Source organism: Lasiodiplodia theobromae (assembly GCF_012971845.1).
Source record: "Lasiodiplodia theobromae strain AM2As chromosome Unknown scaffold_10, whole genome shotgun sequence".
In the NCBI taxonomy this organism is placed as follows: Eukaryota; Fungi; Ascomycota; class Dothideomycetes; order Botryosphaeriales; family Botryosphaeriaceae; genus Lasiodiplodia; species Lasiodiplodia theobromae.
This window is the reverse complement of record NW_023336300.1, coordinates 655308-1114586: the sequence shown is the minus strand read 5'-3', so window position 1 is coordinate 1114586 and position 459279 is coordinate 655308. Positions and strand designations below refer to the sequence as shown.

General features: G+C 54.9%; 140 protein-coding genes across 140 annotated transcripts; 69 read left to right on the top strand and 71 right to left on the bottom strand.

Moving 5' to 3' along the window:
- On the bottom strand, positions 1-1277 carry LTHEOB_4130 (Arf GTPase activating protein; the record flags this gene model as incomplete). The annotated part of the gene is made up of 4 exons (XM_035513131.1): positions 23-741; positions 795-978; positions 1027-1162; positions 1212-1277. Coding segments are annotated over 4 exons (1105 nt in total), but the record flags the coding sequence as incomplete, so codon positions are not given.
- A 612-nt stretch (positions 1278-1889) lies between these two features.
- LTHEOB_4129 (Membrane-associated eicosanoid/glutathione metabolism (MAPEG) protein) lies at positions 1890-2442 on the top strand (the record flags this gene model as incomplete). The annotated part of the gene is made up of 2 exons (XM_035513129.1): positions 1890-2308; positions 2358-2442. 2 exons carry the CDS (start codon positions 1890-1892, stop codon positions 2440-2442), a joined length of 504 nt encoding a protein of 167 aa, XP_035375522.1.
- Positions 2443-5806: 3364 nt separating this feature from the next.
- LTHEOB_4128 (Chloride chloride channel family protein) lies at positions 5807-6850 on the top strand (the record flags this gene model as incomplete). The annotated part of the gene is made up of 1 exon (XM_035513128.1): positions 5807-6850. One exon carries the CDS (start codon positions 5807-5809, stop codon positions 6848-6850), a length of 1044 nt encoding a protein of 347 aa, XP_035375521.1.
- Positions 6851-14943: 8093 nt separating this feature from the next.
- LTHEOB_4127 (FUN34 class plasma membrane protein) lies at positions 14944-16005 on the top strand (the record flags this gene model as incomplete). The annotated part of the gene is made up of 4 exons (XM_035513127.1): positions 14944-15197; positions 15248-15561; positions 15616-15888; positions 15938-16005. The coding sequence occupies 4 exons, from the start codon at positions 14944-14946 to the stop codon at positions 16003-16005; spliced, it is 909 nt and encodes a 302-aa protein (XP_035375520.1).
- A 2185-nt stretch (positions 16006-18190) lies between these two features.
- On the top strand, positions 18191-19332 carry LTHEOB_4126 (Pathogenesis associated protein pep2 protein; the record flags this gene model as incomplete). Its single annotated transcript, XM_035513126.1, has 5 exons — positions 18191-18314; positions 18388-18551; positions 18620-18694; positions 18752-19050; positions 19161-19332. The coding sequence occupies 5 exons, from the start codon at positions 18191-18193 to the stop codon at positions 19330-19332; spliced, it is 834 nt and encodes a 277-aa protein (XP_035375519.1).
- A 638-nt stretch (positions 19333-19970) lies between these two features.
- On the bottom strand, positions 19971-22467 carry LTHEOB_4125 (uncharacterized protein; the record flags this gene model as incomplete). The annotated part of the gene is made up of 2 exons (XM_035513125.1): positions 19971-22130; positions 22183-22467. The coding sequence occupies 2 exons, from the start codon at positions 22465-22467 to the stop codon at positions 19971-19973; spliced, it is 2445 nt and encodes an 814-aa protein (XP_035375518.1).
- A 382-nt stretch (positions 22468-22849) lies between these two features.
- On the top strand, positions 22850-23759 carry LTHEOB_4124 (Hd domain containing protein; the record flags this gene model as incomplete). The annotated part of the gene is made up of 3 exons (XM_035513124.1): positions 22850-22886; positions 22943-23005; positions 23104-23759. 3 exons carry the CDS (start codon positions 22850-22852, stop codon positions 23757-23759), a joined length of 756 nt encoding a protein of 251 aa, XP_035375517.1.
- Positions 23760-26411: 2652 nt separating this feature from the next.
- On the bottom strand, positions 26412-32409 carry LTHEOB_4123 (RecF/RecN/SMC domain-containing protein; the record flags this gene model as incomplete). The annotated part of the gene is made up of 9 exons (XM_035513123.1): positions 26412-27725; positions 27775-28224; positions 28277-29863; positions 29928-30048; positions 30108-30148; positions 30201-30237; positions 30753-31533; positions 31595-31887; positions 31943-32409. 9 exons carry the CDS (start codon positions 32407-32409, stop codon positions 26412-26414), a joined length of 5091 nt encoding a protein of 1696 aa, XP_035375516.1.
- Positions 32410-33016: 607 nt separating this feature from the next.
- On the bottom strand, positions 33017-33922 carry LTHEOB_4122 (Enoyl-hydratase; the record flags this gene model as incomplete). Its single annotated transcript, XM_035513122.1, has 2 exons — positions 33017-33612; positions 33685-33922. 2 exons carry the CDS (start codon positions 33920-33922, stop codon positions 33017-33019), a joined length of 834 nt encoding a protein of 277 aa, XP_035375515.1.
- A 1148-nt stretch (positions 33923-35070) lies between these two features.
- Positions 35071-36488, top strand: LTHEOB_4121 (Six-bladed beta-propeller TolB-like protein; the record flags this gene model as incomplete). Its single annotated transcript, XM_035513121.1, has 3 exons — positions 35071-35255; positions 35315-35789; positions 35955-36488. The coding sequence occupies 3 exons, from the start codon at positions 35071-35073 to the stop codon at positions 36486-36488; spliced, it is 1194 nt and encodes a 397-aa protein (XP_035375514.1).
- Positions 36489-37865: 1377 nt separating this feature from the next.
- Positions 37866-38819, bottom strand: LTHEOB_4120 (Nicotinamide N-methyltransferase; the record flags this gene model as incomplete). Its single annotated transcript, XM_035513120.1, has 2 exons — positions 37866-38689; positions 38759-38819. 2 exons carry the CDS (start codon positions 38817-38819, stop codon positions 37866-37868), a joined length of 885 nt encoding a protein of 294 aa, XP_035375513.1.
- Positions 38820-39315: 496 nt separating this feature from the next.
- On the top strand, positions 39316-41742 carry LTHEOB_4119 (Long-chain-fatty-acid- ligase; the record flags this gene model as incomplete). Its single annotated transcript, XM_035513118.1, has 7 exons — positions 39316-39761; positions 39811-39836; positions 39888-40286; positions 40341-40857; positions 40907-41234; positions 41289-41576; positions 41650-41742. The coding sequence occupies 7 exons, from the start codon at positions 39316-39318 to the stop codon at positions 41740-41742; spliced, it is 2097 nt and encodes a 698-aa protein (XP_035375512.1).
- A 1260-nt stretch (positions 41743-43002) lies between these two features.
- LTHEOB_4118 (uncharacterized protein) lies at positions 43003-43233 on the bottom strand (the record flags this gene model as incomplete). Its single annotated transcript, XM_035513117.1, has 1 exon — positions 43003-43233. The coding sequence occupies one exon, from the start codon at positions 43231-43233 to the stop codon at positions 43003-43005; it is 231 nt and encodes a 76-aa protein (XP_035375511.1).
- A 1218-nt stretch (positions 43234-44451) lies between these two features.
- LTHEOB_4117 (uncharacterized protein) lies at positions 44452-46563 on the bottom strand (the record flags this gene model as incomplete). The annotated part of the gene is made up of 1 exon (XM_035513116.1): positions 44452-46563. The coding sequence occupies one exon, from the start codon at positions 46561-46563 to the stop codon at positions 44452-44454; it is 2112 nt and encodes a 703-aa protein (XP_035375510.1).
- Positions 46564-49222: 2659 nt separating this feature from the next.
- On the bottom strand, positions 49223-50850 carry LTHEOB_4116 (Basic-leucine zipper (bZIP) transcription factor; the record flags this gene model as incomplete). Its single annotated transcript, XM_035513115.1, has 3 exons — positions 49223-49741; positions 49957-50499; positions 50725-50850. 3 exons carry the CDS (start codon positions 50848-50850, stop codon positions 49223-49225), a joined length of 1188 nt encoding a protein of 395 aa, XP_035375509.1.
- Positions 50851-53157: 2307 nt separating this feature from the next.
- On the bottom strand, positions 53158-54342 carry LTHEOB_4115 (Maleylacetate reductase; the record flags this gene model as incomplete). The annotated part of the gene is made up of 2 exons (XM_035513114.1): positions 53158-53776; positions 53825-54342. The coding sequence occupies 2 exons, from the start codon at positions 54340-54342 to the stop codon at positions 53158-53160; spliced, it is 1137 nt and encodes a 378-aa protein (XP_035375508.1).
- An 805-nt stretch (positions 54343-55147) lies between these two features.
- On the bottom strand, positions 55148-55912 carry LTHEOB_4114 (Triosephosphate isomerase; the record flags this gene model as incomplete). Its single annotated transcript, XM_035513113.1, has 1 exon — positions 55148-55912. One exon carries the CDS (start codon positions 55910-55912, stop codon positions 55148-55150), a length of 765 nt encoding a protein of 254 aa, XP_035375507.1.
- Positions 55913-56832: 920 nt separating this feature from the next.
- On the top strand, positions 56833-58806 carry LTHEOB_4113 (Methylenetetrahydrofolate reductase; the record flags this gene model as incomplete). The annotated part of the gene is made up of 2 exons (XM_035513112.1): positions 56833-57656; positions 57708-58806. The coding sequence occupies 2 exons, from the start codon at positions 56833-56835 to the stop codon at positions 58804-58806; spliced, it is 1923 nt and encodes a 640-aa protein (XP_035375506.1).
- A 1040-nt stretch (positions 58807-59846) lies between these two features.
- Positions 59847-60374, bottom strand: LTHEOB_4112 (uncharacterized protein; the record flags this gene model as incomplete). Its single annotated transcript, XM_035513111.1, has 1 exon — positions 59847-60374. The coding sequence occupies one exon, from the start codon at positions 60372-60374 to the stop codon at positions 59847-59849; it is 528 nt and encodes a 175-aa protein (XP_035375505.1).
- Positions 60375-62343: 1969 nt separating this feature from the next.
- LTHEOB_4111 (3-ketoacyl- reductase) lies at positions 62344-63395 on the bottom strand (the record flags this gene model as incomplete). The annotated part of the gene is made up of 2 exons (XM_035513110.1): positions 62344-63204; positions 63264-63395. The coding sequence occupies 2 exons, from the start codon at positions 63393-63395 to the stop codon at positions 62344-62346; spliced, it is 993 nt and encodes a 330-aa protein (XP_035375504.1).
- Positions 63396-63814: 419 nt separating this feature from the next.
- Positions 63815-64343, top strand: LTHEOB_4110 (Ergosterol biosynthesis protein; the record flags this gene model as incomplete). Its single annotated transcript, XM_035513109.1, has 2 exons — positions 63815-63877; positions 63957-64343. The coding sequence occupies 2 exons, from the start codon at positions 63815-63817 to the stop codon at positions 64341-64343; spliced, it is 450 nt and encodes a 149-aa protein (XP_035375503.1).
- Positions 64344-64599: 256 nt separating this feature from the next.
- On the bottom strand, positions 64600-65873 carry LTHEOB_4109 (Galactose-1-phosphate uridylyltransferase; the record flags this gene model as incomplete). The annotated part of the gene is made up of 3 exons (XM_035513107.1): positions 64600-64705; positions 64760-64880; positions 64937-65873. 3 exons carry the CDS (start codon positions 65871-65873, stop codon positions 64600-64602), a joined length of 1164 nt encoding a protein of 387 aa, XP_035375502.1.
- A 656-nt stretch (positions 65874-66529) lies between these two features.
- LTHEOB_4108 (Yip1 domain protein) lies at positions 66530-67524 on the top strand (the record flags this gene model as incomplete). The annotated part of the gene is made up of 3 exons (XM_035513106.1): positions 66530-66617; positions 66671-67223; positions 67275-67524. The coding sequence occupies 3 exons, from the start codon at positions 66530-66532 to the stop codon at positions 67522-67524; spliced, it is 891 nt and encodes a 296-aa protein (XP_035375501.1).
- A 1041-nt stretch (positions 67525-68565) lies between these two features.
- On the top strand, positions 68566-70411 carry LTHEOB_4107 (Nuclear protein export protein; the record flags this gene model as incomplete). Its single annotated transcript, XM_035513105.1, has 4 exons — positions 68566-69282; positions 69337-69910; positions 69962-70299; positions 70349-70411. 4 exons carry the CDS (start codon positions 68566-68568, stop codon positions 70409-70411), a joined length of 1692 nt encoding a protein of 563 aa, XP_035375500.1.
- A 914-nt stretch (positions 70412-71325) lies between these two features.
- On the top strand, positions 71326-73355 carry LTHEOB_4106 (Leukotriene a-4 hydrolase hydrolase; the record flags this gene model as incomplete). Its single annotated transcript, XM_035513104.1, has 3 exons — positions 71326-71405; positions 71484-71612; positions 71672-73355. The coding sequence occupies 3 exons, from the start codon at positions 71326-71328 to the stop codon at positions 73353-73355; spliced, it is 1893 nt and encodes a 630-aa protein (XP_035375499.1).
- A 390-nt stretch (positions 73356-73745) lies between these two features.
- Positions 73746-75824, top strand: LTHEOB_4105 (uncharacterized protein; the record flags this gene model as incomplete). Its single annotated transcript, XM_035513103.1, has 1 exon — positions 73746-75824. The coding sequence occupies one exon, from the start codon at positions 73746-73748 to the stop codon at positions 75822-75824; it is 2079 nt and encodes a 692-aa protein (XP_035375498.1).
- Positions 75825-76228: 404 nt separating this feature from the next.
- On the bottom strand, positions 76229-76921 carry LTHEOB_4104 (uncharacterized protein; the record flags this gene model as incomplete). The annotated part of the gene is made up of 1 exon (XM_035513102.1): positions 76229-76921. The coding sequence occupies one exon, from the start codon at positions 76919-76921 to the stop codon at positions 76229-76231; it is 693 nt and encodes a 230-aa protein (XP_035375497.1).
- Positions 76922-77814: 893 nt separating this feature from the next.
- On the top strand, positions 77815-78388 carry LTHEOB_4103 (Rhodanese-like protein; the record flags this gene model as incomplete). The annotated part of the gene is made up of 3 exons (XM_035513101.1): positions 77815-77985; positions 78049-78163; positions 78216-78388. The coding sequence occupies 3 exons, from the start codon at positions 77815-77817 to the stop codon at positions 78386-78388; spliced, it is 459 nt and encodes a 152-aa protein (XP_035375496.1).
- Positions 78389-79442: 1054 nt separating this feature from the next.
- LTHEOB_4102 (Exo-beta-glucanase) lies at positions 79443-80482 on the bottom strand (the record flags this gene model as incomplete). The annotated part of the gene is made up of 4 exons (XM_035513100.1): positions 79443-79627; positions 79688-79757; positions 79815-79908; positions 79959-80482. 4 exons carry the CDS (start codon positions 80480-80482, stop codon positions 79443-79445), a joined length of 873 nt encoding a protein of 290 aa, XP_035375495.1.
- Positions 80483-82384: 1902 nt separating this feature from the next.
- Positions 82385-83607, bottom strand: LTHEOB_4101 (Integral membrane protein; the record flags this gene model as incomplete). The annotated part of the gene is made up of 3 exons (XM_035513099.1): positions 82385-83003; positions 83103-83476; positions 83536-83607. 3 exons carry the CDS (start codon positions 83605-83607, stop codon positions 82385-82387), a joined length of 1065 nt encoding a protein of 354 aa, XP_035375494.1.
- A 2148-nt stretch (positions 83608-85755) lies between these two features.
- Positions 85756-87619, top strand: LTHEOB_4100 (FAD binding domain containing protein; the record flags this gene model as incomplete). Its single annotated transcript, XM_035513098.1, has 5 exons — positions 85756-85884; positions 85942-86867; positions 86920-87134; positions 87207-87475; positions 87533-87619. 5 exons carry the CDS (start codon positions 85756-85758, stop codon positions 87617-87619), a joined length of 1626 nt encoding a protein of 541 aa, XP_035375493.1.
- Positions 87620-88475: 856 nt separating this feature from the next.
- Positions 88476-90245, top strand: LTHEOB_4099 (Cytochrome P450; the record flags this gene model as incomplete). Its single annotated transcript, XM_035513095.1, has 2 exons — positions 88476-88560; positions 88636-90245. 2 exons carry the CDS (start codon positions 88476-88478, stop codon positions 90243-90245), a joined length of 1695 nt encoding a protein of 564 aa, XP_035375492.1.
- Positions 90246-90854: 609 nt separating this feature from the next.
- On the top strand, positions 90855-92727 carry LTHEOB_4098 (UDP-glucosyl transferase family protein; the record flags this gene model as incomplete). The annotated part of the gene is made up of 2 exons (XM_035513094.1): positions 90855-91016; positions 91078-92727. 2 exons carry the CDS (start codon positions 90855-90857, stop codon positions 92725-92727), a joined length of 1812 nt encoding a protein of 603 aa, XP_035375491.1.
- Positions 92728-93440: 713 nt separating this feature from the next.
- LTHEOB_4097 (uncharacterized protein) lies at positions 93441-94209 on the top strand (the record flags this gene model as incomplete). The annotated part of the gene is made up of 2 exons (XM_035513093.1): positions 93441-93455; positions 93535-94209. 2 exons carry the CDS (start codon positions 93441-93443, stop codon positions 94207-94209), a joined length of 690 nt encoding a protein of 229 aa, XP_035375490.1.
- A 479-nt stretch (positions 94210-94688) lies between these two features.
- On the top strand, positions 94689-95927 carry LTHEOB_4096 (uncharacterized protein; the record flags this gene model as incomplete). Its single annotated transcript, XM_035513092.1, has 1 exon — positions 94689-95927. One exon carries the CDS (start codon positions 94689-94691, stop codon positions 95925-95927), a length of 1239 nt encoding a protein of 412 aa, XP_035375489.1.
- Positions 95928-96623: 696 nt separating this feature from the next.
- LTHEOB_4095 (uncharacterized protein) lies at positions 96624-98365 on the top strand (the record flags this gene model as incomplete). Its single annotated transcript, XM_035513091.1, has 2 exons — positions 96624-96740; positions 96815-98365. 2 exons carry the CDS (start codon positions 96624-96626, stop codon positions 98363-98365), a joined length of 1668 nt encoding a protein of 555 aa, XP_035375488.1.
- Positions 98366-98815: 450 nt separating this feature from the next.
- On the top strand, positions 98816-99583 carry LTHEOB_4094 (uncharacterized protein; the record flags this gene model as incomplete). Its single annotated transcript, XM_035513090.1, has 2 exons — positions 98816-98830; positions 98885-99583. 2 exons carry the CDS (start codon positions 98816-98818, stop codon positions 99581-99583), a joined length of 714 nt encoding a protein of 237 aa, XP_035375487.1.
- A 278-nt stretch (positions 99584-99861) lies between these two features.
- On the top strand, positions 99862-100684 carry LTHEOB_4093 (uncharacterized protein; the record flags this gene model as incomplete). The annotated part of the gene is made up of 4 exons (XM_035513089.1): positions 99862-99939; positions 99995-100096; positions 100150-100215; positions 100268-100684. The coding sequence occupies 4 exons, from the start codon at positions 99862-99864 to the stop codon at positions 100682-100684; spliced, it is 663 nt and encodes a 220-aa protein (XP_035375486.1).
- A 257-nt stretch (positions 100685-100941) lies between these two features.
- On the top strand, positions 100942-101626 carry LTHEOB_4092 (Laminin subunit gamma-1; the record flags this gene model as incomplete). The annotated part of the gene is made up of 2 exons (XM_035513088.1): positions 100942-101013; positions 101069-101626. 2 exons carry the CDS (start codon positions 100942-100944, stop codon positions 101624-101626), a joined length of 630 nt encoding a protein of 209 aa, XP_035375485.1.
- A 522-nt stretch (positions 101627-102148) lies between these two features.
- LTHEOB_4091 (FAD linked oxidase) lies at positions 102149-104183 on the top strand (the record flags this gene model as incomplete). Its single annotated transcript, XM_035513087.1, has 5 exons — positions 102149-102229; positions 102279-102697; positions 102764-103673; positions 103730-103960; positions 104016-104183. 5 exons carry the CDS (start codon positions 102149-102151, stop codon positions 104181-104183), a joined length of 1809 nt encoding a protein of 602 aa, XP_035375484.1.
- Positions 104184-104605: 422 nt separating this feature from the next.
- On the bottom strand, positions 104606-107131 carry LTHEOB_4090 (uncharacterized protein; the record flags this gene model as incomplete). Its single annotated transcript, XM_035513086.1, has 1 exon — positions 104606-107131. The coding sequence occupies one exon, from the start codon at positions 107129-107131 to the stop codon at positions 104606-104608; it is 2526 nt and encodes an 841-aa protein (XP_035375483.1).
- Positions 107132-108385: 1254 nt separating this feature from the next.
- On the bottom strand, positions 108386-110575 carry LTHEOB_4089 (Regulatory protein; the record flags this gene model as incomplete). The annotated part of the gene is made up of 5 exons (XM_035513084.1): positions 108386-108434; positions 108705-108924; positions 109006-109067; positions 109137-110478; positions 110542-110575. 5 exons carry the CDS (start codon positions 110573-110575, stop codon positions 108386-108388), a joined length of 1707 nt encoding a protein of 568 aa, XP_035375482.1.
- A 1745-nt stretch (positions 110576-112320) lies between these two features.
- Positions 112321-113123, top strand: LTHEOB_4088 (NADH-dependent flavin oxidoreductase; the record flags this gene model as incomplete). The annotated part of the gene is made up of 2 exons (XM_035513083.1): positions 112321-112641; positions 112722-113123. The coding sequence occupies 2 exons, from the start codon at positions 112321-112323 to the stop codon at positions 113121-113123; spliced, it is 723 nt and encodes a 240-aa protein (XP_035375481.1).
- A 963-nt stretch (positions 113124-114086) lies between these two features.
- On the top strand, positions 114087-115314 carry LTHEOB_4087 (Aliphatic nitrilase; the record flags this gene model as incomplete). Its single annotated transcript, XM_035513082.1, has 4 exons — positions 114087-114262; positions 114323-114615; positions 114690-114848; positions 114947-115314. The coding sequence occupies 4 exons, from the start codon at positions 114087-114089 to the stop codon at positions 115312-115314; spliced, it is 996 nt and encodes a 331-aa protein (XP_035375480.1).
- Positions 115315-116327: 1013 nt separating this feature from the next.
- LTHEOB_4086 (MFS transporter) lies at positions 116328-118007 on the top strand (the record flags this gene model as incomplete). The annotated part of the gene is made up of 2 exons (XM_035513081.1): positions 116328-116794; positions 116846-118007. The coding sequence occupies 2 exons, from the start codon at positions 116328-116330 to the stop codon at positions 118005-118007; spliced, it is 1629 nt and encodes a 542-aa protein (XP_035375479.1).
- A 1749-nt stretch (positions 118008-119756) lies between these two features.
- LTHEOB_4085 (uncharacterized protein) lies at positions 119757-122103 on the bottom strand (the record flags this gene model as incomplete). Its single annotated transcript, XM_035513080.1, has 2 exons — positions 119757-121925; positions 122050-122103. 2 exons carry the CDS (start codon positions 122101-122103, stop codon positions 119757-119759), a joined length of 2223 nt encoding a protein of 740 aa, XP_035375478.1.
- Positions 122104-123026: 923 nt separating this feature from the next.
- On the bottom strand, positions 123027-124475 carry LTHEOB_4084 (Fmn-dependent dehydrogenase family protein; the record flags this gene model as incomplete). Its single annotated transcript, XM_035513079.1, has 4 exons — positions 123027-123426; positions 123519-123922; positions 123977-124117; positions 124311-124475. The coding sequence occupies 4 exons, from the start codon at positions 124473-124475 to the stop codon at positions 123027-123029; spliced, it is 1110 nt and encodes a 369-aa protein (XP_035375477.1).
- A 5911-nt stretch (positions 124476-130386) lies between these two features.
- LTHEOB_4083 (FMN-dependent dehydrogenase) lies at positions 130387-131596 on the top strand (the record flags this gene model as incomplete). Its single annotated transcript, XM_035513078.1, has 2 exons — positions 130387-131508; positions 131564-131596. The coding sequence occupies 2 exons, from the start codon at positions 130387-130389 to the stop codon at positions 131594-131596; spliced, it is 1155 nt and encodes a 384-aa protein (XP_035375476.1).
- A 1841-nt stretch (positions 131597-133437) lies between these two features.
- On the top strand, positions 133438-134951 carry LTHEOB_4082 (Beta-lactamase; the record flags this gene model as incomplete). Its single annotated transcript, XM_035513077.1, has 5 exons — positions 133438-133537; positions 133585-133858; positions 133932-134034; positions 134102-134185; positions 134247-134951. 5 exons carry the CDS (start codon positions 133438-133440, stop codon positions 134949-134951), a joined length of 1266 nt encoding a protein of 421 aa, XP_035375475.1.
- Positions 134952-136899: 1948 nt separating this feature from the next.
- On the bottom strand, positions 136900-138744 carry LTHEOB_4081 (uncharacterized protein; the record flags this gene model as incomplete). Its single annotated transcript, XM_035513076.1, has 1 exon — positions 136900-138744. One exon carries the CDS (start codon positions 138742-138744, stop codon positions 136900-136902), a length of 1845 nt encoding a protein of 614 aa, XP_035375474.1.
- A 768-nt stretch (positions 138745-139512) lies between these two features.
- LTHEOB_4080 (Proline-specific permease) lies at positions 139513-141244 on the top strand (the record flags this gene model as incomplete). The annotated part of the gene is made up of 2 exons (XM_035513075.1): positions 139513-139712; positions 139765-141244. The coding sequence occupies 2 exons, from the start codon at positions 139513-139515 to the stop codon at positions 141242-141244; spliced, it is 1680 nt and encodes a 559-aa protein (XP_035375473.1).
- Positions 141245-142235: 991 nt separating this feature from the next.
- LTHEOB_4079 (uncharacterized protein) lies at positions 142236-143093 on the bottom strand (the record flags this gene model as incomplete). Its single annotated transcript, XM_035513073.1, has 1 exon — positions 142236-143093. One exon carries the CDS (start codon positions 143091-143093, stop codon positions 142236-142238), a length of 858 nt encoding a protein of 285 aa, XP_035375472.1.
- Positions 143094-143869: 776 nt separating this feature from the next.
- LTHEOB_4078 (putative pathogenicity factor) lies at positions 143870-145207 on the bottom strand (the record flags this gene model as incomplete). Its single annotated transcript, XM_035513072.1, has 3 exons — positions 143870-144576; positions 144649-144936; positions 144997-145207. The coding sequence occupies 3 exons, from the start codon at positions 145205-145207 to the stop codon at positions 143870-143872; spliced, it is 1206 nt and encodes a 401-aa protein (XP_035375471.1).
- A 1747-nt stretch (positions 145208-146954) lies between these two features.
- Positions 146955-148421, bottom strand: LTHEOB_4077 (Na(+) h(+) antiporter 2; the record flags this gene model as incomplete). The annotated part of the gene is made up of 1 exon (XM_035513071.1): positions 146955-148421. The coding sequence occupies one exon, from the start codon at positions 148419-148421 to the stop codon at positions 146955-146957; it is 1467 nt and encodes a 488-aa protein (XP_035375470.1).
- Positions 148422-149874: 1453 nt separating this feature from the next.
- LTHEOB_4076 (uncharacterized protein) lies at positions 149875-151005 on the top strand (the record flags this gene model as incomplete). Its single annotated transcript, XM_035513070.1, has 2 exons — positions 149875-149889; positions 149965-151005. 2 exons carry the CDS (start codon positions 149875-149877, stop codon positions 151003-151005), a joined length of 1056 nt encoding a protein of 351 aa, XP_035375469.1.
- A 544-nt stretch (positions 151006-151549) lies between these two features.
- LTHEOB_4075 (GNAT family acetyltransferase) lies at positions 151550-152299 on the top strand (the record flags this gene model as incomplete). The annotated part of the gene is made up of 1 exon (XM_035513069.1): positions 151550-152299. The coding sequence occupies one exon, from the start codon at positions 151550-151552 to the stop codon at positions 152297-152299; it is 750 nt and encodes a 249-aa protein (XP_035375468.1).
- Positions 152300-154324: 2025 nt separating this feature from the next.
- LTHEOB_4074 (MFS transporter) lies at positions 154325-155910 on the top strand (the record flags this gene model as incomplete). Its single annotated transcript, XM_035513068.1, has 2 exons — positions 154325-154652; positions 154703-155910. The coding sequence occupies 2 exons, from the start codon at positions 154325-154327 to the stop codon at positions 155908-155910; spliced, it is 1536 nt and encodes a 511-aa protein (XP_035375467.1).
- Positions 155911-156540: 630 nt separating this feature from the next.
- On the top strand, positions 156541-157338 carry LTHEOB_4073 (uncharacterized protein; the record flags this gene model as incomplete). The annotated part of the gene is made up of 1 exon (XM_035513067.1): positions 156541-157338. One exon carries the CDS (start codon positions 156541-156543, stop codon positions 157336-157338), a length of 798 nt encoding a protein of 265 aa, XP_035375466.1.
- Positions 157339-158264: 926 nt separating this feature from the next.
- On the bottom strand, positions 158265-161465 carry LTHEOB_4072 (Short-chain dehydrogenase/reductase SDR; the record flags this gene model as incomplete). The annotated part of the gene is made up of 5 exons (XM_035513066.1): positions 158265-159069; positions 159168-159655; positions 159721-160104; positions 160590-160707; positions 160867-161465. 5 exons carry the CDS (start codon positions 161463-161465, stop codon positions 158265-158267), a joined length of 2394 nt encoding a protein of 797 aa, XP_035375465.1.
- Positions 161466-163024: 1559 nt separating this feature from the next.
- Positions 163025-164098, bottom strand: LTHEOB_4071 (Molybdenum cofactor sulfurase; the record flags this gene model as incomplete). Its single annotated transcript, XM_035513065.1, has 1 exon — positions 163025-164098. One exon carries the CDS (start codon positions 164096-164098, stop codon positions 163025-163027), a length of 1074 nt encoding a protein of 357 aa, XP_035375464.1.
- Positions 164099-164656: 558 nt separating this feature from the next.
- On the bottom strand, positions 164657-166249 carry LTHEOB_4070 (Bleomycin hydrolase; the record flags this gene model as incomplete). Its single annotated transcript, XM_035513064.1, has 2 exons — positions 164657-166056; positions 166117-166249. The coding sequence occupies 2 exons, from the start codon at positions 166247-166249 to the stop codon at positions 164657-164659; spliced, it is 1533 nt and encodes a 510-aa protein (XP_035375463.1).
- Positions 166250-168677: 2428 nt separating this feature from the next.
- Positions 168678-169641, top strand: LTHEOB_4069 (Ferritin ribonucleotide reductase-like protein; the record flags this gene model as incomplete). Its single annotated transcript, XM_035513062.1, has 2 exons — positions 168678-169038; positions 169106-169641. 2 exons carry the CDS (start codon positions 168678-168680, stop codon positions 169639-169641), a joined length of 897 nt encoding a protein of 298 aa, XP_035375462.1.
- A 242-nt stretch (positions 169642-169883) lies between these two features.
- Positions 169884-171059, bottom strand: LTHEOB_4068 (uncharacterized protein; the record flags this gene model as incomplete). Its single annotated transcript, XM_035513061.1, has 1 exon — positions 169884-171059. The coding sequence occupies one exon, from the start codon at positions 171057-171059 to the stop codon at positions 169884-169886; it is 1176 nt and encodes a 391-aa protein (XP_035375461.1).
- A 1413-nt stretch (positions 171060-172472) lies between these two features.
- Positions 172473-173936, top strand: LTHEOB_4067 (L-asparaginase precursor protein; the record flags this gene model as incomplete). The annotated part of the gene is made up of 1 exon (XM_035513060.1): positions 172473-173936. The coding sequence occupies one exon, from the start codon at positions 172473-172475 to the stop codon at positions 173934-173936; it is 1464 nt and encodes a 487-aa protein (XP_035375460.1).
- A 2735-nt stretch (positions 173937-176671) lies between these two features.
- Positions 176672-176872, top strand: LTHEOB_4066 (uncharacterized protein; the record flags this gene model as incomplete). The annotated part of the gene is made up of 1 exon (XM_035513059.1): positions 176672-176872. One exon carries the CDS (start codon positions 176672-176674, stop codon positions 176870-176872), a length of 201 nt encoding a protein of 66 aa, XP_035375459.1.
- Positions 176873-178016: 1144 nt separating this feature from the next.
- Positions 178017-179370, bottom strand: LTHEOB_4065 (Polysaccharide export protein; the record flags this gene model as incomplete). Its single annotated transcript, XM_035513058.1, has 2 exons — positions 178017-178709; positions 178786-179370. The coding sequence occupies 2 exons, from the start codon at positions 179368-179370 to the stop codon at positions 178017-178019; spliced, it is 1278 nt and encodes a 425-aa protein (XP_035375458.1).
- A 570-nt stretch (positions 179371-179940) lies between these two features.
- LTHEOB_4064 (NmrA-like family protein) lies at positions 179941-180730 on the top strand (the record flags this gene model as incomplete). The annotated part of the gene is made up of 2 exons (XM_035513057.1): positions 179941-179985; positions 180044-180730. The coding sequence occupies 2 exons, from the start codon at positions 179941-179943 to the stop codon at positions 180728-180730; spliced, it is 732 nt and encodes a 243-aa protein (XP_035375457.1).
- A 435-nt stretch (positions 180731-181165) lies between these two features.
- LTHEOB_4063 (NADH:flavin oxidoreductase NADH oxidase) lies at positions 181166-182586 on the bottom strand (the record flags this gene model as incomplete). Its single annotated transcript, XM_035513056.1, has 3 exons — positions 181166-181948; positions 182014-182448; positions 182515-182586. The coding sequence occupies 3 exons, from the start codon at positions 182584-182586 to the stop codon at positions 181166-181168; spliced, it is 1290 nt and encodes a 429-aa protein (XP_035375456.1).
- A 721-nt stretch (positions 182587-183307) lies between these two features.
- On the bottom strand, positions 183308-184982 carry LTHEOB_4062 (Cytochrome P450; the record flags this gene model as incomplete). Its single annotated transcript, XM_035513055.1, has 2 exons — positions 183308-184729; positions 184779-184982. The coding sequence occupies 2 exons, from the start codon at positions 184980-184982 to the stop codon at positions 183308-183310; spliced, it is 1626 nt and encodes a 541-aa protein (XP_035375455.1).
- Positions 184983-187999: 3017 nt separating this feature from the next.
- LTHEOB_4061 (uncharacterized protein) lies at positions 188000-189643 on the top strand (the record flags this gene model as incomplete). The annotated part of the gene is made up of 1 exon (XM_035513054.1): positions 188000-189643. One exon carries the CDS (start codon positions 188000-188002, stop codon positions 189641-189643), a length of 1644 nt encoding a protein of 547 aa, XP_035375454.1.
- A 1087-nt stretch (positions 189644-190730) lies between these two features.
- On the top strand, positions 190731-192537 carry LTHEOB_4060 (uncharacterized protein; the record flags this gene model as incomplete). The annotated part of the gene is made up of 2 exons (XM_035513053.1): positions 190731-190789; positions 190842-192537. 2 exons carry the CDS (start codon positions 190731-190733, stop codon positions 192535-192537), a joined length of 1755 nt encoding a protein of 584 aa, XP_035375453.1.
- Positions 192538-192672: 135 nt separating this feature from the next.
- Positions 192673-193153, bottom strand: LTHEOB_4059 (Dimeric alpha-beta barrel; the record flags this gene model as incomplete). The annotated part of the gene is made up of 2 exons (XM_035513051.1): positions 192673-192921; positions 192977-193153. 2 exons carry the CDS (start codon positions 193151-193153, stop codon positions 192673-192675), a joined length of 426 nt encoding a protein of 141 aa, XP_035375452.1.
- Positions 193154-195141: 1988 nt separating this feature from the next.
- On the top strand, positions 195142-195866 carry LTHEOB_4058 (Methionine-r-sulfoxide reductase; the record flags this gene model as incomplete). The annotated part of the gene is made up of 2 exons (XM_035513050.1): positions 195142-195382; positions 195493-195866. The coding sequence occupies 2 exons, from the start codon at positions 195142-195144 to the stop codon at positions 195864-195866; spliced, it is 615 nt and encodes a 204-aa protein (XP_035375451.1).
- Positions 195867-196183: 317 nt separating this feature from the next.
- LTHEOB_4057 (MFS multidrug transporter) lies at positions 196184-198157 on the bottom strand (the record flags this gene model as incomplete). Its single annotated transcript, XM_035513049.1, has 2 exons — positions 196184-197991; positions 198037-198157. The coding sequence occupies 2 exons, from the start codon at positions 198155-198157 to the stop codon at positions 196184-196186; spliced, it is 1929 nt and encodes a 642-aa protein (XP_035375450.1).
- Positions 198158-199617: 1460 nt separating this feature from the next.
- LTHEOB_4056 (uncharacterized protein) lies at positions 199618-200532 on the bottom strand (the record flags this gene model as incomplete). Its single annotated transcript, XM_035513048.1, has 1 exon — positions 199618-200532. One exon carries the CDS (start codon positions 200530-200532, stop codon positions 199618-199620), a length of 915 nt encoding a protein of 304 aa, XP_035375449.1.
- Positions 200533-202197: 1665 nt separating this feature from the next.
- On the bottom strand, positions 202198-203404 carry LTHEOB_4055 (Transmembrane protein; the record flags this gene model as incomplete). Its single annotated transcript, XM_035513047.1, has 4 exons — positions 202198-202641; positions 202691-202843; positions 202896-203107; positions 203161-203404. 4 exons carry the CDS (start codon positions 203402-203404, stop codon positions 202198-202200), a joined length of 1053 nt encoding a protein of 350 aa, XP_035375448.1.
- A 1664-nt stretch (positions 203405-205068) lies between these two features.
- LTHEOB_4054 (Nad-dependent epimerase dehydratase) lies at positions 205069-206299 on the bottom strand (the record flags this gene model as incomplete). The annotated part of the gene is made up of 3 exons (XM_035513046.1): positions 205069-205370; positions 205472-205600; positions 205744-206299. 3 exons carry the CDS (start codon positions 206297-206299, stop codon positions 205069-205071), a joined length of 987 nt encoding a protein of 328 aa, XP_035375447.1.
- A 2426-nt stretch (positions 206300-208725) lies between these two features.
- On the bottom strand, positions 208726-210523 carry LTHEOB_4053 (putative dimethylaniline monooxygenase; the record flags this gene model as incomplete). Its single annotated transcript, XM_035513045.1, has 2 exons — positions 208726-210300; positions 210356-210523. The coding sequence occupies 2 exons, from the start codon at positions 210521-210523 to the stop codon at positions 208726-208728; spliced, it is 1743 nt and encodes a 580-aa protein (XP_035375446.1).
- A 2340-nt stretch (positions 210524-212863) lies between these two features.
- LTHEOB_4052 (MFS transporter) lies at positions 212864-214924 on the bottom strand (the record flags this gene model as incomplete). The annotated part of the gene is made up of 6 exons (XM_035513044.1): positions 212864-213112; positions 213232-213336; positions 213431-214186; positions 214247-214318; positions 214372-214734; positions 214790-214924. 6 exons carry the CDS (start codon positions 214922-214924, stop codon positions 212864-212866), a joined length of 1680 nt encoding a protein of 559 aa, XP_035375445.1.
- A 573-nt stretch (positions 214925-215497) lies between these two features.
- LTHEOB_4051 (Acetamidase) lies at positions 215498-217429 on the top strand (the record flags this gene model as incomplete). Its single annotated transcript, XM_035513043.1, has 5 exons — positions 215498-215821; positions 215875-216150; positions 216246-217115; positions 217171-217258; positions 217308-217429. The coding sequence occupies 5 exons, from the start codon at positions 215498-215500 to the stop codon at positions 217427-217429; spliced, it is 1680 nt and encodes a 559-aa protein (XP_035375444.1).
- A 197-nt stretch (positions 217430-217626) lies between these two features.
- LTHEOB_4050 (Fungal Zn binuclear cluster domain containing protein) lies at positions 217627-218547 on the bottom strand (the record flags this gene model as incomplete). Its single annotated transcript, XM_035513042.1, has 1 exon — positions 217627-218547. One exon carries the CDS (start codon positions 218545-218547, stop codon positions 217627-217629), a length of 921 nt encoding a protein of 306 aa, XP_035375443.1.
- Positions 218548-220120: 1573 nt separating this feature from the next.
- LTHEOB_4049 (Nad-binding rossmann fold oxidoreductase family protein) lies at positions 220121-221233 on the top strand (the record flags this gene model as incomplete). The annotated part of the gene is made up of 1 exon (XM_035513040.1): positions 220121-221233. The coding sequence occupies one exon, from the start codon at positions 220121-220123 to the stop codon at positions 221231-221233; it is 1113 nt and encodes a 370-aa protein (XP_035375442.1).
- A 420-nt stretch (positions 221234-221653) lies between these two features.
- LTHEOB_4048 (uncharacterized protein) lies at positions 221654-222685 on the bottom strand (the record flags this gene model as incomplete). The annotated part of the gene is made up of 2 exons (XM_035513039.1): positions 221654-222085; positions 222155-222685. The coding sequence occupies 2 exons, from the start codon at positions 222683-222685 to the stop codon at positions 221654-221656; spliced, it is 963 nt and encodes a 320-aa protein (XP_035375441.1).
- A 1645-nt stretch (positions 222686-224330) lies between these two features.
- LTHEOB_4047 (uncharacterized protein) lies at positions 224331-225236 on the top strand (the record flags this gene model as incomplete). Its single annotated transcript, XM_035513038.1, has 1 exon — positions 224331-225236. The coding sequence occupies one exon, from the start codon at positions 224331-224333 to the stop codon at positions 225234-225236; it is 906 nt and encodes a 301-aa protein (XP_035375440.1).
- Positions 225237-226124: 888 nt separating this feature from the next.
- Positions 226125-227413, top strand: LTHEOB_4046 (Nad binding rossmann fold protein; the record flags this gene model as incomplete). Its single annotated transcript, XM_035513037.1, has 3 exons — positions 226125-226505; positions 226600-227082; positions 227153-227413. The coding sequence occupies 3 exons, from the start codon at positions 226125-226127 to the stop codon at positions 227411-227413; spliced, it is 1125 nt and encodes a 374-aa protein (XP_035375439.1).
- Positions 227414-228672: 1259 nt separating this feature from the next.
- Positions 228673-229758, top strand: LTHEOB_4045 (Alpha beta hydrolase fold protein; the record flags this gene model as incomplete). The annotated part of the gene is made up of 1 exon (XM_035513036.1): positions 228673-229758. One exon carries the CDS (start codon positions 228673-228675, stop codon positions 229756-229758), a length of 1086 nt encoding a protein of 361 aa, XP_035375438.1.
- A 3212-nt stretch (positions 229759-232970) lies between these two features.
- On the top strand, positions 232971-234372 carry LTHEOB_4044 (Transcription factor; the record flags this gene model as incomplete). The annotated part of the gene is made up of 3 exons (XM_035513035.1): positions 232971-233220; positions 233270-233386; positions 233459-234372. The coding sequence occupies 3 exons, from the start codon at positions 232971-232973 to the stop codon at positions 234370-234372; spliced, it is 1281 nt and encodes a 426-aa protein (XP_035375437.1).
- Positions 234373-234393: 21 nt separating this feature from the next.
- Positions 234394-235422, bottom strand: LTHEOB_4043 (RTA-like protein; the record flags this gene model as incomplete). The annotated part of the gene is made up of 3 exons (XM_035513034.1): positions 234394-234881; positions 234948-235196; positions 235257-235422. 3 exons carry the CDS (start codon positions 235420-235422, stop codon positions 234394-234396), a joined length of 903 nt encoding a protein of 300 aa, XP_035375436.1.
- A 2812-nt stretch (positions 235423-238234) lies between these two features.
- On the top strand, positions 238235-239703 carry LTHEOB_4042 (C6 transcription factor; the record flags this gene model as incomplete). The annotated part of the gene is made up of 2 exons (XM_035513033.1): positions 238235-238312; positions 238522-239703. The coding sequence occupies 2 exons, from the start codon at positions 238235-238237 to the stop codon at positions 239701-239703; spliced, it is 1260 nt and encodes a 419-aa protein (XP_035375435.1).
- A 3803-nt stretch (positions 239704-243506) lies between these two features.
- Positions 243507-245057, bottom strand: LTHEOB_4041 (Betaine aldehyde dehydrogenase; the record flags this gene model as incomplete). The annotated part of the gene is made up of 2 exons (XM_035513032.1): positions 243507-244524; positions 244582-245057. The coding sequence occupies 2 exons, from the start codon at positions 245055-245057 to the stop codon at positions 243507-243509; spliced, it is 1494 nt and encodes a 497-aa protein (XP_035375434.1).
- Positions 245058-245698: 641 nt separating this feature from the next.
- On the top strand, positions 245699-247380 carry LTHEOB_4040 (Glucose-methanol-choline oxidoreductase; the record flags this gene model as incomplete). The annotated part of the gene is made up of 2 exons (XM_035513031.1): positions 245699-246789; positions 246843-247380. 2 exons carry the CDS (start codon positions 245699-245701, stop codon positions 247378-247380), a joined length of 1629 nt encoding a protein of 542 aa, XP_035375433.1.
- Positions 247381-248022: 642 nt separating this feature from the next.
- LTHEOB_4039 (6-phosphogluconate dehydrogenase) lies at positions 248023-249321 on the top strand (the record flags this gene model as incomplete). Its single annotated transcript, XM_035513029.1, has 3 exons — positions 248023-248051; positions 248122-248188; positions 248281-249321. The coding sequence occupies 3 exons, from the start codon at positions 248023-248025 to the stop codon at positions 249319-249321; spliced, it is 1137 nt and encodes a 378-aa protein (XP_035375432.1).
- A 6851-nt stretch (positions 249322-256172) lies between these two features.
- On the top strand, positions 256173-257480 carry LTHEOB_4038 (Aldo/keto reductase; the record flags this gene model as incomplete). The annotated part of the gene is made up of 1 exon (XM_035513028.1): positions 256173-257480. The coding sequence occupies one exon, from the start codon at positions 256173-256175 to the stop codon at positions 257478-257480; it is 1308 nt and encodes a 435-aa protein (XP_035375431.1).
- An 8129-nt stretch (positions 257481-265609) lies between these two features.
- Positions 265610-267744, bottom strand: LTHEOB_4037 (Lipase class 3; the record flags this gene model as incomplete). Its single annotated transcript, XM_035513027.1, has 2 exons — positions 265610-267487; positions 267547-267744. The coding sequence occupies 2 exons, from the start codon at positions 267742-267744 to the stop codon at positions 265610-265612; spliced, it is 2076 nt and encodes a 691-aa protein (XP_035375430.1).
- A 379-nt stretch (positions 267745-268123) lies between these two features.
- Positions 268124-270412, top strand: LTHEOB_4036 (Vps9 domain protein; the record flags this gene model as incomplete). Its single annotated transcript, XM_035513026.1, has 3 exons — positions 268124-268422; positions 268472-268805; positions 268871-270412. 3 exons carry the CDS (start codon positions 268124-268126, stop codon positions 270410-270412), a joined length of 2175 nt encoding a protein of 724 aa, XP_035375429.1.
- A 4951-nt stretch (positions 270413-275363) lies between these two features.
- Positions 275364-277187, bottom strand: LTHEOB_4035 (NADPh oxidase; the record flags this gene model as incomplete). The annotated part of the gene is made up of 5 exons (XM_035513025.1): positions 275364-275384; positions 275441-276529; positions 276578-276913; positions 276963-277112; positions 277173-277187. The coding sequence occupies 5 exons, from the start codon at positions 277185-277187 to the stop codon at positions 275364-275366; spliced, it is 1611 nt and encodes a 536-aa protein (XP_035375428.1).
- A 1097-nt stretch (positions 277188-278284) lies between these two features.
- LTHEOB_4034 (Superoxide dismutase copper chaperone) lies at positions 278285-279128 on the bottom strand (the record flags this gene model as incomplete). The annotated part of the gene is made up of 3 exons (XM_035513024.1): positions 278285-278925; positions 278980-279052; positions 279111-279128. The coding sequence occupies 3 exons, from the start codon at positions 279126-279128 to the stop codon at positions 278285-278287; spliced, it is 732 nt and encodes a 243-aa protein (XP_035375427.1).
- Positions 279129-280551: 1423 nt separating this feature from the next.
- LTHEOB_4033 (50s ribosomal protein l13) lies at positions 280552-281220 on the top strand (the record flags this gene model as incomplete). The annotated part of the gene is made up of 3 exons (XM_035513023.1): positions 280552-280572; positions 280685-281045; positions 281105-281220. The coding sequence occupies 3 exons, from the start codon at positions 280552-280554 to the stop codon at positions 281218-281220; spliced, it is 498 nt and encodes a 165-aa protein (XP_035375426.1).
- A 355-nt stretch (positions 281221-281575) lies between these two features.
- On the bottom strand, positions 281576-282593 carry LTHEOB_4032 (Urate oxidase; the record flags this gene model as incomplete). The annotated part of the gene is made up of 3 exons (XM_035513022.1): positions 281576-281700; positions 281753-282399; positions 282460-282593. 3 exons carry the CDS (start codon positions 282591-282593, stop codon positions 281576-281578), a joined length of 906 nt encoding a protein of 301 aa, XP_035375425.1.
- Positions 282594-283851: 1258 nt separating this feature from the next.
- LTHEOB_4031 (HR1 repeat rho-binding protein) lies at positions 283852-287845 on the top strand (the record flags this gene model as incomplete). The annotated part of the gene is made up of 3 exons (XM_035513021.1): positions 283852-287307; positions 287357-287523; positions 287581-287845. The coding sequence occupies 3 exons, from the start codon at positions 283852-283854 to the stop codon at positions 287843-287845; spliced, it is 3888 nt and encodes a 1295-aa protein (XP_035375424.1).
- Positions 287846-291021: 3176 nt separating this feature from the next.
- On the top strand, positions 291022-292701 carry LTHEOB_4030 (ATP-dependent protease; the record flags this gene model as incomplete). The annotated part of the gene is made up of 1 exon (XM_035513020.1): positions 291022-292701. One exon carries the CDS (start codon positions 291022-291024, stop codon positions 292699-292701), a length of 1680 nt encoding a protein of 559 aa, XP_035375423.1.
- A 2698-nt stretch (positions 292702-295399) lies between these two features.
- LTHEOB_4029 (WD repeat containing protein) lies at positions 295400-298469 on the bottom strand (the record flags this gene model as incomplete). The annotated part of the gene is made up of 2 exons (XM_035513018.1): positions 295400-298088; positions 298141-298469. 2 exons carry the CDS (start codon positions 298467-298469, stop codon positions 295400-295402), a joined length of 3018 nt encoding a protein of 1005 aa, XP_035375422.1.
- Positions 298470-298694: 225 nt separating this feature from the next.
- Positions 298695-299092, top strand: LTHEOB_4028 (RNA polymerase subunit N/RPB10; the record flags this gene model as incomplete). The annotated part of the gene is made up of 4 exons (XM_035513017.1): positions 298695-298730; positions 298793-298851; positions 298905-298991; positions 299044-299092. The coding sequence occupies 4 exons, from the start codon at positions 298695-298697 to the stop codon at positions 299090-299092; spliced, it is 231 nt and encodes a 76-aa protein (XP_035375421.1).
- Positions 299093-310300: 11208 nt separating this feature from the next.
- LTHEOB_4027 (uncharacterized protein) lies at positions 310301-311131 on the bottom strand (the record flags this gene model as incomplete). Its single annotated transcript, XM_035513016.1, has 1 exon — positions 310301-311131. One exon carries the CDS (start codon positions 311129-311131, stop codon positions 310301-310303), a length of 831 nt encoding a protein of 276 aa, XP_035375420.1.
- Positions 311132-319163: 8032 nt separating this feature from the next.
- Positions 319164-320942, bottom strand: LTHEOB_4026 (uncharacterized protein; the record flags this gene model as incomplete). Its single annotated transcript, XM_035513015.1, has 4 exons — positions 319164-320143; positions 320199-320400; positions 320453-320719; positions 320781-320942. The coding sequence occupies 4 exons, from the start codon at positions 320940-320942 to the stop codon at positions 319164-319166; spliced, it is 1611 nt and encodes a 536-aa protein (XP_035375419.1).
- A 204-nt stretch (positions 320943-321146) lies between these two features.
- On the top strand, positions 321147-322663 carry LTHEOB_4025 (Protein kinase protein; the record flags this gene model as incomplete). The annotated part of the gene is made up of 3 exons (XM_035513014.1): positions 321147-321809; positions 321861-322112; positions 322205-322663. The coding sequence occupies 3 exons, from the start codon at positions 321147-321149 to the stop codon at positions 322661-322663; spliced, it is 1374 nt and encodes a 457-aa protein (XP_035375418.1).
- Positions 322664-324602: 1939 nt separating this feature from the next.
- Positions 324603-325538, bottom strand: LTHEOB_4024 (Rrna biogenesis protein; the record flags this gene model as incomplete). The annotated part of the gene is made up of 1 exon (XM_035513013.1): positions 324603-325538. The coding sequence occupies one exon, from the start codon at positions 325536-325538 to the stop codon at positions 324603-324605; it is 936 nt and encodes a 311-aa protein (XP_035375417.1).
- Positions 325539-327880: 2342 nt separating this feature from the next.
- Positions 327881-328565, bottom strand: LTHEOB_4023 (Phosphatidic acid phosphatase type 2/haloperoxidase; the record flags this gene model as incomplete). The annotated part of the gene is made up of 2 exons (XM_035513012.1): positions 327881-328454; positions 328510-328565. 2 exons carry the CDS (start codon positions 328563-328565, stop codon positions 327881-327883), a joined length of 630 nt encoding a protein of 209 aa, XP_035375416.1.
- Positions 328566-334394: 5829 nt separating this feature from the next.
- On the bottom strand, positions 334395-335638 carry LTHEOB_4022 (Plasma membrane iron permease protein; the record flags this gene model as incomplete). The annotated part of the gene is made up of 4 exons (XM_035513011.1): positions 334395-334881; positions 334936-335387; positions 335439-335563; positions 335611-335638. The coding sequence occupies 4 exons, from the start codon at positions 335636-335638 to the stop codon at positions 334395-334397; spliced, it is 1092 nt and encodes a 363-aa protein (XP_035375415.1).
- Positions 335639-336072: 434 nt separating this feature from the next.
- LTHEOB_4021 (Ferrooxidoreductase) lies at positions 336073-338004 on the top strand (the record flags this gene model as incomplete). Its single annotated transcript, XM_035513010.1, has 5 exons — positions 336073-336414; positions 336464-336958; positions 337004-337422; positions 337473-337925; positions 337977-338004. The coding sequence occupies 5 exons, from the start codon at positions 336073-336075 to the stop codon at positions 338002-338004; spliced, it is 1737 nt and encodes a 578-aa protein (XP_035375414.1).
- A 4064-nt stretch (positions 338005-342068) lies between these two features.
- LTHEOB_4020 (MFS transporter) lies at positions 342069-343414 on the top strand (the record flags this gene model as incomplete). The annotated part of the gene is made up of 4 exons (XM_035513009.1): positions 342069-342120; positions 342174-342242; positions 342296-342731; positions 342814-343414. The coding sequence occupies 4 exons, from the start codon at positions 342069-342071 to the stop codon at positions 343412-343414; spliced, it is 1158 nt and encodes a 385-aa protein (XP_035375413.1).
- A 3609-nt stretch (positions 343415-347023) lies between these two features.
- Positions 347024-347826, bottom strand: LTHEOB_4019 (Cutinase; the record flags this gene model as incomplete). Its single annotated transcript, XM_035513007.1, has 2 exons — positions 347024-347176; positions 347272-347826. 2 exons carry the CDS (start codon positions 347824-347826, stop codon positions 347024-347026), a joined length of 708 nt encoding a protein of 235 aa, XP_035375412.1.
- Positions 347827-350527: 2701 nt separating this feature from the next.
- LTHEOB_4018 (uncharacterized protein) lies at positions 350528-354544 on the bottom strand (the record flags this gene model as incomplete). Its single annotated transcript, XM_035513006.1, has 1 exon — positions 350528-354544. The coding sequence occupies one exon, from the start codon at positions 354542-354544 to the stop codon at positions 350528-350530; it is 4017 nt and encodes a 1338-aa protein (XP_035375411.1).
- A 5376-nt stretch (positions 354545-359920) lies between these two features.
- On the bottom strand, positions 359921-361767 carry LTHEOB_4017 (Mannose-6-phosphate receptor binding protein; the record flags this gene model as incomplete). The annotated part of the gene is made up of 3 exons (XM_035513005.1): positions 359921-360582; positions 360636-361571; positions 361665-361767. The coding sequence occupies 3 exons, from the start codon at positions 361765-361767 to the stop codon at positions 359921-359923; spliced, it is 1701 nt and encodes a 566-aa protein (XP_035375410.1).
- A 2721-nt stretch (positions 361768-364488) lies between these two features.
- Positions 364489-365184, bottom strand: LTHEOB_4016 (uncharacterized protein; the record flags this gene model as incomplete). The annotated part of the gene is made up of 2 exons (XM_035513004.1): positions 364489-364667; positions 364908-365184. 2 exons carry the CDS (start codon positions 365182-365184, stop codon positions 364489-364491), a joined length of 456 nt encoding a protein of 151 aa, XP_035375409.1.
- A 2076-nt stretch (positions 365185-367260) lies between these two features.
- Positions 367261-367785, bottom strand: LTHEOB_4015 (uncharacterized protein; the record flags this gene model as incomplete). The annotated part of the gene is made up of 1 exon (XM_035513003.1): positions 367261-367785. The coding sequence occupies one exon, from the start codon at positions 367783-367785 to the stop codon at positions 367261-367263; it is 525 nt and encodes a 174-aa protein (XP_035375408.1).
- Positions 367786-369151: 1366 nt separating this feature from the next.
- Positions 369152-372280, bottom strand: LTHEOB_4014 (Ankyrin domain protein; the record flags this gene model as incomplete). Its single annotated transcript, XM_035513002.1, has 1 exon — positions 369152-372280. The coding sequence occupies one exon, from the start codon at positions 372278-372280 to the stop codon at positions 369152-369154; it is 3129 nt and encodes a 1042-aa protein (XP_035375407.1).
- Positions 372281-373303: 1023 nt separating this feature from the next.
- On the bottom strand, positions 373304-374548 carry LTHEOB_4013 (uncharacterized protein; the record flags this gene model as incomplete). Its single annotated transcript, XM_035513001.1, has 1 exon — positions 373304-374548. One exon carries the CDS (start codon positions 374546-374548, stop codon positions 373304-373306), a length of 1245 nt encoding a protein of 414 aa, XP_035375406.1.
- Positions 374549-377216: 2668 nt separating this feature from the next.
- On the bottom strand, positions 377217-379158 carry LTHEOB_4012 (Carbohydrate-binding module family 13 protein; the record flags this gene model as incomplete). Its single annotated transcript, XM_035513000.1, has 2 exons — positions 377217-378437; positions 378658-379158. The coding sequence occupies 2 exons, from the start codon at positions 379156-379158 to the stop codon at positions 377217-377219; spliced, it is 1722 nt and encodes a 573-aa protein (XP_035375405.1).
- A 1214-nt stretch (positions 379159-380372) lies between these two features.
- On the bottom strand, positions 380373-383376 carry LTHEOB_4011 (DNA helicase UvrD/REP type; the record flags this gene model as incomplete). Its single annotated transcript, XM_035512999.1, has 2 exons — positions 380373-382148; positions 382423-383376. The coding sequence occupies 2 exons, from the start codon at positions 383374-383376 to the stop codon at positions 380373-380375; spliced, it is 2730 nt and encodes a 909-aa protein (XP_035375404.1).
- Positions 383377-383892: 516 nt separating this feature from the next.
- Positions 383893-385017, top strand: LTHEOB_4010 (uncharacterized protein; the record flags this gene model as incomplete). Its single annotated transcript, XM_035512998.1, has 1 exon — positions 383893-385017. One exon carries the CDS (start codon positions 383893-383895, stop codon positions 385015-385017), a length of 1125 nt encoding a protein of 374 aa, XP_035375403.1.
- Positions 385018-385120: 103 nt separating this feature from the next.
- LTHEOB_4009 (Cfem domain-containing protein) lies at positions 385121-385913 on the bottom strand (the record flags this gene model as incomplete). Its single annotated transcript, XM_035512996.1, has 3 exons — positions 385121-385572; positions 385631-385769; positions 385827-385913. The coding sequence occupies 3 exons, from the start codon at positions 385911-385913 to the stop codon at positions 385121-385123; spliced, it is 678 nt and encodes a 225-aa protein (XP_035375402.1).
- Positions 385914-388531: 2618 nt separating this feature from the next.
- Positions 388532-390141, bottom strand: LTHEOB_4008 (uncharacterized protein; the record flags this gene model as incomplete). Its single annotated transcript, XM_035512995.1, has 2 exons — positions 388532-389205; positions 389307-390141. The coding sequence occupies 2 exons, from the start codon at positions 390139-390141 to the stop codon at positions 388532-388534; spliced, it is 1509 nt and encodes a 502-aa protein (XP_035375401.1).
- Positions 390142-392693: 2552 nt separating this feature from the next.
- On the bottom strand, positions 392694-393566 carry LTHEOB_4007 (Lipopolysaccharide-induced transcription factor regulating tumor necrosis factor; the record flags this gene model as incomplete). Its single annotated transcript, XM_035512994.1, has 2 exons — positions 392694-392850; positions 392902-393566. 2 exons carry the CDS (start codon positions 393564-393566, stop codon positions 392694-392696), a joined length of 822 nt encoding a protein of 273 aa, XP_035375400.1.
- Positions 393567-394816: 1250 nt separating this feature from the next.
- Positions 394817-396614, top strand: LTHEOB_4006 (uncharacterized protein; the record flags this gene model as incomplete). Its single annotated transcript, XM_035512993.1, has 3 exons — positions 394817-395133; positions 395195-395755; positions 395804-396614. The coding sequence occupies 3 exons, from the start codon at positions 394817-394819 to the stop codon at positions 396612-396614; spliced, it is 1689 nt and encodes a 562-aa protein (XP_035375399.1).
- Positions 396615-397285: 671 nt separating this feature from the next.
- LTHEOB_4005 (N-acyl homoserine lactonase) lies at positions 397286-398840 on the top strand (the record flags this gene model as incomplete). The annotated part of the gene is made up of 3 exons (XM_035512992.1): positions 397286-397398; positions 397552-398197; positions 398379-398840. The coding sequence occupies 3 exons, from the start codon at positions 397286-397288 to the stop codon at positions 398838-398840; spliced, it is 1221 nt and encodes a 406-aa protein (XP_035375398.1).
- A 468-nt stretch (positions 398841-399308) lies between these two features.
- Positions 399309-400814, bottom strand: LTHEOB_4004 (F-box domain containing protein; the record flags this gene model as incomplete). Its single annotated transcript, XM_035512991.1, has 1 exon — positions 399309-400814. The coding sequence occupies one exon, from the start codon at positions 400812-400814 to the stop codon at positions 399309-399311; it is 1506 nt and encodes a 501-aa protein (XP_035375397.1).
- A 734-nt stretch (positions 400815-401548) lies between these two features.
- LTHEOB_4003 (Poly polymerase 2 ADP-ribosyltransferase 2) lies at positions 401549-403631 on the top strand (the record flags this gene model as incomplete). The annotated part of the gene is made up of 2 exons (XM_035512990.1): positions 401549-402196; positions 402273-403631. The coding sequence occupies 2 exons, from the start codon at positions 401549-401551 to the stop codon at positions 403629-403631; spliced, it is 2007 nt and encodes a 668-aa protein (XP_035375396.1).
- Positions 403632-404483: 852 nt separating this feature from the next.
- On the bottom strand, positions 404484-406201 carry LTHEOB_4002 (Cytochrome p450 family protein; the record flags this gene model as incomplete). The annotated part of the gene is made up of 2 exons (XM_035512989.1): positions 404484-404926; positions 405031-406201. 2 exons carry the CDS (start codon positions 406199-406201, stop codon positions 404484-404486), a joined length of 1614 nt encoding a protein of 537 aa, XP_035375395.1.
- Positions 406202-407968: 1767 nt separating this feature from the next.
- LTHEOB_4001 (Actin-like protein arp6) lies at positions 407969-409408 on the top strand (the record flags this gene model as incomplete). Its single annotated transcript, XM_035512988.1, has 2 exons — positions 407969-408280; positions 408350-409408. The coding sequence occupies 2 exons, from the start codon at positions 407969-407971 to the stop codon at positions 409406-409408; spliced, it is 1371 nt and encodes a 456-aa protein (XP_035375394.1).
- Positions 409409-411110: 1702 nt separating this feature from the next.
- On the bottom strand, positions 411111-412314 carry LTHEOB_4000 (uncharacterized protein; the record flags this gene model as incomplete). The annotated part of the gene is made up of 3 exons (XM_035512987.1): positions 411111-411129; positions 411189-412208; positions 412268-412314. The coding sequence occupies 3 exons, from the start codon at positions 412312-412314 to the stop codon at positions 411111-411113; spliced, it is 1086 nt and encodes a 361-aa protein (XP_035375393.1).
- A 2108-nt stretch (positions 412315-414422) lies between these two features.
- LTHEOB_3999 (Ring finger domain protein) lies at positions 414423-416424 on the bottom strand (the record flags this gene model as incomplete). Its single annotated transcript, XM_035512983.1, has 3 exons — positions 414423-414897; positions 415006-416105; positions 416206-416424. 3 exons carry the CDS (start codon positions 416422-416424, stop codon positions 414423-414425), a joined length of 1794 nt encoding a protein of 597 aa, XP_035375392.1.
- Positions 416425-422732: 6308 nt separating this feature from the next.
- On the top strand, positions 422733-423914 carry LTHEOB_3998 (NADH:flavin oxidoreductase NADH oxidase; the record flags this gene model as incomplete). The annotated part of the gene is made up of 1 exon (XM_035512982.1): positions 422733-423914. The coding sequence occupies one exon, from the start codon at positions 422733-422735 to the stop codon at positions 423912-423914; it is 1182 nt and encodes a 393-aa protein (XP_035375391.1).
- A 2962-nt stretch (positions 423915-426876) lies between these two features.
- LTHEOB_3997 (Carbohydrate-binding module family 1 protein) lies at positions 426877-428125 on the top strand (the record flags this gene model as incomplete). Its single annotated transcript, XM_035512981.1, has 2 exons — positions 426877-427282; positions 427341-428125. 2 exons carry the CDS (start codon positions 426877-426879, stop codon positions 428123-428125), a joined length of 1191 nt encoding a protein of 396 aa, XP_035375390.1.
- A 492-nt stretch (positions 428126-428617) lies between these two features.
- Positions 428618-429781, bottom strand: LTHEOB_3996 (Ribosomal protein l50 mitochondria protein; the record flags this gene model as incomplete). The annotated part of the gene is made up of 3 exons (XM_035512980.1): positions 428618-428902; positions 428969-429260; positions 429333-429781. 3 exons carry the CDS (start codon positions 429779-429781, stop codon positions 428618-428620), a joined length of 1026 nt encoding a protein of 341 aa, XP_035375389.1.
- A 1752-nt stretch (positions 429782-431533) lies between these two features.
- LTHEOB_3995 (Integral membrane protein) lies at positions 431534-433111 on the bottom strand (the record flags this gene model as incomplete). The annotated part of the gene is made up of 3 exons (XM_035512979.1): positions 431534-432099; positions 432215-432483; positions 432615-433111. The coding sequence occupies 3 exons, from the start codon at positions 433109-433111 to the stop codon at positions 431534-431536; spliced, it is 1332 nt and encodes a 443-aa protein (XP_035375388.1).
- Positions 433112-435031: 1920 nt separating this feature from the next.
- LTHEOB_3994 (Fatty acid synthase) lies at positions 435032-440737 on the bottom strand (the record flags this gene model as incomplete). Its single annotated transcript, XM_035512978.1, has 3 exons — positions 435032-435142; positions 435197-440154; positions 440215-440737. 3 exons carry the CDS (start codon positions 440735-440737, stop codon positions 435032-435034), a joined length of 5592 nt encoding a protein of 1863 aa, XP_035375387.1.
- Positions 440738-441897: 1160 nt separating this feature from the next.
- LTHEOB_3993 (Fatty acid synthase subunit beta dehydratase) lies at positions 441898-448167 on the top strand (the record flags this gene model as incomplete). Its single annotated transcript, XM_035512977.1, has 1 exon — positions 441898-448167. The coding sequence occupies one exon, from the start codon at positions 441898-441900 to the stop codon at positions 448165-448167; it is 6270 nt and encodes a 2089-aa protein (XP_035375386.1).
- Positions 448168-448690: 523 nt separating this feature from the next.
- On the top strand, positions 448691-450369 carry LTHEOB_3992 (Nucleus export protein Brr6; the record flags this gene model as incomplete). The annotated part of the gene is made up of 3 exons (XM_035512976.1): positions 448691-448814; positions 448927-449936; positions 450007-450369. 3 exons carry the CDS (start codon positions 448691-448693, stop codon positions 450367-450369), a joined length of 1497 nt encoding a protein of 498 aa, XP_035375385.1.
- A 2007-nt stretch (positions 450370-452376) lies between these two features.
- On the top strand, positions 452377-452697 carry LTHEOB_3991 (uncharacterized protein; the record flags this gene model as incomplete). The annotated part of the gene is made up of 1 exon (XM_035512975.1): positions 452377-452697. One exon carries the CDS (start codon positions 452377-452379, stop codon positions 452695-452697), a length of 321 nt encoding a protein of 106 aa, XP_035375384.1.
- Between the last annotated feature and the right edge of the window lie 6582 nt (positions 452698-459279).

Sequence of the window (459279 nt, the reverse complement as noted above, 5' to 3'; positions counted from 1 at the left end):
CCCCCCCCCGGTCGCAACGTACCATCTTGAGCAGGACGACTTGTAGAGCCGAAACCGCCCATCTTCTTGGGTGCCGCAGCGGGTTTGCTGGAACCAACCTGACCGAAGCCCAGCCTTGCAACGCCCATACCCAGACGCTCGACATCTCCGCTGTTGCGATCCTTGCTGGTCGAGCCAAACCCGCCGCGTGGGCTCACGGGAGTCGGGCTGACGATGTTTGTGCGGCTCTCAGCCTCCTTGGCCTTCGCAGCCTCCTCGGCGGCCACACGCTCGGCCTCGGCATCGTAACCCAGCTTCTCGATGCGCTCGGCCTCTTCCTTCGCCTTGCGCTCCATCTCGTCGAAGTCAAGAGCGTCTCCGCCGGTGGCCACGACCTTCTTCGCTCCCAGACCCTTCTTCTTTGCGCCGAGAATGTTGGCCTTGGGCTTCGATGTGGCGGCGGTCTTGCTGCGGACGGCAGATGCGGGAACAGCACGGGGAGCGGCTGGGGTGGCTTCAGAGCCAGCGGAGAGCGGCGACTTGGAGCGGGCGGTGCCGTTGCCATTGGAGGAAGCGTTCAGGAATGGCGAGGCGGTGCGGCTACCGGAGGCGGGGGTGCCGGTGCGCGAGGGAGGGTTGCTGGGGCGCTTGATGGTGGGCTTGTCCCAGGACGAGAAGAAGTCGTCCTCGTCGCCAGCGGGGGTGTTGGAACCAGACGTCTCGGCGTCGGGCACGTCGGTGATGATTACCTCATCGGGGAATCTGGCAGGGTCAGCGGCCATTGAAAGGGCGTAGGGAATGTGGCAGGGGCTTACTGCTTCTTGTCCAGAGCAACCCTCCTGGTCAACTCCTCCTTGTACTTTGTGGCAGCGTTGGAGCTGTACTTGGCTTTGGGGTCCTTCGAGTTGAGAGCAGCAGTACCGCCGTGGGTCTGGAAGTACTTGGTGGCCGACTCGTTGCCGCCGACCTTCATGATGCGGAGCTGTTCCCATTGCCAGACTGGAGAGCGTCAGCGGGCGGTCGGGGCATTGGTACGGGAGAGCATACTGTCGAGGTTGGTGGAGCGCACAAAGGAGATGTGCACGCCCATATTACGGTGGTTGGCGGAACAATCGAGGCACAGGTAGATGCCAAAGGGCACGGAGGACCAGGTGGGGTTTTTGGCGCCGCAGTCGAAGCATATCTGGCTGCAGTCAGCAGAATGCGCGTGCAACAGGACAGGGGCGGCGGACCTTGTTGGCGGGCTTGGTCTTGAGCTTCTCGAAAATCTTCTGCGACTCCTGCTTGGTGGCCGCCATGATTGCTGGATGCGCGGGCTGCGCGGGCGGATTTTCGTGGGTCGGGGCGTGCGGTGGTGAGTGCGGGGCGCGGAGAGGCGATGTAGATGGTTGGGTAGGACGGCGGATTGGCGATGGTGTTCAGCCCGGCTCGGGCACACCCTGGCCGCCGCGCCTCAGAAGCCGCAAAGTGTCATGTAATCGGCACCTCTCGCACGTGATCGGCCCGTCCCCCCATCGTCAATGGCCTGCGTCCTGCAGACACCATTCTCCCATTGTTCTCAGTGCCGCCGAGTCGAAAGCGAGTCAATGGGCCTCGCTGGGCGCCATTCTGGACCCCGAGTCATTCTGCTGATTTTTCCCTCAGCCGCAGACCCAACAGCTACGTATCACGCCACGACTGGCCTGTTGTTCTGGCTGCTGCCTGCGTACCCCGCTGCCGAAGGAATATGCTTACTGTCTCCGACGGAGAACTGTATGCGAGCAGGATGGTCCTGTGCTCGGGTAGATTCCTTCCGATCGCGGGGCGGAGAGAGATGACGTAGGTACTGAAGCGAGTGCTTGACTTTATATAGACTTTGACACCCTCAGCCCTCGAGTCACACATCGCATTGACCAATCCGCATCTTCGTCATGTCTACCACTACCACGACAGGCATCTTTTCCACTCTCAGGCCCCTCGGCCTGCCTCCGACGCCAATCTTGTCCATTGTGCTGACCTACGCCATCAATGTTGTCGCGACACCGCGCATGTATTACTCCGACAAACTGCTGGGCGAAAACAACCAGGACCCCGCATCTCTGCTTAACCGCGCCGAGCAAGAAAAGGGCCATGTCAGCCATGAGCAGCGCACCAAGATCATTCGCGCCAAAGCCGCCGCTGCCAATCTGCTTGAGGTCAGCCCACTGTATCTCGCCGCCACCTTGGTCGGATGGCTCGGCGGTGTTTCGCCTCAGTTGCAGAATGCCTATCATGCAACCTGGTTCCTTTCTCGCGCTGGCTACAAATGGGCTTACCTAAACGGACAGGGTGCCGCAAGGTCCACTTTATTGTATGCACTAAGCTTTTCTTTTTGACATAAACAGCTGACAATTCCTTAGCATGGTCGCTTTCTTCTCAACCCTCGCTATGCTCTTCACTGGCGGCAACGCTCTTCATGCCAAGACTGCCCTCTTCACAGCATGAGCTTACCTGTCTTACTGTACATATCACGTGGACTTGGAAGTCGACTGAAGTAAAATATGTCAGACATTGTCAATGGCCATTGGCCAGTACTGGAATCAATGTTGCATCGTACTTTTTCTATTCCAACAAAGTATTTTGAAATTTGGTATGACTTTTATGAAATGATGCAAATACATGCCTAGAAATTGGTTGCAGGAAGAATCGCAAAGGAATTGCCTCCCGTAATATGTCCTTTTTTTAAGTGGATTAATTTATTTAGGTAGCATCCGATTGCCGCTCTAAGTAGGTGGTATCTTTGTGACACCACGCTACTACTAGTACTCGTAGGATCATCCAATAAGAGTGGTCCAATCACACCTGCCTACCCAGCTCTTCTGATACCCCTTATGCCATTCCCTCGCCGACAACGAGTTCGACAAAAACAATCTTCACAATCGCGTCTTCAGATATATCGAAATCAAACCCCGTGATTCAGAATACCGCAAACATGAAATATGTATGTATGCTGTGACACCCCAAAAGTTCTCACCCGGACTTCATACTAGTACTCCTTTACCCTTAAGAGGCCTGTAAGGCGGTATGGTACAGTGAAAAAGATAAGCGATTACACTGAGCCAGTATCTAGACGTTTGTACAGTTTTTAGGTTAATTTATCTGGACATTTTCTTCAACTTCCTCCACACGACTATGATGGGCTTCTTTCATGCAGCCAGGATAGAACAATGCATGATTACAAAATGCACCAGTCATCCATATCTGTTGTCGTAGGTTGGCAGCACCAGTAAGGAAGGTATCTGTGACAAAGTGCGAAATACTATGCCGGGGTTTCGGCGGCTTGCTCAACAGGTGTGCGATCATAATGTGAACTGCCCAGATCTCCAAGCTGGCCCCAGATGCAAGATCTTACCAAACGAGAAACAATTGAAATTCAGCTCGCCTGCGAAACAAAGATGATGACCTGACTGGAGGTTTGCACTTCACCGGTCCGTTATCCCTGCTATCTGAATCTCGACCAGATTGGTACCCGGCTAAGCTGAAAACACTCCCCCTGTCCAATAGACAGCCTTTACTCAGCACTCACTTTTCAGCCACCTCGTAAGTTCGTCTGGAAGCCACAAATGGACGTAGGCCTGACTGGAGAGCCTGAAATGCAGCCTCAGAAGCCAAGAATATCATGTCTAAGGCGAGGGAGACATGCATGCGGTGCTATTCGCCTTCCCAAGGCTAGAGCAGGCGGCATCCTTGGCCTGATATCACTTGACACCCTTCACCGGAAGACGCAAGCTGTATTTGTGGCTATCTCACTCCTTCTCATGATGTAGAAAGGCTGTGGTGTACCTATCTGGGCGGAGTGAGCATTCGCCACGAAGCTACTCACCGGTTACTCGTAATCACGGCCACGTCATTCGGTGATCCAGAGTCCGTGCTCACTCCACAATATCAGCCTCGTTTTGTTTTCGCGGCCTGAATGGAGCGGCTGGACATCTCTTCTTGGTTTTCAGGGCGAGCTATCAACAGTAGCATCTCAGGCAACTGCGACACCGCAGCTGAGCAGCTGCTAGATAACTCGCAATCTGGAGACACCATGTACCACATAGTTCGCCTTATAATTACAGTGGACTATTCCAGATAAGTAGGATTAGGTAGGGCTTCCAGTAAAGCCAACCTCCAGAAGCTTGTGACATAGGCACAGCGCACGCCCCTGGAGGTAAACGCGAGGCCACCAACTTGCTCGCGCTGGCAATTCCGGATTGCATTAACGGGCGGACAAAAGAGACTGTTCCAGCCTATCCTCATATCGAGTTTCCCGTGTTCAATCCAAATGAAGACTTGATTTATCAGCGTTGTATTGTTGACCAGTCATTCTTGAGGCGTACGCCTCACTTAACAGATCGACAAGGATGCATATCCTAAGTGCGTCCGAAACGCGTTACAGAGAGCATGTGGATTCACCTCACTAGCGTGATACCAGCTCATGAGGCACAGCATTCAGAAAGTTTCAGAAGGGATTGTTTCAACGTATTTTTCAGGACCCACTTTGACCGGAGGCGGCAAGGTGCGGGCAACTATGACTTGTAGAAACATGTGCTAGATTTCGGTTCAAACGCTCTGTAAGCTGCACTTCGACAGTCAAGGGTAAAGTAAATGTGGAACTGTTCCGAGAAGATGAAACACAAACGAATGATTTTGTTTGATTCACACCGCTGGTCTGCAAGCATCCGGAGGGGGCTAGAGCGGCGCATGGGTCACAAATCCAAAGAATAAGGTTTGCACCTCGCATCATCTCTCTCCACAGTCCCTACGGCTCCACAGTATGATTTAAGTCAGCTACTGTCCTTGGTTACTCAACCCTTAGTGAGCTGTTCTGTCCTGTTCGGCGGGATCGGTTTGCAGGGAACGAAGGCACACGATGTGTCTTGTGTTGGCGTGGTACGGTTAGCGGCTTATGTTGTGACTCGGGGAGCAATGGCTGCATGCTTATTATGCATCGCGTATGCTTCTGTTGGCAGCCTGCCGCCTTCGCTGTTCATCACCTGCGCGCTTTTTGCCTCACAACAGCGCCCTACCATTGCCTGCTGTTGCCTGCTCAGAATGTGTATAAGAAGCGGTCCCAGTCCCGTAGCTCTCCAAATATCATCACTCGTCCCCATTCCACTGTTCGTGGCTACTCATGGATGAGTCCGACGAAGAGCTCGTCATTATCAATTCAAACGAGATAACCGATCTTTCCACAGATTCGAAATCCACTCACCCTTACTGTGTCAGCATGTTTCCGATTAGAAGCCGGCCTATGACGGAAACCGTCGAGGGCAAAGCTAGGCCACCGTCATCAATCGGCGAGACCGAGACGAATGAGAATTTGGAATCGCCCGAGCTGCTGTCAGACGGAGAAAAGGATGCGGAGGATCCTGCGGTCTCTGAAACGAATGGAGGAGGCGAGGGCGTTGAAAAAGATGGAAACCAGGAAATGAGCTGCGACGCGTGCCCAACTGACTTGGGCCCTACAAGCTCTCCTCTGGTTGAGCAGCCACTACCACCGCCCAGCCATGCCCGTCCACTTGCGGGTGCTGGATTTAATCCTGATTACTTATCTGGGGGCGCGTTCCCATCCCCTGGGCCGCCCTTACCACCACCTCCCCCGATAGTCTATCAAGCTCCTCCACCGCCGCCGCCGCCACCACCACCACCACCACCACCGCCTCCACCTCCATTCGAGTTCAATAATGCAACTCATTATCCAATTACAAGGGGATGTCCCCCACCCCCACCACCTCCTCCTCCTCCTTCGAACCGTCAGATACCATATCACGGTCAAGTGCCACCACCGCCTCCGCCGCCGCCGCCACCTCCACCACCACCACCAATGGCCCTAGCCGACTCCCAGCCACGGCGCCGCGCCGGCCTCCAAGACATCGAAGTCATCGACACCGCCACCGCGCTCCTCCGCCCCAGCAACCCGCGCCAGCGCCCCGTCCCGGACCGCATCGTCCGCCTGGGCGTCGGCATGAGCGGCGGTGGCTCCAGCAGCAGCAGTCCATGGCGCCTGGCCGGGCTGACGCACCACCGCGCCACGCCGTTCGACCTGGACACGCACCTCTGGCTGCTGCGGCACGGCGAGCCGGACCGGTGGTACGCGCGGCCCACGACGGCCGAGCTGGAGCGCCTGAGCCAGCTCGAAGCAGTCAGTGGCAACAGCAGTGGCAACCCGGCCGTCAAGGAGCTGGTCTCGCTCCTCTTTGCCCAGCTCGCCAGCAAGCCGGCAGGCGGCCTGATGACCACCGCTGCTGCCGCCACCAACCAGTTGCCCGGCAGCAGTGCAACAGTCCGTCCCGCATCCGCGGACGTGGTTCGCGTCTGGGCCGGGGCGGTGCTGGGCGCCGCGACCCCTGATGGCGCTGATGGGCAGCAGCAGCAGGACCCTTGCTGGTGTTTCCCCCTGGGCGAAGGGCCTGCGGACGCTCACTGCGCCGCCGGCGCTGACCGGTGCGACGTGCGCAATAAGCACCGCATCGCGGATGCCTACCTCAAATACTACATGGTCACGGAGGCGCCGAGGGCAGTGGAAAACGAGGCGGCGTCAGGGCAGCAGGGGGCCGGGTGGGACCGCTTTCCGTTGCCACCACCACCACCGCCAGGAAGGGTGACCGGCGGTGTCAGGGGTGTCAGCGACGAGAAGGTCTATAGGGTTGAGATTGCGGGAAGTAGGGAGGCCTGCTTGGCGCGGGCGTATCATAACGCGGCGCTGTATGGATGGAGTACCGTCTTCTGTTGCGTTGTGCAGGGAGGGAAGGAGCCCAGTCGGGCGAAGCCGGGTCTGGAGGGCTTCGAACGGGTGCGTGGGCTTGGAGCACTGGTGGCGAATGAGACCGGTGACGGCGATAACGGAAAGATCAAGGTGTTCTATTAACCAGAGCGAACGGGGATTATCGTTCGTGGTTGGAGAAACATCAGCTGCCGTTCGTACCTTTGTATCGGACCCTGCACGGAAGAGGAGCATGAGGCGCAGGATGCTGGTCGAAGGAGACTCCATCAGCAGCCTGTGCTTGCTCTCTCGCCGCTCACTGGTTGAGAGGCGTGAGGCGAAGCTGGTCGATGCACTCCGAAGCCGAACGAGCTGAGCCGAGTTTCTGGGAGGTCACTTGTCTTCTTGTACGGAGAAGGGCGTTCTTACTATATTCCTGCAGACCCACATTCTTTGACTCGTACCATTTCGGATCTCTTTACCTTCTTTTTTTCCAATCACTACAGTAGAAAGTTCGGAGGAGGACATGGCGGATCAAGCTTCACTCTCTCGGCCGAGATCAGCGTAAGCACACTTCTCACCCTCATTCAAGCTGGTCTCGCTTTTCTTTAGAAAACAAAGTCACAGTCAATAAAAATGTTAACCTTCATAAGATCCAGTCACTTGAGTTTGCAAGTCTTATTGGCAGTCATACAAAACGGATTGCAGCAACGGTCCGGGCCGTGTGCCAACCTGTAACACCAAGTTCGGTTGAGCCTATCGAATCCCCCGTTTGGCAGGGCGTCTTTGCATGAACATGGTGTCCGTAGACTTTGACCATTTAGGCGGATACTGACTCCTATAGGTGTCCTACTACATTCCACGGCAGTTCTATTAGACCACACCATGGCCCTTCTCTGCGGATCATCACCTTTGTTCCCAGCTTCTGGGCTCTCGCCTCGACTCATCCTGAGGCGAGACCATGTGCTTCCTTTTTCTGTAACCAGTCAGTCCATCGTTTCAATTCCCCTGCCTGATATGTGGTGGCAAAATATCCTCGTCCGACACATTTCTCCAGATATATCCGCCATCGTACCGCCCTACTTTTCGCCCTCCTTTCCTCGAACCTCACCGAACCTCATGTGAGAGGCCAAATATGTCGTGATCACTGACCACTTATAGAAAACTGCAGAGGCGAGGTAATCGAGAAGTACCAACGCTATCATGGCGTCGGCTGCACAGAGGGTTCCACTGCATAAAACGCGAGGCAAACCAAGAATAGCCACGTAAGGCGCGGATTTCAACCAATCGGTTTCTCGTCAAATTCTTGGTTCTCGCGTTCGCCTTAACTCGCCTTGTTTTTTTTGCTTTTCCCCCAGCCTTGCACCGGGTTGCTGATTGGTCGATCCGAATCATATCCCGTCGGACCTCCCCGGGGGCGGCTGCATGCCCTTAAATAAGAGCAGCGCCGATAGCTTCTTCCTTCGGAAAAGATAAACACCATCCTTGGGCTGGACTCCTTCCGACACTTGTGTTTTTTTTTTTTCTTTCCCCTTGCTTTTCTCTCCAACTTGTTACAAACTCCCAGGCGAGCGGTGCAGTGCAAGGCGACAATGACACCAGAAAAATGTGGAATGTGCTCGAGCAAACAATTTACGTCCACATGGCGAGGTGGTGGCACCACACTTGCAGTGCAGCACGGGGAGAGGTTTGATCGCCTCAAAACAGGGCTATCGTGCATTCCTTTGTAAACATCGTGAACGCTCATTGTGTGGTGAAGGGCTTGGGACGCACATTTCCAATAGTTGGCAGGCGCGCATCAGGACCCGCGTATCGTATACTGCATGCAACAACCCACGTGCGGATGAAGCGATCGCTGCAGCTGCGGGTTTTCGTATTCAACTCCGCAAGGACTTTGTTCGCGTGATGCCGAGCTCGTGGGGGCTGGGCTTCCTTGGAATGTCTGCAAAATCACCTCCATATCTCATCTTGTGGATCAGTGTGTGCTACACTGCGCTCTGTTCCGGACTGCGATTCTGTGGTGAATTTTACTTCTGAACCCCGCAGTGACGATGCTTCGACCGTCTTTGTTGGCCTTTTCACTATGACTCAGTAGCTCGGTACCATTGGAGGCTTGTCATGCATTGCAGAGAAGCTAACTATCAATACCCGAGTCTTTGGGCCCAACCTCAGTGATTCCGAAAGTCGGCTGTTTTGTTTGCGCAGTTCTGAATGTATGCAAAGAATCTAAAAGGGTGAGAAAGGGGTTGATAAACATACCTGCTAACTATTCTCTCCATAGGAATCGAGACAGAACAGCTTTCGAAAGCGACGCCGTCTATCTGACTTGCATGGACCGGCTGACTGATTGCGCTGGCGTCCCACCGATGCAAATCAGCAAGAAATAACCAATCAGCCCTCGGCAATCACTTGACTGGGGAAACTTTGAGCAAGAGCTCGTGCACTTCGATTGCGCCAGGAACTGTGTGTAACTCCGCCACTGCATTTGACAACACCCTATGATGATTATGCCGACATGATATTATTGACTGTCGGCTCAGCACAGCGAAGCTTATTCTCCAATAACTTTCCGCCACGTGCAATGGATCTTAGGGAACTCCCAGACTGGCAACTCACGAGTAATGGAGGAGAAGAACATGGTTCACGCCACTCGGCAAATTCTTCGAGGAATTTGGACTCTAGGGCTTTCGAAAACTTAGAAGGTAACTTTACAAGGTACTATTAAAACAATAATCGCAGCGGGTAGCCCGTATATAGCATCTGGGACTAGTAACAATCATTAGGGGAAGAAGACTGGAATGCAGCTAACTAACGTAAAGATGACCGGTTCATCTATTTTGTATTGTAGAACCACCTTTTAGAATAGTCTTGTACTCCATGTAGCAAATCGCGTTAATCTATAAAGTGAAGTTAGACTACTCTGTATTAAATAAATGTATCGCTGCTAATAAATACGCTTTACTATCAACAGTTGGCTAAAATTTTCATAGAGGGAATGTTAAATTTAGATTATCGTGCTCTATTTCTATAGTAAGTGTTAAGAGTACTAATATAGTATAGCTGTTTATTCAATGAAAACATAGTACCATGATTTTTACTGCCGCATAAGAGAGGTGTATAGTCGACGTACTTATCATGTGCATAACGATAGCTTGCTCATAACTGCGAAGTTACATATTAAGAGTTTTCTTGAATCTGTAAATGAGCTTCGCCGTCAAGGCGTAATAGTATACGTTCCTATCACAGCAGATCAAAGCGATTCGCCTTTCCATAGTCCGCCATCAACGCTGCGTTTTCAGGTTACAGGGACCTAAGCAAGATTTCAGGCATGGATGGCACTTTGCAACCTTATGAAATACTTATGAATTGATAGGTAATGCCCGATGGGTAAGGTTCATGGTCTATTTGGTGTTTGCAACGTCAAAAGGGAGGAAGAGTTGATGTGATCGAAAGTATTATTCTTGAACACTATTGCTATTTTTGCAACCGCAGCATGCTATCTTAGAGAAATGCGTTGTCAATTTACGACTTACCATTGTTTGATCGGGATGCACATCCAGCTCGTGTGTCGGTGGGCTACTGATGGCCCTATGAATACTGCAGCGATGGCGTTGCTGGTGCCTGAGGAAAGAGTGACGCTGGGTCGACTATTTGTGGTGCATATATAAATCGTCTCTGCAACTTCCCTACCATCGCCGGCGTCTACGCTGGCATAGCCCAGTGGTAGACGCCGGCGACACTCAGGACTCTTCGCGGAAGTTCTCGAGTTCAAAACCTAGCCTACGCAGGGTGACTGAATCGCAAAAAACCCTCGAGGGTCCAACGGACAGGACCTGCTGACGGGGTTTCTGCGCGCTCCGGGGACACCTGGAGGAGCGTGTAGTTTTGCTTCCTGGTATATCACTCCTTTCATTTTCCCCCCCTCCTCATCACTTACTTTCTTTCTCTCTTCTGCCTCGAGACTTTGTACCTTTTGCTGATTCGAACTTAGTTTCGTTTGTTGTGTGCGTGGTGAGATCATGGTAGCGATTCGTGACGGTACCGTGGCGGCGACAGCACACACCACCGCAGACTTGAGTCATCCACTGGCTTTCCCACGGTTCGTGAAGCACGCAAGTACCCCGTGGCCTTATGAAATCTTCTATCCCTTATCTCTAATTGCATATGTACTTCGGCTGTCTGTGGTCGTATTCTATTCGTGTTGTTTGAAGCGAAGCGGATGTCGGATGAAAGGCAGCTTTGCTGATTGCCGAAAAGCTCAACGCATGGTAAACGCTCGATGGCATGGCTTAGCTAGGCTGCTGTACTAAGATTTCCTGTCCGGTATGGCAGTGTAAGCTCTTTCGAAAATACCGGTATGAAAATGAACATGAAGGCTTTTGAACGCACCGACGAATTGCTCTCTTAAATTGCAGCACTTCAGCAATATGAACCATGCAAAAGGCAAATCGGGGTACCGGGGCCCCAAGGTTTACTGACAGAGTGACGGACATGTTAAATTGCAAAGGTGTTGGATTCGCCTTGACGCCCGTTCAGCGGTGAAGCAGAAGCATTGTTCACTGCAAAGCAGCATTCGTATGCAAGAAGAGGGTCGAGTCAGGACAGCCCACAACGATACCAGGTTCTCCAGGAAAAGGCTCATCAAACTTCCGCTCATGCTTCTTCAGCGGTGTCGGGGATCGCCGGGTCCACCCCCAATTACCACCACAGACCGATCAAAAAGTCATGCAGAACCGATAGCCTCCAGGCCGGCCCTTCAAAAGGGGGAAATCCTGCTCCTTCCGGCGTGGGGAGTGGTTCCCAACAGAGCCTTAACAACGATATCCCTGGTAGCTTACGGAAAGCGGCATCCTTTCGCTGTTGTTGCCACCTCTTCCTTCGTTCGATGGTAGCTTTCGCTCGAACGCCGGCGGTGGCAAACTTCCCCGAAGCCACCAAGCGGTCAACAGGACAAGACGTCTGAGCGCGAGCGGTGGCAATGGTGAGGGCGACCCGCGGAAATTTCTTGCTCGTCCGCCGCCTAAAAGGAGAAATTCGCCTCTTTTTCCTCCGACTGCGGAAGAAAAGGTGTCTGAATCGGGGAAGATGCCGTTCTAACAGTCCTCGCACGAGGGGACCAGCGGAGCAATCGCAACCCGGGCTGATGGAAGCTAAACCGTCCTGAATGCGAGGAGGTCCAGACTGTTCGCCACGCTCATCATTCGCGTGAATGAATACGGCAGCACCCAGGGCGCCGCGTGTAGCAATATGGAACAACGGATCATGGGCGATGTTTTTTAGTTTGTATGGGCCGAAATGACCAGAGCTACCTCTCACTCCCTGTGTCAGTGTAACTTGATAGACTCACCTTGGCAGGGGCAAACACAATTTGGTGAGAGCTCCAGCCTGTTTACAGGGAAGTTCACTCTCTGTGTATCTTGACCAAGCTCCCCACTTGAATGTACACCGGGTCTATGGTAAATATGGAAAAAAAAATCCTGACGCCCAGCTTTGAGGTACAAGGGTCTATGACGATCTCTCGTGTCTCCCCCTCCATCCCAGTGCCAATCCAATGATGCTCACGCAATCTGAGAGATGATATTCGCAAAGGCATGGGGGGCTTAAACACCCCCTTGTGGCACTGCAAGATATCCTCCGCAACGGTATACTATCAAGGGAGCTGATTTTGTGGCATGTCGCATTATTATCGCCCATGGAAGATGTACGGATTTGATGACTTGAAGTAAGCATTTTCACACGAAGGCGTGCATGCGCGTCGGATCTCGCTTGGGTTTTTGTGCCCAGGTACGCAGCACTACGCAGGGGATCATTGATGTATCTCTCTGTGGCCCTGCTCGCCGAGAGATCTTGGATAGTAAAATAGTATCTATGATGCTTGACGATCTGAACTATGAATGTTTTTCATTGGCTGGATAGGTACAACTGGCGTTCCGTCAGGACCCAGTGTTTGTTATCTAGCTGATTGCTGTCTGCACAGAGAGAATGTTGAAAAATGTCTGAGACTTCGACGAGTGCAACGAAGCACTGCGGACCAGGGCCGTACGCATCAGGGCGATCATCACAAATCACAAGATCATATGCGACATGACTATAAGCATCACAGCTGTTCGCACCCTCAGCCGCACGCATTGACGAAATCTCGTCATGGCAGTACGACGAAGCCGATGCGCGCTGCCGGGTCCGGGGAAAGAAGCTGACACGGACACCGAGGACAAGTGTCGGACAATTTATCTGAGTCCCAATGAAACAGAGCTGACCGCTTTCCAGCCAGCCATTGGAAGATTGGGGGAGTGGGTACTCCGTAATCGCAAGGTGCGGTGCGGAGCCGCATCCGGACGTCCGGACGAAGGAATGAGGCGGCTTTGTGACGCATGGCCGAAGTGTTGAGACTAGTACGACGAGACTGTTGAGGATTCATGTAATTAGGAGCGATTTTTTGTGTGGCGATGCCAAAATAAAATGGTGAAGGGCAGGAGTAAAAGTACTATGGCTGAGTGTGCGGAGAAGGAGGGGGGACATGCGGCTTCCGCGCCAAGCCTCAGACGTGGCGCCTCGGCTGCGGGGATCAGTGCTTGGAGGCGATGTGAGACCATGAAGTTACAATGTTTGCAGCTATGGCGTCCTCGAAGCGAACTCATCCAAAAAAAAAAAAAAAAGAGCCGGACATGGCATCGTCGGTCCCGAATGATCAAGCTCCCCATGCGGTTATGATGGCAAAACAACATCGTGTTCGGATATGTTTGAACGGTGCATCAGTCTTTGAAGATTGAGGATTGTTGAGGAGGTTAAAGGGGTGTGGAGCATCGGGCTCTGTACGGCGACTTTTGAGAAGACGTTGTCCAAAAAGGTAGTGACCAGGAAACCCCAGTTCGCAGGGTCTGGTTCCGCCGAACGCCAACGTCGGCCTAGAGGATACCCAGGCGATTGGTTATGAAGAGACAGCGAACGGCGCGCCGTCCCGGCTCAGAACGTGGCAAGCGTCATTCACGAATAGGGCCGTTTAAGCTATGTGGCAGGTGATTGTGACTGAATTCTGCACAAAGCCATGGGTGCTGGAACGAGGCAGTCTCATTGGGAACAAGCTTTGGCGCGTCCCAGATGGTGAGGGTCAGCCGTCATCATCATCGAGCGCCGAAGCATCGAGACCACCCCGCGTGGCGGGATAGGTGGATGTAGGTGCGGAGACGGGCGGGCCAAAGCTCTGAGGGGCTGATGATGCATTACGGGCTGTTCTGTCAACGGAATCCCAGCAGCGCGCGTGTCGAGGCTCTTGAGCACAGACCGAGTCTGATCGTCTGGCTCGGCGAAATCTGGTACAGCTGCCGGCAGATAATGCTTGAGGGAAGAGAGGGTTTGGGTTCCTGCATGGCGAGGGTTTGGTCATCATCGGGCCGGAGGCCAGCGTTGCCCTTAGCCCGAGCATATCATAGCGATGCTGCAAAGCTTGGCGGGCGGGATGGCGTCGGCCAGCGCGTCGCGCTTGCGGCCACGCTAGACCTCCAATGGCGCTTCTGGAGCTGCTCCTACCGTAGCGGTGAATCGACCGAGAGCGAGCGGGCCCAGAGCCGCACAATGCAACGAGGAACGCGGCGCGGATGGGGTGCTCAGCGGCGGCAGCTGGCGGAGCGGAGGTCGTGGTGATGCAAGTCGTGGTTTGACTTTCCCCCGCATTTTGCTAGAGGTGGATCGCGGTCTTAGCGGGCCAGTCCAATCGCAGCCTTTTGGCCCCAGACTTCCCCAGGCCTTTGCTCTCCGCCTACCCGGCCCTAGTCTCGAATCTCCTCACCAACCACCGCCCCTTGACTCGTGCCCGCTATCAAGGATCTCGTGCTTCAGCCATCATTCCTGGCCTAGCCGCCTCCCCCGCGTGGAAATAAGCCGGCCGTTTGGCGTCTGGGGAAACGACAATGCCAAAGAGCTTCGTGTGCAGCTGCACCTTGACTGGATTGCACAACGCCGGCTGGCCCGGATCACTCCAATGCCTCTGCTGCGCCACCTCCCATTGGCTTGAGCCCGCATCGTGATCAGCGTGTGAGAGCACTCTCCACCTGAGCAAAGCCGGTCAACAAAGGACGCCAGCGTGCGGAGCCGTAGCCCTGTCGACTCAAAAGCCCACCCATATATGAGCGAGCCGCCTCCCACCCCAATACCCTGCCGTGACAGATCTGATCTCCCCACCCGCCGGAAGCCTTTCTGTTCCCTATCCAGCAGCCAATCTCTCCTTGCTCTTCCTTGCGATACCCCCCACTCAGCCCACAATGACTTCGGAAAACCCTTACGCCGTCGCTTCGGCGGACCCTGATGCGCCTCTCGAGAAGGACTTCACCCACAGTCAGAATAACCTCCAAAGCGAGCGTCTCGAGCCGCATGTGGGATCCGACGAGGCATTGAGGCGCATCAGGACAGCAGGCAGCATCTCCATTTCTCCCGAGCTCTTCGAGAAGATGTACCTCTCGCCTCAGAACCAAGTCAAAGGCGATCTCCGCAAGATGGTCGGCAACCCGACTCCACTGTAGGTTTCCTGGGCTCGACGACCGTGTTCATTGGCTAATCCGAATACAGAGCCTTGGTGGGATTCCTCTTGTCGCTTTCACCGCTCAGCTGCATCCTCATGGGCTGGAGGGGATCGGGTGGTAGCGGCGCTTCCGGAACGGCGACATACTTCTTCTTTGGCGGAATCCTCATGCTCCTTGGTGCTGTGGGTGAATGGATCCTCGGAAACACCTACCCCTTTGTCGTCTTCGGCACCTTCGGGGCCTTCTGGTTGTCCTTTGGTGGAACTCTGCAGCCAGATTTCAATGCTTACGGCGCCTACTCGCCTGATCCGAGCAACCCTGCTGCTGGACTGACAACCGTCGGGTTCAACTCGAGCTTCGGTACGTCTTTCCCTTTTTTCGCCGCCATCTCGTACTAATCATGTTGCACTCCAGCTTTCTTCCTGCTGTTTATGGGCCTCCTGAGCTTCCTTTTCCTCATTCTGGCTCTCCGCACCAACATTGTCTTCGTCGTGATCTTCGCCACTCTTTCTCCCGCCTTCTGTCTCCTTGCAGGGGCTTATTGGCAAACGTCGAACGGAAACACGGATCTGGCGAGCAATTTGATGGTCGCGGCTGGCGCTTGCACATTCGTGACATGTGCCGGCGGGTGGTGGATATTCTTCGCTATCATGCTCGCGGCGTTGGACTTCCCGTTCCAGCTTCCAGGTAAGAACTCGCATATAACATAGTTCAGTTCAGAACTAACACGCTGCAGTTGGCGATTTGTCGACCTTGATCAAGGGTGCGAGCCAGAGGCAGAAGGAGCTAGAGAGTCAGGTGTAACCGTCTTGAGTGCTGAGGATGGATGGCATGAGCCATGGACATGATGGAGATCGGACTGGGACGATATCAGAAAATGAAAAAGTCGAGAGGTATTAATGATGGGTAATACGTACCATGACTTCTTAATGACATTCGAAGTGCTTACCATTTAATGACATTTCTTTTACTATCCACATCTCTCTGGTGTTAATCTCGGTCACACTGCGCGTTCACAGTCAAGGCTGGCGCAGGATCATCTGTAGAATGAGCCGATGCTGAAGAGCTTTAGGAAACGATAAAGGTGCCATTTGACTCCAAAGTCGCCGTACTGCATGGAAAGCGCGGCTCGGCTCATATATGGCGTTTGATCAGTCATCCATTTGATCAGTCATCGCGCCGCGGTCTCTGCCCAGGGTGCTGATGCGAGACAGTCATGATTGGTGAGAACAGGCGGCTCGCCCGGGTCAGGCACTCGTAAGCATGGGTACACACACGGTCGGCCAGCGGTAGGCCTCGGGGTATCAATCGCTGATATAGAGTTGGAGATGGAGACGTTGCGGAAGCCATAGTCGTTCGGGCCACTTGCCTGCGGGAAAAGTCGGGTGGCGCTCCTTCCATCTGTGCACCTGCCAAGGCACGTGACCTAACGCAGCTCCAGGCTCGTCGGCAAAGTTGCCGCAGAACCTCATTCGCCCTCACTGACTCTTGTCGTCTATTATGCACAAATGCAGCTTCTTGGGTTCCACTGTTAGCAAAAGCCTTGCCCAGTAAAGCCCGAGATCACGTGCTTCTTCTTGGTATGCTTTCTTTCCCCATCTCTAAATCCTTCGATCTACAACACCCTACAACACCCTAAAGCAACCTTCCATCACTTGCTGGCGATTTCTCGCAGCCGAACGCGGCTCTAAGCAGCCACCCGAACTCTCCTTCAGGACGCGCCGCTCCTGGCACTCACCGCTAAGACGATCGTGATGCGGCACAGCAGGAGGGCACGACTCGGCGGCCCTGTCTGATCAGTCGATAATTAACTGCGAATCTGTCCTCATATTGTCTTCTTCACAATAGCCGACTCCCATTGCCGAAGCACTCACCACATCGAGCCATTTTGCAGAGCGAGCACTGACGGCACGCTGTGCACGCGACTGAAAACTGGATCCCTCTTCGGGCCGCTCCCGCCTCGCGTTAACGGCGTCGGCTATCCCGCCCCTCTCTAGACGACCACTCCCGTTGTTCACAGCCGCCTCGTTTGTATCTTATGTTGGTTTCTGTGTACTGCATCAAGCAGCTAGATCCGCCTGGTGTGCATTGCATCAAGAATAAGTCGTAACTGATCTCCGAGGTGCCAGCAACCGCATATCCCGCAGCCGGTATGCCTGGTCCATGCCCTTCTACTTGACCAGACCCCGGTAGTTCCACGCGGACAACCTTGTACACCGCGCGGCTATGGCGATAAGGCGAGCTCCATATGTTACACCGTCAACCTCTCCCCCTTCGCTTTCCCCGACTTGATCAACCGGAATGATCTCCTTGAAGATTTTTATTCTCCGAGCACAACCGCTTTCTTCATAATACTCCTTGTATTAAGATCCTCTTCACCGGCCATGAGCGGAGCCCCTGTCAATTTTCTGGCTTCGTAGCCTTTTACAATTGGTCACGTTCTGCCAATACAGCTTGTCAATAGCTTGCTCAATATTCATGCAACTGCTCTCGTGGCTCATCAGTCTCCGAAGCGACCCGCTTCATGAGTAGTGATGGTTGCGAAAGATACTGTATTAGCACCGCTATGTCTAGGACGGTATGGTTATGCAGACTTCATGCTAATCCTCTCCCCGCAAGCTTCGCCCCCTTAAGCCTTTCGCGCTCGTCACAACCCGAACGGGATCCGGCGTGACCGAGCTGTTTTATCGTATTTCGTTTCCACTTCGTTGCGGTGTGCTGATGTCGGGAATTGAGGGCGGACTCGCGGGCGGCAATCGGCGGTACTGGAGTTCCTGATGTAAAGCTGCTGTGGGTACCTTGAAGGAGCTATGTCCCTATGTTGCTCAGGAGCTACTCTTGTGCGGCGTTGTAGCTGTCGCGCCAGCCGTGGTTTCCGGTGCCTTGATCAAATAAATAACGCCTGTGATGCTCCACGGGAACAAGCTCTTGCTCGACCTTCGTCCTCAATCACATTTCCTCTCTCCTTTCTACCTAATTGAATCCCATAATGTTCCGTCCCGCTTTCAACGCCCTCAGGCCTGCCGCCTCCCGTAGCGTCCTCCGCGCTCCCGTGCGCCGCGAGGTCGCCCGCGCCTTTTCGACCTCCCTCCGCCATCAGGCCGGAGGTGGCCGTGAGTGATCCAGCGCCCTTCAAGCTCTACTTCCTCGTCCAATTCTAACAGTTGCGATTGTTCTTTGGATTAGAGCTCTACCCTGTCACTCAGCCTCCCCACTGGCCGTCCGAGGCCTCGCGCAACAACGCCACCGGCACCGATGCCGAGGTGCTGGACCGCTTCAAGATCCGCGAGATCTGTGAGGGCTGGGGCTGCTACCGCGACGCCGCCGAGTGGGAGAACTATCGGTCCATGGTGAGCCTTTGAGCCAAACAATTCAATGGAGGAGAAAGAGCAAAGCAAATTAATAGAAGGCTCGTTAGTTCTGGGATGATGCCTACATCGCAACGAGCTGGAAGCAAGGCTCTATCGACGAGTTTATCAAAGCCTCCAAGGATGTACGTCAACACCATCCTCCTGTATTCACTGAGTCCCGACTGACCCCTCCCAAACAGGGCTTTGCGCGCGGCAAGGAATTCATGTACATCATGCACCGCATCATCGGCCAGACCGTCGACGTGCAGGGCAACCGTGCCGTTGCCAAGATGAAAGTGACCATCACTTGCCGCTTCACCTTCAACAACATCGAGGTCGACAATGAGGCCGAATGTCGGTTCTTCTTCATGCTCGAGAAGCGTGAGGGCCGTTGGGGAATCTGCTTCTACACGCTGCTGTTTGACAAGGACAAGATGATCCCCGTCCACCCCGGCAGGACGTTCGATATCCCTGAGAAGGAGGTTATGAAGTATCCCTCGTAAGTACTTTCTATTTCTTCATTCTATGTCTTAAAACGTCCAAGTGGCGTCCTTGTCTCTATTTTCCCCTCCCGTTACCACATCGCTGACTTTGGCGGCGTTTACACAGAGGATACCGCTATCTGGCATGGCTTGAGGACCAAATTGACACCCCTCCCAAGCTCGATCTCAACAGCCACGGACCGGAGCGCGACATCCTGTACAAGAAGTGCAAGGACTGGTTGGAGGGCAAGGTCGTCAAGCCGAACCTGACGGGTACAGACACCATTGACAAGTGGTAAATCACACAACTTCGAGGACGAAGGATCATTTTGAAGGGTATTGGGAGAGCACGTTTAAAGATTTATAGAGTGATAATGCTGTTAGAAGGGAAATGATGGTAATGTGGGAATAGGCGACTGTGCCCACTTTAGAGCCAGGTGTGGCGATAATGAACTAGACAGACCAAGTCTGAGATATTGAATACCTAAAAGGTTGGAAACAACATGCTTCGGTCATTTTATGTGATTTCTGCTAGAGTGTTGAAACAGTCATCACCTGTTTATGATTCAGCGCTAAGCGGATTACAAGGGATCTCATCTCCTCGCTTTCACCCGCAGAATTGAGTCGTAAATATCCTCTTTCATGGGAACTATCGCGAGACCACTGCGCGCAACATATTGCTCACTCTTCTATAACCAGATTCTGAAAATATGCTCTAATACGCAAACTTATTTAGTCTAATACTTCGTAACTCTTACACTCTAGTAACTATATAATACATCACGAGTCTTTCGCCACCCAATGGTAAGCCTCGCTCGCTCCGCGGCAGAATTCAAACTTACAAACTGCAGCAAACCAGAATCAATACCAAGCCCAGTCGCTGACATACCCTCCCAAGGAATACTATTGACCAATCAAAGCAGCTTCGCTCAATCCTTTACCTCCCCTTACCCCTCAACGGGCTACTCTCCCACGCACCCATCGTCTCATCCCCTTCTTCTTCTTCTTCTTCTTCTCCCTCCATCCCATCATACTCACTCCCACCACCCAACTCACTCACCGCATCCGCGCCACCACCAACATCATCTTCCGCGGGTATCAACAACGGACTCGCCGCAATCTTCGGCCGGCTCTTAAACACGCTCTGCTCGTCGACGTTGTCCTCGAACAGCTTGTCCTTTGGCGTCGCCCTGCCACCCGCAGTGGAAATCCCTAGACCCGCCTCCTCCCTCTCCATCGCCGCCGACTTCTCGGCCCACTCCTCGAACAGCGGGCTGATCTTGCGCGTCTCCCACGGGTTGGGCGGGAAGAGGCTGGAGCGCCGACGGCCCCTGCCGTTGTCGACGCTGCTCTTCTTTTTCGTGCTGTTCGCTCTCGCGCGGCCGGTCTTGGACGGGTTGCTGGTCGGCGCAGGGTTGCGCTCCGCCATGGCGAGCATGGTCTGGCGCGTGCGCTCGATGAGGGCGGCCGTCGCGTCGGCTTTGGCCTGCTCTTCGGGTGCGAGGGGGCGCGGCGCGGGGGCGGCTTTGGCCGGTGAGGACGTGTGGCCTTCCATGGTGAGGCGGGTGCGCTCCATGAGGGAGAGAACAGGTTGGGGCTGGTAGGACGGCTGCTGCTTGACGGGAGAGGGGCTGGCGGCGTCCATACCGGCAAGTATTTGCTCGGCGAGGAGGTCCTCTTCGTTTGGTGGCGGAGATGAGGACGCGAGTGGGGATGGGGAACGGGGTTTCGGCGAGACTGGCTCCTCGACATATCCATCATCGATAGGGTCTTCAGATGGTGGCGGTGGCGAGTCCGGTGCTACTGGGTTATCCTCATAACGGCTTGAGGAGTATTTCCCAAAGATACTGTCATGGTCAAAGGTAGGTCGTGTTGGCGTGGGCGAGGGGCTCCTGTCAGGTTCGTCCTGCTCGTATTCTGCCTGCGGCTTTCCAAGCGGAGAAAACCAGTCCGGGGAAATTGGTCTATTGAATGACGGCTTCGAAGGTTCGGTGGACTCGGGTGAGGGTGGTTCGACAGGTCCCAGCCTCGCTCGGGGTCTTAGTGCGAAAGACCGTCTCTGAACTGGTGGTTGCATTGGAATGCTGGATGCCCTAGGTTTGTGCACAAAGCTTGGTGGAGGTCTGTTCGACTTGACCTTGGATGCCGCCGCCAGGTCTTCGCGCATGTTGGCTAGAATGGAGCTGTATCTTCTTGGCAAGTCTGACGATCTTGCGGTGTGCTCGTCATCTTCAAACTCATGAGTCGCGACCCTACCTAGTCGTAGATCCCGATGACGATCAAAGTTGAAGTCCAGAGATGTGTTCCTAGTTCTAGAGACTTTTGGTGCAGGCTCTTCGGGCTGCATTGCTTGGATCTTGTCATGAAGAGCCTTCCACCGGGACAGCCTCTCCTCTTGGCCTTTGACCCGTACCTCTAAGTCTTGTAAAAGACTTTGGTGGTGGTGGCTCTCTTCCTCGACTTCCTGACCAAGCTGTACTCGATTCCAAATATCCTCAAACGGTGTCTGGAAAAGGCCGTCGGCCGCCTCGGCCTGTTCTCCTTGCATCATTAGTTCGAGCCACTCAGGGTTTCCCAGCCAATTATCATGTAGTATGCGCTTTATGGAGGCGGCATCCGGCAAGTCCTTCCCAGACTCTTCGAGGGTTTCAAGCACCTCTCCACACTTTTCATTTCGCTCTACGGCTTCAATGCTTTTTTGCTCCAACAAATCTCCAAAATCCATGTATCTCTCGCGCATATCGTCTCTCCCCCTCAAAACATTTGTGAGTGCGGCTTTGTGGGCGACGACGAGTGGCAGTAGAGAGGCCTGCTGGTCGAGGGTTAGGCTTGCAGCTGTCGCATACTGGCGCGCGACCGGGAGGTTAGTGCGCCTAGACTTGGCCCTTGATAATCTCTTCTTCAACACAGCAGTGGAAAACAGAACGAGTATCTCCATGAGTTTATCCCCTTTGCACTCATCCAACATGGTCTTGCGAAGGATCGTCTCCCGACCCAACACGCCATCTTTCTTGAGGTCATTGAGGCAGCGATAGAGTGCGGCGCGCAGGTTCAGCGATTGGAGAGGCTCGAGAGGAGGGAAGAAGGGCGACAGTTTCTATCAGAATCGTGAGCGCTTGTTGTGGTGCGAATTCCCTGGCAAGTGATACCTCGCGCGTCTCGTCTCTATCCCACAGCTCGAACAGGCGGAACAAAGCCCACTCGGTGCATTGGATACGCTTCTTCTGATTTTGCTGCGCATCTTTGGTCGCGAAGGTGTGGACAGTTATCTCGGGCCAGTCGTCGTAGGAATCAAAGTCGAGCAGGCGCAGGTTCGTCACGAAGAGGGCGGTGCTGGACAGCTGATGCGAGCAGCCTTTCAGGGACAGCGCTTTCGCGGCGGAAAATGCGTTCGTTTGCGCCTGGGAGCTGTGGCTGGACAGCGGGCGCGACATACTTCGGCAGCCGGAAGCGTCGCTTGCGGTGGAGCGTGAAGGCGCGTTGTCTTTGTTTGGTCGCGATGCAGACCCCGGCAACGGGCATTGCAGCCCTGTCAGCTTGTGTCAGTGCCTGAGCGGCAGGTGGGACAGCGGCCAATGACAGGGGTTCAAGCACGATGACGGCCGCGTCCCGCCGCTCCCAGCACCATCCCTGTCTACCCTCCCGCCGCTTCTTTCGCTCCCACCAAGAACACACGACAGCAAACCTTCCACGCCAAACTTGCTTCGTTCTTGCCCCCTTTAAACCCACGCATTCTGCTACCTGCCAGCCGCAATCCACACCAACATCACTCCTCTGCCGGCTTTCTGCGTTGCTGCCCCGCGATCCGCCGCAGCCATGGCTCCCGATGCGCCAGAGACAAATGATTCTCCCAGTGAGCTTCACCGCTGCCGAAACTTTGGGGGACCCAGTCGCTAAACTTTGCTCTAGAGCCTACCTCAGGCATTATCTCCGAGAAGGACGTTCCGAGCACGAGATGGACCCCCGAATCTGGTATGTTGTGGTTGCGGTAGACTCAACCGTGTACGCTCGCTCTACTTCGCCCGTGGCCTGCAATAGCCCCCAGAAGCCGTGCTGACAGAACACTGCAGCGCTCGCCGAACTCTCCTCGCCGCCCGTTCCCGACACCGACTCACCACTTCCCTTCTTCCACCTGCTCGAGCGACTGAAAACGACCAAGCGCGAGGGCTGGCGCCGCTTCGGTATCGTGCACGGCGAGTCTATTTCCGACCACATGTACCGCATGTCCATCCTCACCATGATGGCTCCCTCCTCGCTATCCTCGCGCATCAACATCCCACACTGCACAAAGATGGCCCTTATCCACGACATGGCCGAGGCGTTGGTCGGTGACATCACACCCGTCGACCCCATCTCGAAGGAGGAGAAGTCGCGCCGCGAGTCGGAGACTATGGATTACCTGTGCACCCGCCTGCTGGGCAAGTTCGGCGGCGGTCTCACGGGTGCCGAGATCCGCAAGGTGTGGCAGGAATACGAGGACAGCGAGACGCTGGAGGCAAAGTACGTGCACGATATCGATAAGATGGAGCTGCTGCTTCAGATGATGGAGTACGAGCGCGGCCAGGAGGGACGTTTGGACATCGGCGAGTTCACCTGGGTCGCCACCAAGATTGTGTTGCCTGAGATCAAGGACTGGGCCGAGCAAGTCTTCGAGGAGCGAAGACAGTTCTGGAAGTCGGTTGGCAAGGAGCCGAGCTGGGGAGGCGACCGCAAGTCGGTGGCATGATGCGGCAAGATTGCGTGGGTGCTGGGGCTAAGCGGGCGTTGGATCGATACCATGGTTTACTGACCGGGCACAGGCATTCTTGTTTGCATATGGTCTCCCGGGTGGTAAGCATAGGTTTGTGACTGTGTATTGTCTTTATTCGAGCAGTCATAGACACTGTAGACTTTAATTGCATACGCTTTGGGTATTCATCTCCTGGCTATTTGTTGCTTTTGCGTACCAACATCTGCCTTCTTATAAAGGCCCGAAAGCGGACGATGAAGACGAAATCATACTATGCTACGTATTTATATTTGCGAAATACTTTGGAGTATTTACTACTTTCAAGTGGCATTCTATTATTTCGTCTAAATTCAAGATTGTGTTTGCACAGGATATGCATGTAAGACACGAATCCGAACAAGGAGTGGATTGGTCGAAAGAGTCGAGAATGGATTGGATTTGCCTACAAGGTATTCCCTTTCAAGAGGCTACAGCATCATGGTTACCCAAATATAGTTGTACAAAACTGCACACACAACGCAAGGTGCGAGCTAATGGTGCGAGCTAATGGTGCAACTTCAGAGCTGAAATTAGATTTGGCCGCAGCGTTCCACTGCATAAAACGTGAGGCACATAAAGAATAGCCACGTAAGGCGTGGAGGTCAACCAATTAGTGGTTTGCTGTGAAGTCATTCATCCACGTGAGGCCATTGCTCCCCCCGAAGCCCTTAGTTCTCGTGAAGTTCCTGGTTCTGAGCATAAGAATGAGAGAGGTGCGCACTGGCTTGTCTGGGTTAATTTTCTTATCTTCCACTTCTCCAGTCTGGCTCAGCCTAATTACGAGACTCTTGCTGTGCACTGGCAGCTACCTATTTGTCGTTTCCTATCTTTGGCATTGAGCCCACAAAGCAAAAACACAGCCAATCCACAGGGATTTATTTGCCATATTTCACATTGCCATGGCTCCATTCACAACCAGAGACCTGTCTACCGGGGATACGATCAACACTGTCGGTCTTGCTTTGTCTTTCGTTGCCGCCATAATCAGCATCATTTTGGCCTTTGTAACCCTTCGGGTGAATCAGCAGCGCAGAGGTAAACGGCATGCATTGCAGATTAATCGAGTACAGCTGATTCGGAATTCGCAGGCTTTCGCAGCTGGGAGGATGGCCGTGGCCAAGAGCTCTATCTCGCCATTGGGCGCCGCGTTTGATTGTGGCCTCCACGAGTTAGTAAAGAACGTTGAGTCAGTTTTGCCACCGGAACCTTACTGAAGGGTGGTAACTTTCCGTGTTTTTGTATCTTTGCCTTGTGATATTTCGTATGTCACTCTGAAATATATCACCTATCTTACGTGTGCAAGCTCACTTTGATCATGAATGAGATTGATGCAACTGTGACCTGTTCTCGGAAGACATGGATAGAAAGTGGATGACAGCCAATAGATGCGGGGAGGATTAGGTTACCACGTGAGACACTGCACAAAAGGGGGTATAGTACGGTGTGACAAAAGTATTGGATGGAATCAACGAAGCATGAGATCGTATATTTGCGAAGACTTTACGGGCAACTTTCCGCCTGGTTGAAAATGAGTATAAGAGTTTGCCCCTTTCTATAGCTCCTCGAATATCAACCATTCGTCCCTCTTTCCTGTTGGCACCCCTGATGGATGAATCGGACGGCGAATTCGTTATTGTCGCCTTCATTACCTGCCCACTTGTTCAGCTCGCCATGCCGTAGGAGCTAGGGGAGCAAGTCTAGGTTGAAAGGTGTGGCGCGGTGGTGCGTCAACCAGGCGGTGCGTCAACCAGGCGGTGCGTCAACCCGGCAGTGTGTCAACCCGGCGGTACGTCAGCCCAGGGGTGCGTCAGCCCAGGGGTGTGTCAGCCCAGCTAGGTGCCGTGGGCTGGGGCCGCTTATGCCGACGCCCAGGCGGACGATGCGATCGAGGTCGGGATGCTGTCGAGGATTGGTGGTGTTGCTGGCATGGAGGAGCAAAGCCACAGAAGCACAAGCGAGGCACAAAGCATGCAGCCATTCCTCCTCGGGTGACGCATAAACCGCCAACGTATGCGCGATGCGAGAACACGGGGAATCGCAGCCGACGGCGAGCATGAAGAACAGTAAGTCCCCAGACGTAGCTATGCCTCAGCTCTTTCTCAAGAAAATAATATATGTGGGTAGCTGAAGCCATCGCCGGGACAAGAATGTGGACTTAAACTCTACATACACATCCAGACGATAGCTTCAACTATCCATGACATAAGCAAAAATAATTCACACTAGCCATCGGCTGCGAGAGGGGACTATACGAGACACTTTGTGTTCACTCGCTCCCAGCAAACTCATCCGGCCAAACTCATTCAGCGGAATAAGGTAATAGAACTCACTAAGGGATGCGTAACCAGTGGTAAACTCACCAAGAAGATTTCATCTGCCCGTACCAGGGTGAATAATTTATGAAACACACAGCAAACGCCTGGTATCGACATCATAGACAGAAGACACCATGCCCCTCATGCCAGAGCCAGCGCCAGCGCCCCAGATAGTGGTAGCCCAATCATTTGCCTCACAATGTCCAATTGACCTGCCAAACTCCGTTAAAGCCCGCACAAAAGCCGCCGTCTCGACTGATCACGCCGTACGTCCGCCAGCATTGCCATCACCCATCTACTTCAAATCGGCCGGTGTCAGCGCCTGGACAATACTGGTACCATCACTGAACCTCGTCCTGAAGATACGATTCGCGTTCTGGAACATGCCATCCTTCAGGGACACGACGATGAACTGGCTGCCCTTGAACCTCGTCTTGATCAGCCGTCCGATGTTCTGCGTATGGCTCAGATCCAGCGCAGCATCGACCTCGTCAAGAATGTACATAGGGGCAGGCTTGAACTGAAGAAGGGCCATGATGAGCGACAGCGCAACAAGGGAGCGCTGACCACCCGACAGCTCCGTCAAGCTCTGCTTCCACACCTTGCCCAGCGAGACCTTGACCTCAAGACCGTCAGCGATCGTCTTGCCCTCAGGCGGGTCGAGCTTGGCGAAGGAACCGGGCAGAAGCTCGTTGAAGATGTTGCCAAAGTCGGCGTTGACTTTCTCCCACGTCTTCTGCAGCGCGTCCCGCTTGTACGCGTCGAGGGACTGGATCGTCTCTTCAATCTTGCGTTTGTCGCGGATGACTGTGCGCATCATGTTCTTCAGCGACACCTCCTTCTTCTCAACACTGTCGATCATGTTCATGACCTTGGGGTTGATCTTCTTCTTCATGCCTTGGAAGCGCTCAGTGAGGTTCTTGAGGGTGGATTTGCATTCCGACATGTTTTGGCCCTTGAAATCGTAGGGCGTGCCGGATCGGCCAAAATGTTCTTGCTCGTCGGCGATCCAGTCGTGCTCCTGTTCCAATGCCGAGACGGCATGCTTCGCAGCCTGAAGCTCCTTATCGAACTTCTCTATCTGATGGCCGAGCTTTTGTAACTCAAGACCCTCTTCCGTGATCAACTTGGACTTGGAGCTCACGGCATCATCGAGGGCGCGCAGCTCTTCGTCAAAACCGGTCAACTTCGCCTGTTCATCTTCCAGCTGCGCGGCTGCGAGTTCATGGGCGTCTTTTGCCGCAGCTTGCTCCCGAATCAGAGCATCAATTTCCTCCTGCTGGGCGGAGAGGGTCGTGCTGGAATCTTGCAACTGTTCCTGAGCAGCGGCCAAGTCACTGCCACATTGCTCAGATTCAAGCATGGCATCCCTCATCTCTTGCTGCAGGGGCTTAATGGAAGCGTTGTTCTTGGTCAATGCCTTCTTGAGCTGGTCAAGGGACTTTTGAAGCTCGGCAAGCTTGCTGTCCTTGTTCTTGCTGAATTCGTTCATGTCGCGCTCGATGCGCTTGACTTCCTTGGATGCTTCATCGTGTCGTGCTTTCGCGTCAACGATATCTTGCTTTAGTTGGGTCACTGTGGACTTCATCTCCTCGAGAGCTTGGATGATCTGGAGCAAATTAGTTAGAGCTCCTCATACTTGTCATATGATCACTTACTGAAGCTGATGAATTGCTGCTGATCTGCTCCTCAGCAAGCTTGATTTCGTGTGACTTCAGGTCAAGCTCCTGCTTGATCTTCTTGGCGGCATCAAGCTTCTTTTTCTCCCTCGCCATAGTCGACTGGAGCAAGCCCAGAGCTTGCTCCTGAGCCTTGAGCTCCTTCGTAAGCTCGTTCAGCTTCGACAGTGTGACAAGAACACCGCTCGTCTGAGGAGAGCTACCTCCGGAGAGCGTACCCGATGGGTCGTACACATCGCCTTCGAGAGTAACACTCTTCATCCGTACTGAAGGATCGAAGGTGACTCGTTTTGCCGTCTCGGCATCTTCGCAGACAAGCGTGGAGCCGAAGACATATTCCATCGCGGCTGTCACCTCATCATCGTAACCGATAAGTGATAGCGCAAGATCAACTTTCCCGGGAGCGATCCGTTGGGCGGCGCCAATTTTCTTTACCGGTTAGTTAGAACACTTGCCAAAACCGGGCTCTAGAGAAGCTTACCTCTGCTGATGCCCTGAAAGCGGAAATCTTGTTCAAGGGAATAATAGTGACGCGCTTCTTCAGCCTGCCATTTTGCAGAAGCTGAGTACCAGTCTCAGAGGTGTCAACGACAACATTGTACAGACGGCCGCCTGCGCAAATCTCCAAAGCGGTACCAGCTCGTGTGTGCTCCTTTTCTAAAGAGAAAAGCTGAGCAACTAGGCCCTTTACCCTGGACCTATCAAAGTTGGGAGAAGGGTCGCTGTAGCTGAAGTCGATATTGGCAACCTTCCTCTTCAGGGCGTCAGACTGTTCCCTGAGCTCGCGAATGCGTTGTTGCCGTTGTGATTCCTCCTTGTACATATCCTCCTCCTTTCCAGGCTCAAAGCCCAACCTGCCAAGATCACTCTCAAGCTTTTGCGCCTGCTTTCTTAGACCTTCCAGCTCTTTGAGGAGACCCGAATTCTGCTCCTTCGCCTTCTTCGCACGCGGCTCAGCCTCCTTGATTTGCTTCTCCAAATGAGAGATTTTGAGCTTGGCCTGCTCCTGTTCTGTTTGTGCGGAGCTTGCACGATTTCTTGCATCCTGAAGCTGACCCTGGTAACCACTCTCCTGTCCTTCCTTGGATGCGACACCGGTTTGGAGAGTGGAAATAAGTTCTTCCTTCTTCTCAACCTCCTCAGTCTGCTTGGCCAGTTCTGCGTGCGATGCATTGTACTTTTGCTGTAACTGCTCGTAAATCTTGCTTTTCTCTTTGAGCTGAGATTCGAGCTCCTGAACTGTTTTCTGGAGCTTCTTGCGCCTATCGGCTTCCTCTGTCAAGCTGGTTTTCTTGAGGTCAATGACAGTTGTCAATCGAACCGTTTCGTGCGAATGCTTCTTGACCTCTTCTTCCAAACCCTGGAATTTACCGCCCTTACGCAGTTCCTTTTCTCTAGTACTCTTGACTTTCTTGATGTCCTCCTTGAGCAGTTCAATCTCATTCTTCATCCGTTCCACAGACTCCTCGAGGTCCTTCTCTCGCTGCTTCTTGGCCTCCAAATCCTCCACCGATTTGTCCAGCTTGTCCTTGTATCTGAGGTAATCGTGCGCTACGACTAATCTCGTCAACCGCTCGACATCGTTTTGGGTCTGTTGGAAATCGAGGAACGCGCGCTTTTCCGCTCGGAGCTTCTCTAGTTTCGGGTCAATCTCGTCCCTCAGCAACTCGGTGATCTCCTGTAGCTTCATGTCCTTCTTCGCCATTGTCTTGAACGCCTTGTCCCTCCTGTCCTCGAACATGCGAGTGCCAGCAGCTTCTTCAATCATGGCCAGAATTTCGACAGCCTTCATATTCAGGACCTTGGTGATGCGACCTTGCATGATCAGAAAGTTTGGGTTGTTGATGTTCAGCTGGACGGACTGGAAGAGGTTCTGGACGGTCTGCTGCTGTGCACGGTGGCCGTTGATAAGATACTTGCTCGTGCCGCCGAGCACGATCTGACGTGTTACGGATATTTGCGCATACTCTTCGAATCCGATTGGGGACTTGCTCTTGTCTGAGTTATCGAAGACAATGGTGACAGAAGCTTTGGTGACGCCCGCTTGACCGCGCTTGTAGATAAGATCCTACATTTCCACCTGTATTAGCTTCTTCCCACTTTTCCATCGCGTGTCCTCCAGCTAATCGTACCTGCAGATTCTGCGCGCGGACGGTCGTCATGTTCGTGATACCGAGGACGAAACATATCGAGTCGAGGATGTTGGACTTTCCGGAACCGTTGAGACCGGTGATCGAATTGAAGCTCTCGTCCCTAAGAAAGGCGTCAGCGCGCGCACGATTGAAGTTGTAAGGTGTATTGACGCAACTCACCACCCGGAGATGACGGTACGGACGGCGTACGACTTGAAGCCCTGTGCGCGGGGTCAGCAAGGATAAAGGTGCGCAACAGGCGAACGGACGTACGTCTACGACTATCTCCACAATCCTCATGGCTGCGGCGCTACGTCGTCGTCGTCGGTGTCGGTCGGCGTTGGCGCATTCGCGTTGCTTCGAAGGTAAACACGCCGCGATGCCTCCAAACACTTGGGTTCCGCCGGCTAAACTTCGGACCGCCGCCGCGTCAACGCGCTATCGACGCGGTATCCCCACCCGACGGGTGACTTCCTAACTTTATGCTCACCACTGCCTTCCATCTTCAGTATCCTATTTCTTTCTCGACACTGGCGTGCAACTCAAGGTTCTTAAGCCTCTGGAAGCCGCGAGTCTTCTTGCACTCAGACTACCAGGCGGAGATCGTAGTGATGATGACAAACTATTTACCCCACCCGTCAAGGGAATTTGCACCTACAGCGCCACAGATATCTCAACTCATCACCACAACTAAAATAAAACAGCTAATATTGAGATATCGTTGACCAACAGCACAGCGCATCTCTCTCCGAACATCACTATCATCTAACCTCCGTCTCCAGTCACTTTCTTTCCACCCCACACAGTCCTTCCAACAACACGAACAATCCATAAGCGCCAGGATCCGGCACACCCCTCGTCGCACTTTCATCCAGATACGTGCTTCTCCCCAACTTAGCCTCCATCGTCTTCGTCTCCTCCACTCCGCTCTCCGCACGCCTCAGCGCCTCCTCCACACCGCTGCCACCCGCCAGCGTCTCCACAAACGGAATCAGCGCATCCAAGCACGTACGATCGCCCCTCCGCGCGCGCGTATACTGCAACAGCTGCTCCAATGCCACCTCCAGCGCCCGCGGCACGTCGTCGCCGTCCCGCTGCTGCGCCAGCGCCGTCCCGAAGGCCGAGAGGAAGATGCAGTACAAGGCGCCGCTCGTGCCGCCCATGGTGACCTCGAGGTCGTCGACCAGCGCCGCCAGCACGCGCGGCAGGTTGCGGCTCGACAGGTCCGCGCCGTCGATGAAGGACAGCACCTTCTGCGCGCCGTCGCGCAGCGTCAGCCCGCAGTCGCCGTCGCCGACGACCGTGTCGTAGTGTGTGATGGTCGGCTCGGCTGCGATGAGCGCGGAGCAGCCGCGTGTGATGCGCGAGCGGACGAGGGCGTCGGGGAGGTCGGGACCGGCCGTGTCGGTGGTTGTAGTAGCTGTAGCGAGCTTCGCGGCGGTGTTGGAGGGGCTGGAGGGTGCGGAGAGAGGGTTTGGCGGCTTGGATTGTGGGGAGAGGAAGCGGGTGGGTATGGCGCAGACGGAGATGGCCCAGCCGCGCGCAGCGAGGGGGTCCGGCTTGATGAGTGGGGAGGAGGAGAGGCGGTAGGGGATGCTTTGGGCATCTATTTGTATTGTAAGTCTATTGCTCCTGTTGAAGTTGCTGATTTGGCAGGGTAGACGCACCGAGATAGTTGGAGATCTCATACGCAACAATGTAGTTCTCCAATTGCGAGAGGCCGTTGATGTCCGAGTAGTGGACTGAGTACGTCACCGGGCCTGTTTGCGAAGCCTGTGAGCGCAGGACGTGTGTGAGGTCTTTCTCGAGTGCTTTGGTAGCTGTCTCAAATTCCTCGTGTCCAACCTCGTGGACAATGGAAGCATTTTCTCCCTTCTTTGCTGGATGGAACTCCGATTTTGTTGTGACTGCGGTTTTCATGAACAATTTCAGGAGTTCGATCGTCTGGTGGATAGACGTCCTGTGCACATCGTAAGCGGTGATTCTCGGTTTCAAGGTTGTAAGAAGCTACAGACCTTGCAGTCTCTGTCGCAAGCTCAAGCAGACTCAGCAGATGATCGAACTCCAGCTCCCCCTCGGTTTCAACCTCGACAACGTCATTCTCTGGTCCTGCTACTTGCCTCTCCTTTCCGGCGCGCAGAACGATAAGCCCCTGTCCAATTTTGATGCCATTCTGCTCCAGCGTATGCCGAATATCCTGTGCTGTCAGAAGTCCAGCGCCGGATGTCTCAGTGATGATTGCAGCTATGTGCGAGTCTGACAAGAACTTGCTGGAAAAATTCCCGGAACGTCCAATGGCTGCGATCTGGATGTGCGGGCTGTTGCTCAGAGCGCGGTTGAGGAGGATAGTCTGGCCTTTGCTGGTAGTAACTGGGACAACAGAAGGCCGAATAAGAGGGAATAGCGTAGTCCACCGTTTGGGGTTGGTGAGATCGAGCGCCTCGGGCGACCATGGGATTGTTTGTTCGACGATAACCGACATTATGAAATTGTGTCACGCCTTGGAACGAAACTGCTGGCGATGCAGAGATACTTGGGGACAATTGTAAGAAGAACGCGGTTTACAAGCAAGGTCGAACTGCCAGAAAGCAGAGTGCACTCCAAAGAATTACTTACACCTCGTCGTTCGAGCGCCGCCATCTTGCGTGACAGAGAGGCACCAGCTTATATGCGGGGTCGGCCGCTGCACCGGAATGCGGGCACTGTGGAGGAGGGGAGAGGAGCTGGAGCTCTCGAAACGGAAATACCGTCGGATTGCCTATTTGGGACAGGTCGCGCGTGAGGCTCAGTCTTCCTCGCTCCTCTCTTTGAATCAGTGCTCTTCGTGCAAAGAGTAATTTTAAGCGCCGTGGCTTCAGCGTACTATGGGGCTTCTGGTCCAGATCGTTCTGAAGATCATTTACGACCACACATAGCATGGGCGCGTGAATATTCACTTCCTAACTGCTTTACGTCATAGAGCTCTGCTAAGTTCATGCCTACATTGTAGATGAGCACCTTACTAAGAGAGTGCTTTTCCGCTTGACATAATAGCTAAGTGGTCCCAGCATTCACCTCGCTTCCTCCGAGTTAATGAGCTTGTGAATACTTCACAATTTAGGCGCCTTCCATTCCGGCTTCCTCTTTTCCACAAATGCCCTCACGCCCTCTTTCATATTCTCACCTGCCAACAGTCGCGGGTACCAGCTCTCGCCCCAAATTCTGGTCGCATCCTCTGCACCCACGCCATCCCACCCCATCTTCACACCCTCCCTCGTCACAATCACCGCATCCGGGCTATTGTCCACAATCATCTCCGCCAACCTCAACGCCTCCTTCACAACCTCTCCCTCGCCATCACCCACGACCTTATTCACGAGCCCCCACTCCCTCGCCTCCTGCGCAGGTATCGTGCGTCCCGTGAGGGACATCTCCATTGCGCGCTGCTTTCCAACGGTGCGCACGAGGCGCGGCAGCGCTCCAGCCAGCGCCACGACACCGCGCTTGACCTCGGGCAGGGCGATGGTCGCCGTTGGCGCCGCGACGACGATATCCGCGTTGATGATCATCTCACAGCCGCCGCCAAACGCCAGTCCATTGAGGGCAGCGATGACTGGCTTGAGCCCGGAGCGCCGCGAGAGCCCGCCGAAGCCTGAGGCGGCGACTTGCGGGCGCGGCGTATCGGATGAGTTTGACTGGTTCCATTCTGCATCGCGGTGACGATCGGGTTAGCTTGAGGGCCGGGGATAGGGAAGAGAAGGGTGGTGGGTGTGCATACCTTTGAGGTCTGCGCCCGCGCAGAAGGCGCGCCCGGCGCCGGTGATGATGCCGACGCGGAGGGCGGGTTCGCGGTCTAGCCAGGACCAGACTTGGTCGAGCTCAGCATGGCCGGCTATGTTGATGCAGTTGAGCTCCTTGGGTCGGTTGAGCGTGACGAGTAAGACATAGGGGGCTGGAAACGAGAGGATGCAGTACTGCGTCTTTGGCGGTTGTGTGCTGAAGCTCGGGGACGACATTGTGACAATCAATTGATGAGATAATTGAAGTAGGAAGGCTTAGCTGGCGAAGAAATCAAAAACAAAACGTCTGAGCTTCGGCAAATGCATCGTGTTGGATTGGGTGTGACAGCGGATGATGCGCATCAGCCGGCGGGGAAAGCGTGGAGCTGTACCTGGGGCCGAGGCTTCTACCCCACACGGTTATTCATCCCCAAACCCTTCCCGGCCACCACTTTTGTAATCATATTATTTCCTTAATTGCTACAAACTACACCTCAGAGCCCCATTGAGAATCCATTGAGGTGAAGATGAAGCTTTCGATGGGTCCGCGCAGGACGATGCGATGCATAGAATATCTACGGGCAGCGTAGAGTATACGCGGCCAGGTGACTAACCGGCAAACATCAAACAGAAAAAAGAGAAACATCATAGGACCTCTCAGCCCTTCAGATTTGGCAAGTAGATTGGCGGTATCTGCAAAGTTGGCTCGTCTTTTTCTCGTTCCTATCCAGTCACCTATCCCCTCCTTGGAAAACTGTCCGTGCAAGATCATCTTGTTTCTCCACTACAACCAAATTGACAAGCGTGAGCTCACAATTCATGTAGCCAAACCAAGCCACTCCGATGTCGGTAGGAGCTATCGCGGCGCAGGGTCTCGTGAATGGGTTCTTCCGTTATCTTTTCCATTGCACGTACCTCTCATGACCTTCCCAAGAACACCGGACCCATAGGCCAAGCCTTTATGAGGGCCGACCGGAAGTCAAGAGTGCCAAATCTATCAAAAATTTCGGTGGAAGGTGGGCCTCGCGCGGAAGATATAGCCGTGCAAAGCTGTCCGGAGCCATCCAGAATCTGCCCGGACTACTCCGTGCCGCCCTCTCAGATGCTCCCTGACTCCTCTTCTCGGCAGCTACTACCCCTCCAGTGAAGCGTCTCCATTGCCAAGGTAAACGGACGGGTCTCTTCATTTGGTTTACGGATTGTTCATCTTTTTCGTTCTCCGAAGTCACTAGAGGGGGTTCTCCCGTGTCTGCTTGTAGGCTTTAAAAAAGGGCGTGGTCCTCCGCTATCCAAGATGCGCCGCATTTTGAGTATCAAATCGTTGTTCAGTATCAGGGAGGCCTGACGAGAGCAACATGAAGCGTTTCAATCCAAGACTCTTACTCATGTACCCGGGGCTTGTCCAAAGCTTCTTCACCGATCTGCCTTCAGCTTTCCGGGACGCCTTAGCAACATGGGCTTGGGTGTCTTACCAGGAACCATCCGTCGCAGTTCTGAGTGGTTCCTTCAATCGGTCCGCTTTTGATGCTCCCTTTGAAAGTACCACGTCAGACCCTACCCTGCAAGAAGTGTACGTATGACTTCCTACCTGATCGTCGTCTAGTGCAACCCACAGCTGAACCACCCCAGCAATGACTTCCTCAATACCACCGAGTTCATCGCCTACGATGAAAGGTTCTTCGACATTATCGGTCCCGACGCAACTGTGACCCATGTCCAGAACCTAACCTACCAAACTCACGAAGCGCCATGCTTCAACCCCAATACGGAGGAGCTCCTATTCGTCGAGTGGGGCCCGCCAGGCGGTGATGACGGCGTGCACACTTGGCAGTACCTGCTCAACACGCGTAACAATACGCTCCGCAAAATCACCACCAACCCGCCTACGGTCAACCTTCACGGCTGTGTCTTCTACAATGACGCCTACTATGCTGTGACTGATGGGTCCGCCAACGAGACGGGCGCTCTCGTGAAGATCGACCCAATCACCTTCGAGAAGACCGTGCTGCTCAACAACTACTACCAGCAACCCTTTGACGGTTTCAACGACCTCGAAATCGACCCCGACGGCAACTTTTGGCTCACGGACTCCAAGTCTGGCGCGGTAAATGCCCCCCTCCCCTAGCCCCAACATCTTCATGACTCTGCATATCCCTCCAAGCCAGTTCCTTTCTAGCCACACTTCATCATGCTTGCAATGAATCGAAGAAAGACTCCCAAAAAGAAGCTATCTATCAAAAGGCTAACAGACCCCCTCCCACAACAACAGGGCCGCGACATCATCCCCTTCACGCCCCCGACCAACCCCACCGTCTACTTCGTCAACGCCACGACCATGGCCCCCAAGCCCGTGCACATCACCACCGGCAACGCCAACGGCGTCGCCGTCGCCCGCTCCCCGCACGACCCCTCCACCCTCGTCCTCTACCTCCCCGACACCGGCGTCTCCGTCTTCAAGCCCGTGTCCTACAAGGACCCGTACGGCGACCGCCGCCTCTTCGCCTACGACGTGTCCCCTTACGGCGGAGGCGTGCTGACGAACCCGCGCATGCTGAACAACCCCGTCGCCTATTTCTACGATGGGATTAAGGTGTCGAAGGAAGGGTGGATTTTTGTGGGCGCGGGTGATGGCGTGGATGTGATTAGTCCGACTGACGGAGTCACGCTGGGGACCATCAGGGTGGGTGGAGGGGCGAATCTGGCCGTGTCGATGACCCTTGGAGAGCATGAATTGTGGATTGTGGGGAGGGGAGGGGTGTGGCATGTGAAGGGCATTAAGGAGACGTTGGCGAGGGAGTGGTGAGCGGGGACAGGATGGCTTGTGGCTGGGGTCCGCGGAAGGTGGCGGAATGTGATTTGCGGTGTGGAAGTGAATAAGGTCTCAACTGAATAGAGTTGAATTTGGCGAGAATTTTTTTCCCCTTCTATTTATATATGCTTTTCCAACCTTCCCAGAGGAAGTGGTCATTGTTGTGGGTTTTTCTTTCTTCAGCCACTGGACATTTTGATGGCTTGCCGTCTTAGTCAGTCTTTATTGGATAATCGAGGGTAAAGAAACATAAATTCCTGACCCAATTGAAGACTGCATATGGGGTTGGTAGTTAGTTTCAGATGTATTTTTATTCAAGTGGATAACGAATGAGATCTGACCACTGCACATCACCCTCAGATCATGAATGAATGGATGACTATCAGACGCATGAGGTCCAATTTACCTAGCAGGCAGGAACGGGCTAGATCCACATACCTACGAACTCGATCCTAGCTACGTAAAACTACTTCTCCGAGTAAATACCGACAAAACAGAAGAGTATCGGACCCACCGATGTCATGCACTCGCTACTGCGAATGCAGTGAAGTCTATACGAGGTCTGTTCCCCGGGTACGGTCGTATGAAGACATTTAGGCACGTAACGAGGATTTTCTTCACGGCATGTCCACGTCTATGTCGACTTTTCAACTGGCCCGCTGTATTCGTTTCAATTGTTCCCAATTGTGCATCGATCGCACGGACAGAATTGCCAATTCCAGGCGTCATTGGCGGAAAGGGAATGCATAAGTATTGGCTGTGGTCGCAGGAGCGAGCGAGTTGATTCAGTGCGCGCTAAATTATCATGAGACTGCTTTGCTGGCGGTGGACCTGTTGCTGTGCCGCGACTGGGCAAAATTGTCTCAAGCCCGCTCGCGTGAAGGCGCTTGTTGCGGCACTGCAATGCGAAGCGAAATAGCATGTCGCTTAAGAGCATCCACAGACAGACTACAGGAGGCGTATTGTTCAGAGAGTTATAAGCATTCGGAGCGGAAAGCCTAGGCTAATAAGGCAGTTGGGACGTGGTCGAGCGCGGCCAAGCATTTCCTTTTAAGTGATCGCCAGTTGTCACATCGCGTGCTCTTCGTATCGCATGCACGTTTAGCGACCGAGCGATCCACATCGGTCCCTGATGATCTTCACCAAAAGGCGTCTGATGATTGTCTTCGAGCACAATCTTCTGGAAATTCAATGTTTCTCCTTTTATTGCATCAAATACGTTTCGCACGACTCGGTAGCCATCCTACAACCGTATCGGCCGTAGCGACATCAATTGGTAGATGGCGTCGGAGTCAGAGACGCCGCGCAGGGGACTGAGCGGCGCAACAATATCAAGATCGGAAGCCAGAACGGGAAGGTTCAGTGCGATGACTACTGCCGCAGAACACCAATGTGCACCATGAAGCCTGAGTCTTCCTTCAAGCCTTCGGGTAGGTGCTCGTCTGACAGCTTCCACACTCGGAACCGTTTGTGGAAAGAAATCAGCCACTGCTCGAAGACTTCATACGTCCTCCTCTGCTGGGCTATGATGCAGAAGGTCGGGCGGCTGCCTTTCGCACGTAAGGCGCATATCTCAGCGCAGGTGCTGTTGAAAGGCTCGATCAGCGCCTCGTTGTAGATGCAGTCACAGGCAATGACGGCGTCGACGCCGACATCATCTGATGCGTCAGACTGCTGGTTCAGTTGTTGGGGAAGGGCGGCGACCGAATCACGCTCCCAGTCCAACGTCAGCGTCTCGATGTTGCCAGCCGAGGCACCTCCAGGGTTGGCGCGTGGCTTCTGAGGCTTTGCGCGGCGGCTGGAGGGCAGGCTGGTGTTCTGGGCGACGTTTTGTTTCAGCAGTCTTAACACGTAGTCCTGATCAGTGGCAACGTATCTGCCTATGCGCGGCGCTAGCGCCAATGGGACGATGCCAGCCACGCCGCAGCCCAGCTCCAAAACGGTTGAGTGCGGGGTGAGGGCGTGGCTCCTGAAGAGCACGTTGTCCTCTGACGCCAGCCATTCGGCGAAGAGCGGCGTGACTTTCCACACGACGGCGCCGGTGCTACCTAGGGCGCGGTTGGAGGTGAGCAGGCCGGGAGACTGCGCGATGGTCAGGTCGCGGCCGGCAACCGTCACGTCTAGCGACGCGGCCTTGGGGTCGAGAATGCCAAGTTCGTGCGAGGGCACCGGCTGGGAGAAGACGAGGAAGGCGTCTGCATGCAGAGCGGGGGTTTAGCGGAGGAGTTGCTGCGGGCGGGCGTCACGGCGGGCGGGCGAATCACCTTCTTCCGGATCGGCCACCTCGTCGTGCAGCGCGCGCAGCAGCGCGTCGACCGCGTCCATGGCTTGGCTCCGGGGCCCCGGAAAGCTGCCCAGAGATTCGGCCGCGTGCGCCAGGCTCCTGCGGCAGCCTTGGCCGGGGCAGTGTTCTGGCAACAGCGGCTGCGGGCGGACGCTATGTATGTATGTAGGGGGTCAGGCGGGCGCGCGGCCTGCTGTTTGGTCGCGCGGCGGGTTCGAGGCGGCGGTGGTGGAATTTTGTTGAGCGCAGGCCACAAGCTGGTGACATGGGTAGCGCAGGGCCCGGCGGGCCAGGATTCGTTCGTGGCTGGTAGCTCCTTGCGACGGCCGCTAGACGTCACTCCGGCTCCCACGCCTTCATCCTGAACCTCGCCCGCGAGCTCCGTCCCAAACACGCCTGCACCCGCTCCATCCCCCTCTCTGCTGCAGCGCTCGCCTCCATCCACTGCGAGTCCCGCGCACCTCTCAGCGCCCCCTTTCCCGCCGACTCTTCGTCACCAGCCTCTGAGTGCGAACGAGCTCAGCACTCGCGCCCACCATGCCGCAGAACTACAAGACTATGGTGCCGCAGCCGCGGCCCTACAAAAAGGGACCCTTCACTGTGGAAGCCCCCGGCTACGAGAAGGTTGAGGGCGAGACCATCCCGCGCCGCAATTATCGTACCAAGGATGCCCTGAAGATGCGCCCTCATGACGACGTCGCCACCATCTTCGATGTCCTGAAGTACGCCTCGGCCAAGTTCGGCAACGCGAAGGCGCTCGGCCACCGCAAGCTCATCCAGGAACATGTCGAGACTAAGAAGATCAAGAAAATGGTCGATGGCAAGGAGACGCAGGTCGATAAGAAGTGGACCTACTTTGAGCTGGGCCCCTACAACTACATCAGCTTCGTCGAGTTTGAGAAGCTTGCGTTGGACCTTGGAGCTGGCTTCCGTGCTATCGGTCTCGCCTCCCCCGACCGTGTGCACATCTTTGCGTCCACCAGGTCCGCTCCATTGCCCCTAATCGTCTGATCAGTGCTGACTTCGTAAAAGCCCCCAATGGCTCGCAATAGCACATGGTGAGCTTCATACTCACAGTAGCTGCTTTGGAAGGCGCTAATAAAATGTAGGTGCTGGCTCGCAGTCGATGCCAATCGTTACCGCCTACGACACGCTCGGAGAAGAGGGCCTCAAGCACTCCCTCCAACAGACAAACGCCAAGGCCATCTTCCTTGACCCCCAGCTTCTCACCAAGCTCATTAACCCGCTCAAGACCGCCAAAGACATTCAGCATGTCATTTACAACGATGTGGACAAGGAGGTCAAGCAGTCGGACATTGAGAAGCTGAAGGGCGAGCACCCCCACCTCACTATCAGAGGCTTCACGGAGCTTCAGAAGCTGGGAGCAGACTCGCCAATTGACCCTACGCCGCCTAGCCCCGAGGACCTGTGCTGCATCATGTACACAAGTGGTTCTACCGGCACACCGAAGGGAGTTCTGCTGAAGCACAAGAACGTGGTTGCAGCAAGTAAGGAGCCACATTAGTTTCGAGTGCAAGAAAGTAAAGCTGACAAAAGTGCAGTCACCGGTGTTGACGTTATCGTTGGTCCCTACATTGGCCCCGGCGACGGCCTGCTCACCTACCTCCCGCTCGCACACATTTTGGAATTCGTCTTCGAGAACGCAGTCCTCTTCTGGGGTGGCACTATGGGCTACGGTAACCCGCGCACTCTCTCCGACACGTCGGTACGCAACTGCAAGGGTGATATTCGCGAGTTTAAACCCAGCATTCTCGTTGGTGTGCCCGCCGTTTGGGAGTCGGTGAAGAAGGGTATCATGGGCAAGGTCAATAACGGCAACTTTATCGTCAAGAACATGTTCTGGGGAGCTATGGCTGCCAAGAACTTCTTGATGAACACTGGTCTCCCTGGCGCTGGTCTTTTGGACGCGATAGTCTTCAACAAGATCAAGGATGCTACCGGTGGCAGGCTGAGAATCACCATGAACGGTGGTGGCCCGATCGCGAAGGACACACAACACTTCATTTCCATGGCCATCACGCCTATGATCAGCGGATACGGCTTGACGGAGACGGCTGCGTAAGTTGGTTGCATTTCTTCCCGCGCAACCACTGCTAACAGGAAACAGTATGGGTGCTCTGATGGATCCTCTTGCGTACACGGACTCGGCGCTTGGTGAAATTCCTGGCTGCATTGAAGTCAAGTTGGTGGATTTTGCGGATGCCGGCTACTTCGCCGCGAACAACCCGCCGCAGGGCGAAATCTGGATCCGTGGTGGTGGTGTCACGGAGGGATACCTTGACCTTGAGGAGGAGACGAAGGAGAACTTCACTGCGGATGGCTGGTTCAAGACGGGCGACATTGGCGAGTTTGACGCGAAGGGCCAGCTCCGCATCATCGACCGCAAGAAGAACCTCGTCAAGACTCTGGCAGGAGAGTACATTGCGCTGGAGAAGGTACGTTTAAGCTCTGATCCCGCCGAAGGTTGCGTAGTCGCTCACACCCAACAGCTCGAGTCCATCTACCGCTCCGTCCCCGTCGTCGCCAACATCTGCATCTACGCCGCTCAGGACAAGCACAAGCCCATTGCCATCATCGTCCCCGCTGAGCCCGCCCTCAAGAAGATCGGGGGAGAGCTTGGTCTGCAGGGCGAGCATCTGGAGGAGCTGGTCCACGACCCCAAGATCAACGCCTATGTCCTCAAGCAGCTTCAAGATGCTGGCCGCAAGGGTGGTCTCGCCTCGTTTGAGATCCTCGACGGCGTCGTCCTCGCCGATGAGGAGTGGAACCCTCACAACGTAAGTTTTAGCTGATTATTCCCCTCATCATCTGGGGTAAACGGACCGATTGCTGACGTCACTCCTACACCAGGGTCTTACTACTGCCGCCCAGAAGCTGAACCGCAGGGGTATCTTGGAGAAGTACCAAAAGGAGATTGACAAGGCCTACGCTGGCAGCAGTTAAATTGGCGGTTTGACGAGATTCGACGGAGTGGAATGGTTTGGTTGGACTGGGATTAGACTGGGCTAGCGGAGGGAGGTTCTTTTTAATTCCCATTTGTTCTTTTTACCCTGTGGTGTTTGCTTGCTTGCAGGGGCTGGATGTTCGAATACTCAAATTTCTCTACCTTTTTATAGCTGGAGATGCGAATGCGAGACGTACTGTCTGATCCAAATACTTTGGTGTGAATGATGGGTAGCTCCGTGATAATCTACCGGAATTTCATAATGCGTATGAATAGGAAAAAGAACTCGTTGCGTTGCATTTTGACGAGTACGGGATAGTTGATTGGTTGGCCGGTTGAAGCGGTGCTAAGGAGTGGTGACCTCCATCTACTAGAGCAGCTAGTGGCGGACCTAGTGTTTAAACGATCTTATCTAGAATGAGGGCCAGCTCGTGGTCCAGCTGGGAATGAATCAATTGGACCTTTTGGAAGTATGTCGATAATATATGCCAGGGAATTGGCTCTTAATAGGTTGATCTCAAATAGATTCCCAGCGACCTTTCTGCCTGTGTATTTTCTCTCGCATTAGAGATGTTGGTACAGGGTTTCCATACGGTTACTAGAACAGTTAGAGCGCAAGTCGAAATCCGCGAATCGATTCGTGCGTGCCTCGATGCTAAGTTCATCAATTTTTAGGAGACCACACTTCAGCATCAATGTTGGTTTTCATACCATGTTTGGCTAGTCAAGGAACGAAAAGGAGGATTGATTATACAAAGAAATACAAGGTGCGAGCAAATTATTAAAGCAAAGTCTATGGTTGAACTCGTCCAGAACACCCAGTATTACACGAACCATCGACACGAGCTGAATGACGTAATGGGGTATTGTATAGCGGGGAGCGGATAGAAAATTGTTGTACTAATCCAGGCTCAGCAAAATGTGAAATAGCACACGGATTCTCGCTGCTGCAGACTTACATAAGATGCCTCTAGAATACCTCGAGAGCAGTTCTCAAGGATGCACAACCTTGCAACTCACAGCATGGCCGTAGCCACGTATTGGCATGTCGGCCCGCCATTCCATCTCCACGCAATGAAAACACGCTTGCTCCGAAGAAAACCAGCTCCAGAGATATTGACCATCGGAAAATAAGACAGACGACAAAGGGCGCGGAGAGGGGAAACGAGAAGGTCCTCCCTCCGTTTGGGTCTGTTGTTCTGTTGAGCCCGGTAGATTGCCCACCCCTTGGTTCTTTTCTCTTCCTTCCACCTTGTGTGCTAGTTGCGTTTTGTGGCGATCTCGAAAGCAGCTGTTCGCGTAGCGGATGAAGTGGAAGCGTCCGTGGCGTGATTGAGATTACTCCGCTTGGTCTTCTTCTCTCTTTTCACGTCCTCGAGCAGGTCGTCCGAGTCGCCGTCATTGAAGACGGAGAAGGTTTCCTTGGGCTGGCTCAGCTTGTCCTTGGGCATGTTTGCGGCTGAGGACTTGATGACGTGGATGGACGGCATCACGCGAGCTAAGACGACGCCGGGTTGGTGTTGCGCGGAGTGGTGCGAGGACGGATTAAGATTGCGGCGATACAAGAGCAAGGGAACAGGCAGAAACCGGGGACGGGGCGAAGGGACTGTTGTTAAGAAGGATGGCAAGAGGATGGGGAGAGACGCGTGGTTGCAAGGCAAGGGGATCAGTGATCAGATCAGAGATCGCTGATGATACTCAATAAATTCCGCATTTCGACAAGCTCTCCGCCCATTTTTATCGCGCATGCACCGGCTGCGTCGCCGGCCGTCCCCTGACTAAACGCCGCATGTTGGGACTTGTAGGTTTGTGATGCGAATCACGAGGAGGGGCGTAGTGGCGCCATTGGCAGGCGGATGACCCCCCTCGTCCTCTTCGTGTCACACGGCAGCCAAGTATTTATTGGCTGGGTGCCAGGCACGGCGCGCGCACCGCCGCTGTGGCTTTCTTGTTGAGGCATTGACAGTGCGCCGCCACGGTTCACAAGGACACTGTTTGTGTGGAGAATACGCAGCGGGTGACGTTGCCTGGGAAGCGGGGAAGGGCGCGTGCTGCGTCCGGCAACAAGTTTTGCTTGCTGCAGCCTTATCGGCCCCCTGCGGCCGAGCTGACCACCCCTTTCAGGCACGGTGGATGCCGGTGGTGTGTGATGATTTAAAGCTGACACTCTGCGAAGAGAGCGCCCGCGTCGTACTTCTCTTCCGCCGGCCAATGATGCAACCCCACGACTTCGTCGCTGTCAAGCCCACTTTTTAGGCTTTTCTTTGGCCATGCTGAGGGTCGTGCAACGCTGTGGGGTTGCCAGTTGTATAGGGGTGCTTGCTTAATGGGCCCGTTTGGATGCCCGGGAAATATCGGAACCTGCCTCTCCATGTGTGGGAAAGGTTTCTGCTTCGACCACCGCATTCAAGACATTGCCCGAGGCCTGCAAGAGTCACACTGCTATCCTGTGCATTTCCAGGGTCTGGACGACCAATTGCAATTCGATCGAGATGGTGAAATCTTTGAAAGGTTCATCCATGTGCTATACGTGGCACGTTATACGCGCACCGGCGTGAAAGAATCCATGAATATGCCCCTTCATTCCCGAAAGCCAAGAAACGGTAACAGAAAAGAGCATGAAGGAATGTTCGTTGGCGCTAAGAAAAAAAGCGAGAAGGTCCATGCGACTGCGTGCTTTAACTGAGCAAACACGTTGCCATATCGAATCAATGCGATCTGTGTCTTTGTATCAGTGTCAGCGGGCGCTCTCCGGTCTCAAGGGGTCCATATGAACTCATCCACTGCGCACGTCGCTGCTGATCCAGGTTGTCTGGATCCTCCAACGTCCCGCAAGGACCCCGCCAGAATCCTTTAGACCCGTACCACCCGGCCTGCAGTGCTTCACCTAGAACCACAGCCTGTCTCTGATCCCCGCCATCCTCATCCCATTGCTCAAACCATAGCCTCAGGACCATACTATCTTCCACTATCGCCTCGGCCTTCATTCTTCTCGGGAAGCTGCTTGATATACTGGCACTGTACGGACTTTTCTCCCCCGCATCCCGATCGAGTATGGTCGGCGCCAATCGGTCCTTGAACTCAATCGATCCACGGCCGACATGCACTTTGCAAGCGGTGCTGTGCGACTGGAAAGGCTCCATGAGGTAGCCCATGAAGCAATAAATGCCGCCCGAGCTAGCAGCGCTATGATCCCATAAGTTGCTCATATCAGCTCTGTAGGGAGCCAATGACGGGCCAAGGTTGTCGTCATTGCTAATGGAATCTCCAGTGTAGAGCCACAGACACTGCTTCAAAAGTCGCGCGGAGGGAAGTCCACTGATGAAGTCCGAGTCATAAAGAGCGAATTGGTGTCTGGTCTCCCGGTACGCCTGAATTGCAGCGAAGATGCGACTTAACCCGAATCGCCTCAGCTCGAGTGGATCATCAAGAACAACATCACAAAGAATCCCCGTAAGTAACAAGACAGTGCAGTAGTCGTCGGCAATATCAATGCCCGCCCGGATAGATATCCGTTGCAAGATTTCGTTGTAAAGACCGCCGAAGCTGCTGTCGACAAAGGCCTGTTCTTCTTCCCCTCCTGCGCTACTCTGAGAAGTATTCAGTTTGTTCCGCAGCGAAATTTCCCAGGTCTCGCCTTGCTGGACAGCCCAGGTTTCGAAAATGAACTCAATGCTTTCCTGAGCAGCTGAAACCCATGTTTCTGTCTCAGGCAAAGATCCAGTGAGATGATAAAGGAGATCCGTGGCACTTGCATACCTCCCGTGGAATCTTGACTTAGGCGACAAGTGGTACAGAACGGCGAAAACGCCGAGCAGCTCCGAGAAGTCCTCTGATACGTCCTGAATCTTCTTCAAAGTATCAAGACCAAAATAGTCTCTAAGCACCGCATCTTGTGATATGCACCGATCAAGGGAGTTTCTCGAATAATGCGAGTGTTGTTGGCGGTGAATGAGCTTCTGCTCGGCGGGAAGAAGTGAGTATGTTCCGCTGGCCTGGGCAAGCTCAGATCCAGTCGGATTTGACGGTACGACGAAACTGATCTGGTACTGATGCACTGCTGAATCGTAGTTCTGGAAGATCACTTCCGAACTGTCTGCCGAGACCTTGAGCAGTTGCACCCGCAAGCCAAGTACGTAATCACAGAACGCCAAAGCCCAGGTGCAGGTCGCGCCACCGGTGACTCTCATCGCGCACATGTTTCCGGTTAAGATGTCGGACACTTTGTACAGAAACTTGGCGATATCCTTGGGATCGCTGGCCCGCCAGTGAGCTGGATTGTTCCGATCGACGAAGCCGAGATTCCTTGCCAGTTGGGTAATTTTGCGGCCGAGCCCCGAGGTTTTGAAGATGCCAGAACAGACCTGAGCATACCTCTCCCATTGGGCGAAAGATGGCGTCAGTTCTGAGGGGCTACCGTGACACTTTGACAGCTCATAAAGCACAGAAGCCGCAACGTGATTGGTGAAGCCCTCGGACAGTGCGGCAGCGAGCGCTACACTCGAAGATCCCTGAGACGTCTGGACGAGGGTTTGAAGGACGTGCCGGACTCCGACTCCGAACCATACAACTTGGCCGAAGCTGCCGCTATACCGGAAGGATTTCATGGCCTCATCGAGTCTCCGTTCGCCGTGGATACCGATTGGGAGCTTGCTGCTTATTGCTTGAGCTATGGCGACGGTGAGCGGCTCCAGTCCGGCTCCCGATAGGCGTCCAAGAATCGCGAGGGATGCGCTGAAGGATATGTTCGAGAGGGCCACCCAGTCTAAGGCCCCCTGTTGGGGAAATGCGGGCTCCACAGAGCTCGGAACCAGAGCCATGGTATCGCGCTAACTGAGAGTGCGAAAACAGTGTAAAAGTCGAGGTGATGTTGTGGTTTGACCGATGTTTGACCAAGTATTGTCAACAACTCTTCGCATGGTAACTCTTGTCAGGCGGCAGCCTGCCAGACGCTTATCTACGAGAGTTGTTCACGGCTTCATGAAGTTCAGCTTGCGCCTCGTTATCGGTCATGGGTCTAGACTAGCAGATCACGTGTTGCAATGCTTTCCCCTGCGTACGCAGAACCTCCGAAAGTAGTATTTCAAGACAGGGAGACGAACATCTTGTTGAAACAACATCAAGGTATCTAAATAAACTATGAAGGAGAGATGTTCTGATCACGTGTGGTGATAGACATCCGAGTCAGTGTGGCGCCCGCACGTCATGTACTCAACCTCCGTCATTTCAGGAAACCAGTTGGAATAGCACTACAAAAACAAATACACCGCATTAGCATCCAAATAGCCAATCCATCTGCAGATTCGTGAAAGAATCATGGTCATTGTTGCTTATCTGGCCACTTCAGCTCCTTGCGGACACGGGCGGGCGCTCCAGGCAGGCAGCATCCTCGATAAAGCGCATTTTCAGTCATGCTCTTCCGATTGTTGATATCTGGCTTTACGGATTCACTTGTATCCCCTACACTTCTTCATGAGAGAGATCGTGTCTGATTTTATGATGGCTGATAGGTTGGTGTTGAAGGCTTATCACTTGCTTATTCGATGATTATGTACAAATTTCATGGTGGACCCCACACGGAGAGTTGGTTCTTCAAGCTGAGAGAATCAGTCAGCATTGGAGGCGATGCTTTTCGTGGGATTGTGACTAGTCTTCTGGATTGCTAGCACCCGCAGTGGGTTATCTTACGTTTTCACCGGCTTGATTGATCGGAACTGCCTAAAAGATAGACAGATACTCCATAGACAGGGAAATTCTCCAGTTTTGAGTCTACACCCCTCATCTGCCGGGTCCTGCAACCATACGTTGTAGTAGATACTACGAAGGACGCTCGCCTTTAGTTCATGGCCAGGAGTTGTGGCCGGCTAAAGGAACGTTTGATGAATAATTGTTACTAGTACGAATCATTAGTACTCATTTTAGAATAACGGTGCTTAAATATTCTGCAGAGCTCGTTACAGTTTAAGATCCTTACGCTTGACACAGAGCATACCGCAATCAGAAATGACGGAGTCTTGCTGCAAGCATCAGCAAAATTTACCACGGATAAAATTAAGTTTAGTTAGAAGCAACTGGACCTAAACGCATACGGTTAACAGCAACTCGGGTTGCCGGTAGAGCTGCCGACGCTGGACCTCCGTTCCTGCAAATCACCCTTGCTTCCGGCATCGCCAGCTCTGCTAGCTCTGCCAGCTCGACCGGCCCGCTGGGAGTTCTGCTGATGATGTTAACAGGGCTGTATCTCTGTACAAGAGCATGCCCATTCTGCTATACAACATGACCAAGCGGACTTGCGCCTTCTTGTACATTTGGATTTAGACGGCTAGATCCATATTCAGGCAATGTTGTTTATAATAAATCTCAATCATCGCCATTCATTCCGGGGTTACGTTGGAATACTAGAATCATAGACGAGGCCGCGGAACATGACAGCTGACTCTTGTTTCCTGGGGTTATAGCCGTCTTTGTTGGCTGCGAGCACAGACTTCATAAAGTGAGTGCAGCACAAGCACCCCCAAAGGGGCAAAAGAAACCCTGAGACAAAATCCAGGGCCATAGAGTATAAATTATGCGTATGAATATTGTCCGCTCTTCAATATCGCAAGCGAGGAAAACGTATATCGGTTTCAGGGTTTTGATGGGGGAATCGGGCAGGTCCATTCGGCACCTGGCGATGGCGTGACTATCGTACGCCGTGCAGTTCTCTTGTACGCCCACAATGACCCCGCAAAAACGCAAGCTGCAGGAAGTCTTGCGCTGCAGCTTCTCAGGGGTTCTGCGCACTAAATCATTTCTTGCGTGTGGCAAGCGATCACGAGCGTTATCCTAATAGTTTGTTGTGAAAAGAAAAGCATCGTGGTGCTCCGACCTGTTTCAACTCTCGTAATTAGCATAGATTTCTTTATGCCACGTCTGTCTTCGTCATTCGACGGGGCCTATTTACCCAAGGCTGTAAAATGGAGATTCCCATCCATGATACCTTCAAGCATCCGTATTTAAGTGGACGCATGTGATCTAAAAACGGCCGCTTCCGCTTTCAAAGCCTTACGCTCCTTAATGGACTCGACGTGCATAATCCACATATATCCATCAGATCGGTGAATGGAACCATCTAAGGACGTTGCCAGGTAAGAATGCTGGGAATGATGCGATATTGATGAGCGTTGCGGAAATACGGGCCCCGCTTTCCAAACGATAGGAACAAAAAAGCAGAAGCAAAAAAAGAAAGGAAAAGCAGCAACGACAGTTGAGAATTGGTATCCAACGCCATCCAACACCCCGCTCAGCGAAACGTATATGTGGCCGAATTAGAGGAACCAGGTCTTCAGCCAAAGTTAAGCCTAGTAATAATTTCCCCGCTTTGTGAAAAAACAAGAATATCGAAAGAGCAATTTTCCCACCCACACTTGTGCACAACATACCAAGCGAGATTCTCAACGCTGTGGAATCGGAAATGCGGTGTCTCTCTCTCGCGGTCTCTCAACTCTCGCACTTCACACCCCTCCTTCTACCCGCGTGGTCGTCCCCGTCCACCGGCGCTTTCTTCACTCCAAAGCCAACGGTCGACGAACGTGATGGTGGTGGCGGCGGCTGCGGCGGTGGCGCATGCAAGATTTCCACCAACCGCCGCACGACCTCTTTTTGGCCGTTATCTCCCAGCCACTCGCCTCGCCGCCGCAAGCCCCTCGTCAACGCCTCCACATCGACCATCTCGTTGCCGGCGACGCCGTCCAGCAGGAACCCCTCGGCCTCGAACTCGCCATCAGCGTCGGCATCCTCGCCGGCGCCTGACGAGGCTGGCGGCGACATCTCCGAGGAGCAAGAGGGCGAAGACGAGGATGTCGGTGCCGTCAAGAGCTCCAATGTCCGTCGGAGCCGCTCGTACGCCGTGTTGAGCTCGGCGTGCGACTGCTCGAGCTTGCCGTACCTGTCGCTCAGCACGGCTAGCTGGGCCTCGAGATCTTTAGCATGCTTCTCCTTGCGCTCGCGGAAGGCCCGCTGAGCGGCACGATTTTGTGCACGGCGACGCTATATTATTTCCATAATCGTCAGCACTTTATTCCCGCAGCTTCAAGAGAGGAAAGATGGGCAAAAGAAAGAAAACCGTTTATTCGTGGAGAATACCCCATGTTGACCGGTATCTTTCGTTGTTGCACAACGCAAGGTTCAAGGATAGATAGGAAATAGATTAGAAACTGGGAGTTTGCACTTACACCGCTCGTCACATGCGTCCTCTCGACGTTCGCTGTCGCCGCTCCGCCGCCACCCCCGTTGCCGCTACCACCGCCGATACTCCTGCTGCCGCTTCCAACGCTCCACGTGCTCCCGTTGCTGGCGCTCCTGGCCGGTGGCATGCGCCCGTGCCCGAAGCCTTGCTCGTTGACAATCTGCAAAGGGAAAGTCGTCGTCGTCGCGGCGGAGCTCACGCCGGTTTCGAGCGCACCGGCGGCATATGCCCCCAAATCTGTGTGGTTCTGCTGTGGGGAACACACGTACGGAGGGCTAGGCAGACCTCCCGCAGCCGGTCCCGCAGCGGTGATAGCAGCGGCAGCGTCGTCGGCCGAGCCAAACTCGGTCGGGGTGACGGGAAGGCCGGTGGTGGCGTAGGAAAAGGCGCTGTGATAGGTTGATGCGTGAGGCGGCTGGGCCTGAGTATTGTGCTGGTGGTAGGAGAGGGTCTGGTGGTGCTGCATTTGCTGGGACTGCTGCGGGACAGGGGTCGGTGTGCCAGCTGCGTCGAACGTTGCCGTTGAGGTCTGGATTCGCGGTGGGTCAGTGGCTGGGAGGACGCGTTGTGATGTGCTGCGACTGTCTTCTTGCGGGAGCGCCCAAGCCACCGATCATGCCATACGAGAACGTAGAATATGCATGCGGGGAATCAGAGCGACGGGAGTGGTCGCGGGGCTGGGCGGGCCGTGAAGATGTGACCAGGGTTGGGGCGATACGAGGTGGGGATTAGTGAACGAGGCTGTTGCACGTACTGGCGAGGCGCTGAGGCTAGGTATGCTAGCAAGATCCGGTGTTGCGTACTCGTAGTAGGTCGGCTGCGAATGTTGCGAGTAGCTGTCTCGTGGCGAATGCCAGTATTCGAATTGTTGTGACGCCATGGTAATAGGCGGAAAGGGAGAAGACAAGGGTTGGGGAGAGGGAGGAGGAGGAGAAAGGGGAGTATGAAGGCTGCAGCACAGAAATGATCAAGCTGAGAGGCAAAGGAGCCCTGGAGCCGTATGTAAATAAGCTCGTAGGGCTGAGAGGAGGTGCGGAAATGCGGGGGCTGCACGACTGCTCGGCGCCAGCCTCGACGGAACCGCACGGCAGGGAAAGGTCCAGGGTGGTAAGAGGGTTGGCGATGAAGAGAGGTGTATGGCGATGCTCAAGGAGTGGAAGATGACTTATAGATCGCTGATGGCATTAGTGCAAACACGGTTCAAGCATGCTGCACGTCGTAGGGCAGCGGCTCCACGCTCGCGTGCGATTTGCTAAACCAGGCCGACGACATGGGCAGGTTTACTGGACAAGGTCTCCCGAACTGCGCAAGGAGAGGGCGGGTAAGCACCAAAGCCACGCATTTGGGATTTTCGCGTCATTTCCGGGGGTGGTGATGCTCTGAGCTGGCGAGGCAGAGGAGGCAAGTCGCACTGAGCCGACGTCCGATGGCCGAGCCGGCGCAGCGATTGGGTCCAGCGGGACAGGACGGCTGCGGGCCGCTCATCGAGAACAGAGAGGCGGGAATGAGGGCTGGACGCAGCCTTCGGCTCCAGTGGAATGCTCCCAGGTCTCAAGCGTCAGCCTTGCAGCAAGATCAGCGTGCTCAAGGTTGGCCGGACTTAGCGGCAGGCCCTTGGGCTGCTCGTCCGGGCCAGGGCTCAGCCCATGAGCGCATGAGGGCCATTAGTCAATGTCAGCGTCAATGACTAAAAGCCATGTGCCTGACGTAGGGCAGCCGGGAGGAAGAAACGCCTGCAGGACGTCTGGCCCAGCACGAGCTTTATCTGGTAGGGCTGAAGGGTGAGATTTAGCGCTCCGGGCCAGCGATGCACAGAAATTGCTGCGCTGCAAGCGCGGAACTGCTCTGCCTGGCCATGCCGAAGCAAACGGTTGCAGCGGCTTGATACGAAGCCTTGCCGCTCTGCTCGCCGCAATGCATGCCGCTGAGGCTAGCCCTACGCCCGCACCTTCGGCCCCAAAGCAGATATTCCTCTGTCTCATCCCAGACACTGGACAACCACCGACGTCGGAACTGCTGGAAAGAGGGAACAGAAAGCCCTGACATCTGATTGCAAACACCAGGCAGCCGTACTGTGCCTCATACACCCGCACGACCACATTGGCCGCCGGTCGAGAGGGGACGGAGGCGATCACACCCTGGGTTGAGAGGGTGATGTAGGCGCGGCACGCGCTTTGATTGTACCTATTGCCTTGATTAGCATCCGCAGCCAGAATTTGGATGCCTGATTGGCGGCGCGGCTGCATAGCTGCAGTGAGCGCGGGAAACCAGACCCTTGTAACGGCGAGGGTAGCTGTCATGTGGCGGAAGCGAGTGGGAACTCCGTTGCCAGCCGTGCATCATGCAGCTTAAGCGATGCGGGACGTGACCAAACAGGCCGCCCGTCGCTCAACGCGGCCGCACTAAGCCGCGGAAGAGGCTCTTTTTCCGGAACTTCGACCTGGCCTCGACCTCCATCGGGGTCAACGTGAACGATCGCCGCCCTACGGGACTACCTTGTGAAGCCTCCCCGGCAAGCGTGCAATCTGGGACACCACAAACTCACCGCTTCGCGCCCTTGGACTTTCTATCAGACGTGTCGCGGGGAAGTACCTGTTTTGGCAAGTGCTGACCTCCACACGCCCTTGTCGTAGGGCAGCCGGGGTAGCACAGAAGGTAGAAATGCCGAGCGCGAGGTCCGAAAGGGGTTGCACAGTTGCAGTAGTCGCTCTCGAGGGGCGCACAAGGCTGAAAGGGTGGGCTGCCACTCTTACTCCACCACCAAACACCCAGTCGTAAGCCCTACGACGACGCGCAGCAGTCGTCCTCGCCACTGGCGCAATCGAGTCTTGCGGCACACCTCGCGCCGGCCCTCCCGCTGGCCAAGTTACGTGGGAGTTCTGTAGCCAAGTTCGCGCCCTTCAGTATCAAAGCAAAAATCGGCACGGAATGGTCGTCTAACGGTTTGGATGATACCTCTTAGCGTTAGCCCGTAAAAGAAACGAAGAGAACCGCAAGTGAGACATCTGCCTGTCGACAGCTTAGCGGATGCAGAACAATGGGGATAGTGATCTGTCGCAAGTCGGATGCGGCGGTAACGGGGCCATGGAAACGAGGTCAAGACCCAGCACAATGGGCGAGAACCGCTGCAGACGCAAATTAAATATTTTATTTTGCTGGTATTGTCGAGCTTGCCGCCGAAATTCTTTCAGTACAGTTGCTTGACGAGGCTCGCCACCTTGTCGTAAACCTCTCCTTGCTCTTGTTTGGTTGCTCTTTTGACGATAATGGGAACCTGGTCTTCTCCAACGTTGTACTCCTTCAACGTCTTGGATAGACCGAGAAGTCTAACCAACTCCAAGATGGCGTCACCGACATTGATGGCGTCCTGCTGATCGTTACCAGTCCTCGTTAAACCAATGAAGGGAGCGAGTCGGGCGACTTGCGAGGCAGCCCAGGGGTCATGGGCCTTGAGCTTAACAACGTGCCCAAGAGTGAGGCAGGACGTGATCCCGTGCGGAATGGAATACGGGGAGCCCAGGGCGTATCCGAGGGTGTGGCTTAGACCCAGGGGGCCCTTGACGTTGAGACCAAGCAAGCCCAAGGATCCAAAAGAAGCCAGCTGCAATTGGGTAATGTTGTCCTCATTTTTAGGATCGTTCTTGTATTTCGGGAGGCTGCTGAACAATCTGGATGCTGCTGACAAACAAACGTCTTTCGCAGGGACTTCGGTAGCCGTCGGATGATAGAGCAGCTCCACCGCATGGTCTAGGGCGCGTAGACCCGTCGACATCCACAGCTGCGGAGGCGTCTCCAGCGCAAATTTGCTGTGATTCGTTAGCACGTCCATCGGATTTTGGTCCTGGTCTACTCACGAGTCGTAAATGATGACGTGAGGCGCCAGCTCAGCGTGGGCTACGCCGGTTTTCGTTCCATCCTCCTGAGTGTAGCCTGCATTGAAAGTGCACTCGGCGGCACTCAGGGTGGTTGGGATGGTGATATGAAAGAGGAACTTGCCGACCTTCTCATTGAGACGATACGAGATGGCTTTGGAGGAGTCTATGGGGCTTCCGCCTCCGATGGATATGATGGTGTCGATGTTGGGGTCCTTGATGACTGCCTCGGTTGCTTCGTCTAATTGAGCGACAGGGGCATGTTGCTTGATGTTCGCAAAAGTCCCTGCATGATGCTTCGATCCCAATTGCTGCTCAACCTGTTGAATTAGAGGCGTCTTTGTTGCCAGAGATGAGCCGGTAACGATGAAGGCCTTGGAATTTTCCGCAGGTAGAGATTCCAGGAGATGGTTCTTGACGCTGTTGGGACCGTACCATAGCGCTTTGAGGTGAGTGGGCTTCCACAGGCCAGACAATGGGTTAGTCGTTGCGTCCGTCATGGTGCTTTTGTGGCGAGATGCCGGATGAAAACTGGTCACAGCTAAGTTAGTTTGAAGATCTCTTGGTTGCGAACTTGTGGAGATGCAGCTGGTTGCCGGCCGATGTTCGAAGCAAGTGCTCTCCAATCGGCCACGACAACCTGACCTTCACCTAGGCGATGAAGCGGTTATATTACCAGCTCTATTCCCGGATGAGGCCATTAGTCGCAGCATGGGTTGCGAGAGACTTCATATGCAGCACGTCGTTGGCAACAGCATTCTCGACTTGCGGCAGAAAGCTCACCATTGGAGTTGAGAAGCCGTCTGAGCAACTCTCTCGATGGCTCTGGGTGGCATCGTTACGTACCTCAATCTGTTGGCGTTGCTTGCGATGATGCGCCGTGAGAGCGTAGTGGGGGTGTCGTAGACGAAGCAAGTAGGCGATGACGTAACCACGCTCCAGCCTGAACGGAAAGAACGACTGCAGACAAGCCTCGGGGCGCCTCGCGACGTGGTGTCTCGGGCTTTTTGAATGAAACATAAATTACCACGAGAGTTGGCCATGACTGCTGAGATGGCCGGTGCTTATCGGTGTCATTGGCGAGTTCTGTTGCTGATGAATGGCAGAATTAACTTCCCCGCGCGATTACCAACGCTTTCAAAACAGGCCGGGAACATGGCGTTTAGCAATGAGCGGACGGGAGTGATGTGCACCCCCGCCCTCCATCAAAGGCAACTTTTTCTGTTTAAATGGACGCTGCTGATCGGACTCCCGGCTCGGCTGTTCTAGTCTTGTGTATTGCTGCACAGAAGAGCCCTAAGAATCTTACGGCTGTCCGACTTCAGCAATGACCTGTTTGAGATTTGCCAGGTCGTGGGCAAATCGGCCCAGGAACAGCCCGTCAACACCGTCGACAAGCTTTGCAAAGGTGCCAGGGCCGGCGCTCCCGCCGTACAATATCCTAGTCGTGCCCTTCCTTCCACTTGCCATGCGTCGAAGTTCCCTCGTCACGTTCACCACATGGTCGGCATCAGCAGGCTCCTTCGCGCCAATGGCCCAAACAGGCTCGTAAGCCAGGATCACCTCAGCGTCATCAGGCACGGCGGCCAGCACCGACGTGACCTGCGGGCGGCACTCCTCGACAGCCAAACCGACGGCTGCTGACGCAACCGAGCCGTGCGTCTTCTCGCCGATGCAGACGAGAGGAATGTGTCCATGTTCCACCGCTGCCGCAGCCTTCCTTGCCACCTGCTCGTCATTCTCGCCGAATATCCTCCTGCGCTCCGCATGCCCCATCTCGACCAGCTTGACGCCAGCTTGTCGCAGCGTCAAGGGCGAGACCTCGCCAGTGTACGCGCCGCTTGTCTCCCAGAAGGCGTCCTGGGCCCCGAGCAGGATGGACGTGTCTTGCAGTATGCGCCGGGCCTCGAGAATGGTGACGAAGTCGGGGATGACAAAGAGGTCGACGTTGTTCGCTTCCGCGTGCGACGAGAGCTCGGCGACGCCTTTGACGTAGGAGATGGTGCGGTCCAGATCGAAGTACATCTTGAGGCTGGTGCCGACAATGCGGCGTGGGCGAGGTGCGGCCATGATTTGAGGGAGCCAGCGCGTGTGAAGCAGCCGGGCAGTCGTTTGAGCTACTATGCGAACTGCGATGCGCCCACAGCACCATTCTTGTAGGATGAGGGGCCCCGCGGGTGCGCTGGAATGCTACATTGGGTAATCCGAGTTCTGGGGCACGGTCGCCCTGTGGCCCAGTGTGGGCTTGGAGGAGACGGAGGATGCGGCGCGCGGAGGGAAAAATGTGCAAACGGTGCCCCCGGCGACTTTTTCGTTCGCTTGGTCTGCGTCACGATTCGCCTGCGGCCGGACCAGCTGGCTGGGCGCCAGAGTCAGTCCCGTGCGTTGGGATAGACCATCTCACCAGAATCCTGGGCTGCGGCGCCGGACATCGTAGCGGAATGGAAAGCTGCTCAATTCTGGCGGCGGAAAACTCTGCGGCGAGTCATCGAGGCGACAAAGCCGTGGCGCACACTGAGACTTGGGTCCGCCCGCAGCATTCTATTTTTCAAAGCCAAGTTGGAAGTCGGCGTTCTCCTCGGTGGCACCGATACCGCTACCGAAAAGGCGCATCAAGCGCTAGGTACTGACAATGGCGCGGGGAATGAATTTCCTGGCCCCGCCGCCTGCTCTTCCACAAATCACTCCGCCGCTCCGCTGCACGCCTCCAGTTTCCGCCCATCTCCCCCATCTCCTCGACCGCACCGTCATCTATCCCGCGGTACATGCTGCGAGAGCTCGCAGATCGTTGGGCTCGCGTTCGTTACATTGGTTAGCAGGCAATTGGCCTGGAGGAGGATCCAAGTTATTCCGGTAATCGGCGAATTAATTGTCTCGGACAGTTGCCTGTAAGTCGCCTCCCAAATATAACAGTCATTCATTGTCTTCCTATTGTCTCATGTGCTGACGACTTGACAAAGACAGACCATCCTCGCTAGACTTCGCCCACGATGCACATCTCGCAAAAGCTCTACGAGGGCCAGAAGAATGGCAAGCCCTCGTTCTCGTTCGAGTTCTTCCCGCCGAAGACCGCCCAGGGTGTCCAGAACCTCTATGACCGTATGGACCGCATGCACGGCCTGGGCCCGACCTTTATCGACGTCACCTGGGGCGCCGGTGGCCGCAACTCTACCTTGACCTGCGAAATGGTCAAGGTCGCACAGTCCGTCTACGGCCTGGAGACCTGCATGCACCTGACCTGTACCGACATGGAGAAGTCCAAGCTGGACGAGGCGCTGCGCGAAGCATACAATGCCGGCTGCAAGAACATCTTGGCGCTGAGGGGAGACCCTCCGCGTGAGAAGGAGAAGTGGGAGGCCACCGCCGGCGGCTTCCGCTACGCGAAGGATCTGGTCAAGTACATTAGGGACAACTACGGCGACCATTTCGACATTGGTGTGGCTGGATATTCCGAGGGATGCGAGGACCAGGACGACCCAAACCTGCTTCTGGACCACTTGAAGGAGAAGGTCGACGCAGGCGGCACCTTCATCGTAACACAGATGTTCTACGACGTCGACCTCTTCCTCGACTGGGTCAAGAAGGTGCGCGCCAAGGGTATTACCATACCGATCGTCCCCGGCATCATGCCCATCCACACATACGCTGCCTTTATGAGGCGGGCGACCTGGACTAAATGCCGCGTCCCGCCGGATTGGCTGGAAGCTCTCGAGCCAGTTAAGAATGATGATGCGGAGGTGCGCGAGATCGGCAAGCATCTGATCGCGAACATGTGCCGCCGGCTGATGGAGGCTGGCATCATTCACCTGCACTTGTAAGTGGAGCCGTTTCCGTCCGTTGTGATTCGTCTAACGTTACTCTGCAGCTACACCATGAACTTGGCCCAATCCACGCGCATGGTTCTGGAAGAGCTCGGTCTTACTCCGGATATGTACAGCCCGCTCGAGAAGCCTCTTCCGTGGCGCCAGTCGCTCGCTCCCGGTCGTCGCGAAGAGAACGTTCGTCCCATCTTCTGGAGGAACCGCAACCGGTCCTATGTCGTCCGTACCCAGGACTGGGACGAGTTCCCCAACGGTCGCTGGGGTGATTCGAGGTCTCCTGCCTTTGGTGAGCTTGACGCCTACGGCATCGGTCTGAAGGGCACAAACGAGCAAAACATCAAACTCTGGGGTTCGCCCAAGTCTGTTCGTGATATTGCCAACCTCTTCGTTCGCTACATGGAGGGAAAGCTCGACAGCCTTCCGTGGAGCGAGCAGCCAATCACCGCCGAGGCCGATGTGCTCAAGGACAACCTCGTCAACCTCAACAAGCGCGGTCTCCTTACCATCAACTCGCAGCCTGCTGTCAATAGCGCCAAGTCCACCCACCCGGTGCATGGATGGGGACCTCACAACGGATACGTGTACCAGAAGGCCTACCTCGAGGTTCTTGTGTCTCCTGAACTTATTGCAGAGCTGATCACGCGTATCGAGCGTGATCCCGAGATGACCTACTACGCCGTCAACAAGGCTGGAGACCTCAAGACTAACGCCCCCAGCGACGGTCCCAATGCTGTTACTTGGGGTGTCTTCCCTGGCAAGGAAATCGTCCAGCCCACTATTGTCGAGACCATTTCCTTCCTTGCCTGGAAGGATGAGTTCTACCGCCTCGGAGAGGACTGGGCCAAGTGCTACACTTCCGCCAGCCCCTCTCGTTATGTCATCGAAGACATCATGGATACCTGGTACCTCGTCAATATCGTACACAACGACTTCCACGTTGAGAACGGCATCTTCGCTCTCTTTGATGGCCTCGAGGTGAAGGATCTCGACAAGGAACTTCATGGTTCTGCGAACGGAGAGGTGAACGGTAACGGACACTCGACGGCCAACGGCGTAGCCCACACCAACGGCGAGAGCAAGATCCCCGACACCATTGTCAATGGCAAGTCAACTTCGGCAGTTCAGAACGGAACTGCCAACTAAAGCAATTTTCTCAACTAATTGCATCCATCGGCTGCTTTTCATCCTCGCAGCCGGCGAAAATATTGTGCATCCAGCGTTGGCGTTTCTGGAGTTTTCAACAAAAGAGAAGATAAAAGAGTTCTCGCATGCGGCGTCGGATAATTTTGCATGGGGGAATCATTCAACATCCTCCTAACGACTCTCAAGAGCTTTTTTCCTTCAACGACACAAAAAGGATTGGGCGTTTTCAACACTTACGAACAAGGCGTTCTTCAACATCACACGGCGGGGGAATTTTTCAACACAATCATGGGCATGAGGCAAAACTAAAAAGAGGCAATGTTAATGTCGACAACAATTGCTCATTCAAAAGGGGGGTTTTGCATATCTTAAGGGGCATCAAAAAACAAAATGGGAAAGAATCAGGGCGGCGTCATCACTTCAACATACAAGACGAGATTATGAGACTTTTGATGACCTTTTAAGGGCTTGTTTCGGTAAACTAATTTCCTTTCGCGGTATTTTCTTCCTCTTTACTTCTCCTGAGATATCCGACCCGCGTTTTGAACTGCCCTCAACGGCATGCGGGTTCTGTTCCATAATTTCGGGCAGTTTTTTTCTTATGGGATTGGCGATTTGCTGGAAATCGTCGAGCAGGCGAAGGTGGAGGGAACCAGTGGAATTGCGAGGCGAAGATTGGCGAATTCAGAGTAATAGCATCATTGCACAATGTTTGGTGCTGATCTCTGCGACAATGCAGATGGAATAAATTCGAGAATTCGACTTGCACAGGTCTGTCGTTGCACACAAGAAGTCAGGTGGAAGAGGTCTGATTATTGTACAAGCATTAAAAAACGCTAATGCTACAAAAGTTCCAAGCCATGCATTATGTTTCCTAGCCTTTCCCCAGGTATCAAGGCAATTTCCTTCCATCCGTACGCCCTCATTACCATGTCATTACTCTTTGCGTACAATGCCAATTAATATAACATGCTCAAGAAGAACAAAAGGACCCTCCTGTTCACAACGCAGGCAACACTTTTTCCCTCTCACGGAACTTTTCATTTCGCACACCCCTCACCCCCAATCACGCCCGCCACGGGCCTCACGTACGACCCATTGGTAATGATCTCGAAATCCGCAGCCGCCACAACGACATCGTACATGCGGCAGCCGATACCCAGGGCGCCGCCGGGAGCGCCGTAGTGCGACTCGGCGGGCACGTCGTAGGCGAGGAAGGCGGATTTGCAGCCCGACAGGCCGTTGCACTGCTCGATGCAGTTGGTCCACAGCGTCGTCGCGTTGATGTACGCGGCGTCGGACGCGGGCCGGTCCCAGGCGTAGATCTGGTGGGCGGCGGTGAGGGCGGCGGAGGGGCGGTAGCCGTCAGTCGAGGTTTGGTTGGCCGCCGTCGTGCTCGTCTGCGGGAGAGGGTACGAGACGCTGCAGGGAGGCGTGATGGGGACGTAGGCCGGGGCGCCGGCGCGGGCTTCGTGTTGTTGTTGTTGTGTTTGTTGCAGGATTGGTGAGGCGGTGGTGGTGGCGCTTAGGCTGGCGGCTAGGAGGGAGGCGATGGTGGTGAAGCGCATGATGGCGGTGGTGCTTTTGAACTTTTTTTTGGTCCGAGGCTTTCAGGCTGATGGTAGCTTGGCTGAGATGACAGCGGGATTTGTGAAAGTGGTAATTGGTTTGGTAGTCGTGGTAGGTTGGTCAATTGGAATCGGCTTCCGGGTTTTCTTTGTGTTTGATGTCTTCAGATGGGAGTCGATGTATGCTGTTTAGGGAGGAAAAGGAGATTTGTTATAGGAGGGATGGCAAGGTATGACGTAGGCTTGGCCTGTTCGTTCAGAGGAACCCAGCTAGTATAGGTGGTGGAATGCGGGTGCGGTTCGGCGACTTCTTTTTGAGTTTTTGTAGTCGAGAACCAAACGAGGTTCCGAGCGTCGGAAGGCGTCGGAGTTTAATGTATGTACCTGTGCGCCTAACGGACCGTAAGTAAGCTTGAATACGAGGGTTGCAGAGGGACGGCGGTGCAGAAGTACTGGGCTTAAAGGAGGTTGGAAGGGAGAATTGGGATGGCTTGTGACCACGGTCAAATCCACACGCGGCACCAGGCGGCCCATTCTACGCTCGGTAGAGGCAAAGACGGATCCTGATGTGGGAAGGAAGCATGCAGGAACGGGGCCGGATTGGCCGGTCGATCTCGTGGATGTGGAGTGTCCTGCGTGCCCCGTCGTGTGTCCATATCGTGCAACGTCATCGCAACGGGACCCTGCAACGCGACATTGGTCGAAGGTGTGGTAGCTGGCGCGCAACGGCGCCGTTCAGCTCGTGTCTGCGTGGCGCCGCAAGACAAGCATCGCGCCAATGGGCTGGGGTAAGTATCCATGGCCCCGCCCCAGCCCAGCCCAACCGAACCCACAACTAACAGCCTCCTCGTGCGGCGTCACTCGTCCCCGCCAAATAACTTGTCTACCGACTCGGGCCTCGTTTTCTATCTTCGGCGTCGTGCGACGAGCCCAGCCGTCATCAACCGACTTCCCGGGCCGAAATGTTGATCGCGATTTTATTTGGGCACGCAGGACCATCCCTGGCGAGACTGATGTAAGATGACATCGGTGTTGTTTATGCGCGATGTTTTTTGTTTCGGTCTCAGCCTCAGTGTTTGTCGAACAGGAGCAGAAGTTTATTGAATGTGTGACATCGTCGGTCAGTTTTGGGGCCACTTTAGATGGGGCGTGAAGGGTTACATCGCTTTGGTGCTGCTACGCTGCTGGCATTATATTTCTGGTTTATTGCCCCTCATTGAAGGCCACTACTGTACACTGTCAGTTTTCTGCTTGATCGGATGATATCTTTCCATTGAAATATACCCGAAATCCAATTTAGAAACCAATCGTGTTGATCTTCTCCCGGCAGAATGGAAAACCCTTGAACGAGCCAATGAAGGCTGGGAAAGCTCCAATACCAGAGCTTGTGGGCCTAGTAAGCCGATTCTTCCGCTGGACCCCTCAAACTGCTGTCGAATCTCTTGATTCTCTCTTACCATATTTTCTTGGGCACATATACTCTTGAATGCAACACTTCCCATGCCTGCATCGAAGTGACGTTGGATGGGTTTCGTATCCTCAAAATATATCCACGTTTGCTGAGTGCAGCGGTTCCTTGGGATTACTGGAAGACAGCTCTTTTAAGTAGGCCTTCTTGATGACCACCGGTAAAGCTGCTTCATCTGGGGGCTGTAGGAAGCAGCCAATTAACTCGCTGTTCGAGGGGAAGATAATCGAAAATGCCGGCTGGCCGACTGAACGCTGATTGTGGGCTAGATGAAACGTTTGCACTGATAGCTTGGGCTGAAATTGAACATGTTTCCTAGACATTTATTCAACATAGCATATTTATCTGAAGACATGTGTTACATTACTCCTTCCTTGAATTTCCACACCGTGAGCTTACTTTTGATGATCTCGATTTGAGGCCAAGTCGATGTAATGTCACCTTGAAATTGTGTTCCAGTCACGGAACACCAAACTTTTGAAGTATTCCCTCTCTGGCTCCTTACGCAACCTTCTTGCCCTCCCTCTCAGCCTTCTTCAAGGCCCTCTTCCTAATGCTCTCGTGCATATCCTTGTTGATCTTCAGCACCGTCGTGCTCGTGGTTCCCGCAAACGTCGCGATGGCCCAGTGCATCAGACCGTGGCTCCAGTAGGGCGTGGACGTGTACGCAACACCCTGCGCGCCACCAGACCTGCCGATCTTGCCAAGCGCGGCGGCGACGAAAGCCTTGGGCGTAGGAATCATGGCCGAGGCGCGTCTGATCTTGCTCATAGCCGACGTAACCAGGTAGCTCTGGACCAGCTGGACGTGGACACCCGAAGGAGCCAGCTCACCGGCGAGAGCCGCGCTCCAGTGCTGAAGGAAGGCCTTGCTACCGCTGTAGGTCGCCAGGAGGGGAGTCGGCATAACACCGCCGAACGAAGCCATCGTCAGGATGAGACCCTTCTTGCGTGCGACCAGCTTGGGTGCGACGAGCTGAGTGACGCGCAGCGTGCCGGTGCAGTTGATGGTGATGATATCGCGCATCTCCTCCGCAGGGGTCAGGACGAAGGGCACTGGGATGTTGTGCGAGAGGCCGACGTTGTTGATCAGGATCGAGACGTCCAGGTCCGCGATCAGCGAGGCCAGCGCAGCGTAGTCCGAGTCCTTGTTTGCCGCGAAGTCCATTGCCAGAACGCGTGTCTGCACGCCCGGGTTCTTGCTGCTGATGTCCGAGGCAAGCGCTTCGAGCTTGCTCAGCGTGCGCGACACCAGCACCACGTTGAAACCCCGCTTCGCAAGCGCGAGCGCATATTCTTTGCCGATGCCGTCGCTAGCGCCAGTGACGATAGCCCAGGAACCCTTGGGGCCGAACTTGGAGAGCTGTGGAGACGAAACTGTCAGCAATTGGGCACTCGAATGTAGGTTGAGGAGATACGCACCGAGATACCCGGCAGGACGAATAGGCTCAGAAGCACGCGCACGAAACTGCCAACCTTGACGGCAGCCCAGGCAGCGCCGATGCCGGCAAGGCCGAGAATGACGGGTTGAGGGACGTTGGACAGGGCATCCATTGCTGGCTTGTGGTGATGGTGTTCGGTGGATGGGATAACGGAGGACGGACGCAGAGCTCAGGCATGGTTGGGGAACTTTTTGGCCTCGGCAGGGACCAGCACCGAGAATGCAGGAACAACCGCAGCTCAGCTTACAGCCAGCTGAACGTTTACAATCAGCAAAGTACACTTAATTGCTTCATCTGGTCAGTCTTTTGGTCTGGATGAGAAAACCCGAAAGCCTTCGTCATTCAATGGCAGGCTGGCGATTGGTACCGCAGTCGCACCACCGGTGCTTGGCCCAAGCTCTCCAGCGCGGCGCCGTGGAACTAACCTGACCAATTCCTCACACCCTTCTCCGAGGTCTCTTCCTTTACACGTCACAAGCAAGCAGCTGATTTCTCTTGCTTCCCGACCGACAACACCAAATCTCGGGCGCTATGTCCTCTCTCCTCGAATACTTGCCCCAACACGAGGGCCTTCTTCCCAAATGGCTCTTTTTTGTCCGTAGCCCCCCGTTCAACACCACCTACCCTGACTACTCGAAAGGACCCAAGTCCGATAAACTAACATGACTGATAGGTCGGCGTTACTGCCGTCGGCAACATTCTCCAAGCCTACCGCACGCTCCACTTCACCTCTCAAGTCTACCTGTCTCCCCGTCCGGACCGCGTCAAGCCGCCGCCCGGCTACCAGCACCCGAGCGAAACCACGCCGCTTCATAGCCGTACCTTCGGTACCTGGACCCTGCTGCAGGGCATCGTGCGCCTGTATGCTGCCTACAACATCGAAGTTGCCGGCATATACCAGCTGGCCATGCTGACCAACGTGGTTGCCATGTGGCACTTTGGCACCGAGTGGTTCGTTTTTGGGACCACGAGCTGGAACAAGGGTTTGGCAGGACCGGTATTTGTGAGCATTGGGACAACCTTGTGGATGACGTTGCAGTATGGGTTTTATGTGAAATAAAACGGGTGGCCAAGGAAGGTAAAGAAGGAACCGTGGAGACAGACCGTCTGATGTCACACAGGAGCTCAGATCCGGATATATCCAGACTGTGGCCGTCGGTGTCTCTAATCCCTTGGAGGCTGGATAGATTGATAGCTCAGTCACCATTGTAGACAACCGCGCTGCTGGTCCATGGGGGTATGCTCTTCTCGAAAGATCCACCAACAAAAACTCGTATCATTACGCTCTAATAAGTTTCCAATATTTACATCTCCACCTAGCTCTGAAGCCTCTTCCTGTAGAGCTCTCCGCCGCAGTTGCGGAGACGAGCGGCTGCCTGTTCTGGCGTAATGTCACGTTGCGGCTCAGCCATCATTTCATATCTGCAACTGATGTTAGCGGAGTGTATAACAGATCGTCCAAAATACTCTACATACCCAACAAGGAATTTGCGCACAGTAGCGCTCCGAAGCAGAGGCGGGTAGAAGTGCATGTGGAAATGACTGGCCTCAATCTCCTCATCCGTACCATCGAGAGGAGCTTGGTGAAGACCCATGCCTACAAAGAATGTTAGAAACACATCGCGGAGAGTCCAATAATTCTGGAATACTTACTGTACGGGAAATGGGTCTCAAACAAGTTGTCGTACCGCCTCGTGACCTCCGCAATCGCTTCCGCCAGATTCTCCCTCTCCTTCGCATCAAAGTCCACCAGAGCCCGCTTGTGCTTCTTGCTCACAATCATCACCTCAAACGGCCAGACAGCCCACCACGGGCATAGTGCCAAGAACGTCTCGTTCTCGAAGACGACGCGTTCCTGCTTGCTAGCCTCCAGCTGCGCATAATCCTCCAGCATGTTCTTTCCGCTGTGCTCACAACGGTACTTCTGCAGCTGCACCAGCTCCAGTCCAGGCTCCTCGGGCATGCCAGTCGTCGTCCAAACCTGGCCGTGAGGGTGCGGGTTGGAGCAGCCCATAGCGGCGCCCTTGTTCTCGAAGATCTGCATGTACCGCAACTGCTGGGCCGGCGCCGTCGCAGCGCTATCGTGTCCAAGAGGCGGCAGGGTAGTAGCGCCAGCGACGGCGGCGAGCGGCGACTTGGGCGACAGGTGCGCGGTGTAGATGCGTGTCCACGTCTCGATGACCGGCACGATGTCCGCGGGGACCATGTCTGCCAACGTGACGTTGTGCGCCGGTGAGAACGTGATCACGTAGCACTTGCCTGTGACCGGCTCCACCTGGAGGAGGCGTGACTCGAGACTGTCGGTGTCCTGCGCCGTCGGGGTGTACTCGGCCTGCGTTTCCTTCACCGCAGAGTAATCATTCACGAAGACGTACGTGCTTTCATACTTGGGGTTCGAGTCGCCCGCCGCGCGCTGGTTACCCGGGCACAGGTAGCAGGATTCGTCGTAGGCTGGGAGCGTCGTCTGCTTAGCAGCCTCTTGCTGGCCTTGCCAGGGACGCTTGGTGCGGTGCGGCGAGACCAGGATCCAGGAGCCCCGAAGCGGGTTGAATCGGCGGTGCGAGATGTCATTGAGGATTTCCTCCGGCATGTTGGGCTAGAAATATGCGAGAGTAACGGAGCTGAAAATAATTATCAGACGAAGCGGTGTTGAGAGGTGCAAGTATTTAAAGGAGAGGAAAGAAGAATGCAAGCGAGAAATCTCGGAGAAAGGTCCCAAAATATAAACGAGACGCGAACAGCTGAGCAGCTTGTTTTTATAGCGCCGGAGTTGGATGGGATGAGGCGCGGGTACCATCGCTACGGTTGCATTGGAAAGGCCGCGCCCACCGCGTGATCGGCGAACCCCGTGTGAGCATTGCGGGGTGGGACAAGTGTTTATGCGGAGAGAGGGAAGTAGACAGTAGACGGAATCTTAGCGGAGAAATAGGTGACAGGCCGGAACATAGCAGAATACAACTTACATCTGGTTTGGACAAAAATAAGTGTGGATTGCGGGGTCCGGCGGTTTGGGGCAGATGTTGAGCGCAATGACGTGCCAATGCATGGAGGGGCTCCCTGGCTCTTGCCGTCCCGCGGCGCATCACAGGCCGAGCGCGGGACGCCGCTGCTACTTTGATCCGGGATGGGGCCCGTGCGCGTTCCCTTGGTCGCCGTGAGCTCCATGTTCTCGAAACGTAGCTTCAGGTGACGCGTTGCGCTTCAAGCTCTCACAACTCCTCTTCAAGCAAACAAAAGGACCTCACCATGGCCGGAATGATGCCCAGCACTCAGTCGAGCAACCCTTACGACAATGACGCCATCGAGCGCGACCACATGATTGATCCCGATGACGGTAGGCAGCTACGATAAAACATGTTCCGGAAACTGCTCTGAACTGGGAGATAGCTACTCTCGACGACCTCGACGACCCCCTTCAGTCGACTTCCGACCGCGCTCCGCTCACGGGCAACATCAATTCTCAATCGTCTGGCAATCGCGACACCCAAAACTACCTGACCTCTACTATCCCCGGCGAGGACCGTCGTGCGCCGACGAACACAATCGATGAAACTGTCTGGGAGACCCTGTCGAGAGACCTGCTGGCAATATGGGAGAAGATGCGTCAGGTTCTGTGGCCTAAATACCTGCTGGGCGGCATGCTCCAGCGCGGGGGCGGCATGGGCGCTGAAGAGCGCGGCGAGGCCGGCCAGGCTGGAGGCTTGAGGAACCTTGTGGGACGCTGGCCCGACGCAGATGCGGTCCTGCACGGAAGCATGAGCGAGGGGCTGCGCAACTGGGATCTCTGGGGCCCGTTGATTTTCTGCCTTCTCTTGAGCTTCTTCCTCTCACGGCCCGCCCGCGATGAGCAGAAGTCGCTCGTGTTCTCGGGTGTTTTCGCCATGGTCTGGATTGGCGAGGCCATGGTCACGCTGCAAATCAAGCTCTTGGGTGGCAGCATGTAAGTTTCAAGCTGCACCGAGTGGGGATCAGTTACTAACGGTCTATACAGCTCATTCCTTCAGTCCGTTTGCATCATTGGCTACACCCTCTTCCCGCTCGTCATTGCGTCCATACTCAGTGCCTTTGGCGTCCACACGATAATCCGCATACCCGTCTACATCGCCCTGGTTGCCTGGTCACTTGCTGCAGGTATCAGTATTCTCGGTGGATCTGGCGTGGTCCGGAACCGTGTAGGCATTGCGGTGTACCCACTGTTCGTTTTCTACGTGAGCTTGGGCTGCCTGTGCTTCATTAGCTAGAGTGGCGTGGAGTTTGTTTTGGCACATTAATTCGCGCCCTGTTTTATGAATACCCATTGGCGAAACTGGAGCAGGCTCTGGGTGCTGGGAGGCTTCGATACCGTTCGCAGATGGATCCCTGTTTTATTAGTGGCGGCGCGTGTAGGATTTGCAAGCGGAGCCTTCGTCCCTCCATTCGTGCTGCATGGTGCGTGGCGCCAATCGGAGGGTTGACATCTGCAGGTATTCAGATAGGCAATGTACGTGTAAGATCTGTGTTGAGGGTGCGTGTCGCATTCAACATCAGCCGGGGATATTGGCTGGCCATGAAGCCGAGCTGGAGACTCGGCTTTCGTGGATCGACGCCCGTCATCGGCTGGTGCTGGCTCCCGTCGGGCGCGTTTCCATATCCACGGCGGCTGGCACACCACCCCGCCAGGCCTGCGTCTGCCGCCAACCCCAAGCCCATAACAAGCCCACCTCCCCTCACTGCCGCACCCGTCCACAGTCGCGCTGGCGTGTCCGAGTCGCCGCTTGTGCTACCTCACCTTGCACGCCGTCTATTGAAATTGCGTCGAGCTGATCGACTTATCGAAGGCGCCTTCACATTCGCCCAAGACTTGCGTCAGCTCAATCCTACCCCAAAGACCTGTGTTCGACAACCGTCCCCATTAGCATCAAGGGTCTGAGACACCTTCGCCGCCTTTGACATTCCGCTGGGGCCTGACCTCGTCGCGCGGTACCGCCGTCCCCACATAGCCTGCAGATCTTATCGCTTCCATCGCCGTCGCTGGCCAGGTCAGTTGTCTTTTCTCTCACCGGTTCACCACCGCGTGCTGTTGGCTGACGCTGGCTTCGCACGCGTAGCTAGGGCCGCCTGCTGTCTGAACCTCTCCCGCCGCATCGCCCGGCGCACGGAAGACCCGACCGACCACCTCACCCACGTCCTCGTTGGCGGCTCGCGCGCGCGCACGGCCACGCCGTCATTTTGGATAAGACAGACAGCTCAAGAGCACCACTCTCCTGTGCGATTCGCACCCGTACCATCACTCTCACTGTACAATGGCTCGCGACGAGCAGGCTCAGGAGCCTGAGGTCACGTCCGCCGATCACCAAGCCGCCACCGGAATCACCCCCGCTGACAGGGTTGCGTCGACGAGCTCGTTGAAGAGCCTCGGTCAAGCCAGCGATACCGAAGGCGCTGAGCGTCCTGTGCGCGAGAAGCTGAAGAAAACATCCATCGCCGGCCTGCCGAGAGACGTCCTCTCCGACGACGACCACGAGATGTCCGCCGCTTCCGACGTGTCGAAGGAAGCTGCGACCGAGGACGCGGCGGGGACGCCCGACACCAACGAGGAGCCGAGGGGCCGCGTGCGAAAGAAGAGAAGCTTCGAGGATATGGGAGGCATCAGAGCAGAGAAGCAGGGCAGGAAGCGCTCGAGGGATGTCACCCTCGCTGACGCGCCCGAGATCACGAAGCGAAAGGCCTCTGCCGAGAACAAGAATGGCACAATCAAGGAGGGCTCATCCACACCTTCGAGCTCTGCGGAACGGACACGGAGGGGCATGCTTAGTCCCAAGGGTAAGCGGAACCGCGAGGAGTTTGAAGAGGAAGGCGACAAGCCATCTGCCGAGGTGAAGGACACCAATGCTACGGAGAAGATCTCTACGAAGAAACCCTCTGGCGATGAGCCCAAGGTCAAGCGTCACAGAGATAGCAACAGCCCCGAGTCTGGCAAGGAGAACAACACGGCGGATACCAAAACTTCGGAAACCAAGGTACGTTCAATTGGCATTTACATTGCTGTATATTTGATATTAATTAAATTTCAGATACCACAGGGAAGCGGATTCGCTAACACGTCCGCGGCTTCGCCATTCGCCTCGCTGGCCGCTAGCAAGTCCCCAACGCCCCAGCCTCAAACATCGGATAGTGCTTTCAAGGCTTCCGGGTTCGGTGCCCTGGCGAGTACCTCGACGTCCCCGTTTGGAGCTCTCGGCGCTGTATCAAAGCCTGCTTCGAGTCCCTTCGGATCTACTACTGCTACTGCAAAGCCCACCATCACCGGCTTCTCAGGTAGTAGCACGCCCTCTGCATTTGGCGGATTGACTTCTTCGGAGAATAAGTCTCCCTTCGCCGCAGCCACTTCCGGGTTTGGTTCTATCGCAAGCAGCGGCTTTGGCAGTGGATTTGGCGGAGGTGGAAAGCTTACAAGCTTTGGTGGTGGCAGTGGCCCCAAGATCACCGGTCTGAGTGATAAGCCGGCGCGGCCTTTCGGTGCACCGAAGGATGAGAAGGAAGAAGAGGAAGGTTCTGGCGATGAGGCAGGTGATGAAGAAAAGGAGAAGGTCCTGAGTCCCACCAACGAAGAGGATAAAAAAGATGAAAGATTCTTCGAGCAAGATGGTATGTCAGCGGCAACACGACTTGACGGCGGGTCTAACACAACAACTGCAGTCGAAACTGGCGAGGAGAATGAGGAGACCATCTTCGTCTGCCGTGCCAAACTCTACAATTTCGTTAAGGTCTCAGACACCAAGAAGGAGTGGAAGGAGCGTGGTCTTGGCAACCTCAAGGTTAATGTCAAGAAGCAATCCGCAGAGGATGCTGAAAAGAAGGCTCCCAAGAAGGCACGCTTCGTCATGCGCGCGGACGGTTCCCATCGTGTTGTTCTCAATTCCCCTATCCAGAAGGAGCTTAAGGTTGGCGACGTCAAGGGCGAGAAGCCCACGAACGGGCTTGTTCTTTTCATGGGCACCATGGACAGCGACGATCTTGAAATGCTTCAGCTAAAGGTGAGCAGTCTCTCATGGATTGCAAAAGCAAATACTGACAATTTTGTAGGTGAAGCAACAGAATGCCGAGGCACTGTGGGACAAAGTTTCCGCGCTTCAGCAGGAGATGTAAACCGCCCAGCCCATCATCGCACAGAACTTCCAATGGCCGCACTTTTCAGTTGGCCAAAGAAACGTGGGCGATTCACAACCGCCATCTTTATGAAGACGCTCGCGCTCGACAACCTGCCAGCACTAGCCGGCCTTCTCATTACTCTCATTTTATTACCGGTGCTTCTCTGAAGGAGACGCGCTTTCGAAATCAAATTCAAGCACATATCTGATTCACGGGAGCTCTAATCGATGCATCTGGTGGCGGTTGGACGACAGTGACGAAAAAATATTGGGCTTGGGGGACTCCGCTTCTTCACTATTCATTATAAGGTAGCATTGCGTGGAAAATGGGTGGTAGACACGGAAAGGGTTTCTTGGGTTGAGGTTTGTCGTAGCCCTTTTTCGATTGGCGAGCATTCGGAGCTTCGGCGCGATGAGCTTGTAGAACAGTCAAGGTCAATTGAGTGGAACGATGAAATGAAATATGCATGATAGTTGCTTTCAAGTATCGATGACGAGCTACGTTGTCACAGATGCCTCCTGTTGTTGCGCATTTCCGGCCAGTGCCAATGCTCATCGTAGCACATTTTTATTTGTGTCTTTCCAGAGATCTTTGCACCAAATTCCCGCACGCGATGTTACATCAGAAGGCGGGTCTGTTTCGCTCACGGACACAACAAATCATCCCACATTCCTGAAGGGCATTAGCGCGCTTTGCCCGCCCGCGATGGCGTCCCACCGCCCTGTCGCTTGCCCAATGACATTCCGTCCCACGCTTCCGTCACCACCACAACCTCACTCCGTTCCCTCCCCGCTCCCCAACCCTTGCAGCCGTTCATGAACCGTCTGCGGTCATATCTCCCACAGGCCCCGCAGTTCTTGACTTCTTTCTCTTACCGCTCTAGCCAGCAGTTCCGCGGCTTCTCTGCAACAATGGTGACGCGCTATTCCTCCGCGTCAGCGGTTTCGGTCAATAAGCACAGGGATCCGAATACGCTGAGCAACTATCAGAAGTAAGTTCAACGCACTTTGCGGCGAGCTTTGGCCAACCCTCAGAGCGATATCGAATGCGATGCTGAACGGGATTGAAGCTTCTTGACCAAGCACACGACCGTCAACTTCGAGCTTGATTTCGCCAAGCAGAAGCTTCGGGGAAATGTCGTATTGCTGTTAAAGAGCTTGACGGACAAGGAGGCAGATGAAGTGATCTTGGATACGAGGTTTGTTACTCTCATCAATCGTTTCTTTTATCATAAAAATTCTGACTGCATGTCCACAGCTTTCTCGACATCAAGGAAATCAAGGTCGACGGCAAGTCCGCAAAATGGGATCTTGCTGCGCGGTCGGAGCCTTATGGAAGCCCTCTGTCCATCAAGCTTGGCGAGGGTGTTGAGAAGGATAAGGAGATCGCCATCGACATCTCCCTTAGCACGACCGAGCAGTGCACTGCCCTACAGTGGTTGACGCCTGAGCAGACGTCGAACAAGAAACATCCTTACATGTTCTCTCAATGCCAGGCCATCCATGCTAGATCCGTCCTTCCTTGCCAGGATACTCCGGATGTCAAGTCTACTGTGGATTTCAACATCCGCTCTCCGCTTCCTGTGCTGGCCAGCGGTCTCCCCACTGGTATCAAAGACTTCCAGCCAAGCAAGGATGGCGCCCCTGGCACGCTACTTTACACGTACAAACAGGAAATCCCAATTCCCGCCTATCTCATTGCACTCGCATCTGGCGACATTGCCAGTGCCTCAATCGGCCCGCGAAGCACCGTTTGGACCAGTTCGGACGCGTTGACTGCATGCCAGTGGGAGCTGGAGGGCGACATGGAGAAGTTCCTCGAAGCTGCGGAGAAGATTGTCTACGACTATGCCTGGACCACGTACAACGTGCTTGTCCTCCCCAACAGCTTCCCTTACGGAGGAATGGAGAACCCCATCTATACCTTTGCGACACCGACCATCATTAGCGGGGACAAGCAGAACATCGATGTCATCGCCCACGAACTTGCCCACAGCTGGAGCGGAAACCTTGTCAGCAATGCTAGCTGGGAGCACTTCTGGCTTAACGAGGGTTGGACCGTCTATCTTGAGCGCAGGATCATCGCCGCCATTCACGGAGAGCAATACAGGGACTTCTCTGCCATCATTGGCTGGAAGGCTCTGCAAGACTCCGTAGAGAGATACGGCCAGGATCACGAATACACCAAGCTGATCACAGACCTGAAGGGCAAAGACCCTGATGACGCATTCTCGTCGATTCCATACGAGAAGGGCTCCACCTTCCTCTACTACCTCGAGAAGTTGCTCGGCAAGGAGAAGTGGGACAAGTTCATCCCCCACTACTTCAAAAAATACAAGTACAAGTCGCTTGACTCGTACGACTTCAAGGCCACCCTCATCGACTTCTTCGCCTCCGACAAGGACGCCAGCGCCAAGCTCGAGTCCCTCGACTGGGATACTTGGTTCTACGCCCCCGGCTACCCGCCCAAGCCTGACTTCGATGACTCTCTCGTCAAGGTCTGCTACGAGCTCGCCGAGCGCTGGGAGGGAGCCAACAACTCGGATGATATCTCTGGCTTCAAACCTACATCCGACGACATCGCAGGCTGGACCGGCAACCAGGCCGTTGTGTTCCTTGAGAAGATTCAGTCCTGGGACAAGCCACTCAAGTCTGACTTGGTTGAGCTGATGTGGCAGAACTACCGGTTTAAGGAGAGCGCGAACGTGGAGATCGTGTCGAGGTTCCTCGTCCTCGGCCTGAAGAGCAAGACAATCAGCACGTATCAGCCGACGGCAGAGCTGCTGGGACGGGTGGGCAGAATGAAGTTCGTTCGGCCTCTGTTCAGGGCCCTCAAGGACGCGGACTTCCAGATGGCGAAAGACACGTTTGAGCGCAACAAGGACTTTTACCATCCCATCTGTAGGGCCATGGTGGAGAAGGACCTCTTTGGAGAGCAGTGAACCACAATCATGTTATAGTCCTTCCTAAAAGTGAACAAACTCTGTAGTACTATATCAATATGAGATATTGAGCTTGCTGAGGGAATGGACATGCGGGGTGGTAGGCCAAGCAGGGGTCAGTCGCCATCACGTGCATCGCGTCGCCAAGCCCGATTTGCGCCACGGGTGTGGAACGCGTCCAACACGTCAACACCACATACGAGATCTGACCGCCTCGTTGACCTTGAGCCTCGCGCGCACATCTGACTTCGCAGAACATCAGCGCGACGTGCAAACCAGTCGCCGTACCCCGCGAGCCTCAACGCGACTGCCAATTGCGCACACACATCTCAAGCCCACGCGCCATCGCAATCGCGCCAGGGCTCCCTGTGCTCAAGCGCCCGCCCCGCCATGCCTCCAAAACGCAGCACGCGCGCCGCGGCGGCGACGACAACGACGAAATCAACGACAGCACAAACACGCACCACACGCGCCGACGCAACTACCACACACCCTGTTGTTGGCGGTGCGAGTACTACTTCTACTACCACCACAACAACCACTACGAAGCGCGCCGCCGCTCCTTCGCGCAAGATGAAAGCGCCCACTTCAGCCGGACCACAACAGCTCGACGGCGCCGCCGATGATAACGATGACGCCGACAACAACACCGAAACCAGCAATGGCGGCGGCGACAACAACAGCGGCGAAGACAGCGACACCCTCGGCATCTCGACCCGGCCCGCGCGTTTGTTCCGGCGCGCCGACAGGGTTTCAACCACGACGGCGGAGGACTACGTGATGACGGGCGCCCTGGCCGAAGGCGACGGCGGCGCGGCGAGGAAGAATAACAACAGGAATGTTAGGACGAGGGGCAGGATGAGGGGCGGCGTGACGAAGCAGCGGACGGCGGCCAAGGATCCGGAGCAGGCGAAGGCATTGGAGGCGCTGAGGAAGAGGAGAGAGGAGGCGATGGGTGGGGGTGATCGTGCTGCTGCTGCTGCTGCTGCCCCTGCGGCTGGTGCGACGGCGGGCGCTGCGGCAGATACGGAGAGGGAAGAAGAGGATACTGAGAGGGGTAGGAGGCAGGAGGTGCCGGGAACGGCTAGCAGGGTGCGCAGGGCCTCGAGCAGCCATTGGAACAACACGATGCCTGGTAGCGCTGTCAAGGCGCAGGGAACGCCGGCGACGGAGAGAAGCGTGCTCGCTCTGACGAAGTTCAAGAAGAGGAGAAGGCAGGGCAGCTTGTTGCGCATGATGCAGCAGAGCGATGCGGAGGACACGGGCGGCGATGACAGCATGGACGACAGCGCGGCGACGCTGGATTACAGCTTGGGTGACTTTGAGCCGGATCATGAGGGCACGCCGCTGAACTTGGGGAGAGCGGGCTCTATGGCGGCGGCGTTGCCTGGGTCGGAGCCGAGGACGAGCAGCTCGAGGAAGAGAAAGCTGGCTGAGCGGGATGAGATGATGGAGATATCGACAGTGCAAGTGCCACGGTCGTCGCCGCCGGTCATGGAAGACCAGTTGGTTGCTGATGGAGAAGAGACGTCGTCGGAGCACCTCTACTCGGAGGTTTCTGAAGCGCAGCAGATGGTCGTCGATACGCAGCCCGAGCCCCAGGAGGATGAGGAAGCAACGACAAATAAAGCTGCCATAGAGACTGCGGCTCCGCACCGTTCTACATCGCCTCTCTCCTCCATCCCCGCCGAACTGGAGCCAGAAGAGGCGCCAGCAAAACGGCCTCGTCGCGCTGCCGCTCGCACCACCAAATCTACCGGCCGAACTGCATGGAGGGCCTCCACCGTTGATCCAGAAGATCACGCAGCCGATCCGCTTTCGAGCTCTGAGTTGGAATCGGACACCGCTACTGAAACCCCCGTCTCCAAGCGTACGTCGCGCAAGAAGACGAACTCAAGAAAACCGAAGGTTCTGTCCCTTTCGACAGCAACGCTGCAATCCCTCCTGCCTCGCCGACGCAAAAAGCTTGCTACACGCTCCGCGAAGACGGCGACGGTGGGAACATTCGAGATCCCGAGTTCTTCGGAAGCGGAAGAAGAGGAGGTCGAAGTCGAGAGCGATGATGAAGACGAGCTTCAGCGCCCACCGGCAGCAACGAAAGGCAGGGGAAGAAAGAAGGTCACAGCGAGGACATCGGACAGCACTGTCCGGAGCAAGAAACAGCCCAACGCTACAGCTGCTGCAGCGGCGGCGAAGGATAAGCCGGGCAAGAAACGGCTCAGCCGGACGTACGGCCGTCGGTCTAGCGACAAGGAGAACCAGGATGCGGACGCGTCGATGTACGTGAGGAGCGGTGGCGAGAGCGATGGAGATGACGACGGTGTGGTTGAAACGAGGGAGATGAGGGAAAAGATGAAGAGTAAGGAGCTTGAGGCTGCGGCGAGGAAGTTCAAGGAGATAGATGAGTGGGAGATGGAGTTTGAGAGCGTGGATATGGGGGGCGCCAGTGCGAGTAGTCCGTGGAGGTAAAAAAGGACTTGCTAGTGGGTGTCTTTGCGGGACAAGGCCTACTTCATGGATGGGTGTTTATGGCGTTTGGACACTCTGGCAACGTGGCGCTGTTGGCTTTTGGGTTGTCTGCGGGGGAATAGTGGCAAGAATCACTGGGTTTTGCGGGTGGTGTTGACGGACGGTTACTTTGGCTGGCATGGTGCTTTGTGATTATGGCAGATCATGAAAGGCTTTCTTCAATTTAATACCCGGTGTGTCTCCTCTCGAGGCCTCTGATGGTGGCGGTTCAATTCTCCCGTCCCAATGACAAGCCTCGTCTTTTGATAGGGCATCCTCTCCAAACTTCTCAACGAAGTGTACCCAAAAGTGTTCCACTAACACCCTGAGATGACATACCACCCACACATTTCGTCTCCGTCATCTTAAACGTCCTTGTCGTCGTCATCATCCAGGACCACAACATCCTTGCTCGCCGCCTGCTCCGCCTCCATCCTGACCCTCTTCCTCCTCTCGCACTTCAGCTCCTCCTCGGCCTCCCTCTTCCTCTCATTCTCCTCAAGCTCTCTCACGCGCTTCTTCAGCTTGTAGACTTCCAGCTTCAACGGGCCCGCGCTGGCCCGCAGCTCGCGGTTCTCCTCGATCAGCTTGTCCAGCAGCTTGTTCTTGTTCTTCAGCTCGCGCACGAGCTTCTGCTCGCCGCCGGCCTCGGTGGTGGTGGAGGAGGAGGACTCGTTGGTGCGGAGGACGTCGCTGGGGAGAGGGTGGGTGGTTGGGGTGGGAGGCGGCTTGTTGTTGTTGCCGTCCTCGTTGGAGGTGGAGGTGGTGGTGACGGCGAGAGGCTCTGCCGCCGCAGGAACCTCATCGTCGGGCTTCTTCTTGTCCTTCTTGGTGCCCTTCTTCTTGGACTTGGGAGCGACGGGCTGCGTGGACTCCTGAGGAGCCGTGTTCAAGCGCTTCGACCTCCTCACGGCCGGCTTGTTGACCTGGGCGTCATTCGCCTCTGCCTCGCCGGACTGGACAGGCGTCGTGGCTGGCAAGGTCGCTTCTTGGGCGGGCTCTTCAGCAGGTGGTTGTTGAGTACGACGGCCGAGGCCGCGGGTGCGCTTGGGAGGCATGATGCTGGCGGGTGATGGCAAGGTATTTGGAAGTGATTATAGTGTCGCTGGACGGCGAGCGCAAGCGGGTGGGTGCGGAGGTGGGTGGATGTAGGAGAGAGAGTAAATTTGAGGCGGAGGGGGGTTTTTATGCTTGGAGTTTGCAGCACTGCTATTGACAGGAAGACAATAGTATTGATGCTTCACAATAGCAACAGCAGGGCTGAGTGACTGATGTCGCCCACCACAGTATCTGAAAGCTGTTTAAGCCAAAGGTAACACAGAAAGCCCGGAAACACGGTTAGGTCAAGCCTGATTATATATTTTTCTAATAAATTACTGCCCCTATAAGCAGATTACAAGATGCTTGGAATGTAATACGCCGTCACGGAGTCACTCTTACAAAAGATTGCGTGGATGGAAAAGGAAATTTATATTCACCTGCCGTCCAACTTCTCTTCACTCTATTTGTCGCTACCCCCCAAAAGGCAGTTCTTAGATCAATGTTAAAAGATGCTCTGCTCAAAGGCCTTTTAATGCTATTGTTGCTTGTAGCCGTGCTCATGTGGAAGAGAATAGTTTTGTATAAAATTTTATATACTGGTGCACACTTTAATGCTACACCATGAATTAGTCTCAGCACTAACAGATCTCGATATTACTGAGATATTAGTTCAAGAGGAGCACAATACTGTAGCTGTGTGCGTGTTGAAGTCCTGCTGTAAACGAACAGTGCCATCCATTGTCTCTTTCTGCTGTACGGGCATTGGCCAATCAGCGGCGATCAGGGACCACCCCGCCTTTTCTGAGTAAGCAGAGACGTACCCCTCATTCTAGTTCTAACAGTCTCTCTCCTTCTACAAAGCTTTTCCATCACTCAATCCGACTACTTCGGCATCAACAAGACTACCACTATGGCATCAGAGAGCCAAGCCGCTGAGACGCCTTGGTATGCAGCATACCCAGAGCCTCGCTCAACGGACCTTAAGCGCATCACGCGAGAAGAGCTGCTTCGCCGAATGAAAAATGGTGAGAAGTCTGGACAAAAGTTCGTGTTGGTTGACGTCCGTCGAACGGACTTTGAGGTATGGCTCCGCTTTCGCTCGTCCACCTCTGTCTCTTCAATGCTAAATCACATCCGCGTCCAGGGTGGCACGATAGAGGGCGCCATAAATCTACCCGCACATAGCTTGTACGTTACTATTCCGACGCATTACGCCATCTTCAAGGCCGCAGGTATCAAAGAAGTCATCTTCTGGTGTGGTAAGTCTGCGTGTCTCCTTGACGTTACGAGCGAAGGTCTCATTGAAATTAGGCTCGTCTAGCGGCAGAGGTCCACGCTCAGCGGGCTGGTTCGCAGACCATATCAAAAGCCAAGGAGACTCGGAGATGCAAAGTGTCGTTCTCGATGGAGGTATCAAAGGATGGGCGCGCGGGGGAGATGAATACGTTGCTCGCATGTGGGAGTACGACGCGACTAAATGGTAGCCTTTCGCCGTAGGCAATTGACACATCATCATCGACTTCAAGCAGGGTTCACTGTATGAAAAGTACGGCTGCTTGCTTTTAATTTCTCGACTGCCATTGTTTGAATACAAGACTGTTGCAGACCTGCCTTGTCCAGCAAATCTCTCACATGCGGACGCCTCGATGAATGGCTTGCTGCCAGTCTTCCGTGTTGGGCTTTGAGGGAGCTGAACTGACACAGGAGTATCACGAGCATATTGACATCGAGTTTTCGAAGACATCCATGCAGGATTATATACTGGCGCCAGACGTGTGGCATATCGGGGATCGCGTAATGCCTGGTTGTTGGGAAAAGCGCGTGGCCTAGCCGAAAGAGGCAATTTCCCATCTCGCTTGCGTCCCGCAATCGACGTCGAGTATCACGGTGGGCTTATCATGCATGATTAAAACAGATCTGACATCAGCAATGAGCTAAGTGATTTAGAAAAATTGCTGTGCTGGAATATGTTTACAGATGAAGTGAATCTTTAGTAGTAAATACAGAGTACAAAGCTGAAAACATCACTGGTGGGTGTCTTGCTCCACTGTCTAGACTGCGCTCTTGTGCCTTCTGGCCAGATGGTCTAGGCCTTGAGCGCCACGGTGGTGTCTCAGAATGTACAGTCGGCGCCGTCACAGCCTGAGAGGCGGAAAGAAATGGATGGCTTACACAGACACTCACTGAACACATTTCGAAGAAACGCAAATCTGCGCATTGTAGCTATATGAGTGCGAGCTACTTGACTATGCGTAACAAGTACGTCATATTGGTGGACTGGCATCAATGGAATGAATCCAACGCGAGAGTTGGTGAACAAAGAGAGGAAACAAAGTGAAAAATAACAAAATGCTGTACGAAAGGATATCTACTCGTAAAATACCGACAAGACATGGTGGAAACACAACGAGAGAGCACTTATGCAGTAGATGCTGAGCAACTCAGCAGAAAACATAAAATTCAAAGAGGTCAAAGCTAAATGTCCCTGTAATGTGCAGTCCGGGTCTGAATGCAGCGGCAATGCAGATCATCTGTCCTTCAAAGGTTGCACTTGGTGGTAGCAGAGGTCCAGCCGGTAAGGCGGTTAGCGACATCGCTGGAGTAGCAGCGCGTGCAACAGCCATCCTCAAGATTGTTGCTGGGCGGAATGGAGCCGCCGTTGTAGTACTTGGCTGCAGCGTAGAAGGCGCGGGCATCACTGGTGGAGAAGGTCTTTTGGGCCTCTGTACATTATGTCAGCGATGTGTCTCCTCCAGAGTAGAGATGCTGCGGGGAGTGCTCACGGTTGATAACCTGCGCAAGACCATCGCCTTTAGGAGTGCCGGCCGTACCCTCACGTATCATTGACAAGATCTAGATTGTGGTTCAGTAACGGAGAAGTGAACAATTGAGTGTGCTGTAATGACTTACGGAGGAGTTGGGGCACGGGTTCTTGTTGGCACAGCTAGTATCACCGCTGTGGCACTGCATCAGACCAGGGTTGAAGATGTTGGGGTCGGCGTTGCTGTAACATGTTAGCTCTTGAAGCTCTTCGTAAGGTGTATGCTTCATTACCCGGTAGTGGGGACGCGAACGCAACCCTTGGACTCTTGGACGACGATGGCCAGGATGAAGCGGTGGTCAACCTTAGTCTCGACGGCAATTTTCTGGATGGCGTCGTAGATTCCCTGCATCTCAGCGGCAGAGTTTTCAGCGCCCCAACTGTTGTAGCTGCAGGACTTGGACAGGATCTTCTGCTTGTTGTTGTTCCACATGTCTTCGAACGAGACCCACTTGTCCTTGGTAGGCCAGCCAGCACCGGGAGAGCCGTCGCCCTTGTAGAAGGTGTAGCTGTCCTTGCCAGCGCCGATACCGTCGCGGTTGTTGATGCTGGCGACGGCAGCGGCTCCAGTAACAACACCTCCAGTGGTGCGGCGGACCATGGTCGCAGGGTCGTGGGAGGTGACAGTGGGCGTAGCATCGCCATCGTAGGTCGCAGACTTGAACTCAGCGGAAGCGACAGCGTCAGAGGGGTAGGGGACAGCGTGAGTCAGGGAAAGGAGTGGAGCTACGAGGGCCAAGATGCGGAGGGAGACCATGTTGATTGAAAGAAGGGTTGGTGAGCTGATGGGTAGTGTGCTGGAGGAAGCTGTTTGCTGTTGATGTCGACTTTGGAGCGCTGTCCTCTTTGGTTTATATCGCAGGGAGGAGGTAATGACCGACGTGCTGGCTTCAGCAGATTCAGAACGAGTGAGACGGCCCCGAAGAGCAAAACTGGTGAACGATGGTTGTGGTTTGGGCTCGGCCGGCGACGGGTGTTAGAGGCGCTGCTTTGTGCGCGCCGACGAGGAAGTCGCGGCCTGCGCCTTCCCAGTTGGTCCTCACTCCTTCCACCAAGCGCCCTCAGTTTCCACCGGCAGCGGAGCTGTTCCCTCCGCCCCGGCGCAACATTGGGGGCGTCTCGACCGAGATGCTTGGCTCATCATTGCTTGCTTTCAAGATGCACAAACAACTAGCACGCCGAGACTGCCCAGGCGACCAATCTGGCCTCGAGTATGTGTCAGAGACTGAGAAAGAAGTCGCAAGGCCCAGGGCCAAGGGTTCCTTTCTGTATGACTTTGCTAACTGAGATGGCCAGAGAGAACTGTTTACCTGACGTCATGCTGGCTCGGATGCCCGACTCCGTGTGTACGGGTCTTGCGGGGCGGAGTGAGGCCGCACTCACCCCAGACGAGAGAATCACATAGCAGCACGTGGGCTTTTCGTGGAGAAGTTGTATGGACCAGAAGTGCGGATAGACTTCCCGCTTGACTGCCGCTCACCCGAGTTCGACTCAGCGTTTTACTGTTGAATTGGCCAGACCGCAGAACAAACGAGACAACATAGTGACCCAAGTAGGCCTGGATGTGATTTACTGTGGGGAACAAAGAGCCGCATGCAGGAAGAAATCCGGTTGGTGGCTGCTGACACCATCTGTTCGCGGCTGTGGCGCTCTGCCGCCAGGTACCATCCAGACTCGATGATGCGTAGGGCTGAGAGGGCCAGCGTCGCCCGCGCAAAATTGAGACAAGCGCTGGTTTCTAAATCGGTCCAGACCCCGCAGCAAACCTCCGCCAACACTGTTATATTCGGCCCACGGCCGACCGGATCCGACGGCTAAGTCTGATTGCGTTGCATTTATCAATGGTCGTACCATAGGTCCAGCCACATGTGGCTTGGCCAGGACTCACTTTGTGACGTTCAAGTGCCACAACTGCCTAAACAAGTGCTACATAAGCTTACATACGGCTCTAGCTGCAGACAAAGGCACAGGGGCTTGCATGCACCTGCATATACTCTAATTCAATGCCATTGCAGCACCACGTGTTCATTGTTTCAACGTGTCTACCTGTTGTCAAACAATGCGGAAAGTACACGGCCGGGGTAGAAGTCAGACGCTCGGCCGTAGTTCGATGCGGAACGGCCCGCCTCCGCAGCGGCTCAATTCGTGGGGCCGAGATGCAGTGTACCTGAGCATCTATTTTAGAGCCTCCTAAGCCACACATAACATTTAACAACTGTGGCTTTGCCATGAGGCTTTGATTCTTGCTCTCATGGAGGATCGAGCTCGTACGAGTACCTGGACCCTAATGATGCCCCCTTTCTTCAAGCGCAAACCGCGTGTGCAACCACAGTCGCGGAGAGCTTTGTCCCACCGACTCACAGCTCCGTCGGATACTTCCGGCTACATCACTCATCTTAGCGGCCATCGGGGTTCTCCTGTTCTCCACAGTCTCAGTTCATACGCAAGCTCGTTCCCAAAGAGGAAAATAGAAGGCGAAAAAGGTCTACACCACCGAAGGCAACAGTGAAGGCAAAGACAGACTCCCATCTAGAATTTTTTGCGCGAACATTTCCAGTAAAGCGTGACGCGTAATCCTCAACCCATAATCTCCGTGAACGCCTTCTCTTCCGACAACGCTGCCGGACACACTTCCTTTTTTCCGTTGTCGGTATACCACTCATACCCCTCTTGGCCTTGCGAACCCATTCCTGATGCTCTCGGTTGCCTCCCCATACTCCACCACCGTCGTTTTCGTCTCCACTATGCACGTCTCGCTCCCGCCATCACTCCACGTTCTCTTCATGCCACTACCATCCCTACTCTCGCCCCTCTTGCCATCATCGTCCGCCAAGCTCCCCGCCGTATCTCCCGCTCCCATAACCGTCTCGTCGCCCGCCCACGTCGTATTCAGCTCAATATTGCTCAAGTCCTCCCCATAGCTCCCCTTTCCAATCCCTCTCCTCGCGCCGCCCACCAGCGGCTTGCTCCTCTTGCTCCCGATGGTGTGGAACGTGAAATCGGCCATCCTGCTCTTCTTCTTGCCCTTGATGTTGCTGCCGCCACCGGTGGACGAAGGGTCGTCGTCGTCGGACGGCCCCGGCGAGGAGCCGTAGGAAAACAGCTTCGGGGCGACGTGCCGCGCGAACTTGCGTACGATGGGCAGGCAGCCGCAGATGACGACGAGGTTGGCTTCGACGAGGATCCAGACGCACGGGATGGAGACGGCCCAGGTTTGGTCGAGGTCGGTCAGCATGGGGATGAGGATGATGAGGCGCACGACGCTGGTGATGCAGGTCCTGTGTAGCAATTCGTGTTAGCGGAGACACGTGTTGAAGGTGTGTGTGCCAGATGGGGATGAAGTGATGATGGGAGGCGGGGGTGTGTGTGCTACGTACATCGACCCGACGCCGAACATGGCGATCAGCGCCACCTTCTCCAGTCGTGGGATCTGCAGTCGCACGAGCACGGGGATGGGCAGCACAAGCAGCGCGAGGTCGGTCGCGATGTTGATGACGGCCGTAGCGATGTATATGCCCGCCTTGTTGATGCATTCTCCCTCGATTGTGACGTCCCAGTTAGACGCGACCGGCTTGCAGGGAAAAATGAGCGAGAACATGATGCCCAGCGTGTACGCTACCACCACGAACATGACGACGTAGATTGCCGCGCGGAACCAGGTGAATGGCGCGAGTCGCCGGTAGAAGAGGAGGAGGGAGAGCTTGGCGAAACCTTGGGTCGGCGCGTAGAGGACCGAGGCGCACATGATGAGCTGTAGGAGATCATGTTCAGCGGGCGATGCTTGCGGGATGGTGTCTTCTGGAGACTGACCAGGTTGTAAAGATTGTAATGTTCTAGAGGGATCTCCCAGGCGTGCACACCTTGGATCTCGTTCTTCCACATATCTGGTAATGGTTAGACCGAGACTGGCAGATGGGTTTGATAAGTTCGTACAAACTAAGAGGCTCTGGCAGCCTAAACCAAGAACCTGACTGATGTTAGAAGAAGTTGGAGTGGCAGGTACACTGAGTGACTGACAAAGGAGACAATAATAAATGCTAGAAACATGGTTAGCACAGAAATGTTTGGAACTCATGGTCGAGCAGCGCACCATCGTCAACAACAAAAGACCGTGAAACAACTATCTTCGTGTATAGCCGCATGCATAAGAATAAAAAGGCAAATATAATGCCGAAAGCAAACACCCAGTAGCCGGTGGTATCGCCTTTTCTCGCGGGATTGGCAAAATCGACATGATAGCCCGTGGGCGGTGGCAGTACCGCAATAATCGTCGAGGTAGCGGTCGCGAACGTGCCGCTTGTTGTGGCGAGATACGTTGTAGTGTATGTGGCGGCCATGGCAGCGGCTCACGCCCTCCAGCGCGTGGCTGGGTGAAGTTGAGGAAGAGAGGCGGGAAGTGGGTTGAGAAGTATTGCACTAACAAATGGGCACAGTTCAAGGAATTACTCAAAGCCTTCCGGCCGGATGCACGCTTACTCTCCGCACCTAGGGTGGGTTTCACTCCCTGGTATGATCTCCATCGGCACTGATCCACATCAGGAACAGTACGAACTCGGGTCAACGCTCGATGCTTATAATATGGCCTTGTACACCCGAGAATAGCTAGGCCGTTCGTTGAAGTTCCTCGGCGAAAACAGGCATGGATTGCTGCGTTGTCCGCCTTACCCGGATCCACTATAGGCCACCCCCCAACGCAATCTCGTGGCAGCAAGGTTATCCCCCATTTGCGCATCCCGGAGAATCATCCGAGAACCCATGCATGAATCGTTCTATGGTGCGTCATGCCTCAAAGTCGCCGAAGGCTTCCCGACTGTGGACAAAACGGGGTCCCCATCGCGACCTCTTTTTTTTTTTTTTTTTTTTAATATGCTCCTGAGGGAGCAAGGACCGCAAGGATGTAACCGTCGTAGCGAAGCTGATACAAGGAATATGCGATCCACAGCGGCACGAGGTAGACGTGCGTATGTTTGACGCGGCGCGGGCCGGTCTGGCCTTCTTTCTGGATCAAAGCTCAAGCTTTTGTGGCTTAGTGGCGTGCATTAGGTTGTGAATAAGGACTGCTGTGCCATGAGAATGAAAAAAAATTGCAAAGCTCGAAGGAACCGCCCTGTGCGCCCACTATGCTGGAGGATGAGGACAGAGCTTTCATGAAGGTACAAGCACTAGGTTCCCTCAGATCTACTTAGGCGAGACTTTGACTGGACCACAATAGCCGAGCAGATCCCCTGAATCCCTCGTTATGTAATAGTTCACGATCGTTTAAACTGGGCGCGTCAATGCAATGGAGAGAACAGGATTCTTCTTCGATTGGCACACTCGACCGTTGTGTCCAACGATAAGCTCCCGGCAGCCACCCGCCCGCCGTCTTTGTGACTGGTTCGCCGAAAATCTTCTCCTTGCCAAGAACAGACAACAATGCAGGAACCGAGGACGCCCCATCTTTTCCGAAGCACGCGCCGTCAAGGGACGCCTAGGCGCCCAGAAATTCGATGCGCCTCGCCGCAATACCCCACCGCTTCTTCCTCGCGACGCTTTGGGATTGGTGAGGATGCACATCTCCCCGGGCACGCGGAAGGGGAAGCGGACTTCCGGATGATCCCACGGTGCGGTGTGGAACGGAAGCCAACCTCTGTGAAACACCCCAAGGGCTTTTTCGAGAGAAATGCATCCTCGTAAAATGCGGATCCAGAAGTGGTAGAGAAATTTGATGTTCTGGCTGACTGTTGCTGACGTCCCCGCAATGCAGTGTCGTGTACATATCACTATCCCAAACAAGGATAGGCCATTTCACCGCAGAAAAAACCGCGTGAGGCACAACGGCCGGCCCGCAGCAAGCGTTAACTGGTTGGGCGATCGCCGTTTCATCCATGAACGACCGGCTGAATGACCGCCTCCACACGTCCGGACTGGTGTGGCGGTGGGGTTGGAGCAAGAGTCATGTAAAAAGGTGTTCTGCTCTTCATTCCTGTTGATCGGATCGTTGGCGAGGTTGCCTCTCATCATTCTTTCGTTTCACTGATCTGCGGCACAATGCGCCTCCACGTCGCTGCAACTCTCTTCTCTGCCGCGGCATTCGCTGCCGAAAGCAACACGGGGTCGGCCTCTGAAACATCAAGCCCTGCCGCGGCATCGGCCAGTGGTTCCGGCGCATCACACTGCGTACGTAAGCACCTAAAGTGACGTCTTCAAGCAAGCAAGCTTACATGGAGTAATCAGTGCGGCGCTCTGAAAACCGCTGGTCTGAGCATTCAGTACCCCGGCGATGAGCAGTACGAAGAGAGAATCGACTCATATTTCTCGGTTGCTGCTCAACTGCGCCCGTGGTGCCTGATCCAGCCGCAGAACGCTGCTGAGGTCTCCAAGGCCGTCATCGCCTTGAAAGAGGCCAACAAAACCCAGACATGCCAGTTTGCTATCCGCAGCGGTGGTCACACCGTTTGGCCGGGCGCAAACAACATTGAGAATGGTGTGACCATCGACCTTGGCTTTATGAACACCACTACCAACTTCGGCAATGGCACTGCCGGTGTTGGCGCTGGCTCACGATGGGGATCCGTCTACTCGACCCTTCTCAAGGATAATCTCCTCATTGTTGGCGGTCGCGCCAGCTCTGTTGGTGTTGGTGGATTCCTGCTTGGCGGCGGCAACTCGTTCTACTCGGCCCGCAAGGGCATGGCCTGCGACAATGTTGCACAGTATGAGCTTGTTCTTGGTAGCGGCGAGATCGTCTACGTCAACAAGGATAGCTACCCCGACCTCTTTCCGGCCATGAAGGGCTCCACCAACAACTTCGGCATTGTCACTCGCTTCGACCTCATGACATTTGAGAATGAGAATCTCTGGGGTGGAGTGGTCGCGTATCCCTTTGACACCGCATCTCAGCAGCTTGAATATCTCGAGGATTTCACCAACAAGATTTCCGAGGATCCGTACGCCTCCATTATCGTTATCATGAACTACGATTCTTCCATCGGTCAAGTCGTGGTTGCAAATGCCTACGAGTACACCAAGACTATCGACCCATCTCCGCCGCCTGCCATATTCAATGACTTCCTCTCTATCCCCGGCAACATTTCCGACTCGATGAGGATCACCAACATTTCCGATCTCATCGAAGAACTTGAGCAGGCCGTTGGCTACCGGTAAGCATATTCTCCTCCTTTCCATGTCTGATCGGTCCTGACACCCTCGAAGCGACGGCTTCATGACCATCACCTTCCAGAACGACGCCGAAGTCATGAAGAAGGCCGCCGAACTTTTTGACGCCATGGTCAAGAAGCTCAACAAGGACGGCGGCGATTGGCTCACTCTCACCATGTTCCAGCCGCTTCCATCCCTCTTTGCTGATCTCGGCGTGGAGCGTGGAGGCAACATGCTCGGCCTGGACCAGTCCGCTGAGAACAACATCCGTATGATACCCCCACTGCCCAAAGTTACTAGCTTGTCTCCTACGAAACCGACTGTGGCTGATGTTTCCCAAGTGTTCATGACCTACTGCGGCTGGAAGGGCGCTGAGAAGGACGCCATGTTCGAAGATGCCCAGCGCGAGCTCATCGCCGAGGTGAAGGCCTTCTCAAAGAGCAAGGGCAAGGACCACCCGTACATCTATCTGCCCTACGCCTACAATGACCAGAAGCCGCTTGAGAGCTACCCGCTCCCCAATATCGAGCGCATTCGCGCCATGGCGCAGAAGTACGATCCCGAAGGGGTCTTCCAGACCATGGTTCCTGGAGGCTTCAAGATCTCCAAAGTAAGTGCTGATACCGATCTCATTATGTTCTGGGTGCGTGTCTGACCGTGTGCAAAGGTGGAGGTCCCTGCTAGCAATGCGCAGGACGCGGCGGATGCTCCTTCAAAGGGCACTGATAAGGATTCCAAGCGTAATGAGCTCTAAGTACCCTTCTTCAGGAACACACGCTTCAATCGTCTAGGTGATGCTACAAACAGAGTTGAAATGATTTATGTCAATGAGAGGGCATTGGATGAGTTGGAAAAAAGAAACATTAACGCAGTGATAGGTATGACGTGTGTACCCCACACAATCCGCGCTCTATACGCATGGCTAGAAAATTAAAACTGAATTCATCTCGGAAGGATAAATGGCTTCAAATTTTACAATTCTTTACTCTTACATTCGGCGGAAGAAACGAAGCAAGAAAGCCGCACTTATTATGGACATGGCAACACATTAACTCAATTAGCATCAGCAATGGCAAGTATTCCTTGGGCTGCAAGTCTCCAGCGAGGTCTTGAAATAAATGGTCGTACATTCGGTGCATCGGCTCGGCAACGTGGTCATCAACAAACGGCGCAAGCCTCAACAGATTAGCAATGTGTCCCACAGCGCCGGGAGCAACCAAGGAACCAAAAAGTAAAACGCCACAACGCGTGCTGTAAAACATGCATGCTTTTACGGGGTGGTGCGACTTCCCGCCCCCACAGAAGAGAAAATGGCAGCCAATGGCGCCTATCATTCGCGAATCCTTCCGGGCCAGAAAATACCCCGGGTGTGGCTCCACAAACGACGACCCCGCGGGTCAGGCAGCAATCAGATCACCAGAGCAGGATGCGAGCTGAATCGTTTTCGCACGCAAAGGCGCCAGAAATGTTGAGGCCGGCACGCAGGGACGCGCGTCACGTGGCTGGGATGGCTGATGCCTCTTAATGAAGGGCAGCTGCACGTCAGAGAGCCGCCTCCGCCACTAACCACCATCCCATGTCTGATACCCCAGAAGAGAATTTAGGAAACCATGGAAGTGCCACACGACGACCACGATGACGGATTCAAGCGCAAGATCATGCTGCTCTCGACGGTAGGCGGGTACACCCATGCAGGTAAGAAGGCCATTCCCCCGCACAATTCACCCACCCACATATCCCCACGTGGAGATAACTGACCTACCTACGCAGCCCCCATCCTCCAACTCGGCGCCGTGCTCGCCGCGCGCGGCCACACCATCACCTTCGCCACCAACGCAGGCCAAGAGCACTGGGCGCGCTCCTACCCCTTCATCAGCGCCGTCCACACGCTGGGGCCCGCGCTACCAGCCGACGTCGACGACGACATCTTCGCGCGCAGCTACGCGTGGTCGGCGGCGACGAGCGGCGGGCTGGGCGCCATCTTCGCGTCGAAGCGCACCATGGACGCGCACACCTGGGCCGACAGCCACGCGCACCTGCGGCGCCTCTGCGCCTCCTCCTCCCCGCACCGCCCCGACATGATCCTCGCCGACTACTTCTCCGACGCCGCGGCGACCGACATGCTGCGCGAGCACGGCGTCGCCGTCGCGGTCCTGTGGCCGCAGTTCCCCTTCGCCGCGCCCAGCGCGAAGCCCGCGTACGTGCCCGGCGTCCCCGGCTTCCAGCCCGTCCCCGCGACGACGTCGGAGGGGCTGTCGGTGTGGCAGCGCCTGCGCAACGAGGTCGTCCTGCTGCGCGCGCTGCCCCACGTGCGCGCCCAGGAGCGCTGGACGCGCCAGATGCGTCGGCGTGCCGGCGCAGCGCGCGACCGCCCGATGGGGTACGAAAGGCTGCGGTTTTTGGTCCTGGTCAATTCCTTCTTCGGGCTCGAGACGCCGCGGCCGCTGCCGCCGCTGATGGCGGCCGTGGGGCCGGTGCTGGCGGATTCGTGGGCGCCGCTGGAGAGCGGGTTCGAGCGGTGGTTGGAGGGGAGGAGGCGCGTCGTGTATGTGAGTTTGGGGACGCACGTGGTGCTGCCTGAGGACAAGGGGGTGGAGTTGATGAAGGGGTTGGTGGAGGTGTTGAGGCGGGGAGGCGTGGATGGTGTCGTTTGGGCGCTGCCCGAGGTGACGAGGAAGCGGTTCGATCGCGGCAAGCGCGTCGCCGTGGCTGGGAACGGCGCGGAAGAGATGGAGACGGAGGTTGTGGTTGGGGACGTGTTGGATGGCAAGCTTGATGGTTTTATGGTGATGCCGTTTGCGCCACAGCGCGCGGTGCTGGACCACCCGCACGTTACGCTCTTCCTCACGCACGCCGGCGGGTCGTCGGCGAACGAGGCCACATATCACGGCGTGCGTGTGCTGTGCTTACCTGTTTGGTTTGATCAACTGGCAAACGCCGTGCGCCTTGTCGATGCGGGCGTCGGGCTGAAGCTGGACAAGTTTGCGTTCCACTCTGGCGAGGTGGTGGAGAAGATTGAGACGGTGGTGCGCGACGAAGACGGAATGTTCGCAAAGAACGTTCAGCGGCTGAAAAGGATTGCAAGAATAGCGGCGAAAGGAAAACATAGAGCAGCGGATCTCATCGAAGAGGTGCTGGCGGATTGGGAGGGTGGCGCAGGAAAAGGGGAGAGACCAATGCATTTGCAAACGGCCGACTGTCGGATGTCGACTTGGAAGGCGAGGAATTGGGACCTTTGGGCCGTCGTCATGGGCATCACCGCAGTCAGTGGAGGGCTGACTTGGTGGGGAGTGAGGGCGATCTGGTTGAAGAGAAACTTCGTTGGTGGCCTGGTTGGGAAGGCCTGGGCTGGCCTGAGAAGTCTTGCGCGGCAGAGCTGACCAGACCACCATCTTTCAGAAAACGCATTGCAGTGGGCTTGCACTGCTGGGCTCGATTAACATTGACTTGTGGTGATGTTTCCACATTTCGACTGTCGATAATTGATTACTCACGACCAGCGTACCTAGGCACAGCCACGAATTATGTCCAGTTTTAAGGTTCTGTCGGCGTGTTGCCGCACAGCCGCTCCCGAGACCCGGTGAAATTTCCCCGGCGCTGCAGGGATGTTACTGCGGCGACGCTATCGAGTAAGGCGGAGATCCAATTGTGATCAAGAAAGGCTGGAGGCAGATGGCTACGTCGAATGGGCTCTGGTCGTGACTGGCATGAGGACAGACTTGTTTGCGGAAAAGAGTATGGATGGTGGTGTTTTTGGCGCAGGGGTTGGCAAGAATTTCCGAAGTCGACGTAACGTCTGGCAAAGCAAGCCAATCGGAAACAGCTGCTGTGCTAGAGCGCCTCACGCTGCACGCTCCCGCTCGTAAAACAGACGCGTCTGTTAATCCCCCTGGCGATCTGCAAGACATGCTCCGCCACAATACGAAGGGTCTTGACAAAGGCCTGCTCTGCTCTTTCGCATCGTCGTGTTCCTCTCTCTGCCTTGCGCCATGACATCCAGCAGCCCGTCCCCACGGGCTGCACCACCAGAAGACGAGAAATGGCGCCCGCCTTCCTACTCAGGCACCAATTGCGCCGTCTATGCATCTCTGTATCCGAGAAAAGACTTGCCCTTCACCATCGAACCAAATCCGGACATTTCCGGCATTGGTGTACGAACTCGTTCCTGGTCCCCACACGTGCCACCCCATAAGGCTGACGTTCCTCGTGCAGGTCATTCTCGCTTTCCTCATTACCGCCTACGCCACCCTTCTCTTCACCATCTGCGCCTACTGGACCGGCCTCATCCCAGACGAACTGCTCAGTCCTGTCGATAGGCGCATCTTCCGCGCCACAAGCCGACGTGCCGACTCGGGATGGAGCAAGGCGTTCCGTGGGGCGCTGCGCGCTTGCAGCGATCAGCAGATGGTGACGGGCATCGCTATCCTGGCGGCCGCCTTTGCCGGCGTGCAGTCCACTACGGTCTACCACTGGCGCACTGTCATTTACCTCGGGTGGATGTCGTCCAACGTGCATCTCACCACCCTCACTGTGGCGCTGGCGCCCCATGAGAAGAAAAATAGAAGGAGTAGAGGTAGGACGGCGGCGCGCTGCGTCCGCCTCTTCGGCATGCTCACGCTATTTGCGCTGCTTTTCGCCGCGCTCGTGCCCACAACGTCGCGCACCTTCGGCGACGCGCTGGTGCACTATCCCATGTTTGGCATGTGGTATAACATGGATTCAGAGTTTGCCTTTACCCCGGCCGACCCGGCCGCGTGCCTCTGGCTGCCTGAATATCGCCTCGAAGGTCCAACTACGGACGCTGTTCTCTCGCTCCTTATGCTGAGCAGCGGCTACGTTTGGAAGGTGGGCAGTCTGCTGTTCCGTCCGCAACAGCGCGCGTTGATGCGCTGCGAGACAGTGCGGACAGTAGTACCGCGGCAGCTGCGTCGGGTGGCAAATTGGCGCCTGAGAAGAGGTGGCGTCGTCCGCTTCATCACCGCCTGGCCTTATGCATTACTTGTTGGAGCATACGTGCTATTTATAGCCGCACTCGACTTCGGCTCCTCGTTTGCCGCATCGTTGTTGATGCTGACTATCAGTCTTGCCTGGGGCAGTGCCAACCTGCTCCTACCCCGACAGCTACTGGCAGAATTCATCGGGCCCGATGAGAATACTTGGGAGTTCGGTCAAGTCCTTCCCATGCTGCTTCTTCTGCTGCCCCTCGTGTCGGTCGTGGAGGAATTCTCGGTGGCAACACGGAAAGATGAAGCTAAAGAAGAGACCGTGACTCCCGCTTACCCAACCCATTTGGCAAAGACAACGGTGGAGGCCAGAGAAACGGCCACGGCACGGTCGAGGGCTGAGACATTTGAGCTTCCTCTTCTTGCGCATCGTCGGACACAGTCATCTTCTGCTACTCCTTCGATGTCCCGGGCCGGGACGGCAGCAACCAGCGGCTCCTCCGTATCCAACTTTCGCTTCCCCGCTTACAATGCCAATATTGACTCTACGTCCGACATAACGAAAGCCATTCCGCCAACATCATGTCGCGAAATCAGGACACCAAATTCGGATTTGGAAAAGGACGCGGAAGAAAAAGAAAGAGCAAACGCAGACGAACAGAAAGCGCGCGTGGATGAGCATGGAGATCGCCTGTACACGTCCAAGTTCTTCAAGAGCCTCATCTGGATCACAATCCTGTTCATCTTGTTGGCTGCAGCCTGGGTCTTCGTCATGGAGTTCATGAACTTCCTCGGCAGCGGGGGCTCCCCGGATCGCGTCACTATGAATGCCAGCCTTGCTGCAACCGTAGCGATTGCGCTGATACTTATATGGGTCGCCATCGGCTCGTTGTGTAGCAATGTGGATAAACTTCTTTGATTGACTTCTGTACTTTGTGTTAGTATTGGAAAAGCTTACTGGATGTAATTTTGGATGGAGTTGATGGCATGGGAGGAACGATCTTATATACCACGTATTTATCTGCTGTAGATTGGTCTAGAAATTAAGTGGCAACCAGCTTTGAAAGAATCAATGTCACACAGTGAGACGAGAGTAATATGTTGTAAAACATGTTTTCAGCCAGCCGCTTTATGAAATTAATGTTCCAATCCAGCACATAACCCAGCCATCTCTTGCAGAGTGGCAGTGCAGCCGACGACTAGAGCGAAGCATAGCAAGGTCCTACAATATCAACTTGAATGGGTAGTGGAAGCTATCGTCCGGATCAAGTCTACGCATATTTCCGGACAGTCTCTTCAGCTCCCAGGGCACAAGCCGCGGCACGGGCAGGCCCATCTGGAAGAGAGCTAGATTGCCGTCCGCCCATGCCCTCTGGAGAGTGATTCGCCTGATGAGGGCAGTGACGTAATGCATGGCACCCGCAGGTGTGAACCGCGCCTTTCTCAGGTCTACCACTTTCGACTAGCGCCATGTTGACAGCAAAACATTCACATATTTACGTCCACCGCGTTCTTCCACAATCTTCCTCAAACTCGCGCGAGCACATCAATAGAAGGCACCGTTTTGGTCAGCATACCACCGCACCAATATCACTTCAGAGCAGACCTGTGGCCATCGAGACTATGCGACAGATGACCACAGAGCAGGTACAGTGATAACGTCTCACCCGCCTTCCCGGCGCCCGCCTCAGATCTCTCTTAGCTAACACATGACAACCATGCTCAGGCCATCGCGATCCTCTCCTCCGTCTGGTCGCCTAACGTCCGCATGTGGAAGTACAAGGGCTGCCAGTTCGGCGACGATCCTCACCTGTGGCCGCCGGGCATCCTGTCCGCCCTCGCCGCGCTCGCGCAGACGGCCGGACCCAACTACCGCGTTCGCGCCATGCAGATCGTCGCCGCAGTCATGGGCAGAACCGTGACGGCATCTACGGAGCACATCGTCAAGGCTACTGAGCTGCTTAGGGCTGAAAAAATGCGCCCGCCCCAAGTCCAGCCCGTTCGCGGTTCTGCTATGGCCAACTACAACCAGTCTCCTGCCGATCAGAAGGAGAAGGAGGTTGCGGACCTGCGGGAGGAGGTCAAAACGGCCAAGAAGGCTGCACAGGAACAGCTGATGGAGAAGCAGAAGCAGATTGATGCTATGGAGATGAAGTGGTTCGACATGGATGCAACCTTGTCGGTTGTTGCTACCGATCGCGACATGTTCAAGATGTACTGGGAAGTGGCTGAGATCTACAAGACGCGTCTGGAAAGGGAGAATAGCGAGCTGAAGCAGGCGTTGCAGGAGAAGGATGCCTACATCACTGAGGCGGTCCGTGAGCGGGATCAGGCTATTGGTAGGGTTGAAGAGTTGGAGCGGGAGCTCATGGGAATCTGCAAGACAGGCGGAGATGCGTGATCGGGTGGATGTTGACGATCTTGATGTTGCAGCATTGCCTTGGGGCTATTGTTTAGTTGTCTGATACCCACACTTCTACTTCATGAGATAGATTCAATAGGCTTGTGGTCTTATCCAAACCTCCATGAGGATAGCCATCTGTCCATCATGCCTGAACAATACAGGCATCTTATCAGCGACGGTGACAGTCAAGTGATCAAGTGATATGTACTATTGTACGGACGCTAGTCATGTGCTAACACTGCTGGCTTTAACACACGTCCACTGATCTATGGCCAATCACCTGCGGTCTGAAAATTCTCCTCGCGTGCGTACAGTGATGGAACACATAGGTCTATAATAGAAGGTGCGTCAGAAATTCTTCTGGCTGCTTCCAACTTCCAAGCCGCTTCAACTTCTACCCGCCCACCCAAAGTCTGAACAAGCAGACCATGAAGCAAAGCCCTCTTCCCTCCCCAATATCTTCACTCTCGCCCGGCATGGACTCAGGCTCCAGCCTCGGAGTCCGCACTCGCAGCAGCACTAAAGAGAGCGAACGTCGCCGAGCAACGGTCACTCCCGACGGCGCATCATCCACCGCATCCTCCGGCAGCACCGATGTCGCGAGCACTACCACCACCAGCGACGACTCCGGCTCTTCGACTCCACCCGCCCGCCCTGTCATCCGCAGCAACATAACCGCAAGTTCCTCCTACCGCGACTACGAGAATCGCGTCGACCCACTCAGTCCCGCCACCCGCGCCGCCTGCACCCGCACGTGGCCCGACTCCTTCAACATGCCCTCCGGCCTGACCCCCATGCAGCAGCGGGCCTTCATGCAAGCCGACCTGGCCACCTACAACGCCGAGTTGGCGGCGCGCAAGGCCACGCAAGACGGCGCACTCGCGGGCAACCTGAGCTACCTGCGCACGCGTCTCCAACCACCATCAACCACACCCGACGCCGCCTACGACGCCGACGACGAAGCCGGCGACGACGACAACAACAACAACAACAACAACCTCGGCATCTGGGGCCACGACTTCGAGCCCATCCGCCCCCAGCGCTCCCTCCTCACGGCCGTCGACCCGCGCCAGGCCTTCGTCAACGCCGTCGAGACGGTCATTCCCGCAATCGACGTCGCCCACCCGCCGTCGATGGAAGAACTCTTCCGCGACATGTCGCCGTGGGAGCGCGAGGTCCGCGTCGAGGCCCACCGCGAGGCTATGCGGCGCCGCCACCGCGCGCAGATGGGCGAGAGGCGCTACGCGCGCGCTGCGGCGGCGGGCGTGCGGGCCGAGGAGACGGCGTACGAGGAGGAGAATTTGGCGATGGAGGCGACGAGGGGTTTCGGCGGGTTGGCGTTTGAGAGGCCGGAGGTGCCGGAGGAGTCTTCCGAGTCTGAGGAGGAGGAGGGGGAGTGTGAGGTGGAGGTTGTGAGGGAGGTTGTGGTTATTAGTGATGATGATGATGAAGATGACGGAGAAGAAGAAGAAGACGATGAGGAAGACAACGACGAGGAGATGGAGGACTACGACGACGACGACTTTGAAGAGGATGGAGATGACTCTAAGAAGCGGATCAAGTTGGAGAGCGCCTCGCCTTCGCCGCCTGCTAAGAGGCTCAAGCGCAGCCCCACGGGTCAAAGCCAGAGCAGTCCTAAGATGCCGAAGGTACTGGGGGTTGATTTGGACGATGATCTGCTGATGATGAAGGGAGAGTCTGATGAGGACGATTAGGCCACTGCGCCTATCACGGAGGTTCAGCGGCTATGGATAGTCCTGGTTCGGAACTCAATCTGCATCGGAAAGGACCCAAGGTCCTCTGAACGAAAGGCTACAGCGAGAAGCGAAGAAGTGCATGCAAGGCTAGATTAGCAACGAGCAGTACAACAGTAGATACTTTGTCATGCGGCATGAGAGAAGGAAAAAGGGAAAGGATGAGCTTGAAAAGGTAGAGATTCGGTGCCGACAGCGAAACTCCTCATAGCAGGCATTGTTGCTGATAGACAACGCCTTGGGTAATGTATCTGCTGGACTGGGTCTGATTATCCACATCTCCTGCGGGAAATGATCGTGGAAAGGTCTATATAAATTTCTTGAAGCGAGTCAAAAATTCTATCTGAGAAACTGTCCATGAGCCATGGCTGGGTAATCAGGGAGTGCGTGCAGTGTCTATCCGTGAGTGCGCCAGCGCAAGCCTTCTTTGGATGCCGCGACGGAGTTTGCACGGCTTTCTGCTCACCGAGCTAAAAGTTCCTTCATATAAAACGCGTCCGTGTCCGACACAAACCTGATCCACTTCCACTCCATGCGATCCAGTTCCGACTGCGACCACAACATTCCTGTTTGGACCGCGACCACGACCACAACTACTTCTGGCCAACACGCCCATCGCTTCTGAAGACAATCATAAGCAAGCTACCGACCGCCACCATGACGTACCACGGCAAATACCAGCATCACCGCCCCAAACACCAGCACTACCACCACTACCACAAACCCGCCCGCCCGCGCAGCCCGAGCCCGCCGCCCGGCATGAGCTCCAGCCAGGTAAGCCTTCAGCAACCATATCCCTCTTCCCTTAAAAAAAAAAAGGCGCTCCGGCCAACACACTGAAACCAAAGGCCATAGCCATCCTCTCCGACCTCTGGGGCAGCGACTCGGCCGCGTGGAAGCCGGCCGACTGCGGCTTCGGCTCGCACCCGCTCAGCTGGCCGCCGCGCATGCTGACCGCCCTCGCCGACCTGGCCCGCGCTGCCGGTCGCGGCGCCAGGAAGAGGGATTCCGCGCTGCGTCTGGTGGAAGACCTGGTCGCCCGCGAGCAGCGCAAGGATGGTAGGCTGTGCAAAGCCACCCCCGAGCACGTGAACCAGGCGGCCGAGATCTTGGATAGAGAGGCTGCGGAGGCGAAGGAGAGGAGGAGGGCTAGTGCGAGCGATGATAGGAGGGACGCTAGGCGCCACAGCACTGCTGGTAGGGAGGAGTATGGGGACGACAGGCGCTATGCCCGGGAGGACGAGCGCGAGCGTGATGCGGGAGTGGGATTCAGCTTCCGCGGCGCGGCGGGACAGAGGAGGGTCAGTTCAAGAGACGACGCGTACTACGGCGATGTCGACCGTGTCTTCAACCGGGAGATGAGGAGCCGCGAGTCGCTGAAGCCGCGTGAGTATCACAAGTCTGAGCGGGTTTACGCCTCTTATGAGCAATCGGCGAAGCAGGAGCAGCGTGTCGCTCCCGAGGTGGATCAGAGTCACTACACCAAGCCATCCTCGGACCCCCAGGAGAGGTTTGCGAAGGAAGACCAGGGAAGTGTGCCCAAGCCGTTGCAGAGCAACAACACCAGCATCATGGCCGTTACCGAAGACGAGACTGCCAAGCTTCATCCCCAGCGCGCAAAGCGTCTGCTGGAGGGCGATGACACCGAGTCTGACGAGACTAACAAGAAATCCAAGCTGACCGATGCTAACATGACACCACTTCCTTTCAAGGCTTCGCAGCCGTCTACGTCCCAGCCAGCTCCTGCAGAGACCTCACAGCCTCACAGCACCATCACCACTACCCAAGCTAACAGCTCCAAGGATATTGCCAATGCTGCCACCCAGACAGTTGCCAACACAAACAGCGCCGCCACCCAGACAAACGACGACAACAACAAGAACAAGGACCTCATCGCCAAACTCGAAGCCGAGCTTGCCACCCTTCAAGCCCAGATCGCCACGCAAACCGCACAGCTAGCCGAAGAACGCGCCACCCAATCCGAGCTGGCCGCCGCGATGGACCGGGTCAAGCTCGACCTCGACCTCACCGACGCCGCGCGCGCCGCGACCGAGGCCGACGCCGGCAAGTGGCGCGCTTTCGGGCCGGGCATGCGCGCCATCATGCGCGAGAACAAGAGGCTGGCCAAGGTCGAGATGCAGAAGGAGAAGCTCGAGAGGGAGGCGGCTGGGCTGAGGGTAGACATGCGGGTCGCGCAGCAGAAGTGCGTGGAGGCGGAGGCGCGGGAAGAGGCGTGCGATGTGGATGCTGAGAAGGTGAGGGTTATTAGGGGAGATGATGAGTTGAAGATGGTTAATGCGGTGTTGATGAGGGAGAATGAGGCGTTGAGGGCCAAGCTTGACGAGCTTGGTGTGCCCGTTGGACGTGCCCATGAGAAGGCGGAGAAGCCGGTGGGTTGATGCCGAACGGCGTGGTGGAGATTGTTCAAGCTGCTTGGTATGAGTCTGGATGCGTAAGCAGCCGGAGCTGCGGTATCTTCGGTCGATACTGTTCTTGTATAGTCCATCTTGCCTGTAGAGTGGATATCCTCCCGATGAGTATAGCACGGTAGGTAGCACGGTAGACACAAATTTGATTCTCATAAATTCATGGCGCTGCTGCAGGAACAATAGAGGGGCGTGTGAAGCACTGAATGCTTTGTATCCGTTCCGAATCCTATTGTGGCCATCATTTCTCCCCATTAGTGAATCAATCGGCCTGCACGTCACTTGACCAGCTGAAGTCGCTGTTAGCTTTCTTAACTTCACCAGCACACATCCCGTTCTGTAGGTGAAGAACACATAACTCAGCATAAAATCAACCGCACCTCAACTGCGCTCCAACTCCTATCCACCACACGACGCCTCACAATGGATCCTTCTCAAGTAAGCCTCACTTGCCACCCGCTCATATAAAGTAGCTCTGCTGACCCGTCTCAGGAGCTCGAAGATCTCAGCACCCGCCTGCGAACCTGCAGCATCAACACTCCTGCCGTGGCCTCACTTCCACCGGTCGCAAGAACCCACTCACACCGAAGCGTGTCCGCACCCGCCTTTCTCACCCAGCAACAACCCGCCGCACCTCATGAACAACCGGGCGGCGGCCCCGACGTCGACACGGCGGTCGGAGACATATCCAAGATCCTCATGCAACTCAGCGTCCTCCAACACGTCAACGACTCGGAGCGGCTCTACGCCGAGCTCCTGCGGCAGGCGTGGGCCACTTACCGCGCGCGCGGCCTCTCGCCGGCGCAGTACCGCACGCTGGTCGACGCGGAGAGCGTCGTGCGGAGGCAGAGCCTCGCGAGCCTGATGTGGGAGATCGACGCGAAGAGGGGTAGTCTCATGGGCACGGAAGGCGAGGGCGAGGTCGAAGAGATGATGAGGGAGTATGAAGAGCGGGAGAGGGCGCTGAGGCAGAGACAGGAGATGCTGTTGAGTGTGCTGCCGGAAGGCGAGAGGGAAGGAGAGAGGTGGGAGCCGCAGAGTGAGGAGGCTCGGGTGAATTCGGTGACGGAGGAGGAAATGGCGGTATTGATGCAGAATCTGGAGGAGAGAGAGAAGGAGATGCTGCTGAAGAGGGGAGGGCTGGTCAGGCAGCCTCAGCATCATTTGAAAGCAGACTACAGGAAGCAGTAGAGCTGTAGTGGGTGCTGAGATGCTGGCGAAGCGACAAGTCCAAGCTCTCACCTCGGCAAAGCCGTGAAGAAACAGCGAAAAATGGATTGCGGTTGGATGGCAGCTGCCTAAATTGATGTTCTTTCCTAATGTAGCGAACGCGTTGATGTTTGCTTTTAAAACCGCTGTTCGTCTCCTTCCACAACACCCTCCAACCTTCTTTCAGATCTTCTACGTCTTGAAAAGATCTGCGACCACTGGTGCTCTTCATCCGCGAACGTTCCGAAAACACCCACAAGATGTCTATGAGCAACCAGCACGCTGGCGGCTCCGATGAGGGCCCTGAGGCTCCGGACATGTCGCTTTACGAGGATGAGGTATGTTCTGGCTCGCTACGGACAACGCAAAGAGGCCAACTTACTACCATTTGAGACCAGCAACGCCACTGGTGACGAGACGGTCGAGGCTGAGCTTGCTGCTCCCGATGCTGAACTTGCTGTTCCCGATGCTGAGCTTGCTACTCCTGATGCTGAGGTACGTTACCACTTATCTTTAGCTTGTAGAATCGACATTTACTACCACTCGAGACCAGTGACTCCGCCGACACGGAGGATACCAACATGGAAAATGCTGCCCCTGCGCCCGAGGCTGAGGTATGTCGAAGTCTGACTTTCTTTGTATGAGTCCCATTGACTACCACTCAAGGCCAGTGATGATACCGAGCTTTCCCTCAGCACCATTGAGCTCAACTATCCCGAGATCTATGCCGAAATGATGGCTCTCCAGGATGCTCGGGACGAGTTCGACATCGTACGCCAGGACCTTTCTGATCGAGCCACTCGCAATAGGGAGGATCTGCTCAACCTCTTGCGCATCCGTAGGCTAAATGCTCACTTTGCGGATATCCTGGGCGGCGGTGGCGTCTACAATGACCAGGAGATTGTCAACCTTACCGACGACCCGTTGCTGGATGCCGAGTTCGAACGCGTCATGCAGGACATCCGTGACATGAGGCGCGACGTAGCCGTCTTGGCTGTCAGGCATGCTACACTGGCTGAGTGGGCCAAGGAGATTCGTGACAAGCAGAAGAACGCGCGCGCTCAAGAGCTGGCGAACCGCTGAAGGAAGATCTCACGAATCTGGCGGTAATGGAATCCGGTCTGTCCTTAGAACAAGATAGCATACATTAGGACGCACGCTGCTCTGAGCACGTGCCAGGCGCGCTGTAGCCGCTTCTGGAATCCAAGATTGATCACCTAACTATATAAACCTGCTTTCTTTGCACGTCTACCTGACTCTTCCTCGCAAACACTCATCTCGTGCCGCACCCGACAATCCACGTCAGCGCCACCCACCTGGCACTGATCCCGCTGCACGCCATGACGCCTAAGCGCACGCCTAGCTACACTATGCCTGTCGAAATTAAAGAGGAGGTCGACCAAGCCGGCTCGGTAAGTACAGCACGTCAGACCCACGCCATGTTTACAGCTAAAAACCGACGCGCAGGACCAAGACGGACGCGCCTCGCCGGCCGCCGCTGAAGCCGAAGTCACGACCAACCAGATGGAAGGCGAAGACACCCAGATGAAAGGCGAAGACACCGTCTCATCCGCCGACACGAAGCGCAACCGTTTGAACCAGATCATGTCCCTCAACAAGGAGGTCAACGAACACTTCGAATCGTACAAGAACGTCGTCCAGATGCTCAACCACTTCACCGCCGAGTACGAGACCAACCTCGCCGAGATCACGAGCATCCAGGAGCAGGAAGACAACATGTACCAGATCCCGGCCTTCCTCCAGAACCTCACCGAGGTCGTCACCAGCTCCGGACTGTACACGGGTGAGGAAGCCCTCGGCATGGAGGCGGATGTTGCTACTCCTTGGTCAGAGGAGATGGCCAGGCTCGCCAACCTCAAGGACAAGCTGGTCAAGGACAATGAGGACTTGGGACGCTTGATGGAGACCCTGAGGATCCAGGTCCGCGACGCGAGCAAGAAGCTCGCGCTCAAGCAGGACGAGCTCAAGGCGCTTCATGCCCGCAACGCCCTGGGAGGCACGTAGACTACAGACAGGGCGCTCTTGGTTTGGATCATGATTCATGGGAAAGCTATCCTTCCACAATAACGAACAGTCAGGGCTGTAGCTGATCCACCATCGATAACGAGCATAACTCTTTCTCATCAATCCAACTTCCTTACACAATTACCCATCTTGCTATCTGTGAAAACAAAAGTCCCTTCGGAGAAGTAGTGGTAGCTATTGGTATGTTGTCAGACGTCGATTTAAGAATACGTAAAATTCCGTATTCGTACATTCGTACCCGCGAGCAAACAAACAAGGAACCAAGCAGCCAATTGAGAAAATCCGCGTTCGTATCCGGGGGCGTTCCTTGAAGATCCCCTAACGCAATACGATGCGTGGGTCTCCCATTGCCCATCAAGACTTCCGTTGTCCTTCCGTTCCAGGTCACTGTTGCCTGCCGTTTCTCCTGCTGAATATATAAATTGAATGCCTCTGGTCACCATCAATATTTCGCGATCCAGCTTCGACTCCTTCTTCAGCACATTCGCATTTCGGAAGGCCATGGCTTCAGCGACCATTCGCTCACTTTTGATCTTCTCCATCTTTGCACCGCTTTCAGCAGCTACACAAAGTTGCAAATGTGTAAGCAGTCACAGCTCAAACGGGAAGCAACTCTAACAACTTCAAACAGGCACCGACCGAGCCATGTTGGCCCTCCGACTCCGAATGGGCTACCTTCAACACCACCATCTCCGGCCGGCTCATCCGCACCACGCTCCCCGCCTCCGTCTGCTACCCATCCGAGCCGGACTATGATCGTGCCGCCTGCGATGCCCTCATACCCGAATGGCAGACGTCAGAGTTCCACTCGGACGACCCAGCCAGCATCCCAGACCCCAGCTACGCGAACAACAGCTGCAACCCCATCTACGCCAACGGCACTAACCTCTACAGCGACACCGCAGCCGGCAGCCGCGGCTGCCACATGGGCAAGTACCCGCCGTACGTCGTCAACGCGACCGAGGCCGCCCACGTGCAGGCCGCCGTCAGGTTCGCGACGGAGCATAACCTCAGGCTGAACGTCAAGAACACTGGACACAGCTCCATGCGGTATGGCACGCACCCTGAATAACAACCAGCCGAATCGCTCTAATGATCGTGTGTGTCCCTCCACAGCGCCGTCGCCTATGGCTCCCTCTCCATCTGGACCCACAACATGAAAACCGCCACCTTCCACCCGTCCCCTTTCACCCCCGCCGGCTGCTCCGCCCCTCACAACACATCCACACACATGGCCGCCACCATCGGCGCCGGCTCCCAAGGCCGCGACGTCGCCGCCCTCGCCACATCCCACAACGCCATCATGGTGACCGGCACGAGCGACGACGTCGGCGTCCTCGGGTGGGCCTCCGGCGGCGGCCACGGCTTCTTCACTGGCAAGTACGGCATGGGCGCCGACAACATTCTCCAAGCGACCGTCGTCACCCTCTCGACTGGGGAGGTGCTGGTTGCGAACGAGTGTCAGAACGCAGACCTCTTCTGGGCGCTGCGCGGCGGCGGCGGGGGGACGTACGGCGTCGTGGTCGATGTGACGATGAAGGCGTACGCGATGCCGAGCACGAACACGATTGCGTTCGTCGTGACGCAAAGGAACGGGACGAGTAGGGGAGACTGGTGGCGCGTCGTGGCCGAGTGGCATGCGCGGCTGCCGGCGCTGAAGGACGCGGGCGTGGAAGGGTACTACATCATGAACGGGCCGCGGGCGGGCGAGGTCGGCGGGGTGACGTTGACGGGTACGCTGTTTCTGCACGGCGCGCCGAACGGGACTGCGCGGGCGGCGTGGGAGGGCACGGTTGGGGAGGTGTTGGAGGGGGCGAAGGCGAAGGGGCTGGTTGATGTGGAGGTGGTTTGTCGGCACTTTGCGAAGTGGTCGGAGTTTTACGAGACTGTGCCGAGTATCGGGTCCGCTGGTGGTGGCGGCGGCGCGAGGACTTCGAGGCTCTTGACGAGGAGGGCGTTGACGGAGGATGTGGATCTGCTGGCGGAGGTGTTGGAGTATACGGGGCCGAGGAATGCGCCGGAGAAGGTCAGTCGTGGTGTTTCGAACCGTCAAGGGTTGTTGGTGTTGCTAACGTGCTGTAGGGCGGTGTATCGAACTTTGGCATTTCTGGGTCAATGGTTGCGTCTCCTGTCGCGGTTAACAGCTCTCTGAACCCTGCCTGGAGGGATACCGTCGTACACTTCATCGTATCGAACAGCTGGGATGATAGTTTGTCTGAGGAGAAGGTGCAAGAGGCGCAATATGACATGACCAATAACCGCGGGAACGCACTTCGTCAACTGGCTCCAGAGTCCGGTGCTTACTGGAACGAGGTATACAATGCCAATCCTGAACGGCCCAGCAAGCAGCAAAGCTAACACTCCCAAGGCGGACAAGGACGAGCCTGACTGGCAGCGGTCGCTATATGGACCCAACTATGCGGAGCTGGGCGCTATCAAAAAGAAGTACGATCCTTCTACTCTTTTGTGGTGCGAGAAGTGTGTCGAAAGTGAACTGTGGTCTGAGAGGGAGGACGGGAGGCTCTGCCGGAACTGACTTCTGGGAAATGGCTGAACAACGTCGATTGAACTGCAGAGTCTTACCAAGTAAGCTCTAGGGCATGTGGACTTGAGCAATAGCTGTCAGATGGATCAGTTAAGTGAGCACGCAACAAGTTCTGGAATACACGGGCTGTCTGTCTGTGTCGGGGTACTTTCGCAGATCATTGCAAAGACATTCAAACGGACATAGTTCGACGTAGGCTCCAGACTTTTCATCATATCTTCTGCATACAAATCGGCAAACTTGAAAATTGCTAACTGAAAGAAACCATACAAAGCATCTTGATTGCTACATTATTAGCTCTTTGTTAGAATTCCTGCCTGCAAGAAAGCAAAATTATAGGATCCTCCACCTAATGTTCCACAAACTTCTCCACCTAATCATAGCCATTTCCCCACAGAAAATGTTTCAATCTTTCAAGCCCTCAGAGACTTCGACATGTTTTCAAGTTTTCCGGCAAGTTCCTCCCATTCCTTATCTTTCTTCTTGAGCTTCTTCTCGACCTCATAGGCTCTACCACGAGCGCTTTCGGCCTCTTTCATGGCCGCCTGAAGCTGTTCCTCGAGCACATCGTGTTGGGCCTTGTGAGCTTCATCGGTGCTCCTAGCTTTCTCCTCTGCCTGCTCCAACCTTTTCTTCAAAGCTTTGTTCTCGGCTTGAACGGCAGTACATTCTGCCTCAGCCTTGTCCTTTGCCTTCTGAAGCTCCTGCTTTAGACCAGCAACCTCATTCCGAATGGTGTCACGCTTAGCATCAGTCATGTTCCTAGCCTCTTGAACTTGTCGCTTCAGATCGGCGTTTTCGGCTTCAGTAATGCCAATCTTGGCTTTCATCTCTTCGCAAACGGTCTTGATCAAGTTGGCATTAGCCTCAGACTCGATGTACTTTTGGCCAAGGTCCTGAAAGCGACGGTGCACGTCTCTGCGCGAAATTGCCGCCAACTTTTCTGTCGCCTTCTGCAGTAGCGAGCGCAGCTCGGTCATGTCAGCAGAGTCGCGATCCACGTCTGTCCTGTCTTTACCAACGAAGGCCTTGGCGCCATTGTAGCGCGGGTTGACTTGAGAACTCGGCTGCTGCTTAGCAAGCTCCTTGCCTGGGTTCTTGTCGTTGCTGCCGGCTATCGCAGTATCCCTGGCCACATCCTCGACGGGGGTATCTTGGCTGACGTGGAGTGCAGCGTTCTCGGATGGAAAAGTGCCAGCCACATTCTTGTCGTTATCGGCGCCGGATATAACTCGAGGCCTCTCCTCGGCCGCCACGAGCGAGCTGCCGGGGATGACTACGATGTTGGGCCAGAGTCCGCCAGTGCGCGAAGCTGGAGTCGGAGTGGCAGCGTTGTTCGGCTCCGTGATGTGGTTGGCAACATGGTTCTGGCGTTCGGCGCTCTCGGAGAGGTCGGTCATGGTCGTCGTGCTGGCGCGGCGCGAAGCAGAGCCGGCTGAGCGAAGCGAGGCATCGGGGATCATCTTGGCTACGTACGCCACGCGACCGGCGCTGGTCAAGCCTGGCTTGCACTTCTTGGGGTCTGGCTGCTGGCTGGAGCCCGATGGTGAGCTCATGCGAGAGCGACGACGGGACTGCTTAGCAGGCTGGGCTGTGGGGGTGATTGGCGCATCGGCACCACCGAGCGAAGTCCAGCCCTTGTACTTTCTGCCGTCATCGTCTGGAGCGGATGCCTTGGCCAGTTCGGTGGCAAGCTGCTGAAGTCCGGCTGAGGTCAGGATGTGAGGCTTTCCATCTCCAACGCACTTTTCGAAGTACTCAGTTATGATGGCTCGAAGCTTCTGAGAGTTGTCGATGTGGTGTGTCTGCGCAATCCTATGTAACTCAGAGAGAAACCCATGCGATGTCCGCAACGCTTGGTCGGCCTGGATGTCTGGACAAGAGAAGATTTCGCAAAAAGGCTCGCCGAACTTCTTCTCGAGAGCCGCGATAGCTTCCTCGTTAGAACGTAGATTCTTGTAGGAGTAATTGCGTGAATCGTGTCTCAAGAACGTCCCAAGGCCCTCGGAATCCTTGTTATCGTTGTATATGCCTTTCAAGGCGACCTTCCGCGACATGATGGTCGGGCCATCTCCAGTCCCATATGCAGCTCCACGCTGCTTCCGCGCATTGTAAAAGGCCTTCGCAACGGATAGAAGGACATCAAGGGGAGGAAGGCAAGGATGGAAAATGGATCCAGTAGTGCAAAGACCGCTGTCCTGCTGCGGCGCACCAATGCCAATGTCCGCTTGTGTGACCACATCAGCGCCACTTGTAAAATCAAACGAGAGAGTGTAGCACTTACGAACGGAATAGCCACGCGTAGGTGTGCTATCAGGGCTAGAGGAGTTCGTGAATTCATCGATAGCATGCTGCACATCCGCAACGATGATGAGCTTTGGGCTTTTGGAATCCATAGTGACCCGCGCAAAGAAGTGACGCTCAAGGAAACGGCCTGCATCACAGATCTTCGCGGCAGATCCTCCAGTCGATTTGACAAGAGCCCAGAGAGCCATCACAGTGTCATATGGCCAATCGAACGGGTCGTTCGACTGGAAACCGTGTGAACGCAGGAACGTATTGTTCTGAAGACGCGCCTTGCAAATCTCTCCAGCAGCGGCAAGCTTCTGATGAATCTTAACCAACGTGTCCCGAAGGCTGTCTTCCTGGATCCCTTTAACGAAAGAGATGGCTGAACCGGAGCAGCGTTTATCGAAATCAGACTTGATAAGCTCCCCAGCGGCATCGAGACCCTTCTTGCCAGGAGCGATGAGGGAAATCTCCGATAGCTTGCGGATGAAGCCATCCGACATAGGCTCGACCGGGCGGTACATTGCAGAAATACAGTCGATGGGCTTCCTTCCCCAATTGCACATGATCTGGTCTTCGTGGATATCGGAACAATGCTGAGCAGAGGTGGTGTCCGCGGGGATTTGCTGATAGTGTAGGATAAGCCACATGTCATGTGTGCGTGGACAGGAACTGTGAGGAAAGTACCTGCTCTCCAGGTGGATCTGGCTCGGCGCCAGCTGAGCTGACTGCGTCAGGCATTGCGGAGGCTCTACACGGCGCGCTGGACGGATAGCGGCAAGCTTGGTACACAGTTTGCGGTGTCGGCGCAAAGCGGCGACAGTTGGTGCGTGGCGCAGAGGAAACGGCAGACTTGTACGCGAGAAGGGTTGGAAAAGGAATTTGGGAAGGTGGAGCGAAGTGAGGATGAAAGGGAAGGGCGATTTACATAGGCGTGGTGTGCACGGGCGACGTAACGGCGGCAGCTGAGGTGGTTGTCAGTGCAACCACCGCCGACCATATCACAAAACGACCCCAACCGCGACCCCAATGTTGGGAATATGGATGCTTCTAGAAAAGTAACCAGATCTGCAGAATTTCCACGCGCGGGAGTTGTGAGAACTGAGCACTCAGCTGGTGCAACTCCAATCTCAGAGACTCGCTCACCTGTCTTGGATGTCGAGCATCTCACATGGACTCACCTCCATACGCCATGTACATGGTCTACTAACTTAGCCATTCTTATAGGTCGCTCAACGTCTAGACGTACGTGTCCGCTTCGCAGCATGGAGTTCAAGTTCTGCCATGACTGCTTGTAGCTGCCGGACTTGGGCGTCGTATCAACACCTTCATGCCTGGTCACTGGATTCATGGCACCACGGATCGTTGCTATGCGAATCGGCAAGAAGGCACCGTCACGGCTTATCTCTCTGTCGGATGGTTTCTTTGCACATCAAGTGGCGCGTTCCTCGTTCTACTTCTCTTCCGAAATGAGTTTAGTATTGTTAAGCAACAGCGTGATCCGCTGTAAACAGCCTCTTCGCGCGAGTCCGCGACTTCAAGGACTGTTGTGTTCCGTTCCATCACGATTGTTTCGTGACTGTCTCTGCGCAGTATTTGCGATTCGGTGGGTTCACCTGGCGAAGTGAAGTGTACGGTTCTTGTCGTTTGTCGTCCTGGAATCGCATACGTCACATGCGAACAGCCGGACATCGCCAGGCAGCTTGTACGAAGCGGCAGAAGCCTGTGCTTATGATGCCAAGCGGTAGATTGTTCTTCATCCAAAAAGCCATGTACCTCTGGCAGAGTTATCTCAAGATCATGCATGCCAGGACCCAGGACCCCCGACCCCCGACCCCGGATTTGGACAACACAAGGCCCCGCGTTCGAACCACCCACCTGGAACTGGACTGGATTTCCAAAGACTAGTAGTAGCAAGTCCGCAGGAGGCTGACGTACGGTCTTGAGAGGGGCCTAGAAGCATGTTAGTTTCCACGGAGAGGCGTAAAAGCTAGTCACAATTTTTTTCTCTTTTTAATGGGGGCTCAAGCAGCGAGCTCGGTTTATACAGGCGCATAGGTCAGCTATCTTTCTGTTTCGGCAACATTATTTATGGGTGTTTTCCTCTCTTTATTATCTAGTATTATAGATCGGTATCAGATATTTTAACTCAGAACGACGTCCCATTCCTTGTCTATCGCAATCTCCCTCTCACTCTATAACGAAACAAGCAGAGCAGCGTACCGTTCCAGCGCTTCCCCGACCAGCTTCATCATCGGCCACGCCGTGTTAGAGGTTCGAAACTGCCGCGCCCAAAGCCTCACAACAGCGACACCAAGCACGCGAAAGCGCTCTCCCTGCGTTGCACACTTGTCAAAGCCGAGCGCAGCCTCCTCCTCATCCAAAGAGTCTCCTGCTTCCTGCACCACCCTCGAAATCCACGAGCTGATCTCTTTCTCCATCTCTGAACAATGAATGGTCCATCAGCTACGCCAAAAAATGTCCGCCATGACACAACAGAAAAAAAGTTGGGAAAACCACTCACCCGAAAGCGGCCGCGGACCTAGCTCCTCCTCTTCCTCCTCCTCCGCCAACACAAACAACCACCTACTCAAGAAAACCGCGCACTCAAAGCTACAAAAAACATGTTGCACGCTCCAGAAAAACGCCTGGCACCTTGCCAAATAGTCCACCCCCAACTGCACTGGAATATTCAGCGCATGCACCGCATGCAGCAGCGCCTTCAGCACGTGCGGGCCCCTCCGCGGCGGCGGCGCGGCCGCCAGCGCCGCTTCCGCCACGGCCTGCGCGTCGCACGCCTGGAAGCGGGCGTAGACGGCGGCGGCGGCGGCGTGCGGCGTCTGCCCCAGCGAGAAGACGAGGCGCACGTGGGCGAGGCCAAACAGCGCCGTCGACGCAAAGGCCAGCGAGTCCTTGGAGTGGCGCACGTCGAGGACGGATTCGGGCGCGCGCTGCCACTCCAGCCGCCACCGGTCGAAGGCGGCGTCCAGCTCGTCGACGTCGGCGGGACGCAGTGGGGAAGATGTTGTTGAGGGGAGGGCTAGCTGTCGCGCGAGGTAGATGCGTTGTAGTAACGCGTGCACGAGGATGAAGTTGCCGAAGGGCGAGGTGACGGGCACGTCGTCAAGTGCTTCTGATACTTCGCCGGAGTCGCGTCGCGGTCCCACTAGCACGCATGTGAGAGCGTGTCGGAAGCCGACGGGCGCGGGCCCTGCCGTTCGCGCCTGAAGCCAGTCGGCCTGGCCTTCGGCGAGCCACTCGCGGCAGGAAGATGGGAGGCGGATGTCGCCAATCTCGTTAGCGAGCAGCACTGGCTGCTCGAGACCGAACGCAAGCTCCTGCAGGTTCAAGAAGCAGAAGACGCAGAGCTTGGTGCGACGGTCCGTCTCGGCGCGTGCCCAGCGGAGCCAGGCGTTATCATCCATCTGCCCTTCGTTGTTGTCGTCGTCATCGGATTTGGACAGGCCGGCGCGGCGGACGCTGTGGGCTAGCAGCGCACGGTATGAGAGCGATTCGCGGATGAGCGTGGGGGAAGCCTGCCACGCGGCGAACTTGGCCAGGAGCAGGATGGCACGGGTGGTTGCCGGGAGGTTGGGCGGCATGCGGGGGAGCCTTTCGTGGAAGGAAGCGGCGTGCGGGTCCGGCAGCTTACGGCGGCGGATGCGCTCGCTGATGATGGCGCGCGCGGCGTGGTAGAGGGCTGTTGCGGATCTTCGCTCGTAGCGGTACTGCGCGCCGACGGCCATGAGGGCGAGCACGAGCTCGGGCGCGTCCGGGTTGGCGGTGATGCCAAAGGTGGGCATATGGATGAAGGGAAAGTGGTGGCTGAGCCCATCGACGAAGCCCGCCACATAACGTGATATTGAAAGTCTGGAAGGCAGCACGAAGGTACTCGGTAGCACCCCGCTGAATGTCGAGAGCTGGTCGAGGTACGAGGCGCGTTGTTGCTCGTTGATCCGCCACGTCACGTGGAGAGGCTTCAGTTCGTGGAAGTCGTCTGCAGTTGACTTGCAGTTAGCGCACGGCTGGATGCTACACGGGCACATTTACCTTCACCTACGGTTCCATCTGGAACCAGGCCAGCGTACTCGCATTCCGACGGGCTCTGTGGCGGAGCTGAAAGAAAATTTTGTCCGCTGTAGGGAAACAAATCAAGGTCGAAATCCAAACCAGCCGTGTTCAGAAACCGAGAGAATTCCAGCGCCACGTCTCCGTATGTATCGGAAAATTCAACGGCTTTTGCGCATGAGCAAGAATTACCACTCCCCTGGATGGCAAGAAAACGAACCATTGCCACCTAAATCCCAGGACTGGACTGTGGAGTCATGACTGGGGAAGCGTCGTGATGCTTGATTAGCCTGGGGCTGAAAGGAGACGGCAGGAAGCTCCACCGAGGCCCCAGCGTCGATGCCTTGCCGGCGATTCGGCGACGCGCGTGGAGTAGAAAGTCGAAGTTGCGCGCCTCTTTCATCCGACACTCGCGCTGTTCCCCCATGTGAGAGACGCTCGTGCCTTGTGAGGAGGTCCTGCCGAGAGAAAGCTACTCCACACAAACATTCAAACGGCTTCTCCTTTGTGTCTATATATAGCCCATGTCAGTTCTGGCTGCCCTCGCCCAGAGGGGAACTCACGGGTTCGAGTGTGTCTTTGAAGATGCTCGGCTCTTGCAAACGTGCGATTACAAGTAGTACAAGTCAGAGAGCGTCCGGCACGGTTGCGAGTGATCATTTTCACCTTCTCTCACCTCTGATGGCACGATGGTGGAGAGGCAGTTGTGTAGCATGATTTTGTTTCACGCGGAGAAAGCTCCTCGTCATTGCAAATTCCTGCTTATTACATCATCGTCGGCGTCTTTATCTACGCCATAAAACCACTCAGACTTCCATATCGACAAAATGAATAGCCGAAATCATGTTCCATGGAGGGCAATGAACCGTCTACTGATATCTTTTCTACCCATCCCTAAGCATTCACGTTCTTTTTAATGCAACAGCTGATAGTTGCTATTGTTCCATCATCCAGCGTTTAATGATTAAAACTCGCCGGAGCCCTAATTGTTAGCGGCCGGCGCATCCAAACTACCCCACTTACCCCAAGCCAACTACTCCAACGCTTGTCTACCCCAACGCCACAGCCAAAAAGCATTGGGAGCTACTATCTGGAATGACTCCGAAGTGCGCCCTTTCTCTCCGAACCCAGTCCTTCATTTTATAACCTAGAAGTATAAAGTCTGAAAAATAGAAAAAAAAATAAATTGGGGTTAGTGCCAATCTTTGTGCTGTCATGAAACGAGCTAGTGGAATTTAAGCAATTCAATAACGAGCAAGAGCGTATGGGGTTTGCAAAGTGATGCGGATAATAGTATTTGATGTTCATAATTCAGGAGTTCAGGCCATCAGACCCACTCCTTGCGCACCACTCAAGCTGAGCCAATCCTTACCAAGACATGCGAACCTGCAGAGTCCAACACTCCGTCTCAATTAGCAATATGACACTGCACCACCGATCACCCAACAATATCCTCAAAAAGCCGCGACTAAGCTTTCCACTCCATCAGTACAAGTACCGAGGCTATCTTGCTTCAATGTCTTCTGAAAAGCCAAAAGATACTCATCCGCTCGCAAATAGGCCAGCTCCAGGCGTAAGCAATCGTCCTCACTGCTAAATAATCTGGCTAGAAGCCGACGTGCTTCAACTGAGCTCCGCGAATCTCTAGCCTTCTTATTTCACTCCTCTACAAGACCCGTCCGCCGGGACAGCCCTGCGCTCTGAAATCGGCAACATACCAAAGCTGTTCCAACCCCTCACAATCAGAGGATGCAGGTTCCAAAACCGCATCATGTTGGCTCCGCTGTGCCAGTACTCGGCACAAGACGGACACATGACGGACTGGCACCTCGCCCACCTCGGCGGTATCACCTCGCGGGGTCCAGGCCTCGCCGTCATCGAGGCCGCCGCTGTCCTGCCTGAGGGCCGTATCACGCCCGAGGACGTGGGGTTGTGGAAGGATAGCTACATCGCGCCATTGCGCCGCATAGTCGAATTTGCGCACGGCCAGGGGCAGAAAGTTGGCATTCAATTGACACATGCGGGACGGAAGGCTAGCTCTACGGCACCGTGGGTGGTGGATAGTCCTGGCGGAGTGGCCGCTCCGGAAGAGGTGAGCCGTTTTTCCCTTCTCTTTTCTCGCTTCTCTGCCATGTCCCCAGAACTTGCTGGACTGATGCACCTCACGCACAGCTCAACGGATGGCCCTCCAGCGTCAAGGCTCCAAGCGCGCTACCATACAGCCCTCGCCACGTGACACCGACAGCCATTACGAGCAGTGATATCCAGCATTTCAAGGCCGCCTACGTGGCCGCTGTTAAGCGCGCGGTGGCCGCCGGCATAGACGTCATCGAGATCCATCACGCATATGGACACCTCTTGCACCAGTTCGCGTCGCCGGCAGCAAACAAGCGTGAAGATGAATACGGTGGCTCGTTCGAGAACCGCATTCAGCTCACTCTGGAACTCGTGGAGCTCGTGCGCAAGGCTATGCCAGATGACATGCCACTATTCGTACGCGTGGCGGCGACGGACTGGCTAGAAGATGTAGACGGTTACGATGGTCGGAGCGAGGCTTCCTGGACGCTGGAATAGACGGTCCGCTTGGCAGAGCTGTTGGCGGAGAGGGGAGTAGACTTCGTGGACGTCGTGTCGGGCGGCTTGCATCCGCGATAAGCCATCAAGGTGGGACCTTTGTATCAGGCAGAGTTTGCGAAGGCCGTCAAGGCGAAGGTGGGCGATAAGATGCATGTTTGCACTGCGGGGTACATCACTGAGGCTCGACAAGCAGAGCAACTTCTTCAGGAAGGCTTGGATGCGGTTATGGTGGGGCGCGGATTCCAGAAGAATCCCGGTCTGGTTTGGCAGTGGGCGGAAGAGCTTGGAGTCGAAGTCAGCGTGGCGAAGCAGATGGGATGGGGATTCTGTAGCAAGAGACTATAGTGTGATTAGTCTATCAACTTAAAACAACGTCAACTACCGAGCTAGTGTTCGGCCATCAGTTCTTCCCTATCTTGCCTATTTGAGTTGCGCTTATTTGTTGATCTGCTCTTAGGCAAGATGTCGTTTTTCGGGCAGAAATGAGACAGGTATTTCTAGTCTACTTAGGCGTAGTTTACCATTGCCCAGCCTTGAGGTGTAGGATGGGTGGAAAGCACCAGCATACGTCACTGGCTCGAGCTACCCCAACTTGACACCTCAGGTAGGGTACAAATTGAAGATAGGGCCGATAAGTATCCTCATGCACATCCAAAAGATTGATAGCACCCTGATAGAGAACTGAAAATTTCTAATCAGGTCAAGTAATCGCGACTGATAAATGATGGTAGAAGACTCGGTGGCCTTAACTATTCTGCTCCGGATTGATAAGAATCTTCCGAAACTGCCCCAAATCCCCCGCTGAGATTTTCTTCTTATCGCTTCCATAGAAGAAGAAGCTGAATAATGAGCTCCATGTCTCAAATGATAGCAAATATAAGTTAAGAGCATCAGGAACGGCCTGGTGAGCTCGAACAGACTCCCTCAAGCAGCACCTATCATTCCGATCCAGGTACCAATATGTCCGAGCACTCAAACTACGTTCGCGTGGCCGCAGTCCAGGCTGAGTGCTGCTACTTCGACCTGCAGGCCGCTGTTGCTAAGACATGCAAGCTGATTGAAGAGGCTTCCGTCAAAGGGTGTGATCTGATCGCATTCCCAGAGGTTTGGATTCCGAACTACCCCGGATGGATTTGGTACGTTACAGAGCATACTGATCTTAGACTTTTGCCTGACCTAACTCTTCTACTGTGCAGGCAACGACCCATCGATTTCGAGATGGTGCAGGAATACATGCGAAACTCTCTGCGCCGCAATGGGCCGGAGATGGACAAAATCTGTGCCTGCGCGGCGAAGCACAAGATTGCCGTCTCACTGGGTTACTCGGAGAATGACAATCACTCGCTGTATCTGGCGCAGTCGTTCATTGGAAAGGATGGAAAGATCAAGATGCACAGGCGCAAGATCAAGCCGACGCACGCTGAGCGCACTATCTACGGCGACGGCAGCGGGGCTTCCCTGCTGAACGTAGCCTACGAGCCCGGCATTGGTAAGTGTTTGATCAAGGGAGATTCCATCAGTTTTACAAATTTTTGGGAGTGCCACTCAGCTCACTTTCTCCAGGCAAGGTCGGCGCCCTCTCCTGCTGGGAGCATTCACAGCCACTACTCCGCTACCACACGTACTCCCAAGGCGAAGAAATCCACGTAGCCGCATGGCCACCTATGAACTACTACAGCTCCTTCCCCGAGGGCTCAGCCCTGTGGTCGCAGTGCCGCGAAGGTATACACGCATCCTTACTCCCCCACCTCTCCAGCCTCACTTCCCCCTTTGCCTCCCCCAAAACTCGGAGGTGCTAACACCGGCATCCCAATTCCCAGGCGCCCACAACCTCTCAACCACGCACGCGATCGAAGGTAACTGCTTCGTCGTGCTCGCCTCGTCCTTCTTCACCAAGGCCGGCATCGAGCGCATGCGGCTAGGCGACGGACAGCTGTACCACATCGGCGGCGGCGGGTGCGCGGCCGTCATCGCGCCCGACGGCCGCAAGCTGACGGTTGACTTGGGTGAGGAGGAGCAGGGGTTGGTTATCGCTGACTGCGATATGTCCGAGATCCTCAAGGTCAAGGCCATGCTCGACGTGCACGGCCACTACAGCCGCCCCGATCTGCTGTGGTTGGGCGTCGATTATCGCGAGAAGGAGCAGGTCAGGCCGGAGGGTGGGCCGGAGCAGTTGACGAAGGCCTGAGGGGATGAGGGGATTGGGTCCTGTATGGGCATGTTGCGGGGAAGGGACGTAGATAGATTATTATACGAAGTCATGCCCTTAGTGGCATCTTCATTAACTTGGTGCATATATCTCACTACATAGGAATGATGGGTAGAAACAAAAACATTCGTTGTCACCAGTATCGACTGAATTGTTTAGAGTTTGAAGTTTCGATGAACAATGCAGATAGGCTGAGTAGAAGCATGCATCTATTGTCCATTGGTTCCACTGACAAATTACTCTGAGATCGCTGAAGTAGTAGCTGTTGGAGTAAGTTGGGGTAGAAAATTGGGGTAGCTCACTGCTCCACTCATTGTGCCGAACACGTAGAAATATGACACAATTCCCCGCAGAACATGGCGCAATTTCCTGCACAATTTTCGCTATTAGGACTAAAGACGTAGTTGCGCAAGGCATAAGTGTTGTGAATCCGAGAACGAAGCCAAGCCTCGGATAGTTCGTATAGAGAAATGTCATGAAATAGAGCTGCAAAGCCCACATCCGCTCAGGAACGGGTACAGTGAACGATTCTCTTTTACAAATTATACCGTCAAAAGTATGCTACGCTGATCAATTGTTTGTGATTGCTTCTCCAAATGTCATTACACCCACGTGAAGAGAGCACAGCCTAAGGGATATTGAGAGTTGACCCAATCTAGATCGATATCTTCGTCATAGTGCCCTCCCTTGGAACGTAACGCACTATCCGAAGTGCATTTCTTATAAATCTTGGAGAAGAGAAGCACTGTAGCCTTTAGACGCGTGTCGGGTGCAATCCCGAGGCTCAATGATTGAATAACCGGGTGTTTTTGCTCCCGACCAAGTGTTCATTCCCGAGTCAGTTAGTCACGCAAATCAACAGAGCTCATTTGTAATCAAGATAAGAGCATCTTCATGCCACATATATGCTGAAGGAAATGCACCATAGAGGAATATCGCAAATCGGTGAGTCCTTTGTCCCCATATGTTCTCTACAGATTAGACCTACAGACATGGATGAGAAGGAAGATTCCGCCTTTTCTAACGAGGAACCCGATGGGCATGTCGAATACCGATATATCGACTTTGACACTCCTCTTCCGTTGGAAGTGCAACAACACCTCAATAGCCAAGGTCCCGAGAAGAGAAAGCGACTTCGACATGACAATATTCGGTCGCCCCAGAACATGTCCAAATGGCGCAGGATCACTGTTTCCTGGATGTGCTACATTGCTTCAGGCTTGGCCTCACACGCGGCCAGTGGGTACAGTCCTGCCCGGGAGCAACTGTCTGCATACTGGAATATTGGCAATGTTGCAACACTGGTCGGCATCACCATGTTTACAACGGGATTCGCTCTGGCTCCCATGGCCTTGGCCCCTCTCTCAGAGGTCAACGGCAGGAAACCGGTCTTCATTGGCACTGGGCTCCTGTTTGTCGTCTGCCAGCTTTGCTGTGGACTCACTCGATCCTACCCAGGGTGAGTACACAAACAAATAGGGGTCCAAGTCGTCTCGCTTACACGGTGCAGGATGCTTCTGGCTCGATTCTTCGCCGGTGTGGGAAGTTCGACATACTCAAGCATGGTGGGTGGCGTCATATCAGACATTTACCGGCCGGAGGAACGCAACACGCCCATGGCGCTGTTTTCATGCACTGCCCTTTTCGGAATCGGCACGGGCGCAATCGCATCCGGTTTCACGGCACAGTACACAACCTGGCGGTGGATCTTCTACTCGCAAGCCATCGTCGATGGCGTCTTCGTCGCTCTTCTCATCCTCCTTTTCCCCGAAACGCGCGCCTCTGTCCTGCTGCGCTGGAAAGCCGCCGAGTTCAACGCCCTGCACGAGGAGATGGAGCGCGCCGCCCGCCTCTCCTCCTCACCCGCAACCACGACGACGACGACGAGCGACCCCCCGTCGCCGCCGTCGCCGCCGACGCGCATCCGGTGGCGCAGCGAGCAAGACGAGCAGCAGCGCGGCAGCCTCGCCGCCACCATCACGACCTCCCTCACGCGGCCCTTCCACCTCCTCCTCACCGAGACCGTCGCCTTCTTCTTCTCGCTGTGGGCCGCCTTCGCATGGGCGACGCTCTACGTCGCGCTGGCCGCCGTCCCGCTCGTCTTCAGCACGACGCACGCCTTCACACTCGCGCAGTCCAACGCCGTCTTCGCCGCCATGTGCGCCGGTGCCGTCGTCATCACGCCCGTCAGCATCTACCAGGAGCGGTGGGCACGGCAGCGCGGCCTCATTCCACACAACGATGCGCCGCCCCCAGAGGCTCGGCTGTACTTCAGCTGCGTCGAGAGCGCGCTGCTGCCGGCGGGGCTGTTCCTGTTCGGCTGGACGGCGGCCGGCCGCGGCGACGCAGACGACGTGCACTGGGTCGTGCCGGTGCTGGCCGTCGGCGTCGCGACCATGGGCGTCTTCTCCGTGTACCTCGCCGTCTTCAACTACCTGTCCGACGCGTACGGCCGCTTCGCGAGCTCCGCGCTGGCGGCGCAGAGCTTCTGCCGGAACGGGCTGGGCGGCGTCTTGACGTTGGTGACGCGGCGGATGTTTGTGGACATGGGGTACGGCGCGGCAGGGAGCTGCTTGGGTGGCGTCGCTCTGGCGCTGACGATGGTGCCGTGGGTGTTGGTGTTGTATGGGGAGAGGATTAGGGCGAGGAGTAAGTTTGTTGGTAGCTTGTAGCGCTGCGTGGGGGTGGACGCTCGGTTTGGGGAGACAAAGAATTACGCATTCATAGACATGAAAGCATCGCAGGCTGTGCAGTAGGTTCACACACAATCATAGCCGTAGCGACCTCATTCACAGCGCTTTAGCTGGAGTCAGACTCGAGCGCGCCTATAGCTATCTAGCGCATCTGGTAGCTTATAATATTTTGCAGGGTTGCCGCCCGCGTTGAGAAGACAAAGAAACTGGCCCTTTGATGAATGCGGAGAATGACCCATAAGCTATCTATAGTAGCTTAGCTTAAAAGAAAATAGCGAGTAGCTAGGAGGAGAGATAGCGTCTATTAGAATTATATAGTTAGGAGACTAAAAAAAAAAGTTCGCTTTCTAAAGCTGCATCCCCACTCGACGCATGCCAACACGACCCTCTCGGGCAGGTCGATCACAGTTCTAGTGGACTTGCTTTATATGGCCTAAATGCGGCCCCAGGAGTCGGGTTCGAACGGAGGTTCTCACCGTAGTCCAAGTATACATGATCTTGACTAAGCCATACGCACGTGGCTCTCGTGGATAACTTAGAAACTCGCCGGTATCACTTATAAGGTTGGAAAAATGGCAGGTCGACTGAAGCCACATCCAACCTACGCCACGGCCTAATTGCGACTCACCACACCTTGTCGTTCTCATTCTTTGCCTTTGCGTCGTCCAATTTCTCCACCTGACCTTCTGACCAAGTCCTCACGTGTAAAATGACGAACACATAACTTGAGAGCAGCAGCTCAATCTGCAGAATAGACGCTGTTGGCAGGCGCGATGACCAAAGGGGGTATTTAGCGCTTTCTTTCGGGTAGCTCAATATATCACCCGTTCACCTCCTCAATTTCGCTCCCAAGTCCACCGCATCAACGCCATTCGATGTCAGTCGCACCCTGTTCCACGCTAACGTCAAAGAACAAGAAAAAGAAGATCGCGATCCTGACAGAAAAGAAGTACCTGAAACTTCTAAGCGCATATTTCGGCGAGGAGACAGAGGGCAGCGACAACGAAATGTCGCCTAAGCGATCCAAGGACTCTGAGACGGCGGCGAAAGGGCCAAGGAACCGAGTCCCACCACGACCCCGAAATGAGCAATGCCGAGAACGACCAGTCAAGCTTCCGGACTATCACCCAACACGCAGCGCAATTGGACCGGTTCACAGAAATTACGACCAATACTGTCTTCAAGGAAGCAGATGCACGGATACTCGACCAGGAATCCGCCATAGCGAAAATGCAGGAGAAGCTCGCAGGAATGCCTGATACAGCCATTATTACGAATTTCGGATTACATAGGAGAGTCCATTATGATTCTCCCAATGTTGCCTGTGCATCGATATATGTACGGCGCCCCCAAACTCACCTTTAGTGTTTTGCACCGTTAACAACTATCGTAGACACAAAAAGTAAGCCGATGGCAGAAATTTGAGGGTACACCATAAGCATGCAGTGCGATAATAGGTGGCCGAAAGAAAGGGGAATGAGGTGAACTGGCGTAGACATGAGCGTCTCTATAACCTTCCGACACAGCGTCCGGAAAGGACATTATTCAGGCTCCATCTTCATGGAGTACTCCCTTGAGATTTTTTGAATTGTAAAGCTACTTGGCTACTTGCTCAAGGGTAAACCGATTGAATGAAACCCAGGTCAACCTGAAAAAACCAAAAGAACATCAAAGTCAGAATCTTGGTAGAAGATTCCCCTGTGGAAAGCTAGACTGTGTGCCTCGCAACTAATCGCTAGCAATCTCCAACAGCTGAGTCCAGAGCCTACGAGAACCTTCGGCCAGCTCTTGCAGATCTTTGACCTTCTGCTCGAGCCTCTGCTCAGCTTCCGTTGCCCTTTTCTCGGCCTTCTTCGCCCTTTCCTCTGCCGTCTCTGCCTTGATATCGGTTTCCTTGATCTTGTCCATTGCCTGCTGGAGCTGTTGCTTCAGTTCCTGAACTTCGGTCTGAGTGGAAGCACGAGCATTCTCGGCTTGGTTTGCTTGAACCTGCATCTGTGAGTGAAGGCCTTCAGCAGTGGCGATGCCCCTCTGCTGGAACTCTTCTCCGAGCTTGGTAAACACTTCCGAGTCAGTAGAGGTCTCCGCATACAGCTGCATGCCGGCCTGAAGGTTCTCATCAGCACTTCCTCCGACCATTTCCAAACTTTCGGCAGGATCTTCGCCCGGGGTGTCTCGGTGAACAACGAGGGAACTGTCTGGCACAGAGGAATGCTCCAAGGTAGTCTGAACTTCACCAGCGGTAAGGTCGGACTCAACTTCTTCACTCTGATCCTCCATGATGCGGTGGTTGGTCTCTCCCTCTGCAGAAAAGCCGGACTGGATGTGGCGCGATGCCGGCGCAGGTGTGAGGGTGGCGCTGACTTCAGGGAAGCGAGTGGGAACGACCTCGCGCATGCCGGTCGGCGTCATAATGAGCCTGGACCTGATGGCGGCAGCGATAAGCTGGACAGCTGCCGGGCGGCGAGATGGCAAGGGATCCAGGATCGCGTCGCGACCGGGGACGTGATTGGCGACGTAAGCCGCACGGGCAGCCACGGTGGAGGAGGGCTTGGGCTTCTTCGTGGCTGGCTGCTCACGGGGACTTGTAGGTGAGGCTTCGCGGATGCGGCGGCGTGTCTGCTGCTTTGGGGCTGGAGCGGCAAGAGGAGTAGCGGGTCCTGCAGCCCTGCCGCCGAGCGAGGGCCATCCCATGTACTTCACGCCATCAGCATTTTTAGCGGCCGCAATTGCCAATTGCTCGCTGAGGTGGCGAACGTTTTCGGTCGTCAACGTGCGAGACTTTTCTGGATCAGGGTACTTGTCGAAATACTCATTGCAGACTTTCTTGAGGGTCTCAACCTGGTCGATGCAGTGACGACGTGTGATTCCGGCCAAGGTGGGGAGGATGCCCTTTGCCGTGCGCAGGGCCTGGTGAGCTTGAATGTCTGGACACTCGAAAATTTCGTAGAATGGCTTTCCGAATCGCTGCTCCAGCTCCAGGATAGCAGTCATGTTGACATAGAAATGTTTGTACGAATAGTTCCTTCCGTCCTGCTTGAGGAACGTTCCCAGCCGAGTCGCGCCCGTATTGTCATGGAAAATGCCCTTGGATGCCATTTCCTGAGTCATGATTATGGGTATGGTCTTGAAGTGAGAGTCGCGGTGGCTCTGGGCGTAGTAGAACATCTTTCCGATCGCCAGGAGAATCCCAGGAGGAGGTAGGGCCGGTTGGAAGATGGCTCCAGTGGTACAGAAATGTCCACTCGGAGTGGGCCCTAGCTGCTGCTCATGGTGGGTGAGGCTACGTAGACCAAGTGAGCTGTCATCGGGGCCAGTGTGCTGCTTCTTGAGATCATCGATAGCAAGCCGAAAGTCGGCAGAAATGACATGCTTCGGGCTGTTGGGGTGCGCTCTGAGTCTCTTTGCAAAGTGAGAGCGCCAGAGGTTGCCGGCTTGCTTGACACGGGTGGGAGCAGCCAGCTTCACTAGATCCCAAAGGGCAACAACGGTCTCGAATCCCCAGTCATAGGGATCGTTGGACGCGAGCTTGTGACCCTGGAGGAATGAACTGTGGAGACAGACCGCCAGGTTGATATCACGGACAGCATTGAGCAGCTGGACCAATTTGCTCAAAGCATTCTTCAGATCCGCCTCCCGAACGAAGGAGGCGCTACCGCTGCCTGAGGTGCGCTGCCGATCCAGAATTGATGATATGACGAGCTTTTCACAAACTTTGAAGCCTTTCGTGCCAGGAGCCATGCGTGCGAGTCGGGAGATGCGTATGATGACGATGCTTGGAAGCGGTTCGGAGGGCCGATACATCGGAGGAATACAGTCTTCAGCCTTCTTGCTCCAACGATACTGGATCTCGTCTTTCGCTATTGCAACCTCGTCAGGTGGGGTGTCCGTGTGGAACTGCAAATGAGGTTCAGTCAGCCAAACTCCGCGGAAGAAAAAGTGCGCCACCCAGCCGATTGATCCGAGCGAAGTGAGAGAGTAGACATTAATCATAGCAGAAAACACGTTGTGAGTACAGTACCTGCTGAGATCCTTCGCTCGACATGTCGCCGGCAATGTTGGGTGGGTCAGCCATGTCGCGACCGTAACAGGATGTTGTTGAACAACGCGAAAACGTGGACGTGCGTGCGCGGGTTGTGACGTCGACTCTGACTGGTCGGATGAGCCAGGTGAGCGAGAAGCGATTGCGTCAAAAGAACAGCGGCAAATTCAGAAGCTTCGAAGAAGAGGCGCGAAGGAGGGTGGTTAGGTGATGGTGCGCAGAAAACCGGCGACCGGCAGATATGCGCCGTCGCAGATGGTTATGGCAACTGACCCCCGTTGCCCAGGCCACCTCCGTCGCGGCCACTTGAACTTTCCAGAAACTGAAAGTGCCATGATTCACCCGCACTGATCCGTGATGTATGTCGCGTCCTTCCACCCATCCCACCCCTCGTTCCAACAGACACGGCGTCGCGACCGCTAGTCTCACAGCTGGCGCCAACGAAAACCAACATGGTTCAACACACACCCACCCAATAACACACACCACAGTCAACACTATCGGCAGCATTGTGCCTTGTCTACTATAGTTTGAAGTTTGTCGTTGGGCCAGCCTCGCGTAGCTATTGCGCTAGAGAAAAGAAATTTCCCAATCGGGCTAGATCTTGACGGCAGTAATAGCTGGCGCTTACAGAGGGGGCTACTAGCGCAAATTGAATCTCGATCATGTCATGGCCAGTTAAAGCTACCATCTCTACTTGAATGCACAATTTTTAATTGTACATTTGCGTCCGGACGATAGCTTCATCTACCCACATATGTCGTTCTTGGTGAAGGAAATGGATAGTCACCTCTACAAAAGCCTTTTGACAGGGAGGCGTGATAGCCCGAAAGGATGGAAAGTAGACGAACACCATCCATTCTTGGATGATATATACTTCTTGTACGCCAGCTACGAAACCGAGAAGAAAACAACAGATGGGGTATCACAATCCTCTCCCTTCCTTCTACTCTCTATCAACCCCTCTCACGCCCCAATTCCGACCCCGACGCAGCCCTTGCCTCCGCTCCCGTGCTCTCCAACCTGCCCAGCCCCTCCTCGATCGCCGCCTCCAACACCGCCTCATCGCCCTCCTCGCCATGTCCTCTCATGACATTCATCGCCGACCGCCCTCTCCTTCGTCCCAACGTACGCATCCGCAAGCCTCTGTTCCCCTCCCGCCAGCGCGCCTCGCCTCCTTCAGCATCCCAGCCCAGCTCCTTCACCCACGGGCCCAGCCCCGCCAGATTCGCTGCGACGAGCGCCAGCGACGGCACGAGCAGGGCGTAGGAAGCGAAGTCGCCGGCCGCGAAGCTAAGGTCCGCGGTATCCCGCAGCGTCGGGACCTGCGCGAGCTGGAGCGCAGACATGACCACACTACTGAGCTCGGGGTGGTGACAATGTCAGCGCTTTTTGTTTGGGGCGATGGAGGGACGGACGGTTGATGCGAAAACGTGACGGGTCCTTACGTGACGGAGAAGAGATTGAGCACCGCACCCGGGGCGCGCTTGCGCCAGGATAGGCCTGCCTGCAACACTGGCGTGAGCGCGAAAAAGGCGAGGACGAGGTTGGCGACGAGGCTCAATGCGGCGAAACCGTACCACCCGGGCTGCACCACGGTGGTTGCGAAATGGCAGGAAGGCGATGAGGCCTCGGCCCGGTTGCGAGACCAGTACGCCGAGAGCGGAGTGCACTGGAGCGCGAGGAGAACAGCGAAGGCGATGCTGGCGAGTGTTACAATGGCGAGATTGAGGATGACGGTCCAGCGTCGGAACGTAGATCGAGGGTGTGGCTGGCCAAGGACTGTAAGGCTAGCACTGAGGCGAACGACGGCGGTGGTCCCGATGTGGAGAAGCGTGGAAACGAACCAGAACTGAAAGATGTCAGCGGTACGCGTCAGCAGGAAGTTTCAGGAGAAGTGATGTACCCGCAGCGCTTCCACCACGTCGCCATTATGCGCAGTGCCAACGACATAATAGTACGAGTTTTGGCGCAGGTCCGCTGTGTGGGCGCCGAATCCGTTTGCGCACGCAGCAATCTGGGAGGCCATGTAGCCTAGCCACAGCAACTTTGAAGCTGTTAGTAGAGGATTCCTTTTTCCGAGTGGCTTTGAGAACCTGCAGCATGGCGCATGGTGGCGCTTAGAAGCCGCGGAGCATGGTGGAGTCGGCCACCATGTGGCTCGAGCTTTGCTTGAAGTGAAAGTCTATCGGGGTAGGAGATATGCGAGATAGATGAAGAGAGATTCCTGTAGTACTCACTCCGGCGATCAGCATGATCCAGTCATCTGCTGTGACCATCTTGCGCACACGTAGCTTGACGTATCCGCGGAGGGCCAAGGAAGACAACCCCAGCGTCAAAGCCAAGCACACCATGGTGAGCACAATCCACCTTCTATCCTCGTCGGCAGTGGAGGATGATGCCATGGCGATGCGAGCGCGGCCTCCAGCATTACCCTTCTCTGCAACGCAAAGCTGAAAAGAAACCGGCAACTGGGCGCTGCAGTGCTGCTGGGCCAGGGACCAGTGCTTTTGGAACGAACAACGAGGAGAAGATACGGATGCAAGAGCCAACGGGGAAAGGCATGCATTTACGTTGAAGGGATCAAGCTGGTAGGACTGCGGTATCGCTGCAGGGACGGCATTCCCAAGACAGCGGCTCTGGCTCTCAGGCGGAAATGTTCAGCCGTCAGACCAGATTCTGATTGTGCATCTAGACAAGGGCATGCAGCAGACAGGATGGAAGTGAGGCGGGTACGGAGATTGATTCTTCTTCCCCGATGCGCTTGCCTAGGGTATTGACCACAGCATCGGGGCCAAAGATTGTTAGATCGACGGCAGGCACCTCACATCGGAAACGGGCGGTGGGAAGCGGCAGGAGTTCGGCGACGTTTCAGGCTACCCGGGCTGAAGAATGATTTATCGCACAATGTCATTGTCGACGTTGAGGCCAGCGACCTTGGCAAGCAGGTTCTACGGGTGAGAAAGCAGCGCGAGGAATCTCTGGCCCAGCGGTGCGGAAAGCGGCTTGATCCTGGCAACGGATGTCGCACAAAGACGAGATTTGCGAGCAATCATTCGTTGGCCGGGGTGTGCCGCAAAGACGTCGCACTGCGCCCTCGATATCTCCACGATGCGGGGCCCGGAGCTCGTCCCGTCGATCGGTCTGGATGAAATCCGCGGATGGCGACATCGCCGCCGCATGTGTTCGGCCACGGAGATTGGGACCAAGTCGAGTGTGGAGAGATGAGGAGGGTGGGCTGGAAAGCGTCAGCGAGGACGGGAACAAGCGAATACAGAAATTGTTGCCGCAGCGGAACCGCGTCCTGTCTAGCAACTAAGTCATTGGCTTGTTGCCGCCTCTCCGACGTTGCATTGCAGGAGGCAAACCAGCTTATTCTCACATCGGTTGTATGGTTCGCAGGGCGAAACTTAGCGAACTTGCTTTTTGAGCGATTTATCAATTGAAATAACCACACCAGTTTTGCATATGCTGACTGCATTGCTCCTAGAAACGTTTCCCGATTCCTCTCATAGCCCCACCGTGAATATATTAAATCCCCGCTTCCGACTCCCATTATTTTTCGCTGAGGATCATGCTGAGCTTTCATCCAAGCAAATTCGGACATTGACTCGTTGACCGCTGATACTGAAGCAGCTAACAAGATGCAACCCCCCACCCCGAAATTGGTGTTGGTCTCCTCCCCCAGCCGCTAGAACTCAGATGCACTCGTACCTGGAAAGCTGAATCATTATAAGAGATACTCGTTTCAACGGAAGCGTGTTACAATTAGTATGAAGCAAAGACTTCGAAAGCATTTGCTTACTTATTGCGGCTCATCTGGACAAGACCCCATTACGCTCCTCTGTGCCCCTAGAAGTATCGTAGTTGCATGACAACCAGTCGCTGAATCACCGATTATGCCTACCGAAAAGTCGAGATCATAAGTTATCGCGTACAACTGATGGTGGAAAGCCGCCGAAAAGTGTAATGTTCACTGGTAAAATATTCATAACCCAGTCGAATGCAACGCTGGCTGCCCATGAGAACTTCGCTCAGGAGTGTGCCGTAACTAACTTGCCTAGCTGCGATATCTGGAAACTTCGCTCATCGACTTGGACGTTCGTCGTTTTGTGATTGCTCACATATGTCCTCTTTGTTTTCTTTTCCACGCACGGCCTTACCTTCCCCACTACCGCATCATCTAATGACGCTTAGTTTTACGAAAGCTTCATGGCTCCCTTCCATTTCTCCGAGCGGTGGAAATCTAGTCGAGTTTAACTGTTATCTAAAGAGTCTACGCCTCCCCTCCAGTGGTTTTCCAACACCAAGTCTGCCAACACCACATGCGACTCTTCTAAATATCTTGGGCCCCCGGAGCTCGCACACAATGAGCCGCATAGACACCAACATCCTCCACTATCTGTTTCTGGCCGTCATCATCCCTCCGGACAAGCTCAACTGCAAAAGTACCACCCCAAACACAACTACGATCACCACGAACATTATCCACGCCAATTTGGCCGGCACCAACGTTCTGTGAGGTTGAGCGGGCATTCTTTGGACACGATAGCTTCAGCTCCAGCTATTGCCCCTCAATTCACACTTGAGCTTCACTCCCGATGGACCGAATTGCATTGGTCAGAAAGTTGTCCTCCAATACGCAGCTTCCCCGGCCTTTTCCGCGTCGAAAAATCTCAGCAACAACGCGCTGCAATATACGAGCAATCAAGTACGCAGACTTTCACACACATCAATATGCGAAAGGCAGAGGCAAACACACAGACAAGACAGTATCTGTCGATTCGGAGTCATTGTAGACCATTCGCTGTTTTCTTTGGCCATTGCTTTTAAATTTCGGGGCCAGGTCCATGGAGCCGGTGGAAGACCAATATTTCAAGAAAGAAAAGCATTTTTCGGCGGGAAGTTGTCTCTAATCATTGAGTGATGGCTTTTGGTTGACGTGAGGTTGTATATTGTGCGCGCTTGCAGAGCCCTATTGAGTCTAGAGAGAAGGGCAAGGGTTTCTTGATGGTCTGCATTGACATCACAGCAGCACGCTTCCGTACAAATGAATAATGAGTGGGTGAGGTTGGCATTGCAATGGTAGCTGTTTGATGAGAAAACTTGACTTATGCTATCCTTTATAGCTGCGATTTTCCCTATTTAATAATTTCTATCAGCATTCCGAGTGAACTTCTTGCTTGATCAATTGTATGCAACTGTGCGCTATTTAGTCTACTGATTAAGGATGAATTATTACTATAAAAAGGACGAGATTCTATAAGCGATGTAAGCGTTAAGTATTGTTTTTTTTTCACAACTGTAAGGGGTGTGTGAAAGTGGAGCGGGTGAACTCAAAGGCAATCAATGTGGGTTTCGGTGATGCGAGACTACAAAATAGTGCGGAACTGCGGTTTGATTTCGACAATCGGAATCTTGCCGTTGTGTTATTGTGACGAAGATAGACCTTCTTTTCTATCCTTTTACCACTTTCTTTGATAATATCGTTCTATGATCAATCATTTATGTATAACAAAGCGAGAATGTTACCACGTGACATGCCGCCCCCACCCCCACCGTTTGATAACAGGTATTGTTCCGAGCTTCCGCTTTGTCATTACGAAAAGTCTACGGGTGACCGCTGAAGGCTCTTCAACGGACATATCAGCCTACCTCACTCACTAAACAACTCAAGCACGGCGGCGTTCGCTGATATTATGTAATATTACAAGTTTCGCGTGCTTCCCTCTGACGGCTGGCTGAAGTCCAAGAGCAGGAAATACACTACCATTAGTCATAGGTATCTAATATTGCTCCATCTTAGCTGAACGAGTCGGTCACACTCGCTAAGTCACTAAAACAGGACCGTAGCCACCATCATGGAGCTCAATCCCCAACAGGAGCCCAAAGATTTACGTGTTGCCCCTGGAGTACCTGTCAGGTCACGTTGAGGGTATAATGCTTCGCTGGGTCTGGGAAAGTCTCGAAGGATCTAACCGCTATTACCAGAGCTGGTTCGCTACTGTGATAACCTTTCGTAATGACGCTACTGCAGCCAAGTGTCGTCAGACTTGCCGACTTTCCCGGTGTGCCTTTTCTGTCTCTTCTCCTTTTGGCGGGTAGGTTTTTCCCGTGAGGACCTAAGAATCTAAAGCATGTGAATGCTCAGCAAACATATATATTAGGATTTATAAGCATAAACATTGTGATTATTGTCAGCCGAAGAAGGGGGATGGAAGGGGGCTAGTACAAGACAGGGTGTAGATCAATGTCCAAAGAGAGGAATACAGCGGGGCAGGTACTGCACTAAATAAAGTACGTGAGCATTGGGGATGAAAGCAATTTATATACGAGATAAGATAAAGGTCCAGAGTCATGCATGCATGCACGTTCTCTAGCATGCCTGCAAAGGCGTCTTAAAAGGATTCTGGGCGGGTATGGCGCAGCAAATAGTACAGGCGCCACAGATAGACGATGCGATGGGTTGGAATGAGGTGTTCTCATGTTTTTTTGCGTCCGGCTCCGAAGCTGTTCCCTAGGGAAGTGGTAGCTCCGAATTCTCCCGCACGAATCTTGCACCCCTGCGAAAACCACGCATCTCCATATGACACTCCACGTGTTGGCTCCGCAGTTTTCCAAAGGCCTCGTGGTCTAAGGGGCGGATCATGCGCCAAGTGGTCTGCAAAGCTTGACGGATGTTCTTCGCCGGTGGAGTGGGGACAAAAACGCAGACGAAGCCCCTCGCACCTTCATCTTCCATGATCAGGCCAGGCAAGGGCTTCCGGCGCCACTGCATCGTCTACTCTGCTGTTTGTGCCCCTCGGTACCAGCGGAGTTTCCTGTCACGCCTTTGTCATTTAAAGACTGCGGGAAGCCGTCTGTCTGCGACGTGTTCAAACAGCGGAAAACTAGGCCGCGGAAGCACTTCCCAAGGGAACAAAATCAGGGAAAGGGCAATATTGTGGTTGGTACCCACACCATGGGCAATTTGTCAATCTCCTGGTTTTGGGCTTGAACAGAGCCCCACGGTAGCCCTATGTTTAGTGAGAGGACAGCACTCTAATCGCAAAAGGGCTGAAACGTGCTCTTTCAGCGGGGCCCATTATGTTTTACCGAGCCTTCTCCGACACCGCTTGCAGCGGATTCATTGCGGTAGGATTCTGTGGGGGAAAGTTGGCGAGAGCAAGCGCGCAGGAACTGGCCCCGGCACCGGAATGGTAATGCGGCGGGCCGACGGGCGAAGCAAGAGGCTCTCCTGACGTGTCTTTCGCGCCGCAATCCGCACGCCGCGCAAGCAATACAGTGCGGGCGGAGGGCGCGCCGGTGGCGAAGTGGAAGAAGTTTTTCGTTTGGAAGATGAAACGGTTTCGACTATGAAGGTGACAGGAGGTGTGTCCGCAGCGTAGCCGCCCTGTGCGCGTAAGCGGCGTCAAATCATCGGATGCGGTGCGAGAATTGCTCCCGGCACCACTGACTCGAGCGGAGCATGGCAGCCGTTTGCGCCCGCGTTCCGCCGCTGCATCGGCCCGGGGACGGCGGGTTACGTGCGGTACCGCTCTCGGCTGCGCTTGGCGGGCATGCTTACGGATTGATTGGAAATGTCCTCCCATCGGAATCACTGCTAGAGGGAAAGCGGCAAGAGTGTTCGAGTCGGACGCGAAAGCGAGCAGCGACTGCCTATCTGGGCTTATCGGAGAGATAAACTTCTTATGGCTTTGGTATGCTTAAACCTACCAGCACTGTGGCTCTCAACCCCAAGGTTCAGGCCGACGCGGAAAGTGCGCCGCGGGTTACGTGATCTGCCTGCAGCCTTATAGGAAGGTCCGGATCGACACTTTCATTTATCTCCATTAACGCTCCCAGAGCCCCGTTTCAACGTCATCCAAACGGCCCAATCGCAGCCGCCGCCAAGACAGCGCCAAGCTTCGTGCCTGGTTTCGCAAACGCTCTGCGACTCAGAATTCTAGAACCACCGGTACCCTCCGCTTTAACCTGGCTCCTGATCAGGCTGTGCTAATTCGAAAGGCACCTCGATCGCCTCCCGATGCGCCGCTATCGCTACCAACGCCTCCCCAATTTAGCAGTGCCGACCAGAGCTTTGACATCACCTCCGCGCCGCCGAGCACTTCCTATCAGACTAACCGACATCCAGCCCTCACGAGATGCCGGATTGCACATGGCGTCGAGCCCTGCCTGACGCGCCTAGGCCTCAGCCTTTCGATATAAGTATCCTTCTTCACACCCTGCATTTTCACTTCCTCATCACGACGCACTCTGTTCACTTCCCACTACTTGTCATTCTTTGAACGCTGGGCGTTCCAGAACAATTCCATCATGCTTTTCCAAGGTCTCTCCGTCGCCCTCCTGGCCCAGTTCGCCTTCGCGACTAGGCCCTTCCTCAACGAGCCCGACACTGGCATCGCCGATGTCCTGGCCGACCTCCAGCCGGGCGAGCTCCCCAACATCACTTCGGTCGTTGGCCTCCCTGACTTCGACTACATTGCTCGCAACTACATGAACCTGTCGAGCTACACCTACTACCGCAACGGCGCTGCCGGCGAGTGGTCGTACCGCAACAACCTCGAGGCCTACGGCCGCGTGCGCTTCAGGCCGCGTGTCCTGGTCGACATCACCAAGATCGAGCAGACTCTGCCCACCACCCTGCTCGGACACAACGTGTCGGCGCCCTTCTTCATCAGCCCCTGCGCCAAGGCCGGCTACGCCCACGAGGACGGCGAGGTCAACTTCGTCAAGGCCGCCGCCGCCGAGAACATTCTGTACATCGTCTCGGACTTCTCCAGCAAGAGCAAGGCCGAGATCCAGGCGGCCAAGAAGGCCGGCCAGCTGCTGTTCCAGCAGACGTACGTTCAGGACAGCCTGGACGCCGTGCGCGAGCAGCTGCAGACTGCCGAGAAGGCGGGTTTCGCCGGTATCGTGCTGACCGTCGACTCGGCTGCCGATGGCAACAGGCACCGTGCCGCCCGCTTTGGCGTCGGCTCGGCTGATGCCTCGTACACCTACTTCACCTGGGACTACTTTCAGCAGCTGCGCAACATGACCAAGCTGCCCATCATCCCCAAGGGCATCATGAGCGTCGAGGATGCCCAGAAGGCCGTCGAGCTCGGCGCCCCGGCCATCTACCTGTCCAACCACGGCGGTCGCCAGCTCGACGGCAGCCCCTCGCCGCTCGAGGTCGCCCTTGAGATCTACGAGACCGCCCCCGAGGTCTTCAAGAAGACTGAGGTCTTCGCTGACGGTGGTGTGCGCTACGGTGCCGATGCCATCAAGCTGCTCGCTCTTGGTGTCAAGGCTGTCGGTCTCGGCCGTCCCTTCATGTACTCGAACGTCTACGGTGAGGAGGGTGTCACCAAGGCCATCGACCTCTTCAAGCACGAGCTCGCTATTGATGCCGGCAACCTTGGTGTTCCCGACCTGAAGAAGATTGATACCCGCTACGTAAGTCTAGACTGATCCATTGAAAATTTCGAATGAGACGCTAACTTTCCTACAGGTCAGCTACAAGTTCGACAACTGGTACAGCTAGACTGTTCCAACATTGTATTCTTGTTCATATCATGTAAATATTGAGATCAAGGAGTGTATCTATAGCACCTTGGATAGTAGCAACGTTTAAAAAGTTTTTTTGCGGAAAACATCACCATTTTTTTTGTGCAAGGTCAAAAGAGGCATTGAAGTCCGGTCCATCATGATACGGAAATGAATCGTGCCTGTGGGGCTCCCGATCTGGGGATCCTAAATTTTCCGACTTTCATAACATGACTCAGCGTTCGAATCGCTCCATACCGTCGATCGAAACAAATTTCTCGTCAGGCCGCGTCATTGCGACGATGGTGGTGTCAAAAAACTAGTCTTGGCAAGATCTCGTATAACTGAGTCGTGTATGCGCCCCGCCCAGCCGGAAACCGGGTTACTGTTAACCGCGTGGGAGAGAAACGCGAGGATCCCCAGCATCGTACCACCAAAACCAAACCCTCGGGGCGCCGTGGCAATAGTAGCCGGCTTGGCAGCACATCATTTTCCGTCGTTGGTCTTGTACAGGCGATTCAGCAATTGAGTGGTTCTATCATGTTTTTAGGAGATCAAATGACTCCTGTTTTGTTTGGAGCTTCTGGCCTAACGAGTTGATTGATAGGGCGCCTAGTCAGAAGATACCAGCTGAAAATCCCTGTTCGCTTGTTTATTTCCTTTTTGGTCCTTATAGGGGGAACGGTCTGCTGTATCACGGTATTGCTACAGGCCCGAGCACTCTCGGGTTTGGTTCCGAACGACAAGTCCAAAACGACTGGTCAGAAGGAGCTTAAATCCGTAGAGCTTGGTCCAACCCAATACTACCATGCATTGATGTAGGAACTATCTTGCGTGTTTGAAACATATTCACTTAGCGACGGAAAATCGTTCCAAACTACAGCATGGATTTAAGTTGTGGTGCCGCCAAAGTGTAGTCTCTTCAGTATGAACACTTCCTTCTGTACTCAAACTCTTGATATACATTATAGCCCCGTTACTGCTCGTCGGAAGTGAACCCGGCGCGAGGAATTTGGAATACCACAGAAACATCAACATTCGAATTATTTTCTCGGTTGATTCCTGTGAGCCCCTATTGGATGACGACGACTTCTGCGTAGTGAAAGAGATGAGTCCGATCATGGGTATACAAGGAGTGCATAAATATTTGAGCAGTCCGTTTACCAACACGAGAACGAACCCCTTATTTCACATTCGCATTTTAATTGATTCGCAGAACAAGAAAAAGAAGAAGGAATAAAAGTTACCGAAAGATTTCACTATCATTTTCATCGATCGTTAGCTCTGCAGGGTTAAAACAGGCTCCCGGCATGCGAATTAATAATAGCTATGTAATTAAGTAGACTTGACTGACAAGACAAGTCATGTGAGTGAGACATTCTTATTTATCAGCTGAGTAGACTTCATTTCGAGAGACGATGGGCTTCCTCGTGAATTGTTTGCTATACTCTCTTTTTAGCCCCTCGGGAAAGATAGTGCTACTATTGGCGATGGCACATCAGACCCAAGATAATCACTGCACGCCAGTCACCGCACCATCAGACCAGAGAATCAGATGTAGCATCTTTATCATTGAAGTCCTCTTCTCCGTGCCCGATCTGGATTCCGTTTCGCATTTGAAGCACCGAGGATGGTGGACTACGCGATGAGACGCCGTTCTCACGGCGGCCATGACATTGGACACCGGCGTAAGCGATTGCCCAATTCGCGACACCGCGGGCTGAATCCTCCTGCACGTCATCGCGCGTGATCAACTGGCAGCGCTGAATATAAAGTTTTCCGAGTTCTGCAGTATCCAATGCAGCCAACAGTAGTTGTCTTTGAGAGTAAACAGCAAGAATGGAGTCATTCAACAGCACTGTCGCGACCTTCCTCAACCCGCAAGGCCCGGATGCACTTCCGCTGCCCCGTGTCTCCTTCGGAGCAGTGAACCGCTCGGGTATGCAGCGCCGGCTTGATGCAGGCGTAGCGCTGATGCTTCTCAAGGAACCTTCAAGTATCTGAAGACTTTCGGCGATGACGCGCAGCCCGGCCACAACGCCGATCCGTCGGACGACGTCGACGTTCTGTGGACGATTGCATCCTCGACCAAGTTCATCACCACCATCGCGGCTCTGCAGTGCGTCGATAAAGGTCTGCTGACACTGGACGGTGACATCGGGGATGTTCTGCCGGAATGGAAGAATCCCAAAATCCTGACCGGCTTTACCGAGAGTGACGAACCAATCTTTGTGCCCGCGAAGAACACTGTTACTCTGCGGTTCGTGTAGCCCTCCTCTTGGGCACATTTTGATGAACAGTGAACGATGGTATTGTTGATACAAGACCTTCAGGCGTTTGCTTTCGCACAACAGCGGTATTGCGTACGCGTTCGAAAGTCCGACCCTCCAAAAGTACCAGGAACTGCGTGGTCCTCAGCCTCATCCAACCACGGTGGTACGCATACCTTTGATGGATCTGCCATTGGGGTGCTTCTCAAACAAGGTTAACACAGTAATTTCAGAAAGAAGCATACGAGCTCTTCCTCGTCGAGGAACCCGGCACAAAATGGATGTACTCTCCAGGCATGGACTGGGCAGGTTTGATGGTACGCACGACTTCCCTGCCCCCAATCCCCCAAGTCCTCGAAGAGTTACTCTAAATAAAAGCATCACTGCCAGATCGAACGCGTCACGAACCTGCCTCTCGGCGCCTACATGCAACAAAACATCTTCACCCCGCTCTCCCTCTCCCCGGACTCCATCCTCTACCACCCGGACCGCCACCCGTCTCTGCTCGCCCGCCAGGCCGCAACGTTCCGCCGCGACGCAACCACCGGCAGCATCCTCAACCGCATCCCGGACCCCTCGGCGCCGACGGCCGACGACTTCGGCGGCGGCGGCCTCGTCGCCACCGCGCCCGCCCTGCTCGCCATCTACGCCGCCATCCTGCGCTGCTGCAACGATGACGACGAGAAGAATGAGGAAGAGAAGAACAGCCGCATCCTCAGCACCGCCATGGTCGACGAGATTTTCTCGCCACAGCTATCAGCGCAGAGCAGGAAGGGGCTGGCGAGCATCGAGAACGTCGACCCGGGCGCGCTGTGCGGCGTGCCGCGCGGGGCGGCGATACAGTACGGGTTGGGCGGGTTGCTGAATTTGGAGGATGTGGAGGGTGGGAGGAGGAGGAAGCGCGGGAGTATTGCGTGGAGCGGGATGCGGAACTATTATTTTTGGATCGATAGGGAGGGTGGGGTGGCGGGGTTGCAGGCGATGCATATGTTGCCGTGTGGAGATGAGAAGACGGTGGAGTTGTTGAATGCGTTTGAGAGGGCTGTTTATGCGGCGGTTGGTGCGGAGCCTGGTGGAGAGTGAGATGGAAGAATAAGGGGATGGGATAGGTGAGGTAGTGTGGGAGATGGGCGGGCGGACTTTTCTACATTGATTCACGGATGAACTGAGGCTTTTCTGTTTGGCGTTGCTGTTCACTCACCATTCATACACTCATTTTCGTAAATCAAGCGGAAACTTCTGGCTGAGCAATAGAAAGAAGTTTTCTTTGTGATATCTAAAGGTGTATATACTACGTCATGGGCCCTGTTACACTGAAAAATCGAGCCGGGCACAAGCAAACTTCCAGTAGATTCCTGGCAAACATGCCAGAAATCAGTCAACCAGGTCTATAAAAGACCCGTAGTTAGCTAAATGCGAACACTAAGTGATCTTTTCAACTGTTGCAAGTCTCATTGGAACGGTCAGGGTCGTGGAGAAAATTTTCGTTGAAATCAGGGGTCTAGGAAAACTACGCGGGAACACCACCATTAAGTTCTACCCTGGTCCTAGCGTAACTTGATTGAAGGAATATAAGAATAGCCGGATTCTCTAATTGTATTTATATTGCGTCTAGCTATAATTATAAAAGATTTAGTTAAATTATCTCTTTAAATCGAAGTAGTAACACTTCTGTTGTACTTGTCTAGGTTGAGAGTGAGACTCGAATGCCGGAGGGCTGGCAATAGAAACCAATTCACTACCTTAAAAAATATCCTTAGGCATTTCAGATACAAATGACCTTAGTATCTCAAGGACAGCCTCGAATTACAGTGTTGCAGATCCATGCGAGTACCTAACGCCTGTCGCCGATACTGATGCGTCCACTGAATGGCCTGATCGGATGAAAAGCTACTACTCTCATCACGCGTGTACTGCAGACGATCTGCTTTAGAGCTATGCAGCATAGAAATGGATACTATATAATGAATAACTGCAACATCTCTCCTATCCGCCGGTGTTAAGACTGGCATAGTCCAGTGGCAACACCGGCGGATTGCCAGCCCTACCGAGGGGCTGGTGTTCGAACCATCTCCTCTGCCATATAACGCCATCTTATTTGAATCGCAAAAAATCCTTCGAGGATGCCCTACGGTCGGGCTGAGAAGGGTTTCTGCGGGCTCTCCACCGGGAGAGCCCGTAGTTTTGCTCACTGGCTCTTTGCTTTCTCTTTTTTCCTTTTCCTTTCCTTTTGATCGCTGCATATTCGAACATTTTCTTGAAATCAAATTGCAATCCGGGTTGTGGGCTCTGGCGAGGGTGCCAACGGTGGTAGCGAGTGAACATTTTTCTTTTGCTGAGTCACAACAGTACCGGCGATTCGTAGCACCACGAAGAATGAGGGCCACCTGATATGCAGGACGCTCATTCGAGCCATCAACTGCTGTAGCTGTTTCTCTAAGCTTCGTTATGCACATACTGTAGTAGCTGGAGTAGGAGGAGATGCCACGAAGATAATCTTACTCATTGGCAGAATCACTGAGCCCGGTGAGAATGAGCTCAGCTTGGCACTGGAAAAATCAATGTTCAATACATGCAAGCTTGCTGCAAAAGACTTTTGCCAGTCTTGAAACAGGAATATCTTGACCTTGAATATCCCTTGAAGTAAGGTGTACGGCCCTTACAGCAACAGGGCGCAGGTGCTAACCGCGAGATATGGCATCATGAGCGAGAAAAGGATGGTTGCATAATAAATACTTACGGCTAAAACGTTACGCTGTAGCGTACCTATGTGTTTTGGCTGTGCTGGGGACGTTGTGAATGTACTACACTGTGGGATCTTCCAGCGCAGCCGATGGCAACATAAAATTGAGCCTAAAAAAATAGATAAGGAATGGACTCTATCTTAGTAGAATTCATGACACAATATTGCAGAATCGCTCATGCTCATTCTACAAGAGTACCCCCAGTTTAATTCTAGATGGTTGTTCTACTATGCAATGTAGAAGACTTCGGTGTGTAGCCTCCCAAGCACAGACGCGAGACAAGTGCACTAAGTAAAGGGACTCAGCCAGGGTGGGTATTCTCCACTATTAAAGCCCTCGCAAGCAGCCGAGACACAGCTAGCAAGACTGCCGAAATAGAAGCGCCTGCCAGTCAGCCCGGGGCCGTAATGAGCGTACTTTCCAGAATTGGTCATGATCAGCTTCGCGACGTGGGGGACAACAGGCTCTTGAATCATGCACCAGCAAGTATCGGTTACGAACTGGACGCCGAACTGCTCCAACTCTGCTACCAGCCCAGCCTGGCTAGCCAGGCCGTGCGTACTGCGGCCGCAAGTGACGACGACAGCAACTTTTTCGTGCTTCGTCCGCCCGCGACACAATTGAGCAAGCTTCTTGATCTCGTGGAGCGAGAAGTGCGGGTTTCCCAAAGACACGAGATCAACGGGTTGACCGGCGTCGGCGCTGTTCAGCGTGTCCCAGGCTCGTCTGAGCCCTCTCAAGTCCAGGTCTACAACAGGCACCTCGCGATCCTCGCCGACCGCAGCTTCCAGCGTCGGGGCTTCAGGCGTCACGCCAACCATATGGAACATGGGGGCGCTCGACGAGGTTGCAAAAGCAGCGCCGAAGGCCTTCAAGTTGTCGTTGGAGGGAGCCAGATCCGCAAGACCCGCTACCACCGGGATGCGGTTCGCCGCCACACCGCCCACGCAGTATCCCAAGATGGGCCAAAAAGAGTCATCGACGACGTCCTTCTTCAAATTCTGCACCTCGGGCACCCTGACGCAGATCTCGGCCCGCCGATTGGTCTCGACGTGCGGCCCAGCCCGCGGCGCGCGGCCGGTCAGCGCAATGGCGACGTCGAGGTAATCCGGATACTTCATCGTGCGCGCGCCGAGCACGCTATTCGCGTAAACGACCGCGTTCGACTCGGCCCACGCAACCTGTTCTCCAAGCCGAGGCGGTGACGGCTCTCTGTCATCGCCGTTGCCACCACCACCAACATCGCTGCCAAGCAGGTACGGGGCGCAGGTGAAGGTCGGGCGCGCGCCCATGTCCGTGTACGCGGCGCCGAGGCGCTCGGCCGGCTCGCCCAGCGCCGGCGGGACCCCGTGGACGCGGCGCCACCGGCGCTGGTCGACGGATATCGAGTTGAGCGTCGTCGGCACGACGACTTTAGCGCCCCAGGCGCGCAGCTTCTCGGCGAAGGCGAGCGACGCGGGGCCCGTGTAGACGCAGCCGTCGATGTGCACGCGCGTCACGTCGAGCAGCTCGCGCGCGCCCTGCAGGCTGGCCATGCGCAGGATGATGCGCATGGCGGCGCGGGCGGCGGCGCCGTGCGAGCCCGAGAGGAAGGCTTGGTCGGTGGGCGTGAGTTTGATGGCGGCAGCGGCGGAAGGTGCTGGGCTGGCCTCGCTACCATCTTTGACTAAGGCGGGGTTGCGCGCTTGGGTGGATACGCGGGTGCCGTCGACGTAGAGGTAGCTGGCGCTCAGTGCGCTGCGGAAGTCCGTGGAGCTCAGTGTAATGACGGGAATGGACTTTCCGAAGAGCTCCTCAGCGACCACGACACCGAGGGTCAGAATGTCTTCTCTTCGCTCAAACAAGATGGCTTTGGGCCCCATGTCATTGAGAAGCAGCTGCAGCATGACGCCGCTGCCCGAGCATGATCCCCTGCCGCCGGGAATGACGAGGATAGAGTCTTTGAGGCTCTTTCCACTCAACGGATGATGGCGATCAATGACTTCACCAGTCTGCGGGTCGACCCCGCCCCAGAAGCTTAGTTCGACATCGCTGGCAACCACGTCGCCTGAGGCATTGCCAGAAACGTATGCGGTTCCGTGGACGGTGAGTCCATTTGGCAGAGCCGCTGCATTTATGCCAACGCTTCCCATCTTGGCCGGTTATGAAATTTGATGTGAATTGCTTATAGATAAAGTGTACAAGGCAGAGACATGAGATAAGATGGCGAGAGAATGGTACCACCGGTTCCCTGTTAAAAAAAATTGATCCTTGCTCCTCGCGGGAAATAGATAAGAGGCGTTCGGCTATAGAAGGGCCATCATATGGTCTGATCCCAAAGGAGTGAACAGGATTTCACCATTGACGGGAAAGATGTGTAGTCGCGATAGGGCTGAAGTTTTTTGACTATCACGAAAGAGTCATCGTGAAGAGCTGCCTATTTGGGGTGCATTAGTCATTCTGTTCGGTTTGCGTCGGAGTACCTCAGGCCCCGCCAAGATAAGCCAGCGGCGCAGCCAATGGGAGCCGCCCGCCAAGCTGCCGGGCGGCGCCGTCGCTCTTGTTTGTTACCCCGCGGGGTGACCCATGAAAAAATTACGATACAAAAGCACGGGCTGCTGTTCGACTTGCCTATCGGCTTCTGGTTCCACCCATAAGCTCCGCGCCCCAACCCATGCGGCCCTTCTGCTATAATTGTGGCACCCAATCAACACCCGCTCCCACGGCGAACCCCGCGTCGTTCTCGAACAAGTACCGGGCTAACGGGATGCGCCTCTCAGCCTGGATGCTACGCTTGGCTCCAAGCACGATTCCGCCGCATGCATATATTTTCGTCGCGCCCTCACGACATCATGCTTCACTCCCTGTCACACCCTCCCTCCACCGACCCTTTCCTCTTTCTCCCCCTCTGAGCCACTCAAATGGAGAAGGAGTACAAGGAGGCCTACGGCGCGGCCGAGCCCGCTGATGTCGAGTCCAAAGCCGTGGGCGAGACCTTTCCTCGCGACATCGACGTCTCTCGCATGAACCATGACGGCACTGCCAACCTACTCGCCGGCCATGATCAACTGCAGCGTGGTCTCAAGAGTCGTCACATTCAGTTCCTTGCCCTGGGTGGAGCGTACGTTCTCCTAATTGTTTGCGCCAAATCGTTCAACACTGACACTTCTTAGTATCGGCACTGGACTTTTTGTTGGTTCCGGCAGCATTCTCTCCACCGTCGGCCCCGCACCGCTCTTCATGGGATACTTGTCGATGATGATCGTGGTTTATGAGATCATGAACATTCTGGGCGAGATGGCGACGTACCTGCCGCTGAAGGGTATCTCCATCCCGTACTTTGTCGAGCGCTTTGTAGAACCCAGTCTCGCGTTCGCAACGGGATGGAACTACTGGTACGCGTACGCCATGCTTGTGGGAGCCGAGGCATCTGCCGGAGCAATCCTGCTGGACTACTGGAAGACGCCTGTGCCGACGGCCGTGTGGATCACCATTATCCTGATCGTTACACTGTGCCTCAACATCTTTGCCGTCGAGATTTTCGGCGAGGCCGAGTTCTGGTTTGCCAGCATCAAGCTCATCACCATCATCGGGCTGATCCTGGTGAGCCTGGTCATCATTCTGGGCGGTTCTCCCGCCGAGGGTCGCATCGGCTTCTCCTACTGGGAGAACCCAGGCGCTATTACGCCCTACCTGGTCGATGGCGACACTGGAAGATTCCTGGCCTACTGGACTGCCTTCGTGCGCGCCGGCTTCGCCTTCATCACCTCTCCGGAACTGATCGCTCTCGCCGCCGGTGAGACCGTCGCCCCGCGCCGCAACATCCCCAAGGCCGCCCGCCGCTTCGTGTGGCGCCTGGCCATCTTCTACGGCCTGGGCTCGCTGATGATCGGCGCCATCGTGCCGTCGACCGACGACCGCCTGCTCAGCCCGGACTCGGACGCCAGCGCGTCGCCGTGGGTCATCGGCATCCAGCGCGCGGGCATCGGCTCGCTCAACCACATCATCAACGTCGCCATCCTGACCTCTGCCTGGTCCGCCGGCAACGCCTTCCTCTACTCGGGCAGCCGTATCCTCTACAGCTTGGCCCTCAACAAGCAGGCCCCCCGCATCTTCACCAAGACGACCAAGCGCGGTGTGCCCTACGCCGCCGTCCTGGGCACCTGGGCCATCGGCCTCCTCTCCTACCTCAACGTCGGAAGCAACACCGGCTCCGTCTTCACGTGGTTCATGAACATCTGCACCATTTCGGGCCTGATCGCCTGGATCGTCGTCATGATCACGTACCTGCGCTTCCGCAAGGCCATGATCTACCACAAGATGATGGAGCGCCTGCCCTTCCGCACCCCGCTGCAGCCCTACTTTACCTACTTCATCCTCCTCATCTTGACGCTCCTCACCCTCACCAACGGCTTCCAGGTCTTCTTCCCCGGCCAGTGGAGCGTCGAGGACTTCCTCGCTGCCTACATCACCCTGCCCATCTTCTTCGCCCTGTACATCGGCCACAAGATTTGGTTCCGCACCCCTCTCGCGCGGAAGATCGAGGACGTCGATGTTGTCACGGGCGTGGCGGAGATGGAGGATTTGGCAGCACTGGATGAGCCGCCCGTGCCGAAGAATTGGCTGCAGAAGTTCTGGTTCTGGCTGGCATAAATTCGGCCACTGAAGAGCTGGAAAGTAATACGACTGTAAAGATTCTGTAGATGATTGAATAGATGACTTGACGATTATACCAACTTTCGCTCTGCTTCAAGTGCTACTTTGTGGTCCGGCACCGGAGTTGATGCAACACCACGAAACCAGCGTACTTCGAAAATTTGCTGTCTGAAAAAGTTAATTGAGTCATGGATTTTCGCTATCGCGAGGCATTGGCTAAACCACAAGCTATAGATAGCATCAGGAACCAACTCCACGATGAACTCTGGAAATCCATCTCAACCCCACCACCTACAGATGTAACATCATGATGACAGTTTCGAAAAAATGCCACCAAGCACATACCAAAAATGGCCATGCCGGCCCAGACCCATGGTCCAGCCAGCCGGCCGATCAAGCTTATTACTTAGCGCAGCCGCCACTTGCATCGTGGGGCGTTCATGGTACGAACGCCACAGGAACGGCTGAATAATTGGTTTTATTTCTGCCCACCCACCCCCGCGCTCTCGTCGGCTTCCCGCGGGTTAAAATTAAGCGCGGACGGGATGCAGGTCCGGAAATCGGCGTGGCTTGAAAACTGCCAGGGGTGTCTATGCCCGTTTGCGGGACTTCCCGTGGGGAACTTTCCTTTTACGGTGCTGCCATGCGTGAGGCTCGGCGGGGAGGCTGGGGGAACTACGTGTCGATCCCTCCGGCTTGATGGAACTGCGCGGTAACCGCGTATCAGGGAGTGAAGGCGTGATGGGAGTTGTATAATGTTGCTTCGGCGAAAGCTGTTTTTTTTTTGGTCTTGGCTACAGGCCACAGAAAAAGGAACAAATATGGGTAGTTGAAGCTATCGCCCGGATGTGAATGTATAATTATTAATTCGACATTTAAATCCGGACGATAGCTTCAGATACCCATGGCACGGGCGAAAATAAATTGAAGTCATCTCATCATCAGTTCAGATCTCCCATTTTGTGTATCAAGCAATCAGAGAGACTATCTAGGGACCACGGATCTCCTTCTTTGCCTCCTCGACGTCCTTGCGGAGATCCTTGAAGCCCAACTCCAGATTGTCAAGACGCCCCGCGAGCATCTTGCCATATGCGGTCTTGTAGCGCGGAGCAGAAGGGTACTCGGGCTCCTCAGCCTTCTCCTTCTCCTTGTTCTCCTCCTCTTCCTTTCCCTTCTCCTTATTCTCCTCCTCTGCCTCCTCGCTCTCCTCCTGCTCCATCTCCGGCATCTCCTTAAGAACCTTGGCGTAGATGTCGGGAACAGACATCAAGTCCTTTGTGGTGAGCCAGTCCGGGCTGTTCGGGTTGAGTTCGCGCCTACTCTCGATAGCGCGCGGGAAGACCTTCGTGGACATGATGATGTGGCCGCCGGGGTGAGCCTTCATGAGGGCCGTGAAATGTTTGATGAATGCGAAGTCCCAGGCGAGGGCGGAATCAGCCAGCTGGTGGTTGTGAGGGAGCCAGCGGAAAGGGTTGTCGCCACTTGCTTCATACAGGGCGTCAACGGCTTCGAAGGTCTTCTGGAGCTTGTTGTAGACGTGATCGACGTCCGAGGGAATGAGATCGTCCCTGTCCAAGGGCGCGGTGGGAGGCTCAAACAGAGCGTCGGTGATGCGGTCGGTCATCTTGTCGCAGATCTTGCGGGTGACGAAGTCGCGGTCGGCATGCGTACGAGTGTGCTTCGCCAGACGATGGAGGGCGACGATGAGGTGACGCGGCAAGTTCTGCTGGGGTTGCTCAAGAAGCTTCGAGGTGTGAGGGATTCCCCAGTTGACCGGATCCGGGCCCCATTTCTTCACCAGGTCGTCGAGGCGCAGTTGAGTCACGAGTTTCTGGTTGTCGCCCATCTTGAAAGCTGTGAGGTTGAGGTTGGGTGAGCTTGGATAGGCGAGGGTCGGAAGATGGAGTTGGAGGAAGGGTTTATATAGGTTGGGGCTTGCGGCAGAAGGTTGGCAGCTGGACGCAGCAACCCCGTCACATGCGGATGAGGTTGAGCAATAGGAAGGAGCTACCCAGAAGGGAAGGAAGAGAAGAGCATGTGATGGAAGGTGGTATTGCGTCATGTGAAGATGCGTATGGTCTCCAGCAATGCAAGCTTAGCTACCAACACACTTGTACTAGCAATAGCTACACAAATCGGAGCTACAGCATCCAAACCTACTGAATGCCGATGGGCCGACTCGTAACAAGTCCGGAACTGAGCTAAATCTCTCTCTCCGCAAATCTCAGTACCCACAACTCTACAATCGCGACTATTATCTATAGACAGTCCTCACTCACGCCTCGTGAATTGTTAACAAGCCAAGGAGTCCATGTCAGTGTTGCGATGTGCATTACTATCTACTAGAGCCTGATCGAAGTCATGAGAAACATCATCATGAGAAAATTTCCATCGCTCCTCCATCATACCGCGCCTCTGAGGCCGCAAAGGAGAAAGGAGAGCTAGTAAACCACACAGAGACGCCGATTCCTTTCTCAGCCAGCCAATGCAAGTCCTCTACAAACCGTAGAGAAGAAGAGCTACCCGCTCATGCAACATAAGGAAAAAAACACCATAGCACTTGAGCCACACCATCCACCCGTATCCGTCAGCCAGAAAGAAACCGGTGAGTGAGCAAGTACCTCACGCCTTCGCGCGCTTCAGAGCGCTGCCGCCGCCACCATTGCCACCAGCAGGCTTGCGCTTCTGACTGGCCGCACCCTTCTTCGGGGACGGCGTCTTCTTCGCCTTGCTGCCCTCATCCGCAAACATGGGCATCATCTCGAACAGCGGCAAGCGGCGGCACCTATCGCTCTTGACCATCTCGATCGCGTGTCCGACCAAGGCCACGCACTCGTCCAGGCCCAAGCACGCCTCCGCATCGCCATTGGCCTTCACAAACTCCTTGATCTCCTGCAGCACCGCCAGGGGGGCGTGGTCGGGCTGGTCGTGGTCGACGCGGGTGGCCTCGTCGGCGTTGGCATCGAAGAGGCGCTTCTGGTCGACGAGGGTGCTCTTGTAGCGGTCGAGGCGCTTCTCCTCGCTGCTCTTGAGGCTGACCTTGAAGCGCAGCGGCGGGCTGGGCTGCTGCTCGGCGATGAGGCGCAGCTGCTGGATCACCACGAAGCCCTTGTGCCAGCGCCACTGGTCCTGGTACGACTTGCGCTGGTAGTGCTTGCGGCACGCCCGGATCCACCGCCCTTCCTGCACCTTGCGCGTGCCCGCTTTGTTGCGCCCAAAGTAGTCCGACACCATCTTTCGCGACAGGTCCAGCGTGTACTGCCCCGTCGCGCAGCCGTCCTGCCTCACCCAGCACGTGAACTCGCGGTTCTGCGGGTCGCCGGCGGTTTCTGTTGGAGGAGGAGGTGCAGAAGTTAGCGGGTGTGAGCAAGGGTGGAGATGCGGAGAGGAGCTTGACATACCATGGTCGCCGTCATCGACGCCGTCGCTGGAAGGGAGAGTGCTGCCACGTGCGAGGAGGAGTTCGTCGTCATGATCGAGCGTGAGGTTTTCGGCGCGAATGAGTGAGAGGGGTGAACCCTCACCAAGCGGAGACGGAGAGGGAGCGAATTCGGATGAGGTTTCCCCAGCCTCAGAGGCAGTAGACGGCATATTGGTGTGGTAGGCAGCAGAGGAATAGAATAAGGGGCTGTTCCGAGTGTCGCCGTGAGCTCCAGGGAGCTGAGCCAATACCGAGGTTGCCGGGGTACCTGATGCAGTTATGAGCAACGGTCGGTCAGAAGCGGATGGTGGATGGTTGGCTGGCTTACTTGGTCCTGAGCTAAGCTCGAGGAGAGCGGTGGCAGCTTCATGGTGGACTCTAGATCCGTGCTCGTCATCCACAGGGTTGAGAAGGGCTTCGACGCGCATGACGTCGATAGTGTCTCTGGGTCTGCGAGTAGTCGGCGTGGAAGGGAGTACGGGTGGAGCAGAGGTGCGCCTGAGCCCCGGCGGGGAAGAAGAGTTCAGGCGGTGGATCATATTTGTGTAGATCGGGGCAGTCAGAAGCGGAAAGCCAGAGGCGGAAATGGTCTGAAAGCTTAGTGCGGACCGCAGATTGAAGTAGGGTGTGGAGGATGTGTCTGTGGCGTCGAAAACAACAATGGAGTCGTCAAGTTGCGAAAGTTCTGGACGCAGGAGAGAAATGTTGAAAGGGAGAGGCTGGCGCGACACGGAAGGTTGATTTATATGTTTGCTATGGTGATTTCGTGCGCAGCCGAGTGACCTGCGCGCACAAAGGCGTGCTGAAGGTACTGACTAAACGGGCGTCGCGAACAGCTGGCCCATCATGGGATATCCGGATGTGGCGCGTGCGTGGGCAAAAGGCCAACACTGAGGTCGGATCTGGTCGTCTGTCAACCAAGCCACCAGACGGCGGAGGCTATCGGGCCAATGAAAAGACGGCGAAATCGGTGTCGGCTGCGATGAGGATGCCCACGAGGACTGTCCCAGGTAAAACTGGCGCGCGATCGCGGAGGCTGCGGTGTCGCGTGTTTTATCAGCCGCTTGCTCTGCCGCGTCCGTGCCTCACCTCTTCACAGGCCAGCTTCTCTCTTTGGTTATGCTGTCACTTCAAGAGCCTGAAGTGGCTGGTGACGTATTGGTGGTCGAAGTGTTGGCGACAGAAATCTGCGCCGCCAACTGCTGGTCAAAACCCCAACGTCCGCACAGCAAAATCCAAAGAGCTCAAACGACGGCAGCGCACCTTATAATTCGCAGAATTACGACACAAATACAGACAATGGGCGGTGAGAGAAACAGAGATGGGAGCTTGGCATTGTCTGCGGCCTACTCAGTGGTGAGGTCGGTCGGGCTTGACGCTCGGAGTCCCTGTCAGAGTGAAGTTAAGTGCTGCAGCCCAATACGACGACTTCCTAGTAGGAAAACGACCAGGGAGAATGGGGTATGTGAAATCAAAACGACAAGACAGAAATTCTGCCTGAAAAAGAGGCTGTCGCCTCTACGACGTGTATGCCACCACTGAGATTTCGCCCATATGTGCTTTTCTGCACTTACTGAAGATTCCGCTTTTGCGCCCGCTCGCCGTTTGTCTCTTCGGCGAGACCAAAGTTCGTGAATAATCCGCTCGTATATGCGGAATCGCGATCATCGCCGAATCAGAGTGCGTCACCTCACTTCGCCAGAACTTTACCAACGCCCATGCCTAGCCGCCAGAATTTCACCTCCGCTCTTATCAGACCTGTCCTCCACCTCCCGGCCACGTGCGCGAAACCCATGGCAGCGCCCTGAGCGCAGACTTCTGCATGTTCCTCCCACTCGGTGACCCTCCAAAAGAGCCTCTTTGCATCGTCCTCATTTTCTGTGGTTGCATTGTACGCTATTCAAACGTGGCATTGTTTGGATGCAAACGTGGACAAAGGCGACAAACGGTGGCAGGCGAAAGCGGGAGGTCGCGCAGTTGCGGCTGAAGGCTTGGCTGGCATTGTCTAAAAAAAGGTGAAAAGCGACAACGCACTGGACAGAAGACCGCGACGACGTCTACCTATCTGCGGGACGGTTCGGACGTTCGGACGCCGCAAGCGCCAGCTCCGATCGTCAAGCGCATGACGTCAGAGGTTCAATAAACTTTGCTGGCGCATAGGTAACGCGAGAACAGCGCAGAGCCAGCTGAAGACCAGCATACGAAGCCAATAAGCAACAAGAAAATACGTGCAGCAACACAGGAACGAGAAAATAGACATTCGGAGATTGCGAGGTATTCGGGACTTTACGTCTCCTCTTCGCATTCCTCCTCCTCAACCTCATCCTCATCATGCACCATGGCGCCGAACCCCTCTGTCTCCGCCCCGATTAGCGGCGCGCGCTCTCCCTCTTTCCGTGCGTAGTGACTTCCTACACTGATCGCCAGCGTACTCAGACCATGCACCATCGTCGAGCCAAGCACCACGAAGCACACGACGGGCCACACAACGAGCACGGCGAGCTCCCTTCGGGGCGGAAGGCTTCCATTGGTCGGCGGATACGGCATCGGCTGCGAGGTGCCCGTCTCAAGCTGTGCGCGCGCCTCGAGCGCGAGGAAGAGGGCGCCCACACCCATGGGGCCGAAGTGTCCCGCAAAGAGGGCTTCGCGGTAGGTCTGCAGGTCTGGGATGAGCGGCTTCGAAAGGAGGACGATGGGAATGCGCCGGAGCAGGATGATGCAGACGAGGAGGGCAAAAAGGCGGCCGGGATTCAGAGACACGGAGAAGTCTGGTAAGATTGGGTGCGAGGAGGCGAAATGGGACCAAGGGATACTCGCACCAAAGAGGACAAACATGGTGCTGTTGAGAAGCAGGTCGATAATGTGCGGCAGGCGCGTCTGCGCAATCTCGCGCCTGAACCAGCCGTCGTGGTTGAAACCGACGCCCGCGCTGAAGGCGACCAGAAAGTCGTCAGTCCCGAGCGTAGCGGCGACTCCAGTGCAGAAGATGGCCGCGAGTAGGTAGAAGACGAGGTAGGAGGCGCGTCCGATGAAGTCGTGCGCGTGGACGAAACGCAGGACGCGGTTGGCGGCTAACCCGAGCGCGACACCGAGAGCGATTCCCAGCGCGCACTGCCAGAGCAGTGTGATAAGGATCCAGTCTTTGACCGCCTTCCCTGCCGTCGCGCTCATCAGGGCGAAGATGCCGATGTACAGGAAAGGGAATGACACGCCGTCGTTACAACCGCTCTCCGCCGACAACAGCCGCCGCACCCGCTTAGGCACGCGGGTCGAGAACTGTGAGTTTGATAGCACTGACGATGCCAACACTGGATCAGTAGGGGTCAGGCATGCCGAGATTATCAGCGCGATGACAAAGTCCACTCCCAGAAGTGCCTGGATCAACCCTGCACAAACGAGCCACCCGAATATCATCACTGGTCCCAGCAGCATCAGTATGCTGCGCCAATTGCCTTGCGGCCCTATGCTGAAAAACCGCGGTGGAAGCTCGATTCCGGTGGCGAAGACTTGGATACCGAGGATCAAGCGGGTGAATTCCTGCATATGAAGGTCGTCCATTCCCCAGCGCTGCGGATACAGGATACCGACTCCGCGTGGCCCGAATATGATGCCAAAGAGCGTGGCTAGCGGCGGCTCGGACAGGTGCAGGCGGTTGCGGATAAAAAGGGAGAAAAGCGCGTAGACGATGAGAAAAGAAGACAGGACAATGTAGGTCAGATGCGGCGCCGTGGGCTCCAGTTGAGACCACGCCATGATTGCAGGAGGGAAACGCCTTTGGATCTTGCTGGCTATAGGGAAGACGGGAAGGAAGTTTGTTGCACACGGTTGATGGATGGGGGGCACGGCCAGGACAGGGATTGCGGTGGTGTCGACCCACAGCTGCTTGGACGTATAGAACTTGAGATGGCCGATGTTCTTTGAGCGGGCGGCGTCTTGTTGGGTAGTGTGGAGTTGACAGAGTCTTGAGGGATAATGGCGGCTCTGTTAGTGATGACGTAGTTAGCGGCACTAGTTCCCAATAGTCTATACCGCCGGTTCAGGCTACTCCGCTGCAAACATCTTTTCTCCGAAACCTTCTGTAACCTGTATATTCTTGATCATCGTTGACACAGACGCAAGGTTACAGGTGCGCCTGCGGAAAGGAAGAGGTGCGTCCGGTGGTTTGGCCGTATTTTGACTTCATCAGTACTTCGTCGTACTTCGGTTTCTTGTGATTAAATTGATGATGCCATGAGCATTCAATGGAGAGGGGTGTGTGTATGAAGCCTGGTTGCGATGTTTTCTGTCCAACGCTACGCGATTATTGGAGCAATGTATGAACTCTCAGTGAGACCGAGCACCGGTGCACCGAAATTGAAATCGATGAGAGAATGTATGGAGAATTGCCAAATTTCTGTTTAAGATTGAAAAAGGCATCCGAAATACTGCCGCCTACTCAGGCCAAGGTAGCAGAAGCGAAACTTTCTACAAGAGATCGAGGCGCAGGCCCGGACATTTCAGTGTACTAAAAGGCTCGGCGCGGCGGTCGTCGCGGACGACGCTCTCCAGGCACACCTGGCGGCGATAATAGGCGCATTGCCTCTGTTTGGCAAGAAGGCAAAGCTCGAAAGATGGATCAAGATGCAGGGCGGAAGAGTCGACACGGCCGACAACGAGGAGACCACGCGCCTGGTCAAAGGAATGACACAGGGAATCCGGCCAAGTCAAGCAGAAAAGAATCTATGAGATTTCAGAGAGCGGGTGCAAAGATCGTGACCCAGTCCGAAGGGGCATACCTGATGAGCGTGGCATCGGAGGAAAGGGAAGACAGCGACTCAGAAGAATCCGAGGACCACTTCCGCTCTAGGACGCTCGAGGCGCCGATGCCAGCTGCCAGGAGCCAAGGCACTACACATCTGGCTCTGAGAAAGCTATCGCGAATGCGCCAGAAAAAAGTACGACAAGTAGCGAACGTGGGTTGCGAAGCGGATATTACTAGACTTGCTACGCCAATCGTCGGTGAATGAAAATTGAAAGGCCGCCGAACGACTGCTGGAAGCTTTCTGTGCGGTGCCTACGGGTTCCACCCGCGGCAGGTGCGTTGCTAGGGGAGACATTTGCGGCGCGTCGGGCTCTACTTCCTTTTCGATCAAGCACCTGCCCCGACCTTCTTCAACCACCCCACTAGGCACGCGACCACGCGAACCGCACAGACAAGACGCTCATCATGAGCTCACCCGACGTAAGTCTCCAGCGACCTCTCCAGCACCCGCAAACCCGACGCGCAGTGCCAAATGCGCACTGATGCACAGAATAGGATATCGATACCGAAGATCTCCTCGCCGCGCTGAGAGACAAATGGGGCGAGGAGAAGAAGAACTGGCTGCCATCTCAGAGTCTTATGCGATACAAGTCCTCGGCCGAATGGCCGCCTTGTCTCATCAAAGCCCTCTTCGACCTGGCTATCCGTACTCGTACCGTCAAGGACCGCGACTTCGTTGTTGAGCAGCTGAAGGAAATGACATACGCGTCCCTACACCGCAACGAGACTCCTCAGATTACTCTCAGGCCATCATTAACGCCGGAAGAAGAGGCGCACCAGCTCTCCCGGGATGCACAGTCCATACTCGCTAGCCTCAGGCGCCACTTCAATGCTGTTGATAAGCTGGTCAAGCATTGGGGCGAAGGTGTCGAGTCCGGCTTGCCGTACAGTGCCACTCTCGACAGCTCTGCTCTAGGCTGGGATGTCAAGCTACTCCGCCGCATGGCCAAATTCGCAGCCGCCTATCCCAACGCAAGCCGGGTCATGAAGGAATTCTTTGTCGTGGGAGCGATCAAGGACCGAGAGGAGAGGAATGGCGACGCATCTCGCAAAGTCACCCTCGCTGATTTCAAACACGCACAAGCACACTTTAAAAAGTCAAAGCGGAACGGGGATCTCAAAGATCTGGAAGACGCCATGGCCGAGCTCGATGAGGAGGAAGCGATGAAAAAAGAGAAAGAAGAGAGGTTGAAGATGAACAAAGAGAGATTTAGGACGCTCGTGGGCCTTCCAGAGCGGTACGTCGCAGATCTTCTAGCAGTCCCTTGGGATGAGAGCAAAGAGGACAGTCTACTACAGCGCTTTCTCAAATGGTCTATGGAATACGAAGCCCAGCTGAGGGGCGAAGACGCTGCAAGAACGGCCAGTAGGAGAGCCAGACGCAATCGCGCGATGTACGAGGACGTCAGAACTTCTGATGCTGGACAGAACGAGACTTCGGAATCCACAGCAGGTGGGAGCAGGGACAGGAGTGTTGTTCGCCACACACCAGCAGCTCGTCCTCAGGATAAGAGGGTAACAACAAGCACACGTTAGCCGGAAATTCTGAGAAACAAGGGCGGTAAAAGAAGATTATGAGAGGCAGATGTGAGCCAGTAGAAGGAGTCTGTCAATGAGAAGGTAAGTGTCATGGTCAGGGAGGATCAGGATCCTCCACCATCGTTGTTAATGCTTTTGACTTTGGGTCCAGATCCTTCACCATCATTGTTAATGCTTTGGACCTTGGATCCAGATCCACCATCTTCGTGGTCCGAGTTCGCATTACTAGTTAGCTTAGGCAATACCCAGGTGTTATGTTAGCTTGGGGATTGAGATACTTGTATCTCACTGCGGCGGAAGGCCTATACCTTAATTCTTCATTTTCTTTTTCCGCACAGCTTATATTGGCCACCAGCATTGGCCAGAAAAGAGGCGTTCATTGGCAGTGCTCATGTTGACCTTAATTGGTTTAGCGTAATCCCGCTACCTAATCCCTGTCGACCTCGGACATAAATGCATGAGCGTGTGAATCATCGCTGTCAACACCATTTTGCCCACACACACTCCGCACCTATACAAGCCCAAGCCCTTTTCGGCCGGAATGATGACCCAAACTCCGGAAACCACCAGGCCGCTTGGCCCCGTCGTCGAGCCACGGCCAGTCACGCGCCCAGAACATAGAACCTTCCAAGGCAAGCACGTCACGCTCCGTCCTCTCGCCCCGTCTGATGCGGACGCGCTGTTTCCTCTGATCAGCGGTCCCGACAATGCCTGGCTTTTCGACTACTTGCCGTACGGACCCTTCCCCTCTTCACCCGACGCCTTGGATTTATTCCGCACGCAAGTCGCCAACCAGTGCGCCTCCAAGGACCCCCTCTTCTTCGCCATCCTCGTCAATGATCGCGTTCTCGGCTGGTCCGCGTTTATGCGCATCGATGCCGCCAACGGCGTTGTCGAAGTCGGACACCTGCTTTTCGCACCCCCGCTGCAGCGCACGGCCGCCGCGACGGAGACCATCTACCTGCTCGCGCAATATGCGTTCGAGGACCTGCGCTACCGACGGCTGGAGTGGAAGGCGAATAATTTGAACGAAGCGAGTAAGCGGGCAGCAGCGCGCCTTGGGTTCGTGTGGGAAGGGCTGTTCAGGGCTCATTTGATCGTGAGGGGTCGACGGAGGGACACGGTGTGGTTTTCGATGGTGGAGGCCGATTGGTTTGGAGAGGAGGGGAAAGGGGCTGCCCGGGAGGCATTGTCGCTGTGGTTGGATGGCGCGAACTTTGACGGGGAGGGGAAGCAGAGGAGGAGGTTGGAGGATATTAGGAGGGAGCTGGTCAATGGGGCAGAGGCATAAACTGAGATGGCTGCGAAAATGAAGGGGATTCTGCTGCGCGTTGTGGTGGCAGAAGCCGACTTCGGATTTATGAGTCACCAACTATAGATGTAGGATTTACTGGAGCGCTGGAATGGGTGTTCATTATTTCCCATACTTCATATTCAGATAGATCCATCCACGTGTATCTTGTGTCTTTGGACGATGGAAACTCTTTCGAATCTTTCGCCAGGTCGTGGTTTCAAGCGATAAAAATGGCATCTTGGACGAGTTTGCAACAGTGACATGTGAACGCTTAGACACTCATTACCGTCAGGTCTTGTCACTCTTGATTAAATGAGACCATTGTATGCACCGAGTGCTATAAGCAAGATTTTGTGGGAAACATGTTGATGCACTACTGGCCAACAACGTCGACATCTGTCGGTCCCATTCCGTCAATATGACGACTGAGTTTTGAGCAAGTGCCGCTTTTACAATCTTTGCCATTCTGGACTGCTATGATTGTGAAGCTAAGCCTTCCTAGAGACGCGGAAAAGCGACCAATGCGGGCCTTCGGCTTTCTGATGACAGAAAGAGAGCAAGTGCAGAATATGGAGACAGTCGCGGCCAAAAGAGACCCACAATGATTCGCCGAGAGGTAATCACAGAACAGCGAAAACGCCTTTGAGCACCCTCTGAGTACCCATATCTGGCAAGGTAAACATTCCGCCCTTTGCGCGGACTTCGCGCCTGCACGGAGGCTGGCCAGACGCTTTTTGTTTGTAATTCGCCGACTTATGTGCCGAATATGCCGACCGCTCAAAACCTTCTCAACGCTACAACTAACTGACTTTGGCAAGTGCATGCGACGAAAACGCTATACTTACGCTGTCTTTACCAGGATTATTCTAGACACCAGTAAACGTTCCGCTCACACACTGATTGGCGTCCTTCGCTCGATGGGGCCGCAAAAGATGCCGGGAGTACTAGGGGGGCGTACTAGCTTGGGAAACTGAGACTTCTGAACAGACCAAATTTGCGTGGCAGGTAGACCCGCAGCCACGAAGACTGGCCCACGCGGAACGATTTTGCTTTCGGCGTTACCTACGATGATATTACGGATCTCGTTGTGAATAACACGACAGCGTCCCTCTACGACTACTAGCATCAGCTTATAGAAGTCTAAAAAATATATCCAGTTAGGTCTCTTTGCTGAATTCAGTGCGAGATACGTCATCCCGCTCGGAAGCTCCTGCTGTACATTTTATCCCCTTTTTCTGTTTCAACCTTGGTTAGCCGTGTTACCGGATATTTCTACGCGTAGCTCGATGTCGTTGAATTTGACGCGAAAGTGTTCTTACAAGCATGTACAGTTACAGACATCTAGAAAGGGGATCTGACGAGCGTGGCGGACGGAGCCTGCAGCCATTTCGCCGAAGAAGAGCACACTCGCCTTGTATAATTCATAACGTTTAATATATTGCGTTTGAGATGCATCAATGCACAACGAAGGCTTCATTATGCTGCAGATACGTTTGTACGCACATGTAGTTGTGCAATATCTTTTCGCCCGGATCATTGCATGTGCAGATCACTCACATGTTCTACCAATATGCTTTAGCCCGCAGCGCATTTCAAGGCAGAACATGATGTGCGGAAGGCCTCCGAAGGGATTGCGGACCGATTCGTTGGGCTGGGTCCGCAATTTTGCATCCGCGTTGCTGTTGGAAATGGCGCGGAAGTGGGCGTTCCGGACCGTATGACCCAACACGTCATTCAAGGACGTATTTCTTTCCATAACTACTGTAACGGGGTATATCGCTTCGCCCTACCCTCCGTGCTGTGTTTGATGCTAACGAGTTGCGGAATGTATTCCGAATGACTATAGAGGAATCTAGCGCGGGATTTCGTGGCAAAATGGATGAGAAACGCATCAGTTCAAAATCTGCGTCGATTGCGATGAAGCACACTCCCAACTGCCTACACAGCGTTTAACAACCGCACTGAATTGCGACTTCATACAAGCTTGATCGCTTTCATTTTCTCCCCTCCCCAACAATCAATATGCAAGCCTGGCTGCAGCACAGACAGATCGTTTGCGCTATGAGCGATTCGAAAGGACAGGAAACCCGACTTTCCCCTGGACGACCAACACTCGAAGTCTCACAGCCAGACTCAGACAAGGAGAGCGAAGTTCTTGTTGTGGGATGGCAAAGTGAAGACGACCCACTGAACCCCAGGAACTGGAGTAACGTGAAACGCATTGGAGTTACCTTCCAGGTAGCAGCGATCGCTCTGGTCGTCTGTGCCACTGGCGCTGTCGACGCGGCCGTGTTACCACAGGCAGCCGCTGAACTCGGCGTTAGCGAGGTGGCGGAGACATTGGCTACTGGTAGAGTTCAACTCGACTTGTGTGAGTGTTCATTACTTACTGGTCTACAGGAATGTTCCTGATCGGGTTCGGACTGGGATGCCTGATTACAGGCCCGTTTTCTGAGATATTTGGAAGGTTTGCAGTCTACACAGGGTCTCTCACAATATTTGGCATTTGGATCATGGCCGCCGCACTCGCACCAAACTTCGGAGCTCAGCTTGTGTTTCGCACACTCGCCGGATTGTCGGCCTCGACCCCACTGACCTGCGCCGGGGGTACCATATCTGATCTCTACAACAGCCTAGAGAAGACGTGGGCCTTCCCGTTGTACGCCGTTGGAGGTTTTGGTGCGCCCTTGACTGGTCTCGTCATGGTTTCCTATGTGGGACCCACAATCGGCTGGCGTTGGGCGGAATGGGTTTCGCTTCTTGCAACAGGTGTTGTCTTAGCGCTGATAGTCCTCTTCATGCCAGAGACATTTGCTCCTATCCTCCTTGAGTGGAAGGCAAAGCATCTGCGTAAGACGACAGGCGATGAGAGGCATCGCTCACCACACGAGATGGCGCACATCACAGCAGCCGCCCGTCTGAAGATTGCCATGACACGACCGTTTCTCATGGCGACAGAACCGATCATCATGCTGTGGACACTTTACCTCAGCATCATCTACATCATCCTGTTTACGTTTTTGGACGGGTACCCGTACATTTACCAGGAGACTTATGGTATCACGCAAGGACTTACGAATGTCATCTTTGTCGCCATGGACGCCGGTGTTGTATCGATTCTCGTGGTAGTTCCATTTGTTTACCGACACACGGCCCACAAGGTCAAGGCCAAGCAGAGTACTCCAGAAGATCGTCTGTGGTACGCCATGGTAACTGCACCGGCGATCTCTATCTCGCTCTTTTGGATGGGATGGACGGCCAGGCCATCCATCAGCATCTGGTCGCCGATGATTGCGTCTTTTCTTTTCGGATATGGGACGACGGGAGTTTTCATCAGCACGTACATGTACATCATCGATTCCTACGAGATGTACTCGGCCTCGGCCCTGACGTTCGTTGCGGTGGTGAGATACATCGCAGCTGGCGGGATGACTGTTGCCGGGCTTCCAATCTACGAAGGCCTAGGGGTAGCATATACGTGCACAATCCTGGCCTGTGCGTCTGCGGTCATGGTACCGGTGCCATACGTCTTGTATCGATATGGCCACCACGTCCGCAGCAAGAGCAAGTTTGCTGTGTCTAGCGAGCATGAGTCGGAATCGGCATGATTGGTATGTGGGAGGGGTTCAAGAATTGGGGTGTTGTACAGTATTTAAATCCAACAGCTAATCACATCTCCGCTCATTGCATTAAACTATTCTTCAACCATCCCATTGGGTCAGGTGTCAGCCCTACACTAGCGCGCTGCGGGGGGCGTCGATCACCTCGGCAAAGGGGTTCTGGTTGTTCCCGTTCTTTCCCACCGCTCCGCCCGTTCTCGTGCGTAAACCAACCGGCTCCTCCCTTTCCTCCCTTGGCGGCCCGTCTCCCGCCGCGCCCGCTTTGCAGATGCCCGATCGCAGAGCTCCTCGTCGCCCAGCGCGTGCCGCTGCATCACCACCACCGTAGCTCCCGCCCGTCTCCGCGACAACAACCAACGGCGCGCGCCACCAACCGAAATCGCGAGACCGAACCCCGCAGTTGCCGGCACACGACACCGACCGCTCCGGGCGCCCGCCGCACATGCTCCGACTCTGACTCCACGACGGGGAGAGCAGAACGAAAATACCTACCCGCGCCCGCACGCTACTCAATCCCAAGCCTCCTTAATCGTCTCCGAGCGTGCCGCAAATACACGCAAATCCTTCCCACGCGCGCGCATTCCATCCGGCGCAAGATAAAACCCCCGCGAACAAAACATGGCGGCGCAACCACGGACCTACAACATCTCCCTTTCACCGCTCGAGACGGCTGCCCTCGCCGTCCTCCTGCCGCTGCTCGCCTACATCGCCTACGCGCTGCACGCCCTCGTCGCGGCGCAGCGCATCCAGGCCGCCAGCCAGACGACCGCGATCGACACACTACTACGCGAGCTCCGCGACACGGCCACCGCCATCCGCGACAGCACCACCGCCGTGCGCGACACCGTCCGCGCCTCCAGCATCGATAAGGACGTCGGCCGCGTGACGCGGGCCGTCGAGAAGGTGGTCGGCGTCATGGAGGGCTGGGAGCGGCGCTGGCGCGACGACAACAACAACAATACCAACAGCGTCAAGAACGGCGGCGGCAGCACCAGCAATGGCGTGCCGCCGTGGTCCGATCAGCAGCACAACGGGCACTTCAGGAGGAGCAGCGCGGGCAGCAGGTCGACGCACCAGCAGGAAGAAGACGCGGATCTGTACCGGCGCAAGGTCGAGGCCATGGAGGGCTTGCGCCGCCTGATGGAGGCCCAGCCCGCGCCCATGGTCGAGGATGCGGATCTGTATCGGAGGAGGGTCGAGGCGCTGGAGGGGCTGCGGAGGGTGCTGGAGATGCAGCCCGGTGTGGAAGTATTGAGGGTCGCGCCAGGGGCCAAGAAGAAGGTGCCTGGGAAGGGGGCTGTTGGTGGAGGGGGAGGGATGAATTTCGGGGCTGCGTTGAGTGTAAGGAGTGAGGGGAGGGCACTGAAGAAGGAGAGGAGCGGGGAGACGTTGGGCGAGAGCTTGTTGGACTTGTGATATGCTGATCATCGTGAGCACTGTTCTTCTTCTTCTGGATGCGCCTGAACAATGAACCGGAGGACCACGCCGCTACGCGTTCTTCCCCCGCCCTGGTCTGGAGAGGCATCAGATCAACCCTCCAACTAAGCAAACAGCTCGGCACGAAAGTCAAGACGCCGTTATGACTCAGCAAAGGCGAAAAACTCGGTTACGCGCGTTTCTTTCTGTACACCTACTCGTCAACTTCACATTTTCTCATTCCTTGACCTTCTTCGTCGGAGATACCCTCGTTCCTAGCATTTGGGTTTCACTTCTGTGGCAAAGCCGTGTAGTTTAGCCATTCGGCAATGCTTCATTTCGCCTGGGATGGAAAAAGTTCTCTTTACCCTTCTTGTTACTTTTTTTTTGCGGAAAGGAGTTCTTCTCAGCCTCCCACATTAGCCTTTGTCTTCGCTTGTTTTGTGTATACTTGTATCAAGAACAATGTTAATTTCGTATACGGAACTTCCAACAACCTTTTCCACAAGAACACCGGGAGCCACACCGCCGGCGCAAACGTGAAGAACCACCTCGACTTCAAGAGGCTACATTGTTCATGAATCGAGCGAATTCAGCCCGAACAAAAAGGGGACACCAAGACATCACAACGCAGAAGACGAAGGCAGAGAGAATGTACTGGGCTTCCGTTCACTTTCTATGAAAATCCATATCCTATTTACCGGAGACATCTTTTCTTGGTCGTTTCTTTCGCAAGCCGATATCTCCGTGAATCCCTGAAATTTCCCCCATTCCGAGGTTGGTACCCCCCATAGGCACTCATGCCACATGATTATTATTAAAAGTAATAGAAGAAGAAGAAAAAGAAGAAGAAAGCCCACAGCATCACACCTTTACCTGCGGCGGTCCCTGACCATCCGCCGTCCGCTCATCTTCCCAGCAAATAGTCACTCCTCAGAGCCTCCTCTGGCAGCGTAAGGGCTGTTGTTCGCGTGGGCATGGGCCTCGGCCTCCTCACGCAGCGCGACCATGTTCATCGAGCCGGGCGAGCGGGGAAGGCGAGGCGTCGTCTGCGCCTGGCCCTGCTGCTTCTGCTGGTGGTGGCGCTTGGGCGTCTTCGGTGGCAACTGGGGCGACGTCATGGCCAGGCTGCTGGAGCGCTGGAGCCTGTCCATGGCGATAGCAGCAATGTCGTCGAAGTCCGGGGGCGGGGTGCTCAGACGGGGGCCAACCAGCGAAGTTGGCGGCGGCGGGTTGCTGCCGTTGATGCGACGGGACGTGACGTTGTTGTCGTTGCCACTCTCAAACATGAGCGGCGTCGGGTTGTTGACGAAAGCATCGTCGTCGTCATCGTCGACGGTGCGGGGGAACGAGCGGGCGAACGAGCGGAAGACGACGCCGTTGCGGCGGTTGTCCAGGTCGCCGCGCAGCGCGAGGGGCGGTGGCTGGCGCGGCTGCGGTCCGAAGAGGCCGATCTTGTCGTGTGGGATTTCGGGCGTCCGGGGCTTCCTGTTTCTATTCCTGTTCCTGTTCCTGCTCTTGTTGCGGTTGTGGTTGCGGCGGCGGCGGCACAAGCAGCAGCAGATGATCTTGAAGGGGCGTTTGATGTGCGGGAGGCAGCCGCAGAGAAGGCAGAGGTTGATTTCCAGGCATTCGATCATGAAGACGCGAGCGGCGGTCCACGGGAAGTCCGGGGGGTGGTTCAAGCTGTACCACAGGTATCCGGTCTTGATGAGGCCGAGGAAGGAGGTGCTGTAATAAAGTTATTTTTCTTTTTTCTTTGTCATAGGGCTGCATGTTCTTTTCGCGGTGAAGCGAAGTGAAGGGGGAGAGAGAGAAAGAGGACTTACATGATGCCAAGTGAGAACAAGACGCCCAGCGAAACGCGCGTCATCCTTGGCAATTTCAATTTCCAGATGAAGTATGAAGGCCAGGCAAAGACCAGAAATTCCGTCACAAGCTTCTGACACGACGCCGAGAGGAGGATCTTAGACTCGTTGTGGCAGTTGCGGTTCCCGCCCTTCTCTGCGTTCCAGTAGTCCGATGGCGGGCTACACGCGAAGGTCGTGATGAAGATGAAGGCGATTGCGGCGAATGCGCAGAAGCCAATCATGCAACGGCAGAACCAAATGTTCGCCTTGCTGTGGGGGAACATGCGCATGTAGAAGAGCATGACCGCGATTTTGATAAGCGCGGCGGCGATCGAGAACGAAATGCGGAAGGCGAAGGTGAGCTTGAGGTTGATGACCTTCCACTCTTCCTTGATGTCCCAGGTGTGGCGGCCCACTCCAGTTGCGATCCCTGCCAACGGAATGATGTTGCAGGTAATGACCAAGACCTGACACAATATAAGCGGTATCTCTTTGCAAACCAGAACGCTCGAGGATGAGAATGTGTACATACGAAAGCGAGAATGGTGAGCCAGTCCGAAGCATCGAGACGAATGCGGTTGTAGGCCCGGTCGAAGAAACGAGCCGCGACAATGAGCAACATTAGAGCCAACATCGGTGTCTGAACCCCGACCAGCAGCGGAATCTGGTTCTCGGGGTTCACATAGTTAGGCTTGTGCCCTCCTTTGGCGTCCTCAGGCGGTGCGGAAGCCATGAGGAACTGTAAGCGGAGCGCGGTGTGCAAGGGTGGTTGTGTTCCAAGTGGACTGTGGAGGATGGAAGAAGTGAAGGTGAAGTGACCATGCTCGGGGCAGGATAGATAAACGGTCGCAGCACGGATGAATGTCGTGCCGGTACCCGTGGGCAGTATGTGATGGAAGGAAGAAGCTCCATAGCTCTGCGTGTTATGTTAGTGACGGTGATGCCGGTCAGGGTGATGCACGGTCACTGAGTACCTACCTAGGCAAAGCCTTTCCTGCTGGTAACACAACCCAGTCAGTCCAGAGCTTAATCCCACCTCAGCTTCGCTCAACATTCGATTCTCACTTTGGAGCAACGTCCGTACTCTGCCACGCCCGCTTTTCGGACTGCAGTCCTGCCATGCTGTTTTGAGGTAGTGATTCTCTGACTATAAATAGAAATACTATGCGAAAGGGTACACACACTGAGACATCAAGAGATAGACAGTGTCAGCAATGAAATGGAACACGCAGCCAGTTCCGCACAATGCTAGAACTACGAGACCTGAGAATTGATTATAATTAGAGCTCGGCAGTAGGTTTAACAATATACACCGCATTACTATGCCATAATACCCCCGTCGACCTCGTGGATCATGCCAGTGATATACGAGCTGTTGTCACTCAGCAGCCATGCAATCACCTCAGCAACCTCTTCCGCCTGTCCCACGCGGCCAAGGGGAGCAAGCTTGTTCCATTCTGCCTGGCCCTCTTTTGCGTCGGAAGTATCGAGATTAGTCAATGGTGTGAGAATAACACCGCTAGGGAAAAGTACGCGTCAGCCCATGCTCCAAAAGATTTGACAAAAGAAGGGGGGAAACACCAGCAAGCGTCTCCAAATCCCAGAAAGAACACTGGGTATGTCCTCCCGAAACGAAAAAATGAGGTGGCTTCCACAAGTAGAGACTGGAACAACTTACGGCGCAATCGCGTTCACCCGGATGCCCCACTCGCCCGTCTCCCTGGCTACGCTCTTCGTCAAAGCATTCACGCCTGCCTTGGAAGCGGCGTAAGCGCTCGATCGAGGGCTACCTTTCAAGCCCACGATACTCGACGTATTGACGATAGAGAATCCACCAGTACCGCCTTCCTCCAGCTTCTTTGCCGATCTCTTGATCTCCCGCACCTCCTCGCTAAGACACACCATAGCGCCGGTCAGGTTGACGCCGATGACACGCTCCCACTCCTCGTCCGGCGTCTCCTCGACGTTCTTGACGTTCAGGCTTTTGTTAATGATGCCAGCAATATTGGCGGCGCCGTTCAACGGGCCCAGTTCTTCGGTGGTTGCCCTGATCCAGGCGGCCACGGCGGGGCGGTTGGAAACGTCGAGTGCGGTGATCAGGACGCGGGCATCGGGTGTTTTAGCAAGGATGGAGGATTTGGCTTTTGCGAGGGATTCTGCGTTGATGTCGGAAAGAGAGACGGCGGCACCACGGGCGGCGAGCAGGTGGGCAGTAGCGAGGCCGATTCCAGAACCAGCACCGGTGATAGCGATGACTTTTCCCTTGAAAGATGCCATGGCAGTGGCTGGTTTTGGTAGTGAACAAAGGATTCCGGTCTGGAGAAATCCGTATCAAAAGCTGTTGATTTGGATGGCCTGTGGACGCGGGGTTTGGTTCTCCAACAGCGAAACGCAGACGGTGGGAAGTGGGTGAATTAGTGACCTAGAGTGGAATCAAGAAGTGGGATCACAAGCATAAGCTGCTGTCTTTAATAGCTCCTGAGCCGCACCGAATCTACTCAGCAGATTATTGTCCATCGTGCCCACCTCTGCGCCTCTTCGCTGGCTGGACTCGATCAGGACCAAACATCTTTCGATTCGGCGGTATCTGCGAGTCAGTGATGGCTTTAAATGGTGGCAGAGAGCGGAGGCACTAGCAGAAATGGGCTTGGATTGGCCGTCGGAGACTAAAGTAGGGCGCTGTGAAGAAAGCCGCGGCAGCCGTCAGGTCTCGCCCCACGCATGATCAACCAGCTGCGCCGCAGCCCTGCGTCAAAAATTCCCGTCGAGTCCGGCGCTCATGGGACACAGATGGTTGCACGTATGCGAACGTTTGTCGTTTTCGAGATATCTTGAGAGGTGTTAACCTGTCTGCGTGTTGGCCAGCGCTGTGTGATTTGCAGCGGGAGCGGGGCATGGATGACGGCGGGTGGCAGGCGGAACGAAACGGGAAGGCGGCAACCGCCGCTCCGGGACGTCAGCTTGACTCGAGTGCTGTCTTCATAAATGCGGCGCGGAGAAGTTATGTACACACATAGGGTGATGGTCTGTCAATCCGGCAAAGGGAACCACTGGCGGTGTGTCTTTTGCGCGTCATATCGAGTAGGACCATGGCTCGTAGCGTCAGACACGAGCATGAGAGACGGAAGCACTCTGATCCCCGTAAATGAATGACCTGCGAATTAGCGTCTCTGCCTGAGAGATGACAAAAAGAGTCGGAAATGCTGCCCGATACTTGTGGATTTCGATAGACTCTGTCTCACATCAGCTGCGAAGGGAGAGGTCGGACCGAGTCTCGAGGCGATGGCTGTGAAGTTCTGTAAGCTGCCTGTGTGTGGTGGGGCAAAGCAGATCAAGGTGAGATGATTGGCTGAAATGTCAACGCGTGGAGAGGGCGCGTGATGACGCGTTAAGCGACGCTCAGCTGCTACCCAGCGTCTGTTCTACCATGTTATCACATTGAATCACAACACTCGTTAACACCTTGCTGCCCCTGCCTGCTCTACCTGCCACAATATGCACCAGATTCCACGGCCTCTGTAATGCTACTGCAAGAAGATTGTGTGTTTGGCGCCCACTTGAAGTTCGACATCTCCAGATAGTGTCTACTTTTGCTATCGTAAGCTATTAATATCACGGTTCAAAGGAACCAAGAAGCAGTCAACAAGGAGGATTTGGAGAAGTTAGTCCTTTTTCGAATCATGAAGACAAAACATGATATACAGCCGTGATACAAGACTTGCCCAATACGCTTGCAACCCACAACATGGCCCCTTACCACATTGTTCCAGAATCGTGCCGGCGACAAATCCTTTTACAACACCATCCACCCTCAGCCCCCCAAGCATACACAGCCACTACTTCATCGGACTGACAAAGTAATGATCATTCGTCGTCTTCGTGACCTCAAACTTCATCCCAACCTCCAACAACCCCTCATCCCTCGGCGCGCACAGCATGCCAAAGCTAGGCTTAAACTTCAACCCCTCATCAATGCGCCTGTACTTCATGAGCTCATTCCACGGCTGCCTGGGATGCTTCTCCGCCGTATCCGGATTGACATTGGGCACCTGGCATCGCAGGCAGCGGCAGACGACATCCAACTCAAGCCTGTCGTCGATGCGCAGCGCCTTCCACACGTCCTCGTTCCACGGCTCGTGGCCGCGCACGACGACGTTGGGCCGGAAGCGCTCGATGTCGATCTCGGCCTCGTCACGCGCGCGCAGCCGCGAATTCAGCTCGGTGATGCTGGCCAGCGAGCTGACCTGCACAGGCATCATGTCGGCGAACATGGTCGCCTGCGTGCGGCCCAGCACCGTGGGGTCGCCGCCGCCGCGCAGCACGCGCGGCGTGGGCCCCTTGTAGATCAGCCGCAGGTCTGTCTCCAGGAAGGCGGCGAAAGGCCTTGTCAGCGATTCCGGGTACTCCCAGCCGTCCGTCTCCTGGCTCCAGATGACGTTGCCGCCGCGGAGCGTGGTGTTGGCCTCGAGCCAGTCGCGCGACGGGTGGGCCGGGATGGTGATCTTGCTGGATGGGTCGCCCTTGATGGAAACGCTGAGCTCGTCGGCGGCCCAGTCGACGGCCGTGTCGATGAGCGTGAGCTTGGAGTTGTTGCGGATGGTGATGAAGTCGCGCTTCGGCAGCGAGACGAACATCCAGTTGCGGTCCAGGTCGAGTCCCGTACGCAGCAGTTTGGCCGATTTGACTTGGATCCCGCGGCAGGACTTGATCGGGTAGATGCGCAGGCTGATGATTTCGTCGGCTGGCGGCAGCGCCGGTGCTACACCGAGGGATCGTTCACCGACATTGCGGCCCAGATAGCGAAGAAGGAAAAAGGCGGAAGGCAGGACTATGAGAAGAACTGAGGCCAGGAGTGGTACGAGAGATGGATCCGCGACGAGCGGTTTCGGCTTCTCTGTGACTACCTCCATCGCTGACAGCGGTGGGCTTCCGCAAATGATTTGGCCCGAATGGCTCCAATGAGGTAAGCAAATGTCAATTAGGTTGTACAGTGGCAGAAATGGCGCTGAGAGCTTCAAGCTCTCCACCAAAGCATTCCAAGAAGTGTTTGTTGCTGATGTTGGGGTTTGAAAAGTTGCGGGGCGGAGCTTTTTACGTATGGTCCGGCATGTGCTAGCGGGATGACTCAGCTACATTCACCAGATGCCGGATGGCCCCGCTGCGTCATCGGGCTGGAATGTATACCCGGCACCCCGGTCTGTATTTCCAACTATCGAAGAAAAAGGCAAGTCTAGAAACGAACAACTTGTGCCGTCGCTGCATTATGCCATTCTTCCCGCAGGCGTTCGATGTTAAGCCTGGACCCCGTGGTCCAGACTGCACGGATGCAGCATAATCAGAGCGGCGAATTTAAAATCATTGTCATCTTATCTTCTGTAACCCTGTAGTAAGTAAGCACCATTCCGCCCATGAACAACGCCTTTACCTAATCCACGCCGTCCCTGTTTCCAGCCCATGAAAAGACAAGCTCAAGCAAGAGCACCCATAGGATCCCACAGATCAAGGACGACAGGGTCCTGCTTCAGAATCTCGCGAACCTCCTTGCTCACGACGCTAGGGTCCACCACAGCCTGGTACACGAATTCATCCATCCAAGCGTCGCTCATGACAAAGTAGCCCTGCGATCCTGCCGACTCACTCCAGCTATTCTCAACGCGCCAGCGCACAGGCTTGCCCGTCTTCTCGTCGATGTGCACCGCAGTAAGGACCATGGCATGGGTCATGGCGCTCTCGCCAGTCATCAGGCGCTCAGCCTTGCTCAAACCAAGACGCGTGTTGAAGCCGAGCTCGTAATCATACAGCGCTGTGTCCATGATGCCCTTGGTCGAGTCCGAGTACTTGCCAACGTCGCTGCCGAAGAAGACGGGGAAGCCCTTGCGCAGCATCTCGATCACAGCCTTCTTCATCGTCGTCATGTCAACGTTGACGTAGGTGATGGGCCGGCCGCCCCAGACGTTGCCAAGCCGGTTAACGGTCAACAGCGTGTTGTACGTGTTACGCGGGTCGTTCACCAGACTGAACAGCTTGTGCACATCAGCACCGCCACACGCCTTGACCGTGCGATTATCCGAAAGCTCCCTGGCGAAGGCAGTTGGCCGCGTTGTGATCGAGTTGAAGTTCTTATCCTTGTCGTAGAACTCCCAGGTAAAGGCCTTGGACGGCGAGGGCGGGGGACCCAGCATCAACGTCAAGATCAGGTGGATCTCGCGCATCATCTTGTCCTTGGCGCCGCCAATCGAGGCCCGAACAGAAGGGTTCGTGGATGAGGCAAGCTTGCGCAGCCTGAGGGCGTGCTCTCGGAGCTTCGTGGTGATAAGTTTGTCCATCAAGGAAGAGCTCTTGGCGTTGAAGGTGTCGGGGTAGAGAGACTGCGGGACCAGGCCGTACTTGGTCACTAAATTGGCGACCATATCCCACTGGCCGCCATCGCCAACCGGGCTCGCCAGAAGCGACTGAAGCAGGCGGCCATCAAGGGGCTCATCGACCGTCTGCAGGATATTTTCGAGGAAATAATTGGCCTTTTCAATCTTGTCCCAGTAGAATACGTATTGCTGGCTCAGCTCGAACTTGTCCAGTTTGTACTTCTTCATTATGGATACCCGGAAGACGTTCAGAGACGCGAACAGCCAACACCGGCCAGAGGAGCGCTGGTTGGTGACGGGAGCACCCTCGAAGGGGATCGACAGGTTGAAGATCTGCGAGTCGCTAACGACAGCGCGGTTGTTCATGAGGATGGCGTTGGCGTTGTTCGACTGCAGCGCATTGAGGGCGAGCTGGTTCTTGGGGTCGTCGAGGAGTTCCCTTTCCCATTTCTCGGTCGCGGATACAGAAACGGTCGACTGGTGTTCGGAGGGTGCGTATTTGGGAGCTACAGAGAAAGGCGTGTCAGTGTGCCGGGTGTTGCGGCTTCATGGCATCGAAGACTAACGCGCATCGTCCTGGACGTAGACGTAATCCTTCTCGACAAGCTCGCGATCGTTCCTCAGCTCCATGGCACGGAGGGCCTCGGCCAGCTTCTCCTGCGCCCCGGCCTCGATCTGCTTCGACGGAGCGCTACCCATGTTGTACAACGACTGCGCAAACGGTGTGGAGAATGGTAAGGTGAGAATCGGAGGGATGAGCTGATGGCGCAGCTCCGAGGACAGACGGGAACGGCGAGGTAATTGAGGAAGAGCGGAGATGAGCGGCTGAGCAATCCACCTGCCACCTTGATGGCCGCCTCCAGTCACTCCCGTCCCCGCGGTTGGGAAGATAAGCGCACGAGCCACCTGCGCGTGATAAGCTTGCATGCGAGTCATGCGCCAGCTCTTCCCCTGCCCTCCTCAACACTCCTCAACTTCTTCCAACACAACCAACTTCCGCATTGAGTGTTGTCGACCCCTACTATGCTGCCTTTGTTATACTTGTCTTCCCCAGCTCGGATGAAAGAGCTTACCATTACAGGCACACGCCCACTGAATCCACGCAGCATTCTAAGTTGATTCACCCCCAGAATCATCAACCAACCTTAACCATCGTCATTGCGGAGAACCTTGGGGGGAGCTCCGAAAATCTAGAACTTCTATGTATGAGCGTGGGAGGCCAAAGCTCCTTACGTTCAGCTGCCTCTCCATTTATCGCGTCTTACAACACGAGCGATAATCTTCTTGAGACTCCGGCACTTTGCTGTTAAACGCCTATACGAATCGGATTTTGTCGGAGTCTCATTGAAGCAAAGTTTCAATGTCATTTTCAAGCTCTCACGGTTTGATTAAGTCCTGCATTGCATCAAAAAGCTCATTTACTTCGGAACACCGACCTCTCGGACAGACCCTTGAACAATGGGCACATTGAAGATCTTCCACTCGCATTCCGCGGGGCCTTGCATCTTGTTCTCTTGTATTTACATTATCGCAGACTGGCACCATATACCTCCGCATTACAATCAACCCGTTTCGTTGTTATTTGTTTCCAGCATTACTTCACCCATCACAATGCAAAAGCCGCCAACCCAAAGGCAGCAGCAACAGCACCAGAGAGCCCGGCATTGTTCGCCATGGCCGCACCGGTAAAGGAAGCGGGAGTCATTGATGGAGAGGATCCAGCACCGTCATGCGACATTGTCACCGTCGTTCCGTTCGTCTTAACAATAGACAACGTAGGGCAAGGCGTGCTCTGCGAAGGCATCGCCATCGGGGTGCGAGTGACGATATCGTTGGTAGAGGCTGCGCTTGACGGGCAAGGAGAGATGGTGATGGTTGCGCTTGCGCTGTGACTGGGCGAAGGTCAGTATGTGCCAAATACATGCTTGAACAACTTGATTCCTGCTGCTTCTCATTTGTCCTTGGTATGGTTTCACTTACGTAGCAAATGCTGGCGCAATAGCAGCGGCAACGACAACGGCAAGGAACGACTTCATCTTGGTAGAGTTGTTGATATGTCCGACGAGCTTTTGTAAAAAGATTGGCGATACAAAGACGCGACTTCAATAAATGATTGACAGAAAAGAGGCAATCACAGACGTGGGTCTGAATGCGGATTCGGCTTCTTATTCACAGTTCAACGCTCACACCATGTAGTCAAAGTGATCGGCACATTGAAGGCGGATACCCCACGATCTGGCGGTAAACATTTTCGAGAATTAAGGGGCACATGCTGGCAGTAGCGTACAGCACGGAAGGCACTCTTCCGTGCGGAGATTTCCTGCGGAGCGTCAACGCCGCTCCCATTGTGCGCAACTATGACGATATTCTTGCCCAGATCTCTACTCTCAGGGGCTCAAGACACGCCGAATGGTATTTAGCGCAGATTTTGAGCGGGGACAGCCTCTAAACACTTGGCGTGCCCGGATGTCCACGTTCCGTTTCAACTCCCTCGAACCAGATGCAGTATAGCGGGACGCTACTCAAAGTACTAAACACCAAACAGGACGATCCGCCCTAAGCTTGTTGCTTAAGCTTACTCGTAAGCACTCCATCGAGCAACTTTTGCTGCGCCACTTACGAGAATCACTTACTACTTTGGTTTGTAGGCGCGGAAAGACTGCTTTCCGGACGCCAGGCAATTTACCAATCTTGCTGCTACAACATCCCGCGGAAGTACACCATCAGCATCTCATTGGCCAATTCAGGATTCGAGTCTCATTCTTGGTTCCTCGATCGGGCACTAATGCTACCCCGCATCTGGCAAATTGCACATTGTCTTCTGGAATGTACGCCGCCGCTATCCAGCTCCACACGGCAGTGGGTCACTGTAATCACCTAGATGGACAAGGGGCGGAGAAGGGTACCGCTCCACTCAGAGGGACTGCTTCCGTATTCGGAACCACACTTCTCCGCGCTGATCAATTGACCGCCTTGTTGATGGCTTCGCCCTTGTTGTGTTAATACGGCACTGATATAAAGAGACTTCTGAGGTATCCACCATTCTATCAGTCGCCAATCATCCAACTCTCCGGTCTTCACCTCTTCACAATTACTTAATATTTCATCCTTTACCCTTACTTAAAAAATGAAGTACACCACCGCTGTTGCTGCCCTTGCGGGTCTCTCTGTGGCCGCTCCCACCCAGAAGCGCCAATCCGCACCGACTGATGCCGACATTCTCCAATATGCCCTCACGCTCGAGCATCTTGAGAATGCTTTCTACAAGGAAGGCCTCTCAAACTACACCGAGGCCGACTTCGCTGCCGCCGGCTACGACTCCACCTTCTACAACAACATCAAGACGGTTGGCTCTGACGAGTCCTCCCACGTCGACTTCCTGACCAAGGGTCTGACGGCCGCCGGCGCCACCCCCGTCAAGCCCTGCACCTACGCCTTCGGCGCAACGGATGTCAAGACCTTCCTCGCCACCGCCGCCATCCTCGAAGGTGCGTTCCTATCCGCCCTGCTCCCCATTCTCCTTCACACACACATAACCACTAACCATCCTCGTAGGCGTCGGTGTCTCCGCCTACCTCGGCGCGGCCGCGGACATCATGTCGAAGACGTACCTCACGGCAGCTGGCTCGATCCTGACGGTCGAAGCGCGGCACGCGTCGTACATCCGCGGCGAGATCAAGCAGTCACCTTTCCCGCAGCCCTTCGACGACCCGCTCTCGCTCAACGAGGTCTACACCCTCGCCGCGCAGTTCATCACGTCGTGCCCGTCCGACAACGCGCCGCTGCCCGTCAAGGCGTTCCCGACGCTCGTCGCGAGCTCCGAGGACGAGTGGGTCAAGACCGGCAGCACCGTCATGCTGAGCACGCCCGGCTACGAGGTCCAGGCCGCCGATGGCGTGCAGATCTACGGCGCCTTCATTACGGTGACGGGCCCGGTCGTCGCTGAGGCGACGAGGGTCGAGGGCGGCTTCACTGTTGTTGTGCCTGAGGGTGTGAATGGTCAGAGCTATGTTGTTCTGACGGGTTGCAAGGATGCTGTTACGGATGACACGGTTGCGGCGGGCCCGGCTATTGTTGAGATTAGCAACTAAGGTGTTTGGGCTGCTGGCTTTGATTTCCCCATAGATCTAAAACACGGGAACTTAGGTGAAGATCTAGGAAGACATGTACTACGTTAATGTCATTAATATTACGCTATGAGATAAATCAGGTTCAAAAATCTGTATTGATACTACATTGAAAAGAATCATGTCGTTATGCGTAAATTGGAAGAACGAGCCCATCGGGTCCGATCTTAAACTACCCGTCAGTGAGCACACATTCCACCACTGTCTTATGCCTCATAAGCCGCGATAGCCTCCTCAAACGTCTCATCAACCGCCTTCTTCTGCTTCTTGGAACACTCTTCCCTGGCCGGCACCAGCCTGATGATCTCAAACGCCAACTGATCAACCACATCCTCCAACGCCTGCAGCACCTTCGCAATCGTCATCCCGACAGGATTGACATGGCGTCCTCGCAGTAGCCGCCCATGCCCGAGCTCATCCGCGCTTTCCTGTGCCATAGCAGCGAGCTGGTCCACGGCGGCGCTCTCGACGGGGATATCGTGAACCAGCCTCGCGCGTCCGATCAAAGTGTTCAGCAGCGCCCGATGTATCGTGACGAACGACAGAAGCGCGCCGACCACGGCGTCTCCTGCGGCTTCGTCCTCGTCATCATCGTCGAGGATTTCAATGACGCTGCGGCTGGGCTTGAATGGCGGCAGCACCGCGATGTCCGGTAGCAGGGCTGTGAGCGTCGTGCCGACGTCACGCAGCCCACCGAGGAGCCGGAGGACGGCTGTGATGGGTTCTTGGCGGCGGACTAGGTTCGTGCCAGCGCCAGGGTTGCGTGCTTGTTTGATGGTGGAAGGGGTGCTGGAGAAAGTGGTGGACGATGTGGTGGAAGCGGAGGAGGTGGTTGTGTTGTCCGCGACGGCGCCGACCTGCTCCGCCCACCACTGCAGACTCTGCAGGATCAACGTGGCATTGTTAATTCCGTCGACGACATCTTTCACGGGGCCCTTGGCGGCGGAGTAGTCGATTTCGTCTGTGAGCGGACAGATGGCTGCAAGAGCGGCTGCAGTGGGGCTTAGAAAGAGGTCGGTAGCGGTGAATTGGGATAGATCGGTGAAGGTGGTAGTTGGGAAGTATCCAAAGTCTTTCGGCGCGCATGAGCCCGGAAGCGGTTGTACGATGAGAATCGCAGTCTCATCGTACTCGGTGTCGACGAAGGTTCGGGTGGCCTTTGACGCCTGAGGGGGCACGAAGACTGTCGTCGTGCCTGGGTGGAAGGTGCTATTGGCCTCCGGGATCAGAACGTAGCCAGGAAGAGTGCCGCAGGGAGGAATGGTGGTTGTGTATGTGGCGCCCCCGGCGGGAACGTTGATGGTAAGGGTCTGATATGGCTTTTTGAATGCGAGCCCATGAGCTGAAGCGAGGAGTGACAAAGTAACAAGAGTGCACTTCATGATTGCAGCTGCTTGATTCTCTTGAAAATCTCTTATGACCGAAAGATGGGTTGAAAGAAGCACCAGCCAAGTGATATCCATACTTTTATATGACGTCGCAGCAGATAATGTGCCACATCAAATATCTCGATACTAGATTTCCTTTTCCCCGCATGGACATGCTCACAACGCTCGATGGAGCAAAAGGAGACATGATATCATCTACGATGCAAGGTCGGCATTCCTCGGAGCGGAAAAAGTGAAGCGTCGCTGTGGAAGTGACTTTCCGCCCTTGTGTATCACCACACAGTTTGGACCATCCGGGGAGCACAACGCCATCACCCTTGGGCAACTGGCACCATTTACTGAATTAGTGACTGTAAATGCAGGAACGGAATATTCTGATCCGCTGAACACCCTCTGCATAGGAAAAGGCTAAGGTCGCCTGATATGGCACAGTCCTCCTTGATCATATTCTTACGCAAATAGCTCATCTTTAGGTACGTCACAGCGGATACAGAAGTATAATACTATCTCCCTGCGACGAACCATGGGAGCCTGTTTGGGCGCTTATACCCACACAACCACGAGCAAATGAGGCGCTTTCCAACGACGACAACAGTGGACTTTGCTGGATAGCGATTGGAGCTGATGGATTTTTGCCGGACTCAAGCTCAACACGAAGCTCTGGGGTGATGATCAAGATGCACTACCAGGGACTTTAAAGATTCTGCAGCATTATGACGTGCTGTGGACGGGATGTCAGGAGAATTTTTTCTACCGTTGTGCAGTTTTTTGGCTTGAAAAACATCATTAGAAGCACCTTGACCTTAAAAATCTCTTTCTAATTCTAGCTTGATGCTCATTTCTGTCGGGTACCACTCTTGCACGATCCAGACCTGCAGGAATATCTTGCTCTTTTATTTTTGACATGTATGACTTTTTTTTTCTTTCTTGAGAGACGTGTCTTATGCGAACGTCGACAATGCGAATTATACTCACCGTTTGCAACATAATATCTCAATATTTGAGCTGATTGGTTGATTAGACTTTAGCTCTCCGTGTGACGGTGCTTTCGCGCAGAAGTCCATTCGGAATGACTCCGCGGGCGGAGATGTGCGCGACGCTATAAATCCTTGAACGCAAACCATCTTGTGACGACCTACCAACCCCTGATTCCTACCTGTATATCTGTGGCTTTCCATTGATCGGTGAAGAACAGCAGCGTTTGTGCGTTTCCTGGAGTACCTGCAAGAGCTTGGGATAGACGGTCTCATTTCCCCCACTTTACAACGTCGAGCGCTTGCATCCTGTCATCGCATCATCAGATCCCAAAACTCTGCACGCCTTACCTTCTATCCCAACTCTTCGTCTCCAACAGAGAACGAGAAGTGGTAAAAAAACAAAAGCAATCCTCGGCAAGCCTCAACAACCATGACCTCCTCCAAGCCCACCCCCACCATCACCCCGCGCATCATCATCCACGGCGGCGCGGGCAACATCTCGCGCGCCAACGTGCCCGCCGACTCATACGCGGCATACCGCGCCTCTCTGCACCGCATCCTCACGCTCGCGCGGGCGGAGCTGGCCAACAACCCGGCGGCAACGGCGCTCGACGTGGCCGTGTACGCGGTGTCGCTGTTCGAGGACGACCCGCTGTTCAACGCCGGGCGCGGGGCCGTCTTCACGCGGGCGGGCACGAACGAGCTGGAGGCGTCGGTCATGGTGTCGCGCGGCCACCACAAGCGCGGGGCGGGCGTCATGCTGCTGCGGCACGTCAAGAACCCGATCAAGCTGGCGCGCGAGATCCTGGTGCGCGGTGATGACGCCGAGGGCAACGGCGGCGGCGCGCAGGCGCACGTGCAGCTGGCTGGCGGCTACGTCGAGGAGCTGGCGAAGGGGTGGGGGCTGGAGATGGTGGAGCCGGACTACTTCTTCACGCAGAAGAGGTGGGATGAGCATGTCAAGGGATTGGAGCGTGGGAAGGGCGCGGTGGTGAGCGAGGATACGGAGGCCCTGGCTGGTGGTGATTATGAGGAGGAGGAGGGAAAGAAGAGCAGCAGCAACCCCAACGACCCGTCCTGGGACGGCAAGGAATACCTCCCGCAAGGCACCGTCGGCGCCGTCGTGCTCGACCGCTTCGGCACCATCTGCGCCGCTACCTCCACCGGCGGCCTGACCAACAAGCTCCCCGGCCGCATCGGCGACACGCCCACCCTCGGCGCCGGATACTGGGCTGAGGAGTGGATCGAAGAGGACTCCTCCTCGTCCTCCTCCGCCGCCGCCGGCGGAATGTCCTACCACCCCGCCATCTCCTCCTCCGCCGCACGCTCCCCCATCGACAAGCTCTCCCGCGGCGACATCCCCGGCCTCCTCTCCGACTGCCTCGGCCCTCTATCCAGCTCGAGCACGATGTCCTCCTCTTCCTCTCCCTCTCCCGGCCAAGCAACGCCTTCTTCCTCCACAGACGAGAAACCTCACCCCCGCCGCCTCCGCCACGCCGTCGGCATGTCCGGCACCGGCAACGGCGACTCCTTCCTGCGCGTCTGCGCCGCCCGCACCGCCGCTGCCATCCCGCGCTTCTCCTCTTCGGCCGACAGCAAAAAGTACCTGCGAGACGGCCTGGCGTGGGTGGCGGGTCCCGGAGGGGAGCTGCAGCGGAGCGCGGGCGACAGGTGGGAGAACAGTGGAGAAGGGCAGGGCGGCATCATCGGGATCGAGTTGGTCACGACGGATGCGGAGGCCGCGGGCGCCGAGGCGGGCGCGGAGAGCGCGGTGCAGAGGAGTTGGGTCGGGTATGATTTGAACTGCGGCGGTATGTTCAGGGCGTGGGTGGATGGGGAAGGGAGGGAGAGGGTGGCCGTGTTTGCGGATGAGGATGGGTCGGAGGGGTGGTGATGTGCTTTGGTATTTGGAAGATTTTTTTTAGAGAGACCTATATTTGGGTATAGGGTGAGAAGAGAGATACGAGAGACCAGACATTTACTACATTTTTGTTTCAATAGATGCTGATATTTATTGTTTCAATATCTCGCAATTCACCGAGATTAGACAATGATGGACTCCATTGGTGAGAGCGATCGACAGGGGTGGTCTATCCAGGTGGAAGAATGTAAGGCTACAACCATACTGTCCGCGGAAAAGCACACAAAGTACATTCAGTGTCTATGGCTATTCACTGAATTAATGAAGCCGTGCAGTGATTGGGCCACTCGGCGGCTGGGTGGTTGCTATATAAACGCTCTTGTTGCATTAGATCGCCGAAGCGCATGGACAATCGCCTATACGCAGCACGTGTCTCAAGGACGAATGGCCAACTCCGACAATGACATTAACCGCGTGCCAGAACGTGTTGTTAATACTGGTTTGATAGAGTAAAACCATGCTTCTTCCCCAATGTTCACCGACCACATCTTGAAATTGCTGCAACTTGCAACAGCCGCAGCTTCAACATCTCAAATTCAATCAACTTTCTTGGTCTCGCGCGTGTGTTTGTTTTTCCCTTTTTACGAAAGACTGTGAGGAGATACAAAAAACAAAACCTGATGGGGAGCATCATCAAGAAGTTTGCATCATGCTATGCAGACTTTGATAATGCTGCAAATATGCGTCAATGTTTACATTTTATGGAAAGGAACGCTACATTTGGCTTTCTTACTTTGAAATCAGAGGACCAGGACCATGAACAAGCAAAACCCCAAAGCAGTGACGATAAGTTCAGAGGAGGTAACTATATTACAGTAAATTGATTGGGCTGAATTTGTTGGAGAGCGCGGCAAGGTAGTGTTAAATAGGCTGTTACCATGATGCCGCGCTTGTGCAGGTGCATGAGCGTTCCAACTAAACCTGGTACAGGAATGTCATTGGTGGACGTTGACGGTCATCGGCACGATCGGCTGACTTGTGAAGCGGGGTTTATCTATCTCTAGTTGCGACTTTAGCTGTAAGCTGTCTGCATGTCACTACGACTGGGTCGGTTAGAAAAAATTATTTTTACTGTGAAGCGTAGAGCATAAATGGTGTGACTTCGAGATACAATGCTTCCTGCTCCCGCTGCGCCGCATCAATATATTTGGGCTAGAAGCGTTATCTTGGGCGCTTTTCCCCTACAGAATAGGCTTTCGGCAGGGTTATTTAGGCCAGAAGACCCTGTCAGATCACCGCAGCCCGGCACTGCGCGCGCCAACATGCGCATCGCGGTGACCAGGACAATTGCGGGCCGAAGCGGATGTCCAAGAGGCGGCCCCTTGCTCGAGTGTCAGTTTTTTCTGATCAGCAGCAAGATGTGGGGAGGATCGGATCTCAGTATCGTGGGGTCAATGCAAGGAGAGACGCCAGCGGCGCGCCGGCTGCTGCCCGGGCCGCCGCCGTTGGTGCCGCTAGTGACACAACGGCTTTTTTCTTCAATTTCAACCCCGACCAAAAACAGCCGGAAACTTCAAAGGGTTGCGTGCGCGTCTGGAGGGTGTCTTACGCACTCTTCTCAGGGTTCTCGATCAACACCGGCAATTATTGCCTCCCTTGTCCGTGACATCCAGATCGACAACTCTGCTTCCTGGTTGGCACCCAATCTTGCCATAATTTCCATCGCGTCCGCTTGTTCGTTTTGCCGACCCTTTACTCATTCCAAGCCTCGTACGAGTCATCTCCCTTCACCACCTAGATTCCCGGAGTCAGCATGCCCCTTGCTCCTCGTATGATGGAGACACAGGCCCCTAAGAAAGCCGCACCGGTCAACTCCTCCCATCGGCCGGCTTGAGGAACTCTCCACAACGCCCAACGAGCCCCCTTTACGCATGAAAGATCGCCAAGCCACACGGTTCTCCGAGCCGGCGTCAACTCCGAGGAGAAAGAGAGGCGGTGGGTAGTCGTCTGGCAGCAACGACAGCCCGCACGGCCCTGACGATCCCCACGAAAGTGGAGTTTGCCGTCTTCCCTCGTGGCATAATCCGGGTCAGCGTTCACTCATCATGGAATGAAGCGGACCCTTCCATCTTTTCCCCGACGCACAGGCGTGCCGGATCATGGCTCATTTCGGGGCTTTCTGGCCGGATATTTGTCGCTGGTCCTGATAAGGTTCTGCGCCCACGCCGCAGGAGAGGACGTTCATTTGCTCCGTTGCGTCGAAATGACTCGCGGCGCGCGCGGAAGAGCCGTTGAGCACGATTGCCGACCCGGATGTGGCCCTCCCTGGCCATTTTAGCCCGCCGTTTACCCAGCCCAGTTAAGGCGTGCTGTGCTCGTGGAGCACCGTGGGCGCGGGCGGGCGACGCGGCAAGAGTCAAGCCGCAAACGCAATCAGTGAAGAGATCAAAAACCAAACGGCTGCCGCCCCAATACGACCGCCTCCGCCGTCGGCAAAAAGAAAGAAAGAGTGAACCGCCTTCCGTTTCCCCACAAAACACCCTCTCAAGATACGCCCGTTACCCACGCTCTTGACCGGAATCCCTCGTGACGACATATACCCTCTTTGCTTTTTCTGGCCGTTCTTTTGCTGCAACACGACAAAAAGGTGAGAAAAAAAGACGCATCCCAACATGCACGGCCCTTTTCTCTTCTCCCCCTTACTGACGCGGGAAGGCAGGCGAACAAACCAAGAAGAAGAAAAGGAAAATCATTCCCAAGTTCAAATCATGGGCGTAGCCATCATCGCAGGCGTCGTCGTGGCCGTCATCGCCGTCGCGCTGTGCGCGGCCGGCTTCTGGTTCTACCGGGCGTACAACATGGAGAAGGCGAAGAAGACGGCCATGGCGGGCAAATGGTCGGGCGCGTACAGCACCGGTAACTCGACAGCGTCGGGTGCAAGTCGTCCTCCAGCAGCGCCGCCCGTATAATAAAAAAGGAAACGCGGGAGAAGGAGGCGGAAGGAGCCGCGGGGTGTTTTACAAACTTCGAACGACTTTTCTTGGGAGGAAGGCGCAAAATTCGAGAGACGCGGGCGCCATTGATGTGGCGGTTGTTGTTGTTTCTGTGGGGTTTGGGGTTGCTTTTATATGATTTCCGGCTATCTGCGGAGACGAACGGTCATTAGGGACACTCACTAACTCCGGTGAGCGGGGGGGAACTTTGATACTACTACTAATTTTGGGGGAGGGCATTCACTTTACTGATCAGACCTCTGACGACTCTTACCGAGGCAAATGTTATACCCATCCATTGCGCTGCCTTCATGACTTCCCTTCACCCTGTTTCGCTCGATTCTTACTACTTCGGGAAAGGCCCTGTGGGTATCTGGCGTGTCCTCCGACCAGCCAAGATGATCTGATGTCGAGAGGCCAGCTTTTTATGATATATTTAAAGCTTAAGCGTAGCTGTTAGTAGTTACGAATTATCATGTAGTCCTTTCTTCAGTAACATATCTGGTGTGGAATTTTCGCCCAACGAGCCTTTGGTAGAGACCCACCGAACCCGGGAACGAGGCCAGATGAGTGGACAATGATCTGAAACCTAAATCAAGCACGAGGCAAGGTATGCGGTGCAACGAGAGGTCGATTCGCTCCGGCAATGCATCACGGCTGGGAGGTTCAAGCGCTTGGCCGGACGCCTTGTGCACTCCACTGCGCGCATATCCCTCCCATGTTGATCTCAACGGCCTCTGTGCGTTTGTTTCAGCCTCCCGCTGCTGATAAGTAACTCAGTATGTCGTCAAGTTTAAACTTTGAGCCAATTCCATACCTTCGGCGTTGTTGCGGTGTATCTCTGCGGTATCACGTTGTGATCCCATGGATGTAAGATCGCCCGTATGGAACATAACTCACAGAGACAAGACTACCGCAGCAAGGCCACCCTAGTTGCATAAAAATGTGCCATTTTCTATAGGCACTCGTGTATCTTCCGGGGCCGGACTAGCAGCTCTGTACACAAGGAATAAGAAGAAGCAGTGCGGTGCAGGGGAATAATCCAGCTCATCAGCACCGAAACCAGCATCCTGATCTCTGGTTCGGTACCGTTCAATCAAAAATCAATGTGTCCGAGCCCTCAGACGTGGGCCCACCCGTCCATCCTCAAGACCTGCATCTCATCTACCGCACAAAACGCACCAGGCTCGCTTCTCTTAAAATCCTTCTCCCACATCCCAATCCTTGTCCCGACCACCAACTCCTCTCTATCCACGCCCCACGCCAGCATCCTCATCGCCCTACTCTCCCACATGCCGTAAAAGATATCCCAGGCCGACAACCACAGCCGACCATCACCGGGGTTCACCGCTGCATATGCCTCGGGGTTGTATCCGACACGCACGCCGGGGTTGATATAAACGCCGCGACCATCGGCATACGGGTTATCCGCATGTATGAGGCAGCACTCGCTGGCTTCGAGGTGCTGGGCCGCTAACCTGTCCTCCAGCGCGCGGAATTCGAGGCGGCGTAGCTTCGTGTAAAAAGGGGCGGCATCCATGACCATGACGCCGTTCCAGCAGCTGGAAACGGGCACAGCGCCGTCGCTGACAATGCCATTGTTGTCGCTCTTATGGTCGTGGCCGCGGTGCGTCAGCGCGTGGCGCGACGCCGGGGAGCGAAAGTACGGGAAGCGCGTCGACAGCGGCGCGTGCCCGTCGAGGTCGCGGGTCGCGAAGGTGTCATAGAAGGCGGGCGCGTAGCGGAAGTCGAGCGCGCACGCGGCGGCGTAGTGGCCGCCGTTGGTGCGGAGGAGGGCGAGGATGTCGCGGGCCTGGCGGTGGCATCCCAATGGGAGATTAGCTGGGCGCCCCCCTCGAAATTGAATGCGGGGACGAGGGAAAACGTACGGTGTACACGACATCGTTGAGGAAGAGGACGCGGTCGAAGCGCTCGCCTTTGCTCTCGAGCTCCTCCAGCGGCTTCAGCGTGCGGTTGCGCAGTCGCGCGAGGTAAGGGATGCGCCGCTTCTCCTTCGCGCCAGCCGGCGTCCAGATCCAGCCTTCGCCCTTCTTGTCGCCGTCGAGTTCCTGCCCACGGGTTGTTTCGTCCAGCACGATAGACGTGCGGACACCGGCATGTTCCAGCGCGGCGTCCAGGTCGCGCAGGGCGCCCTTGGTGTCGTCGAGGCTGTTGCTCTCGTAGATGCTCACGTAGACGTTGGACGGGCCGAGCGCCTCGACCAGCGAGAGCAGGGCGTCATTCCAATACCCGCGCAGCAGTTGCTCGTCATGGAGGTGTATGCTCGATATGAATATCTTTTCCCCCTTTTCGAAGGTCTCGGCCTCGTGCTCGGCGGTCTGGTCGACGGCCTGCAGGGCGCGGCGAACGGAGAGTACTTCAACGATGGAATAGAATAGCAATAGTACGGGGAACAGGTCGAAGATTAGCGTCCGTGGGAGGCGCGAGATGCGTGTATAGCGGCGTGGGAGCATCGTGTTGTGGTGAGGAGGCGTGGGAACCCATCGCCGCGGTGGTTTGGGAAGTCGTATCCATCGCCGTGTGGTCTTTCTCGTTGACGCGGCCACCAGCGCGCAAGCTCTGGGCCTGAGCTCCGCCGCATGCAGGGACCAGCGCAGCTAGACCGCTGCAAGTGAGACGGTAGGAGCCTGAGAGGATCCGGCAGGAACCCGCGGGCAGCGGATAGTCAGCAAAAACCACGTCTATGAAAAGTCCTGTATGCGAGGGAGCAGAGACATGCGGCTCAAAGTCCGCGCTAAAGCCGGGCGGGACCCTCTTGCGGAGGAATTGCGCCATTGACCATCCAAAGCGGCAATGACTTCCAACCCTAATCTTTCTCCGCCATAATTCGTCCGCGCCCGCGATCTGCTATCCGGTCGTCTGTCGTCACCGCTGGCTGCCTTGACGTCGGCAAGCTTTTAATCGCCTCCAGCAGCCGTCAAAACAATTCGAACCTCCTCGAGTTCAAACCTGAGAAAATCAATCGGCCTAGTCAGCCACCCAATCGCCGTCACCCCAAATCCTGATTACCTCTCACCACCACCATGGCCAACGTCACCACCTTCCTCGCCGGAAGCACCGGCCTCGTCGTACATCCTCCGCAAAACCTCTTCTGACCGTCACCACCACTAACCGCGATCCCCACAGGGCTCCAACATCCTCAACACCCTCCTCGCGCACCCCTCCATCGCCCACACCTCGGCCTTCACCAGGCGCGCCCTCTCGCAGACCTCGCCCAAGCTCTCCACGCTCCCCGCCGACCCCAGCACCGCGCAACAAGAGCCGTCCAAGCTCTGGCCCACGCTCTTCCCGAACCCGGCGCCGCAGCCGTCCGTCTACTTCTCGGCGCTCGGCACGACGCGCGCGCAGGCGGGCAGCGTCGACGGGCAGCGGCTGATCGACCACGACCTGAACCTGGCGCTGGCGCAAGCCGCGAAAGCCGCCGGCGTCAAGACGTACGTGCTGATCTCGACGGGCGCCGCCAACAGCGCGTCGTCGTTTGCGTACCTGAAGATGAAGGGCGAGCTGGAGGACGCCGTCAAGGCCCTCGGCTTCGACCACACGGTCATCCTGCGCCCCGGCGTCATCCTCGGCAACCGCCAGGACAGCCGCCCCGCCGAGTTCGCCGTCAGGAAGGTCGCCGGGTTGGTCGGTATGTTCGGGAGCGGGTTCAAGGACTTTTGGGCGCAGGAGGCTGAGGTGATTGCGAAGGCGGCGGTGGCGGCGGGGTTGCAGTGCGTGGAGGGGAAGAGGGAGAAGGGCGTGTGGGAGGTGCAGCAGAAGGATATCGTTAGGTTGGGCCGGACGGAGTGGAGTGTGGGGGAGCAGAAGTGAGTGGCGTGAGGAATGTGATGAGTGGGAAATGTGTTCAGATAAGAACATGTGTGTGTATATACCCTGTCTTATTTTTTCCGGTAATCGATGACTATTTTGAGCCAAAGTGGATCGTCCTGAAGTAAGCAGCGGCTCCAAGCGAGATAGTTTGCCAGGGTCATATCAGCGACATCGCCATCGGTTGATCATGGCGTAGCATTGATAAGAGGGAAGTCACACTCGCTGCTTGTTCTTTTTTGCACCATTGTCATCAAAAGAAGTTTGTCATTGATGCTACCAGTGCTGCATCAAAAGCATCTACGAAGACAGTTGTCTCTGGCCTGACTCTGCCACATGGCACCACCGGTGGTTTTGATCTTGAATCGAAACCGTGGTTGATGTCTACCAGTCCCCGTATTTGCACAATCAAACTCTTTCCCTTATTCTTTCAAGCACTTACTTTGCACCGCCCGTCTTGGGATCGTGCGTCGTACGCTTTCCCCTCCCGTGGAAGCCCCAACGAATCTGGTTCGGAGTATTGATCTCGACGTCCAAGTCCTCCGCCCACGTCCAAACCAAGAATGGATTCTTCAGGAAGCCGCGCCCCACGATCGCCAGATCAAGACCACCCTCCTCAAGCAGATCATTGGCCAGGTGTGCATCAGCAATGGCGCCGACGGTACCAACGAGCAGCCGGTCGCCGACCTTGGCCTTGACCTTCTTCGCGGCGGGCGACTGGTACGCCGGGCCGCCAATGATCTTCTGCTGCGGGTGAGTACCACCGGAGGAAATGTCGATCAAGTCGACGCCGCGATCAGCAACGATGTCGGCCAAGCGCACCGTGTCGTCGACGGTCCAGCTGTTCTCCGGGCCGAACCCTTCGACCTGCTCGAGCCAGTCGGTCGAGCTGACGCGCAGGAAGAGCGGCATAGTGTCTGGGATGTTAGCACGAATCAGGTCGACGATCTCCAGCGTCAGCCGGATGCGGTTCTCGAAGGAGCCGCCGTACTCGTCGGTGCGCTTGTTGCTGACAGGCGACAGGAATCCGTGGAGCAGGTAGCCGTGCGCGTTGTGGATCTCAATGGCATCGAAGCCGGCGGTGAGAGCGCGCTTGACGGCCGCCAGCCAGGCGTCCTTAAGGTTCTGGATGTCCTCCTTCGTCATCTCTTTGGGCGACGCATGCCGCTCGTTGTAGGGGATGGCAGACGGCGCGTAGACGTTGGTGGGCCATCCATGCAACTACAATCCTCTGCATCAGCTCCAACGCGCAATCTTTAATGCATAGCAGTCAGCCATCAACGCACCTCCTCCGTCGCGATATCACCACTGCTCAACCACGGCGCCACCGTGCTCGCTTTCCTTCCCGCATGCCCCAGTTGAACACCGATGTGCTGGCCCTGCGAGTGCACGAACTCGACGATGCGCCGCATCGGCTCGATCTGGCTGTCCTGCCACAAGCCGGCGTCTTCAGGCGTGATGCGCCCCTCGGGAACCACCGACGTCGCCTCGCAGAAGGCCATGCCGGGCCCGCGCTTGATGATGCCGCCCAGGTGCGCGAAGTGCCAGTCCGACATGTGCCCGTCTGCCGCGCTGTACTGGCATAGCGGTGACAGCATGATGCGGTTCTGCAGTGTCAGTCCCCGGATCTGCAGCGGCTTGAAGAGCTTCGGGATGGGCTTGCCATCGCGGGCGAGTGCTGTGCCGGCGGGTGGGGACTGCAGGGGCGTGTAGTAGGAGACCTGTGCGCAGGAATGTGTAAGCCATTGTGCGGGTAATGAGCGTGGGGTGGTAATTGATACACATACTCCCGGAGCAGCCTTGTTTACGAGGCCCGGATACACGTGAATTGGTCCTGAAATGCAGTGGTGCGAAGACATGGTGGAAGCGTCGATTTTGCTGGATGAACTAGAATAAGTTCGAATTGAAGGCAATGGACAGTGGCAGGCTTTATAAACACGTCCTTCCGGAGGTTCAGATCGCCAATGGCTTCGAAGTGCTGCACATGGTGCTGATAAATCGACTGAGAACGTCCCTTCCCGGTTGTCGGAATGGCGCCAGGCGAGGAGGGGCACAGCACATGTCCCGCACTAGAGCCTCCGCGGGGCACCTCGCAGCCCTGGCACCAATCCGATAATCGCTGGGAACCAGGGATAGCCTCGAACGCCGGGAACTGATTAATAGGGCGGCGAAAGTGGTGAGAGCTGCTTTTATTGACTTGCACAACATCACCTGTTCCGTCGTACCGCAAACGATAATTCTTGAACAACACTCGTTTGGAACCCCATCTCGACATCTATTGACAGATATAAGCCATCTGATATTATGCTGTCGCATTCGTAATATATCATGCAACTTGAAAAGTCGTCTTTAATCAATTGACTGGAGAAGCTCTTTGATCGAGGTACAGATAGCACAAAGTAAACTGAGGCATATACTCGCGGATTGGCATCTGCAAGGTGCAAATCTTCTGCAAAGCTTAGATGATCTAGTTGCATTGTGGCGCCGTTACTCCTTGACATTATTCCTACAAATCATCTGCCCGCCAAGGATTTGTGAGCATTGTAAGCCCTGACAAAGCAAGAGTTCGTTCACTTACGTCTACCAACCATCGACAACCTTTAGTTTCACGGGCAGCCCGCCCTTTGGTCTAGCAGTAATGCCACTTTGCAGTTCCAGCTCCGCATCAGGGTTGGCCAGCTCCATCTCAAACTTGCCAATCCACACTGCCACCAAGCACGCGAACTCCGCTTTTGCAAAGGCCTGACCGATGCAGCTTCTCGGCCCATGCAGGAAGGTCAGGAAGCTGTAATTGCTGTCCGCACCTCCGGTGTTGGCACGGCCGGTGCCCAGCCAGCGATCAGGGTTGAATTCCATCGCATCCTCTCCCCAAAGCTCTTTGCTCGTGTTCGTTGCCCACGGCGACAGCACGATTGTCGTGCCTTTAGGGATGAATTTGCCGAGAATGGTTGTGTCTCTGTCCGAGATACGGAGTGTCATTGGGACGGGGGCGTAGAAACGAAGAACTTCGTTGCACACGGCGTTCAGGTACGGCAGCCGATCGATATCCGTAGAAGTGATCTGTTTCCCGGATTCTGGGGAAGGCAAGTTCGCGCGGATTTCCTCACGAAGGCGCTTCTGCACATCGGGGTGCTTGGCGAGAAGGTAAGCTACCCACGTGAGTGAGGTCGCCGTTGTTTCGTGGCCGGCGGCGAGGAAAGTCATCATCTGGTTGACCAGATCCTCGTCACTGAAGCCTCCAGACTCAAGAGCAACAGAGACAATGTCGACTTCGGTGCGTTCGTTCTTTTCCAAGTGTTTCCGCTTGCTTTGGATGATTTCCCGGGATATCCGTTTGATGGTCTCGGCCGCTTCATCAACCTCCATGTTCCTCTTGATAGGTAGCTTCCGCAGAACCCAGAATGGGATAATGAGGCCGAGAAGTTGCAGGAAGCGCGCGACAGCATTTGGCGAGAAAATCCTCCTGTAGGTAGCATTGAGTTCGCTGTTGGGGTCGGCAACCGCTCCGAAGTCCTTGCCCATGCCTGCAACGCCGATGATATCCAAGGTCGCTCTCGAAGCCCAGTTGGCAATATCGACGACGGAAGACGGCTTCTCTGCCAAAGGCGCGGGCTGCTGAATCGCAGCAATCATGGCTTGAGCAGCCTCTTGAGCCTTGGTCCAGAAAACAGGGTACAGATCTTTGACGTGACGGAAATGGAAGGCAGGCATAAGCAGCTTTCTCTGCCTCTTGTGCTCATCACCCTCGGCGAGGAGGATGCCAATGCCGAGAATCCTTCCAATACCGTCACGAATAGTTCCGGGCTTGATGAATTCGTAGTTCTTGTGAACCAGTACTTCTGCAAGGCCTTTAGGCGATGTCACAAGCACTCGCTCGGAGTTGAAAGCGAAGCGATAGTAGATGAGTCCTTCATTGGGGACGGTCTGGGACCATTCTCGGGCAGGTTCTCCGGTGTTTTCTTTCCGGATCTTGTTGAAATGCCCCATCAACCAATGGCCGCCCTTGCAGGATTTTAGTACTAGTGGACGATGAAGTGGGGTGATAATTCACCTTCGGCTGAGGCAGATGCCTCAGGGGGCTGAGGAAATGCGGATAGATGACCGCAGACCATGTAAACCAAAGCAACATCTGTATCCAGAACAAAGCCAGGGGCCTAAGAAAATTGGAGTTCGTGATGCTGTAGGCTGGAGCGTAGCGGGCCAGCACCATGCTCTCGGCCACAGAGGCCAAGGCCAGTGATGAGGTGGGCGCCATGCTGAGTGGCGGCGGGAAGGTTCAGCAGGAGAGACAAAGGGTTCGCACGACAAGTGGGGCTGTTCGCGCGGAGACGAGGTGTTGAGTTGACCTGGCTCAGGCTGAGGCACGCAGCGATATATATGGAGTTTCAGAAAGCATGCAAGCGAGCATGTGGCCGGTCGTTGTCGACGTAAGGCTGGGGCTTGGTGAAGCGCCGCGGGCGTCAGTCTCGCAACGCTTGCCGCAGCAGGAAAAGGCGCACAGACGATGCGAGAGAGCCGTTCGGTGGGCCTTTAAACACTGGGTCGATCTATGATGCGGTTGCATCGGGTCGACGGGCGGCAACGAACAGAAGGCAGCAGCGCGAAGCCCGGCGCGGGAACGGCGACTTCAATTGCGCCGCTTCCGAGGGTGGCGGAATCCTGCGAGCGTGTCGGGCCACCTGTTCTTCCACCGTGCCATGCCATCGCGACGACCGCTCGGGGCGCAGCATTATTGATGGCGGTCCCAGGAGCCTGATTTCGAGGCCGTGTCTTTTAAACGGCAATCAGCGCGAGTGGTCCACAGCGTTGCACCACCCAAAATTCGGTGAAAGCTTCTGACTCAGCAACGCCATCCAAAAAAGGCATGCAGTGCGAGAAAGACAGACGCAGGCTCGCGCACGTTACAGGCGCTTCATTCGCACAACTCCCTTAGCATTGCAGCAAAGGACGGTCAATTGAATGGCCTATCTGGATATAAATGCACAACACGTATTAACGACGACTCCGGACGCGAGCCGGCAACGACTTCTGCTGGAGACTGCGCCTTCCCGCAATGTCTGGGGGATTTCCAAACGTGACCACGGCCTACGGCTTTCCGCTGGCTCCCTTTTCTTTCTTTATTTCTCGCTTTTTTCCAGGCTCAGTAAGATATGCTGAAACCAGTGTTCAGCTGCAGGCCTGCTTCGCGTGCTCCTCAGCACGCCGTTCTCTCACATCACTAACCTCATTCTTTGCGCGACGGGAAATTTAGACAATCCGTACATTTCAGGAAATGGAGACCAATGCCGAAACTGATGCCTTGATTTTGGAATAGAAATTGTGTCTGGATCGCTGACTCTATGCATGATGAACAGCGCAATACCGTGCAAGTACTTGCTCCCAATCTGCAGCACGCACCGTCTTTTCTCTCCAACATGCGGCACGCCTCGACCTCCGCTATCGGGATCTAGTATTGAGCACGTGTTATGGTACGGCACATGAGACAGCACCTCGAGGAAGACGAATGGTGGTCTTGCGCTCAAGTGACAATGGCCAAAGACGTATCAAGAAGAGCAAATGTCCATGTGGAAGGAAAGTTCCCAAATCGGCCAGTAGAAGCGCGCGCCTTCGCTCGTCATCGGTCAACGTGATGCAGGCAAAGCTGAGCAGCGTACGAAAACAGCTGGCATTTGGTTGGTCAAGGAGCATCACGCTCTGAACGATCCTTTGTTGTCATGACGATTGTCAAGTCTCCCGAAGCGCGTCTGTTGACATGCACACAGCCATAGAACTTAACTATCTGCTTCGCATCTTCAACAGCTCTCCTCTTTTACCCAAAACACGCCCTACACTGGCCGACCGGAACGACGTTGTCATCTTGCAAACCCGGCAGTTGATCTTCTCACGCCTTGCGCGTCCCTCGAGTAAACATCCTTCACGATGAGGTGCTCAGGCCCGTTCACCCCAGTCTATGTCCATACAGCAAAATGCAGTTCGTGCGACCGGCGCAACCGCAATACTTTGCAGAAGTGCGTGGAATGCGGCGAACAGTTTTGCAACACTTGTTTTGCTAGGCTAGGATCGAGACGTTTCCATGGTCCGCCGGATATTTCGGTCTTTCCCTCTACAACGCAGGGCATCAACAATATGCCGCCAGTCATGTCGGCTTCTGTACAAGCCTCGATGTCCACCCAGCAGAGCCCACCCGTGCGCAACATTTCTACACCCTCTCGTGGACGCGGCCCCACCCATCGTACGCTCCCCTCGCGCCCTTCATCATCGACCACACTTGAAAGCCCGACCACACTTGAAAGCCCCGCCACACCTCATGTTGGAAGTACTGCCACTTCGCCAGTGGTGGTCGACGATTCTCCCTCATATCGCGCGCACAGCAGGGCCATGGAAGCTGCGTCAGCATCAAGCTCACGCGCCCTCGACGAGTCTGTATTGACTCCCCGCCGAAGCGCAAGGACTCGCCCGCATGTCCCAAGCTACAACGAGATCGATAGTCCTGGTATTTTGTTTGCTTCTTCCGTCGCCCTTCGAGCAATTGAGAATGCAGTTACTGACAAAGGTCTATTAGAGCCTGTCCAAGCCAGACCTAACATTATCCGCCCGGATGCCGCCGCCAGCTCCTCACTCATGAGTGACGAACCGTCCCCTCTCAACACAAAGTACACTTTTGTCACGCCTTCTCCGAAACCCGCGCCAGAGATGTCGGTTCTTCACGCCTCACGCAGTTCGCTGCCCGATTCTCCTACCAACACAGTCCTCATCCAAGGATCTAAGCGCCGTCTGCTTAAAAGAATTCCTCCTCCGAAGGGTCTCAGCGCAGCCGATTGCAAGCAAGACCTGGCTTCTATGACGCCTTCCGAAGAGGAGAGAATGAGGATTGAAGCTGTGAGGTCTTCTGGCACACTCGGGACAGGAATCCCTACGGCTTTCTCTATATATGCGAATCGACTCTCACGTCGACCTTCTAGCTTTCCCACCCTTGAAGAGTGCCTGTCCCAGAAGCAGGCTTCGCTAGCGGATCCACGCACGCCTGTCTCAAGCCTGGCTAACACTCGGTCTATGGAAAGAATGATTACTTCATCTTCCCACGCCCCTACCACTGCTACTTCTCGCGTTGAAAGAGTTCAGCAGCAACCACATACTCCAGTCATTGTTCCCGACGATTCTGACGGCGAGGACGAAGATATTCGCCCGCCGAACTACGCCAGGCTTTTGGGACACCAACCACCTCGAGTCACTCCAGGAGCAAATTCGAACGTAACGCCCGGCCTACAAGCAATGAGGACGACGCCTCTCCTATCGGTCGCTTCGGAGCGCCTCGCGGAGCAGAGCCCCACCGGTAACAAATACTTGGATGTCCTTATGGCTGCATACCCAATCGAGCAGGAGCCTTCGTCCATCACTCATAACAGTCCAACGATCGGGAGCGTTGAGGCTGCCAATCTAGGAAGGGACAGTGCGACGCCTATTGCGGTCGACCCTAATCTACAGGAAGGAGCTGATCCATATACTGGCTCAATCGATTCCGCGATCGGCGACAAATCAAGTCCTATCAACAGCATGCCTAGAGACATCAGAAACAAAGTTGAGGGTATTGTCGACGAGGAGGGAAAGGAGACTGCAGAGCCTCCCGAGGGAATTCGAGATGCATCCCAAGACGACGGTGAGACCGGTCCCGCGGAGATCAAGTATACAGTGGCTAACGCTCTACTAGTTTACAGCAGCGATCGCTTGGGCCGTCTCAGGCCTAGAGGTTCACTTCCTACCCCCAAATATACTAGCCTCTCTCGACGTCCACCGACATCAACCACCTCGCGTCCGCCTCGTACGCCCAAAACGCCCAAAACGCCTCTTGAGGAAGATGGAAACAAACCGGTTGGTAGGCAGACACGCGAGTTCGACAAGTACCTGGAGTCTATCCCGCTTCGGAAGGACTTTTACGTCAAGAAGGAAGATGATCCCAAACCACTCTCCAACAAGGCTGTCCAGCTTCCGGCGTCCGAGCCGTTGTTGAATAATGACTCCCGCGGCAGATCGCAAAGCGTCCTTCCCGGCAAGTCTCAGGATGACGAAATGAACAATGGCAAGAATAGAATCAAGATGGAAGAGACTCCGGAAAGCCGCGTCAGGTATGAAGTCTACGGACGTCCGGTTCAACCACCTCCCATCGGTCCTACCGAGCTCTACCGCCGGAGAAAGAACGACGGTTCCCAGATGCATTCGAATCCCACTCGTGCTGCTGCTTTCGGATCGACCACCAACACTCCACCAGCTTCCTCAGGTCCAGCGGCTGCCGGCTTCAGAGCGCAAGGAGAGAGCGCTTCTAGCTATATCCGCACACGGCCTTTTTCCGGACGTGATGATGAAGATAGTCAGTCTAGGCGCAACGTTAACCGCCTTGCCGAATCTCTTCTATCAAATGACGACGTATTTCAGAACAATGCCGCTAGAGCTGGCGCCATGCCGCCACCCTTGTACCCTCCTCGCCGGAGCAATCGCGGTAGGGGCAATAGTGACAATGTCCAGACTCAACCCAAGCGTCGCCGGCTTAACCCGGAGAACGATGATCAACCGCCCTCGACCAACACGACGTCTTACCGCCCCCACGGCAGCCGAGGCACGTCCACGTCGAGGCAGTCTCGCAACAACAGCACTTCTCAAGGGCCCCCAGTAACCACGTTCCCCTCTCTTCAGGTTTCCAACCCCCTCGCCGCAGCCGCCTTCGTTGATTCCGCCGTCGCTCCCGCCAATTCCCGCCCCCCTCAGCAGGAACAGCAGCCGCACCAGCAGCACCAGCAGTACCAACAGGAACAGCAGCAGCTCGAGCAGCACCAGCAGCCCCGGCAGTTCCGGTTCCAGCCGTCCCAGGATCCGCAGAACCAGTCCCCGTACCAGCAGCAGCAGCAGAAGGAGCAAAAGTAACAGCAGAATTAGCAGCCAGAAAGTACACGGGCTCATGTCGAAGAGTGGTGGTAAGGTGTGGCCATGCAGACACAAGGCTGTAAAGCTGGTGCAATGAGGATTTCAAAGAGTACAAGAGGTTTTCCCATGGGTTCAAGTTTGAGTGCAGGAATTTGGTGCAGGAATAATGGGGCCAGAGAGATGGCTTTTCGGGGTTTCTTCCTTTGGATTCTTGCTTTTGGGCATTCTTGGACTTGTTAGACTCCGGAGACGGATGCGGCGGGCTATTCTTTCTTTCTCTTTTTTTGTTTGTAATAGTGATGTTCTGAGTCGGGTGGATGGTGTTACTCAGTTGTGGCCTTTCGAGTCCACTAGGCTGTCATTACTCTTAAGCATGATTTAAGGCATTACACAGGGGTTCTACACTAAAAGTGAAGTCCTAACTCAAAAAGCCAAGAAATGGGCAAAACGTCTGCTGTGTCTGCCCGTGCGGATCGGAGATCCAAAGCAGAAGGATGCTCAGGCTGGCTAAGCGATTGGTGGTGTTGGTCAGCCGCAGCGCCACGCTCGGAACGACGTTGCGCGCGCATCCTACAAGACAGCGCAACGACGCCAACCGCCAGAATTTGCGCACCTCGACGAAATGCCATCAAAGAGAGCAAGGGGAAGCTATGCGAAGCTTATTTGTTTGCACTGCCGATCGAGGAAGATCAAGTGCAATCTTCCGGATGAAGCCACCATTCAGCCTTCCAACACGCCGCAGCCACCCGGCAAAAAATGCGAGCGCTGTCGGCAAAGGGCACTTGATTGCATTGTGGACCACACTACTCTCGGACGTCCCGCGTATAAGCGCTCGAGAGTAGAGGTCATTCTCACTGCCGATGGTCTTGATGACTTTCCCCATCCTACGGGTGAAGCTTCCTCAGCAGATGTGGAAAGGTTCCTCTTGTCGACCCCGCCGCAGGGTGATGTTCCAGGCTGCCAGACGCAGAAACCAAGCAACTCTGAAATGGTCGATGCTCTGTCAAACCAATATAGACACCTCAAGTCTCTAGTGTCGCGGGACAAAGGATTCGCCAACATTCTCCCGGGATACTCACCAACACCAATGCGAAAACCAATCTTCGAACTTGTCAACCCAGCGCTTTCGGGGCTATTAGACAGACAGTGAGTGTGCTCCATGCTCAGATACTATCTAATGGCCTACTGACGGTACTAGTCTCATCTGGCATAGACTGTACTACCCTTATATCCCAGAAATCCCACTTCTTCGAAACCGCTGCGCATCGGCAGGCCATGTTGACATCAAGCCAAGCCTTCTATTATTGGCTGTTCTGTGCTCAATAGCGCTGGATGTCCCGGCTCAGCGCCTAGCTTCATACAGACATCTGCAGCCAGCGTTGAAGAATGCCATATTCCACTACGGCCAGGAAATTCTCTTCGACGTTCCCACGGACGCAGACGCACTTCTCTCCTTAGAGCTTATTGCAGAATATCAACCGCTGGCACTGGTTTCGTCTCGAAATGCGGCCCCTCTTGCGATCAAAGGAACCCTTTACATTTCACTGGCAAGGCGCATCGCCCTCCAGTTGAACTTGGATACAGCAGCTTCGTCTCTGAGGGAGCTTGTGGATACCCGAAACAATACCAACCTCGAGCAGATGTTGATGAACACGCTCCAGTGGTGCAATATATCGATGCTGGAGGCCGACCAAGAGACTTCTTTCCGACCGCCTCCGCACTCAATCTACCCAAGTCCGTCCATCGAATTCGCCTTGGAAACACTCAAGCTCGCCCTCGACTGCGGGTACATGCCAAGCAAGGCATACTTCCTCTTCCACCGGCTAAGCTCAGGCGCCCAACTGATGCAGCAAAACACAGCGGCCGCCAAAAACTGGAAGCGCATCGACAAACTCGCCGACATCATCATCGACCACGAAGCGCGCTGCGCCGAGGAGAGAGAAGAAGTCGCCACGGCCCTGCAGACCCTCTTCTCCTCCTCCTCCTCCGACCAAAACAACAGCAGCAGTCACGCCCATCAGCAACAAACCTTCGCCATCTCGCAGCTCTGCGAGACGGAGATCCACGCGCGCCACACCGACATCGTCGGCAGCTGCATGTTCTACGCCATCATGTCCAGCGCGCAGCAACAACAGCAAAACGACTCGCTCGACCCGGCCGAGGCGCTCCGCATCGGCGACCACATCATCACGCGCCTGCGCGAGTACGGCTCGGCGGACCCGAACAGGCCGCCCGCCACGCTCTTCCTTGAGAAGTTCGGCAAGTGGCGCATGGAGGAGCTCGAGCGCACGCTGACCAACTTCATCACCTCGTGCGCGCCCGAGAGCCGGCTGGATGGCGTGCCCTTCGTCGGCCCCGCGCGCCGCACGGCGGCTGAGATCTTGTTTCGTTGTAAGAACGTGGTTGAGAATAATGCGGTCAGGCTGAAGGGGTGGGGCGGGCTGCATGATCGGGTGGATACGCAGTTGGTGTTGTTGCTGGAGTGCGCGAGGAGGCTGGAGGGGATGGAGGCCGGGGCGGAGGAGGGAGAGAGGGCGGTGGCGAGGGGGAGTTTGTGCGCGGCTAGTGCGAGGTTGATTAGGAGCTTGCATCGGATTGTGAGCGGGTGGCGGCGGGGTTTGGTTGAGGGCCAGAGGCAGAAGATGGCGAAGCCGACGCCTGCTGCTCCAACGGAGACGCCTTCGTCAGCGTTCAACGCGGCAGTAAAGGTGGGAGACGAGGGAAACGATGCTGGTGTTAGTGGTGATGGCGGTGCTCGTGAGGCCGAGGCAATTGTGGGGTTTGACGATTTGCTGGACGGAGATCTGTTTGCGGATTGGAGCAATTGGCCGCAGATGGAAGATGTTGATTTTACTACGGTGTTTAGCGATGAATTCAGTTGGGGGTTTGTGTGACATAAGTCAACTGCCTTTACAGGAATGACAGGTCTGTAGCTCCTCTTTGGTTGTTCGGGGCTATCCTCGATTCAGCCTGACTGCATCACTTTGTGAAAAGGCAGTGTTGAAAGACAACATCTTCCGATTATCCACTCAGACAACAACTCCATCCCGGACCCTCACTTCCTCCCAACCGACGATAACCTCGGTCTTGCTCTCATCCAGGAACTTGGGCTGGTCGGGATGAATGTTGGCAATGTAGTCAGGGTCTTTTGTAGCGCGGGCAAGATCATCCAGACTGCGAACCCAAAGCTCGACGGAGCCATCGTGCTCGTGGATCTTCCAGCCGGCGTTCTGTGCCATTGGAGCAAGCTTGTCGCGATACTCCTTTGGTGTGTGGTACTGATATAGTCAGGCAAACATGCGTCATGTATTGTTCCAGAATATGTATACTTACGATAGCATACTTCAAAACTCCATTTCTGGCGAGCCAGGGTGCTGCCATCTTAGCGTGAATCTTGGTCCAGTAGTCGTAGTATTCTTCTTCGGTCATATTCGGGTTTCTGTAATGGAGAATTTGCACCTTGATGACTTTCTCTGTCGTCTCACCGGTCTGATGAGGTTGCGAGGCCATGATTCTCGTGAGATTGAAGAGCAGGCTCTGGAGCGGTGCTGACTTTGAGCCGAGTGTGTGTATTGCTCATCGCTTGTCGAGAGGTCATCATCCTTTATGGTTAACAGTCCTCCGGAGTTAAGGCACGGAGGTTGCGGGCATAATTAAGACTTGCAACTGCTCTGCTTATGAAGCGCAAGTGGGGTTCTGAGGCTGCTTTGAAGTATTAGAGGAATTAAATGGATATAGAGGGTATCAACCAAGCGGCTGTGGTTGCGCTTGGCTCAATTGGTAGCTCACTATGGGCTTGACAAGCAATTCTTGTCTTACCCGAATGGGGCTAGTGTGGCTGAAAATAGTAGTTTAGCTGTCACTTTAATGAATGGCCAGAGACTTGATTCTGGGAGTGAGGGTCAGGGAACAGTGAGCTATGAATTCTTGGCCCCTGGTAAGTGTGTGTGTATTGCCTAAAGGGAAGCTCTTGTGTGACGCACCGTTGGGGACGCAGTGAAACCCAGCCGGTTCCTGGATCGTCGAGACTAGCTGCAAGGAACCCGCGGGTTCAGCAAGTTATCGGGAGACGCAGGCACATCTCATCTTGCATCTCCGTCCAGGGCCCAGGGCGACAAACCTGTTCGCGCGAGCGATTGACCAGTGGGGTTGCGCGGAGAGGGTAACTCAGGCGGTCGGGCCGTGAGTCCTTGTGGTCGGGGCGCAGGCGACCCGCCATCTCCCCAGCCACCCCGCGCTTCCAGCCTCTCGACATTGCGAAAAAAGGACGTGGCAGACAGCAATTCTACAAAAACTAGGGTCCCGCCGCGCATTCCAGAAGTTACTCCACTCGACTCTCACAATCGCCAACTCGCAATTTTCTTTGGTGGTGCATCAAGCAGACAGCCGCCCACCCCAGATCGACCCGCCACGCCGACGCCAATCACGTCCATTTCTCCACTCGGCCACCAGCTCAGTGCAGACAATGTGAGCCACTCGGATCGCCCGAGAAGATGAATGCTAACATTCTATTCTCCAGCCAAACGCACTCTCGCTGACCGCCTAAGCGCTGCTGCAAACGCGTGAAACCCTCGCCAACGCACTGCCAGCACACCCGGCGCCGCCTCGCTCACTCCACCTCACCACGCTCGCTGCCTCACAGCGATACCCAATTCCTCCTCGCAATATCTTCCAACCACACCGCTTTCGTTCCGTACACAAAGTGAACAGCAATTATGAAGCGCAACATTGTCATCTTCTTGATTATCCTCATCCTCTTCATCGTCATCGCCCTCGTCGCCTACATCATCTACTACCTGCAAAACCGGATGGGTTTCGCACGAAATGCACAGAGCGAGAGCGAGATGTCCGAACCGTAAGCTATACCGTACTATTTCTTGGGAGCTTGACGCGAACCAGCGAGATTCAGGCCAGTATAATGTCAATACGCGACGGCGCAAAACGGGACGGTTCTTTTTCTCTTTTGCTTCCATAAGGCGGGTTTGGACTTCTTTCATGACATTACGACTTAGCATAATACCTTTTGTGTACTCGCGCCGCAAAGACAGGCGATGGCGTTCAGGAATCGGAAGCATACAGCATCTCAGTGGGATTACGAGCGGATCCTATTGATACCCAGGATACGGACATACATGAGAGCAATGAAACCAACACGAGCTTCGAGAACATCATATATAATTCGCATACGAAAGTACTGAGCAATTCCTCCACTATTTTCGCGTTTCTTGAGAAGGGCTGCCAGCAACTACACGCCCTATCACGTGTGACCCTGTCGCGGGGTAGGGCGAGAGCTCGGGCCACAATGCTTATCGATTGATGGCGGATGATGACATCTTCGACCAAGCCGAGGCCGCAGCCGCCGCCACTTTCTCACTCCTCCCCCGGGAGCTTAGAGCTCAGACACATTCACGATTCCAAATCTCTCACACACAGCCCCCCTTGCCCTCAGCGATAAAATCTGACCGCATCCACCTCGAATCCCCACCACTCGCCAGCTCATGCGCTTTCCATCTTTCCCGACCGTCGTCCGCGCTTTTTACACCCTCAGCAACACTACCGCACGCCGCTTTCCGCCCATCTTCCAACAGCAGGGCCTCGCAAATCCACGCATACCACACTCGATCAAATCTATGCCCACAATTCCATTTCTGGGAAGCCTTTTCTCGAGCTCCAGCAGGAACAACATGAGCTATCCCGTGCAGAAGAGCGACGAGGAATGGCAGGCGGTGCTTTCGCCTGGTACGTGAAGAGCAATACGCAGACATCATCTCCCAATCCCTTTCTTTCCCTTCCCTTAACACGCTCCTCTACATCAACAACCCCTTCTAACGCTCTTTGCTTTCCGGTAGAACAATTCCGCGTCCTCCGCAAACAAGGCACCGAAGCGCCCGGCACGGGCGAGTACGACAAGCACATGCCATCGGCGGGCACGTACAACTGCGCGGGCTGCGACGCGCCGCTGTACACGGCGCAGCAGAAGTTCAAGTCGGGCTGCGGCTGGCCCGCCTTCTTCGACACGGTGCCCGGCGCCGTCGTGCGCCACGTCGACAACACGTTCGGCATGCAGCGCACCGAGATCGTGTGCGCCAACTGCGGCGGCCACCTCGGCCACGTCTTCAAGGGCGAGGGCTACCCCACGCCCACGGATGAGAGGCATTGCGTCAATAGTGTGAGCTTGAAGTTTAAGAATGAGGGCGCGGAGGGGAAGGAGAGTAAGGCGTGAGGTGTGTGGGACTTGTGTTGATGGCGTTGTAGGTGGGGTATTGGAGCATGTAGTGGCGTTTGAAGTAGGATATTTGGGAGAGCGGAGGTGTGCGTGTAAATATAGTTAGTGTACGCGGGAGCTGGCATCGGCCATGGACGCCGAGAGTGAGAATATCTAAGAATGACTTGACTTTTGAACGCAGTCTCGGGCAATGTCCTTTCTCGAGTGAAACATGGACAGAGTCAATGCTTGCTATATACACCCGGCCTGCCAGCCCACACGTGTTGTTCAGCTTTCTTCTTCTCCCCGCCTCCTCCTTCCTCACTTACCCCGATCTATCTCTCTCTCCTCTCTACTACTACCACCCCACCATCACCTTCCTCGTCCTCGTCCTCTTCCTCTTCTTTCTCTTCCTCCCCCGGCAACACAATCTCCCTCCCATTCCCCTCCCTCACAAACGTCCCCGCGACAGCGCCGCACACGGCCACGCCGGCCAACCACCACCACGCCAGCCCGACCACACCCATCGCGAGACCTCGCCCAAACACCCACCCGCCGAGCACGGGCCCGAGCGTGCGGGCGCCGCTGCTGACCGACTGCCCCACGCCGTGCACGGTGCCGAGCACGCTGGGATGCGGGCAGCAGTTATTCACCAGTATCGCCGCGCTCGGCGTCGCGAACGTGCGGGCCGCGACGACGAGGAACAGCGCGCCGGCGATAGCCATCCAGACGAGCGGGCCGGCTGCGGGGGCGGGAGGTGGGGACGTGGTCGGGATGAGGGCGAGGAAGGGGATCACGGCGTAGGCGACCGGGAAGAGCATGGATGCGAAGCGGAACGAACGTACCGTGCCGAGACGCGTGCTGACGGTGGGGTAGACGGCGAGTTGTAGGGTGATGCCGATGACGCCGAGGATGGCGAGCGCGGCGCCGATGCGGGAGGGGGGTAGGCCGAGGCCGCCGGTGAAGTGGAGGGGTGGGCGTTGGTGGGTGAGTGTGGGTGGGATGGGGTGCGCGGGGTCGAAGCGTGGGGTGGAGAGGAAGGTGAACCAGAGGCTGTTGAGGGTGCCGATGTGCATCGAGAGGATGGCGTGCGAGAGGAAGGTGAGGAGGACGTTGCGCGTCCAGATGCGGTGGAAGGGGAGCTTTTGCTTGCGCGGTGGCGTCTTGATCTGGAAGGAGTCGGGCGTGGTGGGTGTGGTGGCCATTTCGATGTCTGTGGGTGGCTGGTCTGGAGTGCGTGGGCGGTCGTCGTCGTCCGTAGGGATGGGCATGTAGTCGCCCTGCGGCCTGCGGCGGCGCAGGATGTTGCGCGAGACCCAGAGGCGTAGGCGGATGCCGAAGTCGGGCGTGTCTTGGAGAGCCTCGTGCGTCTCTTTGAGCCCGAAGATGATGGCCATGGAGGAGCAGAAGAGGAAGAGGGCACTGACGAGGTTGGGTAGGGCGTATGGCCATTCCATCATCCAGCCCACGCCGTCCTTGCCACCGATGACTGAGCCTGGACCGAAGAGAGACGGATAGCTCCCTGCTGGATCAGCGAGGAAGCCGCCGAGTATTGGGCCAATAATGATGCCAATGTTGAATGTCATGGGCAAGAGGAGGAAGGCGCGAGACTGGTATCTTTTTTCCTTGACGATCTCGCTAACCATAGTCCGCATCACTCCAATGTTGCCGTTGAGCATCCCTCCAAGGCTCCTGAAGACGACGGCCGTGACAAAGCTCTTCGAAAATCCAAAGCCGACAGCAGAGATGGCAGTGCCCAACAGACCTACGAGGATAACCTTCTTTCGTCCGACCCATTCCACGTCAGCGACGCGCCCCCAGAGGACGGCAGTGACGAACTGCGTCGCGGTGAAGGCGCCCTGCAAGATTCCGGCTTGTGAGGCAATTGTCGAGTCTGGCAGCGAAGGGTCGAACGACTTCAGCTGGTAGAACATGTAGGCCTGGAGCGACGTCTGCGTCAGAGGCTCCGACAGCCTTGCCAGTGTCAGGATGATGAGCTGGTCTTTCTGAGGTAGGGAGCTCCATGTCACCGGCTTCTCCTTTGCCCTTTCTGCCTGCTCGTCCTCGTCGACGAGAGGTAGCTGCGCTACGCCAAGCCGCGTGTCGATCGCTGGTGGGGGTTGACGTCGGCCCTGCGTGTCATCTGTTCGGGGTGAGCTTGTCTGAAAAGCTTGACCATCATGGCTACCTCGCGAATAAGGTTCCTGGTCCGGCTCGTCATTACTCGGACTCCCAAAGGCAGGAAGAAGGCCATTATTCGTCATATCGCGGTCCTCAGCGGGAGCATGTGATGCATTGCCGGGGGTCATCTATGAGAGCCGGGGGCACGAGAGCAACTGCCTTCTTGGTAGCGATGGTGTGGAAGAATGGAGGAGAAAGGAAGAGGAGCAGAAGCAGCAAAGATGCAGGCCGGATGTCGACATTCCATGATGACTCTTTTTAGTGCGGCAAATGCCCGATTTTCCCGCCGGGGCTGCAAGTGCAGTGGAATCACAACGGGCTGGTCGAGGGAAAGGGTAATGCAAGCCTGTGGTTGGCTGAAACGCGTGCGGGAAAAAATCTCGAGCCGCTCCCGCTGCTGACTCTCGGTCTGTGCCGTCCGTCATCCCACTTTTCGTGCCGGAAACCCCCCAGTCAACTCCGAGATTATGTGGAATAAGTCCGAGGACATTAGTGCTGTGACTGGGGGGTCGGAGAGATACCGACGCGCTTGCGGCTTCCTCCCGCGCCATAAAACGCAGACCCTTCCCGACGACAGCAACGTCGGAACTCTCTACAACAACAGGAGAGAGCCAACACTCCCACACCAGAGCTTCCCGCGCTCATTGCCAGCCTTGCCGTCTCCTGGCTCCAGTTCAGCTTGCATTTCTCAGCCGTTGCGTGCCGCAAAATTCGCCCCAATCAAGCATTACGCCACCTCTTTCTTCCACTACAACGTCTAATGGAGTTTTGTGGCGCCCAATAGAAGGATCGCAGCACCATTTCTGGCCCACCTTTGTGTTATGCATGAGAAGCATCTCTGGAACCCATTCAAGGAAACACCGAGGAAGGTCACGTGAGCAATTCACACAGGTCTCCTCCACATGGATGGAAGGGAATAGCATCATCACCAGTCACGATTGAAGCAGTATCAAGATATCATGAGAACCAAATGCAGTGGGTATCATTTGGTAGAAAGCTCATCCAAGAGTCCATATACTCTCTCCCCTCCGCTCGACTTCAAGTCGACATTCGCAAATCAAAGACACAAAACAGACAGGCTTTAAAGCCGTACAAAAAGAGTCTCCCAGTGGGCCCCACCCACGATCCCCCGGCCTCGCTAAAACCCGAAAAAAAACCTCATGGTGAGGATTGATGACGCTGAAAAACGGGGAAAAGAGCACCGGATACGCCTGGCCTTGATGATTTTTGCCTTTGTTTCTGTACATCCCTTAACCGCGGAACGTATTCCAGTCCGGTTTCTCCTGGCCCGTCAGTGGCACTTTCATTAAAAAGAAAAGAGTGGTTCGAGTTGTTCAGCATCTGCTGCATCTCCATCTGGAGGAAGAGGTAGTTTTGGTGATTTGTCGCGCGTTTTTGGTGAACCAGTGGGTAGAGTTGTTCAGCGTCCGCTGCGTCGCCTTCAAAGGAAGAGGTGGTTTTTGTGGTTCTTTGCGCGTTGTTGGTAGACCAGTGAGTCGAGTTGTTCAGCATCGACAGTGTCTCCTTCTACAGGAAGGTGGCTTTGTTGTTTGTCGCCCATTGTTGTAGGACCAGTTGTTTGAGTTGTTCAGCAGCCGCTGCGTCTCCTTCTAGAGGAAGAGGTAGTTTTGGTAGTTCGTCGCGCCTTGTTGTTGGACCCGTGGGTTGCGCGGTATTCGGCACGTGTCTGTGCGCCTTTGATTTCATAGCTGGAGTCAGCCCAGCGGGAGGAGAACATGGTAGCCGGGGCCTTTTTGTCTTCGTTCGGCTGCTCAATGGTTTTCTTGTCGGTCGAGTCTTTGTTGGCGGAGGTAGTATCGACTTGAGAAAGGTTCTCATTGGTATCCTTCGGATGGGAGATGAGGTTCTCCTTGTTGTTATTCGGCTGAGAGGGAAGGTTCTCCTTGTTGTTGTTCCATTGAGGTTGGTGGTCCTCGTTTTCATCCTTCGATTGAAGTTGGATGTTCTCCTTGTCGTCATTTGATGCGTTGACGATTGGCTTATTGTTGGTGGTAGGTGCCGAGGGGAAGTTCTCCTTGCTGATCTCGGGTATGTTGAAAATGTCGTCGTCGTCCTCATCGACGAGGTCGGCCCAGCTCTTTTTCTGGTAAGGCTGGACGGTGGTCGTTGGAAGCAGTTCGGCAAAGGGTTCGCGAACAGCATCCTCAGGTTCAGAGGTCTTCACCGGCTCGGTTGCTGAGGTGGGCTTTGGTCCGGAGATTATTACCAATTCGGGTTCGGCGTGAGTTGAATCGGTTTGAGTTGGTGTGGAGGTTGCCGCTTGAGTCTCAGCTTGTGTTGGCTTGGTTTGGAGCTCGTTGCCGGTTGTTTCGCTCAAAGCGCTGTTTGGCTGAGCATTGGTGGTTGATTCGGGGGCCCATTTGGAGTTGAGCAGCCCAGATGAGGTGGTGGTTTTGCGCGTCGAGCGCTCCGAGGGCTTGACTGCCCACTTGGACGCGAGGAGGCCGACGGTGGGAGTCGGGGCCGAGATGGTAGCCGACATGATGTTGATTGGAGAGTGTTGTTGTTTGCAAAGCCTTTTGAAGAGAGGGAGATATGAGGCTGAAGCCGAAAGAGTGGGCTGCTGGTGGTGGGCTTCCGAAGGCAACGTTGGCGGAAAGCTGGTGGTGAAGGAGTCGAAGGAGGTACGGGGACAGTCGAGGTTTTATGCCTAAGCGAAGAAATCTCTGCTGCGTCAGTTCCGCTGTTTTTGCTAACAGTCATGCACCGTGGAGGGTTGAAGGTCTGGTGATGGAGTTGTCGTTCCACGGTCCGCTCGGCCTTTCCCCCGGTACTAAGATCATGCGGCGGACGTCACCGGGTCCACTTGGATGATTCAGACCCCGGATCTCAAACACGCTTTTAGAAGCCACCGCGGTCCATGCGCCCAAGAACGCCGCTTCGCCCCGAGAACCCCAGGAAAATCCTCCCCACATGCATGCGCCGATCAAGACTGCATCTATACTTATTCAATTCAGTCCCAGATACGCATCGGATTGTGTTCCAATTGTCCCATGTCAAGTTCTGTTTCCCGGATGTGGAATTATCTCGGCGCCGAGGTGTGGACGGTGCCCAAGCCTCCAGCGCTTCGTTGACCGGTACAGTGAAGTCAAAAGCTAGCATCATGATGCCGTTGGCAGAAAACGGCTTTCCATGACATCGACGTGCCATTGTAGTGCATTTGTCATGGTTCCAAGGTACGCGCTTAGGGCCCGTTCTAGTCCAACCCCTTGATACCCAGTAGATCACCAGCACACATAGCTGAAGTACCTTCTGGAAGTTTGCCTGCCTATACGTGGCTTAACTTCCAACGCGCATAGTCATTCTACCACCGGACAGAATTTTACGGGCGCTCTGACTCACAAAAGTTCAATGAGTGAGAGAAATTAACTCGAATAACGTCAGGGCTCGAAGCTAATCCGCAGGCGAGCTGGATTAATGGCCGGTATAAGACCAGAGCACTACACGTGTTCAATACAAAATAGCCAATTGATTCGGTATATCGTACCTACATCTGTGTCTCTGTGAGACGGTTTAAAGCAAGGAGTCGGATTACTATCAAGGGGTTGTACGGGTTGCGAAGCAAAGTGGACGAGAGACTATTTATAGCAACGAGTCACGTGACGTAATTAGTAGTAAGTAGTCATCATGGAGGGCCAGAGGTCCAGCTGTGACATCTAGGACTTAATTCTGTTGTCACTCCCTCTACTCCTATTCTTATTTGTCATTCTACAATTTATCATATAGAAGAGGTTAAGTAATTCTTTATATCTACTACTACTAAGTCAAAATCGATGCGTATCGAGAAATAAACTGCCTTTTATATCCTACTTTAGAGCGTTCTAACATGAGTATGTATAAATAATTTACTATTTAAAGAAAACGAGAAGAGCTTCTGAGGTTATGTGCTATCGATTATCTTCTCGGCACTACAAGTTCACTTTCACCTCCACTCTGACCTCCAGTGGGTCTGATTCTTCCATAATTGAGGAACATGCTGGATTTTACCCCTAAATAACAGCAATCACACATGTTTTTGGAATGCTCGACCAATGGAGAAGCTTCGATGAAAGTCTAAGGAGGTTGAAGTGGAGGCGGGAGTGGATCTGTAGTGCGATGGAGATACTTATGAAACGAATACAAAAGAAACTGTGGGTATTGCTGGAATTTACCAATGCAGTGGTGTCTCATCCGAAGCAGCATCCGTCTTCATCGGATACTCGTTGCCGCCTTTGGTCGAAGTGCTACTACTCCTACCATCGTGACCATGGCCACCCGGAGGCTTGGCCGCGCTCGATACCTGTACCGTATACTCGCGCTTCTGGTGGATCTGTCCCAGCTCCTCCAGCGCATGTTCCATATCCTCTCCATGTTTCCCGGCCGAAATGTGGGCATCGTTGTGGTCGGTGCCAGGAACGCCGAATTCGCGGCGGCTTCGGACCATGCTCGAGGTTTCGCCAGAGCCGCTGATGTCGCGCACGGCCTCTTGCGAGATGCGGCGGATGAGATTTGTCATGGACAACTCGATCTTGAGCTTGACTATGTAGGCGACGGGGTGGAACTGTAGGAATACGGCTCCGTTCTTCAGGAACATGGTACCGATAATGAGGAACTGGGTGTATATTAGCAAAGATTGACAATGCGGGAGAGGCGATGCTTACATCCATGCCAACAGATATCAAAGCGATGCGCGTGTTAAAGGCAGCGAGCCTGTTGTATTTTTGGAGGCCGTTGGCGACAAGCCTCTTCTTCACTTGAACAATGAAGAAGTAGTTCAGGACAGCATCGTTGGCTCCAATCAGAACCTTGGTAATCTATGTTCTTGGTAAGCTTCTACGTGGTAATACATGAAAGACTCAATCGTACCTTGTCCCAGATGTTGTTGACCTTGACAAATGTTTCATTGACCCCCAGGTGGCCGGGAATGAAGATACAAAAGACTGATATGTTGATGCATGTGATGAAGCAGATTGTGGTGATTCGGATCTTCCTAAGCAATGCCTTGTCGACTGTGATAATGGCAATACGATTGATAATAATTTGGAGGATGAACTGGATCTCGATAACCCAGAGAACCACTGAAGAGCAATCAGGAAAAAGACAGCTTCACGGACAAGGATTCATTACCTACCGATAGAGAAATATGTTCCAAAAGCCGATTTGATGTAGCCGAGCAGGAACAGCCATGCAATGATTCCCATGGCGGCATTGACGACCAGCTCGGACCAGACCATCCACACGAATAGGTTGCGCAGTGGATCGCGCATCGAGCTTGTGACTTTCCATGCATCCCATGCCGTCAGGTAGCCGAAGCCTATTGTGAAGCCTGCTGCCACACAAGCGATCTTGATGTCGGTCGGTGATGCTTCGGCCATTGTGGTGGAATCGTTTCAAGGGATTGAGTGCCGTAGAAGGCAGATGGGGTTGGAAGGGAAAAAGAGTGGATCAGACCATCAGTCAGTGTCAGCACCCTGACACTGGGCTGGGGGTTTTTGAGAAAACTGGAGGATACATGGGAGAGCATGCCGGCCTGTATTCGGGGTTGTCGTGGGTCTGAGCTGCGAGAGAGGGTCTGGCTACGGTCTTACTGTCACGCCTCACCGGGAGGAGCACCGGCGCTCGGAGCTTAGAAGAGAAATAGCCAACGGCACATCTACCTCTTTCGGTAAGAAGTTATCTGGAGGCTCGGCCCTGGAGATCAACCGGGATGCGTTATAATGATTCAGGTCTCGATTCGCAAGCCACTTTGTCAAGTTTTGAAAGTTGATTCGCTCGGACTGAAGCCGGAAAACTCGGCAGCGCTAATTTGGCGCCATTACGGGCGCATAATTCTCCAACGACGGGCCGAACAGTGGCCAATGCCTGGTGACAGGTACAGAGGAAAAGTTGGATCCTCACGCGTGTACATAGTAGGAATGGCAAGATCCGTTCCTATATCTTGAAGGAAAAGTCCAAGCCCGGAAATAACGGCAACAACAACCGGACTGGATACATAGACTCAGCTGAAGATGCGAATGGCCAGTGGCAGCTTATCTGGTCCAACATACGTGATCAAAAGATCTACATACCCCCCGCGTTTAGTGATTTTCAGATCGACACGAGGTCTGGGGATGCACTCCGGAAATGCACGCCGGAGATAGCAATTTGCGGTGTTGTAGTCTGTGCAACAGGAGCTGATGACCTGGTCGGACCGAGTTTTTCTGCGGCCCGCAATCCAGGACCCTCTCTTTCCCTTCTAGGATTGCCTCAGCCCGGTAATGGTGACCGGCAGAGATCATGATCGCGATCTGATGCTGTTCATCAGCTGGTAGGGATTCGGCCGCACACGCTGCTTCAAGCATGCCCCACTCCCGACCTCGGACGTTTCTGTACTCAAAATCCATTTCAAATCAGGAGTAAGCTCATTCATGCCACCTGGGCTCATTGCAAACCGCCTTTTTTTTGTTTTGACTCCTCCACATGTACCTATTTCCAGAAAATCCATCCGTTCTTTGTTCCCGGGGTAAACACTACCCCCGTTGGAAATGGGCGTGTCGATCTGTTCGCCCCCACGGAGCGCAACAGCTTTGGGTGATCAACTTCCGTGACCCACTTAATCATCTCACCGTTCCTTTTCTTCTTGAATTTTTATTTGGATCCTCGTGTAAAGGGTGGGTATAGACCGAGGTCCGACTCTTGAATTCCACCGAGACCGCCTGGCCCAATGACACAAGAGAATGGTGGCCGACAAAGTCGACTTAAGGGATCAGCAGTGCACTAAGAAAGTTTATTCATACTTCTAGTGCTTCGGTCGATTTAACTCGCTCCGATGATTGACAAAAAACCGACTGGGGCTCATGCGCACCGAGGGCACCCGGAGAATGTGCATCAATCAGGCACGAATCTCCACCATTCTCTGCCTTCAGACGCACTCTGTGGGCCGTTCATTGATTTGAAAATGCAGCCTCAAAAGCAATAAAGTTATCAAAGAAAAAGCAAGTGAACAAATAAATTCAGGACAAGGAAAGTCTTCCTAAAACATGATGAGTTCGCTTCTCGATCACAGCTCTATATCTTCCAAATTTTCCCTCAGACTCTCCTCCAATCCTTTCCATCCCGGCCTTCCCATATCTCTCAGAATCTTCTCCGCCTTGGACGCCCCAAGAATCCTGCTCAAGTCATGGTCCTGCCCTTCCCTGTCCTCGTAGAACACCTTTTCCGGGTAAATTCTTCGTAGTGCATGCAGTAAGGTGTTCCAGTTGAACTCTTCCACGAAGCCAAAGATACGATTTCCCTTGAGATCTGGGCGAGTAAGTGCGGCAACGTGGAGGAGAGCTGTATCTTCGACGTCGATGTAGTATTCTAAAGAAGGTTGTTGGGGCTTAGCATCGGCACTTCCAGATAGGCTCACGAAAGAAAGGGGCAGCACAAATCAGGATGCTGAATCGAAAAGAAATACTTACGAGGGGGGACAAGACTCCACATATACTCGGGAACTGTGTCAGTAGCGAGCGCAACAGGCCAACCCGAGGTGGTCGGATGGCCCTGGTTTTTAGGGTCGAGGCTGCGGCCGAAATTGACGCTCGGCAGGACTGCAAAACATCAGCAAGAAAAGGCCTTTCTGGCACGCAAACACGAGCACCAAATTAAAGTGGTTCACTACCTGTATTCACCATAAACCTCGGCCCATTCTCCTCCACCCACCGCCACACCGCGCGCTCCGCCTCCATCTTACTCGCGCTATACGCCGCCAACGTCCTCTGCACAGCGTCACCCCCTTCTTCTCCCAGCCTCAGCAGCTCCCTCACCGATTTCTCATTCCACGTCCCCTCATCCACATCGCCGCCTTCCCCCGCCCTCGGCGAGTACGCCGCATTACTCGTACTCGTAAACACGAAGCTCTTCACGCTGTCCTCCCTCGCTGCGCTCTTCAGCGGCTCCAGCGCTCCCTTGATTACGGGCGCGACGATGCTGTCCAGAGTACCCGAGGCATCTTTCCCGACGACGCTGCCGACGTGCGCGACGGCGTTGACGCCCTTGACAGCGTCGTCGAACGCGCCGTCGGCGGCGATGTCGGGTACGCTGACAAGGTGGAAGCGACCGGGGCCGTGAGAGGCGTCGAAGAGGTATTGTAGCCACGCGTACTTGGGCGATGCTGCGTCGCGGACGGTGCCGCGCACGCGGAAGCCGGCGTGCAGGAGCTGGTTGGCGATGTGCGAGGCGAGGAAGCCGTTGGCGGCGGTGACGAGGACGAGGGAGTCGGTGGGGAGCAGGGAGTGGTCGATGTTCATGTTGTCGTTTTTTTTTTTCTTGTTCTCTTTTCCTTTAGGTGGGTTGGTGCGGAGTCAGGCATCCAGGTTTACAGATGATCGGAGCGTGGGTGAGAATGATCCAAACAGGGATCTCAGCGCGGGGTGCGAAGCCGGTTTCTGATTCGATGGAAAGCTCTATGCTGTGTTTGGCATCTTGTGTACCTTCTCGCTTAGAGGTACTAATTCACAGTCGTGTACATTAGGAGACGACTGGATGGAAAATCATGAGGTTCAACATAGTTCTATTTTAATAAGTGAACTGTTTTCCTACATACAGGCAACCCCTTTTTTACAGACGATTTACCATCCAGCACCATCGGTCCTATTCTTATCAAAAATATGCTCCTATTCAAAGTTTGAATTTTTAGAAGCTCAAATGCACCACCACCTCATCCGAGACACGACTAGCAACAATCACCGGGCAGTGAATCCGCCGTCTACGGGAATATTGGTTCCGGTCATCCAGCTTGCATCATCGCTAGCAAGAGTAACCGCAATCTTTGCGATGTCTTCAGGGAAACCGGGTCCGCCAAAGGGGTGTCTCTCCACAAGGACGTCCCAAGGAGTCAGATTTGCAGTTGTCTCTCGGAAGATTGCTGTCTGTACGTCTACTAGCTGTTAGCAAATTTAATCTACGTGCAAAGCTTCTATCAGTTTCCTTACATCCAGGGCAAATGGCATTGCAGTGTATGCGATGTTCTGCGTAATCAAGCGCTACTTGCCTCGTTAGAGAGGAAACAGCGCCTTTCGATGCACAGTAAGAAGCTGTTATAATCTAAAGTCAATTTCAACTTTCTTTAGAGGAGGAATACACGAGATACTTACGGTTCTTTGGCCCTGCAATTAGTGCCATGATGGAGGAAATGTTGATGATCCATCCACGATCTCCAGACTGATGGGGCTCCTGTTGCAGCATCTGCGTGATTGCATGTTTGCAGCCGAGAAAGACTGATCGGGAATTGATGCGCATTGTGTCATCCCAGACTATGTCTTCAGTCAAGTGCAGTACCGCTGGCGTCTTCGCTTCAAAAGACACGCCCGCATTGTTCACCATGCTAAGGCCGTCATCAGCCAACAATCCAAGAGAATGTAGATGACGATAGAAATAGACTTACATATCCAATCTCCCGAACGTCTTTACTGCCTCGTTCACCAGTTCCTTCATGCCCTGTGCATCGCTGACGTCTACCTTGTGGAATTCTGCCTTTCCACCTCTTTCCTTGATCAACTCATTAGTGGTAGGCTTCTCCTCTGCGGATCTGGAAGATGGCTCCAAGTCCGCACAAAATACCTTTGCACCTTCAGCAGCGTATCGCAAGGCAATCGCGCGGCCGAGTCCGGAGGAGGATCCCGTGACGATAGCGACTTTATCGAGAAGACGGCCGGGAAGAGAAGACATGATGAGAATTGAACGCGTGCTCGATGATGTTTCTGCAAGACCCGGAAGATGGATGCGCCTAAGGATTTATATAGTCGTTGAAAACCATGACGCGTGCCCTTCAACTCTACGGTTACTCTTTGAGCTATCGTGAAGTGGCAAGAAGAGTTGAGGGGAAGAAAAGCGAGAGCAAGTATACCGAGGACGGTTCGGACCGAGAGTGGGGAGAGCCGAGAGCCTGGACTCACGGCCTGTCTAACAACTCTCGTTTAAGTTGCCTGAGCTAATCCAACCCCGCGCGCAACTTCCCCCGCAATCAAAAGCTCGAAACTGAGGAGGCAACTTCATCTTCCACGTGTGGGGATGCTAGCCTTTTCTAGACCATACTTGTCTGAAACCGATCTCGGTAAAGATGCTTTTTACGAACCCCCGACAACACGACAGCAAAGCCCTGGTGAATGGTCTTCCGGATAAATTGAAGTAGGACCCGGGTTTCCGAGGTGAGAAAAGTTGTTAGTTGTAGAATTCGTCTGGGCGAACGTGTTCGAGACTCCCGGTGCAAACCCTCCGAGGCCCCCTGGCTCCGATCATTGAAACTTGTTGAGGCGCCGCAGCCAAAAAGGATTTCTCATTCAGTTCACCCTTCCTCAGCAATGTAGCCTTCATATTGAATGGGGTGGGCTACCGTGTAATATCCAGTTCTCCTCTACCCACGTATATTTATACGCGCGTCCATCGTTTACAGTTGACTTGAAGCCAGAGTAACATTCATGAATAATGGAGGTTTAATATACAATGGAACTCTGGAAAAGATTATACGTCGTGTGAGCAAGCAAATTGCCCTACCGATAGGATGTATGCACCTTTGTCGCCCGCAAGAAAGAAAGATAATACATTAACCAGTTGGAAAATCACTTCTTTCATTTTGTTTTCCATTAAACAAAAAACAAGTAGAAAATCATCATCCATTAATTGCTAGTCTAACACTTCTCTTCCTGTAGCAAGTGTCATCGTTCAGAACCTTCTATCACAACAGCCCTCTCACAAATGCCACGCCACTGCCCAGTGATCGCTCAAGAACACTTAGCGCCTGCTTTGTAGAGCCAGTCTCCACAGTTTTTCCTCCGCCAATGACTGCCGCAACAAGCAGCAATGTCACATACCTCGGCCACGTCTTCCGCTTCGACTCCGCAGCCAAGGCCGGGTTGGATTTCTCATATCTCAAATCCCCCCACTTTGGCCACAAGCTTCTCAGCCAATACTTGAACTGCCAGTCGGGGTACATCATCGTGTTCTTCCCCGTCCGTTCGTCGATTCCCCAACTCGAGCATCCCGTCGACCACACCAGCTTCTTCGTCGCCTGCGCCACCCATTCAACATCCTTGGCCTCAGCTTCTGGCTTCACTTCCACAATGTCGTCCGGAGGCGGCAGCGCCAGCAGACTTCTCAAAGAGACGGCCTTCGGGTGCAGTGCAGCCAGGATCGGCGCGATCAACTTGTTGACGAGATTGATCTGGCATTCGGTCGTGTACAACACGCTCAGGTGGCCGCTGACAGTGTTCGGCCCCATCAGGACGAAGAAGTTGGGAAAGCCGGACAACATGGTGCCAAAGTACGCTTCGGGGCTTCCCTCGTTGTACCTCTTCCAGTGCTCCTCCAGGGATTCTCCGCTCGCGCCGCGGATCTCCATGGGGAACAGAGGCTGGTGCGTCTTGAAGCCGTTCGCAAGGACGATGGCGTCTGCGGGGATGGTGCGGCCCGACTTCGTTTCGACGCCTGTTGGCGTGACGCGGGCGATGGGGTCGGAATGGACGAGCTCGACGTTGTCACGGTGCAGGCATGCCAGGTAGTTTGTATCCTGCACCTTACGCTTGCACCCAAGCACGGACTTGGGCACGAGGAAGTCGCGCAGCTCGGGCGGAGCGTTCTTTTTGATGTAGTCGGATTGGACAGCCGTGTCGATGTCGCGCTGCTTGCGCCCGCTCTCAATCGGGAATGATGCGAATCCGTATTCCTTCGTGGTGAAGATGTACCATCGGTAGGCGCGCATCACGCCGGGGATCCAGCGCATTGCCCACTTGAACGTCTCTCCGTACTCAGGGTTTGGGCGTTCAGCCAACCAGTGTGGTTGCCGGCTGAATTGAGTGAGTTTGCGCACAGCACCGGTGGGGTTCGCAGGATCGGACATGATGGGTACGAATTGCGTGGCACTGCAGCCATTTCCAACAACCACGACATCTTTGTCTTTGTAGTCAAATGTGTGGTCCCATTGGGCAGAATGGAATATGCGACCTTGAAACTCCTCGGCTCCAAGGATATCGCAATCGTTGGGGACAGAAAGAGATCCCACAGCTGAGATGAGGATCTTGCAGCGGAGAGTTGTCGTTGTTTTTGATTGCTGGGCGCGGAGAGTAACGAGCCAAGTGCCTGTGGTTTTGTCCCAAATGGCACGCTCGACCGTTGTTTGGAGCCTCGTATGTGATCGTAGTTGGTAAGAGTCTGCAAGATCAGAGAAATATTGGTGTATCTCCGGTTGGAGCGCAAAGGCCCGAGACCAATTGGGGTTCAGGGCGAAGGAAAGGGAGTAGAAGTGCGACGGAACCTGTATTGAATCATGTCAATCCCATTTCAGACAGTGCAGGCTATTGATTACTCACATCACATCCACACCCTGGGTACGAGTTCGCCCACCACGTGCCACCTATGTTGTCGCTTTTCTCGATTATGGTGAAGTTGCGGGTTCCGAACTTGCGAATAAGTTGGATCGCCATGCCCAGACCAGACGGGCCGCCACCGATGATAAGAACGTCTGTGTCAAGCGACATGGTGCTGATGTTGTGTGCAACTGTGTTGTCTGGTAAAGGACTGTTATTATGCACCTTTGCTCAAAATTCAGGCACTTGTTTAGCCCGCGTTGCTTTTTGTGAGTAGACTTTGTGTTTTGCCATGATTGAATTTTGCCAGCGTGGCCTTCCTTATATACTTGATTGGAGTAAGTCTGCATGCTTTCGTTCTTGGGATCTGTTACCTGCTCAGCATTGTCGCATTCATAGCTCATGAGCTCTCGCACCTCCGCAGAACCGAGTTCCCAGCTGGCAAGGGAAGCGAAGGTCCGGGGAAATACCCGTGACGTCACGGCAGGTTTGCCGAATCATCTCCTTGAAATATCGAAGTTGTGCCGATTAGTCAGCGCCTGCAACTGGGAAGGGAAGCCGGTACATCGCCCAAAAGGTAAACAGCTATTTAAAATGGGAAATTATACCGTGGGAGTGTTTACCGGCTCGGCTGCTTCATGGTTGGGTATGCGACCTTAGCTGAAACTCAGCCGGAAAGAAATTGGTAGTGGGGGCAAACACACAAGATCGATTTTGGGAGCAAGATGCATTGTGCGTTGCTGCTTTCCATTCCATTCATGGCTTTGTAGTATCTTTAATACTCTGCTTATATCTAAAGGTACCAACTTACGCAAGATCGTCTCATTTGAGTAATCTAGTGTGACAGGTCGAGGAGAGAGGTTATTGATATACTAGAGGGGAATGGCAAAGCGCTTAGATAACCGACATCTTGACCATTGCTTCAGGTGAAGGACCGAATTTCGGGCGAGGGGAGTTTTCGATTATTTAAGGCATTCGAGCCAGCTGCATGAACTGCTTACCTCGCACCAACGCACTCCACGACTACGAAATATTTACACAGTAAACTCATGTCCCCAACACTCTATCTTGTTCGCCATGCGGAGGGTGAGCATAACGTCAATGTAGGTGATTTTCCTTCCTTCGATCAGTGTTCATGCTCAAATTGTTTTGCCGCAAAGGAAAATTGCGGCTTCCCTATGCTTGCTCTGACAGTCTCATTACAGGCTCGCCATCACCTTCGCGACCCTCACTTGACATCTCAAGGCCATCTACAATGTACCTCGTTCCGGGAAGCCTTTCCTGATAGCGATAAAATCTCCATTGTTATGTCCTCGCCCCTGAAACGAGCCATACAAACCGCCTGTTATTGCTTCGGTTCCTGCCTTGCCCGGCCCGAGGTTCCGTTCGTACTGGTCCCTCTGGCACAGGAAATTGCGACCAATGCATGCGACATAGGGTTTCCAGCCGAAGAACTGAAGGCAGCATTGCCTGAGATGGTATCTCACGCGGACGTTCCTTTTGACCTAAACAAGATCAATTTCAACCTTGTCGAGGAAGGTTGGAACTCAAAGGTACATCGCCCATGTTTTACATACACATTTTTACTTCATGTCTTGGAGCTGTATTTATGCTAAATAAACCTGGGTGGCGGAAACAGTCTGGAACTTACGCCCCTACCTTCCCCGCCGTTGAACGTCGAGCCGCACTCCTCCGCGAATGGTTGCGCAGCCGCCCGGAAGAAAACATCGCACTCGTCACTCATGGAGCCTTTCTACACTATCTGATTGAAGACTGGACGGGTTTCGAAGGAAACAAAGGCACTGGATTCCGTAACTGCGAAGTTCGGCGGTATGAATTCGCTGATAACGGGAGTCTTGTTGCTTTAGACGGAGAAGCCAGTAAGGAGGGGTATGTAAAGACTGCAAGACCTGACTGGGTGAACCGCGGTGAGCTCAATGATGGGAATCTGGAATCAGAGGAGGCGAGGCTATAGTTGCATGGACAGCAGTCTGGTTAGATTTCGAAAAGCCATTTAGCTGTTCGTGGGAGCCTGACCCAAGCCTTCAGTGTATGTAAGCCAAAGCAGCTTTACTTGGAAACGGCCTTTTATGGAATTAATCTTTCCCAGGCCTCTTGATGTTGGCCAAGGTAATCTTGAATGCACTAGAATTTCTATTCCCTCCATATTTTTGTTACACGTCCTTAGTCATTTATTAAGCTTTGTTCCTATAAGGAAAGGGCTAAATTATTGTATGCTGGTCTTTTGCTGCATGGAATATATGTCTGCTAGGGTATTAATTCAATTTTTACAAAAGATCACTGTTCACACACCTGTCCTTTCAGCAAATGCTCCATAACGAGCATCAAAGACCAGCCTACGAATACAATCCTACAAAAATCAAGAACGAGAAAGAGAAACATGGTTCTTCTCTTCTGGCTACACAGACAATCGCCTACTACCCTATAGTTTCTCTCCTTAACACTCATTTCTCTCTCCAACCCTTCATATGCCTTGTCATTCTTCCACCACTACGCACTTCTTGGACTATATTGCCTCGCTGCAAACCACTTATACCTCTCCTTCGACGCAGCCCGCCACTGCTTCCCCCAGATGATCGTCGCGGCCGCTGTCAACGACAGCGTCAACGTCAAACAGCCGAGCAGGGTGAACATGTCGTATGGGCCCATTCCCTGAAGCCAGGGGGGCAGGGCGAAGACGAGGGCCATGGCAAGGAGGTTGCGGATGAAGGCGATGGCGACGAAAGCGTCACCAACGATCTACATATGTTCATGTCCCCGGTCAGTTGCTGATTACCCTTTGCGGCCTGCGGTGATTGTGGTATTGAGGCAAGAGGAGGTGTTGAAGGGCTGAGGGAAAGGGCGAATGGAGGACTTACATCCGTGTATGAATCTTGCGCATAAGTTAGGGTGATGTCGCCCACACCACCAACGCCGAAGCCAACAAATGCGGCGCCCATGGCGTTGCTGATCCACGGCATGCCCTGTCATACATCACCAGCTGTTAGCAACTTTGCGTGGAACATCTAGATAGGTTGCGCGTATGTGTTAAGTTGAGACGAGAGGGAATTGCGTTACCTTTGCGATAGTCAACCCATACAACAAGATACCAAACGGAAGTATCAATCCAGGTATGAAGTACAGCCACAACCGCATCTCCGGGTCATATATTCCACCGCCCCTCTTCTTCGCAAACACCAAGATCAGCTTGTCGACCAGGTAGCCGCCGTAGAACGCGCCGATGATAGAGCCGATAGCCGGCGGCAGGTTCATGTTGCCGACGCCGACGGAGGAGAAAAGGTATGGCGGCTGCACATATAGAGTAGACTGCGTGGTAGCCAGGATGGATAGGCACGAGATGGCGATGCCATACTGAAACGCGGTGAATGAGATGGCAGGAAAGCTGAACAGCACGGCAAAAGGCTGCCAGTAATGACGGATGATGCTGTGGCCATGATCGGTCTTCGTGCTGATGAGGCGGTGCCGGGTCCAGTACGAGTTCATCGGGATGCTGTGGTCGATGGGGACGAGGCGACGGCGTTGGGTGCTGGTTCCGGCCGTCTCGGGGCGCTCGAGGTTGCTGTTTTCGGTAGTCGCAGGGGCCAGCTTGACGTCGTCGAGCTTTATGTTGTCGTCGTAGATTTCGTGAGGTTCTACGACAGGGTTTCCGTTTCGGACGGATATACCTTCGATGAGAGGGATGTAACGCGTCTCCTCCAGGAAGAAGAACATCAAGACGGAGATAACGCCAGTGAAGATGGCAGTCCACCAGTATACCCATCGCCACCCTTGTGATGCACCGACGTATCCAGCTGCGACCGGGGCGAGATAGTTCTATGCAGAATCTATTAGTTGATGATACTTTCAGCGCAAAGGAGAATTATCGGAACTTACGCCGGCGGTCACACACCAGAGATAAATACCGTTCATCGAGCCGCGTTGGTGAACGAAGAAGAGATCTGCAACCTTGGAGGACATTGTTGTCAGCACCAGTTCGTACATTTTGGCGTCTCCCTTACCGTAACCTGATACAATGTCTCATTGACGGCACCCGCGATGCCGGCCAAGAACTGAGTTGCGAAAAGCTCTCCCGTACTCTGCATCTCGGCCGCCCAGATCGACACGCCAAAAAGGATGAGAGAAGTGACAATGTATACAGGACGCCGACCGTATCGCAGGGCAATCGGTACAAACAGCCAGCATCCAATTGAAAGAGCCGCCAGATTGGTTGCAAAGCTGTTAGTGAGGTTGTCGAAGGAGATACCCAGCTCCATGTTGATGTTCGTCCATACCGGGACGCCGACCGTCAGAGTTGCGAAGACGAAGATAGTGTAAAAGCTAAGAAGAGTCACTTGTAGAGCCTTCCTGCCCTTACTCCAGTTCTAGTCTGCACGTGAGCCGCCTGCCGACCTTGCGTAAGCGGTGATAGGAGATTACCAGGGGGTCATTTGGGTCAGACGTTGGCGACGGTCGGAGGTAGACGGCATCGCCTATGCTGTCTTCGATCCGGGTCGTACCGGGAGGAAACTGATCATCGTAGCCTGATCGGCCATTTGCGTTCTCGGGGTCCATGGTGGAGGTGCTCGCCAGAGGATACGTGCCCACTTGAAGGAGCGCTGGAGTTGACGGGCGTAGCCGCAACTTAAATGCCGTCGCCTACTCCCTATCTGCGACATTCATGCAGTCCTGAGAATGCGGGGAAAGACAAGCGACCCTGCGCACCGTTTCCGCGCCCATTATTGCGCCCAGCTCAGCCATTTATGTCCCAAACGTGCAAGTCCGTAACGACGGAGAGCATTGTGAAGATGTCGCACCTTTCCGAATGTGGAAAGCTGAGACAAACTGGCCAATCATGCGCTTTTGCGCCGGCTCTTGAGATAGACCCCATGTCTCGATCGGCAAGCAAATGCGGAGTATCCGGAAACCCAATCTGACGCCTCCTTCACTCCACAGATTGGAGCGCAAACCGACACTATTGGACTGAGACACGAATCACATCATCCTCGGATCTGGCGGAATTGTGACCGCAGCTTATGTTGTCCCCACCTCTCACAGGGCGGAACGAGGATATAAGTGACTTCATGCTCCGCGAAAAACTTCAGCACTTCAATTCGAAACCACCACACCTGCAAACGCCTCATCACAATGACCAAAGCCGAAGACCAGACCAACCAGCAGCCATGGCAGCTCAAGGTAGCAACGAAGCGAGAAAGATGTCAGGCCGCCATCCCCGCAGCTTGGCGCCTGTCAGATGAATTCAAGAAGTCCATCGGTGCAAGCGCATCATCGGGGACAAACCTCATCGAGCTCCAAGCTATATCAAAAAGCGGCATTCTTTCTGCTAGAGAACTCGAAATTACCGAGACAGGCTCAGCTTCGGATCTGCTGAAAAAGCTGCACAGTGGCGAAATCTCAGCGGAAGATGCAACCGTTGCATTTTCAAAGAGAGCGGCAGTTGCGGGACAGTTGGTATGGTTTCCCCACTTGGTCGGTATGAGGAGTGATGCTAAATGCGTGATCAGACATCATGCGTGACCGAGACTTTCTTTGACCAGGCGCTGGAAAGGGCACAATTCCTCGACAACTATCTGAAGCGGGAGAAGAAGCCCATCGGTCCCCTCCACGGCCTCCCTATTAGTATCAAGGATAGTTTCCAGTTCAAGGGCGTCGACAGCACCATCGGCTTCGTGTCGTTTTTGGAGAACGGGCCGGCGACCAAGAATTCTGCGATTGTGCAGATGCTTTTGGACCTCGGCGCTGTCTTGTACTGCAAGACGAATGTTCCTCAAACCCTGATGGTAAGCAGACTTCTCCAATTCGCACTCTCTTGTTTCCGTATCTGAAAGGGGAAAAACACCCCATGACAAACACGGTGTCGCTAAGCTCGACACAGACCGCAGACTCAGACAACAACGTTTTCGGGCGGACGCTCAACCCGCACAACACGAGCCTGACAGCCGGCGGATCGAGCGGAGGTGAGGGCGCGCTCGTGGCCTTGCGTGGCTCCCTGCTCGGCGTCGGCACCGACATCGCCGGCTCCATCCGCATTCCTTCGTTGTGCTGCGGCGTGTACGGATTCAGGCCGACCGCAGACCGGATGCCGTACGGCGGCCAGGTCTCTCCAGCTCTCGACGGCATTCCCGGAATCATCCCCACCGCCGGGCCGCTAGCCACGAGCTTCGCTGACCTCGAGCTTTTCTTCAAGACCATTCTCGATGCCGATCCTGCCAAGTATGATAGCAGCGCCGTTTCGGTTCCTTTTACCTCCAGGCCCGGCAGCACCCTCGAGGATCTTCGCAAGCGTCCGCTGAGAATCGGTCTGCTGCCCGAAGATCCCGCCTTCCCTCTTCACCCGCCCGTCAAGCGCGCCCTGGCCGAGGCGAGTGCCGCTCTCTCCAAGGCTGGACATGAAATTATCAAGCTGCCGTTCGACCCTGCGACGAGTACTGCGAAGGCGAACGGGCTTGGCTTCCAGCTGTTCTCGATCGACCCGCTTGACACGGCAATGAGGCATATCCAGGCGTCTGGAGAACCGCTTGTGGATTCCGTCAGGCTTGGCATACCACCGGGCGAGAGGCACACGTACACTATAGATCAGCTCGCGGGATTAAACGTGCAGAGGCATGACTATACCGACGCGTGGCGTCAGACGTGGCTGGAAAACAGGCTGGACGTTGTCCTGGCACCTGGGGCGCAGAACACCGCCGTGCCGCATGATACTTACAACATGCCTCCGTACACGCTAATCTGGAACGTCCTTGATGTAAGTGACGTATCCGAAGAGATAAAAATGCCTGAGGCTGATCACGATCGAACAGTACCCTGCCTGCATCATCCCGTACGGAAAGGCATCCAAAGAGTTGGACTCTGAACCCCAGCTTCTTCAACCCCAGGAGGGACCAAGTTGTACGTATGAAGACTTCAAGTTGTACCATTTCCAGGCTGACTTTAGCAGACAATCCAGACATCGTCCATGGTGCACCTCGCGCTGTTCAGGTGGTGGCGCCCAGGTTCGGGGATGAAAAGTGTCTGGCGGCTGCGCATATCGTTGATGAAGTTCTCAACGGCCTCCAGTGATTCTTGCTGGGGACACCGTTGGCTCGGAAAAAGGGTGCAGTTTGAAAGGATGGCTCCTCCAGCCAGAGTCGGAAACGCCGTTGCATATAGACGAACTAAGGTCACGACTCAAGTTCCGGCCCGTATAGTTCTCTCCGCCAGTTGTGCATTATGGCAAAAGCGTCAAGTGATGATGGCATGAAGCCTCTCTGTAGTTGTCAACTAAAGCTTCCCCATCCCACCCCCTGCCTTTGAATGAGAACATCCAAACCATCCATTGGAGCCATTGCCTCAGATGCGGAGTTCATGGCTGCCTCAGGAGACAAGTCACTCTTACTCTCGCAGTACGCGTGGTTAATTTTCCAAGCAGCATCGACCACTCGAATGACCTTCCTCACATAGCCACTATAACGTACTCTCCAGAGGTTGAGGAAGACAGCCTTTAACGTCGCAATGTGCTCTTGCCGAGTAGTAGCGCATCCAATGATCATCAACGGCCAACAGTTACTTTCGGTGAACGGATAGGCTGGGTCTGGACCAGGTCGCATCTTGTCGTGAATGATCTGGAAGGGTGCGCTTCGGAACAGAACATGAGCTTCATCGGCACGTTTCTGGATCTCCGGGCTATCGGCGTGGGTGGTTATTGGTCCCATAATTTTGAACAAGAAAATCTCCAAGGCAAGAAGGTATAGCCTTGGCATGCAATAGACTTCGAGTTCCATTGTCCGCTCCAAATTCTCGTATTCGGCGGCAATCTTTGACTTCAACAAGGCCAGGCGAAGTTTGTTGTCTTGGATCTCGTCCAGATAAGTTTTGGCTTTCTCCATAAGAGCAGTGTTGAGCGGCACAGCGCGGCTTAGTCGAGTAGTCTCGAGAATAAGCGTAAATAGTTGAGGGATGGAGCCGAGTAGAGGTGACTCTGTCCATTCGACAGCCCCTGAAGGTGGACGCATAGAGAGATATTGCTGTAGCTGGGCCCAGTCACGTTCATCTGGAAGCGTGTCGGCAAACAGAGCTCGGGTGGAAAGATGGTACATGGCAGACTCGGCATTTATGCGGAGGAAGACGACCTTGTCGCATTGTTTCAGCTCATTCGTACGCGCTTTTAAGATTTGCGATGAGGTATTGAAATGAACCATGTGGTGGCTAAGGTTGTCGGAGCGCAGTTCCTCGTAGAGACCTAGAAAGGTGATGGCTGACAGGAGCGAGTCATCATTCGCTGACATTGAGCTCATATTTCTCCGCAAGTCTCGCACAGCATTGGCGTAGTAAGGCACGGCGGGGTCGCCGTTTCTAGACCGTAGCCATGATAGATGATGACTTGATAAAGCCAGCATTGCGTTCATGACCCATGGGCATGAATAGGCGATGGAGTATAGTCGAGATTGGTCCTGATAGACGGGGTCGACATGCTTGCGCATTAGGGATGGAAGAATTTCGGAGTCGAAGAAAGTGAACAGTGACTGGTCGTGAGCAGAAGAGAAGGGAGAGAGGCCGGATAACTGCTTCGGAGGTGCACTAATGGTTTGTCGTGTAGCGATTTGGGTGCAGGGCTCCGGGTTACGTGGCTGTGGCGAGGCCCGGGGGCTCAGCCGACGGTCGACGACGTGATTGTCTGCATCTTCCCAGCAGCAGTCGAGCTGCAGCCGTGCGCAAGTTCGACAGAGTGGCTTGCGTTCATCGCACTTCTTTCGCCGTTTCCGGCATGTGAGGCAGCCGGTTTTGGTGCGTAGACGGGGCGGGGGGCGACGTCGTGGGGGAGGCTGGCTGTTGTTGCAGGAGACGCGCGCGGCGGCGGAATCCTGAGCGCCGCTCATCAGGTCGTGAGGAGCGTCCGTGGTTGTGATTTTCGGGGGCTCATGGCCCGGGGGCGGTTGGAGCAGGCGGGAGCGTGAATGGGAGGGCGGAAATGAGGCGAAATTCCCCTACGCGAAGCGCGCCGTCCTTCCGCTGCTGCTTCCGCTCTCAGCACGCGCCCCTCATTCTTCCCTCCGAATTCTTTTGCCCGGCTGTCACAGAACTCCGCACTCATTTCCGTGAGCCTCCAGCCTTGACCGTAAAATTGCCTCCACGCGGCTTCTCTTCGGGTTTGTATTGCATTTCAACACACAAAATCAGGCCGTGGAATAGGCAGTGTGCTGGAATTGCTCGACTGAAATTCTCAGAGTATCCGATGCGGTCCATTTATACGATGGAAAGGACGAGTCGGCTGCATTTGTAAGAAAAGCTCAAGCACCGAAGGCGGCCTATTGTACCCCGGCATGCACCGGCGACTCGGGCCATGTTTGCCCTTTTCATCCAGGTCTACTCGTGGCCGCCCCGCATCCAGCAATTGCCCAAGCATTGCACTACGATTCAAGCGCGGCCGGCCACGCTATTCCTCGTCGGCCCGTCGTCGCCCATAATCGCAACTCAACCCCACCGACATGGCCCATGGGCCATCTCTTGGCCGAAGTCGAAGGCCGCAGACTCGCATAGAACCCCGTCTATCACTCACTGTCCACGACTATATCAATGAGCACCAATTCTCTGCATTCTCTCTGTCTACAGATCAAGCCTCAGAAATTATTCCCTTCTCTGCGCTACCCCAAGCAAACTGCGCTCTCCACCAGGCAGCTCGCTTGCTGGATCACCACCGCCATCTCCTCCGAAGAAGCGCCTTGCTTACCTGCCCCATTCGGATAGACTACCTTGTCCACCACCTTCTCCATCATGACCATAACCACCAGCAAGAGAGCAGAGCCGCGCAGGCTTGCCATTGGTGTAGTTGGTATTGGACGCATCGGGCGGCAACACGCCCTCAACGCCCTGCACAACGTGCACCGTACCAAACTGCTGTGCGCCTGCTCGCCCGCCCCGCAGGACCTGGAGTGGGCCGACGAACACTTGGTGCCTTACGGCGTCAACGTCTACCCTTCCTTCGAGGAGATGATTGCCGAGCCCGGGCTGGAGGCCGTCATCATCGCCTCGACCACCAAGGTCCACTATGAGCAAGTCACCGCCTGCGTCAAGCGCGGCCTACACGTGCTGTGCGAGAAGCCGCTGTCCATGTCTGTGGCCGAGTCGCAGGCCATCGTCGACCTCTGCTCCAAGCCCGAGTACAAGCACCTCAAAGTCATGACCGCCTTCTCACGCCGCTTCGACGACTCGTACCTAAACGCCGTCAAGGCCATCGAAGAAGGCCGCATCGGCCAGCCCGTTGTTGTCCGCAGTGAGACACGCGATAAGTTCGACGACAGCGAGTTCTACGACCGTTACGTCATGGCGAATCCAGGCATCTTCATCGACACGGCCGTTCACGACATCGACCTGACGTTTGCATTCATGGGCAATCATCTCAAGCCCAAGTCGTGCCACGCCATCGGCACCATCGCCCGACACCACAAGCTGGCTCAGATCGGTGACGTTGACAATGCCACTGGTTGCGTTGAGTGGTACCCGCCTGCTCCAGGCAAAGTTGCCCCTATCTCCTACTATTTCTTCAGCCGCATCATGCATCACGGCTTCGACAACCCCACCGAGATCATCGGCACCGACGGCGCGCTCAAGATCAATTTACATCCCCACCGCGACCTCGTTGTCCAAGCCAACAGCAATGGTATCGGTAACGATGTCATGCCCGACTTCTACGAGCGTTACGAGAAGGCCTTCGTCACCGAGCTGCGTGTCTTCGCTGACGCCGTACTCGACAGCAAGGAGCTACCCTATCCGCTAGATGTAGCCGTTAAGGGCATGGACATCGCGGCTGCCCTACAGGAGAGCTTGAGGACGGGTAAGAAGATCGAATGGGACGAGAATGGCAACAGAATATCGTCGTCCAAGTAAGTCAAGGGTCATTTTATCCCTGCTGACCTGCAGCTTTTCTGCACTTTGTATGAGTGAAACGCATTATGAAATATGAAAACACTAAAGAATCAACCACCATATTCTCACCTTATTTCCTTGCTGCTCCACGTGCCCGTTTATCGGTTTCCTCGTATGATCTTATTCGTTTTGATCTCGTGCCTTCAGCTTACAGTAAACCAGTCCCACAAACCGCGCCGCTGTCAAACCGCGGATCTGAGAGACACCCTTTCGATCCCTGGATCTGGATAAATAGACATGTAGATAATCATGATTGTTCCATTCGCCGGGTATACCGAAGTGACCTGCTACTGAAGTTATGCCTGTATCCAAAACGCCTGCAATGCTCTTTTATGAACTTGAATCCGTGCCCACGGTTTAACCCTCATCTCGTATCGTCTTTCAGCGCTTGGCCTGCGCCGGGATGTTGAAACCGCGCGTCATGAAGTCGCTGTTTTTGCCCTTGTTGCCTTGATCTTTCGAGAACAAGCTGCTCAGATTCTCGTTGTTCTCGATCTTCCGCCGCTTGTTGCGCTCCTCTTGCTCCGCCAGAACCCGCGCAGTCAGCGACGCTGTAGCCGAGTTCTTGATACCATCCGCTGTGGCTGCCTTCTTCTTCTTCTCCTTCTTGCTTTCGCCGTTTTTTGTTGCCTCGCCATTCTTCTCTTCGCCACTGTCACCATTCTTCTTACGCTTCTTGCCGCCCGCCTTCTTCAGCGAATGCGTCAGACCCTTCTCCTTCAACGTCTTGGCTCTGAGCTGCAGACGCGCAATGTCTTCTTCGGTAGTCGGCACGATGGGAATGATGTCGTTAGGGGCGTATGGCTCATTGCACTAATCACACCATCAGCCCTACCAAACACAAACCAAGTAGGGGCAACGCCAATGAGGGGGAAATCTTACCTGCAAGCACAGCTTCTCGTCCCCTGCCTCCTTAATCACCTCTCCCGCGAATGCATGCCCGCACGGCACCAAATACACCGCCTTCGAGCCAGGTCCCAACTCCTCCCTCGTAACCGGGCACACCCAAACCTCCTTCCCGCCCCGCCTGCCCTCCTTCTTCTCCGCCGCCTCAGGCGTTCCCTTCTCCTCCTCACCCTCGACACAGAACTTGACCTCCACCACGTCCTTCAGGCTCTTCACCGCACCCTTCAGCACGTTCTTCTCCTGCTCCTCCCTGCGCTGCAGCGCCGCGACGTCGTCCGGGTCGGCGAGCGGGAGGAGGTGCTCGATGACCGAGTCTTTGTTGTAGAGACGTCCATTCGCATCGGACACGACGGGCCGCGCGAGGGGCTTGTTCGACAGCGGGTCGACGGTCCACCGGTGGTGCTCGGCTTCAGCCGCCGCGGCTTTGAGCTCGGTTGTCGTCGGGTTGCGCGCGGCTTCTTTGACGAGCTCACGGCGGGTGGGGATGCTGCCGCCGTCGTTGCCCATGGTTTCAATGCGTGCGAGTCGAAGAAGTTTGGTGGTGGTGAAGACGGACGGTGATGATGCGGCGATGGGAGCGGCGAAGGGAAACGGACAACGCTCCGGGAGAATATCGGGACTATTGCGTCATGTGCTGGCGCGTGGACGTCAGACGCGTCGAGGCGCGAAGATGAAATATATCTTCAGTAGGTCCGTTAGATGCTTTTCTCACGATAGACACGTCTTGCTATACATCTGATATACAGTGACGTCCACCTTACTTTGGTTTCCTTCTGTGGTCGATCACTCACGCCAAATTATCCACGAAAGAATCAGCTCAGCTTGCTTCTCATTTTCGAGCCAATCATGATTATATCTTCTTCATGTGACGGTGTAAACTAAAATCTCAGTCATCATTACTTACTTATAATGATCGTTGTCTAAAGTCATTGAGGGTGCTGACATCTACTATTACTTGAAAAATCTTGCGAAATACACCGACAGCTCCAGGGTTTTTAGTTGTGAATTCATGATAAAAACAAAAGATCATTGTGCGAGTCTACTATATTTTAATAGTCATCCCATCCCTTAAAAATGGTCGTAGTGTTGAAGACATCAGAGGACTATCAGCGAGATCGGCTAGAGACCCGAATCTTAAGCCGATTATTATCTCTTCCGCCCTGGTGATCCCTCCTCACCTCCCCTCCCACCTCTCTCAACGCTTATCGGAGCTTATCTATTGGTCGAGAAATAAACACCTTTAGTGGTTGGATGTCAGCGAGAGATGATAGATGGTAAATTTCCTTATAAGGAATGCGCTAAGCCTAATGGATGTGGGCGGGGAGGTGAGGAGGGATCACCAGGGCGGAAGAGATACATGTCACTACATAGAATTCCTCAGTCTAGTCACAAATTCCATTACTCTATGTATAAGAATATTTCAAAGACTAATAATTCCACAGCTCACAATGCTGAGGGTACAATATAGATATTCTCTCCCATGACCACTGTCGAAGGTGAAGCATAAGGGAAAGGTTGAGAGCAGATGGCTGAGCCGAGGCTGATTGAACCGAGGCACAAGTAAACAGGGATCAGGATTCAGAGGCTCAACGGTCTTCTTGAAGAATTGTTGAGCGGCCAAGTAGGTTCCATCACCGAAGCAAGTCCGGAGATGCTACTGATCAGACAACATCACGACAGATAAGATCCACCAAAAGGTGTTGGTGTTGTGGAAGATACCGAGGGAGCGAATGGCGAGTTCCTATTGGTCGAGTGGCAACCGATGACCGGTGTTTGAAACCTTGCCAACCGGGCCTTCTCACGCCTGACTCGTGGGACGGCGCTGTACCGAGAACAGAGTGTAATCTTACGGCCGAACACCGGATCTTAGTAGTGGCGGAGACGGAGCAACAATAGTGTCTAAAAAGCAATTTGCATCATCCTTTTTCTTCAAGAGCTGTTCAGCTTCGGCATGCCGTAGTGCTTAGTGAAATACCCCTTCAGTGTACGCAGTGTTCTTGCTTGGTTTCCGTTGCATTTGACGTTTCGCTCGTCCGCCATTCCTTACTGTCTTTACTGTCAACACCTACTGTTATTTCTGGTTTACAACCACCTCTCATACAATTCATCAAGACGCAAGAGCTAGCGGAAAATAAGGAGAAGCAATCCCAAGATGGCAGCACCAACATCAGAGAAGAAGCAAGCCACCGAACCCGTTGGGCTCCCGGACTTCCAACAACTCAACTACAAAACCTACCTCTACGACCCGGCCGTCGCTTCATCGACCGAGCCAGGCACCGCGCAGCGCGCCCCTGGCAGCACGGGCACGCCGGGCCTCATCCTCGTGTGCTCGTGGATGGATGCTCAGCCGAAGCACGTGGCCAAGTACACGACGTACTACCGGATGCTGTACCCAGCCTCTCCGATCCTGCTCGTCACGTCGTCGACCAGCGACTTCTTCTTCAACCCGGCGTCGCGGCAGAAGCGGGAGCTGGCGCCGGCGCTAGCGACCATCTGCTCCTACGTCCCCACGGACTCCGCCAACGGGAAAAACAACGGCCTCCTCGTGCACGCCCTGTCCAACGGCGGCTGCGGGCACCTGGCCATGCTCTGCCAACAGTATCGGTCCCTTACGGGCCGCGCCCTGCCGGCCTCCAGCATCATCTACGACTCGGCCCCGGGTCGCTCGCGCTTCCTCCAGGGCCTGACAGCCATGTCGCTCTCTTTGCCCTCGTTCCCGCTGATCCGGTGGCCGCTGCAGCTCTTCATCGCCATTCTCCTCATCGTCTTCTTCCACATCCCGCCCCTCTTCGGCGTGCAGACGCTGTCGATGGAGATGCGCGAGGTGCTCAACGATGGCAAACTCCTGTGCGGCGAGGCGCCGCGGTTGTATGTCTACTCGTCTGAGGACGCGGTTATCCTGGCGCCGGACGTTGAGGAGCACGCGGCCGAGGCCGAGGCGAAGGGATTGCGCGTTCAGCGCGCCATGTTCGAGGGGTCGGCGCACGTGGGGCACATGAGGAAGGAGCCGGAGAGGTACTGGGAGCTGGTTGCTACGGCGTGGGAGAAGAGGGTTTGAAGAGAAGGGGGAGAGAATTGAGGAGACGATGATGGTGAATCAATGGAAGAAACTTCCGGATGTCAAGTTGCCTGAAGACGGAGGAAGGTGAGAAAGAAAGGGAGGGATGTAATTGAAAAGATGTATCCTCTTCGGACGAAGTTGGGAGGCTCGTTCCTCATTTCCTTTGGATTCAAGAAACACGCTTACTTGCCGCGAGACAGCTAGATCTAGAAAGTTTAGAAGCGGAGATAGTACCAATTCATTGTCGGCTTTCCTTTCCACACTCAAAATAGCAGTCCGGCCAGCCAAGAGTGGCAATCCACTCCATGTCAACCCCCGCGTGATGAGCCGCACTACCATAAACTTTTTCCCTGAACCACCAATTTCTCTTCCGAAAGTAACTTTCCCTCCGCGATTCGTTTGACGTCAATGCGGGAACAGTGCGGGGTAGCGGGGTCGAATTTCTGGACCCTGTGACTGCACCAACGCTACTCAACACCAACGGGTCGTCGAAAGATTGCTCCCGTAGCATCGCGAGATGCTGAACGGAGCATTCTTTCCCCGCAACGCGTCGCGTCGCGGCGCGACTTGTGGCGTGCCTAAGGCGTCGCTCGTGCCATTCCTTCTCCATGCGGGGGGGCAAGTCGATCCCGAGGGGCAATCTTTCCCCGGCCATAGCTCCCACCCAGACCCCGAGCTATCGATAGCAAGCTAGCAACCCCACAGGAGCTCCAACAGTCGCGATAGCTCAGTCCGAACAGAACGAATGGATTTAAAAAGACCGTCTCTCCGCCTTGCTGAGGCTTCTCTTTCCTCAGAGCATCTCGATTCTCCCACCTCTCACATCTCTTTCTCCTCCGCTTTCTCCTCCAATCCAAACCGCCGCAGCCCTCAAACTCCACCAAAATGGCTCCCGGCGTCAACAACATGGACTCGCTCCACAACATGCCCGCCAGGGCTCCGACCAAGACCGTCTCCATCGGTGTTGTCGGTCTCGGCCGCATGGGCAAGCGTCACGCCAAGACCCTGCTCTACCGCACCCCGACGGCCAAGCTGGTCGCCGTGTGCACTATCAGCGAGGTCGAGCTGGCCTGGGCCCGCGAGTTCTTCGCACCGGGCTCGGGCGTGACCGTCTACGATTCGTACGACAAGATGCTCCAGCACCAGGGACTCGAGGCTGTTTGGGTGTCGACCAGCACCGACCTGCACGCGCCTCAGGCCAACGCTGCCATTGCAAAGGGCCTGCACGTTCTGTGCGAGAAGCCGCTGTCGACGAGCCTTGAGGATGTACGTTTGCTAGAACACTCCCAATTTTCTTTTCATATCTCTTCCCCTCAAACGAGATCAATTGAGAACTGACAAAGTGTGTCTCCACCAACAGGCCCAGTCCGTCGTCGATGCCGCCGAGGCAAACCCCCACCTCAAGGTCATGGCCGGCTACTCGCGCCGCTTCGATGCCTCATACCGCGAAGCCAAGGCCAAGATCGAGGCCGGCGTCATTGGCACGCCCTTCATGGTTCGCAGCCAGACGGGTGACCTGCGCGACGACACGGGCTTCTTCGTGCGCTACGCCGCCAAGAACGGCGCCGTCTTCGTCGACTGCAGCATCCACGACATCGACCTGACCATGTGGTTCCTCGGCGACGACCTCGTCCCCAAGACCGTCTTCGCCATCGGCACCCTCACCCACCACCCCGAGCTGGCCCAGAGCCGCGACGTCGACAATGGCATCGGTGTTGTCGAGTTCTGGGGCGGCAAGATGGCCTACTACTACTGCAGCAGGACTCAGGCTCACGGCCAGGACGTGGCTACTGAGATTATCGGCACCCACGGCAAGATCATGGTCAACCTGATCCCCCGTATCGTAAGTTCCTCAACCCGATTTTTCTCCCCTCCTCTCCTTTTATCAAACCAACTCACTAACATCCTGGCAGAACCACATCCAAGTCGCCAGTGCCACCGGCATCAACCACGAGGTCCCCCCGGAGTACTGGGAGCGCTTCGAGGACGCCTTCGCCACCGAGGCCAACGAGTTCTGCGACAGCATTCTCGAGAACAAGCCCGTCCCCGTCCCCATGAACCTCGGCGTCAAGGGCATGAAGATCGCCTGGGCCCTGCAGCACGCCCTCTGGCACAACAAGTCCCTCCACTTCGACCGCAACGGCAACCAGATCGACGGTCCCGCCGAGAACTAAAGCAAGGCGACGACGGGAGACCAGAACGTGGTTGAGAGAATGGAGAAAAAAAATTAGTAGAGATGCTCTACTGCGCAGCACACATAAAAAAACGGCAAACAAAAACACCTGGGGAATGGTAGCATGATCGACGCCTATCAGACGATCACTGCTGCCGATGAACCGGGCCGAAGCGGTTTGACACCGTTACCGCGTGTCAACGAGAAGACGCGTGTGAGCATCAGATTTCAACAAAAAAGGGAAATGAAACTTTTTTCGGAGATTGGATGCAGCGTGGCTGGCTTGGGCGCCCATGCACGTCGTTGATCGCTCTCCTTTAGGGTAGATCCATCAGTTACGGTCGTAGCAAGGCGTTGCCTTTTCTGTTCCATTTCGAGATAGACATGGGTAGAATACGAAATATAGACTCGGTGATCTCATGGAAAGTACGCAAGCACTGCATGTGACTGGTTCAATCAGGGACGCTGCGAGCCTGACCTGTTGCATCATGCATGATCGCCTACCTACCCTCGAGGGTTCTGATCGACTTCTCCATCCGCCCATCGAGCGACAAACGGAAAAACCTCCGGGCTCATAGATGGGCTGGGGCGGTAGGAGGGTGGTCCAGGCTTTTGAAGCGCGTACCTTACGTACGATTAGGCGAGTTTGGCGATTAGAATCTGATAGGCGGTGAAATAGCGCGTCAATGCAGAAGCACCGGGTCTCGTGTGCCCAGAAGCGGCCCCGCTTTCTCTCTCTTCACTCTCGGCGAATTCCCACGCCGTCGCCCATGTTGAACCTGCAATCCATCAGGCCAGATCGCGGAGGGGACAAGCACGGTGACGATGTGCGCCATGTTGCGGAGAGTCCCCTTGCTTGCCTTGATGCGCTCTCGCTCGCGCCAGAAAAGCCATGCGCCATCGGCGGAGAGGCCCCAATGGAGCAGCATGCACTGCTAATCGCCTGCCCGCTGCTGTAAGCACAGGTCCCGGCCGGAAGGTCAGACTGAGATTGATGGTGCAAGATAAAAATGGAAGGGTGGAGCAAGGCGCAATATAAGCCTGCCTCCTTGCTCTTCGCGTCGTCCGGTGGCGAACCCCGTGGTCCTGCTGCCCTTCGCAGCTTCGACCATACCGCTCGAGAGAGTCGTGATTACGTCCGTGGCGTCTCCTGTTCCTGCAGCAGCGACGACGCCCCTGGCTAACAGCAGCTGCAGGGCGCGAAGCGAGAAAAAGCAAAGAACGACATTGCCTGGAAAGGAAAATAGAGAAGCAGGACAGATGGAAGGCCTTACCAGGAAAACGTTCACAACGTCACGCGCACTGACGTACACTTACTACGATACCCAACCTGACACGTCTTCATCGAGGACCACAAGCCCAACCTCCTCCTTGGCAGCCGCCCGCAACACGAACGGTACCCGGAACAGCAATGGCTACCACGCCAACAAGCCGCCAATCCTGTTCCTGCACGGTTTCCCGGACAGTGCCTTCCTGTGGTCGCGTATCATCCCGGCCCTTCGGCCCCTTTCGCACCGTATGATCGCGCCCGACCTGCTCGGCCATGGCGCGACGTCGAAGCCGGCCGAACCGGCCATGTACACCTCCGATCTCATGACCTCCGACCTCGCCGAACTTCTCGCGAACGAGGGCATCGCACAGGTTATCGTCGTCGGCCACGACTGGGGCGCCTTCCTTGCCCAACGCATGTGGCTGTGGAAAGGAACCGCGCTGGTCGCTGGCCTGGTGCTCGTGAGCATCGCTTACATGCCGCCCGATAGGGAGTCGCCCTTCAACCTGGAATACCTGAACTACGCTCTCGAGGAGGCGACGGGCTACGCTAGGTATGCGTATTGGGAGTTCTTCACCGAGCCGGATGCGCCGGAATTGACACAGCAGCGGGCTGAAAGCTTGTGGTGTGCGCTGCACGGGAGCCGCCCCAACTGTTTGAGGGATATATTTTGCAGACGCGGAGCGGTCCGGGCGTACCTTGAGGCAGATACCAGGGAGGAAGTTAAGGACTACGCAAAGGATGGGAGTGTCTGGAAGGAGGAGTACTTGGCCCGGACGAGGGAACACGGGTTTGATGGGGCCTTCAACTGGTACAAGGTTTACGTGCTCGGGTTGAACTGGGAGAAGGAGAGGCATATACGTGGGGATAGGTTAACAGTTCGTGTGCCAACCTTGTTCCTAGCCTGCTCGCACGATGACATTTGTTTGCCTTCGTTCATTGAGCCGTCGAGACAGGCTGGACTGCTGCCAGATTTGGAAATCAGGCAGATTGATGCCACGCACTGGGTTACAATGGAGAAGCCGGACGAGACGGTGCACGCGTTGTCTTGCTGGCTGAAAGACCGATGGTTGTAAGAATGCAGAAGTCGTAATGGAAGCTGTGCAACTGATTAGTCTTTAACGTGACGACAAGCGAATTTGGTTGATTGGACCGTGTTGTTCTCTTTCCAGCACAGGGCAGAGGATTGGAATCTTTGACAACCATGAAACTCGCAAGCGACAAGGGCCCCATTATACATGGGGGCTGTCGGATAGTAGCTCCACTAGTCTAGGGAACGGGCCGGCGTTTCGACTGCAGTGCCGCACAGAAGTAAGGTACCTGAGCTTCATAGAGCGGCATTTTGTGGTAGAAACATCTGCCGAGTGATATGGTTTGCTTCCGCAGCCACCCGCGGATTTGCAAACGGAAGGAAATCTTCGTTTCATGCAGTTACTCCGAATCCTCCGAAGCATGGTCTCCCGCATCGGAGTTCCGACGAGGTTAAGCGCGAAGCAAGCTGCCGATTCCGGCAAAGGGCTCCCGTAACCCTTTCGGCACGCTGGAGACTCGGTCAGGGCAAAAAGTGGCGACGGCGACCACGATGCTTCCGGAAATAACATCTGCGGGCCCCTGATTGGAGAGTGCGGCGTCGTCGACGCACGGTGAAAGCTGCGCCTCGCGAACGCTTTGTTCAACATAGCAAAACGCGCATTAACCGCGCATTAGGGATGAGGGGAACGGACGACCACGTCAGGGCCGTCGCTGAGTTTCAAAGCAGCGCACGGCAGCGCAGCGTCATGATCGCTGTGGAGTCCCGGTTAACAGCGTGGTGAGCAGGTGACTGTGTTGCTGTGCTGGCTCGTGAGTCTCCGCCGCAGGTGGAGCGCGTATCGCAGCTAGGAAAGAAGGGCAGCTCAAGTCATTGGACGTGGAGTGAAGGTAGAACGACGAATGACGAAACCAGCAGACGGCTTGGGCCGCAACGGGAGACATGTGGCAGCTGAACAGAACGTGGCGACGATCATGGTTGCTGATGAGACAGGATGAAACTGGGACAAAGCCAAGAGCAAGAAGACGCTTCTTTTCCAAATCCAAAAAAGTATGAGGCTGTCGCGCACCCGCACGCGACGCGCGGACGGTTGCACGCGGACAGGCAGCGGTTAGTCGGTGAGGATAGACGGTGTGACTTCCCGCGCCGTCACAGAGCGGTGGCATGGAAATCAAGTAAAGAATTGCTGTCAGCTACGGCTAAAGGATTGACTGTCTCGGCAAGGGCGGGATCAGCGATCGGCCGACAGTGGATCTGACTTTGCTGCTGCCCGGCGCGTTGCACGGCGGATGCTGCTGCAGCGGGAGAGTGAGTCGGCCTGAAGCGACATGGGGTTACAGATCACGATCTGAAGCGATGTTGCCACCAGCCAGGCTGGCGGCCGTTGGGCCAGCTCGCTCGCGATCCGTGGTGGCTAACCTTTAGGCCGGCGGCCTTGACTCGCGGCGCGGAGAGCATGGGGAGCAGATTCGCCGGGTGGGTTGACGCAATTTTCATCGTGCGAAGGGTTTACGCCGCTGGACACGCCGGGGCGATTGCGCCTGCATTGTGGTTGGGCGAGACCCTGCCAAGCCAATTAGTACGTAATGGGAAGGCGGTTATCAGGGCCCATTCGGAAATGCCGCACGCCCCCCAGGACTCGCCGAAGCAAACCACGATGCAGCAGAGCGGGCGGCGAGTCGCTGCTCCTGGACGGCTGGTGACGCTCAACAGAAGAGACAGGAGTGCGACATGCCAAGCATGGAGAAGAGCCTAAGCACCTGGTCCATGGTCCGTCGCTCTCGGCGCAGCGTAGGGGCCCGTCTGGGGGCTAGGGCGTAGCAGATCCGGCTTGGTTGGAGATCCAAATATCTGGGGGAGATAGGGATGGATGCTGCACCTCCTGGCACTCGACGTAAGCGTTCCTTTCACCGCATTGAGCCGACCAGGGCTGCGCTCGCCCAGCGGGGTAGTCGCAGGCGCTCCGCGGTGGGCCGCTCCGCCGAAAAGGAAACTCTTTCGACGCTGTGAATGGCCGCGGTGGCGGGGATGACTGCTTGGAGGGTAGCACCGCGAAGACAGCCAAGGCGTGACGGAAGAAGTCTTGGCGGGCCGGCGGACGCCAAGAGGGTAGGCGGAAGGAGTGCCGTCCAGCCCGGGCCCCATGGGTGAAGATGCGCGCCGTTGCGGTGGCTATACATATTGACGGCCTATTGGAATTGGCGGGAGAGCGGCGAGACAGGAGCTAGCCGACACGAAGGAAGTCAGAAGTCGCGCTGACGGGCAATATCAGAGTGAGGTTGCAGAAGACGTATCACAGCGTCACACGCGGGGAGCGCTGTGGAGAGGCAGGGATGCAGGCCCAGTCCGCCGGCGCGGGAGCTTGCGCGACGGCAGCCGTGGCAGTAGCAGCTAGCCTAGTGGCAGCAGTCCAACCCAGACGTCGTGTGCCTCCTGCACGCGCCGTGGCGGCTGGAGGCGTGGTCTTGAGAGCCTGCTCTGGGCGCTCAGCTCTAGCACGGTGCCGAGGAGGCCGCGGAGATTGGGTTTGCTCGTGTCAACGAAATGCGCAGCTGTCTGGCGAGGTGGATCGGGCATGGAGAGGGCTGCTTTGCCAGGCATGGCGCCAAGCAGCCGGTGCAGGCAAGACTTGCAGGCTCGGGGAGAGGCAGCCGGCGTCGGAAGGGCGTGTGGAGGGCTGGGGAAATGATGCAAGCGCCCTGAATGCGCGAGCGCCCTGGCTGGCACGTTCGCAGCGCGCAGGTCGACGGTCGGCCGAGCGCCGGATCGCACGACGGGCGGCAGCGATATGGATGACGGATTCAGCGCGTAATTGGGGCCGGCGGCGGCCGTGGGGGGCCACAGGCCAAGGCGCGCCCTGGCGCAGGCGGTCGAAAATTACCGCGCTGCGAGATGATGAGCGGCCCAGCAGCACGCCCTCGTTAGCCTCCCCCCACCCCTGATGCCGGTAGCGAAACTTGCTTCGAGATGCAGAAAGAGCCGCACCTGCCCTCAGCCTTAACCAGCGCCCGTCCCCTCGTGCACTCAGCTCGCTCTTGAGCATCCTCCCAGCACCCCTCTCCCACACCCACTTCCAAGGCCACGACTCCCGCCCCTCGGTCTATGATCACCTGCCGCCCGCCGCTGCGAATGCGCCCACGGTGATCGCCCCTAGTCCGATACGCTCGACCGAGACCGCGTTGGGATCCTACCGTGCCTCGCAGAATCTTCCTTCAGACTCGACCTTCCCAAGAGAGCCCGCCCAGCAATCCAGGCCCCATGGCGACCGAGCACGCAGCTCCCGCTTTTTCCGTCCCCAACTACCACCATTTCCAGCAGCCGCCGCACTTCACCAAGCAGTCGCAAGGCGTCTTCGTCGCCAGCACCCGCCTCAACTACCCCACCATGGACCAGCGCGACCCGGCCCAGCTGCCTAACAGCATCCAAGTCCACGCCCGCCGCAACTCGGTGCCCTACACGGGCAGCTTCCGCCGCTCTCACACGACCGGTGACATTAACACTGCCGACTGTGTGTAGCAAAATGCCTGTTTTCTGAGCCATCCCCGCTGACGAACCAGACACCGCCCGCGACTTCGGCCGCCAGAAGAAGCCGTCGCCGCCGCCATCGCTCGCCGACTCGGCCTGCTCCGTGTGCACCACGCGCCACTGGGAGTGCGATGGCAAGCGTCCGCAGTGTATGTTCACCCCAGCCGTCTGTCGTGTCACCCCAACGTCACGTGGCCTGCGTCATTGGCTAACCCAACCAGGTACCGGCTGCGAAAGGAACGGCCTCTCGTGCCACTTTAGCGAGTCGCCGTCTTCGGACCGCGCTCCTCAGGGAATGTCTGCTGACGACTTTGTTCGCGTCGGTGAGCTGCCAGAGGAGCTGGAGCCTCACCGCGAGATGATCGAGGGCGTGCGTCGTGTTTACGCCACTCTCGTCAAGATGCGCTACATCCCTGCCGATGAGCTCCAGTGGCCACCCCACCACCAGCTGAAGAGCATGCTGGAGCCCCTCGGCTACGATCCGCGCGTCGTGGATGTGATGCGCTTCCTGCCCTATCTGAAGAACACCGTCGTGCAGCGCGCCAGCCCGGAGCTCGACCACGGAACCTATGGAATCAACTACCTCGACCAAGGCGAGGCCGAGGACATGCTCGAAGTCGCCAGGCCCGGCGAACTGATTGTTTTCAAGTCTTGCTCCGATTTCGGCAACTTCTACGTCTACAATATAGAAAACAGGACTATGAAGCTCGCGACGCCTTTCCAACTCTACAGCAAGGAAACTGGCAGACAAGAATTCGACAACAGACTCACAGCACGCCCCGCCGGCGCCGTGCTCAACGACCTAGTCGAGGGCTACAGAAATCTCACGCTCGTGCCCATGCGCGGCCTCCATGGATACCAGCTGTCCTCCTCCCTTCCCGGATCCGATACCGAAATCAAGCGCCTGTACCTGAGACATGGCTGGCCCAACAAGTTCGATGGCGAAAGCTTCCAGAAAGCTCTCGCCGAGTGGCTTGAGCGCGAGAGCAAGAAGCAGCAGGCCGACGTTGGCCAGATGACCCGCGTTTCCGCCGTCGAAGCGCAATCTGGTACTCCGAACCGCAAGACCATGCGCAGCACCCGCAGTCTCCGCGAAAGACTCCATCTCACGCGTCGTGCCACGGCCAATAGATAACAAGGCTTGGTAGTCCCAACTTTAAGCTGTACCAGTCTGTCGTGAAGCATGCGCTGGCTTCCATTGCTGAAGCACCTGGTGACCGCTGCGCTCGGATTCCTCGTCGGAAGAGGCTCCCGCTGCAGTGTGGCTGTTGATGATGCGAGACGGATGCCAGATGTTGAAGATGATCATGGTGAGAAACATCAGCGAGGCGTCGAAGATGTAGATAAACATCTCCTTGCTCATCAAGTACCCGTCCGAGCCCTGGATGTACTCGACGACTCGAAACACCGACCGGACCATGATCAAAACGCTGGCCACGTACAGAACGACCAGGAACCGCCGCCACGGCACTGTCAGCTCGCCCACCCTGGCCGTTGGCACGCGTGAGATGCGGATGTGAAAAATGGCGGCGACGATCATGAAGAGCCCGAAGAAAAGCAACTGCACGCAGAGACCGCCGATGATGATCCTTTCGCCCCACTTGACGTCATTGTGTGTGTCTGCCTTTGCAAGCATGCCGCCGCCTGGGGTGAGAAGAGTCAGCATCCCAGCACCACGGAATTACCAAGGATCCAATCCAGGCGACTCACCAGCACTTTGTCCAAGAAAGGAAATCACGTCGCCCAGCACAAAGATCTTGGTCAGCCAATTTACCCGGATGGGCGAGTGCGCCGATCCGTCCGTCAGGCGGATGATGCGACCGAGGACCATGTAGATGGAAGCGGCGAAGAAGGCAGGCGCCAGGAGAAGAGTCAGGCTTTGCATGACGTACGGCCACGTCTTCCAGTCGGGCGTCTGCCGGCTGGAGATGAAGCGACCGAGATATCCGACCGTTTCGACTGCAGCGACATCTCAGCAAATCTCATCCACAGCTGTGGAGCGAGGGTACAATCACTTACAGATGCCACCGATGACGAATGGGATGAAGTACCAAGTCCGTCGTCGCAGAAGCTGCCAGAGGTGGAACATTGTCGTGTTGGCGAATAGAGCGATGAAGACGATAGCCAAGGCTGTCGAAGGGTTGTAGTGATAGAGCACAAAGCTGTCTTTTGAGCCGTCCGACATTTTTTTTGATACTGTTTTTTATACCCTAGATATCACTGCGTTTTTGTTTTCCTGGGGCGGTTCAATTGGGCGCTGAGAGGTACTCTTTCACGAGAAAGAAAGAAAATAATAAATATGAGTAATAGATTCGTACAACAACAAGTTGTTTGAAATCGTCTGGAAGTTGGTGTATCGTTCTTGATGGTGCAATCGTGAGTTACTCTGGTTGTTGATTGAGTGATGGAGAGAATCATCATCATCACTGCAAAAACTGCAACGCTTTATACTATACATCCCGCCTACGACCTCTATCATAGCAACGATGCAAGCCACGATGTACCACAAATCGTTTATTTTTGGGCTGCACGATAAACCACGCAAAAAGAGGCGGCGAGAGCGAGGACACGGCGTAGAATGCGATGCGATGAGATAGCAATGCGAGAGAGGCGTAGTCAGTCCCTCCAAGCCTCATCACAGCTCCAGCCACTGGGAAGGAATTCACAAAGTTTGTTCAGAGCGGTGACTACACCGGTCACGAGAGAACCAGGCAGCAAAGGCACAGTCAAGAATGAAACGGAGATCTCCATGGCGACGCCCCTTGGACAAAAATAGACGAGAACGAGATCTTCGGACGAACAGGCAGGGGAAATCAGAGGCGATCCGATTATTTCGGCAGCTGTAGATATGTGGGGAAGTCAGCAATGGCCGTCTAGAGGGGTAAGGGGAGGCTTGGTTGACGGAGCTGTTCGCGGGTACGGACACGGACACGGATGCTTAGCGTGGCTTATGTTTACCCACAGACGTATGTCCGCATTCAAGAATGATGAGGAGACGAGGTGTCAGCGCTAGGACACTGTGGATTGGGGGGTAAGTGCGTAAGGGAAGATCAGTCATTTGTCTCTAAGATTTGGATGTGCACCTCTAGCTGGCCAGGAGTTTATGTTCAGTCTTTAACTTTGAAGCGTGATATTTCCTCACAACAAAAGAAAAACAGACTTCAAAGGTCATAGCAGAGGCTCTTTGAAACTCAGGGAGCGTCACTACGTGTCTTATCTACCGATCAAGGCTGTTTTCGCAAAGTGTACCGTACTTCGACACGCTCCTTCGGTCGCGATGAAGATAACAACATAGCTGAATGGCTATTCTAGCGTGTGTAAAAACCGTTGAGGTGCGGGGTTGCCGTCCCATGTCAGCCACAGCACCGGAAGCAGAAGGAGTGACGAGCGGCCTGGACTTTTGAGATAATCCGATAATTTCGTATTCGGGTGCACAAAAACGACGGTGCATAACTCGGTTCGGTTAGACTCGGCGTCTGCAACTGCTGACAGAGGCTACTTCTCGGAACCCCAGGATCGAGTGAGCCAAAGTTGCGTCAGTCGGTATCCTTCGTTCGAACCATCGTCGTGTCCAACCAAGCCTCGACAGAAGGCGCAGCCAAGCGGTGTCGTCCCGTTGCTTGACCCTTCGCTTATCACATGGACGGGGTTCCTCGGCACTATCCTCATGCGCCCACCGCGAGTAATTAAAAAGGACATGAGAGGGTTGCACATATAGTGCAGTCTCGCGTAGCCACTAGTACTGTCGCGAGATTCTGCCTTTAACGCTCTCACAACCCCACTATCAAGGCTTTGCGCTGTTGAAGATCGTCACTGGTGTATTGGATTTTTGAGAGTGCGACTTAATACTACGGCCTTCTGATCTGAGACGGATATTTGTTTGATCTTTTCCTTCTTATTGTGGCCCTCAAGTACTATTGACTTCGATATATAACCGCTCTTGAGATAGTTGACCTCAAGCGGGGAAGAAAACTACACATAATCCCATCTATCGACATCATATTTCATTGGTGGTAAAAACAGGTAGGAATCTGAGAAGCTTCTGGGTCTTCTTGCAATATTCAGTCGCAAAAGTTGGAGGAGTCTTGGACATCCAGTTTGCCACCTCCTCGGGTATGGTCGCATAATAGACATCGTTTCATGTGGGCGAAGGCAGTGGTTTGGACTTGAGGCTATGTGGTGATATAGAGATCAGCAGACGATGCCGCGCTATTCGTTTGATATATGCTGTACGAATCACTTGTAGCGGTGGGGTATCAGGTCCTCACAAGTATCTTACAAAGCTTTAATTGGTGTCGATGGTGACCGGAGTTAAGCGGAAAGCGAGGCCGAGGAACATGAAGAACAAGGAACAAGAAGGCAAGCTAGTACTGGGAGTTTTTAGCAGACTGGAGCACGAGAAGACGGTGTTTTCTTCGGGTTTCAATGATGGTTGAGTGAAGATGGAGTCGCATGTCGTAGGGCAGTGTCGGGTCAGGTGGACCCGGTCGCCGGACATAACGACTGGCCAGGGCTTGCAGATCGGGAGCTTGCAGTCCCCGGGCCTGGGCGCAGTACTTATTGTATGTCATCCGGAAAGGCGAGGAAGAGCACAGGCTTGGCAGGGCTCGCGGTGTTGGGCCCCTTCAGAACGGAACAACGCCACGCCGCGACAAACAGCTGCGACGGCAGCGCGAAAACGAGCCAGCGAGAGTATTTCCCCACCGGACCAGCAACGCCAGGCTGGGCAAGAGACTGGCAAGCAGCCTGCTGGCGCGGAGCGAAGGGCGCTCACCAAGCACGGGCGCTTTTGTGTTCAGCCAGCTTTAAATACTTACACAGCTCGTTCGCGCATTCGTATTCACTTTTCCCTCAACCCGAACGAACAACATCTCGAGCAAACACGCCCTGAGCGCTGCTACGTCACCTCCGCCCGCTGGTCGAGTGCCTCTGCGTGCCGTCCCGTCCGACCAGTGCGCGTTCCTGGCGTAGCCGGCGTAGTCGTACTCGCATTCGCCATGATTCCTGCTGCGTCTCGGAAACCGCATCGGAAATCTCGCAATGGCTGCGGCCACTGCAAACGCCGCAAGATCAAGGTGAGCAAGTAGGCGCGATATCAAGCGATCTTAAGAATATCTCACCGCCCTACCCAGAGTCTGCGCTCTGTCCGCGCGCGGTATCCCGGTCTCTCCTATTCTACCCATCCCCTATTCGATCGCCAACCTCGCCAATCCCGCCCATCCCCATCAGCCAGAGCCCTACGGCTACCATGCTGGTCACGTGATACACGACTAACGGCGCGCAGTGCGACGAGACGAAGCCCCATTGCCGGAACTGCATCAAGCACTCGATAACATGCGACTTTCCCGAGATCATGGCCCGCAAAGCGGCTGCCTCGTCGCAAAGCCCCCAGGGCTACTTTGGCTCCGGTGCCTCGTCCGTCAACCCAAATGCCACCACTCCCTCCTCGGCACCGAGCCCGCACACGGTACCGTTACTGGAGGATGAAGGCCATATGGGATTGAACATGGTTGACCTGGAGCTGCTGCACAACTTTGTCACCTCGACCGCCTTCACCATTTCGCAGACGGCGGAACTCCGCAGTGTCTGGCGCGTCGAAGTGCCGCGTCTGGCATTCCAGCACGATTTCGTCATGCGGGCCATTCTGGCCGTGTCGGCAGCCCACATGGCCCACTGGAAACCCGACAAAGCCGACTTCTACATCTCGCGTGCCGTCTCGCACCACAAGATCGGCCTGCGCGGCCCCACCAGCATCCTTCCCCACGTTACACAAGAGAACTGCTCAGCCCTATACATCTTCAGCGCCCTGACCGCCATCCTCAGCCTCGCCTTGCCCCGCAAACCCGATGACATCCCCTTCGTCAGCAGCGAGGGCGTCGCCGAGTGGCTCTTCCTGCTCCGCGGCATCGCCAGCATCGTCTTCAGCTCGAGCGAGTGGATCCTCAACGGCAGCATCGGGCCCTTCCTACATCGCGTCAAGGTCCCGGCCTTCGACCCGGCCCTGCTGCAGAGCGGCACCGTGCCAGCGCGCGTCACGGCCGAGCCGCTGCCCACCAGCGAGCCCGCCCGCCCGCCCGAGGAGGACCAACTGATGGAGCTGCGCCGCTTCATCGAGCGCGACGTCGCCAACCCGGAGCAGGCCCAACTCTACCTCTCCGCCCTGGACGACCTGATCAAGTCGTACACGTACATCTTCAACCTCGGCCCCAACGAGTGCCACCTCCGCAGCATCTTCTCGTGGCCGTGCATGGTGTCCAACGAGTACCTCAAGCTCCTGTCCCAGCACGATCCCCACGCCCTCGTCGTCTTCTCCTACTACAGCATCCTGCTGCATCGCCTCGACAGCTTCTGGTGGATCAAGGGCTGGGGCACGCATCTGATCTCGCGCATATATCATCTCCTCCCTCCCGTCTACAGGCAGTGGGTGCGCTGGCCCATCGAGGAGATTGGCTGGGTGCCGAGATGAAACGTGCCGCTGGGATCGGGTGAACAGACTGGCACGTTGTTGCCCTCATTGAGGAAATTCAAGAAAGCGAAAGAACAAGAGAATGATTACACATTATTTTTTGCAGCGCTACAATTTGCCTCGGAATTTTCTGTTTTCTTAGCGGGGTCACGGGTTTCCAGGGATGCTTTGGGCGTCGAAGGAGTCAGGCCATTTTTTCCTTTATTCTTCTCTCACCTGTATGTATCAACTGTATCAAAATATACAGACCATGAATGAGCATGTATAGACATCAGAGCAACGACTTTGCCATCAACCTGATGACGTCTTCAGTTGGACTATTAGTGAGTGAAGGTAGATCTTAAGGTCTCATGGAGAACTTGTTATGGTGGAGTAGGTTTGTATCCCCTCTGCCCTGCAGATCCACTACCACCTCCACTCGGTCTGGTTCTTTCCTAATTCAGAAACATGCTGAATTCCATCGCTCACTAATAGCCAATCACTCGTGGCGTTGAATTTCTCGGCCAATGGATAAGCTTCGATAAGAGCCTCTGGAGGTGGAGGAGATACCTATTAACTTACAAGCAAGCTCGGTAATCGTATACTCTTTCGGTATTACATTTCTTAGGTGTCGTTATCAGTTAGAGGAAAACGCGAACCTCGAAATCCTACAAGTGATTAGATACAGAACGGATGTTTGAATTTACTACGAATTGGGGCAGAGGAAAAGAGAAACTCGAGGAAAGTGGAAGGTTCGACACTCTTGAGTCACTGCAGAAATCACAGCTACCTTGATCTCAGCTGGGGTGTGTAGGGCACCCAAGAACTGAGGAATCAAGTAAGATGTCTGAATCTGTGTTCAACCACGTAATAGTCTAGCCAGTGGGGTTGCACAAGGTGGCCGAATGGCCCGAGCGCTCCCTGAGTGCTCCTTCTCAAAGACCACAACACAGCACCGACTTCACCACGAAGGTGTCGGGAGAATGGCATGTATCAATCAGCTCGGCAAGCATCTTTTTCAGCAACATGTCGAATACGAGGATATGAGCAAAAAAATTGGTCAAACAAACGCTGCTCGGCCCCTCCACACGGCCTTCGCACGGCCTTCGCACGAGCCGCCGCTACGTCTCATCTTCGTACGTCGAAAGGACAGAATCTTAGCCCGATCAGGTTACTATCCCGTCTGATTTGGAGTTGACAGACACTAGTGGTGAGTAGGTTTGACCTTCTGGCACTGGCTCGACGAGGGGGATGGTTTGCGTTGTTCATAGTGGCTGGAGAGGGGGTCTTGCACCCTGTAAGAGATCTCCCATCCATCCCATCGGCTGTCTGCAGCCTCATCGAAAGGAGGTGGGCCCGACTGTTTCCAACGAACACTGTCGTCTGGCTGGTACGCTTCCAGCTATGTGGTACTGGACTGAGATTAGGAGGCTGGCCAAGCTGACATGGCGGCATGCGTTGCGTCTACACCCGATCGGACAAGCAGCTGCTTGTAGGTTATACAGGGGGTTGAACCTGGGGCTTGGCTGGCAAATAAGTCACGACAAAAGAAGTGCTATGAAGCTGAGCACAACATCACCTCAACCCCCAGCCCGATTTCGAATCGAGTTTGTCTTCTTGTGGAGGTTTAATGCGCCACACCTACCCTCTCAACTAGATACAAATGCGCTCTTGGCTGTACGAGGTGACCGGACCAAGATGGAAAAAATGTATCTTTCCCTCTAGTCTAGAGTTCGGGTCCGCGTCTCTGGCGTTAAACTTTACCTTGATTTTATCTTCTGGATGCTGCGGTGACAAGTACAAAACCCTCAGGAGCTGGGGGGTTGGAGATCACACCTTTGTCAGGCTAGAAATAAAGGTGGTTGACGGCGAGAGAATTGAGTCACGAGAAAGACGGCTTCGATCTGAATGGCGTCGCTGGCTTGCAAATCTTGCATGCCATGGGAGTCAGATGGAAAAAAAAATAGACAAAGTTTTTTTCCTTCAAAGAAAAACGAGAGAAGAGCGTAATCTTCGCGGTCATTCTTCTTTTCATGAAGAGAAAGGACTGAAAAGACGGGATAAACCTCAAGAAATACGAGAAACTGGATACTAAAGATCCAGTGACAGTGAGAAGCGCTGCGATGAGAGAAAAAGAAATTCAGGCGCTCCCATGCCAAAGAGAGCGAAGGATGATTGGACGATTTCTATTGTTGAAAAAAAAAAGATATGCCGTGCTCAGTATCCTCATGCAATACGAAGAGCGTTGGCTCAGCTGAGGCGGAGTGAGAAAAAGGCGAGGGTTGGGAGTGTACTGTTGCAAGTCAAACCGTGGATGAAAAGAAGGGCGGGAGAGGGAACGGCACGCTATAAGTAGCGGCGTATGGTTGCTATCTCCCTTCGCTCAAAAATCTCACACCACCAGCGGGCGCGTCCGATCGGAACGCATCCATCCATCCGTCCGTCCCGGCCGTTCAAGCACGAAAAAGCCAATGGAAAGCGACGATAGGAACAAAGGGTTGACAAGAGAGAAAAAAAAAAGTAGATTAAAAGAAGTAATCGACCCCACCAGGGGGCCCCGAAACGGCAGCCAAGACGCAGAAATGCCAGTGTGGATCCTCCAACGTGCGCACGCGACACAGGCTCTCAACACGCGCGCGGTTGGCTGGGCTGGCTGGGTAATCGGTCGGTCGGCCGGTCCCTTGTGGGGCGCCTTCCCCTCGCCTTTCCCCACCCCTACCAAAAAACGACACATGTCCGGCGCAGTCCGAGCCGAGAGAGTCCCTGCAGGCTGTAAGGCAGGCCGCCTTGCATTGCAGCGACCACCAGCCGCGCCGCCGGAGCTGAACTACCGGGTGCTGCATTACGACGACGAACGCCCCCTAATGATTGTTGTCGGCAGCCCCGATTGATAGTGATAAGTGCAAGCCAATGGTTTCGTGCGCTCTTCCTTTTCCTGTTTGTGGTTTGGGGCAAGCAAGGCTGGGGACGTTTTTACCCTTTGCCGTTCGCCGTTGCGGATTGTTCCCTCGTCTAATCGATAGAAGGATTCTGGAAGCCTACCAGAACACAAATGTCCGGGGCTAGATACGGTACACTACCGTCGCCACCTCGCTTTCTCGTCCGCGTCATTGGCTCAGAGTCTGGTGTAGTAGTACGACAGCAGAGCTGCGAAACAAAGCCAAGCAACGACATTCATCACGGAAAAAATAAAAAAGCACTGATGCTCTACTGTGAGCAATCGACCGATGAAACACAGCTCCACGCCGAACTATTGTATTGTACCTACGTAACGTCTATAGTCTGTGGATCCTGTGTGCACGCAGTGTGGATCTCGCCGAAACCTTCCACCCTTGCAGCATTTGAGGACATGGTGCTCCGACTTTTCATTATTGTTTTTTTATCACTCGTGAGACAGCGCCTACGATAGCGTTTCCGCATCCCTAAAACGACGGTGGCGTTTCGCGAGAAACCGGTCATCGTCGTCATAGACCTAGGAAGCTTGGACCAACCATGCACGAGTCAACGAGTCTCACCGAGTCAAGGGGGCGCAAGAAACAAGCAAGATGTTGTAAGAGGCGCAATTTCACAGCGGGACAATCCGCCGGCTCCGCGTGGGGGAGGAGCGTAGCAACAATGTGGGACAAACTACACACCCCGCTCTCACACCACCCGGATACTGGTTGTTGTAGATCTTTTCATTCACTCTCTTCAAGGGTTGCGGGCTTGCTGTTTCGTACATTCAGCGGGTAATCTGTGTAATATTTCGTTTCCAAATGAATTTCCCCCCTCAAATCAACGCCGATCCCATGCTTCATGTCCGTGACTTTTCATGTCTAACTTCTTTACAACTTGGAGAAGACGGTAGGAACCTGGCCGCTCATATCGACCAGAGTGCTCTTGTTCTTGACCCAGGCCTCAAGACCCTTGCGGCCGTTCTCAACGCCAACACCGCTGCTCTTCCAGCCACCGACGCTCATCTCGGCCGGGCTCTCGCCCCAGGTGTTGATCCAGGTGATACCGGCCTGGAGTTGCTGGATGACCTTGTGCGCCGTGTTAATGTCCTTGGTGAAAACACCAGCGGCAAGACCAAGCGGGGTGTCGTTGGCGCGGCGCACGACCTCGTCGACGGTCTTGTAGGTGAGGATGCTCATGACGGGACCGAAGATCTCTTCCTTGACAATCTTCATGTCGTCAGTGCAGTTAGTGAAGACGGTAGGCTGGACCCAGAAGCCGTTCTTGAGGTTCTCGGGCAGGTTCTGGGGCGCGTCGGGACCACCGCAGAGGAGCTTGGCCTTGTCGACCTCCTGCCCGTGCTTGATGTAGGAGATGACCTTCTTGTAGTGGACCTCGCTGACGAGCGGGCCGAAGTTCGTGTTCATGTCGAAGAGGTCGCCGGGACGAACGTACTGGATCTTCTCCAGGAGCGTCTTCTCGAAAGCAGGGAGCATGGACTCCGGGACGAAGACGCGGGTGCCATTGGTGCAGACCTGGCCGGTGCTGAAGAAGTTGGCCATCATCGCACCGTCGACAGCAGCCTCAACGTCGCAGTCGGGCAGAATGATGCACGGAGACTTGCCGCCGAGCTCCATGGTTACGTACTTCATGCCGCCAGCAGCAGAAGCAGCCACCTTCTGGCCGGTGCTGACTTGGCCGGTGAAGGAGACCTTGGAGATGCCCGGGTGGGCGGTGAGGTAAGCGCCAACATCACCGGCGCCCTGGACAATGTTGAAGACGCCCGGAGGAACGCCGGCCTCGGTGTAGATCTGAGCAAGAGTCTCGCCGTGCAGCGGGGTGAATTCAGAAGGCTTGTATACCATGGTGTTGCCGGCCGCGAGACAGGGAGCCGACTTCCAGAGGGCACTGCGCGCGTTGCTTGTCAGCTGGGGACTTCAATCTTGTCAATTGCGGAGCGCGTACATCTGAATGGGGTAGTTCCAGGCGCCAATGCCTGCACACACGCCGACGGGGTCCTTGCTGGTGTAGACCCAGGCATCGTCGCGCAGGCGGACGGTCTCGCCGTTCAGCCCGCCGCCGGCCACCATGTTGGCAAAGTATTCGAGCACATCGGCGCCGGTGATGACGTCGACGGTGCTGGTCTCGCTGTAAGCCTTGCCGGTGTCGTGAGTCTCCTGGCGGGCAATGTCGTCGTTGCGGTCGCGGAGAAGCTGCACAGCCTTCAGGAGGATGCGGGCACGTTGGATGGGCGGGGTGGAGGCCCAGGAAGCAAAGGCACTCTGGGCAGAGGCCACGGCGGCGTCAATGTCGGCATGGGCGGCCTGCTGGATGGTGGCAATGGGCTGGTTGGTGGAGGGGTCAATGCTCTGGAAGGTCTGACCGGACGAGGCAGGCTGCGGCTTGCCGTCCCAGAACAGCTGGCGGGTTGCGTAGGACATGGTGGTGAAGAATCGAGCTGCGGGAAGCTGCAGGCGGGGAGCTGCCGGGACGGAAGTGAGGGGTGCGGGAGCTCGAGCTGGGACGATAAGCGGAGATCGTTGCAGCAGCCGGAACGAGGACGAGAAGAACTTGGAGGGCGCCAGGAGGGACGAAAATGGTGGTGAAGACTGTCTAGCAGCAGCTTATCGGTGCAGAGCTTAGCTCGGCAGGCAGCGTTACGTAGGGGGCCTCGGCGGCATGTTCAAAACTTTTTCGACCGATACGACGGGGGAGCAGGGATGTGCGGCGCCAGGCACGCTTGGCCGGGGCCAGCATGGTGGGTGCGGCCGACGTCACGCCCGTGCGTTGCAGCTGCAACACTCGCTAGGGCCTCGAGGCTGGCCGCAAACGCCGCCAGCACCTCGATTGCCGTCGGACGGCTCACCGACACGCCCGATCCGCCGCGTGGTGGACTGACTGCCGTGCGATTGAGCCCGATTGCTGAGCCTCCGAGCTGCATCCTAGCTCTGTCTCAGCCTACGCCCGAAATCCATTAGTACCGCGACCTCCCGTGCTATTTCTCTTTCACCAGCGCCCTCTCCTCCCTCTCCTCCCGCCCATCTTTTAGCATTCGTCTCTCTGCCTCCGCCTCTCTGCCACCATGACGACCACCCAGCTGCCCGCCCACCTCGTCAACGACTATGACTTTGTCATCGTCGGCGGCGGTACCGCTGGCTGCGTCATTGCCAGCCGTCTGTCTGAGTACCTGCCCAACAAGAAGGTGCTCATGATCGAGGCCGGCCCCTCGGACTTCAAGGACGACCGCGTGCTGCTGCTGAAGGACTGGCTCAACCTGCTGGGCGGCGAGCTCGACTACGACTACCCCACGACCGAGCAGCCCAATGGCAACTCGCACATCCGCCACTCGCGCGCCAAGGTCCTCGGTGGCTGCTCCTCGCACAACACGCTGATCTCGTTCCGTCCCTTCAAGTATGACTGTGACCGCTGGGTCGAGCAGGGCTGCTCTGGCTGGGACTTCAAGACCTTCACCCGTGTGCTCGACAACCTGCGCAACACGGTCCAGCCCGTCCACGCCCGCCACAGGAACCAGCTCTGCAAGGACTGGGTCCAGTCGTGCTCCGAGGCCATGAACATCCCCGTCATCGAGGACTTCAACAAGGAGATCCGTAGCACCGGCGCTCTCCAGCAGGGCGTTGGCTTCTTCTCCGTCTCCTACAACCCCGACGACGGCCGCCGTAGCTCCGCCTCCGTTGCCTACATCCACCCCATCCTCCGCAACGACGAGCGCCGCCCCAACCTGACCATTCTGACCAACGCCTGGGTCAGCAAGATCAACGTCGAGGGCGACAAGGTCACTGGCGTCGATGTGACCCTGCAGTCTGGCGAGAAGCGCGTCCTCCGCTCCAAGTGCGAGACGATTCTCTGCGCCGGTGCCGTTGACACTCCCCGTCTCATGCTCCTGTCCGGTCTCGGCCCCAGGAAGCAGCTCCAGGACCTCGGCATCAACGTCGTCCGCGACCTGCCCGGTGTTGGCGAGAACCTGCTCGACCACCCCGAGACCATTATCATCTGGGAGCTGAACAAGCCCGTTCCCCAGAACCAGACCACCATGGACTCGGACGCCGGTATCTTCCTGCGCCGCGAGGCCCCCAACGCCGCTGGCAAGGACGGCAACATTGCCGACGTCATGATGCACTGCTACCAGATCCCCTTCTGCATGAACACTTCTCGGTGAGTACACTCCTCCAGCTGGCGCTTCTTGCGACGGTGCTAACCAATGGCAGCCTGGGATACGACACGCCCATCGATGCTTTCTGCATGACGCCCAACATTCCCCGTCCCCGCTCCAAGGGCCGCATCTACCTCACCTCGGCCGACCCCTCGGTCAAGCCTGCTCTTGACTTCCGCTACTTCACCGACCCCGAGGGCTACGACGCGGCCACGCTCGTCGCCGGCTTCAAGGCTGCCCGCAAGATCGCCGAGCAGGAGCCCTTCAAGTCGTGGATCAAGCGCGAGGTCGCCCCCGGCCCCAAGATCCAGTCGGACGAGGACCTCAACGAGTACGGCCGCCGCGTCGCCCACACTGTCTACCACCCTGCTGGTACCACCAAGATGGGCAACGTCGCTCGCGACCCCTACGCCGTCGTCGACGCCAACCTCAAGGTCCGTGGCCTCCAGGGCGTCCGTATCGCCGATGCTGGTGTCTTCCCCGAGATGCCCACCATCAACCCCATGCTTACTGTTCTGGGTGTTGGTGAGCGTGCTGCTGAGCTCATTGCCGAGACTTGGGGCTGGAAGGGTCTCCAGAAGGAGAGGCTCTAAATGCTTTGGATATTATTGGCTGAGTTGATTGGGTCGTTGAAGTTCTTTGTCAAAATTTTTGGGCTAGATGGGATTTCTTTTTATTGGCGCTTCAGTGTGGATACCATTATGTACTCGTCTGTGTGATGTGCCACAGACGAGAAAAGAGGGAGAGAGAGACAGACTAAAATAAAGCTACGAACTATTGACGACCAATACCATAAATCAGGCGTCCGTCATGTGAGCTTCTTTGGGGGTCGGAGTGCACTCCTGGCAGAATGAGGCGGCGGCCGGGGGCCTCGTTCCGACCTCGGCAGAATTTGCCGTGCGATTGCACGATCTGCCTTACCGCCCCACGCTCCGCCAGTCGCGCCATCGTGCCGGTCCTTCTCCGCAGCTCGGCACTTGAGACAACGTCGTACCTTCGCGAGATACCGGAAACGACGGCAACAGTCTGCAAGCATCACGCCAATAGCCTTTCTGACTGCGCCTTTAACTAGACGTCGTGTCGCTGGCTGCAGTTAACGTTGGAATTGACCTTTCTTTCCTATCCGGAGTCTTGGCTGTCTCTTCCTTGTGTCCCTGTCACTACCTTGTGCTCATCTTAGCGCTATACCCCTTCTTGTATACTTGCAGTCCTCCACTCCATCTTACTCTTCAACCATGTCATCTACTGAGAGCGCAGATGGCAAGTAAGTATCCTCCTACTCCGTCAGAATCAGCCTTTTCGCCTTTTCAATCACTCACGCATCCCCTCGTCAGGCCCATTCACATCCTCTTTGTCGGTGCAGGTGCAGTAGGCTGCTTTTACGCCTCGCGGCTTCATCACGTAAGTCTTACACATAGTTCCACCTTGCCTTATACTTTCCTTTTCCCCTTGTCAATCCATCTCGCACTTACTAAATTTCTCTCTCCTACCAGCCCTCCAAGAACGTCCATGTTTCCCTCGTCTGCCGCTCAAACTACTCGGTCATCGCCAAATCAGGCGTCACGCTCGAGACGCGCAACTTCGGCAACTACACCTTCACCCCACATGCCGTGTACCCGTCCATCAGCGCCGCCGCATCCGACTCATCCGCCCTCGGCCCGCCCGCCTCGGGCTGGGACTACGTGATCGTGACGACCAAGGCGCTGCCAGACGTGACCGACGACAGCGCCGACATCGAGCCGCTGGTGCGGCGCGACGGCGGCTCGGGCAAGACGTGCATCGTACTGATCCAGAACGGCGTCGGCATCGAGGCGGCGCACCGCGCGCGCTTCCCGCGCAACCCGGTCATCTCAGCCGTCACCGTCATCAGCGCCGAGCAGCTGCGCCACGGCTACGTGCGGCAGAACCGGTGGACGCGCATCAGCATGGGCGCGTACACGGACGGCCTGGCCTCATTGTCTCCCTCGAAGGAACTTCAGGACCTGGGCGCCCGCGGCGACGCCTGCGTGCGGCAGCTGGCGCACCTGTTCAACGACCTGGGCGGGCTCAAGGACGCCGAGTTCCACACGGAGCTCGAGCTGCAGCAGATCCGCTGGCACAAGCTGACCATCAACGCCGCCATGAACCCGTCGTCCATCCTCGCCGGCGGCCGCGGCAACGCCGACATGGTCGTCGACCCGGAGCTGCGCGCCCACCTCACCGGAATCATGCAGGAGATCTGGGACGCCGCGCCCAAGATTCTGGGCGCGCCCTTCCCCGACACTCTTGCGAGCCCCGAGAAGATTATCGCCAGCACCGAGCGCAACAAGGGCGGCAAGCCGAGCATGCTGCTGGACTGGGAGCGCGGCAGTCCGCTGGAGATCGAGGTCATTCTGGGCTTGCCGATTAGGATCGCGAGGGAGAGGGGTGCCGAGTTGCCGCGGTTGCAGACGGTGTATGCGCTGTTGAAGAGCCAGGCGTACATGCGTGGGTTGAGGGAGAAGGAGGAGAGAGAGAAGAGAGAGGGAGCGGCGAAGGGGGAAACGAAGTTGTGAGGCCGCCGCCATTGCGGGGTAAAGAGAGAGCGGGGCAGAGTTGTGAGCTGGCCATTGTGGAGGAAAGAGAGAGTGGAGATGAGACACGTCAATCTTCAATAGTCCTCTGCGTTGTTTTATTCCCTGTTCAGTGATGGTGATAGAAGTAGTAGGTGTGCATATCTATGCAGTAGTGGATCATCCACGACAGTTTCTTAACATCAAATCCATCCTTCTCAAATATGGAAACTTCCGCTAGTATATGAGCATGAGTGATGTCTCAAATGAAATCTCGCAATACCATGTCCCGTCTATGTTTTTTTGCTCTCCCCATGATTCGGCCTCGGCGATTCGGCGACTCGGTTCCGCGGTTCCGAGGATCCGCAGCTCGGCCCGAAGCACGGACCATCTCACCATCCCTGTCCGAAATTTTGCGCTCCACCACCTCCTCCCTGCCTCTAGCAACGAAACCGGCAAAAGAAGACCATGCAACCAGTCCAGCGCAGACACGTGCTCGTACACGTGTACAGCTGTCAAGCGGGTACCCACAGCTGCGTGCGTTCCTTCCCTATATTGGCCAAAATCCGGCTGGCCAGGCCAAAACGCAATCTGCCACGCCACCTCATCTGCCACTAATTGCACCCCTTCTGGATGTCCCCGGGCAAAAAGAATGCGCTGTACGACGGCCGGGACTTGAACCCAGGACCTTCAGTGTACCAGATTCATATGAGAATCGTGTTAGACTGACGTGATAACCAACTACACCACCATCGCTTAACTATCCCTGTTGGGGCTGTTGTTGAAAGTTAGATTGCCAAAATGTAATATAAAGGCTACATTCTAATCCTACCAAAGGACTAAGCCATCAGGCTACTCGTTGTCGAGTTGTATTGGGTTGGGTGTGGGTGGTGGTCAAAATCCGGTTGTGGGTTTCTCGCTTGCGGAAATGTACCATCGCTTTTTGCTGCTGTTGAAAGAAAAGCGCCCAATATATTATACGGCATTGCTAGCTCCTAAGGCTCACCCTAACGCTCCCGGACATTGATAGATGTCCGTTGGAGAGGTATACTTTGGAAGTGACGAGAGTGAGTTTCGAACTTCAGATCCCACTGCTCTTATATCTTCCAGTGTACTACAATTACCCCTATATCGTCTCACTTCACCCCCTTGCCGCCTTCTTTATCCTTGGAGCACTGACTGGTCTGCAGAAGCGTAGAGAAAAACGTCAACTTAAGTAAGCAGTATTATTAAGTAAATTTATACCATACACGTAACACAAAAAGCTGGATGAGAACGTACAGTTCGTAACCATGACGGGCCTTTGTTTCTTTCAGCTCCGTTTCTTCCCATCTACACAACGACGACGGGGAAGCATCACTATCAACAGCCACCTACCGTACATCAAAGATATTCCGCCACCGCGATATGCGAGGCCAGGAGGACCACTGGCCAGATAAATGATGATTGTATTAACCTCTTCTCGGAACCAGCTACATAGTTGCGCCTCCCTTGAAGCTTACAGAGGGGTGGAGTGTAACCACCTTTTCGCCGCACAAATGAGATCCTCCGCTTCCATCTTTGGCAAAAGAAATCTGCGTTGTGCCTCGTCGCTCCAGCCAGTGGCTCCAGCACCTGCGGTCTTCGAGTTTAGGCCTGACCCATCAACAGTACAGTCCCCTCTCGCAGCCGATGGCTAACGTGGATTTATATTTTGTTGATGGCATAGGTAGCTGAAGCCATCGTCCGGGCGTATATGAAGAATTGTTTTAATCCACATTCTCGTCTGGACGATAATTGCTTTAACTACCCACATGTGTTATTGCCCGGAGCCATTCTATTCTTCACGCTAGCCTTCGGCTACGATCCCTTCGGATGTGCATGTCGAATTATTCAACACACATCTGCATCTGGACAGTAGCCTCAACTACCCGCGCATATCAAATTATTCCTTGTGGAGAAGAATGTGAGCGATCACTTCTTTGGCACACACGTGCCAGCTGTCATCTGCTTCCTGTCACATTTGAGCTAAGCTGCTGGTGACGCCGACGGCTCTCGCTCTATTAACTCTACGCTCGCTTCCTCCGCCTACCTGCTCTTCTTTACAGCACTCTCTTTACCAACAGCCTCAAAATCACGTTTCCGCTTGCCATTTCCTGCAGGATCTTTATAGGCCGTCTCGGTAGAGGCAACTGCCTGCTACTGGCAAGTTACTGCAGCCTCAACTGCTTCCCGCTGGCGCCTGTCCGCCACCTCTGCCCTCGCCTTCTTTGCCTCAAAGACGGCGTACCAGTACTCATAGACCGTCTCGTTCTGTTCACAGTGGTCTATAAACATGTCAATAAGCGCTTTAGGCCATTTCCAGTAGGATCTTCATACGCCGCCTTGGTGGTTCTAACCGCCTGCTGTTGGTAAGCTGCAGCAGCCTCAACTGATTTATCGAGTTTTTTATCTTTCCGCTAAAGTTCCGCGGGTGAGATTTAAACGCCGTGTCAAATTCGGCGAAGGCCACCCCGGTAAAGTCGACGAGAAGACCTTTATTAGTAGGCTTGTAGGGAGTGAAGAAGCACCCTATTACGAGATAGACTCCAGGTAGGTAAAATGAAATTGATAAGAGCTTCTGCGAGGAACAGAGGAGCGACGATCGCAGTTCTATAGGGCTAAGCCGGCGAAACAAGAACCCGAGGTTAGAATCGTAACAACCTAAACCGCCTAGAACACTTATTTCTATTCTAGCTAAAGGGTCTGTGGGCGGGCCTTCGATAGACAGCAAGACGATGTGGCAGCCATAGTCATTGGTAGTTAGTAGAAGAGAGCCTCTTATTAGTCTGTCTTAGAAGAACGTGCAGGAGAAGGGGATTTTACGAGACATAGATAAGCTTCCCGAAGTGCGCATGCATCAGACATTCAAGTCCTCCGAAGTCTTTTCTTTGGGTTATTTTCTCTAAGCTACAAGGATATGTAAGCAACGCGCGTTTTATACTACCTCGTACCCCACTTCAACCTTGTCTCGCTCAAAACAACGAGGAGCTCATCCAGAATTACCTCTTTGTGAGGGGCGTTGGAAAGCCGTCTTGGAAATTCCACAAGTGCGGCATTGAAGCCCTCGGCGTAGCCGGCAGCGTGCCCAGCGGCATGTCCGAAGCCAGCGACCGGATCTTCTCCCTTATCCAGAGAGTGAGCATCAGTCAGTCGTACCTTCATCCGCATTCTCCTCCTTAGTGCCAGTGGCGTGCGCATCAGTTTCACTCGCAGCCGAGCCCTCTCCGTTTTGATCAGCCATGTGGACATCAGCAAGAGCTTTAAGCCCGTCGCCAAAGGCAGCCTGTAGGAGCAACAAGTCGGCCATATTTGTGAACTCAAACCCATCGCTTGCTTGGATCTTCCTCTTCCTCTTCAGTAATGTCGAAAGTCTTCGACTCAAGCATTCCACATTTGTTGCCAGCACGCATCTCATCTCTAACATCTGAGGTGAAACCGGCGTTGTAGGCAGTATCGAAGATAGCGGGATACGGAGACCGCATCACCGTCCTCTCGCCGACGCGCACCCCCGCTGCCGAGAAGCAGCGGCGCCACTTCATCCGCGTCTTCGTGCGCCGCCTCGCCGACTTCGCCGCGAGCGAGCGCGCCAAGTATCCCGCCGACCCTCTCTCGCCGCCGCCGCCGCTTCTGGAAACGAACTGTAGCGACGACGACTACGACTCGGCCAACCCGTGCATTTTGACCCCCGCCATCGACGCGACGCTGGGCGACCTGATGTCGCGGACGGGCGCGGACGGGCGCGGAGCGGCGGGCGCAGGGCTGGACGGCGCCGGCGTCGTACGCGGACGAGCGAGCGGAGCTGGTGATGGCGCTGGCGGCGACGAACGAACTGCTGCCGCTGCTGCGGCTGGCGCGGTGGAGGGCTCCGGGCGGTGCGGAGCGGTCCGAGCTGATGGGGCTGTGGGCGTACCAGGGCGCGAATCCCGGGTGGATGTCTTGGTCGGAGTCTGCAGGATGGCTGAAGGCGTCACGAACGGTAGAAGGAAATTCGGCTGTGGCTCGCCGGGAAAGTGCTTGTGACCGAACTCGCGAAATATCAATGCAGACACGTAGGCTTAGATGACGACGAGTTATCCTTCTTCTTTGCACGCCCTGGTTTGGCTAGCTGAAGAGGGAATGTTCTTCACGATGACCGTGGTGTGCTCCCTGTCACGTTTGAGCTGAGCCGTTGTTGATGACGACGGCTCCAGCTCCATCGGCTCTACGCTCGCTTCCTCCACCTGCCTGCTCTTCTTTGCAGCAATTTCTTCACCGACAGCCCCAACGTCACGCTTCCGCTTGCCATTTCCTGTTGTTGGCACAAGAATAATTATTGAGTTCTCGGGCTTCGGCTCGGGGGAGCGGCGAAGGCGCCAGAGGCCTGGCTCTTCGTGCTCTTGAGCTTGACGCGGCGGAACTCCTCGGTGTCGGCGAGGACGAGGTTTATATTCTATTCGAAGAACAGTCAGCTGGCGTCGTTAACGAACATCTCTGCAGTTCTTTGCGGGCACGAAGGTAGACTCACCATCTTTGCTTGCTTGCTAGCCTGCGTCATGGCAATGATGATGATGATGCTAGTGATAGAGCGGGAGGATGGGTGAATGTGCGGGTGGCAGGCGTTGCTGTCGTATTACAATGGATAGGAGGCTTGCGAGATAGGTACTGCGGGTCTGTCGCTCTCTCAAGACTTTGGGTCTTTCTCCATGCGCTGCACTGCACTGCTAGGCACTGCTAGGCGCCTTCGTCACTTCTCAGCCCTGAGTGTCACTTTACCCTTTCCTCGGAACGAGAGCAAGTGCAGCAGCGCAGCTTCGAGTCGGAACACTGGCAGCAGCGTGGATCAAGCAGAGTTGCGAATTGCCCGTGATCTGCGCTGCATGCCTCAACTGCGCCGCTCGTCAGCACTCGATGCAAAAGTCGCAGAGTACTTGCTGCTTCGATACAGAACGATCAAACCCACCACCCTGTAGAGCTTCCCAAGGATAGCTGCAGGTACAGCGCTGCACGGCTTGGCGAAGCCAGGCCGCTGTAGCGAGCCATCTCCCCCGCGCTCTTGCCAGGCAGCCTCTCGCATCTTCCCACACTTCGACCGCGCTGCCCTCCTACCGCTCCAACCCGCCCGCAACCCGCAGCAGCGGCTTCCTGCGAGCGGCAGCGATGATGTCAACCAGGCAGCATTCTCCAATCCAGCAGGCAGACGCACCGGCCACTCGCCCAGGTATATAAGTCCCTCCCCCTCCGTCCTGAACCTGTTCTTCTTTTCTCCTCATAGGTGCAGGGGCGGTCAAATATTTGTAGTATTCCTAGCAGCCGGAGACTCTGGCGCTCAAGAGCCAGGAGTCCATGCATTGCACATCGCATGTGGTCGCTTCTGCACTCCAGGCCACCGGCACAATTTTTGATTTCTACCGTGTACAAGATACACAAACTTTTTTTTTCTTTGACGCTCTCGCCTTGCGCGGGACGTTGAGGAAGAAGAAGAGGGAGATGGGAGTGCGTCTGCGACGAGTGTGCTGTCAGATGCAACATTGCCCGTGTCGTGATGTGCAAGAGTGCCGACGAAGAGCGCTCACACGCCTTGCGCACCAAACCGTCGTAAGAGCAGTGCCTTCAAGGTTGCGACGATGCTGGTAATCTGTATGTAGGTGCCAACTGCATCAAAAAACAACACGGCCATGCACATGTGAGCGCGGTCTTATTTGGGGGAGGGGCCTTCGCAACGGGCGCCGCCCTCAACGACAGCGCTATGGCGGCGGCCTACTACGACGCGAGCGAGGCGTATGCCGCCGCCGCAACCCCGCGACACAGCGATGAGCGACGTGTACTTGTCGGGCACGTTGCTGGGTGAGGCGTCTACCAACTACATGACTGTGGCGACCAAGGGCGGTGATTGGCGCGGGACGTACCTTTTCGTTACCTCCCTCCTTCCTCGCAGTCGTGTTCGATGGCGCGCGCGATATGACGTTTGATGATTGGGCTGCTGTAGCAAGGTTCGTACCAAAGTCCTGGCCGTTCCTGGCAAACACCGCGCCAGGGCGGGCGAGACCTTTGGTACGGACGTCCGTACAGCTTCTGAACCTAACCCATGTCTGTGTGGAACACGAGTCCCGGCGGATTGACGAGGCAACCAACAAGGTAGCGTGCCGTGGCTCCGACTCGTACTGTTGGGGAGTGAGTAATGATTTTGTTCGAGAGGTGCGAGCGGTGAGGCGAAAGCCGGTATGACAGGCTGTAGATGGCATCAGATAAGATCTATGACGTGCTCCACATGCTGTTTATGTGAGAGCTTGCGCTGCGGGGCCACGGCGATTCTTGAGCCCTTGGGCTCCGGGTCGCTAGCAGTCCGCGAAAGCCCGAGGCCGAGAGCGGGCGCACGTGTTGCGCTTCTGGAAGGGTACGCGACCAATTGCAGTGCCGGATGCAGTTCGCTTCGACCATCTCCCAGATCACGTCAACTGAATAGTGCATCGCTGATGCCTATCGAGACCTAGCATCAGAGCCGGGGGCGTGGAACTCCTCCACCGCCCATGCTCCAGCCATGTCGTTCCGCGAGTCCCTTCCTGTCTTTGCGAAGCCTCCGTTGCAAGAGCGCGCGGCTGTCCCCGGTCCAAATTTCCGCCCGACGGCATAGTAATACCTAAACCGATCACAATGTGGGAGATACGGCGCCTGTCCTTTCTTCCCAGCACACCATTCCGAGCGGATATCCACCGCGCTCCGCTCCGCTTAAAAATCAATACACTCAGCCGCAAATAAACCTGCAAAGTTTCCGCGTACTTCATCTGTCCGCCGCGCCCACATCCCCGACGCCCACATCCCGCCCCTCACCACCGCAATCACACCGTCTGCCCTCAATGGCGCCCAAGACGCCCCTCTCGTCCGTCCTGCCGCCGCTACTGTTCGGAACCGCCACCTTCAACCACCAGTACAATAAAGACCCCTACGCCCTCGACACCACCGGCCTGGTGCGCTCCGCCCTCGAGAAGGGAATCCGCGCCTTCGACACCTCGCCCTACTACGGTCCCTCCGAGTCGCTGCTCGGCGCCGCCCTCTCCACGCGCTTTGTGCGCGCCAACTTCCCGCGCGAAGAATACTTCCTCCTCACAAAGGTCGGGCGCGTCGCGTCCGACGAGTTCGACTACAGCCCGGAATGGGTGCGGACGTCGGTAGCCCGCAGTCTGCAGCGGCTGCAGACGCCGTACCTGGACGTTGTATACTGCCATGACGTGGAGTTCGTCTCCGACGACGAGGTCATGGCGGCGGTGGCGGAGCTGCGGCGCATCCGCGACGAGGAAGGAAGCATCAAGTACGTTGGCATCTCGGGCTACCCGGTCGAGACGCTGTGCCGGCTGGCGGAGCGGGTGCTGCGGGAGACGGGCGAGCCGCTAGACGTGGTCATGAGCTACGCCAACTTCACGCTGCAGAACACGACGCTGGCGACGCAGGGCGTGCGGCGGCTGCTCGCGGCCGGCGTCGACGTCGTGCCCAACGCCAGCCCGCTCGGCATGGGCCTGCTGCGTCGCGAGGGCGTGCCCGTCGGCAGCATGGGCGACTTCCACCCGGCCTGCACCGAGCTGCGCCAAGCGGTGCGCGATGCGTCCGACCTGTGCGACATGCACGGCGAGCGCCTCGAGGTCATCGCCATCCGCTTCGCGCTCGAGACGTGGCTGCACGCCGGCGCCGCCGTGGGTTCGCGCGGTGACCCGGCTTCGGGCGTGCCGTGGAAGCGCGAGAGCATCGAAGAAGTCGGCGGTCAGAAGCTCGGCGTGAGCGTCATGGGCGTCAGTCAACCTGCGGAGCTGGAGAAGACGATGATGGTGTGGCGCAGCATTCTCGACGGGCTCGAGGATGGACAGAGCGTCGCGGACCGTGCAGGGCGGTGGAAGAGGGCTCACGAGTGGAGCCTGAACCGCAAGCGCGCTGTGCAGATTCTGGCCGAGGGGGTGCAGGAGTGCCTGGGCGACTGGGTCGACTACGCGTGGGACAGTCCGGATAAGGGCTTCGTCAACCAAAGGACCAAGAGGAAGCAGGCGGAGGAGGGCGACGGAAAGCAGAAGACGCTCAAGGGCAAGGAGGCTGAGGCTGAGGCACCTTGGCTCACCCCTGCCGCCAGCCCCGAGCCTGAAGCACGGGCGGGCGCCAAGGAGCTGCCGTTGAGGTGACGATTGGGGAGTAGTTGAGGTCTTTCACATGGCGTTCCTTTTGGGAGGGATCATTCCGCGGGGTGGGTAAAATAGCGCTTCGGCAGCATCATGCCTGTACGACGCCATTGTTTTGGTATCTGATCGTCGCTTTATCACGAGAGATGTATGCAGTAGAAGGCGTGCAAAATCAAGGAAGAAAGGCCGACGGATGGCAGGAGAAGCACCGGTGAAGGAAAGCCCATTGAAATGCGGCTGCGAAGTCCAGTGCTGTAAACCATCGAATGGGAGGCCGGCTGAATCAGTGGCGGGAATAAAACGTTGGGCGAATCTGCGGTGACGCAATTGAGGTAGACGCAGGCAACAGAGTCCCGTCCGCAGCGCGGAGATCCGCCCGTGCAGGGCGGGAGGCCAGTGTGCCAGCGCAGCGGTCGAGCAGCAGTGAGCGCAGAGCGCAGCCCACGGCGGGGAGCAGATGGAGTGTGCGGGATCGGAGCAAGCCAGTCGCGGTGAGATTGCAGGTGTTTGTTCGGACGCGTGCGTCATGCCGCGGGCGCAACAGGGCTGCGGCAGTGTGCCCCCGCGTGCGTAGGCATGGACGGCAACGATGAGGAGCACATGCAGCCGGCACTCCCGCGCCACCTAAACCTCCATCGGCCTTGTTGTCGCCGTCAAACAACAAGCCCAGCCTGACAAGCCCAAACGGTCGGCTCACGTTGGCCAGAGCATCATCCTTGCATCGCAGCTCGACCGCCGACAGCGCACCGCCCACCTGTGCCCAAGCAGCTAAGCCTAAGCCCTCCCGCTGGCTTACCACAACCCAGCCTGGGCCCTCCTTCGTCCTCCAACCCTCCACTTCGCCATCCGCCGCGGTTCTATCGCACCCGCTCAACGTCTGTCCACGCGACCTCCGAGCCACTCGGCACCCCGGACCTGCGATAAGCTTCCGTTCCAGGATGCGCCGCGGGTAAGGCACTGTCTTGCTTTGACCGTCCAGGTGACACACGCGCCATCCAGAGCGACGCTTGCTTGCCTTCACCACCAAGCCCGCGTCAAAATCTCTGCCTTCCCTCCTTAGGCCTCCACCTCTCCCGCTTGTTCCCCCAGAAATGGGCAACAACTCCAGCAGAGAGGGGCGGCCCGGCACGTCGCTGGGCCACTCAAGGTCGCACGATGGCCACTCGCACACCTCGCACCAGAGCTCCCAGCACCAGTCCAGCGACCGCATGTACTCGTCGCGTAGCGGCCGCAGCAGCCGGCCCGACCTCTCTTTCCTCGGTATCAATACCAACGCCGACAGAGATCCCCCCGAGTTCACAAGGCGCGAGACTAGAGCCGAGCGTGAAGCACGGAAGCGGGAGAAGGAGCGGATACTGAGAGAACAGGAGCGCGAGCGCAGCGTGCGCGAGGAGGGTGTCGACGGAGGATACTTGGTCACTCTGGGCACCTACACCGGCCCGGAGGACTTCAGCAAGTCAACAGTCCGCCAGCTGATGGTATGCCGTTCTCTTGCTTGAATGCGGTAATGGAGCTGATTGTCCCAGATTGAACGCCGTTTGGCTCCATTTTGGAAAGGTCTCAATGACCACGAAGATACATGGACTGAGGCTCAGCTGGTGTGCGTCGTCAATGGTCGTCCGCTGCCGGCCCCAGACGAGCCTCTCCCTGCCGATTTGGAGCCTACCCGGACCGTCGAGTCAAGGAACCCGAAGTCGTCCGAGCAGAGTTTGAACGGCCTCATGGTTCCCATCTCCGGGAGATCGCCCTCCAACACCTCCGATGCCTCCGGACGCCTTTCACCCGGCCAAGGTGCCTTCTCGCTGCCTTCGGCCTCTTCCCCTCTCGGTAACACATCCTCATCATCTCCCTTCTTCCGCGGCCGCGCGAAGACTCTCGCAGCCTTGACAACGTCTTCGAAGAATAACTCGCAAACTGATATGACGCCCCAAGAGGTCATGCTGCCCAAAGACCCCTTCGTCAACGGCCAGCGGCTCGAAGCATTCCTGTACAAAGACGCCTCCGAGTGCCCGATCTGCTTTCTTTACTACCCTCCCTACCTGAACATGACTAGGTGTTGCGACCAGCCCATCTGCTCCGAATGCTTCGTCCAGATCAAGCGGCCCGATCCCCACCCGCCCGAGCACCACGACCCGAACGACCCGCACGCCCCGCCTCCGACCGAGCCCCAAGATGACTGTATGTTGGTATCTGAACCTGCCGCGTGTCCCTTTTGCAAGCAGCCAGAATTCGGTGTCACGTATGAATCGCCTCCGTTCAGAAAAGGTCTCGTGTATCAGGGTCAAACCATCCAGCCCTCCGCAATGTCTTCGGCATCATCTCTCACGCCTCCTACTTCTACCGAAGGCGGAGGCGGGAGGAAGAGGGGTAAATCGCTCTCAGCAAACTCACCACAGGTCATCACCACGGATATGGTGCGTCCGGATTGGGCGAAGAAACTCGCAGACGCACGAGCGCATGCATTGCGGAGATCTGCCGCCGCTACCGCTCTACACAATGCCGCATACGTGATTGGCAACAATTCGTCCGACAGCAGAGGCTTCAGTCTAGGTAGGAGGAGAAGAAATCTCTTGAGCAGCGACAGTCCAAACAGCAGCGGCACAGGAACGCCACGAAACGGATCCAGCGACCCTCTGACTCAGCTTCTAGGTTCGTCGGGCAGAGATCGCGGATCGGAAGGCCAAGACATTGCGTCGGGGCGGCATAGCTCGCGGAGAAGTCGTATGGAAGACCTTGAGGAACTCATGATGATGGAGGCGATTAGGCTTAGTCTTGCTGCTGAGGAGGAAAGGAAACGGAAGGAGGAGAAGGAGGCAGAGAAGAGGGCCAAGAAAGAAGAGAAGAAGAAGGCCAAGGAGGAGAAGAAGGCGCAGAAGCATGGCCGTAAGAGTGGTTTCTTCCCTGTTGACATCCCAGAGGACCCTTCCCCGGCTGGCCCTTCCGCACAAGGCGACTCTAAGGGGAAAGCCATCGACCGGTCCGGGGCTGGCTTCAATCCCATGAGTGAGCCGACGTCGACGCTAAACACCGGGGCCCCGTCGTCCGCGCGCGCCGATCCGCAGAAGCACCTTGAGGAAAGCAGAGCACGCATTCAGAAGCCTTCAGATTCGGTTGGTCCCGCTTCCCCCTCCGACCTCACCGGGCAGACATCTCATCGCGTGGCACTTCGACAGCTCTCCAACGCATCCTCATCGGCATCTTCGTTTGCCGAATCGGAAGAAGCAGATTCTCTGCGCCAAAACGGTCAGGACGTGAACTCCGGCTCTTCATTCGAGCCATCCCCTAACACAAGCGGCCTGAGCCTTGGGGCCGGTGTTTCCGCATCCGATGCTCATGTTGGAACGGATACGCCCCCTGGTGGCGGCGCTGGTACTGAACCCATGTTTAACTTCAGGAGCTTGGCCGCTGTTATCGGTACTGAGGAGGAGAGAGAAAAGTCTCAGACGGAGCATCTTGAAGACATCGGTCCCTCGACTCCGTCTCCTGGGATTCACAACGAGACTTCTAGCCAGGATGCCCTGAAGGCGGAAGATGGTGCTGCATCGACTGTCTCCGCATTGTCTCCTGCAGACGCAGAAGGCAGCAACACGACTCGTAGTCGTGGAGACTCGGGCGAGAGCTCGAGCAGCAGCGCACCTCCTCCCCTCATGGTCACGCCTGCTAGCCCGCCTCCTGACGGGAAGGCTCCGTCGCTGCCGATGCCGGATTTCGGCAACGATGAGATGGAGCAGAAGAGCATAGGAGATGTGCAGATTGATGAACAAGGGCAGCGGCATGAAACCAATGCTCATTGATCTAAAGGGGTCAGGGATCAACACTACAAGTCCGGAAGAACAAGATGAAACTCTTTCCATCAATACAAATGGGATTTCAGCATTGAGACAAAGGCCATCATATTCATTTTTTTTTTCTCTTTTTCCTTTTCCTCTTTTCACAACCCCATCGGATTTCAAGGCGTGGAATGGTTGCGGAGTACAGAGCGTTTTCTCCAAGACAAACGAAACACGGGCCTGCCTGCATGAGCGTTCGATCAATCATGTGTATTTGTGTTTGTGTGCGTGCACGCGAGCATCAGGGTTCCCTACCAACTTTCTAGTTATTTTCGGAAGGCTGGCTTCTGCTAGTCTTTGTGCTTTCCTCTTTTCTTCTCATGGTGTGGGAGGATCTTTGCAATTTTTTTCCTCCTCGAAGAAAGGGGTGTGGGCGTTTTTCTTCGGGGGAAAGGGGCACATTAAGGGGTTGATTTGTGTTTGGTGTGCGTTGTAGCTGTTGTTTTTGTTTTGTTTTGTTTTCCTTTCTTTTACTTCTCGCAGATCTCTGCTAGTAAACTACTTCAGAGGTTTCATGCAGATGATTATCTTTTTCTCTGCTCTATTGTCTTTTCTTTTACTCTTGTCCTGTGGTGTTTAGCGCTGTGGAAACATTGACCAAGTATACCGGTAGAGGGGTAGGAAGGAAGGGATTCATAGCTTTTCACTTGCCTATCACTGAAACCAATAGTGAAATTTTCAAGACGGCTCTCCAATGCCTCTCACAAAGAGATAATTCTGCATGGGTTCCTCGTCGTTTCTCAAGGTCCAGGGGTGTTTGTCGGGAGAGTTTGCCCCGAGCCCGGGTGTTTGAGCGGGACAAGGTTGAAGTGGGATACGAGGTAGTATAAAACGCACGTTACTTACATATCCTTGTAGCTTGGATAAGATAACCCAAAGAAAAGATGTCGGAGGACTTAAATGTCTGATATATGCATACTTTCGGGAAGCTCATCTATGTCTCGCAAAACCCCCTTCTTATATACGTTCTCCTTAAAGTCGCACGCTGTTGTTCTTTCTTATACCAGTCTCCACCCCTCGGCCAGATTAGGAACAAGCGCTCTAGGCGGTTCGGGTTGTCACGATCCTGGCCCCGGGTCCTCGTTTTGCCGGCTTGGCACCACCTACGATCGTCGCTCCTCCGTTCCTCGCAGACCCTCTTATCCATTTCATTTTACCCACCTAGGGTCCATCTCATAACAGGGTGCTCCTTCGATCTCTACAGGCCCGCTGGCAGAGGTCTTCTTATCGGGGTGGCCTTCGCCGAATTCGACACGGCGTTCAAATCTCACTCGGCACCGGTAGCACTCTATACGTCACTAACTACCCGCCGCAGTACGGATGTTCGTACCAAAAGTCCCGTCCGCCGGTCGCTGCCAAATTCCGCGCTAGGGCAGAAGAGGCTTTTAATACGAACGTTCGTAAACTTCGGACAGTCATCTCGGATCCCGTCTATAAGTTTGCTAAGAAGCTCTATATAAGGGCCGGGAAATCTTCATCGAAAACATCGAGCACGGCGTAACGGATTAGTAGGTCTAGGTCATCCTATTACTACTAGATGGTTTCGTAAACGTGCGCGTCCCGCGGGGCTTTGGCGGAAAGATGAAGGGAGTGGCCTTCGCTGTGAAAGTCTTGGCGCTAAGGCCGTCTCTGGAAGGCATGCCTGGCCGCCGCTGTGGCTGCCCTGCCCGTCGCCCCTCTGCCAGTCATCAGTAAACTAGCCAGCGACTGCCTGCAACTGCAGCAGTCGTCGCCATTTCTTTTGGCCCACTGGGTTCTGGCTAGCCCAGTGTTGAGGTGAAGAAGATGAAGGTGGATCAGTTCAGTGGTTGGGGTCCGCCAGTTTTTCAACGGCTGTGGTAACGGATCTACGCAGTCGGCTACCGTTGAATTTGAAACGCAAGAAGATGCAAAGTTTGCAGTCTCGCGTGACGGAAAGGCTCTTGAAGACAAGAGCGTTCAGATCTCAGTCGACACTGGCAGCACGCTGTATGTGCCCGACGACAACGGGTCCACGCAGTCGGCTACGGTTGAATTCGAAACGCAAGAAGATGCAAAGCTACGCGACGGGAAGCCCCTCGAAGGTGAGAGTGTTTGAATCTTACTTAGGACCGGCAGCACTCTATATCTCCTCCGCCCTGCAGATCCACTACCACCTCTACTCCCACCTCCACTCAGCCTAATTCTTTAGAGATATGCTGAAATCCATTCCTCGCTAACAGCCAACCACTCATAGTGTTGAATTTCTCGACCAATGGAAAAGCTTCTATAAGAGCCTATGGAGGTGGAGGTGAAGGTGGGGGTGGAGGTGGGGGTGGATCTGCAGGGCGGAGGAGACATCACCAACTATCCGCCGGAGTATGACGAGGTGAATATCCGAAAGCTTTTCAAGGAACATGGCGAGGTCGTCTCGGTACGGTTCCCATCATTAAAGTACAATACCCACCGTCGCTTCTGTTACGTCACTTTTGCCAGCCCCCAACAAGCCCAGTGATAGTAGCTTTTTTACGGCTCGGACCTCCAGCCCTCATCGAACTTCGGAGCAGCGGCAGACGCGTCCAGTGCGTGCTAGTAGCAGAAGCTCCAGCAGGCACGCGAACAGCAGGCACGCAACCAGCAGGCGCGGCAACTACGCTCTAGCAGGCTTGGTCTGTGGGTAGTGAGTCTTCGTTCCTTAGGCACAGATGTTAGACCTTGGTACGCCCACTTCGTTACCACCAGACAGCTCGCACTTTCACTCACCCTTTGACTCACATAATACGTCCTGGAGAGTTCGAACAAAAAGAAGAAGAAGAAATCTTTTTCTTGTAAAGCGTCAAGAAACAAGTACGATAGCATTGGACAAAAAAAGAGCAAAACTACAGGAATCTCCCGTGTGGCCAGGAGAGCGCTGCAGAAACCCTCCTCGGCCCGACCGTAGGGCTTCCTTGAAGGATTTTTTGCGACAGTGGGGGATTGAACTTGGGGATTGGCAGGGGCAGCCAATATTGTTTAGTTATCCCTAGCTTTCAAGTCCACCGGTGATACCACCACGACAGGAGAACCTGTGGGTAACCTATCGCCGGCGGACAGAAGGATAGATTGCGGTCATGCATTATATAGTGATGTTAATGATGTTTGTGCTGCAGTGCCGCCAACGAGGACGATGACCACCATCACGACTGCCTCACGACTCCACGATTTGTTCACACTCTACACACTCGTGTCAATCGACTCCATAAGAACAGGAAAGCTTATTCGAGAGAAGTCTCGTGACTTGCCTGGCTTTGGGAACTGGCAGGCTGATACTGCCGACAAAATGGCTTTAACGTTCAAGTGTGCTGCTTCTTTATACCGGCTTCCTACTTCCCATTTGCGAGCAACTCAGCCATCTCAACCAAGTACGCGTCCTTGGCTTTGCAAGCTCTTTCGAGACTTCCTGGGCGCTTCCCGATGGTCTCAAGCGTGAGGCGGTGGTCAGCTCTTTTGGACCCTTTTCATCATCCGCAACGACTCAACCGTGGCTCAGCACGGGCAGCAGCTCTAAGTTTTTTTTTTCTTCTTGAGCCCCTGTTAATTTTCTAAGCAGCCAAAAGTCCTAGCTACCAAGAGCCACTTGTTAAGTACAACACGTGCTTTTTTTCTTCTTTTTTTTTCAGGCACATCGCGCCAGCACAGATCAAAGGTAAAACTGAGACTGCAACCGGTTTGGAACTGCCTATCCATGGGTTATGTGGAGACCTCGTCAAACTGTTCTTTCTAGCGATTGCGCACTGCACGTTTACGTCTTTATCTTACAGCTTCCTTGGCATCTCAGCAGAGGCATGGTGTTGCCTTTTAAAATCCCGTGCACCAATGAGGCGTTTAACACGAATGCGCTAACGACCATGCAAAGGCGATCCGCCTAGCTGTCGTGGTACCAGTCATTTGAGAACCTTGCAGTTGATCCAATAGCGTTCAGCTTTCGACGCAAAGAACCCCTTTGACGGAGCGGGACTTCAGGGCACATCTCGTTTGCATCCCCTGCTTGTGCGACCTTCACAAGGGCTGCATACATCCGCATCAACCTTCAGCATTACGCTACAGAATCTTGGTCATACTGGAACCAATCATGTGTTGATGCACACCAATATAACATCTATGCGTTTGTATAAACTTGATCTCAATCAAAGATCATATGAAAACATATGTACGTCAGATTCAATCTACGCCCACCATCCATTGCGGTATCATAACAATAAATCTCAAAAACGCCTTCCATAACTTAACGCCATCCGCAGTGCTGCTGAGTTTCTAAGCGAATGCAGTTCGTGCTCCATCATCGGTTATGTTTGATTCCTGCCATCACAGTTCATCTTCATCTTCCCACTCCTTGCAGCGCCCGAGCCAGTTCCTGTGGGCGCACTTCTGGTGGTGCGACGTCGGAGCTGGAGCCGGTGTGTCGGTTGGCGAAGGATCAACGCAGATAAGGCCGAACCAGTTCTTGGAGGTGCAGCTCGAAGTGGTCGAGGCTGCGGTACTCGAGGGCACAGAACTCAAGGATGGCTTGGGGGTGGCAGAGGTTGCCGACGTGGTCGTGGTCGTTGTGGATGAGTCGTTGCAGCCAAACCAGCCAGGTGTCGCGCAGCTGGATGTTGACGTGGAGCTAGACGACGTCGTGGAAGTCGTTGTGGACGTCGTTGTAGTCGTGGGGTCGTTGCAGCCGAACCAACCGGGAGTCTCGCATGTGGTGGTTGAGGTGGTCTCTGAAGTCGAAGTGGTCGAGGTAGTAGTAGTCGTGGTCGTAGTAGGGACGGGGAAAATGCTTGTGGAGGTTGTGATAACCGTATGGGTGGTCTTGTCGTTGCAACCGAACCATCCGGGAGTATCACAAGTCGTCGACGTAATGATGCTAGTCGAAGTGGTCATGGGACCAGACGTAGTACTCTCGTCAAGACATCCCCACCAGCCTGGTGTCTTGCAGGTTTCGGTCCTCGAGGGAGTTGTCGTCGCCGTGCTACTCCTGGAGCTCGTCGTCGTGTCGGAGCCATTGCTCTCGTAAAACTTCCAGTTGAAACAGTCTGTGCAACTAATGTCCGGGGTGCACGGAGGAACTTCGTCGTATTTTTCGATAACGTCATGAATGACTTCCTGGATCCGGTGCGTTCCGGCACCTACACGCCAGCCAAGGTCTCCGACGGTATCATAAGTGCACACCGATCCAGAGTGACAGACGCTTTGCATAGCATAACCAGCAATGGTGCACACGGAGGTCGCCGTGTTGCACAGACCCATGTACATAGGATCTGCCGTATGGCCAAAATGGTAGACGCCAGAGCCTGTCCTGTCTTGATGTCTGCCAAGGTGGTAGTCTGGCGGGGTAGGCAGTCCCAGTCGCGATGCTGCCATAGCCTCGCCAGGGGCCTCGTAGGTAATGACGGGAAGGCCGTAGGTCAGGCCAAGAAGACTGCCCGTGGCTCCTCCGAGAGAGTGTCCGGCAATCCAGATGTCAGCATCGGGATACAGAGAAGTGACGTTGTGGTAGAGATCCTGAACGGCGTAGTAGTAGCGGTTCTTCCCCTTCTCCTTGATGTTCTCCACCAGGCAAGTCGAGTTGCAGCTATAGGTAGACGTCATGCAGTCACAGACCTGTAGCCACATGTAGGAGCCGCCTTGGCCACAGCAGCATCCAAAGAAGAGGTTGTCGTTCACCTTATCGTTAGTGGTCGTTTCAGAGCCATCGAAGACGGCTGGTGAAGTACCCTTGAGGCCGATGACGACGGTGGAGTTTGTGGTATCGGCGAAGATGTGGCCACGAAGACCGTCTGCCTCCCAACCAAAGTCCTCGGTGTAGTTGAAGCCTCCACTTACATCCGACCAGTCAGGCTTGGTGGGATCGGTCACGTAGGCATTTGCCGCCATTCTCGCGAAGGTAAGAACACTCTCTTTGTCCGTCACATTAGGACCGGCGATCTCGTCGACAGTCCAGGCGTTGGCAGGGAGGACGACCTCCCGCCCGGTCAGGCGCTTTGTTTCGAGGATGTGATTAATAGCTTCGGGGCTCCGGTCTGCAAGGCGCTCGATGTTGAGGGCCTGCGAGCGAGCGCGGAGGCGCGGGGCGGGCTCCCGCCGAGTAGGGTCGTCCTCGGAGGCGACCCACAGGGGAGCATCAGGGTGGATATCTAGACGGCGGTGCAGGCCCGGGTACTTGTGGGTTCCGTGGTGGAAGATGTGCTTCAGCGTCTGTGACGAGGACGGTATCAGCATCTCCAGCGATCGGCTTTCGGGCCGAGCTTACTCACGAAGTCCATATCCCTTGCCAGCTGCTGCCTGGATGCATCTTCGTTGGGAGTGCCGGGAGGGAGCACAGGGAGGATGCCATATCCATCGCCGTGCTGGGGAGCGAAATCGGCTCGGGCGGGGTTGAGAGCTGCGAGGGAGAGCAGCGTGGTGATGAAGGCGCGGCCGGCAGAGCTGCCGAAGTGATGCTTGCTAGTCATGGTGGCGACGGCTGCTAGAGAAAGCCGGCAGGCATGACAGATCAAGCACGAGCTGTAGAGGAGACAGGAGCTGGAGCTTAGGGAGCAGATATGTTCTGGCAAGGAGATTCGTGCCAGGAGGCGTCGTGGGAGATGGAGAGTTGGAGCGTTGGGCGGATGCTGGGGTGTGGTGTTCGTGCGCCAACCGCGTCATAAGACCAGCTGCCCCGGCGCCGAGACCCTCGGCCCCTTATCAGCTTATCGCAGGGACAGCCTGGAGCTCCGAAGTGTCTCGTGCGTGTGCCAGAGCTTCTTCTGTTGTCTATCAATAGCAACCCGCAATTACACCTCCGCGACATGCGTCCGTACCACCCGACTCCCTGACTGCAACAACGAAACAATGTCCCAGGACGAAGAACGCCCCCGAGTAATCCACGCCTCGAAGAGCTTCAGTCGCTTCGACTCCGCCCCGCAGGGCCCCCGCCATCGGAGCCGCGCAAGCACTGTGGGAGCTTCCATTCCCGAGATTCTGCATCCCACTGCTTTCGCCCACCAGGACAGCGACCAGAGCGAGACGGGAGATGTCTTTGCCACGCGCTCCGAAGACGGCGATGCTCGCGACGACGACGCTGATGGCGACATCGCCCTCCCCGAGTCGTTCGAGGACTTGCCCATCGAGATCAGGAGCCTGGCTGAAAGGTTTGTGCGAGCAATATATCCTGCGCTTGCTCATGCTGACCGACCCAAGATTCATAGAGTCGCTCTCCGCTCGCGTGCATCCCAGTCCCATTGGCATCGACTCGCTGTCCGACCTGTTTCAAGAGTTCTACGTCCGCGCTGCCTCCCAAATAGACACACACATCGCTGCTCTCTCTACAAGACTGTCCCGCCAAGGCTCTACCACGTCACTGGCTTCTCGTACATCTACAGGCTCGCGCAATGCTCGAAAAACGTCCGAATCGGGGCAAGAGCAACAGATGCTCACCGTCTCGGAAATTTCGGATCGCAAGAAGGCACGAAGACTGCTAGAGCTCAAAAGAACCGCTCTCGAGGAGGCAGTGGAGAGGGCTGTATGCGAGAAGGTGAGTTCCCCTATTCCTATGCAATTCCTTCCGCATGTCACCCCGCGTATTCCGCCGAACCAAAGTTAAGCAAGGACCAGATCTACTCCCGGATATGGCGCCACCGTAGTACGGATGACGGTGAACGAGACGAGAAGCTCCGCTCGCGCACAGCTGCCCTCTCGCTCGTTGGCATCGGCCTGAAAGAACTCCTTGGGCACGGCGAAGAAATCACGCCTGATATGCGGAAATCCATGGAGGAAAAGAAGGAAGAAATACCCGAGATGCTCGCCGAAGCGCGTGAGAGCATCCAAAGAATGAATGACGAGAAATACCCGCTTGGAAAGCTGCAGCACCTGACTGCCGCTCACAAGCACATCGTCGAGGCCTTGTCGCACATCTTCCCAAGCTCCTCCTCAGCCGACGAGATCCTGCCGACCCTCATTTACGCCCTCATCACCAGTCCTCCAGACAGCATTTGTGTCATCAGCAACTTGCACTTCATTCAGAGATTTAGGACTGCAAGCAAGCTTGATGGAGAATCTGCGTACTGCCTGGTGAATTTGGAGGCTTCTATTTCCTTCCTTGAAAACGTGGACCTTTCAACTCTTCGCGCGGATGAGCTGCCAGGAGGTCCCGATAAGTCTTCCAGACCGATTACACCTAGCGGTGCTGCACCTATGGATCTTGGTATTACCCCTGCCAAGTCAAGTCTTGCCCCAGATGGTGAAGATGGCAAGAACGATCTTCCGTCACCACTGGACAAGTCTCAGCGGCGTTTGAGCAATTTGATCCAGCAACAAACGAACAGAATCGAAGCAGCCAGCGACGCAGCACGGCAGGCCGTATTAGACAGCGCAGATCAGGCGTTTGAGTCGATCAATCAGACTCTTGACAACAGCCTCAAGTTCTTGTTCGGCCGCTTGAAAGAGCAGCAAGCCGGAGGCAAGAGCGAGGTCGTCCAGCCAAAGACCCTTGAAGACGTCCGCAAGCTCGTTAGCACTCCGCCACCAATAGACGACAACGCCAGCGGGAGCAGCTCTATCAACGAAGAGGCAACAGAGTCAACCCGTGACAGCAAAGTCACTGACCTATTCGGTGGTCGTCGCCCTCTCCGAGAGCGTAGCGTTGACAGCGCCAAGAGTGGCGCAAGCAGCAGACGCGTGGCGTTTACCCCTGCAGACAAGGGTACTGACCCTCTGACGAGCCCTCCGCCACAAGCTTCAACGCCAACCAGTGCTGGTGTTTCCGCCGTAGAGTCGATGCGGAATCTAGGGAGCTCCCTCAACCCGCTACGTGGGTTTGGCGGCATGAATATGCTCCCGAAATTCGGCAGGGCGAATACCTCGCCCTCTGCTCCTACTACGCCGACGCTTCCAGCAGAGAAGGCCAAACCGGAGCCAAGCAAGCCGGCGCCAACATCGTCGCCTTCTCCCGGGCCTGAAGCGAATCCGAAGGCTGCCGCTGCCCTAAACAGACTTGACGAGCTTAGCAAGACTGCGCCTCCAGTTAAGCGATTCATCGACGCCAAAGAGGCTAAAGATTTGAAGATTGGAGACATAGAAGAGCTATTGAAAGACTATCAGAGGCTGGCAAGTGCCATCAGAACCGCCCTGAAACCTCAATAAAAGTCGTATTATTGACTGGGCTTGGTCCTCTGATATGAGCGCCATTGTTCCTGTATTTCATCTTGTGTATTCAAAGAAAAATTGCTGTATCTGACACCAAAGCTGAGAAGAGGAGGAACAAGCATTGAAATTTCCCATTTCTTACTGGCATAGACTAGGCGTTTCGTTTTTCCAGGCGTCTTCCACACACACCCGGACATGATCACTGGGTTTGTAGAATGGTTGGTGCAGGAGGAGTAAAGAGGTTCCTTTCCTCAATTTGTTTTCATATGGCGCTTGTGTGTATTAGGAATTCCTGTAGGCTCCTGACCAATTTGTATAACAATTTCTTTGTCCTATGAGCTGCGTCTCGGATGCAATGCTGTGTAAATTCAACCTCTCAAGTATGCTGTTGCCCGAAGGTCTGAGGTATCTCTACAGCCGTATCATGCCCTCAATATCATCTGGCAAGTTCTCTCTCGTGTTTTATTTTGAGAAGGACTGAGCCTTCAAAACAGTAGATCGAGCGGAAGAGCCCAGGAAAACATGATCATGGTAATCATAAACCCCATCACCCATTCATAGCACACTCACCTCCTCTACAGTGCTCAGCAACGCCTAGTGTAGCTAAAATGGAGAGTCCCAAAGTAAAGACGTATATGCCAGTACTCGCTTCTCTACGTCGCAGTAGCCCTCCGCCGGATTTGTCCCCTTAAATGCTAAGCTTTTATCGAGCATTGTGCCGATATCTTCATCACTGACCCTTATGCTGGTGACCGTGCATTCATTTGCTGGTCGGCATATCACTATTTCTTTAGTATGATGTTTTGCTTCAGGATTGCAGAATTATGACTTGCCATTTGATTAAAGAGCTAAACGAGACAACTACTGAAGATTATCATTAGAACCGCCCAGAACTGCACGTAGCATATCAGCCATCGAATCTGCGTGCAGAAATCAGAGTGCGGGGGGATTTCCTGAAGTTTGTCGTTGAAAAAAGGGCAGGGTCAGCATAAGTGAGTGGAAAACTTAGAGGCAGTCGAGCTTTATATGTAGTGACCGTCGTGATTCCCAGCGCTGCAACCCAATTATGTTGCAGGACGGGTCCGTTCACATGCGAGTTTCCGGGAATATGCATGGGGTGTTTAATTTAATGGTTTTGACGGTGGCTTCTACTGAACTTCATCAGCTATCTTAAGCGCTCAATTTCACCTTGAAATGAGTTTTCTCGCGCTCAGCATCGCCCGACGTTCTTTTAATGGTCAATATTCCGACAAATATCTGGAGACTGGACAAAACAATCGAAGAAACTCGAACCCTCCAGTTCACCACCCACTAAAGCGACGTGCATACCAGTGTAAATCCCAGCCAACATGGATGGGTCAAGAGCAACTCTCTATTCACGGGGCCACACACCACCATCATGTGACGTTTCCTGGAAGCGCATCAGTCGGACTTCAAGTTGACACTCGGCGCCTATTTCAATCTTCTTGAGAACCACACCTATCCCTATTTCAGGATATCAACAACCTCCAGGGATGCAAAATTAAAGCCTTGCTCCAACTTGGTTTCTCGTACTTGCTGCCCGTTGATCCTAGTGCAATGCGTCATGACAAGCTTACCAACCTAAGCAGCCCCAATCAGAAGCTTTCGGAAAAAGTACCCCCGATTTTCAACTTAAATTGATAATCAGCAAAAGTTTCACTTGATGGAATTCATGGTTATGATAAATTGGTGCGGCCTCATTTTGCAATATGGTTCGACTAATCTACCGACTAGTATCGCACCACGTTCGAAAATGCGACCAAGAACTCCAAGAAGGCGAAACCACAGTCGACTCTCGTAGACTGGTCTTCAGAACTGAGTGTTCAGTTGAGTATGCGTGGAGAGAAGAGTGTGTGTAGGATTACATACTTTAAAGTCCGCCTTGGGGGCTCACGGTAGCATTCGAGGTCAACAGCTGACCCGCCTTTCCACGACCATTGATCGCATCAGCTTCGTGTATCCAGTTTAAGATATATTGCCCCACGGAAACACATTTGGCATAAGTATCCTACGGCTTCCGATGTTGGTCTCCTTTGGTTTTGAGATTCACGCGATTGACTGTCTCGCTCCGCGTCCTCTCAGTTTACCTTAATGGCGTCTGTTGTGAGCCGCAACTATTTGTACAGCCATCACCGATTAGTAGTCCTTATGGAATTCCACACAATAGCATCACGCGATTGACGGTAAATGCAAATATGCGTGGATTCCGTAGCTCAAGAAATACACGGCCTGTCGAACATAAGGAGGAAAAGGATAGGCTACTTCACCTCATTCCAGCTTCAAACTCATCTTGCACCTCACTTTCAGTCCCTAATCAGGATACGCAGCTTTTGTGCTCATCTTCCACATCCCATGGCGCGAACGCGACACCTGCCCAAGCCCACCGCCTGACCTCCCCGCGCAACCCCAGCCTCATGACACGTGCTACAAGCCCCCTCTTTATCCTTCTTGCGATTCAATGACTGAACCACCAAGATATTCTCCAGCGAAGATGGACACCATGAGATCGCACTGCTTGTCTCCAAAAGCCGGGTTGGTCAAGCTAGACTTGTTCACTCCAGATACTTGTTCTTTGAATATCCGCAACCACCGCGGAGTCCATATAGTCAGAAAGCCTTCACGTCAATGCTGACAGCCACCATCTGCTGATGTTGTCTGACACGATCATCGTTCTCCGCCGCACCATCATCCCTGTCACCAACACACTATTGTATGCCACGAACCATAATAATCGACCGCATCTCTGCATGAACAAAGTTGAAAACCCTTGCAATGAACCTTCTCATCCACGTCATAGACACAAATGAAAAACACAGAGACAGTTGTGCATGACTTGCTGGAGGTCATCAAGTGACGCGCGATTTTGTTTGACTGTTACGTACCCATGATAGACCAGTACTTCACCTCGTAGCTTATGCAGAGAAATGATTCCTTTCACACACAGCGTCTCAGCAGTCTACTTTCCAAATGATTAAGTGAGCCTTCCGAAGATCACCGTCATCAATAAATTCACAGCTACTAAGAACAAGCAAGCATATCTCATTCCTATCTATACAAAGTCCCTTTGATCGGCCTATTCTGCAATATCGGGACGTTGGACAAAAAAAAAGTGAGGAGAATGAGGAAGGATGCAGTCTGCCAATGATCCCCCGCTTACCATGTATCAGAGTCAAGTAGACAAAGAACGGCACGTGTACTCCACTGACGCGGGCCGATTCCCCACAACGTCAGAGCCACATACTCTTGCCGTGTCTCATCTCTCCGCAACTATAGTCACATGTCCAGTTTGACATTCTCATTCAAACAAATCGGGAGAACTCGGATTGGCTTTTGCAAGCCAACGAGTCACCACCACCATGCTAGTCATGACGAAAGTCGGGTGAGCTGACAGCACCCAGGGTCCCTTCGTCTCGACATCCGTCTCGCCTCTCTTAAGATGAGACAGCATCAAAGTCACCAGTCTAGACGATATGCAGCCTGATGACTCACGATAGTATAGATGAGGAAGATCAGCAAAACAGAGAGAAGAGTAGAGAACTTTTATCTAAAAGAGAAAAAAGGACAGCCAACAACAGTCGCAACAAGATCCACGCATTAACGCCAAAGAAAGAGATTCGACACAACTGCCCACCTTAATGCTTCCACGCTCACGCAATCCTCCTCTTTTAGTGTTGCCGTCTCTCGGACCAGTCCTTGATCCACGTCATGCTCAAACCGCCTCAAACAACACGTGTATCAGATCTCTTCGATCGCGCGCGAAAAAAAAAAAAAGCGTACCAAAACAGAAAACAGTTCGAAGCAGCAATCACCACACCAAGACAAGCACACTGTACAGCGGGATACAACAGTCACAGAGCCCATGTGCTCATTCGCATCCCTTCACTTCCTAGTCATGGGCATGTCCCAGCTTGCGGTCCGACTCTCACAACCCCAGCATCCCCCGCAATGCTTACAAGACACGTGTACACACACAAAGCATACAAAACCAAAGCACAAGTGATACACGAGCGTAGCGGCCAGCCGCTAAGCACTCTTGTGGAAAAAAGAAAGGAATGGAAAAAGAAAACAAGGGTTGCCCCGCCTTACCCATACGAGAGCATAATACATCCGCAAATGATCTTAGGAAGGCTGATGATAGCGCCATATGCTCTTAGAGAGACGAGAGCCGGAAGTAGAGCAAAAATAAAAATACAAAACAACAAGTTGTGCGCGAGCACCAGGTAGTCTTGAAATGTAGAAGGGGTGTTTGTACAGATAGTCCCCTTGAATAGCAATTATGAAATGACTGTGAGAATAGGCGTAATGAAAGGATCGTCAAACCGTAAATCCAGTGCTCTCTCCACTCCGTATCGTGGTGGAGCATTCCGTGGAAATAACGTAGGGTATCATCGTTCGGGTATCGTGGTATCCGTAGGTATCAGAAACGAATGGACGTGAATGGTGAAAATAGAATCTGCAACAAAAACCGTCTTCGTCAACCAATAATGTCCTTCTAGTAAGACGTTTTCTCGTATTCGGGACTCGGCAAGCTTACATACCTGTTGCAGACGCCCGGAAAGTTTCAACATTGGTGAAACCAATGTGCCGCAATTAGGGGCATATTACGGGGGTAGTGAGATATTACGGCGCCCGCAGATGTATGCAGCGGGGCTTGTCTCGCGCGTGCGCTCTCTCTTGCTTTTCGAATCGAATGTACGTGTCTCAAGGAAGTGTTTGGATAGGATTATCTTGAAGAACGAAATAACCCGCTGAACCTAGACCGTCGCCGAACATGCCCCTTTTCATGCTCGCTGAGTATCATCAATAAAAGAGAACCGCACCGTAACGAAAAGACTTCTTGAAAATTGAGATAAGACAAAGGAAAGAAAATTGAGGAGAATCGAAGTGTAGACGCCATGAGATCGTGAGACGTTAAAAAATCGAGCACCTACACAGTTTGCACCCAGATCTGCAGGAGAGAGTTAGCGGATATTCTGGATTACAAGTCTGGCACAATGAACTCACCTCCATCTTTCCCATTTCCGCCTTCTCCCTCTTCGCCTCTTGTTTGCAGGTCATGATTGCCATGTCAAGATCGTCCTGATCGCTCATGGTGATGAAATCCTGCTCATCCTTGATCTTGATCTTGAAGTTCGCCCTCAGGCCGAATTTGTCTCTGATCTGACCCACGAATTGGTCGAAACGTGCGTAAGGGTCAAGGAACACGTAGCGTGTATCATCGGCGTGCACCTTGACTCGAATCGTGCGTAGGCCCACGCTACGCCTCTGAGACTGTCCGCGAGGACGGTTGGTCGACGGGCGTCTCGTACTGCGAGAGCGCGTGGGCACCATCTCGAACTCGCCGGAGTCAATGTCAGACTGATCGAAAGCGTCTTCCTCCTCCTCTTCAATGTACATGGGTCTCTGCTGTGGGCGCCGTGTCGATTGCGAGCGTCCGCCATAGCTGGGGCGCTCATTGCCCGACCTGCCGTACATGTCATAAAGATCCTCAGGGTAAGCGCTCGCGTCGTCCTCGTCCGAAGTGATACGAGGACGCAGGCTGGGACCGCCGTTTCTCGGACCCCGCGATGACGATGACGTAGAAGACTCGCGAGTGGGTCTCGGACGTTCAGACATCGATCTTTGGGGCATCGGACGAGGCTGCTGGCTCTTGGGGGACTGATCAAACGCGGCGCGTCCAAGCTCCAATGGTGCAGGTTTCCGGCCTTCGCCACGAACAGACTGTGACCGAGAAGTGTATCCATTGGGAGAGCCCTTCGTCTCCTCCGGGGGAGGCGTGGGAGGAAACATGTTGCGGTTGATCGGTGGCTCGGACTGTTGCCTCGATCGACTGGTCAAGCCTGGCTTCACAAGGTTTGTTGCGGCGTAAGAAATCTTGTCGTCCGGTCGGTCATCCTTGGAGTTCATGCCGGAAGCGGACTCCTGGTTGATTCTCTTGATCTCAGCACCGGCAAAGCCAGTGAATGCATTGGCACGGTCAGAGGCTGCGACGAGACGAGCCTTTCCGAGGTAGTCCTTCGCCTTCAAATTCTTCACCTTCGCTTCGTTCGGGCGGTAAACAATGCCCACCGGGATGGAGAAGACGGTGTAGCCCTGTCCGACGTTAGCTCGAGAATGCACCGCTGATCTCAATGGGCCTACCTCTGCGTCCTCCCTGATAGCCTCGTCAATGACGTCGTGGTCAGGAACGACCTTTTCCTTGGCGGCGAAAGACAGATCTTGCATGCCTGCATCCCTTTGCTGCAGGTAGATGTAGCAGAGACCACGGTTGAAGAGCACCTCGCAGGAGTACAGCTTGAACTTCAGGCCCAGCTGCTCATAGTCGATGTTGTTGTTGCCGCGCAGGTAGAGAAGAGTGTCGTTAAAGTTGGCCAATGCCTCCTCGAAGTCGCCCATCAGGAAGTTGGAGACGCCTTGCTGGAAGTATGCAACGGCAAGGTACTGGTCCAGGCGCACAGCGCGCTGGTAGCATTCGACCTGACACAGGTTAGCTGGCGCGCAGCCATGGAACTAGCGTGACACTTACAGCTCTCTCATGCTCGCCCAGAGTGGCGTGAATGACGCCCATATTAAAGAGAATCTTGGAGGTATCGGAGATGCCATCGAAGCACTTTAGGGCTTCATCGAATTCGTTATTGTCGTAAGCGGCCAGCGCTGCCACCCACGTCTCGATCTCCTGCGCTGGGAGTCAGTATTTGCGCGCTAAGCGTTCGGGCGGTTTGCAAGCGCAGCGTACCTGCTTGAGGGACATGTCGGGCGATCAGCCGGTATTGTTGGAACAGTCAATGCCGGAGGTGGGAGAGGAGGGCGAGGGCGAGGGCGCTTCGCGGACGGGAACGATGCAAGGGTTCGTCGCTTTTGCGCGAGGAGCGGTGGAGGCGATTAAAAAAGGCACGGGGGAAGCGCCGGCATGCAGGTGCTCGCAGAGCGGGTATAAAGTGCCAATGATCTCTAGCCGCCTGGGCTGCGCGGACAAGGCGGGGCTGGCTGGGGATTCGCGATTAGATACGGCTGGTAATTACGAGCGGCGTCGGTGCTGTCGGCTTGTTGAGGCGCGTGTGACGAGGCGGTTGGAGCGTGACAGGCGGGCGGCGGGTGCAGAGCAGGATTATGAACACACAGTGAACAACAACAAGGCGCGCAGAGAATGACAGTCGGTGGAGGAAAGAGCGTGCGGCTAGCGGCCGGGAGGAAAAGAGCGGACTGCGCGACAGGCACCTGGCCGGCGCGTCTGTAAGTCTCGAGGCCTTCTTGAACGGCCATAGGCTCGCTATAGGTCGAGGTCCACTATGAACAGGGCCTGTCGCAGCATGGCGTTCCACGACCGCGGCCGTGTCAGGCCGCCGAGTCCGCATCGGGCGGGCACCCGCACGCCGCACCCGAGGATGATTGGCTGTCGACGCGCCCGGCGATCGCGTCCGCGGCATCCACGGCGCGTAGCATCACGACAAGTCACAGCTGCACATCGCCCGCCTCGCACGCTGCTCGGATGACAATGACCGTACCTCTCTCTTGGTTGTCTTGGTCCGCCATGGCAGCCAGTGGGCCTCAGAGGCTCCGACGTCGCGCCTCGACGCTTTCACGTCCGCTGCGTCCCGAACTGCCTCAGTACTGTGTCAAGATCACCGCTCCGCTCGGTGCACGTGCCGCCATTCCCTCAGCCGCCTCAAGATCAGGAACTCCACCCGCTGTTGCATGAACGCTTGTCTCTCACGTTGGCACTGCCATTTTGCTGCGACAGGGCCAGTTCATGCCACCGCCCACTGAGCCTCACGTTTTTGTAGACCCTACACGACTACTTGGGGCTTTCCCCGCCTACGTCTAGCCTGTTTGAGCGGCCTGCACGAGTTAGAGCATGCCGCGATCCACCTGTTCCTTGCGCTCCTCCCAAACCGTCTTGCCCGAGCATGAGCACACCGTTTTGTCGTTGTCCCACACGCCTGCGCTCCGTGCAATGACGCCCACCAGCGTGTCGGCATCGTTCTTGTCGAACGGACCGTCCTGCTCTCGTGCCACCACGATGCTACGCCCTATCAGCTCCCAGATCTCGAGGGGCCGATCCAGGAACACGCTGCCGACGCCGCCCTTGTTGACCTGCACCGTTCCAAACACTCCCCGTGCCGGCTTGCCCTCCGCCTTCGCCTTGACCGCCTCCCAGATGCCGCCCGTCGACTCGGGGCCCTCCGATATGTCCCCGCGCTCGCGCACCGTTGCATGATACGTTCCGGGTGACAGCCCGCGGATGGTCAGGTCGATGATGGTGAGATTGGAGGCGACCTGCACCATGCGCACGAGGCCGCGAACCTTGTTTTCGACCGCCTGGCTGTGGCTCTCGAGGATGCAAACCGCGGCGCTATTCGAGGCACCGCTGCCTCGCAGGATGGCGTCGCGGCCGGTGTCCTGAATCGCGGCGACGATTGATGACGGCGAGGCGGTGCCTTCGATCGAGATGAGCTGGTTTTGCAGGTCGCCCTCGACCTTGTTCACGCCTGCAATTGGACGTTAGCGCAAGGCGCCGCGCACAGCATGCATCGAGTGCTAACCTTCAAGCTTGTACAAGGAACTCGAGACATCCTTAATGCAGGACTCGCAGCTAAGAGGGACAGCAAATGTAGTCTGTCGTGCGGCCGTTAGCGTCGACCAATATAGTGACAACGCTTGGTGCAGGACCAACCTGGAACGGGGGTATCATGTTGGCAAAAGTAGGGTCGAAAAGCAAAGGTGTGCAGAGAAAGCGCGAAGGAGCGGCATCTTCGAGAAGATGAGTGAAGGTCTCGCGATTGCGGAGCGGACCCCTCGGTCCATTCGATTGTTAATCAACGCCCTCCGCCAGTGCCCCGCAGTGCCGCGGAACATCGACACCACCGCGTTCTCGGCCATCCACGCTGCGTTCTCATTGGCAAGTTTCCTCCAACGCTCTTTCCTCAGCATCTAGAAGGGGCAAGCTTCATTCCGCTGCCCTTCCAATGACGTCACGAGGTGCTTTGACGAACACTTGCGTACACGATGAGCTATTTGATCAGTTGTTGGCATAGCCCCGCCTGTCCTTTTCGTCCCAGTAAAGCATCCTTTCTAGCCTGCTTGCCTAGGGTGTTTGTTCGATGTCACAAGTTATTATATTATTACTATTGCCGAAACTGCAAACGTTTTCGTTTTCGTCCACACTTTAGTCTCACTTCGTATTCTTACTATAATTGGGTTGTTAAAAATGCCCTTCGATTGATTTCCTACTACTACCTAGCAGCTTGTTTAGGGTAGCTGGAGAGCTTTGAATAGATTTTCTTATGGCCCAACAAGGCAAAAAATCATCGGGAAATAGGCCTTGAGAATTGATCTTCAAAGCTCGGTTTCATCGGAACCAAGGCAATGGGTTCATTCTTCCGGAGGATTTGTACCAAAAGCCTCGTCTGCCGATCGCTGCCCGCTCAATCCTCGTCTTAATGCATACATTAAGAGCCTCTGCGCAGGATCGCTGTGTAGTCTATATAGAGCCGTAGTCTCGGTGTTCGTCTACAATGTTCGCTAATAGATCAGACCAAAGCACTTAGGACTTCTAATTGAAAGTGCTACTTTCCACGCTTTTCTAACGCGAAAATACAAAGATGTATCGCGAACGGGCCATCCTTAACGGCCTATAAAATCCTTCTCAAAGCATCTTATGGCTGGATTAGTCAAAAGTTAGACATGCAAGGTGACGAAAATAATTACCGGCTCTCATTTATCAGGTTTTCTCCATGTTTAGCCAGTAGGGACTACGGAACTGTACATGATTCTTTCGCTTGCTACAGGTATACTATGTTTATTATGGAGTCGTTTCTCTGGAGAGCAAAGAGAGGCGTGTATCTGTGAATTTTTATCGAAAGGTCTAATGCCAATGGAAGATGCATCGAATTGCCCAATCTGGTAGCAGTCACACGTGATGGCGGGCGGTGCCGAAAAGTCTTGGCGCGATTTTGTCAGTCGAACCGCAACACCAAAGCTCTTGGAGAGGGACCGGCCACAGCGCGCACCTCCGCAACACCGCTTCTACCCCGTCCCTGTCGGCCCGGACCACCAATTCGACCCTCTCTTTCCGGCTAGGTCAATCTCCGGCCTCTGACCACTCCGAGCCCACCATGTCGCAGACAATTGGCAAGGTACAACATCGCCGACGCACCACCTCCGCAACCTCCGCAGCAACCGCCACGGGCCCACCCCATTCCGCACCTCGCAATTCCTGAAGCTAATTAGCAATGGCAACGATCTTAGACTCGCCTCGCCTACAGCCGCGCGTGGCACCATATCGATGTGGGCGGAGACCCGCGGCCGCTGGGCCGACTGGCGTCGTCGATTGCGCTGGCGCTGATGGGCAAGCACAAGCCCATCTTCGACCCGTCAACCGATTGCGGCGATTACGTCGTCGCGACCAACTGCGAGCACCTGCACACGACGGGCAAGAAGATGTTCAAGAAGAAGTACTACCGCCACACGACCCGCCCCGGTAGCTTGCAGGAGATCACGATGAATCGTCTGATGGAGAAGTGGGGTGGTGGGGAGATTCTGCGTCGCGCGGTGAGCGGCATGTTGCCTAAGAACAGGCTGCGGAAGGAGAGGTTGGCGCGGTTGAAGGGTGAGTGTTCGATCCCTCTGGTAATGCTTGGTGAGATTGCTGATGGATTATGTGGACAGTTTTCGAGGGCGCGGCGCATCCCTACAAGGCGAACATCTTGAAGGTTGCGGGTCAGAAGGCTCCTTCGATACGGGAGTTGCCAGAGGTGAAGAAGACGTTTGCGGAATCGAAATAAGGGCGGGAGAAGTAGAATCGGCGTTCAGGTTGCATATAAAAGGGATTCTCACAGCGGCATTTCTCTGTATGACCGGTGATGCGAAGGGCGGATTGGGGACTGTACAAATACTGCCGGCACTAAATGTGCTATTGGACGGAATCATATACATTGCTCTTACGGAGACGCAAGACACGCACAAGCTCTGGTATGACTGAGAACTCGAAATCATTCACACTTCCGCCAAACATCTGATAAACAATAGGTGGAGTTCTTAAATGTGGTATCAAATTCGATCTTTCTACAGGTGGAACCAGAAACGCCAGTTTCGCTTTATGATATCATAGAAATGACAACGCCGCAACACAGCAAACATTTACAGCTTCGCCTTGGAGCCCTTGCGACCAACAGTGCACTGGATGAGACCGTTGGGGTCAGTCTGAGGAGCGAAAACTTCGGCATCCGCTCCGGTGTTCTTCAAGCCCTTGAACCAGCTCAGGTCTGCGATGATGTCAGTACGTGGAATTTCTTTGGATAGGCCGAATTGACATACCGATTTCAAAGTAGTGCTTGTTCGGCAGCGAGTAGCTGACAGTCTCGACAAGCGGCGCCGCAGCCAAAATCTGGTCGCACATCTTGTACATGGTGTTCTGCACGCTGGCGCTGTTGTCCTTGGCGAAAGTGTCCAGCGTGATGGTCTTAGCCGCGTTGAAGGCATCGTCGAACTTGGGAACCTTGCTCTTGACGTCGTCAAGGCCGGCAAACGTCTTCCACTCCCACTCGGCCTTGACCTCAGTGCTCAGGATGCGGTCCCAAGTCTCGCCCAGGCGCGTGTATTCGTCGCGGTGGAAGCCGTGGAAGGCGGAACCGGTGCTCTTAAGCACAAGCAGCCTGTCGATGCCGCTCTTGATAGAGATACCCTTGCCCTCGCGGATGACAGCCTCAACGGTGCGGATGTCGTCGCCATCGCGGACAAAGGAATGCGGGTGCGGCTTGCCCTCAACAGTCATACGCGTCCACTTGTGGGTGACGATCTTGACGTGGGCAGCGTGAATGTGCGAGTACTTGGTAATGAAGTGGGTGCCGACGATCGAGGCGAACAGCTCGGGGGGAGTGACGGGGTTCTGCTTTGCCAGCACGTAGACGGTGTGCTTCTGGGTGTCGGTAGCTACAACAACAGAGTTGTCCGCGTGAGTGTACCTGCGGCGAGCGCGGTGTTAGCAGCGCTCTCTCGTGGGTGTGGTAGGTGGGAGCGCGTACGAGGTCTCAATATCGCCCTCGAGGAGGACGCGGACGGTCTGCTCAACGACGGACTGGGTGCCATCAGGGTGCTTGTGGACCTTGTACAGGCGGACGTTGTCCTTGCCGTAGCGGGCGTAGTTGAGTTGAGACATTATTGCTGTGGATATGGCCAAAGAAGGAAATAAGCTAGGGAATCAGCAGGAAAACGAGCAGCGAGACTGGCTGGCGGCAGAGAAAGCAAGGCGAAGCTGTGCTGTGGTACTGGACAAGCTACGGGTAGGATGGGGGACCAAGAAGCTTATATCGCACCCTTATCGGAAAGCTCAGTCAAGCGGACTTCGCCATACGCCTGCGCTGGCCGGCCGCAATCGACATGTCCCCGCGGTCATTGCAGCGGAGAGACCAATGAGGGCCCACCTGTCGTGGAGGAGCTGGACGCGGCTCACGCCATAACGTGTCGGAGGCCGCCGCACTCAGTCTTCGCAGACCCCCTACGCCTCCAACCGAGACCCTTCCGCCCGCCAACACCAGCCGCTGCACGCCCCGCCCCGGGGGAAAGGCCCTGTCGCAATGATATGCCGTGTACAATTCGGCCTACGTAACCGCGAAGCTGCCGGCTGCTCGTGCCGCAGCTCGCAGTGCTGAGGCGGCTCCCTGCGCGGACGGGCCGCTGCCATTGTTGCTGGAAAGCACTAATGGGGCGCCGCATCCATCGGCATGGACCGGCAGTTTTGAGCGCTGAGAATGCGCGACTGGTAAATCGCCCTTTAGGCGGCGCAATGACGAAATGAGAGCAACCATCCGTAGACGGCAGAAGATCTCCGCGAGCTCTTGCAGCTCCCTCAATCCATGTGCTGGTCGGCGTAATTAGCAGGCTCGAGCAGACCCTTGCTGCCGCACACCAGATCGCGCCGTGTACACGTAGAATTCCTGGCCGACGCGCGCGCCCACCGCGCGCCGCGCCTGCGTTGACCGGCGAGCGTTGTTGTCCGGGCCTGTAGGATTGTGAAATCTAGGGCGCTGGCGCTGCCTGAGAGGCCCAAGCACATCCTCCCCGCATCAGCACTCAGCCCTGGCCGTGGTGGCCGCTCGCTCTTGCTGCCCACACCTTGCGTGCACCCTGGTACATCTGCCTGACCTCACACCTCAACGCCAGCAGACGCTGCCACCGAACAACCACCCCCACCACTCGCCCTCACCGCTGCCCGCCCGTCGCACGCCGCCCGATCCGCCGCCCGATCTCCGCTCCGCTCCGCTCCCCGGCGTCGCATGAGATGGCAGCCCAGTAGCCCTCCTCATGCCTGCGAATCCACGACGCCATCACCGCGCACCAACGATATGAGGCAGCCGTGTCTTGGTTGATGGACTCCCATGACGCCCATCCTGCAGCCCGCGCCCGCGTCGCGCTCCATGTCCAGCCAGCCCGATGTGCCCGCCCAGGACCACCACAACCTGCTGCCTCCGGGCCGCCCAAGCAAAGATGGCCGCGCCCCCGCGAGCTACAGTACTGGCGGCCGCGGGAACTCGTACACCACGACGATAGCCCCCGGCCCTGGCAGCTTTAGCTCTGAGCTGCGCACCACCACCTCGCGGTCCGACACCCGTCCTCCGCTAGTGGAACACTCGACCTTTGCTGGGGATGACAGCGTCCGGACTGCCTCGGAGGCAAGGCAAGCGGAATTGCGCGATCAGATAGAGAAGGAGACGAAGATCAAGATCGGCTCGGAGAATCTGTTGGAGGCTCTGAACTCGAAGAGCGCGAAGCAAGCCAAGGAGCAAAAGTCCCGTGTCGAGGCCGAGCTCAATATCTCGAACCGCAAGCTGGCCAACCTGAGGCTGGATCTGGAGACGGAGATCCAGCGTGCCAAGGAACCCGTGTCCGAGGGCCGCCTCTCGTTTCTGTTCCGCAACGCTCCTTCCCGGGCCGAGTCGTACACAAACCCAGATGAGGTGGATCCGGACAGCGAATCACCAACGCTGGTGCTAGCCGATGTTCTACAGGCCCTCGAAGTCGAAGGAATGAAATACGACTACTATGTGGAGAAAGGAAATTCTTTGGTCGATTTATTCAAGAGGCATCCAACTCTCAAGTACGATTTGGCATGGTCTATTTTTGGCCTACGCGTGCAGACCATGCTGCTCAGTGACAGCCGTGAGGTCGTAGCAGCCGGATACCGGGTCATGAGGTACGCAATTGCGGACAGGAAATCGCTCCAAACCATCCGTTCTTTCCACACCGATTACCTGGTCATTCTCTCATTGGTCAAAGAAAGCAAGGTCAGCATAGAGCGGGAACAGGCGTTGAAGTTTGTCCGAGCTTTTCTGGAGGTGAAAGATGGCGTCAAGGAAATTTCGCGCGCTGTGATCCGCATCATCGTCGCTATTGCTGAGCACACGGAAGACCGACTACGAAACATCAGCATTTTGACACTTGCGGAGATTCTTGTCAAAGACCCCGAACGATTGGTATCGGCAGGCGGCATGGGCCCCTTGACCGATGCCCTCGGCGAAGGGCTCTACCATGCCTCGGAAAGTTTGACCGGCTCCTTTCTCTACCTACTAGATGTTCCCAGCAGAAGAAAATACCTACGCTCCGGACACGAACTTCAGATGCCATTCGCTGCGTTCACCGATGCGTCATCTGGACATGCCAATGAGGAAAAGCTCAAGGCCAACGCAAAGGTCATTGCTGCCCTTCTGAAAAGTTGGCCTGGCCTTCTGACTCTTTGCATGCACGACTTCATGGCCACCAAATCTCTCATGTCTTCGTTATACATTCCCCTTCCTCAGGTCCGAAACGTCATTTTGGAACTTCTTTTTGACATCTTAAGGATCAAACCGCCATCATGGTCCTCTTCTTTTCTTGCTGGCCGACGGTTGACAACATACGGTCGAGTCACAAATCTGAAAAACGCCGAATCTACAACGTCCGCTTCGAAAACGGAGGAAGAAGAAACCAAAAGAAGTCTTGTGGACCATTATGTCGCCGTTATGCTGGCCGTATTACTACACTCTGGCCTCGTTCCTGCACTGCTGCATGCTGAGGAGGAATCGTTAAACTTGACCCTCAAGAGAAAAACGACGCTACTCCTTGGCGAAGTTCTCAAAATGGCCAACGAACTACTACCACCTTCATGGAGTGCCGAACTCCAGGTCCTGCCGGATCTTCTTAGATCCGCTGCTCAGTTTGGTGCGGACGACCGCTTCATCGCTACAGGAACGATCTATCAAGTGGATAGCGTCAATCGCACCCTCTTCCGTTCCGGAGCCAATGAGAAATTCGGCGGCGGTGCAGAACACGAAGATCTGCATCCACCACAACAGGCGAAAAAGCAGTTCAGTGCCCAAATTGATGAGGCTTCTTTCCGAAATCTGATGGCTGAATCACGGGTCTTGGAGACTCCAAACTACCAGAAGTGGAGGTGGGACCTCGTACAAGGAATCCTCGATGGACCTCTGTACAACCCCAAACGCCTGGACGAAGCATTGAGGGCCACCAAATTCATTCACCGTTTGATCAACTTCTTTAGGCCATTCAAGCATCGTTTCTCAATACTGAAAAACACCAGACCGAATCAACGCTACGTAAGGGCAGGGTGCTCCCTGATGCGAGCCCTTCTGAATAACTCCGATGGAACGAGGTATCTCATGGACAGCAAGCCAATCAGACAGCTCGGTGAATGTTTGTCACATTTCGATCGTATGAGTGGTCTTACTTCAGAAGAACCAATCTTCTCCGCGGAACGCATGGCAGAGACTCTTACAGGTGGGTACTTTGCAATGCTTGGTGAACTGAGCAAGAAGCCAGAAGGTGTTCATATCTTCGAGAGATGGAAGATGATCAACATGTTCTATCATATCGTGGAATTACGGGATCGAGACGACTTGATGAAGACTCTTCTCAGCAACATGGACTACACTCTGGATGGACACCTCCGCATCATCCTCTCGAAAGCAATGACTGCTGGGACCAAAGAGATTCGCATCTTCTCTACGAGACTCCTGAGAAAATATGCCACAAAGCCTCTTCAGCCAGACGACTCACTTGTGCTCGGCCCTGGGGTTGTAGAGTGGGCTATCCGTTTGTTGGTCACGCAGCTTTACGACCCGGAAGTCGAAGTTTGCGAAGTGGCGATCAAAATCTTGGAGGAGGCTTGCAATCAAAAGAGGTCGCTTGAGTACGTCGTAAAGTGTGCTCCGACACTGGACCATCTGGGAGAGATTGGAGCTCCCCTGCTCCTCCGGTTTCTGTCAACGTCGGTCGGATATCATTATCTTGATGGGCTGGACTACATCACAAGGGAGATGGACGACTGGTTCTTGGGTCGTAATGATTCCTACGTGGCTCTCGTGGAGGCCTCACTCGCTCGTGCCCTGGCGGACATCCCCGAGAAGCCTCCGTCACATCTGGCGTTCGACGAGTTACCTGACCCCCTGGACTTTGGGCTCGTCCCCCCTCACTTTTATCGCGAACTCGCCCGGACGCTGGAGGGATGTAAGCTTCTCGAAGCGAAAGGTCATTTCGAAGAATTTGCGTCGACGATCAAGGAATTCTGTATGGAGAAAGAGGACGCAGAAATCATCCTCAAGGTCAAGGGCTGCCTATGGGCCGTGGGAAATGTCGGCTCTATGGATCTCGGTGCACCATTCCTTGAGAGCACGGACGTGACAAGATACATAGTCCGCATTGCGGAAGCGTCCGAGGTCATGTCGCTGAGAGGAACAGCATTCTTCGTTCTTGGACTCATCTCGCGAAGCTTACATGGTCAAGAAATTTTGATTGAGTGCGGTTGGGATGCCGCAACGAACATCATGGGCGAGTCATTGGGCTTCTGCATCCCGCTCGATTTCAACAAGCTTTTCTCGGTAATCTCCCTCGTTTCTATCTTCATTCGAATTGCTGACAAGATTATAGATCAAACCATGGAAGGCTTCGCATGTTGCCGTCGAAACTTTGAAGACGCCAAAGGATGCAAAGAACGGGATCACAGATAACGACCCAGTCAATGCACGTATCTTGAAGCTCGTCACCGATCTCGGCAACACAGTGTTGGCCAAGCGTGCGGCGAATGATCTGCACAAGTGCGTGGACTGCTTCTCGCCTCCCTACTCGATGAATGCAGCTAACAGGTAAAACAGCATTAAATCAAAGAAGGCTCCTGGATTCCAAAAACCAGCAATGTTCCACAAAGTCATGGCCATCCTCGAGTTGCACCACTTCCGGCTTCCGGTATGCCGTTTCGTCATCGACCTTTTCGATAAGAACGTGCTTCGGCGGATAGTGCTCGAGGAAGAGAGCAGCTCGGAGGACGATAGCGACGAAAACGAATACCCGCCACCGATGGCAGCGGCGACCAACGGGACTAGTAGACGGCCCAGCCAACTTTCTGTCGAGGTGACTTGAGGAGATTTCCATGCGCAGCGGCGATAGCGGACAAGCTATCGGAGCAGCGCGCGATCGTCAAGGTCAGACATAAGCACCAGCTCAGCCGATACCAAAAAAAAGTGGGGATTTAGGGAAGAGTAAGAGGGGAGAAGTGGATCATAGACGCAGGTGCGGACATTGGGTTGGAGAGGGTGGAACATTTAGGTCATTGTCCGAAGCGGCATGTCGCATGCGTCATGGATTTCTTTTTCTTTCTGCTCTTTCCCTCCCCCACTTTGTACGACGGTCGTAAGTCTTCACCTCTCCAGGGTGAGACAAGTCTACGGCGGTTCGTATTCACCCTTTCCACGGTTCTCTTCTTTCTCCTTCCACGGAACTGTGCAGTGGCTCGCTTGGCTTGTTTTCAGATCAGCCGCTCGGGTTTGCAAAAGGGGTACACGCACCGGTTGCACACGAGATCTTCAACCCGAGGATCGACAAGTACGGGAGATCAGCGCAAGGAACAATGAGAAGGGAGATTTGGTGTTTGGATCGGTCATGCCCCTCAAATCATGGAGAGGGGGGTTAAGGGGACCCGAAAGACATGGAAAGCCGGATAGGCATTTCCCGTTTTATTTTTTTTCTCTCTTCTTTTCTCCATTTCCTATCTGCGTGGTGTTCTCTCGCCTTTCGGCACCGAAGCGGAGTTAGGCATCTTTTGGGGGGAATCTGATTTTTGTCAAACAAAAGGGAGACCGGTGCACATCGGGCATGAGAAAAGAGGGAGCAAGTGTGAGCGAGCGTTTCTTGTGCGCGATGTAGGCTTGAGTTTGAATACAGATGCGCAGCGCGCATCGAGTGGGGCATATTTTCTTTTTTGTTTTCTTTTGGATTTCTTTGACTCGCTTCTGTTTTCTTTTTGCTTTTGGTGTTTGAAATGGAGAAGCAGTATTGTGTTTTTGTGGGGGCATTTGAAGCGTGGGAATGGGTAAGCATTAGATGGGATGGAAGGGTGATTGGTGGGATGGTAGGATTGGTCACTCGTGCTGCCGGTGAGTGGGTACTTTGTTGGCAAGGGACGGAGTACTGGCCCCAGTCTGCACGCGGAGCCTGTACTGTAAGATTATCTCACTCAACCTTTTGCTTTCCTACGTTTTGTTTCTAAGCAACAAAGGGCACAGCTGTGAGTGTGGGTGGTAGGTAGTAAGAAATTAAACGGATTTGCAACACCAAAATGTTCTCAGCGTAGCTGTTCGCTGGTGCATGTCGCAACTGTGGTTGATGGTGGCCGACCCGCATCACGTACGTGCAGATGAATAAAGTTTGGGACAGACTATTCGTTTGATATTTCGTACTCAATATGGAGTTCCCTTCATTTGATGGGACGTGGATGCGTGAAGGAAAGACACCAAGAAGTTCGGAAATTTTACGGATACATTTCCATTCTCTGTGTGTGGCATATTCGAGGTTAAGCTTTTTCGTTCTCTGCTTACAGCGCATTGTGGCGTCATCCTTCCATGTGGCGCAGACGGCGATTGCTGCTCTCCTCTCACTCACAGCTGATTGCGTAGTACCTGATGGAGAACCACGGTATACTTGCGCCCGGTATCGTGGGATCTTACGAAATAGATTGATCATGGGGCTATGAATGGCTCGCGGAGAATGGATATATATGCGCGTCAGCACTGTTTTGTTTTGTGCGGACTAGCAGAGGCCCACGTCCTTGGCGGAAAGCGTCAGCTGAATGCATTAAGGTTTAGGAGAGCGATGGTCGGCGTGATGAATGGTGGGGTTCTACAGACAGGGCAGTTAGTGTTGAGCTCCACAGACTCGGACGCCCAAGTCCGAAGGACTGGTGAATGTCTTTGTTTCATCGATGATTCTCACATGAGACACCAGCTGTCGTTAGCTCGACCTAACCGTATTGTCAAAGGGTCCCTTCGGATGCTTCAGCCCTACCTGTGGCGCCCCTGTTCGACAGATTGCAGAAAAGGGAATGGCGCATGCAGGTGGAGTGGAAAACAAGCTGTGGGGTGGCTTGTTCCAGGCTTGTGGTGGCGAGGGAACGAAAGGGTCCAGGTCTACGCTCCTCCATGTTCCAGCTGCGGCTGATGGAGGATTGACATGGCTGGTTTGTGTTCTTGGTGGTCTTCTGAAGGCAAGGGCAAGCTCTTATCGAAGGGAAGGCACTTTGCAGACACGGCGGGCTGAGGGGGCACTGGTCAACGAAAGCAGTGGTGATTGCTGGGCGGGCGTGGTGGTCAGCCGGAATGGGGGGTCTGGACGAGTGAGGGGAGAGTGGCAGCCAATGAGGAGCGAGGCGTGGACAGGTCGATGACGCCTCGACGGCACCAAAACGATCTACAGGGTCGCGTATTGCGTCGCACCTCCAACGTTCGTTTCCGCCCCAGAAATGGGTGGGCTAGCGTGCGGGCTAGCAGCTGTCGCTGGTTGCGGTGGTGGCGGAGCGAAGGGAACGAATCGGGAAGGGAAGGCAGCGAGGTTGAGTGCACGGAGTAGGTTTTCTCCAGCAGGGCGGCTGGCTGCAGGCCGGGGCGGAGGCGCGCGCAGCCGAGACATTTCATGTGCGGTAGGAACAGCGCGGTTTGGGTGATTTTTCTGCCGCTAAAATGGTGAACGTGCCGGGCCGGGCTTGGTGACTTGCTTTGACAGGTGCACGGAGGAGCCGCGGCGAGCTGTATCAGCGGGCGCGGCGCCGTGATTGGCCGGGCGCGCGGCGGGTTTGCTCTGGCGTCACCACTGCCCGGAGCGCCGACAGCCGTGGGCTCGCACTCCCTAACAAACTGCGATCCCAGCGCATCGTCTTTTGTGCCAGAGATCGGTCTCTGCCTTATCCTGAAGCCTCCTACACACTACACTGGGCACATCGCCGATCTGTCCGCCCAGCCCAATCAGTAATAATGTCCTCGTCCGCCTGCGCCCGCCCGCTCCCACCGTCCTCACCATCTCTCGATATTACGCCTCTGCGTCGCCTCGGTTGATCGCCGCCCTGATCCCAGCTGCAGCCTCCGCTCCCGAACCCATCCCGGTGGCGGCCCACCGCTCGCCATCTCTCCGCCTGCGAGATCCGACGCCGCCCACTCAGCTCTGGCCCTGAAGACCCTGGTCCCGCCCCCGCCCAAGAATTCGCCGCCGAACCACGACTCCCGACGCTCCACCGCAGCAATCCCGGTGCATGCAATAATCCACGCTTTATGAGCTTGCTACGAGCCGCAGGACCTTCCTTCACAGGCAGTGGAGAGAAGTCCTTGGACCTCGAGCTCGCCCACCCAGACTTGATGCGAAGCCATGATACCCACCCCGCCGACGGGAAGAGTGCTGTTGCTCTAGCTGCCCACGAAGATGCTCGACAGATCGTCCGCCTCGTCCAGTGCCCCCAATGCTCGCGGCCTTTCCGCACTCCCGTCTCCCTTCCGTGCGGCCACGCCCTCTGTCGCCACTGTCTGCCCGAGTCCTTCCACCGCCAGAATATTTCATATCCCGCCACGCCTGACCGCCGTCTTGGCATAAAATGTCCCATCCTGGACTGCGGCCGCGAGCATCCCGTGGGCGAGTGCAATGTGGACGTCACCCTGTCGAAAATCATGGAGCTTGTGGCCCACGTCATGGACGAGAGTAAACCCGCCGCTGACGACTCGCCGACCATGCTGGAAGTCATACAAAATCATACCGCAGACACACCCATGGATGGTCTTGAGAAGGAAGGCCCGCTTCAGCGCACCACCATCACGCTGCATGGAGGCCGTCTCCTAGCGACCTACACCCTCGCCGACATGGGCCAGTTGGACATCACCTCGGAAGTTTCGTACATTTCTTTGGCCGAAGACGGTAGCGATTTCAGTGAATTGGACGTCGCTGTGCTCGACCGCTTGAAGGAGGCAACGCACAAAGAGTTGGATTGCCATGTTTGCTACAATCTCCTCCTGGACCCCGTCACCACTTCCTGCGGCCACACCTTCTGCCGGAAATGCTTGGTCCGCGCCTTGGATCACACCGTACATTGTCCCGTCTGTCGACGCTCTTTGACTATTCCACCTTCGTTGGAAGGTCAGTCCAGCAATCACTGTCTGGTTGCCCTGCTGAACGCCTTGTGTCCTGAGCTTGTCACCATTCGCGCCGAAGCAGTCGCCGAAGAAGAACGTGGGATCTCCGAATTGGATACCTCGCTGTTCGTTTGTACTCTTGGATTTCCAGCCATGCCTACCTTCCTGCATATCTTCGAGCCACGGTATCGTCTCATGATCCGGAGAGCACTGGAAGGCAATGGTACCTTTGGCATGCTCATGTACAATCGTTCTGGCGCCAACCAGGGTAGTCTCGGGCCGGTGCAGTTCAAAGAGTACGGCACCATGCTACAAATCATCAGTGTCCAAATGATGCCAGATGGCCGGAGCCTCATCGAAACTCGAGGAACCACCCGTTTTCGGGTACGCGACCACGGCCTGCACGACGGATACATCATTGGAAACGTCGAGCGAATCGAGGATGTCAGCCTTGCCGAAGAGGAACGCCTCGAGGCCGAGGACATCAGGAATGCCCAGGCAGCCCGTGAGACGCAACTGGCCGACGATTCGCCGCAAGCAGGTCATGCGCCTGAGCCAACCATCGACAGCCTTTCCACTCGCGAGATGCTCCTGATTGGCGTTGATTTTATCGAAAGAATGCGAGCCAACAGTGCCCCTTGGCTACATCAACGCATCCTAGATGCATACGGCGGCCCCCCGGATGATCCAGCAATGTTTCCCTTCTGGTTCGCAAGTATTTTGCCGATAGCGGAAGAAGAGAAGTATCTTTTGTTGCCGACTACAAGCGTGCGAGAAAGATTAAAGATCGTCGTCAGTTGGATCAGGAGGATAGAGTCTCAACGGTGGTGAGTGTCTCTTTCCTTTGCATCTTATTCTCTCACTATAAAAGCCAACCGTGCATAGGGCCTGATCGTCTCGGACCGCTGGCTTTTGGCACGATTTTTTTCCTATAATTTCTTTTTCATATATCTTTTTTTTCCCCTCTGGATCAACTCATCTCCCTCCTTCCACGCATGGCGAGTCGTTTGTTGTTTGCATGGGTTCCATCAGCAGAGAACCAAGGCTCCCATGCTAATTCGTTGGCCATGTCTCGGTTGTTGCTGACAGGCATTCCGGAAACGCTTGTACAGTCTTATAAACCGTTCTGTCATCGCTCAGCGGTGGCTTTTGTTCATCGGTAGCATCTTCCTCGCGTGGTGGTATGCGTCATCAGTTTCCGACTCGAACTAGCGATAGACCAAGCCGGCTCCGCGACGCGACACAGCCCCACCAAACGCTTGCATTGTGCATGTTCCAGCAGCTACGCAGAAGCAAATACAACATCGCACAGCAGTCTTCGCTCCACTTCGGAAAAGCAAGTACCTCGGGAGATCGAGATTCCGATCCTTCGTCCCACCACCCCGCCGTCATCACCGTCATCACTTCTCCTGTCGATCACGTCGCATGAATCATGATCGCTCAATACCACCACTGCACCGTTATTTTCTATTGCATCCACGGGCGTTCTATTATTGGGAATGCATGGGCGGCTTAGTCATTTGCGGTAGCATTATTTCCCTCATCTCTTCAACCTCATAGGTGCAAGCGAGTATCCTGGACGAGCTTGATTTTCTTTCTTCTCTTGAAGATATGGAGCACACTACCAGCAGGCTTTGCGCATATCTCTATACTCTTGCTGCTGGCTTTAATTTGTCCATTTTTATTTTTCAGCGAAGTTGGTGCAATACCCCCCTCCCATGTCTCTACATCTCTTGTTGCAGGAACATGGTCCGCGAAAGCAGCGGTTCCCACAACCTTTGCCATTATTTCCTGGTTACATTGTACAAATTCATAGACACCTTACATAACCCTTTTCGATACTGGAAAAGGATTCGGTTCCTCTTGGAGTAAATCTTTGTCAAAGTGTTTCGTGAGTATCTTCCTTGCTTACCTAAGGGGATGCGGATAGCTTGTTTTAATATTTAGTGGGTGGTGGTGATCTGGTGTCACTTCATTTTGTAGTGCACGATATGACTTGTCTATTTTTCTTTCTGTTTCTCGCTTTCCGATAGTCGGTGTAGGATAGCGGACGAGCCGAAGTGACCTGAGGTATCCAATATGGTATTCCGCTGCGTACTTCACAATCTACAGGGCTTGAATAAGTCAACTGCGTGGGTGCTGCTGTGGGGCTTGGTCATGTTGATGAATAAATTGAGTACACCTGTGAACATCACTTGAGAAATTTTGGACATCAAAGCAAGAATATGGTGTGTGTGAGAAAATTCCATGCGTACGTGACGCTGGAGTCGCTTATCAGCAATGGCTATCCACTGCAGGTGACCGAAATTAGTTAAATGTCTTCTCTCCAATGAAATCATTCCATCGTTTACAAACCAGTATTCAGATATTTAGTCAACTGTGGTGAGCAACCATCATTTCACTTCCCTTTGCAATATACAAGGTCTAAGAATGACAGAGGGCGCTTTTCAGTGTAAACATGACGTCAACAACTGCAAACAAAATCCTAATAGTCAGCAAGCTCTCATCAAGCAGCTCAGCACTTGAGATAAATGATAGACAGCATCTTCAATCTGGGTTAAAGTCTATGATTCGGCAACCTAAAAGAACCATTTCCGTAGCCTCAAATGTCCGCTCCAACAGATTCTAGTGCATCATCCCTACTTCCAGAAACAACGCAGTAGGGGATGTGAGATTCGGTCATGACAGCTAACAAGTTGTGGGGCTTGTCGGTGTTACAAACTCTCAGGTCCGTCAAGCCTATCTCTTTTATACCCTCATGATGCCACGATCCACCCAGCACGTGCAGGACATACACTCCTGCTTTAAAGGCTCAAAATGCGCTTAAGTGCAAGATCCTTTTCTCTCCACTGACACTGTGGAGTGTGAAGTAGTCTCAGCGCACTTCTCGCTGCTCCGTGACCAAGATGCGAACTACTTCACTCCTCGATAAACCACCTCGTGTGCTCAGCATTGTCTGCGATGCGATATACCGCATTATTACTCAAAAATACTGCATAGTACCAATTGGGCTCCTTCAGACGTAGCGGTAAAGACGACTGCTGCTGAGGTGTTGAGTTTTACGGGAGAGAAGACATGAGCGCGAGAGAGCGGGCACAAAAGTCCGTGATGTTCGCAAGACACGAACAGTAAGGTTGTCTTGTGGTATTCTATTGTAGTCTTTGCGCTTGGAGGATGCATCAATGGCGAGCGAAGGAGTTAGAAGTCTCGGTCAGCACCCTTTTATAGCCACCGCAATCAAACTTGACGTCATATATAGCGGTCTCGTGCTTCAAAGCCGGCAGAGGTATATTCCCGAACTAGTGCGCGGCTTTATTTGATATGCTTACGGATGACCCCGTGAAAAAGTGAATTTGAGGCATGACCTTCGATCCGATTTGAAACATACTTTGAGTATACAGTTAAGAAAGCTCAACTTTTGATATCCATCCCTCCCGCGCTATACGCCTATTAACAATGCATCACATACGTACGCCCCGAGCCAGACACAGCCCACTTTCCAACTTCTTCCTCTATACTCGACCTATCCTCAAGCCGCGACCACACCGCCCCTCGGCTTCCTCCCGTACAACCCCACAACCGCCTCAAACAGATCCCTAACCGGGGGCAGCGCGAAGCTCGGCCCAACGTCAAACACGCCAGCCAGCATCTCGGGCCTGACGACCGGCTTGTCGTTCTCATCCCCGTCATTCACCATCTCATCCGGCACCTCCGGCAGCTTCTCCATCTCCTCCTTGGTCTCAACCTCTTCCTCGTCATCGTCGTCGACTAGCGGCTCCAGGGCCGTCTCCTGGTCCACGAACTGGTCCAGGTTCTCCTCGGGTGCGGCGACGGGGCCGACGAGCTGCAGGCCGGCCGCCGTCTTGGGCGCGACGACGCGGATCTCGGCGGACGAGTTGAGCACGACGAAGCCCTTGTTGTTGTTGCCGGCGGGGAGGAGAGCGGTGACGATCTGCGGGACGACGATGGAGTAGAGTGGGCGAGGCGAGGAGGTGGAGAAGACGAAGACCTTGGATTGACGCTTCTTGGGGGGTTGGGGCTGTTGTTGTTTGGCAGCAGCGTCTGTCTCGGCTTCCGATTTGATGGCCTTGTTCTTCTTCTGCTGCTCCGGCAGAGGCAGCGAGACGGCGAATGTGCCGTCCGTGTTGTTGATGGCGAGGTGGGCGATCTCGGCCTTCTGGGCGCGAGTGAGACCCAGCGGACGGAAGCTGTAGCCGTAGTTGAGCTCGTCATCGACCAAGTCCCACACGCTGAGCGAGTTGGACACAATGATGAACTGGCGGCCAACGAAGCCAAGGTCAACCAGACCAGTGGTGTACAGACCTCCACGGGAGTACCTTATGGCTCCAGTGCTAGGGTCGATAAAATGAACCAGACCCTGGCTGTTGTTGCCATAGAATTCCTGACTTGCGGCGAGGACGGATCCATCGGGAGAGTAGGCTAGACGGGCGTGGACGGGGACGAGTTCGCTGGGGATATCCGAGTTGGCATCCAGACCCTCGACAGCTGCCTCCAACCGAATTGCGTTGCGGTTCGACCAGGTAACGAGACCCTCACCCTTGTTTCCTCTGACCACGGTGCCATCGTGCAGCCTGGTCTTTGGTGCCCAGACACGGACAAACCCATCTTCGCCAACGGTGGCGAACGAGGTGCTGCTTGGGTCGTACTTCAGATCGAAAATACGACCGGAGATGACCTTGTCGGTAAATTTGTGCGGTGCATCAATGCGGGTCTCCAACATCCACTGGGACTTCTCCTCATTCCAGAGCCAGAACTTGAGGTAGACCTCACGCCTAGCATTCTGCTCTTCTTCAATCATCTTCTTCTCCACAGCAAGGTGTTCTATATCCTCCACTGGCGGAGCCCACTCCTCGACAGTAGCAAGCCATTTTCCATCATGGCTGAGTTGCAGATGCCGAAGATCAGGCTCGCGCAGCTTAGTTGCATTCGGGCCTTGGTTGATGTTGGTGGCGTTGTTACGCGTGATGGCCTGGCGGAAGACGTGATGGTTGGACGAGATATCGTAACTCTGGAGGAATGGAGCAGGCGGACTGGTTGTGCCTGCTTCGGTCCTGGGCTGCGACGCAGGAACAGAAAGCAAAATCTGGTTGGGATTTTGCGGGTTGATGGCAGCAGCCGTGCGGCGGACCTCGTCCAGTATAACCTTGTCAACAGTCGCCTCTAGAGTGAAGAAGCGTGACTGCACTCCAGCAATATTGGCCTTCGGGACCAATTCAGTGGTTGAGAGAACAATGACCGAATTATCCGCAAGCTGAACAGCGTACGAAGTTCCGCTCGGAGAAACCACAACACCGTCGATGGTAGACGTAAGGTTGGGAAGGAACTGCTTTTTAGAAGTTTGAAGCTGCCAAAGAACAAGAACCGTCTCCTGACCACCGGAAATGATATAGTTTCCATCCAATGACCACTTGACGGCCCCAACGGGATTTCTGTGCCAATGGAGATGGCGAGGAGCCAGGGAAAGCGGGGAGGGAGCGTCCTTCGGATCCTTCTTTTGCTGCTTCTCAGCGCTGCTGAGCTTAGAAATGATGTCCTCGTAGACGAGCAGTGCACCGCTCGAGCAACCGATGACCAAGTTGACTTGACCGATCGGCGATGCGCCCTTCTTTGGTGTGGCTTTCGCGGATTCCTGACGGCTGACTCGGATATCAATGGAGGTGATTGTCTGCGTGCAGCTGAGCTCTCTCCAAATGAAAACAAAATCCTTGGGGGTCGTAGCAGAGGTATTCTTCAAGTGGCCAACAAAGACGCGATCCTTGGCGGCTGCGGCAATAACTTGGCCACCACCAGCCACGATGAAAGACTGAAGAGGAACCTTGGTCCTGAGCAACGGCTCAGCAACCTTCTCAGACTCGTCCTTGTGACCACGCAACCTCTGGGCGTAGATAATGTTGCGCTCGCCCTTGTCCAGGGTAAATACGGTGTCGAGTTTGTCTCCGCTGTCGGTTTCTACGGCGCTGGTTGCTATGCCGCGGATGGTGGCAGACAGGTTGTACCGCTGGATCTTCTTCCCGCTTACCCAGTCCCACAGAATAACATAACCAGATGCGTCGGAAACGTAAAGTTGGTTCGGCTCAGCGTCTGACAAGGCGTATGCGGTGATGCTGTGGCTGGTGCCCATTGGAAGCGTCCGGACAAGAAGAGAGGTTGCGGTCGAGTAAATGTGCACAGCTTTTGCCGTGGAGAAAATAATATATCTAGGAGACACGATCAGCTGAGCTCCCTTGGATGGGGAGCGCTCCGTCATACCTCTCATCTTTGCTGAAGACAGGGTCGATGGGCAGAAAGCGGCCGCCCGCAGGTTCAGAAGTGTACCAGCTGCTCCTGTCCGGGCGAAGCTTAGTCTTCACGACGTCGCCCGCGTCTTGGTTCACGGTTTGCGTATTCTTGTCTCCCACAATGGCAAGCGCGGTCTCGGTCTTGATCTGCTTTGTTCCAGAAGCTGCGGCGTTTTTCTCGTCCTGCGTACGGATGCGCTTGGCGTCGTGTTTGCTGGAGGAGGAGTCCTTGGCCTTTCTCTTGCGACGGGCATCCTGCGGCGTGGTAGGCGCGTCCTGGACGGAAGTTGGGGCGGCCATGGTGTTGTCGCGCAAGGTGATGGTCGAGGTGAACTTTTGGCGCAGCGGACTACTTTTTCGCGGGTCAGGGTCTTGGCGCTGGCACCTCCGAAGTCTTTCTTGCACCGTCCGAACATCCACCCACCCAAACTCTCTCGCCTCGACCACACTCCCGTACAACCTGCCCGCGCAGCCCCATCGTCGCCCAGCTCCGTGTCGCCGCTCCGCTAGCTCATTACCGCCACCATGATTATCCCCGTCCGGTGCTTCTCGTGCGGCAAGGTACGCTTTCATCGCGATCCCGCAATTTGACGCGCCCCTGCACCTGCTAATATCATGGGCAGGTCATCGGTGACCTGTGGGAACGTTTTGTTGGCTTGATTGAGGAGGGCGTTCACGAGGGGTAAGCGATCACCACCTCGACATGCTAAGGATATGCTACTGACAGCTGCGCAGTGACGCCATGGACCAGCTTAGGCTTAACCGCTACTGCTGCCGCCGCATGGTCATGACCCACGTCGATCTGATCGAGAAGCTTCTCAAGTGCGTACACCTGTAGCTGCATGAGGCCGCCCAAAAGTTAATCAGAAAACAGGTACAACAACGCCGAGCGCGAGCTCCAGCGCATTCGCCAGGGCGCATAGATACCCCGACACGGCAACAGAGTTGATGGGATAGAACCCGCGCAGTATCACAAAAAAGATCAGAAGCATATTGGCGAAAGGCGTTAAGTGGCGTAGGGCTTTTTATAGTTTTCCGGGTGGCTCTATGTATCTCCTGGTGGATAAGCAAATCAGAATCTCAAGGAAACCCTTGGGCCTTAGCCAGGAGGAATCTGCTTTAGATCTTGAGCATTTTGGCCGCCCTTGACTGTTGGATATAGTCTCCAATTTGCAGTTAGAGCGTGGCAATTGGAAATCTTTCCATTACCTCCAGATAATCTTCCAGCATAGAAGATATTGTATCAATTTTGACGTGAATATTCTCCGATTCGCCAGTGCCACGGAGGCTGCAAATGCGCTGCCATCGTCCCTCTTCATCCATGAATTTATCTATGGATCGTCATTCTTGGCGCTGCTTAGTCACCCAAAAATGTGCATCATGGCTCCAGGTCCGCCGTCACCACCGAGCTCCAACATCAAATCACCATCCCAAAGCCCATCCCACCGCGCATCCCGGTCCTCCACCGCTAATACCGTACGTCCAGCCCAAGCGTATCTGCGCGATACTTGCGTCAAAATCCTTTCAAGAAAAACCGTGCGCTAACATTGGAACCGCGCGCCGCCGCAGCAGTACCTTTCGCGCCTCCATCTTCTTTCTTCCACAACTCCCACCAGCAAAACACCCGAAGCCATGGCCCCCAAGCGCGCACCCGTTCCCCGTCGTCAGGAGTCGAAGAGCATCTTCTCCACCGCGTACACCGCCGTCACCGACCCCGAGAACCGCTCTGTCGTCACCGGCGTCGCCATGTTCGCTGTAAGTCACTTTGGCGCATTGCGCTCGCTGCCGCCATCGCTCCACGAAGGCGACGAGATGAAGTTGCGGGGTCTAAAAGCAACAATGAAAAGCCGAGTACTGATTCATCTTTTGGCAGGCTGGTGTCGCTTTCCTCCACAGCAGCTGGAGCGAGTTCCTTCTTCCCGCGTAAAAAGCGTAATCACAGAGAACAATGTAATGGGAAATCTTCGTCAATGATCAAGTGCAATCTCACGGGACGCATTGAAAGCGGCGGGTTGAGGTCAAGATGACGGTGCATACTGTACGCTATGAGATGGAGACGATGATGGGCTGGCCTGCATCCTGCAAGTGAAAAGGATATTGAAGGCCGTGTACAGCAACTCTGGCATGTTGGGCGTCATTCTATTTTCGGGGGAGGATTTACGGGATACACTACTTTACCAAAAGAATCGAACATGGCTATGGCTTTCATTCATGGATGGCATTCAAGGCGCCAACCTGATTTCTGGTGACGACAGCTTATACCATTCTTTTGAAAGCTACCGCTTTTCGTAAGGGACCAGAGAGGCAATCCGTTGCACATCAAGGGTGTTAGCCATGGGGTGACAACATGGAGGCCCTTCACTTCTGGCTGTGCCGGTTTTACTTCACATCTCAACCCTTCCAGCTGTGTCAACTTTGAGAGTTGCGGCAACGTCTCATTATAAGCCACACCATAAGTATACATCTCACCATGATTGTTTGACCCTGAAGATTAGCAGTCTGTCGGCGAACCAAGCATCAAATTGTTTCTTACAATGATAGAAAATGGATGTGGGAAGAGGGAGACTCTCCACCCAGTACATCGATGGGTTTTCTCGTCAACTGCCGCCTATGTTTGGCATGGCTACCACGCTTGTCCATGATAGCGATGGCAGCCATTTTATATACCAGCCGTTCACTCTGTAAGTTCAAGCCTCAGCAGATCGCATAGCCAATATAGTCACAAGCGGATCCCTCGGAGCTTTCAGTAGGCCCGATGAACAGTCCATGTGGCATATGGTCACTAGCGTTGTGTCTTTTGCTCGTTTCACTGAGGTATGGCTTAAAAGCAAGAGCTAAAGGCTCTGAACTAGACCATTCTCCAGACAAGAGCAAGTGTCTGTGATACCCAGCACCTCACTCCCCCGCTTTCGTGTTTTTCGTCGACAGGATACCATATACAAGAGTCAGGCCAGATGCCAAAGCGTCAGATTGAAAAACAAAAGTAATGGTAGTTTTCACCAATTTCCTGTGATAATCATCATCAGGAGCAACACCTCAGATTTATGACTGGAGCGTAGACTTGCTCATGACCACTTTTTCCTGGCCGCGGAGAAATACTTTCATATCTTTTGCTTTCCACGCGCAGTGAAGCTCGGGTTTATCTTGTATTAGAAAGTTCCTTCAATAGAGCCGTAATGTTGGAAGGGTTATATTTGCGGAATCTTTATAAAATTGAACGACAGCTTTAACAGCTGCGCAACAGGTCTGGTGCTAATTTTTGAGCTTCATGATCCGTGACCATTTAAGCGTCCTCTAGCATTAATAAGTGAGTGTACTTTCCGCCATAAGGTGGAGGCGCGTGGTCTATTTCATTGTAAATATCACACCACTTATTTGCTACCAGCACCGACACTACGAAGTGCCAAAGTGATCGTTTTATGGTGGAGGTGTGTTATTAGGTAGCCTTTTCCACTTCCACCTTATTAAAGGAACGTCTACAAGTAGACGACAATATCTCTATCTTCACTCTTTACATCATAAGAAACCACTCTGGCTACCTGCTTCCCATCTATAGTACAGTAGAGTTTAAAAAGTCCGGGGTCTATGTGCCATCGATGGAGAAGACTGTTTTGAGCTCTTCCTATCATTTAAGCATCTTTTGGAAGAAGATAGGCCATGATCATGGTCATGATCTCTTTTACTCTAAATTCTTCGTCGTAATTTAGAGGTGCTTTAGAGCAGTAATGGCGTCGAATGATGACTGATAATGTGCACGAGATCTGGTGTACCTTGACAAGACGTGCAACATTGAAGTAAGCTCACACCGAGTGCCCATTGCATCTACAAACATACAAATTCTGAATAAAGTACGACGGAATCCGCCACCGACTTCGTAGAAACAATTGTTTATCTTGTAGCCCAGGGCGAGAGCCCCAACTAGTCGATGGCAGCGCACCAAACCTTGTGCCCATAAGCTCACTCGTGATGACCAAACGCTCACACACCCTTTCGGAAAGGCCACGTATGTGCTCTCCAACTCTCATTAAGAGTATCAAAGCAGGTGAGGGAGCCATCACTGGCGCAGCATATGATCAAATATACGGCGATGCGGCCAATATTTAGCTGTTGTTTGCTTCTTAACAAATGTTTGAAAATGGTTTCAGGCGGAAGACGGTTTTTCGAACTACTTCAAGACACATACCTATAGCTTTCTGCCCGGTTCTCGGGGGTCCGCTTTCAACGCTATTTGCAACCTCCCTACTCATGCCGGGACAAGACCTCTCACGATCAGCCATTCACTATGTTACACAGCATCAACAAAGCCCTAAGAGGTCAGACCATCGAAAGCTCTTGATACTGACGAGTATCATCAGATGTGGTACGACACATTAGATAAGTATTCGTGGATAACTCGGTGCCGGGCTGGGTACACTATCGAAGAGCACACGGTGAGGTCCAAGGATAACGAGCACAACACAAGCACAGTGTGAGCTGTCATTCCGTCCGAAGTCGGCAGCGTGCGAATAAGCACTGTTGCAAAGCCAGATCCTGCGCGAAAGATATCTCTGAAAACAAATGAGAAGCCGGCCGCAATCACGCGTGGTGTGGATACGCGGAAGCAGCACAGTCATTCACAGCCACAGACACCACTCCTTCAACCACCTGGCACGGCCCTGCCACACCCATCCGCTGACATACGCAGCCATCCTCAGCCACCACCAACAGTAAAGGGACGCATTGCACACCAACGTCACCAGCAATCTGCCCATCCACCCACCACCCCAGCCTGCCACGACCAACCACACCACGTAGCACCGGCAACGGACACCGGGGGCGGCAATGGCGGCAGGCCGGCGGCAGCCACGGGCAGCCAAAAGGCTGGCTTTGGCCAAAGCGTCCTGCCAGACAGCCAGTCTGTCGTGCATAAGCAGATTTCGGGTTCAGCCGAGCCATGATGGGCAGAGCCTCAGGAACCTCATCACATCCAAGATCCAAGATACGGGGGGGTGGAACGACAGAAACCTGGCATGGAAGGCATCTGGAAGGCGTGGAAGGCTTCCAGAAGGAAAATTCTGCGTTTCGAGAACACGTCCACCCGCCGGTCAGTTCCAAAGACTCTAGCGCGGGTGGGGCATGTGCATGTGGGGTTGTGGATGTGGGTGTTGTGAGTGGAGATGTGCTCGTCAGTGCAAGCCAAGCACGTACGAAATGGCGGTCTGTGTCACTTTTGACCGGTAAACCCACCACGCACACGCCGTCGTCTCCCGTTACCCGCGTGTGCTCGTGCGCCGTGGATAAGACGGGCAGCGAAAGATACGGGTGTTCGTGCTGTGCAGAATCTTGATTTTTTTCACATGCATGAGTGGGGCTGATGAGTTGGTTGCTGGTGGAGTTCCTACTTTTTTTCCCTTTCTCCTGGCTTGTGAACGGGTTGCTCTCGGCGCTTTTCCTTTCCGAGTTTCGGCGGACGGGCCTGCTGCAGGAATACGGAGTGTCTGAGTAGCTTGTCAGGACCTTGTGAGCAGAGGGGATGGAGACGTTCGCCCCGCATGAGACTACGAAAAGCAGGGCGAAATGTCGAGCGGGTCTGAATCTGAAGAAATGACGTAGGCGGGGCTGTTGACAGCGGCATGCAACGATAGCCAGCCGACCTCAAAAAAGACGACAACGGTTGTCTCGAGCAGGTAGTCCCTTGCCAACCCCCCCTGAATGAGGTCGGGGTCGTCCCTGACCGTGCCTGACGATCCCGCATCGACCACTGGCCAACAAGAGCGCCGCGGGGTAAGGCGTGCCAGCGAAGCCCAAGAGCCATTCTTGTCTCGAATTAAGCAGCGTTGACAAGCCGTAGTCGATGTGATTGGGCAGCCAGCCCTATTTTTCGCCCGTCGCCCTACTTCGACAAGCGAAGATTACGGGCAATCAACTCCGCCATACTACCTATTTCAGCGCGAGGATCAGGATCCGTAGGTGCCCAGCATCACATCATAAGGGAGAATTTTGAAGCGGGAGATGGAATGCGGCCCAACGCCTGGCGCTTGCAAGCCTCATTCGGAGACAGACCGAACGGCTGCACAGTGCGGCCAATAGTCTGTTATTCCCCGTTCACGACTGGCCATGGGCCGGCTTGGGGATCCAGCGCGTTCTTTAGTGTCATAGTTGGGCCGGTAGACGGAGAGTTTAGATTTGGCGACCACGTTGTGGCGCAACGAACGGGATGGCGCACAGACCGCTGCTTCGAACCTCTCGTTCAATCCCGCGTGCTAAGCAGAGTGTCCGTGGGAAGCTTGTTGCAACGCTGCGCCAAGTGCTGTAGGAACGACTCTTGGAGACGGACGGAGGAAAACGTTAGGAGGCGACGCGCAGTAGCGTGAACCATGGCAGGCGGATAATATGTCTGGCGTGCGTAGCGTGGATTGCCTCGTGGCATTAAGCATAGCTTCGGCGAGAATATTGAAGATGGCGGTCAGCGATGGCGCGAGTAGGGAAAAAGGCCGGGGCGGCATGTGAAATGTAGACATGTAGACGGCGTCGTGGTGGGCAGATCTTGCTTGTTCTGGGGGATGGGGTAAGTCTGGCGACCTTTTCCCGACATGCACCCCACGAAAAGGAATCCCGTGCGGAGAGACCTTCTCTGGCGGATGAAGGAAACCACCAACGCCACAGTGGCCAGCTCTCGCGTGGTTGTGACGTTTAGCCACAGTCTCTCGCGTGTTGCACAAGGAACATGCTGAGCAGGACGGAAGAAGCAAGGTTCTGAAAAGGAAATAAACCTGGCACCTCTAATGCAGCATTACGCAGAGCCAAAAGGAAAACAAAAGTCACAGGTCGTCGCAGAAGCCCAGGGGCATCTCGCGAAGACAAAATCGGGCGGTGTTGACGGACATCGCACCGTGACCAGGAGGCGAGACTGTCCTTATCGATGCACTGATTCAGTACAAGGTGATCATGAGGTGTGCCCAGCAAGTTCGACTCACGGCTGGCGACAGCGAAGGTAAGAGTTCCGCGGATGATGATGTCTTGTGGACGTAGCTACTTCACAGCCTGCGGGCATTGAAGATTCCTGATCGTAGATTCAGTGAAGAGTCTGGATGACGGTCAGCTGGCCGGGAGAGAGGCGCGTGGAGGCGTGCGGAATGCAGCGCAACCCGCGTCCGCGTCAGCCCGTGTCGCGCGTCGTTCAGGTCCCGTCTCGCATGCATCATCTCGTCTCGACTGCTGCAGGTGTCGCGGCATCCGCGGACGGCGCCGACGGCGGTGCGCCGAGCATAGGTGGCCAGCGAGGCAGACGTCGGCGGTGATGAGCCCCCGTCCTCCGCGCGTTCCGCAGCGCGTAATGCGCAAGGCAGCCATATTCCGCTGTCGAGGTCCCGTGGTCCGCCGATGCGGAGGGACAGACATTCCGGACGAGGGCGTGACCAGCCTCAATCTCCGTACGCACCCGACACCGCAGGAACCCAAGACCCAAGCGCAGCACTCACGCGCAGCTCCCGCCGTAGCAGAGATCATGCACGGCATGCACAAGCGTCCGCCTCGGGCCATCCTTTTGCTGCTTTTCCGCTGCTCTCCCGCGCCGACGGCGGCGCATCGAGGACCCCAACCGCCGGCCGGCCGGCCCTCATCGGAGCGTTGCAATACCCCAAAGCGGCCAGCTGAGCTGCCTCAACACCATCACTTGCCGCATCCCGCCTCTGGTCCTCCCCACAGAGCAATTCCGTCCTCCCCAACCACCCATCCTGCATATTACTAGCTATCAGCAAACCACCGATCGGCCCCCAACCCCTCATCCGCCATCACCTGAGGCTCAAGGCACTGTAGCTAGCAGAGCTACCCCTCCACGCCCCAAATCTCAGCCCAATCACCGTGCAACACAACCGCGGCTGCCCCGCAGCACGGACCAAGCCACCCCACAAAGCGCAAGCCTCCCCATCGTCTTCGCTCACCACACACACCGCAAGGTGCCACACGCTTGGCCTCCCCCCGCGCTAACCCTGCTTCCCATTCCGGTAGCCCCTCTTTTGGGCAACCCGCCACGGCAAGCCCTGAAGAGTGGCACAGCAACCCGCCGTGATTGGCAGCAAGGCCGCCTATTCTGAGGACGACCAACGTGGAACTACTGCAGGACATCTAGGAGGAACTGAGTATTGCGACACCGCCTCGAACGCCCGCCCCGCCTCGTTGAAATGAGGCTTCCCACCGGTGAGCTTAGCCGCAGTAGGCGGAGATTGCGACAGCAGCAGATAGCCTTTGCCGCGCTGGCCGAGCCGGCGAGTCGACAAAGACCCGAAGCCGGTCGAGAACGACACTAACGTGCCAGCTATCCACGGTTCACGTGCGGGAGTCATCGCTATGCGAGTGAGTCGGTCTGTTTCAAGCCAATGCAAGAATTTTTCGCCCAGCCATCAACTGCGTGCCGCGATGCGCGTGGGATCGATCAGAGGGCAAGGCGCAGTTTTTTCCTTCCCAACAGCTATATTGCGCGGCCGACTGCGGCAGTGCGGGCACAGGGCTTGCTGTGTGTTTTGTCATCTGCCCTGGTTTGGATGCCTGCGCGGCTGCACCAATCAGAAGGCGTTTTTCTGCCGGCAGTAATGATTTGTCGTCGCAAGGCAGACGCGAGACGGAGCGAAAAACGACAGCATGCCTGCAGGCGATCGTCACAATGGCTCGCTGTACCTGCCTTTACTTCTGCCAACTTTTTTCCTCGCCCGCGCTGTGCTGTTGTTCCCGTCTCGTTGGCTGCTCCGGCCTGTTGCCCAGCCAGCCGCGTCGCACAATTGCGACATGCCCTCGTCCTGCCTTGGTGTGCCTCTGTCAGCGACCCCGGAGACGTCGTAAAAAACTTGCAAACCTCAAACACGATGACGACCGCGATTCGCAGTAGATCCCGCTTGAGAGACGGCTTGGAGTACGTCTTCGATGACGTATCTGCGGTCGAGACCTTGAGTCGTGGCCCGAAAAGCAAAGAAAAAAAGCTCCCTCTTTTCATCATCGTTGACTCGGACGCACGCGGATGGGTGCACTTTGCAGCTCGATGCGGACATGATGTATGATGGCACTGTGGCGTTTTTCTGCCGCGGAGATCCAGGGTTCACGAATAAGGTACGAGTGGGCTTCGCTCGGCCTGTTCGGGCGTTCGGCCATCCGGCCGGGCGAGAAGAGAGAGCGAGCGCGTTCCGTTACTCGACCGCTGGTGCGAGCGTGTGAGCCCTGGTTCCGCTCCCCCAGATCCGAGCCGGCAGCGCTAGGGCTGGCCCAGTGTAACAATTTGCGAATGGAATTTCGTCGCTTTCTCATTCGTTTCCCGCATGCCGTACCACGGATGAGTGTCGCTGTGTCATCAACCGCAATGGAGGGGAGGGCCCAGTGTGTCAGCGATCACCTCCGCAATTATTCAGTCGCTAGTTTTCAATCAACACGATGCACCGCATATCATTGCGGACGGCGGCCGGTGATTGTCCGGAGGAAACATGGGATCTCCACTGCCGCGATGATATAATATCCGCCACACGCAAACTTATCCGTATTCAAAGTCTGATCTCGTGTGGCTTGGCGAAGCGGACAGCAAGACGCTCCGAGTCCCGGCACACTCTCGCTCAATTTCTGCAGAGCAGAAGGGTCCTCTGTGCACGACCCCCCTCCGCCCCGGGACATGTCAAGTGCCGGAAGCCCGTCGGCCTATCTGCTTAGCTGCAAATCGCCTACCTACCTAGTAAGCTTCATTTTTTTCATTGATGAGCAATTCTACCCCAACCTCGGCGGAGTAGAGAAGCGCCGGAAATAATCTTTGTTTCTTCAATGCAGGCGGAGCCTACTACCCAATAAGCGCCGGAGAAATGGCAGATGGTGAGGACGGAAAAAAATAATTATGGGCCCTCTAGAGGAGGCCCTGCAGTAGTTTTGTTGACTTGCAGCAGCTTGGCGGGTAGGAAGGCGATAGACGCGAAACGACGTTAGTCGCGTCTGGTGCTTCGGCTATGAAGAGTCAGTCAGTCGGCCCATGGCATGATATTTCCGTATGTAGCTGCTGTTGAAAGCGGAGATGGTGAGACGGAGCGCAAGGCGAGAAGGAGAAAAGCTCCATTCCACCTCGCATTGAAACCAGTGCTTGAACAGGAAGGACGGCGAGCCGCTCGTCAGAGACCAAACGACGGGCTTGCAAGCGACACTGTGGAGAAAAGGCTGGCCCGCCTCTAATTTCTTTGTGCGTGCCATGCACTCACAGGGCGTTGGAACAGTCACGATGGGATTCGCTGGTGTTGTGGGTGTCTAGGCACCCATCCGAAGCCTTAACTCCGTCGTTAAGTTCCGTCCGTATAACATTCAAGGTTCCTCCACCTCCGCTTCAAACAAAGCTACATCACCTTATGCCCGCCTTTAAACGCCGCGGCGCTAGCGAGCAGGATCTTCCTCTTGTCCGCTTCGCACCCTGCTTCAAAATTTATTTGTGTGGAGTTTCACATCATGACAAGGCGAGCGATCACGCCGCGGGCAAAGGAAAAATTGTGATGAGGTACCCACCATGGTGCCAGATCACTTATCTGCGGAGGCTGGACCGAGGTGTTATTATTAACCTTGCCGGCGGGAGCCCGACCGGATCTTGTATCGTAATCCGAAAAAAATCAAGATGCTGTGAGAAGAAGAAGGAAAAAGCCTCTCTCATCGTCACTCTGCATGGTCAACCGCATCTGAGAGTTTTTGGCGCATTCCCGAGCCCGCCCCGTGCCGGCCGATGTCGGCAGGGGAGATGGGGGAACAACGCGTAAAGGGGCCCAAGGAAAGACAACGCAGACGCCTAGTCTTAGCGAGACAGACAAAGAAGCAAGCCAGCGAATGACCTGGAAGTACCTCGTGGATGTTCTAAATGACCGTGGCTGCAATGGTTTTGTAATCCGACCTGTCTCTCGCAATGCACCAACACATCTCATCATCATGGACAGGCCTGGGCCCCCTGCAGGCGAGACAGTCAGAACCAAAACGACTCGTCTGTCGCGTCCGTGGAAGGTTCCGGCTCACGATCTATCGAATAGAAAGCGTCCGAACTTTCGGTGCCTATTTTGCGTGGCCGAGCCGTCGTCTTCCGAGGCTGGATTATTAGCAATTTCAGCAGAAAGCGGTATGTGGGAATAAGGCATCGGGGTTTGATGATTCACCCGCCCGCATCGACATGCAGATTGATGGCACCGGTGTGGAATCCTGCCGACCAGCTAACGCGGGCTTGCCGCGCGACGGAATGGACCGGGGCCCGCCGGGTTTCTGAAGGATGGGGGAACGGTGAAGAGAGGAGAGCCAGCATCTATCTCCCTCTCGGTGACCGTCGGCGTGCCGGTCGGCAAGTGCGGCCAAGGCAAGCAGGCAAAGAAGGCAAGGCAAGCAGACGGACAGGCAGGCAGCCGAAGCGGGGGCGTGGCGTCGGTCCGGCGTTCACTCGTGCGAGGATAGGGTGGGCACGAGTAAACGCGCGAAGGCGCGAGAAACGCCGTTCGCATCGTAGGTAGGCAGGGAAAAATCGCAGATGAGTGGGATTTGTTGGTCAGCTGGTCTCTTGCCCACCCCGCCGCTTCCGTTTCGGAATGTGCAGACCCAGCGGCTTACGCGCTTCTGCTCTCTTCTTTGCGCGGTTGCTGCAGGGTGCGTGGGGCAGGGCCCTTTTTCGCAGTAGTCAGCTGCGCTGGCAGCTGCAGGCAGGGCCCATCACATGCTTGCCTGATCTGTACGACCCTGCCTTGGTCGAAAAGGGGAATAAGCTGCGATACGATGCGATGCATTTCACGATGAGACAATAAGTGGTCATTGGTTTGGTTTCGTGTGATTGTTTGTTTCAATTGTTTGTAGGTAGAGGTGGGGATTTGTTGCTAGCTAACTTGCTGCTGCGAGCTGGGTCTCGACCGTCGACTGTCTAGCAGGAGGGAGAACCGCTGAGCTGCGAAAGCGAACCCGTGCGGAAAAGATGTAGGAGAGTGCAAACATGACCCTGCGCGGAATGCATCGTCGCGCATTTCTAGATATCCCCAGCCAAGTGAAAATGCTTCGTAAGAAAAGGAAAATAGGTATCAAGTGAAAAACGCCCAAACTCCATGCTGATGATGATTCGCTTCGCTCATGAGGCCATAAACAGATACAAGAAGGAGACAGGAGACGTTGCGGATCGCTCAATACGATGTTATGAGCGGTGCGTTGCGTTGTTCGAGGAAGTAGCCTTTGGGTAGATAGGCTGCTTGATCGGGTGTGGCTTGTAATTGTGCCTCCTTGCTTTCGAGATATGCTGTTGTTGCGATGGCTTGCCTCTCCTTCTCGCTGTACTCGAGAGTAGGCTGAGGCGGTGTTGTGGGCGTTGCGTCGTCGTCTGAGTCCGAGTCCTCCTCGTGGACGAGCTCGGGCGGCGTTTGTTGCGATGGCGAGCGGACAAGTGCGTGCTCGTCGTCGAACTCCTCGTCCTCGTAGTACTCCTCGTCATCCTCCTCCTCGTCGTCCTCATCGTCGTCGAGCTCGGTGGTGGTGATGCGCACCGGCGGCGAGGGAATCCGCCTGAGCGGGGGGATCATGTCGAAGTCCTCGGAGTCCTCGTCGTAGTCGGAGTCGGATTCGCTGTCGGAAATGAAGTCGTCGTCGTCCTCCTCGTCGTCGTCATCCTCCATGGCCTCCTCGTCAATCGTGTCGGCCCACTGGATGTGCCTCTCGGCACGGGCGGCCTTGTTGACGGTCTTGTTGAACCAGGCCTCCTGCTCGCGCTCGGCGTCGGCGAGCTCGAGCATCAGGGAGTCGAGAAGGTTGGCGTGGCCGACGAGCAGCCTCAGGTCGTGGTCGCTCTTCTGGGCCTCGTGGGTGAGCTTGGTGCGGGCCGAGGCGGCGATGTAGTAGGTTTGCGAGAGAGACATCTTCTGCTTCTTGGCCGGCGGGGCGGCGGCAGTGGGGAAGTAGGAGCGGGTGGTCTCAGCCGAAAAGGGCTCGAAGTTTGATTGGAGTCGTAGATGCGAAGGCATGGTGAGGGCCTTTAATGTGAAATAGTGCAGTGTGCCTAGAGGGGTGAGTCAATAAAAGCGCGAAACTCGGAGCAGCTATGACTGGAACCTACGTATGGGGGTGCAGACCGCGGGCGGTGAGCAGGCGGGAAGAAGGGCCGAGCAGGCAAGGGTGTGCGTTGCGTAATAGGCGTGGGCGCAGCGTAGCGAAGCGATGCGGAGAGCGTGCCGTGGCGACGATCGTCTTGCTTGTTGTCGAAGTCGACGTGTGAAAGTGTTGTGGTGTCTGGTGGACAGAGGGGCGGGTCTGGCGGTATACTTATGCCATGCCTCAGATTCCTAAACAGCGTAGATGACCCCGGCGTTACCGTCGTGCGTGCGTGCTCACCGCCGCGAGGCTGATGATTGTCTCCGGGCCCGAGCTGTAAAGGCCGCCCCATCCATGCAAGTGCCCTCAATGCGCAGATCGTCGGCTTACACAACACCCCGGCTCGCGCATGTGGTGCCCGCGCTGCCCGCCCTCGGCCGCAACCCGGCTAGTCGACCGCTCGTCGCCCGAGACGCCAGCGCACTGCTCGGAAAGATTCTCTGCAAACGCTCCGCGCGCCCGCCGCAAGCTGTTTCAGCAGGAAACAAAACAGCCGCGCCCAAACAGCGCCCACGGGCCACTCATCTCGACTGCCGCAATCTGCTGGCGACACGGCGCGTTTGGGCGGCGTCCGCCGCGAACTCCGTGCCCTCGTGCCTCCTTGCGCAGGCCCTTTAGATGAGCGGCAGGGTTGGCGCCTAGTTTGTCAGCTCGCTCGCAAGCCACAGCCCAGCGCATTCCTCCGCCCTTTCTCCAGGCACCAGGTGCCCTGCCAAGCGGCTTGTGTCCAGTCGGCCGCGCCAAGTTCCGTCGGTGCGTTGCGTTCGCCGGCCGCAGGGTCGCAGCGCCAGCCAGCGTCGAACTGCGGCTCACCGGCACGCCATGCTCATCATCCGTCACCGTCGTTGAGTCACTCTGATCGCTCAGGGATGCCGGACGATGAATCTCGGAGTTAGGCTGGGGCAGTTCTTGCTGCCTTGGGCCAGGCCGATCATCCGGAAGGCTCACGTCGTCGGTTCCCGGAGTCGCTTCTGTCGCGGCTGCTCCCTCTTCCGGCGCAAAACGCGAGCCCGAGGACTACCGCCCCGCGGTCGATCGGCCTGCGCTTGGCGCTTCGTACGACCAAGGGCTCTGCTCTGCCCGCAACTCGTACCTCGCATTGCCAATAAATGAGCTGCTGCCCGTTCCGCATGCCGCAGTCGCGCACTCCGCCGCGGCGGGCCGCACGCGCGCACGCGATCTATGAGCCATGGTGATGCTCGCGTTTAGTTATTTGCGAGCCGACTGCGTCATGGCCCGGGCGCGAACGGGCGGGCTTAATCACAGTAACTCCAGGATGATGACCACATTGCCGGCTCGTAGGGCTGGCTTACACATGCACCAACCCCAGCCCTCTGCTGACAAAAAGCGACGTGCGCCCACAAATAGGGTTGTGAGCAAGCGCCTGTTTGAGCAATGCGGTGTTTGTCAGGGCGGGCACCCGTCATCGATGATTAATTGCGGCTGCACGCAGTGACTGACAGCCTTTCCAGAAGCGAGCGAGCGCAGGCTTGACCACGCGCTGCAACCCTTTGCGTCCAAATTTGGGCACCGCGGTGCCTGTTCGTGCGACGGGCCTCCGCATATGCACGCAATAGCACTGGGGAATGGCCATGCGGTGAGGTGCTGCTGCGCTCTGCCCTCTGCCCTGCGTACAAGAAGCCCGTAGTAAGCACCTTTTGCAGCGCCCAAGTCGCACAGCCCCTTCAGTCGGTTACCCCGTCTCCCTCGCCGCGGATTCGCTTCGCTGCGCCCTCGGTTCCGTCCCCGCTGGCTGACTGCCTATAGCATCACGATCGCGATGCAACATGTAAGCACCTCAGGCTACAAGGCGACGAGTCGGCGGATGGCCCCTTTGTTGGAACTGTGGCTGGCGCGCAACACTCGCTGCCCTTGCGTAGGGCGACGAACGAAACGAAAGCGAGCGCGGCAGCGAGTGGATTCAGCTCACCGCTCGGGCGCTGTGCTGGCGCATGTCGCTGTAGCATCGCCCGTACCTGATCTCGCGACGCGATCTAACGAGCCGAACCACTCCAGAGCGTTCTCTTGTTCGGGCACCTTTTTTTAACCACAGCGCCGCCCAAGCAAGCATCCGTCGCGAGCCTGTCACGGGCCAGCCGGCGGAGCGGGCGACTTGAGCCTCAACTCTGTCAGCGCCAAGCTCATTTCCCCAACTTTCTTTTGCTGGCTTTAATGAGGGGCCCGCCCGCTCTGGATTTTTTGTTTGATTGATGGTTCGGGCTCGCCAGCGCAGCGGCCTGGGCCGTCATCAGGTGGGTTGATTTTGCGCCTCTCCTTTTTATTTTTTCGTTCGGGAAGCGCGCATCGCCGCGACGGGAACCTGTGCGTTGGCAGCTCACGATGCTCGCACCAGGGGAAGCAGTTATGCAGCTCGGCCTCCACTTGTGCACGGCACCGCGGGGGCGTTCGGGAGGGAGGCAGGGAGCGCAGCGAGCCAGATCAGCAATTGTCCTCGACAGCACAAGGGAGATCTACCGGAGCGGTGTGGTGTTTGCGCGTTTCAGTCCGGGGGCGGGAGAGAAGTTGGTACGACAGGTGTGGTGCCTCGACGTGGCACTGTGGAGACACCGGTCAAAGTCCCCCCATCCTTCTTCACGCAGAATAGACAGGCGGTATAGCCGCCACTGCGGTACCTGCAAGTTGTCTAAGCCTCACGCCTTGCCTCCTGAAGCCTGCAGATACGCTGACACGATAGGTCCGCCTTCGATTTTACTTAGCGGTGCAACCTCGCCGCCGTAATTTGTCGCGCGTTTCGGCTCCCGCAACACCCACAACGCTCCCAAAAATTGCCGACATCGACGACGTGGTTTGCGCGAGGTACAGTGCCGACCGGGGCGCTGGCGTGTAGGAGGATTGCAGAGCCAAATCGCAGGACAGCCAGTCATGCGCCGCCGCTCAGGAAAAAGATTCTCCGTCCTGCCTCGCCCTTCGCGGCCTGAAAACATTTCCACCACGTTTACGCCTCGGCCCCGCGGGCTGCCTCGTGGGTGCGTTTCTACTTCATTGCCCTCGACGCCTTTAGCGAGATTCAACAGGCCTTTGTCCGACGGGCCTCTTTCATGCGCGTTACGGACTGCCAGTTGTTTCCCCGCTCGATTGGCGACGCCGGACAATCTTCGATCGCATCCTTTCATATATCAGAATCCAGTCTGTTTCCGTGATTGTTTGGAAACCTTGCTATGCACATGATCGTGGCCCCTCCTGTCAGGCCGCGAGAAAGTTTGAAAAACGAAACCTTTCCCGCATCGAAGTCGTTCCTCCCACCAATTTCTCCGGATCCTTGCCAGCAAACGCCGTCGGGGTTTTCGGTCATGCGAGAATCCCGTGCTGGCAACTCGGAGATCAAGGTCGACGTTCATGCTGGTCGACTTCTCGCCCCTTTCTCTCCATCCCGAGTGGCTAACCACAGGACGTGATTGTTGCGTCCAGGCTAACCCGCAGACCGTTCAGAGCGAACGCGAGGCCTCGATACGCTTCTGAGACAACATCTGATTTCTCGACGTGGATGCAAACACCGGCAGCCACATGCGGTGACCAGCACGCGGTTTCGCGGCATACCCCGCCTCCCGGCCGGCACGACAAACTCGTTTGCCAAACGAGGAAAACCACGAAGGCTTCGTCATACCACTCCGTTCGTACTCCGCTGCAGCTCGGATCGTCTCGCCGAGGGGGGGCGCCCATCAGACGCCATTTGTTGCGTCGGAGAAACGGATTATCCCCAATCGCACGTGTTGCGACCATGAGAGTCTCACACCCCAAGGAAATCAAACCGGCTGTGGTTGCCTCAAGGCCATCGGAAATTTTGAGAGTCTTCTAAAGGACTGGTTTGTCCGGTCGCGAGACCGCTGCTGATGGATTCTAGGCCGATGACAAAGACAACCTACGCTTCAGATACGTTTTCGAATGAATATGTTGGAAATTGAGACCGAGAGCGACCCGCAATTCTTCCGTCGCGCCATCGCGAGATCCTGCCCGACCCTTTCACTTACCGAGGAGAAGCGAGGGATGGGCGCCGTTGATACCGAGACTGGACTCCGGCGCTGTTTTGGGCGAAGCACGACGCGTGGATACCGAGATTCTCGTTGGACTTTCTGGGCCTTGACACAACGCGACCCCTCAAACACTGGCTTGTCTTTGCAACTGGGCAAGTTCGATCCGAACCGTTACACTCGATACGGCTTTCCCTCCTTTCCTCTCTCGGTCGGACTCAGCCTGTTCTTGTTCCGCAGTTTGGTTTGGACCTAACGGTTTTTTCCTGCTGCTGGCTAGTGGCGTCGCACCAGTCTTGCCAATAGACAAACTTGCACCACTCTCGGACTGTTGTCGCGGTGGACATCGCATCTAGGCCGCTACTTTCCCCGCTCACTGAAACGGGTGGACACCATTACAGAGCGTCCCACCTTGGCGGGCGTATCTACCTGGAGCAGGCCATTTCTACAGATTACGCGTCCAACCGAGGTTCCGTCGAGTATGTGACAATGGTGGTGACGAAGGTGTTGACGTAACTTGGGTGTATACATGGACGCCTTGCTCCGGGCAGTTCATGCGATCTGCGAAACTGCATGAACGCTCTATTTGGCCAAACACGGGTGAAGGTGGAGACTGCGAGTCAAGAGATGTTGGAAATCGTGATCGATGCTCACGTTGAACCGCGGCTCCCGTTCTGAGGGTGAGTGGCTGATGAGGCAGTGCTGACAATTTACTTGGTTACGGCCGAAATCCTTTGTTGTGACCTCGAGGAACGTTGCATATTCGAGACGCCGATGCCAATACCACGGCCCTGGCCTATCAAGAGAAACATTGATGATAGCAGTGTCTGGTTGAGGTGCGTAATGCAGAAGTTGGCGGCGGGTGGTTGGAGGAAAGGAAGAGCTTGGGATTGTTTTGAAAGTGTTTGAAATTGCAAGAGAAATGAACAAGAAGATCCTCCGCAAAAATGTTGGCTCGAAAAGCACCGAATGGCTTCCTGATCCGTGAATGAACTGGGAAGAGCGATGCAGAGAACCGCGCTGTCATATTATCGCCCAGTCTCGAGATATTTTTGGCCATCGAATACCTCACAATATCCAACCACCTGCCTACGAACCGATAATGGTCGCTTTGCGCTGAGGATAAATTCCCAAAGAATCGAGACCAGACGTGCCCGTTAGAGACCGAGCTGCTCAGCAGGAGGAGCAGAGGTGGGAGATCCGAATGAACCACGAACAAGTCAAGCAACATGGGAATGAGAAAAGACAAATCACAAAGCGTATGAAACGAACACGGAAATGGCCGTTACTGCGGAAAACCCTTTACGAAGATGGCGGCGAATGGATTTACGCTATCGTCGCCCAGACTACACCTGTTTCTCGATATCACAGTTCTCTTTCGCGGTCCAGCTGACGGAAATTTTTGCGGCTGTCTACTTTCACCGGAAATTTGCACAATCTGTATCGGCTTGCCCAAGACCGTCTTCAGAGGTCTTCTTGGTCTGTGCCTAAGTCATGCTACCCTGTGCAATGCTGTAGTAAAGTAGAAGGTTCAGCGTCTTGCAGTGGTGCATTCAAACGCCTGACTTAGAGGTACAGTGATTCGGACGGTATCTGTTCCTTGTTTCAAACTCGTAGAAAAGGAAATTTGTGATCGGAAGGGATGATTTGGGACCGTAGGGATACAAACGAGTGAAGCGCGGCCATTAAGTTTGAGCAGTAAGCATGCGGTGGTCGAAGAGGAGCAAAACCATGCGTTGGTGGATGCGGCCTGCACTGAATTCCGTTGCGGTTTTAAGTGGATGATGCGTCTTGATTAGTGGAACACTTTCGGTGGTTTGCAGGATGGTGAAGCTACCTTAATTTGAGTTTTCTCTTGATCTGGTGGCGGTAGCAGCAGAACCGAATAGGTGGACGGAATTAGAGACCGCGATTTCAACAATTATTTCTCTATTGTCCAATCCTTTATATGCATGCCCAGAACTGTGTAAGGCAACAGACTTAAAGATGAAGTGATGCTCCTTGTGAACGGTAGGAGCTTGATATTTATTACGTGGGCTCGTAATGCAAATACTCATGCCCTCAGCGAAGACATACGCCTCATAGACCATTACTGCACATTGTCCTGAGTATACCAGAAGCAGTTACAAAGCATGATTAATTGACCCTCTGAAGATTACATTCGAAATTTCTTCTCAAATGTGTGTGTATCAGCCGTTGGTCTGTACAGCCGGCCAATGCTCATCACTTTGATATTCTCTCACCCAGCCCTTCTTCATGGCTTCTTCCTAACTAGTAGCGTTGCTAATAAAACACTTGAAGAAAAAAAAAAAGAGGAGAGCAGACCGCCACTGCTTCAACATAGTGACTTTTAGCACAAAGACGAGATAGCGGTGCTCAGAAACTCTAAGATGTATGAATATTTCTACAATGTTTGGCTTGGGCCCGTAAACATGAAAAATTAGATTTGAACAGCTTATTCAAAGCTGGGATTTCAAAAGGGAATCAAAAAGAATAATCACTGATAGGAAGGACGCAACCAATCTTTGTGCCAGGTGGGGAGTAAGAGATCAAGTGTTTGTAAGAGAAGGAGCCAAGCAAAACTCTGAACCCGGGTTACCCATGCCTTAATGGCACAGAGTATCGTCAACCCGCCACATGTGCTTATTGAATATTAGGAGAAAGGGTATCCTGTAATAGCGGTGACACATGTGACCGCCAAGATTGCATGTACAGAAATGGAAATGAACCTAAATGTACCCGTGTCCCTGGCAAAGCGGAAACTGTAGAATGTTTTATAAAATAGTTTAAAGACAATACCCCTCTCCCCCGAGAACATCACCGCACCACCATTCCCTCAAATATGCTTCTTCAAAAAATCAAATACTTGTCTTTGAGCGCAGTTTTCGAGTTACCGGCTATTTTTTTGCCTACGGGGTTTCACACGTTCGTGCGGCCGCGGTATTTCCGAACCCAAAGCTGGTACATAATGAGTAATAACGGTTGGTGATGAAGATGTGTAGTAAATAGATGTGATGAAGTTTAGATCGATGAAAGAGTAATGTCGACTGCTGCTACGAACAATCTATGCTCTGAAAAAAAAAAGAGATAAGTAAAAGATTAGTGAGGGACCGGTTTCACCTACCATTGTACGCTTCCCCAGTCAGACCGGAGGAGCGGACTGACAGCGAGTGATCTCATTGATTTGCTTCTAGCGCCCCTTGAATGACACAGTGATGCTCTGATGAAGATGACTCAAACGAATCGACCTTGAAAGCCTACTGGGTGCCTCAACACCGAAACTGGAACACATGCACAGCGCTGAATCATGTGTGGATTCCCGTGATGGAAATAATTTTTCCCCCTTCAAAATTGTCTATAAAAGACGATCCACTTGATATCTCGACAGGACCATCACGATCGCTACATTTTGGACGAGCTCTTCCGCCATTCTCTAGCACATAGCTACATCCTGACTTTCCGCGTCTGTGGAACATGGCATCCGCCGAGGGCCAGCCAGAATGCTAACCAAAGTCAATTTATTGAGACCTGCACCACAATTGAACAATGATGGCGAGATGTACGACAGCAAGAAGGTGGTTGACACCAGTAGGCTGATTGTGGGAAAAAGTGGAAGTCCTGGGTAAGATTTTTTTGACTAACGCCGCAGATCTGCGGGCAAAAGAGACACAGGAGCAGTAGAGGCATGGAAGCGGTCATGAACACGCGACTCATTGTGTCCGGCGACTGATGAGAAGACATGAGGGCGAAAGCGAGCAGCAGGAAGCTATTTTTATAGCAGAGGAGGCCAGAAATTCCGACATGGCAGCAAAACCCCAACCATCTTTACGCTGGCATTGGTGACTTGAAAATACACTTGGCATGACCAACTTTACACATGTACAGCCCTTCACCCTCCATACCATCATTTCCCTCATCAAACCTTCACATCTCCTCCAAATCCCACAGGCCTTCTCCCCGCCTTCTCTGGAAAATGCGGCACAATCGCCAGAGCCTTGTACAACTTCCCCATTCCATTCGGACCCCTATCCACCAATCTCTGCGCACCCTTCTCGATCCTCTCCTTAAACTCCTTCCCTTCGTCACCCTGCTTCGCGCCCTCGGCCTTCCTCACCAACATCTTAGCCCTCTCCCTCACACCCATAGCCTCCAAAAAGGCCGCCTGTTCCACCGGCCCATGCACCTCGACGCCCGGACTAGCTCCGATAGCAGCCTCAGCCAGCGCGACGAAGTCGACATCGGCGCTGACGTCGACCTGGCCGGGCAGGGCGAGGGGCGAGACGGCGCGGTGGTGACGGATTCCGCGCAGCGAGTTGGTCGGGACCGTGTCCAGCGGGCCGTAGTCGAGGATGAGCGCGGCGCCCGAGGGCGTGGGCTTCGAGCTCGGGGCCGAGTCTTGTGTTGCGGAGCCGAAGGCCTTCTTTTGCGGCGAGACGAGGGCCTTGCCGCCGATGCGCTCGGCGAAGTCGGAGACGTAGGAGAGCGACTCGGGCGAGATCTCGATGACGGAGCCCGGCCGCTGGAGCAGCGCGGCGTAGCGGGCGGACGTGTGCGGCAGGTACATGCTGTGCGGCGTCGGGCCGGTGCTCTTGGTGAGCTGGAAGTCGGGAACCGGCGTGGAGTCACGGAGAGAGACGGGTGTGTTGAGGGTGGCGTGGGTGGAGTTGGGAGGCACGGGAGAGACGAGGAGTTCGCGCCATTCATTGGTCTTTTGGGGACGTTTTTGTTGCTGCCGTGCAGCGGCGGCGGCAACGGAGGCTGGGTTGGTGAGGTCGGCTGGGGGCTCAGGAGGGCTGGGTGTGTCGGTGGGTGGAGGGGGTGCGACACTTTCGAAGATGTGGATGGGCAGGGCGTCGAAGAACTCATGAGCTACGATAAAGGGCGTTTTGGAGGCGTCTAGGTTTGGTAAGCACTCAATGTACTTCAATTGGAAGGAAGGAGATTGATATACCCTTAGGAACGAGGCGGATATCCTCTGACCACACTATCTTCAAGTTGGAATACTTGCTGGTGCTTTCATGGCCAATATCCGTCTCTTTCAATGGAGCATCGCCGCAAAGCAGCTTGTGCTGAGCAGCGCGCAGGGTTGGGCTGGCCTCGATGAGATAGACCGTCTCGATTGCTGAAGACATTGACTTGAAATTACGGATGGCCTGTACAATTTGAGCACCCGGAATCATCATATGCGGAGCAGTTGGGAAATACCCGCAGCATGTCGTCCATCAACGTGCCTCTTCCCGGGCCAACCTCGATCAACTGCACTCCCGAGCTCTTCCTGCCTTGAAGCATCCATTCGGCGACGAACCACAGCCCAACAAGCTCCCCAAATATTTGTGAAATCTCGGGGGAGGTGATGAAGTCTCCCTTCTGGCCGAACTGGTCTCCACCTTCAGGCCGCGAGGTATAGTAACCGCTATCGGGCGCGGTGAGGACTTGTCGCATGTATGCTGCCACAGGAACCGGACCGGTGGTCTGTTAGTGGTTAGAGGTCATGAAATATACCGCAGATCGGGCATTGAAGCACAGCACTTACGGTGATAGCTTCAGTCAAGGTCTTCGCCAGCGGCGTGGACCACTGGCGGCCTTCACTGGTAGACGACCATCTTGCGCCGAGATAGGCCGCTAGCGGCGCGCGCAGCTGGCGGGATACAGCGCGACTCAGGATGCGAGACGGTAGTTTCGCAGGTATGCGCATGATGGCGGGGCAGCGGTGGGCGGGGAGCTCTGGGGGCGCATGGCGGCGGAGGTTGTGCTCTGGAGCTTGGGAAAGTTTCCCGTGGCGGCGCCGGACGAGCTCCGCAACACCTCCGCCGACATCATCGTCCGCACCACCACCGCCAACGCCCCACCACCGCGCCTCGCGACCCGCATACGCTCGTTTCCACCCAGTCAATTCGCCATGGCCGGCCAGTCGCGATGGGCCGATGAGGAGGAGGACGCCGAGATCGAGGCCCAGCGCAAGCGCGAGAAGGAGGAAAAGAAGCGCGCCAAGGCAGAGAAGCAGCGCAAGCTCGAGGAGGAGGCCCGCATCGCCGAGGAGCGCCGCAAGAAGGAACAGGAAGCTGCAACCGCTGACGAAGACCGCCCCGCGAAGAGACGGAGAGTTTCGCAGCCAGGCGACGGAGATGGCCCGAGACGGATGCTGCGCTTCGCCGCGCCTGGCTGGGGACCCTGCCGCCGCGTCGACAATTTCGAGAGGCTGAACCACATCGAGGAGGGCTCATACGGCTGGGTGTCGCGCGCCCGCGAAACCGCCACCGGCGAGGTTGTCGCCCTCAAGAAGCTGAAGATGGACAACCTGAACGACGGCTTCCCAGTTACCGCCCTGCGCGAGATCCAGACGTTGAAGGAGTCCCGAGACCACCGCCATATTGTCGGCCTGCGCGAAGTTGTAGTCGGAGACACTCTCAATGATGTCTTCTTGGTTATGGATTTCCTCGAGCACGACCTCAAGACACTACAAGAGGATATGGCCGAGCCTTTCTTACCGTCCGAGGTCAAGACATTGATGCTGCAGCTGACCTCTGCTGTTGGCTTCCTCCACGAACACTGGATATTACATGTAAGCATTGTACCAGCGCCCCTTCTGTAGCTCTTGCTAACTTACCCCAAGCGAGACCTGAAGACTTCCAACATCCTGATGAACAACCGCGGCGAGATCAAGATTGCAGACTTCGGCATGGCCCGCTACGTCGGCGACCCAGCTCCTCCCGACCTGACACAACTCGTCGTGACGCTCTGGTATCGCGCGCCCGAACTGCTCCTTGGCGCCAAAGAGTACGACAGCGCAATCGACATGTGGAGCATAGGCTGCATCTTCGGTGAGCTCTTGACCAAAGAGCCGCTCCTTCAAGGCAGCAACGAGGTCGATGAGTTATACAAGGCACGTCTCCCCTCCGTCCATCCTGTTACAACAATACGAACCACCCACCGACTAACACCCAGCCTTCGTACCAGATCTTCAAGCTCTGCGGCCTCCCCACCGACAAATCCTGGCCATCGTTCCGCCGCCTGCCTAACGTGAAAGCACTCCGCCTGCCCCGCGATCCCGACCCGCACTCGACGACGTCGCTCATCCGCTCCAAGTTCCCTTTCCTCACCAACGCCGGCGTCGACCTCCTCTCCTCGCTCCTCGCCCTCAATCCCGCCAAGCGCCCGTCCGCCGAGGAGGTCCTCGAGCACCCGTACTTCACCGAGACCCCCCGGCCGAAGAGGACGGAGATGTTCCCGACTTTCCCGAGCAAGGCGGGCCAGGAGAGGAGGAGGAAGAGGGCCAGCCCGAGGGCGCCTGAGAGAGGAGATGCGCCGAGACTGGGCGGTGGAGGTGCGGGCGGCTCGAAGGAGGTGGTGGATTTCAGTGGAATCTTCGCGGGGAGGGAGGAGGGTGGTGCCGGGTTCAGTTTGAAGTTGGTGTGATGGGGTGGCTTTTGGTGTGGTGGCTTCGATTTGGGTAAATGGTTGGTGATTGTGGGGGTGAAGATTACGATGCTAAAAGAGATAAAAGGTGAGGGTCTGAGAGGCTTTGCGGGTTGATTTCAAGGCGCAGAAGTGGGAGCTTTTGCGATGACAGGAGCTTGTATGACCAAAGGCGATTGCGTAAGATCGGCATGGATAAATGATACCTCAGATAGCGAAATATCGATGAGAATAACGACGAAATCTCGAAGTTGAGGAGGTTTCTCCATGTGACTTCAACATCGGCTCAGCTGCAAAGACCAAAAGGCCAGCAAAGACGAAGTACATTGGAGTATTTAGTCGAGCTTAACCGTTTCTGTGCTAAGGAAGAAAGATAGTCGACATTCTCCTATTGCGGTATCTAGACCCGTGCGGCCCAGAGTACTTCAACACTGTCCGTTTTGTGACGGTAGATATATTCGTAAGAAGTCCGGGAAGGTTTGAGCTTAATATCGTTTGCTTCATGGGTGTTCAATGGTGCTGAACCAAATGAAGCTATGATAGCGAAGACTTTCAACATTTTTCGTTCGTGTGGGCACCTTATAACATGCATATGCGTAAGGGGCGAAACTCTGACTTCACAAACGGCGGAAGGAGAGACCAGTGAATCTTCTTTCTTGATTATTTGGATTCTACAGCGCAGAGAAATTTTACTATTCTATGTTGATGCGTCGAAAGTCTCACAACTCGATCCGGGAGAACATTAGAGGGTGAAGAAGGATGGGGTTCTTATATTGAAGACACAGTAAATCTGTGATGGGGTCTTGTGGGCTTACCGCCTACCCATCTGCATTATTCCTCCAGCTGGTGAACACTGCTTCTGTTTGCGTGCCGTGGCACTGTAGTAGTCAGCTAGCGGGTATGATTCTCTTGAGCTGAAATATAAGTATGTAGAACTCTCACTTGAAGTTGGGCTTGTCATCAACGTAATCTCTACACTAAAAAATTTCAGTTTGAAACCTAAGGAGTTTCTAGACACCTCGGACTGCGCTTAAAATATATCTTCCAAACATTTCGTTGTTGCTATGAGATGGAGCGAACTATACTCCAATCACGCTCATCGATGTTGATCATCAAATACTTCCTAATGATGAACAGTATTATGATTCATTAAGAAGATTGGAATTTTCTGTACTTAAAAACTGGCATATATGTACGAAAGTGTGATCTAAGCTTCAAAGTATCAGGTATGCAAAGTGCGTGATGTTTTCGATGAAGCAGAGAGTGAATTGAAAATCATGCCGCATTATCCTACGCGTTTGTCAGACAGTGTGAGACACAGTATAAGGACACTTACAACACCCGAAGAGCAATTTAAAGACCCGGAAGATTGAATTGCTCGTGGACAACCCGCCTTGAAGTGGTCTCGTGCAGCTTCGCAACCATGGAAATCGGCATGCTGGGTGCACAACCACAGAAAAAGAAGCGAAAAACTGCGACAAACCGACTCTCAGATCCCCGCAGCTCTGCTCGATTGGCCATATGGCTCTTCGTGGTCTGGCAGTACCCTCGACAATGACTGCTCTGGGGTGCAGTGGTCTAATAGTATGATTAACTCAAGTGACAAATTTTCTATGGAATCTGTTGCGTCCGCTCTTAGGAAACTTGGTGATCTTTAGTATCTTCAATAGTTGCTAGTGAGAATCACGATCTCTCAGTTCTGGAAGTTTGAAAACCAAATTCCACGAATGTAAAATGCTTGAACTCCTGCATTAACTCTAAGATGCACAGGTGTCAAATTAACGAGACTTGAGAAGAAATATGTATAAATTTCCATAACTCGTTGTAGAGAATGTTTCAATATCTCTAGCGGTTCTTAAAATGTCTTGCTAAGTGCCCTCAACCTTGCTACGGCCCTATCAAGAAATTTCAAACACCTGAAGCACCTTCAATGACCTTGTCATCCCCTCCCACCACCACCACCATCCTGCGGCCAAAGGCCCCAAAGTCCCTTCCTCGCCGCCCTCAAATCATCCACACTCAACAACCCCACCTCCTCCCTCACCAAAACCTCCCATATCTCATCCCTCAACCCCCTCGGCCACCTCGGCGTGCCCCAGTACCTTGGCACAAGGCCCCTCCGCTTCGCCGCGAGTATCTGCCCCTGCAGCGCGCGCAGCTGCCACGCGCTCAGCCTCCCGTGCCTGAGCGGGCCCACGGCGTCGGCGAGCTTGGCGCTGGCGAGGTGCGAGTTGGACGGGTTGTATTTGGTCAGCGGCGTCGTGCCGTCGGCGGCGACGAAGGCGGTGGGGCTGTCGGACGCCGGGTCGTGCAGGGCGGCGAGCGGCGCGTCGAAGAAGACGTCGCGGTAGGTGGTGTTGGCGACGAGGGCGTCGAACGGCGCGTTGCCCGACGCGACGACCGTCACCGGCCGCTCGACGCGCGCGCTGCCGTTCCAGTGCGTCAGCCACCCGCCGGCGCGGAGCGGTTCGAGCTGTGCGTGCAGGGCGGCGAGGGTGTCGTCACCGGCGGTTTTGAGGTCGATGAGGAGGGTGAGGGTTTGGGTTGGGGTCATGTAGAAGACGCCGCGGCGGTGGGGGTCCGAGGCGGCGGCGGCGGATTTGCTGGCGGCGTTGTTGTTCGTGGTCTGGAGGATGCTGTGGAGGGGGTTGAGGTAGGTGTTTGATAGTGTTTTTCCTTCTGTTAGCTCGAAGGCGGAGTGGCCTACGTACAGCTCGCCGTTTCGGAGCCAGACGTCGGCCTCGACGCTCACGCATCCGCTGCCAAGCGCGGCGTAGAGAGGAGTGGTGCGCCAGTAGTCGTTGTGGGAGTGACAGGGCACAGGCAGCACGTTTTGGAAGTAACTGGCTGAGTAAAGCCGGTGGTCGTCAGGCATTTTTGTGTCCTTGCTTCTTGAGAACGAAGCAAAGGTGACATCAAAGGGGTCCATTGCCATCCATCTGAGGAAGGTGCTCAGCAGTCTAGGGCGAATGTCAGATCTGGTCTGCGTGGGGAGTTGGGACATGCGCACGCGTAGATGAAAGCACCGCTCAGCAAAAGGAGACAGGTCCGGCTCGCTTGCAATATCCAGGTTGGTCTGCCAAGTTTGCCCCCTCGCCACAGCCATCCCTATCAACAGTGAGCTACTTCATGGGCTTTGTTGGTGCTTCAAATCCCTACCCTACGATGAATTCGAGTGATGCTTCCCCATCGATGCTGGTTCTGGCTTGTTTGAGCCTCGTCATCCACCAATAGAGGGTCCATTATTTTTGTCGTTGCAGAAGTTAATCAAAAACTAGGAACATAGCATATTTGAGAGCTTTGGAGGCGAAAATGATGGACTTCATATACATCGTTATGGACTTTCGAAACTAGAAATAGGCTAGTAGTTTAGTCCGATGCTCTTAACGGGACGCGCGTCCTAAATGCCTTAGGCAGCACCGAACCGTTTGGCCTTAAAGCTCCTGGAAAAACCACACATGCCATCTAATGAAATATCAGAAGGCGTATAAGTTTGGATAGTCTGTCGCCTTTTCTTGGCCTTCCATTGATACTTCATACTACCCTGTACCTCGAGAAAGCTTCCAAGAGACTTCCATACGACTGTTGGCCTTGAGTGCCGTACCAACACGTGCAGTCCTTCCATGTCTGGTTCAGTGGCTTTCTACCCCAGATGATCGACGTTGAGCGGCTTTGTGACGTTGGTCGGTTTAATGAGTCGTGCAAGTCAATTCGTCTTGACTCGGCGCCGACACTGCTCAGGCCCGTTTGCTCAGGAGACTTTGTCCTGGACCATGTGTCATGATATCCACCTACGTTTGAGCCCGTCATAGTTCCAAGTGTTTCGCTGCGCCTCCTGGGGCCTGAGACCATCCATTTCCATAGCTGATCTGCAAGTCGTGCCGCTGGAAGCCAAAACCACACTAAGGTTACGCCAAGCGCTCCTTCTCCCGATAGGCTTGTCGAGGCTTGGCTGGATGACGACGCTCGATGGAAACACGAGTGTCGACTGTTGAACCGTTCAGATTCCCATTCTAGCTTAATCCGTCAGCTATCAAGCAATTTTAAGCCCGCCAAGCATTGCTCCTCTTGCTCCGCCCCACTCAAAGCGGCGGTTGCGCCCTGAAGCCCCAATTTTTTCCATGAATCAGAGTCGTTGATAGCGTAGCAAATTCGATTGGCGCTGGTGTGGTTGTACCGCTTAGCCGACGAGGCTCATGTAAAACGCTGCTGCCTGTTACGATTCAAAGAGCAACTCGTAGCATGCCAAGCTTGGGAGGCTGTGCCAACCCGTTCGTATAGACTGCAGCTAGTCACACCGCCTCCCCCTTACTTCTCCCATACCAGAAGGAGAATTGTCCGCTGGCACTCTCGGTTTCGCAATCAGTGTCAGGCAGTTTATCCTCCGGCTTAGTGTCCCGGCTTGGCTGTCCCAATCATTCCACTGACGATACCCCGCTTTAAGCGCCAATGCAAGGGAACTGGATCAAACGGCTTTAGATAGTGAAGACAGTTGTGTGATCGTCTGCATTGCTATAGAGTGTTGTTGACGCCAACCATGGATGAGCTAAAGGCTACTAGAGCTACAGTCTGCAAAACGCGACGGGCGATAGACAGTCGAGAGTTTAATGGCGCGTATTGCCCAAGATATTCCTTACACTGCGCTGGCCTTCGGAGGAATTGGACGTCTCTCTCGAAGTCAGTTCAATGCCTTCAGTCCCTTGACTATGCTGCCGATTCCCCTCCAAGTCCTGCGTGCCTTTTCTATCCCTCTGGAATTTTGACTGATGGTACGAGCCAACTCCGATGCCAATCCCAAATGCTCTATCGTTGCTCCGTGGACCCCACGCCCACCCAGCGCCACGCCGAATCGGCATATGGTACCAGCGGAATGCGAACCAGGCACAGAGAGAGCCTTCAAGAGAGCTGAAGAGCACGTCGAAACCATGATGCTTGTAGTCCGTGTACCGGGTCGAGGCGATGTAGATAGCTGCTCCGATAGGGATGAAAACAAATACGAACAGGTGGATAGGTGGAGCTGCCGCCTGGCTACGTGGGCTTGTTCTCGGCGGTTGATAAGACTGCGAAACCGAATCTCTCAAGCCCCCTATTACAGGCTGCGTTATGTGCTCTTGGAATGGAGCCGGGGCGAGGAATGGGATCGTAACCGAGAACTTGGCAGCTAGGAAGAGGCTTAAGTATACCAGGCCGGCGAAAGAAACTATGGAGCGTCCATGGTCAACAGTTTGTTTCCTCCACGCAGTTGTGAGCATGCTTACTCGTGCAGTGGCCGCTTGGAAAACTCCTGAATCCATCATCGAACTCAGACAGACCAACCCCGCTTCCATTCTTGCTTTGGCATATCTCCCAGGTGACATGGACAGATGTACCCTCCAGAAACTCGCTGCTGAAGCCACCGACATCGTACTGCTGCATGAGCGTTATGTTCGGGTTGCATCTATCGAGAAAGTCGGGGCGCGGCTTCCCAAAGAGGTTCTTCATGCTCTGCGTCAGGAAGAACCCGAGAATCGCCGCAAATGCAAGGCCGAGCAAGCTGGTGAATAGTTCCCACAGTTTTCGGCGCCATTTAAGCGACGGAGATGTTGGTGTTCCATTGCCAGAAGGGTGTGGAACGACGGCAAGACAGACGACTGTAACGATGGCTGCTGGCGCAACAACTGTAGCGAGGAAAACCGTCGAAACGGAGACGGTGTCCGGCCCGTATGGGAATGAGATGGAGGGGTCGGTAAGAGAGAAGGCTCGTCTCTTAGGCGAGACGATGGAGAAGATCCCACCGATGACCGCGAAAGCACTGGATGCATTACATTAGAATGTGCTCTCGTCCAAGGCTGATCGAGTCACCTTACCAAAGCACAGCACAGTCGAGGACGTAGGAGAAGGTGAGCCTGTTGAAGTATTGCATTTTGAAACTTGTGGTATCTGTTCTGAATGTTGGAGTCGGAAACAAAGGTTATCAAAGAAACAAAGCTTGGAGAAGCTTATCAGCCTAAGTGCATCGAAAATAGAAAGGGCTAAGATTAGCCCTGGTGTTCTGTATCAAGATTGAATCGTGGTAGCACACTCCTTGATCATTAGGCATTACGCGTCTGACAACCTTGCGTCGAGATCTAAGCCTCCTACACTGCCACCTGTGTTGCGACCTAATTGATCGCTCGCGTGCCTCATAACCTGGCCCAGAAAAGGCCGAACGATTGCATCCAATCACGAGTTCTAATTTGACCACGTGAATCGGATCGGGAATAACATACAGGGTGGACAGTACGATGGCGGCGTTGATCAGAGTGTGGTATGGGGATAGGATGGGCAGCCTCATCGAACCTCAATATGATTGGTGGAGATAAGCGGTGATATACTTAGAATCGGCCCAATTTACATCGCTAAGGGTCGCCTCAGTGCTAATGGCCTCGGTTATACCCGAATCCGAGGGGTATCCGGCACGGTGTGGGTCCCGTTTCGGTGCTACTCGTCAACCGAAATGTAACGACACGCCAACAGTTGTGGCAAAGGGGAATGGGCAAAACCGGCGGCCTCCGATCCAGCAGCGATATAACAACATGTTCGATAAATATACATGCAAGGTGTTACTTACAAGTGGGTTTTACTACTTACTTTGTACCTCAACAATCGGAAAGGGATAAAAACGACAAGAAAGTAAAAAGTTCTTACAATGTACGGGTTTCGATACCTAGATAGTCATTTAGTTGGACATCTCTTCCGCTATCATCCTTCTTTCAAGCTACCTTGAGAGGACTTTGATAGACTTTGCATCTTTATTTAACAGTGCGATTTACAAGATTTAAGAGATGCACGACTAGGGATTAACCTTCTTAAATTCTTTAGATAGCTTAAAGGGTATCTTGAAAGAGTGATATAGCTAAAGAGGTATTTATTTTCATGTTCGTGTCTTTATATCTTCGTATATCAAGAATTCTAAAGTTGATACATACGAAAAGATAACATTTCATACGATTGTAGGATGATTGAGTTGATAGGTTGTGTAGATTATCTATATGGTTGAGCTAAGTGAGAAGAAAACGTAGATTCTTTGTATCACAGCCAGGCATGTCGAACTGTGCATAATACGCCGTGACGAAGCAAAGACTTCGCGAGGAATCTTACGAATAAAACCTAAATATGACACTTAGTAGTGAAATTCGTAACGGAGCATCCGCCGCAGCGGAATATACCGCCGCCAAGGACACCGCCTGTTGTCCCAACAAAGTTCCCTGTCAAAGTATGAACCATCTTTGAACGCTTGGACCATAATTAGCCGGGCGTTTAGACTGACTATAGCTTACAATAAGTAAGCACACACGATCTACCCCGCCCTTTATCCAAACCTAGAAGGGTGAAATGGCCAGTACGCAAATGTGTCTTGGCATCTTGTCTGAGCTAGTGTTCGACTGTTCTCCCCTCCCGCTAGCCTCTACAGGCTCGGTTTTCGGGGGATACTCTAAGGAATATTCTCCGCCTGCAGTTGGAGCTTATCTCCTCTTTGATGAGAGTGCAGCGTCTCATTTTAACCTGCCTCCTAGTAGCACGAATCTAAGCGATAACACAAGACGTGTTTGGGTGTCTGATCCTGCCACAGCCGTCGATGATCCCTTCGCACAGAAGGGCAGCGGTAGTCTCTAGTCCTTCGCTTGGAATCTCACTTGGGAACAGCAACTTTCAGGGCGTTCGTAGCAAAACATTCTGCTTCTCTAGATTTCTGACAGTCAAAGTGTAGGCGCTTCGAATTTGGAGGGGGGCCGTGTTGCCCAGTAGCCATCTACCACCCAAAACATTCCTCCACGTAACTGATCAGCCGACACCCCTTCTTCATCTCCGCATGAACCGCCGCCCTCGTCTCATCCACCATCCCAGCCGGTCCGCAAACGAAAACCGCAGTCCTCGCCCCGCCCTCCATCGCCTCCCGCGCCGTTTCCGCGACGATGGCCGCGACATCCGGCCGCCCATGGTGGATCTCGAAGCCTTCGCCAGCAGCCATCGCCCCCTCCTCCTCCGCACCGTCCTCTCCATCGCCGCCATCACCACGCGCTCCTGCCGCACCGCTAGTCGCGAACAACGCACACTGAGTGTCCTCACGCTGGAGCGCGGTTGCCAGCTCGTTGTTACAAACATCACGGAGAAACGCTGCCTGCTTCACCGCCCACACGAGTTTAATCTTGGTGGTGCGCGTGCGGTAGCTGGGATTGGTCGAGCTGCACCGAGCCTGGTGATCAATCATGTACGGCGCCGCCGCCGCAATGCCCGTACCGCCTGCGATCAAGACAACCGTGTCGAATGTGTGCAGCGGCTTGGAGTGTCCATACGGGCCTTCGATGAGGAGGCTCGGCTCGATCGAGGACTCAGAGTCAGTGGATTTGAGACACTGGTCGCGGAGGCGACGCGTCCATCCGTCGTAGGGGCGGACCCAGAAGACAAAGTCGTTGGGCACATCGGCGCCGGCTGCGTCGGATAAGGAAGATGATGATTCGGAGGAGGATATCACGCCAGTGGCGGCGGCAGCAGTGGTGGTCATCTCTTTGCTAGAAGCCTCGTCTATCCTGGGTTGTGCTCGACTGGAGGCTTCTTGCTGGGTGCTGTACGCACCCAGGGAGAATGGATGGTTTTCCCAGCCCTTGAGAGCGAAGGGCTGGTACAGATAATAGTACTGGCCAGGCCCAGGTTTGAGCGGCAACGAACTGGACTGGATGTGAATACGGATAACGTCGGTGGCTGCGCTGTATCGCACGGTTGCGAAGGGTGCTCGAGACACACTTTTGTCCAAGCTGGCGCGAAGGTTGCAGTAGAGGAGCCGCAGAAGGCGTAGAAGGCGATCAAATGCCCAAACCGCTACGAGGGGCCAAAGATAGACATTGTATTCGCGGCTGGTGAATTTGGACGTGTGCCTGTCGCTCATTAAGTACGGCTCATCAAAGTCGGATAGAGGCTTGTACGAACGTAAAGAGAGCATACAGCACTACTATGCTGAAGCTGATATGAATCATCAAGAAGATCTCGTAAGACTTGGATCTCAAGAAAGACACCGAGAGTACCAGTAGCAAAGACATGAGGATGAGTGCCTGTTTACAGATTTAGTCATGGCGATGGAGAGCTTTGAAACTTGTCTATTCCCTACCACGATGCCGAATTGAAACCAATGCTCCTGCAACGACTTATGGTAAGTGTATTCTAGCTTCGTCAGCATCAGTCCCGCTTAGGATTATCCACACATACTGTATCGAGCGTACACAACCGAATAAGAAATTCCGTGCACGATGCCGAATATTGTTGCAGCTCTTGCACAATGGCGGTGGAAGATATTAAACGTCTGGTAGCTCCATCCGGTTGCCCAAATGAATATGTTGTTTCTCTGCGCAAACATCCAGACCCAAGGCAGTAGTGAGTAAGCGAAATAGCCACCCCTCACTGCAGCAGTGTTCCAAAGATATTGATGAACGTTTGGAGTCCTTGTAACTGATCAGTTGCACCGCTCTGATACAAGGAGATGAAAGAGCAGACTCACAATGTGTTACCATCAACTGTGGGATAGCCTGAAAAGCCTAGGATGATGCAAAGACACCAAAAGCCAGCGACGCATATTGACGTGGAGCGCTGAGGAATCGTACATCCAAATAACGTCCTCTGGCATCGTGTGCCAAATGCTGCTGGGACGAGGACATGTGTTCGAAGCCAGAATTTTGCCGACTCCAGCGGAGCAAATGCCTTGTTAAACTTGCGACTTGCGAAGCCTGTCTTTTCGGGATCTGAAATTCTGCTAACACCTCGTCGGCTGCTGATAGAATCAAAGCAAGCTTTTAGAACCCCTAGGATAATTATCCCGGCCCAGTAGCATTCAAGAGCCCAGCCGAATCTTTTGCTCCGGGGGCTGGCCTCAAACTTGAGTTTCTGCTTGATGTCAGAATGAATCCAAGTGAAATAGATGCAAAGTGACGTACCCAGCTTTTGTAGGCCCGCACGAAATACGAGCGGCGAAGGAGAACTGGTTCAGCTAATTTGGCCGTGCTGTTCGACTCCGGGTCAACAATCGCCAGTTGTGTCACATAAGAGTCCGTAACAGTGTTGGTGACGTTAGAGAGATCCATCAATGTTGATTTTTCGTGGTGGCACAAATCTTCCCAGAACTCCAGACCCGCCTCGAGTTGGAGCGGAGAGCAGTAAACCTTGCAGGACGCGTAGATCGAAGTGACTAGAGCGGTGTTGTTGCATCCTTTGGCAGAACTCGCTCGTTTCACGTGTGCTGAGCCATGATTGGTCCAGGTTAAGGAGTTCAGGGAATCGTAGATGGAGTAGAAGCAATACTGGCTCCAAAGCTCAGGGGTGTAGCTCTTTGCAAGAACATCGATGGAAAAAATTGTGAAAACCAGATATAACGATGAAAACCAAATCATTGTGTCTGATGGAAAAGATAATCCTAGACTTGAACTGGTGCCGATACCTCTTCAGAATCTGGCGATGGAACCAGATATCGTTTATGGAAGAGCCGGTATCGCTCTTGAACTTCCCTGATTCATCCCGGCAAAATGCTACCTACCCTGGAAGCAAGCCGGAGATACTAAAGCGGTATGCTCCGTGAGCCATTCACTTCCCCGGTTCTATCTGATGCAACCTTCTCCATTTTTTCCAGTGTTGGGAAAATCCATATCACTTGGCGCTCTTAGAATCATGCGCCGCTATTTTCTGCGCGGGGTGGCGTACGTGTTGGTGGGTCGTCTGCATGGTATTGGAGGATTCGATTCGACAGAAATTAGTAGCGGAGAGGGGTGCTAGGAGGATCTGACTCTTTCACAGGTATGAAAATGTCAAGATAACTCGCCGCACTACTCATACAGACTCGACTATGAGAGGCCTTATTTTGCTGAGCCAATGGAATGAGACGTATGACTGGCGACCTGTAGTGACGCACTTTTTACGATGACATTTTCTGAATCATGAAGTGATGATTGAGTCTTTAGTTGAGCCATCAAGCCGGACATAAGGAACGAGACCCACTTCCCGTACTTGGTCCGCCATCTGGATCTGATGAGATAAAAATTTTCCTCGGGACCGAGGCCTTGACATCTCGGGTCTGATAAGACAATGATACCTAATGCCGCCACACCCGGCTTGGCTCTTAGTCAAGCATCGGGCGAACTATTAAGCTTCCATACTAAGCTACTGAGATGTTACCATTCTGCTTTCCCACCTGCTCAATTGATTCACCATGCACTTCTTCTCTGCCACGCCTAAATTTCTTAGAGGTACATTTTAAGCTACGACTGGCTCGTGTCACATTTGAATGCGATGGGATACGAGAAGTTTAAGGCCTGCCGGATGAAGTATAATGACCGAGCTATGTAGGATAAAAAGGGCCGAGTGACAATCGCGATCATCTGATTCGATTAGATTACAAAGCCTTTGGGTACACTACTAACTTTTAGGGTAGGTCGCTTAGAAAGGCACGGACGACTTGTCTCCATGCCTTGACTCGAAGAGCCCGCTGGGCCCCCCGAATTTCTTCTGGATGACTCAAGTGGATCACGAACCCCCCGCCGACCTCTTGAGCTAAATTTGGGGGCGGGGGCCGGGCCGTAACAGGGCTATGAATTTTCTCGAGAATGGCACGCGATATGCATTTCAAATGGTACAGATACGATATCATGCAGCGGATCGAGAGACGATGTGATTGGCTTATTTGCGGCTATCTAGCAAATTGAGGTGTCGTTTTTCCATCGAGGAGAGTAGCTTAGTCGTGCATCTCCTGGACCTTAGTTTCAGGACCAATGCCCTCGCCTTTCTTGCTTGTCGCCTCGACCATGGGTTCAGCGTTGTTCGATTCTTCGGAAGCCGACGCGCCTCTCTCAGCAGAGATTTGCTTGCGCTCCTGGAAACGCATCCAGACAAAAGCGACAATGACGCAGACCCAGTAAAGGTTGTAGGAGATGACGGAGCCGTAAGTGGCCGAGTTCTGCCAACCGAAGAGGGCGTTGAAGATACCCCATCCACCGCCGCCATTGAGTTCGGGGTTGCAGCAGTTTACGTGCCAAACGCTCTGTCTAATGTCGTAGGAACCAGGACCAGACCCAGTCTCGGAAGCATCACCGCCAATGATCTTGTTCCAGGCGTTGTTCTCAAAGTACCAGACAGCCCTGGAGAACAGCCCAGCGGCAACAAGGTAAAGGAAACAAGTTGAGATAATCAGGAACAGTTGTAGTCGCGCTGAGTTTCCGCCACTTGGTGATGTTAGCAATTTACGGCGTTGAAAATGGGGAGATGACTGCACGAACCGATAGAGGATGTAGCCAATGGCGAGTCCAGCCGCTAGTCCGCAGACAACGGCGAGAGGAAAAGCAGAAGCAGGCAGGCCTAAGCTGACTCCACCAATGTAGACGACAGCTTCGAGGCCTTCGCGCAGAACAGTGATAAAGGGCAACATGAACATGGAGTACTTCTCTGCCCAGCGACGGAATCTTTGGCCACGTTTCTGGGAGCCCTCAGTGGTCGCCTTCGCGTCCAGGGCTCGGGCAAGCTTGACGCGCCACTTGTCTTGCAGTTTATTGACGCGGAGAAGTGCAGCGCCCATGATGGAGATGATAACAGAGGCAATTATGCCAAAGACACCTTCCCAGATATCTTCGGTATTGGCGAAGTGGTCTTTGCCGAAGCCGTAAAAGGCACCAATCATACCCGCACCAATGCAAAGGCAAATGGCCAGGCCAAGGCCGACTCCCCACCAAACCTGTCACGGGTCAACATACCAGCGCTCAAGGTAGGCTAGACAATTGCTTACCTGTTTTAAGAGCTTCCTGTAGGTCGCAGTATCACCCTCGGCCCCAAGGGTCTGCTTCAAGAAGGCCAGCAAGACCGAGACAACTATGACCGTTTCGAGACATTCTCGGAAGACGATGAAGAAGACTGGACTGGGTGAGCGTGGGAAAGTAGAGAAAGTAGAGGCATCTTACCAGGGACGGCAAAGACGTTGACTGTCATTTTTGCGGTGTTGGGCGAGGAAGCAGCAGAGGAGAGCACGCACGTTCTGGAAGCTCGGAGCGTTCAAAGAAACGGCAAACAAACGGCAACATATAAGCACGCGCTGATCGCAAGAACGGGCCGCTGGAAGCGCATCCGGCGGCAGGCCGATAGCGGACGGCACAGAGGGGCGTTTTGACTGGGTGCGTTGGAAACACGGCAGCTCTGGCCTGATAGCCTTTGCTACGTAGTCATGGGGTTGCATCAAGCGTCTTCCATCTTAGGAAGCTGCTCCGAGGTACCGCAGCCAAGCCGGCGTGATCAGACGCTTGGCGCTAGGGCGGGCAGGGGTGCAGAGTCAGCGCCAGCACCCATAAGTGGCGCGCGAGTGATCTGATAAGACATGCTGCCCAGAGCTCTCTCTTCGTTTCTCATCTTTTCCGCGTCGCGAAGCCATGGCCGCCTTCATTCGCAATGCTGTTTTGATGCTCGTCGCACCGGTGGTTGTGAGCGCTGCCACCATTACGCTCGACTGGAACATCACATGGGTCACTGCCAACCCTGATTCGGCGCTCGACAGGCCCGTGATTGGCATCAATGGCCAATGGCCGCCGCCGGTCCTCAACTTTACCCGCGGCGACCGCGTCGTCGCCAACGTCTTCAACGGCCTTGGTAACGAGTCTACGAGCATCCATTTCCACGGCCTGTATCAGAATGGCACCAATACCATGGATGGCCCGCCGGGAATGACTCAGTGTGAAATCTCGCCGGGTTCGACCATGGTGTATAATTTCACAGTAAGCCTGCAGCTCCAACACCCGCCTCTAGTCTTCTGATGGTCGACAGGTTGACCAAATCGGAACGTACTGGTACCACTCGCACACCAAAGGTCAATATCCCGACGGCCTGCGTCAGGTCTACACCATTTCGGATCCCGACGATCCTTATGCGGGCCAATACGACGAGGCGGTGGTTATAAGCTTGTCGGACTGGTACCACGAGCAGATGCCGGAACTTCTGAAGGGCTTTATCAGCGTGTCGAACCCCACTGGGGCTGAGCCGGTGCCCAAGGCCGCATTGATGAACGACACACAGAACTTCACCTTCTCGGTCGAGCCGAACAAGACGTACCTCCTGCACTTGGCCAATGTGGGAGCATTTGCAGGACAGTACTTCTGGATCGAGGGCCATACCATGCGGATTGTCGAGACCGACGGCATCTGGACCGAGCCCGCAGAGGCCGATATGGTCTACCTCGCAAGTGCTCAGCGGTACAGCGTTCTGGTCACGACCAAGAACGACACGAGCGCCAACTTCGCCATGGTTGGTAGCATGGACACTGTATGTACGCCTGTTTCGCCGCGTTTCGTTTGTTGACTTGACCAGGATCTCTTTGATACCCTCCCATCCGATCTGAATTGGAATGTCACTGGCTGGCTCGTATACAATGAGGGGGCCGACAAGCCAGCAGCAGCAGAGGTCGATTCGTTCGATCCCTATGACGACTTTAATCTTGTACCTTACGACGGCATGGAGTTGCTCGACGAGGCAGACTACACGGTGACTTTGGATCTTACCATGGACAATCTTGGCGATGGCGCCAACTACGCTTTCTTCAATGAAATCACTTACACCAGGCCCGTCGTGCCAACCCTCTACACGGTCCTCACCACGGGATCTGCAGCAAGCGACCCTGTCGTGTACGGGAAATACACGAATCCCTTCGTTTTCGAGAAGAACCAGATCATCGATATCGTCCTCAACAATGACGACTCGGGCAAGCACCCGTTTCATCTTCACGGCCAGTAAGCAGACCCGCTCGTCTTACTCTGATAGGCACGACTGACTCGACCAGTGCCTTCCAAGTAATCTATCGCAGCGATGACGACGAGGGACACTTTGACGCAAGCAACCACTCTGCTTTCGCGTCGGTGCCGGTGCGTAGGGACACGGTCCTTGTTCGGCCGAATGGGAATTTTGTCATTCGTTTCAAGGCAGACAACCCAGGCGTGTGGTTCTTCCACTGCCACATTGAATGGCACATGGACTCGGGCCTTGCGGCAACCATGATCGAGGCTCCGCTCGAACTGCAGAAGACGCTGACGGTGCCTGCGAACCACTACGAGGTTTGCAATGCAAGCGGGACTCTGACATCGGGCAACGCTGCTGGGAACACCAAAGACTTTTACGACCTGACGGGAGAGCACAAGCCTGTGGACCGCCTTCCGGCGGGATTTACCGCCAGAGGGATTGTCGCTCTAGTTTTTAGCTGCATTGCGGCGTTTGTCGGGCTGGCAGCAATTTCTTGGTAAGCGCACGGAGCCATGACTGACTTATTGTTCACCGCTGATCTCGACAGGTACGGAGCTGCGCCGATGAGCAAGTAGAGGGATGGAACAGAGGGCGTAGCAGGAATGTCAGTTGTACTGTAGCATACCATGGATGTTTGCGCACGTGATGAGAAAGTGTTTCAGCTGGGAGCGGGGATAAACAGATGCGTCAGACGTCGTTTGAAGATTCTGCCAAGACCCAAGTGCACTGACCCTGGAAAGCCAAATTTGAATAAGCCCGAGCAGATCGCCTTGGCAGTCGGCCCACATTTTGGCGGGTAAAAATCTAATCAGATGAGCGCACGCCCCCACCCTCGTGTCCTCCTTCCCAATCCCAACCTCCCCAGATTGGGCCGACATGCAAAACACACACCGGTCAACGCCGCCCTTAAATCCGGGCCTAGGCCCTATGCTTATCAGATTGTCAAATCCGTTAATCCGGCACGTGAGGCCGTTCAGCCTTGCATTACCTACTTGCTTACAATACGAAGATCCCTCCGGAGTCTGCCTCGCGCCCCACAAAATCCAGCGGCCAATCAGAGCCCTCATTTGACCCATGTGCTTGCTATCGAAGCACTGGAGCTCATCCTATGCGGCTGCGAAAATCTACTGTGTACCCTGCCGCTTTCCAATTGCGGCAACTTTTCCAACCGACCTTTAGCAAGTGCCACCTCAAGCGAGCCGAAACGGAGCCATGGCACTGTTGGGCTCTTTGAACCCGCTCATCTTCATCACTTGGAGCCACTACCCGCTCTCAACGGTGCTCTCAACTCGTGTCAAATTTTTCTCTCAGTGGCCTGCTTGAGCGCCGTCCGTGTCAAGCTGCACCGCTCCTCTCCGATCTACACAGTACTACATTAGTGAACTTTACGTAAACTAGGCCTTCCACATCACTCAGAATGCTGACTTTCCTCCGGCAAACCGGACACACAGTTCCCAATTCACCGATGACAAGTCCAGATGCCTATTTTGGAATCCAACATGTGCCACGCCAGAATCAGCCAACATCTTTGGAAAACCGCCATCTCTAAGCCTGTCTGTCTTGCTACAGGAAAGCAGAAAGTAACGCCTATTGCATCTTAAAAATCAAGTTTTGGATCTTGTTCGTGGCATTTTAGTCACCTCTGCCTTCTGGTGATGCGTGCACGGGCCACAACCTTGGCTGTCTCCCTCAAGCTGCGTGTCGCCATCGAGTCCTTCGACGTTCATATGTATCGTTGTCTGTCAACTATTCATGGAATGTCGCAACGGCATGCCATAGACATCACGCACCGTGGTGGCCGTTGTACAACGCCATCCTGCGCATCGACATCTAAGCCTCCTTCGTCCATCCTGCGCCTCCCTCCGCGTCACCACCCCTTTCTCTACCGGCCCTTCACGCAGCACAGACGAGCAGGACTACTCTTTCATCCTTCGCATCTTGATCTAGACCCAGACTGGCATTGTCATCACCTACCTCCCTATCCTCGTCCTCCCCACGATCCCCCTTGCCCCGTATCACTGCTCAGCCATCATGATCAGTATCACACAGGAGCTCTCTACCTCAACGGCAAGCCCATACCCTTCCTCTCCGATCGTAATTCCCGCTACTACGACATGGTTTTCCAGGCCCACCATTGCGAACGGTCCGACCCACCGCCTCCGCTCCCTTCCTGTACACTGCCTCCTCACCGCACAATATCAAACCGCGGGCCCCTCATCCAGGGCTTCCAGAGGATAGCTCAAGCTTCCACAGTCGCTCAACAATGTGGTCAAAAGGCTGGGACTGGATGATGTAGAAAAGCTGCCGTGTTGTTGGTGCTGCAACGTGTGCTCAAGATGCGGCTAGTCTAGCATGCTACAAGCTGGACGCTCTAAGACATCAAGGAACTGTTGCGGTGCTATGATGTCCATGGCATTCCAAGGTTTTGGACGGGATGTAGGAATCGGGATCATGGAGACTTTAGATAGTTGCAATAGGCCGGCGCCTTCCCGCCAGAAGAAGTCGTTAAGTCGGCTCGGTCTCAGCTGCGAAAACAGTGCCTGCTCACCTATAATCTCACGCTCTTCGTATTTATAGACTGAATTCACTCTTTCTAATCACCTTCTGTTCAACTCTGCACGGGAAGAACTGATGATTCTTTTTTGAACATGATGTAGACGCCGGGTGTTAAGGTGATGGATCAAGGAGCAATAATGAACATAATAGATATCCGGAATGAATCGCTGAAGAGAAGATTCGCCTGGGTGAATGCATTATTTATATAGATCCTCTCATTCTATTTAATGTGTCCCGTGGTAGTGTACCAAGCTCAACAGGGTCTATTGGGCTCGAAGGGTCCTCAATCAACCATATTGAGTGCTGGTGAACCAGAATGAGGTGTTGAACCGTTACATCAGGAGACCCTCACAGACAACTACCAGCTCCTCGATCAAACTCAACGCACCAGCATGCCTCATCCTTTATTTAGATGGAATTCAGTAAAAAATGATGAGATGGATCAACCAGACCTACAATCAGGGGTTTCTCTCACAAAAATTTTCATCACGACCACCGGCACTAGTTGGATCAGAATCAAACACTCTGATCAAGGCGTGCAAGAGACGCGAGGCCCGCTGAGCCACAAAGACCGTCAATCGTACACTCAGTGATCTCAGTGACTAGTTCTCAGGCAGCCGATTTCCGGGCACTGACCAGCTGCAAAGCGATCAGGCGCCTTTCTAGCATTCCGAGATCGCGAACGTTGTGGGTGGTGTGGCTCCACCAAAGGGGTCCCATCATTGGGATCCACAACAGTCGTCGTTGGGAACCTGCATCTATAGCCTGTAAAAGCGACACATGCTTCTCCCTTTTGCTTAAAGCTCCCCTCCCGCATCCACTGTTTTGCATTGCAATGAATGGCATTGAGATTCCTCTTTTGCAGGACGATCCCGATGCGCCCGAGGCTCCACAGCCAGCCAGACGTATGTTGCGCCTAATTCTCGCCAATAGCCTTTCCACCATGCGGTGCGCAAGAAGCGCGTCGTCAGCTCCCAAGCCTCGGCCAAGAAAACCTAATGCGAAAATAAGACCGGTCACTATCTTAGCGCCGTATGCCTTGAAACTGAAGAATGCAGCAGCTGCTGCAAGTACACTTGATCGGCAGCACCCAATAAGTGTACCAGTCCCACAAGCTCGTATCGATGCTCCAGCACTGATAAAAGGCTCGCATTTTGCTGCCGTGTAAACGTGCCCAATCATCAATTCATGTTTCACATGTGGTAGCGCGAACCGCTGTTGACTTTGCATAGCCACGGAGCGGGAGGCTAGCGCTCTAACACTAATCAGGATGCTCATTGGCTTTTTTGGGTTTGATCGCTGGCAGATGCATCCTTTTGGGAGCGCGAACACTCTGCGACTTCAACATGAACCCCGGTTTTAGGCACAAGATTTGTTGGTGCTATGTCTTAAGATTGGAGCTATTATACGTCGCACGTCTCATCCCCATTAGATTTTAAGCTATATATAAAAGCGCCGCGAAGCTCGACGACGTGTGTCCGGTAGTAATCCGCCCAGTAACCTCTCGTTAGCCCCTTACTTCCGTCCCGAAAAAAAAAAGAGTTGACACGATGGGAGGAGATGAAGGATCCGGCTCACCACCGCATAGTACGACAAACAGTCAACCACTTGAGCAGGAGGACACCTACCATGTGCTCAATTACCGGGAGAAATTCCTGTGAGTTGTTATGAATACGTTATAAGCTTTGCACTGACAAGAAAATAGCCTTGTGCTACTCGTTTCTCTCGCAGCTACCTTTTCACCCTTAGCCAGCAACATATACTTCCCAGCTCTCGATGACATTGCAGATACCATCGATGCCAGCAACCAGGCCGCATCGCTGACCATAACAACCTACATGTAGGTTAGAGATTCTTTCATGGCGGCCTCTACTCATATGTGGGAACTCAGGATTGCTCAAGGGATCGCGCCATCGATTTGGGGTCCTATTGCAGACTGCTTGGGTCGGCGTCAAGTGCTGATTTATACGCTTGTGGTACGTGCCATGCCTATGCCACTAGACATTCTCCTGTAACGGATCCCTCGTAGCTTTTCGTTGGAGCCAATGTCGGCCTCGCGCTCGCACGAAACATCGGAGTGATCATGTTCTTCCGCTTTTTGCAAGCTGCCGGCAGCTCTTCTACCATCTCCATCGGTAAAGACTGCCAATGACACTAGACGGAAAGCTTTCTCTAATGTTCCACTCAGGTGCGGGCGTAATTGCTGATATTGCCCCAGCAAAGGAAAGGGGTGGCTTCATTGGCGCCTTTGCTGGAAGTGAGTTGCCCTATTCTAGCTTCACTTGCTTCCAAATACTGACAAAAATACAGTCCGGCAGTTCTCCATGGCCATTGGACCCGTCCTGGGCGGCGTCCTGGCCGGAACACTCGGCTTCCCCTCTATTTTCTGGGCGCTCGTACTCCTGGGCGGCTTTGTCGTCATCCTTATTGTCATATTACTTCCTGAGACGTTAAGAGCGATTGCAGGCAATGGGAGTGTGCCACTAACTGGGCCACGCTACGAGCCTCTGTATCGCAAATGGGCGCCGTGGCGGAAGGAGGGCGCTGCTATGTCGACGGATTCGACGGCCGACAAGGTGCCTGAGAGGATGACAGTGCGAATGTTTCTCGAGCCGATGCTCTTCCTCCTCGAGAAAGACGTTGCATGCACTCTCTTCTTCGGTGCCGTCATCTACACCGTTTGGTCCATGGTCAGCGCGAGCACGACCTTCATCTTGCTCCACGCCTATCACCTCTCGACCATACAGTCAGTCCTCCACTCCCCCCCACCCATCCCATCGCTGTGCATTCTCAATGGGCCGTAACTGACATATACCGAAAACCGATAGAATCGGCGCGTGCTTCCTCCCCAACGGCATCGGCTGCGCCATCGGCTCCACCATCGCCGGCCGGCAGATGGACAAGGAGTTCCGCCTGGCCGAGGACTCGTACAAGTACGCGCACGACCTGCCGCGCGACCACAAGCTGCCCAAGTCCGACATGCCCGCCGACTTCCCGCTCGAGCGCGCCCGCCTCGCGCAGCTGCCGACCATGACCGTCGTCTTCGCCTTCGCCGTCATCATGTACGGCTTCAGCGTCAGCTCCGGCGGCTCGCTGGTCGTGCCGCTGATGGCCCAGTTCGCGACCGGCTACGCCAGCACCGCCGTCTTGAACTTGAACAACACCCTGACGGTCGATCTCTATCCGGGAAAGAGCGCTGCGGCGACGGCGGTCAACAATCTGGCGAGGTGTTTGCTCGGCGCGATAGGGGTGAGTTTGACCGAGGTGGCGCTGAAACATGTGAGCCCGGCGATCCTGTTCTTGATTTTGGGTTGCATCGTTTTTGCATCTACCCCAATGGCATGGGCAGAGTGGACATACGGTATGAGGTGGAGGGGACAGAGAAAGGAGAGGATGAAGAGGAGGCAGGAGGAAGAAACGGGGGCGTGAAGGAACGATCAAAGCTTGACGGGAGATAACGGATTGGATAGAGTTCAAAATAGACAGGGATAGAAGGCGGTACGGTACATAGATTGGCTACGCAAAACTACTTCGATTGTCTTTACTCTCCTGGAGGCAGAGACCCTGGGTGGCTTTTTCTCGTTCTGTCTTGTCCGCATAAAGAAGTCTCATTTTGAGGGCACTGGCTGCTTTAGTGTACAGCCTTTTGTCTATTCTTGGATTATCGTTAAGAGCTTCTGCCTTATGCCCATGCGAACTGCCTTTCCTCTTTTGGCCTCTGTTGATTCAAGATTGTCCAAATCATGAGCTTCTACTCGTTTTATCTAGGATTTGTTTTCTTAGTTCGTAAAAGAGAAGCCAAGAAGAGGTCTTAAATGGAGTCTCGGAGAAACCCATCGTTTCAAGTGAACGGTTTGGCAATTCTGTATACAGTAAAACGCAGAGCTCGGGTGTCTCGTATTCAATCCGAGCCGGAAGCACCTGTTGTGATGGTTTAATATCATTGGAGGTCTCCCAAAAACGCTATTTCAGACTCGCCGTCATCATGGAACTGAGTAAGTCGCTGCACGGTGTGCAAAGTGCCTCCTTACACTCTCATAGATCTCGCTTAGTGCTGTTTACAATTTTTCTTCCCCAACTTGCTTTCCAGCTCCTCTACATAGAAATTTAGGACCCTTTAGGAGCTGGGACTTGCTGGTACCTTCTTATCTCGCCTGGTAAGCGAGCTGTATGCGTTTCCTGACGTAGGTGTATAGCGTTTGATCATTAATTTTGCAGATCCGGCTTGCACCATCCGCTCGACTGACGCCTGACACTCTGCTCTAGTGGGGCCTGTGCTGCGACCCAATCATACAGGACCACAACCGCATGATAAGACAGAATACCGCCATCACCGCGGCTTGGTGGAGCCATGAAAAATCTTCTCGTTGGCACTGGCGCCATCCTCAACAGGCCATCTCCCTCTTTGAGGCTGGAATTCGGCTTATCTCCAACCATAGTTAAATACTCCGCTCTAAATGTCCAATCGCTGCTAAGGCTTGCTTGGCTCTCGGTAGGGCAGAAGTGGAAAAGTGCCAAGCTCGGTGAGGCATCTCTCAGTCCAGCCACTTCTTACTGACAGCCCCTCTTATTGCTGATCTATGACTGATTACGCAACCCGCCTCCTCTTGCCCCAAGCTTTACTAAGAATAGCCTCGACGAGCCCATCCCCGCCATCCCCGGCGTTAGGCACCTGCCCATTCTCGTCGTACAGATTTGGCTGCGCAATGGTGGCTGTATCTGATTTCCATTACCAAATCGACCCCGCATCCTCTTGACAACCCATCACTTTACTATCTTTTCATTCATCACCGCGCACGATTTCGCCATTTATGCCGTGGCACCAGATAGCGACGCCATTACGACCATGTCCTTGATGCCGAGTCCCCCTGAACAAGCGCAGGCATGCAACGAGCCGCTCGGAAAAAGCAAACTGTAAGCTACATTGCAATAAGACTTAGTCACGCAGGATATCCACACTAAGGGCTTGGGCTGACGTAGGGCCTGTGGAATGTCTAGTGTCGCTTCAGAGCGGTCTCCACACCCGTACACTTGTGACCATCACCAACGATTACCCGAGAGGGGAGTTGAGTACGATAACGGAGCGTCGAGCGCATCTCCTAGCGAAAAGTCTAGAGCACTCGAACCACCCTCCGATCGGGCCATCATACAAAAACATCCCAATACGCAGGAATCGCAGTGTGAATTGTATGACACGCATATCGACAGCCGAAGCTGTAGGTGAGCATCTCCTGAGTTTTTAAGTCTTATCTTAACTCTAACTAACATGTTCAGTAACTGTGGTACGACGCGCACTCCTGTTTGGAGGAGGTCGCCTACTGGAGAACTAAACTGTAATGCTTGTGGCTTATATTTGAAGGCATGGAACGAGCCGCGTCCTTGTGAGCTCGAGCATTTAAAGAAGCAATACACTCCCGGGCCTAGGCAAACCGACAGGACGTCACCAATTCAAGACACAAGCCACTCTCGGTTAGGACACTCAGATGCCATCACCTTCTACCCCACTGCTGCCGAGGCAGCCCTAGGGACATGCCCGGGCGATGGTTTTTGCAACGGTATGGGCGGTCAGGAGAGCTGCATCGGCTGCCCGGTCTACAACAATCTCATGTCCACGGCAACGCAACATCCGAAGATTGGCGCGGCTTACTCGGGAACGACCCAACAGTCTGATTTCGACGGAATGTTCGCGCCACATGCTGCTCGGCATGGAGACCAGCCGCATCTGACAACGCCTGCCAGCATGAGCACTTCGCTTGCCTGCGCGAACTGCGCCGCCAATATAACAACGCTCTGGAGACGAGATAAAGTCGGTCGCATGTTATGCAATGCTTGTGGTCTTTACCAGAGGATACACGGTGTTCAGCGACCAGCGAAGATGCACAAAGCAGAGATCAGACGACGGAAGCGCGTGGCGCCGGCCCCTCCCGCTCCCGCTCCACCGCAGACAAGTGTTGGACTGTACGAAACGAAAAAGGCGAGACTTGAGCGAGAGCTGCAGGAATTGCAAAGGAGGATGCTGGCTATTCAGGTAGAGATGGATACGATTAATGAGACCGAGAATGAAGGAGGCGTATGTACCATTGCAGCCATAATTGAGTAATATTATATCGTTTTGTGTCTACCTTCGACATGAAAAAGCTGCTCAAATCATTGGTGCTGTGCTTGGTAAGCTTTGAGGGTTGTCAAATGGTGAGATAACGGCAGGTGAGCTCACAAGAGCTACCATGACATCACGTAGAATACATTCATGTAGAGCAAATGAACCCTGGCCACGCATTATTATGCTTACTTTCCTACCGTTCATTGCAAAGACATATCAAACTAATTACCCAGCCGTCTTCAGATATACTTCAACGCTTACAATGGCTAGACCCAAGTTAGACGACATATTTCCACCATCATCAACAAGACATGCCGTGTTCTGCAGACGAGAGAGAGCTGAAAATGTCTCGGAGAGATGACCGACAGCTTTAGTTCATCGTAGCCTTGTCAATGGCGCCTATTTCACGCTTAAGTAAGATCACATATCTGGCATTTGAACCTTCGATGTGGCTCTCCCAAGTGTCCGCTTTTGGCCTACGGGTACACCCATAAGCTGGCCAGCAAAAGTAGGTTGTTGGAAAGCATTTCAGAGCATGGGGCACGGTTTCTGGAGAAATTTCAAATAAGTCTGAATGCTACACTGTCCTCATATTGGCACTTGATGCCGGTAAATTATTAGGACGCACAAGTGAGTCCCAAAAGCACATCCCCGAGAGCAAGGTGCTAAATTGCAAATGAGAAAGACTCAGGAAGCCCCAATCATTCAGCCACCAGGAATACAATTGTGATTTAGCGTCAGTTACATATCGGGCTTTCAAAGCGCTGCATTTGCCTCGTTATTAGGGATACATGTATTTAGTCTCACTACGTTTTTCACAGGAAAAGAAATTGAAAATGAGGTTTTGAGGATTTGTGTAGACATGATAAGGAGTGTAACAGAGAAAGAAGACTGAACATCTTTCAAAACGAAAGAATGTCCAAGATCGTTGGTTTGTCTCAAGAGCCAAGCCGACTCTGGATGAACTTTGCAGCCGCCGGGGCATCAGCACCATAGCCCAGATGATTGAGCATGCTGCTAGACTGATCTCCACCCGAAGAAACCATTCCCGTAAGGGCACTGACACCACCAAGCCCGCAAACCGGATCACCCTAGCAAGAAGTGAAGTCGTCAGCACTCTTCCTCATCACCTAAAGCAGGCAGCACTAGTCACAAAGAAAAAAAAGAAAAAGGAAAAGAAACTCACCGTAGCGCAAAACGTCTTGAACCTCTCCGCCCCAACCCCATCCAACTTGACGCTCTTGAACGGATCCCCAAACGTCACCGCCGCCACGATCCGCTCCTTCTCCGCCGCCTGCATCTTCCCGATCGTGTTGTGCACCAGCATCGCGCCCTGGCTGTATCCCGACAGCACGAGCTGCGTCTGCGGGCACTTGGACAGCGCCTGCTTCGCCTCGGCCAGCATCGCCGCCGTGCCGGCGCCGCCCGTGATCTCGGCGAAGATGCCCGCGACGTCGGCCGCGTAGTTGACGCCCTGCACGGTGAGCTTGTCCGTGCCGCCGATGGCTTTGCCGACGTCGGATGCGAGCGAGGGCCCGACGACGGAGCCCATGTTGGAGAGCTCGAAGGTGCCGCGCGCGAAGATGAGCGTGACGGGCTTGCAGGTGGCTGTGCCCGAGGTGACGCCGTTCTGGGTGCCGCCGAGGGAGAGCTGCGGGGAGGGGGCCGGGACGGGAGAGGAGGTGGTGAGGAGGGTGAGGGAGCTGAGGGTCGCGGCGAGGAGGGCGGTGGTGGATCTCATGGTGGGTAGCTCGAGGGTAGCTTGTCGACGAGAAGTAAAGATGGAATGACGTCTGCACTCTGAGAAAATAGATGTGGGAAAGGAATGAGTGAACGTCCGTCGCCCGTAGAGAGCGAATGAATGTGGATGTGAAGTGCCCGTTTCGAAGCTTGTCAAATGGATCAAGGCAAGATCTTGGTGTTTTATACTTGTGCTGCAAAAAGCAACAAGCTCATTGAGCCTCGGAATACTGGTTCGTCTCTCCTGAGCCAGATGGGACCAACGCGGAACATTGTTCTGACTGCCTCGGCACAGCGGTATATTTCTTTGGGAATAAGTATTGCAACCCTATATCACTGCGGATGGCGTCGCAAGTTTGTGTACGAAGGTGGAGACTTGCCGGCCTGATGTTTCCACCAGTTGCCTAACATGTCTTAAGTGCCCCGTAGCCGCCCAAGCCCAGTGCAAGTAAACCGTCAGGCGGTCTTTTCTAGAATTGGCCAAGCAGCGTTTTGCGTCTCGCTTGCAGACAGCACTACCGTGATAGTGCGGAAGACCATGTTGATCACTGTTCTCAAGCGAGAATCGAGCCATCTAGGTTTCATCTATTGTGGACATCAGAACCGGGGGATTCCTAGTATGTGCATGCTTAGCTTGATGCTCAAACAAAGTGCGCCTGCAGTGATTGGTCCAGAAGTGCTTCGTATACTAATGAAACATTTACGGATTGGTAGCCTTGCCGTATGTTCCCTGTCTAAAGGGGAAACGACGTTGCCAAGTGCGGGCATATCCGAGGCTGATACTCAAAAGGGCAACGAGCAGTGGGCCCACCGAGGTCCAACCTTAATTCGATTTTCGCCTCTCGATTAACTCGCGAAGCCTCGATAGCTTGTTTGTTACCAGTTCGATCTCAGTCTTGAGAGATTCACCCGTTGATATCCTTAGCGCGTGTTTCATCTTGTTTCGGTGTGAACGTTGATTCTCCGGTCCTAAATTCGCCTTTTCACGCTTCCATAGACAATTGAAAAAGATATAAACAATTCTTTGAATGGAGTAAATCTTGGCGAAGCCCTTCATACTGTCGTGCATCTCGTGGAATTGATGTCGTATTGCTTCAAGTGCTCGTCTAGTAAGTATCGGCTCATCCCGTTTGGAGTATTACAGCTGCACGAACGTACTCCGCTGCCTCAACCCGTTTCATGGGCTGCAACGCTGAGAGACTGTGTCATGGATGGGAGAAAAACCCCCTCAACCTGCTCTCGAATCCATACGTGCTTCTTTCATCTCATCAAGGACGATACGCTTCATACCTATCTCAACGCTCTCAAGCTTAGACCAAATACATAATAGGAATGAACGAGAAGTGATACGAACCTTAGAATGGCATTCCTCTCTCCACAAAACGGAGAGGAAAACTACAATGCCCACATCACATGTTAGAGCCTCCCAACCAATGGACTTTCGCTTGCAATGCAGTCCAAGATCACTCTCAGAAAAGCATTACTATCTCAAGGGTTCAAAATATGTAGAGGAATGGCACGAAGGCCGCGTGGGAATGGCCCAGCCATACTCAATGCTCTTCTACTCGTTGCTGGCGGCTTTCCCTTCTCTCGTCTGTCGAGGGGAGAGTAAAGCAATAGACGAGTGTTTCATCGCCCTCTCTCGCATTGTCGTGCAACAGAAATGTTTGTCGCCCAAAGCTCCATCCACTGACACCAACGGCACCCAAGAATCCCGCCTAAATAGTCGTCAAAATAAAATTAAAGCTCCATAGAGCACAGTGGAGGGAAGAGCAATCACAATACTGGCACGAATTTGGAGAAGACCCGTTTCATTGTTTGAGGAAAAAAGACAGAGAAACAACCCGCTGATATTGCCTTTCCTTTCCTTCCCATTTGTGATTTCCATTCGATACCCGTGAAATAATTCCAGCCCCTGCCTGTTTCCCTCCTCCCGTAAAAGGAATCACATCCATCCACGAAGTGTCCCAGCTATGCCTTCCATGCTGCGACAATACACATAAAAGAACAAGAAAAAACAAAAAACAATATAGAGTATAGTGGAAACGGGGGCTCGGGCCTGCCCATCATCTTTCGCGCCGATTTGCAATAGAAAACAAAAAAAGTTACCGTCTTTTCTGACCATCTTCCTTAGCGCGCCGAGCAATCTGGGTTCTTGCCGTACGGATGAAAGGTGGAAGGGAGAAAGCAGCTCAGAGGAACATGAGACAATGAAGAGAACAATAGAATGACAAAAGACCGTAAAACTCTGCCACCCAAAGGTCGAGGTGGTACCACGGCGCCCGATTTAATACAAGAAAACTGACACCTTCCGGTTACCGCCTGTTTCAAAAGAACGCCGCATAGACGCGTCTCCGATGCATAAAAGTCGAGTAATAGGCTCCGGGCGAAGCGTCACGGAGTATTATGCAACCCGAGAGGCTGCAAGAAGAAGTGAACAAAGAACATTGAATCAGAAGGAATAAGAAAGCCGAAGCAGGTAAATCTTGAAAAAAGGACCAAACTCGCGGTTTGAACAACGGAGAAGAGGTATCGTGCAATACACGCTCTGCAAAAGTCAAAGGCAAAAGAGCATGTTCAACTTTAGAACATCGGGCGAAGAAGTGAACGAAAAACGATCAAGGCAGTGTAACACTGGTTCGATGGTGAAAGGCCGTTTCAAACGCACAAGATGTGGTATTGCCCTTGCAGAAGCCCCTTTTCTAGAACATAGCGCCTTCTTCAACCGGAGGTGCCGGCGGCGGCCTTATGGCTGTCGGCCCGTCGTTTGCAGCACGATAAAGCGACGTGTTGCTACTCTTCCGCATCCTCGTGCGGCTTTTGTTGTCGCCGTCATCCGTGCTGGGTCTGCCGTCCGAGGTCGTGGTGCTGGAGGAGTCGGAGCGACCAAAGCCGAAGCGTCGGCGCATGGGGTTGATCGGAGGCACTGGGGGCGGAGCCTCGTCCATGCCGTTCTTCAAGGAAGCACCAGCAGGGAGCTCGATGGTGTCAACCACAGAGGTAGAAGAAACAAACATGGGCTCCGAAATGATCGATTTGGCAATGGACTTCTTGCGTTCCGGGGGGACAGCGCCGGCAGAGCGACGAGGAGGAGGCGGCGACGCGATCGCCGGAGAGGAGTGGTTCGCATGCGCGGCGAAAGCGGCAGCCTTCGCTGACATCGGAGCAATGCCAGGGCTATGACCAGCGGACCTGCTGCCGGGGGCGATGGGAGAGCGCCCCGGGGCGAAACCAGGCGAGACGTGGGGCGTAGGACCGGCAGATGCCGGTGAAATGCGCGACATGCCGTTGGCTATTCCGGTCTGAATCGGATGCAGAGACTTCTGATCGAAATAGCCAGGCACGGAAGGCCTGCTTCCACTGCGCATACGTAGGGCCGGAGGATTCGGCGGTGGCTCGACGACAGGCGATGCCGACGGCATCGAATCAGGAGTAGGGACGCCAGACCGCGGGACTTGAGGAGGGATAGGGGGAGGCATCTGTTCCGCAGACTCGCGATTTCTAGTGCGGCTTCGGGAACGACCAGACACGGCGGACATTTGTGAGTTCGACCTGCTGCGGCCTGTACCGTTTGCAGACGGGGAGCGACTCTTGCTCGACTGAGCGCTGCCGCTAGCTCCGCGAGTAAGGATGTCCTCAAACTCCCTGCGGTAGTCGTCGTCCGAAGGCATCGGGTTATTTGCTAGTCTCTCCCGTTGCTTCCTGAGGTGTTCTTCGCTCGTCCTGTTAAGAGAAGCGTTGCTGGCATTTGCACCCATTCCAAGCATGTTGATCGCCTTCGAGTTTCCACCCGGACGACTAACGAGGGCGTCACGGCTAGATTTAGCACGGAGCATACCAAATGCCTTCATAGCTCCGCCCATGCTCGGTGTAGGGCTGCCAGAGCGGCTTCCTTCCACCTTGCTCTTCAAGGCCTCCTGGATAGCCTTCTGTCTCTCCTCTAGGTCCTTTTGGAATGCCTCACGTTCCGCAAGAGTGGTATGGCTGACATTCCTGCTGTGTTTGGACTTCATTTCCTGCTCCCAAGGCGCGACTTGGTCACGATCCGGCTGCTGATCCTTAGGGGGCTCTGAACGAGGCGATTCAACGTTAGCAGCAGGCTTGGGAAATGCTTGAGTCTTAGACTTCGATCCGTCAACCGGGCTGACGGAGCTCAAGCTGTCTGCTTCACCATAGTAGCTTCCATCCAGATCTTCCAGATCCCAAGGGTTCGAGTGGCTGTAGCTGGAGTGGACGGGAGTATCAGAAACCATAGAACCAGCTGCCAGGTGGCTGGATTTGCTGTGATCATTATCGTCATCTTCCTCTTGGTCGTTGTCATACACGGACGAAACGCCGCTGTGCTGACTCTGATTACGGAGGTGCTGCCTAATCATGCCGTTGAGTCCACCGCTCTCAGGGCCAAGAGTTGGAGAGTCAAGGTCCGTCGCATCAGACTTGACCATTGTGGAGACTGATGACTTTCGCTCAGAGTCGTGCGGCGAGTTGAGGGCTTGCCGCATGGTTTCGGAAGCGCGGGAAGCGGGAGATGCAAGGCTGGGAGAGGAACGCAACGCAGGATGTTCATGTACTGGCGGGGGCGAACGAAGCGACGGCGAGACACCGGCAGAAGAATTGCTCCTCAACGCAACAGGACTTTGCGGCTTACTTCCGGGCCGTGAGACCGTCCGGTTCACAGGAGACCGCATAGGTTGGACTTCGGGTACGGCATCGTCGTCCTCATCGTCGCTGGAGTTGCGGGAAGAAAAGAAAGTCATCGGCCCCTTCTTGGGGCTCTCAGCAGATTCGACGCTGGGTTGAGCCTGCATTTGCTGCTTTGCACGCTGAAAAACGGAGAATGGCGATGGCTTCGCAGGCGGTTCGGGTGATGCTGGCTCGGGAGGTAACATTTCGTCCTCAGTCGGTTTGGGAGGGAGCTTTTGCTTGGGCGGTGAACTTGGAGTAGGAGGCAACGCCTGCGTTGGCGGTGAAACAGGGTCGGGAAGAGTGGTAGACTTCGGCGGGGAAGCAATAGCCCTGGGGACTACGCTGCTGGAATTCGTTCGAGAGCGGCTGCGACTGGGGCGTTCTTCGACCTTTTTGGCAGGTTCATCTTCCGAATCAGATGAGGGTCTGAGGTCATCCAGGTCAGCCGCAATCTCGCTGCGAAGCACGTCGAGTCTCTTCCGAGCATCTGACACGTTCTTGGACAAAGCAGGGGGCTGCTTGAGCCTCACTTCTGGCTCCCGGCTTTTCATCTCGAACTTGTTGAGCCTCTCTTGAACGGCCCTCGATGGCGAGCGAGAAGGCTTCCTCGGCGGTGGAGTCTCCCGACCCTGAAGCATCTGCTTTTGCCGTTGCAGATACTGGTTCTCATCGAACTTCTGTGCTGGCTTGTTAAATGCACCCATAGCGGTCGCCTTGCCACGGTCTCCGGGTTGAATAGCCGAGGCGAGCGGGCTGTTATCCTCCAAGGGACTGATGGGAGGGAAGGGACTGGTTGGAGAAGACGTCGCAATAACAGGACTTGACTGCTGCGAGTCACCGTCTCTTGCAGCCTTGAAACTCGCCATGTTGGCCAACGGTGCAGAGGGAGGCGGGCTGGCCGGACGATATTGACCAGCGCGGTTGAAGCGGTCGCTGAGGTTCGTCGCACTCCTGGTTTGGGTCAGGGGAGGAGTTGCGCGGCCAGTCGTTCCCGTTCGTTGCTTCTGGAGAGAGTTGAGTCTGCTTATCGCGGAATTTCCCTCGATGTAGTTCCTATCGAGACCCTGGTCGTAGAGTCGCCTACCCTTAGTACCAGCGCGTTCCACGCCTGATACCGATGGCGGCGGAACAGCGTTCGCACCCTGCGAGGCGATCGAAGTTGCAGCTGTGGATGCACGGGCGCCAGCTCCAGAAGTCGTCGAGGAAGCGGTTTCGCGGCGACGAAGGGATCCTGAGAACGACGATGAATGCTTGAGTTCATGCGCTGGGCTTTCTGGCTCTTCTTCGTCTTCGTCGTCGTCTTGTTCTTCACCCCCCTCTTCCTCACGCTTCTTTCGACGTTCTTCGGCCCGCATCCGCTGATATGCCGACATTCCTACATCATCATCGTACAGTGCTCGATTACCCAAGTAGACCTTCTGACGGCCGCCAAACAGAACATTGCCTTCACCGGGACGGGACCGACTCATGACGCTTCCACTGTGAATGGAATCACCGTCATCGGTACCGTAGTCAACGGAGCCAGACCTTCCGGCGAGGAAGGGGGGCCGAAGGGATTCGTTTATGGACGCAACTTCAGCGATATCCGTCAAGCCTACAGGATTGAAGCCATAGTCTGTTAGCCGCGACTGGCGCTTGGGAAAGAGGACGCTATCGTCGCTTGCTTTACCCATCTTCGACTCCGGATCATCTTGCTCTCTGAGCATGCTGAATCGTGCCGAAAGATTGGGCATAAGAAGGCTGGTCCGGAAATTGTCGGTTGAGGGCAGAGCCTGGGACAGGTCCAGCTCAGGCTTGGGCTGCTCCTCCTTGTTCTTCTTTCCCTTCTTGCTCTTTCTGGCGGTCGGCGGCGGGGCGTCGGTGCCCTCGAGGGCCGCCTCGGTCTTCTTGCGCGTGAGGAAACGGTTCATTGTCGCCTTGTAGAGGTTAGTCATCCGTACGCTGGTCATGGATAGCTTGCTCCGCGTTGAGCTGGTGGAACTCGTCGAGCCGACGTCCGAGAGGGACGACGAAACCCGCGGCGGTTGGTTCATGGCTGAGTGTGTACATACGAATGAGGCGGCTCAATGGATCCCCAAAGGTTAGCTTTGGACAACGCAGCGCTGCGCGCGAGCTGGTGAATGGTCAGCAGCGTGGGGTTGGTCGGCGGCAGGCGGCGCAGCAGGCGACCCTGGGCGAGAGGACGACCAGGGTGGCTTTATGATGCGGCGCGCCCAAGATCGACGTACTTGCAGGACGCGTCCTTCCTCCGCGAGGTGTTTATCTGTGGAGAGCGTGACGTTGCACTGCAGCGGCCATGCAGAATAATGCCAACTGAGACGAGCGCGGTATGCTTCCTTCCGAGGGTGAGAGGTATGACGGATCGCTGGTGAACGAGCGGACGCTGTGTGGGAGCAGCAAAGGGAGCGGTGGTGCGGGCGGTGGTGAGGTGGTTCGGAGCGCACGCGGCGGCGCAGGGCTGTGGATATCTTCTGGCGTGGTGTTCGGGTGTGGCGCAATCAAATAATCGGGGATTGACAGCTGGGCAAGAGCACGGAATGCACGAAATGAATGGATGTGCGCCGGCAGGCGTGCGGGCTCCTGACCTCTGGTCGTCGGCTTGGGCAGACAGCAGGCGGGCGCTGGATGGAGCTGGGGGAGCTGGTGAAGCGAAGACGCGCGAGGACCTCTGGTCGACCAGCGCAGGGCCGCAAAAAAAGAAAGACGTCCTGGATGCAGCGCAGCGCTCGCGGGCAGAAGACGGGGCCTGCGGGCGGGCGGCCAGGGTGGAAGAGGGCAATTTGAGCACGGCCCTGCAAGGGGGTTGCTGGCACACAATTTCCACACATCAGCCAGCATACCGCACTAGATGGCACGCGGCCGATCGGGCTGGCGGCCGCCAACAAGCCGCCAGAAGCTTGAGCGCCGACGACAATGCTCGAGGCGGAATGCCGTCGGCGCAGCAGCAATGGATGGGGAGCGCTGGCACGCGTGACGCAGCGCCGAGGCGGGCGGCGGCCGGGCTGCGCGCGGCGAATCGAGCGCGGCTGCACGACGAGTTCGGTCACAGATCGCCAGCTAGAAGGAAGAAGACTATTGTACAGGAGAAGATCAGTTGGATGCCCGGGGGGCCCCTACGCGAGGCAAGGCGTCGGAAGCAGCGCACCACTCCCGCGACGGCATCCCAACCGCAGCGAGCCCAGCGGAGAAGCAGGGGTGCGCGTCGCCAACAGAGGCCTGCAGTGCGCAACGAGCCGCCAGCGCCATCGCTGGCCAGTACAGAGCGGCGCTGCACGGTGCGCTGGCGGCGAGCCGCGGGGGAGCGAAGCTGGGCGCCTATCCCTATCTCGCCGCCGCCTGTCGATGCTGTAAGCGGCTCGCCCGCGACGCCGAAAGGAGTAACGGCCCAGGTACGGCTCAGGAACGGCGGCTGCGGGCGCGGGCTGCATCGCACCTGCATTGGGCTGCGAAAAACAGAGCCCACATCCGCCGCCACCGACCTCCACCAACGGCGCACGAGGGACGCCCGCAGCGATTCGAGCTGCACGGCGCACAAGGCGACGCCTATCGCCCGCTCCCGGTAATCCTGGCCCAGCTTCCGCTGCGGCGGACTCCTGTCTGAAACTGCGATCGAAGGCTTGGTCAGGGCCAACGTCTGACACGGTGCGCGGATCCCGGAATGGGCTGGCTGACAACAATCCGCCGAGCGCCAGTCCGCCCGCCTGCGACGCCTTTTCCACGCAATTCGCCAGCTGCCTGTTTCAAGTGTCGAGTCCGCCTCAATATCCGGCGTGCGACGCGCAAGGGGCCCCGGCCCACGCAAGAAGCGTCCTAGTGGATCTCCCGTTGAGGGGCAGCGCGCTCGCAACACCAGTCACAGCGTCTAGACCACGCCTTAATCACCCTGCAACGTCACTCATATATATGAACTTTTGTCGCCGGCGCTGATCTCCGAGCCCTACCGGCTCAGCTACCAATTCTTCACCCTCGTATTAGTCAATTACCACGGGCCTGTCCTTCTCATCAGATTTTTTGCTCCAACGGCCGTCTTCTCAGGCTGCGCGGCCCTGTGGCGCCGCAGAGGGTCCTCCGCTCCACCGGCACCGCAGCGACAGTGCCGAACTCGCCCATGCCCATAGCCGCACGACAATATGCGGAGTTGCACTGACCCGACTAAGAGTCGTAGAGCTACTAGTAAGATGGCATCGGCGGTCCATCTTGCCTGATTCGATCACCTGTTCGCTAGCCCGGAACCCTTTCAGGCAACCACATCAAGCACTGCTCGTCTATTTCTTCTTCGCCCGAATCCCCTTTTCATCTCCAATTGGCTCGGTCTTCGTCTTTTTGCTCGGGCTGCGGAACATGCCGCGCTCGGCAATGGAGCCGAGGATGATTGCCTATTTCGGCGTCTCCCTATAACCGCCGACAGTCCCTATAGCATGCGGTGGGCGCTGCCCTACCGAATCCGTTGTCGAGTCCCGTCCGGCAGTCGGTCGAGAGAAGACGGCGTGCAAGATAGAGCGAAAGATGCTGTGGGCGGTGCCGTGGCCCGTCGGAGCCGCGCCCCCTAAGATTTGCTTTGGTAGCATCGTGAGACAGGAGCGCGGGGTTTGCGACAGCCATCATCCCAGAGGAAACACAGCCCACGCGCGACGCCGCCTCCATCATCGTGGCGCCCCTCTGTCAGCTGGCGCGCCTCGCGCTTCAGCTCACGCGTGCATAAACGTCTGCAAGGCTTGTGCCGCCGCGCAAAGAGCACTCACGCGTGATGGTTCGCTGCTCGAGCCCCCTTGCCGACGACGCTTCAATGCCGACAGGTTGCACAAGTAGTACCAATACCACTGCCGGTTTGATTAGACTCATCGTCGCCTTGCAGTCGGAGAGACAGAGCGCCACTGCCCGCCTCAGGATTCCTCGGACTTGACTCGTGGCCAGCGCCTTTAGTGCCCGCGCGAGAAAGCCAAAGCCGTCGCGCCGCTCACCCCATTTGCCGTCAGGACCAACGGTTTGATGTAGACGCTTGGCCGGGGAAGCGCGGATGTCGAGTCCAGAAGCATGTGGATCGGAGCACCTCACTGTCGTGGCTATCTCCGTTCCTTGATCGTATGTCGAAGTCATCGCTAATCTATTTGCGGCCCAGATTCGGAAGCATCCCAGCGCCGCTCACGCAGGAAGAACTACCTGCAAGATGCACGATATAATCTCACCCAGTCGTTTCACAATCATGATCCTGCTTCATACATCTTGCATGCCCAGGCATCAACTACTTGACGCGTTCTCTCATCTCTCCACCAGGTTTTACGGCCCGCTTTCATCCATCATCAAATATACGCAGTACTAAAAATCCATGGCTCGACCCATCGCCTTAGCCCAGAACAGGGTAACGACATGTCCGGCACTTTGCGTGACGTGCATGCACCACCGAATCGCCGCCGCCCTGCGCCGGCCGATTTATGTACGATATGAAGTCCTAGTCAACAAACTTGGACTTGACGTTGTCATGAAAGTCATTTAAATGAGCAACCCCCGCACGCGATGGTGTACCTAACCCCTTGCAGCCCCACAGTAATTACCATCCTATATGGATGCGAAGCAAGGTAGGACGTGCAACAAACACATACAATAATAGATAGAAGGTCTGCTCGGTGATCGATCCGTGTTCTTTTCTTAGTAACGGATCGTCAGGAACCCACTCAGGTTAACACACGTCTTGGCACTAGCCGCACAGCGTCACAGAATTTCATAATCATTAGCTGAACACAGAAGAAGCCCTGTCGTGAACTCCACTTCGAGAAAAAAATTTGAAGCAAAATAAAAGTTAGTCTCGAAACCACGACGGCTATTCCATCACCCGCCGCCCCACCTACTAATCAAAAAAAATCCCTCGTCAACCGAACCACAAAAAAGAAAACAAAAATCAGCCTTGTGTGTCAAACTGTCCTTGAAGACCCATGGTTCAGCGCATACGCCGCTGCAGGTACCAGCAGAAGCCGCCAGCGGGAGTACGCAAACCTACATAGCGCTACTGCACGCGCTACGCCTGCACCATCTTGCCTTGGCCAACCACATTGAAAAAAGAGCCTGTAGGTAGGGCTGCGTTTGTTGGCTAGCGCCGACGTTGGCAAACGCGCAGGATCCCAGGATTTAGCGCAGCAGCGGCACGCCCCCAGGTTCTGGTTGGCGCAGGCCGAGCAACCGTCCGAGCAGTAGGCGCGAAAATGTTTATCGGCACCTGCTCGCTGCTGCTAGCCGGCTGATTGGCTGCTGTTTAAGGGCGGAACGGAACAATTGACGACGGCCGCATTGCTAGCTGGGACGTCATGTGGATGTGGGATGACAATGACATCTGCGCGGCGCGTGAATTTCCTCTATTTGATGTGAACAATCGATGGAGACGAGAAACGAGTCGGAGTAGGGAACTGTGCGTGGCCCACGAAAATAGACCGCTGGCGCGACGCTCGACCATACAGATCTGACAGCACTGACACAATCAACGACTGGCAAGCTGCGCATAGACAGAACATCCCCCTCCCCTTCTTTGCAGCAAACGCATTTGCATGTCTATCGTGATTTCGTCCAATGATCTTCTGCAAAGCACATGCGCGCAATGACCCCAGGGATCTACTGCGCATCATGTCTCACTCTGCACCCCAACTGTGCGTTACCGCTGATCGATAGCAACTAACGACAGCAATGCTACTTCTGCCATGCTTTTAGGCTCCCCCCAACAAGAACGGAAAGATGCCAAGTGCCTAAATTACCGCACCGGCTTCTTCCAGCGTAAACGCTAGATAGCAGACGATCGACGATCATTGCGCGGGCGGGAGCGCGCGCGCTCGAGCGGACGGGACCGGTTCTACGCACGTGTGGGGCACGCCATTATTCAGACTCAGTAGACAGTAGTGAAGGGCCCGTGTTCGATAAGTGCCTCTGTGCGGCTTGGTTTCTGAAATGACTTTAGTTCCGCTTCCCCCGGTCTCTTTCCTAGGCAAAGTCCGATGAAGAACGCTCATCTGCGAAGAACCATGTCATTTTGGAAAAGAGCCGGTATAATGCATAATCTTATTTGCCATGCCCGTTCCCCATGTCGAATGACGTATGCTGCGTATCTAGAGTGGCGGGGCGTTTGATTGCACTGCTCGTATCGCGGGTAGGAAGCACGAGCGTTTGTCCACGTAACGGCGAGCATGACTCTCGCCGTCCATGTTGACCATCGTACGTAAACCATGACGAGACATGCGGCCACATGGAGACGTTATGTTTGTCCATGACACATTGGTACGTACAGGAGAATGTCAAACGCTCCGCCAATAGCGCCAATCAAAATACAATGCATATCGACAACCGCCTACCATCTATGGATGATCTTCTAGGTAGACGCTTCTTAACAACTTTTCGTCAGCTTTCACTTCTTTTCAGTCATAAGCGTCTCATAGCTCGTCGCGCGGCTGCTCCTCGGACTTCTTCTGCTTCTGAGCAGGGGTGCAAACAGCCGGCGAGCCGACTTCCATGCGATACACGCACTTCTCCTCCTCCCTAACCTTCCAGATCTCGTCCTTCTCCGCACAGGCAAGAATAACAGTGGTGGACCGGTTGGGGCCGTTCCAGCAGTTCTGACCGTTCTCGTACTTGAGGGCGATGCGCTCGCCTGACCCCAAGCCCTTGCCATCAGGTCCGACATCCTCGTCGACGACGATAGTCTCGATGCGGACAAAGTTGCCCATATTGGTGTTACCGCCCCGCTTCTTGGGCTTCTGCCACGTCTTGTCCATGTAGCAGAACTCGTACGTGTACTCGCCAGAGTCAACGCTGACGCACTGGCCCTTGAGCGCGCGGAATATCTCATCCGGACCATAGTCCTTGGTGAGGTCGCTCTCGTGGTTCTCGAGCTCCTTCTTCTGGTTCTTGAGATCGTTCTCGGCGCTGGTGAGACGTGACTTGGCGTCCTTGACCACCTGCGACTCGCTAGCAGCAGCAGAGGAATCATCCTCAGGCACGATGCCGTTGTCGATAAGGATTTGGCGCAGAGCCCTAAGCTTTTCGTCGACCCATGGGCGGATGGAGTCTGGGAGAAGCTCCTCAAATTTGTACACTGGATATGAGTTAGTCAGGGGTTCAATCACATTCGAGAACTCAAGAGCTTACAAACGTCACTCCCGCTCTCGTCAGCATCGAAGTCGTCCCAGTTGAGATCTGCAATCTCGGGCTTGAGGTACTCGTCAATGTCGCGCTCATGGGCAGCGTCACTGTCAGGACCCTTATCCCGGGCAGCATAATCCTCCCAAGCCTGGACAGCCCGCTTGACACCTTCATCGTTGAAATTGGGGTTGTACTCCTCCTTGAACGTCGACAGGATCTGCTCCAGCTCGGCAACCCTCTCACGGCTAGCATCGCGCTCCGCACGTACTCTCGTCAACGCCTCCTTCAGATCCTCGACGTGCTGCTTCGCAACGGCAGCGAGTGCAGAGAACTTGCCGGTGCCCTTTTTGCTGCGCTGGGCGAGCTTGGCCTTTTCCTGCTGCTCGATCTCGGCGAACTCCTTCTCCAAGTTCTTGACCTTGATCTCGGATCCCTCGATCTCGGTGTGTAGCGTCTGCAAGCGGTCCTCGACCTCCTTCCGCAGGCGGCCCGCCTCGGCGATCAGCTCCTTACGACGCTGGTTCGCGGCGGCCAGCGACTTCTGGCGGGCCTCGTCCTGCTTGCGCCACTCGGCACCGATCTGCTTGCAGCGGTCCTCGCATTTCAGGCCCCCGACACCTTCCCACTCATCGCTACCGTCGCAGCACAGCTCGTAGTCGCAAATGCCATCGTTGACAGCGGTAAAGGGGATGTAGCCCGGCAGGTGGCCCTTGTTCTTGCAGTAGAAGCCCGGCAGGGCCACTGTGATGTTGGGGTCGTCGGCATTGGGGTCCGAAGCGTGTCGCGGAGACATGGGCGACAGGTACGAGCATGCGGCGGTTCCGGGCTCGTCGGAGCCATCTGGGCAGTCGCAGTAGTCGTCGTTGACCTGCGAGGCGGAGAGGGTGATGGCCGGGTTGGAGATGCAGGTGAACTTTTCGGCATCTTTGTAGAATTTGGCAACTGCGTGGGGTGTGGGGTGTAAGCCAATGGCGGACTGCAGCAGGTAGAGACATTGCAGCTTGTGTGGCAGAGCTCATGGCGGTGTTTACATACATTCGGGGCCCACGCCGCGCGGCCGCGCCGATTCGGCGGCAGAGACGGCGGGGGCAAGGGCGGTGCCGAGGAGCAGGAGGGCGTCGAGAGATGTGCTCCTCATTTTGGGCCGGATTGAGCAGTGGAAGGGAGAGAATCTGGGGGTGCTTGGGGGTGGCCGAATGCCAGCTGGTGAGATCGCAGGCCCGTGGCCCGAGCTCCCGAGCACCTTTTCCCCACACGCAGACCCCAGCTGTCACCTGTCAGCTCCACCGCCCGCGCTGTCATTGCTGCACTGTCGCTTCTGTATTGCATTTCGACTCCCAGGGTTTGGCTGGTGTGGCTTTTGCTAATACCAGCATATTCTTGCGAGATGGGCGGCTTAGGGTGACACCCGCGTCGAGATAAGGAAGTCGCGCGGGTGTCGCGGGGACACAGCCGCTCAGGATGCTACTCTTCAGGAACAGGTAGGAACGAAAGTCGACTGATGCACTTTCCTTCCACGACGCGACTCCATTACGCCCATTTGCTGTCCCTCTCATCTCTCATTTTTGTTCAATCCTGGCTTCAAGCTCATTGCCGCATCACCTAATTTTGTCAGTCGCCTCGCAATCATTCTACGCCTTGTTCCTGGCTTGCTGTTGCTAGCCAACGGCCAGGCCTACATTTTTCTCTCATTGATTTGAGTCTTTGTCTCGGCAGAAGCAGTTCAAGGGGAACGCCGGTCGCCAAATGGGGTCGCCGCTTGCAGAACCTCCCCTTGAGGCCACTAATCTGGAAAACCGCGCTGCTTCTGCCCCGGCCATTGACAGCGATACTTACCCTTTACTGACGAATTGCGATCGCGAGCACCTGCCCAGAAGGTTGTCGGATGATGGACCGGAAGGCAAAAGGGACGACGAGGCCAAACTTCGCTGGCCCGTTCGACAGTACTCGGCCTCTTCCGATCCGGTCACTCGGGACAGAAGGATAAAGCGATTGGAGACCTTCATCGACAAAGCCAAACAACGAAAGACTTCCTACCGAGAACCCCTTCGAAGACCATCTGATGGGACCTGTATTCGTCGAGTCCGCACCGCTCCCACCCCTATCCGGAGACGCTCCTCGCCATCCGTGTCAAGCCTCCTGTGGCTCGCTCGGCCTCGCTCGAGGGGTTCATCGACTCCGAGGGAACCCAGCGCCGAATCGCTTTTGCGTCGTGTCAGCCATCATATCAAAGTCCGCGCTCAACTTCAAGACGATTTGCCCGCAAAAACGTCTTCGGAGGAAAGCCTTCGCTCCTTAAGTTCTGCACCCGAGGTACCTGTTGCCGGTCCATCCTTTAGCTCTTCAACTACGCCTGAGTCCAGCGGTTCCCAGCATCAGCACCATCATTGCATACCGTCGTTGCATCTCTGCGGCGCCTACCGATCTCCCTCCTCTACGAGGGCGCATGCTTCCTCTTCATCTGATCATGATAGCCCTTCAAGTTCATCCGTTGCATCAATGAAGAGCACTTGTGCAGATACGGCCACCACCTTGACGGACGTGCACGTCGTGAAGGTCCCTCAGAGCAAAGGAAACGAGCTGATATCCCCGGGCGAAGCAACCTCTAGTCCCAGCATGCATTTGATCGAATCTGGTCATGGTTCTTACCATGTGCTCTGGGGCGAGACACCTTCTTGTCACCTGAGCACTTCTGATACAGATTCGATGTCAGTCGCACCAGATGAAGACGCACCGACGAGTCCTTCGCCTACTGGTCTTGATCAAGTTAACACTAAGCTGGAGGAATGGTCTTTTGCCGCCCGGGAATGTACTGCTCTCGACAAAAGCAGAAGCCATCCTCATTTCCGATCTTACGTCGAGGTCTATCAGGACGATGACGAGCCTCAATTCGATATGGACGACGATAGTGATGCCCTATTCATGGCCCCGCCTAACACCAAACACCCCACACCCGGCTCTTCCGCCTGGGTTTCTCGTCGTAGCAGCGAAGCAGAGGGAGCGAATGCACAGAGAGCCCCACCCTCATCTCATGGTCGTTCGAACTCTGGTTCCTTTTCTTCCGATGATGCCTCCGGTCTCGGATCGCAACACCGAGACGACGACATTTACGAACCTCCTACCGTTCCATACAATCTTCGGTACAGTGACGATCTCGTTTTCACAGGCGGATATTACAGTCCTCGTCCTGACGAGGTTATGGCGGCGGATCGTCGCAGATCAGAAGCTCGCTCTCTGTCAAGTCTTTCGAATACATCCGACATGTCGGATAACGCTGCATCCCTTCTCGCCAATCACCGAGACTCAGTCGATCTCATGTCTGAACGCTACCAAGATGACTCCGAGCCTCCTGTTGACAATCCATGGTCCCATCGTGATTCCGTTGCTATAGCGAAAGAGCGAATCAGAAAGAAGCATGCGAACGAGACAGGGGAAGCACTCGTCGCTGGCGTTGGCATCTTGAAAGGTGTGGGGAAGGGTGGTTTCGAGAGGACACCCCCTCTCGCTATCCCTCGGTTGCAGCAGGTCACTTTGATGGGTGTATTGAGTCCCATCCCTGACTCGAGCCCGCCAAATGCAAACAAATGGGAGGAAGCGTTTAAGGGCAGTATTGACGAATTAACAGAGAGAAGGTGATACGTTCTTAGTGCAGACTATGGTTGCGGTTGGGTAGACGAACGGAACCGTGCTGCTAATTTCTACCTCTGTAAGTCCCCTCAAAATGAAATTCTTTCGTCCTACAGAAAATATGATTTGAATTTCCAATAGAAATCATCATGTTCTGCATGGCGTTGCCTAGGAATGTGTTGCTTCTACCGCAATATCGTAAAGCAATAACCAGCGCCCTGCACAGGATATATCAATACATACGGATGCAACTGCCGTAATCCTTGAGCATCTGACCGACAACCACCATACCACCCACGGTAGCTGCTCCATATAGGAAAAAAGCCACAAACAGTGCAATCCTGTATATCTTGGTGGACTGGACCAGATCTGCGACAGAGTTGGAAAGAGTCTCTATGGCCTGATAGCAGTCTGGGCCCAATACAACCCCTGTTACTAACCATGCCATGGTCCAACTCCGTTGGACATTAGTGCTTTTTCCCTGCTCGAAATGCGATAGCCCACCAATTATGGCGAATGAAAGACAGCCAATCCACGCACTTGCAAGCCGCATAATCAATGTTCGACTCAGTTGGTTCGTGCTTCCGTGCTGCGTGACCGAGCACGGAACTTGCACCATCTTTTGGCTCGTATGTTCTTCCGAATGCTCACCTGTGAACACGAGCTTCTCGTCCTTCTCGGTCTTAAGCAGCCTCATTTCCCATTCCAACGATGGATTGTTTCCTTTGGAGATGGCCGAGTACGTCAAACGAGAGAACAGCAACCGATCCAGCCAAACTACCAACTTGAGGGAGATGCTGGCACCTTCCTGGGAGGCTTCGTGGAACTCGTTCGAGCTCTGTTGCTGTCCCTCAGCGGAAGGGCACTGATTTGTGACCTTGCCAACCGTGCCGTCGAAAGCCCCGTTCCGAAGTCTGGCTTCTTCCATGATACTTGTTTGGACGAGATAGACGTGTGAGTATGTGGGCGTCAAGAATGACCCCACAAGATTGACAAAGGACATGATCAAGTACGGAGTAACGGTCAACCCGAAGGCGGCGTACCCATATCTATCCAGTTGGTCTCCCCGGGTGCGGTACAGCGTAAGGCTTGCGAAGAGAAGTTGATAAATCGAGACCAGGGCGCGTGGAATGGAATATGATGAAGATATGTCGATTGAGGCTTTATCGGGTGAGTCGCAATAGCACAGGTTCGCATCGGGCGGAAGTATCGCAAGTGCGTAACCTTCTGGTAAAGAGCAACGGCCGTGGACCTTGCGACCGTAAAAACTCCAGGCAGATGCTACAGGAAGAAAGCACTCTGCTGGAGATGTTGCGGTGTCCAATCGAGCGGATACTGCCCCTCCTTCATTTTGGAGGCTAGGATCATCTCCGGTAACGCATTTTCTACCGGCTCTCTCGGAGATCTGTGGGTTCTCTTCATCTTGAAGATTCGACGTAGATGATGCGTGGGGCAACTCGATACCGTGGATACGATCATTGGGTTGAGGTTTCCAACGAGACGTGCGCACGACTTCAGCAAGCGCACCTGCCTTCAAAGCCGTGTCGAGAGGAGTTCTCCGGTGGAGTATTGCACGTCGTTTTATGGCCTCTATACCCCTGCGCACTCCAGATACAGGATAGAACAAGGTAGCTATCATCGAGAGGAACACGGGAATCGGGGCCTCTCCAGGCAAGGAAATCATAGATGCAACGTGCGCCAAGTAATTACCCAGGAAGAACGCTGCAATGTCAGTAGCTTTTGTTGGGGTGCATAGAAGGTGCGGGTCGCCATGATTTGACGTTCCGTCCGGAACAGTGATGGTGATGTTTTGCAGTGGTGCGGCTAAAACGACTACCGAGAATGCTAGGGCGGAAATGAAAGCCATGGTAAGCTTGGCGAAGAGGAAATGCTGACGCCGATACACTACGACCTAGAGGAAGTTTTGGTCCTTTTGCAGACTCAAAAAACAGGGTTTCAAGGGGTTTGGGGGCCAATTTCTATAATTAGAGCAACCAAATGCACCTAACCGAGTCCGGTGGCAGATATGCGCTTGAGCTCCACAAGACCCTGATCTACATAATAGTGTCCGTAAATTGGCGGCAACAGCATGTCCTCTCCTCAAGGCCCCAGTACTTTTACACTAAAGTTATTTGTGATTTTGTAGTGTAAGATTCTTCTCAAAATACACTTCACTATAAAGACATCTTCCTTCAACATCACACAGTATCAATAAATCAACTAGGTAAGCGTCTAATTAACGAACCACTCTTCGAGCCTTTCATTCCCAGCTTGGCCGATCAGTCTTTGGTAAGTCATCGACATGATCGGTGCCCCTTCCTCTCTGTAGTCGTTCTTCCGAAACAGGCCGCCCTTCAGCACGCATCCACGTCCTTCGACTTCCGGGGATCCGTTCGTCATCAGACGGGGGCGGATCTGATTGTGATCCTGTTGGCTCACTAGGTAAGGAGGATACCGAAGAATGGGAGCGGGCCGTAGAATGAGGCACATTTTCGCCGTGAGGGTCAGCTGTGCCGAAGAGAATGTGGTAGCTTCTGCAATCGTAGCAGTAGCCCAGATCAGCCGATTCCGGAGGACTGACCGACCTCGGAGAGTTGATCGGATTCCCAGCAGCAAGAGTTCCTCCGGGCCTCGGAGGAGGACCGGGGGAACGGGGAGATATATTTGGCGAAGGACCCGATGGAGACGGGCTTCTACGTGAGGAAGTCGAATCGGTGTTGGGTGCGAGAGAGCCCTGTCGGGCTGCTCTTCTTTGACTGCGATCATTCCTCCTCCGCTCTCTCGACTCGTTGATTTCTCTTTCCACAAGGTTGGCTACTAGCTCGCAAAACGGAGACTCGTCCTCGGCCTGCACGGGGTCGTGCTCAGCAAGAGATTCTTCAAGCCGAGTACATGTTCGTGTCAGACACCGAAGGCTTCTCTCCATGGTTTTACTGTGCATGTCGCACCATATCAGCATTTCCAGCACATCCAGACTCCTGAGGTAGGGGTCTTGTTTGAGAACTTACAGTCGGTCGTCCAACTCGGGCGGTATGACGGCCATCTGGCTCGCTTTGTTCTTCAGAGCCGCATATATGACAAGACCCATGCACATCTGTACCGAAGCCTTAACCCTCTCTAGCTCGTTCAGAGTCTCGTTGATTTCGCTTTTCTGGAATAGCCACATGCACTGAGCCGCTCGACGCTGCAGCGCCCCCGGGTTGTGCTTCTTGCTCATCGGCCGCAGGCGCTTCTCGAGAATCATCTGTATCTTTTGTAGCAGCGAACTGCTTCTCTTCTGCAGATTCCTGTCGATTTCCAAATTCCTTATTTTTGCGGCCATGGGCGACGAGTCCTCCTCAAGAGCGTTGTTGAATAGAACCAGGATGTTACCGCAGGTCATTGTGTCAACCTCTACTGCCTTAATCTCTTCTTTGGCATGCTTGAGAGTCCTTCCGTAATACCTGAGTTTCTTCCCAGCGCGTAGAAAGTCTTTGGAGATGGTGATAAGTGCGGAAGCTCCACCCACAAACGCAAGCGCTTCTGCCATGGCTTTTCTGCGTGGAGATTCCAGATAGGAGCGAATCGTCGCGGGGGAACGAGGAAAAGGAAAGCAAGATAAGAACGAAAAAGTCACAGCAAGGCTCTGTTGATTTAGCTGCTCTCCGCACTCGAGCATAGCCCGCGAGGCTGAAATGTGTTCAAAATCATCGCCACAACCCCGCCCATCGCGGGCGACGATGATAGGGACATTCGAACCGGGGTCGCATGCGCATGACTGCTTCCAGAGGTGAGCGCGGCTGAGCGATAAGCCTCCGCCGGTGAGGCTGATGGAGTCGTTCGGTTGGTGTTTTGCAATGACGAAATTAGATTTCTCAGGGTCATTGTCCAAAGCCGGCCCTCAAACACCCAGACAAAGAGATCTGGCGGTAACGGCGCGTTTCAAATTTCGTCCAGACGTTCGACGTTGGACATTTTCTTTGGTTGGGCCCTTTCAGGAGAAGTGCGCGATCGGAGGCCCAATGGCCGTTTCGTCGGGTTGAGAGGCCGCATCATGAGAATGGGCGCGTTGTCCAACCACGAGGCGACAAAATCCGTTCGCTCATTGCTCCTCGAGTATGTTGACAAGCTGCTTTAGATGCGACGGGTAAAGAGCAGGCATGTCGCTAGAAAAGTGCTCCGCTCGAAACTCGTCACGGCTCTTTCCAATCTTCGTGTTAGTGGCTGCGGTGGTCTGGTGTCCAACTTCAGGAGCCGCGTTGTGCGAGGCAAGTTACAAAGGAGTGAGGAAGCATTCCCGGCTAATGCGACCGCTCTGCGGGAGCACACATTTTTGCAGTATAGCTGAGTACTGACTTGGAGCTTTGGCCATCCATCAACCCGAAGTTGAAGAGGTGTAGAAGGAATAAACTGCCGGCGGTCCAACCCGGAAACCAACGGGCTGAAGCCCGGAAGGAAGCGCGGAGACATCGGAATCAAGCGCTTGTTGAACTCAACACCACAAAAACATCGTACGATTCTGAAAATGGCGCCGTTCAACGCGACTCAACGCCTCTCCCACCAAAAGAATAGCCGCAGTCAACAAGTCGCTGATCATTTTGTTCCGGACGCTCTTTCCCCACGCTCGGCTGTGCCTCGGACCCGTTCGGCAACCAGCCTGCCGAACTTACCCGGCTCGGTTAGTGTCGGCTCGGCTTGTTGAGTGTACATACTTCCTATCCAAGCTCTGCAGACAGTGTACTCCAGCATGCTGATCATCCCAAGAGCTCGAGCAGAAGAGCTGTCTTTCCAGCTCAATAGACCTCGTTTACACGAAAATAGATCTCTTCAACAGGAGACTAAATTGGTATCACAACAAAAATAGTAAACATGAAAATACCCCCTTCACCCTTGTTTCTAAGAACACTCACGTCTTCCTAAATGAGCTCGAGAGTCTTAAAGTTTCTTCCACCTTCCGTCACAGCTTCACCGTACATTACTCCATGAAGGTATACCTCTCCAATAAGCTGGAATCGTGGAGTTCTTCCATCTTCGCTCTCTTCCGGGTCTTCATTCTCCTCATCCTCACCGTCATCACTTCGAACAATCTCAAAATCCTCTTCTCCCTCCTCTTCACCATCTTCCTCCTCTTCCTCGTCTTCGGATGCGTCTTCATCTTCGCTTTCATCGTCTGTCTCCTCAGATATCTCACGGACAACATACGGCGTTCGGGCCCCCGCAATCAAGATGATTTTGTCCCCCGGCTCCATGGTTTGCGGACCCAATCCGATTCGCCCACTGGTAGTCCTGAAAAGGCTTCTCTTTCGATAAAAGGTATTCATGACCGAGAAGAACATCTTCCGGTCCTCTGTTTCGCTGGTGCAGTCCGGGCCGTGGAATTCACACCAATCGGTAATCTGCGCGGCTTTGAGTTCGTCATCCGTCGGGAGGCAATTTGCCCTGTCTCTGGTCCGCATTGCTTTCAGTGATACCATCAAATCCTCGTTTGCCGACTCTTCCCCTTCAAATGTTGCGAGAAACTTCTCATAGAAGTCAGGCGCTTCGGTCAGAGACTGGATCTTTTCCTCGCTGTACGTGTACGGTCCATAGCAGGCATCTTCACCACCATATAAACAGGTGTAGTGCCACTGAAGCCACTTACACAAGAAAGTCCGGAATGAATTGATGGCCTCTGCCTGAACTTCTTCATTCTCAGTATCCCAAAGCCCATCGACTGTAAGTGTCCGGAGTAAGGCAACGAGAAAAGGTTCCTGGTTGCCAGCATTGTCATATTCCAGACATGCTTCACAACAGAAATAGAACAAGAGGTGCACATCTGATTCTAAGAAGTCGAAGTCTCCCCATTCTCTTTCCGGCTTCTTGACTTCGTCGATCTCCAGCCCTGACACGCGCAGTATGGATTTGCTCTCACCTTCACCGAAGCTTGGAGACAGGGCAGTTGCAGCTTGGAATCTTCTACTCCAGATACGAGCGGTTAGCAGCGGTGTGCTGAAGTCTGGCACCCACGAAGGAAGATTGGGATTTCTGGCCAGTGGACCAACGTAGGGATCTTGGACGTAAGATAAACCTTCCAGTGGCTCGAGGATCCCAGCGGCCCCAGTACCCGTAGTGTAGATGGAAGAATTGTCCGATCCGTCGAGGAAGAGGTATGCCACGTCCGTGTACAGATCCGATACTGGCACGGAATAGTCGATCTTGACCTGCTTTGAATCAGGTAGAGGAGTTGCCAGACTGAGCAGAGAAAAGACCTTGTCTCTTGGATCCTTGGTTCCGAAATTCCATGTTTCGGCCAGAAGGAGAGATAATGGAAATCTGTCGCCTTGACGAACATGGGGTGCTCCGATCCAGGTCTGCTTGTATATCGGCTCGAGAAGTGCCCACTCCTCCGGGTTATTGGCTGTTCGTAGTCGAATCACAGCAAGTTTCCATGCTTCACTTCCGTCACCTCCCACACAATCTTCTGTTTTTGTTCCGTCATCCATGCGCCAAAAAGATGCAGGATCAAAATATCCAACGTGGAAGAGGAGGCACAGAAACTGCAGCACCTCTGACCAGGAGAACTCAAACTCAGCAGCGAACATCTTGATTTTCTTTGCCAACGCCAACTCCTGCACCACCCACGCTCTGGTGAACCATGATCTGGTAAGCCAGTGCGTTATCTGAGCAATTTCCTCTCTGGAGAATATGCCGTCCTCAGGCATTTTTTCGTCCCCTCGAGTGAAGGCGCGCAATGAGCTGCGCCACTTCCGTTTTAAGCTTTCAACGTCCCCTGCTTCGCTGTTCATACGCTTCATTGCGACTGTCAGCGATTTAAACTCGTCGTAATTTCCTCCCGACCGGTCCGAAAAGTTCTTCATATTGCCCAGCCAGACCAAGACAGACTGCGCCTTGCCGTATACCTGCGGCATAATCTTGACCTGTGCGCTGCGCTCCTCCAGATCATCCTGGTTGATACAGAGAGCGTCGATCCAGATAAATTCCTCAGGGCCCTTACGGTTGTTGTCCCGTTCAGGGCACATTAGAACACTCTGGCGAAACTCGGCATCCTGGAGAAATTTGACCGTCTCTTCCCATTCTTTCCTTTTCGCTTGGAGCGCGCAGGTCACGGGTATGCGCTGTTCGTCGTCCGTCGCGTTGATATCCGCACCGGCCCTCACCAACAGCTCGACAATCTTGTATTCGCCATTCTCGGCGGCGTAGTGCAGCGGCGTTTCCCCGAACATATCCTTGCTCTCGACGCTGGCTTTCCTCTTCAACAGCGCTCTGACGGCATCCACCCTGCCCAGTTCGGCCATGATGTGAAGCGCCGTCTTGTCGTAATCCCACCTCTCCTCGTTCCTGGCGGCGCCCTTGTCGGGCCCACGCTCCTGCAACAGCTCCTTGCGCCGGAAGTTCGGGTCCTCGAGAAACTGCACCACCTTCTTCCACTGCCCGCGCTTCCGGTGCACGGCACAGTGCAGCGGCATCCTGCCCTTGGTGTCGTACACAGCCATATCTGCACCCGCCCGCACCAGCTCCTTGACGATCTCGTAGTGGCCATTCTCAGCCGCGTAGTGCAGCGAAGTCTCTCCAAAGTAGTCGCGAGCGCCGACGCTGGCGCCGCGCTGGATCATGTCGACGACGCAATCCAGAAACCCCCATTCGGCGTAGTAGATGAGGTCGGTCTTGTAAAAGTTGTCTGGGTCGGGGCGGTCGACGCTGTACTGCAGGGCCAGCTGGTCGAGGGCCTGGTACAGGTTCTTTCGCACGTAGCAGAGGCGGCCGCTCACCGCGATGGGCCACTTGCTCGTCGCGCCGTAGCCGTCGGCCGACAGGTCGATCTTGCGCTTCGCCCACTCGGGCTCCGGGCTGTCCCACGTGTACGACAGCGCGCTGTACTCCGGGTTGGACGCGAGGTCGACCGTCTGGATCTCGCATCGGATCAGCCGGTGCCCGCAGAGCGTCGGCAGCCCCACGTCGCCGCCCTGGATGATCTTGATGAGCCGGATGGACGTGGGCGTCGGTAGTGGCTCGTATATGTAGGGCGTGAAGTTGAAGTCCACCATCTTTTACTTATTATTAAAAAAAGAAGAAAGGACAAAATGCAGCCCCAAAAGAAATGGTGGGTACTTGATTATAAACAAATCATGGGGAGACCTATCATACCAACCATCACGAAATAACGGGGCGGTGTAAGTAAGCACTTGACCATGTTCTTTTAGCCCCCAAGACGCCCCTACCATCAGGAGGCTTTGCGGTGTAAAAGCAAGCAATCCGAAGTTTCATATCGTGTTGGCTATAAAGCAGGACCCGCCTCAAAAATAGCAGCATATTTAGATTATCCCACCGCGCTCTTCCGGAACAGTTTGCCAGAGCTTTCTTAGAAAGCCAAAAAGATGTTTCCGAAAGGGAGGAGATCGGCGAGCGAGCCGGTGGTGTCGGATAATTGTCGTTCCGGCACCGATCAGAGTCAAAGCGTCGGGCCGATCTGCCGAACCGATCTGCCGGACAGCAAAAATTTGCATCATCTGACCCAACCACCCACTCCTCCACCACGATCTGCATCTTGTTCTGAACGGCAAAAAGAAGAATCTCTCCGACGGGGAATCGAACCCCGGTCTCCCGCGCTTGCTAGAGCAGATGCTTTGACAAGCGGAAATCATCACCACTAGACCATCGAAGATATTCAGCAGGTATCTGCTGGATGGTTGAAGGTGTAGGAAATTTGCAAAACTTATATTCTGTATTGCACAATTGTGCGAAATACGTGGTATTAGATTCCCCTTGGACCGTTTACTTCTCGATCGACTTCTACTCGAAAGAGTCAAGACAGTGTAGGAGGGATATAAGCTAAGTATGTGCTATTATATCGAGTTATTATACATAAACAAGTGATTTAGTAAGTGAAGATTTGAAGACTCTATAAGAACTCGTAATATGCTCCACAGGAGGCTCTCTGATCGAATTTGCATGGACGATATATTTGACAGTGATTTTGGCATAGGAGTTTTTTTATACAACATTCTTTTGACTACCCTATCTAACATATTAGAGCATTGCAATTCGTTAGGCAAAAGCTAGCCCATCTTTTACGCCGGCGCCGGCTCAGGTACCTCAATTATCTGAACCGGATCTGGCTCCGTACGGACAGTCTCGACCTCAACCGTATACTCCTCACCGCCCTCTTCCTCTCTTCCTCCTTCTTCCCCTTTCCTGTTCTTATACATCCACCAACCGCTCAACGGCTGCACAGTATCCCGCTGCTCCTCGGCGCCGGCAGCCTGTCCCTCCTCCTGCCCCCGCCCGAAAGCCCGAATCCCCACCGATCCGGCCACCATGGTCGTCTCGAACTGCTTCCCGTTATCATCCAACATGACGGGCACGCTCGAGAAGCCGGCGGGCACGGCGTCCGTGTCGACGGTGTGATACTCGACGCCATCGAGCGCGTACACGCCCGGCTCGGCCGCCCAGCTGCGGTGCCTCACCCCCTTCGCCCTGCCCTCCTCGTCCCAGAAGCAAAAGGCCGGCAGCCAGCCGGAGATGTAGTCGGTCCCACTGAACTCGCGGTTGTAGTGGGCGATGGCGTTCCAGAAGTCGACGACGTCGGGCGCCGTGGGTTCCTCGAACGAGCGGATCATGCGGCGCAGGACGGGCCGCAGCAGCTCTGCGAAGCGGGTGGGTTCCTCGCCTAGTTGATCGAGCTTGTCGAGGCGCGCGAGGATGTCCTGCCAGTCGGCGATTTCGCCGAGGAGCGTGACGGAGGGGATGCCGCAGGCGAGGGTCATCTTGAACTCAAAGTACTTCTGCATGGCGCCCATGAACAGGATGGAGCCGACGACCCTGTCCTCCTCGGTCGTCGTGCTGAAGGCCGGCATGACCCACGTCCGTAGATCGGGATCGACGACGTTCTTCGCGATCAGGTGCGTCATGCACTGCGCCAGCGCGCCGAAGTCGACGGTGCCCTCGGTGCCGGCCGACACGACTTCGAGCGTCTTCTTGCCCTCGTGCGCGACGAAGAACGAGCGCAGCTGCTCGGCGTTGGCGTTGATGAAGAAGCTGAGCTGGTTGAGGATCGAGAACCACACGTCCTCCGGCCGGATGACCAGGTGGTGGTGGTTGCTGTAGGCGTGGTACGCCGTCCAGAAGAAGCCGTTGCGCGACGCTGAGACGTGGTTCTCGCGCAGCTTTGCAGGGCTGAAGGAGCTCTGGATTATCCTCTCGCTTTTGGCGAACTCTTTGGGGCATGATTCCTTGAGGAGCCCCTCGGTCGACGTGATTCCTGCGCTCTTCCACCCAGCTGCGCTATGGTCTGCGACTTTCAGGGTAACGGGCATTGTAGAATGATTGCGCCCTTTAGCTTTTTTTTCTTGTATCAAACTGAAATTACCTGCTTCGTCCTGGATGAATTGGGCAGGCGATGTGTTGTTTGAACGTGGGGTCAAGTCTAGGGTTGAGGTGAGCTGTCCAGCTAGCTAGCGCGCCCCAGAGAAAAGCCCCGCCGATCGAAATGTAGTTAGTGACATAGCTTGTACATCCCCAAGGCGGATAAATCCACATACGTCATGTGTCACGTCACAGGCGCTAGAGTCTGAACTTCAAAAGATCGAGCACCGCCTTAGAAATCGGAATTTGGTCTGCTCTACTGTCAAATATCGCAACTTTCTTAGCACGCATTGAGTCTCATGTCGATATTACAGCTTCTTGAGCATCATCAGTATACTTTAACGCCAATACTGTTGTAGAACTTGTAAAAAGCTGATGATTGCGGCGCGCCATCGGCTCGACACGAAGAGGCTGTGTGACGCGACACGGTAGCGTTTAGAGTTATTACTCACACAGTAGCGTTAAGGCCCTGCACTAGCCTGTAAATCTTGATTTGCATGTAATCGCGCCAGGGGCACAAATACGGCCACCGTATTTGTTGTGCAAAAGTCGGGTTATGCGTGTGCCGGCCAGCCGCCCGCGTGAACCATGGATACGACGTAAACCCCAATATAGCAAAATTTCAATATTCTCCTAGCCAAAACAGTTCCATTCACGTATATGCAAGAGAATTCTGCAAAATGTGGAGGGCGGCGAAGCGCCGTTGTGCCGCAGTGGGCAGTGCGTTGCTGGGGAAAGCTGCAGCCGCCTTGATTTGGGGGCCGGGCCTCGGTCAAGTTCGAACGTCTTGGAGCATGTGTACGTGCATGAGACAAGGGGGTCCTTTGCAGAAGCGAGCGGGAGCGCGCGAGGCGAGCTGCGAAAGCGGGGGATGTGAGGCGTTGAGCGCGGCTGGATCCAGGCGCCGTCAGCAGCCGTCAGGCATCCAGCTTGGCACCATGCCCGATTACTAACTCGCTGGGTGGGGCTCCAGCGGTCCTAGTTGCTGACGGCTTTGCGTTCGTTTCTGCTCGGATGTCATCCGAGTGAGATTTAATCTATCTTGCCGACAATGCTTGTACTGTCGCGTGTTAGCCAACCCGTTACCATATTTGGACACCGGATTACTCTGGTCCCCGATGCAACACCTTTTTACGGCCGGTATGTTTTCGCAGGCCGAACCGTCCGAAGATTAATAATTATTTCCAAATTCGTCCGGCAACTTTCGCCCTCACAACATCCGCCTCCTGGAATGTGACGCTCATTCTTGGGGCCCGAGGGGTTGGAAACTATTTTACCCCCTGGCCCATTGGTACGTTTATTCCAAGTTTGGGGGTACATTTGCCGAAACCACCGGCAAGCGGTGTCCCAGCCGTCACACTTTCCCGTCCGCCACAGCCGAGAAACCTTGCCCCTCGGGCTCCTCGCTTGTTTTGTCCTATTCTGTTCTACCCGTACCCGTAATGCTTCATATTTCACTGGTTCCCGTTTCAGCACGGACAGACCTCTCCGTTGCACCGCTGATCCACCGCAACCTTCTGGTCAATCACCACCTCCGCCGCCTCTATTGACTTCCCTGCCATACTGCATCCACCTGCGACCTCCTGCACACCAAAACTCAGTTTTCAGCTGAAAAGCCGTCATGTGGCCATCAAAGGCCGCCCCTGCGTTTCGATATTTGCATTCCCACGCTTTCGGAACGTGAATATCCCGTGTACACCGGCCATAGAAAAAAAGCACGCAAGAACCCATACTTCCGGCTGCTACCCGCGAGCCGGTAACCGATACGTCACCTGCACCTTTTTCTGTCCTATCTGACGTGGAAATGCTCGTATTCGTTCGCATTCTGGCTTTACAGCCATACCCTTCCGAGTAACTTGCATAGATGGCTTGCTTTTGCTTTAGCATGAACTAGTTACTACGTACGTAAGAAACGGTCCGTCTTGTCTGTACCTGCCTATGCCCCTCTCTACTGAGACATCGTATGCGGGATTTCCAGCCTTCATCATCTATGAAGTGACGTTGTAGTAGTACACGTTTGTATGACTGCTTTACTTCTCTTTTTTGCGTAAGATGGTATTTTTCGTCCACAAATATAACTACAAATATATATCTCGTGGATAAAAGAACAGAAACAAAGCCTCGAATAGCGAGGACCATGTGGATGAGAGCCCCGTAGTATCAAACCAGCCTCCAGCAGACTCATGCTGCAGACTTCGGGGAAAAAAAAAATAGGACTCAAGATCAGAACGCCAGCCGTCTTAGTGCTCCCGTACCCAGTTTGTCCTATGAGACGTAAACAGTCCATCATCTCCGATGCCAGATCCGTGATACACCGTCCCGTCTTCCGTGACCCCAAATTATTAGTCGAACGCCGATATCATAATCGCCGCTTTTTATAAACAACAAAGGGAATCAAAAAAGGAAACCTCGTAGACGAGCTCGTGTCGTAGTACCAAAAAAGCACGCTGCCGCTGGATAGTCCCGCCAAGAGCGTGCGAGACGCAAACGCCAAATATAAAGACAACCGGAAAAAAGGTGTGGTGGCAGTGAAGAGAAAAAGGTAATACTGTGACCTCAAGTCCGTCCGTCGTCGTCTCGGCCTGCGCTCTGGAAAGAACGAGCAACCATCTCCGATCATCATCTCCTCATCGCCTCCGCCCATCTGACCTCACCGTCTCCTCTTCCGTCCCTGTCGGGGCTCGCCGGCAGGTCCACCATCCGGAAAACCTCGCGCCCGCCCGCCTCGTGCACCTGCCTGCCAACGTCTCCGTCAACGCCCGCGTCGGCCTCGAAGATGCTTCCCCAGCCTTCGAATCCCGCTGGCGGCGGGGCGTGGAGTTCGCTCAAGGCCGTGTTGGCGTACCAGTCGTTGACACCGCACGTTCCCGTTCCCCCGTTAACAGGACTGCTGGTGTGCGACGACGAAGCCGACGGCGACGATGGCCACGTGGGATTGGTGTTGCCGTTCGCCCAGCTGTGGTAGTCTCGTTTTTGCTGGTCTTGTTGGTGGGGGTGGTATTGTGGGAGTTGTTCCCGTGGCGCCGAGGTGACGCTGACGGCGCTTTGAAAGGTGCCGGCGCCCGCGTGAGTGTTGAGAGACCTGGATGCGCGCGATGCCATCATGCCGTTCGTGCTGAATACGATCTCGCCGCGGCCGTTTGGCACGACTTCCTCCCAGCGCGCGGTTTGGTACGTCGCGCGGGATCTCGCCGAGACGGGCGAGGTAGGTAGGGATGAGGTTACAGTCGAGGACATGGTGGTAGTAGTCATCGTGGAAAGGTGGGGATTATGTTGGTTGAAGAGCGTGGGATCCTTTTCGTCGGCGTTGTACTGGCGGTGGAGCGAGCCAGCGTGAGACGGCTTGGGCGATGGAACGGGGCTGATTAGGTTTTCGAAGTTCGCTGGGAGCTCGTAGACAGAGCCACGGGGCTGCTGCCCGTTGCGCTGGGGAAAGTATGATAATGTTCCGTGGTGGACAGCACAACGCGCTTCCATAGGGGATTCCAACTCGACTGGGACGCTGCTGACGTTGCAATTTGCTGTCTGGGGGTTCGTTTGTCCGCAAATGGTGGAGTTTGAATTGCTGTTGCCCATCGGGTCCAGGATAGTTTGAGAATTTGGCGATGCGTTGAATTGCTGGCGATTGTTGTCGGCTGGATGCTCTGCCGCCTCGATTGCCGCAAGCCGATCTCGGTCGTACTTGCATTTTCTGCGATACCGCCGGAATAGGAGTGCTAATGCCACCAGTACAATCGTGGCCGAGAAGATTCCTCCTCCAAGGCTGATGCCAATAATGGCTGGAGTCGAAAGACCGCTATTTCCACTTCCAGCACTCCCGTCAGTCGTTGAATCATCCACCTGTAATGCGTTAGTAACCTTGCGGGCTTCTTTGTAACATGCCTGGGGTCGTAGAGTAAAGGAAATTCTTGTACAACACAGAAACGACTGCTTTCCAATGATGGCTGGTGAATGAATTTTCACTCAAGCTTCTTTCCCGTGCGTCCACCAGCCTCCAGAAATAATATTCATCGGATAGACGTGGCAAGAAAAAAAAAAGAAACAGCGCAAAGAAACTTACCGCGGGCGCGTTCGGCGGCAGGGCCACGTTCTCGGCCACCTGTTCCAACGTCCAGTAGTGACCAGCATAATCCGCGTCGTTGCTCAAAAACGTATTGTACGATCCCTCGTAGACATCAAGGAACCAGCCAGCCCCCGTCCACTCGTTTGACAAGCGCACCTCGCCGTCGACGGGCTCCACGGTCCAATACTGGCCCGAATAGTAGCCGAATGGCGTCAGATGCGGCACCGTCTTCTGGACGTTGTAGACATCGAGGCAGTACGTCTGGTCGTGGACGGCGGCGCAGAGGTTGAAGTCCCCGGAGTTGTCGGTGGTGCGGAACTGGAACTCGAGCGGCACGGTCGAGTTGCCGTTGCTGTCGCTGCTGTTGGGGCTTCTGGCGCACAGCTGCAGGTCTGGCACGCCCGGCTCGAGGGCGAGGGCCCCATGGCTCCACGAATTGACCAGCTTGTACGTGGCGGTGCTCGAGATGTTGGCCGTGCTCGTGATGTTCAGGGCCATAGTGCTGCGATGGACGCAACGTCGAGTCGCTGCATAGTGTGGTGGAGGTGGGATGAGAGTGTGGGGGTTCGGCCGGAGGGGGCCCGGCCTAGTAATGGGCTTCCAACGTCTGGCGAACAAGCTTCCTCCGCTACAGACATTGCGTGTGACGACCGGGGCGCGGGCGGACGGCTTCGTCGGGCAGCAGCTTGGCGGAGCGCAGCGCAACGCGGCGGACCCGGGCCCATGATTCAACAAAGGTTATCAGATTTTCATCAAAACTCTGAGAGGGACGCAGTCGAGCACGCTGGTTGGGCAGCGCCAACGAAAGCCTTACCACGCTCGGGCCGGCAGGTAACCGGTTGTGGAAGTGACAGGGATCCGAGCCATACTGCAAAGGGCAAAAAAGGGGATCGGGAACGCCTCCAGGCTGCTTGGATCGCGCAACGTCGAGGCTAGACGCCTTAAAGTTTTGGCCAGTGTATGATCGTGACTCGCACCTCGGCTGGCCTCTCGGTCGCACGCTCAGGGGATGCGCCACGAGGCTCCTCGGTCCAGTGCTGCGGACGCGCTCCGCCTCGACCCATTGGATCCCGCAGAGCCCTCATCGCCAAGCCTCGAAGCCGCTACCTTCCGCCACACTGAAGCAAATCTGCCAGGAAGCGTTTGAGGATTGCGTCTGCCCTCCGGGGCCTAGATTGAACGGCGTCTTAGGATTATTACGCCAGCTGCATCCTTCGATCATGGCCGTCGCTGTCGATCTGCTGCTCCATGAAATGCCGCAATTTTGCTGAACTTTGCACACCGGCTGTGATATCGTTGCTTTTGGCGGATCCACGGAAGCCGCGCTGTCCCCCGGGGGTAACCTTAAAGCTGTTTGTCTGTCTGTCTGTGCTCGCCGAGAAAGCTGAAGGGAATTGGCAGCCATCGAACCAAGGCAGGACTTCTCCTTGATCGTACCATTTCGACCGAGTCGCTGTCGAGCCGTTTGTTAGCCAAATCCCCCCCTCTTCTTCGCTTCTTCTAGTGCCGCCGCCACCTCTTCCGCGTGCGATCACCCGTGCCTTGTAGTTAGCCTCATGACGCCTTGCCCTCGGATACCGTTGCGGCCATGCGCGCACAATTCCGACCTGGCCCATGGGCACCCCATGCTTTTGATCTGCCTTCTCAAGCAAATAGGGCCCCCCGTTAATCCCAGCTCCCGCTACAGTCAGCCAGATGGCAGCTCTAGCACATCAATAGTAAGCCAAATTGCGGCCAAGCTTCATTTCACTCTGATCAACTGCTGCTCTCATCCCCTCTGAGCCTCGAATCACTCTGAGCGAGCCGTCTCTGCCGCGCGCATCCCCGCTGCTCCGCGGCTGTTCATCACCTTCGTTTTCATCCTCGGGTATGCTCATTGCCGCCCTCATTCCCAACACCCACAACTCCACGTTCGTCCCCGCGTCCATGAATCGCGCGTAATCTGAAGTAATGTCCCGGCCCATCTGCTCCTTCGCCACGAGGCCCGTTTCGAGGGTCGAGATGTGGTCTTCGCTGTCAGCAGCCAGCCACTGCCCGCTAGAATCAACGGCGCCGGTATCAAGGCCCGGCCCGGGCGAAGGAAAGGAATGCCACGAGGAAGCACCGCCGGCAACGGCAGGAGCGGCAGGAGCAGCTGGAGCCCTCTCTCCTTTCGCTGCTTCCTCAGCACAATCGATCCAGAGGCTGTGCCGACGACAGAAGCTCAGAAGAGCCGCCCAGCACGGGTCCGTGGCCAGTACGTGCGGATTGCCAATGACGATTAGGCCCTCTTTGGCACGGGTCAACGCGACGTTGAACCGCTTACGCTCGTTCACGATGCCCCACCCACGCTCCGCATCCGAGACAAGGTGGCGCGTCCGCGTCCGCGTGGTGCAGAGGATGACGGCGCGCGCCTCCAGACCCTGAAATGCCTCCGTCGGCCCAATGTTGACGCCGCGCATGCTGTACGGTTTGTTGCGCATCATGGAGCGCAGGAGGCGCACCTGCGTGCTGAAGGGGCTCATGATGCATATGTCGCGCTCATCCTGGATGAGACCGGATCGCATGAGCGATTGCGCCGTGGCGCAGGCCTCGTGCGCCTCGCCCACGTTGTACCAGCCTCCACCGTCGTCTAAGCCCTCCATCTCGTCAGTCGCCGTCATAGCCTTGAACAGCACGGGCCAGCGGCGACCGCGCCAGCCCGTCCACGCGTGAAGGGAGGCGGTGCCGCTGGCTTCTGGAACCAGGGTGTCGTAGTAGAAGAGCGCACTGGGGATGGCCAAAATGGCTGGGTGTGAGCGGTAATTGCGCACAAGGTTCGAGAAGGGCGGTCGAGTGATGGGTAGCATCGTCTTGTCTAGTGGCTTGGCTGGCGCTCCTTCCATCGACTTATTGCGGGCCAGAGGATGATCCTTGTATAACGGTGTATTGAACAGTCGTTCGAAGAGACTGGTCCTCAATGCTGCCGTCTTCGCGCGTGGTCCGAGCTGCATCTGATCACCTGCCATTACGAAGAGCGGGTTAGTAGAAAGAGCTTCTTTGAAGCGAGGCGGTGCGACCACGCTGATAGGAATTGCGGCTTCGGGCTCCGTCGCTTGTGCCGCCTCATCTATCAGAAGTGCATCCCAGTGAAGTCTTATCTCCACCGGCACTTCATTGTGTACCGCAGTTCTGATACCGTGCTCAAGTGTGAACAAGTCTCTGTTCGTAAGCCTTGCTGAGACCAGCATAGCCGCATCCCTGCAAGTAACGACGACGACTTTGTAGGCCATCAGCCGAGAAAATGGGGGCAACCCGAAATGATCACCGTCAATCCAGCTGTGCGGCATAAGCCGTTGGGGCACCTCAGCAAAGGTTCTAGTCGATGCATTGAGCCGTATGAATTCTCCGAACTTCAAATGCTGGCTGAGCCGCTCGGCGAGGCTATCTGCTGCAGGATCAGATGGTGCGCAGAGCAGGATATGCGAGATACGCTGTTTGCTTGAAACGAGTTGCAGCACGCATTCGACCTGTGACAGTGTGAGCAATTATTGTTTGAAAAAGTCAAAAGAGAATAGGCATCTTCTTTATGGTTTTTTGATCAGCAAGCGGGTTGTTACGTCCCTCAGTAAGGCTTCACGCCCAAAAGCAAAATGAAATAGGGGGTCGGATAGCAATCCGAGGGGGCGGATGTCTCGCCTCGCTTGGGAAAAGAGATGATATTAAGGTAGATTTGGACCACACGGGAAGGTCTCTGGGAAATGAATGGAGCACAGAAAAGTATATGAGGTGCAGGCAACTCACAATAGTCTTGGTCTTGCCTGTTCCAGGTGGACCATCGATCAAGAAAGGCACTTCGCCATAGTTCCGCTGACACACTGAGTCCACAGCTTTCTGCTGCTCAAAATTTAGCTCATCATCGAAATACTGCCGCTCAGCCAGATGGGTGAGATTCGTCTGTAAAGCTCCATCTTCGTTTTCTGGAAACAGCATTCGACGCATCCAAGCGTTTGGTTCCGACTCGTGTGGACCCGAATCAATGCATTCTGTGCATTTGAGCTTCTCAAGATCATCGGTGTGCTTGCATGACTGCGTTAAGCTTCCATTAGTTGATGTTGATGTCGTTTGATTAAGCAAATCTTGAATCAGTGCGAGCGAGAGTCCTTGAGCCTCAATTCGCTCGAATGACAAGTTGAAAGATACGTTGAAATCCGAGCTGAAAGGCATCAAATATCCACAGTGGTTGATTCGAAGCACAACAGTCTCTTTGCCTCTGTCAATTGAGTGTACACGGGCATCGAATTGAACCCCTGTGAAGCCGATTTGCCAGCTGGGCTTGTTCACATTGAGTTGCCGCAGTGACACAACGTCCTCGAGTTCGATTGGAGGGCTGTTCTCGCGAAGCCCTGGTATGTGTAGTAGGCCACGCTTAGATCCATCTTGGTGATCAAATATGGCCACGGTAACTTTGTACAGAGAACGGCTCGCAATTTCCGTATGAAGAGCCAACATTTCGTCCTTAAGGCACCGATACAGGTAGATAAGGTGCGCATCCGTAGCGCGGCTCTGTAATAGGTCATCAGCGACAGGGCGGTGGTGTAGAAACAGAGGCGGTATGAAGCTGGCGGCGTAGGCTTCGTAGTCGACGGCATAACTTTGGCCAGTTCCAAGCACGACAGCGGGCTGGAGGTTGACTGAGCGAAGGTCGTCCGGGACAAAGGTGCGGGCGTAGACATCAAAAGAATGCAATGACCCCATGGTGACGATGATAGTCGTGTAGGTGGTACAGCGCGAGCTGTGTAAAACACGGTCGCGAGGGAGTCTATCGCAACAGCAGGTTTTGTACTGATAAGAACCGGGCGTGGGTAAAGACGGTGCACGACTGCGTTTGGTCAGCAGAAACGCCCTCTGATGCTGTGCAAGTCGTTGAGCAGGGCAGCATCTTCCTGCAAGGCTGTTGTCCGACGGTGAGCTGAGTGGGAAGGCGGAAACGGAGCGGTTGACTCAAGCGATTGATGACGTAACCATACGAGTCATTCAACTGTTCGGGAGTGAGTCGCATTACTCAAAAAAGTAATCTTGAATTTTCGTCGCCAGGCAGCTAAACACCACCCCACACTCCCTCCACTTTTACCAGCAGTGACAAGACAAAAACATCTCGATACTCTTGATCGCTCTCACAAAAAGAAGCTCTTCGACTCGAAATCCCCTCCACCCGCCTCCCAGCGTGAGCCAAAACAATCACCCTAACCCAAGCCCACAAACCTCGCAACCATGCCTCCCAAACCCGCCTCCACGCGCGACGACCTCAAAGCGCTCATCGACCTCACCACCTCGACCTCCGCGCTGCTCGACCAATTCCTCATCACCCTGTCCCCATCCCCAGCCACCTCGCGAACGGACCCCGTCAAACTGCCCGACACGACCAGCATAACGAACCCGCTCCCGCTCCTCGCCGACTCGGCCAAGCTGCTCAAGGCGCACACGACCAAGCTCTCGCTCCTGCTCATCAACGACCCCTTCACCGCGACCGCCATCGCCAAGGTCCTGCGCGAGATGGGCGCCGCCGTGCTGCCGGCCATGATGGGCGGCGCGCAGGCCGTCGCGCAGGCGCAGGAGCAGCAGAAGCGCGCGTTCCCGGCCGTCGTGGAGAGGGAGGTGCGGGCGCGCGTGCGGAGGATCGTGAGCGCCGTGGCGGAGGAGGTCGTCGAGGTGCGGGGGAGGGCGGAGGCGGTCCTGGCGGCGGTGGAGGGAGAGGGCGGCAAGAAGAAGGTCGGGAAGAAGGTGGATGGTGGCAGGGATGCGTTGAGCAGTACGGGTTTGGTGTGGGAGGCGTGCGACGCCTTGATCGAGGTCAAGGACAAGGGCATGGTTGGGGTTGTGGTCGGGAAGGTGGAGGGGTGGAGGGCAACATTGTTGGACGCGGTGGAGGAGTTGAAGGAGTGGGGAGAGGAAGGGGAGGATGATGACGATGAAGATGACCTGGACGACAGCGGGGACGAGGGAGACAGCGTGGAGGATATGTTCAGCGGCGGTGACAAGCTGGGCAAGGGCAACGAGGAGCTGAGGGCACAGCTGGAGGCGTCGCTCAAGAAGGCCAAGACAATAACCGTGCTGTACCAAGCCCTGGTCAAGCGCAGGCTGAAGACGTATCCTGGTGGCGATGCGAGTGTGGAAACCTTGGACAAGTTGCTGGACATCTTACAGTCGATTCCGGACTCCGTGGACGAAATGGCGAGCGCTTACTACGATCTCGATGGCGAAGCAGCGAAGAAGGTCTTTGCGAAGATCAGCGCCGACGCAGTCCGCGCATCCGAGCTGGTCAAGCAGAGCTGGGATGGTAAGGACGACGAGTTCACAGCTTGGGCAGCAAAGTTCCAGGACGCCATCAATGCTTGAGTATTACGCTATCGAGTGCTCGCTAGCCCACAAAACAACACAAACTTGCTTTCCCAACGCCATCATTCACACGAAACCTCTCCGCCTCCCCATCAGGATCCGATCAGATAGCAGCGATGAGGCAGCCGAGGCCTATCGCAACAGCCAGACCAAAATTCTCTCCAAGCCGATCCACACTCCCTGCATTCGCGGTGCTTGACGAACTCGCCGCGCTAGCTGTTCCCGAGGCGCTGTTTGTAGAAGAAGAGTCACTGTCAGCCGTCTCAGTCTTAGTGGAAGAAGCTGTCTTGGTGGAGGATTTTGTAGAGGTGGTGGTGGAGGAAGCAGCAGCCGAAGACGACGTCATCAGTGCAGTCGCGTTGCTTGATGGTAGCGGGGTGGTGATCATGGCACTCGTAGTGTTGTTGGAGGGTGCAGAGATGCCGCTGATAGATGAGGTGATGGGGACTGACGAGGACCCTTCTGAGGCGGAGGCGGATGCAGTCGAGGTCGCGGCGGCTGAGGATGCGGAGCTGGAGAGCTGCTCACAGATCCCGTTTGAGACTTGTTGCGTCTCTGCGTTGATTGTGTTAGCAGACTTGGTGAAGAAAGGAAGTGGATAGTCATCACTTACTCAGCGCATCCTCAACCGAGCATGCATCCGTCACGCAGCCAGTGATCTTGTCGGTGAGCTCAGAGGCCTTAGCGCACTGGCATGTCTGGTCGGTCACGGTGCAGCCAACTTGAGGCGCGCCGGTCTCGAAGCAGGAAATCTACAAGAGGCAAATCAGTCAGCATGTGCGCCTGGCTTGGAATCGTTGAGGACTTACGGCGCAGCTGGGAATATCGGCGGCGGTGTAGGCAGCAGACGTAAAAGATGCCGAGATGGCAACGATGGCAGCGTAGGAGAACTTCATTGTCGGACAATTTTTTAGGGTAGGGATGGATGCGTAGGTGTTGTTGGAGGTAATCAAAAGTAGTTTGCTGGTGGAAAGGTTCTCTTATTAAAAACGGCGAAGGCTGCTGGCCTTTTGCTCGGCGGGCGATGGCAGGAACGATTGTGAACAGTCGCAGCTTCTCGGCGCGGCGTGACCCTTGAACAGGCAAAACGAGCGTTCGCAGGAGAGAAAAAGAAATTCGGCTTCCCCACAAAACACAGAAGGTCGCAGTTGAGCTTGTTGCTTGAGGTGACTGGGTCATCCTCTAGCGATGTACGAGATAAATAAGTACGCCGGCTTCCCAAGCTGAGCAGCAGACTACCCAATCTGATCGAATCCCAACAACCGTACCCAGAGTGGCAGGTTCCGATAATTGTATGTATGAATGTATTGGAGGCGTCCCAGCCCAGCGGTTTTCTCATGGCTGAAAGTCTTCTTGTGGCGAGATTCCCGGGATCTGGGGGTTGAAACATAGTGTTGCACGGCAGATGGCAATGGCGGTGGCTCCGTTGTGTCACGGGAAAGACCCGATTCGCAGCGGGCGGAGAGAAAGGGGCCGTCGGGGGAAAGAGCAGGGAGGACCTGCAAGTGGCCGGAAACTGAAGATTCTCAATCTCTCGTGCGTTCTCGTGTTTATTGGCGTTGCTTTTGCCTCAACGGCCTTTCGGTGGAGACTGCCCGCACCCGCGGGGACGGAGAGCTAAAGGTGACAGGAGCGTGCTCGCTGCTGCAGTGCGATGGGTGACGAGCTGAGAAAAAAACAAGCCACAGAAGACGGGCATGGCCGGGGATGGCGCAGCTGCAGCTCCTTCAATTGCCGCATCCTTCCTGCTTCCCTACCTCGTACCTGCCATGCATTTATTTGGCGGTATTCTCGGCTCCATACCCCGGCCTGCGCCGCATCGTCTTTCCTTTTTCTATTCTACGCCTCCAAGCCCTAGTTCACCATCGCGGCATCCACTACAGGAGTCCATTGATTTCTTGCATTCCAGCCACTTGAACAGATGATGACGGGAAGACTAGAGGGCGAGTCGGCCTTTTTGCGAGACTTTTGTGACAGGTCGGCGAGGTCTATGCATGCATCATGCGCGTGGGGCACGGAAAAAGCAACTACTGCACAAGGCCTTGCTGTTGTGTCAAGGAGTAAGAACAAGAAGAAATAAAAACGCTCATTTTAGCGTGGAATACGGCTCGGATGCTTCTTGCATCTGTCAAAGGATCTCCTCGTTCAATCCTTGAAATTGCGCTGCGCCCGTGAGCTGATGGAATAAGCTCGCAGGAAGGGAGTCTACGCCATGGCGGCCGCTTGGCAGGGGCGACCGTGGAACTTTCTTGGCGGTAGTAGTGGCTGATTGTTAGAGGCGTTATTGCATTCCAGCTTTCTGCAGTGGTCTGATCTGTTTCCCGCTAGATCTCAAGTTACCCGACGACTCGAAGACCGAAGCAGATGACTCCGCGACATACGTCAATCACTGAATGCTAAACCACTCTTTTCAAAAGAAAAAAAAAACGTCTCACACCGCCCTTCGTTTCACTCAATGAACTCTGGTAACTCGGCATTATTTAGAATGCCGCACGGGAATCATTGAGTTTACTCTTGAGTCCTCCATCTCATGCCCAGAACTTGTCTATCTAATAGCTATGCTACAGAAACTAACTGCAGCCTAATAAAGCCACCCGCTGATTATTTGATCCAACAATCCCTGGTTACACTGAACATATCACGTTTCGGAAGAACATTTGGCACTGAAGCGAACACGATCACGGTTCTCGTGACCTTTCAGTCTTTCGAATGGCATGGGAGTTATCAATTACATCTTCATTTCGGTCTCTTGATCAGCGAAACAGATCCCTTCGCACGTGTCCTCCTGGAATTGACCTCACACCTACTCGCTGAACATAAAACCTCGCTACACGTCATTCTTGCCTCTGCTCTCCTCCACAACATGACCTCCATGAACATAATGACAAAGTATGAAAAGGTATAACATCTAGTGAAACTTTCTTGTTCTTCGGGTGTGCCGCTGAATCTTGCTTTCTCCATTCCCCATGCCTTTGTCCTTATTCTTCACCTCTCGTTCGACTTTATACAGAGCTCAGTGACTTTCGCCATTGTTGCATGCCATCATAAATGACTAATGATGATCCGTGTCATTATTTTGCTGTGCTGAAAATCAGTATCAGCTCGTACCATCAGAGCAAGCAGTAGCACAAAGAGGACCAATGAAGAGAGGAAGTGTGAACTAAAATGCAGACTGCAGGCCAGGAAGTTTTTTGGTGCCTTCTTGTGTAAAACGGAGTCATGAATGGTCTATTGAGGAACATTCGCCGTCGGTTTGACTTACAGAGGCAATGACAGGCCATCATAGCCTCCAGTGTTCCAATATATAGGCGTAGGGCACAGATCCCACTTATCGCAGACCTATCAGCTGCTGTGTAGGCAACAAATTCTTTCACACAGATTATGGAAGTCATATTAATACTTCTTCACTCCAATTGTGTATGTTCCGAAAAGCAATGAGTTTTCATCGGCACGCTCCTTCCCCCAATATGCGCAGCAGCCATGCTAAGACAACTGGTAAATCCAGAAAAGCAGTTCAAATCCTCAACGACTCAATATCCAGTCCGCGCAATCCCGCTTCAATCTCCGCCACCCGCGCCTTCGTCCCGGCCAGCGGATCGCACGGCTCCGCATCAAGTTCCGACCACGGCGGCGGCGGCGGCGGGACCTCCTCGCGCAGCGCAACCTTCCTCTTGTTCCGCCTCCCCTTCACCGTCGACGTGCCCCACACGCCCCAATCATCCGGCTCGCCGCCGCCGCCCGGCACCACCGCCTCCACCACCTGCACAACATCCCCATCATCGGGCACTTCCACCGCGGGCGGCGGGAGCGGCGGTTCCTCCGGTGCCAGCGGTGGCGGTAGCAGCGGCGCCTCAACAGCAGCAGCGGCCTCCCAAAGCCTGCCGTGCACCGACGGCAACTCCAGCTCACGGACCCACGCGGCGAGGCTGCGGACGGAGAAGTCGGGCACGACGCTGCTGGCGGCGACGATGGCGGGGCCGTTGACGTGCGGCACGTACGGGTACGGGTCGGACAGCCACTCGAGCAGGCCGCGCGCCTTGAGGCGGCGCGTCAGCGCGCCGAGGACGAGCGAGTCGCACTCGTCGCTGCAGCGGGGCGCGGAGAGGCTGGTTTGGTAGGTGTCGACGAGGTCGTTGAGGGTGAGGAGGAGGGTGACGAGGGCGCGGTTGCGGGTGCGGTTGATGGAGTCTGGGGTGGAGGGCGTGTTAGATGCTGTTTTGTGAAGGTTGCTGGTAGCGGCTGAAAGAGGGAGGGGTGACAGAAGGGACAATAGAAAGAAGAAAACGCACCGATTGTTTCCTTGGGTATTGGGTATTCCCTGCAGTCGAGCGGCTTGCACGCGCAGCGCTGAGCAACCTTCGTCGCAATCTTGAACTCTCGCTCCCGCCCGAACACCCACGCGATGCAGATCCATCTGCATATGTCCTCCGAGAAACCATCCATGTCCGTAGGTAGGTGAGACTGGAGGCTGTCGATCCAGCCGTCGCTGAAGAGCTCAACAGCCTCGTGGCAGCCGAATTGGTCGACCAGCTTCGCCAGCTGCGTCAGCTTCTCAAGTCCTACAGTGCGCGGGACTGAGCGCGTCCGGAGGTGCATGATTTTGAGGAGGCTAATAAATGCGTCTGGGTCTTCGAGGTCGGTGAAGTCCAGCTCTGGGGGCGAATGCTCGTTAGGGATTTTGTCCTCGGTGGCAGCGTTCTCCAGCAGGGCGGCAAAAAGGGGAGAGGCAAGTCGGAGAATACTCGAAGAAACGAGTACTCGTGTATTGTGATGCCCCTGCTCGAGCTCTGGTGCAGGTGGAGGAACTTCAACCGGTATCTCGTCCGGATCGGGATAGTCGCCATTGGGCTCGGGAATGGGCGCTTCGGGCACAGATGGCTCTGGTTCTGGCTCAAGATTTTCTTTTTCAGACTCAGGAAGCGGCGTATAAAACTCGGGGATTGAGTCCGTGGTTTCTTCGGCAGGTGCTTCCTCGGGAATGAGAGGAGTCATCTCTTCCTCTGGGGACGGCTCTGGCTCTGCATTCTCTTGTGCGAGATGTGGATCTTCCAACACCAGTATAACATCTCCTCTAGGGTCTAGCACGTGCACGCCGTCGGGCCTGACTTCGGAAATTGTCGCCATTTTCAATGTCGCAAATATTCGTGCTGAGACGAAGAGGAATATTCACGGTGGCATTATGAAATCTGCAATATTTTGATATAGTCACTGCCCCTCACCATGTTCTGGTGCTCTACGTGTCAATGCATGAGCAGTGCTGCGTTCAGTCATGTCGCATGACGATTGGCCCGGCGCTGTAGATCATGCACTGGGCATCATCTGCACGTAAGCGTCCCGCTGCATTCCCTTGACTGGTTCGTTTCGCATCTTTCACTCAATGTGTACCTAAATGGGATCCCAGCCAATGCTTTCTCTTATTTTTCGATACGTTTAAGTAACACGTTGAAATATAAGAACGAATAGCGCCATTTATCACATGCTGTTAATATTGTTGGTGCTTGTTTTTGGCAGACTGATATGATTCCAACAGAGAAAAGGCAAGCTTACAGATTTCCTTCGCAACACTGGTTTTTGCCGAGGCGATTCTTTATGCGACAACTCCTGCTACGTAATCTTCGAAAAGTTCTGCATCATCCTACAGTCCCGCCGCGCCATCGCCTTTCCGAAGCAGAACGACCAAGACCACACTATGCCTGAGCAAAGCACCAAATTCATGCTTTATAGGCATTCGACGTTTGGGAAGCCCACGGACGAGAAGTTTTCGCGCAAAGCGCAAACGGACGGAACTATGAAATATTCGGTAACATGGGAAGAAGTTAAATATATGCAACTATACGACGTGGCACTCAATGCCACTCTCAGCAACCTGCCACCGAGCAACGTCATTCTGTCAAGCAACCTAGCCTACTGGGAAATCCGACTGGGGACAACAACTGATTGTATCCCGTTACGCCAACTACACACATGGTGGCCTGCGAACATGTCGCTACGAAAGATCTTCTCTTCAGTTCATCTAAAACTCGTTCTCCATCACTTTTCACAAATACTGGGGGCCAGCCCGCAGATTGGCTGATGATACGTCACGATTTCCTACCTTGAAAAGCATACGAGCTAATTTTCCAGCAACGGAGAACAGAAAACCGCGCAAGTCATTACCGCCATTGTGTAACCATTTATCAAACTCATCTATCTAGACAATGGCTTTGATATGGCTGTGAAAGGAGACAAGAGTAAGTACTTCAAAGTTTTAATGTCGATTCGAAGCTAGTGAAAGTGCTGGTCACCAGAGCATCGCAAATACATTCCGCAGACAGTTGACTAGGATTTTGTGCACACGTGAGAACGATATTCATTGCAGCTTGCGTCATGAGGCAACAAACTTGCCGCGTCCTGTGCATCGAATCCCCTCCAGAAGAATTTACCACCAGCATATATCCACGAATATGTTTGCAAGGCTTTAAAAACGGATCCTTTGCCCGCTTCATTCATTCTTTGGCTTACTCAGTGTATCTTCAAGACTATGCCGCCCGATGCGATGAAACATTCACCAATGACCGCAACTCACTTTCGCTTTTCTCCTCTTGTGACTCTGAGAGTCCTCGCAACTTTTATTGATTTACCCTGACCCCCAGGTGCTGAGACGTGTTGTCCTCAGTTGATGACATTCATCAATATCCAAAAGCAATGACAATGCACTAACCCCTTTCATTTCTTCAAGCTTAGTCTTCTCACACTGAGAACAGCTAGAAAAGAGGCAGGAGCAAAAGTCAGGCAAGAACGAAGTCTTGTTCTTATTGACCTTCCTAACTTTCCGGAGTCATTTCCTTCCGACCGTCCGCGTCAACGGCGATCGTCAGAGCTGTAGTTCTCAAATAAATAAACAGGAAAAAAACTCAAGCTCGACGAATTTAAGTCTCAACAGGAACTCTTCATCTCGTGCCTCGTGCAGATCTGCTTCCTCTCAGCCCTGTGGGCCAACCCCCGTGCCGCCGTCCGCAAGTGGGTCTTCACATGCACCGGCACCTCCCGTCCTCCGCACTGCCAAGCAGTAAGCGTAACCGTAGACGGAACGTACGGTACGTTCCTAGCGCAACCGAGCTAAAGCCACGCGCGAGCTCTGGCTCTCTTGGCGGAAAAGCTGTCCATGGCGTTGGCTATTGTTAGCGTTTCTGGGCGTCAGCGCGCAAAGGTGTACGAAAACGTCCAGGCTTCAGCAAGGGGGGGCGTGGAAAGCATATGTGACGTGAAAGACACATTCATCATACAGCGCCTGGGGATGTTCCTCATCGACGAACAAAGAGACTCCGTAGTTGCCGCTAAAGCGGTCGTGCAACGCCACTACCCTGAAACCGTTGCTGCTTAAAGCGACGTTACATGTAGATCTTGGAAGAAAACAGGACTTTTCAAAATTAAGAGATCTTAGTCTCTAGTGTTTACCATTTTGCCAACCGTCGCTGCGAAATACTGCAGGCATTGCGGCATTCATACGTAAAGTTCTACCATTACAAAAAACAAAAGCCAGCCGTTCAAACTCCAGCCACCACCGCATCCGTCTGCGAGATGTCTTAACCGCCAGAGATATGTAGACTTGTACAGAGAGGTATCATGATGAATAAAATGATGGAGAGAATGGAGAAATCGAAGAATCTCTTGGGATGAGACGGGTTGAGAGCGCTTTATGCGTGCATGTGCACGTCGGTGTTGCCAGAGCGGTGCCAGGTGGCGAGGAGAACACCGCACTTGCCGCACTTGTGCTGAACGTCCTTGGTGCTGCTCATCAGGTAGGGAATGCAGCCGAGGCAGAGGCAGAGGCAGACGCCAAAGGCCCAGGCGCTGTAAAATGCGTTAGTTCAAGAACAGTAATCGATGTGTGGGTTGATTTACTGAGTGGTGTTGCCGGTCTGGAAGGTGGTGGCGGTCAGAGCACGGTGGCCACAAGCAGGGCAGTCAACAGGCGCCGGAGAGCGGTTCAAATTGGCGATGGGAGTTGCGGTGCGGTACTGCTGGGCGCCGGGGTGCTGTTGTTGTTGTTGTTGCTGCTGCTGCTGGGCGTAGTACTGGTTGTGATCATAGGGCGGCTGCTGGTGGTAGGCGTGGTCCGGCTGGATAGTGTACTGCTGGTGAGGGCTGGTGGAGCCGGTGTGGTCGGGGTACATAGGCGCAGGCGGCTGCTGGGAAGGGTCGGTGGGGTATTGGCCCATGACTGGTGTTACGGCAACCTTGTCAGTGTCTGTGGAAGAAATGGCGCTCAAAGGCGGCGGTGGAGTGGTTGCGGTTGCGGTGAATGGCGAGCCGGGGACTGAGGCAGAGGAGAGTGCTGGCGACAATGTCGGCGACAACGCCACCGAGGAGGGCGGATAGGGTGCAAGCTGCGGCTCGACGGGGATTTTCTCGTCTGACGAGGGCGCAGGCACGGCAGCTTGCTGTTCGGGTGCCACATCCTCGGCGGTCTTCTTCTCCTCTGTTTGCTCTGCGGGTGCGACGCTTGGCTTCTCGTCCTGCTGCTCGGCGACCTTCTCGGCCTCGTGCAACGGCGCAGCAGTAGCCATGGTGGTGCAGGGCAGAGGGGCAGCTCAATTGTTGAAAAGAGAGAAAGGGAAGAGGAGGGAGCTGGGGGATGACATACGTCCAGTGGTTTGCTTCTCCATGATGACGCTAAGATATGATTTGGTAGGATTCTGCGCAAGACTAGCTCGTTTGGACGCGATGATGTGCGGGTGGGGGCCGGAGGATTACGAGTGTGCTGTAGGCTGGTGCGGCGAGACTGCGAGGGCAGGTGGATTGTTATATAGACAAAGGGTTTAGGTTTGCTGGATCCGCACGGGTGGATAGATGGACTGGGGCCATGCAAGGCAACACAGCTGGTTGAAGGTGCGGTTGGAGCGGCGATGCCCAGTCGGGCAATTGTGGCCCCCAAATGCATTGCTGCGGCCCCCAAACTCAGGCACCGGCGCCAAATGGCCAGCGTATTCATAGACAAGCGGCGCCACAGGAGATGGATCGACAGGAAGGCGTGCCGCAAAATGACCCAAGCCGGGAGCCGCAGGTAGGGCGGTGAACGTTTTCGAAGACATAACGACAGCATTGACTGCTTCATGGCCGAATCCTTCGGGGCTGTGAGCAACACCGCCTGCGAATAGCCGACCCGCTTTTCACAACATCGGGCAGTGCAGTCTGATGCCGCTCGGCATCTTCCCTAGCTTGGCTCGCTTGTTTCCAAGCTTGGCTGGCTCGCTTCTTAAAATGCCCGGGCAAATGGGGAGCCGCAGCCGTGGCGCTCGCTGCGTCTTCGAGACCGGGGCTGGACCGCTGTGCAACGCATTGACGCCATGATGGGCAGACATCCTTCTCTGCCAGCGAAGCTCAAGAATGAGCTGTGCGCGCCGAGCGCGGCCGAAGTCTTCGACGGAGGGTGGCCCGTTTTTGCGTCACAGCGGGCCTGAGACCTATAATAATAGCTGCCTGGCCTTATCTTATCGCACCCTCCTGCCTCCACTTCGCACGTGACGTCACTCCTTGCACGTATTCTCGCAGACTTCATCTCCTACCCCGGAAAGGAGATGTGTGTACATGGTTGCTGGCTGAATGCGCGCGGAGAAGAGGATAGATGGAGGACCTCTGGTGCTGATCGTGTTATTATGAGCGGCACGTTCACAAGCGCTTGGCTGCCACTTGAGGCAAGAGCCGAGGTCACCACCGGAACTTGTGCGCGCAACAACAGAGCTCCCGCTCAAGCAACCTCGTCAACCTCCATTTCTCCTGACGCCACGAGGCACTTTGCCATGCCACCGCCGCCATCATGAGCTCTGTCGCCTCGTCGTCCCCGTCCTCGGGAAAGCCTGATAAGCTCGACCCGGTGGTGCGCAACGCCCTCCGCTACACGCTCAGCGCCCGCGAGTACAAGCTCTTGCATCAGTACCTGATCTCCCGCGCTCCTCCTGCTGCACGCCAAAGGGCCCCTCCTCCGCGACGCTACGAGGCCATTGTCAAAGCTACCGACGACTACAATGCTGCTGCCGTTCGCGCTTCCTTGCGCCTTGGCTTATCTTCCTACGCCGCATTGAAGCTCTGGGAAATCGTCTCCACACGCTTTCTCTCAAAGCGCACCACTGTGCGGTGAGTGCTCACAGTTCCATCGCGCCGATAGCCTTCTCTTCTAACCCCGCTACGACCTCAGGCCAAAACTCCCTTTCTGGAAATCGCCAAACGTCCGCCTCTCCAGTTCTCTCGGCCTGATCCTCTTCTTCCACCGCATTCTCCATCGCTTCTTCATCCGCCTACGAGAAAGCATCCTCACAGACAATGCCAAGCCATTCCGCCGCCGCAACCCCCGCGTCACAAAAGTTCTGACCTCAAGGCTTGCTCCGGCCATTGGCGCAAGCCTCTCCGGCTTCTGGCTCGGGCTTTACCCCGCAGATCAGCTTCGAATCACCATTGCCATCTACGTATTTTCAAGGTCACTGGAGTTTATATACAATGGACTTGAGGATAGGGGGCTATTTAAGGATCGTCCGTGGTGGTTCGGCTCGTGGCTACTGTACCCCGTGGCCTGCGGACAATTGCTGCACGCATTTGTCTTCGACCGAGATTGTTTCCCCGAAGCATACGGCCGCTTTATTCTGAGGAACTCACCTCAGTACATTCAGCCCAAGCCGCCGTACTATGCTGGGCAGGCCCCGTGGCCAGACACTTATGCAGTGGTGGACAGCCTGGCCGAAATCGCTCGCCTGCGATGGCCGTAAGTCGACCCATCTTTCACGCGCTTCCCTAGCTAACATGTATACAGTCCCTTCGTTTCACCTATCATGTTCCCTAACAAGCAGACCCTTCCCCGGACGTTGACGGCTATATCGCCCATCACGTCGCCAGCCCATCCCGCTATCAAGAACCTCTCCTGCGCCCTTCTCCACCCGCATGACCCATCGTGCGCTCGGACTTATATTTCGTATTTCATTCAGGCCTTTCCGGCGCTTGCCCGTTTCTTCACGATCATCTTTGGCGTCCTTTCACTTGCCAGATACAAGGCCTTCGTCGACGCTCCTTTTGCTGCTCTCAACCGCCTTGCCAAGTCCATCCTCCGCATGTCGCTCTTCGTCACCGGCGCCATTGGTACCAGCTGGGCGAGTATCTGCTTCTTCCAGCAGTACCTGCCACGGAACTTCCTGCCTACCCAACGCTTCTTCCTTGGAGGTTTCTTGGGCGGATTATGGGCTTTCTTGGAGCGCCACAATGGCCGCACCACTTTCCTTTACTCTTCCCGTTTGAGCATAGACAGCTTTTGGAAAGTTGGCATCAAGCGTGGTTGGTGGCGGGGCGTCAAGAATGGCGATGTCTTACTTTTTGTCACGAGTTTGGCCGTCATCAACAGTATGTACCAGATGGACCCGAAGTCTGTGAACGGAGGGGTCGTCAGGAAAGGGCTAAGCATGCTGCGCGGCGATGGATGGGTCGATCGCGCACTTTTGAACGAGAAGCGTGCCAAGAGGGGAAAGCGGGATGAGGTCTTAGACGAGAGGGAGGTCAAGGCGACGGGAATGCCTGAGAGGGGTGCATTGAGCCAGCAAGATGAGGAGGAAATTCGGCAAAAGGGGGCGTAAGTGTCGCTCGTCCGTCCTTCCTTTGCATTCACGATGACGGTGATACCTACCATGCACTCGTTGGATTTCTCATTGTTTTCTTCTTTGAGACGAACAGCATTTTTGGTACCAGATGAATGTCAGGAATGGGTAATGTCGGTACTGTGTCATGTTAATACGTCACTGCATAAATCACAGGATTACTTCTGCGAACCGTTTGCGCATCGTGGTCACCGACGTGGAACATAACTTTTCCTTGACTTTGCTTTCGCCGTATGTTCCCGGTCAAGCTACGCTTTGGGATGGTCTGCTGAGCTGGCTGATTGCTGACTAAAACTCAGTTGATTGCTCCGCACCCGCGTCTGCGGGTGTAAGCACGTCATCACCCTCCCGACGTCAGATGCAGACCCCACTTTTTGCTTATCCAGACTTCCTCGGAGGTTTTATTAATCCTGGTGTGCATCGTATTCCTGGAGGGGGAAGCCAGCATTCGGGAACAGCGGCTTAGACTATCCCCGTTTGACCGATGCTGCTGACTGTTTATATACCACATCATACTCTTCAAAGCCCCGCTTCCCTTAACGCTGACCTCACCATAAGCATAGCCTCACTGGCCTTCATGAACTACTGAGAGAGTGTACGCGCGGCAGCGAAAGGGAAAACATCCTTCTTTCGGGAAATCACCAATCAGCATGGCCAGAGACAACGGAGACGGCGGGGGAGAATTCCTCGCAATGCCTAAGGCCCCGCCGAACCTCAACATTCCGCCCTCAGGCTCCACCGTATCTGTTTCTGTCATCGACACGTGAGCTTCACTTATCTTATTCATGATTACCATCCTCACTGCACAAGATCAACACGATCCGTCCTTGGGGGGGGAAAAAAAGCACCATGACCTTGAAACAGACCGTCACAGCTACTAGCGACCCTCCGTTTCCTTCTCTAACTCGTATCACAGCGGCGTCCGGGTCTCCCTCCCCATCGCCCCCTTCCTCGAGCCCCAGATCCGCGGCAAAGACCGGATGACCGGCCCCGCATACTCGTTCCTGATCACGCACAACCAGTCGGGCCGCAGGCTCCTCTTCGACCTCTCCGTCCGCAAGGACTGCCGCACCGGCTTCGCGCCCGCCGTGCAGCAGCGCGTCAACGACCCGGCCAAGGAGTTCTGGGTGCGTTGGATCGACCCTTTTTCGTCTTCTTCTTCTCCGAAGTGGGAGGCGGATACGGAACCGGAGGCGGAGCCGCGAGACGTCGTCGACGTGCTGGCCGCCGGGGGGCTGCGGCCTGACGCCATCGAGGCCGTCGTGTGGAGCCACCACCACTGGGACCACACGGGCGACTTGACGCGCTTTCCCGCCGCGTCGACGAAGCTGGTCGTCGGGCCAGGCTTCACGCAGGCGTTCGGCGCCGGGTGGCCGGCGGTCGAGGGCGCGCCGGTCAAGGGGGAGGAGTGGGCGGGGAGGGAGCTGGTGGAGGTGGGGTTTGATGAGGAGGACGGGTTGAAGATCGGGAGGTTTAGGGCGAAGGATTGGTGGGGGGATGGGAGCTTCTATCTGTTGGATACGCCCGGGCATGCGGTGGGGCATTTGTGCGGGTTGGCGAGGGTAAGGGCTGGGGCGGGGGAGGGGGAGGGGGATGGGGCGTTTGTGTTTATGGGTGGGGTGAGTTTGTCTGTGTTTTATTTTTCTTGTGCTTCTATCTTTTTTTTTATTTCGTCACTCATCTTCTGTTTCAATTCTCGTCAGGAGTGTGCAGAAGCAGTCCGAGTACTAACGCAAGACGCAGGACTGCGCTCACCACGGCGCCGAGTTCCGCCCTTCGCCCTACCTCCCCCTCCCGCGTACCATTTCTCCCTCGCCTTTCCCGCATCATCCTCAACATGCTACAATCTGCCCCGGTGCCCTCTTTGCCCCCATCCATCCTGCCGCCAGCCTGCCTGAAAAGGCGACGAAGCCTTTCTACACTCCAACGCAATTCTTCCCGTACAGCTTCGATGACTGCGTCTGGAGCATCGACGGTTTACAAGAATTTGACGCCGATGAGAGGGTGTTCGTCGTCAATGCGCACGATGAGAGTTTGTTGAGCGTATTCTACGGCGTGGATGGAGAAGGGAAGGGGAAGGGATTGCTTTGGCCGCAAGGGACGTTGGATGCATGGAGGGAAGGGCAGAATCTCGCGACGAGAGCCAGATGGGCTTTTCTAGAGGATTTTGCAGGGGCGGTGGGCCTTGGTGAGCGAGGAAAATAGCACTTATGAAAATTGGGGTGCAGAGTGGGGAAAGTGGTGAGAAGTATGTCAGTGGTTAGGTGACCACCCGGGAGGAATATCGTGTATTAATATTTGAAGCCAATTCATTAAACTTCATGGCATTACAGCCACTTGATGTATACAGAGGGGTACTGAAGCCGATGGCTAGCGCGAAGAACAGCAAAGTCCTGGAATATAGCGTGATTATGCCCGAGTTCCTTTTCTTTTTTTTTTTTGTTTCTTGGGAAAAGAACATGCCATTTGGTACTCGAAGCTATCTTCCGGACGTAAATGTATAATTTACCCGTGCCTGCACAGCGCTCCTCAATGGGAAGTCATGAAAAGATATAAGACAGAACAGCAAAGTGAAATAGATTCATGATCCTCCTTTAAAATGCATGTACCGATGCAATGTAGTACCGGAAACGCCACCAGAGCAATCAAAGGCACCTAACGTTGAAGCTAATACTAAATCAAATCGTCATTCCCGTCACCATATCCGTCATCGTCCTCGTCCTCGTTCTCGCTATCCTCTCCAGAATAGTTGTTGCTCCGAATGACTGGCCAATCCACCGTGGTAGCCTCAGCCAGCTGTTCCAAGCTTTTCTTCGAAACTGCGACCTCTTTCGATGGCTGCTCATCAAACTTGACAAAAAGGCTAGATATGTTCAAGTTCTCAGTGTCTGCCTGTTTCAGTCGGCGGAGGTTCAAAGACTTCAAGTTCGGAGGGAGATCAGCCGATAGCTCTCGGAACATATCGGACCATAGGTTGACACGGCTTCGAGATCCAGATTGTAAGGATGAGGGATAGAGCGTCACATTGAAGAAGCTGAGACCCTTGAGCTGGTGGAACTTCCGGAAGAGCTTTCGCAGTGTGCTAGTGCTGATGTGCGCCGCGCCTAGATCCAGCTGTGTGAGGGGCAACGCCACAGGGGCTGGATTGTACTCATCCCACGGTGGCGGGGTTTCAAGGTCGCATGGTGAGATCCACGGCAATCGATTTGCGACTGGATCCGTGCCAGGTAGCGTGGACAGCCAGTTTATGAGTCTGAAGCTCAGTTGTGTAGGTGTGTTCTGGAAGTTCAGCCGAAGCGATGTGACGTTTCGAGTACGGGAAAGGAAATGTCTGATACGGGTGTTCGACATGTCGAAGATATCCTGAAAGGGCTGGGCATCCGTGATGAATGTGTGTGTTTGATTATCGAGAAGGACATCGAGATGAAGGGTCTGAAGGCTTTCCAAGGCTGGGGCGATGCTTTCCTCCATCCACTGATCAAGACCAAACGCACAATCATTCAGGCCGCGGATCCTGTGTCTTAGTATGACCATAAGTGCCTTGGGTCGGCCGGATGAGTTAGCCATGGCACCGAGGACCGCCTGGAAAACTCGGTTGTGGAAATAATCGTCCGTATTGGTAGTGTTGTTGCCGTCACTCATAGCCAACTCATGGCCTTGAGCCTCGAGGGTAGGAGCACCCCAGCTTCTCCATGCCCCCGAGCCGGTCTCTGAATCTCGGACCCGCGTTTGTGAATTGAAGTCCCGAATATCGAGTGTCTGCAGGTTGCGGAGGTTGCTCAGAGCCCTAGCCAACAGACTTACCGCCCGGCCTGTGGTGAACATGCGCCGCTGTGACTCGGCAGCTCCCTTGCGCTGTATGAATACTGTATAATCCAGTGCTGGGGCCAGGGCTCTAGACCAGAAAACGTAATGGTCAAGGCCAATGATGAGGTGCTTGAGACATGGCGAAAGGGCAGGATGCTCTGAGATGTCGACCAATGCTTGCAGACTGGCTTCGGTTACCATGAACTGCTTTTTGGTGAAGTAATGCTTGGAGAAGTAGGTGAAGAGATGGTGCTCCATGAGCTTGCAGGTCAGACGAACGTGACCCAGGGTCACTGTGGGCAGGAAGTCGACAATGCGGTCGATGAGCTCCTGCGGGAGCTTGGCGATTCGAGAGTCCGCCTGAGGGTCCATCTTGTTGGCTCGCTGGATGGACTTGGAAGGTTTCCTGGACGAGAGAAGAGGTGAGAAGGCGACTTGAGCTCCTAACACACGGACATCGGTGGTAATTTGAGAGGAGGAATAACCAACGGGTCTGGGCGACTGTTGCCTGTTGTAAGTTGCACAGTGCACGCTGCCAGCGGGATCACGGTGGTTGTGTTTTGCTCCGATAGGGACGATGCCTGGCTGGTGGCCGTGGTTGCCTGGAGATCAGCCCACGTGAAGGCGCGAGAGATTCGAGCTCGCTGGTTTGGGGAAGGAGCAGAGGGGTAGGCGCGTCAACGCGCATTGGCAAAATGCCGGGTTATTATTAGCTTACCCAAACGGGCGATTGCTGCCTACCGTGCCTGCTGTCGCTGGTGCGCCGGCTTCGTAGCGTCTTGGCGGACGCCCCTCATTAATTGGCCGCTGCCCGCGCAGCACCTACCCAACACCAATCGCAAGAGCTGCAATCGCGACAACCAGAAGAAGCGACAGGAAGTGGTGAGGTTGAAGTGAGTCAGTGCCCTTAAATCAACTCAATTGCTGTTGCTGAGCGCATTTAAAGAACCAATTGTGTCCGAAGACTTTGCCCTTGCAGAGACAAAGAGCACGCTTGTGGCCGTGGCTGCCTGCCGCTTCGAGATCCCTCCGCGCACGGTTCTCCTCTGCAGCAACTAATATATCTACGCCCATTCCTTCACCTCTGCAGAATCTGCACCATCGCCATGCCACCGAAACGAGGAAAGAAAGCCGCTGCGCCAGCCGCACCTCCATTGGAGGGTTGCTGTGTCGTCTTCAGCGGCACATTTCCCGGACACTCGCAGTCGGCGCTGCTCGACCACGCCGCTCGCTTGGGAGCCAAGACTGCCAAATCCGTCACCAAGGACGCGACCCATCTCGTTACCACCCAGGCTGATGTCGACAAATCCTCGAGCAAGGTCAAGGATGCTCAGAATCGCGACATTTTTCTCGTGAACCTGGATTGGATGTTGGACTCCGAGCAATCCAACGCGAAGGCCGACGAGACGCAGTACACCTTCGGCAACGCAACTTCCAACGCTACGCCTGCCTCCGGCACCGCTACCTCACAGACGAAGGACGTCAAGAAGCGCCAGGCCTCTTCTGATGACGATGCAAATTCAACGGACCAGCCTGACACCAAGAAGAAGAAGGCAGTCACCGAGAAGGAGAAGCCCGCCCCCAACTTCGGTGAAGGACAGATTGCCAAGTCGAAGAACATTGCGATTCCCGTGGACGAGGAATGCCACCTCGGTGGATATGGTGTTCACGTTGATCCTGATGGCGTCATTTGGGATGCTGCCCTGAACCAAACGAATGCCGGAAACAACAATAACAAGTTCTACCGACTCCAGGTAAATACCTATTGATTCTGGCTGGGGATTTCAGATCTCTTGACCCATGAAGCCACATTATACTAACTTGTATCAGGTTCTGGGTAACGGCACTGGACACTGTGTCACCTGGTCTCGATGGGGCCGGGTTGGCGAACGTGGACAGATGAAAGCTCTCGGTGACGGATCGCTTGCCGATGCGAAGCGTCAATTCGAAGCGAAATTCAAGGACAAGTCCGGATTGCGCTGGGAAGACCGCACGGCGGCTCCCAAGAGCAAGAAGTACGTCTTCATCGAGCGCAGTTACCAGTCGGACGACGAAGAAGAAGACGAGGACAAGAAGGCTGAAAAGAGCGGCAACACACCCGATTGCACCCTTGCGCTGCCCATCCAGAAGTTGATGCAACTCATATTCAACACGGACTTTTTTGCCGCCGCTATGAGCGAGCTCAACTACGACTCGAAGAAGTTGCCCCTGGGAAAGCTCAGCAAGGCTACTATCATGAAGGGCTTCCAGACCCTCAAGGACCTCTCTGCTTTGATTGACGACTCTACTTCCAGAGCTTCAGATATCGAGGATGCCTCCAATCTCTTTTACTCACTCATCCCACACGACTTCGGTCGTAACAGGCCGCCTGTGATACGCACTCAGGATGTCCTCAAGCGTGAGGTCGAGCTCTTGGAGAACTTGGCCGATATGAAGGATGCGTCCAACATCATGAAAGACGAATCGGCCAACGGCGAAGTCTTGCATACTCTGGATAAGCAATACAGAGGTTTGGGCATGCAGGAGATGAGCCCCCTCGAGAGAAACAGTGTCGAGTTCCAGGAACTTTCGGAGTACCTGAGCAAAACTCGCGGGTACACGCACGGGGTCAACTACAAGATCGATTCCATCTTCCGCATCGAACGTCAAGGCGAACATGATCGTTTCGACAAGAGCGTATTCGCTGGGCCAGTTCGCGATCGACGTCTTCTGTGGCATGGTTCCCGAGCTACTAACTTTGGCGGTATCCTCAGCCAAGGTCTTCGCATCGCACCTCCTGAGGCCCCAGTGAGCGGCTACATGTTTGGCAAGGGAATTTACCTTGCTGACATGTCTTCCAAATCTGCCAACTACTGCTGCTCTTACATTTCAGGCGGCACGGCTCTGCTTCTGCTTTGTGAGGCTGAGCTCGGCAACCCTCTTCAGGAACTGACGAACTCCAACTACAACGCGGGAGAAGATGCAAAGTCCAAGGGAATGTGGTCTACTTGGGGTAAAGGAATGACTGCACCGCTAGGATGGAAGGACGCTGGCTGTGTCCACCCCTCTTTGGCTGGTGTCAAGATGCCCGATGTGAGCATTCAGCCGGGATCTACAAATGTTCCGGGCGCATACCTGCAGTACAACGAGTTCATCTGCTATGATGTGGCTCAGATTCGACTTCGGTACCTTTTCCAGGTGAGGATGTAAACTTTCGACACTGTTCCTGGGTCCAGCTTTGTTCTCGGTACTCCCAGTACATCAAAGTGCTGTCAAAGGCTGGCTGCATAGTTTCTTCTGGTTCACGATCAGGGTTCATTACTCACTTGCTATCTTGCTGGCTTGATTTGTTGTTCTTTTTCCACTTTCAATTGAGTTGATGAAACGATAGCACAGGTGTGAAGGCGTCACAGGTAAAATCAGTTTCGGCTACTGTGTACATTAGTGTCTTTTCATGGTCTCACGGTCTAAGCTTTTCTGGCACCGGCATCGCTATGGAGACGGCGAGAACGTCATGAGTTCGACAGGTTCGGCAAAAACGGCACTGGAGAAAAGTAGCTAGCGTAGCATTAGCTCTCGAATCTCAAATATTCATTTGCTCAAAGCGCTTCATCTCCCACATTTATACACGTGTATAGAACTTACTTCGTCGGTGATTTCCTTGGTTCTGGCAATGCGATTCACGAGGAAAGGAAGGGAAGCTAATACAGGAGTGTCATTGACTCGAAGCCGTCTTTCTCATTTCATAGTCATCGAAGCTGTCTAAAGGGTAAAAACAGAAGAGGAGACAGCCGCCCACTAGATTATACCAAACCTATGCGCGCGTGAGCGCAACCGTGTATGTACTGGGATATATACCATCCCATTGAATCCCATTCCCAGACAACGCCGAATAGAGTATCTCAAGAAAAAGAAAAAGAAGTGTGAAGAAGACTAACGTGTACAGATAAGCCACCAAAAAAAGCAAAGTCGGGAGTCAATTTTCACCGCTCCTTTCCCGATGTCGACCGAAAGGGGGGAGGAGACGAAAAGTAAGAGAAAAAAAAAACGCCACCGGGTCTATTACGACGATGATGACGATGACGAAGGCGGCACCAACCTCACCCAGCACCCGTTGCCGGGACACAGCGTCAAGGCGACCTGCTCCCTCCACTGCTCCTCCCCGTCGCGGGGCACGAGGTGCTCAAACTCCTGGGCGAGGCGGACGACGACGTAGCTGGCCTCGGTCAGGGCGTACTGCTGGCCGACGCAGATGCGGGGCCCGCCGTTGAAGGGCAGATACTCCCAGCCGACCCGCAGGCGCTCCCAGCGCTCCGGCCGGAAGTCTTCGGCGTCGGCGCCGAAGATGTCGCGACGCCGGTGCATGGCCCAGACGGACCACGAGGTGATGGTACCGGCCGGCACGAAGACGGGCGCCGTGCCGTGCGGGCCGCCGCCCGTGGGGAAGACCGTGTCGCGGACGCACATGCGCGTGTTGAGGGGGACGACGGGGTGGAGGCGGAGGGCTGGGTTTGGGGAGTCAGCTTTTGCTTTGTTGTTGCCGTGGATGGAAGTGGATAGATGGGATGAGGTCATGATGGGTTTGGGGTGAATTTCAGGGAGGACTTACACTCATTCAAGCACCACTTCAGGTACTTCATGTTCCGCAGTTCCTCATACGTCGGCCGTCTTCCCTGGAGGGTCGTCACAACCTCCTCCCGTAGCTTCTGCCACACCTCGGGTTGCCTGGCCAGCACGAAGAACAGGTTCCCAAGCAGACTGGCAGTCGTGTCGCGTCCGGCGAGCAGCACGTTGAGCAGCTCGCTGCGCAGGCGCTTCTTATCCGTCGTGCGTGTTGCCAGCTCATGCAAGAAGACGTACTTCTCCTCGTCCTGCCCCGTCTCGACATCTCCCCTTTTCTGATCCTTCTCCGCTACCTCCTCCCGGAACCGCACCGCCTCGTCGACGAACTGATCAACATATGCGTGCACGACGTCGACGGCACGCTCGCCGGTGCTGATTCGTGCCCTGTTGGCGCCGATGAGGTGCGCGAGCGGGCCAAGGCGGATGAGGTCGAGTCCCTCGGACTGGGCGACGGTGAAGGCCTCGGCAAAGCTGGCCTCCGCCTTGTTAACTCCTGCATCATCACTGTTTCCCGGACGCAGACTACGAACGCTCTTGCCGAAGAGGAACTCTGTGGCCGAGTCGATGGTGAATTTGAAGAAGAGCTCCTGGAGGTCGAAGAACGAGGCGTCCGTCGTCGTGGCTTTGGGGATTGCCGCCATCAGGTCCTCAAAGTGCGACTCGAACGCCTGTAAGTCGGCTACCTGGTCGCGCACGAAGTTTGGCCGAATCATGGCGCGGGACGCGGCCCAGTGACCGCCATCAGTTGTGAATATACCATCACCCAGAAAACCTTGCAGTGCGGGCTGGCGGAACGGCGCGATGGCGAAGTCCTTGAAGCGTGTGGCGAGGATGGCCTTGACGTTCTCAGGCTCCATCGTCATGATGGCATGTGCGCCGAGACGCTTGGAGGTGAAGGTCTTGCTGTTGGTTTCGGTGAAGCGGGCGGTCAGCATGTCCAGGAGCTGGTGCTTCTTGCCGGCACGAATGGTGGACAGGAGGGCGTCTATCCCCAGGATGGGGTCGCGCATCTTGAGAGATGCTGCAGGCAGGCATCCATTTTCACGGATAAAGCGGCGACGGGCAAGAGAGAGGGCGATGGTACGGTAAGCAAAGTAGAGGACGGTGGTGATGGAGGCAAAGAGGAAGACTGGCGAGAGGAATATTGAAGGCGCCATGATGGTGAAGTTCTGCTTGACAACAGGACAGGGAGAGGATTGCGCAAAGCTTTTATGATGAGTTCGACTCGGTGTCACCGCTCTGGTGGAGATGAGGCTCTTGCACAAGTAAGGGAGCGGGGCTAACGGTGAGGCCGAAGCTCGTGATTTACAGGCGAAAGAGTTCGATTAAAGGCCGTATTCCTATTCCGTCGTGATCCGGACCAAGGCGCGGAGAGGTGGGTAAGACGGCGGCACGGAATCAAGATTTGATGCGCAAGTGATCCCCACAAAAAAGAAGCTTAGACGGAGGAGGATGCGATGCTGACGGGCGAGCTTGGGCAGTTCACATTTTGGGCGAAAGCCATGGCGGCCGTACTGTTAAGGCTGTTCTCGGCCGGTGCGTCAGCTGGGCAAGCACGGAGGTTTATCTTGACCTTGCTCTTCTGGGAAGGACGACCGTCCGTCTCCACACTTCTTGGCGCCCGAATGGCGTTTCGGTGCGACGGCGCGGACGGCAGCTTGTAGCGATGTCCGAATCCGTGGATGAAGAAGATAGGCACGACGGAATAGACCCAGTAGATTTGCGCATGGGAGCCGTGGGGCGGGTGTTCTGGAAGGTAGATCGGGGGCGGTTAGCGTTCTGGGGCTTCGGCCAGGCCGATTGGCCCCCGGCGCTGCTCGGGCGGGTCCATTTGCCATCGACGGCCATCCCGTGGCCGCACCAGGCAACCCGTGACAGCCAGGAGCTCTGTTGCGGCTGTTTCAACATCCCGCCCTGCCGCTGCTTACCTGGACTGCTGCATCCACCAGCTGACGCCCGCCAAGTGCCAAGGCCTGGATTTACCTGTGTTCCCATTCGCGGGAGCTGAAGAACACCTTGGGTGACGCATCATGCTCCCGGCTTTGTCGAGAATCGTCGTGGATAAGGAGGCTGCGAATCAAGGGGAAAGCTGAAAAGGATGCGATGGTAAAAATAAAGTTGTGAAACAACTGCGCCCGGCGAGCCCGCGATTGGCCGGTGTTTCCATCGCTCCAGGCCGCCAGTACACACCTCTTCTTTACCAGATAGGAAGGCGTCCATGTTGGCTGAGTACGGCTCGGACGAAAGCGCAAATGCAGGCCGGAAATACACAGGGCGTAATATCATCGCTGCCCTCCTGAGACAGAGACGCCACTGTCGATGGGAGTGACACAGCAGTGGCTTAGAGGCGCAGCATAGCCTCCGGATATAAAAGGGCGCTCAGCACGGCTTACGAGTCTCCAACGTGTTGCAGAGCCTCACTGCGCGGGAAGGCCCGTTTTCGTCAAGCACGATAATGCCTCACACGTTCGCATGGTGTGTGCGGAGGCATAGTCAAGCGTGATGCAGACGACATGAATTTCGGAGGTGGCTTGGACGAGGTGCCAGCATACCGCACTGCAACATCCTGAGGCATGAGGTCTAATTAGCAGCAACTGCATCCGATACGCGTCCTGCATGCAATCCTTCGGCTGACGTAAGGACAATCGTACATGGCTTGTTATTGCTTTTCATTTAGGCTTGTGAACGTGCTCGGGTCTGGAGATATCCGTCATCGACATTGTTGGGGCTCCAAATGGCAATGATGCGCAGTTGTGAGGTTTGCATAGCCGAAAGGAATGGAGAGTTTTTCAGGGCCTGTGAGAGAGCGTGCGCCGACAGGGATCAGCCCACCCGGCGAAGATCCGGGCGACCGACGTCACCCGCGACGCGCCGCGACGCGAAAACTATCCTCTCTCATCACTCACCCCGCTTCGACCCCCGCCATGCCCCGAGCTGCAAAGCAGGCCAAGCCGTCGCTCCCCTCAAACACCCTCATCATTGACAATGGCGCCTACAATATCAAGGCCGGCTTCGCCCCACCAGACAGCTCAACTGAGCCATCCTGCCGCATAACCCCAAACTGTATAGCTCGCGCCCGCGACAGGCGCATATGGATTGGTTCGCAGCTAGAACAATGCAAGGATTTTGGCGAGATGGCCTTCCGGAGGCCAGTCGAGAAAGGCTACATCGTGAACTGGGAGGGAGAAAAAGCTATATGGGACCATGAGTTCCTGGCTAACGACGCCGCACTTAAAGTACCTCCGCCAGCCTTCATAACGTTTTCCGCCTTAGGACGGATACTAACCTTGTTCACTCACTCATAGTGTGACCCACATGACACAACCCTTGTCCTTACCGAAGCACCAAACTCGCCGCAAGCATTGCAGACCAATTGCGACCAGATGGTCTTCGAGGAGTTCGAATTCGCCTCCTACTACCGCTGCCTCGCACCCGCCCTCAACGCCTATAATGACATTCCCGCCCTATTCTCCGATCCAGCCTCCACTTCTTCCGGACCTGTCGAGTCCCTCCTCGTCATCGACACAGGCTACTCGCACACCACCATCACGCCGCTCCACCACGGCCGCCCCTTCCACTCTGCCATCCGGCGACTGACGGTCGGCGGCAAGTTCCTGACGAACCACCTGAAAGAGCTCATCTCGCTGCGCGCCTACAATTTCATGGACGAGACGCACCTAGTCAACGAGATCAAAGAAGACGTCTGCTTCGTCTCGACCGACTTCGCCCACGACCTCGAGCGCACCTGGAAAGGCAGCAGCAACAACAACAAGACCACGCCAGACACCTCCATCGTCGTCGACTACGTCCTCCCAGACTACACGGAGCGCCAGCGCGGCTTCGCGCGGCCCCACGACCCCTCGGCCGCCGCCAAGGCGAAGCGCCTGGGCCTCGCGCAGGGCGGCGTGCAGCACCACACGGCGTCCGGCGGCGCGACATCGTCGGGCAAGACGGAAGACCTGCTGCCGCTCGGCAACGAGCGTTTCGCCGTGCCGGAGCTGCTCTTCCACCCCAACGACATCGGCCTGCCCGAGCCGGGTCTCCCCGACGCCGTCATGCAGTCGCTGCAGCAGCTGCCCGAGGGCCTGTGGCCCGGCTTGCTGGCGAACGTCGTCGTCGTCGGTGGCAATAGCCTGCTGCCGGGTTTCACGGAGAGGTTGGAGAGGGAGCTGCGGGCGATTGTGCCAGCGGAGTTGCTGGTCCGGGTGGCGAGGCCTGAGGATCCGGTGACGTTTACGTGGAAGGGCGGGGTGAGGTTGGCCGGGGAGAGGGGAGAGGGGCTGAGGGGGGTGGCTGTGACGAGAGAGGAGTATTTGGAGAATGGGAGTGCGTGGGCGGCGAGGAGGTTTGCGGGAGTGGTGTAGTGCAGATGGGGAGAAAGATTGAGGTTGATGAGGGGAAATGGATGAACGAGTGGAAAATAGATACCCTTGCTTTATTGGCATTCGTTCGCTTACTTTTGGTCTTGCTCGTGGGACGAGGTTTGATCACATGCGGTTGTGAGCAGCAATTTGCTCTGGTCTTGAAATTGGTCGGCTGAACACCGCATAGGTTCATTATCTGACGCACACTTTGAGCTCAGGCCTGCATACGCACACCGCATGACTCATTGCCGCGCCGTCGTGTGTGCTCGGAACCATGTGAAGACCATGGCGGGAGATTATAAAAGAAAGCTCACCTTTCCGTTCTTCTCGGGAAAGGCCAAGCTTGCGACATTCGCCTACTACATGTTACATGGCACTATATCCTGACCCACCACCATACACTGCTTGCGCGGCGGGTTCGCGCCAATCTTTCGCCTAGGAAATAGGCGCTCAGTGTCAAAGGATTTAATATGCATCATTAACTTTTGATGATGAAGGGTCAGGTTCAAAGATGATGAACGCGATTACGTACCTGAGAAGGAAGGATCAGATAGAGACAGTTGACAAGACAGAGGCAGTGTCTTGTATCTTTTCTGCCTTCGGCAAAGCCCGCTTGCCGAGCGTAGTTCAGCACTGGTTCCTGTACATACTATGGTGCTGATGAACTTTAAAAGAGCGAAGCGAAAGGGATGCTCGTGCTAAACTTGCATTCTTCGCCTATCATAAGGCTCCGCCGGGTTTCATGAGACTGTCGAAAATACCCATCGTGTCAACTGAAACAATGCCATCTAGCTTCAGCTGATGCAGAAAGTTTACGCTCAGAATCCATGTGCACATTCTAGGGCTCGAGCTCGAGCCGCGGACAAGTTCGTGCGAGTATCGCATTGGGAGGGGCCAGGAATAAGATGCACAAACGGAGCGGCTCTCATTTCTCTTCCGTTCATTAATCAACATTCGGCTGTGGGTTATTCATTTGTCTTACCATACCTGAATGTCGAGTACACTCTTTTCTTTCGTGTCCCCTTGCTATTCATTCGTTCTCGTGCTCTGACATAAGTAAGTCCAAGGCATCGGGCTGGATATGAGCCTCATTGTTGGAGGCGTCCATCATTACGGCTTGGTGGTGATGAGGAAGATTACAAGATGATGTTTATTTCCTAAGGTATGTAATGATATGAAGAAGCATTGATAAGAAGGAATGAAGGCCGTTGCTGAGTATACTCGAACATTAAAGTAATAAAATTGGATAGAAGCAAACTAAGAGTTGATTGTCTGGCATCTCTCGATATAGGACATTCATTTCCATATCGTGTAGCTGAAGAGATAAAGAGAGGGTGCTTATGCGTCGTCATTTCATATTTATACCTAGCGTCTCCAATGTCCGTACACGCGATCATTGGCATTGAGAAACGGCGGAAAGATATTCTACTAGTGCATAGCCCCCCGAAATTTACCACAAGTAAAGCTTACATTATATGGGATCACCTAGTAATCATCTTGTTCTCCGCTGTACTTCGCTAACAGAGCTTACTGTTCAATGCTTTATTACCAGAGCCGTATCCACAATAGTCCAAATTAAATCCAAAGCCTCCCAAGTACCATCATCGCAAAAGACATCCACAATGATCCATGTTCCCACATACGCCCCGCACCAGCCGTAGATGACGACGCCGTTGCCGAACCACCACCACCACCATTACCACTACCCCCTGCCAATGTCCCTACCGCAGTACCCTCAGCACTTCCACCACCTGCAGTCGTTCTCGTCCCACTCCCCAACGCACTCTTATCCTCCCCACCCCCTCCCAACGTCCCCACCACCGTCCTCGTCGTCCTCCCCGCCGACGTCGAACCCGCCGCCGCCGACACCGTACCGCCCAGCCCACTAACAATCAGACCGCCCAACCCGTCACTGCTAGTACCAGTCGTCGCCGCAGCACCACCGTCCGCCGCCGTCCCCCCTTCCTCCTCCACCACCGCTCCGACCGCAACAGTCTCCCCGGCCGCATTCGTCGTCAGCACGATCGCCGCGCTGCCGCCAGGAAGAGTTGCAGTACCGCCGAGCCCGAGCGTCGTCAACGTGGTTGTATGTGGCTCCTCACCTTCGCCCGAGTTGCTTGGAGGAGGAGTGTTCACGATGACGACGCCGTACGATGCAGCGGCGGCGCCGCCGCTGCCGGCGGGAGCGGGCGAGAGGACGACGACGTTGGTGGAGCCGAGGGGCAGGGTGACGGGCGTTGGGGAGGGGTTCGGTGGTGCCGCGGTAGGTGGTGAGGACGCTGCAGGTGAGGGGGAGTCAGTGTTCTTGTTTGTCGGTTCTCTTGTCGTGACAGGCGGCAGCGTCGAGGACGCGGCTGGAGAGACGACTGGCTCGGCGGATGCGTCCGTGGTGCTGGGAAGCGGACGGTCGTGCACGGAGGGGGATGGCGAGGTTGTTTCTTCGTCGCCATCGTCCTCGAAGGACGTGGCGGAGGCGGTGAGGAACGCGGCCGTGGTAAGGTAGCCCGGGCCCGGGAGCATGGTGGAGATTGTGCAGCTGTGTAACGCGTCGGCGTCAGTCAGGGCGTCGATGTAGCTTTCGGGCACGGAGCCGTAGTAGGCGGAGAAGAAGTAGCCGTATCCGTTTGGGTCGTCGGGGTCGATCGAGTAAGGTTCTGGCTCGAATGAAGGGACGGAGATGGTTGCTACCGTGTCTGCGTCGGTAGAGCAGACGGAGCCGGTGCCATCTGCTGCTGTCGTGGATAGTTGACCGGACCAAGAATACTCTGTTGCGTAATATTCCCATCTATCCGGATATGTACTGGTGGGTCGTTAATATCATATCGCAGTCTTAGGTTCATAGACGGACATCGTAACTACTTGACCCTTGGCATCTGTTTTCGTGGTTGTCTGAGTGCCTTTATCATTGGTTGGGGGCAATGTATAGCCTTCGGGTAGCTCTCCTGTGCTGGTGACATATCGGGTCGCATTCAATCGAGTGTTGATCGAAAGAGGGACAAGTTAGTTTCAGAAATTAAAGCGCAGCCTACTGATTGCTCACAATAGTTACGACGGTAAAGGGTGTCAGTGTAGTTGAGAAATCATATGGAATCCATGAATAGCGAAGGTTGGCTGGCCAGTCTGCATAGCAATTGGCAGCGCAGGACGAGTTTCCGACTGGCGTTGTGCGAGCAGAACTGCTCTCCTGGGCTTTGGTTGGAGTGCCGACAAGAACACCCACCCAGATTGCCAAGGAAAGTAACATTTGAATATTCGGAAACGACCGATGCGGACTTCGACGTAGTTGAGCCGCACGTAGAAGGACTGTAGTTCTCCTTAAAGTCTGAAGGCTGAAGCTGACATCGGAAAATTCAGCTAAGCAGTCACGCGTGTACTGCAAGGTGAACTAAAAATAGGATCAGACAAGGAGAAGACAGTATTCACTTTTGCAGGATTCCGATTGTGCTGTCTTGGTGCAAAATCGAAGTGCATAACTTCTGAAGTATCCTGTCCGTGAGCCAACAGATAGTGCTTACTTACCGTGAATGGAAAATGAAGTGATTGCTGATGCAGTGAGCTTGAGAGGAAGGAAAGAACACTGCTGATCGTGTGGAGATTGACAGAGGCTACTTGCTTAGTAGCCAATGAATAGCCATCATCCGTTGGGGGCGGAAAGTTTGAGCGGCAGATAGTGCTTGGCAAGACCCAATCTGGATGACTAGCTGTGAGACTGTGATCCGTGCCGATCGCTGAGCCACAGACAAGCATAATCTCAAACCGCCATCCTCAAACTATTGCAATAACCTTCAAGCATGTTTAGCATATCAAAGCTCCAAAGCAACTCCCAACTGCAAGTCAGAGAACTGTGACATTCATCCAATCATATCATGAAAGGAGAGCAATTCTTAACTTTTTCCACAGGCTGAACCGTTCATCCGTACATCCTCAAACTTGACCATATCCATTTCTCGCCTATCACTTTACACACTTCTACGGAGGGCCCTTTCCCACTTCAGTGGCAAAATCTACCCCACCTCTGAAACTAGGCCTAAAACTGGAGCCACGTTTGTCTCACTTGCGCTAATGCAAAACTGGCTACCCGTTCCTCTAGCTCTACAATCATAATCACAGCACATCTCATGAAGAAAACAAAAATAACCGCTTCATACAAAAGCAATGCCACTGTAACCAGCCCACATGCCTTAACTATCGCCTTTTTCCCATTTGCCCTCAACTCATCATGTATCCTTGACCCTCAATCCCGCTCAGCGAGTACTGCAATACACAACACAACCCTGCCCGGCTCCTTACTCAGCACATACGTATACACGCATGTTGCTTGCAAAAAGGCTGACAGATTGCATGACATGGTGGCACGAGAACCTTGATTAGCAGAACAAAAGCAAGAAATAGAGTCGACCAGGCATGTCACATGCCGGTTCCATCTGCATTTCCTGTCTCCAGAATTCCAGAAATCAAGATTGACAGAAGAAGCAAAAAGAGAAGGTATGTCCCCATTCCAGTGTGTAGAGCCATTATCCAATACCATGAATGCGCCATCTGTCAGCGCCGAGGGTCGCCCCTGCTATACAATGCCCAGTCCACATCTACAGGTAGATAGATAGCACTCATGCAACTTCCCCACGTGGAAAAAGAAAAGGTCAGAAAAACAACCATATGCCCCTTTTCCTATGGCCTAACCATACTCCGGCCAGCCTTCCAGTCATGCATGTATCTACCCACTGAATGACCCAACTCATGCTATACCACCCCGCTTTCCAGCATAGCCTCGACCCAAGAAAACAACAAAAGCAAATCCCCATGTCTCCAGAAACCCGAAACGCCAAGCAATATGATTCCCATAATCATCGTTCATCGTGACCGTATTTGCAGAATCAAAGACGGAGAAAAGAGATGCGCTGTAAAACCGTCTCAGACGTAGGGGTTATCTCCGCAACCCATGTATATCTACCGACGCGCAAAACAAAAAGAAAGGGGGATATCAAGATAGTAAGCAAGCCTTGAGACGCTTATCTCATCTCGGCGTTGCGTCACCATCTCCTGCAGGAGACCTCTCGTGTACCGGCGGCGGCGGCCGGGGCAGCCCTTCTTCCACATCCGTTGGCGCAGCGCTATGCCTTTCACGCCTGAAGAGCGTACTCAAACGTCTGCTCCTGCGGCGCTCATCACCTACCTCACCACCAGCAGTGGTAGCGGTAGCGGTAGCGTTCGCATCGCGTGAGTTGCGGTTGCCTGCCATGCGTCTGGCCATGGCAAGACGCTCCTGACTGGACGCAGCCTCGTGGCCGCGGAGATGAAGCAAGTCGCGGAAGACACTACGGCGATGATGCTGGGGAGACGATGGGATGTTTGCGGCAGCGGCATCCATGGGGGAAAGCGGGGGCGCAAGGATGGAGGCGGAGCGGCGGGTGGTGGCACTGTTGCTATGGTGGTGCTCAGAGTCGGGATGATGCTCATCCGTCGGCGAGGCAGGGTTGAGGTCGATGCGGCTGTGGAAAGCATAACGTTAGCATTGAGTTTCGATTGCGGATGATGTGGTAGAGGGGGCGGGCCCTTGTAGATCATCACGCCAGGGCTAAGCGTGATAGGAAACTTACCATAGCGGACAGGTCCCGCTCACGTTGAGCAGCCATGGGTCAATGCATTCGGGATGGAACTTGTGGTTGCAAGGCAGAACGCGGACATCCTGGCCTGGCTCAAACTCCTCAGTGCAGATGGTGCAACCGGTGTACGCGTCGCCCTCGGAAGCTAGGTTTTCCGCGCTGCCGCCGGCGGCTGCCGGCGCGATTCCCGCTTCGGTCGCATCAGCATGCCGCTGCTGTTCCGTGTCGTTCGTCGGTCCTGCAGCGGCTGGGCGCGGAGCTCCTTCGTGCGAATTCCTGCTGTTGGGGGCGGCCGCTCCCGCTCCGCCGGTTGCCCCGGGCCCGGGTGCTCCGGACTCGGCCTCTCTCGATTGCTGCATGTCCTCCGCGCTGTTCCGTGCCGTTGTATCGCCCATTTCCACGTCCGTCGGCTTGGGGGGATGCTGTTGGTTCGTGTTGTCACCGAACTTGACGACTGGAAGGGTGTCCAGCATTGCCCGTGCGATTCCGCGCACGCGAGTCTGGCGCGATGTTCCTCTTCCGCCGTTGAGCACCACACCTGGTCCATATCGTTCTGGGTGACGATGTGCCCGCAACGCTCCAGTGATAATGATAACGAGGAAAAGAGCAGTGATGACGCCGGTAATGCTGTACAGAATGATCATAGCCACGGCGGTGGACGGCGAGGGCCCCAGTGGGTTGCTGCTCGACTGGTTCTGGTCGGAACCAGTGTCGCTGTTGGCGGTACTCATGGTGTCGTTGCCGTTGGATTCGCCAGTGGAGCGGATTGTAACGAAGTAGAGCTGGTTGCCCCCGCTGGTGGTTGCGCGAAGGTCGTCTAGAATCTGCTGCGACGTGGTCGCATTGACCATAGAATACAGGTAGGGAAAGTCGTCGCTGACACCGGTGACGTTACAGGAGCGGGCAGAGGTGCTGAAGAAGAGGGCAGCGGTAGCGCCGCGCTCGATGGTGGTGTCAAGGACGTTACTGGCCTGCAGGTTTCCGCGGTAGGCGTCGGGGTCGCAATTGATGTAGGCGATGTTGGAGTTATTGAGACGCTGGGCGGTGGATTCAGTTGCGTAGAACAGCTGCTGGGCAGGGAGACCAGTGGAGGCCTGGGGACGGGCAAGTTAGTATATGGGTGTTTCGGGAAGGATGGTCGGGCCATGCATGGCTCGGCCGGCGGAATCATGTAAGAGTAAGATGAAAACGTACGGAGAGGTCATCAGCCGCGCGGGCGGTGAGCGGGACGACCTGGGCGACTGGTACACCTTCGACGGTGCCGCGAGTGACGAAGAGCTCGAGGCGGTTGCTGGAGGCGAGCTGGTCCGTCGCATTGGACGGCGTCACCGTCTGGGCCGAGACGGCCGCGGCGACAGCCACGGCAGCGGCGCAAGTCGTGCGCACGTAGCGCATCAGCACGGTCGCAGGCATGGCGCGGGCGCAGCAGATTGACGGTTACCAGGATGCGTGCGCAAGCATTGCGGGAGCGAAAGGTTGAGGTCACTGATCGCGACGGACAACGGGCAGACTCAGCGCGTGCGGAGGTGGAGCGCGTTAATTAGGCAAGAAAGCAGCCGCTGTCGGGGTCCGCCGCGTGGGCTGGGCACGACGGATGAGGCGGCACCAGGCAGGCTGTGAGGAGTGTCAGTGGACGATTGCTCTTGGCAGCCGCCGCGCTCGGCGGCACTTTCTTGCTTGGGCACTGCTGTCTTCCCCGCACCCTAACAGCTGCGCCCACCCACGCCGCCCACCAGCCAACGCTCAGACGCCTTATCGTCGCCGTACGCGCTGCCCATTCGCTCGCGCCTCTACTGCTCATCCACGATCACCAGCTCTTCCAGTGTCTCGGCACACCATGCGCAGCGAGGTCATGCGGGGCGGAGACTGCATGATTACGCACTCGAACGCTGCGTCGGGCCCTGTTTCAGCAGGCGCTGCAGGGTGTGCAGCTCGATCTGCCGCCGTCGCGGCTCCCGCTGTGGCGCTTCCAAGCTCCGACGCCTGAAATTTCACTATCGCTCCAGCGCCTACCACACGAGCCTCGCTTCCGCCACCACGTCCCTCGTAACTCATTGGCGCCGTTGTCGCTGTCAGAAAACTGACAGTTCTTTGCCCTTGCCTCTCAACCCCCAACCACCAGCTGACCTTGCTTCGAGACGTCACAATTCTCATGGCTGATTGCGATTTTCCCCAACGTTTGATTGTCGAGGCCGCCCGCCGTTATCGCCTGTGCCTCGGCTGTCCTGACTAGTCCTGCCGCCACTATCAGCGCCCCCGGAATAGCTCGAACCGAGCACTCCGCCCCGTCCATTCCCACAGCGCGCCATGCCAATATGTTTGGTGTTTGGCTGTGGAATCTGAAATGCAGCACTGTCGTCTCGCCTAAGCAACGTGGGGCGCAAGGTTACCGAGATGTGGCATGCCGTTCGAGGATGAGCGCAATAAGATAAACGAAGGGGGAGGAATAGATTCTCCGGCATGCAATGTGTCGCAGGAGGTCCCTCCGTTCACGCATACGGTAAATGCGCCTTACAAGGCCAGGCCAATTCCCTGAGCGAGTAATATGAATGCTTGTCTCAGTCATGTAAACGACCGCCTTGCGCTCCGCCTTGATCGGCTGCGGCATTAGACTGCTCGTCATCTATTTTGTCTGGACCCTTCTTTTGTATAAGCATCTTCCAACCCTGAGGCCACTTTGCAGAGCTCAGATTTGTTTTTACCCCATGAGACCACCATCGGTACATTACTCGGCTGTGCTGAACGTAGCAACTTATCGACCCCAACGCCACGACTAATATCAAGGAATATGTCGAATTTGGTTCTCGTGATCCCTTACACGTAAGTCTTGAGAATTTGTCATGGCAGAGAATGCCTGCTTAGCGCTTGGCCATCCATCTGCTGATTCAACACTGCCACAAAATCATGCTCAGCCATGTGCCAACAACTCAAAAATCAATTCCATAAGTCCGATGCAACTCGTGACGTTGCTGTCAGATCGTCTTCCGACCTTTCCGCCATAAAGTTTAGGAATCGTGGCTTAGCATTTATCGGGCAATGATGTCGCGCGATCGCCACGAAGACAACATGGTTTGGGATATGCTTCAACTCACGTCTATCAATGGTACGCAACCGTAGGAGACAAAGCGGGAAAGAGAGGTCAGCGGAGAGCCGGCCAAGATGCTACCGACGACTTGCGACGCGTATACCTTCAACATGATGGGATTTTCATGGCGTGACAATAATGATACAGCTGGTTGGATTAGCAGACCCTCACCCAGAATCCAGAGCATCGCTAAGTTACCGCGGAAGTCAGGGCTGTGGGTGCCCTAGACGCAAAAGGTGAAAGCTGACAACTAGCGCATCGCCTGGCCCTTGACTGGCCGGCTGGATCCTGTTCCGGAAAGCTTCGTCAACAACCACCTACTTCAAGATACCTTTAGAACTGCACGTGGTCATTTTCCAGTCCCCAATTTGCCTCTTCTTCATGTTTCATCTCTGCAACTTTTGTCAGTCTCTTCCTTCTGATCTCGCTCTCAGCTACCTTCAATGCTACACAAGTAGAACGTACCGCCCACTTAAAAGCCCTGAGCCAGGCTAATTGGACAATGAATCTAGCAGCGGCGAACTCCACACGAGGTGTGCCTTGGTACCAAAGTCACGTTCCCCACGGTACGCGGACATTGCTAGGGAACCACGGTTCAGAAACGGCGCCGTAAAATCCGCGTGTACCTTTTAGCTTGATGGCTTATCATTGAAATTGAGGTATTAGCATCTATGAAGAATACGCGGGTGCAGTCTTCCGGATGTCTTGCTGTTTTCCTCGTGCGGTAGACAATGAAAAAGGGTAATCTATTAGCTGTCGCGACTTCTTTGCTGATCTCCATGGTTGCAGCAGATGCTGATACTATGATGAATTATACGATGGATCTATCATGTGTACGCCCCAACACAGTCAGTGAAGCTGGCTCTCCTAAAGAGCTTTTCAGCTGACATGAACATGGGGCAGAAAGCTAGGCGCGCTTCATCCATAGAATGGAAAGCCGACCCATCAAGATGTACGAGAGAGGATTTGAGAGGTACGGCAGAACGTTACAGGACTAGTTACCCTTTTCCTGGCATTGGTGTTTCTTCGTTATGGCTTCGCAGCCGTTGCATGATAATACCATAGCTTCAAGCAGCTTGCTGACCATCACTTCGACGTAGCTCTGCACAACAACGTAGATGGCTTCTGCCACATCTCACGAACGAGTTCAAGCTCTGTCAAAACTACAAAAGCTAGCTCTCAGCTTACCATCGCCGCCACAAGTGCACATACACTATCTCCCTCTACGGCAATCAGTACGCCGACTTGTTGTCGCCTTCACGGTCTCAGTTTTGAAGAATCACCGCACTTGCTTCCATCTTCTCTTCGCCATACAACTTCATCTACAATTACGGCATCGTCAACACTAAGTCAGAACCGGTCTCGTGGATCCTCATCCCTTTTGACGACCGTCCGACCAACTTTCGTCATGTCATCTACCGCTCCGTTTTCGGCTTCGCATATCGATACCCCTATAGCTGCTACTGTCCTCTCGCATGGTTCCTCAGTTTCGAATTTTGGAGCAATCATCGTTTCCCTGGTTTGGGTCTTGATCTTATAAAAAGCAGTCCCTACCAATTTACTCAGCTCTCCACAACGCCTGCGCGGTCTGCTACATGCCAGGATGCGTGGGCCTACGCAAGCATTTTTCATTCATTACGGCCGCATTTCACCACACTCTCAACAATATCCGCCATCCCTTTCTCCATCATTTTCCTGGAACGCCTATCTCTTGCTCCCTTTGTTGCCGAAATTTTCAAAGCGCTGTTTCGAAATCAGTCATTCATAACGAAGCAAAACGAGAAATCCGACACTGAAAGTTCAAAATGCAAGTCATATGTAATTCTTAATTGTATCTACTAAGCAAAGACTGTGGTCATGAGCAGAGAGGCAGGCCGTCTATTCTTATTTTATTGTTTCAGCTCGCGCTGCATACTAGGCACATTGGTCATGTATGTGGAGTTCATGTGATAGCAAGGCAAGGAAGGATGAGCAAAAATCGCTTTGCTTTGCTCTTCTTCTCTGAATTTCCAATGCGACTATGTTTTTGCAGTCATCATTCGATAGCTAAATTTTTAACATGAAAACTAACTTGCCGTCCTCAGTTGATGGGAAATTTAACCAAGGGCAAATAAGTAATGTTGATAGGGGCAGCTGGGATTATGACCAGTGTGTGAGTGGTGAGGGAACGAGTGCCAAACGGTGGTTTCATCAGTGAGGAGTTTCCACGTTGCTTCGTTGGCTGCTATCGCTAACCCCAACTGTGTTTGCTGCAGGAGAAAAATGCGATGACATCAGCATGTAAGGCAACAGAGCTGAGATAACAAAATCCATGCACCAAAAAAACGAGGCCAACATGGTGAAGCCCTTGAATCCGTTTACGTAGATGACATGCCATTTCCCCCCTCCATATTCTAATATTATTAAAGTGGAGCTGTTGAGTAGGTAGGTGGAAGCTACAGCTTAGCCGGGGCCAATGGCCGATCCTCAGTCGACCCATATAAAATTCACTGCTGGTGGACAACAACGCTTCTTCTGCCTCTGCCAGATGTCCTGCGCTTAACCACTCTGCCTGTTTCTTCTGCCCGAGCCCTCTCATTTCGCTTTTTTGCCCGCCCTCCCTTAGCAGTTACAGCCGCTGCTTCGAGAGATCTTGCTTCTTCTGCGTACATAACATTACCAGATGGGGTAACTTCGTCGCAGTCCGTTTCTATTTGTTGCATTTCCTCGTTGGCAGCCGACTGCTCCGCCTCCAAATCGGCAACTGCCTGGGCAGCGGCTTGTGCCAGTACCAGCCCACCTTTCACGACCTTCTTCACAAGCAACGGGTCAAGTGGAGCATCTACTGCTAGCTGGTCGGTGACAATACTGGCCATTCTACGCATTGATTCTACTGTCAGAGGCGTTTTTGGCGACTCTGTTTCGTAATCCCGGGGCGGTGGTGTCTGCTGCTTGTCGGCTTGTTGACAATTTGCATCTGGATCGTGGCTGGCTGGCTTCTGCTTATTCACCGCCAGTTCTGGGTGTCGGTCTAGGAAGCGTCTGGCCCAGTTGTGGCCGAGTGGCGGAGGAGGCGTTGTTGGGTCAGGCCAGGCACGAAGCAGCATCTGGAAAGCGCTTGTTTGGACCTTATGAATGTCGTAGGATACGCCATTTTTATCCAGATTCTTGCAGTAGACAACCATGGCTAGTTCCTGGTCCTCAGTGAGACGGCTGTGCGATGGTCGGCGATCTGTTCTGGCTCCAATGCCGTGCCAGCGGCGTGACAGACGCATTCGAGGAACGTCAAATTCCTGAGCCAATTTGCTAATATTTGGGGACGGCTGGGTCCGGGCTTTGTCCAGTGCCAACTGAACTCGTTCTTCGATTTCTCTGTAATTGCTAGGCATGGTGGCTGTTGCGTTGTTGCGGCTTGTTCACAAGAGGGTCACGTTTTCGTGAGTTTTGTTCGTTGGGGTGGGATTTTTCATTGGGGTGGGAGCTCCTCGCAAGCGAGGAGTCCAAGTCTAGTTAGACCGCTTAGCCTTGAAGAGGCCCCGCATTTGTGCTACCGTAAGACTTTGAACCACGCTGGGCTACCATTCGATTTTTTTTCTCCCCTACTTGACATCTGAGCATCTTTAAACTCCATTAGCAACCATCTATCCTGAATCACTCAACGTCACCATGTCTGACATCACAACCTACCAACACCGGCCGCCAAGAAGCAAACGCCATATTTGAGTGCTGAAGCTCCATGAAAATGACCACCCATGGGCCGAACACATGGAGCTAGGAAATAAATACAAATCCCGATTGAGTCCTGCTTGAGTATCAGTAACAGCCGTTTAGCTCGAATCCAGGGCATCCGCGTTGAAGTCAGACATCATGACTTTGAAATGCTTATACTACTTGTCTTGGCTCAAATTTTGCGACTGCTGATTACTATTCTCTTATCAGTTCGCAGTCAGAGTCTTATCGTCAACGGTGAAGAAGCCACGATGACGTTTTCCACGAATGATAACGACCGAATCACCTTCTCCCGAGTTCCAGAAATCAGTTGCGATGCCGAGATCTCGCCGACCCAATGCCACGACAGTGTGAAGATCAAGGCTCGGGCCGAATTGTGGCCTGCGTCTCTGACGACTGCTACGTAATGGTGGTTTGTTGATTAGTATAACACAGCACGCCTCAAAAATTACCAAGCACCTCCGGGAAAATATCCACAAAGCGTGTCGAACAACGGGCCTGATTGGACCATTCTTGTGCTCCAGGAGATCATTCTTCCGCCCGTGCTTCCCCAGTTTTAGCCCTGTGTACCTTGATCACTATTCTTTATTCACTTTGCGGTGTTCGTTGCTTATGGCATTTTCCTACGTGGTCAGTGATTCTTGCCTGACAGGCACCAAGGTGCCGAAGATGCCTTGCCACGTCGGGTGCAGACGTCCGTGCCATCACACCGGTGGAGTGGTCGACGAGCACAGTCGGGGATGTAGAATCCGAGCGCAAGTCGCCTGAGCGATGAGGCGTCTGTAGAAAATTTTAGAAGCAATGGAAAAGATATATAAAGAGCAGGGCCGGTATCAGGTATTCACCAGTCAACAGCTTCACCACAAAAGCAGCAGTTGTCCACAGTCTTTTACCTTCTGAAGATACCCCTCCTCTTTCATCAACGACCATGGCCGAAAACACTAAGCTCTTCACGCCCCTCAAGGTGGGCAGCACCGAACTCGAGCACCGCGTCGTCATGGCGCCGCTCACCCGCTTCCGTGCCACCGACGAGAACGTCCCGACCGACCTGATGGCCCGCTACTACGCCCAGCGCGCCGTCGTCCCCGGCACGCTGATCCTCTCCGAGGCCACCTTCATCTCCGCCAAGGCGGGCGGCTACGCCAACATCCCCGGTCTCTGGACCGAGGAGCAGCTGGCGGGCTGGAAGAAGGTCACTGACGCCGTCCACGCCAAAGGCAGCAAGATGTGGTGCCAGCTGTGGGCGCTGGGCCGCGCGGCGTGGCCCGACCCAGAGGGCTCTGGCGGTGCCGTCAAGAACGAGGACTTCGACTTCAAGAACAACTTCTGCAGCGCTAGCGACGTGCCCATGGCCGCCGGCCTGCCCGCTCCCCGCCCCCTTTCCGAGGACGAGATCTGGGGCTTCATCAACGACTACGCCACGGCGGCCAAGAACGCGGTCGAGAAGGGCGGCTTCGATGGTGTAGAGATCCACGGCGCCCACGGCTACCTGATCGACCAGTTCACCCAGGACGTCTCCAACAAGCGCACCGACGCGTGGGGCGGCAGCATCGAGAAGCGCGCCCGCTTCGCCCTCGAGGTGACCAAGGCCGTCGTCGCCGCCGTCGGCGCCGACAAGGTCGGCATCCGCCTCAGCCCCTACTCCAACTTCCAGGGCATGCGCATGGCCGAGGGCCACATCGAGCCGCAGTTCACCTACCTCATCGGCGAGCTGCGCAAGCACCAGCTGTCCTACCTGCACCTCGTCGAGCCCCGCGTCGCCGGCGTCATCGACCGCGACCCCAAGGACGAGAACCTCTTCTGGGCCCTCGAGACCTGGGGCAACGAGAAGCCCGTCCTCATCGCCGGTGGCTTCACCACCGAGCTTGCCAAGCAGGCTGTGGAGCAGAAGTACAAGGACTACGACGTCGCCGTCGTCTTCGGCCGCCGCTACATCTCCAACCCGGACCTCGTCTACCGCGTCAAGAAGGGCATCGAGTTCGCCGCCTACGACCGCTTCACCTTCTACATCAACCAGAAGGCGGGTGACAAGTGCGAGCCCGGCTACATCGACTACCCTTACTCCGACGAGTACATTAAGGAGTTCGGTAAGCCTGCTGAGGCCGCTTGAATTTTTTCTTCAGTAAAACGATCATGTGCATAGCGATATAGATGCATTGTAGATGGAGTTTGGGATTAATGATGGGATTGTATTCAACGTCGTAGATTAATGTCACCTTCTTCTTGACACTTCCATGAAAATCGTACTGTGATATGGTTGCTGATCTGAACGATTGCTTACTGAAAGCATCAGGCGGTAAAAGGCGTGAGGCTGAATAGGAAAGGAACTCTGTCACGTCGGGGTATGGTCAATACGTAGTCATCGTTCAATGTCACTGCTCGGAACAAAGACTTCCCAAGTTCTTAAAAAGCTCGATATTTCACGGGGGCCGTCAATGAAGCTATGTAAGCCATCATACCCTTAGCGAATGTCCCGCCGACTTCTGGCTCGTTGAGGAACTCGAATTCGGTTTGCCTGCGCAAACAATGAGGGCCGGTATTCACCGCAGACGCCGATGAAATCAGAAGAAATGTCAACGTATGTCTCGTAAGGAGTGCCGAATCCTTTCCATACCGGTTCAATTGTTACCACTGGCAAAACGCCGGTGCCCTGGGCAGAAATGGACGCTTCCGCCGTTGCGTTGAATCCAATGGCCACAGACCGAGCAACGTTGAGCTCGGCGGCACTCACTCTCGTTCGAATTGGTGGTCTCCTCCTGGGCCGTCATGGTAGACTGAGTGACAGTTGATAAATATGACTGTGCAAAAGATAGCTGAAGTCGGTTTGAGCGCTGGATTGAGCAAAAAAGAGGGAGTGAGAGGTGCAATTTATACACACACTGTCTCCTCTCGCTGTACGGACTCAATCCCTTCTTCCGTCTCTCTTCCCCTCTGTTTTCCACACCGCACCATAGACCATGCTCTTCCATCCATCGAGGCATACCAATCGACGCTCCTCGCCCAGACCAAAGGCGGAAAGCAAGAAGGAAAAGCTGCAGCTGCTGCCTGGACTCCGACCGGGGGGCTCGAAGCCGTGATAGCCATTCTGCTCAATCTTCAGCGGTGATCAAACAGCCTGATCGCGAGATCAGGCCAATCCAGCTCTTCATCCCACCCCTCAAGCATCCATCCATCGCATGAGAAACGACTCGAGCATAACGTCCGAACAAGCGGTGAGTCAAACCAGCCTGCCAATGCAGCCAGCCAGCGTAGCAACGCGTCTCGACTCGGCGCGCGCGCGCAGCAGCAGCAGCAGCAGCAGCAGCAGTATCATAAGCGGCGCGCATGCGTTAGCCCACCACCCATGCACAGCAAACCCACCTGACCGCGCGTCGCCACCGCGTCTCGGATATCTGCAGGCGTGCGCGCGTCTCCGCTTCCCCCCTCCCCTCAAGGCCCGCTCTAGGCGTCCAATGGCCGTGCGCTGGCATAGAACCGTGTGTGCGGCATACGTCCAAAGTTGGCGCCGAAAAGGATCAGCTGCAGCATAAGGGTGGGTGGGTTGGGTGGGTGGACACACCGGCCGGACCACCGTCACGACACATGAGAACCCCCCCGGTTGGGTGACGGGGGCCTGAGGATTCGGTTTGCAGCCAGGGGGGGTGGCTGCCTTTTGGTGGGAGAAGAGAATAGAAGCGCGCGGCTGTTTTTCCCACTTCGGGAAGGATGCAAGTATAACCTTTTGTAGGAAGAGAGAGGTCGAATGATACTTGGTCCTGGGGTTGATTGCTGATAGCTGAGAAAGCTACAGAGGAAGGGGTTCTTCGTAGCGGGAAGCTTTGCGAGCTCGTGCAGTGAGAGCGGGGAAGCCGGGCGTGTGGAACTGAAAGCATGCTGATGGAAATTGGTTCGCGGTCCGGAGTGGTGGGTGGTAAGGCGCAGTAGCGGTAAGGCTTGCATCAGGCCAATAATCGTTTATCGCACTCCCACCTACCTGTTCGTATCCGGGCAGGTCCATTGTCTCCACGTGTGCGGCACAGCAATACAGCAAGGATGTCCTGCATCGAGTAATTGAAAACCTGGGTGCCTACTGAGAGTCGAGAAGCGGTGAGCCATCTTGTTAGTGATTAGCAAGCAGAAGAGGAACCGTTTGCGTCTTTGCTCCGGGTCTATACCGAACGCCGGCGCAGGCAATGCGTGAAGAGTGTTGAACTTCTCCACTTGTATGCGCGACCGCCAGCGTCTTTTCGGGAGCTACTGAGGACTCCCTGATTGTAGTGGGCACCGCCGACTAATAAAGCAACGAGAGTACGCAAATGGAGCGAAGCTTTCCGACGACCCGACACCCCGACCGCGGCTCTGGCCAGTCGGAGTCACGGCAATCAGTACCGTCCACCATTGCGCAATTGGCCAGGCCTGGAATCACTCGAGAGCGAGGCTGATCGAGCGAGTTGATACAGGAGCCTCACTCGCGCCGATTTGCCGTTGTCGCGAGCATCCATCAATCCGCGACCGAAGCGCGCGATCTACGCCGGGGGTGGTGGTATAGACGATGCCCCGAGCGCATAGGACGGGGTTAACTGGTTGCCGCTGGACGCTGCTCCACTCGCGTGCACTTGCGGCAGAAATTAAATTCGACCAAGGGGAACAACGCGCGACGTTTCGAAGCGATCTCCCCTCCCTTTCGGAAATTTGCCGGGTCCCGCACCCTCTCCCGGGAACGTCACCGCTTCCTAAACCGTGAGGCTTGTTTCAAACAGTACGTCGCTTACCCGGGCTCGCGTTTCATCTTGGCGAGTAAATTGGGTTATAGGCGATGGAAACTCGTTTATGCGGCGAGAGGGGCACGGAGAGAGAGGGGGAAACAATCAGGCGAGAATAGGCCCAGTTCCATACATATACCCACGGGCTTGGCCTGCCATTGTTTCGTTCTTCTTTCTCTCCTCCATCCCGCTGTGCCGGTTTCCTGTTTTGGATACACTTTCGTTCTCCAAGTCATTCTTTTCCAACGAGTTGATCTCGTCCCCTTCCACTCTTTCAACCACCGTTCTTGAGTAGACCTCGAAAAAAAAACCCAACCACTCTTTACCAAAATGCGTTCCGTCAACTCTGTCGCTCTTTTCGCCGCCGCCGTTAGCGCGGGCGAGGTCCTCTGGGATGGCCGCTTCACGGCCGACACTGCTAGCGAGCTGTCGTCGTGGTCGTGGTCGAACCAGAAGGGCGCCTACCAGTACTACATCCACGGCTCCGGCGAGCAGACCGACTACGTCAACATCGGCGCCGACTTCAAGAACCCCGCCGACTCGGCCTCCGCGCAGGGCGCCAAGATCTCCATCGACGAGACCTCGCAGTGGAACAGCGGCGGCATGCTCCGCACCGAGCTGATCCCCCAGACCTCCGCCGCCATCAACGAGGGCACCGTCTACTACCACTTCTCCATGATGCGCAAGGAGGAGAACGCCCCCAACGCCAAGCATGAGCACCAGGTCAACTTCTTCGGTACGAGCATCCCGGCCTCTCCCCTAACCCTGATCAGGATGCTAACAGTCCTTTCCAGAGTCCCACTTCACCGAGATGAAGTACGGCCTGATCAGCGGCGCTTCCGGCACCGAGAACACCGCTCTGCAGTGGTACGCCAACAGCCAGTCGCAGTGGAACGTGACCTTCGAGCCGGGCGTCTGGCACAACGTCGCCTACGAGATCGACTTCTCCGGCGGCAGCGTCACCTTCTGGCACAGCACCGGCTCCGACGCTCTCACCAAGACCGCCGGCCCCGTCTCCGTCTCGGCCAGCTCCAACGGCGCCGACTGGCACCTGGGTGTCCTGCGCCTCGAGGGCAACACCGACGCCACGGCCGAGGACTGGTACTTCAGCGGCGTCTACATCGAGAGCGGCGACCTGACCACCGAGATCGGCTCCGGCTCTTCCTCCTCCTCCTCCGGCTCGTCCTCGGCCAGCGCCTCGCCTGCCGCTGCCGCTGCTGTTTCTTCCTCCGCCTCGAGCGCCGCCGCGCCTGCTTCTTCCACCGTCGCCGCTCAGGAGACCACCTCCTCCGCCGCGGCCGTCGCCTCGACCACCTCTTCTGCCGCCGTGGCCACCCCCACCACCCTCCAGACTCTTGTCAGCTCTGCCGCTGCCTCTTCTTCCGCCGCCGCCCAGCCTACCGGCCAGACCGGCAGCGTCCCCGCCACTAGCAGCAACGGCGGTGATGACAGCAGCGACAGCTCTTCGTCCACCACCACCAGCGGTAACGGCCTCAGCGCCGACGAGCAGGAGGAGGTCAACCAGGGCATCTACTCCTGGTACCAGTCGCTCAAGGCCTGGTGGTCCGCCAACCAGTAAACGCGTTCAATGCCGAATGGGGGTTTCCACGATCCAGGGAGAGGAAATGAGACGTCGGAAAAGAGAGAATATGGTTGATTCTCTTTCGAGTATATATGTTTGATGCGTGTGGTTGCTCTTTTTCTTGCCAAATAGCCCATTCTTCTTGTAAATGTATTCAAAACAGCTATGCACGGTACATACCATACCTGGGTTCTCCCCGTTGTTTTCCATGGTGATAAATGTTCTGTTTCTGTCTCTTGTCAAGTGAATAAGTGACTTCAAATATGTATTTCAATCGGAGTTGTGCCAGTGAACAAGCCTGGACTTGCAAATGTTCGTCTGCGCGGAACCCGGTGATTCAGTCGAAAATTTTTGGCGCAGAACGTGACCAATGCGATCATCAAGACTGGTATTTTCCAGGCTATTCCAGCCTGCCATATGTTACAGGTATCCCAACACTTCCCTTTTTCTCTTTCCCGTATTTTCTCCTCAACCACGGTAGAACATCTCTTAGATCTCGTGACCAACGACAGGCAGGTTCTTGTCCAGAAGCTTCTGCTCGATAACCTTCCACCTGCCAACCTGCTTCTCCTTGTCAATGGGCGTAATTCTCCGGCTGGAGATCTTGACATTGGGCAGCTTAGACAGCGTCTGGTTGTTCTCGAGCTTCTCGGCAAGTTTCTGAGGCGGTGGAGGGGCAGTGATGTTGCTGAGCAAGACGCCAGCGGTATTGCTCGAAGTGATGACAGGGTCAGTGATGCGGATACCGGTAAGCTGCATGACGCGCTTGACGACCTAAAAAACCGGGACGTTTAGTACGTGCACTCAAACGAAGCTTCCAAGTCTTCTCTGCTCACTCACCGCGAATTTGATTTGTGGATCACGCAGAGAGATGGGCTTCCACGCCCTGGCCTCCTCCACCGCTTCCACAATGCTGGAAGTCTGCTGGTCGGCAGCTTTCTGCTTGATGATGGCACTACCGTCCTCAGCAGCCGTCAGCTCGACCTTGACGGACTTATCCTTCTTCGAGCTGCTGTAAATGCTCTTCAACGGCTTATTCTCGCTCCTTGCCGTATACACCTCAACCAACGCCCTCCTCAGCGCAGCAGCGATCTCGTTCGCATCGGTCTTCTTCTCCGACGGGATAGCGAAGCTGTTCAGCACCCAGTCAGCCCAACAAACATCCCCCAGATAAGCCGCAATTCCAATTTAGCTCGCGACTCACCGTTTGAACGATGGTAACTGCTCCTGTTCCTTCTGCCACTCTTTGCCGCCAACCCACTCCAGACCGTGCCACGTCTTAGCGGGTGCGTAGTTGGGGTCGAAATCCTCCAATGATTGCTCCGACCTCTTGGGGGCTGCTGCTGCTTCTTCCGAGGAAGAGGCCGCGGCGACGGCAGCGGCCTTCGTCTTCTTCGAGGGTTGCTGCGGCGCCGCCGCCGGTCGCTCCGCGGGGCGCATGGGCGACGTGACCGAGTAAGGGTCCTCACGGCCTGGTGCGTAGTCGGTACCCCAGATCTTATTGCGCAGGCGTTCGGTGAAGGGCTTCTCTTCGCGTGCCGGCGTCGTCGTCGAGAAGGCGCAGGCGCGGCATTGTTGCAGAGGGCGGCGGGGAGCGGCGGCGGTTTTGAGCGCGCGGTCAATTGGCCGCGAGAGGCGTGGTATTCTGCGCATGGCGGGCGTGCGGGACGTGGTTGGATGCGGGCGTCGTGAAGGTAGAGCTTCGCCTTTCCGCTTGGTGGTTGTTTCGAGCGGCCGCCCCAGAAATTCCCACGCTAAGGGAAACACGTGATGCCGTCGTCGGCGGGCCGTCACTTTTCAATCCACAGTCAACATCTCTTCCAATCATCTCAACATGACTTTAACTTCCTTTCCATTGGATGATTGCAGCCTCGCTGGGTTTCATCTGCTTGACGCGTAGATACGTCAAGCGAGTCGCATGCAGCAACACTGCCGTCCACCTATTCTCACGGAATCCTTTCTGCATCGGCAGGACATCAATTACGTCGTCGGGCACCCGATTGATTGTTCATAAGATACTAATTCCTCAAAGCAAAAAGGGACGCAAGCCCAGAAATCGACAATCACCGTGTACTGTGCGCGTAGCGTAGCAGACTCATGCAGGCTCCCAAGTCCGGAAAAGCGGAGAAGCAGGACAACTTTGGACGTCTGGACAAGAAGTCCGTGTAACGGCACACTGCTGCTCCAAACCGCGTTGGTTATCGAGCGCAACCCGAGCGAGCCGCAGCCGCCCGTGCTTGCATACGCGACGTCGCACAAGGACATCAAAGCGCTCTGCACCTGGCCCGAAAATGAAGCCGCACACCCTGGTCTCTTGGGTTGCGAGCGGTAACACTGTCGAACGTCTGATCAGTCGGCATGTGCCACAGCATCCAGACGAGATTTCGTCTTGCAGGACAGCAAAATGGAATTCATGCCTTTTATTCGCCCCTGCTGCCATCACGTTGGTGGCGCCAGCCTTTGCTGCCGTCAGCCAGCCCTGGTCGCCTGCGTTAAGCCACCCGCCCATACATATCCCCTTGCATAGTGAGATTTACATACGTGCTGTGACTCGTTGTCTGATTGCTTGACTCGCCATGAGGGACGATAGCAATGATACGCCCGAGTTTAGTCAGGATGATGCGTCCTTCGTCTCGCCACGCTCAAGTGTTGGAACTTCACTGGTGTCCTGTGTGAAGGAACGAGGAACATGTTTACCAGACATACGTACCGCAGACAAATCAGTCGGATCAAGGTTGCGCATTGAGATTCAATTTCCCGGGTTTCCGGGAGATACGCTGAGAAGACATGTCCAACATTCGTCGTGGTTGTTGTACCTGTGAATATGTCAGTCGGGAAAAATGAATTCATTCACTTGCTGGGTGTAAGACATATCGGGACGAGTGCCCTATAGAGTTACAGATGACGACGTAAGAAATAATGTGGACGGCTGTGTGTGTTTCGTTGGAATACTAACAAGACCGAAGGCGCCGCTCTACGCTGGATAGGGGAAATGCTTCTGCCAATAGATTCGGGGTTGGTGCTGTCCAAGTCGTACACAACGCGGAACATTCAAGATTAATTGCATTCCCGGAAATTAGAAGAGGTGTGACCAAATTTGATGAGTTGGTAGGCTACAACAAAGGAACGGCATTATAACATGAATTGTTACATGCTTAGACACAAAATAACAACCTCTACATAATTTCCACTCTCTAGCAAGCACCATCGCCTTTTGAAACCTTGAACCTTTCAATGATCGGAAGCGTATACACGTAAACTCGTACCTAAAAAAGAGCAAAAAAGAGAGACCATGCCGAGTAGCCAAAGACCCTGGGTATCATAACTACGATAAAAAAAAAACTCGCATCCACCTCCCTAGCCAGTCATTCATATCTCCACCGCGAGCCGCTTCTACGCCAATCCTCACAAACTCCTCCTACTCCCCTTCCCCACGCTCTCCGCGTCCCCCATTGTCGACACTTCTTCCCCAATCGAGCTGACCGCATCAAGATCCCTCGCCACCCTCCTCATCCCACCTTCCTCATTCCCCATCGACGCGCTCCTCTTGACAGTCACCTCCTTCGTCATCACGATGCCCGGAAACCCGACCTCTTCGTCCATCAACCTGCTCTCGTCCCCAAACCCCCCACCGCCGCCCAACCCCGTCTCCAACTCGAACTCGTCCATCATCGACCCCTTCCTCCCTTTCCTACTACTACTACACCTGCCCCCTGAAGCGGACACGACCTTGACGCTGTGGTTGTGCGAGTGGTCGCCGTAGCCGGTGATGCGGCCGGCGCCCGTGTGGACGAAGTTGGGCGTGGTGGTCGTCGTCGCCGTGTGCGAGTGCAGGTGCGAGGAGCGGTCGCTGCTGCCGAAGATGCGCGGCCAGAAGTGCGCCAGCGTGCCCTTGGTGCACGGCAGGCAGCCGCAGATGATGCCGATGTTTTCCTCGATGCTGGCGATAAGGAGGAGGGTGGAGGAGTTGTCTGTTTCGCGGAAAAAAAAAAAAAAGACACGCGTTAGCTCTGCTGTCCTGTGTGTTTTTTTCTTTCTTGAGGAAGGGGGATAAAGGGAATGGGGGTTGACTGGGTGGTCGCTTACAGAGGACGTCGACGGACTCCACGGCGGGCGGCAGGGTGACAATGCGACAGACGCTGGCGGCGAAGACGATACAGCCAAAGGAGAAGAGCAGAATCAGGCCTAGCCGGTGCTTGAGCGGCATCTGCAGCTTGAAGAGAAACTTGATCGGCCACAGGTATACAAGCAGATCGCCTAGACTGTTGAGTGCGGCCGTGGCGACTAGGAGCGTCAGGACATCGACGCAATCGCGTTGGATATTGAAAGGTTGGTTCCAGAAGAGGTTTATTGGTCTGTACAATAGAGAGCCGATGTTAGCATTCCGATACTGGCTATTAATTGTGGAGGAGGAGGTTTGAAATGCGCAGTTACAAAGTAGTGATTCCTGAAGGCACAAATAGAGTAAGTTGAGGGATCGACTTACGTGCACATGAAAAGCACAGAGAAAAAGCTGGCAATCCCCCACATGGCGCTATAAGCTATCATAATCCAGCAGAAGTATAGGTTCCCGGTGCCAGGGAAAAGCCTGAGGTATCCACAACAGACGCTGATCTTCGTCAACGCCGAGATCGGATGGAAGAGCAAGATGCTCGTGAACGTATATTTGAACCCCGTTGGTATCTTCTCCGGATCAACGTCCCAGATATGGTAGCCGAGTCCGTGACGGGTCCCCAAACAGGTAACGATGGTGTGGCCGATGGCGGTGATGGCTGCCAGGCCCATGACGGCGTCGTCAGTGCCGAAGAGCCCGTTGATGAAGAGTCGCGAGTAGAAACGCATGCAGACGAAAATGAACATTAGAATGGTTAGTGATATCTCTGTGCCTAGCACCGTGACAACGTCTGTATCCGGATTGACATGGTTTGCGGGAGGGAGCGCGCCGGCCAGTTCTGGTCCGATATAATCTGCGAGCGTGCTCATCGTGATGAGATGTGTGCCTGGTCGAGGGGGCCAGAAAGGCTCGCAATGAGCGCGCCGTGTGTGTGGCTGGCCTGATGGGCAATTCGCAGGTGCAAGTAAAACTTGTAGATATGCTGGATGTAGTGGGAGCTTGTTTTGGATGCGTAGTGTTGATAGAGGTCGGCGGTTTTGCAGAAAGCGAGCGTAAATGATGGGTATTAGGCTGAGAACATTGGAGAGGTCGTGACTGATGACCAGCAGCAGTTCAGGCTGTAGAATCACCGTCTAGGACGCCGAGGCCGGAGAGAAGGTCGAAAAGAGAGAAAACCCCACCCCGCGAGAAGAATGGAGGAATTGATTACATATAGCATCGAGACCCTCATCCCGGGTCAGATCGATGACCAAGCGCCCACAGCCGCATCGTGCCCCTGGTCAGAAAACATTGCTAGTCGGTGGTGTTGCATCAGCACTCCGGCGCGGCGCAGGCTTCGAAATCAGCTAACGAAACAAACTCAACCAAAAGCGTCCGGTGAAGGCCCGTGGCAGGGCGTGAGAGTCAGGAAACCACGCGATTGTAAAGGAAGCGGGCGAATAGGCTGCCTTGTGGGGGCGATCAGGATCAGCGACGAATCCCAGAGGGGCAGGAACTACGCCGTGGGCCAATTGATTTGGCGTCTGGTTGGCGTCCGGCTTCCTCGGCAGCTGCGCACGTTGCGGCCCCGGAAGATCATTGGATGCCCTCTCCAATGCTGCCGTCATTTCCTGGCTGGTTCCGTTGTGACGGCAATAGCTCTGGGGGGACACGACGCTGAAGGAGCTGGTCCATCAGCAAGGAACAATAATGTTGTGAAAGATGTAGCGTGGCGTGGGATTCGGCGGCTAAAGACGTGTAGGGCCGCTCAGCGGCCAAGTGTCGGCAGTCAGTTGACCCCAACGGCGCGCCCGAGATGGCCGATGGGTGCATAGCAGAAAGGATATACAATGGGGTGCTCTCCATCGTCGGCAGCACTCTCGGACGCTGTGTTGAGTTGCTCAGCTGGACACTGACGTACGCAATTATCGAGTGCAGATCCGCAAACGCCCTTGTGCATCATCCGAAGCGCCAGCCCCTGCGCGATGGCGCACCTCCTAAGTAGGAGCACGTACCGATAGCTCGTGTATGCACGATTGGATTTCCGGCTATCTGCCCGAGTCCGATCTCGAGGAAAAGGGTGTTTTGACTACACCCGAGTGGGGGATGGGTCAGATGGTCAAGGCTCGTGGACATCAATGCAGTGTTAAGCTTTTCCTAAGTAGGGAAAGTGATCGTCTCAGGCAAACTGGCCCCGCGACGGAAATAATTACATTGCCACGTTATGTCTATGTATTGATACACCTAGCTCCACGCTAGCTTCTCGGAGGTACAAGTGGCCATTAATCGACTATGATGAGTGATTAATGATTAGTTGCTGGGCAGCTTTAGACCTATTGACAAAGGGACCTCCGGCAGGGCGCTTTCATGAGGTAGAAAGATGGCTGAAACTGGGAGCTTCATTGGTCAAGAGCGCCAGCCACTTCAAACATCCGCGAATCCTTAACAAAGCGGCTACGGATTCAAATCTTCAGACACGCTACAGCCACAGTGAAACGAAAACACTTGTCTAAGTTGTATCATTCCATTCTTACATGAGAGTGAGATGCCATCCTGCCCTCTGGACGACAAACCATACCCAGTAACTACAACTATATGATCCGATCCGCATTATAACGTCATCGTAAACCACATGAATGAATCAAAACGCCTTCCCAAAGTACAACCGGTGAATCTCTAAAAGCAAATAAAAACCCAAGGTCTTGATCTACGCTTTGTTCAGACCTGAAAAAAGCAATCCCGCTCCATATCCTGTGACCGCCCCTGGTCTTTTTTTTTTTTGCCCTCCTTTTGATCTTTTAGAATCTCGTTTACAAAGCGGAGACTGCAATAGCGATAGCTTGGTCGTCGCTGTGGCTAATGCTAACGTTGACCGACTTGACACCCGCAGCCTTTGCAGCGGCATCGGCGTCACCGTGAAGCTGTGAAACTTGTTAGCCTTTGAATTCTGGAGATATCGAATGCAATTAACTTACAGTAACAACGGGAGCGCCGTTCTCGTCGTTCAAAACCTCGATCTCCTTCAGGCCAGCACCGGCACCCTTGCCAGCAACGCCCAGCGACTTGAAGACCGCCTCCTTGGCGGACCAGCGACCAGCAAAGCTAGCCGCCGGGTTCGGGGCAGCCTTGCAGTAAGCCTGCTCCTTCTCCGTGAAGTTGCGCTCGATGAAAGTCTCGTTGTCGATGGGGATGGCAGAGATGTTCTCGACGTCAACGCCGACCTTGGAGTTCTCACCAGCGGTAGCCTTGGCGAGAGACTCGACCATCTGGCGCGTCTGCTCCTTCTTGGCCTTCTCAACGGGGGACTGAGCGGGGATCTTGGCAGGGTACGCCCAGTTCGACGTCTTCTTATCAACGCTGACGCGGGCCGAGGGGTTGAGGAACACCTCGCTCTGCTGAGCCTCCTCGTAAGGACCCTTGCTCTTGGCACGGAACATGGTGTTGTTGAGGAGGCCGTCGTGGAAGTAGCGGTAGGCCTTCTTCTGGCGGGACTCAACACGCGTCTTGTAGTTGGCATATTCGGCGTGGTCGAGAGTGGCGAAGAGGTACTTGGGGTGGATGGCGATGGCTTGAGCACCCTTCTGACCGAAACCGAAAGAGGTGACGGAGACAGCCTTGACACCATCGGTCTGGATGGAACGGCTGGGGTAGACCATGTAGTCGAACTTCTCGAGAGCCTTGTCCACGTTGTCGGCGTTGCGGTTGCCCGGGACGAGGCCGCTGTTGAGGACCTGCAGAGCACCGTTCATCATCCAGGCACCGGCAGCACCCTTGGGGTGACCAGTGAGGAACTTCTGGAAGATACCGAGGATGGCGTTGCCCTTCTTGCGGCCAAGGTGCTTCATCTGTTGGCAGAGCACGTCGGACTCGTTCTTGTCGTTGGCGACGGTAGAAGTACCGTGGCAGGAGGCAACATCCAGGTCGTCGATGGTCAGGCCCCAAGTGGCGAGAGCACCGCGCATGGGGGCGATCCTGGGGTCTTGCTTCCAGAAGTTGTTGCCCAAGCTGTTCAGGGCAGCCTTCTCCTGGCGCTTGGCCTCGCGTTCGATGTGCTCGACGCGGTCGGCCATGTACTCGGACTCGCTGAAGTTGGGGTCCTGGGCCTTCATGGCGGCCACCTCGTCTTGCAGGTACAGGAACTCGGACTCCTGCCACTGCTTGATCTGGCGGCGGCGGTGCTCCAGCTGGCGCCTCCTGTACTTGATGTCGAGCAGAGGAGAGGGGAACTTGGAGACTTCCTCGCGAGCAGTCGTGAGGACACCCTGGCCAGGAGCGGGGACGGAGCGGCCGATCTTGTCGGTGGCAGTGGCAGTGAAGCCAAGGATACCGTAGATCGGAACACCCATGTCCAGGGCGAGACGGGCGTCCATGATGACCTGGATACCGCAACCCTGGGACTCCATGAATCCGTTACGGGTGGTGGTGGTAGGACGCGACATCTCCTTAGGAGTGCGGCCGTGGGCGAACTCATCCTCGGCGTTGCTGGTGGCCTTCATGTTGGCGAACTCGTACGAGCCCTCCTCCTGGAAGTCATCGAAACCACCAACAAGACAGATTCTGGCCTTGCCCTCAAGAATAGTCTCGTAACCGATGTCGACGGACTCGACAGCGGTGGCGCAAGCACCAGAGGGAGACTTGATGGGACCGGTGGAAGAAAGGAGCAACATGTTGACCCAGGCGCTCATGGTGTTGATGAAGGACTCCTGGAGGATATCCTTCTGGAGCGGCTTGTCGAGGTAGCGGTCCTTGTACATGCCCCTCAGAGCGCCGGAACCACCAATACCGGAACCGGTACAGTTGCCGACCTCGGAGATGTGGACGTACTTGTAGAACTCGTACGGGTCGGTGACACCGGCCGACAGGAGTGCCTCAGCAACGGAGACCAGGACGAACAGGGTGACGGTGTCGACCTGCTCGATGATGTCCTCGGGCACGCCGTACCTGCGAGCATCCCAACCAGTAGGGACCTGGCCAGCAACGAGACGGTCGAAACGCAGGGCCTTGGGGATGAGGAGGGAGGCACCCTTCTTCAAGCGGACGCTGTAGTCGCCAGAGTCGGCAATCTCGAAGATCTCGACCTTGTCGCCGTGCTCACGCTTGAACTCTTCAGCAGTCTCCTTAGACGCCTCGAAAGGCTCGAGATCCTCATCGATCTGGACCTCCTGAAGGAGCTGCTTCTTGTTGGGGTCGTAGCCGCCGAAGAGCTCGGGCTCGATGAGACGGATGCCGGAGTGTTCAAGAACGAACTTCTCGTACTTCTTCTTGATGTCCTTATCGTCGACGGGGTCTCCAGTCTTGGCATCAACCCAGCCAGAGTAGCTCTTGCCCTTGATCATACCGTTGTGGTTCTTGATGAGACCCATGATCCAGGCCATCTCCACGCAACCCTCGAGAGAGAACTCGCCGTAGGCTTCCATCTCCCAACGGGTACGGGCGTTACCCCAAGGACCGACCTCGGCGAAACCGGTAACGACAACAACCTTCTCAAGGTCAACCATACCCTTGAGGTTCTCGTTGAGCGGCTTGACCTCAGTCTCCCAGTCGGGAACCTTAGGGAAGTCGAACTTGAGGTTGGCACGAGGCTGAACGGTGACCTTCTGGTAGAGGGCCTCGTTCTTCTCGCCGTTGACAATCTTGTTCTCAGTGGAGGTCTCCTTGGTGACGGCCTTGCGGATCTCGCTGGTCTCAGTGTACTCCTTGCGGAGGTCGGTCATGAGATCCTTGAGGTTGGGCAGGTACTGGAAGCCACCGTTGAGATCAGCCCAGACAGGCTCGACCTGGCAGAGGTTGACGATCGACGGAGACATGAGACCCAAAAGGTTGAAAGCCATCTCCTGCTGCGAGAAGGTGCGGACACCGTACCTCTCAATGCCCTCGGCAACAATGTTGTTGCCGGCCATGAGACCGGTACCACGAGTCCAGCCAATGACAGCACCGCAGATGGTGAGGTAGTTACCCCAGCTCTCAGAGTGCCACCTGCTGAAGAGGGTCTCAAGCGCAATCTTGGACTCGGCGTACAGACCATCGTTACCGAAGGTACCGTGGTTGGGAGACAGAGGCAGGATGACCTGAGCGGGGCGGGTCTCGTACGCATTGGCATGCTTCTGCTGCTTGACGCAGCCCAGAAGCCTGAGCAGGTTGGTCAACATGATGCGGTGAGCGAGCTCAGACTTGGAGTCAATGCCATCAATCTCGCGGCCATTCTCAGAAATGGCGGCGAAAGGCACGACGTAGTCGAGATCCCAGCCAAGACCGGACTTGGCGTCGTAGATGTAGTTGACAAGAGCCTCAACATCCTGCTTGCTGCCCTGGTTGAAGGGAACAACAATGAGCTGGGAGCCACGGGCACCGTAGCGGGAGTAGATGGACTGGTAGTACTCGTTGACCTCGCGCGAGAAACGGCTGGTCGTAACGACAACCTTGGCACCACCAGCAATGAGGCCCTGCAGGACCTCAGCACCGATGGAACCAGCACCAGCACCGGTCATCAGGACGTTCTTGCCCTGGAAAGTGACACCATCGCGGGCGGCACGCTCCAAACCATCAAGGTAGACGCCGGTAAGCTTCTTGCTGTACTCCCAGCCGTGCTCATCCTTGCGCTTGAGATGCAGGAAGGGAATGGTCTCAACCTTGCCCTGCTTGTTCGTGCCGTTGATGCGGCCGTTACGGCCCTTGCGACGGCCATTGGCGCTCTTGCCGTTCTCCGAGGGGATGATCTGGCCCTCGTTCATGGACAGGGAGCGGATGACATCGCTGTACAGAGTCTTGATCTGCAGCTGAGAAGACTTGGATAGCTTGTGCTGCTGGCGGATGAGCTTGTAGATCCTCTGCAGGTCGTTCTGGACCTTGGTGCGGTTGCCGTACTCCGAGAGCTTGCCGCCCTCGGCCATCTCCTTGACGTAGTGCTCAAGTTTGCGCACGCTGGGCCTGGGAACCTCGGCGTAGTTCATGTTACCGCGAGCATCGATGTTGAGCGAGGGAGCAGTGGGCATGGAGACATCCTTGTAGACGGGGGCAGCGTTGAGGACGTCCTTGCAGTTCTCAATGAGCTGCTGGCCAAGCTCCTTGGCAAGCTCGTAGGTCTCGCCGCGCTCGGTGGGGCAGTGGTCGATGTGGTACTGCATGAACTCCAGAAGGGTGGGGTTCGAGCGGTTCATGATGTTGATGCACTGGCTGACAATCTCGCGGTCCACTGCCTTGAGGCGACCGAAAATGATGTCGTAGTACATGGTAAGAGCATCCTGGCGCGCCCAGTTCCACGAGGAGTCGTAGACACGGGCCTTGAGAGGGGTGAACTGGGGCTCAATGCCAGCAGCGTAGAACTCGCCGTGCTCGGTGTTCCAGAGATCCAGCTGAGCCTGGAGGGCCTTGTTGGTCTCCTGCGATCCAACAAAAGCCTTGTCGCCGGAGCGGAGATCCATCTTGAGGTAGCGGGCAAACAGCTCGAGCTGCTGCTTGAAGAGCGCCCTCTGGTCCTTGGTGAGAGCGTCGATGGCAGCAGGGTCCATCATCATACCGCCAGCACTGGCGCCGGCATCGCCACCTGCAGCGGGCGCAGACAAGCTGATGCCTGCACTAGCAGCGTACTTGTTGGCAATGTCGTCCAGCCACGCCTTGGCATCATTTTCAGAACCAAGACGTGCGGCCGGCTCCATGGTCAGACCGAGCAGCAGAACACCGTCCTGGCGACCCGATGCAAGACCCCACCTGGTCTCGAGGTATTTCCTTGCGGATGTGTTGTTGAAGCCACCGGGCATCTTGGAGGAGATCAGGCGCGCAATGAGGGAGGACGACTGCTTGCCGAGCTGACCGTTGAAAGTGGCCTGCATCGACGCACCGAGCTCGTCGAGAGGGGTGTCCTCGGGCTTCTCTGGGGTCGAGCCGAATTCCTTGCCCAGGTCTCCGAGAATTTCGTTCTGAAGGGTTGACTTGCCTGTGCTAGAAGTTAGAGACAATCGTTTTCACGTTACTGAGATGCTCAAAAATTTCTCACCTCCAACCAAGTCCTTGATGGCCTTGCTCAGCGGAATGTCGCCGAGCGGCTTCTTCAACTTCTGAGCAACCAGCGCACGCAGGATATCGGTGGCCGTGACGGGGGCATCTGGCACGGCGGCCGCGGGGCCTGCGCTGGGAGCGGGAGCGGCGGCAACAGGTGCGGCGGCCGCAGCAGCTGGGGCAGGAGCTGCTGCGGACGACGACTCTGCTGCGGCGGGGGCCTCGGGCTCGTCTTCCACGGGGTCGACATCGTAGTAGATGTCCTTTGCGTCCTTGTTGTAGCAGAGAATCTGGCGCTGGACGGAGCGTGCCGCATCGTGTGCCTCGTACTTGGAGGCCAGCGTCCGCTTGGCCATGACGCCGAGCGTGTCGGCGGGGCCAACCTCGACAATGCGCTCCGTGGTCTTCTCGCCGAGAATGACATCCTGCGTCTCAATCCATCTCACGGGCGACGCGAATTGGTATGCAAGCAGCTCCACGAGGAGCGTGTGGGAGAGCTCCTGCTCGATCTCGGGACGCATGGTGGCGGTGAGGAAGGCGGAGGGCGCGTCGAGAAAATTTTGGGGTGTGAATTAAAAGGCGCGGGTATCTAAGGCGAACACAGCGGACACGGCGGTGCGGGAAGGAAATTGCGCGTGACCCAATGGCGCGTGCGGAGAGCGCAACAAAAAGGCGGAGAGGAAGTGAAGAGATGGAGGATTGCTAAGGTGGGTGTAGAGGGCGTTCACCACCAAGGCAGCAGAAGAGTGTGCAAGAAGAAAGGGCGGGGCGGCACGACTTTCAAAAGGCAGCGCACGGGCGAGCTGTTGTTGGTATCAGTGGCTCTGGCGCGCACGGCAGGCACAGGTGTTGAGCCAGGCAGCTCGATGTTGAAGCTTTGGCTGCCGGCGCGCCCAACGAAAATCGGCTAGTGTTGACCTGGCGTCGCGGCGATGAGCGCATGAATCACGCATCTCCGCACGCCCAACCCTGCGCTACGCCGCCAACAGGACCGGTCTTGGGAATCTGGACGGCTCAGCGAACCGCGTGAGTGCAATTTTCGCCGCCGCGCGTGTTTTGGCACTCCCGGTCGGCCCCGAGCAACGGCTGCGCATGCAGGTGAGCCTCCTTCCGCCCGGCAGGGCCCCGCGGTTGGCCGGGGGGAGCCTGCGCCAGCGTTAATCGTGCATAGCTGACGTCCCAACCGAATGCACCCCTGCACAGACGCGCTCAACTGAAAGCTGTGCTCCAGGCCCGCCGAGCGCATGCTCGCGACAGAAAAAAGAGAGTTGCTGTCCGCGGCCAGGCCTCCAAAACTTCGCTGCTACACCCTCTCTCTTCTTCTTTCTGCCCGCCTCTTCCCCTCCTCCACTTTTAGAATTCCCCAGCACCCGGGGACGTGATACCCACTGCCAAGGGAGCTGCCCACGCAGTACAGACGAATTCCCTTGCGCCGCCACGGACTGTTGGTCTTAGCTGCCACCGCGCCTCTGGTGAGTGCCGTCCGGTCCAATACTGCTGTCTTCCCCGTCCGACGGTGTTGGTGGGCGTTGGGCGTGAGCAATTGCTCCGTCCGTGCCTGCCAAAAAGTTGCCGCAGCATTCTGTGCGGGGGCCAATTGTACTGATTCTGCCGGCCAGCATCAATTTAATCTTCGGCCTTACACATAGACACCGACTCTCCCGCCACCACATCTGCAACCATGTACGGCTCTGGTCCGCAGACTGGCGTCTCCACGCCGCGCTCGCAGGCGCACCTCCGCCCTCTCATCCTCTCCCACGGCTCGCTCGAGCACACCTTCCTCATCCCCACCGCCCTCCACTTTAATGCTTCACAACTCAAGGACACCTTCCTTTCAACTCTCCCCGAGCCGACCGAGGACCGTGCTCAAGATGACGAGCCGTCGTCCGAGTGCGAATTGGTGGCGAGATACCTGGGCTTCATTGCCAGGGAAGTCGAGGAGGGCGACGACCCGGGCTCGTTTGAGGAGGTGCTCAAGCTTGTGCTGAACGAGTTCGAGCGTGCTTTCCTCCAGGGCAACGAGGTTCACGCCATTGCCGCCCGCCTGCCCGGCATCGAGGCGAAGAAGCTCACCGTCGTGAGCGCATACTACGGTGCTCGCGCCGCTGTTGACAGGCCGATCAAGCACCACGACTCGGCGCTGTTCCGCGAGGCCGCCGACGGCAACGCACACATCTACCCTGTTTTCGGTGGCCAGGGTAACATTGAGGAGTACTTTGAGGAGCTCCGCGAGGTCTACACTACCTACCCGGCTTTCGTTGAGGATTTCGTCAACGCTGCCGCTGCCCACCTGCAGACGCTTTCCCGCGACGAGCGCGTCTCGAAGCAGTACGCCAAGGGCCTGGACGTTCTGCGGTGGCTGAACAACAAGGAGTCGCAGCCCGACACTGAATACCTTGTTTCGGCGCCAGTTAGCTTGCCACTCATTGGTTTGACCCAGCTTGCTCACTACGTCGTCACTTGCCGTGTCCTGGGAAGCCACCCCGGCCACCTCCGGAGCTACTTCAGCGGCACTACTGGCCATTCGCAGGGTGTCGTTACCGCTGCCGCCATTGCGGCCTCCAAGAGCTGGGAGACTTTCGACAAGGCGTCGCGGGATGCCTTGACCGTTCTCTTCTGGATCGGTTCTCGCAGCCAGCAGGCCTACCCGCGCACATCTCTCGCCCCCAATGTTCTGCAGGATTCGATCGACAATGGCGAGGGTACCCCCACGCCTATGCTTTCGATCCGTGACCTTCCCAGGAAGGCTGTCGAGGAGCACATTGCGACGACGAACGAGCACTTGCCCAAGGATCAGCACATCGCCATCTCCCTGGTCAACAGCGCGCGCAACTTTGTTGTCACCGGTCCTCCGATCTCCCTCTATGGTCTGAACCTGCGTCTGAGGAAGGTCAAGGCGCCGACTGGCCTTGACCAGAACCGCATTCCTTTCACCGAGCGCAAGGTCCGCTTCGTCAACCGCTTCCTTCCCATCACCGCGCCGTTCCACAGCCCCTACCTTGCCGAGGCGACCAAGTTCCTCGATGAGGATCTCAAGGACATCGTCATCCCCAGCGCGGATCTCGGCATTGCCATGTTCGACACCAACACGGGCAAGGATATTCGCGAGGACAAGGCGGCGAACATTGTGCCCACTCTTGTTAGGATGATCACCCAGGACCCCGTGAACTGGGAGCAGGCAACTGTTTTCCCCAAGGCCACTCACGTGCTGGACTTCGGTCCCGGCGGCATCTCCGGTCTGGGTGTCCTTACCAACCGCAACAAGGAGGGCACCGGCGTTCGCGTCATCCTTGCTGGCACCATGGATGCCACGAACACCGAGGTTGGCTACAAGCCGGAGCTGTTCGACCGCGACTCTGAGCACGCTGTCAAGTACGCTGTTGACTGGGTCAAGGAGCACGGTCCCAAGCTTGTCAAGACCTCGACTGGCCAGACTTTTGTCGACACCAAGATGAGTAGGTTGATCGGCCTGCCTCCAGTCATGGTTGCGGGTATGACTCCTTGCACCGTTCCTTGGGACTTCGTCGCTGCCACCATGAACGCCGGCTACCACATCGAATTGGCCGGTGGTGGTTACTTCATTGACCCCATGATGACCGCCGCGATCCGCAATATCGAGGGTGCCATCCCTGCCGGTCGTGGTATCAACATCAATTTGATCTACGTCAACCCGCGTGCCATGAGCTGGCAGATTCCCATGATCGGCAGGCTCCGCGCCGAGGGTGTCCCCATTGAGGGTCTCACTATCGGTGCTGGTGTTCCGTCGATCGAGGTTGCCAACGAATACATTCAAACGCTTGGCCTGAAGCACATTGGCTTCAAGCCCGGTTCTATGGATGCTATTCAGCAGGTCATCAACATTGCCAAGGCTAACCCGACTTTCCCTGTCCTCCTTCAGTGGACTGGTGGTCGCGGTGGTGGTCACCACTCTTTCGAGGATTTCCATCAGCCCATCCTCCAGATGTACGGCCGCATTCGCAAGTGCGACAACATCATCCTCGTTGCAGGCAGTGGTTTCGGTGCTGCCGAGGACACTTACCCCTACCTCACCGGTGTGTGGGCTAACAAGTTTGGTTTCCCTGCCATGCCCTTCGACGGCTGCCTGTTCGGTAGCCGTATGATGGTTGCCAAGGAGGCCCACACCTCGCCGGCTGCTAAGCAGGCGATCTGTGACGCGCCTGGTGTTGATGACAGCGAGTGGGAGAACACCTACAAGCGTCCCACCGGCGGTGTTATTACCGTTCGCTCTGAGATGGGTGAGCCGATTCACAAGCTTGCCACCCGCGGTATCATGTTCTGGGCCGAGATGGATCAGAAGATCTTCACCTTGGACAAGGCCAAGCGTCTTGTGGAGCTGAAGAAGAACCGTGACTACATCATCAAGAAGCTCAACGACGACTTCCAGAAGCCTTGGTTCGGCAGAAACTCCGCTGGCGAGTCTGTTGACCTTGAAGACATGACCTACGGTGAGGTCGTCCGTCGCCTGGTTGAGCTCCAGTACGTCAAGCACCAGTCGCGCTGGATCGACGTCTCCCTGCGCAACTTCACTGGAGATTTCATTCGCCGCGTTGAGGAGCGCTTCACCTCCACCCCCGGCAAGCCTTCGTTGGTTCAGAACTTCAAGGAGCTCGACCAGCCTTTCGAGTTCATCGAGAAGCTTCTCAAGGAGTACCCTGAGGCCGACAAGCAGCTCATCAACGCTCAGGATGTGCAGCACTTCCTTATGCTCAGCATGAGGGTCACGCAGAAGCCTGTTCCCTTCGTTCCTGCCCTGGACGAGAACTTCGAGTTCTACTTCAAGAAGGATTCCTTGTGGCAGTCCGAGGATCTCGACGCTATTGTCGACCAGGACGTTGGCAGAGTGGCCGTCCTTCAGGGTCCCATGGCTGCCAAGTACTCCACCAAGGTCGACGAGCCGATCAAGGACATTCTCGATGGCATTCACAACGGCCACATCAAGGCTCTGACCGAGGAGCTCTACGGCGGCGATGAGTCCAAGATCCCAGTTGTCGAGTACTTCGGCTCCAAGCTCCTTGGTGCTCACGATGACGTCGTTGAGGTCGAGGGTCTTACCGTTTCTGAAGTTCCCGATAAGACCATCTACAGGCTCTCGTCTGCGCCTAACGCCACTCTTCCCGACATCAAGTCGTGGATGCAGCTCCTGGCCGGCAACACTTACTCTTGGAGGCACGCTTTCTTCACCGCCGATGTCTTCGTTCAGGGCCAGAGGTTCGAGACCAACCCGATGCAGAGGATCTTTACGCCTACTCTTGGCATGATGGTTGAGATCTCGTACCCCAACGAGCCTTCCAAGACTGTCATCACCATGAGGGAGCCTTCCACTGGTGGCAAGCACATCAAGACTGTCGAGATCAGCCTCCAGGGCCAGAATGAGATCTTGGTCAACATGATTGAGGAGCGTTCTGCTCTCCACAAGCCCGTTGCTCTGCCTCTCAAGTTCACTTACCACCCGGATTGTGGCTACGCGCCCATCCGCGAGGTCATGGAGTCTCGCAACGACAGGATCAAGGAGTTCTACTACAAGCTTTGGTTCGGCGACGAGGAGTGCCCCTTCGATGCTTCCGTCACTTCCACTTTCGAGGGCGGTAGGGCTACCATTACCGGCGAGGCCATCAATGACTTCGTCCACGCTGTTGGCAACACTGGCGAGGCCTTTGTCGACCGTCCCGGCAAGGAGGTCTTCGCGCCCATGGATTTCGCCATCGTCGTCGGCTGGAAGGCCATCACCAAGCCCATCTTCCCTCGTGCTATCGACGGTGATCTGCTCAAGCTTGTCCACTTGTCGAACGAGTTCCGCATGATCCCGGGTGCCCAGCCTCTCAAGAAGGGCGATGTCCTCGACACCACCGCCCAGGTCAACGCTGTCATCAACCAGGAGTCTGGTAAGATGGTCGAGGTCTGCGGCACTATCACTCGCGATAACATCCCCGTCATGGAGGTTACCAGCCAGTTCTTGTACCGCGGTGCTTACACCGACTTCGAGAATGCCTTCCAGCGCAAGTCGGAGACGCCCTTCAACCTGCACCTTGCAACTACCAAGGACGTCGCTGTTCTGCGCTCGAAGGAGTGGTTCAAGCTCGAGGACTCTGACATTGATCTCCTGAACAAAACCCTGACCTTCAAGCTCCAGACGCTGACCCGCTACAAGAACAAGAGCGTCTTCAGCTCTGTGGAGACTGTTGGTGAGGTCCTGCTTGAGCTGCCTACCAAGGAGATTGTCCAGATTGCTTCCGTGGAGTACGAGGCAGGCACCTCGCACGGCAACCCTGTTGTCGACTACCTTGAGCGCACCGGCACCAAGGTTGACCAGCCTGTGCTCTTCGAGAACCCCATTCCTCTGCACGGCAAGAACCCGCTTACCCTCAAGGCTCCTGCGTCCAACGAGACCTACGCGCGCGTCTCCGGCGACTACAACCCCATCCACGTGTCTAGGGTGTTCTCCAAGTTTGCCAACCTCCCTGGCACCATCACCCACGGCATGTACTCCAGTGCTGCCGTCCGTAGCCTTGTCGAGACCTGGGCCGCTGAGAACAACATCGGCCGCATCCGCAGCTTCCACGCCGATCTCGTCGGCATGGTCCTGCCCGATGATGATATCGACGTCAAGCTCCAGCACGTCGGTATGGTCTCTGGTCGCAAGATCATCAAGATCGAGGCCTCCAACAAGGAGACTGAGGAGAAGGTCCTCCTTGCTGAGGCTGAGGTTGAGCAGCCGACTTCCGCGTACGTGTTCACCGGTCAGGGTTCGCAGGAGCAGGGTATGGGTATGGACCTGTACAACAGCAGCCCCGTCGCCAAGGAGGTCTGGGACCGTGCCGACAAGCACTTCCTGGACAACTACGGCTTCGCCATCACCCATATTGTCAAGAACAACCCCAAGGAGCTCACCGTTCACTTTGGTGGACCTCGTGGCAAGGCCATCCGCCAGAACTACATGTCCATGACTTTCGAGACTGTGGCTGCTGACGGCACCGTCAAGTCGGAGAGGATCTTCAAGGAGATCGACGAGGACACTACCTCGTACACTTACCGCTCTCCTAGTGGCCTGCTCTCTGCTACTCAGTTCACGCAGCCGGCGCTTACTCTCATGGAGAAGGCCGCCTTCGAGGACATGAGGGCCAAGGGTCTTGTCCAGACTGACAGCAGCTTCGCCGGTCACTCGCTCGGTGAATATGCTGCCCTTGCTGCCCTTGCTGAGGTCATGCCCATCGAGAGCTTGGTGTCTGTCGTGTTCTACCGTGGTCTGACTATGCAAGTCGCTGTCGAGCGCGATGAAGCTGGTCGCTCCAACTACTCCATGTGCGCGGTCAACCCCAGTAGGATCTCGAAGACGTTCAACGAGCAGGCTCTCCAGTATGTTGTTGAGAACATTGCTGAGCAGACTGGCTGGTTGCTCGAAATTGTCAACTACAACATCGCCAACATGCAGTACGTCGCTGCTGGTGACCTGAGGGCTCTCGACTGCCTTACCAACGTCACCAACTACCTCAAGGCGCAGAAGATCGACATCCAGCAGCTGATGCAGACCCTCTCGCTTGAGGACGTCAAGGCTCACCTGGTCGAGATCATCAAGGAGTGCGCCAAGCAGACCGAGGCCAAGCCGAAGCCTCTGGAGCTGCAGCGTGGCTTCGCGACGATTCCGCTCAAGGGTATCGACGTGCCGTTCCACAGCACGTTCCTGCGGTCCGGTGTCAAGCCTTTCCGTTCGTTCTTGCTGAAGAAGATTCAGAAGACGTCGATCGACCCCAGCAAGCTGATCGGCAAGTACATTCCCAACGTGACTGCTCGTCCTTTCGAGCTCACCAAGGAGTACTTCGAGGACGTGTACCGCCTCACCAACTCGCCCAAGATTGGCAACATTCTCGCCAACTGGGAGAAGTACGATGATAAGCCGCAGGAGGCGGCGACTGCGACCGCTCCGGCGTCGTAGATGACGGGAAGAATGCACGAAGAAAAATGAGGGGGCAAAAAATGAAAACGGCGAACTGTGTTGGTAATGATTTATTGCTTTGGAGTTATGGTAGGATGGGTTCAAGAGGCATCTAGATTTTGCGAGTTCATGTATATCCATGGCGGTGGCTTGTTCTGGTGCATTAAGTCATACTCTGTTTGTGCTTAGATTTTCAAATTAAAACTTCAAACTACTTGCTTGTGCCTTCCAACATGTGAAATGGATTTCTCGGGCTCGCTTGTCAATGAGTCCAGCGCTGGCATGTAGAAGGCCGAGAATGCGAAAGGCAGGTGGTAATAATGTGTTGGGAACGTGCTCAAGGCGCGCACGTGAGCGCGAGGGGTCGGCGCGGCATCAAGCTCAATCGCCGAGGTTTTACCGCTGTTAGGTTGTCACGTTGTAAACATCCCAGAAGCATGTCAAGCGCAAGCTAATACAACCTGCCTGACCCTCACCCGGTCAACCGCCGCCGCCGTCGCCGCACCACCTGTGCGCTCTCGCTATGGATCGGTTTCGCTCGGCGCACACGCCGATGGATTACGAGTACTCAAACGGCACCGGCCCTATCGATGAGAGCTCGCCGTTTATCACCGCGTCGCGCAACGTGAACGCGCAAAACAAGAAACGTAAGTTAGGTGCGCCACCACTCCGCGCTGGCTACCTTGCGATTGTGCAGAAGCTCTAGCGGCATTGTGAGATGTTTTTGGGCCGGAATTGATGTATTTTCGTGTATGACAGGGAATCACAGTCTATTCGACTCGCCGAACAAGTCCGCACCCAGCCTCCGGCCTCCAGCCTCCCAATCCTTCTACTTTTCGCAAGCGCCCTCGGCAGTTGATTACAACACCGGACGCAGCAGCCCCACCAAGCCCCTCTCCTCCGTTCCTGAACATCTGCAAAACCCCAAGTTTTCGACCCCGCGCAAGCCCGTTGCCGACTTCAATTTTAGCTCCGGCGGCGAGACGCCCGAAACACCTGGAGATCCGGACGCGGACAACGCAGATAGCGAGGCTACGCCCGACAGCAGCTTCATGGGCTTCAAGAGTCGTGCGGCGAGTTTCATGGCGGGTGGGAAGAACAGGGACAATGCGAGTCCAACGAAGAGTCCGACGAAGGAGGCGAAGGATCGGAGAAGAGACAGCTGGATAGGCGGGCTGGCCAAGGTGCTCGGCAGCCCGGGGAAGGAAACGAGCGTGGCCAGAGTGCCCTACTCGGATAAGGCCGAGAAGCGCATCATCAGGCGCCGGCAGAAGGAGACGGGTCGGAGACGAAACTCTGGACGCACACGGCGCGGTGCTGAGGCCGACTCGGACGACGACGACAGGACCAAAGATGGGAAGAATCCAGCAACGACCAACGTCATCGGCGCAATTCTCTCCTATATCGACTCGCATCCGAACCTCCCGCACACCCTGTCCTACTACGCCCAGCTCATACTGAACTTCTTTTTCGTTGGCTGCATCATCTGGATCGTTTACTCGTTTTGGAGCGCAATTCAGAGCGATGTGAATATCGAAGCAGACCGAGCTATTGCTGAGGCATTAGCTGAGATGGCTGTGTGCGCACGGGACTACCGCGAGAATAGGTGTGCCCCGGAAACGCGCGTGCCTGCGATGGCACAGCTTTGCGACAACTGGCATGCGTGCATGAACCGGGACCCGAAGAAAGTCGGTCGCGCGAGAGTCAGTGCGCATACGTTTGCGACCATCTTCAACAGTTTCATCGAGCCCATCAGTTGGAAGGCCATGGTATGCTGCGCCCTCGGCTGTGTCTGCCACTCATTCGCTATGGATACGTTAGCTGACCCATCTTTCTTAGTTCTTCTGCCTCATAATTGTTATCGTCTGCCTCTTCGTCAACAACATTGCATTCACCAAGTTCCGGAACACTCACCCAGTTCATCACCAGCAGGGTCATCCGGATCCCTCTCAACAGTACCACCAGCAGTGGCAGCAGCAGCCCCAGTGGGGAGTCCCGCCTACCCCCCAACGGTACCCTAGTGGAGGATGGGACACTCCAGGTCATCCGATGATGATCGGAGGTTTCTACCAGACCCCTGCGCACCACTCAATGCAGCAACATGGAGGTTTCGAGCCGCGGCCAAGTCAGACTCCTGGTGGCCCGGGAGCACACCAGCAACCAGCCGGCAATACAAGTCCGGTGAAGCGGCTGCAATTTTAGCATCATCGAAAGACACAGCGCCGACCTCTTTTCTCGGCCTGCTTTCCGTGTTATGAGTTTCCGATACCGAAAAGTGTTTGGTCCAAAGTATCAAGGATCTTATGAGTATTGCCAGGGCTGCACGCATATCGCTGGCCACGTTGGTTCTCCAGTTTCCTTTTTTGGGTTTGCTTCTTCCTTTCTTCCCGTGTATCAGCATACCATTGAATACGCATCCGGCGGCGATGCGCGGCGTTTTGCGGCATCCATGAATGACATGGAATGGGATACGGTTGGAATAGGGGTGTGAAAAATTCACGGGCGGCATCAGAAGGCCGAGCAATGCGATGATTTTCTTTGGTTCCAATTCCGGCATTTTTGATTCTCCATCTCTCTCCTACGTGTTGCCTCTTGAGTGTCTTGCGGAAAGTGCTTCCGTCGTAAGCGCCTGAGAAGAATGTGACGAGTCACACGCTGGAGACGGAACTGACAGAATGGCAGACACGACGCCGAACGTTCGATTGTCGATCGGGTAGTTCGAGGTATGTTGAGCCATTTCCCGTGTGGAACTGCTGTCACTGACATCGCATCACTCGATGATGAGGCGAAGTGCGATGGTTCGTGTGGTTAGGCCGCAATTGACAGGCCTGCCCTGTCGCTTACCCCTGGGCGGGAGACCCTGGACCTGGCTGCACGTAAGGCTGCGTGGCAGCGGAGCAGCAAACGCGCGATCCTGCAGGTGTTCTGGCCTATCACCAGCATGGCTTGGACATCACCTCTTTCGGGCAACGACGTCTCTGCTCTCAGCAACACGACAACGAAAATTTTCCCAGCTGGTGAGATGCTACAACGCATCCACGGTGACTCAAGGGTGCACAGGCTCCGCCCTGCGAGGCTTCGAGAAGGATTCTATCACTTGGCATGCAGTTCCACTGACCGGTGATCGTCAGGATCGGCCCGAAACGGGAAACTCTCCACCACATACCGGTCCACCAGCTCGCCGCGGAAGCGCGTAGCGCGCAAAATCCACCAGGCGGCAAACGGCTCAGATCGCTGGGCCATCGGGATTTGCCAATGGTCGTGCGTGCGCTTAGGGATCATCGGCGTCAAGCGACTCGTCGTGGACGACATCCGCGCGCGATGCCGAAATGTAAAGAGTCTACCAGCGAGGTCGCCCAAGGCAGAACAGGCTTGCGGCGCCTTGAATGAGGCTGTCTAGCTCTGGCATGGGCGTTGGGCTTGCATACAGTCATCGCTTGCCTCAGACAGCCGGGGGGACGTCGTGTTGTTCTAAGGCATACGTAGGTCTTCAACCCGGATGCTCGGGAGCACGCTGCTGACGGGGAATCCAGCTCTGCGGCAATTGGGCTCGCTTGTCAGCGCCACCCCGGCAGAAACACCTAATCATGCATGCTCTGACGAACGAAGCAGCCAGCAAGGCTATGCCGAAAATTTTCGACCTGGACGAGTTTCACGCCCGCGTGGCTGTTTTGGCCCGATTGGTTAGAAGTGCTCACTCACCGCATCGCCACCATGACTATCAACCACCACCCCTGAGCATCAGCCTGGTTTTGCTTGTTCTGGCCCCCGTACTCCAAGACAGGGCCCAATTTGCGCAATCAGCGGGAAGAACCACTGCGGGCCGTTGGCTGCGATCCCGCGCGGCTCTGGATGCTACAGAGTAAACACGTACATTGGTGGTCGATCATTCAGGAACGCCGCCTCAAGGTCGCCTTCACTAGAGAGTCATCGCTGGGCTGACCGGTCACGAAGCAAGGGGCAACGTGGATAGGGGGAGACAGCACATCGAGCGAGCACACACCACCGCTAACCACTGACCACCCAAGCATCAGAAGAGTCAACGTTTCCAAAAATTACCCACAGGAAGTTTTTTCTTTGCCTGCGCCACCCATCACACAACAACACACAACTCACACACTGCAGCGGCAGCCCAAGGCCCCAGACGAACAACGCAAACTTTGTCCAACACCATCTATATAACAAAGCCACCCGCCCGTGCCATCCACCATGGGACTCCTCCGTGCAGCAACCACTTTCAGCGTCAAAGATTTCACAGTCTCGGCGACCACTTGGCTTACCATCTCTTTCCGTCCTTTCCTCCAGCAAGCCTTCTTCTTCGTCATCAATTCCTTCTTTCCAATCATGTTCCGGGCCAACAAGAGGGTTACCTCTACCACTGCTTCTGCTCCCTCTCCTGCTGCTGGCGGCATGGATGTCATGGAGGTGACCAGACCCCGCTCGGCTGCCGGACCGGCAAGGCCCCCGTCGAGGATGCAGCGCAAGCCTAAGCCCCAGGGACCCTGGCCCAGGGATGCTGGTGGTCAGTAAATGCCTTCTCCACGAGAGCCACCCATGTGGAGTTGAAGTCATTGTATGTATCATGCCATCTTGCATCTTTGGGATCTATCAGCTGACGACCTACTGAAGCAAACCTTCTTCCACACGAGGACCACGATTTCCTTTGTCTCTATCTCGACACTCTTCCCTCCAAATATTGGCAAGGCAACGAATTACATCACGATAATCATAATCGCCAACCTGAATCAACATGGACGAAGCACGAAGGACGATAATCGATAATTTTCCGGCATCCATCAAACCACTTCCTAACAACATCACCACCAACCGAAGTCTCCCAACCTCTGCAACGCCGCTGGTCGGCTCTCATCAATCCAAAACAAAAAATTAAAAAAAAAAAAGGACATGCGCCCTTACCGACACCAATTACCGAGAGAGAAAAAAAGAAAAACATCAAACGACATGATCATTCTTTCCTTGATGCTTTCCGCTCATCCTCCATCCGATCCAACAGCGGGAGGGAAGACGAGGGAGAGAGGGAGGACCTAGGCGGCGCACCGGCGCCCCCCGGATCATCCGGTTTCCACGAACGGCACACGGACCCACACACCGGTCAGTGTTCACCGCCTTGGAGCTGCAGCAACACCCCACAGATGCACCACTTGCACACGCGCATGCTGTACGCACGGTCGTCCTCGCTCCTCCTTCTCCTCCACCTCTTTCTCTCTCTTGTCCAACGCACGGGCGGGGCCGCACGCGCGCTCGTGCAGGATCTCGTCTTTTTGGGGTGCGAGCGCTCGTCACGCGATAGCGCGCTTTTTTCCCGTTCGGCCTTGGCTTGCGCGCTTCTTCGCTGGCCAGCCCGTCCGGTTCCCGCGCTGCCGCTGCCGCCGCCGCCCGCCCGCCGCCGTCGCTTTTTCGCGCTGCGCAGCGTCTTTTAGCGTTCCGCCGTTGCCCGTCGGCCCATTTTCCTTCAACTGTCAACGCCAGATCAATGCGAGCAGTCATGGACCGGGATGAATTAATGCCCTTGTGGGCTCGCGGCCTTTCGTTTTATCGCTCGTCCGGAGCGGTCGGAGCATGCGGCTACGTGGTCGCGCAACTGCATATGGATGATGAGGTGTTCAACAAAAAAAAAAAAGCGGAGTCGGTTCGACGAAGGGTACTTGTTGGGTGAATCGGGGAAGAGGCGATATTGGGAGGGGTCATGAAGATGCGACGAAGAAATGTCTTGTTACGCAGGGGGGATGATGCTTGGGGCGTTTTTTTTTATGGTTCAGCTTGTTGGGATGCATTTGAGGGACGATACCTGGGTTTTTTCCTTTTCTCTATTGCATAGATGGCGTTCTTTTGTTTTTTAAACGTTATAGAAGTATGTAGATCTTTGATTGGCACGCGCTATGTATGGTCTTGGTAATTGTAGGTAGATCAGTATTACTACTTTTCGCTTCCAGTTGTTGTTCTGTCTTTGTGAGAGAGCTGTGATGGCTCGTGTGACTTGAGGCGCCAAAGCAGCAGACCACCAGAACGATTCTCGTGGAAGTGGGACCTTACTGATGGGAAAAGTGAGCATGCGAATTCAAGCCATGTGCAACTGAGTGGCATGTCTATTTCGGAAATGTTTAGACCAATAGGTAAGGTAACTATAAACTACAGGCTTTTTTTGGTTCTACCGCCGAGCGGTCGTCCTTCCGTGTCAGGCGTCCCGCGCCTCTACTTTTATTTGAACCTCTGTGCTTGTAACGCCATTTTCCCTTCGCTTTTTTCTTTTTTCGCGCACACACAAGTTATTTTCCGCCAGTCCAAATTTCAAGAACAGTGAAATGAACGATCGAGTATCAAAGGCGTGCTTGATCGAAAACCGCGTTTGTCTCTGTAATCGGAATCAGTGATGTACCGATCTGGTCATACGGATTCACACACCCGCAGCATGGGAAATTCATCATGACTCAGCGGCGACGTCTGGTCTTCGACGAACATTTCTTAACACCGCATTTACTTCTCCTACTTTCCTTCTTGTTTGGGTTGCAGTCGTGTCCCCCGCCTCGCATGCGCATCCAATCAGCGCACACACCGCATCGCTTGACGTTTCTGTTGTTGTTGTTGTCATCATCGATGATATTATTGAGTGCTTGTTCGGGGCTTCCGTTGCCGAGTCGACTTAGCTCTCGCTGTAGTAGCATTTGTGGTGTTTGTTTCGGTCGGGGGAGGGTCGTGGATCTGTAACACCGGTCGGAGGAACGTCCGGTTAGGTGTGTGTGGCTGGATGGCTACGGAGCTGAGTTTTGAATCGCTGAATGATCGTAATGAAGTCTTCGTAGAGGACTGAGAAACTTCTGCTGAAAATGAAGTATGGGGAAGACTTGGGGGGGTGTCAGAATGGGTGGGTGCACTGGGCTTATATATTTTCAAGTGCTGTTGCCGGAGCACGTATCAGCAAGGAATATCCCGCGAGAAAAAGACGATTCATGGGCAAGCTTACACGGTATTAATTGTGGCTGAGAGGACTGCGAGAGATGCGCTGGCATGGAGATAAAAAGCAAAAGACAGTCACAGCAAGAGTCAAACAGTCAGACCTAACCCCCCCCAAGGGCCCGTGCAACGCCATTCCACTTCTGCTGACCCAAGGTTGGAGAGGCAACACTGGTTTCCCCCCGGTCCCCTTCCTATCGTCCGTGCACGACGCGCTGATCTGAGCCGTTGTTTCCGCAGCGCACACGGGGGGTCCTGAGACGGGGAGATGGCGTGAATTTTGCTTCTCTACGAGTCGACGTGATTCTAACCTATCATATCACCATGACCACGCCAGAAATATCTAGTTCGTACATTTATATACGCATTGTGCACTCGTGTCCAGATGAAAGCTTCCGCTCCTCGTCTCCTGTTGCAATACCTAGCAAGCGAGACGACCTCCTAATCCTTGCGCTATCTTTTGGCCGCGGGACCCTTCTGTAGCTGCTAGTACACAAAGGTGCCTGAATGAACTCGTCATTCCAACTGACCCTGCGTCAGGCAGCCGGTCGCCGCTGCCTGCTACCGATAGCTGTTCGCGAATGTTTTGATATTGTCTAGGCCGGGCGGGTGACACCCTGCACCGACTGCCAGGTTCCCGAGCCTAATATTCCTAAAACTCGCTCCAGACCGCACTAGACCCGTTCTGTGTGGCGTCTTATTGTCTCGTAGCTTATCGAGTTTATGTGAGGAATCGAAAGGCCCGACTAGGTAAGACGAATGGTATCGTTTGTCGAAGCGAATTGTTTCATCATCTGTCCACACGGCCGATCGCATGGCGATACTAGAAGATATTGAACAGGGTATCAGCATGGTCGTTGCCAATAATGCGGGACGGTCTGTCGTTGCAGTAGTTTTCGTTGGTTGTCTTCGTTGCGCGCTGTCTGTGGCGCCTGTTCAGTCAGTTCCTAGTACCTACTCCGTAGCAAAGGGATGGATCTACTCAACACCCAGGACTCATTACCTCTTATCTGACTAACACATCATGTGGAAATGAAGTGGTCTCGGCTTGCACAATTTCGGGACGTGCGCTTCAACCTGTTTGCCTCGTGCTGGGATGAGCGCTAGAGAGAGTGTCCATCATCAGCACAAGAAAAGGCGAATGAACCACTGGGCCCATCAGCCTATGCAGGTATCACCTGAAAAGTTTAGTGCAGGACCCATTTAGGGCATTGTTCGACACATGGCGTGTTCATCTTGCGACAATCAAAGTTAATGAAAGAGCGTATACCTGAAAGGAAACACCTTTTCTTGTCAATGAATTCGTGATGGCGAGGACAGCGTGTTTTCCGTAGAGAAAGGTTCATTTAGTAGCTAAGCCTCGGAAGACCAAATTTTTATGGTCATGCGCCGCGAGGCAGTGCAGTGTGGCGGTGATCAGAGGAAATAGGCAGCAAGGCACTTTCCACGCGCAAAAGAAAAAAAAAAAAAAAGAAGATTAGTAATGCGGAGTCATGGTCGCTGTTATTTTATGATTAGTGGGTAATCTGCATTACATCATTTTGGGGCAGGAGGACTGAGCTAGGTAGTCTTTCCCGTGTGTAAAGGCTAGTTCCGATTCTGAAGGCTTCTGGCCACCGCGGAAGCTTTAGAAAAACGCCCTAGTAATTATGTAAGCTCATTATTAGAAGTGAACTCGAAGGGAGCCTAACGAAATATATTGAGATAACTCCCTAAGGTGGCGATTTAGTACCCTCTGTAGCACACGCTTCTCCGCACGTCTATGTGGCGTTTTCAGCATACCCTGTGCTAGACGCGCGAAATCTTTAGGCTACACGTTCCGCAGCTTCCTATCGCCCGATACGCGATCTGTGCCTTCCTTCATGCTGACTCGACTTGCATGTCGCGGAACACCGACGGATTTCATCGCCACCTCAGCCTTCAGGGGATGAAACATGGTGGGCGTGTCTCCGTCGGCGCAGAACCAATTACCGGGGCTACCAAGGCCTCAGCTGAATCAATCAAAAATTTTCCCTGCGCGTGTTCGAGCGATGAAATCTCCGGCGAACAGAGCCTGCGATCTTCATACGACTAGCCAATGGGGAGAAATGCCGCTCGGCAGGAGATTGACTCCCGGAAACGCCTGAGACGGTTCTCTGCTGTCTATGATTTGCGAAGAAGTTGCGGCCAATATTCGAAAACCGGGGTGCGTCGGCGGATCGTGCCATTCCGCTGAGGCCGCCCCCCTTGTCCTTGCTGGTCGTAGATCTCATATTACACCCCGATCTCTCGAGATGAGCCTTCTTGCCCAAGCGCTCAAATGGCGGTTGCCTACATGCTGCGGCTGTGCGGCGTAGAAGCCGGGATTTAAAAATAGCTAGGCCACAAGGCAGACTTTGGAAAAGAAAAAGAGAAGAAAAAAAAAGGCAAAATTGATAGTTTGGTCCGGCCCGGAATATTGATGGTTGCCGGAGCAGCTCACCGCTTACTTCACATATTGCGGGGAAGAATACGGGCATTTCGGTGATCAGGCACGCCTTGCCAAAGTTGGACGCGCCGACGCAAGGAACAATGACGACACAGCCCTGGAGGATGCTGCGGGTAATCCTGCTGATAACGGGCGTAGGAAAAAAATCCTGAAACCATGTGACCAGCTGAGACTCAAATGCATTGCATCATCTTCTCTCTGGCTAGGATCGAGCGGAAGGCCGACATAGCAATTTTGAATGCGAAGTGACTGCGCTGTTATGCCATCTAAGAGTGTACTCGAGCCGGTTCCAAATGCATGGGCCTGTTACATGTGTATTGGATCCACATTTCCTTGGCAGGAACGTAAACAATGGTGGCTGCAAATACACACAGCCACGACGCGTTCCAAGAGACCCATATACCTGCGATACGGCACATGGACACGTCACAAGTGGCGTTATCAGTGCATCGTCTGATGGTTTTCTTGTTCTAACGCGCCGTGATACCCGCTCCAACCCGTCGTGAGAGCGTCTATGGTATGCGCGCGGCTGACGCTCTAGTCTGAGTTTTACGCGTCAAATGCTGTTATGCATACAATGAATTATTGAGATAAGTTTTTGAGATCCTCTAGATCACAGAGGAACCATTTTTACGAAAGAATCTAGGATTGCTGCGTGGACTGTCTTGCGAGAGGCACCCTGCATGTCACAAACTTTTTTCGTAACCCCGGCAGCACGCCCATGTAATTGCCTTTCCATTTCCGAAGGCGCTGAAGCGGAGCTTCGGAAATACGGAGCCGTTCAGACACACCGACTTTCGACCAGCTTCCGTCTATCGGCGCCTATCTGACAATATGCGCAACCTTGACTTGTTTGGTACATGAGGGCTTGGCCTGAATATGCAGAACACCCAAAACAATTTGCTTTTTGTGGAGAATAGAAGTTCTAAGCCTGTACCAAAGGCTTTTTACATATGCAGATGGCCTGTTCCTTGTTCGACTTTGAAGTGTTTAGCAGGTGGCAATAGAGCCAGGGATAATTGTTTTGATCACGACTTCTATTCTTCCGCCAGCTATGAAGTTTATATCCATGTTTTTTTTTTTTAAAAAAAAAGGCTCTCATCAAACTAATATAATTGAAGTCGTAAAATATCGCATCGTCGGTGTTGAGACTTTTTCTATGATCGTTGTATTTTCTGTGCTCAAGGACTGCCAAAATATATCAAACGCAAAGTTGTGCCAACTTTTGCATCATGCGGAATTGGAGTAAACTCGGCTTTTTCCGAGGAGTCTACACGACAGATCCAAACTGGCGGTAGGCGGCGGATTTGCCCAGTTTCGGACTACGGGAATAGAACCTTCTCCACCTGTTCAAGAGAAGCGTGCTACTAGCGAATTAGAATTCAAGCAGCGTTCACCGACATCCCAACCCCCACTCCCTTATCACAACTTGAAACTTTTTGTGTTGACGTCGTCACGGATCGAGATCTAGCTTGTTGTTCTGAAAGGACTTTCCAGAACGAATGGCCCCCGCACCACTCCATCGACTCATGCGTTCCCATGCGGACCTTTCAGACCCCGCCTGCAAGGCGCTCTCAAATGGGGAGCACATGTCGCTTCTCACACGCTTCTGCGACTTACCCCTCTCCAACAAAGTTTTCGTTCGCCATCAAAATCATCCTACGGCAAACAGC